Here is a 576,716-nt window from a genome sequence, read left to right on the forward strand (position 1 = left end):
TTGCACATGTAATTTAATTGACTAACAAGCTAATTAGTACCAATAATTGGCTTGTTAAGCAATTGGCACTAATTAGATTAAATTAAAATACATGCATGTAAATTTAGGCATAGGTTCTGTGCCTAAATTTTACTCGTGAGTTCAAAAAGGGCACATGGAAATGGGAGAGTCATGGGCAGAATGGGGATGTTCCTAAAATGTAAGGTGTGTAGTTGTAGAATAATGGGGATACGCGCCTAGTTTAGGCATGAAGATTTGTACCATGTTTCACTCGGTGAAAATAGCTGCACCTAAAGTTAGGTGCAATTCCCTGGCATAAGCACTATTCTATAAACCGTGCCTAACTATAAGCACGGATTATAGAATAGAGTTTTTTTTCTTTCAGCTTTGATTTTTTTTTTCTGCGTCATATATAGAATTCACCCCAAAATGAGAAACTTACTTTATAATATTTGCACAACTTGTCTTTCAAAGCCAGTTGGTAAAATTCAGTCCTGTAGGTATCTTCCACATGCTGAGAACTGCTAGCTTAGCAGCTCAAAGAAGTAACAAGACTAATGGTTGAAAGGATCCTAGGCTCTTCTCAAGTGTCACTGTGAGTAGAATTTGAGAGCTGCTGTTTTATATCTTTTTCTACCCAGTTGCTGGGAAAGTGCTTATAATCAACTTTGAAAAGAGAGAGCATGTAACAGTATAAGTGGTAGGACCAATTTTCATCTTGTCAGTAATCGGAGTTGTATTTTTTTTACATGAGTAAACAGAAGAGCATGACTTAATTGTAAACAAGTAAAATAGATGGATGATCATAAGGAAAATGTTTAGATTGTGGTTACAAAATGTATTTCCAAATAGCATAACAGATTTTAAATATGGGTATGTGGGAAATGAACATGCCATAAAGAGAATCTAGCATATTATTGCAGGTGGTGATTGGATCTGTTTGTAGGTACCAATGGCATAGGAAAGTGTGAGATAGAGGTTCTGGAAATCAAATTTAGTTTTTTGAAATACAGAACCTCCAGTGTTGCTTTCTCAGAAATGCTCACTGTTCACCATGTACAGGACTGGAGAGGCCCAAAAAAAAAAAAAAAAAAAACTCCCAGCATTTCAATGTGTGGATAAATGATGGTGCAAGAAGAAGGGACTTAGATTTATTAGGAACTGGGCAATACTCAGTGGAGGGGAAGTACCTATTCTGAAAGGATGACCAAGGTGTAACTAGGTTGCTGGCACTAAGCTCTTAGGAAAGAGATGGAGAGAGAACAGCTTTTAAACTAGAACATGGGGATAAAGCTTACAGTAACTCGGATGATTTGGGTGGGAGTAAGGTTTCTTTAAAAGATACTGGTAAAGTGCAGAAGTTACAGTATCCCAATAGTGAGGTTATGATAGAAGCTGATGTGGCCCAGGAGTATTTAAATGAAGAACAGATGATGATAAATGATTCCAAATTATCCTTTCAGGTGCTGTGTACGTTATAAGTACACATTTTAAAAAATATATATCTTCCAATTGTTGATGTGAATGGCAGAACTGTAATATATGTATAAAAAGATTGAAGATTTCTATGGCAATAAATTAGGAGCTAGGTGCAATCAGCATCTCATAGGCCTGGTGCAAGGAGAACAACCAAAGAGATACCATGAAACGTGGGAAAAATTGTTTGAAATGACAGGGTCCATCAGTTTGGTAGAGGGATGGTGTTTTATTAAAAATAGGTTAGCGTCAAGCAGATAAAAGTTCTTTTAAGAAAGAAATGCAATGTTGGAATCTAGTATTTTTAGAGGTAGGTGAGAAAAAAAGAATAATGTTCTGGATATTGAAGACACTCTGCCTTGTACATTATACATAACCAGTACAGGTGTTAAAACTAAAGCCTCATAAAAGTTTTAGTCAAGTTTCTGAAAATGTTATACTTGGCCTGTCTCATATTTGTTCGATCTTTAGTGAACATGGATTTTTAAGCTTTATTCTCTCTAAAATGTTGATGTTAGATATTTTGCAGGAAAAAGGGCACCTCTGCCAAATAAAAGATTTTGGGGTTTATGCAATAAAACTTGGAAGAACAGGTTAACATGGGCCATTTCTTCTGTGCCAAACCTTGGGGATCACAAGCTTGCCCCTCTCCTCCAGTTGTGCCTCTCATAAGCAGGTAGCTGAACTCTATGTAATAAATAAAATGCCAGGTAAATACCCTTACACTAAAATGTCAAAAGTGATAATTGTTGAAGACATAGGAGGGAAGAATACCTACCAGGGTCATCCAGAGTATTAACCTGTGCTAAAGAAACTTCAGGGCCATTAGGCAGCAGTATTTTGGCATCTTGGAGCACTGCTGCCAGGAGAACCTACCACCAGGCCTGTTGTGTGCAGCCACAAGTGTTTGCCATGGGGTTTAGTAGCACTCTTTTGGAGCACTGGAGAAGCCGGGAACTTTACTTTCTGGTTGATTTCCAGAAGCTTCAGTTTTCTTTAAAAAACTGGATCTGGGATTGCTAGCACAGCCAGAGTCACTGGACCTATAGATAACCATCTTGCCAGCCCCTTCTCATTTGCATATCTCTCAGCCTTAAGAGCTTTGTTTGGTGGAGGGGGGGGGGGGGGGACAACACACCCCATCTCTCAGGCAATCTTCAATCTCCACAGCTTGTGAGCAAGGGCCTTCCCCAGTTGCTTTGCCCAGTTTACAAAGGGTATCTTAAACCAGGTCCATGCTTCAAGTCTCAGCTCAAGAACTTTCCATGCTATTACTTCAGGTGGTTACATGTCCACATTTTGGAAGTGAGGATAATGGACCCACCCAAGTTGTACCCTTGCATGATCTTTGGAAAGTAATATCTAGAACCAAAGACTGGCTTTGGTCTTCAATTCCTCAGTTGTGCTTATTGTCTAAGCAGATATTGGACAAACTAATAAGTGGATGAGAGGTTGACTACCTTGGCACTAGGATGATTTAATAGCATGTTAAATTTCAAGCTATTCAGCTGGGACAGATGGAATATGTGGAAAATCATCTTAAGTCTAAGACTGTGGGTCTCATTTCCAACGAGAAAAACATCCAAAAATTGATATAAAACACCAGTTGGACAGATTTCTTAAAACATCCAAATCGGTGTTTTTTTTGAAACCTGTTTTGCAGACTTCTATCTATGCATTTCATCTGCAGTGAGTCCAGATCACAAGGGGGTGTTTTGAAGGTGGGATTAGGGTGTGCCTACCACTTGGACATTTTACAGCCATAATGGAACAAAACCAAAATGTCTAGGGTGAAAACTTCAATGTTTTGTTCTATACCTGTTTGTCTAATGAATAAGACACAAAAAGATGCCCTAAATGATCAGATGATCACTGGAGGGATTCAGAGATTACCCCCTTACTCCCCCAAAGGTCACTGACCCCTCCTCCCACTCGCAGTCCATGTTAATAAAAATAATACTCACCAGCCTCCATGACAGCCTCAGATGTTATAACCAAGTCCTTTAGAGCAGGTCCCCAGAGTAGTGTAGTGATGGATGCAGTGCACTGTACACAGGTGGACCCAGGCCCATACCTCCCCCTACCTGTTACACTTGTGGAAACTGAGCCCTCCAAAACTCACCAAAAACCCACTGTACCCACATCTAGGTGCCCCCTTCACCCATAAGGACTCTTGTAGTGGTGTGAAGTTGGGGGTAGTGGGTTTTGAAGGGCTCAGCAGACAAGATAAGGGAGCAATGGTGGGATGTGTACCTGGGAGCATTTATATGAAGTCCACAGCAGTGCCCCCTAGGGTGCTCCATTGCTGTCTTGGGATGCTTAAAACAGAGAGACAGTGAACAAGTTAATGTCAACCTTTGGTTATCTTGATGTGCTTACTTTAATAGTGAATAGCATAATGTACAATGTATTTGAATCAAAATTTGTAGCTTATGCTTTCTCAGGGCAAGTGGTAGAAAGGTAGAGCCCAAGGCAGACATTAAGGAGGGCTCCCTAACCTTCCCCCTAGTGCTACCACAAATAATAATGCAATATAAAATGATTTTTAGACAAGAAATGGCTAAATGAAAACCTTTACAAGAATTTTGGATTTGAACAGCATATGGTATGAGTAAAGTGAAGGTGGGCCTGTGTGAGTGTCTAAATTAAAGGAGCATGCCAAGTTGTTTCACACAGAAATTAATCACTAGCTGGCTTCTTAAGCTTCAGAGTTGGAGTTGTCATGGCACTTACTACTGAACTGCTAGTGGCAGAGAAGTAGGCGAAAGGATTTGCTCAGCTGGTGTCAGAGAATAACCTAAGTGCAGAACAAGTAAAGAAGATTGCTGTGAAGATGTTTGTCATGCAGTACTCTTGTCTGCGATGATGAGAAATCTATGTGTGATGAAGGAAGGCAACCAGAGGCTGACTGTCTTGATGTATTCTAGTGCAGCCAGGACACGCAAGTACAAATTGTTTGTCATTGCTAAATGCCTATTTATGCAGGTACAACTTTAAGTTGTGGGTTTCATGGTGCTGCTGCTACAAGCATACAGCCATGATTTAAGGAGATGCCACAAACCACAGCATTCTGGGGAGGTATAAAGAACCCCCCCCCCCCCCCCCCCGTTCTGGTCTTGGAGGGGACACTTACATTACTCCAAAGTAGTCAGCATCTTTTATTCAATGGCTGCATCAGGAGTCATCTGGAACAGGAAATGCCAACACCACAGAGAATTCATGAACCTCATGGCCATGAAAATGTCAGAAAATATTTCACCATCAAAGTTGCTGTTTGGTGCTTTCACTAGTGCCTAGGATACTGTCTTGACTCAAACCTCGATGGACGCTTAATGCTATTTGTGGCCTTCAAACCCAGATCCTGAGCATGACAGTGTGCATTATTGCCATTACATCATTAGGCCGGCCCACTTTTAATTTTATAATTATCAACTAATGCCATCAGTGTGCGAATTAAATCAGATTTCCTTCTCTGTCAATTCTGACCATGATAGTTTTGAGGGTGAAGAATGTGATTATTGCTAGAAATCTGAGAAAAAATTAGCCTGGAAATCACAAAGCATATGTACACTAGTGATGGAGTCCAAGCATCACCCTTTACAAGTGTAGAGAAATGCTAATGGATGCCCTGGCAACACTCCTACCCTGTCTGTCATCCTGGTGCTGTGCTTTCTTTGTCCCACCCACCTGGAATCCCAAGGAATGCTGTATACTACTCCCTTACCACAACTTTATTCATCACTGATCAGGAAAGCATAAGAGCAAAAATCTCATTACATTTCACAGTTCACGTTACCTCCGTGGGAGACAGAATGAGTCTTTTTGTAGAGGTACACAGTTAAGATACCTTCACCAAACAGTAACTGTTATCTAATTCTGTAGACACTTACGTATCCAGTCACTGAAGAATAGGGTATCTTGAAAAAATAATGATATACTAAGAGTGTTTCTTGTAACAGGGACCAATTAGTGTGGTATTCATGCAAATGTTTCTTTGGTTGCCATGGTGCTAGGTGAAGCTGTCAGGACACAGCAGATTGGTTCATTAGATGGGGGCTGTTGGATAATTAGGAGCTAGATATGTAATGCTACACTGGGTGGAACAGCTGGTATCTATGCAGCATCCTTCCACTTGACAAATGAGGAGCCTTTTAGATAAGGTTGCCAGCAGCAAGATATAACATACTAAAAATAGTTCTTTAAAACACTGTGGGTGCTAATTTGAAATACTGATTTGACCATTGCATCCAGACTTGTTGAGGATTCTGGGTAGTGGATAATGAAGGCACCTTGGGGCTTTCACTTTATAGAAAGTGATTTAACGACTTTAAATAACTTTCTGTCGTCAGCAAATTTAATTACCTCACTAGTTACTCCCATCTCTAGGTCATTTATAAATATGTTAAAAAGCAGCAGTCCCAGCACAGACCCCTGGGGAACCCCACTAACTACCCTTCTCCATTGAGAATTAACCCTACTCTCCGTTTTCTATCTTTTAACCAGTTCTTAATCCACAATAGGACAGTACCTCCTATCCCATGACTCTCCAATTTCCTCTGGAGTCTTTCATGAAGTACTTTGTCAAACGCCTTCTGAAAATCCAGATACAGAATATCAACCGGCTCACCTTTATCCACATGTTTGCTCACCCCTTCAAATAAATGTAGTAGATTGATGAGGCAAGATTTCCCTTCACTAAATCCATGTTGGCTTTGTCTCATTAATCCATGCTTTTGAATATGGTCTGTAATTTTTGTTCTTTATAATAGGTGCTACCATTTTGCCCGGCACCGATGTCAGACTCACCGGTCTATAATTTCCCGGATCTCCTCTGGAACTTTTTAAAAATTCGGCGTTATATTGGCCACCCTCCAATCTTCTGGTACCATGCTCGATTTTAAGGATAAATTACATATTACTAACAATAGCTCCGCAAGTTCATTTTTCAGTTCTATCAGTACTCTGGGATGAATACCATCCAGTCCAGGAGATTTGCTATTCTTCAATTTGTAGAACTGCCCCATTACATCCTCCAGGTTTATAGAGAATTCATTCAGTTTCTCCGACTTGTCAGCTTTGAATTTGGCACCAGTATCTCTCCCAAATCTTCCTTGGTGAAGACCGAAGCAAAGAATTCATTTAATCTCTCCGCTTCGGCTTTGTCTTCCTTGATGGCCCCTTTTACCCCTCAGTCATCTAGCTGTCCAACCGATTCTTTTGCTGGCTTTCTGCTTTTAATATACCTATAAAAAAAAATTTTACTATGTGTTTTTACCTCCAACGTAATCTTTTTTTCCGAAGTTCCTCTTAGCCTTTCTTATCAGCGCTTTGCATTTGACTTGACATTCCTTATGCTGTTTCTTATTATTTTCAGTCGGTTCTTTCTTCCATTTTTTTTTAGTTTAATTTCTTTTATTGGATTTCAATACAATACAATAGAAGCAAGAGCTCACCACAGAACAACAAACAACATGTTACAAAGCATGGCAAAACTGGAGCTCACATTTAAGAAGCAACTATCCACAACTACAATCACATTAAGAAAAAGGGAAGAAAGAGGAGAAGGAGAGGGGGGGGGGGGGGGCTGGAGGATACAAATCAAGGTATAAAGCATGCATAGTGCTTATCTCTGTACCAAGTCAAAATAAGATACCAGTGGTAGCCATTTTTCCCTATATGAAGCGAAGCGAGAAGATTTCTTCGCCAGATGTAATTCGAATTTGTACATTTGGAGCAATAAGTTCCACCATTCCAGATAAGTGGCCTGGTGTAAGGACTTCCAATGGGAGAAGATCACCTTCAATGCCAAAGAGACCATGGCACTAACTAGAGCCCCTTCACTAGGAGTTAGCCGACCCCCAAAGAACTGCTCCCGAAGAATCACAAATTGATAAGAGATGGAGCCAGGGAGATGAAAAATGGCTACCAGCTGTGACCAGACTTCTGAAGGATTTTCTTTTAGCTTTAATAGCTTCCATCACCTCACTTTTTAACCATGCCGGCTGCCTCTTCCATCCTCCTTTTTTAATACGTGGAATATATTTGGCCTGGGCTTCCAGGATGGTGTTTTTGGATAGCATCCACGCCTGATGTACATTTTTGACCCTCGCAGCTGCTCCTCTAAGTTTTTTTTTCACTGTTCTTCTAAGTTTGTCATAGTCTCCTTTTTTAAAGTTAAACACTAACGTATTTGATTTCCTATGTATTGACCCATTCGTCTATTGACCCAACTGCTATCCTGCAAATGTGCTTTTCACTGGGGCTTCACCACCATGCAGTTTGATGTTCTGTTGAGCACTTGTAGGTAATCTCATTGAAAATGTGATAGGCACACCATAAGGGTGGGGCTTAAGGCCTACATGGTGGTAAAGAGTGGGGGTTATTCCTGGAAGAGTAGTATGTAGTCTTTCTGGAGAGAATGGGGTGTCTGGGCGGCTGCTAGTAGGTTCTTTGACTGGCTGAGCCAGCATTCATGTGAGTCCAGTGGTCTTGGATAAGGGCTCAGGCTGCCCCTAGAGGGGCTTCTTTGGTGTTGTGGTGGAGGGATTCCCTATATTAACAATCCCTTTTACTTTGAGTTGTTTACTGTAGGGGATGTTGACATGCATAGCATGCACGCACAGTTCAGCTTTTTAGCATGTGAAAGCTGAGCATCTCATTGTTTGAATAGTCACAATCATTGACATCTATGATTTTTGTGCTCAAAATTTAGCATGTGTGAACTCAGCCACACTGTCTAAGCAAAGTAAGTAAGGAGCTACTTCAGTACGCAATGCAGCTTATTTTTACTCAGACAGATCTGCACATAAAGGAGGTAATTTTCTAAAAGAAAAAATATAAAAGGCAGGTACAGCACAAAAATATGTAGAAAAAAAGGAGTGTGCACAAAACACAACCACAGCTTTGTGTTTCAGTAATTAAAAACTTTATTGTATTATAGACAACCTGACATGTTTTGCCAATAGGCTACTTTAGGAATCAATAAGAGTATTTTATGAGCCATGTATTATTGACCGTTGCAGCAGCTTGTTGGTGAAATATATCGGGTTGTCTATTGTACATTTAATTATTGAAACACAGAGTTAGTCCAGCTTAGTAGACAAGACTCTTAGTAACCCCTTACAAAACACCAAAAGGAAAGTTATCAAAGTGTGGTATAAGATGGCCTTTTACCGCACCTTGATTTCCCACAGGATTCAGCAACCTGCGATAGCTTATTCCCACAGGTTGCAGAATTCCATGGTAAAAGAATAACACTGTTTGTGAGCCATCTTGCATGCAGCATTATTCCAGCAGCCTGGGAGCATTGAGCGACAAAGCTCCATTTTGGGGGGAGGGGAGGCTTGAGGCTTTTGGGAGTGTGGGGTGGGAGGGGCTTGGGCCTAGCCTGCTGACCTAGGAGCTTCAGGCCACAGCCTTGTGGCCTGATGAACTTGGGCAGTAAAATAACTCCAGCTTTTATTACCTTCATTTATGGGCCCTAACGAGACTTGTGGTGTGCATCCGGTGCACACCATGAGTCACGTTAGGATTTTTTACATGGATTTGCATGTTTTGCATCTCATTCCTATATAACCTGTGGTGATTTAACATATCACTGCAGTAAAATAGGTCAAACTGCTCTTGAGCCTTTTAAGTCACATTAAGGAGCAAATAACGTGACTTAAAGCACTAACGTAGCTTGATAACTCCCCCTCCCCAAACTGGTGTAAAAGTAGGCGCTATGATATGATGAGGGATGGCATTTGGGTGGAGGATGGGTTGAATTAGCATATGGTACATGCCTCTCAAGGAGGTATAAGTGATCATGCCTACACTTCAGGTCTACTCACTGACTTTTTATAAAAACATGTCTTTATAAAATAGAGCCTAAATAAGCATCTTTGTAGGTGTCTACCCAGGGCATCCTGTTATCACATTACCCTCAAAGGGCTAGATTCTATATATGGCACCTGAAAATTCAGCACAGAAAAAAAAATACGCCTAGGCAAATTCTATAAAGTATGCCTAAATTTTATAGAATAGGCTTAAATTTCCGTACAGTATATAGAAATACGCCAAGTACTTCTCCATGCGACCAAATTAAGTCGTGGCCATTTATGTCATGTTTTACTTGGCGTAAATTTCGATGCCTAAATTAGGCACAGAGCAGGTATATTCTATAACAACACGCGTAGATTTTAGCAACGTCTATGCCTCGCCCCTGGCCATGCCCCCTTTTCAACCATGCGACTTAGAATTTACACAATGGTACAGAATATACTTAGTGAATTGTGCACATAAATCTTAATGCCAATTAGTGCTAATTTGCTTGTTAACATCCAATTAACAGCACTGATTAACTAGTTAAACAATGAAGTTACGCACATTGTTATAGAATACGCATCGATTTCCGCACAGAAATTAAGGTGCAATATATAGAATCCTGGAGAAAATGTGTTAAATTTTGTGATTTCTTGTGAACTTTAATACTAAACAATGACCATGAGGACCATCTGTGCAACACTGAAAGGGTCTACTATCATGAGAAAAATCTCTCACATTAATAGGCTATTCCCAGGTTAGTTCAGTGCTCCCCTAGGGGGCAATTCTCTATAGATAACCTACAGTTAAGTGTTGGGATGATGTGCACTAACCCCTAATTCTGTAAAAGTCACCAAAAATTGTGCGTGCAAATTTGGGCATGTGCTCAATTTGTTCATGTGACAATCAATTAATGGCATTCATTAAATTTAATTGAACTCTACATTCCTATATTTAGGCATGGGATATGCGCCTAAAATTTACATGTGATTTGAAAAAGGAGGCACAGAAATGGGAGGGTCATGGGCAGAATGGGAGTGTTCCTAAACTTATCGCACATTGTTATAAAATAACGGGGATACACTCCTAGTGTAGGCATATACATTTGCACCATGTTTCAGTTGGTGCAAATGGCCATGACTGAAGTTAGGCACGATTCTCAGGCATAAGCGCTACTCAGTAAACAGCTCCTAACTTTAAGCATGGCTTACAGAATAGCCTTTTTTTGTTGCTGATTTTTATGGTGCCATATATAGAATCTAGCCTTAAACGTGAATTCTATATCGACACAATTGGTGTTTCAGAATACTAGTGTAAGTAAACAGTTACATGCCTAACTTAGGGTGTGAGTGTCTAATCTAGTTCAATGGCTATGTAAATGCTCACGCCTAACAGTAGGCAATTGAGTGCAGAACCCTTTAGTATTCTATAACGTGTGCATGAAAGTGCTAGGATCACCACTGACCCGCTCATGCCCCTCCCAGGTCCATAACCCTCTTGCAGTTGCGCACTATGGATTTTGAGTATGCAATTTGCAGAATCCTAAGGGGCCCTTTTACTAAACTGCGATAAAAGGGGCCCTGTGCTAGCGACAGCAGCCATTTTTGCTGCGCACCAGGTCCCCTTTTACTGCAGCAGGTAAAGATTGCCAAAAATGAAATGGCCGTGCAGTAAGTTTGCACTTGCCGTGTGGCCATTTCTGGGGAGCACTTACCATCACCCATTGAGGTGGTGGTAGGTGCTCTCGTGCTAACCCGGCAGTAATATTTTTGAAGTATTTCTGCTACCACCAGAAATGCCTCATGATGGGGTTGGAACTACCACCGGCACCTGTGTTGGGCCCGTGATAGTTCCGGATATACGTGCAGCAAGCCCGCAATGAGCTTACCGCTGCTTAGTAAATGGGCCCCTTGAGCAATTATGCACATAGGGCCGGGATTCTATATAAGGCACGGTGACTAGCATGCATTAAATTGTGTGCAGCCAATTTACACACGCTACTCAATTGAGTAATGAGTCAATTAGTGATAATTGGCCAATAACCAATTATCATCACTCATTGGCAATAATTGGAATTTATGCATGCTTCTTCTTAGGCATATTCTAAAAAGAGGGGCACATAAATTACAATGTGTGTAGTTGAGAAGGGGGTGCAGCCATGGGAAAATGTAGGCATGTTGGGGCATCAATCAAATTTATGTGCATTGTTATAGAATTTGGGGGAACATTTAGGTGTGGGTATTTACACCCGATTTTCAGTGGTGTAAATGGCTGCGCCCAAATGTACATGCATTCCCCCAGCCTGGGTGCTACTCTATAAACAGTGTCTTACTGTAGACGTAGTTTATAGAATAGTACTACATGCGTTATTCTGAGGCGCCTATATTTTAGACACCATTTACTGAATCTGGTCCATAACTGCTAATAAGGGCCAATTAGCACCGATGATAGCCAATAATTGGTAGTAAATGCCAATTAGCAGCTAATTATCATATTAAGTTATGCATGCAACTGACAGTATTCTATAGCGTATGTGTGCAACTTTACATGCCAACCATACAAGTTTATAGAATTAGAGCAATTTATATATAGCACTCAGTTGCTTCCCACATCCTTAGGTGAGTAAAACCAGATAAATACTTTATAGTAGTTCAAGTAATAATAATTACAAACCATTTAAGCCTCAACTTCCCTGTCAAATAAAATGTGAGAAGTTTCCAATTTCTATTTTTCCGGCACTGATATTCTCTGTTTTCAGTAGTCTAAGGGTTTTGGATCATGCGTGCTACTTTTGGTTTTTGGTGTTATGAAACCAGGGACACAAATTAGCTTTTGTTTCCAGCCTTGTTCACTGACAGGCAGATGATCAAAAGCCCCGCGCTGTACCTAACAGCGCTCTAAAAATAGCGCTGGAACACCGGGGGGCTTTACCGCACGGATGATCAGAGATAATGCATGCAAATGTAAGCAGCGCAATTATCTCTGACCATGGGGTAGAAGTGCGGGCAAATTGTGCGGATCATGCGCTCAGCACAATCCTCCTGCACTTGTTTAACAGGTCTGGGCTGTCAAAAGCCCAAACCTGTCAAACACAGGGGCTGGAGGTCCATGGGACCACCAGGCCCTGACTACCCCTGCCCCGAGTAAGGAAAAATGGGGGCTGGAGGTCCGGTGGACCTCCGTTCCCCCCGACGATCCCACCCCCCCCCCCCCAGGTTCAGGGAGGGCTGGAGATCCGGTGGGTCTCCAGCCCCCCAACCCCCCCCCCCCCCAAAAAAAATGGTCCCTGAAGGTCTAGTGGCCGCCGGCCAAACCCTCTCCCACCCAATGAGCGACAGGGGGGGCTGGAGGTCCGGTGGACCTCCAGCCCACCCCAATCCCCCCCCCCCAAGTGTTGTCTTCAGTGGTGGTCCAGCGTACAAAAAGAAACCCCCTCCCAGCCCCCATACCTTGGTTGGAGGAGGGAGATAGCCTGCCTCCCTCCTCTTCCTTGAGTCGACGATGACAAAATGGTGGCGCCCAGCCCCGCCCAATGCATCCTGGGATGCACTGGGCAGGGCTGGGCACCGCCATTTTGTCGTCATTGACTCACGCTGGACCACCACTGAAGACAACACTGGGTGGGTGGGTGGGGGAGTTGGGGTGGGCTGGAGGTCCGCTGGACCTACAGCCCCCCGTCACTCATTGGGAGGGTGGGAGGGGATTTGGCCAGCGGCCACTAGACCACCAGAAACCATTTTTTCAGGGGGTTTGGGGGGCTGGAGACCCACCGGATCTCCAGCCCTCTCTGAACCTGGGGGGGGTGGGATCGTCGGGGGAACCGGAAGTCCACCGGACCTCCAGCCCCCATTTTTCCTTACTCGGGGCACGGGTAGTCAGGGCCCCAATGATCGGCAAACCCTAACGCCAGCTCAGAGCTGGCGTAGGGTTTGCCGCAGCCAGCGACCCAAATTTTGGCGCGCTGGCCGCTGATCATTGGGGATGAATGCGCTAAGCCCTGTTTAGCATGCATTTGCATACTACTTGTGCAAAGAGCCCTCGAATGCGTTGTTTTATGCACTCGAGGGCTCTAATCATGGGGCGGTAGCAAACACCGGCGCTAGTACGGCGCTAACAGCCTCTAGCGCCGGCGTTTGCTTTTGATCATAAGGGTATGAGTTCCCCAGGAAATATGCAGCACCACCCTCTAAGGGGTGGGCAACCTCAGTCCTTGAGGGCTGCAACCCAGCTGGGTTTTCAGGATTTCACAATGAATATGCAGGAGATCTTTTTGCATGCACTGCTTCAATTGTATGCAAACAGAGCTCTGACTGGGTTGCAGCCCTCAAGGACTGAGGTTGCCCACCCCTATTCGAATAGAAGCTTAAAGAAACAACACTCACCAGAATTTGGTTTGTACATATAAAAATGTTTTAATTACTGTTAAATAAAGTAATGGCTTTTTCCCCCTATGTACAGTATATACACTGCTTTTGGTATGTTAACGTGAGCCGGTCATGCAGGATTTATTGCACACAGAAACATATTACAAAGATTCTTGTTTGTTTTCTCAGCCACAGCATATAAAAGCAAAATACAAAATCATTTTAAGCAGTTCTCTTTATACAGCCCACTTTAAAGTACATGGTGAAAGATGTTATCAAAACAATTCCTGCATAATTTTGAGTCTGAGAAGCTCCCTCCTCAAAGGATCTACCAACTAGATGGGCACAAAGTTTCATGTAAATATATACACATAAAAAAAAAAAAGAAACCCCTTGAAAAACATATATTGATTTCAAGATACAGCCATCAGTCTTTCTGTTCCTATACCCAGTCTGAATGTTTCTTGCTTTTTCATATTCTTCAAGCTTAAATCTTTACTGTTCTTAAGTCATTCATGATATAATTCTCAAAAATATTTATAACAGCATACTTCACGGCAAAGCAGTTAAATATATTTCAAACTAGTGTTAAAGTGCACAGTACATTTTATAGCAAACAATAGGCTAGCTGCCAATCAAACATTGAAGTGTCCAATGTATATACTTTCCATCTACAGAACAAAAGCTTTTGCTTTTCCTAGAAGATGCTGTGTTTTAATGCCACCCCTTTGTCCTCTTAGGTTATTGATGAATATAGTTCTCACAGAAATGCATGGACTGTTCTAAAAATGACTCAAAAATCTCTACTGGTATCTACAACATTGCTGCTCTTTCTTTTTCCTCACTCCCGTCTCTGTCGATTGCATTTCTAGTTTTCTTTTCTTTCATATAACCCTACTTGCCTCTGTACATTTTGTCTGCTTCTCTCCATCCCTTTTTGCCACATACATCTGCTCTCTCTTAGTGGCCTGGCCGTTAACCTATTTTCAGGCCTAGAAAGGGGTTATGCAACGGTAAAACAACAAATGTACTTAAAAGACAAGATGAACATGTAAGTAATTATTTTTAAAAACTGGGCTTTTGGCTTAGCAATTGGCATTACTGAGTGCTGTTGTAAAAGTGATTTAATTTTCCCTGGTCACGTTGCCACCAGAAACTCTATTCAAAAATTGCAGCTGTCTGACATTTTGGCAAAATACTAAGGGGCCCTTTAACTAATCTGGGCTTCGCAAGTGCAAATGCAGGACTTTCTCACATGGTAAGGCCAGATTTAGGGGCACTTTTACAAAGCTATTTTCTAGCGCTAGAAACAGCATGTGGCAGAACTGGAACTACCGCCAGGCTCCTGGCAGAGCCTGGGAGTAGGGCCAATTTGCCGCATGCTACCCCAGCAGTAGCCCTACCGTTGGTTGGTAAAATGGTCCCTTACTATGGTATAAAAGTTGGGCATTTCTTTTTTCTTTGCAGATCATGTACTAACATTCGAATTAGCACACAGTACTTGCAAAATAACATGGCAGCACTTACTGTCTATTTAGGAGGTGCTATGCTCTCCTTTTACAAAGCAGCGCTACCGAATGCGAAGAAGCCCATTCAATTCCCATGGGCTTCTTCGCATTCAGCGCACACTAATCATTAGTGCTGTTTTGTAAAAGGAGCCCTAAGTAATTGTGTTAACTACATGTTATCCAGTAAGCATGTGATAATGCAGAACACAATAGCTGGATAACGCTTCCACACCCATCATCCACCTGACATGCCCCCTGCAAAAAATATCACAAGGGGGGGGGGGCAGCTTGCGGTGGTCCAGTTCTGCCCTAGGCCCGGCTATGTCTGTTGGCAGCCCTGAATAACAACATAAGCGTTACCATACTGGGACAGACCGAAGGTCCACCAAGCTCAGTATCCTGTTTCCAATAGTGGCCAGTCCAGGCCACAAATACCTAACAAGATCCCAAACAAGTAAAATAGATTTTATACTGCTTAAGCAGTGGAGTTTCCACAAGTCCATCTTAATAATGGTTTATGGACTTTTCTTTTAGGAAGTTATCAAAATCTTTTTTAAAAACCTGCTAAGCTAACTGCTTTTACCATATTCTCTGGCAACGAATTCCAGCATTTAAGCACATGTTGAGTGAAGAAATATTTTCTCCTATTTGTTTTAAATTTACTACTTAATAACTTCATTGTGTGCCCCCTAGTCCTGGTATTTTTGGAAACAGTAAACAAGCGATTCAAGTCCACCATGTCAAATTGGCACTACCACCCAGCTACCATGTGCCCTGGGCGGTAATTCCATTTTTGGCATGCGCCTACAACACACGGTAGAAAATATTTTCTATTTTCTACACTGGGGCCCTTACTCGGCGGTAATCGGCAGTTGGCCTGCACTGCACGCTTACTGCCTGGGTAGCATGTGAGACCTTACCGCTAAGTCAATGGGTGGCGTTAAGGTCTCAGGCTGAAAATGGACGTGCGCTGGTTTTCATTTTGCCACATGTCCATTTTACGGCACATTAAAAAAATCCCCTTTTTCCCGGCAAGCTCAGGAAATGGACGCCAGCGCGCGTCCAAAACATGCGCCTACACCAGCGCAGGCCACTTTTGGACACGCCTTAGTAAAAGGGCCCCTATGTAACTTTGTAAGCCTATGTGCTTTGAAAATGAGCCTCTCACTATCAGAAATGTCAGTAATTTTGGAGCTGCTGCTAGGCATTAAAAGTGCCCCAGACAGGCAACACACTAGCAAAGAAATAGGCTCAGAAATTTTGAAGAATACAGGGGATGGCCACAATAAAAAAACTATAAAACCTTCAACCAAATGAAAAATTAACATAAAAAAAGAAAAATAAATAGAACACTTGGATAAAAGGATTTCCAGAAGGGAGACTGAAAGGGAAATTCTGAAGTATATAAAGAAGATATTAAAAATGAAAATGACCAGACATTTCATGAACAAAAGGGAAATGTTTTCAATTTTCCACATGCATTTTCTCTGTGAACAATATCATGGGTACAACGTACCCGCGGACTTCTGCACCTGCTTTTGTATGAGTAGAATTTCTATGGAAAATCATGCAAGTAGATTTAAAAATCCAATTGATGTGTGATTATTTGCCAGTCCCAGCAAACATGCCTCCATGAATACTTCCCATCCATCCAGCTTAGTGTTTGCATGGTATGGAACCATGCAGAGACTCATAGCTGGACTGGGTGAGAGCAGTGTTCTTAATTACTTTTTGAATAGTTGAAAGTGTAGCATATGTGGTGCAGGTGAATGAATCAAATTTCTACTTTAATGCATTTTGAACTGTATTTTTAGTCAACAGAATGTGAAAAATATAAAAGGGCGAGCACAATTTTAGAAGGAGCTGTACATGTGCATGGTTATTCATGTATAACCAACATGCACATAATGTTACATGTACTTGGGGAGGGGTTTCTAGGCTGGGGCTGAAGTCGATAGTACTATTGAAGAGGTGAGTTCAAAAATCTGCTAAGTACCTTAGTTTTTTAAAAATGAGTTCATTCTGAAAACAGACTTGCTTTACAGATAGCCACAGGGTGTGCGAAATTTGCACTAAAGGGCATTTATTTGCAGGGCTTTTTTTGAGGGGGTACTTGGGGGTACTGAGTACCGGCACCTTTTCTATTGTCTGCTAAAATTGACCCATAGACCCCAAGTTTTAATGAAAGAGCTCAGGCTCTACACACCAATTCTGCCTTGTCATAGGTTCTGTGACTGGTTGCAGGGTCCTGGCTATTGTGGGGTGGGTCCCTCAGTGATCACCCCACCCCTGAAATGTGGCCTAGTATTTGAGTACCGGCACCTTTTTTGCTAGGAAAAATGCACTGTTTATTTGTAAGGTATATGATATTCAGTTTTTTTAAAAAAAAGTCTTATGTTTGCTAGAATTCTTGAAAATAAAATCCTGTATTTATCCAGAGAACAGCTCTTTGTACCTGACAGGTTATGGAACTCACCTTTTCAGTTTCAAGCACAATCTTGCATTTTAGATGTATAAGCAGACATGGGAAAAGTAAAGTACCCACACACTGATGGTAGGTGGTAATCTGTATACATACTTCATAAAGGTAATTTCTTAAAGCAAAATTTTTCACTTGAAAACTGGCTCTACATATCACACACTATTTCAAAGTGTGCGCTTTAACAATCCACTCTCTGCCTTTTCTCCGCCTGGTGCAATGTGGAGACTGCTGAGGTGTTTGTAATATGTTTCAGTGGCGCTATCTGAATATTTGTGGATAAGACCTGGATGGGACACTTAGGGGTCCTTTTACAAAGGCGCGCTGAAAAATGGCCTGCGGTAGTGTAGATGCGTGTTTTGGGCGCACGCACAATCATTTTTCAGTGCACTTGTAAAAAATGCCTTTTTAAAATTTTTGCTGAAAATGGACGTGCGGCAAAATGAAAATTGCCGCACGTCCATTTTGGGTCTGAGACCTTACCACCAGCCATTGACCTAGCGGTAAAGTCTCACGGGGTAACCGGGTGGTAATGACCTACACGCGTCAAATGCCACTTGGCGCGCGTCCGATACGCACATCTGAAAATAAAAATTATTTTTCGGATGCGCCTATTGGACATGCACCAAAAATGAAATTACCGCAAGAGCCACGTGGTAGTTGGGCGGTAACTCCATTTTGGCACGTGTTGGGCGAACATAGACGCTTATGCGGCTTAGTAAAAGGGCCCCTTAGCCAGATAGCAACTGCCACTATCCAGAAAACCGCTTCTGTACATCAGGCCAAAAGATCACAATATTAATGTCCACTCTACTTCAGAACTAGCCAGTAAATCATATTATAAGTATCCCACAGAATACTCAACATACTTCCCTGTACCACTGCCAAAATGAAAGCAAGGGTATCTTTACTAGCAGAACATGCCAACGCTATTAATCACCACCAGACCCAGTGCACAAAATGAGCCCTGTGGGTTAAATGATTCCCTTTACTGAGTAAAAGGGCAGAGGAAAGCACTCAACTAAACATTTGACTGCTCCAAACAGATACTAGGAAGAACATGTCATTCATCAAACGCTCCAAACACCTGTTCTGCCCTCCTTTTATTTCTGGTAAAAATCCACCTCAACTTGTACACAGCATGTCTGGAAATAAATTTTATGCAGCACAGAAGCCATACTAAGGGGGGAAGTTACTAAACTGTGGCAAAATATAGGATTTTAGTGCAGTTTAATTCATCACCGGAGTCAAAAACCTGTGGTAATTCAGTACTGCATGTTAGTGACTCCCATGGTAAATGAATAATGCAACTCATAATCAACTGTACAAGCTTCTTTATTCTGCTTCAGGCTGCTAACATGCCATATATCAGCTTGATTCCCTAGTGGTAACATTGTGAAACTACCACTAGAGGTCCCGAGCCACCATTTTGAACCCAGAGCTATAGGGGCCGGAGAGAGTGAGGATTATTTATTTATTTTTGTTACATTTGTATCCCGCGCTTTCCCACTCATGGCAGGCTCAATGCGGCAGGCAATGGAGGGTTAAGTGATTTGCCCAGAGTCACAAGGAACTGCCTGTGCCGGGAATCAAACTCAGTTCCTCAGGACCAAAGTCCACCACCCTAACCACTAGGCCACTCCTCCACTCCTTCTGTCCCATATCTGCTAGGCACCAGGCATTACCAAGGTATGCTCTGGAGGGCTTATGAGAGATAGGGGGAGTCTTTTGAGGGCGCAGGTTATAAACTGGTGGTCCAAGGGTCTGCAAGTAGTAAAATGGGCTTGGAATGAGATTATAAAATGAGCTGCCGGGGTGGGGGGTAGAGGTATCTTCAGAAGCAAGAGAAGGTCCCCTGGACTGTGTTTCTATTTCTGCAGCACTGGCCCCTTTTAGATGATGAAAGAAAAAGGAGAAAACCTTCACAAGGTCCAAAGAACAGCGGTGGTGGTCCAAGAAAGGAGGGAAAAAACAAAGGTTCACACAAAACCTTTGGTTTTCTCCTCCTTTCCTGGACCACCACTGCTGTTCCTTGGGCCCTTTAAGAGGGAAAGGGAAATGGAACTTGATATACTGCCTTTCTGAGGTTTTTGCAACTACATTCAACGTGGTTTAGATATATTCAGGTACTTATTTTGTACCAGGGGCAATGCAGGGTTAACTGACTTGCCCAGAGTCACAAGGAGCTGCAGTGGGAACTGAACTCAGTTCCCCAGCATCAAAGTTCACTGCACTAACCACTAGGCTACTTCGCCACCCTGAAGATGCCTAAGAGCACTGGGCCTCATGTTAACAGCCTGATAGTACTGGGTATGAAAAATAACGCCACCTTTCAGCTAGTGCTATTTTTCCTGGAATAATGCAGTTCAACAGAAGCTGTGTTATTTAATTTACATAATTCTGAGGTATTTAGCATGCATTTGCATGCTTTGTTTCTCATTATTATGTAGTCCATAGTAACTTAAACTAATGTGTGTTATTGAAAAAAAAAAATAAAGTACACAATTTTGACATTTAAGGGAAAGGGGATGGGATTTGATTTACTGCCTTTCTGTGGTTACAATCAAAGTGGTTTACATATTATATACAGGTACTAATTTTGTAGCTGGGGCAAAGAGGTTTTAACACATGTTAAGGCAATGACGTACGATATTAGCTCCTTAACACAGGTTAGTAACTATCCCCCTTAAGTCAACCTGAATGGCCAGTTCAGGGAACAGATTACACTAGACTTTGGGAGCAGAAACGTCAACAAAATGGCATCATTCCACCTTTTTTGGCATGTAGGTTTGCATTACATAGGAAATAATGTATCACATTCCAAGCTATGAATTTATTCATAATGCATAAGACTCCTGATTGAAAGAACTACCAGTACCCTTTATTCCTATAGACATAAAACATTGTATTTTGGTTCTACACTGATCTATATATCACTTCTATTTTCTTGTGCTATTCTATCGCTATTTAGCTGATTGGCGCTTTAAAAATTTTTTTAATTAAAAAGATACAGTGCAAAATTACATTTCAAGGCATGATGCAAATATACATCTCATCTTAAATTTCTTTCTATGTTAAAAGGTTTTTTTCTGCATAGTAAAATATGTTTTATGGATCAAAAATACCTTTCCACATTATGTTTTCAAGTTTCAATCTTTGCTTTTCAATAATAAGTAGAAACAATGGTATGTAAATACAATTTGAGTGTTTACATGTAAATCCTAGACAGCAACAAAAGCAGTGTTGGAATGCAATATAGAGACGAATGGAATGCGATGTAGACATTATATTAATATATATTCTATAACCCACAGAAAAAAGCTAAAAGTTCCTTTTCTAAAAACACTTTTCTCATCACGTTATAAAACAAGATTAATGACCCTAGGATTTTTTAAAAAAAATCTAATATTCATATACTACGTTGAACCACAATAAAAGCAGTAATAATACAGGATCCTATGTTACATTTTACATCCAAAAGGATGAATAATAGTTCACTAATAAATAATCATAAATAGGTCTGCATACTTTTTTAAAGAGCTAAAATATAGCCTGAACCCCCCCCCCCCCCCACCCCAGCTTCAAAACACTTTGGTGTATAAATCAACTTTTGTTTTTTTATAAAAAGATCCTGCAGTTGAAAAAAATATATGACTTACTAGAAAAGAACTATTTTCCAGTACAAGACTGAGAAGCAGAGTGGGGATGCAGAATTAAAGCTTTGTCATGGCTAACCATGGAGTCCTTTGAGGCCTTTTATTTTTAAATTCCACAGATGGCTCTGGTCTTTCAAGGCCAGGATGCTTCTTCTTGAGGATTTCTTTGATCATAGGTAATGCCGAAAGTGCTGAGAAACAGGTAAGTCCAGAAACAACGCTTAGCGAGGCAGTTGCTTGATAGTCGAGAGTGAGAAGCGTTCATATCAACAGAGCCTGTTTGACTGAAGTTACATCTAGCAATGCTAGGACAGTTATGCTCACTTTCACCAGGCCTTTTTCTTCTAGGATGTGATGTGGTAAACAGAGTTTCTCCTGCCAGGGGAGAAAAAAAAAGTCAAGATCAGCCTGCTTAATGCTTCTTGAGAAATCTTAGATACCTCTCATTCTGCACAATTTCCAAAGTAAGTACATGGTCAAACTGCTAAAGGGATTCAGTCTGCTGCTCTTTCCTTCTCATGCCGCATAAAAGATATTTGGATGAATTTAGGAGATATACGGTTCTGTCCTGCCATGATTTACACACATGCAAAATGGTTTGCAGACTTCAACAAAGGAGGGAATGAATAACTAGCAAATATACAAGACCTGCTCTTTTCTGTAAATAAAAATATCTCAGGTTACTATTCAGTGGTGGTAGTCAATGTGATTATTTTTATAAATGCTGACACAATATTTAAAATACACGCATATTCAGTGCTGCTATCTGGTATACACAGGAAATCCAATACGTTAGCATTTAACTTTCAAAAAGAAGACTGATAAAATGAGGAAAATGGTTAAAAAAAATCCTTTGAAGAGCAGCTGCAAAGGTCAAAAATTCATATCAAGTGTGGATGGTATTCAAAAAACATCATTCTGGAAGCCCAGACCAGATATATTCAATGTATTAAGAAAGGAGGAAGGAAGGCCAAACAACAGCCGGCATGGTTAAAAGGTGAAGGAAGCTATTAGGGCTAAAAGAAAATCCTTAAATGGAAGAAAGATCTGACTGAAAATAATAGGAAACAGCATAAGGAATAGCAAGTCAAATGTAAAGTGCTGATAAGGAAGGCAAAGAGACTTTGAAAAGAAAATTGTGTTACAGGCAAAAACACAAAGTAAAATTTGTTTTAGGTATATTAGAAGCAAGAAGCTGGTAACAGAATCAGTTGGACTACTACATGACTGAGGGGTAAAAGGGGCACTCAGGGGAGACAAGGCCATAGTGGAAAGATGAAAGTGCTCATTTTCAAAGCATATAGCTTACAAAGCTACATCAGAATGGTTCACATAGCAAATATTACACTAAAATTAACATAAATTAAAATTAGGAACTCCACTTAAAAATAGGAAAGAAGACAGACAAATCTTTCTTACTAGAGAAAACAATACAATAAAAATAATCACCTTGAACAACAATCACACATCATAACAATAATATAAATCAAAAACGTAAATAAAACATCTCAAAAACTTTAGGAAACCTGTGTAGTCGATTAACTAACAAAATTCAGGAAGTGATGAAAATTGATTGGTAGCAGTGGGTTTTGAGTGCTACATGAAAACAAGAATAAGATTTCTCTAATCTAATTGGCTGAGGCAATGAATTCCATAATGCTGGGGATAGAAAGTAAAAAGCTGATGTGCAAGTGAATTCCCACTTAGCCTTGAAAGGCAGAGGAAGAAGCAGTCTATTGTCGGTTAATGAACAAAGAGTACGGGCAGGTGTGCATGGAATAGTCAAAGCAGCAAGAAAGGCTGGGGTGCCAGTATGAAGTGCTTTATGTGTCAATGTAAGAATTTTAAATGTTATTCTAAATTCAATAGGAATCCAGTGAAGACACTGCAAGAGAGGGGTGGCCCTATCGTATTTAGAGGTCTGACAGATGATGCAGGCCGCAGTATTCTGAATAGTCTGTAAACGTTTCAGACTGGATTTGGTGATACCAGCATGAATAATATTACAGTAGTCTTAGTGTGCCTATGATAAAATACATGGTGAGTTTTGATCTAAAGAATTTCTAACCAAATGTACTGAAAGAGAGGGCAGAATCAATAACCATCCCAAGGCCTATGAGCGTAGAAGTTTCAGATGCTGCTGGTGAGCACCATTTGGTGTTACTAACCGAATGAAGAGACTGACCAAGTACAGTCTCCTGAAAAAGTACCAATGAAACACGGCCTGTGTTGAGACCAAAAATGCTTTTATACAGCGTATGGTGTGGATGAAGAGTTTTTGTGGTGCTTGATGACCCTAAAGCAGCAGGAAGCTCTTCCAAGCCTATTATCTGACTCAGGGGCCCTTTTACTAAGCCACGTAAGCGTCTACGCGTGCTGAAATGGAGTTACTGCATGGCTACTGTGTGGCTCTTGCAGTAATTTCATTTTTGCCATGCATCTGAAAAATCATTTTGGCCACGCATATCGGAGCCGCGCCAAGTGGCATTTGTCACGCGTGGGTCATTACTGCCCGGTTACTGCGTGAGACTTTACCGCTAGGTCAATGGCTGGCAGTAAGGTCGCAGACCCAAAATGGACGCGCGGAAATTTTGGTTTTGACACGTCCATTTTCGGCAAAAATTTTAAAAAGGCCTTTTTTACAGGCACGCTGAAAAATGGATTGGCGAGCACCCAAAACCTGCGCCTACACTACTGCAAGCCATATTTCAGTGCTGCTTAGTAAAAGGACCCCTGAGATTTCAAGGCTGGGCACATTTTGAGTGCAATGGATGCTTACTAAAGACAGATTGGTGAAACTGGGAACTTGCAATGATTTCACAGAATTTTCTACCATGGAAGGGAACATTTTGAAGAAGAACTTCCTTGTAATATGGACAACGTGTATGAATATAACTGCTTTAGGAAGTCTCTGGAGTTTTTAAGAGGTTACATTATTTGGGATTATAGTGTGAAATAAAGTTGATGCTTTTAAGTAAGCGGCATTTAAGATGATTATTGTATTATATTTGTGAAATTAGTGTTAATAAAATTTGTAATGAAATGTATTGGGGGAATTGGTCTTGTGAATAATATAACTGAAGGTTTTGACTAATATAAGAAAATACAGCCCTGCTTTATATAGTAAGGATGCACATTCAATAGGGATATATATAATATGCACATAACTATAAGTTATGTGCATATCTCCAAACAGCAGGTGCACACATTTATACACACTCTGTGGCTCATGTCTAAACACTTACAAGGGGATATACCCAGCTATACCAGTATTATATAAAAGAAAGTAGGTGTCTAATTTCTTTTATAAAATATGCACCAATGAGGTGCCTTCTGGGGCCTATATATAGGTGCACAATTACAGAATGACCCTCATGGAGTACATCATCCTCGCATGCCATTATCATATTCTGAGGGAGCAGACACACTCGTATTTTTTGTTTGTAGGCTCTGGTTCTTGTGAACAGAGCATACTCTAATAGCTTTTCCTAGACTGCCTGTAGATCTGAAGTTAAGGGATTGATTTTGACACTGTAATTCCTTATTGAATTCAAGTCTGTAATAACACAACGAGCCTATCAAAATTAACTAGGTGCCGAGAGGTCCTATCAGCCCCCTTAGCTGGGATTTCAGCCTTACTGAAATGGTACAAGTCCTAATCTCTTCTTGGATAATTGGGTGGGATTGATTTTACGATAAGCAGACATGTGCGCTGTCAGAACAAGGTTGTTAGAAGTGTTTATTTCATTATTAGAAGGGCAAACATTTCCCCAAGACTGCAAGCATGCGTAAATCAGGCATTCTCCAAACACCAATAGTAAAGATCACAACTTTAGAGGAAGTTCTAGAGGGTTTGGAAAGGTATCCAAGATTTAAAAAAAAACGAAAACAGAAAACTTTTTAGTAAAAATAAGTTTACAATAACAAAAATTTTTATTATCGCTCTCTGATTTTCAAAAACCAAATCAAAACCAAAACAAACAAAAAATAAACCAATGCTTCCCCCCCCACCCAAAAAAAGGGCATGGTCACAGTCAATAAAGCCAAAGGAAACATTACAATGAATTTCCACACCCATACATCTGACACTGAATAAAGGGGCACTTTTACTGAAGTGCATGAAGCAGTGAATACACAAATTGGTGTGCCCCCACAGTCACATAAGCACATTCACTATTGTTAATTTGAGTGATACCTGCATACCATGTACGAGGTGGGAACTGGATGGGTTATGGGTGGAGAACAGGCATGCAGTCCTTGAAATTAGCATTCAGTACTTACCCTGCACTGTCACTTGTGCAGTTAGTGCAGGAGCACTTTAACGCCACAAGAGGGACAAAGGGAGACTTTGGTGAAAAGTTATCAAGGTTATTCCAGCGGCCTGGGAGCATCGAGCCACAAAGCTACAGCCTGCTGCTCCTAGGCCAGAGCCTGTAGGGCCTGTACCATTTCCCTCTCCCCGATCACTTCCCCCTCCCTCCAATCCACCAGAAAGGGCCCCCTTATATGGAAACATGACACATAGTGGTAGTAGCATGAAACTACCACTAGGGACGTCATTTTGGAAATGATGCTGGCCAATTTAGGAGCAATTGGGTATCGCTTGCACCCGAAGACCACTAGATCACCAGAGAAAATACTGGTAGGCCCTTACGGGGGTAGGTACAAGTAATAAGGGTTGGGGGCTGTGGGGAGACAGCACAAGCCCTGTAGGCTTTCAACCCAGTGCTCCTGCCATAGTACAATATCCCCAGCCTTTGCCTGAGGTTATTTTACCATAATTGTATGGCTATAATGCTACTTGTAGTGTGCATCCAGTGTAGACTGCAAGTCATGTTATGGTTTTTACATAAGAATGAGCTTCTTCACATACATTTACATGCATTTGCAAGTTTTACATCTCATTAGTATGTAACCTGCAGTGTCCTAAATATCACCCCGGTACAGCAAAATAAGCTGCAATAGAACCCTTCAAGATGTATTAAGGGTCAAATAACTTGACTAATGCAACTTGATAATTTCCCCCCTTCTGAGCAAAGTGAGGCCTAGATTTAGGTCTCACAGCACAGGGGGTTTCTTTAGTGGCACAAAACCTGCAGAGATTGTACCTAGGTTGAAGGCACACACATTATGTGTATTTTATAAAGTATATGGATAAATCACGATTTCACCCATGGTCTGCCCAAACTCTGTCTTTGAGCTTGCCTGCTTTACAAGTATGTATTCAAAAAATGGTTCATCATATTACTCTCCACATGATTATTGTACCAAAAGCGGCAACATTTCCAAAGAAGAAAATCTCCGCATTTGCATAACACAAAAGGGTGGCTCATGAAATTAAATTCATGTAGAAATCAACTTGCATACACTGAAACTTACATCAAGCAACGTCATCAAAAAGTCAGTCTGCAAAGGTCCTTGCTGAAGCATGCTTTCTTCATACATACTAGTCTGCTAGAAAGTTTTGTGTCAGAAGTTGTATAAATTATCTGCTAAGATCCACTGATATTACCTAACTTTTGTTAATTCACTTTCAATATAGCGGCTCCAAGTGTCAGGTTCCAATAGGCACAACTCATTTCCAAAGAAGATCATATGTTTGTTCATATCTGATTAATTTATTTGACTAGGTGACCAAAAAGTTGAATAATGGGAGAGCACTACGCCACCAAGGGGGGGGGGGGGGGGGGAATTCCCCGGGCCCAGCACCAGATAGCTTCTTCCTGCCTTCTTCCGGTTCCGTCCTCTCCTGCATGCTGCCCAGGACCCAGCTGATTGCATTAACACGATATCGCATTAATGCAATCATGGACAGGAGCAATGCAGAAGAGGATAGAACGAGGGTGCAGACAGAAAGGTGCAGGGGTGGCGGTCTGAGTGTGGGGAGGAGGGTGGTCATAGCGCAGGGGTGGCAGCCCAGGTGGGGTACAGGGGTATGGGGGTGTGTGCTTGCATGTGTGCATGCGCAGCAGTCCAGTCCTGCCCCAGGTCCAGCTGTGTCTCTTGGCAACCCTGGAGAGCACGAGATGTGATGTATTTAGATTTTAGCAAAGCCTTGGACACAGTTCTGCATAGATGACTTATTAAGAAACTGAGTGCCATCAGTATGGGTCCTAAAATGACACACAGGATTAGGAATTGGTTCAGTGGAAGGCGACAAAGGGTAGTGGTAAATGGAGCTCACTCTGAGGAAAGGAATGTTACCAGTGGTATGTCATATTGATCAGTTGTTGGTCCACTTCTTGTAACATTTTTGTAAACGATAATGCAGAAGGGCTGGCTGGTAAGGTTTGTCTCTTTGCCAATGATACTAAAATCTGAAATAGGGTGGACAACTCTAATGGTGTGGATAATATGAGGGACCTAGTGAGGCTTGAAGAAAGGCAGCTAACATGTTATGCTAAAAATGCAGGGCCATGCATTTGGGCTGCAAAATAGAGGAGCAGAACTTGGGTCTGATCATATGTGATGATCCTAAGGTGGCCAAACAGGTAGAAAAGGTGCATAGGGAGAGGAATGGCCAGCAGGAAAAAGGTGATAATGCCTCTGTATAGGATTTTGATGAAACCTCATTTAAAATACTGTGTACAGTTCAAAAAGACTGCACCTTCAAAAAGATATGAATCAGAGTTGGTCTAGAGGGCAGCTACTAAAATGGCCAGTGGTCTTCATCATAAAGCATATGGGAACAGAGAACGATCTCAATATGTATACTTTGGAAGAAAGGCAGGAGATGGAAGATATGAAAGAGAGACAGAGCCATTTATATACCTCTGTGGCATAAATGACAGATAAGTCTCATTCAATTGAAAGAAAGCTCTGTAATGAAGGGGCACAGGATGATGGTGAAAGAGATGCACTCAGGAGTAACCTGAGAAAAGACTTTTTCGAGGAAAGGGTGGTGAATTTGTGGAATGGAATCTGGTTGGAGGTATTGGATACAAAGACTGCTTCTGAATTCAAGAGAACTTGAGACAAGTACATAGGATCTGAAAACTTGGGACCCGTATACAGGATCTCTAAGGGAGAGGAAAAACAGATGGAATGGATGGGCAGATTGGACAGGCCATATGCACTTTATCTGCTTACATTTTTCTCTGTTTCTTAAAGCAATTATTAGATATAACCAATGTTTTGGTCCCATTTGGACCGCATTCAAAGCTATAGTGTAGTCTGCATCTCTTTCTTCTACATAAATTTATCTAGTTTACCTTAAAAAAAAAAACAGTTCAAAACTGTTATCCAGTTATGTCATTAAGGCCTTTTTTTACTGCAGTATGTTAAAGTTCTGCAGTTAATGCACATTAACTGTAAATATTAACCTGTGATAGCTGCACTACAGTGACTGCTGGAGGCAGTTCTGGAACTTGGAGAAAAGCTGCCATACCATTAATGCAGAGCAATGGACGTTAAGGCATAATTTAATGATGCGATTGCTAACAATGAATGCAGTTAACTAGGCCTCCAGAGGTGTATTTAACTATTCTGCATTTTATGTGATGTTAGCGGTTACCTTGAGTGTTGTTCATGCAATTTAACAGCAACGCATGCTTCTTAACCCTTCTCTATTCCATCCCTACCTGAAAATGAATTTACGCATGGGGGGAGGGGTTATTAAGCTATGGTAAAATATCACATTTTACCACAGCTTAATTCACTGTGGGACTGACTAACCTGCAGGAACTCAGTAGTTCAGGTTAGTAAGTCCCATGGTAATGCAACTTGCAGTCAAGTTTCTCTATGGTTGTTTAGAAACAAACTGAAACTAAGAGGCCTGTTTACTAAGGTTCAGTAAGCAGTTAGTGAGGGATTCAGTGAGTGAAAACGGCTACTGCATGCTAAAACTGCCAGTGTTGTAACAATCCGGCACTGTAACTGTTTAGTGTGGTTTGGGGCAGGAATGAGGTAGGCTATGGGTATAGATAGGGCAGAGCCAGTTCTTGTAGTTAGCACATGGTGAGTTACTGTGCACTCTCAAGGCTTCCAATAGTGCATGTGCAGAGATGACCCAGGAAATTATAGACTAGTGAGCCTGTTGTTGGTGCCAGGCAAAATGGTGGAGACTATTATAAAGAGCAAAATTACTGAACATATACATAGGCATGGATTTAATGCAACAAAACCAACATGGATTTAACCAAGGGTAATCTTGCCTCATCAATCTGATACATTTCTTTGACAGGTTAAATAAACATGTGGACAGAGGTGAGCCAGTTGATACTGTGTATTTGGATTTTCAGAAGATATTTGACAAAGTACCCCATGAACGACTCCTTAGGAAAGTAGAAAGTCATAGAATAGGAGGCAGTGACCTACTGTGGATAAAGAACTGATTAAAATACAGAAAACAGAAAGTAGTGTTAAATGGGGTTGAATGATGTTCCTCAGGGAACTATGCTGAGACTGCTGCTTTTTAACATATGTATGAATGATCTGGAAACAGGAATAACAAGCGAGGTGATTCCTGATGACACAAAGTTGTTCAAAGTTGTTAAATCACAAGAGGGTTGTGAAAAATTAAAAAAGGACCTTACGAGACTGGACATCAAATAGCAGCTGACATTTAAAGTGAACAAGAGGAAAGTGATGCTTGTGGGGAAGAGAAAGCCAAACTATAGCTATGTGATACAACGTTCTACATTAGAAGTCACCTCCCAGGAAAAGGATTTAGATATCGTTGTTGATGATATTTTCAAACCCTCGGCTCAGTGTGTAGCAGTGGCTAAGAAAACAAATAGAATATTAGGAATTATTAAGAAAGGGATGGAGAACAAAACTGAGAATACTACAATGTCTTTGTATCGCTCCACGGTGCAACCACACCTTGAATATTGTGTGCAATTTTGGTCACCGCATCTCAAAAAAGATATAGCGGAATTTGAAAAGGTACAGAGAACAATAAAAATGATAAAGCAGATGGGACAACTTCCCTATGAGGAAAGTCTAAAAAGGCTAGAGCTCTTCAGCCTGGAGAAGAGACAGCTGAGGGGAGATTTGATAGAAGTCTATAAAATACCGAGTGGAGTAGAATGAGTAGACATGAATTGCTTGTTTACTCTTTCCAAAAACACAAGGACTAGGGAGCAGGCAATGAAGCTACTAAGTAGTAAATTTAAAACAAATTGGAGAACATATTTCTTCACTCAATGTGTAATTAAACTCTGGAATTCGTTGCCAGAGAATGTGGTGAAAGCAGTGAATGTGGTGAAAGCAGTTAGTTTAACAGGGTTTAACAAAGGTTTGGAGAAGTTTCTACAAGAAAAATCCACAAGCCATTATTAAAATGGATTTGGGAAAACCAATGCTTATTCTTGGGATAAGCAGCATAAAGTTGTTTTCTACTCTTTTGAGATCTTGCCAGGTACTTGTGACCTGGATGCTTATGTTCTTATCTCTAGAGACTTTGCATTCTGTTATCTTGGCCTAGCCTTATGGAATTCTTTTTCCTCTTATATACACTCTGAGTCTTTTTTTCCAAAGTTCTAGCAAGGAGTAAAAACCTTGTTATTCCAGCTAGTGTTTGGCAATACTACTCACTCAGGGGCCCTTTTACAGAGTGGCAGTAAGCCCAACGCAGGCTTACCGCTCGCTCTTTCGGGACTACCGCCGGCCCAATGCGGCCGCCGGCAGTAGTCCCATCCTGAGCGCATGCCATTTCTGGGGCAAAAGGAAAACCCCCTGGAAATGGCTTGCGCTGTGGTAACCCGGCGGTAATCAGGTATCGCCGCTCGCTGCAGTTACCGCATGGTTAGTGCGGGAACCCTTATCACCACCTGAATGGGTGACGGTAAGGGCTCCCTGCTGCATGGCCATGAGGTAAGAGTTCTCTTACCACATGACCATGTGTGCTGGGGGGCTTTTTTACCTGCTGCAGTAAAAGGGGCCCTGGCACGTGGGAAAATGGCTCCTGCCACCAGCGCAGGGCCCTTTCTCCCACAGTTTAGTAAAAGAGCCCCTCAGATTTCTAGGTGTTTGGTAGCTATGTTACCCTTCTCCCCTACCTTCTCCTCCTTCTTTCCCTCTTTTCCCCCTTCTTTTGTTGCCCTCCAGCATCCATGCTCTCTTCTCCTGTTCTCCATCCCTTGGTCCCTTGCCTGTGTTTTTTCTGCTTCTCCAATTATTAACTACTCTGTTGCTCACTGATGATTATGATGGTATATCAGGTTCTTGAAATAAATAAATTTCTCCACCTGCAAGCTGTTAACATGTGAATTCTATGAACTGTACAGTAATAATTAAGAATACATGGCTCTAAATTAAGAAAGTTCACAATTATTGGGGGGGCAGTTTGACCCAGTGGTATACTGATAAATATTTAACAGCCGGCCATAGCCAGCCCTGCAATTTGGGGGGGTGCAGGGGGGCTGGGAGGGGACAGCGCATTCCTCTTCCCCCCATGCGGACACGCTAGGCATACCTTTTGTTGGCAGGGATGCTGAGCCTGCCAGCCAAATAAATGGACCACCACCTCTCCTTGCTGCTTGTTTCTGGCTCTGAGAACTTGGTGCAAATGGCTGCGCCATTGGGCTGTACCAGTGGGCGCAGCATGAGTCTGTCATGGGGTTCCGCCTAGCAATATATGCACCTTATAGAATAGTATTAGCTGTGCACATTGGAAGGTGCACTTCAACACACTAGCTTATGCCTGAAATTGACCTGGCATAAATTGTCACCGCTAAGTTTCGGCATTTGCGCTACTATTCTGTAACTGGTTAGGCGCCCCTTAACACGGTTATAGAATTAGCACTAAGCATACTTCTTTGTCACATCTACATTCAGATGTCACTTTATAGAACTGCCCCCAAAGTCTCAATTTTGGAGGGTAAGAAGGAGATTATTCCAGCTATTTTTCCTACTTTTGCGACCATATCTGTAGGGAAAAGGGAAGACATTTACAATTCTGCATAAAATATTTTTATTTTTGTTACATTTTGTACCCCGTGCTTTCCCACTCATGGCAGGCTCAATGCGGCTTACATATTATATACAGGTACTTATTTGTACCTGGGGCAATGGAGGGTTAAGTGACTTGCCCAGAGTCACAAGGAGCTGCCTGTGCCTGAAATGGGAATCAAACTCAGTTCCTCAGTTCCCAAGGACCAAAGTCCACCACCCTAACCACTAGGCCACTCCTCCATCCTACAATGACTGTTTTCTCCTTTAAAGCAATTGTTGTTTTTCTCTTTAGATAATCCCTCTTCAGAGACCAGAATGACTTTGGGTATTTTATGTGACCTTGTCCATGCATAAATGTATAACTGGAAATTATAGCCAACTTCCATAAAGTAATATCAGCACGCAACGGTAAAATGTTCTCCAAAGGGCAAATTTGTAGTTGAGTGCATTTTTTCACATCATTTTATTTCTTTCTTTCTCCCAGCGCTCAATTTTTAGCACATTTTTATAAACTGCTTTATCTACTTTATGGTTCTCCTTTATCATTTCTTTGGGCACGAAGGCGGCAAATAAAGGATGGTGCTTTCTGAAGAGTTTTGGCCACTTCTGATATATGCTGCTTTAAGGATAATTATACTGTTGTCTATTGATGCACAACATTTTGAAATTAAATAGCACAGTTGGAAATGCTGAGGTATAAACCAAGGGCCTGATATTCAGCCAGCAGCAACTGGCATTTTGCTGACTGCCACCGTTATCCCTGGAAATTCAATGCCAGGCTCTGGCACTGAATTTCTGGGTATACACAGATGACAGAAATATAGCCAGCACTTTTATGAGGTCCTATTTATGTGGCTACCTTGGCCAGTTAACTGCTGAATATCAGTACTTAACCAGCAAAATTTATTTTATTTGACATTTTTATTCCGCATTATCCCGAGATAAGCTCAGGTTCAATGTGGCTTACATGACAAACATCAAATTGAGATAAATACATTTTCAGGAATACTAACATTCATAAAGTGCATCTAACAATTAGGTTGAACAACCTAATATAAGACACATTAAAGAGAATTTATTTTTATAAGGAACATGAACTTTCAGTATTTAAAACAAAGTTATATAATGTAGGAAACATGAACAATTGATTAGGATATAATCAAATCGAGGACACAGTATTTGTGCAATAGGAGTTTGTAATAAAAGTTGGAATATGTTGAAATGCTGACTCCGCCCCAAGAATACTCCCAAAATAGCTGTTTTCAAGTTGGGCGCTAACCGGACATTTCAACAGCACTATCCGGTTAAGTACCACTGAATATGACCGGTTAGCTCCGAACAAGTGGCTTAACTAACCAAGAGTCATTTCTGACAAGCTAAATCACTTTGAATATCAACCACTGAATGAATAGTGGGTTCATTCTGTCCAATATCTCTGTGAGTAATAGTTATTTATTAGGATTTATTTACCACTTTTTTGAAGAAATTCACTCAAGGCGGTGTACAAGAATAGAACAAACTTGAGCAATAGCCAATTACAGCAGTAAAAGTATTCAAATAACAATACAAAATATGGCATGGTATACTACTTACAAAGTCAACACGATACATAAAAGAACATTTTAATTGATAGTGAAGGGTAAAGCAAAGATGTTGTGGAAGAATTATGAGGAAAGGTTTATCTTTTTATGATGAAACTAAGCTCTTCAACACATTGGATATATCTGAGAGTGCAGACAGAATGAGAATTGATCAAAGGTACCATGAAGAATTTGATTGATTGCTTGACAGCTAAGTTTCAACAGTAAAAGATACAGAATTACACTTCTGAGGTACAGAAATCCAAAGTGGAGGTGAGATGTAAATTTTCACAAAACAAGAAAAAGATTATTAAATAAACATGGTTTAATAGGACAATGTCAGCATTGTTTTAGTCAAGAGAAGTTTTGCTCACCAATTTGATTCATTTCTTTGAAGACATGAATAAACATGTGGATAAAGGTGAGCTGGTTGATTAGTGTACCTAGATTTTAAGAAAGCTTTAGATAAAGTTCCTGAGAAAATTAAAGGGTCATGGGATAGGAGGCAATGTTCTGTTGTGGATTAGGAATTGGTTATTGGATAGAAAGCAGAGGGTAGTGTTAAATGGCCATTTCTCTCAATGGAGGAGGGTGAATTGTGGAGTGCAGCAGAGATCTGTACTGGGACTAGTGCTATTTTACATATTTATAAATGATCTGGAAATCAGAACAATGAGTGAGGTGATAAAGGGGCCATGTTTACTATAGCACGTCTTAGTAAATAGGGTCCTAAATTTAAAGATGATACAAAACTATTAAAGGTTGTTAAAACACGAGCAGACTATGAAATCTTAGGAAATTGGAAGATGGCGATCCAAATGGCAGATGAAATTTAATGTGGACAAATGCAAGGTGAAGCACATTGGAAAGAATAATCCGAATCATAGTTACCTGATGCTAGAGTCCGCCTTGGGGGTCAGCACTCAATAAAAAGATCTGGGTGTCATTATAGATAACACATTGAAATCTTCTGCTCAGTGTGCAGCAGCGGCCAAAAAAGCAAACAGGATGCTAGGAATTATTAGGAAAGGGATAGTGAATAAGACCGAAAATACTATAATGCCTCTGTATTGCTCCACGGTGCAACCACACCTCGAATACTGCGTTCAGTTCTGGTTGCCATATCTCAGAAGGTTATAGCAGAATTAGAAAAGGTTCAAAGAACAGCGACCAAAATGATAAAAGAGATGGAACTCCTCCCGTATGAGGAAAGGCTAAACAGGTTAGGGCTCTTCAGCTTGGAAAAGTGAAAGATGAGGGGAGATATGATTGAGGTCTACAAAATCCTGAGTGGTGTAGAACGTGTAGAAGTAAATTGATTTTTTACTCATTCCAAAAGTACAAAGACTAGGGGACACTCAAGGAAGTTACATGGAAATACTTTTAAAACAAATAGGAGGAAATATTTTTTCACTCAATGAATAGTTAAGCTCTGGAACTCTTTGCTGGAGGATATGGTAACAGCGGTTAGCGCATCTGGGTTTAAAAAGGGGTTGGACAAGTTCCTGGAGGGACATGGGGAAGCAACTGCTTACCCTGGGATTTGAAGCATGGAATGTTTCCATGATTTGGGTTTCTACCAGGTACTTGTGACCTGGCTTGACCACTGTTGGAGCTAGATGGACCTACTCTTAGGTTCTTATGTACCTGAGGAAATAGCATTCAGAAATTGCTCTCATTATATACCTATACGCACAAACACACACAAAAGAACCAGTGGACTGTGCTAGCAGTGAAACCAATCTCCAATGCTGAATTAAACACCTCTGTTATTCAACAAACTTGCCTATATGACCAGCAGGCTCATTTTCTAAAGAGATGGACGTCCAAAAAGTGACATAAGTCGGCATTTGGACGTCCATTTCACAGAAACGTCCAAATCGGTATAATCGAAACATGATTTTGGACGTCTTTCTCCGAAGTCCGTCAGAAGGACGTCCAAATCTCAAGGGGGCGTATCGAGGGCGTGTTCAAGGCAGGTCTTGGGCATTCCTAAGACTTGGACGTCTTTGAGCCATAATGGAACAAAGCAAAATCATCCAGCACTAAAACTTAGACGTTTTGAGCTAGACGTGTTTTTATTACGAATAATGCACAAAAAGGTGCCCCAAATGACAAGATGACCACTGGAGGGAATCAGGGATGACCTCCCCTTACTCCCCTAGTGGTCACTAACCCCCTCCCACCCCCAAAAAGTGTGTCGAAGAACATTACTTGCCAGCCTCTATGCCAGCCTCAGATGTCATACTTAGGTCCATGACAGCAGCATGCAGGTCCCTGGAGAGGTTTAGTAGTAAATACAGTACACTTTAGACAGGTGGACCCTGGCCAATACCCCCACTACTTGTTACACTTGTGGAGGAAACTGTGAGCCCTCCAAAACCCACCAGAAATTCACTGTACCCACATATAGGTGCCCCCTTCACCTGTAAGGGCTATGCTAGTGGTGTACAGTTGGGGGTAGTGGGCTTTGGGGGGGGGGGGTTGGGGGGGATCAGCACACAAGGTAAGGGAGCAGTGGTGAAATGTGTACCTGGGAGCATTTTATGAAGTCCACTGCAGTGCCTCCTAGGATGCTCGATAGCTGTCCTGGGATGTCAGGGGGACCAGTCTACTAAAAATGCTGGCTCCTCCTACGTCCCAATGGCTTGACTTTGGACATTTTACACTTGGACGTTTTTTTTTTTTTAAATGGCCGAAAATCAAAGACGTCCAAATCGCAAAACATCCAAATCATAGGACGTCCATGGTATTTTCGAACATAAAAGATGGACATCCATCTTTTTCGAAAATGACCTTCTTCCCGGTTCGGAATTTGGATGACTTTGTAAAACGTCCAAATTCTGACTCAGACATTTCTTTTGAAAATGCCCTTCCAGGTGACTTTTAGCTATGAGTAGAGAAAGGGAGGGGGAGGGGCTACTGCAAAATACTTTAAATAAATAAATAAAAGTAAGTAGGAAAAGCACAGATAAACATCTAATTTCTAGTGGTAAACAATCAAATATTAGAGATTTCACAGTTTTTAAAATGCAGTGCATAGGTTCAGAGGAAGACAAATACAATAAACACAGAAAAGGTTTACAGAAACAGAACAGAGTTTCACAAACCACAACACAAAGGTAAGGATTAGCCAGGCAGATGTAAGGAGAGAATACAGAAATATGGCTTGGCTCCAGACAGTGAGGCTCCAACCACAAGGCAGACCTCAAAGACCATGTGTCAGGCCTTAGCTTTCCTATTTCAGAAGAGTAGCCACACCTCTGCTTTTCAAAGCATGATTACAAGACCATCTGACTTTTAGCTTTGGGTAGAGAAAGGGTGGGGAAGGGTCAGGAAGCTAGTGCAAAATACTTTAAGGAAATAAAAGTAAGTAGGAAAACCACAGACAAATATCTAATTTCAACCAAGACCAGTAGTGTGCAAGGCTGAATCCATTATGTATAGAGCACCTTTAACACTGGAATGGCATTTTTAACTAGCAAGAGGAGTGAGGTAGGAAGGCCATCACAGAAGTCACAATCCATGTAACCAGTGAGCCTATGGGCTGTGACTGTTAGCAACCATCAATAGGATTCTCCTTTTCCTTGCAACTGCAGCTAAGTTAAAGATGAAGAAAGTGGATTGTCATAGCCACCGCCATGCCCCATATCACGACTCACTTCCCTCCTCCAGTGGTCGGGCTCTCCGGCTTCTCTGGGGCTTTTGGCAGCTACTACTACTACTACTATTTAGCATTTCTATAGCGCTACAAGGCGTACGCAGCGCTGCACAAACATAGAAGAAAGACAGTCCCTGCTCAAAGAGCTTACAATCTAATAGACAAAAAAAATAAATAAAGTAAGCAAATCAAATCAATTAATGTGAACGGGAAGGAAGAGAGGAGGGTAGGTGGAGGTGAGTGGTTACAAGTGGTTACGAGTCAAAAGCAATGTTAAAGAGGTGGGCTTTCAGTCTAGATTTAAAGGTGGCCAAGGATGGGGCAAGACGTAGGGGCTCAGGAAGTTTATTCCAGGCGTAGGGTGCAGCGAGACAGAAGGTGCGAAGTCTGGAGTTGGCAATAGTGGAGAAGGGAACAGATAAGAAGAATTTATCCATGGAGCGGAGTGCACGGGAAGGGGTGTAGGGAAGGACGAGTGTGGAGAGATACTGGGGAGCAGCAGAGTGAGTACATTTATAGGTTAGTAGAAGAAGTTTGAACAGGATGCGAAAACAGATAGGGAGACAGTGAAGAGGAGAGGGGTAGTATGAGTAAAGCGACCCTGGTGGAAGATGAGACGGGCAGCAGAGTTTTGAACCGACTGGAGGGGGGAGAGGTGACTAAGTGGGAGGCCAGCAAGAAGCAGATTGCAGTAGTCTAAACGAGAGGTTGCAAGGGTGTGGATGAGGGTTTTGGTAGAGTGCTCGGAAAGAAAGGGGCGGATTTTACGGATGTTGTAAAGAAAGAAACGACAGGTCTTGGCAATCTGCTGGATATGAGCAGAGAAGAAGAGAGAAGAGTCAAAGATGACCCCAAGGTTTCGCGCTGAGGAGACAGGGAGAATGAGAGAGCCATCAACAGAAATAGAAAACGGGGGGAGCGGGGAGGTGGGTTTGGGGGGGAAAATGAGAAGCTCAGTTTTGGTCATATTTAATTTCAGGTGGCGTTGAGACATCCAGACAGCAATGTCAGACAAGCACGCTGAAACTTTGGTTTGGATGCAAGGTGACCTTCCTGGTGCCCCATGGTGCTCCTCCAGGCAGGCAGCCCACTCCTGTGCAGAATTTCCTATGCCAGTCAACGCCGGCCTCCTAAATCATAAATGTGTGCTGAAATGCCCAGTTTAAAGGGTAAAAGGTGGAATTCTTCCAGGGCGCCCAGAGATGACACCACGGATCTGGGGCTTTATAAGGGTTCTTGGGACTCTGCCAATTTACCTTTGCAGCAGGTCGTCTGGTCTTGCCTTGTGTTAGTTGCAGCCTTGTTGCAGCTTGTCTCCAGCCTTGTTCTGGTCTGTCTCCAGTCCTGTTCCATGCCTGCCTTGTCGCTTGCCTTGTTCCAATCTGTGTTTTCCATCCTGTTCCAGTTTGCATCTGTTGCCTTGCTCTGACCTTGTTCCTGCCCTATCCCAGTCTTTGTCTCCCATTTTGTTCCAGCTTGTGTCAGTTTGTGTCTTCTATTGTTCCTGGTTTCCAGGACTTTCCTGCTCTTCCCCTGGCCTTGACTCTGTCAGGCCAGCCCCCAATAATAGAGCTGGCATACAACCTGGATGTAGATGAAGGTAGTAGACAATGTCAGTGCAGGACACCAGATGAGCATCTGGATTCAGAATAACCCTGGAAGGTCTTAGCAGTGCAGCAATAGATTATATGGCTGGTAGAAACCTGAACTGATATTTCAGGTGCAATGGAAACACCTGCAGCCCCCAATTCGACTTCGGAGAGGCCTTTTATACAGCTCCGGTAGAGACTTTATGTCGGAAGATAGGATAAGCACCTCCCTTTTCTCTGAACATTCGGACATCAGAAACCACATTTGACATCACTGAAGGTGTAGTTCTTGGAATTAAGGAAAGTTTTCAAACCCAGGCACCAGAGTGGCAGGGTCAAGCAGGTCTCTGCACAAGAAGTTCAGGGCACAGTGACTGTGCAATCATGACATCGGCTAAGTAGTCCAGAAACAAGTTCCAGCTGATGAGCAAATTCAGGCTAAGTTCACCCTGCTCTGGGCTCAGTTCTTGCAGGAGGTTGCACAGCCAAGCTCTGTATTACACCTACATAGACAAGGGCCTAGATCTATTAACACTGCGTTATGTAGTTAACATGCACATACGTGCATGTGCTAGCTGGATAATGCTTCTACGCCCCCTCCTAATAACATGCGATTGGTGCATACTGCCAGGCATATTACTGCAAAATGCTTCAACGTGTTTTGCGATAAGCCTTTTTTCCTGCATTAAGTGCATGTTGGTGCTTAACATAGTTTAGTAAAAGGGCTCCTTACATAATACAAGAGCAAAAAGACCTTAGAGATTGCTACCTGATTATTCCTCATACACCCACATGTTTCTTGAGATTCTTGCATTTTCGTTTTGTTCTCCCGATGGAGGTACATTATGAATCCACCAGACACTTGGCTTTTTTCTTCTTAGCACCTAGACTTCCATCCTGAGCAATCATTTAAGAAATTTAGGGGTCCTTTTATTAAGGTGCGCTAACAGATTTAGCGCACGCTAATGATTAGTGTGTGCTCAATTTGTTAGCGCACCTTAGTAAAAGGACCCCTTAATGTTTTACTTAAAACATATGTTTTTACCCTAGCTTTTTGTAGCAGTTATCCATGCATGCTTTTGATTGAATTCTGTCCTATTTTTAATGGTGCTCTTGTCCTATCACCAATTTTTTAAGTTGTACACTCCATGACCTTCTCGTCAGAGTAGGTGGCATATGTTTATATTTATTAAAATTTGATATATTGCCAGGCTTTGTCAGATTATGGCAGTTTACAATTCAAAGTATATATCAAATTTGTAATAAACAATAAACTTTATTTCCACAACTATTCTAGTCATCCTACTCCAATGCACGTCACCTATTCGAGTAGCAGAGCACGCAAGCAGAAATGCCAAATTACCCAGTCCCAGTCCTATATTTCTGACCACACCATCCTGGTGCTTTATGGGACTTGCAACACTGATTTCAATGGGCAGAATCTGGCATGACAAATCCTACAACGCCTTGGGATGTAAGTTCAAAATTAGAACTGTCCCAAAATCTCCAGCCTGGAACTGGGTAACTTGGTAACTCTGTGCAAAAGATCCCCTGGTACAGGGGTAGGGAACTCCGGTCCTCGAGAGCCGCAGGCAGGTCAGGTTTTCAGGATATCCACAATGAATATACAGGAGATAGATTTGCATACCATGGAGGCAGTGCTTGCAAATCTATCTCCTGCATATTCATTGTGGATATCCTGAAAACCTGACCTGCCTGCGGCTCTCGAGGACCGGAGTTGCCTACCCCTGCCCTGGTAGATTACACCCAGCACCCCTCCCTTTCTAAGTCCAACCACAACATCTCACAATAGTCCAAGCGCCAGTTACCCAAGCACCTTGCCACCCCGCCCCAATCAACACAAGCAGCATGCAGACTGTGTTGGACTTTGCTACAAGAGTACCTGCAATTCCACTAGAATTCCTATTTACTGTACTAGACACCTGACAACCTTTCAGAGTATAATGATGGACCAAAACGATTCTGCTTTGAGTAATTATGCTACCTTGTTATTCAAAACTCAGCAAAGGGCTCATATCATTATAAATCTGCGACAATGGAAAATAGCAAGGAAACTTGCCCTCCCCAAACAAATTCAACATTCAGATTCCTCTGCCCTTTCCTCGCAAGTTCTTCCAAAAATGCCATAATACACAAAGTGCCAAGAATGTACCCGATTTGAATGTTCTAGGGGGTTCTGTCCATGTAATGTAGTGACAACAGCACAAAGATGAGAGCCTACCAACCCAACCCAGCACTGATCACCCTTTCTACCATTCACTGTGTCCTGAAATCCACAAAATTCCTTGGCTGTGAAAACAGTCATATAGCCATCCTTTTTCTCATGCTGCAATAAAAAAGATACTGGGGCCAATACTGAGACCGCGTGAGGCAGCTCTGCTACCTCCTGCAGTCGAAAGCGAACCCGGAAATTCAATGATGGGCCATATCCGGCAACCAGCATTGAATTTCGGGGGGGGGGGGGGGGGGATGTGAATGCTATGTACATAGCTGGTTAAGCCGATATTCATTTCATTGGCTGACCAACTAAGTTATAACAGCCAAAGATAGACCTGCTATTTATGCAGGTCTAACTGGCCGCTAAACTTAGCACCAATATTCACTGGCTGACAGACTAACTAGCTAAGCGCTTAACGACGGATATTCGGTGCCTAACCAGCTATATTGAGTGGTAAAAATAGGCTGCTTAAATAACAGGCCTATCTTTGACCACTAAAAGTTAATCAGTTAGCACTGAATATCAGCATACATAGTTGGTTAACTTTTTAACGGCCAAAATAAATCCGGATATTCAATGCCAGTCGCCAGATATGCCCCGGCACTTGATGTCCGAGTTTAACAGTAGCGATGAACAGCAAATGCGCTGCCCACCACCAGCTGAATATTGGACCCACTCCACCTGATACTTAAACAAAAATGGCCGCTAAAACGGCACTTAGGCAGCTATCCAGCGATATTCAGTGGATAGCCACCGATTTTTAAAGGCTTGACGCCATATTTGGCCCCCACATTAAAATCGGACCGGCCAAAGTTAAACCAGAAACGGCCCGGCACTGAGTATCCACGTTTAGCATGGACCGAGGGAGACAGCCCAGCCCTCTCCCACAGTCTGAATATCGGGCAGACTGTTTATAAACTAGAGACTAGCACTTATGCACGCAACTGCCAATTCTTAGCACCAATCATATGTGTAAGCAGTACTGTTTTATAAATTTGGCATACTATTGGCACCTAACTTTAAATGCCAGTTTATAGCATTGCCTTTTAAGCCCCTTGTGACCCAGACATTGTAACTCACTTACAGTACAACAGAAATAAAAACACAATACAATTTTACATTCTGCCCTGATATGTACTTCTATTTTTTGCAAAAAGCGAACCCGCATCAGTGCAGTATTTGTAACACGCTCTCTCTTTCTTTGCTTGAGTTGAATGTGGTTATTGTTCCTCCATACTCAGGGTGCCTTACTGTAAAGTTGGTAATGCTGGACTACCAGCAAAATCTGAATCAATGCAACACACATATAGGACATCTTTTCTTTACACTCCCTAAAAATATCTGCTGAGTTTCTTCTATTCATGCACAATGTACTTGCATTTGTTTTAGAGGGTACTGACTCACCAGTGATAGGGGGGTTAATTGGCAATATGTTCAGGGAATCACCAGATATTCGGACACTGGGAAACTGATGATAACTTGCTGATTTGTGGGAAAAAGAAATCAGACCCAAATTCACAACAGGGATAAGACAATTCTACATTCTGGGGAAAAAAAAACATTTTGCCCAAAACATTTTGTAAGCAAAACAAATGTATAATGGCTCATTCCAGTTTCATGTCAAACATCATGTCATGATGCAATCTCTGTTGTCCAAGGTGACGCAATAGCAAATATCAGAATTACAAGGCTCTTTGTCAACTGAAATTAACCCTATTGCCTACAAAATATTTCAGGTCTGTATGAATTTCAGAGGCACAGTAGTTAGCTGGGAAGGGAACAGAGCTAAAACAAGACTGCAAGCACCGCATGGAATGAATTCAATCTTTGCCTTCTCATTCAAACTGTTAATAATGGAAGAAAGCATGTGGAAAAAACACTGACGCATGCAAAGGTATGAACTAGAAATAAGGTGTACGTATCATCACTGTTTAGAAAGTCCGCACTTTCATTTCAAAGGCTTAATAGTGGTTGGTTATTAGCTTGGGAATGGAGGCTGAGCAGCAGATATACATGAATGTACCCGGGACAAGTAGAATAATTATGCGTGCAAATATGTTAGGCTGTTAGCACATTCCAGTGGTAGCTTATATACATCAAGACAAAAAAGAGGATGTGGATAAGGCACAGGCCTAGGAGGATCCAGGAGCAAAAAGGAGTCAATTGTGGGGTTGTATCCCCGCGTGCCAGCAGCGCATCAACAGTCTTTTGAATGTGCAGAATATTCAACTGCAGGATGTCGGACGGAGAGCAGAGGTCAGCCTATCCCCAGGGCAGCCATTAGAACAGAGAGAAAACAGTGCAGAAAATTAAGAAGACAGCAACACAAAGGAAATAAGAACAATATTCTTGGGATGAGGGAAGACAGGTTAGCTCATTTCCCTTAAACATTTCCATCATGCACGTGAAATGCCAATTAACCCACAATGAAAGCATTAGCTTGCTACCAACTTATCAATCCAAAATACGAAAATGTCACAAGAAAAACCAAAATTCTATTAGCAATGTATAGACAAATCATTACACGGTCAAGAACATCTTCTGAATTTCTTGCCTTGCCTTTTCGAGCCTAGACAAAAGAATTGTGTGATCAGGAAGTAAAGTATCTAGTGCGCTACAGACAGCAAGGACAATAATGAAAACTCTTACAGGTAAAATGTTGTTTTACCCACATGAATGACTTTTTTCGATTACTGATCAACCTCTGTGAGAAGAAAAGTATGAGCGTTTTACAATGTGCACGCTTTGACCCACAGGGTTTCAGAGGCATTTCCAGGGTGGGGTGGGGTTACAGGAGACCATAATGTGCATATTTTTAAGTAATAAACAGGAACAAATTTGTACAGATCCTTTTAGGTAGGGCAATAATCACAAACGAATCGGAGAAAATATTTCTTCACTCAATGTGTAATTAAACTCTGGAATTCGTTGCCAGAAAATGTAGTAAAAGAAGTTAGCTTAGTGGGGTTTAAAAAAGGTCGGATGGCTTCCTAAAGGAAAAGTCCACAGACCATTATCAAAATGGACTTGGGGAAAATCCACTGCAGCAGCATAAAATGTCTTGTACTGTTTTGGGATCTTGCCAGATACTTGAAACCTGGATTGGTCACTGTTGGAAACAGGATGCTGGGCTTGATGGACCTTCGGTCTGTCCCAGTAAGGCAATACTTATGTACTTATGGGGCAATTCTATAAGTTGTCACCTAGAGGTACACGTCACTTATATGCATCTGATTGATTGACTGATTGACTGCTACCTAAGTGCCATAGTGCATAAGTGCAAGGGGGGCGTACATGTGGGCGGAGAATGGGCAGGCTATGGGAATGTCTCCTAGTTAGGTGTGTACTTTATAGTAACTTGCGTCACTTAGTGTTTAGGCATGCCAACTTACCACTGTCCCCTCAAAGCTGAGCAGGAGTCCTCCAACTACACTGCTGCCAGTGGGGGGCAGTGTTTCAATATCATGTTTTCAATCACTAGGGACAGACAGGTTCCCTGGAGTCCTACAGATTTGCCTGTCCCTCATTATTGAAAATGTGAGAATGAAACAGCGCCCCAACTCCCCTCAGCAGGACTGTAGGTAGAGGACTCCTGCTCAGCATGGAGGGAACAATGAAGTTTACACCTGCCGTTGACATGGCATAAGAGGGTGATCTAAACACATGCACACCAATGCTGACATACTAGTATTCTATAATGGAATCTTGGCATCAAGATGCCATTAAAGAATTGGTATTAAGCATACAGCACTGGGGAGCCTAAACTGAGGCGTGAATTGATAGAATTGCCCCAATTGTTTTTCTTTGATTTTTCCATTTAACCTTGTGAATAAAACTAACTTTAGGGTGTTCCATTTAGGAACAACTGGTTTAAAGAAAGAAGTTGGATAGCTGGCTGAGAGGCAGAGTTGGACAACTGGGATGGACATGTTACCCTTGGATTAGAGCCTGAAGCCTTCCAGCCTAGAGGCAGTACCTGTACAAGCTCGGTTATCTTCTCTCAGTGGTAGCTGTTATCTCTTAATACTGTGATGCTTTCTGGCAGTGGAAAAAACTCAAAGATGGTGCTGGAGTGGGAAAGGGCTTTTTAAAAAACAAACTTGCAAATTCCATTTTAAAACTTAGTGGTGCCAATCAAGCTGAATTGTACCTGGGTTCTAAGTTGATTCAGGTTGCTGGGTCAAAAAAAACAAACAGACATAAACAAATAGCCTCTGCGTACAGCAAGAGGTAACTTCATTAATTTGAATACCAATGAGCATCCTCATCATATTGGAATATACATATATTTTTTACAATTTAGATTTAATTGTCTTACTATGGCTGCGGTCATATCATCACCATGTCCCTAGTGGGCCTGGGTGGTACAGTATTAATACATATCCCCTCCACCTAACTGTAAAGGTTCTCAGTGTCAGCAAAATATGAAGGAGAGACCATTGTCAGTTTACAACTTGCACTAGTTAGTCAAAGAATGAAAAGTGATCATATCTAGTGTCCCTGCTCTGTAGCCATGCTGAATTATTTTATATTGTGTTATCACTTTAAACCCATCACTATAAGTAAGGAAATAATAGAATGCTGGGCAGTGTTATTGAGGAATAACACTGTTGGTTAACATTTCCCAAAGGAAGCAATGCAAATGAAGTATACCTTCTCAATTACAAAACACTATAACTGGCTGCCTGTATTTCTGGTCTATGTCAGCATGTGCAGAGCCACAGGAGTTGGGCTGTTCCACTGAAGGCAACTTTTATACACAACAGTTTATTAAAATACACTCTTTAATAAAGTCAAGGAAACATTCTCATTATAGATCTTCCTCCTTAGAAATTTTTGCATGCACTGTCCAGGACAATATATCACATTACAAGATACTTTGGGTATTATTTTATTCTATTGCCCACCCAACCAGTGGAGTAAGGATCATGTCGATTTCATAGATTTTGTAACTTGACTAAGTGTAGATTGTAATAATATAATTCTATTGGGCAACATTAAGTTACATCTGGAAGACCAAACTGATACAAAGGTTAGAAGGTCCTTGACTTTTTGCAGTCATTAGATTTTAAATGACAAGAGTCTACTCCTACACATATTAAAGGCCTATTTACATGATGCTTAGTACTTGACAGTATTAATTTGCAATCTTTTGTCTGATTTTTATTTTTATTTAAGGACACCTGATCTACTACAGTCTCTTTTGAAACCTCATTATCAGGATACCCTATCTTCCCTGTTTTGGTGCTATCTTTGAAAGATACCTTATCCCGAACCATGCGCTTTTCAGCGACTGTCGGCCTTCCCCCCATTTCTAGTTTAAAAGCTGCTCTATCTCCTTTTTAAATGCCAAATGCCAGCAGCCTGGTCCCACCCTGGTTAAGGTGGCACCCATCCTTTCGGAATAGGCTCCCCCTTCCCCAGAATGTTGCCCAGTTCCTAACAAATCTAAAACCCTCCTCCCTGCACCATCATCTCATCCATTGAGACTCCGGAGCTCTGCCTGTCTCTTGGGCCCTGCGCGTGGAACAGGTAGCATTTCAGAAAATGCTACCCTAGAGGATCTGGATTTGAGCTTTCTACCTAAGAGCCTAAATTTGGCTTCCAGAACCTCTCTCCCACATTTTCCTATGTCATTGGTACCCACATGTACCAAGACAGCCGGCTCCTCCCCAGCACTATCTAAAATCCTATCTAGGTGACGCATGAGGTCCGCCAACTTCGCACCAGGCAGGCAAGTCACCAAGCGATCCTCACGTCCACCAGCCACCCAGCTATCTATATGCCTAATGATCGAATCACCAACTACAACAGCTGTCCTAACCTTTCCTTCCTGGTCAGCACTTGGAGACATATCCATGGTGCGAGAGGATAGTACATCCCCTGGTGGGCAGGTCCTGGCTACAGGAGTACTTCCTACTTCACCAGGGTGATGCTCTCCTTCTAGCAGAGCTCCCTCCTCCAAGGTAGCACAGGGGCTACCAGACTGGAGGTGAAGCTTTACAACATCCCTGTCGGTTTCCTTTATGTACCTCTCTGTCTCCCTCAGCTCCACCATCTGCTACTCTAGCCTCAAGAGAACGGACATGTTCTCTGAGAGCTAGGAGCTCTTTGCATCGGGAACACACATATGACATCTCACCAACTGGGAGATAATCTTACATGTGACACTCAATGCAAAAGACTGTACATGACAACCAATCATCTGGTCAGGCCATTTATATTGCGTTTTAATTTACACTGGCAGGAAGAACATAAGGTTGAACATAATGTAAAAACTATAACTATTTGACATGAGGCAAAATAGACGAGAAGGGATTTTGGGACAGAGCGGACATAATAATGAAAACCCAGTTAAAAACAGGAGAATGCACTATCAGATTGGAATCAGATTAGCAATAAGACTCTGGATGAAACTGCTCCTCTAAAAGAAAGACGAAGTCATCGATGTAGACCATTGTCGTGGTTCTTAGTCTTAAAAAGGAAGTGTAAAACACTAGAGAGAAAATGGCATAAAACAGTTAGGGGCCCTTTTACAAAAGCAAGTAAGGGCCTACGCACATCCCGCATGCACCAAATTGGCATTACTGCCTGGCAACCTCGGGCGGTAATTCCAAATTTGGCACATGCCGAAAACACGCGGTAGAAAATATTTACGCAGGACTTAATGGGGATATCCTAAAAAGAAACCTGCTAAAATACTGCCGCACGTCTAATATTCAGACTACCATGCTTTGCCAAATCAACCCCCCCTTCTGTATGAGTTGTACTGGTTGCCAATAAAAGCTATGTACCTTCATTCACAAAATATTGTATGGTTCAGCCCCAATATACATGAACAGCCTCATTGAATTACCCACACGTAATGCCTCTGAATCATCTAGAGAATATCTTATCCTACATTTCCAGAATTGTAAGAAAGCAACCTAGAAAACAATCCATACTGCTAACTTTTCACATCAAGGCACTGAGGGCCCTTTTTACCAAGCTGCAGCAAAAGGGGGCCTGCGCTGGCGTCGGTGTGTGTTTTTCACGAGCGCCAAGGCCCCCTTTTACTGCAGCGGGTAAAAGGGAAATGGCCGTGCGGCAAGTAAAGCACTTGCCATGCGGCCATTTCGGGAGGAGCCCTTACCGCCACCAATTGAGGAGGCAGTAAGAGCTCCCGCGCTAACCTGACGGTAACCAGGCGGTATGGGCGCATGCCAAATCCAAAATTACACCCAGGAGAGCGTGCTAGCCTGGCAGTAGTCTTGTTTTGGCGTGCACTGCACACACATAGAGCCTACTGCTCCTTGTAAAACGGCCCCTGTCTATTGATCCTGGACTCCTAGCACCAGGTCATCCTATTGACCATAACTCACCCAGTTCCTGCCCCATAACACAGCTAGGCAGTTAGTACATGAATTAGCATGCCCTAACTTGCCAGCATGGTATCAGTTACCACACTTGTGGATATAGTTCTTGTGTGGCCTGCAATGTTCATGAAATATTTGAAGTAACATTTAAGATATATATTTTTAATGTTTTCGCTTTTCCTGGTTGCATGCTTTAATGCTTTGTATGCTTTCTTGTGAACCTCTTTAAGCGGTATAAAAATTTGAAAAATAAATAAAATAAACTTGAACGCTAATGGCATGTGCTAATTTGCATGCTAATGGCTAAGCACCCTTCAGTACGTTTTCTACAGATGTGGTAGCAATCAGCAATACCACCTCAGCTTCAGTTGGTGCTAATTAAGCTAATTAAGACAAATGTAGACACATGCCTCACCCATATTCCACATAAATGATCAATTTTTTTCAGTTAGCTAGGCATTTTGGATTATGTTTTAAAAAGAAATTACCTCTGGCACGCCCATTTTTCTACATGCCTCTAGAAAGTTTTCCACGTTTCTCCGGCATTTGGCCATGCTAAGCTTGGGCTGCAAATACATAAAAGAAATGTATATCAATAGTAGTCCATAAACTATATTGTATTCTAAAGACATTATATCACACCAGGTAAACAACAGTAGAGGAACAAAAAGGAGAAACTGCTCAGAGATGGTGTCCTAGAAAACTTTCTTTATTGCAGTAAACTTTAAGACCAATAAAGGAGACCCGACACACTCGTGTTTCAGCCCTACTAGCCTGCATCAGGGGTCTAGGAATTTGTAATATCTTACACATTCCCAGAAAAGTTCATCAAAAAAAGTCTTCACTTGGTAATCACTGAAGAAATACAAAAACAATGCACTGGTTGAATGCAGCATACATTAGGTGATATGAAAAATTCCTAGATCCATGATGCAGGTCAATAGGGCTGAAACACGAGTCGTGTCGGGTCTCCTTTACTGGTCTTGAAGTTTACTGAAATAAAGAAAGGTTTTTTTGGACACCATCTGTGAGGAGTTTCTCCTTTTTCTTCCTCTACTGTTGTTTACCAAGTCCAAAAGGATGCCTGTTTTAAGCCTATTTATAAAGGCAACATAGGTGCCTATGTGCCTTTTATAAAATGGGCTCCTGGACCTAGGGATGTGCAGGCAAACAAATTTTGTTGTGGTTAAGTTTCCTGTGTCATTTCCGGGTTATTTCATTTTGTTTTTACAAATTTTCATTTCAGGGCATTTTCATTAATTAAGAGATGACTGCAGTCACTGACAAAACAGAAAAGCAATTCTCAACTCAAGCCAAACCACCCACACCCTTTCTGATCACACACCCAGCCACTAAATGACAACCCAGCCTCCTCCTGATCAGCAATCCAAGTCCTGAAGACAACATGGAGCACTCCTGATTACAACCTGAACTCCCCTAAGAACATCATCCAATCCACATTCTGATCCTCACTTGTCACTATTATGCCCTCTAGGTGTCATGTTCGGGTTATTTTTAAAATTCACATGCACATCATCCTTTCACCTCTGCTCCACCCAAATTACACCCCTGGGAACTAGTGTCGTTCAAAGTACTACAACAAAGTACTTAAGTAAAAGTAAAAATAAATGCATATTTTAATAAAGTAAAAGTAAAAAGTACAATGAAGAACGCATTAAAAAGTTTACCTAAGTATAAAAGTTACTGCCTAATATAATACTTTCTGAGTAAAAAGTACCCACAACTATAATGAATGCAACTATTATTAACATTTTACCCAACAACTTTATTGCTCTACAATTCCATCCATTTTGCTTTTAGTAAAACTAAATTTTTGAAAATGACTGTCGCTTATGCAAGTGTGCTTTTGTGAGTTATTAATCCTGAATAACTAAAAAGGTGTTCAACAACCATACTAGCAGAAAGTGGATTGTTTAGTTTGATAAAAAGTTCCTTCAAATCAGGCCAGACTACAATATTACCGATGTCTTCTGACTGGATCTGCAGGTTATGATCAAGAGAAAAGCTGAAAAAAAATTAACTTCCATATAGCAAAGAGTATTTTATCATCATTAGTCATTATCATCTGCATTAGAATTAGTGCTGTATAATTCATCACTTGCATGTTCATCTTTATCTTCATTATCATGTCCAATTACAAAGAAGGCTTTCACAAAGTTGGAATCATTGTTTGCTGTTGTTCTAACCTTCATCTGATGGCAAATTCTGTTTCAATATCTTCGAGAATTGGTGCAAGAACATCAAATGTGTGGGAACCCTTCAATCGTAAGGCCAGACAAGCAGACTTCCTCCCTAAAGACTCTTATCAATCTAGTGGACAGTTAGCCCAATGTAAAATTTCCCATGGGATGATGTGCAGTCTGTTCCGTTAGAGACATATGTCTGTACACAAAAGCTTGAAAGAAGCTTCATCTCCACTTTAAAGTGACCCAACTCATCACTGTTCTGTTTGGCTAACCAGTACAAAATACAAAAGCAACTCCATTGGTCTTATAGGTTATATTCATTGAACTGCAAATTTAAGACGTTTGCATGACAAAATTTGCAATATCAAAATCCTGTTCCCAGTTTTGCTGTTTCATTTGGTTTACTGAGGAATCGTCATTTACATCTCGTTTCCACTTTTACTTTTTACTTTTAACTGCAAGCATCAGATATAACTAGGTAAAAGTAGAAAAAATTGGCAAAATTATTATTTCAGTAAAAGTAAAGTAGCAAATGTTATCCTGTACTTCTTTACAAGTAAAGCAACAAAACTTTTACTTAAGTACAGTAACTAATTACATTTACTTAGGGACCCTTTTACCGCTCGCTCTTTCAGGACTAGTGCCGGTCCAACGTGGCTGCCAGCAGTATGGGAAAAATGGCCCCTACCGCCAGCGCAGGGCCCTTTTTTCCACAGCTTGGTAAAAGGACCCCTTAGTTACTATACAACACTGCTGGGAACGCATATACGCAGATTTCATTTGAAAATATGCATTTTTCCACACATACTTTTTACACAAGTGACCACACAATTAAATGGAAAAAGCTCTATAAAATTGCCCCCAATAACTATAAGCATACATCTCTCATTACTGCTATCTCTACACAGGGGATGTTCGAGCAAAGAGAGATTCAGAGGGGGATTCATCTCTGGAAGCACAGGATGGCAATATTGGATCGAGGTGAACTCACTGGTGTATAAGCCATAGAATCTGTAGAACAGCTGTGTTTAGAATTAAGGGTCAGGTTTCTTTTGTACCACAGACCTTACAGAGGCCATTTATGAAAGGTTTTTTTCCCCTATAGTCTTCCAGATTCAATATATTGCGCCTAGCATTCTGTGCCTAAACCTAAGCGTATTCCATAATAATGCGCATAACTTAATTGGCTTAACATGCCAATCAGCGTTGTTAACAGCACTTAACAAGCAATAACGAGCACTAATTGGCAATAATTAGAATTTATGTGCATAACTCACTAAGCAAACACTGTAACTCACTACGCCTAAATTCTAATTCACACATCCAAAAAGGGGCATATGGTTATGGGCGGGGAAATGGGTGTTTTGTGGGTGTTCCCAAATTTACGCATATTGTTATAGAATATGGCCCAGTCTATGGATGCGTATAGTTTTAGGCGCTGGGATATCAACTAAGAATTGATACTATATACCACGCCTAAATCTTATAGAATACACTTAGGCAAAATGATTTCCGTGTGGATTTTCCAGGCACCATATATAGAACCTCCCCCATTGTGTCTTTGATGAATATTCTCACTAAAGGGGCTGTTAGTAAGGCTAACCCGTACCTAAATATCTCCTTTAAGTGTTTTCTTTCAACAGATAAAATCCGTATGGAATATAACATTCTAAAGAATGCCTTTTAAAGGACCACTCCAATTGCTCTGTATCATGAACTACTACGTAAGAAACATGGTTCAGCATGGACCCGATGTTTGGTCTCCAGGGCTGAGGATGCTGGGAAGACAGCATTCAGTCACCAAGGCAAGGAAATCTCATTCATTGCTCAAGTCATAGAGGACTATCATTGTGGGGCTGAGCAGTTTTCAGGGTGGACGATATAAAAATAAGTGAAAAAAAAAACATGGGTAGTTGTGAATGAAAGCTCATGTCACCATAGCCCAGTATAGGACAGTTCGGATTCAGATGAAAGCTTGGAAAAGCAGAGTCAAAGAAAGAATCTATTTTATACGTGAAAAATTTATATGTGGTTATCACTAGGGATGAGCTGGCAAAAATGTTTTAGTGTTGATGTTTGCCAGGGCTTTTTTCACTCTGGAATGAAAGTCATCAAGAGTGCAATCTATCCCTGAAATTCTATAAGTGGCACTTAAAACTGCACACGCAAATTTAGACATGCACCCAATTTGCATGTGCAATTGAATTAAGCCAATTAGCACCGATAATTGGGTGCTAATCATCAATAATTGGCACTAATTGGCCTTACTTGAAATTTACATGTACATTTTTAGTTGTGTGGTTCCAAAAAGGGGGTGTGGACACAGAAGGGCCATGGGAGGATCAGGGGAATTTATGTGCCCCGTTATAGAATAAGGAAGATCCACACCTAATTTGACGTGAGGATTTACACCAGGTTTATGGTGTAAATTTTTGCACCTAAAGCTAGGCGCTAAGGACTAGATTCTATATATGGCGCTTGAAAAATCAGCATTGAAAATACTTCCACCTAGGCCTATTCTGTAAACCGCACCTAGATTTAGGTGCGGTTTATAGAATACGCCTAGAAGGTTTATAGAATATGCCTGCGCCTAACTGTAGATGTATCCATTTACGTCTAGTAAAGCTTGGTGTATATACTTGCACCTAAGTTAGGCATGGTGCAGGTGTACTCTATAATCGTATGTGAAGATGTGCCCATGGTCCACCCATTCCATGCCCATGACAGCGCCCCCTCTTTGGCAGAGCACATTAGAATTTATATGCACCACTTTACAGAATTCGCCTAGCAAGTTGTGTGCGTAAATTCTGCCAATTAGTATCAATAATTGCTTGTTCAGTGGCAATTATCGGCACTGATTAGCTTAAGTAATTAAATTACGCCCATAAATCCAGAATACATCCTGATTTCCGTTTGCAATTTCGGTCGCGCTATATAGAATCTGGGGGTAAGCGTATTCTGCAAAAGGTGCCAAACTTTCAGAACCATTTATAGAATAGCGCTTAGAATGTTATTTTTTCTGCACTATTTATAGAATTTGGTCCTGTGTACAAACAGTGTATGCGATGTGAAAGGGGGCACACTCTTCTTAAAGAGGGCACAGCAGGGGCTGGATTCAGTAAATGGTGCTCATAAATAGGCATCACCAAGCGCTATTCTATAAAAATCACTCTGGGCTCTGTGCCCTTTATAGAATAGCTTAGCATGGAATCCTGTACCCAACTTCTGGTACGAGGACTTATGACTGCTGAAACCTGGTGTAAATCTTGGAGTGCAAATTGGGTGCACAACCCTGGAATTCTGTAACACTGCACCTACATTTTTGGAACATCCCTGACCCGCCCATGGCCCTCCCATGGCCACACCCCTTTATGGGTTGTACATGAGACACTTTAGACTCACAGTGTTACAGACTAGTGCATAGGCAGATACATGCATAAATCAAAATGATTGTCAATTAATGCCAATGATTGATAATAGCTCGTTAACTAATGTATGTGCGTATCTGTCCTGCACACTCAAATTTGGACAATCTATATAGAATACAGGGGTATGTGCAAAGAAGGTGAATTCTTCTTAAAGAGTGCATACTCTTTTCCTAATAACAAGCACATGAGCGAATCAGAGTGAATGCAGACAGGTGTGTGCAGTATTCGGAAAGAATGCACCCTCTCTGCACATACTCCCAGATTCTATAAAGTTGTGCTCCCAAATTTCCAACTACTGGAAGAGTAGACTTGTAATTATTACTTTGGTAAAGTGGTAGCGTAGCTGTGCAAGTCCACTTTTAAAGGTAATGCAGGACGTCAGACTCAGAAACCTGAAAGGAAGAAAGAAAACTTCGGACTGGCGGGGGATGGGGTCCCCGTCAGCCCAGGTAGGCGATGGCGAGCGAGCAGGGGGGGTCGAGAGGGGCGGCAGGGGTCGATGATGATGATGGCGGAGGTGACGGGGGCTAAAATGTGCCCCCCCACCTCGGCTCTGGCCCCCCCTACCGCTGAAGGTCAGATACGCCCCTGGCTGCAAGATTAATTTTCTCCACTCATAGAACTTGACTGATAGAGTTACACTTCTGTTCATAAATTTGCACTGGTTACTGAAGCCAGAATTCAGTTTAAACTGTGTACGTTGATCTTGAATATACTTTATCGATCAGCCCCTCCTTATTTGATTACCTTGATAGGATCTATCTCTCGAGTAAGATCTACTATATTGAGAAATTTGCTTGCCTTGCAATTTTCCAGTCCTAGGGGCTTAATATCAAAAGTCATATTTTCATGTAGATTCGATTATCAAGCATCGCAGACATGGACTGCTTTGCCAAAACAAATTTAGGGCCCTGTTTACTAGGCTATACTGTAGGCACGCAAACGTTTTACTGCACGCTAAAAATTAGCATGCACTAATTTTATATTCCTATGGGTGTCTCTATCGTTAGCGCACACTAAAAAGTTTACATGCCTACAGCACGGCTTAGTAAACCATAAAATTACTACAGTTTATTCTATTTTACGTAAAATGTTGAAAGCTTATTTTTTTTAAATGCATCTACAAGATTAATTCATTTTTTTTTATAGCCCAGGAATGTTCTGACTTCTTGTTCTGTAATCCGTACTTGCTAATGAAAAAAGTAATGATTAGAGATAGTTCATTACATCTGCCCAACAGTAATTGTTATGGGGGCCTTTTTACGAAGGAAAGTACCGCCAGACTAGCACAACAGCCCAGCAGTAGTTCTCTCCCCCAGCACGCGTCATTTCCGGCGCTGCAAAATATTTCAACTTTTGTAGCGCTAGTATGTACCCAGCGGTAATTGGGCAGTGCCAGTTACTGCCAAATTAGCAGGGTAACTGGCACTGCCTGGTTAGCACGGAACCAATTACCGCCATCTCAATGGGAGGCGGTAAGAGCTCCCCCCTCCCTGAAATGGCTGCGTGGCAAGTGCTTCAGTTGCCGTACGGCTATTTCTTGAAAAAAACAAAGACCTGCCTTTCACCTGCTATGGTAAAAGAGTGCCTCGGTGCGTGTTAAAATACGTGCCGACACCCGTGCAGGCCCCCTTTTGCCGCAGCTTCGTAAAAGGACCTCATAGTTGCTTTTAAAAGTAATATATTGGGCAGGACATGGGTAGGCTATAGGCAGGGAATGGGTATGGGTTGTGCCTTGTAGATAATACACAGTAACTTACAATGCTGCTGTTTTTTCCCCCCTGTATGTTAATTGTATGAGAAGATTCAGGAAACACCCCTGACAGTTACTGCACAGGTGTTGCATTAATTTTTGGAAGTAACCTGCAATAACTGCAACACTTTACTGTGCTTTAGCCCAAGAGCCTGTAATGTTTGCTATTTGCTTTAAAAAAAAATTCATGAATAATATTTAGATTTGTTTATGGTCTCTGCAGTCACACTTCTCACAGTGCTTGAGTAAATTGCACATCTTATGTAAATTAAAAAAAAATTAAATAAAAAGGAACAACCATCCTCAGGTAATGAAACCTGCATGACAGCTTGGGAATCATCTTAGCACGAGTGGCAGCAGAAAGTGGGAAAGGTGAAAAGCAGTTACCACAGCGGTGTTGGCTGGGGCAATTGGACAGATAAAGCAGGACAAATGGTCCTCAGATGCTGACATCTGCTACACTGTAAAAATAATGTCATATCGCTTCTAAAGATCACGCGAAATGACTATTAATTCCTGCTACTGTATCACTGAGTGCTGTCTTCAAACACAGTCAATTATCTTTCCATCATAAAAGCAGATGTGAATAATAGCTGACCTTTACTACCAGCGTGAACAACATAAAATCTCGACAAGAGCAGGGGCTATTAAAGTAATTTTTGCAAGCACAGGATCTCTTCTCGGGGATATGTATAGCTCTCAGTACAACACCAGCATGACGTTGGGATCTCAGTGTCCTTCTGTGCACCGAGGAATGGCAATTTGCTCATCAACATCATGCCCTTTGCAGACTAATGTTTTCAGTATCAAAACAAAAACAAAAAAAAAGAAAAAGTACCACATACCTAGAGAACCAGGTTTTAACTTTAAAAAACATGTTAATTTCAGAGAGTATGGTTGCTGTAGCTGACAAAGCATATATGCAAATGGTATTTTGATTTAACATGGCATCTTCCTTCCAAACAGTTATTTTCACACATTTTACTCTGTCATATTGTGGAAACATAGTCAGCCAATTCTGGCATCTGAAAGCTTCCACGGGAGACAAGACAATATGATTGCAGCACACTGAGCAGAGTTAGATAATCTGAAATACAATGAGATAATGTCTCTGTCTTGAAACAGTACAAATAGTAAGCAGTGGAAATCATATGAATTCACACAGCAGAAGTTCTCATTGTTCATAGCTGAACATCGACAGTTCCACCGGACCATCTCTAAGCCTTATAATATACCAAAACAATTTTCACTAAGGGAGCAGCTAAGATGGTGCCCAAGATGACTGCATACCAGTGAGCTCTAGTCTGCATGGCTGGCTCTGGGCTCTCGTCTTCTGTTTATTTTTCAGATCTCTTGGCCGAGAACTCAAATCCTTAGGGCTTTATTACTTTGTTTATAAGGATGACGGACAAATCATTTTTTCTTTAACAAGAACATCAGATAATCTAAGTATACGGACCTTGGGACTTCCGGTTGGGTCATGGAGCTGTGAGGAGGGTGATTTGGTGGCTCCTGATTCTTCCAAGATAATCTGCTCCTAATGTGCAACATCGGACCCCCCCATCGATTTATCAGTTTCGGAAGAATATTCCGATACCAGTTCCATGTTCTTTTAGCTTCGATGCTGCCTTTTATGGTGTCAAAAATACCTAAGAAGGACCACGAGAGAGGCCGCGCTGGAGGTGCTAAAATGGAGGATAAGAGTGCACCTCCTTTGCCTACTCCCAGCTCAGAATCAGTGGCGGAAATCACCGTGGGTGGCAATGGAGCACATGGTGGGCAAACAGTTACAGCTTATTTTAGATAAATTGGATAATATGAAGCAACATTTTACCTCACTTACCACAAAACTTTATGCTGTGGAAGATGTTCTGCATGAGGTGGAAAGAGAAAGACCACAGGTTAGATTGAAGATTCATAGGCTTGAAGACAAATTGGATGAACTGGAAAATCATTCCATAAGGAATATTATTTGACTCATGGGCTTGCCCGAATTGTTGGCAGAATATGAACTATGCAATTTCTTGGAGACATTCAGCTTATAAAATCTGCAGGCCCATTATGAATAGAGAGGACACATCGTTTGGGCCATTGCTACAGTAATATGGTGCATCCAAGGGTGGTGATTTTTAAACTGCTCAACTACATCCATAAGTTGAAGATTGGAAATGATTAGAAGTGGAAAATCATTGGAGTATGATGGTAAAAAAAAACCAAAAAACTTTATTTTCAAAAACTACTTTAACACCATGTCCTTAGTGTGTGCTCAAAAACAGGGTTTTTGCAGATTCAGTTCACACTCTTGTATCCAGCTAGCCTGAGGCTAAGGTATAATGGCGCTACACAGCTGTTTGATATTACTTTAGAGGTAGCTAAATATGTGGATCAATTGGAATCTTTGAGCCATGGGTGATCTTGTGACTCTTGTCCGGTGCCAGCACCTTGAATGTTAGTTGTGCTGGTCCTGTTGATAAGACACTGTCTAGACCAAATGGTTTAATCTTGTCTTCAGTTCAGTGGATTTTCGGTGCACACTGACCTGCTGCATCACCGTTGTTGATAGTTAGAAGCGGACACATGTGATAGTGGGTGATTTTTCTTCAGACTTCACACCTTCTCCCTGGGTTGCTCACGTCTTTATTTTGGTTCTGCACTGTTTGTGAACCTACACCCCACTTTTGGACATTGGACCGACATATGTGTGGGAATTTGAGCTGTATTTGATTTGGAGATATTAACAGTTTCAGTTCTTACCTTTATTCTCAACTAAAGGATGAGGTCAACTATTTTTTTTTTTTTTAAAGAATTGACAGACATATGACTTACATCTATACTTAACTCAAGATGCAACCATTACAGTTACAGTGCTAGCTATACCATTTATACTGTTTTGCCTTGGGTGCCACTTTTTCATTGTTTGTGTAAAATTGTATATCAAAGTAACAATTACATATATTTTTACTATCCATTCCAACTACAGAATTTTCTTGAGAACAGAGCTACTCTAAATGTCTCCTACAGGACTAGACTGGCATTAGAAACAGGAATCAAAATCAAGTTATTTTGTGCCCTATCACAGGGTCATACAGCCCTGAGCTCCCAGAAGTACCTCTGCAGGCTTGAGTCTGGCCTTAAACCAATACCTATCTTAGGGTCTCTTTTACAAAGCTGCGCTACCGATTCCCAGCGCGGGAAATCAGAGGAAGCCCATTCAATTCCTATGGGCTTCTTTTCATTTGCTGCAAGAGAATCACTAGCACGGCTTTGTAAAAGAAGCCCTTAGTTCAATGTCCAGAGAGTATCAAGACACAATGGTAGGAGCATAAAAAGATGGTCTTCATGGTTAGAACAGTGAAAGATTAGTCAAAAGAGCTTTTGAGTCTCAAGAATTATTGTCATGTTCTTTTAGCTGTTCTGTCCCTTGAAATATGCTCTATTATCTTCTTCTGCCATAATTTATCTTTCTGCTTCTGAGAATAGCAAGGTCCTACCTCCCCTTCATGCTTCTGAAGTTGTTATACTGATGTCACTAACAAAATGGCACCTTGTTTATTTCCCCTAGACTCAACTTACCACTGCTGGCGACGGTACATGAATGCTCCCTACAGATCGAGGGCGAATGTGGTTTACTAAATGGCAGAGGACAACGCCATCCATTAGGGCAGATCCCAGGTCTTCTGGCAAGCAAATCTTTAACCATACTTCAATGTTCTGAAGAGAGAAAAAAAAAGGCATGTGCTATCACTCAGAACTCAGGCAATGCTTTATCGTCTAAAAGACCAATGTCCAACAATCCACAATTTAACATGTTCCATTGTGCAACCTCAAAAATGTGACTGCATTGTAGTGCACTGCATGACTTAAAAGTTCATGCTTTAAACTTTGAAAGTGCTGGATTAGATATTCAAAAGGATTTAACCGTGTAGGAAGGCTCTTACTTAGTTAAATCCTGCAGGCCAGCCCCAGAGCACACATTCAGCGAAATTTAACTGACGAATGCTCCGAAATTTATGCTATGACCACCATGGCACTATCCAGTTGGTCCAAAACACAGAGAGGAGTAGGGAGGTGACTCAGGGAGTCTTTTACTAAAGCTTAGCTCGAGTTATCTGCAGCAGGGCCCATTTTATTCCTATGGGCCTTGCTGCAGATAACTCCAGCTAATCTTTACTAAAAGACCCCCTCAATGACTTCCAGTGGGTAAATTGATGTCAATTGACTTATTTTGTAGCTGTTTATATTTTGAAAGTTTTTGAGCACGTTATATTTATGAAAATATAAAAATTTGAAGGTTTTTGGCCAATGATGAGCTTAAGCCATGGTGGATGCTTTCTTTCTTCAGCAAAAATATTAGCACCACGGGCTCTGTTAAGGCCTTTTTTCCTCCAATATCATATTATTATTATTTTCAAAACCTTTATTGCAACATAAGTATTTTCCACAGCTTGTTTTGGGAGTGTTCTTATACTTCTGTGGCTAGTTCAGTGAATTTCTGAAGAGCCTTGTTGATTGCCAATTGAAGCAAGGATTTTGTTCAGATTTTCGTGTAAATTGTTTAAGATTTTGAATGGTGAATGTCCAGAGTACTTATTGTTTCATTTGGAGTTTCAATCTATTAACAGAATGAAAAGATCAATGTTCAATTCCCCTTTTGTTCTTCCTACGATGAAGGGAGTCAAACGATTTAAGATTTATGAAAAACGTCTTGAGTTCCAAGCTGCTAAAGTCTGGAAAGAACTGAAACCATGTTTCAGTATTTTGTCTAATTTTTCCCTTTTTAAAAGAAAGTTAAACAATTCCCTTTTTAAGAAATGTGTTTGATAGGTCTCCCCAGGAGTTTGTCCTGGTAATTTCATAACACTGTAAACTGCTTTGAACCCTGTGGTGTTAGCAGTATAGAAGTATAATATAATGTAATGTAGTTATCCAAACAACGGTGTAAATATCGGCCAGATAACTGGCCTCCCATGACCCACATATTCATTACTGGTGCCAGAATTAGGCCCAGAATTGAATATCTTAGTCAGATTCAGTTCATGGTGGTTAGTGAATTTAAAGGCGCTGACCACTGCAGGTTCAATATTGGGGAGGAGAGTGATGTCCTGAGCATTTTATTTTATTCCTTAAAATAGATACGTAATAGTAGCTTTTGGCAAGATTGTCTTCTATCAGTGGGGTAAGACATATCTAAATTAGTCCTTACTTTACCTATTTAGAGATCTATTTTCAAGCTGCATTATGTCTAAAGCTAACATGTCTTCTATAGTATGAATGTAATAATAACAATAATACACATTTATTTGTATTCCACATTATCTTCCAAATTCTAAGCGGAGAACAAAATATATACACAACAGAAAATGGACAAAATCAAATTATCATAATTAACAGTAGCATGGTAATCAAAGCTTCACAGAGTGAACTAAAATAAAGTCTTCATTATTCCACTAATCCATATGCTTGAAGAAAAAACTACTAACTTCTAGGGCCCCTAACACAGTAGCATTAAAATAACAAGGTCACACTATTTTGTAATACAACCATTATTTTGAATATGCAAATGCCATGGTAATGAACTCATTACTGAAATAATAAGCTGCATTGAGTCTAGGTTGGCTCCATTGTCAAGCTAAATTTAAGAAAAGCATCAAAGGTACTGAGAACATTTTTTTAAAGTGATTTCCACAGAGGTCACGTGATGCCAAGCTAAGGAGCAAGTGCAAAGGTGGCAGACCTCACTCGTCAACTAGATGGGATTTTAGATAGTGCTGGGGAGGAGCCGGCTGTCTTGGTACATGTGGGTACCAATGACATAGGAAAATGTGGGAGAGAGGTTCTGGAAGCCAAATTTAGGCTCTTAGGTAGAAAGCTCAAATCCAGATCCTCTAGGGTAGCATTTTCTGATATGCTACCTGTTCCACGCGCAGGGCCCAAGAGACAGACAGAGCTCCGGAGTGTCAGTGCATGGATGAGATGATGGTGCAGGGAGGAGGGTTTTAGATTTGTTAGGAACTGGGCAACATTCTGGGGAAAGGGGAGCCTATTCCGAAAGGATGGGCTCCACCTTAACCAGGGTAGGACCAGGCTGCTGGCATTTGGCATTTAAAAAGGAGATAGAGCAGCTTTTAAAATAGAAACAGGGGGAAGGCCGACAATCGCTCAAAAGCGCATGGTTCGGGATAAGATATCTTTCAAAGATATCACCAAAACAGGGAAGATAGGGTATCCTGATGGTTTTTGAAAGTTTTTGAAAGTTTGGTCTTCCAGATGTAACTTAATGTTGCCCAATAGAATTATATTATTACAATCTACACTTAGTCGAGTTACAAAATCTATGAAATCGACATGATCCTTACTCCACTGGTTGGGTGGGCAATAGAATAAAATAATACCCAAAGTATCTTGTAATGTGATATATTGTCCTGGACTGTGCATGCAAAAATTTCTAAGGAAGAAGATCTATAAGGAGAATGTTTCCTTGACCTGGGTCTGCCTGCCTGAAGTGCACTGCACCCATTAAAAAGTGCTCCAGGGACTTGCATACTGCTGTCAGGGAGCTGGGTATGACATTTGAGGCTTGCATACAGGCTCGTAAAAAAAGGTTTTTATTTGTATTTTTTTTAGTGTGGGAGGGGGTTGGTGACTACGGGGAGGTCATCCCCCATTCCCTCCGATGGTCATCTGGTCAGTTGGGACACCTTTTTTTGGCTTGTCGTGAAAATAAAAGAACCAAGTAAACCCGGCGAAATACTGATGAACGCCACTTTTTTTTCCATTATTCGCGAAAGCCAGCCATCTGGTAGTCACGCCCATGCCTGCCCATGTCCCGCCTTCGCTACGCCACCAACACGCCCCCTTGAACTTTTGCCGGCACGGCGACGGGAAAGCGGCAATGGTGTCAAAAAAGCCGGTTTCGATTATACCAATTTTGCCGCTTTTGAGAGATCGCCGGCCATCTCCTGATTTATGTCGGAAGATCGTCGGCGATCACTTTCGAAAATAAGCCTGAAAGTTATTCATAGTCGTTAAATCGCGGACCTTACAAGACTGGGAGACTGGGCGTCTAAATGGCAGTTGATGTTTAATGTGAGCAAGTGCAAAGTGATGCATGTGGGAAAGAGGAACCTGAATTATAGCTACGTCATGCAAAGTTCCACATTGAGCCTGCAAAAAGGTGGGAAAATGTGGGATACAAATGCAACAAATTAAAAAAAAAAAAAGCTAAATTTCCATCTTGAGTGGAACAATGGGTTGCTTAATTGTTGCATCTTGTCTGGGCATAGAGTTCAGAAACATTGGTTCTCATCAAGCCTATGATTTCTCTCATCGATATGGACTCTGATGCTGCCCCTAGTGGGACCTTTGTTATTTTTCAATTCTGCTTGATGCTATGTTCTGCGGGCACAGGCATTTTCTACTTTAAAACATGTTTAGTTTCAACCTGTTGCTTATTTTGTTAAATTTGTGGGCTTCACTGATGTTTCAAATTTGGGGCAGTATGCCTATCTGCATCTTATGTTTCGCATTCTATCAGGAACGGGGAAGGGGATTGAGAGGAGGGGGTGAGGTGTATACTTCACGGTGACCACAGTCATAAGGAGAATATAAAATTGTGTTCTTTGGGGAGGGTTATTTGAATTGGGGAGGGTAAGGGGTTTGGGGGGGACTTTTTCATATATATTATTTTTTAGGTTGGAATTTATTTTGCCTTCATTGGCTCTTTCTTTGATGTCTTTCTCTCTTTATTTGGTATATTACATTATTCTCTTGCTTGTGAATGCAGGGGAAGGTGAGGTTTGGAATTCTTTGTTTTACCACATTAGAATCCTTGGACAGGCTATTATCTGCTGGGATCCAGGGGTACATTTCCAGGGAGAGATGGCAGGGACGGTCTCTCCTATTATCATCATGGTTCCTCTGGTAGAACGATTAAAGAGACCTCAAAATGACATCTCTTAAAATTATATCCTGGAATGTGGGAGGGGTAACTTCACCTATTAAAAGAAAAAAAATTCTGCAAATTCTGAATCCTGTTCCAGCCAAGCCTGTTTGAGAATCCTGAATCCTGCTTGAGAATCCTGAATCCTGTTCCAGCCAAGCCTGTTTGAGGATCCTGAATCCTGTTTCTGCCAAGCCTGTTTGAGGATCCTGAATCCTGTTCGAGAAACCTGAATCCTGTTCCAGCCAAGCCTGTTTGAGGATCCTGAATCCTGTTCGAGAAACCTGAATCCTGTTCCAGCCAAGCCTGTTCGAGAATCATGAACCCTGTCTGAGAATCCTGAATCCTGTTCCAGCCTAACCTGTTCGAGAATCCTGAATCCTGTTTGAGAATCCTGAATCCTGTTCCAGCCAAGCCTGTTCGAGAATCCTGTCCCTGCTTTTTTTATTGTCTTGCTTCTGTTATTCTAATTGCCTAGCTACTACCCTGTCTTGCCTGTCTAGTTGTGCTTTGTCTTGTCTCTTTCAGTCTAGTCCTGTCCGGATCCAGTCCTTGCCTTGTCTTGCCCTTTTCTGGACCCAGTTTTAATCTACTTTCGTGTTTTGCCTTATCTTGCATTTCTGGGCCCCAGTCCCAGTTTTAATCCAGTTCCGAGTCTTGCCTTGTCCTGTCTGGGTTCCAGTTCTGGCCCTTTGCCTTCTTTTCCTTGCCTCATCTGGATCCAGTTCTTGTATTGTCCATTGTGTTTAGTTATCTCTGTCCTGCCTTGTTGAGTCTGTTAGTTTATCCTAGTCCAGTCTGTTCTGATTCCTGCCTGTGCCAGCCCAGGTGATTTGTCTGCCAATCTCCAGCTTTGGTCCAAGGGCTCACTATTCCTGACAGTTGTGACACATATGAACCAACCAATATTATTCTGGGAGGCAGCAAAGGCCGTCTTAAGGGGGGAAACTATACCTTATAGTAAGTGTAAAAAGAAATTAAGGGACAGGAATATTTTGCACTTAGAAGCAAAAGAATCAGGATTAATTTAATGCCAACCCATCAGCTCAAAATAAGACAGCTTTACTTCCTTCTCAAGCTGAGCTCAATGAGCTAATTCGCTAATTAAATCAATGGCTTATTATAAATATCAACTGTATTTACATGGGAACAAGAGTGGAAAACTTCTCTCCCATCTGGTAAATATTAGGACGGCCTCTAAAAGATTTTTACAACTTATGGGAGATAAGAGGCAGAGAACACATTCTGATATAGCAATTAAAAAGATTTTTAAAAACTATTATGAGGCACTTTATGGTCCTGCTGAACATATGTCCAGGTCTCTTTATTTGGACAACTTAGATTTGCCCTTTTTGTCTGTATCACAAGGTGCGCTCTTAAACGCTCCTATAACAATGGAAGAAGTTGCGATTCAGCAAAGAGCTTTGGGCAAAGCACTGGAACCAGATGGGTTCCGGTCGAATTTTAGAAAATTCTCTCCTCAAAGGTTGGACCATGTTTGGTGTAAACCCCCTGGTGGCAGAGCAAGGTATTAAATGATGGTACCAAATATGTCACAGTGTTTCCCCGAAATGATTCAACACCAACCAGGGAGTTTAACAATAAAAAGAAAATATTTTTTTATTAGAGAATTATATTTAAATGCTAATGAAATTTTATCAACTTGCAAATTTAACATATGTATTCCAATTACAGGTTAGCAAAACAAATCAGTTTAGTCTCTAGAAACATTGAGGGCATCCTCAGATAAGTATAAATATTAGTTACATAAATCATTTGAGTACATTCAATTCCACAAAACACCAGACTCTTCAAAGTCTCTCCTCTCCTGTCTCTCAGACCCCTGGAGACCCCCAAGGATCCCATCATTTGAGTACATTCAATTCCACAAAACACCAGACTCTTCAAAGTTTCCCCTCTCCTGTCTCTCAGACCCCTGGAGACCCCCAAGGATCCCAACATGTAAGTTTTCCTCTACTCTTTTTTTCTTCTTTTAGTTATCTCTCACTTATTGTTCAGGTTTCCTTTACTATTTTCTCTTATGTGCACTTTTTAAAATAGTTTCAGTCACTTAGCTGCTCTCTTTGTTTTCTCTCTCTGGCTCTCTTGAACAGTGGGCGCCTTTTCTTTCAGGTGATGATCTCCAGCATCAACTTTCTTCCAGTCTTTCCCTAGTAACATGTTCTCACCAATAGAGCTCTCTCCCAACTGCCAGCCTGAGCTGTTTGTCACTCTCCTGAAAGTTCCATCAGCATGCGGAACACTCAGCGCATGCACACAGACTACTCAGTTTCACTGCACTGCTGCTCACTGTCTCTACACCAGACCTAGAAGGAGCCAGGTAATCTTTTAAAATTTAACCCATAGGGTTACAGTATCCATATACACTGATATCATCAACACAAAATAGATGCCGGCTTCCCTACAATTAGCCCAGATGATTGTTTTGTTGAAGCCTGGTAGGCACCGTTAAATCCCTCTTCCTATAGACCTATTTCACTCTTAAACTGTGAGACCTAACTGTTAGACAAGGCCTTGGCAAACCGTCTTGCACTAGTCCTGCCCCTCCTGGTTGATGAGTCCCAGGTTGGTTTCGTGAGGGTTGCACGGCAACTAAAAATATTAGAGTGGTCTTGGCCTCTTTAGAGCAGGTTCAACATCAACACCACCTTCTCTGCTCAGTTTAACGGAGTCTCATGGGATTTTTTGTTTACAGTTCTAAAAACTTATGTCATGTGGATTCCCCTTATTCTATAATGGCATACGTAATTCAAATCCACGCCCATGCTACACTTCAAAACACGCAAGACCCTCCCATTTCGGTGCCCCCTTTCGCGGGACACACATAAAATTTTGGCAAAACTCACACGCCTAAATTTACACACTTACATGTCTTAAATTGTTAAAAAGCCAATTATTGGCACTAATCGGCTCATTATTCAATTACACTGAGTGTGAAAATTGGGTGCACACCCCAATTTGCATGCACAATTTTTGGCAACTTTTATAGAATTAGTGGGTTTGTGTAAATAATATATTTTATTGCTTATTCCTCAATTGTTAAGCAGTAGAACTAGCAAACAAATGCTTAGATAATTCAGGCAGTAGATAAATTAGGCTATTTATAAGAACAGAGCCCTAACTGATATGGATTTAATATCTGAGGCCTGACTCCATAAATGCAATGGAAGGGCTTATTTCCAAAACCCGCTAAATCCATATTAGGTGCACTGGACTTAGAGGGTTTGGAAATAAGCCCTTCAATCCATGTGATTCAAGTACTGCATCCAAGACCAGATACTGGAACTAATACTGTGAGCTTTAGATGATTTATTTTATTTTTCTTATCTCTGCAGAATTCAGCAGCAGGACAAGTGGATTACCAGCGAGCTCTACATTTTCAGGACATGTTTAGTAAGTCTATGATTCTGAAAGCAAAACAACAGATCAGTAGCTGCAGTTAAATCTGTCCCAAATCAACAATGGGATTGCTTGCATGTGTTCATGAATAACTCATACCTCCAATTCACCAAGGGTCATAAAATCTGGCTGTACTTACATTGTTTCATTGATTTTGACCAAAGAGAAACAGATCTATTTAAACTCCTTCAGCTCACCAATCTACTATTGACTGATCAGTAAATAAAGATGACACTGGTTAACTAACCCTTCAAGCCTCTTCTTTCTTCCAATTCATTCATTTGTTGGCCTTTCCAGGTTGACTAACTTCCTTTCCAGCGTGCTGTTAGTGGTCATATAACGAATCCCCAAATTATAAATGCACTTTCAGATTCCCCTGGCCGTTATGACTCACAACAAGCTAGACAGGTGATAAATTGTCTCACCATAGCTGAGAAAAAATAGGGTCACAAATGGTTGTTTACAATTTCAATAACATAAACAGCATCAAGCCAAAAGTTGATAGGCACCTTTTCGGGCCAGGCCGTACTGCAGCAATAGCTACTGTCCTGTTACACTGACATATTATGACAGCTGCTGATATTGTGGTCTTTGATATACTGACACACTGGTGGACATTGGTGGGACTGTAGCCTCTTAGTAGACATACATACATTCTTGCAGTGCTTGTTCATCTTTTTGTGGCCGTGACCCCATCATAGCTGCCAAATAAAACTGGGTGACCCCCCCAGAGCTGCAGAAAAATGATGCACCTATGGAGAGCTACCCAAGTCGTAACACCATTTGGGAAGCTCTGGACTATGGAATAGATACAAGTGCATCTGTAATCACTCATCAAGAGGCACAATGATTTACAATATGTGACACCGTGTATTATAAATGTTAACAGGCACTGCAAAGCACACTTTCTCACTCCCCATTGCCACTGTTTCAGCCAGTGCCTCTGTTTATTCTCCTATCCCATACTACCACTTACATGGTTAACTACACACCTCTGTTTATTCTCCTATCCCATACTACCACTTACATGGTTAACTACACACCTCAAGAAAAATATGGTGCTAATTTAATGTCAAATTGTGTTAACGGATTAAGTGATATGGACGCAGGGTCTCTGGGAACTGGATGGAGACCACAACTCACTGCACACGTCCCTGCCAACCTGAGCTGAATTTGGACCAGTGACTTAAAAATAAATATCAGTCTGTGAAGATAAAACAGAAGAAGAAGTCTACACACAATTGCAAAGAAATCAAAACAAAACAGTGGAGATATCCTTTATTACAATTTTGTTGATTCCACACAGGCTGTGTTTCAGATAAAGTGCCTGAATCAGGAATCTAAGGTTACACATAGGCTGGATTTCAAGCAGTAATATATCTGATGGCATAAGGTCGTAGTCCTATTGTGATCCTATGGGTCAAATCTCGCACTCCCAAACTGCAAAACAATTGTATAAACAAGAGTACCGAACCGTTATCTTCTTTGAATCCAGCCTACATGTAATCTCAGACTCCTGATGCAGGCACTTTAGATAAAACATGGCCCATGTCGAGTCAACAAAATTGTAATAAAGGACATCAAGCACTCTTTCTTTTTTTGTCATCTCCACTGTTTCATTTTCTATCAGTCTGTGAACATTTGACCATTCAATAAAATAATTTTCTTAGTCAAGTCAGATTCTGCTAAAACTTAATGGAACCCAACATTATTTTCCCTTTTATTAATGTTGATAAGGACAAGACATTTTTAACTAATGAAGGAGCTTTTTTGGCCTTCTTCACCAGGTAGCCTTAGGCATTACAATTCAGTTTCAAGGGGTGCAGATAAACATACAAGGGGAGATTCTATGGTGCCTAAAACATTGGTGCTGAAAATAGTGCTGACTAGCTGACTATCAGGCTTATTTTTGAAAGAGAAGGGCGCCCATCTTTCGACACAAATCAGGAGATGGGCGTCCTTCGTCCAAATCGGCATAATTGAAAGCCGATTTTGAGTGTTCTCAACTGCTTTCCATCAAAATTCACTGGGGCATCGGAAGCATAGCGAAGGTGGGACTGGGGCGTGCTTAACACATGGGCGTCTTCGGCCGATAATGGAAAAAAGAAGGACATCCCTGACGAACACTTGGCCGACTTTACTTGGTCCTTTTTGTTTTTACAACCAAGCCACAAAAATGTGCCCTAAATGACCAGATGACCACCGGAAGGAATCGGGGATGACCTTCCCTTACTCCCCCAGTGGTCACTAACCCCCTCCCACCCTAAAAAATATATTTAAAAATATTTTTTTCCAGCCTCAAATATCATACCCAGCTCCATGACAGCAGTATGTAGGTCCCTGGAGCAGTTTTAGTGGGTACTGCAGGCAGGCGGACCTAGGCCCATCCCCCCACCTGTTATACTTGTGGTGGTAAATGTGAGCCCTCCAAAACCCACCACAAACCCACTGTACCCACATCTAGGTGCCCCCATTCATCCCTAAGGGCCATGGTAGTGGTGTACAGTTTTGGGGAGTGGGTTTTGGGGGGGCTCAGCACACAAGGTAAGGGAGCTATGCACCTGGGAGCTTTTTCTGAAGTCCACTGCAGTGCCCCCTAGGGTGCCCGGTTGGTGTCCTGGCATGTCAGCACTATGAATGCTGGCTCCTCCCACGACCAAAGGGCTTGCATTTGGTCATTTCTGAGATGGGCATCCTCAGTTTCCATTATCGCCAAAAATCGGGGACGACCATCTCTAAAGACGACCATCTCTAAGGTCGACCTAAATGTTGAGATTTGGGCGTCCCCGACTGTATTATCGAAAAGAAAGATGACCGCCTATCTTGTTTCGATAATACGGGTTTTCCCACCCCTTTGCAGGGATGTCCTGTGAGGATGTCCTCAGGAAAACGTGGGCACCCCATTCGATTATGCCCCTCCACGCGTATTCTATAAGCAGCGCCTAGATTTAGGCACAGTATGTAGAATATGTTTAGTTGATATATCAGTGCCTATAACGATGTGTATCCATTTACACCAACGAAAATGTGGCGTAAATCCCAGCTCACAGATTTAGGCGAACTGGGCTATATTGTATAACCACATGTATAAATTTCTAAATGCCCACAAAATGCCCATTTCCCTGCCCATAACTGTGCCCCTTTTCCTGTGCATGTTATAAGTTAGGCACACTGCATTACAGTGCGCTTAGCGAGTTGTGCACGTAAATTCTAATTATTGACAATTAGTACTCATTATTGAGCTGTTATCAACAAGTCAATTAAGTTACATGCATTGTTATAGAATTCACTTTGATTTCAGCGCAGATCTCTAGGCATGCTATATAGAATCTGGGAAACAATGACGAGTGCTAGGATTATTTCATTCATAGTCAACAGCCTGCTTGACATACAGTTGGCAATAATTATGATAATTTTCAGTGGCGGTGGAAGAAAAGAATGGTGAGTAGTGGAGTTCCTCATGGATTGGTACTAGGGCTGATTCTATTCAACATATTTGTGAACAACACTGTCAAATGGTTAGAAGGAAAAGTTTGCTTTTTTGCAGATGACACAAAGATTTGCAACACAGTGGACACCAAGTATAAGTTGACAACATGAGAAGTGAGCTACAAAAACTAGAAGAATGGTCTAATGTTTGGCAGTTAAAATTTAATGCAAAGAAATGCAGAGTGATGCACATGGGCAGTAGAAATCCAAAGAAGCTGTATGTACTAGGGGGCAAGAGGTCGATATGCACAGACCAGGAAAGGGACCTAGGGGTAATAGTGTCTGAAGATCTCAAGGTGGCAAAAAAAAGTTTGACAGGGAAGTGGCCGTAGTCAGAAGGATGTTAGGCGGCATAGAGAGAGGTATAACCAATATAAACAAGGAGGTGATAATGCCCCTGTATAGGTCATTGGAGAGACTGCAGATTATTGTGTTCAGTTTTGCAGGCTGTGTCTTGCTAAGGATGTAAAAAGACTTAAAGTGGTTCAGAGGAACATGACAAAAAAAGGTATGGGGTTTGAGCCAAAAGACATATGAGAAGAGAAGTGAAGATCTGAATATGTATATCCTAGAGGAAAGGAAGAAGATATGACACAGACATTTATATACTTAAAGGTGTTAATATAAAAATTATTTTCCAAAGGGCATGAAGTAAGGTTGCAGGGTTGAAGACTTAGGAACTACATCAGGAAATACTTCTTCATGGAAAGTGTGGTGGATGCCTGGGATATCCTCCTGGTAGAGACAAAAACAGTGATGGAATTCAAAAATGCTTGAGATAAGAACAGAAGATCCCTTTATAAGAAGAGGATGGATTCTGAACAAAACGTAAATGACCTCATGGTAGTTGATGTGTTATGATGCGCAGGAATGGTTCTCAGAAGGCAACTTCAGAGGTGGGGAAGTAAGAACACTGCTGGGCAGACTTCCACAGGCTGTGTCCCAAAAAGGGCAAAGCATATTTGTAAAGACAGATTAGGAAGGGCTGGAGTCAGCTTTGATGGCAACTCTAGTAGCTGGGAATTAAGGCCAGTGCTGGGCAGACATCTTGGGCTGGATTCTCGAACAGGAAGAAGGATACATGCAATATAGTCACAAAAATTCTTCATACAAGTGATAGTGTACCAAAATAAAATTTTCACTGAAATCTTCTTCATCATAAATAACTTGGTGTGAATAACAGTTTCTGTTGTAGGTTCCCAAAAAACAGTATCACACCCATAAGGGTTGTGGTATGTACACCCTCCTGGGATCCCCTCACTGCCCTCTTATATTTAGGTTCTGCTAGATGGTGCTGAGTTTGTGATTCCCAAAGGGTCTCTGTTGTACACTTTTCTCCAACTCCACAACAACATTCTGAGGTCAACATTTGAAAACACCTTATTCAGCTAAAAATGGAAATATTATCTGGTTATCTTTAACTAAACATTCAAAAGAGTTTTAACCTATCTTGACAGATCTTGAACTCCTCCATATTTTAGGTAGTTGATCTTTGACTGTTCAGTGGCCCAGAAGACTCAAGTTTGAAGTTTATCCCGTTAACTCCTGAATATTGATCCCCTCTGTAATTTAATAGGGTCTCAGTTCTACTCTGGAACTTGAACCTGGGTTTTCTTCCCATAAAGACAATCCCAAGAGTGAAAAAATCACTTCCACATCCTAGAGATGCTGTTGCACAAAGCAACAGAAACACCACCAGAAAGTCTGACTGTGCTGGGCTCTTCTTCCTGCTGCCCAGAAACCTCTGTCTGCCCACTACACTAAATGCTTGGATTGTACAGCTGCTGATACTCCTAGAGAGAAGCCCCTAGCAAGTATTTTGATCCACTCACTGCTACCTTCAATATGTCCTCCAGTGAGAAGACATATGCTCTGTTACAATCTATCATGACCAATGATAACGATTTGATGAATCCCATCCATGGGTGAAAAACTGAATGACAGGCAGGGTCTGTTTACAATTTTTCAACAAATAAATGTGGTCAGCCGAAATTACGGTTGCATCTGCAAAACCTGTAGTCTTACTTGTAAGTCAAGGATTGGTCTTATATCACATCAACTGACTCTATTTATCAACTTAGCTGTTCTGTATACTATTATCCATTTTCTCCAGTCCTTCCTCACCCTCCTCAATCTTTGTACTGTTTCCCTCTTTCTGCTCTACCTTATTTTTACTACTACTACTGCTACTATTAAACATTTCTATAGCGCTACTAGACTTACGCAGCGCTGTACAAATTAACATGAAAAGACAGTCCCTGCTCAACAGAGCTTACAATCTAAATTGGATAGACGAACAGACAGCTAGGGGTGGGGAAATTGCAGTGGTAGGGGTGATAAGTGAGGGTGTTGAGTAAGAGAGTCATGGTTAGGAGTCGAAAGCAGTAGCAAAGAGGTGGGCTTTAAGCCTAGACTTGGACAGCCAGAGACTGAGCCTGACATACTGGCTCAGGGAGTCTATTCCAGGCTTAGGGAGCAGCGAGATAGAAGGAACGGAGCAGGGAGTTAGCAGTGGGGGAGAAGGGGGACAACAGGAGACATTTACCCAGCGAACGGAGTTCACGGGGAGGAGTGTAGGGAGAGATGAGAGCGGAAAGGTACTGAGGAGCTGCGGAGTGGATGCACTTGTAGGTCAAAAGGAGAAGTTTGAACCGTGTGCGGAAGCGGATAGGGAGCCAGTGAAGCAACTTGAGGAGAGGGCTAACGTGAGTATAGCGACTCTGGCGGAATATAAGACGCGCAACAGAGTTTTGGACAGATTGAAGAGGAGATAGATGGCTGAGCGGGAGACCAGCGAGAAGCAAATTGCAGTAGTCTAGGCGAGAGGTGATAAGGGTGTGGGTAAGGGTTTTGGTAGCATCCTCAGAGAGGAAAGGGCGAATTTTGTTAATATTATAGAGAAAGAAATGACAGGTTTTGGCAATCTGCTGAATATGAGCAGAGAAGGAGAGAGCGGAGTCAAAGATGACTCCAAGGTTGCGCGCAGACGGGACAGGGAGGATGAGAGTGTTATCTACCGAAATAGAGAACGGGGGGAGAGGAGAGGCAGGTTTAGGGGGAAAGAGGAGAAGCTCGGTTTTGGACAAGTTTACCCTTTAGTATGGTGTGTGTGTATGTGTGTGAATTCCTTTCCTATCAATATATTGTAGTTATTTTCCTTTTCTATGCTTTTTTTGATTTTGTACACCGCTGTGATCTGCAAGTTAGTTTCAGCAGTACAGCAAATTCTAATAAACCATAAAAACTTAAAGATCACCATCATAATCATGTGTTTCAAAAAGATACCACATAAATGCAGCTGAACATTATAGAATATTCTAGAAAGCATAAATGTGTCATCTGCAGTGTCTCACTGATAGTACGCAGTAACTGATATAGAAAGAGATAGTGAATAGTTTTCAGAAAGCAAGTGCAGTGAAAAGCTCACCATTAGTCCGAACAAAATATCACTTCTTTAGAAGTAAACGACAGCTATGTTGGAAAAGATGCCTCCACAACCCTGCTTTTCTTAATCAACTGAATATTTAGTTAGCAGCTGAACTCTGCTTTGTACAGTACCTCACGAAGCTGGTCTATGAGCTCTTTCTCTTCTCTCATTTGCTCCATTTTTCTCCGAATTGTGAACCGAGGGTCTACTGAGTCCAAATTCCTCTGTGGTCTCACAAAGACTACAAAGAAGGAAAATCTGTTTAGAAAATGAGTGATAATTTACAAAAAGGTGCTCTGTGCAGGCAAATCATGCATCCAAATTATGCTCCTCATCTCCCTGGCAGTGGCACAAATTCTGCCTTTCGTGAAAAAAGGTCACTGAAGCATAAAAGCCCCCTTTTTATAAAAGAGATTTTTGTACAATACGACGCTGGACTATCCTCTGCAGGGGGGTAGTTCGGATAATCATAAATCCAGAAGATTGGACATACCTACTTTTTAAAAAGAACACACAATCAGAGCATTGTATATTGAACATTAATTTTATTTCCAACAACAAGTTGCTATAAAATATTACAAACTGAAGTATAGTACTGTATAGTACATACAATACTGTATTTCTATTTTAAAAGGGTGATACACTGTAATAAAGTATTTAAAAGTAAAGTACAGTGCAGTACTTCTTATATATACACTATTGTATTTCTATGTAAAAACGAAGTACACTAATACAGTATTTAAAAGTAAAGTATAGTTGTACATACACTACTGTATTTCTATTTAAAAAAGAAGTAATTCTTAACTGCTTCAAGGCTGATTTTTGTTTCACTGCTACAAGAACACGTAGCCATTTTAGACAAAGGAGCTGGATCACACTGCTTTCCTGCAGTTTTCTCAGCTCAGCCACTGCTGTATTTAAACATTTAAAGGCTTCTGCATGTGTCGGTCCCACATCAGCATCAGCATCAACCTCACTTCCCCACCAGGGAAATGAGACAGGGGTTAATGCGGGTGGACATGTTCCCACTCTGGCCAAACTGGTCTACATAATTGGGCATGTGGATAATCGGCAACGTACTCTATTGCCCATATGAGGCTCTTCTTTGATTTAAAGATTTTAGAGGGCATTTTTATAAGGGAGTACATAAAGAGCGTGCCCAGTTTGGAGTAGCCTAATGGTTAGTGTAGCAGGTTGCAGACCTGGGGAACTGGGTTCGATTCCCGCTGCTGCCTGACAGTCGGCAGTGGGTTGAGATCCTGGGCAAGTCACTCAACCCTCCACTGCCCCACGTACAACAGTAGTAGAATGTACTACTTAGACTGTGAGCCTACTAGGGACAGACTCAGTACCTGTAAAGTTAAAACTGTAAACCACTTAGGCCTAAGTAGTACAAAATACTTAAATAAATGAATGAATGTATTTCAGTCATTTACAGACAGATGTCCACATATATGTATAAATGACTTCTTATAAAATATCAACTGATGCAAAGTAACGTGGTTTGAAATGATGGCATGTGCTTTGCACAGGGCTGGAGACTGAGCAGAGCCTTCTCGTCTTAATAATATAAGGGTCAATATTCAACACGATTTAACAGGCCAGAAACGGCTCTTGGCTGGTTAAACTACTTGTTCAGGGCTAACCAGTTATTTTCAGCTGTGCTTAACCAGTTAGCACTGCTGAAAATAACCAGTTGGCACCGAACTGAAAATCGTCTATTTTGGGGGCGTTCTGGGGTGGAGTCAGCACTTGGGCAGTTAAGTGTCGATATTCAGCAGTTAACCAGCCAGGTTAAATGCATAAATAGGACCACATAAAAGTCAGTTTTATCTTTGGGGTCCTTTTACAAAGGCGAGCTAGCATTTTTAGTGTGCACTAAACGTTAGAGGTGTCTCTAGCGTTTAGCACGTGCTAAAAATGCTAGCGTGTCTTTGTAAAAAAAAAAAAAAACTTTATGCGGTAACCCATAACCAGTTAAGTGCTGAATATCACATTTAACCAGCTATGTGTTATCCGGTTCCAGAAACCCAGATATTCAATGCCGGAACCAGGATATGGCCCAGCATGGAATTTCCAGGTTTTAGCACTGGCTTTAAACAGGTACCTTAAGTGGCACTTTTAACTAGGCACCCTCTTATAAAATTACTCTCTTGGAGGCACAGAAAGACATAATGGAGCACCATCGTGAGTTACAACAAATTCACTACCCGTAGCACTCCAAATTGGTACATATTATTTCAAGTTATCCCATAAATAGGCATCATATTTTCCAAAACTCTTAAAACAGTCAATATTTTATAAATGGATGTCCACTTACATCAGAAACTTTTTTTTCTGCTCACTTATAAATGGAAGAACAACAATAAAATAGGATGACACTGTCATACCGGGGTACAAATTATATCGTAGTGATAGGGTGAATCGGATTGGTGGAGGGGTAGCATTGTATATTAACGAGAGCCTTGAATCAAATAGATTGAAAATTCTGCAGGAAGCAAAACACTCCTTGGAATCACTGTGGATTGAAATTCCATGTGCAAAGGGGAAAAGGATAGTGATAGGAGTGTACTACCGTCCGCCTGGCCAGGACGAACAGACGGATGCGGAAATGTTAAAGGAAATCAGGGACGCAAACAAACTGGGCAACACAATAATAATGGGGGATTTCAATTACCCGCATATAGACTGGGGTAATGTAACATCTGTACACGCAAGGGACATAAGATTTCTTGATGAAATCAAGGACAGCTTCATGGAACAGCTAGTTCAGGAGCCGACAAGAGAAGGAAAAATACTAGACTTAGTCCTTAGTGGTGCTCATGATCTAGTGCAGGGGGTAACGATACGAGGGCCGCTTGATAACAGTGATCATAATATGATCGGTTTTGATATTGGCATTGAAGGAAGTGAAACTAGGAAATCAAGTACGCTAGCGTTTAACTATAGAAAAGGTGATTACGACAAAATGAGAAAAATGGTGAAAAAAAGACTGAAAGGAGCAGCTCGCAGAGTAAAAAACTTGCATCAGGCGTGGATGCTGTTTAAAAACGCCATCCTGGAGGTTCAGGACAAATGTATTCCACGTATTAGAAAAAAGGGAAAAAAGACTAAACGTCAGCCGGCGTGGCTAAACAGTAAGATAAAGGAAATCATTAGAGCCAAAAAACAATCCTTCAGAAAGTGGAGAAGAGAACCAACTGAAAGTAACAGGATAGATCATAAGGAATGCCAAGCCAAATGCAAAGCGGAGATAAGGAGGGCAAAAAAGGACTTTGAGAAGAAATTAGCGTTGGAAGCAAAAATACATAGTAAAAACTTTTTTAGATACATTAAAAGCAGGAAACCGGCCAAAGAGTCGGTTGGGCCGCTGGACGAAAATGGTGTTAAAGGGGCGATCAAGGAGGACAAAGCCGTAGCGGAGAAATTAAACGAATTCTTTGCTTCGGTCTTCACCGAGGAGGATTTGGGGGGGACACCGGTGCCGGAAAGAATATTTGAAGCGGGGGAATCGGAGAAACTAAACAAATTCTCTGTAACCTTGGAGGATGTAATGGGTCAGTTCAGCAAGCTGAAGAGTAGTAAATCACCGGGACCTGATGGTATTCATCCCAGAGTATTAATAGAACTAAAAAATGAACTTGCGGAGCTACTGTTAGAAATATGCAATCTGTCCCTAAAATCGAGTGTAATACCGGAAGACTGGAGGGTAGCCAATGTTACTCCGATTTTTAAGAAGGGTTCCAGAGGAGATCCGGGAAATTATAGACCGGTGAGTCTGACGTCGGTGCCGGGCAAGATGGTGGAGGCTATTATTAAGAATAAAATTGCAGAGCATATACAAAAACATGGACTGATGAGACAAAGTCAGCACGGATTTAGTGAAGGGAAGTCTTGCCTCACCAATCTAATGCATTTTTTTGAGGGGGTAAGCAAACATGTGGACAATGGGGAGCCGGTTGATATTGTATATCTGGATTTTCAGAAGGCGTTTGACAAAGTGCCGCACGAAAGACTCCTGAAGAAATTGCAGAGTCATGGAATCGGAGGTAGGGTATTATTATGGATTAAGAACTGGTTGAAAGATAGGAAGCAGAGAGTAGGATTGCGTGGCCAGTATTCTCAGTGGAGGAGGGTAGTTAGTGGGGTCCCGCAGGGGTCTGTGCTGGGTCCGTTGCTTTTTAATGTATTTATAAATGACCTAGAGATGGGAATAACTAGTGAGGTAATTAAATTCGCCGATGACACAAAATTATTCAGGGTCGTCAAGTCGCAGGAGGAATGTGAACGATTACAGGAGGACCTTGCGAGACTGGGAGAATGGGCGTGCAAGTGGCAGATGAAGTTCAATGTTGACAAGTGCAAAGTGATGCATGTGGGTAAGAGGAACCCGAATTATAGCTACGTCTTGCAAGGTTCCGCGTTAGGAGTTACGGATCAAGAAAGGGATCTGGGTGTCGTCGTCGATGATACGCTGAAACCTTCTGCTCAGTGTGCTGCTGCGGCTAGGAAAGCGAATAGAATGTTGGGTGTTATTAAGAAGGGTATGGAGTCCAGGTGTGCGGATGTTATAATGCCGTTGTATCGCTCCATGGTGCGACCGCACCTGGAGTATTGTGTTCAGTACTGGTCTCCGTATCTCAAAAAAGATATAGTAGAATTGGAAAAGGTACAGCGAAGGGCGACGAAAATGATAGTGGGGATGGGACGACTTTCCTATGAAGAGAGGCTGAGAAGGCTAGGGCTTTTCAGCTTGGAGAAGAGACGGCTGAGGGGAGATATGATAGAAGTGTATAAAATAATGAGTGGAATGGATCGGGTGGATGTGAAGCGACTGTTCACGCTATCCAAAAATACTAGGACTAGAGGGCATGAGTTGAAGCTACAGTGTGGTAAATTTAAAACGAATCGGAGAAAATTTTTCTTCACCCAACGTGTAATTAGACTCTGGAATTCATTGCCGGAGAACGTGGTACGGGCGGTTAGCTTGACGGAGTTTAAAAAGGGGTTAGATAGATTCCTAAAGGACAAGTCCATAGACCGCTATTAAATGGACTGGAAAAATTCCTCATTTTTAGGTACAACTTGTCTGGAATGTTTTTACGTTTGGGGAGCGTGCCAGGTGCCCTTGACCTGGATTGGCCACTGTCGGTGACAGGATGCTGGGCTAGATGGACCTTTGGTCTTTCCCAGTATGGCACTACTTATGTACTTATGTACTTATGTACTAGAAACCCTTCCAAATCTAATGAATGCACAGAAGTATCGGGCCTATCCCAATGCCTGCAAACATGTACACTAGTATTAAAATACCTAAGCCTCTTGGAGTAATAAGTGTTACATATCTTATACATGCTTCTTTTCCTAATATGCCTGGAACAGACTTCCTGGACCTATACGTCTAGCTCCATCTCTACTTGTTTTCAAATCTATGCTGAAAACCCACCTTTTCACTGCTGCTTTTTAGCTCCTAGCCACTACTCAATTGCCATCCCCTTCTCCCTTCCTTCCATCTCACCCATTACTTCCCTCACCCGTAACTGTCTTGTCTGTCTGTATTATTTAGATTGTAAGCTCTTTTGAGCAGGGACAGTCTCTTTGTATCAGATGTTCAGCGCTGCGTGCGTCTGGTAGCACTATACAAATAATAATAATAAAGGGGACCCTAGTGTGTGGGTTTCTCGCGCACTGAGGCCACTTTTAGCACAGCAGTAAAATGGCCACAATATTCCTCGTAATGGCCATACGTTAATTGCTATTAGCATTAAGCCCTTATCGCCAACCATTTACTAAGCAGTAAGGTTCCCACGCTAAACCCATGCTAATCAGCGGCATGTGGTGATTTGTAGATTAGCGCAGGACATGCCTACTCTCTGCCCCCAAACATGCCCTCCATGCACTAAAAGATATTATAATATATTGACTGTTTTATATATTTTTTAGAGCTATAACTACCACAGGATGCCTCAGCATGTCAATGGTAGGGCCTTTTAGCATGCAGTAAGCACGAGTTAATGCTTACTGCCGCTTAGTAAAAGGGCCTCAAATTTAGGTAACAGAGATTTTCAAAATCAAAAATAAAAAAAAACTGCAAATATGAATTGCTAAATTAACAAAAAGAAACAAAAACCTAGGGAGCAGCAACATTTCGATGGTATTAATTCTCCCCAACAGTATTTAAAAGGGACTCATAATTTCCTATATAATAAAGCGCACCTCCAACATTCTGAAGCTGACTGCATGGCTGAGGCATTCCTGCTCTCTGTATCCATCTCCTGAATTGACATCACGTAACTTCCGGGTTCGTCACAAGCAGAAGTGACCAACCACACGAGGTTTCTCGGCTTCAGAATGTTGGAGGTGCATTCTATTAAATAGGATTGGTCAGTTCCTTGACACCAGAGAGAGGGAGGGGGGCCTGACACCAGAGAGGGGGGGGGAGGTATCTCTGTCACACACACACTCTCTCTCTTTCACACACTCTCTCTCTCTCTCTCTCTCACAGTCAATGTCCTTCTCTCTCTCACTCTCACACACTGTCTCTCACTGTATCACATTCACTCTCTATGTGTCACACAGTCACTCACACACTCTCTTGGTCTCATACACTCAGTCTCACAGAGAATCTGTGTCTCACACACACTCTCTCTCTCGCACACACTGTATCTGTGTGAAACACACACTCTCTCTCTCTCACACTGTCTCACATACGCACTTGCACACACTCTCATTCTCACACACACACTCTCTCTCTCACAGACACACTCGCACCCAGACTCTCTCTCTCTCACACACACACACTCACACACTCACACATTCACTCTCTCTCTCTCTCACGCACAGTCACTCTCACATACACTCTCTCAAACATACACACTCTGAGGAAAACCTTGCTAGCGCCCATTTCATTTGTGTCAGAAATGGGCGTTTTTTTTTACTAGTAATGTTTATAATGCCTGTAAATTAGTGGAAATCCATACTCCCAAATATTTAAACTTAACGTCTACTTTAAAACCAAACTTACTCAATTCTTTCAGACTCTCTCCAACTCTGGGTTTACATAGAATATGCAATGATCTTACAAAGTTAATCTGCATCCAGCCATTAGCAATAGTATCTATACATTTTTGTAAACTCAAAATTTTCTCCTGCTAACCCTTTCTCAAGAGAACATAAAGCTGGATGTCAAGCCACACTAACGGCTGCCGATGCGGTAATGCCGACAAAGCCCATTCACTTTGAATGGGATCCATCAGAACTGCCGCACAGCTTGAAGAAAGGGGACCTAACTGACTTGCCCAAGGTCGCAAGGAATTGCAGTGGCAATTGAACCCGGGTTGCCAGGATCAAAGTCTGTTGCGCTAACCATTAGGCTACTCCTCCATCTCTGAAAGAATTTACACCAACTGAACCCTGGTGTAAATCCTGGTGTCTAAATTACGCACGAATCTATTCTATAAAAACACACGTAAATTGAAGAAACACTCCTGATCCATCTATCACCTTCCCACGGCCACGCCCCCGTTTTTGGACCCACATGTAAAATTTATACACGGATCCCAGCACCCAACTTTGCATGCATAAATCCAAATTATCGGTGCTGATTGGCTACTTATTCAATTAAATTGGGCACACATCCAGATTTGTGTGTGCAATTCTCAGGAATGGGCAAAAAACAACAAACTCTGCCTGAACCTAAGCAAAACAGAGATTTGTTGGGTGCCTAACACAAGTAGACAAGTACCCGACTTCAAAATATCTTTTGAGAAGTATGAACTCCCCCTAAAATCACAGGTCAGGAATCTTGGGGTAGTGCTAGATTCATCACTCACTCTGATCCTGCAAATTCAAACAGTCTTTAAAAATCCGCTATCACCTGTGGCAAATAGAAATCTCTTTCCATACATTTAAAAGATGAGTCTGACCACTGTGGTCCTGCCATGATGTCATGAATAGACTACTGTAATGCCCCGTTCACTGGTCAAACCAAAAAGAGCATGCAACAGCTCCAACTAATTCTGAATGCTGCAGCACGACTGACAGAAAGCTGCAAGCGATGTGACCACATCACACCTTTCTTGCAAAAACTGCACTGGCTACCAGTACCTTACAGGGCTAAATTTAAAAACTCTGTTCAAGGTCCACAGACAAAATGGGCCAGAGTACTTAAGGAATTAGGGGTCCTTTTACTAAGGTGCGCTGAAAAATGGCTTGTGGTAGTGTAGGCGCGGGTTTTGGGCGAGCACAATCCATTTTTCAGCTCGCCGGTAAAAAAGCCCTTTTAAAAATATTTACTAAAAATGGATGTGCGGCAAAATCAAAATTGCCGTGCGTCCATTTTAGGTCTGAGATCTTACTGCCAGCCATTGACCTAGTGGTAAAGTATCACGTGGTAACCGGGCAGTAATGACCTACGCGCACCAAATGCCACTTGGCACGCATCTGATATGCGTGTCCGAAAATAAAAATTATTTTTCGGCCGCACATGTCGCCAAAAATAAAATTTCTGCAAGAGCCATGCAGCAGCCGCATGGTAACTCCATTTTGACGCACATAGGGCACACGTAGAGCCTTACGCGGCTTAGTAAAATGGCCCCTTAGTTAGTTCTCTATACACTTTGAGACCTGTAAGGTCCTCTCAAGGAGCACCACTATTTGTACCCTCATCAAAAGAAGTTGTGCAATGTGACATCCGCCAGCAAGTCTTCTCAGGAGTAACCCCCACACTCTGGAACTTATTCCCAGAGGGGCTATACGTCTAACTCATGACTACGTCTACTTCAGGAAGCAGGTGAAAGCCTAGCTCTTCTCACAAGCCTTTAATACATGTGGTGACCGACTATAAACTTAGTCCACACCTGGACTAGTTTTTGCTGCACACCCTGTAACTTAGAACAGTTCCTAATATTTTGTTTAACTGTACAAAGATTTTACCTTCAGTTTAGCCACCCATCTATTTGTCCCAATTGATTCTGTACTACTTGAAACCAGTGGCGTAGCTACGTGGGGCCTGAGGGGGCCGGGGCCCCCGCAGATTCACCCCAGGACCCCCCCTCCCGGCGAACCCGCCCCCGCCTACCTTTACTTTTGCTGGCAGGGGATCCCACTCCCCGCCAGCCGACGTCTTCTCAGTCCTTCCTGCTCTTCAATTTGTTTGCTGACGTCCTGCACGTACAACGTGCAGGACGTCAGCAAACACATTGAAGAGCAGGAAGGACTGAGAAGAAGACGTCGGCTGGTGGGGAGTGGGATCCCCGCCAGCAAAAGTAAAGGTAGGCTGCAGCGGCGGCGGGTTCGTGGCGGGAGGGGGGGGGCGGCAATGTCGGCGGTGGGGGGGGGCGGCGCCGGGGGGAGGGCTAAAATGTGCCCCCTCCCCCCGGGCTCTGGACCCCTCACCCACGGAAGGCTGGCTACGCCCCTGCTTGAAACACAGCTGCTGTGTCGAGTCACTTGCTGTTCTTTAATAAAGACTTTTTATTGTATATACGTCCTCCTTGGTTATTGAAAGGGCCAGATCATCCTATTCCTGTTTTTGCTACCCATCTTGTCCCCATCTATATATCTGCAGTTGGCCCCTCAGCCAGTCAGAAAAGCATTAACATCATATCTCTGTTATTTGAATGTTCTAATGCATGCTTATTATGTGTTTCATTGGTATTATGCTGACATCATATTATAGCTATGTTATTTGAATATTCTTCCATGCTGTCTATTTTAGTATTATTTGTATTGTACTGACTTCATATTTCCAAGTTTACCTCATTTATTGTATTTATGTTTATATTTGGTCATTTTACTATTATTACTATGTTAACAAAATTGTAAGTTTTATGTTAAACTGGACCTCCTGTACACCGCCTTGGGTGAATCTGTTCATAAAGATGGTTAATAAATCCCAGATAAAATAAAATAACTAACTTTCCCCCCCCCCCCCCTTGAATGGGCTGTGTTGGTATTAGCGCACGGCAGCCACTAGCGTGGCTTAGTAAACAGAGGGGTATATAATTTGGAGGCTGATGGATTCTACTCCGTGCTAGAAAACCTTCAGATTCCTTCTCCACAATGGAATGAACTACTTTCCCGTGCTGTACTGAAAATCTTACCGAGAAGGCACGGAGGGCCTTATGTCAGGTAGTGTGTTCCTTCCAAAATCATTTTATGAAATGAAACAACATATAAAGTCAACCTATCCAGCAAGATAATAAACATTTAGGGGTCCTTTTACTGAGGTTCACTGAAAAATGGCCTGCAGTAGTGTAGGCATGGATTTTGGGCGCGCGCAGAATCATTTTTCAGCGCACCTGTGAAAAAGGACTTTGTTTACAAATTTTTGCTGAAAATGGATGTGCGGCAAAATTAAAATTGCCACGCATCCATTTTGGGTGCAAGACCTTACCGCCAGCCATTGACCTAGCGGTAAAGTCTCACACGGTAACCAGACAGTAATGACCTACGTGCGCCAAATTCCACTTGCCGTGCATCCGATAAGCACGTCAGAAAATAAAAATGATTTTTCGGCCATGCGTATTGGACTCACAGCAAAAATGAAATTACCGCAAGAGCCATGCGGTAACTCCATTTTGGCACGCGTTGGGCGCGCGTAGACATGCAGCTTAGTAAAAGAGCCCCTTACATATTTGATGTTACGAACTCCTTTTATCCCCCACCTCTCTCAGCCCCACAATATTTCAATTAACTTTCTCTTTTCTACTGCACCTTCCCTTTCCTTACAGAACGCCGAAGCTCACACAGAGTTATACAGAACATGGTGTTCTTGCAATTTGTGTATCCATTACGACAACACACTCACTAACTCCTTGAGAACTGGGATTCTCATGGCAAATGGATACAGCTAAAGAGTTCCCTGCTGGTTTCTTCATCCACAGCTACCAACTAATGAGAGCTGCCACCAGGGGACAGCAAGCAACATTTGTGCTAAGTGCTGTTGCAACAGAGCAAGACAGTTCCTGAAAATTCTTAATAAAGGCCAAAGCATCAGCTTTCGTTGTAAGCAACCTGAAGTCTGTTAACAGTGATGAAATTTCTTCAATAAGCACGAGCACGATTTCTAACTAGGAAGTGCTTGCCACATTTGCTCTGAGCATAGTGTTACCTGTTAGATCCTAGTGAAAACAATGCTTACTATAAACCTTGACACTCGGGGTGCTTATATAACACCTGTCTCCTATGGCGAACTACCAAAAATAAGGGTGGTATGAAATGCTTCCAGAACTTCTTTGCAAGGATCTATCTTTCTGAGTGTCAAAAAGGCATCTGACAGTGCCTGGGGTTTTTTTTTTTTCTTTGAGTTCATGAGAAAGTTTACTAGTCAAACCTCTAGAGCACATGAAGTGCTGTTTTTAGATTTCCTAGAATGAAAACTTGACGTAGGAAATGTAATTAGTTTAAGCTGATTGGATGCAGCTTTTAGTAACTACAGCTGTTAGAATGATAATTTTGCAAGTCTTCTAGCAAGGGTGATAATGAAAAAGAAGGATGCTCATTAACAAGGGCTCTGTTAAACGTTCAAATTATCATGGCTCCCAAAGAAGCTTTCACAAGTGAACCAGCAGTGAATATTTTTTATTTTTGCTACATTTGTACCCCGCGCTTTCCCACTCATGGCAGGCTCAATGCGGCTTACATGGGGCAATGGAGGGTTAAGTGACTTGCCCAGAGTCACAAGGAGCTGCCTGTGCCTAGTCTCTTTTTAAAGGGACTCTATTGCCAGCATTTTGAAGGGATCAGAGTACAATTTGAAAGTCAGTTTATTTCAACCTATAATTTATGAATGATTTTGCATATCTTTTGATGTAAAAATACCTGTACCTTCAGATTCTAGAAGGCTTAGATGATATGTCTAATGAATTGATTATCTGCATCAAATTCTGCCTGCAGCAGTCTGTGCATTGAAAAATGCTGCCTGCCGCCAGCTGAATATTGACCATAAAGGCGCTCATTTTCAAACTTTGTAAGTCTATGTTCTTTGAAAATGAGCCTCTATTAATTTATTTATTTCATTTGTACCCTGCACTTTCCCACACATTGCAGGCTCAATGCAGCTCTATGTCTCTTAAAGATATATTTCACATGGCAGAGAATTGCAGCATAAGGCTGAAAATATAGTATTAAATAGTAGGGATGGGCACTCAGAAAATATTCGTGTCGTGATTACCTTGTCTTGTAACCCCCCATCCCACCCACCCATGTGTTGTACCTCCTTCCTGTGCCCCCACCTTCCCTGACACAGAAACCCCAACACCATGGGCCCCCAGGCCTACCTTAAGCATTGATGGTACAGTGGAGGAAGAGGCGATGATACACACTCCTTCCCATGGTGTGGCCACATCCAATATGGTGGCCATCACACTTTCACTTTAGTCTTGTGGTACCGGGGGGGAGGGGCTATTCTGACTGTAGATGATGGCAATGGGGGTTGCTTGACAGGGATCGAATGAGAGTGGTGTGGGAAGGGGGTTGCTTCCTTGTTGGGGGGGGGGGGGGGAGAACATGGACACACTTATGCGGGTCCTAACCAATATTCAGTCGAAACCTGCAAAAGGGCTGGGCACCAGACACAATCTGGTCAGCTGCTGATATTCAATGCCGGTGCCTGAACACGGCCTGACACTGAATGATGGAGCCTAATTCTGCCCACAATGGTTAGACTTAAAAAAACACTAACTACCATCAATTGAACATTGATTTGATTTGATTTAATGACTTGATATATACTGCATTACACATAAATGCATCAAAGCAGTTAATATAAAACATGTGGGAATATATATGTTTTTGCAGTGGTCTAGCTTCCGTCTTAATCCTTCTCTCCCTCTTTCTCTCCCTCTCCCTCTTTTCCCCACCCATTAGAATTCATTTTAAGGCTCATTTCAGAAGAGCGAATTACCTTGCTCTCAGTAATTTGTATGTAAAGACTAGGTTGTCACAGCAAGTTTGTTTTCTCAATTATACAAATCAGGGGCGTATCTGGACTCTGGCAGTAGGGGGGGCCAGGGCCAGAGGGAGGGGGCACATTTAGCCCCCCCCCCCCGGCACCACCGACCCCCCCCCCCGCCATTGCCAGAGCCCCCCCTGCCACCAACGACTCTCTCCACCTCCTCTCCCGCCGCCAACCCTCCCCCGCTGACGTTGTTTACCTTTGCTGGCGGGGACCCCAACCCCCGCCAGCCGCCGAGGTCTTCAAAGTTCTTGTTCGTCGTCCTCCGTGGCCATGCTGTACGCTGCTGATTCGGAGTCTGTCTGACGTCGCACCACGTTGTACGCGCGTACAACGTGGTGCGACGTCAGACAGACTCCGAATCAGCAGCGTACAGCATGGCCACGGAGGACGACGAACAAGAACTTTGAAGACCTCGGCGGCTGGCGGGGGTGGGGGTCCCCCGCCAGCAAAGGTAAACAACATTAGTGGGGGAGGGTTGGCGGCGGGAGGGGGGCCAGGGCGAAATCTGCGGGGGCCCAGGCCCCTGTGGCCCCACGCAGATACGCCCCTGATACAAATGCAACCAGAGGAAGGCGCATGTAAGTAGTTTGTTTAGTTTTCACTTCAAAGTTTTAAAAGTGCTTCACAATTGTTTCCAGTTCTAACTATGGGCTCCTTTTACAAAGCGGCGCTAGCAATTCCCACGCAGCAAATGAGAGGAAGCCCATAGGAATTGAATGGGCTTCCTCTCATTTGCGTAACTAAGAATCGCTAGCGCGGCTTTGTAAAAGAGGCCCTATGTGAGGTGAACTTTCTTTTTTACACTTCAGTGCTTTTAACCTTGTTATCTGTTGGACCAGATTTGGTGAAGTTTGTAATTTTCCACCAGCTGGGTAAGATTTTGCACTTTTTCATTTGAAGCTGTTTTTTAACTGTTACTTTTATTTAAGTATAGTTTTTAGTCCTATTTGTTCATGTGGTCATTTATTTATACAGTTAAGGAGTCATCTCCAAATGAGATATGGCTTTAATTTCATTTGTAAGTCTCTCAGTTTTGTATTTGATTTTACATATATTTATATGTGTGTTTTTGTTTGATTATTTTAGTAGCTTAGCCCATGACGCTGTCGTTTCAAGGTGAAACATGGCCATGTCGGGCACAGATGTGTAAATCTCTGGGAGCCTTTGGATTTTAAATAAAGACTGTTTCATCTTCTTATTACATCTGCTTTTTGCTTTTATGATAGAAATGTTTAAATATCTCAAGGGCATTTATGTACAGGAAGAGAGCCTTTTTCAAATGAAGGAGAGCTCTGGAATGAGGGGGCATATGACAAAGTTAAGAGGGACTAGGCTTAGGAGTAACCTAAAGAAGTACTATCTCACAGAAAGGGTGGTGGAAGTGTGGAATGGCTTCCCGGTGGAGGTGGTGGAGTCTAGGACTGTTCCAGAATTTAAAAAGGCATGGGATAAACATGTGGGAACGCTTAGGAACAGGAAGAATTAGGGGTTACAGAGGATGGGCAGACTGGATGGGTCATATGGCCTTTATCTGCCATCATGTTTCTATGTTTCTATCCTCCATAAAACAAAAACATCCAGGGCTAAAAGTTGGGCGTTTTGGTCTAGACCTGTTTTAATAATGACTAAGCCACAAAAAAGTGCCCTAAACGACCATATGACTACTGGAGGAATAAAGGAATGGCATCCCCTTACTCGCCCAGTGGTCACTGACCCTTCCTACCCCCAAAGATGTGAATGAAACAGTACATACCAGTTTCTATGACAGTTTCAGATGTTATGGCCAGTCCTATTACAGCTGCAAGCAGGTCCCTGGAGTAGCCTAGTGGTTGGTGCATGGTACTATAAAGAAGGGGACACAGACCCATAATCCACTCTGTTATACGTGGTGAAAAGTGTCAGCCCCCCCCCCCCAAAACCAACAAAAATCTACTGTACCCAAATATAGATGACACCTACAGCCATAAGGGCTATTGTAGTGGGTACAGTAAGTTTTTGGTGGGATTTGGAGGGCTCACCTTACAATATAAGGGGTATGGGTGAGATGTGTGCCTGGGACCTTTTATGTGAAGTCCACTACAGTGCCCCCAAGGGTGCCCCTCTGCTCTGTGGGAATGTCTGTGTGGCCAGTCTACTAAGATTGCTGACTCATCCTACATCCCAATGGCTTGATTTTGTGTGTTCTTCCCGAAAATGGTCCAGGAAGCTAGATGTACTAAGCACAAAACATTTAGAAAATGTCTAGGAAATGGCCATTTTGAAAAAAAAAAAAATTAGATGTTTTAGTTTTAGTTCACCACTTGATTTTTGGACATTTTCAGCAAAACGTCCAAAGTCAGATTTACATGTTATATCAAAAATGCCCCCATCAATTTGTAAATGTTTTCTTATCTCAAATATACTTGGGAGTGGGATGAACTCTGAAGTACACTATGGGAAAAACAGGATTACAACAAAGCCTTCTTGCAACCATACTGTTTAAGAAAATCTCAGCCGCTACTTTCTATACTCAAATTCACAGTTTTGTCAAAAGCAACACACGCACACACAAATCAAAAACTTTTGTCAGTTTGCTTGCACAATTTTGAAATAACGTTTTTGTCCAAAGATTTCACTTTGCACAGCCTCAGAAAGAGAAAAACTTCATCAATAGCATCGTAGAAACAAATCTTTGCAGAATAAATACTGCCAGAGCCATGCTCAAGCCAGAACCATGCTCAAACCAAATCAGGCAAAAGCTCCACACAAGGTTTTTGTAAAAAGTTTCTCCTGCAGTTTTTTTTCCCTATGGAATTTTTGTTCCTTTCAATAACTGCAGGAAATTATGCTTGAATGCAAAATTATATAGGTAAATTGATTTGCAAGCCTTTTCACACTTTTTTTTTTTGCCTATCTTTTCAATGTTCTTTACATTTGGCCATTTATGAATTTGATTTTGGCCAAGTATCAAGCATTATGTACTTCTTCCAACAGAGGGAGCTCCAACTGCATTTATTTTATATATGTGCCTATCAGGCTTATTTTCGAAAGAGAAGAGCGCCCATCTTTCGACACAAATCGGGAGATGGGTGTCCTTCTCCCAGGGTCGCCCAAATCGGCATAATCGAAAGCCGATTTTGGGCGTCCTCAACTGCTGTGCTAGCCTGGCGGTACTTCCTTTTTAGTGAGCGGTAAGCCTGCGTTGGGCTTACTGCTGCTTTGTAAGAGCAGGAATTAACATGCCATATTACATCTTAACACCGTGACCACGCTGCTATGGTGCACTATCTACTGCTTTAACAGCTACTGTTGCTTAATAAATAGGCCTCATAATACAAAAACACAAAACTGAAATACAATACAAAGATAAAACACCAAATAAAACAAACCAATACACAGAAACAATTAAAAATTAGATGAAAAATGAAAACACAAACAGAAACAATGGCATAATTAATAGCCATAAGAAGAGAAAGCCTGCAGGAAGAGACATGCTTTTATTTTTTCCCCCTCAAAAGGCAGGTGATTAGATTCTAGCAATCAAGCAGAAAGTTACAGATATAACAAAAAAAATAATAAAACAAAAACAAAGATACCAGCACTGTGCATCAGTTTTCATATGCTTCAGCGCAGTGATTTACTCAAAATTTTCTTGCACTAATCTTCACCTGATGCAGTAAAACGTCTAGTGAGGGAAAATCAATGCTAAGGGCAGTGCAGTGGGCATGCAAAGTGCATGTAATATGGTTGAATAAGGTATTGTTCCCAATGCAAAAAACCATGCTAGAATCCAGTGCAGATTTTTACTCTTCCTCTAACTCTCCACCTTTATACCACATACAGCATGGGAGCAAAGGAGTCATCTGAGGTGAGGAGTGACACTAATGGTACAGTGAGGACCCCAATGTCTCAACCCTGGCACTGTCCATTGCAACCCTTCAACACACTGATCCCCCCCCAATGTTCACAACACCTCCCTTCCCTCCTCCTCTACAGACTCCCCTGAACCCCCAAAATATCCCTGATATCCTAAGGCCCTGAACCCCATTCCCCACCCTGAAGATTTCCCTAATGGCCCCTTGCACTTCCCTCGTTTCTTCCCCTTCCCTAGAAAAAAATGGGCTGCCCCCCCCCCCAATATCCCCTCCACCATGCACTTCCAACACTGCGAGGGAAGAATGATGCCCACTTGCTTCTCTCTCCATGTTCCAAAATGACAGACTGACCCTGCGAAGTGCATCCCAACACATCATTCTGGTTTTTCAAAATGGTGGAACAAATGGTCATCACTTTTGCCTTTTAATGTTGGAGGTGCGGGGCTAGAGGGGCTTTGGGGGGCATCATAGCCCATACCCTATATTTTGTGGAGGTGAGAGCTAAGGGGAAGGTGCAAAGTACAAGGAGCCACAGGTCACCAACATAATTTTAGGGGTGGAGGATCAAGTGTCCAGGGGCCACCAGGAACAATTTTGGGGTTAAGGGGGTTCTGGAGAGTCAGGGGGAGGAAGATGTTGAGCGTACTGGAAGGTAGAATTGGTGAGTCAATAGGGACTGGGGTATCTAGGCCTCACTAAGCCACCATTTTTTTTTTGGGGGGGGGGGGTGATGATAGGGAACGGAAGTCAGAGAGTTCAGCTTTTGTCTTCCTTCCTTCCTGTCAGTGCATAAGCCAATCCCTGCTCATACATTGACAGGAAGCATTTTACTCACTATGCAGCAAACGACTGTATATTACTGTGGCTCTATGCACTGTCTTTTCAGGCGGTGCACATTTTTTAACACAGTGGTAATTTGCATACCATAAGTTTACTGCATCAGGGGTAAAAATATTTTTAGCACATGCATTAGAAAGCTGTGTCCTGGAGCCTACTGCAGCATGCAATTAAATAAAGAGAGACCTCCCCATCAAATCAACCAGAACTGCAGTTGTTGACTAAGTATGAAGAAATTACCTACCCCTGTCAATGTTGCCTTCTGAAGGGATACGGTAGCAAAGTCTGGTATGTACTACTGGTGCCTGTGTAAGTTTATTGAAGGAGACAGGATAAGGAGTAAGGGATAGGTCTGCATTGGAGGGGCAAGAGATGAGCGGCATATTGCAGAGGAACCAGAAATCCATACCAAAGGATTGGCAGCGGTGCACAGAGGTTATTAGGAGAGCACGAAAAATAGAGAGGACATTATGCAGATAAGATTCAGCAAAATCATTTTGGAAGGCAAGAATGAAAGGTGACAGGCAGAATTTTAAAAGGCAGAGTGGATAAAAAATAGAAATGTTAGTACTTACAAAGAATACATTCTTTAACAAAGACACAAGTATTTTACATCCGAGTTTTTCATGGTTCTCTTTGCTGTGCTCATATAAAGTGCCCATTGACGTCACAGCCCAAGCAGCAAGCTTGCCAAATGGAACTGTATGAAACATCTCAGGTGATCCACACTTTCAGAAAACAAAGACCATTTTGAATCACATAACTTATTGCTCATATCAAAATTTCACTTTATTCTATAGATCATGTTAAATAACTTACCCCATGTTTACTAAGCCGCATATCGACTGCTGTGCACTAATGCCGACACAGCCCATTTACTTTGAACGGGCTGTGTCACCGTTGCCACACAGCTTAGGAAACAGGGGGGTTAATTTTTCAAACATTACAACAAAAATACTGGAAAAAGTACATGTACATTCACAGTGCACACACTTTTACCAGTCTTAAATAATGGGTGGAATGAGAAGACGACAACTGCACATGCCATTGGCAATACGTAATTTTGCACCTCTTCCTATGCAACTGTGAAAATATGTGATGCTATGTACTGGGGAGCCATGCACTGGGAGCATTTAGTGAGACCTGTACTGTGTACAATTCTTGAGACAAAGAGGTTCTTTCTCAAAAAAAGACAAGCATCTCAAAAACAACATAAAGTGGAATTTGGTCGTTTTTCTCCAAATAAAACGTCCAAATTGTAATTTTTTAAACTTATATTTGAGATGTTTTTCTCTGCAGTGTGTCCAAATCACAAACGGGTGAGTTGGGGGTGAGATCTGGGTGTTCCCAAAACGGATGTTTTTCTGTCATAATGGAACAGAGCAAAAATGTCCAGAGCTAAAAATTAGATGTTGTAGTCTAGACCTGTTTCAATCATGCCTAAGTCACAAAAAGGTGCCCTCAATGACGAGATGACCACTGGAGGGATTAAGGTATGACCCCCTCCTTACTCCCCTAGTGGTCCCTCACCCCCTCTCACCCTGCAAAGATGTGAAAGAAACAGTACATAACAACAAGCAATGAGTGAGGAAAAATAAATCCAAGGAAAATGTTTCTTAAAAGTCCATTGCATTTATTAAAATTCAACACACATGCGTCAAAAACACATGCCAACATCACCACAGGCCCCCTTTTGCCGCAGCTTGGTAAAAGGAGCCCTAAATAACTTCATAGATGATGGCAGATAAAGACCTGTATGGTCCATCCAGCCTGCCCAACAAGAAACTCATAAAATAAGGTATGATGTGATACTACATATGTATGCTTGATCTTGATTTGTCCTTACCATTTTCAGGGCACAGACTGTAGAAGTCTGCACGGCACTGGCCTTGTTCTCCAGCTACTGAAGCTAAATCTGTCCAGCCATGATCAGGTCACAGACAATAGAAGTGCCCAGCACTGGCTTTGCTTCCCAATTACTGGTGTTGTCATCTACTCACCACTAAGCTTCTTTTGTTCCATGCCTTGTATACAGGATTCCTGATCCAGAAGTCTCAATAGAGCTCTCCCACTACGACTCAGGACAATGCTACCCATAGAATAGCCGGTAAGAGACTAGCATAATGACTGCAAAGTCATGAAAACTACCCTCTGTCTGATGTATAAGAACTAATCCACTAACACAAGACTCCCACATATTTCTTTATATCAAAATGCTTTTATTACATCGTCTGTGCCTTTAAACGGCACTCAACATCATTAAACTAATCAACCAATCACTCTTCCACATTCATTCACCAATCACCCTCTGTACCTTATAATTGAAATACAACTTAAATCATATAAAGCAGCAAAAAACACATTTGACAATATCATTTACACACAGAAAAAATCCGTGTGAATCATATGTGTCCAATTAATCAACATTAAGCCATATCATATGGACCACTATTGAATTCACAACCAAATGTTGTGCAAACCGATTGAACCAGCGTCTTGGTGCTTGTCCCATCTTGTTCAAACTGCTAATGGAGCCACTGAACCATTAGCTTGATGACATGTAATTAATATTCAACCGCAACGCTGCTCCATACATGAACCACCACGTTATCCTGTGGCGTTCATAATAACCAGCTTATAGGTACTGGGTGAGCAGTATTTCACATCAAGTCCATCTCAAAACCACTGTTCCCCAATGCTGAACTGCATTTCGTCTTCCTTCTTCAGGAGGAACCACCCATTAATTTTAAATCTTATACTCGGCTGCCTGAGTTAACTCAGTGGAGCGGTCCCGGACTCACGCCTGTATGAGTACCCTTCAGGCATACACACAGGCCTCTAGGACTTATTGCTGCTGTATAACATTGGCACACCAGTTCACACCTGAAGACTAATCTCTACGAAAACGTCCTTTATTGGAATAACCGCCTTTACTCACAGTTAACTGCAGAGGTTGTGCCCCACTGGCAACGAGTCTCCCTGGTACTGAGATTAGCAGTAGGTCAGAGCTGGCAGAATGCTGTACAATGCCCTCTTTCAGCCACATTCAAGGTAAGAACTACGTTCTCTAACGTGGCTAACACAGGAAAGGGAACTAAAACTGGCTTACAAAAATGGCCACTACCGCATGGACTACAACAGGAAACACAACAGGGCACACTCTGACCCAGTAGGCAGGGGGAAAAGCACCATGGGAGAAGAGCCTACAACTACCAACATCGTGAGACTGTAACACAAGCTAATGAAATCACGGAACCCAATACCCTACACCCACCACAATGCAATGCTGATGTGACCCTGTAGCGCACCCGAGAGCCACATCTGACCCAGGGAAAGGCTGTGACAGGATCGAACACATTCTGCTGTCATGGAGGTGGGTACGGCATTTGAGGCTGGCATACAGGCTGGGAAAAAAGTTTTTAAAGTGGGGGTTTTTTTGGTGTGTGTGGGGGGGGGGGGGTTAGTGACCACTCGGGGAGTCCGGGGACGTCATCCCCGATTCTCTCCAGTGGTCATCTGGGCAGTTGGGGCACTTTTTTGGGACTTGTTCGTGAAAAAAAGGGTCCAAAAAAAGTGACCTAAAAAGGCGGTAAAAACGCCTTTTTTTTTGATTATCAGCTACAGACGCCCATCTCTCCTCGGCTGATAACCACGCCCCAGTCATGCCTCCGACACGCCCCCGTCAACTTTATTCGTTTCCGCGATGGAGTGCAGTTGGAAACGCCCAAAATCGGCTTTCGATTATACCGATTTGGGCGCCTTTGCGAGAAAAACGCCCATCTCCCGATTTGGGTCTAAATATAGGCATTTTTCTCTTTCGATTATAAGCTGGCTAGTCTCCCAGTCTCATAAGGTCCTCTTGCAATTTTTCACAATCCTTTTGTTATTTAAGAACTTTGAATAACTTTGTATCATCAGCAAATTTAATTACCTCACTAGTTATTCCCTTCTGTAGATCATTTATAATTATATTAAAAAGCAGTGGTCTCAGCACAGACCCCTGTGGAACTCCACTATCTACTCTTCTCCATTTAACCCTACTTTCTGTTTTCTATCTTTTAACCAGTTTTTAATCCACAATAGAACACTACCTCCTATCCCATGACTCTCCAATTTCCTCTGGAGTCATTCATGAGGTACTTTGTCAAATGTCATTTGAAAATCCAGATACACAATATTGACTGGCTCACCTTTATCCACATGTTTGTTCATGCCTTCAAAAAAATTTACTAGATTGATGAGTTAAGATTTCCCTTGACTAAATCCATGTTGACTTTGTCTCATTAATTTATCCTTATATGTATGCTCTGTAATTTTGTTCTTTATAATAGTCTCTACCATTTTGCTCAGCATTGACGTCAGGCTCACTAGCCTTGGGTTGAGGCTAGTAGGGAGCATTAAAGGAAGACACTAGATCACCAGGGATCAGAGGCCTCCAGGGATACCTCTCACATGACTTCCAATAGCCCCTTTAAAACTTTGTGCACCATCATGTGAAAAGAATACTATAGTTTTATGTTCTTACATTTTATTGATTTTATGTATGTTCTTATTGTATTCCGTTTTGGATCAAAAGGGGGATATAAATACGATAAATATATAAAAATAAAACCTTTTATGTAGAAATAAGGGTCTACAAACACCTCTGTAACTAGCTTTCATGAACTTTTCTCTCTTCATCAGGTCAGAAGCCTTACATGCAAATTCTAGACACAGATGTATTGAGTTAGTTGATCCTTATTTCAATGTATTCAAGAACACTAACTCAGCAACCACAATCCTTTGCTCTTCAATTTTTAATTAAGTGTATAAAGTACCATTCATAACACTACCATTTAAAACATCTGTATTTTGTTATCCTTTGTGGTCACTAGACTCCATGGGTACAATTTCCTGCAATAATAAATGTCAGTAGTACAGTAGAGCACCATTTATCGAGAATAGATGAGACCAAGACATTCCAGATTATTATTATTATTATTATTAATTGGGTAAAATGTTCAGCCAGTGGCAGTGAACATATTTTTTTTAGCTGTTGCTGGTGTTATTTCCGGATATTCAATGCTGGGCCATATCCGAACACCAGCAGTGAATATTTGGGTTTATGTGTCAGCTATCTCTTAAGTGGTTAAGAGCAATATTTAGCACTTAGCCGCCTAAACAGCACCATAAAAAGATAGGACAGAATTTTATGCAGTCTGATATGACTACTTAACTGAGGGATCCTTTTACTAAGCTGTGGTAAAAGGGGGCCTGCACTAGTGTCAGCGCCTGTTTTTGACAGGCGCTAAGGCCCCCTTTTACCACAGCAGGTAAAAGGTTTTCTTTTTTTTCACAAGTGAACCACTTGCCGCACGGCCATTTCGGGGGGGGGGGGGGGGGGGGGGAGCACTTACTGCCACCCATCAAGGTGGTGGTAAGGGCTCCCGCACTAGCCCGATGGTAACCGTACAGTGCACAGCACTGTATGATTACCGCTGGGTAAGCACCGATGCTAAAAAAAAAATAGAAAATGGCGTGCGCTGAGGCTCCTGCAGTAGTTCCGGATTGGTGCGCAGTAGGCCCCCGGACCACCCACACCATATTTGGCTTTCACTTTAGCGATCTGTGATGATACTCAGTAGAACTAACCAATTAAGAGGCCCTTTTACTAAGCCGCATAAGCGTCTATGCATGCCCAACGTGCACCAAAATGGAGTTACCGCCTTGCTATTGTGTGGCTCTTGCGGTAATTTCATTTTTCTTTTCGGACGTGCGTACTGGAGGCGCGCCAAGTGGCATTTGATGCGCGTAGGTCATTACCGCCCGGTTACCATGTGAGACTTCCCCGCTGGGTGAATGGCTGGCGGTAAGGTCTCAGACCCAAAATGGATGTGGGGCAATTTTCATTTTGCCGCACGTCCATTTTTGGCAAAATTTTAAAGAGGGCATTTTTTACAGGTGCACTGAAAAATGATTCTGCACACGCCCAAAACACGTGTCTACACTACCGCAGACCATTTTTCAGCGTGCCTTTGTAAAAAGGGCCCCTAAGTGCCACTGGATATTAGTGGCTAGCCCTGCGTGGAGGGGCATAATCAAAAGGGATGCCCAAGTTTTGCTCAGGACGTCCTCGCAAAACGTCCCGGTGAAGAGGCGGAGAAACCCGTATTATCGAAACAAGATGGACGTCCATCTTTCATTTCGATAATACGGTCGGGGACACCCAAATCCTGAAATTTAGGTCATCCTTAGAGATGGTCGTCCCTAGACTTGGTCATTTCTGATTTTCGGCGATAATGGAAACCAAGGATGCCCATCTCAGAAATAACCAAATGTAAGCCTTTTGGTCATGGGAGAAGCCAGCATTCGTAGTGCACTGGTCCCCCTCACATGCCAGGACACCAACTGGGCACCCTAGGGGGCTCTGCAGTGGACTTCAGAAATTGCTCTCACGTACATAGCTCCCTTACCTTGTGTGCTGAGCCCCCCCAACCCCCCCCCCCTAAAACCCACTACCCATTACTATACACCATTACCATAGCCCTTAGGGGTGAAGGGGGGCACTCAGATGTGGGTACAGTGGGTTTGTGGTGGGTTTTGGAGGGCTCACATTTACTACCACAAGTGTAATAGGTAGTGGGGGGATTGGCCTGGGTCCGCCTGCCTGAAGTGCACTGCACCCACTAAAACTGCTTCAGGGACCTGCATACTGCTGCGATGGACCTGAGTATGACATTTGAGGCTGGCATAGAAGCTGGCACAAAAGATTTTTAAAGATATTTTTTGAGGGTGGGAGGGGGTTAGTGACCACTGGGTGAGTAAGGGGAGGTCATCCCCGATTCCCTCCGGTGGTCATCTGGTCAGTTCGGGCAACTTTTTGTGGCTTGGTCGTAAGAAAAACAGGACCAGGTAAAGTTGTCCAAATGCTCATCAGGGACGCCCTTTTTTTCCCACTATGGGTTGAGGACGCCCATGTGTTAGGCACGCCCAAGTCTCGCTTTGTATGCCTCTGACACGCCCCCATGAGCTTTGGTCATCCCTGTGACGGAAAGCAGTTGGGGATGCCGATTTGGGTGACCCTGTGAGAAGGACGCCCATCTTCCGATTTGTGTCAAAAGATGGGCGTCCTTCTATTTTGAAAATAAGCCTGATAGTGATTTAACCAGCCAGGTGCCATTAAATCACTTTGAATATCGAACCCATTATTATTATTACTATTATTGTTATCATCATCATGAACATGACCTGCATAAATGACGGGCCTGATATTCAAAGCAAGTTAAGCAATTGACTGCTGATAATGAATACATACCTTGCTTATGCATGGATAAAATCAGGCTGCTTAACTTGCTTAAGGGTCAAATTCTATCCATATAACAAGGGGGCGTCATTGAGGAGAGACAAAGGTGGAGCAGGCACTTATATTTTTCGGAGCAATATTCAGCCACCAAATAGATAAGTTATGCATTTGAAATTAGTCTTGTGAAACAGCAGTCCAAACTTTAAATGGACACCGGTCAGATGTTCATTCAGCAGCACTGGTTAAGTGGATAACACTGCTGAATACATGAACAGTTAAAAGCCAATGCTGCTGATTAACTTTATACAGTGACCTGTGCGGCCAAATATCAGGCCCGATATTTCTGGATAAAGGGAGCTGACAGCACCTCTCCCACAGGTTATGATGATCCCCCACAGCCTGGCCCAAGTTGGCTGCTCTGCAACTCAATCATCTGGCCAACTATGCCTCTCCCTCCCACACAATTCCCAGTTTCAGGTTGCCTGTTCAAACCATGCAAAAATTTCATAGATTTTATCTAAACAATACTGAGCAGTTCAAATGGCTAATTGGAAACCTAGAACCATGAAGAAGGAGAGGCATTAGCAGCTGCAGGAATGGATTACACAAGAACTGGGCTGACTGGAATTTCCTGGATATTGAGAGCGTCCTGATAGTTAGAATGTTGACAAAAGATACACTATCAGCACCTGATTAAACGCAACAGCAGTGAGCATGTGTGAAACATGAATGAACCGTCTCTGCAGTTGAAAACCTTTTATAGGATCTGTTTTAAAAGCTTTGATCATGTTTACTAAAGAATGTTAGACTTTTGCATTTAACTTGGGTTAATAGCCATAAGCAGTGTGCCTCAAATGAAAACACATTGGTTATGGCTATTAACCCAAGTTAAGTGCAACAACTTGTGATAACTACAGGAGGCCTGTCCAGCATTCTCCATGCAGTTTCCACACAGACATGTTGCCTAACACCCACAGACTCATCAGCATCACCTACTGAGGTGGCATTAGGCGAACCCATGTTAACTGTGCATTTGATAGCATGTGCTCCCTACCGGTACCTGGTCAAAATAGCCCAACAAAATGGCCCCCGACAAAAAAGCTCCAAACAAAAAAGCTCCTGACATACCAGCCACTGTCAGAACGGCCTGCCCATAATATAACCTTTAACAAATTACCCCCCCCCCCCAAGACAAAAGGGCCTGATCAGGTTGCCCAGAATATGGCACTGCATTTTTTCCCAATAATCTTACCTTGCCAAACAGGATAAGGTTGGTAAGACTATGAAAATGATGACAATATTGTTTTTTTTAGTTTTTTTTTTGTTACATTTGTACCCTGTGCTTTCCCACTCATGGCAGGCTCAATGTGGCTTACATATTGTATACAGGTACTTATTTGTACCTGGGGCAATGGAGGGTTAAGTGACTTGCCCAAAGTCACAAAGAGCTGCCTGTGCCTGAAGTGGGAATTGAACGCAGTTCCTCAGGACCAAAGTCCACCACCCTAACCACTAGGACACTCCTGCCATGTTGATGGAAGAATAGTTTCCTTAAACAGCAGAACAGATCATGAATACCACTTGGTAGCTATAGAATTGTGTTTATTTATATATGCTTTATATAAGGTTTCACTTGTAGTTTATCACTTTTTTTGTGATGTGTTATTTTTTTCTAGGGGGCTATTTTGTCAAGGGTTATTTTGTAGGAGGGGCCATTTTGTCAAGGGCTAATTTGTTACAAGGCTGTTTTGTCGGGGCTATTATGTCGGGGTGCCCGCCCTACCACATGCTGACTGCAATGTGCCCAACCTCCACTCAAACTCTGCCCAGTCCTCGTCCCATCCCGCACTATGCAGTTAGCTCTGGTTTTAGCATACAGGCTGTTTTAACACATGTAAAGGGTTAATGCAAGCTTCGGTTTATGGTTAGCATTACCTAACCTGTGATAATTGTTTACTGCATCTTAGTAAACATGTCCTTTGTTAGACATTATAGATATTAAATTCCAATATTAAATATTGCAAAGCAAACAGCAACATTAAAATACGCTCATCTATTGGCACATTTCCAGAACAAGCTTGTATATAGCACAGACAGCTACATTTACATACAAACAAAAAAGGGACATTTTGGAAACTTGCCAGCTGTTCAAACCAGTCCCTGCCAGAAGCCAGTTTGACTCCTTCCAAACAATAGCAGAGAAAGGTGAATGTAACGTTAAACAGGCATGTGCATACACAAAAAACAAAATTCATGTTTGTTTGTTTTCTGTATTTTCCCCAATTTTTAGGTGGATTTTTCCATGTTTTTTCACACATTTGTTTTAATAGATGTTCTTTTATGTGCACTGTAGTATTTCAATATGAACTTACTGACTTAACACACACTAATTTTGCACTCATTAAATTAAGATGCCCTAAGACACTGAATGCACTCTAGCAAATGAAAACCCTATAGTGTTAAGATCTTTCATTGCCAGAAAGAAAGGAGGAGAAATTATGTAAAAATGAGTATTTTATTTGGGCCAATATCATGTCCATTTGATCAAATGGAAAGTGGAAGAGAAATGTGGAGACCAATTAAGTTTTTCTGTGTGCGAAAGATCAAAGAAAAGATCCTCGTTTCTGTAAAGGATAGAAGTATATAAAAATGGTATCTTTCAAATATTTTGTGTTGAATCGTGGGAGATGATGGCAAAGTAATTGTTGTTAAGCAACTCCATATACATCATGGTGAATAAGTATTTCTGAGCTGTTGGACTTTGTCAAGATTTAGGGGCCCTTTTACTAATGTGCATAGGCGCCTATGCGTGTCTAACGTGCGCCAAATTGGAACTACCACCCAGCTACCACGTGCTGCGGGCGGTAATCCCATTTTTGATGCACGTCCAAAACACGCAGTAGAAAATATTTTGTATTACCCAACGGTAATTGGCAGTTTACGTGCGTTGGCTGTTTATCGCCCGATTAGCACGTGAGACCTTACTGCTAAGTCAATGGGTGGCGGTAAGGTTTCAGGCCGAAAAAGGACGCGAGCTGGTTTTAATTTTGCTGCATGTCCATTTTCGGCCACAAAAAAAATGCCTTTTTTCCAGGTGCGCTGAAAAAATGACCTGGCACTTCCAAAACACGCACCTACACCAGCACAGGCCACTTTTAGGTGCGCCTTAGTAAAAGGGCCCCTTAATGCACACCATGGCATGGAGAATTTAACTGGCTACTTCTGTGATTGAAATATATTTTTTAATAGCATTGATGTTACCAAGGGGTAGATGCACTAAACTCAGTGCTTTTTTTGTGCCGGTACGCAACGGTACGGCGTACCGGCACCTTTTTTTGCCCGCCCCGCCCCCCCCCCCCCGACACTCCGGGCGAGTCCTGCACTTAGTGTTTTTTTTTTTTAAGACTCAGAACGCGCGAACGATGCAGCCGGCAGCGATTGAAAGAGGCTGTCTGGGCTGGCAGGCGTCTGCGTCGGAGCTTCCCTCACCCTCTGCGAGTCCCGCGAAACAGGAAGTTGTAACAACGAAGGCGGGACTCGCAGAGGGTGAGGGAAGCTCCGACGCAGATGCCAGCCCAGACAGCCTCTTTCAATCGCTGCCGGCTGCATCGTTCGCACGTTCTGAGTCTTAAAAAAAAAAAACTAAGTGCAGGACTCGCCCGGAGTGTCGCGGGGGGGGGGGGGGGAAAGGATTGGGGAGAGAAAGAGGGAAACCAACAGAAGGAAGGATTGGGGAGAGAGAGAAAGAGGGAAACCAACAGAGGGAAGGATTGGGGAGAGAGGGAAACCAACAGAGGGAAGGATTGGGGAGAGAGAGAAAGAGGGAAACCAACAGAGGGAAGGATTGGGGAGAGAGGGAAAGAGGGAAACCAACAGAGGGAAGGATTGGGGAGAGAGGGAAAGAGGGAAACCAACAGAGGGAAGGATTGGGGAGAGAGGGAAACCACAGAGGGAAGGATTGGGGAGAGAGGGAAACCAACAGAGGGAAGGATTGGGGAGAGAGAGAAACCAACAGAGGGAAGGATTGGGGAGAGAGGGAAACCAACAGAGGGAAGGATTGGGGAGAGAGGGAAACCAACAGAGGGAAGGATTGGGGAGAGAGGGAAAAGAGGGAAACCAACAGAGGGAAGGATTGGGGAGCGAGGGAAACCAACAGAGGGAAGGATTGGGGAGAGAGGGAAAGAGGGAAACCAACAGAGGGAAGGATTGGGGGAGAGAGAGGGAAACCAACAGAGGGAAGGATGGGGAGAGAGAGGGAAAAACAGATGGAAGGATTGGGGAGAGAGGGGAAAAACGGAAGGATGGGGAGAGAGAGGGAAAACAGATGGAAGGATGGGGAGAGAGAGGGAAACCAACAGAGGGAAGGATTGGGGAGAGAGGGAAACCAACAGAGGGAAGGATTGGGGAGAGAGAGGGAAACCAACAGAGGGAAGGATTGGGGAGAGAGAGGGAAACCAACAGAGGGAAGGATTGGGGAGAGAGAGGGAAAACACAGATGGAAGGATTGGGGAGAGAGGGAAAAACAGATGGAAGGATGGGGAGAGAGAGGGAAAACAGATGGAAGGATGGGGAGAGAGAGGGGGAAAAACAGATGGAAGGATGGGGAGAGATTTGATTTGATTTGCTTACTTTATTTATTTTTTGTCTATTAGATTGTAAGCTCTTTGAGCAGGGACTGTCTTTCTTCTATGTTTGTGCAGCGCTGCGTATGCCTTGTAGCGCTATAGAAATGCTAAATAGTAGTAGTAGTAGTAGTAGTAGAGAGGGGGAAAAACAGATGGAAGGATGGGGAGAGAGGGAGGGAAAAACAGATGGAAGGATGGGGAGAGAGAGAGGGAAAACGGAAGGATGGGGAGAGAAAGAGGGAAGACGCTGGATGGAAGAATGCAGAAAGAAATAGGGGAGACACTGGAAGGATGGGGAGAGAAAGCAGAGCTGCTGGATGGAAAAGGGGAATAGAGAAAGACTGGAGAATAAGAGAAAGGGGCATGGGGAGAACAAGGGTGAGGAAAAGATGAAAAGCCACAGGTAGATGAAGGAAATTAAAGAATGGATAGTAAGAATGAATTAAATCTGGACAGAGAGAGAGCCTGAAAAATATTGAAGAAAGCAAAGAAAAAGGAGACAAAAATGACAAATGGCACAGAAGAGTTAAGCGAAAACAAAGGAAAGCAGAATCACAGACTGGGACCAATATGGAAAGAAAAACAGTCACCAGACAACAAAGGTAGAAAAAAATCATTTTATTTTCATTAGTGTTTGTAATATGTCCAATTTGAGAATTTACATTGGCTGTCTTATTTTGCACTGGGTATACTGGAGCTGTAAGAGCTTACAGAGATTATTTATCATGAAAAAAAATCACGTTATTTTTTTCTCCTATAGTACTATAATATTTTCAATGATGTCTGTTTATATGCGCCATGGCTGGTATAGGGGGTGTGGTTAATGTGGGTGTGGCTATCATAGGGGTGGAGCCATATGTGGTGACCCCGCCCATAATGAGTACTGGCACCTTTTTTTCTACAAAAAAAGCACTGACTAAACTTAACGAGCCAACAACATAGTTTTCAAACTGGTTCTAGCCAGTTCAATGAGCAAGTAGTAAACCGTGACATGCACAAAAGGGTTCTCCGAGCCATTTTCCTCTCATGGTAGCAACTAACGAAAACGGAATGCAAATGAGCTAACTACTATAGTAATGTGGACGCTCCTTGCAGAACCACTTACGAGAGAGACAAGTAAGTTCAATAGTCAATAGAGCAGGGAAAGAAAGCAGATTGCAAAAAAGGGAACTTAAAAATGGTTTTATTAAAATAGCAACCTATCAAAAGGAGTTTACTTATTAAATCATATATAGAGATGGTGTGAAGGTGTCCCTTTGGATTGATAAATAATATTAACAAAATGAACCTCAAACCTCCTAACAGGGAATCATACAAAATTATTGCTAAACCCCTGCTTCAATAGGAGTAGAGTACTATCATGGGTTCTATTTAAGAGAGTCAAGATTGATATAGAATTTTTGAGAGAGGAATTGAGTTTTTTATCCCATCGGTTTTCTCATGTTTTATGAGTTTTTACGTTGGGATTTTTTCTCTCTTGACTCTCTTAAATAGAACCCATGATAGTACTCTACTCCTATTGAAGCAGGGGTTTAGCAATAATTTTGTATGATTCCCTGTTAGGAGGTTTGAGGTTCATTTTGTTAATATTATTTATCAATCCAAAGGGACACCTTCACACCATCTCTATATGATTTAATAAGTAAACTCCTTTTGATAGGTTGATATTTTATTTTTGAGTTTATTTTCTCCTATATAATTTAGAGATTTATTAAAATAGCCCATTGTGGCCACGTTTCACCCACTTCTGATACAGTTCAGCCACATCGGGATATTTTAACTTTTTTTGAATATCGGGTCCAAAATATTAATAAAATAAACTGCAATCTATCGTCTGGCTAGCAGGTGTCACTTGTTTCATACATGACAAACTTGTAAGCAGAAAGTTATAAATTATTTAGCCTGTTTTTGCGCAAATTTTTATTTTCACCCTAAATTTCTAAAACAATTTTGGAACTTTGATTAAAAATGGGTTAAAGAGAGAACCAACAATACAAGTCAATTTTGCTCATTCCCTATACAAACATTTTAAGCATCAAACACAACTCCAGTTGGTGAAAAATGTTAACTTTCCTCTCAGGTATAGACTAAGCAGCACTATATATATTTCGTTCTCCAGTAACACTAATCCTAATATCATGAGGGTGCATTTTCCAAGTAATATGCATTTGCTCTAATAAAGTCCACTTAGTTAATGAATCTGGGTGCACTATCTTCTACTTACTCCATACAAATTGCACCCAGAAACATTTGCCCAAGAAATGGAATACAAAGCCGTGCTATGAAATCTGCTGTGTAGCAAATCCAACAAGTGAGATTGCACAGTGATTGCAGAACAATTGTGCATAAAGTTTCTTTAATTGCATTGGTACAAAACTGTTGAACTGCTCTTTCCTCTTTTTCTCAATCTCTGACACCAATGAACTGACGGCAAATGCAAATCCCCTATCAGCCCTGCGTCAATGGCTGAAGAGGTCCTTGAGTAACTACTGAAGTGCACATGTTGGATTTTTATTCAGAGTCAGTTTAGAAACATAGAAGGAGAATCGGCTTTGTTGGAACCCGATCTTTTTTTTCAACTTACCGGACCGGGGCTTGAGGCCAAAAGCAGTTGCACTGTTTTCACTGGGAGACGTGGGAGGACTTCTGTCTTCAACCTGTGGGTTTCAACACCCCCCAAAAAAGAAAAAAAAGAATAATTAGCTACACACTGCCCTCCCACCCCCTTGTCCACTCTTGAATATATACTGTATGCAACAGGGCGGCTCAAGGCAATCTGCTGCCTGAGGCAGGGATGAGATGTACCAATTCCTGGAGAGTGCCGCCTGAGGCCCCCCTAATAGTAGGGCCGCCACTGCTATGCAACCTCTCATGCTGTATCATAATGCTTCTCAGCCCAGTTATTGAGGCACACCTAGTCCCATCAGGTTTTCAGGATATCCACAATGAATATGCATTAGATAGATTTACATACCGAGGAGGCAGTGCATGCAAATCTATCTCATGCATATTCATTGTGGATGATGGGATTAGGTGTGCCTCAAGGACTGGGCTGAGAAGCACTGCTGTATCATATAGAACCTTTGACAACGAGGAATTCATGTCTGCAAAGCCATTGCAGACCGAAAGCAGAAGCTCTGCATTTTGAGGGTAATTTTATAAATGACTTGAACTTGTGGTCCAATATTTAAAAGCACTTATTTGCATAAAAGTTGCAGCGATACTCATATTTATGAATTTTCAACAGCACTATCCCCCAGATTCTATATATGGTGCCCAAATTTGAGTGCGCTGCAGAGATGTGCACACAAATGAATCGGCTAATGAGCTCTTAACCATCAATAACTGGGTGCTAACAACAATTATTGATGCTAATTGGCACATGCATCTGGTTGCACGCTATTCTATAAGGCATGACACCTAACTCTAATAGCGCATAAAAGGGGTGTGGCCATGGGCATTTCAGGGGCGTTCCGAAAAGTTGTGCACATAATTACAGAATATGGCCTCAGCGCAACTAACTTGGGCACCAGCATTTACACCAGGTTTCAGCAGATGTAAGTCTGGCGCCTAAATTTAAAGGTGGGAATTGGCGCTGCATGCTACTCTATAAAAGAGGCGCACCCTGTATAGAATAGAACTTAGCAGCTGTTTTTCCGGCACCTATTTTTTCATGCCATGTACTGAAACTGGTCCTATGTGGGTAATTTTATAGGTCAGTGCCTTCATTTAGGCGCTCCAATGCTGCAAGTGATAACCTATTCTGAGTGCTGGTTGACCATCATGTGGCATCGGTGTGCCTAACAGTTACATCAGCCATAGATCTGGCGTAACTGTGGCTGACTAAACATAGCAAGGGTGCAGGTAACTTCCAGAATTCTGTAATTTACGCATTGCCCTCCCATGCTGTACCCATATGTATGCTCCCCTTGCATTTATACGCTATCTGCCGGATTCTATATAGCGCGCCTAGCGTTCCATACCAAAATCTAAGTGTATTCTATAGCGCGTATAACTAATCAGTGTTGGTATCTGTACTTAACAAGCAATAATGAGCACTAATTGGCAATAATTAGAATTTACACAAACAACTCGCTAAGCATATTCTGTAATGAACTGCATTTGAATTGTAATGTGTGCACTTCAAAAAGGGCGTGGCTATGTGTGGGGAAATGGGCATTTCAAAATTTACATGCGTAGTTATAGAATATGGCCCAATGCACGTAAATCTAAGCACAGGGATTTACGCCATGTTTTCATTTGTGTAAATGGACGTGCGTAGTTTTAGGTACTGGGATATCAACTAAGTGTATATTACGCCTAAATCTGGATTTTTTCTTTGGTGGGGGGGCTCAGCAGACAAGGGGGCAACAGTGAGATGTATACCTGGCAGTATTTTATGAAATCCACTGCAGTGCCCCCTAGGTTGCCCTATTGCTTTCCTGGGTCTGTCTGGTGGACCAGTCTACTAAAATGCTGGCTCTTCCTACATCCCAATGACTTCATTTTGTGTGTATTGCACTTAGACTTTTTATTTTTGAAAATGGACCAAAAAATAAAAGGTCCAAATCACTAAACCTTATTCTAAACAGTATTTTTGGAAAAAAAAGACGTTTTTCTTTTTTGAAAATGACCTTCTTTCCTATTCAGATTTTGGACGCTGTTTTCAAAACGTCCAAAGTCAGACTTAGATGTCATCGAAAATGCCCCTCCAAGTCACTCCCAGATTGATGTGGGGTTGAGAACTCTTACTCTCTTCTATGCAGAACAGACTTAGTGGTGATAGGGATCTGAACTAGGCCTTCTGTGTTTTGTTAAATGCTCATACGCCACTGAGAAGAAGTATGGTTTAAAAATGATTCAGATGTGGAAACTGCTATTTTTATACTATAACTAAGATTTAAGAAGTATGAAAATATGCCCTCACGCTGTTAGAAGAACAACTTTAAAACACTGTAAATTAAGCCATCCTTATTTATCTGGGATGCTACTTCACCACACAAGATTCTTCCCTTTGAAAAAGTGTGAAAACCATCAATCAAGATCTAAGATTGAACCTATATCTTGACAACGAGTTGCCATGCTGGAGACAAACTACTACTACTACTTAACATTTCTAAAGCGCTACTAGAGTTACGCAGCGCTTTACAATTTAATATATAGGGACGGTCCCTGCTCAAAGAGCTTACAATCTAAGAGACAAATGAACGGTCAGTCCGATAGGGGCGGTCAAAATGGGGCAGTCTGGATTTACTGAACGGTAAGAGTTAGGTGCCGAATGCAGCATTGAAGAGGTGGGTTTTAAGCAAAGACTTGAAGATGGGCAGGGAGGGGGCTTGGCGTAAGGGCTCAGGAAGGTTGTTCCAAGCATAGGGTGAGGCGAGGCAGAATGAGCAGAGCCTGGAGTTGGCGGTGGTGGAGAAGGGTACAGAGAGGAGGGATTTGTCCTGTGAACTCAATACCTAAGCCCAGCTCCTTAAACCAGCTTGGGTAAGAGAAGCTGTGGAAACAGTTTTCATTGCTTTTTAAGAGAGAGTATCCAAGGCATTGCGCAATAGTGGCAGCTAGTGGTCAGACCCAGGTTGCGCATACACTGGCTTTTTAAGGGCATCGTGAAATGTGTTTCCTGAATAACAGCTGTCATTGATGTACATAGAAGGGAAAGGAGAGTTTTAAAAATGGAGAGTGGGGGGCTGTAGCTTTAGTAGGGGTCAGGTCTAATTGAGAAATAACCCCAAAATAGCAGGAGAACACTGCTGAGCCCCACCAAAAATGTGAAACAAGAGATCACTGAAATGAATGTAATTCTTAAACAAGAAAGCCTTCCACTCAAGAGAGTTCTCTCGCTCAAAAACTGGGTATAATTTATTATAAAGAAGTTGAGACATGCAAATAATGACTCACCTCGTCTGGAAAGCTTTGACTTTCAAAGTCCTGGATGATGAACTCATTCTGCACAATGAAACAAATCCAGACAGTGCATCAATTACAAAACACAGTACCATGAATCTACTGAGAACATTAATGGAGGCAGTTGGCTCTGCCTTGAAAGAAAGGTGTCGCTGCTAGAGAGCTGTTGATATATGCAAAAGTGCTGAACATAAGAATAGCCATACTAGGGCAGACTGATAGTCCATCTAGGCCAGTATCCTACTTCCAATAGTGGTCAATCCAGGTCACAAGTACCTGGTAGAATCTCAAATAGTAGCAAGATCCATGCTACCAATCCCAAGGACAGCAGTGGCTTTCCCCATGTCTATCCTAATAGCAGACTAAGGACTTTTCTTCCAGTAACCTTTCCAAACCTTTTTTTAAACCAAGATATGTTAACCACTGATCCTCTGGTAACGAGTTCCACAGCTTAACTATTCATTGAGTGAAAATTATTTCATACTATTCACTTTAAAAGTATTACCTTGTAACGTCATTGAGTGATCCCCCTAGTTTTGTACTTTTTGTACAAATAATCAATTCCCTTTTACCCGTTCTATTTCACTTAGGATTCTGTAGACCTCTATCATATCCCCCTCAGCTGTCTCTTCTCCAGGCTGAACAACCCCAACCTGAAGCCTTTCATCACAGGAGAGGAGTTCCATCCCCTTAAATCATTTTGGTCACCCCACATACTGGGGGTAATATTCAGACTATAGTGGTCAGTGTTTTTTTAAACGCTCACAGCTAAGGGAAGAATTAGCCCAGATATTCAGTGCTGAGCCATGTCCGGGCACAGACACTGAATATCTGGGGTTAATTGACACGGCAGTGCCCTCCAGACCTTATACAGGTCCCAGCCAATAATCAGTCTTATGTGGGCCCCATCTGAATATTGGCCAGGGCCTGCATTAAAAATATGATCAGGTTTCCCTCTGATCCATTCTCCCACCCCACCCCACCGAGGTCCATAGCCTCCTCCCAACCCATCCCCAATGAAACAACCCCCCCACCCCCTGCAAGTCTGAACCCCTTCCCATCCCCACTCCCCACCTTTGGTAGCACCCTGAGGCTGCCTTTACTGGTCTCTGCAGCCATTTTGGAAAGGTTGACACTAGGGACACAGTAGAGCCTATCCTGAGTTGGGGGGTGAGGATGGGAGGGTGTATGGACTTGTAGAGGGGTAGGGGACCTTGTTTTGTCAGGGGTGGGTTGGGAGGGGGACTATGGACCTCACTGGAAGTGCCAGTGTGTGCATAGCTATGCGGGTGAATTTAGGACAGTTTCAGCACTGGATTCTGCCGGTACCCGCATAACTGCCGGCTCGTTTCCAACACCACCACCTGGACTGCCCCTGACCTGCCCACTTTTAACATGGCTGTTTTGTGCCGATATTCAACAGCACTGCGATTAAGTGCAGCTGGATATCAGCAATTAGTCTGCCACTAGTAATTTAAGCGGGCAGGAGTCCCTCCTGCCTACTTAAATCACTTTGAACATTGGGCAGACTGTGTTATCTATTTTGACCTTTGTTTTGTTTTTTTGAAAGGAAAGGGAGGGCATAGAAACAGCTTGAGTGTCTGGGCGTGACCCTGGGCAGCCACTGAGAAGCAGATCCTTTGTGAGAAAACAAAAGCATGTGCAGACCCACTGACCTGGTGAAAGGCCCGTTTATTTAGCACAGGTCTTAGTGCTAAGGGCAAATTTAAAAACTTATCCTAGCAAGTATCCAAAAAGAGTGAATCTCAATGAAACAAGGCATGCAGGAACATGAAAAGACAAGGCAAGACAGGTGTCCAGACAAAACCTGGAGCAGAAATCTGGCACAGAAGCAGGAACTGGACAAGAAGCCGGAACAAGACATGGGACAGGACACATGGCAGGAAGAAGGCAGGAAACAGATGCACCGAAGTAAATGCAATGACCCAGCACTGATTCAACCTACAGGCAGGACAAATAAACCCCCATGTATCTGAGCTGGTGCTAGCAGGGCCACACAAGACACATCCAGATAGACAGACAAGGACAGAAGACACCAGAGTATACACTCAGCCGGGGAAAACATACAAGGGAAGGGGTCCACTCCTGCTAAAGGAGGGTAGGCTGATGCCCATCAGCACAGCACAGGTCTGCCCATGTGCTGTGCCTCATACAAGCCACTTCATTGCAGATACTGGGCTCTGTTTTGTCTAGGGGAGAGGTAGTAGAAGGTTTAATATTCCTGCTTCAAAAAGAATTTTAACAGCACTGTCTTCATTGAAATTGGGCGGCAGTATGTTAACCCTTCCTATCATATAAGGTCTCAATGTCAGCCAAGCAAGGACCATTCTCAGCTCAATGCTTAGATAGTACATATGATCTGAACTAAAAGGCTGAAAATTGTTCCTGATCTTTGATTGACACTACAATGCAGCAGTAACAGTTTGTGCTGGTAATTTTACTCATCTCAAGTAAAACAAGCAGGCCTTATCTCCACCCCTTGGTCCCCGAATTGTGGAGTACCACAGGAATCTCCTTGCTCCCCCATCCTATTTAATATAATGATGGTACCATTAGTAGTAATATACCTGAATCAAAGAAATCATAACTAAAATCAAATCTGCTCCAGATCTAATGGAAACCTGGGCAAACAATTTCAAATTCAAACTCAACAGAGTGAAAACTAAGTTCTTAATAACAAGCCCTTACCATCCAATATTTTCCAAAAACTTCACTATTGACAATATAACCTATCCATTGAAGTCCAATCTGAAAATTCTAGGAATAACTATTGAACAACAATTATCATTTGAACCACAACGTATCCAAAGTACCGTTTAATGTCTTCAAATCATTGTGGAAGTTTAAAAAATTGAGACCATACTTTCAAAATTCAGTTTTCAAGTCCCTAACTCAATCACTAGTTTTATCTAAATTCAATTATTGCAATGCCATTTATGCAGGTCTAAAAACCTCATTAATTAGAGAATGACAAGCTGCCCAGAACACGACAACTCACCTTGTATTCAGAGTTCCCCGTCATTCTAAAGTGACCCCACTTCTACTTAAATTACATTGGCTTCCAATAAATGCACGTCATGTTCAAATTATGTGTACTCGTTTATCAAATAATTTATGGCCTATCTCCATCTTATATGCAGAACCTTACTGAGTTACCAACACGTAACGCTAAGATATCCTTGAGAGAATTCCTTGTCTTACACTTCCCTCACTGAAATAAAATAAAATTAAATATAATACAAGTCACACTGCTGAATTCTCTTATCTATGTACTAAGAAATGGAATACATTGCCTAAACAACTACGTCACACTGCTAAATATTTCACATTTCACAAATTGCTAAAGACATACCTGATAAGATCATTTATTAATGACAGAAGCAACCAATCCAACACGTAAACTACAGACTACGACACTCATGACTCCATTACATTTTATTCTGATTATCACAATGTTTTTCACATAATCAGACTTTATAATTGATGTTATCTGGATTTGACACTACATGTTCTGTGAAACTAAGACTTGTTATCAACTGTTTCTGTTTCAATGTGAGCCACATTTAACGTAAACTCAAACCTGTTTGGGATAACATGGGATATACAAGTCATAAATATATAATACATGGTAAAATTCAGGTGCTGGTAAATCGGCAAGTCATCAAACAGCAGAGCATGAAATGAGTGAAATATAATCACTTAATATTGACATAGGACAGGGTGAGAACATAACGGACAGAAATATAAATTATTCAGAAGACAAGACTGGTGTATTTACCTGATCAATGGGTGACATTTCCAGTTCTGTTTGACCACTGTGGAACAAAATAATTTCAAAATTCAATGGCTGGAAATGTTGGGCAACATAAGCTAGCAAATTTGGGAAATTCAGGAAAGAAATGAAAACCTACCTCTTCAAAACATTCTACAGCTAACTACATAAGCTATCAACGTCCCACCTCTACAAATATACCTCATCAAAGCTCTACTGATATCCACACAAACTATCGTCCTAACTCCTTCAACGTCCTACCACTACAAACTTACCTCATCAAAACCCATCAGATAACTGATTCTTTAGATAACTACATAAACTATAAATGTCCTCTCCATGTCTTAACAGAAAAAGACTATTGTAATTCCCACCTAAAATGTAAATTGAAAGCCGCTTTGAACCAAAACTTGTTTTTGGTAACAGTGGGATAGAAGAATGCATGCATGCATAAATAAATAAATAAATAAAGAGGCCTATGTACTAAAGCGTGTTAACACTGAGCGTTGATATGCATCACGTTAGGAGAAAAGTTACTAATCTGCAGTAAAAGTTGGCCTTTTACTGTAGCTTAGTTTACCATGGGAGTCATTAACCTGCGGTAACACAGTATTGAAAGTTAGTCACTCCTGCAGTACAGGATTAATGTAACATGTGATAAACCTCACAAACTGCATTATTCTGCTCCATGGAAACATTTCTTAAAGGGGCTGAAATGAGAAAAAGATAAACAACTTCCCCTTGCTCCTTCCCCATTCCACCCCCCAAATATACCACCAACGACCCCCAACCCCTGTAGGCCCTATTAAACCTACTTTAATTCACCCTTGGTGGAATAGGGTAGGCCAGACAGGACCCCTAGCGTTAAGTGTCACAGTACTATTGCTAGAGATCATACTACCATATAAGGCTTCTTTGCCCTTATATGGCAGTCTGACCCCCCTAGCAGAGATGGTTGATGGGAAGGCAGCTGCTGGCCACAGACCAATGCTGAGCATGTTTCTGGGGGAGGATTCCCTAGTTCTCACACCACTGAGGTTTTCCCTCTCTCACACATGTGCTACACAGGGAGGAAGTTTAGAAGACAAACGATGAGAAAATGGGAGAAATACTAAACATTCCAGAAGGCAGATAAACGCACTTCAGCAAGGACTCTTCTGTCTCTGAAATCGTTGATGTCTCAAGTGGAAACAGATTCACACCATCGCAGTCTTCCGCACTTAAGCTTAATCTGTAAAGGTTTAAAGAAGAAAATAATGGATTTTTTTCATTTAGATATTATTATGAGCACTTTACTAGTTTTGGTTGATATTTACTCAGGGGCCGATATTCATCCAGCATGGTTACTAGCTTAAGTTAAAACCTGGAGCCAATGTTTAATTTAATCCATAAATTCGGCACTGCTGTCTGTAAAGGTAGTGGGCTGAATGTATGGATAATGCAGTCACTGTATCGGTACTATCCATTTAAATTAGGCCTACTGATCAGCAAACCTAAACTAAACACATAACTTATCTGGACAGCAGCTAAATATCACTGTTATCCGGATAAATTTTTAGCCAGCTTCACTTATTCCCTAATCTGACCCATAAATATCCATGTAAATATGGTGCAAAGTAGTGCAAACCTGTAAGCATCACTTGACTAGGCGTACCCAGGGGAGGAGTTTGGGCACTGCACAGGCAGAAATGCAATTTGACATTTATTTTAAAATTTATGCACACTCACTCGTATAGTAGAGTCCCAATTATCCAACCTTCGGTTATCTGAGATTTCAAATTATCCAATTGTCGGTAATCTGGGCTCTGCCCCCTCCCTTCCTTAACAGGATTAGACTCCCCCTTCCAGGACCCTCCTCCCCCCCTCCCCCACACTCGTAGACCCCTCTGGGCCTACCTTAAATTCTCTTGTGTTCTAGTGGTGAAGTTGAGGCAGGCGCGATCCCCAACCTCTCATCTGATGTTTCTGGATTATCTGACATTTTTGGTAATCCAACCATCTGTCAGACTCATTTATGTCAGATAATGGAGACTTTACTTTACTTTATATGCTATCACTTATATTTGCTCTCGAGCACATGTTCAATGTCCACACCATAAGTGTAAATGCAATTTCTGTACGATTTGTGTCTTTGTAGTCTAAAAGTCTGCCCAAATAACCTAGGTGCCCTGTTATAAAAATTACCCTCATATTGCCTGCCCATTTACATTGCTAGACAACTATTTATATTACTAGGGTGCTGCAATTTGGAGGGCACAAGGTGGGGGCGGGGGGAATGAAGCAGTTTGGCTGCCACAGAGTCCCATGCCCTACCAGCTGTAGAGAGAAGTGAATTAGTCGAGTGGGGCTAAGGAGCCCATGCTGCAGCTCCCCAGCAGTCTTCCTCCTCTTCCAAAAGGTTGGCACCGTGTGCATGTTCAAGACATGTACTTCCTGAGATTGACCATGCAATGCATGGTGTCAGCATCATGAAGCACTGACCCTGCAAACATGTATTTCGAGCTTCTCTCAGTACTGGTCTTAAGAAAGAGGAGAAAGAGAGCAAATAAGTCGATGGGGCAGTGGGGCAATTACAAGGCTCATTCACCTACATGCCCAGAATTCTTGCACTGGTCCTGAAGGGCCTAAATGTATTTATTGATATTTCTCAACCCAAATTTAAAATGACCATAAATACCCCAATTTTTCCCCAAAGCGCACAGTCACCGATGCATGGAATGCATTTCCCTAGCAAACCACTTGATGTTCAATAATAATTTTATATCTACGTAAATATGCAGGTCAAAATAAGCCAGGAGCATTATTTTATAACATTGACTGCCTCTGGCTATTCTAGACAGTTATGCGGGTGCGGCTGACATTCAGTGCTGTTCCCACATAGATAATGAAGCAAAGTTAGATTAGAACTGCTTTTTTGGGGGTCTAACTTGCCCGGTTAGTTATGTGAGTACCAGAACTGAATCTCACCAGTGCCTGCATAATTCCCGGCTGCACCTGACTGACTCCACCCCGGACTATTCCAACACTGACTGGAACGTGCTGAGGCAAAGCTGATATTCAGCATCACCATGGACAGTCCACTGAATGCGATTTAACCAGGCAGTAGCCTCCCCTCCCCAGTTAAATCATTTTGGATACTGGGCTCATGGTTTTTTGGTACCCTAGAAGTAAAATGTAATTCTCCTGAATCAGTCTCAGTACAGACAACCAAAAATGAACAAGAGCTGTGAAAGCCGAATGACTGCTATTGGCAAACCTGTTAGGATCTTGTAAAAGACTGACTGCTTTCCTCAGCTGATCAATCATTGGCGGACTTCCAACTTGATCATCCGATATGATCCTTCTGCAATGTGAGAACAGGCACATGGGAACCCAAGTCAATCCTAGGTGCAGAGTCAGCTACCTTTCAGCAAAGACTAAAAATGTATTCTCTATAATTTATTCTAAACTAATTTTTTACAGTCTTAAGATACAGTTTGTTGGTATCAGCAAAATCTTATATTATGAAAAATATATCAGAAACTTTGATATTTCATATATCAATCATTGCACAACCAAATTCATACCAGAGATTTAAAGTTAGTTATGGAATATTACATTTATTTACAGTAACTTAAAAGCCAGGATTCCTTGAAAAAATGAAATCACAGGTAAAAATTAAGTTTTCAGGAGGAAAAAAAGCCCAAGTACACACATTCCCCTGTTTCACCATTCTTACGCTTTCTAAAGCAACATTCTGTTAAGGAGAAAAAACTGCCAGTAGCCAATTAACATCTCCAAAATAACCCAACCCTCTCTACCTGGCTCCTACTCTCAAACATAAGAGAAGAACGAAAAACAAAACCGCAACGTTTATCACCCCATAAGCCCAAAACCTGGAGTTGCTCAGGAAACTATACAAAACCAAGAACCAGGTGGCCAGTTCAACAAAATAAGTGGAAGTTTCTAAGTAAGGAAAAGAGAAAGAGGGCGACTTGATATACTGCCTTTCTGTGGTTTTTGCAACTACATTCAAAGTGGTGTACCTGGGGCAATGAAGGGTTAAGTGACTTGCCCAGAGTCACAAGGAGCTACAGTGGGAATTTAACCCAGTTCCCCAGGATCAGAGTCTGCTGCATTAACCACTAGGCTACTCCTCTACCAAGTAAAGGAAGAAAATGTGTGACCGATCATATTCCCCCACTGACTACAAAGCTAACGATGTCCCACTGCTTCCAGGTAAACAAGCAACTTGATCACCTCCTAGCTAAAACTGGCTTAAAACGGTTCCCACCCAGCAAAAAAATCATCGCTCCGCAAAATATGACTACATTTCTGCAAATGAAACCAACAAGTTCACAGGCATGCCACCATGGATCTTATCCTTCCATCCACAGCCTCTAGCATTCCTCTTGAACAGGCTGTGCCTGCTCTTGAATCCACCAACCTGTGCTCCTGTTTGAATGAGGAAAAATAAATCTCTTCCTTACCTCCATGGTGGTCCAGTGGTCAGCTGGGGCAGGAGCAATCCTCCTATGCTCCTGCCCATGCAGTCTCCATTCACCGTATTGAAAATAACTGCCGTGAGTTCCCGCGGCAGCGACAGTCTCACGAGAGTGCCGCTGTAAGTGGAGACTGCATGGGCAGGAGCGTAGGAGGATCATTCCTGCTCCAGCTGGGGCAAAACCGGCTCATAAAATTAAAAAAAAAAAAAAAAACAAACGGCTCTTGCGAGCCAGTGCAAGCTGGCTCCAGCGCACCACTGCATGCGCCCTAACCACATTTAGACATACTCAGTTATGCCAGTGCTTTTTCTGGCGTATCTGTGAGAACCAAAATGTAAGGCGTGCTGATGGAAAAATTAAGACATACCTGATAATTGTCTTTCCTTTAGTCGCAATAGATGAATCCAGGAACTGGTGGGTTGTATCCGTCTACCAGCAGGTGGAGATAGAGAACACTAAAAACAGGCATAGACCCCCTGTGTATCGGTCCTTCTACCTTTAATATAGAAAGAATTCCAAAGCAGGAAAAGAAATAGGAACATCACTTAACTCACAATAAAAGAAACGCACTCAACCGGAGTGAATAACACTCAAAAGGAGAAACAAATAGAACTGTCAAATGCAAATTTGCTGAAATTGACCACAAACTGCAACAGGGAGGGATCCTGGATTCATCTGCTGCGACTAAAGGAAAGAAAATTATCAGGTATATCTTAATTTTTCCTTCCTTAGCCTCAGCAGCAGATGAATCCAGGAACTGGTGGGATGTACCCAAGCACACCCTACACTGGGCAGGAAGTTGCAGCTCCCTGAGATAGAACCGCCGCTCCAAAGCGTGCATCCTCTTGAGCAGCAACATCGAGCCGATGTTTCACAAAGGAAAGATGCGATGCCCACGTTGCCGCTCGACAGATGTCCAAAACAGAAAACAACTAAGTTTCCGCCCAAGAAGAAGCCTGAGCCCACATAGAATGTGCTTTCAAAGCCTGAGGCGGAGACTTTCCAGCCAAAAAGTAAGCCGAAACAATTGCTTCCTTCAGCTAGCGCACCACTGTGGCTTTAGACGCTGGGAAGCCTCGTCATGGACCTGCAAATAGGACGAATAAGTGATCAGAGCACTGAAACTCGTTTGATATTTCCAAGTATTGCAAAAGAATTCGCAGAACATCCAGAAGGCGCAGCTGTCGAAAAGAATCCAGGCAGTCCTCCTTCCGAAATGAAGGAAGAAAGAGGCTGATTCAGGTAAAAAACTGACACCACTTTAGGAAGAAACGATGGTACTCTACGAAACGTGACCCCAGATTCCGAAAACTACAAAAAAAGATCCCGGCATGACAGGGCCTGAATCTCTGACACCCTACACGCCGACGCCAGGGCCACAAAAAAAAAAACAGCCTTAAGTGTAAGATCTTTCTGCGAATCCAGATGAAGCGGTTCAAAGGGCGCTGACTGCAAAGCACACAAAACAAGTCGCAAACTCCAAGTAGGACATGGGACCCGCAACGGAGGATGAAATTTCAACACTCCTCTCAAGAATCGCACTACATCCGGGTGAGCCGCAATCGAAGATCCTGCCACCCGACCTCGAAAACAGGCTAGCGCTGCCACTTGCACCCGCAGAGAATTGTAGGCTAAACCTTTCTGCAGGCCCTCCTGCAAAAAAAGCAAAAATCTGGGCAACAGAAGCCCGCATCGGTGACCACGCAAGCACCGAACACCATGTCTCAAAGGTATGCCAGACCAGAGCGTAGGCCGTAGTTGTGGATCGCTTGTGAACCCTTAGCAAGGTAGCTATAACCTCATCAGGATAACCTTTCTTCCTCAACTTCGCCCTTTCAAGAGCCAGGCCTTAAGACCAAAGGGGCAAAGATCTTCCATAGGCACCGGTCCCTGATGAAGAAGGTCCAGTAGGAGAGGAATACTAAACAGCTCCCCCACCAGAAGCCGGTGCAAAACCGCATACCACGGACGACGCGGCCAGTCTGGAGCCACTAGGATCACTAGGCCCGTGAAGGCGGATCTGTTGAAGAACTCATCCTATCAAGGGCCACAGAGGGAACACATACAGAAGTGTGGATGTCGGCCATGGCTGTGAGAGGGCATCCAGCCCCTCAGACCCGTGCTCCTGTCTTCTGCTGAAGAATCGACAGACTTTGGCATTGGAGCTGGACGCCATGAGATCGAAGCCTGGTGTTCCCCACTCGCTGCAAATCCGATGGAACACATCCGTCGCCAACTCTCACTCTGCCGGATCAAGGGCATGGCGACTGAGGAAATCGGCTCGCACACTGTCCAGACCAGCGATGTGTGCCGCCGATAACAGGAGAAGGTGCTGCTCCGCCGAAGTCAAAATGACCTGTGCCTCGTAGGCCAACGCTCTGTTCTGCGTGCCGCCTTGGTGATTGATGTAGACCACTGCTGTCGTATTGCTCGACAGAACTCGCACTGCTCGTCCTTGAAGGATCCTTCAAAAGGCTAGAAAAGCCAGCTGAACAGCCTTCAGCTCCAGACGATTGATGGACCAACCGGACTCCGTAGTCGACCACAGTCCCTGAGCATAATGGTGCAGACAATGAGCCCCCCATCCAGAGAGACTGGCATCTGTCATCACTAGAATCCATTGAGGAGAGGCAAGTGGCATTCCCCGCCTGAGATGAACTTTGGAAAGCCACCAATCCATGCTTTTCCTGGCAGCTAGAATCCAGAGAAACCAACACTGATACTCCAGGGAAGTCGGAGACCACCAACTGAGTAAGATATATTGCGAGGGCCTCATGTGAGCCCTTGCCCAGGGCACCACGTCCAACCTGGCTGCCATGAGACCCAGCACCTGGACATAATCCCAAGCCCGAGGAAGCCCCAACAATCGTTGAATCTGCGACTGCAACTTGAGATGCCTGCCGTCAAGAAGAAAAACGCAACCCAGCTCCGTGTTGAAGGAAACTCCCAAATATTTGAAAGACTGCAAGGGGATCAAATGGCTCTTTGGAAAATTGACGACCCAGAACTTCTATCACTCGAGAAGTGGCTTGCCAAGAGAAAGGCAAGCCCTCGCCGCATAGGAAGTACAAATAGAAGCCTGCAGAGCCAAGGCCGCAACCTCAAAGGAGCGTTTCAAGGATGCCTCCAAAGGGCGATCCTGGATATCCTTGAGGGCTACCCCACCCTCAACAGGAAGAGTGGTCTTCTTGGTGACCGCCGCCACCAGAGAGTACACCTTAGGAAAGGCAAAAAGCCTCAGATGGGACTCACCCACCGGGTAGAGGCGAGCCATAGTACGGGCAACCTTCAAAGAGCCTTCCGGCTCTGACCACTGATCCGTAATAAGCTCCTGAATAGCCTCATGTACAGAGAAGACTTTTTGTGCTAGCCATCTTGATATTCATCACCACAGCGGCTACTTCCTCTACATCTTCAATATTTAACACCTGCAAAGGACTTGGAAATGAGAGAGGCCAGTTCGTCTCTGTGAAAAATCCGAACTGCCTTTGTATCGTCCTGCACTTCCTAACCAAGTTCCCCCTCCTCAAGATCCCCCAGGCCCGAATTCTGCGTGGCTCTAGAGGATCCTCCTGCTCCTTCTAAAAGAGAAGTCTGGGGAAAATGGGAGGCGACAGAACCTGTCTCAGACAACGAAGCCACCCGCCTGCGCTTCAACGCCGGCGATTCTGCAGGAAAAGATGAAGATGTACCTGCCACTACCTCGAGACCAATCTGACCCAGCTGCTCTGAAGGGAAAGGCTGTGGCAAGCAGAGTGATAGGGAACCCGGGGAGGATTGATCTTATCAACAGAAATGCCTGATGCAGCAATAAAATAAACTCAGGGGAAAATGGGTCACCCTGTCCCTGAGAGCCCAAAGTCTCTATAGCTCTGAATCCCCGAGGCTGCTGAGACCTCTGACTGCCCTCTGCCTGCGTTTTTGCCGTTCCAGGAACCATGTTAACAACGTCCCCCGGCAAATCTAAGATGGCGCCTGCGCCGAGTAGCAGAGCATGGGAAACCCCCTCTGAGGATGCCATCTGACTCGCAGGCCCCGATTCCTCTAGGCAGCCTGCACTACAGAGTCCCGCTACACCTCTTACCACAATGAGGGCAGCGTTTGGCTGTCTCAGCTGCCATACAGCGCTAGCGCTGACACAGGGAGAAAAGGCACGAATTGAGGAAGCTGCAACACTCACCCAGCCACAGGGGAAGTGAGGTCCGGCCCCGGAGGAGCTGCAGACGGCGTCCCAGCGCTCCAGCACCTGGTCAAAGGAGTTCAGGTCTGGAAACGTGCTGTCTGTGGGTCAGAAGGTTTTTTTTTTTTTTTACTGTGAGCTAAGAGCACAGAAAGCCACAGAAGAAACAGCATTGAAACCCACTGGAAGAAGGGAGAAACGGGTCCCACAAGTATGCCTCTAAAATGGGCACCGTCAGCCACACACCCCAGCTCAACTGGAAAACCCAGGAGCCCCCTCAGCAAGAATCCAGGAGCTGCCAAGCTCCGTCCACCACCTGCTGGAGATAGAGATATACTAAAGGTAGAAGGACCGATACACAGGGGGTCTATGCCTGTTTTTAGTGTTCTCTATCTCCACCTGCTGGTAGACGGATACAACCCACCGGTTCCTGGATTCATCTGCTGCTGAGGCTAAGGAAGCCATGTTACACTAGTATTCTATAATACAATCTGGGTGCCCAGCACTGTTCTCTCTAAGCTGTCAGTGGGGGATGCTGTTTCATGCCACATTTTCAATAATGAGGGACAGGCAGGCTCTGCAGGACTCTAAGAAGCACCATCCCCCACTGGCAGCTATGCAGTTGGAGGACTCCTGCTCAGCTTCCAGGGAACAGTGGTGCCCAGATGATGTTATAAAATAGGTTCTCACCATTAAGCATCGGGGAACCCTAACAGGTGGTGTCCAATTAAAGAATTAACCCCTAAGAGGAAGCCAGAGATCAACCAGGGCTACAGTATTATATAAGGAAGTAAACTGGACAAGCAAGATGCTCCTCATCTGCAATCATCTTCTGTGTTTCTAGAATACCTACCTTTCTCCTGCTGTCCAGTGAATGTCTTCTTCTATTTGTAAAGGTTCATCGAATTCTGCTGTTCGGACCTGCACACAGATGATAAATATTACAGCGAGTGTCAGAATAGGATAGCAGCTTCCATTTACGCACAACCCAGTAATACTACTTCCATCAACCAACTCCAACAATATTTGCATGTTTTCCCAGTCACATCTACGACATGTGCTGAAATGTGCACCTTCACAGATAACAGGGGTGCCAGAACCAGCAAAGCAAAAAGGCTGAATGCCCCACCAACAATTGATTATAAACTATAGGCCCAATATTCAAAGTGATTTAAGTGGCTAGGAGAGGCTCCTGGCTGCTTAAATCGCTTGAGTGGGGCTACCATAAATATTTGGCAGCACTTAACCAGTTAGTGCCGCTAAGTATCAGCCCTGACTGCTAAACTGAAAGCCGGTTAATTTGTGGGCAGTCCGGGAGCAGAGTCAGCACTCATGAAGTTAAGCGTCGATATTCAGTACTTAACTGCATAAGTTAAGCGGCCAAATCATACCGCATAAAACACAGTCCAATCTTTATGGCAGAGGTTCCCAAACCTGGTCCTGGAGGCACTCCAGCCAGTCAGGTTTTCAGGATATCAACAATGAACATGCATGAGGAGATCTGAATGCAGTCGAGGTAGTGCATGCAAATATCACTCATGAATATTCAATGTGGATATCCTGAAAACCTGACTGGCCGGGGTGCCTCCAGGACCAGGTTTTGGATCCAATGCTTTATGGTATCGCAGGCAGTTAAGTGCTGAATATCGCACTTAACGGCATAAGAGATAGCTGGCCATAGGAACCTGGATATTCAATGTTGCTGCCTGGACATGGCCTGGCATTGAATATCGGGGCATAAAGCTGGTGACAGTCAAAATAACACTCACCGCCACTGACTAAATATTTACCCCTAACAAACCATGTGAAAAGCCAACTGATATATGTATTTAGCCATATACATGTAAGTTTCAAGTGTAGAAGAGCTGGTGATTATGCATGTATGCTGGGGCACGTTCATGACATGCTTCGCGCAGGTCTGAAATGTATACAGGTATTTCCTATTTGGTAATTGAAAAATACATATACTTAAAAAAAAACTGCCCTGCTGGCATTTGCACCTGTTCCTAGGCATGCATAACTGTCCACTAAGGGGTCCTTTTACTAAGGTGCTCCAAAAAATTGCCTGCACTGGTGTAGACGCGTGTATTGGACACACGCAGGTCCATGTTGCAGCGAACCTGCAAAAAAGGCCTCTTTTTTTGGGGGGGCGAAAATGGACGTGCGGCAAAATGAAAATTGGAGCGCGTCCATTTTGGGCCTCAGACCTTACCAACACCCATTGACTTAGCAGTAATGTCTCACGCGTTAACCGGACAGTAATCGTCAGTGCACATACAATGCCGATTACTGCCCAGTTAGCGCCGCGCACTAGAAACTTTCTGGGGAGTGTAGTGGGCGCATATAGAAAATGAAATTACTGCCCGGGCCACGCGGTAGCTGGACGGTAGTTCAAAATTGACATGCTTACGTGCCTACGCGACTTAGTAAAAGTGGCCCTAACTGTTCATTTGGACCTGGAGTTTGGAGGAGTGATTGAGAGGGGAACTGTATTCAACACTGCAGTATTTAAACAGAAACCAGCCGATATTCAGCGCTACTTAACCAGCAATGAACAGCTCCTAACCGGTTAAATAGCGCGTTAGCCGGCTAACGCTAATATTCAGTGCGAGATAGCCAGTTATCTCACACTGAATATTAGCGCTTAGCTGCTAACTGGCTATGCCGCATGACTTAGCTGGCTAAGTGCCAATATTCACTGCTAAACCAGCTAAGTTGAGCAGTTAAGATAGGCCGCTTAAAATAAACGCTTGTAACCTAAGCGGCTAGCGCTGAATACGCACCTAGCGTTTAAGTTGCTATGGCCAAATCTGACACCAGATATTCAATACATAACTTGTCACAGGAACACAAATTCTGTATAGAGTGTATTACATATACATCCAACAATATTCCTGTATATTACATATACATCCAACAACATAACATGTAATGCTATTCAAAGGAGAAAGGATGTTGTTTTATACTACTTACTAGTAAAAAAGGCCCGTTTCTTAACGCAATGAAACGGGCGCTAGCAATGTAATGAGTTCCTGCCATTAATGTTTCCACGGTTGTATTCTGAATATAATTGTTGTTTACATGTGTAAGATTTCTTTATATACAATATTTTTTGTGTAAACTGTGTCACAATGTGGTAAAAGTTTTCCTTGTTCAGGCCCTTCAATCAGTTTAACAATCACATCAGAAGAGCTCCTTACTCGTGAGAATGCAACATACAGTTGCCCATGTGAGAGACTGAGAGTGACAGTGTGTTTTACAGACAGTGTAAGAGAGAGATACACAGAGTGATTGAGTGTGTGTGTGTGTGTGTGTGTGTGATGTGTGTGAGTGACAAAGTGATTAAATGTCTGTCTTCCCTTCCGTTCTGTGCACTTGCCTCCACTGTTGTTCGTACCTCCATGTATATGATTGTTTGTTAGAGATTCAATCCACTCCACTTCCCTCCTCCAAGTTCCGTTCTGTCTGATTGGTTCTTCATTGACAGTGAGAGCCAATGAAACGCTGAACTACAGACTTACGAATCCTACACTACCACAGAGTCAGCTTCAGAATGTTGGAGGTGCTTTTTATTATATAGGATATTGATATCATACACATATTTATTTAGGCACAAGGTAATACACCATCAAAGTGCTGGCATTTCTACATCATGCTATAAAATCTCCCACTAGTAAAATAGCTATAGCCTCCTGAGTGAGACCAATATATTGTCAATATAATCCAATATATCAAGTCCAGTCAGTGTCCATTATCAAAGCCTTTTCATCCCCTACGAGGGAACTACTCTTCATTAATTCAAATCAGCTCAAGTATCTGTTCGTCAAGAACTTATATATGGATGAAATAAACTTCCATATGGATGTCACTCCTCTGGAATGACTTAAATTGGTATGATGTTACTACCACAACGTTTACGCTCAGGGGCTGTACCTATGTAGTGCTCCTTTTCAATTAATCATCCACTTTCACAACTTGCATGACCTTAACTCTGGCTGAGTTTCACTTGGACGCTTTCTCAAAAGTCACACTGCACCTCTGCCTACAAATATGTAAACCGCATCACATACTAGTAATCCTTCTCCTATTTCACTAAATACAATCACAAATAATAATTGGAATAAAATAAGATTCTTACTTTACATGTTCTTGTTCAACCACATATCGTGGCAACAACTAGGCCCAGACAGGACTCCAGCCCAGAATGCCTCACGTCTCTTGACAGCACGTGATTGTATTTAGTGAAATAGGAGAAGGATTACTAGTAGTGGTATGTGATGTGGTTTATATATTTGTAGGCGGAGGTGCAGCGTGCCTTTGAGAAAGCGTCCAAGCAAAAAACTCAGCCAGAGTTATGGTCATACAAGTTATGAGAGTGCTTTATAAAACCCTACCAAAACAATTTCTGGAATCTTCTAAATCTTGTGAGAATAGGATTCTTGGTTTCTTAAAGAAAGAAATTATTTCCTCTAAAAGTGCTTTTGCTTATTTCTAGTCTCTGACTTACATTTCATTTTATTTTTAGAATATTTTTTAATACAAGTTTGACTCATTCCTGCCTAGGTTTAGAATTACTCAGTGTTCTTTAGGTCATAGAATCTGATGTTCTTTAATTCGGAGGGAGGAATGTGGATTCAGATTGGGAAAATCAGAACAATGCATCACTACTTTTTATTTGCAGTGATAGGTCAGAACATTTTTTTAAATCTATTTCTCTAGTAGTACCAAATGCCACCAGAGTGACAGGACAGTTAGCCAGACAGACAACAGATCAGAACAACCCTCACCAAACGGAAGCAAGTAGGTGGCATCGTGGCTTTAGTTGCACTGTGTCATCAATTTATTAGTTTGGCTTGCTCACTGCTTATGTAGGCCAGCAAGGAATGTTTTCTTTCAAAACAGATTTCAGACTTGCCTTGATATAGTTCATAAATTCAGCCGTGAGGGCATCTGCCCCATCAGGAAACTGGTGCCTTAGATCCCCCAACTCATCACTGCCAATTAAAACAGGAGGCTCTGCACTGGAATCACCTAATACAAAAAAGAACAATGGATTAAAAATGACAAACATTCCTCTTGTACTTGCCTCTAACTATTCACTGGAGTCAATATTCAGCACTAGTTAACTGAGCTGTTCTTCCCTGCTTTCCCACACCTTCATCTCAGCTTGGGTTTTCCTCTTTATCCTCTGTTAACATTCTTTTCTTTTTTTTAATTTTCAGAGGTCTTTCTTGAAATGCTTCAAGCCAACGTTACCGAACAATAAATAAAATCTCAGGCGCCAATGGAAATAATTCTCTTAATGCAAACAAACACTAATTATGACAAACACCATGGTACCCCCATCATCTTACTTAAAAGATATTTTTGTCAGCTCACCCCCCATTAAGAAACTTGATAGGTATAGGAAAATGGGGTGAGATCTTTACAACATTTTTTCAACTTCATATTCTTCCCCTATCATCTCATGTACATTACTGCACAGTATCCAATATACCCACATTGATCTATGTTGCCCCCACCTCAATCACAGTTAGCCAAGAATGGGCCCCAAACCTTCTCCCCATCTGGCCACATTCCTATTCTGTCATGTGGTCAAACGTGTCATTTCAGAGATATGAGTTGTGCCATCCCCTTGACCAATGAGGGACACCCCTCTTGTTTCCAAGAACTCACCAGTGTCAAGCCAGCAGCAGTAAGGGTATGTTTTATCAATGCCTTCTAAGCCCTGGACACTTTTAAGATGAATCTGTTAAAAAGAAAATCCAAGGGCCCCGGGGTATCACAACCCAGCGATCTCTGGTCTACTTTGTATTGCTTTCCAAAAGGTTCTTACTTTAACATAAGACCACAATACATGCCCCACAGTGCCTCTTTTTCCACACTGCCTTCAGCACTGAGGAAAGGCATGATTGAGGCACACAGGAATAAGGTTTCACTGTTCTCCTACCGCCCTTAAGACTCTAGTAAGGTTAGATTTAACCCATTTTCTCTCTTCATAATAAGCTCCCAGCTCACCCTCCTATCTAGTTCTATGACAAGTACTCACAAACCCCAACCCTCCTAAATGTCTATATAGTGCCAAGAATAACCTCCAAGTTCTCCTAAAGTCCTCACAGATATTCTCTGGAATGGAGGGTTCCCTACTAACCCTCTGCTTATTTTCCTTAAGGGTAAATGTACCACCTGCTGGTAAGGAAACAGATTTTGTGAGGGAAGCTGCTAATCTAGAGAAAGAGTATCAAAGGGTATTAAGGTAGAGTCATCACATAATTGACCCCAGCACTGCAATCCTAGAGACTCCCATCTCCTTAATGTTCCCGGTACGAAACCCAGGTGAAACAAAGGATTCAAAGCTATCAGTGTGAGTCCTGATCATTGAAAATTAGGGCTTTTACTCATCCCATCCCATAAAAAGTACACATAAGGAACTGAAAGGATACAATTCTCTCTCCAGGGTTCTAAACCTGGGTGACAACCAAATTAGATGTGCCAGCTTTTGAGTTCCCACCTGACACGGCTTTATTTGGACCCAGAGTTTTAAAGGATGATCCTGATACCATTCCACAACTGCCTTTGCATGGGCCACTTTATAATACCATGCAGATGTAACACACCCAACCCAACCTGTTTCCTATGACTATACAATACACTCACAGGTATTCTGGGGCATTTATTGTTCCAGATAAAAATAAGAAGCCTGCCCTTCAGTAAGAATAGATAACTTTTTGGCAGTGAGATGGGAAGCACCTGGAACAGATACATAAGCCTAGGCAAAATGTTCATTTTAATGACAGTGATGCACCCAAACCATGAAAAGGTTAGTAAATTCCACTGCTCTAAATCTGACTTAATTTCTTAAATAAGCTGTGGGTAATTAGCAGTAACGAGGCCAGTATGTGTTAAATTTAACTGAAAGCACTGAATACTCTGCTCTACCCATCTAAAAGGGAATAAAGATTTCCATACATCCACAACCTGCAGCTCAAAGCCTATGTTCATGGCTTCTGCCTTACACATATTCACCCTGAAATCAAATTCCCCAGAATATAACCCAATCTCCTCCGACAAATTTTGCAATGAAAAATTAGGATGAGAGAGAGAAATAAGGACATCATCTACAAAAATGGATATTTTATATTCATTAGGGCCCACTACAGTGCCCTGAATGTCAACTAGCGCCCTAATTGCTGCTGCAAAGGGCTCCATCAAAAGAGGAAATAATAATGTTGACAAAGGGCGCCCTTGCCTAGTGCCCTGTGCCAAAGCGAATATATGGGAGTTCCCACCACTGATTCTAACACATGCCTTCAGCTTGGTATACAAGGCCCTCATCCATCCTCAAAAATTCTGTCTCATCTCACATTTTTCTAATACTCAGTCCAGGAAGTTCCAATGAACTCTATCAAAGGGTTTTTCAGTACCAGTTGTCAGCAAAGCATATAGGAATCTCCCTGAACTGAGCAATGTTGAGTAAGTTAATTGTTCTACAGTTAATGTCAGCGCAGCTTGCCACTTAAGAATAAAACCCATTTGATCAAGATATATTAATGTGAGCATGTCTACTGAAAGTCTCATAGCCAATACTTTCGCCAAGAATTTTTTAAATACGGAAATAGGGTGGTAAGACCAGCATTCCATCTTGTCCTTTCCAGGGAATAACAGCTATCCAAAGCATCCATCATGGTGGACAGCAATGTTCCCCTTCCCTATCAATATTAAGAATCATTGTCAAAAGAAGATCAAGTTTTACGGCAAACGTTTTATAGAATTCACCTATGAACCCATCTATTCCATATGTTTTACCATCAAGTAACTCCTTGATTGCCTGAAGGTGAAATGGGACAGACTCAGGAGTAACCTGAGGAAATACTTTTTCACAGGAAAGGTGGTGAATTCGTGGACTGGCCTCCCAGTGCTTTCAAGTTTCCAAGTTTATTTATATACCGCAAATAGAAGAACATCTATGCGGTGCACAGTATAATTAAATGGAAGTGGTGGAGACGAAGACCATATATGAATTCAAGCAAACTTGGGACAAGTACATAGAATCTTTAAAGGATAGGAAGGGATAGTAGATGGGCAAACTGGATAGGCCATATGACCTTCATTTTTCTCTTCCCTAGGCTCTGTGGCTCTCTCCAATGTGGTTCACTGCTCCTCCATTAACTTGAGTACCTCACTCCTGTCTAAATAAGCAAGAACTGCAGCCTCATTTATACTTGGCATGCTTAAATCACGCCTGCTTTAAGGTGGAAACAGTCAAGCAGCTCCCTTCTTTATCTTTAATTTTATAAATGCTCCAATCTATTTGGGATATACGTAGTCAGTGGACAGAAGTTTGCCTATTTTATTATTTTTCTCATAGGATATCTGCTTAAAACGAGAACTATGACACTCCAAAACTCACTATTTAGTAAACTATCTAGCTGGAGCTGTGCAGCTAGCAAAGCAGGATAAACTTTCACTGAACCTGTACGCGTATGCTGAGCCTCCAAGCCCTGAATTTAGGTTTTAAAATTCAAAATTAATTGTCAAGTTTTCAGCTTGTTTTGTGTGGCCTTCTTTATAAAGTACCACTGGTAACAGCCTTAAGCGCATCCCAACAACATGCCGTCCTGTACCCGTTTTACAATAGGCTTTACGTTTTGCTGAGCCTCTTGTAAAACACTTTGAGAATTCTCCAGGTTCAGATACGAACATCTGAATTCCCCTTACCACATCCTTTCTAAAATACAGCTCACTACCTTTAATAGAGAAAGTTAAATTGCAAAATGCTCTTAACTAGGACTTTCCAAACCTAGCCTTGGAACCCACAGCCAGCTGGGCTTTCTGAATATCAAAATGAACATGCATAAGATATCTTTGCATACACTAAATCTCCAGTGTATGCAAATGTATCTCATGCATGACAGATTTTGGGAACCCCAGGGCACATTTGGGACATCTTGCTCTTGACAGTGTATCAGTGGTTAATTCTCCAATCAGTAAGGTTCACTGGGAGTCAACTATACATAGTACTTTCACGTTATATTATTCTTAAAATGATTTTTCCAAGACAAAGTGAAATCTTATTACCTGTCTTTTAAACTTGATTCTTCCTCTAGTCACTATATGCCACCGATTATTTAAGCTACCAGGTTCTCCCCACTCAACTACAATTAATCTAAAATTCCAACATAAACAGGAGAGGAAGTGGCACCACATGGAGCAAGAAGATTATGAATGGAAACCACAGAGAGTCAAGAGCACCCCTGAGGAAAACAGAGTGAGCAAAGAAACAACAACCAAAGGATGCAAAATAAATATATTATCAGACCTTTTTCAGCAAGGATCTGCTGCCTGGAGTCGTTTTTCATAATGCAATGTTCCTCTTCTCTAATGTTACACATTGGGACGCTCAAGCTAGCACTGTCTTCATCAGAGGGCTAGAAAGAACAGAAAAATGCATGCTAGAAGAAATTGAATTCATGTATATCCAACTAAGCAACAACATCTTCAATAGTAATGTCTGTGCTGACAGATGCAGGAGTAGTGACTGAAAGACAATGGCCGATTTGCTTGCTCTTGCAAATAATTCTGTCAGTGGTTTTCTGCAAAATTCTGCAACCTACCTGTTGTGTCTGTGCATGTAGAACATCAGCTAATGGAGAAGGGACTGAAGTGAAAATTCACAGCCAAGGAGAGAGCGAATTGGTTTTGTTTTAAATTTGGGGACCCTTTTACTAAGCTGCGCTAAAGACTGGCCAGTGTTATGCCCAGTTTTGAGCATCAGGGCCTGTCTGCTCAGTGGAGGGAGGAGGGGGAAGGAGTTGCATTAATGTGAGCTATCAGAAGGAAAGTTAACTATGTGCCCTGAGGTGCAGTTAGTAGAGAATGACACGGGGACGGGGCCTGCGGGGATGGGGACGGGGACAGAGACCATGGGGACAGGGCGGGGACAGATCCTGTGGAGACGGGGTGGGGACAAGGACAGATCCCACGGGGACGCGGCGGGGATGGGGACAGAGGCCATCAGGATGAGGACAAACTTTGTCCCCGTGTTACTTTCTACTTTGAAGCTTTGATTGATGCAGACAAAAATATTTTTTTTTTTTTTTTTTAAACAAGCAAACTTGTTGGCCACAGCTAGCAAAATTTGCATGGGGGATCCTGTATATCCTGCTACCAGGACATCTTCTAAGAACACATCTTCCATTGCAGGAGGGATTGTGGAAGACAGGAGAGCTAGACTGAATCCTGAGATGGTTGATGACTTATTCATCCACAGATTAAAAAAATCATACAGTAATTCATAGGGCATATTTCTCCCCTCTAGGACATACAGAACAGGCAGGGTGGGTTAGGATTCCTTGGGGTAGTAAAAGTCAGTTATTGTCGGGGTTGGAAGGGTAGAGGGTAGTGGTGGTGGGAGGGTTTACTCTAGTTGCTCATTGCTGTTATTGTTTTCTATTTGTAATTTATACACAACACTTGCACAGCATATTGTTCCTTTTTTTACTTTATTAAAAAGATTTAAATATAAAATCATAAGTGTTCGAGGCTTCTGCAGATGTGAACAGAACCCACGGGGATGGGGCGGGGATGGAGACAGAATCTGCGGGGACAGAGTGGGGATGGAGACAGGGCCTGCGGGGACAGAACCCATGGGGACATGTCATTCTGTAGCAGTTACCATTTCTACCTTAGGTAGCCTGCACTAACTCTCAAAGATATAACAGTGGGCAATAATTCTAGCATTAAGATCTAAGGATGCCATTTCTAAAATGTAGGTCATTTATCTGGGAGCCAACAGCAATGATAAAATTGTTCATAAAGAACGTGCTTTAACATACTCATAATACAACTTTCAGATGGAAGGCTACTGCATAACAGTACACCTATATTTAGGTGCCCAGAGAACAACTATATGACTACTGTCCTTTACAGAGCATTAGCATAACAGGTGACATCTGTGCCTATATTATAGCAGTCTAACAGCTGGTATAAGTGCTCATGTCTGAACTGTTGAAATATTCACATATAATGCAGCATTTTAGAAAGAACATCCAATTCAGAACATGGATGTCTAAGTCAGAATGTCACAAATGGACGTCCATCAGGACACAGCTTGTTTTAAAATTGATTTATTTTATTTATTTATTACATTTGTATCCCACATTTTCCCACCTATTGCAGGCTCAATGTGGCTTACATAGTACCGTAAAGGCATTCGCCAATTCCGGTAGAGGAACAAATACAAGGTGATGTTGTGGTCGAATAAGGTATGTGAGTTTCAGGCACAATGGGGGTCGAAGAGAGGGAAGGTTAAATGGTGTTCAGCACGATCTTTGGTTTTGCTGTGTTGCAACATGTAGGCATTTATGTTGGGTCGGTAGGGTATGCCTTTTTAAACAGGTTGTTTTTTAGTGATTTCCTGAAGTTTAGATGGTCGTAAATTGTTTTCACAGCTTTTGGCAGTGTGTTCCATAGTTGTGTGCTTATATAGAAGAAGCTGGATGCATAGGTTGCTATGTATTTGAGTCCTTTGCAGTTTGGGTAGTGGAGGTTTAGGTATGTTCATGATGATCCAGTTCTGTTTCTGGTTGGTAGATCTATGAGGTCTGTCATGTATCCTGGGACTTCCCCATAGATAATCTTGTGGACCAGGGTGCAGATTTTGATGGTAAAACGTTCTTTGATTGGGATTTTCTCGGAGGGGTTTGGCACTTTTGAATCGTGATTTACCGAATATCAGCCTGGCTGCTGTGTTTTGGGCGGTCTGGAGTTTCTTTGTGAGTTGTTCTTTACATCCCACATAGATTCCATTGCAGTAGTCTGCATGGCTTAGTACCATTGATTGTATTAGGTTACGAAATATTTCCCTCGGGAAGAAAGGTTTTACGCGTTTAAGTTTCCACATTGAGTGGAACATTTTCTTTGTAGTGGAGTTTACTTGGCTCTCCAGCCTCACCCTGCACCCACACTTTATCCACCTTACAGCCCCCCTCCCTTTACAGATACCATACATATTTTTGAGCCCCCCTCCCTGCATCTACACTTCATTCACCTTACAGCCCCCCTCTCCGTACACAGATACCATTCACTTTTCCCAGCCCCCCACACTCCATCCATCTTTTTGCATTCCGCCACACCCATACTCCATCCATCTTTTTCCAGTTTCCCCCATCCCCACACTCACCAGTCCAGCGTGGGAGGAGCTACAGTGGCACACATCAGGAGTACCTCTTGAGGCAGGAAAGAACCCCATTCTTTCCTGCCCACTGTTGCTGCTCTGACTGGTGACCACTTCTGCAAAATGGCCATCGAGATTGCTGCTTAGTCTCGGCAGCCATTTTGAAGAAGCGGAGGCAGTGGGCAGGAAAGAGTGGTGTTCTTTCTTTCCCCAAAAAGGCCACCAGGGAGGGCCCACTGAGGCTGGGGGAGGGGGGTTAGACGGTCAAATTATCCCCATTACCACGGGATAAACTGTGGTTATCGTTCCCATGGTACTACCACAGTAGTATCGTGGGAGTTTTAAAAAGATTCCCATTGTTGCCTCTTTGGCAGTGCCAGATAATGTCAAGGGCTGCTGGTGGGGAGCAGCAGATTAAAGCATAAAAATGGTAACTCCTGCGTGGCTGGGAAATTCTGCACTGCTCAGACGGACAGAATTTCGGCAGGAGTAATACTCACTATACCTGAATAGTCTTCAGGATTGCGGGTCTTACAGTGGGGGAAATAAGTATTTGATCCCTTGCTGATTTTGTAAGTTTGCCCACTGACAAAGACATGAGCAGCCCATAATTGAAGGGTAGGTTATTGGTAACAGTGAGAGATAGCACATCACAAATTAAATCCGTAAAATCACATTGTGGAAAGTATATGAATTTATTTGCATTCTGCAGAGGGAAATAAGTATTTGATCCCCCACCAACCAGTAAGAGATCTGGCCCCTACAGACCAGGTAGATGCTCCAAATCAACTCGTTACCTGCATGACAGACAGCTGTCGGCAATGGTCACCTGTATGAAAGACACCTGTCCACAGACTCAGTGAATCAGTCAGACTCTAACCTCTACAAAATGGCCAAGAGCAAGGAGCTGTCTAAGGATGTCAGGGACAAGATCATACACCTGCACAAGGCTGGAATGGGCTACAAAACCATCAGTAAGACGCTGGGCGAGAAGGAGACAACTGTTGGTGCCATAGTAAGAAAATGGAAGAAGTACAAAATGACTGTCAATCGACAAAGATCTGGGGCTCCACGCAAAATCTCACCTCGTGGGGTATCCTTGATCATGAGGAAGGTTAGAAATCAGCCTACAACTACAAGGGGGGAACTTGTCAATGATCTCAAGGCAGCTGGGACCACTGTCACCACGAAAACCATTGGTAACACATTACGACATAACGGATTGCAATCCTGCAGTGCCCGCAAGGTCCCCCTGCTCCGGAAGGCACATGTGACGGCCCGTCTGAAGTTTGCCAGTGAACACCTGGATGATGCCGAGAGTGATTGGGAGAAGGTGCTGTGGTCAGATGAGACAAAAATTGAGCTCTTTGGCATGAACTCAACTCGCCGTGTTTGGAGGAAGAGAAATGCTGCCTATGACCCAAAGAACACCGTCCCCACTGTCAAGCATGGAGGTGGAAATGTTATGTTTTGGGGGTGTTTCTCTGCTAAGGGCACAGGACTACTTCACCGCATCAATGGGAGAATGGATGGGGCCATGTACCGTACAATTCTGAGTGACAACCTCCTTCCCTCCGCCAGGGCCTTAAAAATGGGTCGTGGCTGGGTCTTCCAGCACGACAATGACCCAAAACATACAGCCAAGGCAACAAAGGAGTGGCTCAGGAAGAAGCACATTAGGGTCATGGAGTGGCCTAGCCAGTCACCAGACCTTAATCCCATTGAAAACTTATGGAGGGAGCTGAAGCTGCGAGTTGCCAAGCGACAGCCCAGAACTCTTAATGATTTAGAGATGATCTGCAAAGAGGAGTGGACCAAAATTCCTCCTGACATTTGTGCAAACCTCATCATCAACTACAGAAGACGTCTGACCGCTGTGCTTGCCAACAAGGGTTTTGCCACCAAGTATTAGGTCTTGTTTGCCAGAGGGATTAAATACTTATTTCCCTCTGCAGAATGCAAATAAATTCATATACTTTCCACAATGTGATTTTCCGGATTTAATTTGTGATGTGCTATCTCTCACTGTTACCAATAACCTACCCTTCAATTATGGGCTGCTCATGTCTTTGTCAGTGGGCAAACTTACAAAATCAGCAAGGGATCAAATACTTATTTCCCCCACTGTATATATTCAGGTATATTAGGTATTTTTCTGTCCTGGTGGGCTTACAATTAAAAAGAAAAAGAAAGAAAGCAGAATTTGAATCTGCATCCCTTGGCTCCCAGTCCACTGCACTAAATATTAGGTTACTCCTCAGATCCGCATGCTGCTCTGTTAAGAATGTCCATAATACCTGGAGGAGTGGCCTAGTGGTTAGGGTGGTGGACTTTGGTCCTGGGGAACTGAGGAACTGAGTTCAATTCCCACTTCAGGCACAGGCAGCTCCTTGTGACTCTGGGCAAGTCACTTAACCCTCCATTGCCCCATGTAAGCCACATTGAGCCTGCCATGAGTGGGAAAGCGCGGGGTACAAATGTAACAAAAAAAAAAAGATGTTGTATAGCCTGAGATCTCTTGCTGGTTTCACATTCAGGGGAGAGAGAGGGGGACAGCTACCATGACTGCCTTAATTCCTCCAGTGAACAGCTGCTCAATCAAAGCGCCTTCCTATAACCTGGACATGTCAAGTACCAGGTCTAAATACAGACATCCATCTTTTTAGACTTAGCTGTCCCTTCCCCTTCTGTAATCAGAGTTCGATGTCCATATTTTCGGCCCTCCTTAGCAGGGGCGTAGCCAGCCTTCCGTGGGTGAGGGGTCCAGAGCCCGGGGGGAGGGGGCACATTTTAGCCCTCCCCCCGGCGCCGCCCCCCCACCGCCGACATTGCCGCCCCCCCTCCCGCCACGAACCCGCCGCCGCTGCAGCCTGCCTTTACTTTTGCTGGCGGGGGATCCCACTCCCCGCCAGCCGACGTCTTCTTCTCAGTCGCTTCCTGCTCTTCAATTTGTTTGCTGACGTCCTGCACGTTGTACGTGCAGGACGTCAGACTCAGAGAACAGAACTGTTCTCTGAGTCTGACGTCCTGCACGTACAATTACGTGTGCAGGACGTCAGCAAACAAATTGAAGAGCAGGAAGGACTGAGAAGACGTCGGCTGGCGGGGAGTGGGATCCCCCGCCAGCAAAAGTAAAGGTAGGCGGCGGCGGGGGCGGGTTCGCCGGGAGGGGGGTCCTGGGGTGAATCTGCGGGGGCCCCGGCCCCCTCAGGCCCCACATAGCTACGCCACTGCTCCTTAGTCCCACCCAAAACACACCCGACCATACCTCTTTGCCATATGAAAGTACTACAGTATTAGACATCCATATTCTGCCTTTAAGATGTGCTCACCCTTTCTGTGGCCATTTATTTACATGTCTGGATTTTAACTAGTGCTTTGTGGCCTAGTCTGTAATTGCTTTTCCCAGGTGCTTCCTTCCAGTGTACAGTGTAATGGGATTTAACCAGCGTAGTCCTGTGATTACAGAGTTATCAGAGCTCCTTCACAGGTGAAAACCTCTCTCATTTCCTGCAGCTGTAGATCTATTTTTACAATGCTGGGAATGGAAAAATGTTGATGGACTTATAAGGGTAAGGATAATGATGAAATGTCCAGTGCCTGCCTCAAAATCTAAAGTGAGTGTAAATGTCGGATTCCAGTTGTACCCCAAACTTTATTCTTTTTTTTTTTATTTAGCTCACACCTTTTTCTTTGATAGTTTAAGGTAAGTTACACTCAGGTACAGTAATTATTTCCCTGGCCCCGTAGAGTTTTTTTTTTGTTACATTTGTACCCCATGCTTTCCCACTCATGGCAGGCTCGATGCAGCTTATTTGTACCTGGGCAATGGAGGGTTAAGTGACTTGCCCGGAGTCACAAGGATCTGCCTATGCCTGAAATGGGATCAAACTCAGTTCCCCAGGACCAGAGTCCACCACCCTAACCACTAGGCCACTCCTCCACTCCAGTTGTTAAAGAGTGTATGCAAAAGAACTATTCAGATATTTTTATATATGTAGAACTCAATAATCAAACAGACATATACATTACCTCCAAATTCTACATACTGCGACTTGAGTTGCACGCACAAATCTGAGCATATTCTGATTTGCGCATACAACTCAACTGGTTAACAAGCCAATCAGTGCCGATAATTGGATGTTAACAAGCAATTACTGATACTAATTAGAATTTATGCGCACTACTTGCTAAGTGTGTTCTATAAAGTAGTCCATACAAATTCTTCCGCGCAGATCTCAACAGGGGACATGGCCATGGGAGAAGCAGGGCAGGTCATGGGTGTTCCTAAAATTTACACGCAGTGTTAAAGAATAACCTGTTCCACGCCTAAATTTAGGCATGGGCATTTACACCAGGTTTTCATTGGAGTAAATGACTGTGCCTAAATTTCAGTCACGTGGACAGAACTATGCGTATTCTGTAAACTGCACTTCTTTAGGCACGGTTAATAGAATACATGTAGGCGTGTTTTTCATTGGTGCCAAATACAGAATTTGGCCCTAAGTGGCTGCTGCTAAACTTATATAAGCTGTGGCAAAAGGGGACCTGCGGTGTCATTGGCACCTGTTTTTGACGTGCCCCGAGGCCCCCTTTTACCGCAGCTGGTAAAAGAAAGATCTTTCTTTTTTTTAAGAAATGGCCGTGCGGCAAGTGAAGCACTTGCCACACGGCCAATTTGGGGGGGGGGGGGGAAACCCTTACTGCCACCCATTCAGGTGTGGTAAGGGCTCCAGCGGTAACCGGGCAGCACACAGCACTGCCCGATTACCACCGGGTACACAACGGTGCTATAAAAATTTTTGCAGCGTTGAAAATGCCGCACGCTGGGGGAGGAAACTACCGCCCAGTGGTACTTCCCTTTAGCGAGTGGTAAGCCTGCACTGGGCTTACCGCCACTTTGTAAAAGGGCCCCTCAGTGCTGAATATTATTTAGTTCCTTATATTTCACTTCTTCCTGATGCCCCACTGAATTTACCCCTATTACTTCCTGTATATTTTTTATGATGTATTCTTTAAATGCAACTCTAATTTATTTCTTTCCTTTTATATTTACATTGTAAGACACATTGAACCTGAGTTCCACTTGGGCTAATGTGGGATAGAAATGCTAGAAATAAAGAAATTGAGCCCTACTCAGGGGCTTGTTAATTATAATGTATGATATGCCCAACAATGCTGCTGTCTGCAGCTGGACTGTTGTAATTTGTTCCAATAACCATAACCATAATATTAATATTAATATTATTATTATTATTTCTAGGATTAATATCCAGCTGGCGGTGGTCAGTGTTTTTTTAAATGCTGACCACCAGCACTGTCATTACACCTGGATATTCAATACTGGGCCATATCCAGGTACCAGCATTAAATATCTAGTATGTTTCACAGCCGGCACTTAACCGAATACGTGCTGATATTCAGTCCTTAACCGGTTTACGTTGACTCCACCCCCAAACCACCCACACAATAGCCAGTTTTGGCTTCAGCGGTTAGAGGGGATATTCAGTGGCTCTATCTGGGTAAGATATAATGGTTTGTGTGAACCTTGAATTAATGTTTTCTTTTCCATTATTTGATGCAGTTCCTGTTTCTTAATTTTATCATGTGATTTTTTTAAGATAACTGCCTAGACTTGCATTGCAACTGAGGAGGTATAGAAAATTTTACATAAGAACACAAGACTAGCCATACTGGGTCAGACCAATGGTCCATCTAGCCCAGTATTCTGCTTCCAGCAGCTGAAGACATACTTGTTCTCAACAACTTATTTGCAATTGTTTTAAGGATCGAGTGTTGAGGTCTTTTGTCTTGCATTGGATATATTATATGATACGTGGATGGGGCATTTTCGATATGACGTCTAAGTCCAACTTTGGACTTTTTGCTCAAAACGTCCAAAATTCAAGTGGGGACTCTAATCTAATCTAATCTGAGACTTGTAGACCACACTAGTTCCAGCAAGAGGTTCCAGGAGGTTTACATGAAAGAAAACTTTGAACAGCACGAGGAGCTACAGAAGAAAATGAGAAAATTTGTCAAATAAAAAAGCTTTTAGTTTTTTACAAAGTTGCATATAACCAGCTTCAGAATGAATAAAGGAAGAGAACATAGCCTCAGAATGACGGTAAATGCCAAGTACTATGTTGCAAAACAAAACAGGAAACCAATGTTGTATAGTAGCTAAGTAAATGTAAGTACTTACTGTATTTAAGTAAAAATTTTGTCACTTTTACTTGTAAAGAAGTACTGGATTGATATAGATTTTAGAGAGAAGTCTGCTTATATCTGGCTTTAAGACTGAAAGCTTCCCACACATGTGAATTTTTGCATTAATTCTCGAAGATATTCAAACAGCGCTTGCCATCAGACAAAAAATTGCTAGAATGCCACAATGATTCCAACTTTGTGAAAGCCTTCTTTGTAATTGGACAGCATGACGATGATAGTGAAGATAAAAATGAAGATGCCTTATAAAACAACCTTGCGGTGCGGTCCCTTCCCTTCGTACTGTCTGTCATAACTTTTTCTGCTCTCATATTTTTAGTGTAGCAGGCCCAATTTTGTGGAATGTCCTCTCCTCAGATTTATGGCTTGAGCAGTTCTTTGCTCGATTTAAATCAGGCCTGAAAACTTTTTTGTTTCAAAATACATATCTCCCGTAGCTCTCTGCCTGATGATACATGCCCAGTCTCCTGCAGCTACTGTGTTATTCTCTGCTATCGATTTTTCCTTCTTTGCTAAATTTATTTTATTCCCTTATATTTCCTTTATTTTTATATTGTAAATCGCCTAAAGACACTGCTTGATGGGTGGCATATCAAATATTAATGAACCTGAAGAGGCTAGTGATGAGTTAATGACAATAATGATGATAAAGTACTCTTTGCTATAGAGAAGTCAAGTGTTTCAGAGATTCCCTTGATCAAAACCTAGAGGCACAGTCTGAAGACATCAATAATACTGCAGCCTGGCCTGATTTAAAGGAACTTTTTAGGAGACTGAACACTCCACTTTTTGCTAGTGCAGCTGTTGAGCACCCTTTTAGCTGTTCAGGATAAATGACTCACATAAGCAATAGTCATTTTTAAAATTTACTCTTACTAAAAGCAAAGTGGATCATCTTGTAGAGCAATAAAGATCTTGAGATAAAAGTGCTAACAATAGTTGCATCCATTGTAGTAGCAGTACTTTTACTTTTTATTCAAAAAGTATTATATTAAACAAAAAAGGGGCCCTTTTACAAGGCACGCTGAAAAATGGCCTGCAGTACTGTAGACGCGTGTTTTGGGCACGCACAGAATCATTTTTCAGCGCACCTGTAAAAAATGCCTTTTTAAAATTTTTGCCAATATTTTGGGTCTGAGACCTTACCTCCACCCATTGACTTAGCGGTAAGGTCTCACGTGGTAACTGTGCGGTAATCGTCTACATGCGCAGATAGATGATTACCGCCCGGTTACCGCCACACGCAGGAAAATAAAAATTATTTTCCGGGGTGCGTAGCAGACGCGCGTAAAAAACGAAATTACCACCCAGGCCACGTGGTAACTCCAAATTAACGCACGAAGGATGCACGTACCTGCCTATGCAGTTTAGTAAAAGGGCCCTCAAAGAACTAATATTCAGTGCTGGGATCTAGATAGCGGTCACCACAAAATATGCAGATGCAGCAGCAACTGGCAACATTATCCAGGCAGAAGACTGAATATCATCTCTATTCAGATAATTTTAGGGGTTTTCCAGTGTTGTGGCAGTCACTAATGATTTTCAGACGTACTATCAAGACAGTGTTGCTGAAAATCACCAGCTAGGAGCATTTCTCCAGATACCAGCTGTCGCTATCCAGAAAAGTGTTTTTAATTACTGATTCAAACAATAATAGCATTAATCATACATTGCAAGTCTGAATGTTTCATAGGCTTGTATTTGTGGAGAGTAATTTTATAACAGCATCAAACCAGGGAAGGCACAGAGTAGCCCATAAGATCCTTTTGCTCATTTTTTTCTCTCTGCCATATACACTGTCTATGTTGGCTGTACATAGTGAGGGAAATTTTCAAATAGAAAAATCCCCCCCCCCCCCCCCCACTGGTAATGAACAGTCGTCACACTCTGGGTACTTCACTGGCTTCCGATCAGGTACCGCATACAGTTTAAGCTTCTCCTATTAACCTACAAATGCACTCAATCTGCAGCCCCTCCTTACCTCTCTACCCTCATCTCCCCTTACATTCCTACCCGTAACCTCCGTTCTCAAGACAAATCCCTCCTTTCAGTACCCTCCTCCACCACTGCCAACTCCAGGCTCCACCCTTTTTGTCTCGCCTCACCCCATGCCTGGAATAAACTCCCTGAGCCCATACGCCAGGCCCCCTCTCTGCCCATCTTCAAAGCCTTGCTCAAAGCCCACCTCTTCAATATCGCCTTGGGCACCTAACCACCATACCTCTATTCAGGAAATCTAGACTGCCCTAACTTGACATTTCGCCCATTAGATTGTAAGCTCCTTTGAGCAGGGACTGTCCTTTTTTGTTAAACTGTACAGCGCTGCGTAACCCTAGTAGCGCTCTAGAAATGTTAAGTAGTAGTAGTAGTACTTTTACCTGCATACAAAAGGAGATGAGCTTAGACTGGGGAGGGGAATTAAGGGCTAGATTTTAATTTGAAATCTCCCAGGTACCTGTGCCCTGCTTCAAAGCAGGTGTACATGTACTCAAGTACTAGGTACTCACCACCCCCCCCTACCCCCTCGACCCTCCCCCACCCCCGGTTGGCTGGATTTTGAAAGGGAAACACCCCATGGAGTTTCCCTTGGAAAATATGCTTGCTGCTGGCTCCATATCAAGTTATAAAACTGCTCCTTATGTAATATTTCTAAGAGCTGTCCAGTGATTAATTGAAACTATAAAACACCACAGAAATGATGGGAAATCCAGCTTACCTCTATAGCAGACAGACGCTTATCACCATTATCACTTCCAACACCTGAATCTGAATCTTTCTTAGCTGGAAAAATATCTTCAGTACTGGATGTGAACAAAAGCCAAAAGGAAAATTAGTGTCAGTAATGTTCTAAGTGCAAATATCAATAAGCTGGTGCCATGCAAGTAAGGTGAATCAATTTGACTTTGGCTAATAAAATATCATCTGTATTTTTTTTAAGTTTGATTAGTAAGGCTTGAAACATGCAACAGGCCATGAATAAGGAAGTTAGCTGTGAATGGGTTGAGATTACTGCTTAGACTTTTGGGTTAGAGTTGACTGAGGTAAAAATTAAGGCTTGATATTAATTGGAAGGAAAGACTCCTGCCCACTTAAACAAAGCTGAGTGGGTTGTCCCTGGATTTTCAGAGGCACTGAACCACACAGTGTTACTGAAAATTCAGAGTGCTCGCCACAACACTGTCCAGTTAGTGCTGGAATAGTCTATGGACAGATCTGGGAGATATGGAGGGGCATAATCGAAGGGGACGCCCATGTTTTGCTGAGGACGTCCTCGCAAAACATCCCGGTGGAGGGGCGGGGAAACCCGTATTATCGAAACAAGATGGCCGTCCATCTTTCGTTTCGATAATATGATCAGGGACGCCCAAATCTTGACATTTAGGTCGTCCTTAGAGATGGTCGTCCCTAGACTTGGTAGTTTCTGATTTTCAGCAATAATGGAAACTACTCAGATATGACCAAATGCAAGCCCTTTGGTCGTGGGAGGAGCCAGCATTCATAGTGCACTGGTCCCCCTCACATGCCAGGATACCAACCAGGCACCCTAGGGGGCACTGCAGTGGACTTCAGAAATTGCTCCCAGGAACATAGCTCCCTTACCTTGTGTGCTTGTGTGCTGAGCCCCCAAAATCCACTGCCCACCACTGTACACCACTACCATAGCCCTTACGGGTGAAGGGGGGCACCTACGTGTGGGTACAGTGGGTTTGTGGTGGGTTTTGGAGGGCTCACATTTGCCACCACAAGTGTAACAGGTAGGGGGGATGGGTCTGGGTCCGCCTGCTTGAAGTCCACTGCACCCATTAAAACTGTTCCAGGGACCTGTATACTGCTGTGATGGACCTGAGTATGACATTTGAGGCTGGCATAGAGGCTGGCACAAAGGATTTTTAAAGAGTTTTTTGAGGGTGGGAGGGGGTTAGTGACCACTGGGGGAGAAGGGGAGGTGATCCCAGATTCTCTCCGGTGGTCATCTGGTCATTTCGGGCACCTTTTTGTGGCTTGGTCGTAAGAAAAACAGAACCAGGTAAAGTCATCCAAGTGCTCGTCAGGGACGCTCTTTTTTATTCCATTATGGGTCGAGGACGCCCATGTGTTAGGCACGCCTAAGTCCTGCCGTCGCTACACCTCCAACACACCCCCGTGAACTTTGGTCATCCCCGCGACGGAAAGCAGCTGGGGACGCCCAAAATCGGCTTTCGATTATGCCGATTTGGGCGACCCTGTGAGAAGGACGCCCATCTTCCGATTTGTGTCGAAAGATGGGCGTCCTTCTCTTTCGAAAATAAGCCTGATGGGGACACCAGCGATATTTGGTGCTGGTGATCATATACCTAACCAAGCAGATCACACCAAAGAGCAGTCCTATCTTTGCCCAGTTATAAATGTGGGTACCAGCACTGAATTATCAGCCAGTGTCAGCATAACTTCTGGGTCCACCAATGACTCAGGATATTCAATGCCAGTGTCTGGACATGGTCCAGCACTGAATATCCAGATCTAATTGATCAGTTTTAAAACTGCTGAGCACTGCAGGCTGAATATTGACTCCAAAGTCTTTTACATATACTATGGCCCTTGAATTATTGAATTCTTTTTTTTTTAATTTGCCAGAAGTCTTTATTGACAGTTCAAACAAGTGGGTAAAACATACAACATGTCATCTACATCAGTTTCTAATCTTTTCATATCCAATATTATGTTACATGAAGAAAAGGTACAAGAAAAAGAGTGCCTTCCCTTCGTTCTGAACCAGCACCATATTGCTCAACCAAACTTCAAAAGATTTTTTTGATTTTTATTCCCCAAAAACTTTTATAGTGAACGGATATCCCCTTCCCCCTCCCCTAACCCCGCTCTGTCAGCCAAGCAGAGAGATTAACAAGTATATAAACCCAAACCTTATGACAATCAAACTGAGCAATGAGAAATGAAAGGTTCCCACGTAGTTTCCCATTTGTGTTTCTGGCGCCAACGCTCTGCTAGCAATCGTTCCATTTCACAAATATACCACATTTTGTTAAGCCACTTCGTTAATGGCGGCACTGATTTCTGCTTCCAGTTCGCTGCCACTATCACTCGAGCCGCACTCATTGAATACCGAACCAAAACAGCTTTGGGAGGTGTTAGGCCCGGAATCTTCTTGGGGAATAAGAAATAAACCGGTGCCCAAGGAAGGGTTAACCCCAATCATATCTGCAATCTGCAATGAACTGCTTTCCAAAAAGCTCGTATCTTTACACAGGTCCACCATATATGGCCCATTGTGCCAATTTCACCACATCCCTCCAGCACACACCCGACTGTGCTGGATAAATGCGCCGAAGGCGAGCAGGTGTTAAGTACCATCAAAATATTACTTTAACAGCATTTTCTCTAAGGGGCACATAAAGAGACACCCTCGCCGAGGCTCTTTCCAAAGCCTCCCACTCATCCTCCCTTAACTCCACTCATCCTCCCTTAACTCCAAGTCTAGCTCACGTTTCCAATTCCTTCTATGAAGAGTATATATTGGAGATTGAATTATTGAATTCTATCTGAATCTTCAGAAATATACTTGAGAATCTGTGTAGAATAAAACACATGTAGACTAGAAAGAAGGCATAGGCTTGATACATTTAAGTACTGACATATTCTGAAGTATTACAGGAACACAGAATATGTCAGATAAAGCTGCCCATCTAGTCTGTCTGTTTTCTCTTTGCTTACAATAATTTGAACCTTTCTGGACTTCCAGAATTACTTCACCAAGAGGCTGATGCTCAACACTACTGCTGGCATTAAGATGTGGTTAGAACTGGGTTTGCGCACATGTTATACAGCACTAAATGCTCCGAAGGCTCAAGCGCCGGTGTTAACATGCACACAAAAGATAGCTGCAAATTGTATTTAAATAGATGCTAATAAGGTAAATAAGTATTCCTTCCCAATGCACAAACAAAAGAGCTGCAATGCACAGAATGAAATGATGGCCCATAATGCCGAAAATTTACTGCCAGGTCAGGGGCAGCTTAGGAGAAGATTTCTTGTCAATGTTCCACACTGAACTGCAGGTTTTGTCTTCTTTTGAAAGTGGAAGGAAGCCGTTGCAGCTGTAAGTGCAGATGGAGAGAAACAAACGTGTGTGAATCCGAGCAAAACTGAAAATAAAAGCACACATCAGCCCCCGTTTTTCTGTGCTTAAATAGGAGCCTTTCAAAAACTTTTAAAGGGCCGATGTGTGCTTGCACTTTTGGGTTTGTCTGGACGTGTGCACAAGAGCTGCGCTTGTCACAAAAGACTTGTGCACATGTGCAAGGTACATTCTTCCCCTTGCTTTCAGTGTGTTAGTGCAAATTAATTGTGCATATTATTTGCATGCTATTTCCTTTGAGCATCGCTTACCTATTTTTCTGCACTGTTGTTTTGCTATGGGGTTTTGCGTTGTGGGCTTTAGCGCTTGCCTTTGAGCATCAAACTCCAAGATTCCTCTGTGTTACCCTATGCTTTCTTGAACTCTGCTATTGGTATTTGCCTCTATCACCTCTATGCAGCCACGATTCATTTTGTGAAAAACACATTTCCTTATGTTACTCCCAAATCTATGGTCTTTCAGACTCACACCAGGACTGCTGGTTCTAAAGCTTCTGTTCCAGTAAAAAATATGTTTATGTCTTGTATATCATTTCTATCTTTAAGGAATTTTTAATGTTTATTGTATCCCACCTTTTTCTCTTCTATACAAGTTTTACCATATAAGGCTTATGCGGAGATTGTGCACCAATCTGACAGGCCCCCTCTGGACTGGATTTACCCTACCTATTGCCTATCTGGAAATGCAGTCTCTCAAATTAGAAACGGTACCCCAGACGAGGTCTCAGCAATGATTTGTGCAGATGCATTTTTCTGCTGTGTACCTCCAGATCCTTGCCTTTGCCTTGTTACACTGTTTTGAAAACTTGAGACCATTCAATATGATTACCCTGAGATTCTCCACATCAGTACATCACCCCTCTCCTCCCCCACCATGTATTTTTGCTTTGGATTTCTGCCAAACGGATGACTGCTTTAAAGTTCAGTTCTCGGCCTGGTGCTTTTATACATTTGAATTCCCTGGTCTGCATTTTAAATACATAAGGTTAATACAGGAAAGGAAGGAAATGACAAGAACATTCAAATAAAGTGGCAAAAGGCAGTAACTTCCATAGAAGGAGGAAGGACTAGGATTCATGCTCTGAAGATGAAAAGACACCAGGGTCAGAGAAAATGATGGAATAGTTCTTTCTGAGTGAGTAGTGGCTGCCTGGAATAGCAGAACTAGTGGTAACTAAAACCTTGCCAGAACTCAAGGATGCCTGGGGCCTTTGCAGAGAATATCAGAAAAAGACAAGGGATGGAGATAACTATGGGGCCCTTTTACAAAGCGGCGGTAAGCCCAACACCTGGAGACTTAAGGACAGTTGATAATCCATAAGGACACCTAAACAGCGAATAGAGTCTGAGGTTCAATGGTGGAACACTGTCTTTTATATCGTAGGTATGAAAATAAGTCAGAGGATAAGAACACTTTGAGTAAGAATCAGCATTGCAGTTGGGAATTGTTGGATAATTTCATATCCAAGATGTAATGTCTCAAACATATCATTATGCCACAATAAGTAGTAGTTGTTTTTCTTTGTACTATTTTGTTTGAAAAAGTTTCATAAAAACATTTGAACTAAAAAAAAAAATCTGCAGCCAATAAATGATAAAAAAATGCTCAGAAATGGACAACATGGAGGCATCAGTCTGCATCCTGTGTAAACGTTCTTCCAAGTAAATCAAATGCTGTTGAAAAATACAGTGCTGACAACAGCTGCTCCTGACCCTACAGTCTGACCTTATAGTGAGTACCATGTGTGTGTAATAGGGTTCAGAAGAGTCAAACACAGAATTGCTTTAGTCAGGCAAACTAAATGAAAATGTATTTGAATGGGAAATGACTAGATCAAGGACTTGCATAGCTCTCTGTCAAGAAATTACCAGTCAAATTACTAGTGAAGCATCTTCTCACCCTGACCTATTGATTCACTGTTCCAGGACCCACGCAGTAAGAACAATGCGACCTACAACGTCAAAGAGTCACAACTCCTGGGTCAGGTCTTGTTTGCAGAGTCGGTATGTTATTTTTTTAAGGTCTTTCCAACAGAAGAGATAAAGAAACACATTTTTCATTGCAAACGAAGCGGACAGGCGCGTGGCACCCCCCCCCCCCCCCAGCGGTGTGCACCTGGGGGGGTTCTTTCGCCTGGGGGGGGTCGCGCTGCACCCGGGGGGCGGGGCGCATCGGCGATCCACCCCGGGTCTCAGCCCCCCTAGGAGCGCCACTGGGGATGGGCCTGGGTTCGCCTGCCTGAAGTGCACTGCACCCACTAAAAACTGCTCCAGGGACCTGCATACTGCTGTGATGGAGCTGGGCATGACATTTGAGGCTGGCAAAAAATGTTGTTAATTTTTTTTTTTTGGGTGGGAGGGGGTTGGTGACCATTGGGGGAGTAAGGGGAGGTCACCCCCCGATTTTCTCCGGTGGTCATCTGATCAGTTCGGGCACCTTTTCAAGGCTTGGTCGTGAAAAAAAATGGACCAAGTAGTCAGCCTAATGCTCGTCAGGGATGCCCTTCTTTTTTCCATTATTGGCTGAGGACGCCCATCTCTAAATCATGCCCCAGTCCCGCCTTCAGTACGGTGCCGACATGCCCCCATGAATTTTGGTCGTCCCCGCGACAGAAAGCAGTTGAGGACGCCCAAAATCGGCTTTCCATTATGCCGATTTGGGTGACCCTCAGAGAAGGACACCCATCTCCCGATTTGTGTTGAAAGATGGGCGCCCTTCTCTTTTGAAAATAAGCCTGATAGGGTTCGATGAAGGTCTTTTGAGCAGTGGTAAAATTGCAATATACTGGGAGGCAGCAGAAACAGAGGGGAGATGATGGCGGGAAAGACAGAGGGAAGCAGAAACCAGAGACTGGGACCAATATGATTTGAAAAAATAAAATGACCAGACAACAAAAAGGAACAAAAAATTATTTTTATTTTCTATTTTGTGATTAGAATATGTCAGACATGGCTGGGGCCCAGGGAAAAAATCTGGGAGAGGACCCCAAAGCCCATTATCAGGCTGCGCCTTCTTCAGCTTCTGGCAGGCTTGGAGCTCTAAGGCCTGACGGTCAAGCACTATTGCCCTAGTTGCACCCCCCCCCCCCAAAACACCATCCCTGGCATGTGCTGTCTTTATATTTTGCACAGGAGGAAATGTCTTTCTTTCTTGTTTCTCTAATGTTGTACTACATGCAAGGTCTGGGGTTTCAGTTTAATTTTTATTTATAGAGTTTGAGTATTTGGCATTTGTGATCTTTGTGTGTGACCCCGAGATATTCTGTCATCATGAAGATTCTATGTAGCATTCTGTAGTAATTTGGCGTGTTCAGTTTTCTCGATAGATATATCTATATTTTAGGGTCCCACGTAATATTTAGGGCACTACCTTGTAGGATCCTTGTTTTGGAAGTTAGTGCTGGAATGGTAGATTTGCTCTAGATTCTGAGAGACTTTTTGTTTGTAGATTTTTTAAAATTACTTTGCAATATGTCTATTATTGAGATTACCAACATTTCTTTGTATGGTAAGTTTTATGGGGAAATGTCCTTGCTCTGCTCTACATCCATTATTGGTGGAAGGCCAGGAGGTTCTCTGGATGTGGAATGTATTTGGCTTCAATACCCTATGTGTGTTGGAGGACCGTGGCTCAATGAGGGCTGAAGAAAAGTGTAGTCTCTTCTACTTCTCTTAGCTCTCAACTGGCCACTGAAGCCTGTACTGCTATCCTCAATGAGTAAATGGGAGTGAGGCAGAGAGCATGGGGTGGGGTACGAACAAAGAATGGGTACATTAGGTGAATGTTTTTTTTCTCTTTCAAAAAGCTGGCAACTCTAGTGCCCACCCATCCAACCTGTTGACCCACCCAAAAATTGCCTTATGGCTACGCCACTGATGTAGATAAGCCAAGGTTAAGGATGAGGGGTGTGGGCTAATGTTAAACTGTACCTGCTGTACACCGCCTTGGGAGTATCCAAATCAGAAGAAAGTATAATGCTGTAACAAGAAAGTGGCTTGTCGACCGACTTGGTTGGGAAGGAGATGGAAATGACATGACAGTACAGAGGATTCAAACAGCAATGGCCTGGAGGTTCCTAAAGGTGTGGATGGCTGGAGAAGACTGAGCAAGGTTGGTTAGGTATGAAATTTATCAGATAGTAAGATAAGAGGGTTTAAGAATAGGTGGAGAAGCCTGAAAGAGACCAGCATATTAAAAAAAAAAAGTAGGCCAGGTCAGCAGCCATGCTGGTGAATGAAGACAACACAAAATAAGAGGTCAAATTAGAAGATTAAGGAAAGGAGATCTAAAAAAGCAAGAGTAAAGCTTCTCAGTGTGAAAGCTAAACTCCCCATGAATAAGGGGAAAAGTAAGATAGTTCAAGAAAGAAGAAAAGCCAGGAGTCAAAGCTGGTGTAGAAGAAGGAAGGGGACTTGTGAAGGAGTCACAAGACGACAGCTACATGGAAACAGAGTTAACAGGATGATCAGGTGGGAAGAGAGTCCTTACAGTATAAAATGAATGGGCGTGAAGAGCGAGAAGGGGTGGAAGCTTATAGAAATATGGGGAACATGAGCCTGATGTCAGTTATGGAGGCTCTTTTCTCCCACCACCCTACCAAGCAAGGTGTGTGGGAGAAAAGAGCCTCCATAACTGAAAGCAGCAACCCAAGCATCAAGCCTTAGTAAAGAAAGAAGACAGAGAGAACAAGAGATAATGAGGCCATAATGTAGGCAGTTTTGCTGAAAACAGACCGGGGACTCTACAGGGAATATGAGAAAGGCAGAAAAGAGGAAAGCAAGAGGAGGAACAGGGATAAGCTTAGGGGCTAACACATCAGTATGTGCAGATGGGCAGAGCTGCCTTGAAAAGCAAAGTTTGTGTCAGGTTCTCAAGGGTAGTCTGGAATCGTGAGCCTTTGGGCTGCTGACGAGAAGCGGCAGCAGCAGGCAAAACCCTCCAACCAGGACTGGACCAACAGGACTGGAGTAGAAGCTGTAGGAAGACTAGGCAGGAATAAGCAGAACCGGAATGGACTTGGCTTGGCAGGGACCAGAATCAGGAAACACAAGTAGGATTCAGGAACTAGCGTGACTGGAGCAGGACTTCACCTGCGCTTGACCGCCGTTCCCTAGGGTTTGAGCCCCTAGGTGCAGGCAGCCGGCAGGACTTACTGGACCAAGTGGGGAGAAACAAGCTAGACTAGACAGGATTCAAGATACAGGGTCTCAAACAGACAGAATACAGACACAAGCTTGGCTAGAACAGGATTCAAGATAGGGTCTCAAACAGACAGGAATACATACTCGCTTGGCTAGAGCAGGATTCAAGAAACAGGGTCTCAAACAGACAGGATACAAGGTACACAAACAAAAGGGAAAGGAAGCCAAAGCAGACAGGGAAGGAGCAATCAGGGCTGGATTCAAGACAGGATTCAGGAGACTCAAACAGGCAAGAAACATAGACTAGGAACACCAACTAAGAAACAAGGCAAGACAAGGCAGAAGTGCTAACTGCACAAACACTAACCTGGACCTTTGGCATTGCAAAGGCAAAGCAGAAAGTTTTCAGGTGGTTAATAAAGCCCATCAGCAGCTGAGGCTCACTGCAGCAATCTCAAGGCAGCTAAGGGTGAGGCTAGCTGCCAAACTTCAAACCAAGACTGCAGGGCTAGAATATCTGGGCCGAACTGGAATGAAAGTCTGGAATGTGTAGGGAGACAGCAAGACAGTCTATGGCAGCCACCGGTTCTGGCCACCAGAGGGCGAGGCGAGCACAGCCAATGAAAACAGTCACAATCGTGACAGTTTGAGATTGATATCTATAGATTCTTAGTCTTTCTTTTTAAAGAGAAACTTGAGCATAGAGGTGTGGTAGCCGTGTTAGTCCACTTTTAAAGGTAATCAATAGAAATAAAACAAAATAAATATGGAAAAGAAAATAAGATGATACATTTTTTATTAGACATAACTTAATACATTTCTTGATTAGCTTTCGAAGGCTGTCCTTCTTCGTCAAATCGGAAATAAGCAAATGTTGGTAGATGACAGTATATGTAAGTGAAACATCAAAGCATTTCAGTGACAGTCTAACAGGATGGGGGTGGATAGGTGAGAGACAGGAAAAGTCGGTTGGAGACAGGAGGGTGACAAAGCAGTACAATTTTATGGTTTATAATGGGCTAGAAAACCCAGATCTTTGTTAAGTCCTGTCTGTTGGGTGTCAAAATATTTAATGATTCTGACTTCAAAGGTCTTACGTTCCTGTATTGTTTTAAAGTTCCATTTTAGGATTCTTACCATGAAATCACTGGTACAGTGTTCTGGTTTTATAAAGTGCTGCCCCACAGGCGTGACATCTTTATTGGTACTAGCATTTTTCATATGGTGTCTATGTAAATTAAATCTCTTCTTTAGCATCTGACTTGTTTCTCCAATGCAGCAGCCTTCATTGCATTTTTTACACTGAATGATATATACTACATTGGAAGATGAGCACGTGAAAGATTCTTTAATGTTGAATATTTTTCCTTTGTGAATGACCGTGGGGTCCTGTGAAATATTTTGGCATAGTTTGCAGCTGGATATATTGCAAGGATGTGTGCCATTCTTTTCTTTTTGAGTCTTTGTACTTCTAATTAGCTTGTTTTAAGTTGGGTGGCTGTCGGAAAGCCAGCACTGGTGGGGATGAGAATATCTCTTTCAGTAATTCATCCTCCTGGAGTAGAGGCTGCAGATCTTTTATGATTTTTCTTAATTTTTCCAGCTCCGGGTTGTATGTCACTATAAGGGGGATTCTGTCTGTGGCTTTTTTTTTCTTTGTACTGTAGCAGATTTTCCCTGGGTGTTTTGAGGGAGGAGGCAATATTCTTGGAGATTATTTTGGGGTTGTAGCCTTTCTGTTCGAAGAATGCAGTCAGGATTTCAAGGTGTCTGTCTCTGTCCCCTGGGTCAGAGCAGATACGGTGGTATCTTGTGGCTTGGCTGTAAATAATGGATCTTTTTGTATGTGAAGGGTGGAAGCTGGAGTTGTGGAGGTAGCTGCATTTGTCTGTGGGTTTCTTGTATATGGATGTTTGTATATCCATCGCTGATTGAGACTGTGGTGTCCCAAAAATTGACTTTTTCTGGGGAGTAGTCAATTTTGAATCTGATTGTAGGATGGTATGTACTGAAGGAATTGTAAAATTGATTCAGAGTTTCTTCCCCCTCAGTCCAAATCATAAAAATGTCATCGATGTACCGGTAGTATTTTAGGGGCTTGGTCTGATATGTTTTCAGAAATGTCTCTTCCAGCTCAGCCATAAACTGAAATTACAACGCCCTAGGTTATCCTGTCCCTTATAGCATGGAGCCATCTGATAACCTTGCCATTTTGCCAAATGTCCCTCCCTTAACCTGGTTTTCAATTCCCAGCATTGCCTGTTTCAAATAAATCAATGCTTTATTCATGCACAGAACTAGTCTAAACCTGAATCAAATCCCCAACATAAAAATTAGAAGAGAGCCATTCATCTCACTTTGGTAGCAAAGAACAGAAAGTATCCATCTTTCTGACTCACCTTTCTTCTGTGTGCTGCTGCAAACTTGGTCTTGCTAAGGCATGCAGATAAAGTGAATCAGTCGTCTTGTCAAGCTGACAGGCCTGTATGCTCAGGTATTTGAATATGTGCACTTTACCCTTCATACAGATCTAAAAATACAAAGGAACAAGGTTAGTTCTCTTTATTAGACTAGCATGCAACACGATATCCATTTTCCTTGGTATTGCTCTGTAGATTGTAAAACGCAAACTATATGCTGTAAAATAAATACACTTGCTCTTTTCTCTGGATTGCTGTTTACATTAAACTTTCAATGCTAATAAAATTAAACACTGCTATACATAACATTGAATTAAGTGCCCAAACACTCGGTTTATGTTGCATTAATGTAGCTTCATGGAAATATTGGCAATACAATTTCTTAACATAGTCTTCTGCATACAAAAGTAATCCTTTATAGTCAGCACAAGAATTACAGTAATATAACACAATACAGTTCGAGGAGAATAAAACGAGGAGGGGAGAGAGAGCAAAATTTAATATGAGAGAGAAAAAAGCTACGGTATCATAGCCATTTCTCACCTTCCCTCAAATAACTAAGTGAATATTAAAAAAACAGCGATGCAAACAAAATACAGCAACACAAGCCAGAGAAAAGGAAAAATATATTTCCGCAAAATGTAAAAACAAATTTAAATGCAAAAAGGTATTTTGAAGACCTAAATTACTCTGTTCCATCATGAAAAAGCCCTCCTGCTTCTTATGCCAATGACCTGGTTTGTCTCTTTACTCCTTTTCCCTTCCTAAAACCCTGGTTCAGTAAAGAACTAGCAGTCTCTTGGCTTTCATCTATCTACTAGTACTACAGACTCTGCAAATGGCTTTCAGAAGGTATCACTCCAATACTATTACTCAGGGGCGTATCTGCGTGGGGCCACAGGGGCCTGGGCCCCCACAGATTTCGCCCTGGCCCCCCTCCCCGCCGTCAACCCTCCCCCGCTGCTTACTTTTGCTGGCGGGGGGCCCAACCCCCGCCAGCCGAGGTCCGACCCGCAATCTCCATATTTCGTCTTCCTCCGTGGCCATGTGCTTCAAGGAAGTAACGCTGCAGTGCTGATTCGTTGAGAGAGGCGGCGGCGGCGGCGGCGGGGGGAGGGAGGCAAAAATGTGCCCCCCCCTCTCTGGCTCTGGCCCCCCTACCGCCGGATTCCAGATACGCCCCTGCTATTACTTATCATTTCTATAGCACTACCAGATGTACGCCAACACTGTACACATTATATGCAGGTACTTTCTCTGTCCCTAGTGGGCTCACAATCTAAGATGTTTTTTTTGTATCTGGGGCAATGGAAGGTTAAGTGAGTTGCCCAGGATCTCAGCCCACCGCACTGTTAGGCTACTCTTCCACTCCACCAAAGCTGCTCCTCTTCACGTGAGGGGGAAGAGGGAAGAATGTGTTGAACCCCTCCCCCCAGTCCATCCCTGGGCCCCCCCCCCCCCAAAATTAGAGGGCTGGCTATGCCCCTGCCATCCATACAGCTGGCTTGTGTGCATGCTTAAATGCCAGAGTTAAGCACAACCAGGGGTCGGTCCTTTTACTGAGGAGCCCTAACGGATTTGGCATGCACTAATGAATTAGTATGCATTAACTGCCATGTAGCCCATAGGGATACAATGGGCTGAGCAGCATTTAGCACGCACTAAATCCATTAGCACATCTCAGTAAAAGAACCCTATGCTATTCTATAGGTTACATTCACAAGTGTGAGGCCTGCTCCCACTCTAAACAAATTCCACCTATGTGTATGACTCCCTGTAAAACACACACTATGGGGACCTTTTACTAAGGTGGGCTAACGGATTTAGTGTATGCTAACAACTAGCATATTAAGAAGGCGATTCTACATATAGCACCTAAAAAATATTGGCGCTGAAATTAGTGCCAACTAAGCATATTCTATAATCGGCACCTAGATTTAGGCGCCAATTATAGAATATACTTAGTTGATATTTCAGCGCTGATATCTATGCGCATCCATTTACACCGATGAAAACCTGGTGTAAATCTCAGCGCACAGATTTAGGTGCACTGGGCCATATTCTATAACTAAGCGCATAAAATTTGGAACGCCCATGAAACACCCATTTCCCAGCCCACAACCACACCCCGTATTGCCTATGCGCGTTAGAAATTCAGCGCACATTGTTACAGAATACACTTAGCGAGCTGTGTGCCTAAATTCTAATCAGTGCCAATTAGTGCTCATTATTGCGCTGTTATCAGTGCTCATTAGCTTGTTAAGCCAATTAAGTAATGCACGGTGTTATGGAATCCGTGCCGATTTTGGAGTCTAAATCTAAGCGCACTATATAAAATCTGGGAGTAAATGCTCATGGCACTTAACACACACTAATTCATTAGCACATGCTAAATCTGTTAGCACACCTTAGTAAAAGGACCCCATAGCATTCTATATGCACAAGTATAAGACCTGCCCCCATTCTACTCAAATTCCACCTATGCAAATGCCTCCCTTTAAAACACAGACTATGTAAGATACCTGCCCATTTACAGAATAGCACTTAAATATACTTTACTACTTACTACTACTACTTATCATTTCTAAAGCGCTACTAGACGTACGCAGCGCTGTACACTTGAACACGAAGAGACAGTCCCTGCTCGATAGAGCTTACAATCTAATTAGGACAGGCAAACAGGACAAACAAGAGATAAGGGAATATTAAAGTGAGGATGATAAAATAAGGGTTATGAACAAGTGAATAAGGGTTAAGAGTTAAAAGCTGCATCAAAAAGGTGGGCTTTTAGCTTAGATTTGAAGACTGCCAGAGATGGAGCTTGACGCACCGGCTCAGGAAGTCTATTCCAGGCATATGGTGCAGCAAGATAAAAGGAACGGAGTCTGGAGTTAGCAGTGGAGGAGAAGGGTGCAGATAAGAGAGATTTACCCAGTGAACGGAGTTCCCGGGGAGGAATGTAGGGAGAGATGAGAATGGAGAGATACTGAGGAGCTGCAGAGTGAATGCACTTATAGGTCAATAAGAGTTTTTGAACTGTATGTGGAAACGGATAGGAAGCCAGTGAAGTGACTTGAAGAGAGGGCTAATATGAGCATAACGACACTGGCGGAATATTAGTCGTGCAGCAGAATTTTGAACAGATTGAAGAGGAGAGAGATGTCATTTACACACATACGACTCAATTCTATAAATGGCACCCAAATTTGGGCACCAATAAAATTAGTACTAAGCACTACTCTATAAACAGCATTCAGAGATGGGCGTCATTCATAGAAGAGCATTAGGTGCTGGGATCAGTGCCAAAACCTGGCCTCGAGGATTTATACCAACTAAAACCTGGTGTAAATTCTCATGCCTAAATTAGGCACAGATCTCCCTTATTCTATAAAACTGCATGCAAATTCCAGGAATGCCACTGATCCGCCCATGCCCTTCCCATGGCGTCACCCCCTTTTCAGATCCAGATCATAGTGCCTAAAAATGTGCATGCAAACCCCCTCTATGCTTTTCTTATCCAACACAAGAGGGTACCCCATTTTAACAGCACTTTTAAAATGTGTAAACTAGCTTGTGTTAGTGTTACCGCAAAAAGTATACCACTGAGGTAATGAGGTGCAAAAGTAGGCAAACCATATCACTACCCATTAGCAGTGTGAAAAGGCAAGTTAAGCACATGCAATGTAACACAGACATTAATGTAAAAAACTATAAGATTGTGCACTACCTTCTTCATTTATGCATATCAATATTCACATACTTTACTAATGTCGCTATCAAATGATTAAACTGATAAGAACAGATACTACATCTTAGCCAAAATGCTGAGAAGCAATCGCTATTGAATGATTAATTGCATCTCGTCTACAGCTGCAATTTCTATGAACGTTAAACATTGCATTAAACAGTTGATGCAAATTAGTACACCATCCCCTAAATTAATAACACTGACTGTGAATAGCTCCTCAAGCATTGTTAAGGTAGGAACAAGGAAGTTTGGCACAGCAATGTACACTGGAGTGGCAATTTTTACTGATGAAAATTCTAGCATAGTTCTTCAGCCTATCTGTCCAGGTGCTGCACAGGCCTTTTGTGGACAGAATCCCTAGAAATCTATTCAAGAAGCTAGGTGAGGTTCTCACAAGGCCTTCTGTCTCCCATCCTTTTAAAACAGGGGCAGTTTTACGAACACAATCTACTGAAAGTAAGTTCTCCAAGAGCAAATGGTCTAACGAAGCCCTTCCCTGTTGTCCAGCACAAGCTCTGGACTCTCCCAGCTTACTATTTCATTGAGAATTTGCAGCTGAACTGAAAGCCACATACCTGTGCTGGAGGAGCCTGCAAAGGATTGTTCTCCAGCTGTAAAACTTGTAACTGCGTCATTTTTCTAAAACAAATTGGAATGGCAAGCACTTGATTGCAGGAAAAGTCAAATTTTACCAAGGGAAGATCTGCTAATTCTATAAAACAACAGAAAGAATCATGTGATTGCTGAAGTATAGATTGTTAACGTATACACTGGTTTCTTTGAAATGAAAGTGCATCCCATGTAATAGGGTATGCATTCATCTCTGCAAATTTGGTCCATTAGTATGCCCTAAAAAATGTGGTGTGCACTAAATTTAATGCACACTATTTGATTTAGTGCACCTTAATTTGGTTAGTCGCCATTAAATCAATTTAGTGTGCACTAAAAATTTTCCTATTACAATGAATGTGTAAAACCAACCAAAACACACCTGAAAATTTGTGAAAAAATACAAAAACTACCAATTGTTTCTTCCTTGTGCTCACCCCCATTACTGATTTAAACAGGTAACGGCAAATGCAAGCAAAAGCAATGTAGCATTCTTCCAAAAGCATTTTATTTGGAGGACTTGTTTTACTGCAAAAGAGGCATAAAATTTGTAAAGTGAATATGCACTGGTACAAAGACTGAAGAGCTGCTGGTTTAGAGAAATGTTTCCCAAGTCCAGTCCTGGAGAACCCCTTGCTAGTCAGATTTTCAGGATATCCACAATGAATATGCATGAACTTGATCTGCATATACTGCATCTATTGCATGCAAATCTCTTTCATGCATATTCATTGTGGATATCCTGAAAACCTGACTGGCCAGTTGTACACCAGGACTGGATGTGGGAAACCCTGGTTTAGAGAACAGGGAGCTAAGGAAAATATTTCCCTTTAGACTACAGGCTAGAAATGTACACAGGGCAAATATTTTGTACTAATCCTCATTTTTGGATGTTTTATTTGGTTTGTTTGATACATTTCTTTTAATGCAAAATTTTAATGCATGTTAATTTGTAGGTTAAATGCATGTTAAATTGATCTAGTGTGAACTACATTTTTTAAGGCGTACACCCTCATGAACCGCATGCTCCCTAACGATTGCACATCTCTAAAGGATACCAGCAACAAGAACATCAGTGAGTCTATGTGTAGGGTTGTCAACAGGCTCTGGTTAATCCCAGCCTGGTTTTCCCTCCCTGCCTGGATGAACTTCTGCTGCAGATGATTCCATTAATTTCCCTAACAATAAGATTAGAAGTGTGTACAGGCAGGGAAGTAAAGCCAGTCATAAACCAGCCTGCCCTGGGGCCAACTGGCAACCTTACCTAAGTGAAACCTGCAGTTATTAATTTCCAGAGAATGGAACAGAACATATGGATGCAATAAGGTCCTGTAATGAACTGAGATTTAGAAACAGTATAAACATAAAAGGTTATCCCCATTTCCAACAGCCCTGGAAGTAATATGTGGTTGAATCAAAGCTGCACTCTTTTTGTGTCCAATAGTAAATTTTACAGTCTCAACCGTAGCCTACTAGGAAGGATGTTCCCATGTACTGCATTTAAAGAAAGAAGCTTAATAAAAACCAGAAAGAACAAAGCACAGACAGGTGGAGAAAAAGATAGTTTGCAGATCAGTTTGCTTTACTTTTGTTTGCAATTTGAAACCACTAAAGTAGAAAGAGTTTGATGGATATATTAACCCCATAAAAAGGGGGGGGGGAAGGGATGTTGAATTTTGCTCATGCTTTTTCAGCTGAAGCTCATTAAGTATATCCCTGTCCATGAAGGGCTTACAATTTAAGGGGCCAATATTCAAACTGCAGAAGTTAGCTGGGCTGCCTCCAGAGGTCAGCGCTGAGACCAGAAATTCAATGTAGGGCCATTTCCAGTGACCGGCATTGAATATCCGGTTTATTTTTGACTGGTTTAAACTTAACCGGCAAACCCAATATTCAACGCTGGCTGGTTAAGTTTAAAATATTAGCAGTTAGACGGTTATATCTCGTGATATAACTGGTTATCTGCTAAGCGTTACCCAGCAATATTCAGTGGGAGATAACCAGTGATCTCCTGCTGAATACTGCAGGATAGCCAAAGTGCCATTTAATTAAATTACATGGAAATACTTTTAAAACAAATAAGAGAAAATATTTGTTCAGACAAAGAATAGTTAAGCTCTGGAACTTGCTGCTGGAGGATGTGGTAACAGCAGTTAGAGTATCTGGGTTTAAAAAAAGGTTTGGACAAGTTCCTGGAGGAAAAGTCCATAGTCTATTATTGAGATGGATATGAGGGAAAAGGGAAAGGGGCAAGGGTAGGGAAATGATATACTGCCTTTCTGTGGTATTTTGTAACTACATTCAAAGCAGTTTACATATAGGTACTTATTTTGTACCTGGGGCAATGGAGGGTTAAGTGACTTGTCCACAGTCACAAGGAGTTGCAGTGGGAATCGAACCCAGTTCCCCAGGGTCAAGTCTGCTGCACTAACCAGTAGTCTACTCCTCACTCACTGCTTACCCTGGGATTGGTAGCAGGGAATGGTGCTACTAACTGGGTTTCTGCCAGATACTTGTGGCCTGGATTGGCCACTGCTGGAAGCAGGATACTGGGCTAGATGGGCCATTGCTCTGATCCAGTATGGCTGTTCTTATGAAATAGCCAAGAGCCGTTCCTGGGGACACAGTTTGGGTGGAACACCAGGAAGTGGTGATATAAACACATATTTTATAAAATACATGAGTATAGGCATAGGGGTTAATTTTATGACAGGGTGCCTAGGTTATGTGAGCATGAAGGCTTCTATTTTGATGATATTTTATGATGACACATACTCCCAGATTCTATATATGGCACCTAAAGTTATGTGTGGAATTCCACCTTCGGTTTCCATTTCTGCATGTAACTTACCAGGTGAGGTGGCTCTTAATTGGCAATTAAGGATCAATCAGTTGGCCTTAACAAGCGTTAACTGTACCCAATTATATGTGGAAATGCCTGGACCCCTATTCTATAGCTCCCGCGCCTAATTCCTTTGCACTCAACTCCAAAGGCGTGGCCATGGGTGTGAGCACGGGCAGATCAGGGGTATGCCTGGAAATCAGGGGCGGGGTTATAGAATACTATCATTACTGCGCCCAATTGCCGTGACTTTGGCACCAGCATTTACACCAGCCTTTGGCTGGCATAACTGCTCATGCCTAAAGCTAGGCATGAGAATGCAAATATTAAGCCACTATTTGCCCTCCCCTTGTTCCTTCTCACCCAGTACTTCCCTTGTCCTTAATTGTCTTGTCTGTCTGTCTTATTTTTAGATTGTAAGCTCTTTTGAGCAGGGACTGTCTCTCTCTACGTTGGATGTTCAGTGCTGCGTGCGTCTGGTAGCGCTATACAAATGTTAATAATAAATAATAATAATAATAATAATATCCTATAAAGGCAATTTCGCACAGAACTGTCGTTACAGAATTTACACTTAATGCACATCATCCTGGCACCTAACTTTGGGCAGCCTTTACTGAATTCCCCCAATAAAGGCATGTGTACTTACATGTGCCTTGCGCGTATAAGTGCACAGAATAGCAGCACTTGTGTGTAAGTGTGTAAGTGCACTACCTGCTATTCTATAACAGGCACACTTACAAAGCAGCGGTAAGCCCACGGCCAATTCAGAACTACCGCAGGAGCCCAGTGGTAGTTCCCGCCCCTAGTGCGCGCCGTTTTGGAGTGATGGAATTTACCCAGAGGTAATCGGGCAGCACGCCATTACTGCCAGGTTAGCGCAGGAGCCCTTACCGCCTTCTCAATGGGTGGTGCTAAGGGCTCCCCACCAAAATGGTTCACTTACAGCATGGCCATTGCTTTTTCCCCAAAATAGGCAGCTTTTTACCCGCTGTGGTAAAAGGGGGCCTCAGCGTGAGTCAAAAACACGCGCTGACACTAGTGCAGGTCCCCTTTTATCACAGCTTGGTAAAAGGACCCCTAAGGTAGAACATAAGGGCTTTAGCACATAACTGCAAGAGGATGTACAAGTAGGTGGAGCAAGGGAGAAGCATGGGCATCTTCCATTTATCTAACTTAGCACAGAAAACATAGGCACACCCATTTATACCTGTCATTGACATCTAGCTTTCAGTACACCAATGCCGACTTACACTAGTATTCTCTAACAGCATCCTGACACACAGATGCCATTACAGAATTGGCACTCAGCACACGGCACTAGTGCACCAAGCTGGAGGCACACAGTTATAGAATTGCCCTGACAGGTACCAATGTGAGCTTAAAAAATATTAGCACAAATTCTGCAGCTATAGCGCCCATACTGAAGGTGTAGACATTCCCCCAAGTTGCCAAAAATTACGTGTGCAAATTTTGGGCTTGTGCCCAATTTGTGCATGCAATTTAATTGAATAACAAGCTAATTAGCACCGATAATTGGCCTTTAAACAAGTAATTATTGGCACTAAGATTTAACTGGCATTTACGTGCACTCTGGAAAAGGGGACGCAGAAATGGGAAGGTCATGGGCGTAATGGGGTGTTCCTAAAATTAATGCACGTTGTTAAAGAATAACGGGGATGCACGCCTAATGCAGACGCATATATTTGCACCACATTTCAGTTGGTGCAAATGGCCACACCTAAAGTTAGGCACAATTCTCGGGCATAAGTGCTATTCTATAAATTGCACCTAACTTTAAGCACGGTTTATAGAACAGTGTTTTTGGTGCCATATATAGAATCTAGCCCATTATACCTACTCGAGAGCAGGTATAAATGTTAGGAAGTACTTTATGCATGTATGCTTCTATCTTATGAAATACATGCATACATTACAACTCTACCCATACTCCACCAAAACTTTATCCCTGTGCACGCCTTCTTGTCTTATAAAAATATCCAGTTTACTGCTTCTTACTCTACAAGGCTTCTTACTCTACAAAGCACAGAAACAATGCATGCAGTTCTCAAAAGACTGAGTGAACAGGGAACTGTAATTGTTACCTTGTGGTAAAATTTTGAGGTAATTTCTTCTGATATTGAGATCTCTTAAAGATTTCAGCAGGCCAACTTGCTGCGGCAATGCTGTGATTTCATTGCAACTGATATCCTATAGGAAAGTTAATAAGAAAAGGGTGAGCTACCTGCTCTCTATAGTTCAGCAATTCTAGGGATCAAATTCAAAGTTCTCTATGTCTTCTGATGTGGATGCCTATTATAATATATGTATCTATATAGGCGTAGGGTCACTGGAAAGCTCCAAGGGACATAAAGACACTAGGAAGTTGTTACAAACATCCCAGTATTAATGTTTATTCATAAACACCAATATGAACATGCTCGTATGCAGGTGGATATTCACAAACTTAACAGTACTGCTGCAACTTCCCAGGAAAGAGGGAGCAAGATAGAGAACAATCCAAGGTTATTTCTAATGCAATTCTTTAGATGGCCAATAGGGGTCACCGTGATAGCAGTATCCATTCAGCTAAACTGACCAACAACAAGAGTCTAAAGCAAGTCTTCGGACCTGGACTTCTACAGAGCCAGGCAAAGTGCCTTTAGCCCTACCCAGCAAAAACTATTTCTAATTCTCAATTTAACTGTATTTTTTAAACATCCCTCTACCAGGCTTTGCTCTTAGAAATTCCCAGCTGAAGAAACCAACAGTGTCAATGTTATTTACCTTCACAATGAAGAAACATGGGTGTAAATATGCAGCCATGCAGTGAATATATAATTTGAAGCATCTAGTTTAGACATATTCAAATCATATGTTCAACACTGACACTATCTATATAGGTAGCATTACTGAATATCCACATATACCCCAAATGCTATAAATGGCGCTCAAAACTGTATGTTCAAATTTGGGCACGCAGCCAATTTGTGTGTGCAATTTAATTGACTGAGCCAATTAGCACCAATAATCAGCTGCTAATAATCAATTATTGTCACTAATTGGCAACAATTAAATTTATAAACACACCTTGCTATGTGGTATTCTATAAAGATGCATGCGAAAACATTTTTGCATGCAATTGAAAAAGGGGCGTGGTCACAGGAGGGGCATGCATGTAGCATTACAGAATCCAGGGGATCCATGCCTAATATAAGCATGAGGATTTACACCAGGTTTCAGATGGTGTAAATTCTTGTGCCAAAAACTGGGCTCGGATCCTGGAACTCAGCGCCATTTATAGAATAGCGATCAGCGCTCATTTTTTTGGCACCCAAATTCAGACGCCATTTACTGACTACTGACTTTAGTCCGTAACATGAAACACAGACATCTTGATGTAGGCCCCACTGTGGAACCTACTTCTTGGTGCCAATTTAAGGATCTGCACCCATAATGCAGAGGGGCTCTGTAAGATGTCCAACCTACTACTACTACTACTACTTAACATTTCTAGAGCGCTACTAGGGTTACGCAGCGCCCCCACCCCCCAAAAAACATACATGTCAATTGCCTAATCAGTAGCATACCAGCTCCATTAACTGCTGTAGTTGGCCGATCTCTTCGGGAAGGGATCCTAGCTTATTATTACTGCAGATTAAGACTCTTAAGGGAAGACCACACAGGCAGGCTGGCAAACAGGAGAGCTGATTCCGACTGTAAGAGAAAAAGAAGAGCAAACATTAACATTGAAACGGGCCGCCCGTGTTTCGCTTCTGAGAAGCTGTCACGGCCCATGGGCGATACTGGAAAAATTTCATGACAAGCACAGGGGCTGCGAGCAAATTAAGCAAAATGTGGTTTAATAAGAAGATAATAAAGAATAAAAAAAGCCAAGACTATGCAATAAATGCTCCTCACAGGGTTAGGTGGCTGTCTTTACGATGCTTACTTTTCCGCTATATTAAAATCTTAAGGTCTGTTTTCTTACTAATAGCTGGGGCAATAATATGTTAGGCAAGGCTGACCTCTTGGATGATCAAAGGGATGTGAAATGTCAACAGTACCCAATTGAACACAGATGCTTGTGGCCGAGCTCTGATATGTACTCTTCTACAGAAGGAGTAGTTTTTATTTTGTTTAAATATTTTTATTTCCGGTGACTCATAGCAAGAAAGTGAAGACAAAAATCTGCTATTGCGTGGTGCTGGGTGGGAGGGAGCGCACACCCCAGCAACCACCACTCAGATAGTATATCGGATTTCCTAAACACAGAAACTATGGTCTCAATCCACACAAATAAATTTGGCTTCTGGACGGTGAATACTGCCATTAAAGTAAACACAGGACACACACATGGAAGTACATATCCCCCAGGACTGTAAGAACTGTATTACAGCACTGTTAAATTAGAAACAGGGTTGCTCACAATCTCCTATTTTTAGAATCAGACAGCATACAAACAACTCTCTATCACAGTAGCTAAAACTACACAGATATACCTTACACATTCCCTTTACTCCATCAGCACAACCACCTTAACATACAGTTCATATCTTTTCTGCCATGCACAGTACAACACAAAACAGGTCATACAAGTATCAGGGGCAGACTGACCTTATGGGCAACTGGGTCGTGCCTGAGGGCCCTGAAGTTCTGGGGGGCCCAGTGCCTCTCTCCCCCACCTCCACACCAGTGGCGTAGCTACGTGGGGCCTGAGGGGGCCGGGGCCCCCGCAGATCACCCCAGGACCCCCCTCCCGGCGAACCCGCCCCCGCCGCCGCCTACCTTTACTTTTGCTGGCGGGGGATCCCACTCCCCGCCAGCCGATGTCTTCTCAGTCCTTCCTGCTCTTCAATTTGTTTGCTGACGTCCTGCACGTACAACGTGCAGGACGTCAGCAAACAAATTGAAGAGCAGGAAGCGACTAAGAAGAAGACGTCGGCTGGCGGGGAGTGGGATCCCCCGCCAGCAAAAGTAAAGGTAGGCTGCAGCGGCGGCGGGTTCGTGGCGGGAGGGGGGGGGCGGCAATGTCGGCGGTGGGGGGGGGGCGGCGCCGGGGGGAGGGCTAAAATGTGCCCCCTCCCCCCGGGCTCTGGACCCCTCTCCCACTGAAGGCTGTCAACGAACTGCATAGAGAAACATCTTAAAAATGGGTTTTGAAAACTTCTACATCACAACTCTGTTACCGTTTGCCCACTTTCTCTGTCCCTAGTGGGTTCGCAATCTAAGTTTTTGCACCTGGGACAATGGAGGATTAAGTAACTTGGACAGGATCACAAGGAGCCACAGAGGGAATTGAACCTGGTTCTCAGCCCACTGCTCTAACCATTAGGCTACTCCTCCACTGTTTTTGTGCCTTTTCTGCACTGACTCCCAAATGATACCAGAAAAAGTCCCCAGCAATAATACTCTTTGCATGATAAACACCTACAAACACTGCAGTTTTGTACCTAAAAGAATTCCTGTTAGCTTGAAAATAAACATCCAAATTTATAATTCATAATAACCTAAGAATAGAAGTCCTAATTATACATAATAAATACTGATGTAGTGAAACACTGCAGTTTTGTACCTAAAAGAATTCCTGTTTGCTTGAAAATAAACATCTAAATTTATAATTCATAATAACCTAAGAATAGAAGCCCTAATTATACATAATAAATACTGATGTAGTGAAGTGTAGGTGCCAACATTTCAAAATGATTAGGAGTGGGAAACACAACACAAATGACCCCTCTATGGACACCACGAAAGAGTCTGCTCCATGTTTTATGATCCAGAGAAGTATGCAATTTACTATGAAAGGCAGTGAGCTGTACTATGGGCTTTCCTAAAATCTGCTTGTCTATGATGAAGAGCAAAGGTTTTTTCAGAAAAGGAGTTAAGTTGAGCCAACACCACCTGGCATGGCATATCCATGTTTAAATAGCAGCATTTACATGTGTAGATGACATACACAAGCAAGTGATTTCAGAATGCAGATACTTACACGTGGATATAGCCCGAAACACAAGGGGACGTGCTTTGGGTGGGTTAGAAACGTATACCTGTATTTCTCTGTTGGCATGTACACTTCTTGTGAGGAAGGCAGAATGTTCACCAAGACCTTTTGTAAATACTGGAGAAACTGTGAATGTTCCAACCTGGGAAATTTGTCATTTTGAACATTTTATTTAACCAACATGCTTTTCCTATCTTTTTCTGTATGAAATCTGAAATCATATTAGGAAAACACTGAAATAGAGAAGTGCAAAATGATGAATGAAACATAGCTAAATAAAACAATAACAGGAAACATCCTGTTAAGAAAACAGTAGATTTTCTGGTACAGTATATTTATTATCTCACACCTATACATGTACTGCACCAACAACGAAAAGTGACAGGAAGGTTACAGCATACAGGAAAAATAAGGCAAAGGCTGTCAGAGAATTAACAATGGTACTGAGTTCAGCAACTCTTAGGAATATCAATTCTGTTCCAGATGAACCAAGGATGGATAACTTCCAAGCACAGCAAGGTAAACGGCTCTTTGTTTGGTATGCAGCGTGAATCTGTTCATTTCATTTGCTATTTATAGGACACACCAGCAGTACCTGTACTGCTCAATGTGGTTTGCAACAGGTACAAATATCAAACATACCCCTATAATAAAACAATTACCATTTAAAACATTACAATAAAAAGAAATAAAGAGAACAGCCCAAATTGTAACAGAATCTAAACGATATCCATGGCCACATATCCAATCTCTTCTTATTCCCAGTAACCTCTGCCAAATAACTATCTTTTCAGGCATTTACAAAATGGCATTTACCAATGGCTTAGTGTTCTACAATTCAGGGCCACTCACAGACCAAGCCCTTGCCAGTATGGTTATTTTCATCATTTCACTAACTGTATATAAAGCCAAGACCCGCTGGGCTCACCTTCCCGTCCTCTGAGGAATATATAATCAGATTCTCTCCCCCACTCTCCCTTGACACCCTATACAGTAAAATTAAAAATTTAAATTGTATCCAAGCATTTATTGGTAGTCGATGAAGAACTAACAATAATGACTGAGCGCTCTGTCTTCTTGAAAAAACATAAATCAATCTAGCTGAGATTGCCAGGGAAATTGATTTGTTGTTTCAAGTTGTTCATTTATTAAATGTTACAATAATCCAATAGCAGGATAATATGGGCCTGTACCACCACTCTCATGTTCTGAAAATGATTTTCTAATCTCTCACCTTCAAAAAAAATCCCTTTGCACCACCAATGATACCTGAAACTCTAAACCAAATGAACCACCTTTGATCTCCCCCAAATCCTTTACTTTACAAGTCTCCACCACTTCTCTTCCCTTATTGGTGACCTGAAATCTACAAAACTTCTGGCTTATCTTTGTTCAGAACTAATCCACTATATACAATTCAGTGTACCAGCACAGACATTTATATTTAAATTCCTCTTCTTTCTCTTTCACCTCTTTTCCTACAGAGAACAAAATTTGGACATCAACTGCATAAAAATAACCAATCAAATCCAAGGACAGAATAAAAGATCTCAAAGAATACAAAAATATGTTACGTACGTGGGTTAAATGAAAAACGATGTCTCAGCTCCATAATTCATCCAAAGATCGCAGCACTGATGCGCTTACACACTTTCACTTGTTCTTTGAAATCCCTTAAGTGTCTATATAAAGAGGCTGTTTTGCTATTGCTTTTGAAGTGGAAGCATTCAGTCAGAACTAGTCCAGTGCAATTTAAGCATGCATAAATAAATGAATGTGCTGTAATAGAATTTCTGATTGCTGAAGGAGTCCGAAATTCACCTTTGTATGAAGGTTGTTTATGGTGATGACTGTGCTGATGTAATTAGTGCGTTGCTGGGCCAAAAAAGGTAGTGTATATAGACTGTGAAGAGCTGATTTGTGTGATCAAAAACGAAATGAATAACTAGTGACAGCAATGAACAAGTATAAACCAAAGAGAGTGAAAGCCACCAAAACCACAAGTCCAAAGACAAAAAATTCCAAGGACATTCGGTTTTAATGTTCCAAATTTTTATTCGTCAATGGTACATACAGGCAAAACTCAACACGGGCTGTGTTTCGGCACGGTAGTCTTTGTCAGGAGTCCTCATGAAAAAAAATAATAATAAACACAAACATAAATGAAAACTATATAAACCAAAAATGTAGATATACACACAAATAAACAAGAGAAGTGGGGAGGGAGGGATGAGTGAGGGAATAGAAGATTAATGTGGGAGGGGGGAAGAGAGGATGGGGAGGGGGATGGGAGGAGGGGAGAAATTGTAAAAACTGTATGGTGACATTAGCTAACATGATGACCTATTGGTATGTGTTAAGAGTTGCACTTTTGTACAATTTGTGTTGCCGTCAATAAAAATGGTTTAAACATACACACAAATAAACATTAATGAGATTTATATAAACAACAAATGTAAATATACACATATATATGTGAAAATGGTGAATATGAATATAAGTGCTCATAAAATCCTATTCAGTGATAGTGGAGGGGCATTTTCGATATGAGGTGTAAGTCCGATTTTGGATGTTTCGCACGAAACATCCAAAGTCCAAATAGGAAAGAAGGTCCTTTTCAAAAAAGAAAAAAGTCTACCTTTTTTTCAAATATACTGTTTTGAACAAGGTTTTGTGATTTGGACGTTTTGTTTTTTTGGTCCATTAAAAAAAAAAGGAGCAAAATGTAGAGATTCATGCTATTGGGATGTAGCAGGAGTCAGCATTTTTAGTAGAATGGTCTCCCAGACATCCCAGGAGAGCAATGGGGCACCCTAGAGGGCACTTCTATGCATGTCATAAAAATGCTCCCCGGTACACATCTCACCTTTGCTCCCTTGAGCCCTCCAAAACCCACTCAAAATCCACTGTTCCCCCACTACAATAGCCCTTATGGGTGAAGGGAGCACCTACAGTGGTGGAAATAAGTATTTGATCCCTTGCTGATTTTGTAAGTTTGCCCACTGACAAAGACATGAGCAGCCCATAATTGAAGGGTAGGTTATTGGTAACAGTGAGAGATAGCACATCACAAATTAAATCCGGAAAATCACATTGTGGAAAGTATATGAATTTATTTGCATTCTGCAGAGGGAAATAAGTATTTGATCCCCCACCAACCAGTAAGAGATCTGGCCCCTACAGACCAGGTAGATGCTCCAAATCAACTCGTTACCTGCATGACAGACAGCTGTCGGCAATGGTCACCTGTATGAAAGACACCTGTCCACAGACTCAGTGAATCAGTCAGACTCTAACCTCTACAAAATGGCCAAGAGCAAGGAGCTGTCTAAGGATGTCAGGGACAAGATCATACACCTGCACAAGGCTGGAATGGGCTACAAAACCATCAGTAAGACGCTGGGCGAGAAGGAGACAACTGTTGGTGCCATAGTAAGAAAATGGAAGAAGTACAAAATGACTGTCAATCGACAAAGATCTGGGGCTCCACGCAAAATCTCACCTCGTGGGGTATCCTTGATCATGAGGAAGGTTAGAAATCAGCCTACAACTACAAGGGGGGAACTTGTCAATGATCTCAAGGCAGCTGGGACCACTGTCACCACGAAAACCATTGGTAACACATTACGACATAACGGATTGCAATCCTGCAGTGCCCGCAAGGTCCCCCTGCTCCGGAAGGCACATGTGACGGCCCGTCTGAAGTTTGCCAGTGAACACCTGGATGATGCCGAGAGTGATTGGGAGAAGGTGCTGTGGTCAGATGAGACAAAAATTGAGCTCTTTGGCATGAACTCAACTCGCCGTGTTTGGAGGAAGAGAAATGCTGCCTATGACCCAAAGAACACCGTCCCCACTGTCAAGCATGGAGGTGGAAATGTTATGTTTTGGGGGTGTTTCTCTGCTAAGGGCACAGGACTACTTCACCGCATCAATGGGAGAATGGATGGGGCCATGTACCGTACAATTCTGAGTGACAACCTCCTTCCCTCCGCCAGGGCCTTAAAAATGGGTCGTGGCTGGGTCTTCCAGCACGACAATGACCCAAAACATACAGCCAAGGCAACAAAGGAGTGGCTCAGGAAGAAGCACATTAGGGTCATGGAGTGGCCTAGCCAGTCACCAGACCTTAATCCCATTGAAAACTTATGGAGGGAGCTGAAGCTGCGAGTTGCCAAGCGACAGCCCAGAACTCTTAATGATTTAGAGATGATCTGCAAAGAGGAGTGGACCAAAATTCCTCCTGACATGTGTGCAAACCTCATCATCAACTACAGAAGACGTCTGACCGCTGTGCTTGCCAACAAGGGTTTTGCCACCAAGTATTAGGTCTTGTTTGCCAGAGGGATTAAATACTTATTTCCCTCTGCAGAATGCAAATAAATTCATATACTTTCCACAATGTGATTTTCCGGATTTAATTTGTGATGTGCTATCTCTCACTGTTACCAATAACCTACCCTTCAATTATGGGCTGCTCATGTCTTTGTCAGTGGGCAAACTTACAAAATCAGCAAGGGATCAAATACTTATTTCCACCACTGTACTGTATATGTTGGTATAGCAGGGTTTTGGTGACCTTGGAAGGGGGTCACAGTTTCCACCATAAGTGTGACAGATAGAGGGCGATAGGGACCTGGCTTCCCCACTGTGTACTGCACCAACCACTACACTACTCCAGGGACCTGCTTGCTGCTCTAAGAGATCTGACTAACATCTGCAGCTGTCATAGAGGCTGGTAGGTCATACTTTTATTCACATTTCTTTTGGGGGGGGGAGGGAGTATTGGGAGATCACCCCTGATTCCCTCCAGTGGTCATCTGGTCATTTAGGGCACCTTTTTGTTCCTTATTTGTTCTGAAAACAGGTCTAGACCAAAACTTCTTGGTTTTAGTCCTGGACATTTTTGTTTTGTTCCATTATGGCTGTAAAACACCCTAATCCCGCCTTCAAAGCGCCCCCGACTTGCCCCCTTGTGATTTGAATGCACTTCTGACAGACTTCATAGAAAAACATCTAAAAACAGGTTTCAAAAATACTGATTTGGATGTTTTTGTAAGAAAAATGCGCAAATGCTGCTTTATTCCACTTTTTAGATGTTTTTCACTTTCGAAAATGAGCCACAGTGCATACTTAAAATGTAAAGTTAGTGAACGTGAATATAAGAACCTAAAATACTATTATCAAATATACTGATGATGGACCAGTCTCACATGAGATAGGCTGACGAACTCGTAAAGGACAATCAGAAGATTGCTCAAAGGGAAATTGCTGACACAATTGGCTTTTCACAGGAACATGTGAGTTACATTACTGATATTCTTGGATATCAAAAGATTTGTGCAAGAATGGTTCCTCACTGCAGAAATGAATGCTTCGAGACTTGAAATCTGTCAGCAATTGTTGTCCAGCTATCAGAATGAAGGTGAGGAATTTCTTCACAAGATCATGAAAGCCAATGAAATATGGGGTCATCATTATGAGCCTGAAACAAAATCCCAATCCATGCACATGTGTTTTGTAAAGCAACTTTGACAGTCTATACCAAAAAAAACCTTACTTATATATGACAGATGAAGCTTCAGTGACCATTGCCACCAGCCTTGCTTGTGTGAGATAAGTTAAAAGAAGCTCTCAGATTGTAACACCATGACAGCAATGCAAAGGTTGAGGACTGCATAGTTGTGATAGAGTTTACATGGTGATGCCACAGAGCCGAGGCCCCAGCAGGTACACCAGAAAGATTCCCAGGGGTCAATGTGAAAGAGATTCCAAAGCGTTTAATTTAAACAGTGGTGTAGCCAGGAATTTTTAACAGGGATGTACGTTAAAAATCACCTCCACTCCGCTCCAGTCTTCGTCCAGACAGTGTCAGTAGTATTCATAGGATGCCTGCAGCCTGTACCAGGACTTTCTCTCTGAACTGTCCCACCCTTCACAAAACAGGACATTGCATCAGAAGGGGTGGAAGACAGAAGGTCCAGGTGCAGGCTGCAGGTAGCCTGTAAGACTGGGAGGAGATGATTTTAAGACAAGGGTAAGAGGGGGGGCAGTATAACGGGGGGGGGGGGGGGGCGTACACAACACACACATATCTGGAATAAATACTCCAATGAATTTAAACAAAGGTGCCTAGGAGTACAGTCCTAGAAAGAGGGCAGCCCAGACTACAAACCAAGACAAAATGGGTAGGGCAGAAAACAGGAGGCAGGTGAGAGACAAAGCCCCTGGTCTTCTACAGCACTTTAGCTGGGAGGGACAGCCTACAAAGGACTTTAGGAAGTTTGACAAACTACTCAGAGAGAGTTTTGTTTTATACAGTTCTTGTATATGTAGCTACGTTGCAAGGAATTTCTCTGATAAATAAACCTTCACTGGTGTAAGTGAAAGCGGTGTTGGTGGTCTTAAATTCAGTCTAGAGGCCCCAGATTAATAGAGAGGGCAATGTCAGTGTGTAAACTTCCCATTTTGGAACAGCAGTGGGATAGTTATGCCTCAAATTGTAGCAAGATACAGAGAAATGCATCAAAAAACTGTGATCAGGAGTGAAATTGCATTAAACCTGAATGAAAGCACACCAAAATACAGACATCTCTTCCCCATTTCCCATTTTACTGTTATTCTGACATCTGGCCCTACCTTGGCCATTTTCAAAAGAAGGAGCCTATTCTTGGTTGGTCTATACTAAGGTTATTGTCCTTTTGTCTGTAATAATATGGCAACATATAATAACATAGTAATGATAGCAGAAAGACTGAAATGGCCCTTCTAGCACTTTGAAAGGTGATTAGGGTTGTAATGGCCCCTCTGTGCAGATTGCTGTCCTAACCTCAGTTAGATCTCTGTTGCTACAAGCAGAATGTCCTCAAACCTTCATTTAGGATTGTAACTGCTGTTCCATGCAGGTTAACAGCTCTTCCTTTTGTAGAAACACAAAAAAAGTAATTTCACTGCTGTTCCGAACTGAAAAGAAAGGAAGGGCTTTTGGATTTAGTTCATGCCTTTCTCAGCTGTAGCTCACGGTGAGCTGCATTCATGTACAGTAGGTATTTCCCTGTCCCCAGAAGGCTTGCAATCTAATGGGGTAATTATATATCTTGATGCCACAATTGAGCGTCTATAACAGCACTTAGGCGCTCCTAAGTCCTTATAGAACACAGCGTGAAAGATCGCTGGCATGCTTAAACTTCAGTGCACCTACTTGCAGCAGGTCAATAGCTGGTGTAAGCTGGAGCACCTAACTGTGCCATGTAACAGACGGAAATGATAGCATTCTGTAAATTGCACACATCACTTGGCGACAAGCCCATGGCCCACACATTGCTCCACCCATTGCATGTCTCCCTCGCGGGTACGCATTAGGCAAATTTGGCACGTACTGTGCACATTATCTTGAGAGACTGTATATAGTAGAACTATGTCATGTTTTTATTACTCAGTCCCCTGGATTCTATACAAGTCGCCAAATTTGCGCACCCAAATTTCAGTGCACAGGGCAAATGTGTATGCAAATCAATGAATGAGCAAGGCACTAACAATCTATTATTGGAATTAATTGGCAACAATTTGCATTTGTGCGTGCATCTGCCCTAGTCATGCCTAAATTTTCTAGCACACAACTCAAAAGGGGCCTGGTCATTGGAGGGATAAGGGCGGATCGGGGGGATGCTCCTAGAAGTTAGGTGTGATGTTACAGAATACTATAATTTGCGCACCCAACCCAACTTTCAAAAATTTGGCACCAGTATATATGGAGGGGCATTTTCAAGAGGGACGTCCAGGTTTTGATGAGAACGTCCTCGCAAAACGTCCCCATCCAGGGGCGGGGAAACCCGTATTTTTGAAACAAGATGGACATCCATCTTTCGTTTCAATAATACAGTCAGAGATGCCCAAATCCTGAAATATGGTCGTCATTAGAGATGGTTGTCCCTAGACTTGGTCGTTTCTGATTTTCAGCAATAATGGAAACCAAGGACGCCCATCTCAGAAACGACCAAATGTAAGCCATTTGGTCATGGGAGGAACCAGCATTTCTAGTGCACTGGTGCCCCTGACATGCCAGGACACCAACTGGGCACCCTAGGGGGCACTGCAGTGGACTTCAGAAATTGCTCCCATTACATAGCTCCCTTACCTTGTGTGCTGAGCCCCCCAACCCCCCCACAAAACCCACTACCCACTACTGTACACCACTACCATAGCCCTTAGGGGTGAAGGGGGGCACCTACATGTGGGTACAGTGGGTTTCGGAGGGCTCACATTTACCACCACAAGTGTAACAGGTAGGGGGGGTGGGCCTGGGTCCGCCTGCCTGAAGTGCACTGCACCCACTAAAACTGCTCCAGGGACCTGCATACTGCTGTGATGGACCTGAGTATGACATCTGAGGCTGACATAGAGGCTGGCACAAAAGATCTTGAAAGATGTTTTTTGAGGGTGGGAGGGGGTTAGTGTCCACTAGGGGAGTAAGGGGATTCTCTCCGGTGGTCATCTGGTCATTTCGGGCACCTTTTTGTGCCTTGATCATAAGAAAAACACGACCAGGTAAAGTTGTCCAAGTGTTCATCAGGGACGTCCTTGTTTCTTTCAAATATGGGTCGAGGACATGCTAGTGTTAGGCATGCCCAAGACCCGCCTTCGCTATGCCTCTGATACGCCCCCTTGAACTTTGGCAGTCCCTGCAACAGAAAGCAGTTGGGGACGTCCAAAATCGGCTTTCGATTATACCAATTTGGACGACCCTGTGAGAAGGACGCCCAGCTTCCAATTTATGTCAAAAGATGGGCATCCTTCTCTTTCGAAAACGAGCCCAATAGTAACATAGTAAGTGACGGCAGATAAAGACCTGAATGATCAATCCAGTCTGCCCAATAGTCACATTCATTCTCAATTCAAGATTAAATAAACAATGAACGTGAGATTAAATACTCAATCATGGTCTTTCTTTGTTGTTTCTGGGATACAGACTGTAGAAGTCCGACCGGCTCTGTCCTTATGTTCCAACTACTGGAGTTGCTGTCAAAGCCCACTTCAGCCTATCCGAATGTGTCTTGCCATTTGCGGGACACAGACTGTAAAAGTCTGCCCAGCACTGTCCTCAAATTACTGGAGTTTCTGTCAAAGCTCTCTACAGTCCATCCTAAACTGGATTGTTATATGCGGGACTCAGAATGTACAAGCCAGCCCAGCACCAGCCTTAGTTGATACAGCCAGAGTTGCCATCTAAGCACTACTTGATATGCAAACATATATGCAACCCTTTAAGTTTTGTTTTTTATACCATTCATTTTCTAATTAGAAAGCTTCTGGAGTGGAGGAGTGGCCTAATGGTTAGTGCAGTGGGATGCAGACCCAGGGAACCAGGTTCAATTCCCACTGCTGCCCAACAGTCAGCAGTGGGTTAAGATCCTGGGGAACCAGGTTCAATTCTCTCTGCAGTTCCATGTGACCCTGGGCAAGTCACTTATAGCCCTCCGTTGCCCCAGGTACAATATACTTAGATTGTGAGCCCATCTGGGACAGTGCATGTACCTGAATAATTATATATGTAAACCACCTTGAGTTGTGCTTCAATAGAAGGCAGTATATCAAACATTGATAGACTTAGACTTCATCCTTTTTGAATTCCGCCCCATGTACACTAAAAATGTCCACATACTTTGTACCTGTCTTTTCTTTTTCTTTTTTTTTTTGGGGGGGGGGGATTAAGTAGATGGCATTGTATGAAAATGTCACATACGCATTGCTGTTCTTGTTCCCCTGATATAAACAACATCCCCAAAACCTTCTCACAGTGTGCTGTTATGGAAAGCCGTGCATACCTTTAGCCAGCCAGATGAGGGCAATGTTTAGGTACAGCAATCTAGATGCGTTAGTCTATTTTAATTTGGCTCAATTGCTTTAAAATTTAGCAGTGTTTAAAACAGGGAAAGGCTGGGTTGACCCAGTGGCACAGAGAGTGAAGTCCCTGGCTTGATCCCTGGGTAAGCACTGGGGTGCAAGGACACTATCCACTGCATCCATGGGGAGGGGGAGTTGTGGTCATTACATGGACATAATGGTCTGAGGTCAAGCTGTGGGTGTAAAGTTCCATGTGGAGCTTGGCATTATAGCCCCCAGCTGGCACAAACATTAGGCACGACTAGACAATCACCTAGAGCAGCTGCAGTCAAAGCAAATCAAATAACAGATCTCAATAGGAAGTCAAACTCAAAGAAACATTAATGAATAATTTTACCTTTAGGAAGGATAGGCAAGTTTCAAATAGCCCATTTCCTAGGAAAAACGACTTTTAGAAACTGTTTAAATCATCCTTTGGTGAACTGCATCTAGCAGATCGTGTTTTTGACTTCTGTTACATCAGTTGCTTTTTCACTTTTGACATTTCTTGTATCAGCTGATAGCACTAATTCCTTTGATGATGTTTATTGCATATTTTGCTGTATCCTGATATCGGCACAAATTGATCCACTGATTCATCCCTAAGACTCCTGAAGCAGGTGCTTTTTGCGCCAAAATGCAGAACTGCGTCAAGTCATATTTAGGGTGTTTATGGTATGGTTTTGATGGTCGCTCCTCCTTTTTACCATTGTTTGTTCCCTGATAGTTTTTCAAAAGGGGTCTATTTTGCCTTTTGTTGTTGGTTTTTGTTTTGTTTGTTTTTTTAGAAATTGTTCTCATTATTTGTGTATAGCGTAATATTTAAACATGGGTCCTGATATTCAAAATGCTTTAAACGGTGGACAGTGCCGCTGAAAAAGCCTGGTTAGTGTTTGGGGGTATTCCGGGGGGAGGGGTGAAGTTGGCTCTTGGCTGGTTAACCGCAAATATTCAGCTGTTAACCGGCTAAGATAACTAACTCCATAAGTAGGAACACATAAAAAGCTATGAGGTTCTTTAAAGTGCCAAATATCGCATGTAACCAGCTATGTCTTCACCAGATCTGTATTCCCAGAAATTCAATGCTGGAGCCCAGAAATGGACCGGCACTGAATTTCCAGGTACAGCACTGGTGGCAGACAGCAAAACGCTGATCGACACTGGCTGAATATCGGGCCCATGGTTTCCTTGGAGGGGGAGGAGATTAGAGGACTGAACGTTAATTGGGAAGGAGGGAGACATAACGCTGAAGGTTCACCTAGGGTGCCTAATACCATTGCATCAGCTCTGATACTGACCCAACTGAGTCTGCTTTGTGGTGAGGGATAGAACACTGGAGGGAAAAAGTCCCCAGATAGTACAAATCAGTATAAGCAGCTCAGGAGGGCATATTCAGCGGCACTTAACTGGGCAGTGAGGCTGAATATGCCCTCTGAGCACCATGGTACTGTCCGGGCAGTGCAGAGATGGTTCAGGGTGGACTCGGGGCGGAGTTAGGAGTTATGCAGGCATAGGGTTACCATATCTGCAGAGACAAAAAAGAGGACACACAAAAAAAAGGTGCCCGCCCCCCAGACCCACCCCCACCCTCTCCACACAGTCACCTTGAACCCCCAAGAAAGCCATATTCTATAAGCAGTGAAAATACTGGTAAAAGTTACAGAAATGCATTTTGTTCCATACTCTGCTAAATACAAAATTAGAAAAGATGTACATTTCCAAAAAAGCAAACATCCAGAAGCAGCATGTCCCCCTCTCCTTTCCCTTCTATCCATGTGCTGTATTCCCCCTCCCCCCCCCCCCATATGTAGGTCCCACTCACCACACTAGAGAGTTGCATGGGGACAGAAATCTAGCTCATCCCCACAAGAATTTAACCCATCCCTTCCTAGAAAAAATTCTAGTCTGCTCTCTCATTCTCTCTCTAGGTTTGAGCCACAGTACTGCAGGCAAGGAAGAAACGGAAGTGGGAAGTTGGAACACTCTGGTGCGGACATGTAAGACATGTCTCTGATTCGCTGGCACTGTGTGCTGAGAGGTCGCCACATACACATGCCAGTAGGTCAGGTGGCTTCAGATAATTGTGCCTGTGTCAGAGCTGATGCACATCTGCCTGGCAGCAGAGAGGGTTAATGGAAGATTTTCCACATCTGTGCTGTTAAAGCAAGGAGGAGGCAGCACTCAAAGAACTTGGTACTTCCTAGGTGAGAGGTTGGTACAGGTGCAGCTTACACTTCCACGGGAACCCCACAGGAACTGCTTCCGTCCCCATGGGAACCCCACAGCCCCAGAGGGGATTCCTGTGGGAGTCTCTTGGACTCTGCAGGATTCCCGTGAACCCTGTTCCCATGCAGGTCTCTAACTCTCACATTCCATCCATCTTTTTCACAGCCCCCTCCTTCCATCCGCTCACGTGCATCCATCCACCCCTCCTCTCCCCCCAGCCCTAATTCAGGGTGCCCTCCCCGAACGTACCTTAATGCACCCTGGTAGTCTCTTAGGGGCAGGAAAGAACCCCACTCTTTCCTGCTCGCTGCCACTGACCTGCTCGCTGCAGCCGCTTCTTCAAAATGGCTGCCAGAACTTCAAGCTGAGGCCTCACATTACTTTTTTTCTAGTTTGCTGTTTGTTGCCAGCCCAGGAAGGTCATGGGAGGGCCCTGGAAATTGAAGGACTACAGATGGTGACCTTTCTACCTCTTGTTTCCCTATTGTTGCCTTGGGGGAAGAAAAGGTGAGAAAGGGGCGGCAGCTACTGAGATAATACTTTTATCTCGCTGCACCTCAAGCCTGGAATGGACTTGAAGGGAGAAGCTGGAGACAAGCCCGCTGTGTTGTCCTCTTCACTGCCGTCGCTGCGCCTAAAAGTAAAAGGGTTAAACACGCGCAAGGGGGGGAGGAACGGAGAAGAGGGCTGTCGATCGGACAGCTGAGGGCGGGAAGGAGCGGAGGGACCATCCGATAGCTGCCTGGCTGAAGCGCTGCTGGGCCAGGCAGCCCTGGGTTTGGGTGTTTAGCAGCCAGGGGAATGTCACGGTTGGCCAAGCATCTTATACAGGGCGCCTATGACTGTCCTCCCATCCCATCCATGTCCATCAATTCTCCCCTGCCCTCCCATTCCCTTCCTCCCTCCCTCCCTTCCCTCGATGTCCTGCGATTCTCTCCTCCTGACATAATCTCGCCTCCAGCGTTCCCTTCCCCCTCATTGTTCCGCCCTCTGATGTCATTATGTTTTGACGCGAGGGCGGGGCAATGAGTGGGAATGGATGTTACGAACCCAGGCATCCAGACATAGAATGTTGGAGGTGCAAATTAATATATAGGATGTGAAAGTATGCATACTATTTCTGGGCACCTACTTTTTAAACAACTATACATTAATTTCATAAAAAGCCCTTTTCAACATGTAAAACAGATTTTACATGCAGAAAAGACTTCATTAAATTACCCTCATAAAGTTTAACTACGCTGAAATAGCTCTGTATATAATGCTACTGATAACCTCTGGGATCAAACAATTTCCTAACCATAACATGCTAGAAAAACAAGAGCTCTGATCTACTGTACAAACTTCTGTCACATGACAAGTATCAGCTGACCCCTGCCATCAAGCCAGTTTGGTCAGCTTACTTTGATCTTATACAAGAATAGTAACTTGCAATGAAACCCTTCCAACAGTCTGTCTAGAATTCACAGACCAAGACACACTATTTTCTTACAACCAGACAACTTGTGGTCAGGAAATGTTTCAGCCATGTAATTTGGAACAAATATCCTATCAAACAAAGTTAATCTTTGCATTAACTGGTTTACACAAACAGCGGTGACAATTCGGTCTTCTCTTATGCAAAAATCATCATCATGTCCATTGTAGATTCTGTGAAAATACACTTAGGACTAGATTCTATATATTACACCTAAAAATTGTGCGTAACTTTCTTTGTGGAATGGGGACTTATGAGGTAGTATTGGCGCCAGAAAAAAACGGGGTTGTGGTGGTTGGGCAGGCAGGGGAGGGATGGCAACTAGGGGCTCTGATAAATGGGTGGTTTGAACACCAGTGCAATTTGAGGAGTTTGCTGAGTGCAGGTATGTCAGTGGCCCTGGGAGCAGGTGGTGTTGGGGCTGGCTTGAGACAAAAGGGGTGGGTGCCTGGGCAGAAAAAGACTCCTCAGGAGGCAGGGAGGGGCTCCAGAGCATGGAGGGTTGCCGGGGCCAAGAAGTCAGAGTCATCTGCAGTGGTAGGAGTGGCTTTGGATCCTGAAGAGAGTGATCTGTGCCTGACTCCCCCTCTCTGCACACGCTGCCTGCTGTCTCCCCCCCAGGCCCTGTTTAGCACTCCTCAGCCCTGCACAGCCCACACACCAGAACTCTTCTCTTCCCAGCCCTGCCCCAGGACTCACTAGATCTGCAGGCTTGCTCTCAACCCCTTTCTCAGGCTTGTCCGCAGCTCTCTCTCTCCAAGAGCACCACGCTATAGAAAAAAAAAATTCCTGAGCGCTGGAAATGGCGCACAATCCAGCCGGAACTACCGTCGGTGGCTGCAATGGACCAGTGGTAGTTCTGGATTAGCAAGCGGTAAGCCCGCGTTGGACTTGCTGCCGCTTTGTAAAAGACCCCCCTCAACCCTTTGTTACCCCAGATACAAAATAAGTATTTGTATATAATATATAAACCGCTTTGATCGTAACCACAGAAAGGCAGTATATCAAATCTCCTACAGCTCTCTATTCTTCTGCCCCAGACTTGCTTGCAGCTCCTCTTGCTGCCCAGGCTTGTGCTCTCCTGCTGCTGCTGCCCCTTTCAGCCCTGGAGCCTACCGGGAGTCTTCTCCTGGGCTTGCCTGTTACCCTTACTGTGCCTATGCCTGCCTGGATCTCTGCCTCTTCCTGGGGCCCTCTCCTGCCTGGGCTTGCCTGGATCTGCAGCCTGGGCTGCTTGAATTGCCCAACATGGACCCAGGCTCTGACCACTACTGGGCTGTTGTTGATGATTACGCAGTGGCCAGATTTCAGCCTTTATCACTGTCCTTTCAAACAGGCACTTATTCATGCCTCGGGGAGCTGTAAATGCCACCATCTAGATTTTTATCAGAACGATATGGATTCCCAAGCTGGTTATATTAGCAATAGAATCTAAATGGTTCCTTCCGAGTCCGGACAAGTCTCAGAACTCTAGCTAGGTGCAATAATTACAGAGCCACCTAGGGTCCATCAGAATATTACAGGAATAAACCCAGCTGCTGTCTGGAATGTATAGCTAAAGTGGACAGGAGAATGAAAATGAGATTTCATCAGCTGAATATGAGGAATGAGCAATAGAGATACAAAAACAAGCATCCAGTGGGAAAAACTGAGACACTTGATTAACTCACCTCAAATTTAGGAATGTCAGCATCTGCAAATTCGCTACAGTATCCGGAATAATTTTAACACAGTTGTGATACAAGTTCAGTGCTTCCAGTGACACAAAATGGCACACTTCCATGGGGACTTCAGTCAGCCTGTTCTTAGAAAGATCTGAGGAAAAAAGATAGTTTTTCATAAATATGTAGATGAGGTTTTTTCAAATGCCAGAACGAGACACACTTTCAATAAACAGCTTATTAAAAATAAATCAAGAGCTTTGCCAAGAATGTGGCCTCCGATATTTACACTCTGTGGTTGGCATTGCTTTAAAATGTCAACAGTGGCATTTAAACTTATACCCAGATATTCAGTCCTGGGCTGTACTAGGATACCAGCATTAAATATCTGGGTATAAGGCATCTACCTGAAGTTTTTTTAGTACTACCAACTTCTGGCTCTGCCCCAGACTGCCCTGCAATATCTGGATAAACCACTGAAAATCAGCCAAACTGAAAAAAAGAAAAGTCTCTTACAAAATAAAGGTGAAATGCTGCACCACAGGGGTGTCATTAAAGCATTAGCCCTCCCTATCAGACATCTGTGTTAAATCTAATAGGAGCCAATATACTAAAATGCGGTAAGACTAATATAGAGTTAACACGTCATTATTTGCATTGTAGTAATGTTTGTGCAGGTATGCACTGAAAATAAGACTGCCATGATGACACACATTTTAATGAGCTACGTCACATGCAAAAGCATACAGAGCTGCTCATTAATATTCAAATAGAGTAAAATGAAATCATGCAGAGTAAAATAATTTGTGTTAACTGCAAACAGATACTTACACTTCTCTGTTCTACTCTATTCCTGTCTAATAAAGTACCTTCAAACATTTTATTTGTTGGGCAAAACAATCCAGTGTCTACTCAGAGCCTTTTATTACCACTGAATTGCAACAGGCTATTGCATTGTTATTGGTGGAAACAGAGGAGTAGCCTAATGGTTTGTGCAGTGGCCTGTGGAACTAAGGGAGCTGGGTTCAATTCCCACTGCAACTCCTTGTAACTCTGGGCAAGTCCTTTTACTATGCTGCGGGAAAAGGGGCCCTGCAGTAGTGGCAGGGGTCATTTTTCCCGTGCACCAGGCCCCTTTTTACTGCAGCGGGTAAAATGCCCACCCCCAAAAAATGGACACGCGGTAAGATAACCCTTACTGTCTCTGGGAAAAGGTGATTAAAATGGTGGATCCCAAAATATTAAGAATGACTGATTTTTCATGTCATGGGTCCATGAACAGTCTGCAAACATTACATGTTTGAACTTCTAACACTTTTTTAATTTTTCACATAAAAGGATGGGATTCGGACTATTATATTACAAATAGTTTGCTCTAACAGAATTCATTAAAACCTCATTTTTTGTTTCTGGTGATTTTAGTCACCTTTCCTAGAGATGGTCACAATATGTCAGGGTTTTTGCAGGGAACTGAAACTGTATTAAAACCACTTATTAAGACCCACATAAGCTGGGAAAATGTGGGATACAAGTGAACCAAAATAAATAAATAAATACATAGTTTTACCATGTCTAAGTGCACTGGTTCCAAAGGGTCTGATTCATGATGATCTTTGTCCATGACACAGAATGGGCAAAAATGCTTCACTGAATCAGGTCCAACTTGGAAAAATAGAACATTTGGTCCAAAATAGAAAATATATATGATTCTATTTTTATAAAAAGCCTCTATTCCCATTGGTACAGTCTGTTGCAATTCAATGGCAATAAAAAGCTCTGAGTAGACATTGGAATATTTAGCCCAACGAACAAAATGTTTGATGGCATATTTTTGGATGTTTCATAGTATTCTATTTACTGATCTCTGAGTGACCTCAGCTATTTCACGGGGGGGAGGGGGTGGAGAGGGGGTTGATGTTATTTGGTCTAGTTCATCAATTAATTAGTAAATCCAAACTCAATGAAAGGAAGCAAGACACATTATAGAGCAAAAACTAAAAAAGGAATATTAGATGGCAAATGTAGAACGGAAAAGACCAATATCAACACTTTGATAGATTTGACTTGATCAGAAAATATGAGCAGTCAAATTTAAAGCCATTAGTCTAGCTGCCAACATCTTTCAACACTTACAGAGAAGGTCTAGGAATAAGCTTGTCCAATGAATGGAATATAGATAGTCTATAAAAACAAGAAATTGCTAAGTCTGAAGAAGGCTAAAAACTAATACTGGTGAATTGTTAAGAAACCATTAGCAACGGCAATCTTGTTTGTTGGTCCCAAAGTAATTCAGCGTAAGAAATTACTATCTCACTGATATTCAAATGGAAGTATACATATACCAGCAACTGGTGAACATAAACTTCATTATCCATAGATTTTTGGAATTTATATGGATACTATTGAGCCAACATTATTACTATGTATAACATGGTGCCAAGTATGGGGTAGAGTGGAGGTGAACTAAAAGATTATCCAGACAGCTGTGATATTCAGTCATTATCCAGATAACTTATATATTCAGTTTAGGCCTGCCAAATCGCAGGCCTAAACTAAACAGATAGTCCCGGACTGGTGACTGCACTATCTGAATATTCAGCACCACTACCTCTAAGGATAGCATTGCTGAATATAGGATCTCTTTCGCCTTTCCCCTGCATGGGCAATTACAATTTTATTCCTGCTCTCACAATAAACAGCTTTCCTTTTCTTAAAACAAACAAAAAAGTGTGAAAGGAGAGGAGCTTGGAGGGCTCCTGTCCCAGGATGTGTTAGAAGGAACTTTTTTACAGTTCTGGTTTCTTAATTTCCATCCTAATGTGCTATTCTGTTTTCATCTTCTACTCACATAAGAACATAAGAATAGCCATACTGGGTCAGACCAATGGCCCATCTAGCCCAGTATCCGAACTGGATTCAACAGCTTTCAACAGCAGCACGGCCACGGAGGATGAAGAAGAGAAGAACTTTAAAGACCTCGGGTCGGCTGTAGGGGTTGGGGTCCCCCGCCAGCTGAAGAAATATTTTTAAAGGTAGCGGCAGGTGGAAGCGGACCTTGGCTGGTGGGGGTTGGGGTCCCCCGCCAGCAAAGGTAAGCAACGGCAGTGGGGGAGGGTTGGCGGCGGGAAGGGGGGTGGAGAGAGTCGTTGGTGGCGGGGGGGGGGGGTCTGGCAATGGCGGGGGGGTCGGAGGGGGGGGGGCTAAAATGTGCCCCCCCCCTGGCACTGCCCCCCCCCTACCGCTGGAGTCCAGATACGCCCCTGGTCTAGATTTTGAAGGATCATTCTGACCCCTGAGGCAGGCATTTGTGCGCCGAAACACGGCCCATGTCGGGTCATTTACACATTAAAGAACGGCATTTATCTCTATCCTGAAGGCCCAGTGTTGCTTTTTTGTTTCTGTTGTATGCTTGTATGCTGTTTCACCCTCTCTTTTGTGACTCTGTGCTGCAATCAAAGCATATTCTATAACAATGAGCATAACCAAATTGGTTAACATGCCAATCAATGCTGTTAATTGAATGTTAACAAGAAATAATCTATGCTAATTGGCATTAATTAGAATTTGCGTGTTCTCTAAACTTTTGTAGTTGATGTTGACTGTCAATTATTATTGTGACTCATGACTCATTAGTCTCTGTCTTCGCATCTCCAGAATATCTGCCACATGACAAATGTATGACTTCACATCTTTATCTTGATTATTTAATTTTTAGACCAATTGTCCATTAGAAGAATTAACTTTCAGATGAATTGTCTATTTGGACAAAATGGACTTCAGACGAATTGAAGGGGTGAATAAACATGTAGATAAAGGTGAGCCAGTTGATACCATATGTCTGGATTTTCAAAAGACATCTGACAAAGTAATTAATGAAAGACTCCATATGAAACTGGAAAGTCATGGGATAAGAGGTAGTGTTCTATTGTGGATTGAAAACTGGTTAGAAGACAGAAAACAGAGAGTAGGATTAAATGGTCAGTATTCTCAATAGAGAAGGGCTGATAGTGGGGTTCCACAGGGGTCTGTGCTGGGACCGTTGCTTTTTAAAATATTTATAAATTATCTAGATACAGGAATAATTAGTGAAGTAATTAAATTTCATGATGAAACAAAGTTATTCAAAGTTGATAAGTCAAAGAGGATTCATTGCAAGAGGACCTTATAAGACTGGGCATTCAAATGGAAGATGACGTTTAATGTGAGCAAGTGCAAAGTGACGCATGTGGGAAAAAGGAACCCAAACTATAGCTACATGATGCAAGGTTCCACATTAGGAGTCACCGAACAGAAAAAGGATCTAGTGTCATTGTTGACAATGCATTGAAACCCTCTGCTAATTGTATGGTGGTGGTGAAGAAAGCAAACAGAATGTTAGGTATTATTAGGAAAGAAATGAAAAACAAAAATGAGGATGTTATAATGCCTTTGTATCGCTCCATGGTGCGACCACACCTTGAATACTGTGTGCGATTCTGGTCACCACATCTCAAAAAAGATATAGTGGAATTAGAAAAGGTACAGAAAAGGGCGACGAAAATGATAAGGGGGATGGGACGACTTCCCTATGAGGAAAGGCTGAAACGGCTAGGGCTCTTCAACTTGGAGAAAAGATGGCTGAGGGGAGATATGATAGAGGTAAATAAAATAATAGTGAAGTGGAACAGGTAGATGTGAATCACTTGTTTACTCTTTCCAAAAATACTAGGACTAGGGGGGCATGCAATGAAGGTACAAAGTAGTAAATTTGAAACAAACTGGAGAAAATATTTCTTCACTCAACATGTAATTAAACTGTGGAATTAATTGCCAGAGAATCTGGTAAAACAGTTAGCTTAATGGGGTTTTTAAAAGGTTTGGATATCTTCCTAAAAGAAAAGTCCATAAGCCATTATTAAGATGGACTTGGGAAACTCCACTGCTTATTTCTAGGACAAGCAGCATAAAATCTATTTTACTGTTTAGGGATCCTAACAGGTACTTGTAACCTGTATTGGCCACTGTTGGAAACAGGATACTAGGCTTGATGGATCTTTGGTCTGTTCTTGTGTAACTCACTAAGCTTATTCTATAAGGTGGTCTGTGTAAATTCTAATATGTATTGTCAAAAAGGGAGTGTGGCCATGGGCGTGGAATGGGAGGGTCATGGACGTTACTAAAATCGATGTGCATTGTTGTAGAATATACCCAAACCACACCTAATTTAGGCATTGGGATTCACACCAAGTTTTACTTGGCGTAATTGCTTGTGACTAAATATAGTTGTGCCTAAGGGCGCTCAGCACATTCTATAAACCACAGGGAAATGTAGGCCTATTCTATAAGTACTCCTAAATCTAGGCATACTTCATAGAATACGCTTAGGTGGAAATTTTTCTGTGCAGATTTTTTCAGGCGCCATATTTTGTGTTTTAATTACCATCCAGATATAAATCCTTTAACTATCACAATTAATAACACAGTTTTTACTCTTTCCCCAGTCATCAAAATTGTGGGCGTTTATTTGGATTGTTCTATTTCACTAGAATTTCATATAAACTCAGTTATAAAAAAAAATTATGATGAAATAACTGCAGTTTATAAAGAAAGTTTTTGATTTGGCTCAGTTTGAACGGTTGGTTCATTCATTGATACTTTCATCACTTGATTATTGAAATGTAGTATACTTTAGCAGTACCAAACATTCATTTAAAAGACTTCAGACAGTGCAGAATATTGCAGTTGAATTGATATATGGTCTTTCCAGATATTACAGTGTTTCCCCACTTTACAATAGATTACACAGGTTGCCTATAGAGGCTCGGGTAAATTTTAAATTTGCATGTTTTCTTTATAAAACATTGCATGGTCAAACTCCTAGCTATTAACTCATTTCTGTTTTGTCACATTTCAAAGAGCCAGGAGAGATGATATTAATGTTATTGTTTTACTTTTCCATCAACTAGAGGGATAAAGAGATTTTCAGTTTTTGGTAAGACTGTTGGCCATTCAAGCAGCACGTCAATGGAAGGATCTTGTAGTACAACTTTATTTTTCTCATTCGTATCTCTCCTTTAGAAAAAGTCTAAAGACTATTCTGTTTAGAAAATTTACCTCTTGATTATTCTCTATTGCTAATAATATCCTAGGAGAATGTCCTAGCTCTCTTGTTATATGTAACCCGTTCAGAACTTAGTGGTAATAGTGGGATATAAAATAGAGTGTAATGTAATAGAATCTACCCCTCTTTCTATAATTTTTGAAAACATATTGATCAGGGAGTTATGTCCTCACAACCTGGTGGTGAATGCACAATTCCCACTCCGTATGAGCCCAAATCTGCATCGGTAACTTGGTTAAAAGATAGGAAACCAAGCGGTGTGTTTACTAAAGTGTGGTAAGTTTAATTTACTTACCGAGAATTCAGTGATTTTAACATGCACTAAGTGCAAAGCCTATGTGGTAAATGTTGGGGGTATGTCCAGCATCTGACCTGCATTTACCACCCAGGAAGGCAACTGCTGCAGAGTAAGGAGGTAATTCTGTAACTGAGTGTCCACATTTGAGCACCACATGCGCCTGTGAATGTACAGAATACCTGCATGCTTGCAGGTAAGTGGCAGCAAACCGAAGGACCAAAGGAGAGAGTTCTTAGTTCTGAAAACTATCTGGCTAGGTTCAGTCCCCAAAGGTCACAGTGACCAGACCACCCAGTTTGGGGTTATGGTAGTCAAGTATCCTGCAGAACTGAAGAGACTATTTATTTAGCGCATTTGATATACGGCTGAGGACTTGTTAACCGCTGTATACATACAGCGGTTAACAAGTACAATTTTACTGTCACTAATGGGCTCACAATCTAAGTAGTATATATTGGACCTGGGGCAATAGAGGGCTAAGTGACTTGCCCAGGTTCACACGGGGCTGCAGAAGAAATTGAACCTGGTTCCCCAAGATCTCAACCCACTGCCAACTGTTAGGCAGCAGTAAGAATTCAATCCGGTTCCTCAGGTCCACAACCCACTGAACTAACCATTAGGCCACTAGGGTAGTAATCAAGGAGCTATAGCCAAAAATGGAGTTGGGAAAGTACCTATTCAATATCCCTTTTCAGGTTCAAGCTCTCTATAGAACTCCATGAATGAGGAAGAAGCTTGGATTATGAAAATGTTCTGAGCTGTCTTGCAGGCCAGGCGGATGATAGGATAGAGAAAAGGAGCTAGTGGAGTGTTTTGTAGGTTAGAAGACTGAGTTCCTGAGTGTGGGCCTGGAAGTAAAGAAGAAGTGAATTCCTAGAATTTGGAGCAGGAAGAAGCCTTGCTTGAGAGCTGGAAGGATCTCCCCAAAAAAGAAGGAGAGAATTCCAAGTTTTCTAAATGTTTTTGTCTTTCCTTTTTGTTTGTGAAGCTAACAATTTCCATTATGGATGAGACATGACTGGATGACTGAGGAATAAATTGAGAACATGCAAGTGCCAGCTACCACGTGAATCATCCCACAATTGTACAGCCTTGAATAAAGTGAACCCCTGTCCCACAGGACACAGAAGGTAAGCAGAGTGGTCTCCCCCTTCAGATACTGGAGCCCTTAGATATCACTAGCAGAGACAGGAGCCCAAGGGGTTGGATCTAAGTGGCTAAAAATGACAATATCTACTCCATTCAATATATTTTTTCATCATAGTTAACCTCCAAACTTTTTCCCACCACTGCCAGAACAGCTAACCAATTGTATTTTTATTCAATAACACACCCAACTATTCAGACTATATGTAAAACAATACACAAAGAAATTATCTTCTAAATATATCTGGGAAAATGAGAAGGACCTTCACTTACTCAAAACCTTTCAACCTCTCTTTCAAATCCTCATCATTTCTGGCTGCGGCCTTTAACAAAATGTGTGATTTTCCCCAAACTAGACAATGATGTGACATCATCATATTCATTTTCAGGCAAAAACCATACTCTTTTTATTGGGGGGAGGGGAACTACAAGCTCAATAGAATGCAGGACCAGGATCTGGTTCTATGAGCCTTTATTTGCAGCCACCTTATAATTTCTCTAGCACAATCATCATAGGGATGATCCTTATGCAGGCCATGCATCATGGTTCCTTCTAGACCAAGCCCTAAAGGAAAGTTTGGGTAAAAATTCAGATCTTCAAACCCTTATGAAAACAAGATGAAGCTAAGATTGCTCCTTATCCAGGGCCTTACTGGACACAAGGAGGGTAGGGACGTGAAAATTACTTGGCTGTGACACAATGGATGGGGTGAGAGCACTAGGGAGTGTCACACAGGGCATGTTTCCGGCTGAGACAATCCTGTCCTTATATATAGAGAGAGAGGTCAACACTGAAAGCAATTTAGCCAGGCGGGAGAAGCTTCTGTTCAGTTAAATCGTCAGTACAGAGCTATCTGAATACATTCAGCATCACTTAACCCAGTGGTTCCCAAACCTGGATCTGGAGGCACCCCAGCTAGTCAGGGTTTCAGAATATTCACAATAAATATTCATGAGAGAGATTTGCATGCACTGCCTCCTCTATATGTCATTCTCTCTCATGAATATTCACTGTGGATATCCTGAAACCTGATTGGCTGGGGTGTCTCCAGGATTAGGTTTGAGAATCACTGAATTAAGCAGATATTGCCACTGAATATCCACTCTAACCACCTAAGCCAGTGGTTCCCAATCCTGGTCTTGGAGGCACCCCAGCCAGTCAGGTTTTCAGGAGGCAGTGCATGCAAATCTCTCTCATGAATATTCATGTGGATATCCTGAGACCTGACAGGCTGGGGTGCCTCCTGGACGAGAATTGGGCACTGGCTATGTAATGAGTGGTCGCGGGTGGAGTTGGGGTGGAATCAACACCTATCTGGCTAAGTGTCGAAATTCAGCACTTAACCAGATAAGTTAACTGGACGAATCGGACCACATAAAGCATAGTTCTAATTTTGTCTAGTGTAACTTATCTGGTTAAAGGCTGAATACTGGTCCTTAACGGAAAAAGTGTCGGCTGGCTGCACATACCCTGATATTCACTGCCAGTGCCAGGACATGAATCGTCCAATGGTGGTTAAAAAAGTCACTGACTGCTGAATATTTACCTCATGGTTTGTGTGCTAAATTTACATGAGCTGAATATGATTTATCATTACAGATGAGCAATACATTCAAGTTAGATGAAACATATGGATTTGCCTAATAACTAATGTTCAGTTTCTCTATAAGGCATTTCCATTTCTGAATGAATGCAGTTATTGTGAGCATGTGGGGCAGCTAGCAGTGGACACTGGGTACTGTAAAACATTCAAGTGAATGAACAGGAATAAAAGTCCAAGCAAACTCCCCCAGAGAGAACAGCCTTCTGGAAATATTCCCTTGCCGGCCGTTGTTTTCTCTATGTAACACAGTAGGAACAAAGTGATGGATTGTTTATAAATCTCATGCCTAAAATGGAGCATTTGGCCAAAATGGGGAGCAGTAGGAAAGGCATTCTTCTGGAGGGAATAAATATAGCAATTCAGGGAGAAAGTTGATTTATAAGGCTGAATATAAAGACTGCTTTTAAGAATTTCCTGATGATTTTAGATTCTATTAATAGGTGCTGCTAGAAGCATTTACTTTTAACAGGAAGGACATCAAAAATCTTAAGTCACTGGATATTTTCCTTAGGCCCACACACTAGCTATGGAAACTCATAACCTTTTATAGTTCAAATCAGAAGCTCCAATCAGTTCTATTGCATGTTTAATTTTACTTTGCTCTAGATTTCAACTTGAATTCACTGAGCAGAGAAAAGCAAAGAGTTGCAACTGTCTACATTAATATATTCTATCTCGAATCCGCCCAGCTTCCCCTACTGTTCTGATGAGTTTTTTGAAGGATACAGGAATCAATTTTTTAAATATATATTGATATATTCAAGGCTAGCTAAGTACCAAATTCAAAACAATATAGCAAAGGTGGGGGGGGGGGGGGGGGAGGTTATCAAAATGCAGTAGAGTCGGGCTTTTAATGCACCCTAATTTACAGAGGGAGAAAGCAACTGGAAGTGGTTCAGTACCTGAAATTACTGACTTGTGGTAAATAAACAACATTGCTTGTGAGCTACCTTGCAAGCATCGTTATTCCACTGTATGAGAATGGAGGTTACAAAGCCACAGTCCAAAGCTCCTAGCTAGCATTCTAAAGGGGCCATTTGTACATCCATATTCCTTTGATCAAACCCCCCCCCCCCCCCCCCCCCGCCGCTTCAATCAGGCCTCTATTGTCAGAAAACACCGCCAACTTGTCCTACCACAGGGCCTACCTTCGCTTGTCCCTAGTGGTGCAGTGGGTCCTGAGGCAGGTGTTATCCCCAGTGGCTCCTGCTCTTGCTAGCGCTGGGTTCAAAATGGCATTGGTGAACCCTAGTGGTAGTGTCACAGTAATACTGCTAGTGGGGTCATGTTGTCACGGTCACTGGTGCCACCTGAAACCCAGCACAAGCAAGAGTAGCTGGGGATCAATCCTGCCTCAAGATCCAATGTACCACCAGGGACAAATGAAGGTAGGCTCAGGAGGCCCAGAGTAGGAGCCAGGTAGGGAATGCTTAGGGGTCCTGATTAAAGGACTCTTCCAAGGTGCATGTTTTCATGAGGGGGACTATGGGGGGGAGCTTGCTCAGGCAAATAGAATAACCCAAGCTTTTTGCTGGCATTATTTTTCCAGTATTAACAAGCTGCAATATTATATATACATACTAATAAGCTATTTTATATGTATTTGCATGTTTTACATCTCATTAATATGTAACGCACAGCAACTTAAAGCACCATGTGTTATGGTACTATAACTTGCATTAGTGCCCTTTAACGCATGTTGAAGAGGTAAATAATATGCGTTAGAGCCATAATACAATTTGATGATTATCCTCCTAAAAGTCATAAATCCCAGAAGTCAGAAAAACAGGTAGTACATGGGCCTCTATTCAACCACTGTAGCCATCATTTTTTTTTTAAATGCTGGCCACAGCGGCCAAACCAATTCCAGAAATTTAGCGGTAGTATTCAGATTGTGGTCAGCAATATTCAAACCACTGTTCAGGTTACTGTCCTTTCTTCATATAAGCCCCAATGCTGAGAAGTAAACACAGGCATTAGAGGCCATTAGCGCAAGAATAGTGTCCACATTAATTAACACAGAATGCTCAGAGGCTCTAGTACAGGAAACAATGAGCGTGCCAAAGATTAGCACAAACAGCATGCTAATGTAGTCAAACGGATGTTAATAAGGCCATTTCCTATTCCCTCCTAATGCTCAGCGAATAGCGAACAAAACAAAGCCGCTCTTACCGCTGAAAACCTAACGCCAGCTCAGAGCAGGCATTACGGTGATCGTACCTAAAACAGAAGCACATTTTGGACATATTATGCCAGCAGTCTAGGCACCTACTTTTCTGTATGGAATAGGCTCCAAATAGAAGTTTTTATTTATTTTAGAATTTAGCTCATGCCTTTCCAGTAGTCCCTCATGGTGAGTAGTCTTCTGTCCCCCAGAGGGCTTACAATCTAGGGGTCCCTTGTACAAAGCAACGTTAAGCACGAATATGTGCTTAACACAGCAAATAAAAGTTAACACTGGACACATTAAGAACTAGATTCTATATATATGGCGCCTAAAAAATCTGCGCAGAATAAATTTCCACCTAAGTGTATTCTATAAGTGGTGTCTAGATTTATCTATTTACTTGGAGTTTTGCTCACTTTTCAGTAGTAGCTCAAGGTGAGTTGCATTCAGGTACACTGGGTATTCCCCTGTCCCTGGAGGGCTCACAATCTAAGTTTAGGCACGGAATACAGAATACACTTACTACTACTACTTATCATTTCTATAGCGCTACTAGACGTACGCAGCGCTGTACACTTGAACATAAAGAGACAGTCCCTGCTCGACAGAGCTTACAATCTAATACTACATGCATCCATTTACACCAATGAAAACGCTACACAAATACTGGCACATAGATTTAGGTGCAGACGGCTAAACAGTCTATAACAGTGCACATAAATTTTGCAATGCCCATGGAAAATAGGGGGGGGGGGGGGTCAGAAAAAAGATGCAATGTTAAATATTTCTATTTGGTATTCACTAAAGAAGTGTTTGGAGAAGGACCACTGATAGTTAGAAAGAGTAGATATTGTAGTGAGGTAGAGGTCATGCCACCTTTATTAATTTACTTGGATTTAGTTCACACCTTTTCCAGTAGTGGGTAAAGGTGAATTACGTTTAGGTATTTCTCTGTCTCCAGAGGCCTTACAATCTAAGGGGGCCTTATACCAAGCAGCACTAAAATGTGGCCTGTGGTAGCCCCAATGTGGGTCTTTTCTGCATGCTGGGGCCACTTTTACCACTGCTGGTTAAAGCCAGATTTTTCTATTTTCCCAATAATAGCCATGTGCTAATTTCTCCATTAACGCGTGAGCCCTTACTGCCACCTATTTTGTGGGTGGAAAGGGCTCATGCACTAATCCTGCATTAATCAGCTAGTGCGTTGCAATGCCCATGTGCTAACCGATTAGCATTGCTGCGCCCACTTTCCTCCCCCAAACATGCCCCCAGCACTAAAAAATAGATTTTATTTTTTAGCATGTGGGTAGCACACGTCAATCCTGAAATTACTGCAGGATGCCCGAGCACACCCCTTGGTAGTGCAATTTTATCTGCGGTAAGCACGTTAGTGCTTACCAGATCACATAAGTGTTGCCGTACTGGGACAGACTGAAGGTCCATCAAGCCCAGCATCCTGTTTCCAGCGGTGGCCAACCCAGGTTACAAGTACCAAGCAAGATCCCAAAACATTACAATACATTTTATGCTGCTTATCCTAGAAATAAGCAGTGGATTTCCCCAAGTCCATCTTAATTACATCTTATGGCCTTTTCTTTTAGGAAGCTAAACAAACCTTTTTTAAACCCTGCTAAGCTAACTGCTTTTACCACAATCTCTAGCAGTGAATTCCAGAGTTTAATTACACGTTGAGTGAAGAAATATTTTCTCCAGTTTGTTTTAAATTTACTACTTTGTAGCTTCATTGCGTGCCCCCTAGTCGTAGTATTTTTGGAAACAGTAAACAAACGATTCACATCTACCAGTTCCAGTTTTTCTAGACCTCTATCATATCTCCCCTTGGCTGTCTCTTCTCCAATAGCCCTAGCCACTTCAGCCTTTCCTAACAGGGAAGCCATCCCGTCCCCTTTATCATTTTTGTCATCCTTCTCTATAGCTTTTCTAATTCCGCTATATCTTTTTTGAGGTGCAGTGACCAGAATTACACACAGTAATCGAGATGCAGTCATACCATGGAGCGATACAAAGGCATTCTAATGTCTTCATTTTTGTTTTCCATTCCTTTCCTAATAATACCAACATTGTATTTGCTTTCTGAGCCGCTGCCACACACTGAGCAGAGGATTTCAACGTATCATCAGTGATCACACCTAGACCCATTTCCTGGTCAGTTCTATGATTTTCATTCAATTTTAAATTTTTACAAACTTATGTTTTGCGCAATCTTTAATCTTGCCGGACCAGGGGTTCACTGCCCGACGTGCATGTTTTGCCCTAAACCAGGCTGTCTCAAGGACATCCCCCCATAGTCGTTTTAGCGTCAGCTTAGCAAAAGTAATTTATCAGCCAACTGGCAACTTGGCTGATAAATTACTTTTGCTAAGCTAACGCTAAAAAGACTATGGGGGGGATGTCCTTGAGACAGCCTGGTTTAGGGCGAAACATGCATGTCGGGCAGTGAACCCCTGGTCCGGCAAGATTAAAGATTGCTCAAAAGATAAGTTTGTAAAAATTTAAAATTGAATGAAAATCATAGAAATTGATATTGATAGATGAACCAGTGAAGAGGTTGATGTTTACAGTTCGCTAAAACTTTGAAATGGTTGGCGATCAACATCACTGAGGTTCATGGGAAAAACGGAGATGTGAGCTGATAAGTGAAAAAGTGTAAAAAAAAACTTTTTGTCTTTTGTTAAGAATGCTCATTTAAGTATCAAGTTAATATCTACTGGATATCCAAAATTTATTTTGATGTTATTCTGAGGTTCCAGTTTGAACAACTATATACTGCCTGAATATTTAGTAATATACTAGCCAAGTATGATATAGCACGCATACTATGCATGACTATTTTTCGGTGGCCAAAGTAAGAGATTGGTAGGTACAACAATCAAACATAAAATCAGAACAAAGGGAAGAAGCTGTGAGAAATAATGGAAGTAATCCATGATACTTAGTGAAAACGACCACCTCAACACTCTTTGTGGATTTAAATGATTTACAATTTAATTTTTACATTCTTTCAGTTAGCGATTCATGCTGCAAAAACAGGTGGCAATTATCTACCATCACAAAATAAACTTGCTCCATAACAGACTTACTGAAATGAAAGTGATAATGTATTGCAGACCCCCATTTTATAAGGAGTGCCAAGTTTAAAAGGTGCTATGTGGTAAGATTTTGCCCTGTGCAGTAAGGGGTCTTTTACAAAGGTGCACTAGCGTATTTTGCACATGCTAAACACCAGAGACACTCATAGAAGTATATGGGCATCTCTAAGATTTGCACTTAAGGATTGTTAAGGACTAGATTCTCTATATCACACCTAAAAAAAATCAGTGCCGAAATGAAATTCGCCTAAGCTTAATTTAGGAATACTTTCTCTAATAAGCCTAAACTTCTACGTGGTAAATACAATACGCCGAGAACTGCTCCATGCGACTAAATTTAGTCATGGGCAATTACATCAAGTAAAATTTGGTTGTAAATCCCAAAGTCTAAATTATGTGCGGACTGGGTGTATTACCTTATACACATCCAGTGGCTAAAGTCAAACAGATTATAAGTGAACATTGGTCTATCCTGATGTTACATTTGGAATTTAAAGGAGTTACCTCCGTTTGCATACACCAGGGGCCAAAATCTAGGTGAAACATTATCAGTGAATAGGAAAATAGGTAGAAGAGATAGTGATGCTGGACATAAAAAACGTGGAGGTTGTAGTTATTGTTTATATGTATTGGAGGTAGATTCTGTTCCAATTCCTAATGCCCAGAAGGAGAAACTGTTTATGCTGCAATCCAGGACACTTTTGTTTGTGTTGCAATCCAGGACACTTTCCCATAAATCATATCACATATGATTTATGGGAAGGTGTCCAGTGGGCTTTGGTATATTGGTCAGACAGTAAGGAAGGTGAAGAACTGGATGGCTCAATATTTGAGTAATATGAGACTGAAATGAATGGATGCTTCTTTAGTGGAACATTGGGATAGCGTTGCCCATGTGGTGGAAGACTTGAGGTTTCTGGTGCTAATTCAATTTGATATTACTAAAGGAGGGGAAATTTCATAAAAATTACAGTGGAGGGAGCAGAGATTAATATTTGAATGGAAGATGGCAACGTCTACAGACTTGAATAAAGAGGTAGAATTTTCCGCAATTTAGGGGGCGTGGCAGTGTTCCACCAATTAGAGTGTGGTATGGGGCTTAAGAAGTGCAGAAATGCTAGCATTCGGGTTAGACCAGCACCATTCTTCATGTCTGTGTTGAGTCAGACCCTGGATTTGCATCCACGAGTTCAATATAAGAAGTTGAAGGTAGGTTAAGTAAATGACTAGTAGGTTGAAAATGGGAATATACACGTGGAGGGGCATTTCGAAAGGGACGTCCACGTTTTGATGTCCTTGCAAAACGTCCCGATCCAGGGGCGGGGAAACCCGTATTTTCGAAACAAGATGGATGTCCATCTTTCGTTTCGAAAATACTGTCAGGAATGTCCAAATCCTTAAATTTGGTCGTCCTTAGAGATGGACGTCGCTAGACATGGACATTTATGATTTTCAGCAATTTTCAAAATCAAAGACATCTATGTCAGAAATGACCAAATGCAAGCCATTTGGTTGTGGGAGGAGTCAGGATTTGTAGTGCACTGGTCCCGGGGCACTGCAGTGGACTTCATAAATTGCTCCCAGGTACATAGCTCCCTTACCGTGTGTGCTGAGCCCCCCAAAACCCACTACCCACCACTGTACACCACTACCATAGTCCTTACGGGTTAAGTGGGGGACCTAGATGGGTACAGTGGGTTTTGGAGGGCTCACTGTTTCCTCCACAAATGTAACAGGTGGGGGGGGGGGGGATGGTGCTGAGTCCGCCTGTCTGAAGTGCACTCACCCACTAAAACTGCTCCAGGGACCTGCATACTGCTGTCACAGACCTGAATATGACATCTGAGGCTGGCATAGAGGCTGGCAAGACATATTTTGAAAGATGTTTTTTGAGGGTGGGAGGGTTTTAGTGACCACTGGTGGAGTAATGGGAGGTCATCCCCGATTCTCTCCGGTGGTCATCTGGTCAGTTCGGGCACCTTTTTGTACCTTAGTCGTAATAAAATAGGTCCGGGTGAATTGACTAATTCTCTCGCCTCCAACCCTTGTTGCCTCTTCACCACCCTTAACTCCCTCCTTAAAGTGCCCTCCGCTCCCACCCCCCCCCCACCCCCCACTCTCTCCTCAATCACTGGCTGACTATTTCCGCGACAAGGTACAGAAGATCAACCTTGAATTTACTACCAAGCCACCTCCTCCTCTTCACTCCCTCAACCAAGCAACCCAGGCCTCCTTCTCCTCTTTTCCTGATATTACCGAGGAGGAAACCGCCCATCTTCTTTCCTCCTCGAAATGCACCACCTGTCCCTCTGATCCCATCCCCACCAATTTACTAAACACCATCTCTCCTAATGTCACCCCCCATCTGTCATATCCTCAATCTCTCTCTCTCCACTGCAACCGTCCCCAACACCTTCAAACATGCTGTAGTCACACCACTTCTCAAAAAACCATTACTAGACCCTATCTGTCCTTCCAACTACCGCCCCATCTCCCTCCTTCCCTTCCTCTCCAAGATACTTGAATGCGCTGTCCACAGCCGTTGCCTTGATTTTCTCTCCTCTCATGCCATCCTCGATCCGCTTCAATCCGGTTTTCGCCCTCTACACTCGACAGAAACGGCATTCACTAAAGTCTGTAATGACCTGTTCCTTGCCAAATCCAAAGGTCACTACTCCATCCTCATCCTCCTCGACCTGTCCGCCGCTTTTGACACTGTCAATCACAATTTACTCCTTACCACACTATCCTCATTTGGATTCCAGGGCTCTGTCCTCTCCTGGTTCTCCTCTTATCTCTCCCACCGTACCTTCAGAGTACACTCTCATGGATCTTCCTCTACCCCCATCCCGCTCTCTGTTGGAGTTCCTCAAGGGTCTGTCCTTGGACCCCTTCTCTTCTCAATCTACACCCCTGGGCTCCCTGATCTCATCTCATGGTTTCCAATATCATCTCTATGCTGATGACACCCAGCTTTATCTCTCCACACCAGACATCACTGCGGAAACCCAGACCAAAGTATCAGCCTGCTTATCTGACATTGCTGCCTGGATGTCCAACTGCCACCTGAAACTGAACATGGCCAAGACCGAGCTCATTGTCTTTCCACCCAAACCCACTTCTCCTCTCCCTCCACTCTCTATCTCAGTTGATAACACCCTAATCCTCCCCGTCTCATCTGCCCGCAACCTCAGAGTCATCTTCGACTCCTCCCTCTCCTTCTCTGCGCATATCCACCAGACAGCCAAGACCTGCCGCTTCTTTCTTTATAACACAACAAAATTCGCCCCTTCCTCTCTGAGCACACCACCCGAACTCTCATCCACTGCCTCATTACCTCTCGCCTTGACTACTGTAACCTACTCCTCACTGGCCTCCCACTTAGCCATCTATCCCCCCTTCAATCTGTTCAGAACTCTGCTGTGCGTCTTATCTTCCGTCTGGACTGTTATACTCATATCACCCCTCTCCTCAAATCACTTCACTGGCTTCCGATCAGGTACCGCATACAGTTCAAGCTTCTCGTACTGACCTACAAATGCACTCGATCTGCAGCCCCTCATTACCTCTCTACCCTCATCTCCCCTTATGTTCCTACCTGAAACCACCGCTCACAGGACAAATCCCTCCTCTCAGTACCTTTCTCCACCACCGCCAACTCCAGGCTCAGCCCTTTCTGCCTCGCCTCTCCATATGCTTGGAATAAACTCCCTGAGCCCAACTCCAGGCTCAGCCCTTTCTGCCTCGCCTCTCCATATGCTTGGAATAAACTCCCTGAGCCCATATGCCAAGCCCCCTCCCTACCCATCTTCAAATCCCTACTCAAAACCCACCTCTTCAATGTCGCATTCGGCACCTAACCATTATACCTCTATTCAAGAAATCTAGACTGCCCCAACTTGACATTTCGTCCTTTAGATTGTAAGCTCCTTTGAGCAGGGACTATCCTTATTTGTAAAACTGTACAGCGCTGCATAACCCGAGTAGCGCTTTAGAAATGTTAAGTAGTAGCAGTAGTAGTAATGGGAGGTCATCCCCGATTCGCTCCGGTGGTCATCTGGTCAGTTCGGGCACCTTTTTGTGCCTTAGTCATAATAAAAACAGGTCTGGGTGAAAACATCCAAGAGTTCATCAGGGACGTTCTTTTTTTTTCCATTATGGGTCAAGGACGTCCAAGTGTTAGGTATGCTCAAATCCTGCCTTTGCTACGCCTCTGACAAGCCCCCTTGAACCAGGGCCGCCGGGCCCAGGACAAGGCCGCCCCGGGCCCCCCACTCAACCACCCCACCCGAGGTCATCGTCGCCGCCAGGCCCCCGCACCCGAGGTCGCCGGGCCCTGAACTAACCTTAAACGCCTCCTTCCTTTCCTTTCACCACCTTCGCGGCAAGCAGCAGCAGGGCAGACCTCTCCTTCCTTCCGTGCTCCGCCCTCGCGGATTTTACGTCAGGCGAGGGCGGGACACGGAAGGAAGCAGTGGCCTACCCTGCTGCTGCTTGCCGCGAAGGTGGTGAAAGGAAAGGAAGGAGGCTTTTAAGGTTAGTTAGTTCGGGAGTGATGGCGGGCGGGCCTGACTTTGGTTGCGCTGGGCCCCCTCCAGAGGCCCGGGGACTTTTTCCCCCCCTGTCCCCCCCTCTCGGCGGCCCTGCCTTGAACTTTGGCCGTCCCTGTGACGGAGTGCAGTTGGGGATGTCCAAAATCGGCTTTCGATTATACTGATTTGGACGTCCCTGGGAGAAGGATGTCCATCTTTCGATTTATGTCGAAAGATGGATGTCATTCTCTTTCGAAAATGAGCCCAATTGTTTCATATATCCCTTTTTATGTTAATATGTTATTGCAGTATAACCCCTGAAGATGCCCTGAGCGAAACACGGACTGTGTTGGGTTATGTACAAGTGAAGAGTTTATGTGGCATTAAAGTTTACAGACAATAAGAAAAAGGAGCAGGTGGTATATGAATTACAAGAGGATTTTATGTAATACTGTGATTGATTCTTTGGAGGATTCGAAGTACAGAAGAGAGAGATGTGAATCGATATGTCTATAATAGCAGGTACTTTTACAAGGGATCAAAAACTGGTTCAGATCTAAGGAGATTTCAAGGAAAGATCTTTCTTGATGGATTTTGGACAGGTTCACCACTCTGAATATAAGATTATTTAAAGTGGTAAAACAACCTGTGCACTATAAGGACAGCAATCAGCTGATATTAATGTGCTAGAATTGGTATAGGAAAGTAGAAATGTTTTGGAAGTAATGGAGAATTGTTGTATGTATAAAAATTGTGGTAACAGAGATTCATTGAAATAAGTGCACAGCTTTATAGAGGCATTGTGGATGTATGAGATAAGTGGAGTGAATGGTTTAGGTAGCTGGGATGAATGATAATGATGTGTTAGGCAATAGATTTTATAAAATGATTTAAGAGACTGATAAAGAATAAAGGATATGGTATTAAAGGAATAATTACTTGTGGCTAATACATGAATGTAAGTGTAATTATACTGGAATTTAGGTACCCATTTTAGTAGATTGTGATTATATAAAGCCAAGATATGGTATGGACATCTAAAACTGAAGTATGTCCCTATACCAAGGGGGTGTTGCCTGGGTGGGACTACAGAAGGGCCAAAATATGGACCTCCAACACCGATTTCAGAAGGAGAAGGGAAGTCTATGTTCATAAAGATGGACATTGGTATTTAGACTTGGTACTCAGAATGTGCAGATTACAGAGAGGTGCTCTATATCACCAAAATTCACCTCTTCCTTTCTGAGCACACTACCAAATCTCTTATCCACACTCATCACCTCTAGCTTAGACTACTGCAACTTGATTCTCACAGGCGCTAAGCCATTTTCTCCCCTTCAATCTGTTCAAATTTCTGCTGCGTGACTTATATTCTGCCAGTGTCGCTATGCACATATTAGCCTTCTCCTCAAGTCAATTCATTGGCTCCTTATCCATTTCTCCATACAATTCAAACTCCTCTTATTGACTTACAACGTGCATTCACTCTGCAGCTCCTCAGTACCTCTCCACTCTTATCTCTCCCTACACTCCTCCCCAGTAACTCCGTTCATCAGGTAAACCTCTCTTATCTGTACCCTTCTCCTCCACTGCCAACTCCAGACTCCATTCCTTTTATCTTGCTACACCATATGCCTGGAATAGCCTTCCGGAATCAGTAAGTCAAGCTCCAGCTCTGGCCGTCTTCAAATCCAGGCTAAAAGCCCACCTTTTTGAGGCTGCTTTTAACTCCTAACTCCACTTGTTCAGTATCCATGTCTGTTTTATTATTCCCACCTTAAGTAATGCCCTTATTATTTATTATTATTATTTATTACATTTGTATCCCGCACTTTCCCACACATGGCAGGCTCAATGCGGCTTACATAGTAACAATGTAAATAATTACAGAGTCATAAGAAGAATATACAGTTTGTGGTAAACGCAAAAGCTAATGGGGTTTACGGAAAGTAAGTTAAACATAGGAGGAATTGGGTTCAGAAGGAAATGAGCTTAGGGAGGTAGGCACAGAAAGATCCATTATTTGTCCTATTTGTCTGTCTTGATTAGATTGTAAGCTCTGCCAAGCAGCTCTGTCTCTTACACGTTCAGTGTACAGACTGTGTACGTCGTCTACTACTACTACTACTACTACAAATCATTTCTGTCTAGTAGTGCTATAGAAATGATAAGTAGTAGTAGTAGTAGTAATAAGCTATTGAAGCAGTGTACATTCAGCTACAGTAGTTATCTTTCTCTCCCAGGAGGGTTCACAATTAAAAAAAAAATCACAAATGGTTGCAGTGGGATTTGAACCAGGGTCCCCAGGGTCTTAGTATGCTGCTCTAACCATAAGGCTACTCCTGCAATGGATGTAGCAATTTTATCCGGGGCCATGTTTAAGATGGATGGAGAAAAAAATTACATGTGTATTCCATTTGTACATACTTCTCCAACAAAATTCTATCTGCATAAAAAAATGTGTACTTTGTATATACAGCAATTTTTAAACTGAAAGCTGATGTGTACTTTCCCTTTGAACAGTGATCCAAATTCACGGGTAAAAAGCACCCACAAGTTTAGAACAGATACAGGCATCTTCAACATTGCTCCCATTGCGTTTATTATTGTTCATGAATTCATTTGATCAGAGAAGGCAGACCCCCTTAAGGGAATGCCGTACACAAACAGGCGGAAGGCCAGGAGGGCAGAAGAATGAAGGGGGGAGGGGCAGAAGAAAGAAGGGATAGAGGGAGAGAGAGTTAAGCAAGAGGGCAGGTAAAAGGAAGGAAAGGGTTAAGGAGGTGAGGGACAGGGACGAAGAGGAGGGGTGTGAAAAGGTATAAAAGTAACAGCGATGGAACAGGCAGCCCCCTTTCATCCAGCCAGCACACCCAACCCACCCACCCAACATGGGGGTAGCTGTCGCAGCTAGGCAGGCGTAAAGTTACAGCAGTGATACGGGTACAGCGACGGGTACATAGCCGACGGACAGACAAACGATAAGAAATGTGATAATGTTAAGTGAAACAGCTGCAGCGAGAGAACAGGCTGCTCTAACGGCACGACCTGTCGGACAAAGGAAGCTGTGTACCCATACATACCTGTATATGAAATGTTACTAGTTATAATGTTAAGTATTAGAAATGATATGTGTTATGTGTTAGATTAAGATTGTAAATGTTAATGTACCTGGCTGCGGCCAAATAAACTCCAAATGATATCTGAAATGGACTCCAGGATATGTGATTAGTGGATAAGAAGTATGTATGAGTATGTGTCGACTGCCCGCGTTGTAAATCAGCCATCCCTCTGTACCTTGCCCTCTTGATATAAAAAAGGAGACGGTGCTACTGCTCTGTTGCTGGTAAAAAATAACAAACAAAAAAATAAAATAAAATACACACACAAAAAAAACCAGAAAAAGAGGTGCTGGGCTGAAACATAAAAGGATTCACATTCTACACAGTGAGAGTGTTAATATGCACCCTGAAATCAGTGGCTCTTCTTTTCAGTTCAACAAGCCTATTTATATAGTCCTATAATTGCAAAGTTTCAAGAGCAGAACTGCATGAATCATACTCTCAGCATGCTTCAAGGAATATAAAATTGAGGGCTGCCAAAACACAAACAGACTATGCCTTTCTGTTGGAAGCAATGCTTTAGGAATACCAAATGACACTCGGAACAATGAGCTAGGAACATACAAGCTTTTATCTCAACAATAATTAACCTTTTTCATATTTCCTTATTCACACAGCGACAAATAAACTAGTACAAATGTTATGAAAAGGGTGTGATTAGATATTCAAGGTCTGGAAACAGAAATATACCTTCTGGATTATAAATCCATTGAGTCTCCCAACATAACTGTATCCTTTCAACACACACTTACACATGGCATTATCGGCCGTGTATGCTAGAAGTTGTGAGGCAGTGCTGCATGAAAAAAGGAAAAGCCCAAATGCAACAAAATGTCATTCCAAACACGCAGCATAACAAATCAAGTTTTTATTTTCTTATAACCATCAATTTTCTTTGCCACTGAACATTTTGGCACTGATTTTCCACTTATGCAGTTCAAGTATTGAATTACAAAACCAGGAATACTTGGGAACTCCAATATTTTGCATAGCGTAGTTTTCATTCAATCGGGTACAAGAATGATAATGGTGTTTATTTGCTCATGCTTGGGGCATAGAAGTATGTCTGACATTATTTTCATTTTCCCATGAGAGCAAATACATTTATCATATCCTTGATGTTTGAAAAATCTTGCTAAGAGTTCCATCCATCTTGGCAACTCAAAACAAATAACACCCTTTAAGCCTCTCCAGTACACACTATATTTTTGGCTTCATTATAATATATGCAAAGTTTAGCATTCCTTTTTCAAGAAGCAAAGTTGTTCTCCTGGTGTTAACAGTGCTTGGAATAGGGCAGATGAGGCATGTTTAAAATATGACAGAGCAAACTCAGTACAAGAAGCAAAAAATACTTGATTCCCTTCATTTGGCTGATTCCATATATCTTCTCAACCACTTATGCAGCCCTGATCCATACAAGAAATGACAGGAAAAAGCTGCGTCTAGATCAGGGGTGTGCAACCACAGTCCTCGAGAGCCACAACCCAGAATAAACATGAGATTGATTTGCATGTACTGCTTCGATTGTATGCAAATAGATCCATGCATATTCATTGTGGGAATCTTGAAAACCTGACTGGGTTGTGGGCCTCGAGGACCGTGACTGCCCACCCCTGGTCTAGAAAACACAGAAAATGCCTCTTATGAATTAATATTGAAGAAAATGTGGAAGAACTAGAAATTCTGTGCACATTTTTTTTTTAATTTTTATATCCTTTTGGAAAGAGTAGAAGAAATGCAAATAATTTTGAATAAAGAATAGGTAGGGATGTTATGATGTGTCTTTTTGAATAGCAGAAGAAGGAGTCTTTAAGAAGACAGAGCAATATCTTAGCGCAGGAGTGGGCACCACGGTCCTCGAGGGTCACAACCCAGTCAGGTTTTCAAGATTTCCATCTCACGTATTTTCAAACTGGAAATCCTGATGTATTTCCTGTTGGAAAGTGTATGTGAGATGGACGTCCATTTTGGACATTATGAAATGTCCCTCCAAGTGTTTTTATAAAACTGAAAATCTCAGACAGAATTCAGCTGAGTACCTTTACAACTTTTCAGAATTAGCAAAATTTTACTGTGGGAAATTTTAAAGGTTTTCCATAATATGCCTTCAGGAGTAGTACTGAGGTGAGACCTGTCAGTACACAGGCTTGTAAGTCACAAATATCACAGCTACAGGTAATGACTGGAGAATAGAAAGCATGAACCAGGAATGTTCTGTCTACATTACAGAAGAAGTGAACTAGTTCAAAACTATTTTAATTAATCAAAACGTTAACTTTTAATTTTCCACAATTTATATTAATTATTGTATGCAAATTCATCAAGAAAAAAATCCAGAATAAGTTCATCATGATGATTGGTCCTTACATTTGAAAGAAACAAATATCCCCTCTTTAATTTACTAAGGGGAAGAACAGCCACAAGAAGCAAAAATCCTGAAATGTAAGATCTAACATTTGCTCCAGATAAATTACAGGTCTCTATTACTACCAGCCCTGTGCCATTTCAACTGATATTCATTACAAATGAAAAATCAATGCAAACCTTTAATTCCTAACAGCAGCACCAGCGAAAGAGCAAACACTTTTTTTAAAACCTGTAAAATAACACGTTCTGTAGTTCTCTAAAATAAAGGGTACACATTTGGAAAAAAGCGCACCCTACTTTTAAGTGTTTAAGGGTACAAACCTTATGGAGATGGAAAGGGTAAAAAAGATACAGACACCTTCTATTGGGCTTTTAGTACAGCAATCAGGAGAGCTGGGTTTGATTCCCACTGCAGCTCCCTGTCTAAGCAAGTCACTTAACCCTCCATTGCCCCACGTACAAAACAAATACCTGTAATATGACACACAAACTGCTTTGACTGAAACCACAGAAAGGCAGTATTTCAAGTTTATTAATTATTTTCTATCCCACCCATCAAATACATGTCTGGGCGGCTTACATGCAAAGAGTACATAGAAGTTACAATAAAATATCAGATAAAGCGAAGATACTTACCTGTAGCAGGTATTCTCCGAGGACAGCAGGCTGATTGTTCTCACATGTGGATCGACGTCTGCGTCGGCCCAGGAATCGGCAAATTTTTGCAAGCAAAAAAGTAAAGTTTTGCCAGAGTCTTTTGGTGTGCGAACAGCGTGCACCTCGCATGCACAGACAACTACCCGCCCGTCGCGTGAGCATGCCTCCTCAGTTTAATCAAAAAGTATAAATTCAAATAAACAACAACTCCAAAGGGGAGGTGGGCGGGTTTGTGAGAACAATCAGCCTGCTGTCCTCGGAGAATACCTGCTATAGGTAAGTATCTTCACTTTCTCCGAGGACAAGCAGGCTGCTTGTTCTCACATGTGGGGTATCCCTAGCAAACAGGCTCACTCATAACAATGAACATTGGTCAATTGGGCCTCGCAACAGCGAGGACATAACATAGCTTGACCATAAACAACTAACTGAGAGTGCAGCCTGGAACAGAACAAAATTGGGTCTAGGGGGCTGGAGTTGGATTCTAAACCCCGAACAGATTCTGCAGCACCGACTGCCCAAACCGACTGTCGTGTTGGCTATCCTGCTGAAGGCAGTAGTGAGATGTGAATGTGTGGACTGATGACCATGTTGCAGCCTTGCAAATATCCTCAATGGAGGCTGACTTTGTGAGCCAATGGCGCAACCATGGCTCTAACATTATGAGCCGTGACATGGCCCTCTAAAGACAGCCCAGCTTGGGCATAAGTGAAGGAAATGCAATCTGCTAGCCAATTGGAGACTGTGCGTTTTCCAATGGCGACCCCCCTCGAAAGAAACAAACAACTGGGCAGACTGTCTAAAGGGCTTTGTCCGCTCCACGTAAAAGGCCAATGCTCTCTTGCAGTCCAAGGTATGCAAACTGCTTTCGCCAGGGCGGGTATGAGGACGGGGAAAGAATGTTGGCAAGACAACTGACTGGTTCAGATGGAACTCCGGCACCTCCTTCGGTAGGAACTTAGGGTGCGTGCAGAGGACTACTCTGTTATGATGAAATTTGATATAAGGTGCATGTACTACCAAGGCCTGAAGCTCACTGACCCTACGAGCTGAAGTAACAGCCACCAAGCAAACGACCTTCCAGGTCAAGTACTTCAGATGGCAGGAATTCAGTGGCTCAAAAGGAGCTTACATCAGCTGGGTGAGAACGGCGTTGAGATTCTATGACACTGGTGGAGGTTTGATCGGGGGCTTTGACAAAAGCAAACCTCTCATGAAGCGAACAACTAAAGGCTGTCCAGAGATAGGCTTACCCTCTACACGGCGATGAAAGGCATTAATCGCACTAAGATGAACCCTTACTGAGTTGGTTTTAAGGCCAGACTCTGATAAGTGTAGAAGGTATTCAAGCAGGGTATGTGTAGGACAAAAAAGAGGATCTAGGGCCTTGCTGTCACACCAGACGGCAAACCTCCTCCATTTGAAAGAGTAACACCTCTTTGAGGAATCTTTCCTGGAAGCAAGCAAGACTCGGGAGACACCCTCTGAAAGACCCAAGGAGGCGAATTCTAACTCTCAACATCCAGGCTGTGAGAGCCAGAGACTGGAGGTTGGGATGCAGAAGCAACCCCTCGTTCTGGGTGATGAGGGTTGGAATGCATTCCAATCTCCATGGTTCTTCGCCAGATAAGTGGCTTGGAGAAACATGCCGTGACTGCGTGCCCAAAGCCACATCTGGACGGCTTCCTGACACAGAGGGTGAGATCCGGTGCCCCCCCTGCTTGTTGGTGTAATACATGGCAACCTGATTGTCTGTCTGAATCAAAATTATTTGGTTGGACAGCCGATCTCTGAAGGCCTTTAGAGCGTTCCAGATCGCTCGCAATTCCAGGAGGTTGATCTGAAGACCTTTTTCCTGAAAGGACTAAGCTCCTTGAGTGTGAAGCCCATCTACATGAGCCCCCCCACCTCACCCCAGGAGGGATGAATCCATGGTCAGCACTTTTTGTGGCTGAGGAATTTGGAATGGACGACCCAAGGTCAAATTGGATCGAATCGTCCACCACTGCAGAGAATTCCGGAAGTCGGTGGACAGTTGGATTACATCCTCTAGACTCCAAGCAGCTTGATACCACAGGGAAGCTAGGGTCCATTGAGCTGATCTCATGTGTAGCCTTGCCATAGGAGTCACAAGAACTGTGGAGGCCATGTGCCCCAGAAGTCTCAACATCTGCCGTGCTGTGATCTGTTGAGACGCTCGTACTAAGGACACTAGGGACAGGAGGTTGTCCGCCCTTGCCTCAGGAAGAAAAGCATGAGTTGTCTTTGTGTTCAACAGAGTTCCAATGAATTCCAAATTTTGAACCGGGGTGAGATCGACTTGGAATAGTTGATCACGAACCCCAGTAGTTCTAGCACCTGAATAGTCATTCGTATGGACTGCTGAGCGCCTGCTTTCGAGGCATTCTTCAAAATATAAGGCACTTTGTGAACACCCTGGGCGCGGACGCTAGACCAAAGGGCAGTATACAAGTACTGAAAGTGCTGTGTTCCCAGCCGAAATCGAAGAAACTTCCTGTGAGCTAGAAGTATCGAGATATGTGTGAAAGCATCCAGTCCTTTAAGTCCAGACAGCATAGCCAATCGGAGAGGGTGGTGGATATGTGGAATGCCCTCCCGCGGGAGGTGGTGGAGATGAAAATGGTAATGGAATTCAAACATGCGTGGGATAAACACAAAGGAATCCTGTTTAGTAGGAATGGTTCCGTGGAATCTTAGCGGAGATTGGGTGGCGACACCGGTAACTGGAAACAAAACGGGAGCTGGGCAGACTTCTACGGTCTACGCCCTGATCGTCACTGACTAGATAGGGATGGGCTGGAGTGTAAATTTTCAGGGGCTTCGATGTTAGCTTCAGAACTTAGTACAAGAACAGTACTGGGCAGACTTCTACGGTCTGTGCCCTGAGAAAGGGAAGGATAAATCAAACTCGGGTATACATATAAAGTATCACATACCATGTAAAATGAGTTTATCTTGTTGGGCAGACTGGATGGACCGTACAGGTCTTTATTTGTCATCATTTACTATGTTACTATGAATTTCTCCTCCTCCTCCTCCTCCTCCTCCCTTCAATCAATCTCCATCCCCCTCCCCCTCCCCCTCAAGATCCAATGTTATTAGCTATTTTAGCTCTTGGAGTTGTTCCAGCTGAAACCACTATTGGCTACTGAGCACCACATTTAAATTGCATTCACATATATAGAGGTTTATTTAATATATATTTAGGTTTAGTTTTATTATTTTTGATTCATTTTTGATTTATACATATTCAATCTCTTCACTTCTTAATATTAGTATGCGTAACTCAAAGCCACGACCCCATTCCACCCTGAAATGCCCATGACCCTCCTATTTCCACACCTTTTGGACTGTATATAAATTTTGTGTGTGTTGGTTCCAATTAAATCTAATTAGTATCAATTGTTATAAACTCAATTATTGGCACTAATTGGTTTGTTATTTGTTATTCAATTAATCTGCATGCACAAATCGGGAGCACATCTAAATTTGCAAGCACAATTTTTGGTGACCTTTATAGAATCAAGGGGATAATGTGTTACTTAACTTTGCAGAATCCTGGCTACAAATTTCTGCCTATGAACAGCACTTGGAGTCTGAATGCAGTCACAGATTTTGTTCAATCATTTGTTATTTGTATTTTATGCTGCCTCAACCCTAGTCTCTTTGTTCTTGTCTCTTCCTCTTAATCAAACCCCAGGAAACCCAATCCTAGAGGGACACACAGCTGTATAGACTGCCTAGCCTCCCAACATAAAGGGCTTTGTTCACACTTGAAGAGAACCTACTGGAAACACTAACCCCTCCCTGAGCCCAAGGGGAACAACAAAGTGTCCTTGCATGAAGACAAAGTGTAACCTGTCTAGTAAGTAAAGCTCCACTACAGTATTTGACACTGCTGGCTCTAGTTTTTCTAAATCTGGAGATCCTTTATTGTAAAGGAAATGTCTAACAATTTGTCTAACCTTACTGCTTTGGCAATAGTCTTAATGTAATTGGATTCCTCAGGGCTGACTCAAGGGTATGTGATGGTCTAGGTCAGGGGTGGGCAACCTCACTCCTTTAGGGCCGCAACCCACTCAGGTTTCCAGGATTTCCTCAATGAATATTCATAAGATCTATTTGTATTTACTGCCTCCATTTTATGCAAATAGATCTCATGCATATTCACTAGGGAAATCCTGAAACCCTGACTAGATTGTGGCTCTGAACGACTGAGGTTGCCCACCCCTGCCCTAGGTGAACCTTCAGCCATTCACCCCCATCTTCCCCCGGGGAACAGCTCAAGATCCCCCCCCCCCCCCCCCCCCCCACATAGTCCACTATCTCCTTTATCCTTCCCTACCCTCCCTCACCACCTCCGTGACCAGCATCTCCATTTGACTTCTCTGTCCTTCCATGTCCAGCATTTCTTCTTCCCTTCCTCAGCCCCCAACCCTCACCAAAGTGTCCAGCATCTCCTCTTCCCTTCTCCCTACTTGGTCTGCTGCCGCCACCACTCCAACTCCTCTAGGCCCAAAGCTGCAATGAGACACTGCATAGCAGCGAGCCTTTCAGTGCAGGCCTGTGCTCACGCGCTATTGCATCCCACCCTCTCCGATGCAGACTTCCTGTCAGAGGAAGTGGGACGCAGCAGCACTTGAGTATAGGCCTGTACTGAAAGATTCGCTGCTGTGCTGAAGCAGTATTAAATTGTGCACCTTAGGCAGATGACAACTCTGCCCAGTGGCAGAGCCAGTCCTGGTGTCCTAGTGGTGTCAGTAGGGTCATATTTCACAGTTTTGCAATCTCTGCGAAATGGTCAAAACGACAAAGACATGACCATTGCCATAGCTCAGACTCTACTCATGTATCTTAGCCAAACAGCTATAGTTACCAAACTACACAACCCTAAATGACACTACGAAGCCAGTTTGCAGATTAATGGCCACGGAGGGGTAGCCTTGTGGATAAAGTAGCAGGCTGGGAACTGAGGATGCCAGATTTCAAATCCTTCTGATGGTCCATGTGATCTGGACAATTCAGTTCACTTTCCATTGCCTCAGGCACAAACTTAGCACCTGGTTTATTAGTGTGTTAAATTGTTAACCTGTGACAAAGTTAGGCACCTATGGGCTGATGCTCAGAACTCCTGTGGTAAAGCCAACAGCTCAGAACTCATAACACTGGGAACCCATACACCTACAGCCCTGCCAGTAGGGGGTGCTGTTTCACTATTACATTTTCAGTAGTGAGGGACAGGCAAGCTCTGCAGGACTCCAGAGGACTCCCACTCAGCTTAGAGGGAACAGTAGTAAGAAGCTCAAGTGATTCAGGGACAACTCTCAGAATTTCCACCTGTCCAGCCTCCTCACAGATCATGTAAACTGCCATGATGGTAACATAGTAGATGACGGCAGATAAAGATCTATATGGTCCATCCAGTCTGCCCAACATGATAAACTCATAGTATAAGGTATGATGAGATACTACATACCTATACTTGATCTGATTTGTCCTTGTCATTTTCAGGGCACAGGCAGTAGAAATCTGCCCCACACTGGTCTTGTTCTCCAGTTACTGAAGCTGAATCTGTCCAGCCACAATCAAGGCATAGACCGTAGAAGTCTGCCCAGCACTGGCTTTGCTTCCCAATTATTGGTGTTGCCATCTAATTACCACTAAGCTTGTTTGGTTCCATGTCTTCTATACAGGATTCCTTTATGTTTATCCCACTCATTTTTTAATTCTGTTACTGTTTTCATCTCCACCACCTCCTGTGGGAGGGCATTCCATGTTTCTACCACCCTCTCCATGAAAAAGTACTTACTGATATTATTTCTGAGTTGGCCCCCCCTGCAACCTCAATTCATGTCCTTTAATAAATAAGATTTCTCACATGTAGTGATGCACAGGACACCACCATGCCATGCATTTACTTAAGAGAAAATCACTCTGTGAATACAGGACACTTCTTTAGTCCTTTTTTCATGTTTACAATTTATTCTTTAATATTTAAGTGCATAACATTCAGCATTATGACTTTGGATACAGTGAATGTGCTCCAAATCATATTCCAAATGTTGTTTTTTTTTCTTCCCTTCTGAAACACATATTGAAATGCAGTTAATTAATTAGCTACATACCCATCTGTCACAATAAAGGAAATAATAAACACTACTTATTCTTTAACGCACTGAATAGCATTCTGGAGAAATGAAAGTTTATAGCCCTATTATTTTTTTATTTTTTTTTTTTAATCATTTATTTATAATTTTTTCATTTTACAAGGATCACTTGCAAAACAGTAAAACAGAGATGATTGTACATTAAAACAATATTAGAAGAAAACAATCTCAACAAGATAAATAGATTTTATACAATCTTTCTCTTTCTTAGACCACAAAATAAATAGGGAGAGTGAAACAAGACAAGGAGATCAATTTAAGCAACAGCAAACAAAGAAAACGTGGTATTAACCCGATTATCCCCAGTTATTATTTATCTAAATCATTATTCCACATTGATCATCTGGTTGGTTTCTTCAAGACCATAACGGTGCACAGTCCATCAATTTCATTGGAAATATACTTATTGTCCAATATTAGTGAAAGTAATACACCTGATTTCATTTTTTTTCCTTTTTAAAACCAGAAATTGTTTAACAATACAAACCCTTGAATCTCCAATCCAATTTCCGCTGATTAAAGTAATCCCAGTTTCACAGGCTTCACTCCTTTTGAATTAATATATTAAGAGGAATCATTTCAGAGGAAAAAAAAAACATTAGGAGTCATACCCGGAACTCTGGGAAAACAACAATCTCGATATTAATCATCTGCAACAATATTCATTTTGTTCAAATTTTTTCTGGTCTTTTATCATTTTCAAATCTTAACCATTTCCTACTTCAGTAGAACTTCATTTGCTGTATATTCTCAAAGGATTCGATTAGATTATCCATGTGGCTCATTAACAAGACTATATCTGAAGCAAAGTCATTCTCTACCACCGTCAGGTCCTGGCGCACCCTCCAGATGACATTCAATGCAACCTCCACGGGAGCCAAAAACTCCAAGCTAATAACTCTTAAGGGTTTAGGAGTAGCACCGCCGACACGGGTTCAGCTGTAAACGACTTCCGTTTCAGCATACACTCCTGACTCACTCTTCCACTCCTTTGGGCATGGTGGTTAAATGGTTTTTGAGCGATGAAGTTGTTTCCAGGTCCAAGAGCATCGACGCTTCTTTGTCGGCGCTAATCAAAGGACTCATCAACCCAGTCATCTATGGGCAGCTCGTCACACAGCGGTCCCACACTTGCTGCACAGGGGACAAAACGCTGGTCATCGGCGGCTGACCCCCCATTGTCCCCTTCCTCTGTTAAGGCAACTGCAATGCAGAGAGGAAATTTCAAGTGAACAAAAACTGAACTTCAGAGGACAGCTGGGCCGTTGAGTGTACGAGCTTCAGGTCACCATAATTCCCCTCTCCCTAATTTGGGACACTCTTTGTCTGGTTTCTCCTCAGAGGCCTGTCTGATATGGGTAACCCTTCAGCATAGCCCTCTGAGTCATTGAAACACGGAAGCCCCTCCACCACTTACAAGGTGGTGTCCCTTCGGAGGGGAGCCCTATTATTTTAATAGGAAAAGCAGAACAACAAACTACAAAATATTGTAGAATAATAATAATCATAGAGGTTATTTACTTAATTAAACATTTTAACTCGCTTATTATCTAGGTGGGGTACAATAAAATACATACACAGTATGAAATATAGAGTCATGTTATCTATCTGCAAAGGTTCACAACAGCAGTGACAGAAGGTGGCAGTATTCTATTATTCCAGTAGACACTACTGACACCTTGTATTCATTGCTGGTAATGCTGTCTCTTACATTTCCTGGACAGATAAGAACATAAGAATAGCCATACTGGGTCAGACCAATGGATCTATCTAGCTCAGCATCCTGCTTCCAGCAGTGGTCAAACCATGTCACAAGAACCTGGCAGAAACCCAAATAGTAGCAACATTCCATGCTACCAATCCCAGGGCAAGCAATGACTTCCCCCATGTCTACCTCAATAACAGACTATGGACTTTTTCTCCAGGAACTTGTCCAAACCTTTTTTAAACCCAGATACGCTAACCACCATTAGCACATCTTCCAGCAATGAGTTCTAGAGCTTAACTATTCTTTGAGTGAAAAAAATATTTCCTCCTATTTGTTTTAAAAGTATTCCCATGCAATTTCATTGAGTGTCTTTGTACTTTTTGAATGAGTGAAAAATCGATTCACCTCCCCCCGTTCCACACCACTCAGGATTTTGTAGACCTCAATCATATCCCCCCTCAGCCATCTCTTTTCCAAGGTGAAGCCGTAACCTCTTTAGCCTTTCCTCATATGGGAGAAGTTCCATTCCCTCTATCATTTTGCTCGCTCTTCTTTGAACCTTTTCTAATTCCGCTATACCTTTTTTGAGATACAGCAATCAGAATTGAACACAATACTCAAGGTGAGTTCACATCATGGAGCGAACCATAGGCATTATATTATTCTTGGTCTGATTTTGAATCCCTCTCCTAATAATTCCTAGCACACTGTTTGCTTTTTTGGCTGCCGCTGCACACTGAGCAGAAGATTTCGGTATATTGTCTACAATGACAACTACATCTTTCCTTGCATGCTGACACTTAAAGTGGACCGTAGCATCAGATAACTATGATTCGGACGGGGAGGGGTAAGAGGAGATACTGGATTATTGGGGTGGGAGGAGGATAGGGCCATGAACTACCCCTGGCGGTGGGAAGGGGACATCACTGAAGGTTTTCCTAAGGCATCAGAGACCCTTGGGATGGCCCCGACACTACTCACATCTTTCAGTAATATGCTGAGATTACAAATTTAAAATATATTCAGGCCAGTCTTTTATGAACATACCCTTGTATCTTCAGTGCCAAGCAAAACAGTGGAAACTATTATAAAGAATAAAATTTACAGAACACAAAGACGAACATGGTTTAATTGGACAGATTCAGCATGGATTCAGACAAGGGAGGTCTTCACCAATTTGCTTCATTTCTTTGAAGGTGTGAATAAATGTATCTATAAAGATGAGTTGGTTGATATAGAGGGGCATAATCGAAAGGGATGCCCAAGTTTTGCTAAGGATGTCCTTGCAAAACGTCCCAATGGAGGGGCAGGGAAACCCGTTTTATCGAAACAAGATGGACGTCCATCTTTCGTTTCGATAATACAGTCGGGGACGCCCAAATCCTGAAATTTAGGTCGTCCTTAGAGATGGTTGTCCCTAGACTTGGTTGTTCCTGATTTTCGGCAATAATGGAAACCAAGGACGCCCATCTCAGAAACGACCAAATGCAGATCTCAGCGGCTGGAAGGCTTGGGCATCCTTGCCAGCCATTCAACTAGTGCTCCAGTTCTGCAGTGAGGGGGGGTTAGCCCCCCTCCCCCAGTGACTATGCCACTGGAGCATGCACAGACATTGCAGCCCACAAAGATACACACAAAAACAGATAAACAGAAGACACAGATATGCCCCTCCCCACACACACACTTTCCTCGCTTGTGCTCTTTTGAGTTTTGTAATACTGCACAGTTTTTGGAGCACATCAAATGAGATGGAGCACTATCATGAAACAAAAATGTAGAAGAGTTCACTGATTTCAAGGTCAACAGGATGTCAAGGATGTCACTCATCTACACTCTCTTGAGTGCCAGTAAAAATGATCAATGAATAGCAAGCACTTGGATAGTTATATCATGAATTCACCATTCACTGCAACACATAGTTTAAGATTTCTGTCTTTATCAGTGCATGTTGCCTTTGCATTTATGTAAAGAATATCACAGGTCAAACTAGTCTCTACATTTAGGTAAATGTAAAACTGAATTTAAGTATGGTACTCTGCTAAGCATGACGCACTACTGCTACCAAAAGCATCAGTATTAGCATGTTTAATTTTCTTAATTAGAATATTCTATGTGTAGCTCCATTAGATAAGAATGAGTCAAAATACATTGATCAGTGTCTTAAGATCCAGCAAAAAAAAAAAAATGGTAAAATGCTGCCGTTCACAAAGCTACAATTCCGTTCAGAACGTCGCTTATGTTTCAAAAATTCATTTCAATTTCATTATCATGCCGGTCTGTCTAGCAGAACCTCTGAGGGAGCTGCAGCCTCAAGTTCTGTCTAGCACAGATTTGTTCAACCTATGGCCCGCAGACCAGAACCCGGCCCACCAAGTGATTCTTCCTTGCCTGCAGAAGCTCGGCAATTCCCTGAATCTTCACCACTGCGGCTGAGCTCTCTGAAAGTTTCAGTCGCGTGGTACCTGAAGTTCAGGTTGGTCTCGCAAGACTTGAAACCATGAGACTAACCTGAAGTTCTGGCACCGCATGGCTCAAGCTTTAAGGGAGCTGAGTCGCAGTGGGGAAGCAGTAATCCCACAGTTTCTTCTTTTGCAGAATCCAGGGGAGGGGAAAAACTGGATAAAGACTGTAGGGGTGGGGGGTACATGGAAAAGAAAGAGTTTGGGTGAAGGCTGGGGTGGGGGCACATAGGAGACAGAGAAAAAGAACCTGAATGTGTATATACAAAGACATGTGTCTTGACTCTTGACCCACTAAATGTTACAAAAACATGTGGCCCCCCAATATAAAAAAAAAGGTTGGGACAAGCCTGGTCTTGCAGAACCTCAGAGGGAAATAAGGCCTTATGGTGCAATGCTGCCTCTCAAGTTTCTTTATATTCTAAACTCATGTCTCCTGCTTAAACCACAGCATGTGAATTCGGGTTAATAACTTAATTGCACAGATGTGAAACCAATTAGGTAAAAGACACTGAAGGATTTGCTCAAAGCTGTAGTTACTCAGCCTCTACATATTGGCTCCTATCCTCTTATTAACTGCCACAGGCATCATTACATCATATTACACATTTAACAAGCATTATGATATATATACTCAGCATTTTCTCCCAGCTAGATGAGGTTTTAAGAGGCAATAAAAACAGACTGGCCAAGCAGAACACATGTTAAGTGTCTTTATTTAAAAGCCATGCTTTTGGTTGCCATATCACTGTGGGTTACTAGTTCATGTAAATGAATTGACGATGTAGTACAGTGTGCACTGAGAGGGAGAAGTATTTTTTGAATTACATCAGAGATCCCAAATGTGTGCTGGGGACCCCACAGCCAGTCGGGTTTTCAAGATCTCCATAATGAATATGCAAGGGATCAATGTACATGCACTGGAAAATCAGTGTGGAGATTCTGAAAACCCAACTGGCTGTGGGGCTCCCAGGACAGGTTTTGGAAGCCCTGATTATCTACTTCATAACCCACTATCCCCCAGATTCTACATAGTGCGCCTAGAGATCGGCGCGGATTCTATAAAAATATGCATAACTTAACAAGCTTAACAATCTAATGAGCACTGATAACAGCACTTAACAAGCAATAATAAGCACTAACTGGCACTGATTAGAATTTAAGCACACAACTCGCTAAGCGTATTCTGTAACAAAGTGCTCCAAACTTCTATGCGCGCAGGCAAAATGGGCATGGTTATAGGTGGAGAAATAGGCATTTCATGGGCGTTCCAAAATTTACACATGTAGTTATAGAATATGGCCCAGTGTGCTTAAATCTACGTGCCGGGATTTACGCCATGTTTTCACTGGTGTAAATGGATGCGCGTAGTTTTAGGCATTGAGATATCAATTAAGCTTATTCTATAATCGACACCTATATCTAGGTGCCGAAATCAGTGTCGATTTTTTAGGCGCCATATATAGAATCTTCCCCTATAGGTACATTTTATAATGCTCCAAATGTATGGAGCTGATATTCAGCTTGTGACGGTCAGCAGTTTTTAAGCCACTGACAGCCGGAGGCAGAATTACGCTTGGATATTCAATACCAGGCCATGTCCAATCACCAGCATTGAATATCCAGGGTCAGGCAGTGATCCAAAGTTATGCGGGTGCTGGCTGATATTAAATGCTGACACCCACATTCGCTTCCTATTTATTTTTTAATAAAATTTAAGATATTATGCTTGGCGCATGTCACGGTTGTGGCCGTGCCCTTATGTTCAGACCTACTGTTTCTCTGTATCTAGCTCTGTGAACTCTCCAGTCTGCCTTTTTCCCTGTTGTTGTTGTTCTTCTTGTTAGCCAAGCCTTGCTTTGGTGTCCCTGAAACCAAGCCTCGCTTTGGTCTCCCTGCTTCTGCTTCATTTCCTACTTGTGACACCCATCAGCCTACTCCTTTATAAGGACCCAGGGAGATTTCCTGCGTTGACTTTTGAACAGGTCTATTTTCCTTTTTCTTGTTGTACTGTTGTTTGATTCTGAGGGAACTGGCCTTCTTGTCAGTCTGTGTCTCTGGGCACAGCCCTGTGCCCTGTGTGTGTGGATTGTTCTGCTTAAAGCCCTCTTCTGTTTCTTTGTGTGTGTTGTTCTGCTTTAAACCTGTATGGATTACTAGCCTGTTAACTTTGCTTCCAAGCAAAGTCCTGTTTTGTTTCCTTGTGTGGTTTCCCTTGTTACCTTTCACTGTTCAGAGAGCCAGTTGTTGCCAGTCCAGCTGCTTTTCTTGATCACTTTGCTTCCACAGCTTAGCAGCTGTCCGTGATTACCTTGCTCCCTGCAGCTGGGTGTACTCTCTCTGCCTGCCTTTCCTTTCCTGGCTGAGTTCTGGTAAGAACATTATTTATTTATCCCTTTGTTTGCCTTCAACCTTTGACTGCAGCGTATGCCCTGCTTCTTTCTGATGTGTTTTAGAAGCAGCCCTTCCCTTTAGCCTGCTTTAACTCTTTGTCTGCTGTGTCTGTCTCCTGATTCTGGTGAGCATTGCTCCTTATCTGATCTGTATATGTAAAGGCAGATTTCCCTCTTTGCTTACTTTTCCCGTGTCTCTGGTGTCTGTTATTTGATTCTGTGGAACAGCCTTGTGTATTCTTATGAGTAGCTTCCCTTTACCCTTGAGTGCTGTGTGGCACAGCCTTGTGTATTCTTATGAGTGGTTTCCCTTTACTTTTGAGTCCTGTGTGGCCAGCCTTGTGCATTCTCATGAGTGGCTTCCCCTTACCCTTGAGTGCTGTGTGGCACAACCTTGTGTATTCTTATAAGTAGTTTCCCTTTACTTTTGAGTCCTGTCTGGTCAGCCTTGTGTATCCTTATGAGTGGATTCTCTTTACCCTGCGTGCTGTATGGTACAGCCTAGAGTGTTCCTATGAGTGGATTCCCTTTACCCTTGAGTGCTGTATGGTACAGCTGAGAGTGTATTCTTATAGTTGGCTTCCCTTTTCCCTTGAGTGCTGTGTGGCACAGCCTAGTGTATTCCTATGAGTGGCTTCTCTCAGGGCCGCCGAGAGACTGGGTCGGGCCCGGGGCAAGGCTGTGGTCCTATAACTATTTATCAGTTCTAGAGCACCAATAGATATACACTGCACTGTACAAAAAGGTATCAGATAATCCTTTCTGGACAGAGTTTACAATCTATTCAAAGTTTGCAATCCTTTGTAACTCTTACAGTACTGTAAATAATTTCTTTACTGCAATGGAAACTACTTTTGGTAGGAAGCGTTGATTAAATAAGCAAGAAACAAAATAATACAAACAAAAAAATAAACAGATCAAGGTAGAACCAGCATCTTGAGTACTGCACAGATCAAGGGGTGGTCAACAACAGTTGCAACCAGCTCTGGTTTTCAGGCCTCCGAGAATCAGTGTTGATTTCCTGCCAGGTCATGTTAAATCACTGCTACAGACCCTTTTTGACCAGCGCTGCTGTTTCTCAATCTGTCACTGGCCTCTACTGTGGCCACCTGCACAAAACTTGGCCCCATCTTGGTAGCATTTTATTTATTTTTTTAGAAAATAAATTACTGTGCACAATGAATAATTAGGTATGCTTTCAAATCAAGATTCTATTTTAAATACGAACATTGCTAATTCATGTTTTTTGACTATGCAAGAAGCAGGCCTGTTCCAAGCCCTCAAGGCCTACAGCTTCCATCCTTGCTCTTGCATGACTAAATGCCTCCTCTGTATCCAGCTGTGCTGCTCTGAACAGGAATGCTTGTACCCCTCACTAGCTTACTCAAAAGTTGCCTTACAGCAGCCAGCTGCCTACCCTTCAATTCTGGGACAGCAGGGCAGTAGCTGAAGAATGATCCTGACAGCCCGGCTTGTCTCTTATGAACTAAAAACGTACACACACAGGGTTCAGAATAAACATAAATCCTTCTTTGAAGTGGTATGCAGCACCACAGATGTTCTGCTATTATTTTGAATTTGCTTTTCTAGGCAGCCAGTCAGCAAGTTCATATATAAAATAACAATCCCCTAACGTGAAATATGAAACAAGTGCCTTGAAAAGCAAACTAATACTATGAATGTTTGTTTAAAAAAAAAGAAAAGCATAATAAGCTACATTTATAACATGCCTGTCATCCAAATATGACTGCAGTGCAGGGCTTCTCAAACTTATCCCAAGGACCCCGCACATGTGCATACATTCGTGACCCACCATATGCAAATTTTTCTCATACATATTTATCGTGTATATGGCAAAATTCCACCAGACTGTGGGATCTCCAAGGACAAGGTTATAATTTTGTTCACTTCAGGATGATGGAGACAACATCCTACAAGATGGAATTTTACCATCAGCTTTGATGCATGATCTATGTGGTGGCTTCCAAAGGAAAGAGGGTGAATAGAGAGAAGGAAATACAATAAAGTACCTTGTATGCAGTCACGAGGAGGCCACATGGATGAGAAGGATTTGGCCATACAGGTCCAGAAGCTGTTCTAGTTCCCAGTTCATTGGATAAGATATGAAGACCCCTTTTTGCACAGGAATTGGGACACCCAGGTTGGGATAGTCACAAAAGGCTCTGCTGAATGTGGAGCTTTTTGTAAAATACATGTAAGGATGCCAGAAAATATAGGTGAATTTGCTGGCACATACAATGCATTTCACAGACCTATACTCTAAAAGAAAGAGCAGCATCTCTCGGGACTCTACACATGAAAGCGCCAGTGCCAATTATGCAACCTCCACTTGTATTTGCTGCTACTTTATGCAAAAGTATATTACAACAGGGGCCAATTGAGGATATGAGTGATATAAGTCTTCTTCTTAGAGGCCAACCACAAATTTCAGTTTCAGTTTTGCTAACGGCGCTGAAAATGGCCCCAAATCTTTTTCTGCCTGGTTTCAGTTTCAGCAGAAAGGTTATTTTAATTTTCAGCCATATTTTCAGTTTCAGCCAAAAATTACCATGTGTTTTCGGTGGAAGCTGAAAATTTGTGCTTTGTCCCATTTGTCTCCCTCTCTCCCTCCCTCCACCCTTAGGCCCCTCTGAGCCTATCTTACAATCCCTGGTGGTCTAGGGATGTAGTTGGGGCAGGAGTGATCCCCAGTTACTCCTGCCTATTCTGGCTCTGCTTTCAAAATGGCTGCCATGACTGAGTCATCGCTCCTTCCCTGCCTACACTGCTAGACCATGAGGTAGTCCGGTGCGGGAGGGGAGCTACTCTTTATATTCTTTTTTTTTTTTTGTATTGTAACTCAGTGCCGCAGAGAGACAAAGCCGGCCCGGGGCAAGCACCCTCCAGGTCCCCCTCTCCAGGACTGCGCCCCCCCCTTCTGAGCCTGCTTATTTGTCTCCTCTCCTGCTCCGCTCTGCTGGACTGCATATGTTTTTTTTCCTGCTGTATCCAAACAGGAAGTACTTCACACGGGAGGCAGGATGCAGCACGAAGAAGGACCAGTGGCTGGCAGAGCAGCGTTAACGTGATAGCTCGATAATTCTGCTCTGCGGTGCACAGAAGTAGGAGAACCATGCTAGCGCCTGGGGAATTTTGTCCCCCCTGCCCCCGTCCTCTCGGCGGCCCTGTTGTGACTGCAAGTAATACAGTTATCATCTTGCACAATAGTTTACATGGTAAAAAGAGTGCTCCAAATATCAGCAGCCCAGGCCTAAATTTCTACCCAAGGACTAAGTAACAAGAAACTAAAACACCCCCCACATCCACTCAGACTGGAATTTTAGCTCTTTGGATTCTGGCAGAAGAGGCACTCTGCTTCTATAGGCAAAAAATATATATATACAAAGCATCTGGCTGGTTTCATGCTTCTACATGTCCGGCTCAGATTTATAAGCAAAGCACTTAGCTGAATCTCTGATGCACAAGTTAACCGCTCTGTTTCTAAGCTATTTTTGTCACACACTTCTGCAGTTTGTTAGTTCTGTTGTTTTCCCTCAGAAGCTGCTGTATAAAGAATTAAGCTAGAGCAAAGGAGAAAATAGAAAAACAAAGATAATGACCACAGATAAAGGCCCTATCCAGTCTGTCCATCCATAATGCAGACGACTAAGCTTGACAAACCTTCCTCTGCCTCAGAGATCCTCTGTACGTGTCCCAAAAATATCTGCATACCTCCTCTTTGAAAATTACCCCAAAGGATTTACACATCTCCATATATGTGTGACCATCTCTGGGAAAAGGTGACTAAATGGAAAGGGGAATGGGGTTTGATAAACTGCCTTTCTGTGGTTACAATCAAAGCAGTTTACATATGTACAGGAAATTATTTTGTACCTGTGGCAATGGAGGGTTAAGTGACTTGCCCAGAGTCACAAGGAGCTGCAGTGGGAATCAGACCTGGTTCTCCAGGTTCTCAAGCCGCTGTACTAACCATTACGCTACTCCTCCACATGTTGAGGATGGAGGAGTAGTCTAATGGTTAGTGCAGCAGATCCCCTTTAAGAAACATAGAAACATGATGGCAGATAACAGCCAATGGCCCAACCAGCCTGCCCACCTACTGCAACCACTATCTCCTCCTTTCCCTAAGAGATCCCAGATGTCTGTCCCACTCTTTCTTAAATTCAGACACAGTCCTTGTCTCCACCACCTCCACCGCGAGGCGATTCCACGCGTCCACCACCCTGTGCATTGAAAAAGTATTTCCTTAGATTACTCCTGAGCCTATAACCTCTTAACTTCATCCTATGCCCTCCCATTCCAGAGTTTTCCTTCATTTGAAAGAGGCTCACATTAATGCCACAGAGGTATTTAAACATCTCTATCATATCCCCTCTCTCCCGCCTTCCTTCCAAGGTATACATATTAAGAGCCTTAAGTCTGTCCCCATACGCTTTATGAAAGAGATCACTGACCAATTTTGTAGCCACCCTCTGGACCAACTCCATCCTGTTTGTATCTTTTCATAGGTGCAGTCTCTAGAATTGCATACAGTATTCTAAATGGAGCCTCACCAGAGACATACGAGGGCACTAACACTTCTTTTTTCCTACTGGTCATTCCTCTCCCTATGCACCCGAGCATCCTTCTGACTTTGACTGTCGCCTTTTCTACATTTTTTCTATAACAATGTGCATAAATTAAAAGGAACACCCTGATCCGCCCATGATGACCCTCCCATGGCTACACACCCTTTTTGGACTCACACATAAAATTTACTTTAATTACATCCAATTAGCACTGATAACTGCTTAATATCTCAATTATCGGTGCTAATTGGTTCGTTATTCAATTAAATTGTGCAGGCGCCCAAATTTCTGCACAGAATGTTTAGTGACTTTTACAAAATTCAATAATTGGGCATTATCAATCAATGGTTGATGTTAATTGGTACTACTTAGGATTTACGTGTGCATCTAGTTGCGCGCTATTCTATAACACTGAGCACCCAAAAGGAGGAAGGGCCAAGTGAGAGGCATGGGCAGGTCTGGGGCATTCTGAAAATTTGCACGCCCAAATTTGGATGTGGGAATCAGTACTACACACCATTCTATAAAGAGCATTCAGCCCAGAGCAACCTTTTATAGAATAGGGCCGAACGTCAATTTTTTCCAGCGTTGATTTTTGAGCACCATTTACTCAATCCGGCCCGAGATGTTATTCATGCGCACATGGGCCAGCAAAAATTAGAGGTAACAATGCCGGCCGCTAATAATTAACAGGGTAGTGCCACTGGATATCACTGCTAACCAATAATCCCCTAACCAGCTAGGTTAGGGGCGGAGGTACGGCAGAGCAGAAACTTAACCGGTTAGCAACACTATTCAGTCTGCTAACCGGCGAAGTAACCGCATAAAGTTGAGCCGTGTGCGCACACGCATGCAGATGGCTTAAAGGGAACACTGGTCCCAGATTTATGGGTGTAACTTAAAGAATGCTGTAAGTTACGCACTAAGGTGGCACATTTAGGCGCACACATTTATGCCTGCTGTTGACGCACAGTGTAAATGGGCACCTAAATGTTTGCATATAAACCCCCAGATTCTACAGTCGCACGGAAATCCAAGCATATTCCATAACAGTGCGCATAACTTAATTGGTTAACAGGCCAATTAGCACTGTTAATTGGATGTTAACAATCAATTAGGAGCATTAATTAGAACTTGCAAACAGAACTCCCTAAGCGCATTCTATAGTGTGGTGCGCATAAATTGTAATGCACGTTGTCAAAAAGGAGGCATGGTCACGGGCGGGTTGTGGGCGTTCCAACAGTTTACATGCAGTGTTATAGAATATACCTGCACTGCTCTTAATTTAACCATCAGGATTTATACCAGGTTCTATCTGACATAATTCCTCTAGACTAAATATAGTGCTGCGGATGGCCATCAGTGTATTCTATAAACTGCGCAGAAATTTTATAGAATACGCTTAGGTGAAAATGATTTCTGCGTGGATTTTCCAATCGCCATATATAGAATCTCCCCCAAAATGCTGACTTGTGCTACTATTCTATAATAGAATCTGGACACCCAGATGCCATTATAAAACTAACGCTTACCCCCAAACTCTATAAACTGAATCTTAAGCTGTGCATGCTAATTTGGCCACATGGCACATGCACAACTTAATTGATTAACAAGCCAATCAGCGCCAGTAATTAGTACTTAACCAATTATCAGTACTAATTGGCTTTAATTAGAATTTATGCACATAACTTTCTAGATGTATTCTACAATGTGGTGCGCGTAATGTGTGCAGCCGAAAAGAGGGGTGTGACCATGGGCGTGGAATGGGTGGGTTGTGAGTGTTTCAAAAAAATTATACGTGCTATTATGGAATACACTCAATCTGCGCTTATTTAGGCATGGTTTTAGGTGGCCTAAAAGGGTGCGCCTACATTTTATTTTCAAGAACGATGTGTGTGCATATTCTATAAATTGCTCCTTACCCTTACCCCCATATTCTATATAGCATGCCCAGAGTTACGCACGGTTAAGCATGTAAATCTAGGCGTATTCTATAACTATGCGTGTAGATTAATTGTTTTAACAAGCTGTTAAGCGTTAACAGCTGTTAACAAGCAATAATGAGCACTAATTGGCAAAAATTAGAATTTACACGTGTGCATTGCTAAGCTATGGAAAATCAAAATTTAAGAGTTCTAGACCACTTTGTGAGAAACTACACTGGCTTCCAGTAAAGGAACGAATTACTTTTAAAATTTGCACCCTGGTCTATAAAATTCTTTATGGTGAAGCCCCAGGTTACATGGATACCCTTATCAATCTGCCATCTAGGAATTCTTGCAGATCATCCTGTTCATATTTAAACCTCCATCATCGTACCTGTAATGGTCTCAAATATAAGTCCACTTACGCTTCCACCTTTTCCTTTATTAGCACTCGACTATGGAATGCATTACCTAAATCTGTGAAAACTATTCATGATCATCTGAATTTCAGAAAATCTCTTAAGACCAGCTTATTTGGAAAGGCTTACCCTAATGGACCCGTCTTAAATCCATAATTCCTGGAATACAACTAAGTTATGGACCTGATGGACTGTATTACCCTTCCCCTCTTTTCCCTCATCCCTTGTAATTACTATCCTTCCTATTCACCTTACTATAGTTCATTTGTTTGTTTACCGGATTGGCGATTGCCTTTACGGACTGATGTTAGCCACATTGAGCCTGCCAACGGGTGGGAAAATGTGGGTATAAATGTTATAAATAAATAATATACTGTGCCTAAATTCTAATGCACACAGGCAAAAAAGGGCATGGTTAGGGGGCATGTGAATGGGTGTTTCATGGGCATTCCAAAATCTACACAAATTGTTACAAAATATGGCCAGTGCACGTAAATCTACGCGCAGGGATGTACACCAGCTTTTTGTTGGCGTAAATGGATGTGCATAGATTTAGTCGCATGAAATATACCTAAGTGTATTCTAAATACCGCACGTGGATGTACACGCAGTATTTAGAATACACTTGGGCGTGATTGCCTACCACTTGTTAATTTTACACACCATATATAGAATCAGGCCCTTGGTGTGCTGCATCTTGGCATCTAACTTTTGCCCACCTTTACAGAATTGCCCCCATAGTGGCACTGAATACGTATATTTTTTTAAGTGCCATGACCAGCGTTTAAAACATGCGGCCATCACTGCAACTGAATATTGACATAAGTTCTATTTTACGTTTCTGGGTTTGTGGTTAACAAAATTGAACAGCTTTTGGGCTCTTTGAGGGCAGAGAGAAAAAGAGTGCCAACTCCTACTTGTCTGCTCAGCTTCAACACTTCATTTGAAACCTTTCAGGCCAGTTCGTATCTCCTACGTACTGGAATCATGCCAAAATCTGAAGCGTTTGCTCAATACAAAGGTACTTGTATGCAGGAGAAAAGCAACATCCGGCAAGATCTGAATGCAGCCAGTCATTTATAAAGGCATTCATTCTTTGTACTGGTTTCAGCTAAAAATATCTTGCCAAGGTCTGTCATTGTGTAACTCTGGTTTCAAGCACATCAGAAGGAGTTTGCCACTTGAGTCTATGTGCCAACCAAACTGTTATATATAATTAATCAATGACTTATATATATCCCAAAAGAAATTTGACTAACTATGTAAACAACATATAGCCACCCCTTACTTCGGAAATTGCTTACCATTCGACAGGTTAGTTTTAATAAGGTACACTACCACTACCATGTTTAGCACCCATTAGTAAATAAAGGGTCCTTTTACTAGGGGGCGCTGAAAAATGGGCTGTGCTAGTGTAGGTGCATGTTTTGGGCAGGTGCAGATCCATTTTTCAGCGCACCTGTAAAAAGGGCCTTTCTTTAGATTTTTGCCGAAAATGGACGTGCGGCAAAATAAAAATTGGTGCGCATCCATTTTGGGTCTGAGACCTTAGCCATTGACTTAGCGGTAAGGTCTCACGCGGTAACTGTGCGGTAATCATCTACGCACGTAGAATGACGATGACTGCCCGGTTTCTGCCATGCACCAGAAAATAAAAATTATTTTCCGAAGCACGTAGCAGACACGTGTCAAGAATGAAATTACCACAAGGGACACGCGATAGCCGGGCGGTAACTCCAAATTGGCGCAGGTACGCGCCTACGCAGCTTAGTAAAAGTTCCACTGCCGCTTGGTGTTGAAATTGGAGATGGACAATTGAAATCTTGCTTGCAACATGTGCAGCTCATTACAGACAATGCAGCTCTTTGGGAATTGCAGTATAAATTTATTATGCATCTCTATATTTCACCTGCTCGAGCATACGGAGCGAAACTACAACCGATGGACAATTGCTTGAAATATGACTCCCACTGGGCAACACTGAGCCATATGTTTTTGCAATGCTCACACGGATTTTGGCAGCAAATGACGTCTTTTATTTCTGATCAATGGGTAAGGAGGATTACAATTACAGCAGGCCTCATTTGATTGTTTTAACATTCCCTTCCCTGATCAATAGTGCTGCCCCCCCAAAAAAACCTATTTTACTTACAGAGATAAGAGGATGCAACAATTGTGAACAAAAGAGCAAAAGAGCCCCCAAACACACCAGCCAAACAAGAAAAATACAAAATAAAGGGGTAAGAATGATCAGATTCCAACACAAGGACAAACATTTATTTAAAACATAAAATAGGCTCGATGCAGTCCTGCGTCTCGGTGTGGAGGTGCCTGCTTCAGGAGCCAAACAATTCAATTCAGTGGACAAACCCAGGATGAAAATCAATAGTCCAAAGAATGATTCCAATATTGAAACCACATGCTACAATTATGGCAGCAAAGAAACAAAAGTCACTGTCAGCATCTTTTCTGACTTTGCTGCCAGCGACTTTTGTGTCTTTGCTGCCATAACCTTTGCGTGTATTTTCAATATTGGAATTCTTTGATTGTGTTATATCGGCACTCATTCTCTGGACTGTTGAGTTTTATCCTGGGTTTGTCCCCTGAATTGAACTGTTTGACTCCTGAAATGCAGGACTGCGTCAAATCCATTTTATATTTCAAATAAACGTTTGCTCGTGTTGGAATCTGATTGGTTTTCCTCCATTCTTTTGTATTTTTCTTATTAAGCAGAGAGGCACCCACATGTGGCATACTCAAATGAGAACCTTGTTATAAATGGAGCGGTGTGGAATCCAAGATTAGGCATCTGCAAAAGGACAGTCTTTTCTAAGGACCTGGGAGCAGTTTTCGTTGACGCTTGCTTGGGCAGCAAGCACCAGATTGTTGGACACTGCATAATGCATCTCACAACATGTTATATTTTTGCTTGAATTAATTTGACTAGTGGCCTTTACTTTGGGGGGAGAGGAAAGTTTAAAGTTTTGAAACTTTGTGATAACTGACAGGCAGATAGTGTAGTGCCGAAATTCGGCCCTTCCTTTTAGACCTTCATATGTGTGTCATTCCTTTTGTACCCAAGAGCAATTAATGCCGTTGTAATGTCTGCAACTTTTTTGTTAATAATGAGAATTATACGTAAATTCTAATGCAAAAAATGGGACCCATGGTAAATAGTGTAGAGGGTAATTCTATAAGCATACCAACTGTTTTTAAAGCACTTTTCTCCTGAGTTCATTTTTCAATAATTTGAGCTTGATGTTAAGAACATAAGAATAGCCATACTGGTCCAATCTAACCCAGTATCCTGCTTTTAACAGTGGCCAATCCAGGTCACAAGTACCTGACAGAAACCCAAATACAGGGGTGGCCCAAGGCAATTTGCTGCCTAAGGCGAAGGATGAGATGGTGCCCCCAGCCCCCCCCCCCCCTCCAGCACCCTGCCCGTCCCCCAAGTCCAATATCTCTCCCTTCACACACTCTCCCTCCCCCCCACCACAGTCTGTCATCTCCCTCCCTTCCTCAACCCCCTTCCCCAAATCTACCTTCCTTTTTTGTTTTACTAAAGTTGGCGGCGGCAGCAATTTCCATATGCTGTCCTGCCGTGAGCACTGGCTTCATCTCTCTACTGTGGCCCACCTCTCTTACATAACTTCCTGTTTCCTCAGAGGTGGGCTGCAGTACATAGAAAAAGCTGATGTGGCAGCAGGGCAGCGTATGGGAATCGCTGCCAACGACAACTTTTGGAAAACAAAAATAAGAAGGCAGACTCAGGGAAAGGGGTTGAGAAAGGAAGGGGGAGACACCAGAACACGGCCGGTGTGAGGGGTGGAAAAGAGTGAGATGCCACTCCATGAAGAGCGCTGCCTGAGGCCCCCACCTCAGCTGGCCTAATGGCAGGGCTACCACTGCCCACATAGTAGCAACATTCCATGCTACCAATCCTAGGGCAAGCAGTGGCTTCCCTTGACACATGTATGCCCAAGCAAAATTTTGTACAAGTTTTTTTTTTCTGGATGTAAAGAATGTTTTACATGCAGGAAAAGCATTATTATGATCACATCCACCCCCACCCCAAGGTGTGTATTCATTGCCGCCTTTGTGTCAGTGTGACATCTGCAGGGGTCCCGCTGAGAAATAAGAACAGCAATACCTTCTCAATTTACTTAGGGATTTTTGTAAATAAAGGGGGGGGGGCAACTTAAAAAAAAGTGGAAGCTTCAAATAATTTAAAAATGAACACTTTAGCTAGGAATTATGCAGTTTTTCTACCTAGGGGCCCCTTTTACAAAGCCACGCTAGCGTTTTTAGAATGCGCTAAAAATAAATATGCGCTAAATGGTAGAGACGCCCATAGAGTCCTATGGGCATCCCTAGCATTTAGCGTGCTTTAATCATTACCACATGCTAATAATGCTACTGTGCCTTTTTAAAAGACCCCCTAAATTAGGATTTAAATAAGATACCCAGCTGTGGCTGTTCTTTTTTTTATATATATATTTTGACAAGATAGTTTTCCTTTTTAGAATCTGTTCTCTGAGACATCTATTCTTGGATCCTCTCATTTGTGGTCTAAGATTTCCAATTATGATCCTTAGAATAAGTGCTATTATTGTTTCTTTTTTTTCTCTCTCTCTCTCTTTGTTCTTACCTGTAATTTGGAAAATTTCTGTTCAAGAACATACAGTAATTGTCTTGATAAATGTTTAAATTGAATAAAAATAGAATTTAAAAACTATTTAACATCTTCAGGAACTATTACATAAAGCAGGAAGAATTGCTGTGTGAATATTTCTTTAAAAAAATTGTTCAAAGTGCTATTCCTTTAAGCTCAGCATTATTCTGTTTAGTGGAGATACACAGTTATAAAACCACCACCAATTTTTCATACAGCATCAAAAGATAAAGACATAAGGCCCTGTGTTTTTTATTCTGCTCAGGTGTTTGGTGATATGACTCAATATCGGCCCAGACTGCCCTACAGCCAGATTTTTGCATTTAGTAGAAGAAAGCAACTATACCGAATTCTGAATGAGAGAACACTGGAGAAATGAAGGTCATTTCAGACAGAACACAGAAATCAGAACCGATATGGAACGTGTACAGCTCCAGTACAGTGTACGCCCTGTTCATGACTGAATGGATATGGAAGGGCTGAAGTGTAAATTTTAAGGGGCTTCGACATTAGCTTCAGAACGTTTAGTACAAGAACAGAGCTGGGCAGACTTCTACGGTCTATGCCCTGAGAACGGCAAGGGTAAATCAAAATCACATACCATGTAAAATGAGTTTATCTTGTTGGGCAGACTGGATGGACCATACAGGTCTTTATCTGCCGTCATTTACTATCCAGCTTATTTTCGAAAGAGAAAAACGCCTATAGTGCAACCTAAATCGGGAGATAGATGTTTGTCTCGCAAAGGCGCCCAAATCTATATAATCGAAAGCCGATTTTGGGCGTTTCCAACTGCACTCCATCGCGGAAACGAATAAAGTTGACGGGGGCGTGTCGGAGGCGGAACTGGGGCGTGGTAATCAGCCGAGGAGAGATGGGCGTCTTTAGCTGATAATCGAAAAAAAAAGGCGTTTTTACCGTGATTTTGGGTCACTTTTCTTGGACCCTTTTTTTTCACGAGCAAGTCCCAAAAAAGTGCCCCAACTGCCTAGATGACCACTGCAGGGAATCGGGGATGACCTCCCCGGACTCCCCCAGTGGTCACTAACCCCCTCCCACCAAAAAAAAACCACTTTTAAAACTTTTTTCCCAGCCTGTATGCCAGCCTCAAATGCCGTACCTACCTCCATGACAGCAGAATGTGTTCGATCCTGTCACAGCCTTTCCCTGGGTCAGATGTAGCTCTCGGGTGCAGTACAGGGTCACATCAGCATTGCATTGTGGTGGGTGTAGGGTATTGGGCTCCGTGATTTCATTAGCTTGTGTTACAGTCTCACAATGTTGGTAGTTGGTAGGCTCTTCTCCCATGGTGCTTTTCCCCCTGCCTACTAGGTCAGAGTGTGCCCTGTTGTGTTTCCTGTTGTAGTCCATGCGGTAGTGGCCATTTTTGTAAGCCAGTTTTAGTTCCCTTTCCTGTGTTAGCCATGTTAGACAACTTAGTTCTTCCCTTGAATGTGGTTGAATGAGGGCATTGTACAGCATTCTGCCAGTTCTGACCTACTGCTCATCTCAGTACCAGGGAGACTCATTGCCAGTGGGGCACAACCTCTGATCTGCAGTTAACTGTGAGTAAAGGCGGTTATTCCAATAAAGGACGTTTTCGTAGAGATTAGTCTTCAGGTGTCAACTGGTGTGCCAGGGTTATATAGCAGCAACCAGTCCTAGAGGCCTGCGTGTATGCAGGTCCCTGGAGCACTTTTAGTGGGTACCGCAGTGCACTTCAGCCAGGTGGCCTCAGGTCCATCCCCCCCCCCCACCTGCAACACTTGTGCTGGTAAATGGGAGGCCTCCAAAACCCACTGTACCCGCATGTAGGTGCCCCCTTCACCCCTAAGAGCTATGGTAGTGTTGTACATTTGTGGGTTTTGGGGGAGGGGGGTTGGGTGTTCAGCACCCTTGGTAAGGAAGCTATGCATGTGGGAGCTTTTTCTGATGTAGGGTGCCCAGTTGGTGTCCTGGCATATCAGTGGGGTGAGTGTACTACGAATCGTGGCCCCTCCCACGACCAAATGGCTCAGATTAGGACGTTTTTGAGCTGGGCATTTTTAGTTTCCATTATCGCTAAAAAAAACCAAACGCCCAGCTCAAAAACGTCCATTTTTTTTTGAAAATACGGTTCAGCCTGCCCCTTCATGGACCCGTTCTCGGAGATAAACGCCCATGGAGATAGGCGTTTCCGTTCGATTATGCCCCTCCACGTGTACAGTTATGGAGACTGCACCTCCAAACAGATATAAACAGGCCTCTAGCACCTGCATTTGCTTCTGATCATCATCCCATAAAAGAGAGATTGATCCTAGCCCCACCATTTCACAAGGGAATATGATCTCAGAAGATCTTTCTCAGTGGCAGGAACTATGGAACTCACTCCCTCTGATTATCAGTGTAGAGAATAATTACCTCTGCTTCCAGAAAAAGCTAAAAACCTTCTTCTTCCCAAAGACTGCATATAATACTCACCGATCACTGATCCCCTAATGAACTTTGGAACATTTAACACAGACTATAACCATACCATATATCGTTTTATAACACTATAATGTAAGGAATATGAGGAGGAGAGGGAGAATGAAAGCGCAAGGGGGAAGGAGGGGGCTGGAGAGAGAAAGAGAGAGGGTTCTTTTCCCCTGAAGAATGCAGGAAAGGGAAAAACTACAACTCCCAACACCCCCTGAGTAGTACAATACATTTTATGCTGCTTATCCCAGAAATAAGCAGTGGATTTTCACAAGTCCATTTTAATAATGACTTATGGATTTTTCTTTTAGGAAGCTATCCAAAACTTTTTTAAACCCCGCTAAGCTAACTGCTTTTACCATATTCTCTGGCAACGAGTTCCAGAGTTTAATTATACATTGAGTGAAGAAATATTTTCTCTGATTCGTTTTAAATTTACTACTTTGTAGCTTCATTGCGTTTCCCCTAGTTCTAGTATTTTTGGAAAGAGTAAACAAGTGATTCACATCTACCCATTCCATTCCACTCAGTATTTTATATACTTCTATCATATCTTCTCCAAGCTGAACAGCCCAAGCCGTTTAAGCCTTTCCTCATAGGGAAATCGTCCCATCCCCTTTATCATTTTCATCGCCCTTCTCTGTACCGTTTCCAGTTCCACTATATCTTTTTTGAAATGTGGTGACCAGAATTGCACATATTAGCAGTATGTAAGACCTAAATTGAATTGAATTAAATTAAATAGTGGCTTCCTGATATTAACACTTACATGTATATGCTATATATACATTTGTAGTTGCTATAATTTTTGTGGAAATCAGAAATAGAGCTTCTAAAATACAGGCCATAGCCTTTTTATTCTCTCCAAAAAGATTTTCTCAAATTTATAATGCATGTTAATATGTGTCCTACATATACGTGATCATCTCTGGTGACTTTTTGACATTTTTCCAAGAGACGGTCACATATATCTCAGGTCAATATTCCAAAAGCATTAGTCTCAGGCTTCTGCAAAGTGATGTTCTCAATGGGAGGTGTGTGTGCATGAATCCATAGTTGGAGGAGAAACTAATTCCAAAGATCTGCAAAGACATAGTTTAACTGAGGCTTAGCTTAGGATTTTTTAGTCTACGCAGACGGCCTCAGATATTTATACTGCCATAAAGAAGAATTTTTTTGGCAGACAGAGCAGCTCTCAAACAAACCACTATGTTACTCGGAAGCTAAGAGGTTTTCCATCCTTAGAGAAACTTCAAAAGAGACTCTGAACTTTATTTTTCCAAACCAAATTATTCTTTCTAAGCGGCTCACCACATACTGCCCATGCAGGGCACACCGATCAAAGCTTAAAATACTATGATAGTGCTGTACATGGACTGTCACTCTGAACAGGCTGCAAAGTACATCTAATCGAGTCCCCTCTCCATCTGACAATCTATATATAGCCGCATGTTACAAATTCCTAAGGATAACTGCCCTGGACCACAAATGCACACCAGAAACTGCTGAAAAACTAACTCATTTTGACATACAACTTCCTCAATTTCAATAATGACATCTATTTACAGATTATGGAGATTGATGTGAACACAGGAATGCATCACATTATGCCAGCCTTTTTATGTCAAAACTGGAAGAAAAATTCCTGATGAGTTCCACAACAAGTCTTTCAGACATTACCAATACATCAACAGTATCTTCATAATTTGGACTGAAGGAGAAAAGAACCTTAAAACATTTCAACGAGGAGGAAGTGACGTCATCCTACAGAATGGCAGCCTAGTTCTTGAGCTCCTCGCTCCCCGAACTTCAAAAAGCACTTACAGGCGGTCCCCGGGTCTGCACTTGACCGGAAAACGAGAGACGAGACCAACAAAGCGCCAGCAACAATGAGTAAATCAGCGGCGGTGCGAAATAAAGAAGTAGAGCGGCTAACGGGAGGTGGGCCTAGCCGGGCGTCTAAGCGCCATGAACCTGCGGCGCACGTGTCTCCGTCTGACTCGGACTCGGCGCTATCCCTGGCCGAATCGCGGCAGCCCCCTAGTAAAAAAAAAGGCGTTTCAGTTGAGCTTCGCCAACTCTTGTCAAAAATACAAGATGATATCAAGGGATCGAAGGACGAGATCCTTGACCGCATGGAAGCGCTAAGCACGGACTTGCGCGAGCTAGGGGGCAGGGTAGAGGACGTTGAAATAAGAATGGATGAGCATGCCGAAACCCTGAATGCCCATGAGACACATTTTCAAGACTTGGAAAGGAAAAACGCTGAGCTTGAATATAAAATTGATGACCTAGAAAACAGAAGCAGGAGAAACAATCTGAGGTTTCGAGGGGTGCCGGAGAGCGGTGAGATCGAGGATGTTCCGCAGATCGTGAGAACCCTGTGTGCGACACTACTGGGCCCAGAGGATGGAGCAGTGGAGATTGTTCTGGATAGGGCACATAGAGCACTTGGCAAAAGGCAGGACAATAAAGTGCGGGATATCATCACAAGATTTCATAAGTACGAGGTGAAAGAGAAGATCTTTAATCTAGCGCGGAAGGCGCAGGACTTTGAATATGCTGGAGCTAAAATATCAGTTTACCAGGATCTTTCACAATTCACGTTGCAACAAAGACGTCTGATGAAGCCGGCCCTGGAAATATTATCCAAAGAGCACATCCCCTATAGGTGGGGGTTTCCCTTCTCGCTCTTATACACACTGCAAGGAGCTAAGCATAGAGCTCAGTCGCTGAAAGAAGTATGGTGGACCCTTTATGAAGCGGGCCTGGTTCCATCGAGCGTGCCGCAGGGGACAGTGGCGCCAGCCACAAAGGCAAAGCTGCAAGGATGGAAGCGGGTCCCCGGTTCTGCTGACAGGCGCAACTCGAACAGACGTGGAAGAGCAGAGGAGACCTGATCTACCTCAAGGAAGGTTTGAAGGAACTGTTAATTCAGGGGTCAAGCTTGAGTTGAGATTTTGTGAGTTTCTTGGACAGTAACAAGGGACCTGGAATTCTACCGGGGAGTTTTGACTGTTTTGTTGTGATGGGTTAGGCCTTGCCTGAAGCCTGGGCCTTGGGGTACGAGTAATGGGGTTGTAAGAAGGCTCTGGGGAATGTCTGGAGGGGAGGGAACAGAGGGTGGGGGGAGGGAGGGAATGTAGATGAGAGCGACTTGGGGCCGAATGTACTGAGCAGTGAGGTGCTATGTTATGGTCTGGGGAGTTATAGGGGGTGGGGTTGGGGGAGCGGGGGCGGGATGAGGGCTGGGCTGTCAGGAATTGATGGGTTGCTTTCTCCATTCCCACTCAGGGGAAATGTGTCCTCTGGTTGGTGTTTCAGCGGGGGTCAAGGGAGATAAGGGGTGGGAGGGAGGGGTATTGGGGGGGGGGATGGGTGGGAAGGTTAGGTCCAGCCTATTGCTTTGAAACTGTGTTCTGCCATTATGATGTGGGCTGGATTCACTGGCAGGAAATGCGGTGGACCTTGATATTAACTACATATGGGTACTGATCTAAAGGTTATGTCCTACAATGTCAGGGGCCTGAATATGCCTCAGAAAAGGCAAAAAATTTTTAAGGAGCTGCTGCACCTAAAGCCGCAAATAGTTTTATTACAGGAAACGCACCTTCGCCGTAAGCACGAAAAGCTCCTCTCACACCCCAATTATCCACTCATTCTTTTTGCTTCCTCTGCTGAAGGGTCAAAGAGAGGGGTGGCGGTGATGCTACATGCATCGGTGGCGGCGCAGATAAAGCAGATTAAACGAGATCCCGGGGGAAGGTTCTTGTTTGTGCACATAGTGCTTGACCAAGTAGACCTAACCCTGGCCTCTGTGTACGCCCCAAACGAACAACAAGGGGCCTTTTTCAATAAGGTGAAAAATATACTTGCCACTTTTGTACAGGGGTCCCTAATTCTTGGTGGAGATTTTAATGCTGTAATGGACCCAGCACTGGATAGGTCAGGGGTCAGCCGCTCTGGGGATAGTAGGGAGTCAATAGCATTAGGAGCACTGGCATACTCTTTGGGTGTATTGGATGTGTGGAGGGTGAGTCACGGGGGGGGAGCGGGACTATACATGTTATTCATCTGTTCATGACTCCTACTCACGTATTGACTGTATCTTTCTGGACATTGGGTTGGTAGAAAGAGGCCCTACAGCAGGGATAGGTAATATGACTTTGTCTGACCATGCCCCAGTTTGGGTGACTTTGTCCGCTATCAGGACAGAGGTCAAGGAAAACAGGTGGACGCTCAACACGAGTATGCTCCAAGAGGTAGAGGTGGTGGAGGGCTGCAGGAGAGTTTTGAAGGACTATTTAGAGCTCAACATGGAATCGGGGCCTCCCCTTAGTACTGTATGGGACGCAATGAAAGCAGTCACGAGAGGTTATTTTCTACAATTAGCAAGTAAGAGAGCGAAAATCCGTAGAGCACAAGTGGCAAGTTGTCTGGGGAAGATACAGCACCTAGAAGCACAACATAAGGTTGGGAGATCATCAGCAGTATTAGAAGAACTGAGGGGCGAGAGACTTAAGTTGGACTCCATTTACTCAGAGCACTTAAGTCTGTTACAATCTAGAATTAAAAGTAGCACTTATGAGTTTACCAATAAAGCAGGGCGCAGACTTGCCATGAAATTACGCAGACAAAAAATAGATCGTACAGTAATCAGGGTGAGGGATAGTAAGGGTAATATACTCACAACATCTGAGAACATACGTAAGAGGTTTGGGGAATATTACCAAGCTTTGTACGCACAAGGGGGAGATCCTTCCCCTGAGGCTATTGATGAGTATTTGGCTGAGAGTGATCTCGCATCTCTGACACTTCAACAAAGAGCTGAGCTGGAAAAACCGGTCACGCCATTAGAGATACAAAAAGCTATCCAGCATTTGCCGTCCAGCAAATCTCCGGGGTTGGACGGCTTCCCTAACGAATTTTATAAGAAATTTGCTTTGGAATTGGCGCCCCTGTTGGCAGACCTGTTTAACCAGATTGGAGGGGGTGAGGTATTGCCACCTACCATGCTGGAAGCGTGGATTGCCATCCTACCCAAGCCGGATAAGGACCATACGGAATGTGGCTCTTATCGTCCAATATCAGTTCTGAATGCTGACGTAAAAATATTGGCTAAAGTGTTGTCTAACCGATTGGCTCCGTTGCTTCCGGCGATTATCCATCCTGATCAAGTAGGCTTTGTGCCATATAGGAAGGCTATGGATAATACCCGAAGGGTAGTTGACCTAATGCATCTGGCTGGGAGTGTGAAGAGACCAATGTGTTTCCTTAGTTTAGACGCTGAAAAGGCCTTTGATAGGGTTCAGTGGCCATATATGTATAAAGTGTTGGAGGCATTTGGGATGGGCCCCCAGTTTCGAAACTGGATCCAATCTTTTTATGACTCACCCAAAGCATGTGTGAGAGTTAACGGGGCAAATTCAGCTATGTTTACCTTGTACAGAGGAACCCGTCAGGGGTGCCCATTATCCCCCTTGCTATTCGCTATGGCTATGGAGCCTTTCGCTTCCACAATACGGGCGGATCCAAATATTACTGGAGTTACAGTAGCGGGAAGAGAGCACAAAATGGCACTTTTTGCAGACGATGTGCTTCTGTTCGTTACTCGACCCCAGGTTACATTCCCTAGTTTGTTGGAGGCGATTGACAAATATTCGGCAGTGTCCGGCTTTAAAGTGAATATGACAAAGTCGGAGGCCCTGAATATATCTCTCCCTGATGAGCTGATGCAGTCATTAAAATCCTCCTTTGCCTTCAGATGGGCACCTAAGCAGATTAGGTATCTGGGTGTAAACTTGACAGCAAAGTTAGGTGCCCTCTTTACAGCAAATTATAAGGGTCTGGCACAGGTTATCACGGCAGATCTAGAAGGGTGGGGTGACCTGGGACTATCATGGTTCGGCAGAATAGCTGTTGTTAAAATGAACGTTTTGCCCCGGCTGCTCTACTTATTCCAGGCCCTCCCAATCAAGATGCCTAAAAAATACCTCTCAGCTTTACAGGATCGTATCGTTCGATTTATTTGGGCGGGGAAAAGACCGCGCTTGTCGCGATCGTACTTGTATCAGTCTAGGAGAAGTGGAGGTCTGGGGGTTCCCAACTTGAGTTGGTACTACAGAGCAGCTCAAGCACGTGCAGCCATTGAATGGTTTCAGGACTATCCCGATAGACAGTGGGTACACCTGGAGCAACACTCTATAGGTCAGAGGCCTTTGGGAGCAGTGATGTGGCTCCCTAACCAGTTTCGGGCACTTGGGGAGGAGTTCTGTCCCTCTATCCAGGTTACCTTGCACTACTGGGACAGCCTGTTTCCCAAAAGGAAGTGTGCGTTGTCACGCCTATCTCCTATAGCTTTCAACCCATTATTTTACCCTGGGACAGAGAAGGGGGTATTCACGCGGTGGCACCAAGAAGGCTTAAAAATGTGGGGTCAATTGTTTGAAGGAGACCTGTTATTGCCGTTCAGTGCTGTGGTGGGGACTTTTCCAAATTTGAAGGGTGACGATTTTGCTTATCGCCAACTGTCACACTTCCTCAAAACACGAGCTGTTAGAGAGGTGGTAACCAGGGATAAAACCACCTTGGAGGAAATTTGTGAGGGGCCCGCCACGACCAGTGGCTTAATATCGCGTTTATATAGCATCATTAACTTGAGGGAGCCTAATTATACTCTTCATAGGAGGAGTTGGCAGAAGGAATTGGGTATAACTTTGGAGGAGGCGGAATGGGAGAGGTTGGAGAGAGCTACGGCGAGGGTGTCTTCACATGTTCCTTTCAGGGAGAATGCAGTGAAGGTAATGTTCCGGTGGTATTTAACGCCTGAGCGCCTTCAGCGCATCTACCCCGCATCAACGGGTTTGTGTTGGAGGGGCTGCGGGGTTAGGGGCACGATGGGACACATCTGGTGGACCTGTAGGAAAGTACAGGCCTATTGGAAATCAGTACACAGTAGGCTGCAGCACTGGCTGGGTTGCGCAATTCCGTGGAATCCAACTATTTTTCTTTTCTCTGCGAAGGTGGCGGGTCTCCCGCAGGCTCGCCAGACTTTGCTGAGGCATGCTATAAGTGCGGCTAGGGTGATTGTGGCAACTTTTTGGAAGAAGCCCTTGACTCCTCCATTAGCGAGATGGCTTAGTAAACTGAGGTATGTTTGCGAAATGGAACGGCTTCTGGCAGAAAGGCGCAATCAACAGCAAAGGTGGCACTCAATATGGGGCCCTTTCACTAGCCTGGCCATGAGTCAGTGAGGCATGAGGGAGAACAAACACTGATAGAGGAGGCGGGGACCTAACCGGGAGGGGGGGAAGGGGCATTGGGAAGGGGGGGGTCTGGTTAAGTACATAAAAAACGTTATATAAATTTTGGAGTGTGTTTTTTTTGCTTTCAGATGAAAGGTTGAACAATAATAACAGGACTGTTGCTGTTAGGTATTTAATAATTGCGTTGAATGTCGATTGAACTAAAGTGGCTTGGTGTCATTCTCTTCTTCCTTTTGTTGTATGTTTACCTTGTTAATAAAGACTTCATACAAATAAAAATAAAAAAAAAAAAACATTTCAACGATTCTTTCAATGCACCCCATTCAATAATCAGACTGAAAATGGACTACTCCATGGAAGGAGTTAACTTTTTAAACGCTACAGGGTCCGTGGTCATGTCCAAACATTTGTATGCAGAAGACCACCTGACAAATGCATCTACTTTCATAGCTCAATTTCTCTCCTTCTTCCACCAAACAGTCCATTACATGTAGCCAAAGACATACCTAGTACCACTGTATTTGATCCACAGAACAAGAATAAACACCTTAAAGCTAAACCTGAAGCTAAACATGACCAAGACTGAGCTTCTTATCTTTCCACCTAAACCGACCTCTCCTCTCCCCCCTTTCTCTATTTCTGTGGATAATACGCTCATCCTTCCCGTCTCATCAGCACGTAACCTTGGGGTCATCTTCGACTCCTCCCTCTCCTTCGCTTCACATATTCAACAGACTGCTAAAACCTGTCGTTTCTTCCTCTATAACATCACCAAAATTCGTCATTTCCTTTCTGAGTATGCAACCAGAACCCTCATGCACACTCTTATCACCTCCCGCTTAGACTACTGCAACTTGCTTCTCACAGGTCTCCCACTGAGCCATCTCTCTCCTCTTCAATCTGTTCAAAATCCAAGGGCCAAGAAGGGAAGACATACAGTAGATGTATCTCCAGTAGGCCTGCAGTAGGGCACTGATCCCCATTGAGCCCAGTTCTTTCCAACAGGTGAAGAACTTGAACATTTTGGCATTCCTTTTTCTTGCCATCAAGTCCAGAAGCGGAGAACCCCATCAGTCCACTATCAGCTGAAAACCCTGGCTGGATAGTTCCGTTCTCCTGGGTCTGAGTGCCTGCTGAGAAAGTTCACCTCCACATTCAAGGACCCAGCGAAGCAAGCTGCCATCAAGCAGAGAAAATGTTTCTCCTCCAAACTCATGAGGGAGGCCACAGCCAACGGACAGCTGCAGGTCCTACCTTGTCACCCCCATCGCATTGTCAGAGAAAAACTCAGACCAGGGCCCCAATAAGCATTATTTTCTGCAGGTTCTATCTTATGCCTTGTGGCCTATCCTATATAATAATTTGCACCTCCAACGTTCCATGTCTGGCTGCCTGGGTTTGTAACATCTCCTGATGTCAGCCAGCCTCCAGCGTTCCATTCCCCCCCTCACTGTCCCGCCCTCGCGTGAAGACGTAATTACAGACGGCGGAACAGTGAGAGGGAAGGGAACGCTGGATGCGAGCTGACATCAGGAGGGATGTTAAAAACGGAACGGAAGCCAGCACCAGCCAGCCAGAGAACGTTCAGGTACAAATCGAGGGGAGGAGAGAATCGTGGGACATCGAGGGGAGGGAGGGAAGAAGGGAAGGGGAGGGCAGGGCAGAGGAGAATTGATGGACATGGATGGAATGGGAGGACAGTAGAGGACAGAATCGCGGGACATGGATGGGAGGGCAGGGAACAGTAGAATCGCTGGACATGGGAGGGGAGGGAAGAATCGCTGGACATGGAGGGGGAGGGCAGGGGAGAGAGAAATAAAAAGCTTATATGACAGCCTTCCTAGGGCCCATTTCATTGTTGAGGAAATGGGCATGGTTCCACTAGTTTACTAATAATGAGTATAAATGTTAGTAGCACATTTTAGTCAATATTACCCTTTAAGCCAGAAAAGACACAGACTGGTCAATATTCAGCCAATGGCAATCAGCGTATTTTTAAAACAGTGACCACCATGGGCAGAATTAAGCCGCAATATTCAATAGCGGGCCATGTCCGACATTCAACTGGGACCCACGTATGACACTTATGTGGGCCATGAAGGCAGATAAACTGGGACCCACATGAGGGGAAACAGGTGCCCTCACCCCCTCCAAGTCTCCCATTCCTGATCTGTTCCTCTTCTCTTCCAGTCCACCATGACTCCACCCCCTGTAGGCCCTCCAATCTAAAAAGAAGGATGCTTTTATTTAGACCTGTTTCAATCATGTCCAGGGTAACAAAAGGTCCTTGAACAGGAAACTCCAATGTTTTTCTACTACTACTACTACTATTTAGCATTTCTATAGCGCTACAAGGTGTACGCAGCGCTGCAGAAACATAGAAGAAAGACAGTCCCTGCTCAAAGAGCTTACAATCTAATAGACAAAAAAATAAATAAAGTAAGCAAATCAAATCAATTAATGTGTACAGGAAGAAGGAGAGGAGGTTACAAGTGGTTACGAGTCAAAAGCAATGTTAAAGAGGTGGGCTTTCAGTCTAGATTTAAAGGTGGCCAAAAATGGCTGTGAGATGCACTTTTTTTTTTTTTTGGACGTTATGAGCAGGGCATCCCAATTCTGACTTTTGAAAATGCCCCTCCACAGCACTTAAGCACTATCTTATAGAATGATGCCTAGTGCATAAGGGGGGAATGGGACTTCATAAAACGCCTTTCTGTGGTTACAATCAAAGCAGTTTACATACTATATACGGGTACTTATTTTGTACCTGGGGCAACGGAGGGTTAAGGGGCCCTTTTACTAAGCCGCGGAAAAAAGTGGCCTGCGGTAGTGTAGGTGTGTGTATTGGGCCCACGCCGGGCCAGTTTTTACCGCATCTACAAAAAAGGGCTTTTTAAAAATGGGATAAGAAAAGGGCCTGCGGTAAAAGTGAAACCAGCACATGCCCTAAACCATCCTGAGCCCTTAACACCACCCACTGATCTAGCGGTAAAGGCTCATGCGCTACACACGTGGTGACTATTCAGCGCACGCCAAGTGCCGATTACCGCTGAAACCGGTGCATGTAGGAGGAAATAAATAATTCATCCACGCGTTATGGACACGCACCAAATCTGAAATTACCGCCAGGAGGGTGCGCTGGCTTGGTGGTATTCTCATTTGGACGCGTGCTGCATGTGCTCAAAGCCTACCACGGCTTAGTAAAAGGGCCTCTAAGTGACCTGCCCAGAGTCAGAAGGAGCTGCACTGTATTACTGTACCAATAATGCACACGAGTACTTCTAGATTTATTGTGACAAGCTATAAAACTGCCACAATAAATCTTCACTCTTGTCAAACAGCACATTTTCACGCTTTAAAACCTTTTGCTAGCTTTGGGAAATAATAAGGAACTTTGCTTAATAAAGCCTTCATCCTTTATTCTTCCTCAAAACGTTTCCTCTTCTTCATCCATATTCCTGAAATCTTTCATGCAAAAGACAATTTTAAAAACCTGTGCTGCTTCCCCATGCTAGAAAAGCACTCTTGCCCTTCCCAAAGATGTTTTTTGCTCCTTCATTAATGACTACAATCATTTCCGGAACAGGGATCCTAAACTTTTCAACAGAAGAGTGACCCAGCATATTTCAAATCAATAAGAAGGCCCCCTTGGAATTTGCCGAGCAGGAGAAGTGGGAATGTCACTGATATGAAATTATGAAGGACAAAGACAGGTGGGATCTCCAGGGGTCTGGCAGAAACGGTGTCAGTAATAATATTTCTAGCAGTAGCATTTCATAGCACATATTGTAATACAGTAAGGTAGCAGGTGACAGCAGAAAAAAGAGACTAAGCTTCAGTACAGCTTTAATTGCCATCAGCAACTACAGTGAGAACGCCAGGCTAGGCTACAGCTCCAGGCCTTGCTTGCAGCCCCAGAGTGTGGCAAAGAGCCATCCCAGCTTTGGTGGCAGGTTGCCAAATGAAAGGTTAAACCAAAGAGGGTGATCCCTTTGGGAGCCCTTTCAGGAACAACTGGAAGCAGGGAAGAATGTCAGGGAATTAAGATCACTGACTGTGCCAATCCTCGGTGAGAGAGGGGGGTTGGCCAGGGAAGGTAAAGTTAGGTTGGCAGAATGTTTACTGATTAAATCTTATTACATACCGAAGTTATACTTTGCACAATTCGCATTTGTATTGCATGTCTTGGACTTTGAGGTCAGCTGCTTTGACAAAGCAAGAAAAGTAGGTTATAATTAGGGCTTCTGATTTTAGATTTTAACCGATAAACACCAATAAAGTAACACGGATGCAAAACTTAAAATAAGTGTTTATTATATAAACTAGTAAAAAAGGCCCGTTTCTGACACAAATGAAACGGGCGCTAGCAAGGTTTTCCTCGGAGTGTGTGTGTTTGGGAGAGTGTATGTGAGAGTGAGTGTTTGAGAGTCAGAGTGAAAGTGTGAGTCCAATCCATGCTCCTCTGTCACCTGGCCCCTCCATTCATCCCTATCCAGCAATTCCGCTGTCTCCCTGAGGCCTGCCCTGCAATCCATATGCATCCATGGCCATCTGTCCCTTCCATTCATCCCTATCCAGCAATTCCCCTCTCCATGAGTCCTGCCCTTCCAATCCATGCTCCTTTGTCACCTGGCCCCTCCATTTTTCCCTATCCAGCATTTCCCCTCTCTGCCTGAGGCCTGCCCTGCAATCCATATCCATCCATGGCCATCTGTCCCCTCCATTCATCCCTATCCAGCAATTCCCCTCTCCCTGAGTCCTGCCCTTCCAATCCATGCTCCTCTTTCACCTGGCCCCTCCATTCATCCCTATCCAGCAATTCCCCTCTCTGCCTGAGGCCTGCCCTGCAATCCATATGCATCCATGCCCATCTGTGCCCTCCATTCATCCCTATCCAGCAATTCCCCTCTCCCTGAGTCCTGCCCTTCCAATCCATGCCCATCCATGCTCATCTGTCACCTGGCCCCTCCATTTTTCCCTATCCAGCATTTCCCCTCTCTGCCTGAGGCCTTCCCTGCAATCCATATCCATCCATGGCCATCTGTCCCCTCCATTCATCCCTATTCAGCAATTCCCGTCTCCCTGAGTCCTGCCCTTCCAATCCATGCCCATCCATGCTCATCTGTCACCTGGCCCCTCCATTTTTCCCTATCCAGCAATTGCCCTGTCTCCCTGAGGCCTGCCCTGCAATCTATATCCATCCATGCCCATCTGTCCCCTCTATTCATCCCTATCCAGCAATTTCCCTCTCTCCCTGAGTCCTGCCCTCCCAATCCATGCCCATCCATGCTCCTCTGTCCCCTGCCCCCTCCATTCATCCCTTTCCAGCAATTGCCCTCTCTCCCTGAGCCCTGCCCTCCCAATCCATGCCCATCCATGCTCCTCTGTCCCCTGCCCCCTCCATTCATCCCTTTCCAGCAATTGCCCTCTCTCCCTGAGCCCTGCCCTCCCAATCCATGGCCATCCATGCTCCTCTGTCCCCTGCCGCCTCCATTCATCCTTTTCCAGCAAGTTCCCTCTCTCCCTTCCATGATCCCCCCTTGCATCCATGCTCCTCTCTCTCCCATGTCCCAGCCTGGGCTGCCCTCTTCTTTCCCCCCCCCCCTTCGCATCCATGGTGTCGTTTCTCCCCTGCCTTCCCGCTCCCATTGTTTTTCTTTTGTGGCCACCCTCTTCGCTCCCCCCAACATGGTTTTTATTTTTTTTTCTTGTTTTTAAATGTACCTCCGTGGTTCCGGCAGCGAAGCGTCAGGGAAGGAGGCGGTGCTCCCGACGTCTAGGTTTCCCTTCGCTGTGTTCTGCCTTCTTTTGACGTCATCCTTGACGTCAGAAGAAGGCGGAACACAGCGAAGGGAAGGCTAGACGTTGAGAGCGCCGCCTCCTTCCCTGACGCTTCGCTGCCGAGCGTTGCGATTGGATGAGTGTCATTGCTCCGCCCTCAACGTCATCACGTTTGACGCGTGGGCGGGGCAGACACAATGCGATCTCACCCCCTTCACTTTTGGCTAACAGAGGCTTCATTCGAACGTTGGAGGTGCGTTTTATATAGAGAGATATAGGAAAAATACCACTTCCCCTAATATTCTCTCACTTCTCCTCTGGCTTATCTTATATCTTCCACTCAGTTTTTGTGCCTTTTCTGCACTGGCACAAAAACTTATGCATTGCTATACTGGGTCTGATCAAAAGGTCCATCTAACCCAGTATCCTATTTCCAACAGTGGCCCCTCCAGGATACAAGAACCTGGTGGAGTCCCAGAAAGTAGCAAAATTCCATGCTACTGACCCCAGGGAAAAGCAGTGGCTTTCTCCAGGTCTACCTTATAATGGTTTATGGACTCTTCCTCCAGGAATTTGTCCAAACCTTTTTTAAACCATGTGCTACAAATATGTATATTTAATTCTACCAGAAAATGTTCCCAGCAATGGTATCTGTGATACAAAAATACTAACAAATACCAATATTTTATATTCTCAAAAAACATCTAATTAGTTGGAAAATAAAAACCTAATAGGGTCTTTTACTAAAGCTTAGCTCGAGTTATCTGCAGCAGGGTCCATAGGAATAAAATGGCCCCTGCTGCAGATAACTTGAGTTAAGCTTTAGTAAAAGATCCCCTAAATTTACAATGTATAAACACCCAAGCATCGAAGCCTTATTTATAAATCAAATATATTATAATAAATAAAATCTCAGAACTACAGGTCTCAATTTTTGGGTTACTAAGAGGGGCATAATCGAACGGGGATGACCATCTCTAAGGGCGCCCATCTCTAAGGACATCCTGGCGAAGGGGCGAGGAAACCGCTATTATCGAAACAAGATGGGCGTCCATCTTTCGTTTCGATAATACGGTCGGGGACGCCCAAATCTCAACATTTAGGTTGACCTTAGAGATGGTCGACCTAAATGTTGAGATGGTCGATCTTAGAGATGGTTGTCCCCATCTCCAAAATGACCAAATCCAAGGCATTTGGTCGTGGGAGGAGCCAGCATTCGTAGTGCACTGGTCCCCCTCACATGCCAGGACACCAACCGGGCACCCTAGGGGGCACTGCAATGAACTTCACAAATTGCTCCCAGGTGCATAGCTCCCTTACCTTCCGTGCTGAGCCCCCCAACCCCCCCCCCCAACCCACTCCCCACAACTGTACACCACTACCATAGCTCTAAGGGGTGAAGGGGGGCATCCACATGTGGGTACAGTGGGTTTCGGTTGGGTTTTGAAGGGCTCACATTTACCAGCACAAGTGTAACAGGTGGGGGGGGGGGGGATGGGTGTTGAAAGATGGGTGCCCTTCTCTTTCCCAAATGCCCCTGTAACTGTACTAAGTATGAAAAAAAAGTCTAATTCCTGTAGATAGAAACTTCAAAACATTTATTCTAATTTCTTTGTTAGCATTTTGAAGTGGATAATGAAAGTCCCACTGGATACAGGGTTATGGATATCAAATATGAGTACGGAGGGGCATAATTGAAAGGGGCACCCAAGTTTTCCTGAGGAAGTCCTCGCAGGACGTCCCTGCGAAGGGGCGGGGAAACCCGTATTATCGAAACAAGATGGGCGGCCAACTTTCATTTCGATAATACGGTCGAGAACACCCAAATCTTGAAATTTAGGTCATCCCTAGAGATGGTCATCCTTAGACTTGGTCGTTTCTGATTTTCGGCGATAATGGAAACTAAGGACGCCCATCTCAGAAACGACCAAATCAAAGCCCTTTGGTCATGGGAGGAGCCAGCATTCATAGTGTACTGGTTTATCGTTTATTCATTTTACTATACTGTTTCAAATTGTGGTTACAAAACAAAAATGGTTTACATGTTAAAATAATATGATAAAACACACATAAAGAACTCCATCGAATAGATAGGAAAGCAAAACTAAAACAACCATTCTTAAAAGCTAAAAACCAATTCTTACTAAACAGCCATTCATAAACAAGTACATAAAATACAATTATTCTGCATATTTAATACAACCTACCAAATAATGCCTTTTATCGCAGATTATCTTCAAATGTATCCTGAAATAAGTAAGTTTTCAATAATTTTCGAAATTGAATGTAGGACTCCTCCAATCTAAGGTGTTTTGGAAGACAATTCCAAAGAGAAGGAACTAGAAAAAAGAAAGCTGAATTTCTAGTAGACTCCCATCTGGCCTTCTGTGGCGATGGGATAATCAATCTATTATCTGTGAGGGAACGAAGTGTTCGCCTAGGTGAATAAGGCAAAACAAGATTTGATACATATGATGGAATTAGTAAATATAGAGCTTTATGAGTCAGTGTAAGGATTTTAAATTTTATTCTGGCTTCCACTGGAAGCCAGTGAAGTTGGAACAAAAGTGGCATAAAGTGGAGGAGTGGCCTAGTGGTTAGGGTGATGGACTTTGGTCCTGAGGAACTGAGTTTGATTCCCACTTCAAGCACAGGCAGCTCCTTGTGACTCTGGGCAAGTCACTTAACCCTCCATTGCCCCATGTAAGCCGCATTGAGCCTGCCATGAGTGGGAAAGCGTGGGGTACAAATGTAACAAAAAAAACCAAAATTCTATCATATTTTGAAGCCCTGCAGATGACACGCGCTGCAGTATTCTGTATCATCTGTAAATGTTTTATGTTTGTCTTAGTTAACCCTGCATAGATGATATTACAATAATCCAGGCGTGTTGTGATATATGCATGTGTTAGCGTAAATAGTGAAGCTTTATCAACTGAATTTCTAATTGAACGTAGTCTTCGAAGATGATAAAACGCATTTCTGACTGCCATAGATATTTGTTCATTAAAAGATAGCGCAGAGTCAATAATGACTCCAAGATATTTAAAAGATTGAACTGTTGGTATCGCTTTATCAAATAGAATAGGTATGACAGCAGGAACGGTATCACGTCCTGTAATCCACGATGTAACGGTCTTGTCTGGATTCAAGACTAAAAGATGTCTTTTAAGCCAGCTAGCTACTTTTTTAATGCCATTCTGAATTAGTGTAAGGTCAGGATCTAGCGGTTTTACATAATGAATCAGGATAAAATCATCGGCATATGAATAAAAACTGATACCCAATGATTGAATAAGTAGAGCAAGAGGGCTGGCGTATATGTTAAGCAACAATGGTGATAGAACCGATCCTTGCGGAACCCCACAAGAAATAGGATACATTTTTGAGGAGGAATAGTATTGTACTACTTTAAATGACCGATTAGCAAGAAAAGAGGCAAACCAGTCATAAACAGTACCTGTAATACCGATTTCTTTTAGCCGATTTAATAATAGATCATGATCTATGAGATCAAAAGCAGCTGATAGGTCCAGTGAAATCATTAAAGCAACGTAACCCTGCTCTAGCCTAGCATGTATCTCACTTAAGAAAAAAGGTTATAACTGTTTCAGTACTGGTCCCCCTGACATGCCAGGACACCAACCTGGCACCCTAGGGGGTACTGCAGTGGGCTTCAGAAAAAGCTCCCAGCTACATAGCTCCCTTACCTTGTGTGCTGAGCCCACCAAAACCCACTACCCACAACTGTACACCACTACCATAGCCCTTACGGGTGAAGGGGGGCACCTAGATATGGGTACAGTGGGTTTCTGGTGGGTTTTGAAGGGCTCACATTTACCACCACAAGTGTAACAGGTGGGGGGGGGGGGGGGTGGGCCTGGGTCCGCCTGCCTGAAGTGCACTGCACCCACGAAAACTGCTCCAGAGACCTGCATACTGCTGTCATGGAGCTGGGTATGACATTTGAAGCTGGCAAAAAAATATTTTAAAAAAATGTTTTTGAGGGTGGTAGGGGGAAGGAAGGAAATTGCTCATTTTCAGTGTGCAGAGGGTTAAAACAAGACCAGAAGGTTCTGACAAGGCGGTGGCCATGGTGAGAAGGATGCTAGGCTGAACTGAGAGGGATATAACTAGCAGAAGAAAGGAGATGTTGATGTCCCTGTACATGTCATTGGTGAGTCCTCACTTGGAGTACTGTGTTCAGTTTTTTGGAGGCTGTATCTCACTAAGGACGTAAAAAGCCTTTATTTATTTAAACACTTCTATTCCATCTACAACTAAGCTTATTACAATATCACATACATAATCAGAATAAAAACAAATAAAATTTAAATCAAAACATACAAATAAAAAATATAAAATATTAGCCCCATGATGATTCATACAAAAATAGTCTCAGCAACTTCAAATAAAACATTTTGTTGTGTCAAGGCAAAGAGTTTAAACACATTAGCTCCATACGTGTGTTTTCAGTAGTTTATGAAAAGATGTCATATTACTATGCAATCTAAGGACTCCAGGTAATGCATTCCAGATCTGTGGACCAGCAAGTGAGAATATTGAATTCCAAGTACAAAGGTATCTGACACAATGTAAGTCTCCAGATACCAGTAACATCGCATGATCAGACCTCAAGGCCCTCAACAGCCTACATACAACAGAATTTTTCAAATACCAAGGAATAAAAACTGCATATAATGTCTGATGAATTAAGCATGTAATTTTAAATAGAACTCTAAATTGAATGGGTAACCAGTGTAAGGAACAAAGCACAGGTGTTACATGTTCCTATAATAACCCTAACAACTCTCTTCCCCCTTCCCTCACCCCTTCCTAAGCGCTACACATTACTAATTGTATCCGATATCCTGTTATGACAATGTTATCAAATCTATGTAAGCCACATTGAGCCTGCAAATAGGTGGGGTAATGTGGGGTAGAAATGCAATAAATAAATAAATAAATAAATGTTGAAACTGCCTCAGTCTTCCACTGACATGGCTTATAACCCTTCTTAAAACATACTTCCTTCAGCAGTGCAATTATGTCCATTGCTAAACCAAGTGAATTATGCCACTCCTCTACCAAATCATCCAATAAACTTCAAGCAGTTCAGAGAAAAGTGACAAAAATGGTATGAGGTTTGCATCACGAGACTATGAGAAGACACGTGCTCCAAAATTCTATATATGGCACTTAAAATTGCAAGTGCAACTCTGGGTGTACATCCAATTTCCATGCAAAATTTAAATTGAATAACGAGCCAATTAGGGGCAATAATTGGGTGCTAATAATCAATTATTGGAACTAATTGGCATTGAAATTTAAGCACGCATTTTTAGTCCTGCAGATCTGCATGTAAATTTTACACATGGCTCCAAAAAGGGGGCACAGCCATGGGAGGGTCATGGGCAGATCAGCAGAGTTCGTACAACTTATGCACTCTGTAACAGAATAAGGGGGATCTGCGCTTAATTTAGATGCGAGAATTTACACCCAGCACTAAGCATATTCTATAAACAGCGCCTAACTTTCAGCGCCATTTTTAGAATAGCACTTAGCATGTTATTTTTTCCAGCATTATTTCTAGAATTTTGTCTTTGATGACCTGAAGATGCATACCCTAGAGGAAAGGAGGGATTGGAATGATATGATACAGACACTCAAATATTTGAAAGGTATTAATTATACAAACCTTTTCCTGAGAAGTTAAGGTGGTAGAACTAGAGGACATTAACTGAGGTTATGGGGTGCCGACTCAGGAATGTCAGGAAGTACTTTTTCAGAGCGAGGGTGGTAGATACTTGAAATGCCCTCCCGCAGGAGGTGGTGAGGTGAAAACAGTAATGGAATTCAAAAACGCGTGGGATAAATACAAAGGAATCCTGCATGGAAAGAGAATGGAACCAAACAAACAGAGGTGCTTAGATGGCAACTCCAGTAACTGGGAAATAAAGCCAGGCCAGGCAGCAGGGCCGCCAAGAGACTGAGCCGGGCCTGGGGCAGGGCCGCCGCCCCACCCACCTACCTGCAGGAGCTGCAAATACCTTGGCTGACGGGATCCTGAGACCCCACAAACACAAGAGGTCCTCCTCCAGCACTGCTCTTTCTTCTGCCACATTGCCTGCCCCTACAGTTGCTTTTTCTCTCACGTCACACATGCGCTGGAGGAAGACCTCTTCTGCTGCGGGGCCTGAGGGGGGGACACCCCCCCCCCCCCAGCCAAACCAGAGGTCCTGCTGTGTTCCTTTCTTCCAGGTCCTCCCCAGCCTGCAAGGGGGGCCTGGCACCAGAGTTTTCTGTCTCCTGTTCCTTTCAGGACGTGATCACCCGGATCCCATCAGAAGCAGAAGAGAGAGACCCTGGTGCCGGGGAATTTTGCCCCCCCCCCCCCCCCCCCCCACTCGTCAGCCCTTCCAGGCAGACTTCTGCGGTCTGTGTCCTGATCATAGCTAGACAGATCTGAATGGGCAGGAGTGGGGCTTTGATGGCAACTCTAGTAGTTGGGGAACAAGGTCAGTGCCAGGCAGACTTCTAAGATCTGTACCCTGAAAATAGCAAGGCCAAATCAAGATCAAGTATGCATATGTAATGTTGCATCATATCATATGCTATGAGTTTATCTTGTTGGGCAGACTGGATGGACCATGCAGGTCTTTATCTGCCATCATCTACTATTACTATGTTACTTTACCAAAGTGGAAACACTGATACAATAGGTGTGCAAAGTGTCTGCATGGTGATTTCACACAAACACAACTTGTGTCTGGTAAGGATGTTGCCAAATATCAAATCTTGTACACTGCTAATATCGCCTTCCCAGGGTTCAGTGCAGTTTACATTCTAGGTGAGACAAAAGCCAATAATGTTAGTGTGAGGTATGAGAACAATTAGAGACCATTGGTGTAATGCATGAGACCAAAAACATTATAGGAAAGGATAATGGATGATACCAGGAGGAAGGAAGTCAATGGATTGGTAGAGAATTCCATATTTTAACTCCAATACAGGGAATAGAGAGCTGAAAATCTTCTGACTTTGAATTGTCTTTTGAAATGGTAACGCTAGCATCAGTTGTTCTTTCAGTCTGTTAGAATGGACCAAACGTAGCAAAGTGTTCTTAGCAGTTCAGAGGTAAAACCCTGTACATAAGTACATAAGTACATAAGTAGTGCCATACTGGGAAAGACCAAAGGTCCATCTAGCCCAGCATCCTGTCACCGACAGTGGCCAATCCAGGTCAAGGGCACCTGGCACGCTCCCCAAACGTAAAAACATTCCAGACAAGTTATACCTAAAAATGAGGAATTTTTCCAGTCCATTTAATAGCGGTCTATGGACTTGTCCTTTAGGAATCTATCTAACCCCTTTTTAAACTCCGTCAAGCTAACCGCCCGTACCACGTTCTCCGGCAATGAATTCCAGAGTCTAATTACACGTTGGGTGAAGAAAAATTTTCTCCGATTCGTTTTAAATTTACCACACTGTAGCTTCAACTCATGCCCTCTAGTCCTAGTATTTTTGGATAGCGTGAACAGTCGCTTCACATCCACCCGATCCATTCCACTCATTATTTTATACACTTCTATCATATCTCCCCTCAGCCGTCTCTTCTCCAAGCTGAAAAGCCCTAGCCTTCTCAGCCTCTCTTCATAGGAAAGTCGTCCATCCCCACTATCATTTTCGTCGCCCTTCGCTGTACCTTTTCCAATTCTACTATATCTTTTTTGAGATACGGAGACCAGTACTGAACACAATACTCCAGGTGCGGTCGCACCATGGAGCGATACAACGGCATTATAACATCCGCACACCTGGACTCCATACCCTTCCTAATAACACCCAACATTCTATTCGCTTTCCTAGCCGCAGCAGCACACTGAGCAGAAGGTTTCAGCGTATCATCGACGACGACACCCAGATCCCTTTCTTGATCCGTAACTCCTAACGCGGAACCTTGCAAGACATAGCTATAATTCGGGTTCCTCTTACCCACATGCATCACTAAAGCAGAATATGAAAGAAGGACGTTGACAAATTCTGTATTTTTGCTTGCATTGTTACCGTTGTGAGATCTGTGCAAAGCCATCAAGAAAAGCTTTTAAAATAAAAAAAACTAAAAGTGCCTTTTCTTCCCCTCTGATTACTGTGCTTCCTTTATTCTTAAGCCATTTGTTCACTGACTGCTTTTAATCTTTTGCCAAGAACAAGAAGAGTGGATCCCTCCCTATTGCAGCCTGGAACAAACTGAACCCATTTTTGTGAGAAAAGCTAGGTTGATGATCTGACACTGAAAGTGGAGTACAGGAGTGTCCTAGTGGTTAGGATGCTGATCTTGACACCCAGAGGTGGCTGGTTCAAATCCTACTGCTGCTCCTTGTGACAGGGACTGACTATTCAAGCAACTAGGCAGTGCCTGAGGGACCAGGGCAGTGGGGGGACCCGGTGGGTGCTAACCTCCCACATGATTTGCAATGCCTTTCTCTCCTGTGCTGACCCAATCGTGACAATGCTGACAATATGCTCATTCTCTCTCTCCCTTTGGCACTCTGCTCCTGTCACCCCCAGCCTGCCCCTTCCATGACACTGCCAATATTCATTCTCTCTCTCTCTACATCTGCTCCTCCACCTCCTGTCACCAACCCCAACCTCGACCCCCCCCCCCCCCCTCCAGTTTCCTCTGCACAAGAAAGGCAGCCTGCACCAGCAGCTAGCTACACTGGCTAATGCCAGAACTTCTCTGTACTGTGGGTCCCCCCCCCCCTTCAGAGGTAACTTCCTTCTTCAGCAAGGCCAGGTCACAGCAGAGGGAAGTTAAGTTCTGGTGTCAGTGGACCTCACCACACCAGGCAGGTTTCATTAAAAAGCCTGAACAAAACAAAATCATCAAGATTCCCCTTTAGTTTAGCAGAAATTGCTGTGTTAGGCTGCCCTGCCAATAAAAAAAAAAAGAAAAGAAAATTGTTTTAAAAAGTTTAGGAATTATGATATTCGTTCAGCTCAGCTCGCCTCACACCTATTCTAAAAGGCAGGGTGCCTTCCTCAGGGAATCCTTTATTATTCTGACTGAGGGGGGTGAGGGAAAATGTTTAAGAGAAAAGAGAGTTCACTGGGTTCATTAATTTAATAAAGACTAGGTTATCAATAGAAATCAAACAAAATAAAACATGGAAAAGAAAATAAGATGATACCTTTTTTATTGGACATAACTTAATACATTTCTTGATTAGCTTTCGAAGGTTGCCCTTCTTCGTCAGATCGGAAATAAGCAAATGTGCTAGCTGACAGTGTATATAAGTGAAAACATTCAAGCATTACTATGACAGTCTGACAGGGTGGGAGGATGGGGGTGGGTAGGAGGTATGCATGGGGACATCAAAGCATACCATTGATATTCTAACAGGATGGGTATGGATAGGTGAGGGGTGGGGTGATCAACAGAGACATACAGCTTTATGATTTATAATGGGCTAGGAACCCCAGATCCTTGTTAAGTCCTTTCTAGGGAAACTGGTTTGCTTTTACTTGTATAAAATGGTAGATTTGTGTCATACAGGTCCCAAGTGACTTTTGTAGGGTTTTGTATATATTCATAATATGCCTACTACTGGAGAGAGGTTATGTTGTTGTGTTCCTTAGATTAATGTTTGGATTTCTCTTTTTCTCCTCTTTGATGTAGATTTTGTGATGTTTGTTTGTCAATTTCTTTTCAAGTACTGTGTAGTAAATTTTTGAATAAAATCAATTATTTTCTATTAATTAGAATATATCAGTTTTAAGAATGTACAAATGCTAGAACTGGTTAAGACTTGGTAGGGACCCGTGAGAAAAATCTCACTCATTTGGCCTTCAATTTTCAGCATTGCGGTGGTAAATCTCCAGCATTGGGACAGGCCACCCTTGGTGTCTCTGCCCCCTAACAAGTCACTAGACCACACCTTCGAGGTAAGGGCTGGGGGGGGGGGGGGGGGGGCAGCGGCGGTGTGTGGGCAGGGGCAGCTGTGGGGGGGGGGGCAGAGTACTCTCAGAGCCTGGGTGCCCAGATTACTCTCAGTCCACCCCTGCCTTGTGATCTTAGGCAAGTCACTTAACCCTCTACAGATTGTGAGCCCTCAAAGGACAGGGAAACACCCACTGTACCTGAATGTGGTCACTTAACCCTCCACTGTACCTGAATATGGTCACTTAACCCTCCACAGGTACAAAATTAGATTGTGAGCCCTTGAGGGACAGGGAAATACCCAGTGTACCTGAATGTAACTCACCTTGAGCCACTACTGAAAAGGTGTGAGCAAAATCCAAAAAGAAACATAACAGCAAATAAAGGCCAAATGGCCCATCCTCTGTAACCACTAACTCTTCCTTTTCCTAAGGGATCCTAGGTGCTTGTCCCAAGCTTTCTTAAATTCTGACTGTCCACATCTCCATGACCTCCATGGGGAGGCCATTCCACATTTCCACCACCCTTTCCGTGAATGAATACTTTCTTAGATTCCTCCTAAGCCTATTTCCTCTTAACTTCATCATATGCCCCCTCATTCCAGAGTTTTCCTTCATTTGAAAAAGGCTCACTTCCTGTACATTAATGCCCCTGAGATATTTAAATGTCTCTAACATATCTCCTCTCTCCTTCCTCTCTTCCAGCGTATACATGTTGAGGTTCATAAGCCTGTCCCTATATATTTTATGTCCAAGACCACTTACCAGTTTTGTAGCTGCCCTCTGGACTGACTCCATCCTGTTTACAGCTTTCCATAGGTGTGGTCTCCAGAACTGCACACAGTACTTTAAATGGAGCCTCACCAGAGACTTATACAAGGGCACTATCACCTCTTTGTTCCTGCTGGTCATCCCTCTCCTTATGCACCCAAGCATCCTTCTGGCTATGACCATCACTTTTTCTATCTGTTTGGAAACTTTAAGGTCGTCAGACACAATCACCGCCATGCCCTGCTCTTCCTTTGTACACAGAAGCACTTCAACCCCTATATTGTACTGTTCCTTAGCATTAAATCTTAGTTGCCAAATATTGGACCATTGCTCAAGTTTTACTAGGTCCTTCCTCATGTCATCCACATGTTCCAGGGTGTCCACCCTGTTGCAGAGTTTGGTATCATCTGCAAGGAGACAAACCTTACCAGATAGCCCTTCCGCAATGTCACTCATAAAGAAGTTAAAAAGAGCCAGCCCCAGGACCAATCCCTGCGGCACTCCACTGATAACATTCCTATCACCACCACCCTCTGTCTCCTTCTGTTCAACCAATTTTTAACCCATTCAGTTACTCTAGGTCCCATACCAAGGGTGCTCAGCTTATTATTTATCAGTCGCCTGTGTGGAACCATATCAAAGGCTTTGCTCAAATCTAAGTACACAATATCTAGTGCCCCTCCACATCCAACTGTTTGATCACTCAGTCAAAGAAATCAATCAGATTTGTCTGACATCACCTGCCTCTAGTGAAGCCATGCTGCCTCAGGTTCTGCATTCCTTTCAGTTCGAGAAACCTCACAATCCTCTGCTTTAGAAGCATTTCCATTAATTTACTTACCACTGTAATAAAAGTGAATTTTAAAGATTGTTTTTCAACTCTGTCTTGACCGACCAGTGCACTCGGGGTCTGTATTGTTGATTAGAAGTAATTCTGTTTAAAAATGATTGTTTAACTTTGATTGTGTGAAAATAAGTTGGAATGCAGAAGATAAGACACAGCTCTAATTAATTTGGTATGTGAAGAGAAGGATGGTGCTTGTTTTCGGAGTTCAGCCTGGCCACCTGGACTTGGAAAACACGTGACCACGTTCCCACAGTATGGCTTGTTTACCTAAACAGAGAAGCATTCTGTAATTTTCCTTAGCTCTGAATATGAGTTCTAAGCCTTATAAAAAGGGGGGCTTGTTGCAGCAGAGTTTTGAGGCTCATCTGTGGGTAGACATATTGCGCAGAGGACTTGTTCCTGGTCATAAGGAGACTTTGGGCTTTCGCTGCAACGGGCCTCCCAGCTGATGAGATAAGGGCCTGAAATTCCTGACCAGTGATGTTGTATGTATAGTGTATTATTGCTTCTTTTCCTGGTCTAATGTATTATTGCTTCTTTTCCTGGTCTAAGAACTCTTAGTATTGCTTAGATGTAGAGACCAGTGATATAATGATTGTTTATATAGCTAATCATTGTGTGTATATAGCTAATCATTGTATGTATATATATCTTAATCATTGTAAATTTTAGCACCTCTAATAAAGGTCTCATTTACCTAATACAAATCCAAAAGAATCCACAGTAATTATTGAGTAGTTTGTGTCAGTGAGACAGGCTGTAAATCCATAGCAGTACAACCACCAAGGTCAGACTGACAGGTCTGTAATTCCCACCCTCCTCCTTTCTTCCACTCTTGTGCAAAGGGACACATCTGCCCTTCTCCAGTCCTCCGGCACCACTCTGGACTCTAAGGAAGCATTGAAGAGGTCAGTAAGTGGAACCGCCAGAACTTCTCCGAGTTCCTTGAGCATCCTCGCATGTATCCCATCAGGCCCTATCGCTTTGTCTAGTTTTAGTTTAGCTAACTCCTCACGAACACAGTACTCTGAGAATGAGTCTTGGTCTACCATCCATCCATCCATCCCCATTTGCATTTGTTTTCTGTGGTCCTACCCCCAGCCTTTCATCCATGAACACAGAACAGAAATAGTTGTTCAGCAGTTCAACTTTATCCTTATCAGCTTCCACATATTCCTCCCCCTCAGCTTTGAGCCTTACAATGCTATTATGGAACTTCCTCCTGTCACTTACATCTGAAAAATGTCTTATTCCCCAATTTTACCGTATTAGCTATCTTTTCTACCGTTTGCCTCTTCGCTTTCCCGACAGCTTTTCCAGCTTCTCTTAGCTTATCCAGGTATTCTTGCTTGTCTTCTTCTTTCTGAGTCATCTTATAATGTATGAAGGCTAACCTCCTTTCCCTTACCTTTTTGGCTACTACGCTCAAGAAACACAGCAGCCTTCTTTTCCTCTTTCCTTTATCTATCATAAAAGCTTGCTGTGCTTTCAAAGGGCATTCTTGCAACACTCTCAAGGAAGAGAGATGAAGGCAGACCCAAAGACCAACATTTGTATAACTCTGGAAGAAAAGCAAGAGCTACAATAGATTTGGGGTGGGCAACCATGACCCTCCAGGGCCACAACCCAGTTGATTTTTCAAGATTTCCACAATGAATATACATGAGATTGATTTGCATGTATTGCTTCCATTATATGAAAATAGGTCTCATACATATTCATTGCAGAAATCTTGAAAACCCAAATGGGTTGTGGCCACTGAGGAGCGTGGCTGTCCACCCCTGTGACAGATTTTTAAAAAGTATCCAAGATGTAATTTCAATTGAAAAGAAGCTCTGGAACAAGGGGCCACAGAGTGAAAAAAGGTAGACTTGGGAGTAATCTAAGAAAATATTTTTTTTATGGAAAGGAGAGTGGATGCATGGAACAGCCCCCAGTACTGCTAGTGAGGATGAGGACAGAATCTGAATTCAAGAAAACACGGGGCAAATATCTAAGGTAGATGATGGGGTTGAAGTGCTTAGCAATTGGTGGTAATTTTTCTGTGTTTCTAAGTTTGCTCAGTTCATTGTTTCAATGAACCCCTAGCAATCAATCAGCTAGCCCCTTCTATCCACTGCTCTAGACTTGAATCAGCTAGGCACTCTGCACTTTTCTTCACTGCCTTTCTCTCTGGAACTTAAAGCTGAGCTTCCCTAAAAGCCAATCTCTTTTCCTTAGCTTTTCCTGGCCATCCCTAGCTCAGGGGCGTAGCCAGACCTCGAGGTGGGAGGGGGCCACAGCCCAAGGTGGGGGGCACATTTTGGTCTGCCGCCTCACTGCCACCTCCCCCCCCCCCACCTCGCCGCCCTGCTCCTCCCCATCCACTGCCACCACTGTTAACATATCTTGGCTGGTGGGGTCCCCAATCCCTGCCAGCTGAAGCACCACCGCCACAAATACCTTGTCTGGCAGAGGTCCCCAACCCACGCCAGCTGAAGCCTTCGTCCAGCGCTGGTCTCCAGCACCGCCGCATTGCATTCTCAGTTTCACTAAAAGGAGCGTGCTGAATGTGAGGAGAAGAGACAGCAGAGCAGGCAATGCAGCGTCACCAGAGACCAGCGCTGGATGAAGGCTTCAGCTGGCAAGGGTTGGGGCCCAGAGCAAATTTGGAGGGGGCTAGGCCCCCGTGGCCTCATGTAGCTATGCTACTGCCCAAGCTAAGGTGATGGCGGTCAGGCAGAGGCACAGTTCATAGCCAACTTTTACCTGGCTATATTTCTAAGTTTCTCTTTTCTTCTTTCACTGTCTTGTCAAATGTTGTGGTTCCTTTTATTCATCTTGGATTTTGTCATTTGTAAACCACCTTGATTTGACCCTGAAGGGCAGTATACCAAGCGTGGAATAAACATAAAAATTCTTTCAACACTGAGACTAATAAAGCTGCAATCTATATTCCCACATAAACATGTTTTTGCTTACACCTCCCTACATGTTTAAGAGGAAGTGGACTGTAGTCCTGGAGAATGTAAAAAAAAATAAGTGGCTATGACAAAACCTGCCTTAATTGTTGTTGTCAACCCAGGAAGTTGCTATTTTGTAGAAGCTATGAAGGACAGTTACTAAATATGAAACCAGAACTGTTTCTGAGCTTACTGCTGTTACACTGTCCACGCAGCAGCTGCAAGATGGCTGAACACAGTGCACTTCTGCTAACCCTTCAGCCTAACCTCTGTTGTTAATGTTAGACCTGGCGTCTGTGAGCAAGATGAAATTGGATATATACACTTTGCTTGATGATTCCTCTTACTGGTAAAGATTATGTGCCTCCATAACATTCAGGGCTAGATGCACTAAACGAGCCAGCAACGTGGGTTTTAAACTGGTTCTAGCCAGTTTAACGTGTAAGTAGTAAACTGGGACATGCACAAAAGGGCATTGTCCTGTCACGGTAGCAGCTAACGAAAAAGGAATGCAGATGAGCAAATTAGTATTATAATGTGTACGCGATGCACTATCGTTTTCCGATCCCCTTACCATGGAAAACCTAACAGGAGGTCTGCACCTCTTGTTAGGGCTGCTGAGCGGGACTCATGCAGAGGACACCCATCACAAAAGCTGAAAATCATCCAAGTGCTCATCAGGGACGTCCTCCCCCCCCCCCCCCCCCGAGCAGCTCATTTGCATGCGTTTTCCTTCATGCATGCCCTTTCCTTACCGATTCGCTAAGGGATCGGTAAGGGAAGGGCTCTTCTGTGGAGTTTAGTGCATCTAGCCCTCAGTCTGGTTCTCTAAGATTCTCTAAGCTCTTGTGCTTTTTTTCAGGATGTTAATGTCATATTTACTGAGTCTATGCAATGGGGTAGCGGCTTTCCATTTTTAAATTATTATTATATCCCAATACTTTGGATCCCAATCATATACAGCTGTGATCCTGCACATTCTCGTGGTTTACACAGCCACAGAAAAAAAACAGTTGCTGTCAGAGCTCCACACAATGCTTATGTTTTACGTCTATGTTTATTTCAAAATTTAATGAAACGCCAATCTGTGGCACTGCCAAATCTAGGCTATGTACAATCTCAACAATAAAAGAAAAGGAATTTCATTCAAATATAGGAAAGGAAACAACATAAATCAGTCGCACAGACAATACAAAAGTAAAACAAAAACAAAGATTAATAAAAGCATGTTAGTGCCACCTATAACCCTGCCTCCCACATCACTGAACTCCAAAGGTCTCCAAAAATAAACAGGTCTTTAAGGAGGTCTTTAAATAAGCGGTGGTAAACCCAATGTGGGCTCACCGCTCGCTAAACAGGAAGTACTGCCGGGCTACCACCGCAGCCCCATGTTAGTTCCCACCCCCAGCGTGCATATTTCTGGTGCTACACAAATATATTTTCGTTTTTGTAGCACCAGTGTTTACCTAGCGGTAATCGTTACTGCTGGGTTAGCGCCGGAGCCCTTACCGCCACCTCAATGGGTAGCAGTAAGTGCTCCCCCCTGAAATGGCAACACGGCCATTTCTTTAAAATAAAATAAAAAACAGCCTTCTACCCACTGCAGTAAAAGGGGGCCTCAACGTGCATCAAAAACACCTTTTGCTGCAGCTTAGTAAAGGACCCCTAACTTAGTCTTAAACATTTGGAAGGATGATTCTTGCCAGATCTGTAAAGGCATATTACTCTACAAATGAGGGACCAAAAGCACTATTGTGTGTGGATTCCCAGTGAGTCTAGAGGGGCCAGGAAAGACCAATCTATGGTCATTAAGTGCCCCTTTTACAAAGTAGCGGTAAGGCCAACGCGGGCTTCCCCCTTGCTAAAAAGGAAGTACCACCAGGCTGCTGCGCTACTTCCCACCCCCAGCATGCCATCATATCCGGCACACTGGTGAATACCTAGTGGTAATCGGGCAGTGCCGCATGCTGTCCAGTTACCGCCGGGTTAGCGCGGGAGCCCTTGGGTGGTTGTAAGGGCTCCCCTAAAATGGCCATGCGCATGGCCATTTCTTTTAAAAAAAAAAACCTACCTTTTACCCACTGCGGTAAAAGGGGGCCTTGGCGCGCGTCAAAAACACACACCAATGCCAGCGCAGGCCCCCTTTTGCCACACTTTGGTAAAAGGGGCCCTAAAAGAACGCAAACTCCAAGGTGGAGCATAGAGGACAGTCAAAGTGGCTAAATAATCTGGTGTTCCATCATGCAATGCCTGAAAGGCTTGCATAAGAATCTTAAACTGGATCTGAAATTTAACAGGGAGCCAGTGCAGCTTCAAAAACAAAGAGGGGTCATATGATCTCTGCGCCTCGCTCACCAAAAGAAAGCAAGCAGCTGTTATCTGCAGAGATTGTGAATGCTTAATAGTGTTCTGTGAAACCTTCGCATAGACCACATTACAGTAGTCCAGACGGGAGATCAGGTGGGCATGGTAAAGTGTGTGTAAAAGTTCATTGTCTATAAACTTCTGAATGTTACACAACTGACGCAATATGAAAAAAAACCTTTTTTAGAATTGTGGAGACATGTTGAGTAAAGGATAAATAAGAGTGAAGTAAGTCTATAAAGGGAGCATACATTTAGATGCCAATTGTATGCACAGATTTATAGAACAGGCGCACTCATGCACACGAATGATGTCACAAATTGGTATTACACGCAGATTTGCTAGACACTTTTCCAAAAAGCCGGTGCACTAGTCTCATGTGGCTAGATTCTATATATGGTGCCAAAAAACTGGTGCCAAAAAAAGCGCTATTCTATAAGTCAGGCTTATAGTTAGGCGCGGTTTAAAGAACAGCAGTTACACCTGGCCATTTGAACCAACTGAAATGTGGTACAAATGTACATGCCTACATTAGGTGCTTATCCCTGTTATTCTATAACATCGAACGTTAATTTTAGGAACGCCCCTGTTATCCCCATGATCCTCCCCCTTCCATGCCCCCTTTTCCAAATCACATGTAAAATTTAGGCGTAGATCCTATGTCTAGATTTACACGCAGAGTTCAATTAAATTTAATTAGTGCCAATAACTGCATGTTAAAAAGCCAATTATTGGCACTAATTAGCTTGTTTAATTAAATTGCAATTTTTCACGACTTTTACAAAATTAGGGGGATGGTGTTGTACTCGTGGGCAGACATGGGCATACCTCCCAACAATATGTACACCTTATAGAACAATATGCAATGGAGAGGGTCAAAGTACACACAATTAATAATCCAGAAAGAAGCACAAAGGGCTCTCCGAATGGAATAAGTACGCTTTATTGATGACCCAACCCAGGCCATGTTTCGGCATATTCTAACGCCTACCTCAGGGTTCAGTTCAGTCAAGCACCACTTACTTTTTGTGTGGTTGCTCACAATACAGTAACTCATCACCATAAGAATCCGCTCTAAAGACAGAAAAAATTCCTGTTACAGTGCAGGATGCCTGGAAAATGCATATTGTGAGCAACCATACAAATATTAAGTGGTACTTGATTGAACTGAACTCTGAGGCAGGCGTTAGTATAAGTCGAAACACGGTCCATAGCAGCTCATCAATAAAGGGTACTTGTTCCATTCTTGAGAGTCCTTTGTGCTTCACACCTTATAGAACAGCATCAGACGCACTCATTACAAGGTGTACCAAATATCTGCTATTGACCTGGCGTAAGCTGTTGCATTTTGGTTTCAGCACATCAAAGCAGATTTGCGCTATTATATAATGCTGTTATGGAACTAGCGCTAAACGCGCTTCTTTGTCGCACCTATTTAAGTGCCACTTTATAAAATTATCCCCCTAGGCTTATTCTCCCTCTGATGCGCTAAAAACACTAGCGTACCTTAGTAAACAGGGCCCTTAGTATTGTATGAAAGGTCAAATAATCACTCTCTAATTGTTCCATCTCATTCATGGTTTTACAAACTTATTTCATATCATCTCTCGATAGTCTCTTTTCCAAGCTATAGAGCCCAAACCTGTTTAACTTTCATCCTTAAGGAATCTGCTCCATCTTCTCCATCATTTTTGTCACCCTTCTCTCAACCTTTTTCTAGTTTTCCTCTATCCTTTTTGAGATGGGGGCGAACATAACTACATAAAATAGTCAAGATATTTTGTTAAAACCAGGTGGGATGCTGAACATTTTGAAAGCCTAGACTCTACTGATTTAAGAAACTATAGGTCAATTGCCTATTTAATCAAATTTGATAAAGCGTGCTATATTGCATCAGACTAATTTTGAAGAACAGATTCATCTTCTTGACCCTTTCCAGTTTGTCTTCAGGAGGGTCCACAGTGCTGAAAAATAATTGTTAAAAATACTGCAGATGTTAGACAGAAGACTTGAGCAGTGTTTACACTTTTGTCTAGATATATCATCTGCATTTGATACTTTACATTTTTCTATTCTGTTGCATAGATTAGCATTATTTACTTTTCCAGAAACTACTTTGGACTGGTTTGGCTCTTATCTTACTTCCGCGTCCTGCAAATACATTTTGCTGACACCAGGATTCCTCAAGGGTCAGCTCTCTCAGAGGCAGATGCACTAAAGCTAAATGAGCCTTTAATGACTCTCCAACGAGGAAAATTTGATCCGTTGCATGCATCAAAGGGCTTTTACCGAGGAAGCCAGCAGCTAACGAAAACGGAATGGAGATGAGCAATTAGTGTGAAAACCCCATTGAAACGACATGCACTAACCTTTTCCGATTGCCTTTACGCAGGAAAAAGGCAGGAAAACTAACGAGAGGTCTGGACCACTCGTTAGGACAGCTCTGTGCCAGGAAAAATCATTAAGTGAAAAAATAAACAAACTTTGAGCCAATCCCAGCGCATTAGCAGAGCTAAAAGTGCTGTGATTGGTCCAAAGGACGTCAGAAAAACATAAATAAATAAAATAAAAAAGGATCGGGAGGGGGCAAGGGCGCTCATCAGGAGCGTCCTGTACGGACGGCCTTGCCCCCCCCCCCCCCCCGCTGCTCCCCACTTTCCGCCGCTCTCCCCACCCCGAAAAAGCAAAATTCGAGCAGCCCCTGCCCCCCTCCCTTCCTCACTACTCTCTCACCTCAGTTCCGCCTCCCGACATCCTCCGTCCTGTGCCCCGCCCCCTTTTGGGGTCGTCGCCGCCATTCCCCTCCTCCATCGGGCCCCCCTCCCTCTTACCGGGCCCGTGCAGCGCCTCTCTCCTCTGTCCGAAGGCGCTGCACGGGCAAGAAGAAAGCCTGATGGCTGCCTTCGCCCAGCTTCGATGGCGCGTCTTTCTCCTGCTGGGCCCGCCCCTGTCTACGTAGGTTACTGACGTCAGACAGGGGCGGGCCCAGCAGGAGAAAGACGCGCCATCGAAGCTGGGCGAAGGCAGGCATCAGGCTTTCTTCTTGCCCGTGCAGCGCCTTCGGACAGAGGAGAGAGGCGCTGCACGGGCCCGGTAAGAGGGAGGGGGGCCCGATGGAGGAGGGGAATGGCGGCGACGACCCCAAAAGGGGGCGGGGCACAGGACGGAGGATGTCGGGAGGCGGAACTGAGGTGAGAGAGTAGTGAGGAAGGGAGGGGGGCAGGGGCTGCTCGAATTTTGCTTTTTCGGGGTGGGGGGAGCGGCGGAAAGTGGGGAGCAGCGGGGGGGGCAAGGCCGTCCGTACAGGACGCTCCTGATGAGCGCCCTTGCCCCCTCCCGACCCTTTTTTTAATTTTTGTTTTGATTTGGGAGCCATGTGCTTGTGATTTGACTGTGTTTTGACTGTTTGTGGCATGCGCAGAGCAGCTAACATAACGCTTGGCTGCTCTGCGCATGATTTGGGGGCCGATTAACGATGTGTATTGTGATTCTTTGATACATTGTACGTTTCAATACCGATCTCAGCATGTGTGACTTTTTTTTTTGGTGCATTTTTCGTTATTTTAAAATCGTTAGGGACTTTAACAATTTAGATTTTTTTACGTTTGGTTGCTGCATCTGCCTCTCAGTTCTGTTGTTTAACCTGCAATTGGTCCTAATTTGTCGGCTCTTTCTAAATTTAGGTGTACAGAATCATTTATATTCAGATGACTGCTGATGCTATATGTTTTCTGGCTGCTTCACAATGAATGATTAATAACAATCGATTAATTTTGAATGTGACCAAGTCTGAGATTCTTTTCTAAGTCGTGTTTATAATATAAATTTGCTCATTTCCTTTCAGTCTTGAGGGGCAAATATCAAATTTCTATTCAAATTTCGGGTCTTTGACTCACTTTAGTCTCTAGCCTCTCAATGAAACCATATATTATCTCATTGATCCAGCTGACATTTTTAGGCTCCACTTCCTTGCGAACCTCAAGCCAATATTAGAAGCATTTGATTTTAGAACAATTTTGCAAAGCTTTATACTGACAAAATTAGACCTGTGTTTACAAAGGCACACTATAGATGCATCAGCATTTTTAACACACGTTAAAAACAAACACACGTCAAACGCTAACAAGTCTATAGGAATGTATTGGCGCATTAGCATTTAACACGCCTTAACTTTAAAGGCGCGTTAAAAATGCTAACGCGCCTTAGTAAACATACCCCTTAGATTATTCTTTGTTACTGGGATTAGCTGAATGTAGGATTAAAGCTCTCAACTAGTCCAAAATGCAGCTGCTAAACTATTAACAGGTGTGCCAAGTTGGCACCAAATTTCTCCAATCCTGCATGATCTACATTGGCTACCCATTGGTGGCTACCCATTTCATCATTTCAAATAAACTAAGTACTGTTATTAATTCGCAAAGCTTTGCAAAATGAGTTTCTTTTTTATTTGAGTTCAGTTTTAAAGATTTAGAACCCCTCTCGTTCACTGAAATCTGACGGGACACATTTATCATTCTCTGCAATTCGGAAAACACGTTTTGCAGAAACAAGGGGCATGGCTTTTTCATTAGCAGGGCTGACTGAACTTACCATTAATCCTGAGTTAGAAGGCAGAGGCACCGTCTTGGATCCTGGTGACATCTCAGGCAGCAGTAAAGGGGGTGTTGCCACTCAGCAATGCTGACATGGCCCTTCTACACCCTGTGTAGGTCATAATGGGTGTAGGGGTTGAGCAGTTGGAAAAGGTAGGGCTCTGGGGGACCAACACTGTTGTGTTCCAGTATGGGTTTGCCCCCAAATTTTATTGCTAAAAATAGTGCGTGCAAATTTGGGTGCATGCCCAATTTGCACGTGCAATTGAATAGTGACTTAATTAACCCTGATAACTGGCTTGTTAACAAGCAATTATTGTCACTGATTTAATTGCAATATACGTGCATAAATTTAGGTATGGTATCCGCTCCTAAATTTTACATGCAAGTTCAAAAAGAAGGGGCAGAAACGGGAGGGTCAGGAGTGGAATGGGGGCACAACAGGGGTGTTCCTAAAATTTACATGTGTAGTTATAAAATAATGGGGATATGTACCTAATCTAAGCACAATGATTTGCACCACATTTCAGTTGGTGCTCAGAACGTCACTCTTCCCTTCTGTCTCTCTCAGCTTTGGTCCCGCCTTCATTTCCTGTTTGAGGGCGGGACCAGAGAGCTGAGAGAGACAGAAGGGAAGAGTGACATCCTGAGCCTGCTTGCTTTTCACTGCAGCCCCGACTAGGTAAAATTACTTTTAGACCTTAGAGGGAGGGAGGGCAGGGGTTCTCGGAACTCGGCGGGGCGGGAGGGAAGGAGGGAGATCCCGAACTCGGAGGGAGGGATTCGGACAAGATGCACCGGAGCACCTAGGTTTTAGAAAAGGAAAAAGGTGCGTCTTATAGTCCGAAATTTTTTTTCCTATTTCCCTCCTCTAAAACCTAGGTGCGTCTTATGGTCCAGTGCGTCTTATAGTCCGAAAAATACGGTATATATCTAGCCTCTAGTGTGTGAGAGATGGGAGAGGGCCAGAGGGGGGATGAGATATAATCATGGGGTTGAAAGGGGGATTGGACATAATGGAGTGGGGGGTTCAGGTGACAGCAATATGAACATTTATGTTGCTACTGTACAACATAGAGATGTCCATATCACAAGAATGTCTGTTTTCTGCTTCCCTGTCCATATTTTGTATGGTTTCCAGGGAACACCTGAGAGCTCTTTTTAAAAATCAGCATTATATTAATCACCCCCTAGTTCTTAAAGTATTTTAGCAATTTAAAATTATAGCTTGCACATTACCAGTAACAGGTTTGCAGTTTCATGCTTGAGCTCTTTCAAACCCTGAAGTGAATGCCATCTGGTCCTGGTGACTAGTTACTCTCTAGTTTGTCGATTTGTTTCATTAGATCCTCTACATTTACAGTTGCTCTAAATCGTTCAAAAAGGATTCCACTGTGAGTATGACCCCAATATCCTTCCCAGTAAAGACAGCAGCAAATTAATTTAGTTTCCTGCTATTTTCTTGTCCTTTCTGAGCCTTCTTTTACCCCTTTGTCATCTAGCAGCCCAAATGACTGCCTTACAGTAGCATAAAACATTTATAGAAAATAATCACTTAAAATAGAAATATTGCCCGCAAGATTTTCTTCATCTTCTTGAAGTGGAAAGTGTGTTTAGACATGCAGGGATAGGGGTACTAGTTTATCATGTGTCTGTCCAGTGTGGCTGTATGTGGTTCTCTTACCCCTCTGTTTACTAAGCTGCGAGACAATAACAACATAGTCTATTCAAAGTGAATGGGCTGTATCAGCATCAGCTATGGCAGGCCACTAGCTTGGTTAAGTAAACGGGGGGGGGGGGGGGGGGGGGGGGGGAGTTAATGAAATGTTCAAGGCTGATAGCTGTGTTATGTGAGGGAGATAAGCACCCTGGCTCTCTCTCCCCACTTTTTTCTTCATATATTGCTCTGTTCACTCAGTTTTGAATTGGTATGGCATGTTATCATATCCTAGAAAGAATAAAATGGAGACTGAAGCTTTAGAATGGTAAAAAGCAAGCATGAAAGATTTGTATTTTGCTTTTTACTTTGTTTCTTTATCAATTCCTAACAAGTTCTTCAATACATATAAGACTCAGAGAATATTTTAAAGAATATGGTGAGTGAAGTGTAACAACATTTTTTCTGTCTTCGCACCCTACATTTGAGGTGACGTAGAGGTGCATAATCGAACGCGAACGCCCATCTCCATGGGCGTCTATGTCCGAAAACGGGTATGTGAAGAGGTGGGACAGACCATATTATCAAAAAAGATGGGCGTCCATCTTTTGTTTCGAAAATACGGTTTGGACAGACCAAATGCCATGGATTTGGTCCCTTCTGAGATGGGCAGGGTTTTTTTTAGCGATAATGGAAATTAAAAACGCCAATCCGGAGTGATCAAGATTACGCGACCAGGGTGTCTGGCTATCCAAGCTACCAGTCTCCCCACCATGGGCCAGGGAGGAAAGACATACAGCAGGCCCAACGGCCACTGCTGAAGAAGCGCATCGATCCCGCTGGAGCCTGCCTCCCTGCCCCTGCTGAAGAAACTGGGCACCTTGGCGCTGCGTCAAGTCGCCATCAAATCCAGCACCGGGTGCTCCCATCTTGACACAATCTGTTGGACAGCCAGGGGAGACAACTCCCACTCCCCCGGATCCAAGCTGTGCCAGCTGTGTAAGCTCCTTTGAGCAGGCACTGTCCTTCTCTGTTAAACTGTACAGTGCTGCGTAACCCTAGTAGTTAAGTAGTAGTAGTAGTAGGAAGTCTGCTTGAATATTATGCGAACCCACTATGTGAGCTGCTGAGAGAAGATACACATGATCCTCTGCCCACTGGCAGATCTGAGCTGCCTCCAGAGCCAATGGAGCACTCCTGGTGCCCCCTTGCCTGTTCACATAAGCCACCGCAGAAGCATTATCGGAAAGAATCCTCACCGGGCGACCGCGTATCAAGGAGACAAACTCCCTCAGTGCCAAGCGAATAGCCCTGAGTTCCAGCCTGTTGATGGACCATTCTGCCTCCTCCGGTGACCACTTCCCCTGAGCCGTGCACCCTAAACAGTGCGCCCCCCAGCCTGCCAAGGACGCATCTGTAGTAATTACCATCCACTCCAGAGCAGCCAACGGCGTGCCCCTTAGCAGCTTTTCCGGACTCAACCACCAACTCATTTCGGACTGAATTCGTGACGACCACGGAACGCAGACTGAATAGTCCTCCAAAAGGGGAGACCACCGACTGAGCAGATGCCACTGAAGAGGGCGCATGTGTCCTCTGGTCCAGAGGACCAAGTCCAGGGTAGCAGCCATAGACCCCAGGACCTGAACATAATCCCAGGCCCTGGGAGCAGGGCTCCTGAACAAATTTTGCAGCTGCGACTGAATCCGCAGACTGCGAGCCACTGGGAGGGACACCGTCCCCACTCGGGTATTGAACAAGACCCCCAGATACTCCAGTGACTGAGCAGGCTGCAGATGACACTTGGGAAAATTGATGACCCAACCCAAGGATTGCAAAAGATTGATCACCCTATCCATTGCTCAAACGCTTTCCTAGAAAGACGGAGCTCGAATAAGCCAATCGTCTAGGTAGGGATGTACTTGGATTCCCTCTTTCCACAGGAACACCGCCACGATCACCAACACCTTGGAAAAAGTTTGCAGAGCGGTCGTTAGCCCAAATGGCACAGCCTTGAGTTGAAAGTGCTGACCGAGTACTGCAAAGCAGAGGAAACGCTGATGAGGAGGCCAAATGGGAACATGAAGGTAAGCCTCCTTGAGATTGAGAGCGGTCAAAAACTCTCCCAGCTGAACCGCCGCTATAACCGACCGTAGGTTTTCCATGCAAAAATGATGCACCCGGAGTGCCTTGTTTACTCTTTTGAGATCCAAAACCGGTTGAAAGGCTCCTTCCTTTTTGGGAACCACGAAGTAAATAGAATAACACCCCTGTCCGAGCTCTGCCGGTGGCACCAAACAGACCACCCCCAGCTGAAGCAAATTTTCCAAAGTTTGCCGAACGGCTTTCACCTTGACGGGCGATTTGCACTGGGACTTGAGAAAGAAATCTGACAGAGAATGAGCAAATTCCAGCTTTTAACCATCTCGGATGACCTCCAAGACCCATTCGTCGGAAGTTACCCTGGCCCACTCCCCCAGGAAAATGGATAAACGGCCCCCTATAACCAGAAAGGGATGGACCAGGGCCCCATCACTGGGAAGCCCTTGCTGCTGGATGAGCCTGAGATCCTGAGGCAGGAGGACATTGGTCTCCACGAAAGGGCTGCGGCTTTGGAGAAAGAGAAGGCTTTTGGAATGTCCCTACTCAGCCTGGCCTATAACTCCTAGTGTCCCAAACACGAGACCTAGAACAGTAGCCCTCGAAGATCTAGGTCTATCCTCCAGAAGCTGCTGACCTTTGCAGTCTCCTAGCTCCTTCACAATCCTTGCTAACTCCTCACCGAACAGCAACTTGCCCCAAAAGGGCAATTTCACGAGGCGGGATTTAGGCGCCACGTCCGCCACCCAATGCCTCAGCCATATCCACCGGCGAGCTGTGACAGTAAGAGAAATCGCTTTAGCCGAAGCCCTGAGAAGGTCATAAAGCAAGTCCGCCAAATAAGCAAGGCCGGGCTCCATGGCTAGCAAACAACTAAGAAGTTCATCTGTCAAGGACACCTTCTGAACCCATGACAGACAGGCCTGCACCGCATATGAACCACACACCGATGCCTGCAAACAAAGCACCACCACCTCAAATGACAACTTTAGAGAAGCCTCTAATTTTTTATCTTGAGGATCTTTAAGGGCAGTGCCTCCTTCTACCAGCAGAGTCGTCTTCTTGGTAACCGCTGTGATTAATGAATCCACGGCCAGGAGCCTAAGGGCCTCTAAATCCGACAGCAGCAGAGGATAAAGTCGGCTCATGGCACGTGCTACCTTAACACCCCCATCAGAAGAACCAACTGAGCTGAAATAAGAACCTTCATGGCCTCGTGAATATGAAAGGACCTGGCAGGACAACTGGTACCCGACATTATGGAAGGAGGGGGGGAGGAGGTACCGCTGACGCCTCCGGAGCAGAGATATTCAAAACTTCCAATGCCTGGACAATCAAATTAGGCAACTCCTCCCTGTGGAACAAACGCGCCGCAGTAGGGTCATCCCCGTCCTCGTGCTGCTCCACATCCTCCAAATAATCTGCGGATCCTGAAGGAGAACCCCCCAGGGTAAACAAATTCCTCCTCATCCGACACATCCACCAGATCCAAATCAATCTTACGGCGCTTAGACAACCCAGACTGAGAAGCAGGCAAGGAGGGAGGGGGGATCAATCTGAGAAGGCAAAGCAGAGCCTAAAGCCCTTCCAACACGCTTTAACATAAAAGCCTTGTGCATAAGCACCACAAATTCTGGTGAAAAAAGCTCTGAAACTGAGCCACTGACCATCTCCGACACTCCTAACAGCTGCTCACAGCCTGAAGTGGGAGCTGCAGCATTTTCGAGCGCCACACTGTCCGAGCGTGGGAACTCAGAAAAAATGGTGCCCGCCTGCATGCGCAAAAAACCAGCCCTGGAGCCACCCATTAAACCAGCCCCCGACGCTGCCCTGCCGTCGGACTTCCCAGGAGAGGCTAAAACGAGCTCCACTTCGAGCACTGCCCGACACACACATGCCTTGCACTCCCCCGACGGTTCCCACACCGGGAGCAGCACTTCGCACCCTCCGAGGGCACAACAGAGCCTCTCACTCCCTCCCCTCTCAACTCCCCGCCGAACCACGGGTCTACGAGGAATCCTTCCAAAGCACAGAATTACTCTGCTTACCTCGAGGCTGTACAATTTTTTTTTTTTTTTTTAAAGAGGCAGGAGAGACAGCCAGCCGGACTTTCACCAGCAAATAAGGGGAGGTGTCACAGATACAAGTGGCATTTATTTCACACAAAAAGAAACTTCCTTTGTTTTAGGCATCCTGAAGTCCAATTCCATTAGCTCATACTTGCTAGCACTCCTAGGGACTGCTCCTGGCAGGCTCACTTCAATACTCTACTTTTATTCTGTATATCTTCCACATGGACTGTACTCCAAATACTGCTATCACAGGTTAAGTCAACACTGTAAAATGTGACTCTCCTACCTTGGGCACGCTATAATTCCCTTGAGGGACTCTTCCTCTTTACCCTCTTCTCTGGGCCTCTTTGTCAGGGCTGTCTTCTCGCTCCTGCACCTGAAGCTGAAGCTACTGAATCAGGGCCTCCCACTTGCTCTCTCTCTTTGGGGCCTCTGTATCAGGGCCTCCTGCTCTCTCTCTCTCTCTCTCTCTCTCTCTCTCTCCTTGGAGCCTCTGCATTGGGGCTGCTCTGATCTGTACTGCCCTGCCCGAGGGCTTTTAGCTCCCTCCTGGCCTGAGTCCCGCCCCTCTGGCTCAGGCTCAGTCTCTGCAGCCTAGCACCACCTGCTGCCATGTGGCTGAACTGAGACAACCTCAGTCTCTACCTTGGCAGACTAGCGCCATCTGCCAAAAGGAGACTGAACCCCATCAGTGAGGGAGTGTTTCTTGCCCCTATACTACTCACTCCCTCAGAGTGCTTTAATAAAATTGCCACCCCAAAAGCTCCTCTACAACGTTACACTTGCACTGAGGCACATGTGCCAATCCTGAGTGGGGAGCAGGCATGTCACATTAAAGTAGATGCTACGTTTTCTGAGTGCCTATTTTTATGCACATATGAATTCGGGCAATTTTTAAAAAGCCTGTTTGTGTGAGCAAAACAGTGTTCTAAATGTTTAAATCACTTGAAAAATCATCCCAGTGATCTACAGTTAATCAGTCTTCTTTCCAGTGGTATAGCTTGCTATTAGATGCCTGTGTTGACAATGCTGAAATAAAATAGCCTGAGACCCTGGAAGATTCTTGCTGCTGTTAAAAATCTGGTTGTTTTGGCTCCCCCAAGATTCTACATCTGTTATACAAGCCATGTCTATGTTTAATTATTCCAAATCTATTTATCTAGGCCTGCCTAATTAAAAGTTTGCAGATTGTTTAAACCGCAGCAGCTTGCACTGTTGTTGGTGTGGTTGCCATGACTGAATTTCCCCAGCCTTTATGGCATTACACTGTCTCTTTATTACAGTGATATGCCTGGTTTTCAAGGTCACATGGGCTGTTTGCTGGCTGTTTGAAATCTATTCTTTCAGTACCTCATAAAGGAGAGTCTTTTACTAAGTTGCACTAGTTTTTCTAGCTCACTAGAAATCAGCTGGCGGTAAACACCGAGACGACCATACGAATATAATGAGCATCTTGGTGTTTACTGCCAGCTGATTTCTACCAAGAGCTAAAAATGCTACATCGGCTTAGTAAAAGACCCTCAAAGGGAGTTGCATCTGAAAGGGACTCGTAACAAGTCTTTCTTGATAGAAGTGGTCTATGTTGTAGAATGCCCTCCCACCTGGAGCTTGGGCTAGAAACTGATATTTTACATTTATGAAAACAGTTGAAAGTATTATGGGGGTAATTCTATGGCAGGGCACCTAATTTCAGGCATCAAGAACACATGTAAATGACCAGAATACCAGCACGTATGCGCATAAATGCCAATATTCTGGCTACATGCTTTACTATGAGCTGGTGCCTAAATGCGATGGCACATAGTTTGAAAGTGGGAGTACACATGGGCGGAGTCTGGGTGGAATGTGGGCAGGTCCACAGTTATATGTGTAAATTACAGAATAATATAATTTACACATTTTTTTTTAGCAATCCAGACACAAGCATTTACACCAGCAATATTTCCCTGCTTTGAAGAAAACCAGGCACATATTTGTCTCTATAGAAATTGTTTGAAATAGGCTATTTCCTAATGGTTAGATACCCCCTTATAGGATTACTCTCTAAATTTCAATCACACATTTAAAATACGCTGTCATTCATTAACTTAGTGGCCCTATTACTAAGTTTCATTAAGCACTAATGCATGTCTATGACAGCTTAAAATGGTGCTCAGGCGTGTCCTAAGCGCACGCTAAAAAATATTTTTTTGAGGGGGCGGTGAGATAATGTACTACATTAGTGCATGTTATCTGGTTAGCACAGTAATACCATGTGAACCCTTACTACCTATAAAATGGGTGACGGTAAGTGCTTAGGTGGCAATTTTTTAATGACTACCTGCTAATGGCAAAATAAGCCATTAATACAAAAAAAATAGAAAATCAGTCATTTTACAGCTGTGGAAAAATGGCCTTAGTACACAGGAACACCATCAGGCTTATTTTCGAAAGAGAAGGGCGCCCATCTTTCGACACAAATTGGGAGATGGGCGTCCTTCTCTCAGGGCCACCCAAATCGGCATAATCGAAAGCCAATTTTGGGCGTCCCCAACTGCTTCCCGTCGCGGGGACGACCAAAGTTCCCAGGGATGTGTCGGAGGCGTAGTGAAGGCGGGACTGGGGTGTGCCTAACAGATGGGCGTCCTGTCATATTTTTCTATCCTTTGTACAAAATAATTTCAAGAATACTCTGAAAAGGAAAAAGCTCCAAGTTAGGTAGGAAAAATACAGAAGAGGAAGCATAAGGAAGGGATAATCTTCTCCCTCAATTTAGAGAATCCAAGACTAAAACAAATAAATAAATAAAAACAAAGAAGTAACCAATACAAAACAAACAAAAACACTGAGATGCAAACAGACCTCCCATAGTACTCACAGCGCTCAAGAAGACACCTCTACTGGCACAGCACTGACAGTCTAAAGTTGATTCACAAGTTATAACTCAAAAGCATCTTTAATGGGGATGGTTAAAACAAATGATATACCTTGATATTTTACCAGGCACTTGCAAGGGAATTTTTAAAAGAGTAAAGCAAACAATGGTACAATCCAAGGACACATTAAAAATTGCTTACAGCTATTCTGTGTGGTCCTAGCCACATCAGAAAACACACAAATGTTCAAACCAAAAAATAATTAGTCCCTGTGTCTGAAAAATAGTTTCATGCGCCAGACCCAGCCAGTATCCAAAACATGATCCAATCAGTGTTGAGCCCTCTAGCTTCTCAGAGGTCTCAAAAGAAGAGTTAAGATCCAAACTGCCAGTTAATCTAGGGGACACACCATCTTCACCTTCTGTCACTTCTTTCGTCTTATAACTGACTGGCAGAACTGAATCTGTTGGAACCCTGAGAGTTTCAGTAAGATACCTCTTGAACACACCACTGTATAATAGTAAGCAATGAATCCATCTCCCCACCCCACCCCCAGGAAATATGATCACAAAGTATCCTTTCCTGGAACTCTTCAACTTTTTCCACTCTTTTTCTGTTTGCCCCCCCCCCCCCCCCCCCCCCCCCCCGGCAGCCTTATACTAGTTTTTATGGTGTAGTTCTAAAATGTGTTCAATGCCTTTAATGTTATTCTCACGTCTTAGGAGTTTACTGCTACAGTCACTTGCTATCATGATATGTGAGCAATGCATTGTATGTAGTGTAGTCTGATATGTACTGCAGCCACCCTTGCTTGTTTGTATAAGTTTCACTACTAGTGGTCTATTCTCCTGCAAGGTTCCCCCCACTTCTTCTCAGCTGAGCTTGAATCCTTTGTCTACCTTCAGTAATTTCCTGTCTATCTCTACTGTCTTTGCTATGATGGGTCAGCAAGGGTATATAACCTCTTTCTGCAACCAAGGCATGCCTTCTGTGACCTCCTCTGCCACCTGTTTTCAGGCCCTATTTCAGGCCCTGTCCCTATTGGTCGGTCCCTTCACCTCACCATCAGGCCTTGTGGGTGTTCTTCTCGGTCACTCTGTCCCCACAAGCTCAGTCATTTTCCATCTTGTTTCGGAAGCACGTGTCTGCTCCCCTGGAATGAACTTGCCTTTTTACCTCACAATATTGCACATTCCACATCCCATTTTCTACCTATCAACCATCTCACCTTTGCCACAAAGCTACTTTTTCTTCAAATTCCCACCTCCTCTGACTGGTACAGCTTTCAGAACTACAAAGTCTCTTGTCTTGGGGTAATGACTTCTGAGAATCTACAAATTGTGAGTAAATTAGCTAAATTTATTCAATAAAAGTAAATTTCAGAAATAGTAAAGACACTTCTGGTGTGTACTGATGTGCTGCGGTTATACTTTTGGGTATCATAGCGCCTGTCTGCGTTGATGACATTACACTTTAAGAGATCAAAACAGTTTCCACTCTGGTCTTAATTTCACTTACCCCGTTGTCAAAGTTATTTTGTCTGAATTTACATGCTACCAATTCTCCCTCAACTCAAGTTCTTACGCAAGATGAGAGCTAGCTGAGATGATAAGGATTGCCCCAGGCTTACTACAATGTTCCGAACCTCTTCCACAGAAAATGTCTTAGGCTTCATGGGCTGAAATATCCACCATTGCTCCTGTCCCTTTGTTTGATGTAGAACTTCCATGGTGATAGTCTGTGAGCACCTAGACACCTATGAAGAGAGGCTGAGAAGGCTAGGGCTTTTCAGCTTGGAGAAGAGACGGCTGAGGGGAGATATGATAGAAGTGTATAAAATAATGAGTGGAATGGATCGGGTGGATGTGAAGCGACTGTTCACGCTATCCAAAAATACTAGGACTAGAGGGCATGAGTTGAAGCTACAGTGTGGTAAATTTAAAACGAATCGGAGAAAATTTTTCTTCACCCAACGTGTAATTAGACTCTGGAATTCGTTGCCGGAGAACGTGGTACGGGCGGTTAGCTTGACGGAGTTTAAAAAGGGGTTAGATAGATTCCTAAAGGACAAGTCCATAGACCGCTATTAAATGGACTTGGAAAAATTCCTCATTTTTAGGTATAACTTGTCTGGAATGTTTTTACGTTTGGGGAGCGTGCCAGGTGCCCTTGACCTGGATTGGCCACTGTCGGTGACAGGATGCTGGGCTAGATGGACCTTTGGTCTTTCCCAGTATGGCACTACTTATGTACTTATGTACTTATGACTGACTCCTACCAGCCCTGCTGAAACAAATGCTCTCCCTACCTGCCATCACCAGTTGCCCATCCATCACAGGGCTCCCTGCTGCTCACATAATTTCTCCAGCATCCATAATTAAGGCTGCTTCCTCCAGCTCACAAGGCAGCAGGATCCAGTGGGGGAAGGGAAACAAGCCTCAAGGGTGAGCTCCATTCTCCAACTAAAGAAAGAAAGACAAATAACCCCACTGCCATTCTCCAGTGACCCATCCCTAGAAACAGGTGGTATCTACAAGACAAAGGAATCCATTGGGCCAGAGGCTGGTAAAGATCCAGGCACAGAGCAGAGCCAGCTGAACCTATGGACCAGGTGAAGCACTGGCTCTGGGCACCTGTGATGAGGAGCATCAAAATCCTCTTAGTCCAGCATCTCTCCTTTTCCTTTCCCTTCCCCCTGAAGGTGTGTTTGAGTGGGGGGGGATAGAGAGAGATGCTGGACTAGGATTTGGGATTCTGGCACCCTTAATCACAGGGGGTGGGGTGGGGGGGAGAAAATAACTTTACAGAGGAGGAAGCTACCGAGTCTCTGATGGAGAGGGGGAGCACCAATGCAAAAGTTAGATCAGGTTGCCACAGTCCCTTGAATTGGCCCTGCACAGATGGATGAGTTACAATTCTTGCATTCCTTTTTTCAGACCATGGTGGAAAATCCGCTACCACTTAGGAGCTTTGTCATAAGAGTCCTCTCTCAGATTGGGGAATCAACCACAAGAGGTGGAGGAACACAAGCCCCTATGAACATAGCAGAAGCAGTCGAATGGAATAGGGTAAGGGAATGGCACTTCCAATAATATGACAGAGTCAAAAAAATCTTCAATCACAGTGTTTATGTCAATAAATACACCTTCAACACTTGACTACGAACTATGTTTTGGAGCTAGGTGCCTGTCTCAAGAGTCTGAAACAGGATATATCATGAACTGTATGACTAAACGCTGTGTGTTGAAATGGTCTTCAAATATGTTTAACGTGGGTCAAACAGCAAATAAGCCCTCAGAGTACCATCTTGGATCTCCCTCTAAAAAGGCCAGTTTTATCCACATAAGCAACAAAAATCAAAGGACAATCGAGTTATGCATTCATCACCCACCAGCAAATGCATAATTTGCTTTGAATATTGGGTCATACTTAAAAAGCTGAGATTTTAGCCATATCATACATTATCCAAAATTCTTTCAAAGACAATCTTTTCAATTACTTATTTTCAATCTGGTTTACAGCAGTAACACTCAGTAATGTGTTAAAAAACCTTCCCACTGAAGGAAGATGTTATTGCTTCAGCAATCTCAGCATATGGAAGAGCGTCAATCACTGTATATCAAGAATCTTTCTTTCTCCTTTAAATCATGTGGACTATAATAAATCTAGAGCAGACACATATTATCTTCTGGTGCTGCAGAGTATGCCAGATTTCAAGGAGCTGGAAAGGACTCTGGAATGTGATTATAGTATAGAGCAGGCTACAAAGAGCATGTAACATTTCCCACTGGATTTTCATCTTTACATAGTAAGCCACACATGTTTCTACTAAACTTAGCTGATAATCTTCCTTGTAAATCACATGAGGATTACTGAAGAGAATGAAGGAAACTACCTGCATGAACAGGAGGAAAACTTATTACATTATTCCCCAAACAATAATTTGTTCCATGTACAACCTCTGGAAACCCATGATTACAAAAATAAAAAGAACTTTTCCATAGTCTTATTCACCCTGCACTTGATTCACTCAAATTTAAATTTAGAATAATTGTAGGCAGAAAACTACATTTTGGTCAAATAAAACTAATCGTAACTTATAATTTACGAAGGGGCCCTTTTGCTAAGCTGTGGTGAGCACTAACATTAGCGCAGGGTAAAAAAAAAAACTAATATGGGGCAAACTCAGGCATCCCGCGGTAGTTTTGGGATAGGCTCTCTAGGGTATGTCTGGGGGTGGAATTTTGAATGCAGGGGGCCCGGTGGCGGATGGAGGGGAGCTGTCGGCGGGGCCGGGGGTGGGTGGGTGGAGACTGGGGACTACTGCGCCGGCGGCCTGAGTAGCAATTGGGGGGGGCCAGGCTCAGTCTCTCAGCAGCCCTGATACGCGGTACTTAGAATATGCTTAGGCATGATTGCCTAACATGCATTAATTTTAGGCACCATATATAGAATCAGGTCCATAGTGTGGCTCATTGGATCTGTATATCTTCAGAAAACCAAATAATCATGTTTTCACTGTTCTTTGACCAGCCTAAGCTTGGCTTTGTGTAAAATATAATCAACTGTTATTACAACAGAAATGTTCCTCATCTGGATGAGGGCAGAGGAAGCTCACTGCACATTCTCCCGCCATTAAACCAGCTCAGATTTTAAGGGCTAGGAGTTAAAATACGTTTACCCACAACTCAGTCACCAAACCTTCTTATTTAAATATGCTCAAAACCACTTATGCCACCCTGCTCCAAAGGATAATATGATGAAGAAGTTAAACTAGAAATATAAACTATGGGATCTTCACAGGACAAACACGCAGCCAACTCACATCAAAGGACACACACTAGACATTGTCACACACAAATTTGATCCAGACTCAAACCTTATACTAACAGACACAAAATGGACACCAGCACCATGGTCCGATCATTATAAAGCAAACATCTCCCTCCAATGGCGTACGAAAGACTCGCTGAATAAACAAGAACAGAAAACCTACACCACGAGAGGAAAAATAGACCCGGTAATATTCTGGCAACAGATCTACTACAACGAATGGACAATAAAAGCAGATACAATCCAATTCCTCTTAGAATGGGACGACAGATGCAGATCCATATTAGACAATATAGCTCCAATTCAAACCAGAATCTCACATAGAAATAATTCAATACCATGGTTCAATGAAGAGCTGAAAAAACTTAAAACACAAGTTAGAAGGTGCATGGAATAAAAAGAAAGATGAACCCACACTTAATGCCTGGAACCAACTCCAAAGAAAATACAAATATACCATAAGACAAACTAAAAGATTATATTACAAAACTGTAATTGGACCAAATTTCAAGGACACACATAAACTCTTCCAACTCGTGAATAAACTAATAGATATTACACCAATCACATCCAACAGTAAAAATGCACCAGGAGCAGACTATCTCACGAGATATTTCAACGAGAAAATCGTACAACTACGACTTAAGATACCTGTCAGTACTATCGACTATGTTGAACTCCTTGACTGTCTAGACCCTGGCATTTACCCAGCAGACAGAACCTGGACCAACTTCGAGACACTACCAGAGGATATCATCTCCCAAACACTCAAAAGATTTGCCAAATCTCACTGCAAACTAGACATATGTCCAAACAACCTTATGACATCAGCTCCTTAACAATTTATAACAGACATAACGAAACACTTGAACTACATGTTACAAAATGGACTCTTCCCGAAGGAGAAAGGAAACATTCTACTCACCCCCATACCCAAAGACGCAAAGAAAAGCACCAGTGAACTAACCAACTATAGGCCAGTAGCATCCATTCTACTAATAACCAAACTAACGGAAGGGTTGGTGACCAAACAACTCACAAACTATTTAAACAAATTTTCAATACTCCACGACTCCCAGTCAGGATTTCGGTCTAACCACAGTACTGAAACAGTACTAGTTACCCTCATGACTAAATTCAAACAAATGATTGCAACAGGAAAGAATATACTACTTCTACAATTTGACATGTCAAGCGCTTTCGACATGGTTGATCATGGAATACTACTACATATCCTTGAGTACTTCGGAATTGGAGGTAACGTTCTCAATTGGTTCAAGGGATTCCTAACCACACGAGCATACCAAGTGACATCTAACTCGACTACTTCACCCACATGGATACCTGAATACGGAGTCCCACAGGGATCCCTCCTCTCGCTGACCCTATTCAACTTAATGATGATACCCTTAGCCAAACTAATATCAAACCAAAACCTTAACCCATACATATACGCAGACGACGTAACGATCTACATCCCATTTAAACAAGATCTAAAGGAAATTTCCAACGACATCAACCAAAGTCTCCATATCATGCATTCATGGGCGGATGCTTTTCGATTGAAACTTAATGCAGAAAAAACCCAATGCCTAATACTCACCTCTCAACATAACAAGAACAAATTCACAGCCATTAACACACCAAATCTGAACCTTCCTATTTCGGACACCCTAAAAATTCTTGGAGTTACCATCGATCGACACCTAACACTCGAAAGCCATGTGAAAAACACAACCAAGAAGATGTTCCACTCAATGTGGAAATTAAAAAGAGTAAGACCTTTCTTCCCAAGGAATGTTTTCCGTAACCTGGTACAATCAATGGTGCTCAGTCATCTAGATTACTGCAACGCACTCTACGCCGGCTGTAAAGAGCAAATAATCAAGAAACTTCAGACAGCCCGGAACACTGCAGCTAGACTCATATTCGGCAAAACAAAATATGAAAGTGCTAAGCCTCTATGAGAAAAACTACACTGGCTCCCACTCAAAGAACGCATCACGTTCAAAATTTGCTCCCTAGTTCACAAAATCATTCATGGAGATGCACATGTCAGACCTGATAGACTTACCACCCAGGAATGCCAAAAGATCATCCCGCACATTCCTTGATCTGCACTTCCCTAACTGCAAAGGACTAAAATACAAATTAATGCACGCGTCAAACTTCACCTACTTAAGCACACAGTTATCGAACGCACTGCCGCGCAACTTAAAAATGATCTACGAACTAACGAACTTCCGCAAACTATTGAAGACCCATCTCTTTAACAAGGCTTACCACAAAGATCAATCAATGTGAATATACATAACTCCTCCACACATAGTTACAAATGTCTTATAATATCTGCTTGTTATACTACTATCATGTCTTATTATCATGTTGCCAAAAATCTTCTCTAACACTAAATGTCTATTTTCTATTATATTTCCACTACCCATGATGTATTGTAAGCCACATTGAGCCTGCAAATAGGTGGGAAAATATGGGATACAAATGCAATAAATAAATAAATAAACTTTTTTTTTTTGTGATACTGAAAACCCCTTTTGTAATTTAAAAAGAAGTAACAAAACTTGTTATACAGAATTTAGGGAAGATCATCATGTATGCTAAAGTTGGAATCAAAAACACAAAAGGACCTCCTATACACTGCACTCTTAATCTTCACCTCTCTCATTTAGCTCTTTGTATACACCATGGAGGAACATTCTTTCACAAACACATTTCTGCATTCCCCAAGTCCGCATTCCAGCATGCCGTTCATTCACATCTATCTACTGCATAAGGCAGCCCCCTTTTCAAGAGATTTAGCTGTGACAGCAAGAGGATTTAATAGATATGGATCAGGAAATATGCACAAGCCTTCGTGAGAGTTTGGACTATAAAAGATTTATGAATGAAATACAGTCAGAAAGTTATGGATGCCCAAATGTGTTTTCCTTTGCCATTTTCCAGTATATCCCATATGGTTCTAGTATACTTGAGACAGAAGAGATGCCGTTGTGCTTCCATAAAATAGACAATCTAGTGAATGAGATATGAGCCTGAGAATATCAGTGGTCTTCTGTCAAGAAGGAAGCTTGTGTCCATTAAAGAGGGTGATATGTCTTGTGCTGACAGGGGCAGCCTAAGACAAGATGCCTGAGATGCCGCCACTCCCCAATCCCGCGGTCTGGCATCCCCATTCCTTCCTCCACCCCCTTCCCCAAGTTTGCCTTCTTTTCCCATTTTCCAAAAGGTGCCAGTGCCACTGATTCCCATGCACTGCCCTGCCACCGGCACCGGCCTCTTCTCTTCTACTGCGGCCCCCCTCTCAGGAAACAGGAAGTTATTTCAGAGAGGCGAGCCACAGTAAAGAAAAGAGGCTGGTGCCGGCAGCAGGGAAGCAAATGGGAATCACTGCCGCCTTTTGGAAAATGGACAAATAAGGTAAACTCAGGGAAGAGGGAGAAGGGAGGGAGAGATGCCGCTCCAGAAAGAATGCCGCCTGAGACCCCCACCTCAGGTGGCCTAATGGTAGGGCTGCCACTGTGTGCTGAATTATTAATTTTATTTGATGCAGAACAGTTACATGTTCTGGAACTGAGACAATGGCTAAAGCTGTGGGGTAAAAGTAAACTGTCATTTGAAAAGAAACCATATAATTAACCATATAATTAACATCATCCTCAACTACAAAAGATACAGATAATAAAAACATAGAAGCCCAGAGATCCTGGCCATGATATTCTGGAAGATTCCTTATTCAGGTACTGTTCTCTTCTACTATCAATGAATGGGGAAGCGTGAAATAAAATCTAAGGCACAACTGGTTAGTACCCTGATGACCTCCAGTCTCCTGGATAGGCATTTGACTCATTTTCATTTAAGCTGCAGACCTCTTTTTGTGTAAACTGGATTCTGGAGCCTCATTAAATTCAGAGGATAGGCCCTACTCCCAACCCATCTCACACCTCTTCAACTCCTCTAAAAGGAGGTTCCCATGATGGTTCCTCTCCTATATGGCTATGGACCTCAGTTCATATCATCTCAAGGGACTGAAATGACATCTAGTTTAAGCTGGTTTCCATTTCTACATCTATTGATTTTGGAGCTGAGGAAGATCTTCTTTCTGAAGTTTCCCTCTTGGGTATCTGGAAGTTCATGAAGCAGACTGAGCCAATGTTCCAAGGGCCACTATACCAACTATGTTGTGTCTTACAGTAAGGTAGAAGAAGTGGAAACAACTAACCTAGCTTGGGATCCATCTGAGGGTAGCTCAGACTGGGACTCTGCAGGCTGCAGGAACATCTGCAATTAAGGATAGTCAGTTTCTTTATAGGCAGTTTGAATATTTGGAGAATCAAACTAGAGAAAATTTTGAAGTAATTTCCCTGCTTTGTCAGCTACTTTTCTCAGAGATCTTGATGAAGTATTTTCAGGAGGTGGTGTTAGCTAACGCTGACTCAATTGTTAATTCTAATTACTATTATTTAACTTCTAGAGTTTTGAAGGAAACTCAGGAACAGACAGCTGGTGATGTATTGTTGGGTAATCTTAATGAGTCTATTAATTGAACTCAATTTTTAGAAACTAGTCAAGATGATATATCATTAAGAGCTATCCTCCTGGCAATTTTCTCTTCTGAAAAAGGATAAATTATCTGTGTTGAGATCGTATTTTTAAGAAAAAAATTCTTATTTTGTGGGAGGAAAGTTCAGATAGTTCCTTATGTGGCCAGAGCTATACAAGCAGAGAGGAAAGAATTTCTTTTATTGAAAGCTAGGACAGCTTCTGTAGGTGGTGGTTTCTTTTTGAAATTCCCTGTGAATGTTTAGTTATATTTCCTGATATAAATTATGTACTGAGTCTGGACAACTTGAGAAGTTGTTGTTTAGATAAAGGGGCTCATTTTCAAAAGAGAAAAATGTCTCAAATCACAATCTTCAAAAATCAGATGAGACATTTTTCTCTGCAGTGCATCCAGATCACAAGGGAGTATATTGGGGAGGGGGGGCACACTAGGGTGTGATTTGGGTGTTCCCAAAACTTGGACGTTTTTCTACCATAATGGAACAAAGCGAAAATGTCCAGGGCTAAAAGTTAGAAGTTTTGGATGTAGACCTGTTTCGATCACGCCTAATTCACAACAAGGTGCCCTAGACGACGAGATGACCACTGGCGGAATTAAGGTATGATCTCCCTTACTCCCCCAATGCCCACATTTTATAAGGCATATTTATGTACTGAATGCGCACTAATGAATGCATGTCACATTTGTCTCTAAAGGTTTTTGAACCACAGGAAGTCACTATTGCCCTGTACTAATAGGGGAAACAATATGGCGAAAAGTACAAGGAAATCCAGCTGGCGATGTAGTAACAGAAGTAACACAGTATACTGGCCTTGAAACAGATGCACACTCCCCTGCAGTTATCATAATGAAAACAGCACTACTCAGAGAGCATCTGGAAAGTTAGAATACACATTATCATTAAATTCAAGCTGCCTCCATAATCACAGAAAATGCCTGCAGTGTTACAAGACTTAGCATTTCAGAAATGCAAAGGAGACAATGGAATAACTGCACAGCTAGAGCGAACTTTAATATTCTAGACAAAGAGGTCTGCCAGTTGTTCAGTTAAAATGCTGAGCACATGACGCTTCCGATAGCACCATTATCAGTCAAAGAATGGAATGAAAGGTGGAAAATCACAGGCAGCTTTATGAACTCCAGCTCCAATGATCTGTCTGGCCAAGCAGACACTAGGAAAAATGAACACTGAAGGATTCATTATCATGTCAATGGTATTCTGAGGAGACTTTCTCATTAATCTGCTCAAATTAAGGTTGGTAGGGAGTTTCTACGACTTTCATACGTAAGCTAAAAAGCTAATTACTCACAATTTCTGTGCAATAATAAATCATTCTTTTCCCTAGTCAATGATATTCGGGCCAGTATTCAGCCTGCAGTGGTCAACAGCTGTAAAGCTACTGACAGAAGAGGACTACATTTGGACTGGATATTCAATGTCAGGCCATAACAAGACACCGGCATTGAATATCTGGTTCATTAGTGGCCACCAGCTATTATCCAGGTGCCAGTCGATATTCACACCGTTGTTTGGACAACAGCTTGGATACAGTTAGAACAGCCTGTCCTAGCATGCAGGACGTCAGGACTCACAGCACAGATCAGCAAAGTGAGCGAACACACCGGAGACCGGCGCTGAAGAAGACCAAGGCTGGGGGGGGGGGGGGTTGGGGACCCCCACCAGCAAAGGTACCTTGCGGTGCCAGCGGGGGATCAAAAGTGGCAGGGGAGGGTCATAGGCGGGTGGGGGTCGAAAGTGGTGGGGGAGGGTCGGTGGCAGGGGGAGACAGGCTAAAATGTGCCCCTCACCTTGGGCTCTGGACCCCCCTCCCGCCGAGGTCTGGCTACGCCCCTGGTGCTCAGTGGGATTTAACCAGGTGGACCCACTGTTTTTAGGTCTGTGTACACTGATAATACTTACCAATAATTCCTCGCCTCCCCCTCCCAATATTCAGCTGATGGGAAGTCAGTTTTTCATAAATGCTGACAGCCTCAAGGTGATTTCTGCCTACATTCAGTGCCAGCACCTATTCAAAATGAATATTCAGGCATTCGCCAGCTCCCAGAAGTTATTCAATGCCAGTACCCGGATAGCTACCTGGGTAAGTTAGGATTAACATTTATGCAGTCCTACTTGCCTAGAAAGTTATCTAGGCACCAGCACTGAATATCAAAGGTGCCCAGATAACTTTGAGGACTGCCCCGACTCCACTCCTAGACTGCCACAAGAGTACTCAGATAGTGAATGGCGGTCCATACAGGTGTTCGGTGGCACTATCCATTAAGTAATGCTGAATAGTCAAGTTTGGGCCGACCAGCACAATTTAACCAGGCAGAAGCTTCTCCTGCCTGGTTAAATCATTTTCAATACTGGGCCCAAATTCCAGGATTCTCTATAGGTTGTCCACAGATGGGTGCACTATTTTGGGTGCAGATGCCAGATCCGCGCCTAAACTAATTAGTTTATGAGGAGATAGCAATCAATAATTGGCGTTGATTGGCATTAATTAGGATTTTGGGTGCAGATTTTCTCCACACCCTATTCTACAACAAGTGCACCTAAATTTCATAGTGAGCAACTCCAAAGGGGCATGGTCATGGGAGGGGCATGGGCGGATCAAGGGGTGTTCCCAGAAGTTAAGCACAATGATATAGAATACAATCAATTGAGCACCCAACTGCCATAAATTGGGTGTCAGCATTTACACCAGGTTTTGACAGGCATAAATGCTCACGCCCAAGTTTAGGTGTGGAATCCATACTAAGCTAGTATTCTATAAAGGGCACTCGGTACAGATCACCCTTTATAGAATACTAGCTTAGTGCGGATCATCCCGGTGCCTAGCTGTATTCTGCACAAAATGTTTTAGTTCTAGGACAAACCTGGTGTCTCAAATTGTTCACTCCTTATGCCTGCTGGGATGGGGAAGGGCACAGCCACTGAAGAAAGACAATCCCAGTTATCAACTCCTAATAACTTGTTTTAAGGCCCAGGATCGCAGGGTTCTAGAAGGATCCTAGTGCATAGCCCTCAGCCAAGGACGGATGCTGTAATGACTAAGCTAGCTGAGCTGGGAGGAGATATAAAATAAGGGAAAGCTTAAAGGACAGGATCTGGGCCCACCCACCCTGGATGGTTCCAACTGACCTGGAAGCCCAACGGAGCAGAAGGGAAATTGCAAGACACTGAAAACAAATCAAATCAGATCTTATATACCGCTAAATATCCTCTTTTTCAGGGTTCAGTACGGTTTACATTATGGGTATGACAATGCTAAAATCTGTTAGACTGTATGCATGAGACAAAAGAACTTAATCGGGAAGACTGGTGGAAATAAGAGGAGGCAGACGTAATAATGGTTTGTTATGAAGTGATTTTTGGGAAAAGAAAGATTTGTAGCCTCTTACAGAAGCTAAGGTATTCCTTTAAAAGATCAACAAAGATATGTATTCTTCAGTGTGAATTTGGTTCAATAGGTCCCAGAAGGAGAGTGTTTTAAGGCTCGAGATCAAGAACTACTGCCTTAAATGGGACAGGTTGAGTATCAAATGGGGAATATGTATGAGCACAGAAAATACCGTAGCCCAATAGAGGCCAGTTTTGACTAAGATGGGAAATAAAGAAGCCAGAGGAAGCTGCTGGGCTATAAACTAATTTAAAAAATAAGAAAAGAAAAAAGAATCCCAAGGATCATATATTTTTTGTTGATGCCCCAATATTCTTGTCCTTTACCATTTCCATTTGATATATCTTTTTTTTTTTTTTATTCAGTTTCATCAAAATTACAAGAAAACATCTTGGTTGGAAAAGCAACATAAAAATTAAACATATATCATTGAAGATTAACAATCTATTAGGTAACTATTGATATTCAAGTCCATAAATTGGAAATCCAAGATTTAGGAATACAAGGAGAATGGAAAAAAACAAATTTAGGAAATTAAATTAAATTAATGCAGATTCTATTGAGATGAGTTACTTATTCCTTTAACGCTTATCCTTTTTTTTGCCGAAGTTATAAGGGCTGATACATGTGCAGGCTCTGTAAACACATATTTCTTCCCATCAAGTCTTACTATACATTTGCAGGGGTATCTTAAAAAAAAGGTGCCCCCCCAATTGTATTATTTCAGACTTAAGGAGCAAGAATTGTTTCCTCCGTCTCCTTGTCTCCTTAGAGACGTCAGGAAATAATAATATCTTATAACCCAAAAAGGGTTTTTCTCTATTGCGAAAGAAAAGACGGAAGATCCAATTTTTATCTGGTAACAATGCAACGGTAGCAACCAAAGTTGCTGCCGTTGCTGATTCGGAATCAGAAGTCTCAAGCAAAAGAGATACATCTATTGGAGTTTCAGGAATTTGATTCAGTTCCTTTCCTGGGACATAATAAGCAGAAGTAAATGGTGGTAAGTTCTGATTTGATATATTCAAAATATCTCGCAAGTATCTCTTTAACATATCAAGAGGAGGAACAGTCTTTATCTTGGGAAAATTTACAAATCTTAAATTGTGACTTTTAGTATAGTTATCAAATATTTCCATTTTTTTCCTAAGATTAGTCAAGTCGTTTGTCATCAGAGGTTGTAGTGTTTCCAATTTCATAATCCTTTGGTCAACCTTTTCAGCTTTACTATCCATATCTTTAGTCTTTTCCTCCATCTTTCTTAAATCTTTCTCTAGTAAATTCACTTTTGGAACAGTTTCATTAGCCTGTTTCAAGAAAGAATGTCCCAAGGCAGAAACTAAGTCCCATAATTTGTCTAGAGTAACCTCCTTTGGTTTGACAACTAATTCCTTAGGTATTTCAAACCTCTCAGACGCCTTCACAGGGATCTCGCTCTGTCCTTCGGTACCTCTCCCCGCATTCCACGATGGTAGCATCTCTCCCGCTTGCGATGAAAGCGAGTCCTCCACTCGACGATCTTCCGGGTCCACACCACCTTCACTGGGAGACCCCGTCGAGTCAGCAAGAAAGGAGCTTGCTCCAACCGGTTGAGGAGGTGGAGTCCGCATAACGGGGCTGAGAGTGGTATCTAACTCAGGGAAGACCGATTCTCCTAACACGCCGGACATCCCGACTGGCAGCGTCCCGCTTTCTGAAGCAACTCTCTGCGGTCGAGCAAAGCGGTCCATAGGACCAGGTAAAGAGGGAGTTGGTAGCGAAGCTCTGGCTATCACTCTCCCCCTACATTTAGGCATTGTAGCAGCAGCAGTAGGAACGCGACTCACAGCGTCTCAATAGGGTGCGGCCATCTTGGATCCCGAGCCTTGGCTGTCCATTTGATATATCTTTGACTGTAAAATGTTAGAAGTCATCCACCAACCATTTCTTAGCAAAACCTAACCTATAAAACAACCTTAGATTCACTAAAAGAACTTATTTATAACAAGTAATTCTGTAAATATAAAAGTTTGAAAACTCAAATAATAAATTCTAAAACTTTGTGTGATTCTATATACTTGAGCACACAATTTTACATTTTACAATTTTTACATTTTCGACAGGACGTCCAAGTCAGAATGTCCCGAATGGACATCCCTCTCACAGGTAGTTTCAAACCAAAAATATGTCAAGATTTCCTGTTCAAAACTACACGAGACGGATGTCCTAGCACTGGAGACATCCAACATGAACAGTCATGTTGCAAACTGGAATGTCCAAATTATGAACAGCGGGAAAACAAGGAGCATGGATGTCTGTATGGTGCATTTTTTAGGAAATGGCCTTAAAGATGTCCATGAAGAACAGAGGGGTAGCCTAGCGGTTAGTGCAGTGGACTGTAAACCAAGGGACCCAGGTTCAAATCGAGCCTTCTAGGAACAGAAAACACCTACTGTAACCGAATGTACACCACTTCAATAGCCTACAAGCTTGCAGATGGCTTATAAATTTAGGTACAGTGGGTATTTTTCTGTTCCTGGAGAGCACACAATTTGAACCTGGGTCCCTTGTGTTACAGTCCACTGCACTAACCACTAGGCTATTCCTCAAATCTGCATGCAACTCTTTTCAGAATGCCCATAATAACTGAAGCTGTCACACAACCTGGTATTCCTTTCCAGTTTCACTTTCAAGGGGGGGGGGGGGGAAGCAACCACTTAAGGAAGTGTTATGCCTTAATCCTTCCAGTGGCCAGCAGCACCTTTTTGAACCCTAGACAAGACTGAATCAGGTCTAAGGATGTCCTTCTTTTTAGACTTAGACATTTCCTTCCTATTTGGTAATCGCTATTTGACATTCTGAGTTTGGACCCTCCCTAGCAGTGGCGTACCTAGGTTGGCTGCCACCCAGGGTGGGTTACCGCTATGCCCCCCCGGTACAGCACCCCCCCCCCCAGTGTATCATACTCACCACCTGGGGGTGCACGTAACAGTTGCGCAGCTGTCGGCTACGCCGGTCCCCTGCCCCAGAACAGGAAGTAACCTCAGAGGGGGCAGGGAACCGGCGGAGCCAACAGCTGCACGACTACTCCATCCACCCCTTGCTGCCTGCACTCGGGGTGAACCACCCCAGCGCCTTAGTATACAAAGTTTTGCACGCTAGTTACAGAGTAACATCAGTTGAATGTGTAGCTTAATACAATAATTAGCTGCTATAACTGGTGTGAATTGGTGCTAATTGGCAGCTACGAACATAACTGCTCTTAGTCGGGATTCTGCAAATTGAGCACACAAAATCAATCGCACTGCTAGGAAGTGTGCACCTGGCAGGGGCATGAGCAGGTCAGGGTTGTGCCTAGCACTTCCGCGGGTGGGTTACAGAATACTAGTAGCTACACCCCTAACTGTCTACAGCTTTTGAGCTGGCGTAGGTGCTCGAGCCTCGTGAGTGTGCAACTGTGGACTTAGGCTGGTATTTTATAATGATGACTGTGCACCCAATTGCCGTTACAGATTTTGCGTTTAGTGAGCATCATCCCACTGCCTAACTTTAGGCCAGTGTTTCCCAATTACGGTCCTGGAGTACCTCTTGCCAGTCAGATTTTCAGGATATCCACAATGAATATGCATAAAAGAGATCTGCATATGCCCCCAGATTCTATAAATCACGCCTAGGCTTCCTCACAGAAATTCTAACCATATTCCAGAACAATGTGCATAACTTAATTGGTTAACAAGACAATCAGTGCTGTTAATTGGATGTTAATGAGCAATGATAAGCATTAATTGGTATTAATTAGAACGTGCTAAGGGCATTCTGAAAATTTGCATGCATAGCAATAGAATATATCTGCTCTGTGCCTAACTTAGGTGCCGGTATTTAAACCACGTTTTACTTGGCGCAATTCCTCATGACTAAATATAATCGTGCGGACGGGCATAAGTGTATTCTATAAATGTATGGAAATGTTATCAAATATGTATAGGCAGAAATGTTTTCCGCGTGGTAGTTTCAGGCACCATATATAGAATCTAGCCCATAATGGAGGCAGGGTATGCAAATCAAGTTCATGCATATTCATTGTGAATATCCTGAAAACCTGATTGGAAAGGGGATACTCCAGGACTAGACAACACTGCTTTAGGCAACCTATAGAAACTTATCCCTAGTGTGTGGCTCTCCTTCCATCCAAATGCTGACACTTTAATGAGAAAACCTTCTGCTTTCTGGAACATCTACAGCATAAATCAACCAAGCATAAAACTTCTTCACACAAAGCTTTAGAATGTATTTATTATTTTATTTTTCAAACTTTTATACTGCTTATACCTAAGTGGTTTACAAAACACAAAGACAACTATAAACAAAATATTTAAAAACATATCAAATTAAAAGAATGAAAACTCTGACTGCAAATAGTATAATCTGCTATTATACTCAAGTTACAACTGTCATCTCATATGGCTGAATAACTTTTTAGTAGTATTCTACAGAGATGGAATGGATTATAATCTGCTCAGTTCCTCCCTCTGACCTTGTGGTAATAACAAGTCCATATGGAGATGGCAGCTATGAAAATAATGTGAGAGAACTGTGATTATGTATGCAGCATTGTGAAGTAGTTCTGATTCTTCTTTTTTATTTCTCTTTAGAATTGCCCCATTATTCTGGACCCTGAAGCAGCTAAGCAGAACGCTGGCCACCATTGGTCCGGGGGTTTGAGGAAAGCTTGAAGAAGTTGGCTCTACATTTGTTTTTCAAAGTTAAGTACATTTGATGTTTGAATCAATAACATTCAAATTCTGCTCAGTAGTAGTAGTAAAAGAAATGCCTTTTCTGATTGCTGTATACTTTGTTATTGTAGAGAAATGGACATTGAAGCTTGAAAAATGATAAAAGAAAAATATATGTCCAACAGGAAGGATTTTGCCAATGATGAAGAGTAGATCGTTTTGATCATACTAGTTCTATAAGGGGCCCTTTTACTAAGCTGCTTAGGCGCATACATGCGTCCTACGCATGCCAATTTTGAACTACCGCGTGGCCCAGGCGGTAATTTCAAAATTTCTGGCGCGCGGTGCTAACCGGGCAGTAATCGGCATTGTATGTGCATAGACCATTACCACCCTGTTAATGCGTGAGACTTTACTGATAGGTCAATGGGTGGCGGTAAGGTCTCAGGCCCAAAATAGACGTGCACCAATTTTTGTTTTGCCGCACGTCCATTTTCGGCCGAAAAAAGGGCCTTTTTTTGCAGGCGCACTGAAAAACAGACTTGCACGCATCCAATACACGTGTCTACACCAACACAGGCCATTTTTCAGCGTACTTTAATAAAAAGGACCCCTAAATCTTTGGATTTGGAGCTCTTTGAGGCTTTTCCTTTCTTTTTTGTATGATTTGTGATTTCGAGTGGCTCACTTTGGAGTTTATCGTTATTGATTTTAGTGATTCCATACCCAATTCTTTTTTGCTTTGATGGCATATTGGGTCATAATGGTATTATGAGATACATATATACACCCAATAAATAAACTTTATGGTCAGCATTACTTTAAAGCGCTAACTGTGGTGTTTAAAGTTATACAAGGATATTTGGCACTGAATATCTGGATATGAGCTGACTTCCAGAGCTTATCCAGGTATGGCTGATATCTAGTGCTGGTACTTGGAGAATTATCTGGGTAAGTTAGGACAGCTATTTGATGTATTAAAGAAGTTGGGACAAATTCATCACTGTTGGTGCAATCTTTGTTTTCTCAATCTCACAGATTGTAATGTTTTATATGTTTTTTAAAAATCAGAGTTACATTGGCCACCCTCCAATCATGCTTAATTTTAAAGATAAATTACATATTACTAACAATAGTTCCACAAGTTCATTTTTCAATTCTATCAGTATTCAGGGATGAACACCATCCAGTCCAGGAGATTTGCTACTCTTCAATTTGTCAAACTGCACCATTACATACTCCCGGTTTATAAAGATTTCATTTAGTTTCTCCGACTCGTCAGCTTTGAATACCATTTCTGGCACTGGCATCTCTCCCAAATCTAGACCGAAGCAAAGAATTCATTTAATCTCTCCACTATGGCTTTCAATGACTGCCCCTTTTACCCCTTGGTCATCTAGCGATCCAATCAATTCTTTTGCCAGCTTCTTGCTATGTGATTTTGCCTACAACACAATCTTTTTTTGAAAGTCCCTCTTTGCCTTCCTTATCAGCGCTTTGCATTTGACTTGCCATTCCTTATGCTGTTTCTTATTATTTTCAGTTGGAGCCTTCTTCCATTTTCTGAAGGATTTTCTTTTAGCTCTAATAGCTTCCTTCACCTCACTTTTTAACCATGCTGGCTGTCATTCATTCCTCCTTTTTGTCAAGGAATTTTACCTCCCTATCATGTCCTGACACATTTACCCAGTCAATATCGGGGCAATTAAAATCACCCATTATTATTGCATTCCCCAGTTTGTTAGCGTCCCTAATTTCCTTTAACATTTCTACATCCATCTGTTCATCCTGGCCAGGTGGATGATAGTACACTCCTATCACTATCTTTTTCTCCTTTACACATGGAATTTCAATCCATAGAGATTCCAAGATGTGTTTTGTTTCATGCAGAATTTTCAATCTATTTGATTTAAGGCCCTCCTTAACATACAATGCTATCCCTTCACCAATTCAATCCACCCTATCACTATGATATAATTTGTACCCTACTATGACAGTGTCCCACTGGTTATCCTCCTTCCACCAGAGATGCCTGTTATATCTATTTTTTCATTTAGTACAATATATTCTAACTCTCCCATCTTATTTCTTAGCTTCTGGCATTCGCATATAGACATTTCAAACTGACAGTATTAATTTGCAATCTTTTGTCTGATTTTTATTTAAGGACACGTGAAGGGGCATAATCAAATGCGAACGCCCATCTCCATGGGTGTCTATCTCCGAGGACGGGTCCGCGAAGGGGCGGGCCAGACTGTATTTTCGAAAAAGATGGGCGTCCATCTTTTGTTTCGATAATACAGTTGGTGCCAGGCCAATGCATCGGATTTGGGCGGATATGAGCTAGGCGGTATCGGTTTTCAGCGATAATGGAAACCGAAGCCGCCCAGCTCAAAAACGAACAAATCCAAAGCATTTGGTCGTGGGAGGGGCCAGGATTCATAGTGCACTGGTCCCCCTCACATGCCAGGACACCAACCAGGCACCCTAGGGGGCACTTGTAACAATTAAAAAAAATTAAAATACCTCCCAAGTCCATAGCTCCCTTACCTTGGGTGCTGAGGCCCCCCAAATCCCCCCAAAACCCACTCCCCAGAACTCTACACCATTACCATTGCACGTATGGCTGAAGGGGGGCACCTAGATGTGGGTACAGTGGGTTTTGGGGGCGGTTTGGAGGGCTCCCATTTACCAGCACAAGTGTAACAGGTAGGTGGGGGATGGGCCTGGGTCCACCTGCCTGAAGTCCACTGCACCCACTAACAACTGCTCCAGGGACTTGCATACTGCTGTGATGGAGCTGGATATGACATTTGAGGCTGGCATACAGGCTGGAAAAAAAAGTTTTTAAAGTTCTTTTTATTTGTGGGAGGGGGTTAGTGACCACTGGGGGAGTCAGGAAAGGTCATCCCCGATTCCCTCTGGTGGTCATCTGGGCAGTTGAGGCACTTTTTGGGGACTTGTTCGTGAAAAAAAGGGTCCAGAAAAAGTGACCCAAATTCTCACTTCTGGCGCCCTTGTTTTTTCCATTATCGGCCGAGCGTGCCCATCTCTCCTCAGCCGATAAACACGCCCCAGTCCCGCCTCCGACACGCCCCCAACACGTCCCCATCAACTTTGTCCGTTCCCGTGACAGACTGTAGTTGGAGGCGCCCAAAATCGGCTTTTGATTATACCGATTTGGGCGCCCTTTGGGTCGAAATATGGGTGTCTTTCTCTTTCGAAAATAAGCCTGCTGTCTTGCAACTTCGCTATCGGGATACCCTATCTCCCCTGTTTTGCAGATATCTTTGAAAGATACCTTGATCCGAACCATGCGTTTTTGAACGACTGTCGGCCTTCCCCCAGATTCTAGTTTAAAAGCTGCTATAAACATAAATAAAAGTTAAAAAACAAAGATACTTCCTCCCAAGTCCTCTGGCGCCATTACAAATGAAACAGTTGCAGATCTTGCAGAATCTAAAAATATTTTTTTTGACAAGTGTCCATATTTTTGGTCTGTCAGCAACAGAACAAACTACAGGAGCAAAGCCTGAAAGAGTTGTTAGAGGAAACATATTTATAATAAACATGTGTAATATTTACTTATTTTTTAAATAATAGCTTAGAATTACAGCCTCCAGTGAATAAAAAAAGCAGTCATCCTGAGCCTAGAAGGGCTTGTGGTACTTTTTTTTGCAGTTTGTACAAAGTATGAGGGCAGCCAAAATGCAAAAATGGGGGAGGAAAAACAATAGCAGCATTATTCAGTCAGTGACGAGCACAGACAGATGAAGGAAATGATTCAGAAAGGACTGCCCCATTCTGTGACTATGGGAAAAAAAAAACCTCTACTTACCAAGGCCCAAATATCTCCCCAAATCATGCAAAATCAATAAAAACTATGGGATTCCGGCCTCATTTTAAGCATAGATAACATTACGAGACTGGGAGACTGGGTGGCTAGATGGCAGATGACGTTTAATGTGAGTAAGTGCAAGGTGATGCATGTGGGAAAAAAGAACCCGAATTATAGCTACGTCATGCAAGGTTCCAGGTTAGGAGTTACGGACCAAGAAAGGGATCTGGGTGTTGTCGTCGATAATACACTGAAACCTTCTGCTCAGTGTGCTGCTGCGGCTCGGAAAGCGAATAGAATGTTGGGTATTATTAGGAAAGGTATGGAAAACAGGTGTGAGGATGTTATAATGCCGTTGTATCGCTCCATGGTGCGACCGCACCTTGAGTATTGTGTTCAATTCTGGTCGCCGCATCTCAAGAAAGATATAGTAGAATTGGAAAAAGTGCAGCGAAGGGCGACTAAAATGATAGCAGGGATGGGACGACTTCCCTATGAAGAAAGACTAAGGAGGCTAGGGCTTTTCAGCTTGGAGAAGAGACGGCTGAGGGGAGACATGATAGAGGTATATAAAATAATGAGGAGTGGAACAGGTGGATGTGAAGCGTCTGTTCACGCTTTCCAAAAATACTAGGACTAGGGGGCATGCGATGAAACTACAGTGTAGTAAATTTAAAACAAATCAGATAAGGCCAGTTTTTTTTTTACCACAGCTTTGTAAAAGGACCTCTTAGATCATAAATCCACTTGCACAGGGAAATAACTTGTGTACCTACTGATAATTCACATAAACTTCCAGAAGCTCCTAAAGACTTACCTATTCGAAAAGGAATACCCTAACGATCCAACCTAAATGCCTTAATCCCACAACACAACAAGATATAAGTTCGTACTGGACATAACCTAACCCTTCTCCTTATAACCCCCAATGTGCCTTTCACACTTGATCATACCCTGCCATTAACCTAACTGCCATTAACCTAACTTTGTATTTGTTTATACTGGTATTGGCGATCGCCTCTACTGTACAATGTAAGCCACACTGAGCCTGCAAATAGTTGGGAAAATGTGGGATACAAATGTAACAAACAAACAAACAACAAACTTGGATTGGGAAAAGGGAAGTAATTTAGTAAAAAAAAAAAATCCAATTCACATATTTCCTTAAATTTGACTTGTTTGCTAAATTCAATTGTCTGTATACATTGCTTGTTGGAAAATGTGTAAATCGATCCAGCAGTATAAAGCGACTGTGACAAGGGTCCTGGGAAAAGCCTGCTGAGTGCTTTCCAGCTTTACTGAGTAACCCATCAGGCTGACCGATACAGATTTTTCCAGCTCGGCTGCACCAAACAAGAGTTCCTGGTTTTATAGCATAACCAAATATTTGTTTCATTGTGTTTAATCACTGTTTTAAAAATTGCAAACTTGCTTTCAAGGGATAAAATATTAATAAAGTTCATGCAAGTTACAAAGCACACAAATTCAAATCTAACTTATGTACAATAGATCCAGCATCCATTGATTGATACTCCAAGGTGAAAACAGAACATTGAACAATATAAAGGCAGAACTGCCACTGCAACACAGATCAGTTGGTTGCTAAATGTAGTTTCCAAAAAGCAAAAGGAAAGACAGATACACTCAAAAGTGTAGATAGACTGTAGCGTTATCAGGGGCTGCGGAACATTATTTTGGTTGGAAGGGCCAAACAAACCAATCTCTTGTCCCAGCCCAAAGCTCTCTAGTTTCTGTAAGGTAAAATATGGATGAGGCCAACCCATTCTACCCACCCCATTCTATCTATGTGCTAAATAAGCTTCTACAAAGAAATCTGTCTAGATTGTTGCATAGCTTCAATCATAGACCTGTTGGTCTGCCTTTTTATAGAACTGAACAGCGGTAATTTTCAGAGGCCCATTTACCTGGCTAAATGCCCTTTATGAATCCCACAGGCAGCTACAAGAGTACAGACCCTTTCTAAATCTGTTATGAGCGATTGGCAGTTTGGGGAGGTGGGAATAAGGAGTAGGTTGGGGGGTGGGGAGGGGACAGTTCAGACTTTATATATAAAATAACAAACTATTGTTGTTATACTTGGTAAGACATTGAAAGTTTGTTATTCTGGACTTTATTTTTCATTATGGCTTGAGATACAAGATGCCATTTTAGTTTCATACAATAAAAGTTAAACACGAATCCCACAGAAGCCGTTACTGTACTTTGATAAACAATGAAAATCAGTAGGTTGACAAAGAATAAAAGATGAAGCATTTGAGTATAGCAAAGGCGAATCGGATATCTGCTTAACCTACAGTGGTGGAAATAAGTATTTGATCCCTTGCTGATTTTGTAAGTTTGCCCACTGACAAAGACATGAGCAGCCCATAATTGAAGGGTAGGTTATTGGTAACAGTGAGAGATAGCACATCACAAATTAAATCCGGAAAATCACATTGTGGAAAGTATATGAATTTATTTGCATTCTGCAGAGGGAAATAAGTATTTAATCCCTCTGGCAAACAAGACCTAATACTTGGTGGCAAAACCCTTGTTGGCAAGCACAGCGGTCAGACGTCTTCTGTAGTTGATGATGAGGTTTGCACACATGTCAGGAGGAATTTTGGTCCACTCCTCTTTGCAGATCATCTCTAAATCATTAAGAGTTCTGGGCTGTCGCTTGGCAACTCGCAGCTTCAGCTCCCTCCATAAGTTTTCAATGGGATTAAGGTCTGGTGACTGGCTAGGCCACTCCATGACCCTAATGTGCTTCTTCCTGAGCCACTCCTTTGTTGCCTTGGCTGTATGTTTTGGGTCATTGTCGTGCTGGAAGACCCAGCCACGACCCATTTTTAAGGCCCTGGCGGAGGGAAGGAGGTTGTCACTCAGAATTGTACGGTACATGGCCCCATCCATTCTCCCATTGATGCGGTGAAGTAGTCTTGTGCCCTTAGCAGAGAAACACCCCCAAAACATAACATTTCCACCTCCATGCTTGACAGTGGGGACGGTGTTCTTTGGGTCATAGGCAGCATTTCTCTTCCTCCAAACACGGCGAGTTGAGTTCATGCCAAAGAGCTCAATTTTTGTCTCATCTGACCACAGCACCTTCTCCCAATCACTCTCGGCATCATCCAGGTGTTCACTGGCAAACTTCAGACGGGCCGTCACATGTGCCTTCCGGAGCAGGGGGACCTTGCGGGCACTGCAGGATTGCAATCCGTTATGTCGTAATGTGTTACCAATGGTTTTCGTGGTGACAGTGGTCCCAGCTGCCTTGAGATCATTGACAAGTTCCCCCCTTGTAGTTGTAGGCTGATTTCTAACCTTCCTCATGATCAAGGATACCCCACGAGGTGAGATTTTGCGTGGAGCCCCAGATCTTTGTCGATTGACAGTCATTTTGTACTTCTTCCATTTTCTTACTATGGCACCAACAGTTGTCTCCTTCTCGCCCAGCGTCTTACTGATGGTTTTGTAGCCCATTCCAGCCTTGTGCAGGTGTATGATCTTGTCCCTGACATCCTTAGACAGCTCCTTGCTCTTGGCCATTTTGTAGAGGTTAGAGTCTGACTGATTCACTGAGTCTGTGGACAGGTGTCTTTCATACAGGTGACCATTGCCGACAGCTGTCTGTCATGCAGGTAACGAGTTGATTTGGAGCATCTACCTGGTCTGTAGGGGCCAGATCTCTTACTGGTTGGTGGGGGATCAAATACTTATTTCCCTCTGCAGAATGCAAATAAATTCATATACTTTCCACAATGTGATTTTCCGGATTTAATTTGTGATGTGCTATCTCTCACTGTTACCAATAACCTACCCTTCAATTATGGGCTGCTCATGTCTTTGTCATTGGGCAAACTTACAAAATCAGCAAGGGATCAAATACTTATTTCCACCACTGTATCTGGTCCCTGAAAGTAATTACTAAGCATACTGCAGCTTAGTAAAAGGATCTCTAATTTTTTATTTTTTTTTTTTGTTAAAATGAATGTATAAATGAGCCAAAAAGTGGCAGAAAATCTGAAATAAATGCCAAACCAAAAAATAAAAATGAAAAATTTTCCTCTGTACATATCCCTTCTAGACTTGTCCTCCAACAGCAGACTTTGCAACCATCTGCATCATACTGAAAATTACCTTTAAAGGTTTTTTTAATTTTTTTTTTTGTTTACCCAATGCGATACACTATTTTTGAATTTGTGTGATTTCCTGATAATATCAGATTCGACTGGATTGTTTGACTCCTGAAGCAGGCACTCTTGCCAAAACATGGCCATGTCAAGTCTCCATTCTGAGTCCAGGCTATCCAATTAAACTCACAATCTGACATTTGGATGTATTTTATTTGACATTGGAGTGGCCTAGTGGCTAGGGTGGTGGACTTTGGTCCTGGGGAACTGAGTTCAATTCCCACTTCAGGCACAGGCAGCTCCTTGTGACTCTGGGCAAGTCACTTAATCCTCCATTGCCCCATGTAAGCCACATCAAGCCTGCCATGAGTGGGAAAGCACGGGGTACAAATGTAACAAAAAATAAATAAAAATTTAGACTTGTGGTGGACTTATCATTAAAGTTATACTTTTTTCATCTAGCTCTTCTTGTCTTGGTTATTCCCACTATTTTTGTACTTTTGAGTTACATTAAACAGCCAGTTCTGGGGACTTGGCTGCATGTAGATCTACAGCTTGAGAATTGGAGGGGAAAGGGAATCACAGGGGAGCTTTGAACCATGGGAGCTGGTTGCCATACAACTAAGAAGCAATGTCTACCTCATCCTCAACTGATGTATTCACACCTGAGCAAAATTATGTTGAAGCACCCAATAAAGGACTCTTTGGAACTAGGTGCATAAGGAGGGGCATCCTTTTCCCATCAGAAAACCAACCCTCAGTTTAGGGTCAAAGAATGTACATAGAATTTGGAAGTGTTTTAGTGAGTCCCCCTTGGACAGATAGAATGGCCTCCAGCAATGAACGAGCCAGATATCTAGGTCTGCCAAGCGGGTAGAAAGGAAGTAGCAGAGAAGAGCAGGGGGTACTTATGTACGTTCCTTTCTCCCAATCTGCGAGTCCCAGTTCTTCCTTTCCACCGGCCAACAACGTCCTAAGGGGCCCTTTTACTAAGGCGCACCGAAAAATGGCATGTGCTGGTGTAGGCATGTATTTTGGAAGTGCGCAGGTCCATTTTTCAGTATGCCTGGAAAAAAAGGCCTTTGTGGCCGAAAATGGACGTGTGACAAAATTAAAACCAGCGCATGTCCATTTTCAACCTGAGACCTTACCGTCACCCACTGAGTTAATTTATTTATTTATTATATTTGTATCCTGCACTTTCCCACTAAAAGCAGGCTCAATGCGGCTTACATAGTAATAGGTATTACATAGTAATAAGTCTCACGCGCTAACCGGGCGGTAATCGTCAGCGTGCGTAAACTGCCAATTACCGCCGGGTAAGCGCCACGTGGTAGAAAATAGAAAATATTTTCTACCGCGTGTTTTGGACGCGCTTCAAAAATGGAATTACCACCCAGGGCACGAGGTAGCCGGGTGGTAGTTCCAATTTGGCATGCGTTAGATGCACGTAGGCGCCTATGCACCTTAGCAAAAAAGGTCCCTAAGTTTTCAATCTCCCTCCCTACCTGAGGCAAAAATCTATCCTAATGAGGTAATCCAATATAAAGCCATGTAAAAATGTCCATTGCTTACTAGTGCATACATAAATCAGCTTTAAAGAGCATAAAAATGAACACAGCTGTTAATGCAAAAACCTCAGGTGGCTGAGAGGGAAACCAGGGCTGCTCCTTGAGACCTTGGACAAGTCACTTAACCCTCCATTGCCTTAGATACAAATATAAATGGCAATTCTATAACTACACGTGTGTAGTTATGTAATTTGGACATGCACCTAATTTGCACGCGCAATTTAACTGGAGCCAATTAGCACTAATAATTGAGTGTTAATTACGATTTACGTGTGCAGCCTGCTAGGCACTATACTATAAAGATACGCCTGTAAATCTTTTAGTGTGCAAGTGAAAAGGGGGTGTGGTGTGGCCATGGGATGAGCATGGGCAGGTCAGGGGCATTGCCTTAAGATGTGCCTGGTATTATAGAACTTGGGGGAATCGACACTTAGGGGCTCTTTTACTAAAGGTTTGGTGCGTGGCAATCCGGAACCACTGCCGGGCTGCTGCACCCCCAGCGCGCCATTTCCAGTGCTACAAAAATATTTTCTAGTTTTGTACCGCTGGTGCTTACCCGGTGGCTACAAAGTTATGTGATGTGGCATGGCAGATCTTATAGCAGGGCTTCAAGTCCTGAGCCTACACTCTTTATTCCTGTACCCTTGGGAAATTTTATTTGTAAAAGAGTAGAAAACCACTTCCTAGTCATATTCTAGCAATTGTGCATTTTGTCAACATTTTTTTGACTTCTGATAGGGGCCAAGGAAAATAGCCATGAACCTCCCTTCAAATTTTTCTTTTGAGGTTATTCTTAGACGCCCCTAAGAGTGTTTACAATAGTGCGGCTCCCCTGAGAGAAGTCATTTATTAGGGTACGTGAAACGGCAGCTAGGTTTAGAAACAAGCTATTCTGCACTGTATCTTTCCAAAACACCATGGGAAAGCAGCTATTCATTTCTACTTTCTGTAGGCGTTTTCCCAGATGCAGTAAAGTTAGTTACTTAATATAAACTGGTAGATACGATGCCTTTTGATAGCAATTTTCTTACCTCATTAATTAACCTGGAAAGGAGGCTATCATTCAAAGTTTAAATACACTGTGAAACAGGAAGAAACCTAACACTTTATCTGCTTAATGTAACTACAAGGCTCAATGTAAATCTGATAAACCTGAGATCTACTGCTCTTGGTATTTACTTAGCCGTGAGAATGCTACAGTGTAGCTGATATCTGCAATAATAAGATTTTCTTTTTAGAAACCAGCAATTAAAGTAGATAAATCCTTAATCCACTCACTAGAGGCACTCAGGCCTGCATACAGGTTCCCTTCAAAAGCCGCTGACTCATTTCCTCAGCATTTCAGTCTGACTCTACATGTACTAATCTATAACACTGCAATTACAATTCATAAATATCTGAGAGACTGAACAAAGGCCTCCACAAAATATTCTGCCCTTGAGGGTCTTGGAGTCCTTCAGAAGTGCAGTATATCAACAGTGATTAGTGCACAATTTACACTAATGTGAATATCAATTATTTATTTATTTAAATAGCTCTAATGCCGGCCCTAAACACACTGAATTTGAACTGAATTGAAATTATACTTATATTCTGCTGGATTCCACCTAGGTGGTTCAATGCAGAGTACAAAGGGAATTAACCAAATTTAAAAAAAGAAAAAAAAAAACTACTGGCAGATTACAAATTAAAAAATAAAATTATTCCAGAATTTTATTCTAGTAAATATCAATGAAACAGATGTTTGTAATTTTTTTTTTCTAAATTTTCCTTAGTTGGTTTCTGATTTAACCTACATTGGTAAGAAATTCCAGACTAAAGCCATTTGATATGAGAATAAAAGACTAGGGGCCCTGTTTACTAAGCAAAGTTATAGACGCATTAACATTTTTAACACACGTTAACCGCTGTACGTGCCTACAATGTCCCTATAGGCACCTACATGGTTAGAGCGGTCGCTAAGTGTAGTAGGCATGCTAAAAACACTAATGCATCTTAGTAAACAGGGCCCTTAGAATTTGTTTATATCAGACTTGTTTTACTGGTGGAAAAGAGGCCATTAGAGAATTCTTTAAACACAGATATTTGTGATCTAAATTGAGAGTGAAAACAGAGATCTACAAAGTAATGGGGCCTCTCTATATACTATCCCAAAAGTCAATCACATGCTCCAGGCAATTTACACACATAAAATAAAATCACAATAAAAATCCATAAAATCAACCAACACATTACAAATAAATAAATTGGCAATAAAAATACAAATATGTCTTACAGGCCCTACAAAAGTGCTAAACAGCCCTGAATGTAGCTCTTTAGGAACATTATTCCATATTTCAGAAGCATGACTAGAAAAAGCACTTTTACATGTCTCAGCATATCCCAACTCTGAGATGCCCAATGACTGCAAAAGACAATCCTTGGATGACTGCAACATGTGCACCGGTTCCTAGCGCATCACCTTCATTCTCAAAGCAACTGATCCTTCCAAAAATAAGTACATAAGTGTTGCCATACTGGGACAGACTGAAGGTCCATCAAGCCCAGCATTCTGTTTTCAACAATGGCCAACCCAGGTTACATGTACCCAACTTGACCTGTCTTCCGCTTTCGAATTAGTAGACCATGATAGTCAGTTATTTAGATAGGGATTTCAAGGAAGGTTTTGAAGTTGTTTTGAGGTTTTTTTTAACCTATTGTATTTATAGAGTAAAAACAATGAATAATGTCTCTGTTTCTTGGAAGCTGCATTGTGGGTTACAACAAGGGTTCTCAAATTCACCCATTTTGTTTAATCTTATGATGTGCACTTTTGGACATGATATTTTAGACCTGGGGAAAAGTTTTTATAATTATGCTGACAATATGACGCTTCTTGTTCCTATGTCTTCTACTCAAGCTGATGTGTCAAATCTTTTGTATCATTGTTTTCAGCTTGATCAGAATTGAATGCGGACACCAACGTAAACTGGACTTACAAAAACCAAAACGATATGGTTGGGTCCACCTTCTTATGGTCTTATGTTTAGTACTTTTATTGTCCAAAATCACACTTTCACTGCCATATTGTCTTTACAGGTGTTTGGATGTGATTTTGGACTCCGGCAGATTGGTTGACTGGCCAAAATTGTGAAGTGTTAGAAAATGTTTTGTGGCAGATCACTTTCGGAGAATTGTACAGACTTTGGTTTTACCTTTGCTTGGCTATTGTAATCTTTTTTTTTTTTTACTTTATTTTTATTACTTTGCAACTTTACGTGCAAGCATCCATTTGTTCAAGAAAATATAATCACCAGCGTGCTAATAATACAAATATATTAAAAATGGAAACATAATTTAAAGGCAAAAACATCCTCATACACATTAGACCACAAATCTTGAAACAGGGGAGGATAAAGGAAAAAAGGTAGAAAATTGGCATAGCAACAAACTTCTAATAATGGAAAACGGAAATGGCATGATGTCTACAGGGGTACAATTAACTACACTAAAGGACAGCAAAACAAACAAAAAAAAGGAAGTCATCCTGGTAAGAGTTTCTTTAAATCCAAGAAGGAGTACAGCTGTTCGGGACACACATCTAATACTAAAATACTTAATTAAGAACATAAGAATATAAGTATTGCCATACTGGGACAGACCAAAGGTCCATCAAGCCCAGCATTCTGTTTCCAACAGTGGCCAATCCAGGTCACAAATACCTGCAAGATCCCAAAACAGTGCAATACATTCTATGCTGCTTATTCTAGAAATAAGCAGTGGATTTTCCCCAAGTCCATTTTAATAATGGCTTATGGACTTTTCTTTTAGGAAGCTAACCAAACCTTTTTTTAAACCCTGCTAAGCTAACTGCTTTTATTACATTCTCTGGCAAATAAATCCATAGTTTATTTACACATTGAGTGAAGAAATATTTTCTCCAATTTGTTTTAAATTTACTACTTTGTAGCTTCATTGTGTGCCCCCTAGTCCTAGTATTCTTGGAAAGAGTAAACAAGCAATTCACGTCTACCCATTCCACTCCACTCATTATTTTATAGACTTCTATCCTATCTCCCCATAGCCTTCTTTTCTCAGCCTTTCCTCATAGGGAAGTCGTCCCATCCCTTTATCATGTTGTCATCCTTCTCTGTACCTTTTCTAATTCCACTATATCTTTTTTGAGGTGAGGTGACCAGAACTGCACACAATATTCGAGATACGGTCGCACCATGGAGCAATACAAGGGCCTTATAACGTCCTCATTAAATATTTGCAAGGGTAACGTGGCATAAAGGTAGCACCAAGTGCCACAGTCTCTTGCCTCATGGCAAGGAAAGCTTTTCTTCTTTCCTGTGTGACCCTTGCAACATCAGGAAATATCCAGATTCTTTGTCCGTAAAATTAACCTTGTGAATTGCAGAAATATAAAAACAATACCTTATTTTAATCCTGCTCAAGCACAAACTATACAAGTAAAGTGACTCCGTCTTGTGAAGTGTCCAAAATAGCTGATATATCCAAAGCTGATTGACGATTTTCCCCCAATACTTTAGTTGGCAAATAAAACACCTTATTAACAGGAGGAAACTAATCTTGCAGCAAAGATAAGACCTCCTTCAGATATTCTTTAGCGTGTCCACAAGTTGTACACCCAATACCTTTGGAAAGTTAAGTAACTGCATCTAAATTGATTCTCATAAGACATAAGCATCGCCTCACTGGGACAGACCAAAGGTCCATCTAGCCCAGTATCCTGTCTCTGACAGTGGCCAATCCAGGTCACAATCACCCGACAAGATCCACGGAGCAAAGCATTTTGTACTGCTTGTCTCAGGAATAGTGGATTTTTCCCTACGTCCATTTAATAACATTCTAGGAAGCCGGCCAAACCTTTCTTAAACTCTGCTAAGCTAACCGCCTTAACCACATTCTCCGGCAATGAATTCCAGAGTCGAATTACGCGCTGAGTAAAGAAACATTTTCTCTTATTTGTTTTAAACTTACTGCACTCCAGCTTCATCGCATGCCCCCTTGTCCTAGTATTTTTGGAAAGCGTAAACAGACGTTCCATATCTATCTTTTCCACTCCAGTCATTATTTCATATACCTCTATCATATCACCCCTCAGCCGCCTTTTCTCCAAGCTGAAGAGCTCCAGCCACTTTAGCCTTTCCTCATAGGAAAGTCATCCCATGTTGTTCCAACTTGTGGTGACTCTAGATTTTGTCTTTCACTAAAGTTCGCACTACAACCACATTTGCTTTCACAAATTTCTCCAGATTTTCTAATCTCACACGATGATCTGTCTCAAACTTATTAGCCAGAGAACCACAGGATAATTTAAGAGATGCAATATCCGAAGAGCAATTGGCAAGAAGACCCCAAATGGCACCAAGAGTTACCTCTCCTGAAGATTGAGCTGTCCTATTCTTTGTTAGATCCTCGGTTGACACCGCCGATGACAAACTAGATGTCTCAACTGCAGTGGCTAATGGCAAACTAGGAGTCTTCCACTGCAGCGAAAACTCAGAAATTCAATGCTGAGGAAGGGGAGAAGGGGAGGTAGACAAGGGGGCAGCAATGAGGAAGGGGCAAGGTAGGGGGAAGGCTGACAAGGCAGGGAAGGTGAGTAGGGAGAAGAGGTGCAGAGCAGGGAGAGGGGAGAAGAGGGCAAGAAAAGGAATAAGATATTATGAGAAAACTGGGTAAAAGTCAGTAAAGAAGGATTCTGAGGAGGACCTTAAACTATTGAGAAGACACAGGCACTCTAAGAGCAGACGGGAGAGAATTTCATAGCTAAGGGTCCAAGTAACTTAAATGCGATGTGTCACAGGAGAGTGAAAAATGAAGGGCAGAAGGCGACAGAAAATACAGAAGGTTACTGGAGGAGGATGAGAGATTGTCAGGACAGTAGGGAACCAGCAGCTTATTCAAGTAGGCTGGAGCAGTGGGAAAGCAATATTTAAAGTCTAGCATAAGCAGCTTAAAATGATTGCGAGAGGAAACAGGGAGCCAATGTTTAAGGCGGGGGAGGGGGGTGACATGATCACATTGGTGTGCGTTATGAATGAGTTTAATAGCCATAGATTGGATCAATTGTAAACATATTTTGCTTATATTGGATTGTTTGTAATGATGCAAACCACACTGGACCCTTTTATGGGAGGGTGGCGGTATAAAAGAATGTGTTGGTATTGGTATTATCCCTGAGCAAAATAAAGACAACAGAGAGACAAGAATTTAGAGAAGTGAGGGGAGCAAGAGGGTCAGAAACATGGAAGAGAATCTGAATATCGTCAGCGTAGCAAAACGTTAGACACCCCTGTTCCTGGACAACTGTCAGTAAAGGCACCAGAAAGTTAAACAGAGTGGGGGAGTGACTAGAACCCTGGGGGACACCAGACTGGACAGAGAGAGGACCGTCACCAGCTGAATACTGACCCCTCGTGATTCAAATCTGCTTCAGTCTCAGATACCATGGTTTATCTTTGCATATTAAATCAGAAGCTATGGAAAATCAAATGAGGGTGAATGATCTTTGTTTTCTTAATTTTCCTTAAGTTTACAGTTTCCTGAAATTTTTGTTGCATAAATATTTTAAAGGGAAACTGGTTATCCGAAGTGTTAAACTGGATTAGGAACTGGTTGACGGGCAGACGCCAGAGGGTGGTGGTAAATGGAGTTCGCTCGGAGGAGGGAAAGGTGAGTAGTGGAGTGCCTCAGGGATCGGTGCTGGGGCCCATTCTGTTCAATATATTTGTGAGTGACATTGCCGAAGAGTTACAAGGTAAAGTTTGCCTTTTTGCGGATGACACCAAGATTTGCAACAGAGTGGACACCCCGGAGGGAGTGGAAAACATGAAAAAAGATTTGAAGAAGCTGGAAAAATGGTCTAACGTTTGGCAATTAAAATTCAATGCGAAGAAATGCAAAGTGATGCACTTAGGGAGTAGAAATCCAAGGGAGGCGTATGTGTTAGGTGGGGAGAGCCTGATAGACACGGACGGGGAGAGGGATCTTGGGGTGATAGTATCTGAGGACCTGAAGGCGATGAAACAGTGCGACAAGGCGGTGGCCGTAGCGAGAAGGTTGCTAGGCTGTATAGAGAGAGGTGTGACCAGCAGAAAAAAGGAGGTTTTAATGCCCCTGTATAAGACGTTGGTGAGGCCCCACCTGGAGTATTGTGTTCAGTTTTGGAGGCCGTACCTTGCGAAGGATGTTAAAAAAATGGAAGCGGTGCAAAGAAAAGCTACGAGGATGGTATGGGAGTTGCGTTCCAAGACGTATGAAGAGAGGCTTGCTGACCTGAACATGTATACTCTGGAGGAAAGGAGGAACAGGGGTGATATGATACAGACGTTCAAATATTTGAAAGGTATTAATCCGCAAACGAATCTTTTCCGGAGATGGGAAGGCAGTAGAACGAGAGGACATGAAATGAGATTGAAGGGGGGCAGACTCAGGAAAGATGTCAGGAAGTATTTCTTCACGGAGAGGGTGGTGAACGCTTGGAATGCCCTCCCGCGGGAGGTGGTGGAGATGAAAACGGTAACGGAATTCAAGCATGCGTGGGACAGGCATAAAGGAATCCTGTGCAGAAGGAATGGATCCACAGAAGCTTAACTGAAATTGGGTGGCAGGGGGAAGAGGGGTTGGTGGTTGAGAGGCTAGGATGGGGGAGGGCAGACTTTTTATACGGGGTCTGTGCCGGAGCCGGTGATGGGAGGAGGGACTGGTGGTTGGGAGATGGGAAATACTGCTACACAGATTTGTACGGCTGTGCCCTGGAAGGGACAGGTACAGATCAGGGTAAGGTATACACATATGAGTTTGTCGTGGGCAGACTAGATGGACCGTGCGGGTCTTTTTCTGCCGTCATCTACTATGTTACTATGTTACTATGTTACTATGTATCCCTAATGCTGATACTTTACCATGATCAAATTTTTATTTATTTTCTAAAAAGACGGTGCAGGTTGATGAAACTGAGGGTGGTCTTAACAAACTGAGAGGCCATTTTACTAAGCTTTGGTAAAAAGTGGCCTGCGACAGAGAGGCAAGATGGCGTCTGAATAGGACGTGTATGAAACAGCTCCTCACTCAACTCCCTCTTGCTGTTTTTTTTTCCTTAAAAAATACATTTCCATGCCCAAGAGACGGGGCAAACAGAGGGCTTACCCTGCTCCCTCTGCAAGACAGGAATTGGGACCGATGGACCGTTTCACTGTTCCCAGAGTAGAACTGACTGGGCAACAACCCTTGCTGCAGGAGGGATCGATGAGAGGAGAACCGACCTACCTGCCTGAGGGAGAGACCACTCTGAGCCCAGAGGAACGGAGTCCTCCTTCGATGCCGGCAATGCTGGCAGACCAGAGCCCTGGATTGACTAGACCCGATGAGGAGATGTCTGATCTGGGAGCAGGGGCAGACTCTGCTAGCAGAACGCCGAGTGCAGCAGTGCTGGTGGTTACTGCTGAGAATACTTGTTTCCACCTGTAGCAAGGATTTATTATTTGGCTCCCTATGTTAAGAAACCCCATTTGAGGAGCTAAATTTGAATTTATCACAAACAATTGAAGACGAACTATGTGGAGTACAACCTGCTACATTAATTATAGACTTTGTTCTACAGCCGGATCGGGACTGGATCTTGAAAACTTTCTTTAAACATAGACATGAAGTCTTTATGAATTGCAAAGTCAAAGTATTTCCTGATATTGCTAGACAAACTCAGAAAAGACGTCAGTCTTTTTTGAAACTTCGTGATCGTGTATTGTCACAGGGGGGAATTTTCTGGCTTAATTTTCCTTGCAAATGTGTTGTTAAATTTCAATCAATTAAATATGTTTTCTTTGAGAGTGATCAGTTAGCAAAATTCCTGGACTCCAGACAAGAACCAGCCGTAAACTCTCTTGTGCTTCCTCCATTAGTATCTACTCCGTGATAGGATAAGTGGGAACATGTTCTACTCATTTTTTCCTATGTTAACCAATTTTTGAATTGTGCCTTGCCTATAATTGTGGACTTTAGCAGTAATTATCATTTAATAGATTTTCTTTATAAAATATTTTCTTGTATGGTATGATAATACTCCTTTTCTGTACAAGTGTATCTTGTAAAATTCATTAAAATTACAAATAAAAAATAAAACAAAAAAAGTGGCCTGCGGTAGTCTGAACGCTTGAATTGCGGCGCGTGCTAGGTTATTTTTTCTAGTGGGGCAGTAAATGGCCGTGCGCTAAAATTAAAAGTAGCATGCAGTTATTTACTCCCTGAGCACTTACTGCCACCCATTGACCTAGTAGTAAGGACTCACACGTTACTTGTAGTATAATCAGTAAGTGCGTGCTAATGTAGCCACGTTGCTGATTACCACCGGGAATGCCCCCAAAGTAAAAAATATAAAAATATTTTTTTACCGTGGGAAACAGCACGTGCCAACTTCGAAATTACCGCTGGATGCCTGAACTACCTAAGCGGTAGTGTTGATTTGGCGAACACTACCTGCACGTTAGCCCTACCGCAGCTTAGTAAAAGGGCCCCTGATATCCTCGAGTTTTAATCTGACTGGGTTTGTCAAAGATTCCCAGGATACAACTACTACAAGAAACGCCTTGATAGTGTTCTTTGTGACACAACAGGATACGTTGCTAGAACTGAAGTCTTATTTTAAGAATAAAGATGCTTTGTTTTGTGGTCACAAGATTCCGCTTTTCTCAGATGTGGCTTGTTCTCCACAGTCTCATAGAAGCACTTTCCTGCATCCAAATTGTGTGTTTTGGCTTAAGGGAGGGCATCTTCTTTTTAAAATTTCCTTGTAAGTGTATTATGTATCTCTGTAGATCCCACACAATGGGAAAAGTTTCTACAGAAACATTCTGTATGAGGTCAGATTTTTAAGGGTATTTAGGGGGTTGTGGAATTTTGTATGCTTCTTTTAGGTACCATTTACAGGAAGATATGTCCTAGATTTCCTTTTTGATATTTTTTATATTTGAATTTTCTTTCCCCTGTTAAGTGGCTATATTCACTTTTTTTCTTTTCAGTGGCTCATATAGAGCAGGCCACACTCCAGCAACTGGCTGGCAAAGGATCGCTACTACTGGCAGTGAAACAAATTTTACATAATAACGATTCCAACTCAAACTGAAAAAGCGGATTAAGACAATCCAAAACAGACCCCCTTCTATTCTCAAAAATAACAAAAGAGGACTACTGTTGGAGAAAGTAAACCTAATAGTATCGATGTTATCAATAAAAATTCCAACAAAACCATCAGTAGTTAGAGTTTTCCCCAACATTCCCATGAGACAATCTTGCAGCTTACCAATCATCCTAAATAAAGTCCTAGTCCTCTCTCCAGAATCCACAGTCTGCCTCTCCCAAAACTCTCCTTTAGCCTCCTTACATTTTTGCTATAATAATTTAAATGACATCTATAATAATCGGACGTATCCTTTTTCTATAAGATTTCCTTCGATGATGCTCCAAACATCTTCCTGTTGCTTCAATGCCCTCAAATTAGCAATGAACCAGGTGGAAGATCTTCGAACCTTAAAATTCCTTATACCAATACTCCACTAGAGTATCTAATTTCACACTATTCCTTAGGTATTATCTAGCCTCCAGATCTAAAACAAGCAACTTTATCAACCGTAGTTGATCCAACCAAACCAGAGAGTTCACAGGCAACAAAATGGGGTGGCCCACAAGGGCCATGGTCACACAAATATTTTGCCCAAACCAGTATCACAACCAAAAGGCCTGGGTGGAGGCTGAGATTGATTTGTTTGACCCGTTCAACCAAAAAGATGTTTCACTGCCCCTGACAGGGCTGACCTTCAAATCCACAACCTTCCACCCCAGGAGGGTATGTTTATGTAACAGCACCATATCAACCTGTCATGTACTTAGGAGGTAACTAACTGAAGAAACCTGAAAACTAAAAGAGCTGACTGAAAATTAGTCACCACCAGCGGAGGGAGCCTTCTCATGCACATTAAAATCCCCCCCCCCCCCCCCCCAAAAAAAAAAAAAAAAAAAAATTAACAATGATGGATATTCTAGGTGCACATGAAGGATCAACTGAAATAACCTCTCAAAGAAGCAATCATCTCCTCTAAGTGCCTTATACACTATTAACGCAATTAAGATGGAATTCACTTCCAATGCCACCTAAGTAAACATTCAGCCCCAAAAGAATGTTATTAGGATAGACTTACTATGAAATGACTTTTAAATTAAGAGAGCTGCTACCAAGCCTCCCCCATTGATCTAGCACAATCAACAGAAAAGCAAGAAACAATCCCTAGATTACACTGATTTACATAATTAAGGGCGTGGGAGGTTTTTGGTTTGTTTGTTTTTTAATAAGGCGAGCGCCATATCTTCTGGAGTCTGGAACCTGCAACTTGGAATTTTGGAGAATTTCTGTCTTTGAGTGGTAACTTCCAGAAATAACTGTGAGCATTCAACCTAGCCATCAACTATACTGAAGTGAAATTATACTGAGATAAACATGGTGTGACCTGCCAGACACCACAAGCAAACTGTTGAGGTTCAACAAAACAAAATAGCATGAAAGAAATCAGTCAACTCTCTCATGCAACTGAGAGAAACAGTACTTCATATCACAACCAACCTGTATCTATTCTAGACACAAAGATGACTCCAACCAGGAATTTTAACATTTTATTCACCTCTTACAAAGTAAGGATCAAAGAAGGGCCCTTTTACAGAGCGGCGGTAAGCCAAATGCGGGCTTATCACTCGCTCTTCCGGGACTATCGCTGGCCCAATGCGACCGCCGGCAGTAGTCCTGCCCGAGCGTGCGCCATTTCCGGGGGGGGGGGGAGAGGACCCCAGAAATGGTAACCTGGTGGTAATTGGCCATCACCAAACACCAGGGGCGTATCTGCGTGGGGCCTCAGGGGCCTGGGCCCCCGCAGATTTCGCCCTGGACCCCCCTACCGCTGCCAACCCTCCCCCTCCATTGCTGTCGCCTACCTTCGCTGGCGGGGGACCCCAACCCCCGCCAGCCGAGGTCCGCGTCCTCCTGCCGCTGCCGGCTGCCTTTAAAAGAATTCCGTCAGCTGGCGGGGGACCCCCAACCCCCGCCAGCTAAGCCGAGGTCCTTTCATTTCTTCCACTATAGCTGGCGCCGAAAGTTTCTTCTGAGTCTGACGTCGCTGCACGTTGTACGTGCAGGACGTCAGACTCAGAAACAGAATGAGCTTCATTCTGTTTCTGAGTCTGACATCCTGCACGTACAACGTGCAGCGACGTCAGACTCAGAAGAAACTTTCGGCGCCAGCTTTAGTGGAAGAAATGAAAGGACCTCGGCTTGGCTGGCGGGGGTTGGGGGTCCCCCGCCAGCTGACGGAATTCTTTTACAGGCAGCCGGCAGCGGCAGGAGGACGCGGACCTCGGCTGGCGGGGGTTGGGGTCCCCCGCCAGCGAAGGTAGGCGACAGCAATGGCTGGGGGGAGGGGGATCTGCAATGGCGGCGGCGGCGGCGGGGGGGGCTATAATGTGCCCCCTCACTTTGGCCCTGGCCCCCCCCTACCGCCGCAGTTCAGATACGCCCCTGCCAAACACTGCCTGGGTACCATCAGATTAGTGCGGGAGTCCTTATCGCCACCTCAGTGGGTGGCAGTAAGGGCTCCCCGTCAAATGGCCAACCGGTAAGAATTTTCTAACCATATGGCTATATGTGCTTGAAGTCTTTTTTTTATTATTATTTGTAGAGACTGTTTATTGTAGAAACACCAGGACAATATAGTAAATAGAACAAACCATGGAAAAACAACATGAAATATTACACTGCACGAATCTCAATACAGATATCAAATACAGGTCCAGCCTCCGTATTTTACTAACAAAAGAATTTTGTGTGTTATTCCCCCCACCCAAACCCCACCTCTCTCCCTTCCCCCTTACCAAACACCCCCCTCCCTCCCTTCCTTCACCCTCCCTATAACAAAGAAACCCAAAACAACCTCTCCTTCAAACAGAGCAAAATTTCAAAAAGGGTCCCCATATCACTTCCCATCTAGACACAGTCTTTCTCTTCACAGCTGTCAGACGTTCCATCTCACAGATATACCACAATTTAGAGATCAAACGAACCAATGGAGGGACCACTCGCTTCTTCCAGTGCTGCGCCATATTTAAACGGGCAGCATGCATACTAACAACGACTGTTGAAGAGTAAGCCCCAATGGCTTCCTTCCCAGCAAAAACACAGCCGGATGCCACTGTACTTCTCTACCCAACCATAACTGGAGTCGGGATGCCTGAGGTGTTTTTACCTGCTGTGGTAAAAAGGCCCCCACTGCTAGCACAGGGCCCTTTTTCCCGCAGCTTGGTAAAAGGACCCCAGACATATTAACTTCTGTGCTTTGCCTATCTTAACTAAAATCTACTATGGATATAATGTTTGTTCCTTTTTCTATGCTCACTTCCTAAATAGTGCTTGCTTCTAGTAACATTACCCCCCCCCCCCCCTGTTTACTAAGCCACGCAAGCAGCTGCCAGTGTTAATGCCAACACAGCCCATTCACTTGGGCTGTGTCTACATTGCCACGCAGCTTAGTAAGGGGGGATAAATGACAGCTGATAAAGACCAAAATGGCCAAATCTGGTCTGCCTAGTAAGATGTTTGAGGTTGTAACCGACACTCTTTCTGGTTTGAATTGTACCTACCCCTCCATGCAGGCTAATTCATGCCTTCTGTTTTGCATTGTAACTGCTGCTGCTTGTACATTACCACATGGTTTTTGATAAGGGTTGTAACTACCTCATTGAGAAAGGTTATTCCCATGCGTTTTCGGAAGCACAATGCAGTCATGTCACATAATATTGATAAGGGTAATACATGCCATAGGAGCCAACTTTCTTTATTTGACTACCTAATCCTCTCTGTCACCTCCTTGTAACTATGTATTTCTCTTTTCCGGAATTGGTGATTACCATTACGGAACAATGTAAGCCACATTAAGCCTGCAAATAGGTGGGAAAATGTGGGATACAAATGCTACAAATAAATAAATAAATAAATTACTGGAGATGCTAAACCCAATGGAAAATATCCCCCATCTGGACACAGTCAAGGAGGTTACTCAATATTGGGGGTGCTCAAGCACCCAAAGCACCCACAGGGGTCCTTTTACAAAGCAGCAGTAACCGCTCGCTAAAAAGGGAAGTACCGCTGGGCTACTGCAGCGCACGTCATATTCGATGCTACAAACATATTTTTATTTTTATAGCGCCGGTGTGTGCCCGGTGGTAATCGGGCAGTACTGCAAGCTGCCCGGTTACTGCCAGGTCAGCACAGGAGCCCTTAACACCACCTCAATGGGTGACGGTAAGTGCTTCCCCCTCCCCAAAATAGCCATGCGAAAAGTGCTTCTCTTGCCGCACAGCCATTTCCTGAAAAAAAACAAAGACTTGCCTTTTACCCACTGTGGTAAATTTAAGACTTGGTGCGCGTCAAAAACACACGCCAACAGTAGCGCAGGCCCCCTTTTGCCGCAGCTTCATAAAAGGGGCCCACAGAGCAGACTCCTATGCCACACACTAACAAAGCCAGAGACAACAGAAATTTGACATGACAAAAGAAACAAAATAGGAAAAGACAAAATTTTAATTTTTTTCTCATGCGCCTACACTACTGCAAGCAATGAGGTAGTTATACATCTGAAGTATATGAGCAAAAGTACAGGGAACATTACTGCTAGGTCAATGGTTTGTGGTAAGGTCTTAGACCCAAAATGGACACGCAGCAATTTTCATTTTGCCACAAATCCATTTTTGTGAAAAATTTTAAAAAGGCATTTTTTGTAGGTGCGCTAAAAAATAATTCTGCGCACACACAAACCACATGTCTACACTACCTCAGGCCATTTTTCAGTGCACAAAGGACCCCTGAATTTGCACCACTCCATTATACATGATTTCAACCACTTCCCCTTTCACATTCAGGGCGATGAAAGCTAAAAACAAGCCTTCCTCTTTATGGCTAGTGGGATTTTCCTTCCTGTCTCACTGAAGGTCTGTTCCCCTTTGGCACAGTACTTATCCTTTTCTGGATTCCAATCTCACAGAATATTAAAAAGGCAAAGAAGAGACTTCACTTGTAAGAAACTAACATACTTCTATTTGAATGTTTGAATTCCTGAAATAATTTTCAGATCCCTTTGTGGAAGGCTGACTTAAAAGGTTGCTTGAAATTTGTGTCTGGTTTCAGAGTTTAACGTGGCTGTTTCTGCCTCACTGCTGGCTTAAACAAACAGTCTGCCCTAAGATATTCATTAAAGTAAACTAGTAGCGGAAAAACTGCAATTAACTTGTTAAAATAACTTAATATTGTTTGCAGAGGGGTTAAGTGCACAAAACAGAAAGCAGAAAACTAATTTTACAACATCATATGGAATTCCACCATCTATTACTATAGTTATACACATAGCAACAAGAACCTCCCTGTAACAGAAGTTATTTACTTTGTCCTTTAACCCCAACTCCCTACAATTAAGTAAATGGAATTACAAATTTGTCAGCTGCAAAAAAAAAAAAGTATGAAGGAGGCAAGGTGTATTTATTACACGATTTATAACCGGCTCTTCCAGCCTTTTCCAAACTCTGGGGTCCTTTTACAAAGCTGCAGCAAAAGGGGGTCTGTGCTGGCATCGGCGCTTGTTTTTGATGCGCGCCAAAGCCCCCTTTTACCGCAGCAGGTAAAAGGCAGGTCTTTGGTTTTTTCAGGAAATGGCCAAAACTCAATGCAACCATTTTCTAAGGTGGCCTGTGGCTTGGAAGCTAAGTGCTCTTGTTATATATTTAACTGAAATAATTAATGAAGAAAATGGTAGCAGCTGAGTTTATAAGAAGTTATGAAAAAAAAAATTTACAGTTGAGTTTATATATAAAAAAATATTTACAAAATCAATTAGACCTATGAGGAGTTGGGTGTTTGGTACCACAAAAAAAAAATGAATTTGGTGCTGCATTCACCATCTGATGGTCCAACTGCTATAAGGGAAAACAAAAAAAGGGGTGGGGAAAATAGGCTCTATTCAAACAATGGGGCAGACGTATAAATTAGTTAAAACAATGATTTTCGCTTTTTTGTCCTATGGGGATCAAGTGCACCTCCACACTCCGTGTGGTTTTTCTCTGACCCAACTGCTATAAGGGCCTCTTTTAATAAATCGCAAGGGAATAGCTGGTGCGGTTTGGTAAAAGATGTCCTGAGGGCCCCTTTTACCAAGCTGTGGCACTGGGTAAAAGGTAGGTCCTTTCTCTTTTTCATGAAATGGCTGTGCAGCCACTTCGGGGCAGCGCATGGTACTGCCCAATTTCTGCCAGGTACACACCAGCGCTACAAAAATAAAAATATTTTTGAAGCACTGGATATGACGGTTCACTGGGGATGGGAACTACCGTGGTACTTCCTTTTTAGCGAGCAGTAAGCCCACGTTGGGCTTACCGCCGCTTTGTATAAAGGGCCTTAAATAAGGTAAATTGGGGGAGTGTTTTGCAGCATTTGAATTGTTGTGCTGCTAGTACTTATGTTGGATCTGTCATAGTAACATAGTAGATGACGGCAGAAAAAGACCTACACGGTCCATCCAGTCTGCCCAAGATAAACTCATATGTGTATACCTTACCTTGATTTGTACCTGTCTTTTTCAGGGCACAGACCGTATAAGTCTGCCCAGCAGTATTCCCCGCCTCCCAACCACCAGTCCCGTCTCCCATCACCGGCTCTGGCACAGACCGTATAAGTCTGCCCTCCACTATCCACACCTCCCAACCACCAACCCCTCTTCCCCCCCACCTGCTCTGCCTACTGTGTGGGAGAAGTCTTGATTTTATAGATATGTTATGGCGTTTTTCATCATCTGTTTGAGTCTGTTAGCACTGCTTAAAGGAGTCTGCCTTCCTTTTTGTGTTTGCCTTTGACAGCATTTGAATATTTGGACCCCTGAGGCAGGCGCTGTTACGCCAAAACACAGCCCGTGTTGGGTCTTTATGAATAAAGGACTCTCGATTGTACCAGGCTTAGAGGCCTTGCTGTTTTTTTTTCTTTTGCAGTTTAGCATTTGAATTTATAAAATATGTACATAAGTGTGAAATAAAATGGGAAAGCCCTGCCTGCCTAAGAGGCCCTTTTTCTGAGCTGTGGTAAGCACTAACAAAAGGCTTATCGCAACAAAATAGAATGCTTACTTTAGGGCGTGCTCAGGCATCCTGCAGTAACTTTTGCAAGTGCACGTGCTACTCACATGTTAAAAAATATAATTTATTTTTTAGTGCTGGGGGCAGGTCAGGGGTGGGCAGTAGGCGTGTACTGCATTCATCTGTTAGCACAGCTACATCGCCATGCACTAACCCCATTTACAAAGCTGCGCTAATGCCAACACTTTGAATGGACTGTTTCAGCATTGCATTGTGGCTTTGTAAACGGGGGGGGGGGGGGGTGTAACCAATTAGCGCATGATTAGTGCGTGAACTCTCACAACATGCAAAGTAGGTGTAGGTAAGAGCTCACGCTCTAATGGGAAAATTACTGCAGCTTAGTGAAAGGGCCCCTAAGAGCAGGTGAAGCTTCATGCAGGAGTTTCGAGGGGTGGGATTTTACAATAGCCCTTGATAAAAGGGATGGGATGACTTCCCTATGAGGAAAGGCTAAAGTGGCTAGGGCTTTTCAGCTTGGTGAAAAGACAGCTGAGGGGAGATATCAGGTCTATAAAATAATCCTAGGCAGCCAACTCTGGAATGCTCTCCCCAGATCTATCCGATCAATCTGCGACTACCTACCCTTCCGGAAAGCACTAAAAACCCATTTATTCAAGCAAGCCTATACAAATAATCCTGATTAATCTAATGAACCATCTAATGAACCATCTACCTACACATACCCCATGATAACGACATTAACCCTAACTATATCTCCCACCTCACTCCCCTCTCCATTGCCTATTTCTACCTATTCATCTTGCCTTTTATTCTGAATTATTTTACTTTTGCCCTCTAATAATATTCTGTATTCCTTTTACTATGTAAGCCGCATTGAACCTGCTTTGAGTGGGAAAGTGCGGGGTACAAATGTAGTAATAATAATAATAACAGGTAGACATGAATCGCAGAATCGCTTGTTTACTCTTTCCAAAAATGCTAGGGCTAGGGGGCATGCAATAAAGCTACAAAGTAGTAAATTTAAAATTAATTGAAGAAACTTTTTTCTTCAATGAACATGTAATTAAATTCTGGAATTTGTTGCCAGAGAATGTAGTAAAACCAGTTAGCTCAGCGGGGTTTAAAAAAGGTTTGGATGGCTTCCTAAATGAAAATTCCATAGACCATTATTAAATCCACTGCTTATTTCTAGGAGAAGCAGCATAAAATGTATTGTACTTTTTTGAGATCTTGCCAGGTACATGTGACCTGGATTGGCCACTGTTGGAAATAGGATGCTGGGCTTCATGGGCCTTCGGTCTGTCCCAGTATGGCAATACTTATGTATTTATGGGCATATGCTCCCTTTATAAAATGTGCAATCAAAACTTTCCTCAAGACAATATTTATAGTACAGTCGGATCATCAGAAGGTGGGCACAGTAATTACTTTCATTACTCGCTATGCACCAAATTCTTCATAGATCTTTTTTGAACAAATTTTTCCATAAAAACTATCTCTTTAAATCATTTTGTCATATAGACACTTATCTTAATTACATCCTCAAGAGTGTAATGTCCAGGCAACTTTTCTTTATAAAACAGAAATAACTTATTGTACACCTGACACATGTGTTCTCTCGATCAGTGGTTCTCAACCCAGTCCTCAGGACACACCCAGCCGCTTGGATTTTCAGAATACCTATAATGAATATGGATGAGATAGACCTACATAAATTGGAGCTAATGTTATATTTTACATATTTATTATGGGCATCTTGGAACCTGACAGACTGGGATAAAATTCACTGCTCTAAATCTCCCCCAACTGCTCTTTATTCGGACTTATCAACATTTATTTAGTATCCACAGAAACCTCACTAAAATTCTTTTCAATCTGCATTATTTCTGAATTCAAGAAACAATAAATGAAATATCAATCGCAAACAACACCAACTTTACAGTGGAATGTTATATTCTGCAGGATTTGACGACAGTAGCATCCTTTATGTCTTTTCACAAACAGCGAGAGGCTTGGTATTTAGTATAACTTTGTCACCAGGGGATTGAAGTATTGTTTGGGTTGCTGTTGATGTTATGATGTATCTCTTGCTTTTGTTTAATTTGTTTTTGTGTGTCTGTTTATTGTTTTTATTTATGAACTGCAAGCTATCTTGATTCCAGGTTGGATAGGTGGATGTAAATTTGAGCTATAAGAAAATGTTAAATAAATTCCACGACATAAGATTTTTGCATTGAGTTCTCAGATAAGTACAAAAAGAAAAACCAAGGATTGGCTACTGAACATGGAAAATTCCTGTAAGCTAATAAAATATGTCAGCCTTTCTGCAATCACCTCGGCAAATATTTTGAGTAGTGAAACAAGCCGTGATGAAGCCGATCTTCCAGACCCTTGCCTTGGCCAACTTGTAATTCTTCTCTTTCTCTCCCCGCCCCACATGATCAATTATTCTGTAAAAGTCAAAACAAAAACATCTAGTTCTGTGTCAGAGTCAAAAGGATTTGCATTGAAAGTGACAACCCGTAAAACACAGAGGCCTGCAACTACAGTGAATCCATGGAAGATACAGAACCAAGGATTTGGGAATAATTACTTTTGAGGCACATGTACTAAGATGTGAACAAATGTTTGTGGGTTAACATCCGTTTCCATGACATTCAGATAACTGATTCAAATGAGAATTTATTTATTTATAATGACATTTGTATCCCGCATTATCTCAGAGTTCAGCTTCAATGTGGCTTACAATCCAGACAATTTAGTACATACATATTATAGTTAAAAATCTTCTGATAAAGGAAAAATGTTGAGTAAATCTTCTATATACAGCCATATTAAACTTTAGAAAAATTAGTTTATGAATTATTTTACAAGGCTGTATTGTGTAACAAACATCAAATTATAAGCAGTTATACAGAATAAAATTTGAAAAACCATTTTACATAAAATGGTTATTCCTGTCTTCCGTTATCTTGTTGCAGAAACTTTTTGAAAAGAAAAGTTTTTAATAATAATAATACAATGAGCTCTTGACTCATTTACTTCCTTAGCTGAACTTCATGTGAAATTTCTCATACATTGCCACAGCAAGAAACTTTTCCCCGGATTTTATAAAGGTCGCCCAAAATTGGGCGCGGATCCCAGATTGGCACTCAAAATAATTAGTTAATGGGCTCCAATGATTTAATTATTGGAACTAACACGCACTTAATTGGCACCGATTATGATTTGGGTGCCAATCTCGCTACGTGCTATTCTGTAACAATGGACACCTAAATTGGATCACGTGCTACTCAAAAGGGAGCATGGCCATGGGAGGGGCATGGCCAGGTCACTGGTGTTCACAAAAGATATGTGCAGTGTTACAGAATAGCGGAGATCTGCGCCCAATTTGCACACCAGGATTTAAACCAGGTTTCAGGTGACAAAAGTCCTCACGCCCAAAGTTGAGCACTGAATTTGGTGCTTAATGGTATCCGGTGCTCAACCTGAAGTGCCCTTTATGGAATAGCGTTGAGCACCAAATTCTATCGTCGATCAATTTTCTACACCATATATATAGAATCTGGCCCTTTGTATGTTTCTGGCTGTGGTAAAGCATGAGAAACAGCAAAATAAGTGTACCTTGTGAAGCAGTGCAAAAAAAAAAAAAAATTTAAATGGCCTTCCAGCCCACTACTACTACTACTACTTAGCATTTCTATAGCGCTGCCAAATGGGAGGTCCCCCAGATCTCCCCCCACCCCCGAAGGACCTCAACTTTTGATGGTATATTGGGCCCAATATCCCCTCCCCTGGACAAGAAAATTAAAATCCCACCCCTTCCTGAACCCCTGCCCCTTTGCTAAGCAATTCAGAGGGCTGGCCTGGCCCAGCCTTCCCATCCCTCCTCCCAGCAGTACCCAACTCACCCCAATGGGTCCAGGGGGTGATGGGTTAGGAGCGATCCCCATTCGCTCCTGTCTCATAGGCTACCAGCTTCAAAATGGCACTGGCTGACCCCTAGCGGTAGTCTTGTGGTTATACTCCTAGGGGTCAAACTGCCTGCTACGAATCACATGGTGCCATTTTGAAGCTAGTAGCCTATGGGACAGGAGCAAGTGGGGATGTCTCCTGACCCATCAACCCCAGAATCATTGGGGTGAGTAAAATCAATTGACAAAAGGTCGGGATGCAGGATTTTAACTTTTTACCTCATGTCAGAGTTGGGGGAGGAGTACTGGGCTCAGTGGGCCACTAGGAAGGTGAAATCCTCCAAAGGAAAGAGGTCTGGGAGCCTCCCATCTGATCTGGCAGACCCTTTAATTACAGTAAAGCACACTAGCTCGGGAAATTATCATCTCAGAAACTCAAAACACTAACTGACACCACAACTCACTTGCATAAACAACGCAAGATCTAGCTACCTTCCGAAGGCTACTGAAAACTGACCTGTTCAAGAAGGCATACCATAAACAACCATCCTAATTACTAAACAATAAGACTGATCACGAACAAGACAGAACTGATCTCTCATCACATGACTGATTAACCTCATTGCTATTAATGAACAAACACTACCACTTCTAACCTAATGTCAAAAATGATTTCTTTATAAATGACGACCCAACATATGTTACAATCCAATCTATTACATGGTAGAGAAAAATACATTATGGTATTGCATATAAGTTCCTGAGTATGTACGCACCTTAATGCAGTACCACTTTAACCCTATGTCGAATAAGATCTCTCTATAATTGATGACATAACATAAGTTACAGTCCAATCCATCACGCAGGAACCTATATGCAATACCATAATGTATTCTTTTACTATGTATATACGCATTTGAACGCAATATCATTTGTAATTCTGTTAACTGGAAATGGCAATCGCCACTACGGCAAATGTAAGCCACATTGAGCCTGCAAATTGGTGGGAAAATGTGGGATACAAATGCTACAAATAAATAAATAAATATCCTTTGGTGCTAACTGGCATTAATTAAAATTTGTACACACATCTTTAGGTGCCAGGATCTGTGCGTAAATTTTACAAATGGATCCGAAAAGGGGGCGCAGTCACTGGAGGGGCATGAGCGGACCGGGGGCGTTCCTATAATTTGCGTGCAGTGTTATAGAATTCGGAGGACCTATGCCTAATTCAGGCATGAAACTTTACACCAGGTTTCACAAAAATTGGGCGCCAAACCCTATTCTCTAAATGGTACCCAACTCTGAGTGTCGTTTATAGAATAGAAGGGCTAATTTTTATCAGCACCCAAATTGGGCACCATTTATAGAATTGAGTCCTATGGGCACTTTGACAAAAAATAATAGAAACCCCCAGATTCTACATATCACACCTAGCGTTCAGCACCAAAATCCAAAAACATTCTATAACAACGCACATAACTTAACAAGCCAATCAGCGTTGTTAACAGCACTTAACAAGCAATAATGAGCAGTAATTTACAATAATTAGAATTTTTGCACACGACTTCCTAAATGTATTCTGTAACGCATAGCGCCTAAATTTTAATGTGTACAGGCAAAAAGGGGCCTGGCAATGGAGGGAAATGGGTGTTCCAAAATTTACATGCGCTGTTACAGAATATGGCCTCTGCACTTAAATCTACATGCCAGGATTTACGCCACATTTTCGTTGGTGTAAATGGATGCACGTAGTTTTAGGCACTAGGATATCGACGAAGCGTATTCTATATACCACGCCTAAATCGGATGGCGTACAGATGGCGCTAGTGAGGTGAAGTGGTCCGGGCTATTATCTCCCCTTGACAAAGCGTTCTTGCGAAACAGGCACCTGTCGGGGAAACAGGGCATACCGGCCGACACAGATATGTAGAGCGCAGCCATCGATGTTGTTAAGACATAGATAAAACCGCTCCAGAGTGCGTTTACAGAATGTATTAGAGCAGTGGTCATTAGACAGCATTAGTAATAGGAGGGGGAAGGCGAGTCAATGATTATAAAAGTACACGGAAGCTAAGACTCACCGTGGGGTGATGTGAAATCAGCTGTGTAAGAATATGAGACTCCTCCTCCATTAGTAGTGACCACACGATCGCACATCTGAGTAGCGGTGTATTACTCTAAATAGTAACTCTACTTGTTATCTATTTGACAATTTCACTTATAGAAGAATACACTTAGGCAGAAATGTTTTCCACATGGTGTTTTTAAGCACCATATATAGAATCTGGCCCAAAATGGCTACACTTGGCATTTTTGTATGTTTCCAAGCATGTTGCACTAATGTTCTTGTGAAGTCATTTTAGGAAGGGCCAAAAAGGCACACTATGCTGGCTCAACAGACTGCAGGGAAACATCTTCTGTTGTCTGTCCTTGGTTCTGCTCCCATGTTCCTAAGTCACGTCTGGCTCTGCAGCCCCACTCTTGAATTTCTGATACATGCTTAAGTGCTTTCTATGCCCGTCCTAGTTCCTCCATCTATCCGGCTTGTCCAGATATGCCTGCCCTCTGTGCATCATTTGCCAGTGACCGAATGTACCCTGACTGACATCCTAAGACCTTAACATTCTTTCACACTTTGACAATCGTTTTAACCTCCTCTTCTATGAATTCACTACAATTAATTTGGGCAGATCCATGTTAGCAAAATCTTCTCTGACTCCCACATGAACTTTTTCTGCAGCAAATACACAAACATATAATTCCATGAATAACTTCTTCATGTGTTTATTCATATTAGATTTATTTCCTAATCTATATTTAATAATTGCTACATGCCCTGGTCCTTGGACTCTAAATACCTTGGCCAAATGTTTGCCTGCCTTGCAACCATATTTATAAGATTTATGCTTACAGAATGGATAACGGATTTGTCTTCTTTGATGTAATACATTCTTCAAAGAATTCTGCATTGCAAAACAAAATTTCTTTATGACAACTAGAGGGCATCTAGCCAGAGTATTCTTCTAACAATTTTTTAATTAGTGCCTTTCCTTCTCCCCAAAGTACTACTGCTGCAGCTTCCCAAAAGAATGTAGCATTGTCTCTATATTCTTCTTTGTGTCCAGAAATTCTACCTATCGTACAATAAGATTATCTTCAAAACCAGTGTCTTGAATTAACCAAGGACTAATTTCCCAGTACCTTAAGAATCTCCACTGTCTCTAGTTCTCAGTCACGGCCAAACCAGAGCACAGTCTAAAATAGTTGAAGACCCAACTTCAGACAACGTGGGGCGTGTACTTTACAAGGGTGTATAGTCTCTCTTATTTGGGTAAATGTGCTCCGTATATCAGATGTAAAGCCGTCAACAAATTCTCTTACTAGTGACTTCAGCGTTCTCATGGGCTCTGAAAATACTGATATCAGTGTGGGAGGAGAAGCAGCTCATGATACTCTCCAAGAAGAGGTGTCGAGAAAAGAATACATTTATCAAAAATAGAGTGTTGTCATACATTCTAAATCTTTCTTCTCCACCCATCCTGAGATGTGTTATGGTTCAGGAAAGAGCACTCAGGAAATAGGGAGTAGGTCCCTAGGGTCCAGGAGGGCCTAGGGCTTTGGAGAAGAGACCGAGATTGAAATTGTTTAACTAACCCATCATTGTTTACCGATAGATTAGATTTTTCTCTATATATAGGGTTTTTTTTCCATTGCTCCTGCCTTTGAAACACTCTACTATTATTCTTTCAGGCTGAGACAAGTTTTAAGAAATTTAAGACTGGGGTGAGAAACACTTTTTTTCATTAGCTTTTCCTGGGGATTAGCTTCAGGGAGGATTAGACAGATAGTGGTAGCTGTCACTGTGATCTTATGTTTTTATGTCTTACTTTTATTTTTAATTCTACTTTCATTCTCTATTTCTATTTGATACTGTTCATTTTTCTTTTCTGAAGATTGTAAATTCTCTTCATTTTTACATTGTTACTCCTACTCTCCATTTTTTTTTCAGTCTTTCTTAATCTAACTTTATTTGTTCTTTCAGGTTTTATTTAGCAGGTGACCGAAACCAGGGCTTTCAGTTCCGGACAAAACTGAATCTGCAGAGAAAATTCACCGCTCGTTTTCAGCTGGAACTGAAACCAAAATCATAGCCCTGACCCCACCGCCGCCCATTCCCTCCCCCTTCAACAAAGAACCCATCCCCCCAGGCCGCTCACCAATTCCACCCTCCCCCCCACACCTCACCCTGGTGGTCTAGTGGCCTTTTTGGAGCAAGAGCAATCCCAAGTTGCTCCTGCTCCTGCCTATGTAGTGAAAATGGCGGCTGCAATAGCCTCATGAGACTGCCGTGGGAGGAAGCAGCTGCCATTTTGGGACTGGAACCAGCATGGGCAGGAGCCAATGAGGTTAGTTTGAGAACAAGAGATGGTACGAGGCTATCTAGTCCACTAGGAGGCTCATTTTCAAAGCACTTAGCCTCCCAAAGTTCCATAGAAACCTATGGAACTTAGCCTCCCAAACTGCTTTGAAAATATGCCTCATGGGTTGAAGCCAGTAGGAGGAGCTTGCTGGCAGAAGATGGAGATTGCCACCACACTGGTTCACCCAAAACAATAACAAACACTATTGAAAACAAAAGGAAACGATTATTAGAAATAACAGACTGCCTATGTGTGGTCCATCTGTAAAAAGTCAAAAGCTGTTCCAGTTGGATAGGCAGTGCCTTAAAAGGTGGAGGACAAAAGATGTTTTGTTTTTTTATTATTTGACAACTTTTTAATTTATCTGAAAGCTTCCCATATCTCTATATATAAAATGCACCACCAACGTTCTAAATGAAGCCTCCAGCCGGAAATGTGAAGGGGGAGAGATATCCGGTTTCCCCATGAGTGTCTGCCCGGCCCTCGCTCTCTCTGTAACACAAACAGTGAAGGAAAACACAGCAAAGCACGAAATCAAATCGCTCTCTCTGTAACAGTGAAGGACTCAGAGGGGGGAGGGGAGAGAGATGCCCTCACTCTCTCTGTAACACAAACACAGCACAGCAGGAAACTTAACACTGAAGGACTCGACTCCGAGGGGGGAGGGGACAGAGAGGACAGACAGCACAGGGGAAGGGAGAGAGGGCAGAGGGCAGGGACACACACACTCCCACATGCACACAGAAGAAAACCTTGCTAGCCCCCGTTTCATTTGCATCAGAAATGGGGCTTTTTTACTAGTGTAGATATAAATATCATGCAATAAAAACTGAATATCACTAAAACAGCTTCAAAATTATTGCAGCTGGCAGAAACAGTACTAATAAAGGCTGTATTTTGTGCTCATTTTTCTACACTGTTCTATACAATACGGTAATACATGACAAAATTTCAGTGAGGGTATCCTGTTTACTGATGGGTTCATCTTAACTGTTGCTGTAATCTGCCTTGGGAAGGCTATAACACCAGCCTTCCCTAGGCAGATTACAAGTAAAACTGGAAATAAAATTAAACTCTCCTTTCAATTGGACACATGGAATCACATCTTCACGTCATCTCTTTTGTAGAAATGGATTATTCTGTTTGGAGCATGTTTCAGGGACAAATGGTTTTCATAAGTCAAAATAATAAAAATAAATATTTTTTTTCATGCAGATCTCTCATTTGTTTAACTAAATGGGCTATAAGCCCCTAATGCAGTCCATTGGTTTTCTTATATTTTGTCCTTGTGGTGACTTATATGCCAATACTGAAAATATAGGAGGTCTTTTACTAAGTGGCAGTAAGCTCAATGCAAACTTACCGCTTGCTAAACTGAAGTACTGCCAGGCTACCGCAGAAGCCCAGCAGTAGTTCCCATCCCTAGCAAGTGTCATTTACAACGCTACAAAAATATTTTTATTTTTGTATTGCCAGTGTTTATCTGTGGTAATCAGGCAGTGCCACCAGTTACCATAGGGTTAGCATGAGAGCCCTTACCACCACCTCAATGGGTGGCGGTAAGTGCTCCCCCCCTGAAATGGCCACAGGGCAAGTGCTTTACTTGTCGCATGGCCATTTCTTTTTTTTTTAAAAACAGCCTTTTACCCTCTGTGGGGGTCATCTCTGCAGTGCCCAAGCATGAAAAATTAAAATGTTTTATATTTAATGCTGATTGCTGATGTGCTTAAGGGTAGAGGGAGGGGGAGATTGGAAAGAGTAGGGGAGATGCCAGACTATGGGGGGACAGGTAGACGGTAGGACAGGGCTGATACTAGGCTACAGGGAGGGGTGGGGGGAGCTAGGGTAGATCTGACGCCTAGCTGCGGTATAGATGATGGGGAAGGGACGGATAGGGCTAATGCTGGGCTATGGGGATGGATGAGGGGAAAAAAGAAGGGAAGGGTAGGGCAGGGAAGAGCTGATGCCAGGCTACAGGACAATTTGTAATTTTTGGTCCTCTATTCTGTAATTCATGAGGGTTGGTATGTGTTCTGCATGTGACCAAGGTGAGAGATTCTGTTCGCATGTGGTTTGTGTGGAGTTATGAGTCTGACTTGTCTGAATTTTCCAATGGAATGCATATTCCTGCTATTTATATTCACCGCTGTCTTTATAAAAGTACTGTTGTTGGTATTCGTGTTCAGAATTGTTGTTAAGAAGCTTCTTTGCAGGTTTTTGTGTTACTTCACAAAGCACCTGGCAGTGAAGGAATTTTGTATTGCTATTATTGAGGTGCCACCAGAATTTGAATATATTTTTCCTATGTAATTATATTGCAGGATCCTGCCATGTGTGTTGAGAGGTTTGCCGTTGTAGTAGACATATGTATGGTCAATTTTAAGATATGGGATAATGTAATTATATTTAAAAATATTAATATTTCCATTAAGTATGTATGTGGTTATATTGATGCAGGGCAGCTGTTGGGCAGACTACTTAGAAATCCATCATCAAGTGCATTCTAAGGCATTATTTTGTAGGATCCCAAGAGACACTACTCATACCAATATACACAGTGCCCACCCTTAATAGCTCTGGGCCCACCCAAAATCTCAGGTCTGGCTACACCACTGGTCTAATCAGTGTCTAACTTATGGCATTCTACATAGAATCCAGGCATTGGGGGGGGGGGGGGGATTCTATAAATACTGCTAAAAAATGGGCAATGAAAAAAATCAGCACTACATGCTATTCTAGAAAGGGCTGATTCCCGCACCTAACCTTGGGGCCCTTTTACTAAGCCGTGGCAGGCCTACCGCACGGATAGCACGCACCAAATTAACACTACAGCCGGGGTAGCACGGATGCCCAGCAGTAATTCCAAAATTGGCGCACGCTGTTTCCCATGATAGAAAATAACTTTCTACTGCGGGGGGGGGCATTCCCAGCAGTAATCGGCAGCACAGCCACATTGGCGAATGCTGCCTGATTACCGCACAAATAGCATGTGAGCCCTTATTGCCAAGTAAACAGGTGGTGGTAAGGGCTCAGGTAGGAAATAACCATGCGCTAGTTTTAATATTAGTGCACGGCCATCTACTGCCCCATTTAAAAAAGGCCTTTCTACCCACCGTGGTAAAAAATGGCCCAGTGCACGCCAATTTCACACATCCAGGCCAGGTTTTACCACAGCTTAGTAAAAGGGCCCCTTTGGGAGCCAGACTTAGGCCTGCTGAAACCTGTTGTAAATGCTGGTGTCTAATTAGGTACACTTAACTAGTATTCTATAACTACGTGTATAACTTTTCTGAATGCCCCTCCCATGGCCATATGCGCTGTGGGAGTTAGGCACCCTGCCTTACAGAATAACATGCCAGATGCGCATACAAATTTTTATGAGTGCTAATTAACATCAACAATTGGTTGTCAGCACCCAATTATTGATGGTTAAGAATTTGTTAACCAATTAATTTCCGTGCACATCTCGGCAGTGCACCCAAATTTGGGCGCCTTATATATATAGAATCCGAGGGTTAGTGTATATATTCATATGATAGTCCTTCAAAATTTCACTGCTCTTTGAGGCTTCTTATGCCCTGTTGATGTCACAAGTCCCTCCTACTCATCTTGGGACTCAACCCTCACCAAAATACTCCCCTCTTTGAGTGTCCCACAGGATCAATAAACAAACCCAAAACACTAGAAGCCTGTGTTATGCCAGAAACATAAACTTCTCTAACTTTTTTGCTTGCTCTTTGCTGGGCATGCTGGGTTTCTTCCTGATTTTGTTAACACAAAGATTTTAAAAAAAGGGAGTCTGAAAACAGTTCAAGACTGACTGGAAGTCACGCACAGTTTGCATTTAGTAGCTCTGTAACACCATCTTCAAATGACGAAATAGAAAAAAGAGGCATTCTCAACAGCGAAAACTCCCACAGACTATCTGGTTACAGAAAAATAGTATTCATTCTTTCGTACCAGTTTAGAATTTTCTTTTAATATTTTCTCATGACGCTGTTCATAGAAAGTGAAGCATTATTTTATTTCTCTTTTTTTAGTTTATCCGTGACACTTTGTTGCCATGATAATTTCTGGTTTTATCACTCCTCAATGCTGCTTATTTTAGATGTCACTGAAAGCTTCAAAATTCCCCAGCTATTACTGGCCTATTCGTACTTCATGCATTCAAAAAGCACAGCTGAGCCCTAATGGCTAGATTAGGCCCTATACCCTGCAGACATAGATAATAAGACTCACGTTTTTAGGAGGACTCACATAGCTGATACTGTCCTGTCCCTCCAGAAGTTGTATGAAAGGCTGGGTGCCAGACCCTTTAACCTCTTCCTTCCTTCCTAAGTTTGCCATGGCTTGGAAGAGAATCTCTGGGCTCCCTCCAACATTGCACCTGTTTTCCTCCAGTGAAATCACAGCATTACATCTACAGCTCATGGCATTTCTTTTTTTTTTTTTTTTTTTTTTTTGTAGCAGGATGAACACTAAAAAAAAAAAATTTGCCTTTTAATTTTGTCCTGGCAGTTTCCTCCTGCTTCCACCTCAGTCTGTTAAGATACAATCCCATCAGCCTTCATTCGCAGCTACCCAGGGTTTTTACCTCAATTGTATACCTCTTACCCAATGATAGCTAGGGGTCCTTTTACTAAGCCGCATAAGTGTCTACGCACGTCCAACGATGACAAAATGGAGTTACTGCCTGATTACCACGTGGCTCTTGCGGTAATTTCATTTTTGGCTCGCATCCGATACACGCGTCTGAAAAATAGTTTTTTATTTTCAGGTACGGGTAATGGATGCGCACCAAGTGACATTTGGTGCGCATAGGTTATTACGGCACAGTTACCGCGTGAGTCTTTACAGCTAGGTGAATGGCTGGCGGTAAGGTCTCAGACCCAAAATGGAAGTGGAAATTTTCATTTTGCCGCACGTCCATTTTCGGCAAAAATTTTAAAAAGGCCTTTTTTTACAGGTGCGCTAAAAATGGATCGGCGCACGCCCAAAACCCATGCCTACACTACCACAAGCCATTTTTCAGCGCACCTTTGTAAAAGGACCCCTTAGTTTGGTTACTGCAATAAGTCCTGAATGCAGCCACTAGATGTCACCCTTAACCAATGACCATAGCGCTCTCTCTCTCTCTCTCTCTCTCTCTCGCCCTCTCTCTTTCTCTCTCTGGTGGGGGGGGGGGGGGGGGCTATGTGAGCTTTTATTTCTACAGCATTCCCAGCCCCTTAATCTCCAAGGAACAAAAGTCCTCATCTTATTCGGGGATTAAACCAGAGTCTTTCCACATGGAATGCTTCTAAGTACAACAGGGAAAAGAGTTGATCAAATCCTTTAAAAAAAAACCTTACAGAAGGAGTGAAAATTGTTTTTTAACTTGGCATGATTTGAATTGTGCTCTTTGTGTTCCGAGCAGAGTTAGACACTTGGATGCTTTGTCAAGAGACAACTAATCAGGGTGGTGTACAGCAAAAATATAAATAAATAAAATCAAAGTAATGACCATGCTCAGAGCCAGCATGAGTTAGTTAGTACCGGATGAATTTAACATGTGGCACTGAACTAACCAGGCCCTGGATTAGTCTATCAAATTTAAATTATCACTGGCACAAAGCCGGCTCAAATGTTTTGTAAATTCACATGAAGGGCAGTTCTATAACTAGGTGGACGTGGTTCCCCGAGGCCTCCGCACATAAGTGCCAAAGAAATAAGTGTAGTACACACTATTCTATAAGTCAAGCCTAAGTGCTACACAGCACAAAAGTAATGGGGTGTACAGTGGGCGGAGCATGGGAGGGGCATAGGTGAGGCTCTAAGGTACATGTGTAACTTACAGAACACTCTTACTACTGACTGTGTAATGTTAATGTCCTGCTCCCCGATACTTAAAACCATTTAACTGCCCAGGAACAGCTCCTGGCCAGTTAAATGGCACTTAACTGGCTATCTGGCAATATTCAGTGGGAGACAGCCAGCTATCTCCTACTGAATATTGCTGGTTAGCGCTTTGGGGGGGGGATTCTATATATGGCATCTAAAAAATCTGCGTGGAAAACATTTCCACCTAAGTGTATTCTATAAGCAGCGCCTAGATTTAGGAAAAAGTATACGTTTAGTTGATATTCCAGTGCCTAAAACTACACACGTGTCCATTTAAACCTGTGAAAACATGGAATAAATCCCGGCATGTAGATTTAGGCACAGAGGGCCATAATCTATAATTACACGTGTAAATTTTAGAATGCCCATGAAATGCCCATTTCCCTGCCCCTTTTTGCCTGCACTTTAGAAGTTAGGCACAATGTGTTACAGAATACGCTTAGCGAGTTGTGCACATACATTCTAATTATTGCCAATTAGTGTTCATTATTGATTGTTAAGTGCTGTTATCAACGCTGATTAGCTTGTTATGCCAATTAAGTTACATGCGCTGTTATAGAACCTGCTTGGATTTTGGCAAAGAACACTAGGGGGTCCTTTTACTAGTGGTGCGCTGAAAAATGGCCTGCGCTAGTGTAGGTGCACATTTTAGATGCACACAGATCCATTTTTCAGCACGCCGAAAACGGGCGTGCGGCAAGATAAAAATTGCACGCATCCATTTTGGGTCCGACACCTTACCGCCACCCCATTCACTTAGCGGTAAGGTCTCACACGTTAACTGGGCGCTAATTGTCTACGGGCATAGAATGGCAGTTACCGCCCGGTTAGCACCATGCGCTGGAAAATAAAATATATTTTCCGGCGCGTTTAGAATGTGCATGAAAAATGAAATTACCGCCCGGGCCACACAGTAGCTGGGCAGCAGTTTCAAATTGATGCGTGTTGTGTGCACGTAGGCACCAACACGGCTTAGTAAAAGGGCCCCGCGGTGCGCTATACAGAATCTGAGGGTAAGCGAATAACCAGTTATATCGCACAATATAACCAGCTATCTGCTAATATTCAGCGAATCGCCAGCTAAGTTTAGCAGCCGAAATAGCAGGCCTATCGCTGGCCACTTTCAACTTAACCAGCCAGCGCTGAATATTGCCTTGGCCAGTTTAGTTGCAACCAGCCAAAAATAAACCGGATATTCAATGCCAGTCACCGGTAACAGCCCAGCATTGAATATCGGGGCTCAGCACCAACCGTGGGAAGCAGCTCGGCTACCTCCTGAGGTTTAAGTATCGCCCCCTATTGTTTTTTTCACCTCCCAATTTGAAGTACAGATTTTGGTTCAGAACTGCAACTTTTGTTCTGGACCGACATATTGGATGAAAGGAGAATGCTGATTATATGGACAGTCTCCCAGCTCTTGCAGGTCCTGGCCCTGACGTCACAAATCAGGCTTAAATTTACTTAAAGTAACCTGCCCTAATGTTCACCAGGCAAGAAACGGACATATGCATGAGCTATACACATGTACATGTCACTGTTAACACATGGATATGTTTCTAAAATAATGGCCTTAATGTTTATTTTTATTTGTCATGTAGAAATCATTTTTGAATATTAATTGAGAAAAAAAAATGTGTTGCTTCTCTGTGTCCCTCTTTGCAGACCACAACAGCATCCTCCAAAGCTTGGTCTTAGAGATGCCAATAAATCATTTGGTACAGAAACAATGACAGTTCCTCTTCTGCTTTTTAAATTAGAACAGCGTGCCTTTTTTACAGATCAGTTTTTGCTCCAGTGAGAGGCAGCTCTAACAGGAATCAGCATATCACGCTTGCTATTGGAGTACACACCCATAAATAAGGAAGAATCATTTTTCAAAACAAAAAAAAAAACAGTAGAGGGGAGAAAAGAGTGGATGAAATTAAGTTTGTTAAATAAAATAACAAGCCAGGCAAGTGTGAAAGAGATGCACTAGCAAATCTGCCCCCAATTTCCAGAAACGTTTCATGACAACATGTCAAAATGATAGGAGTGACAAACCAAATACAAATTAGCCCTCCCTGGACACAGTGAAGGAGCTTGTTCAACAGTGGGTGTGCTCTGCTGTACCCGCTAGCACACCAAGTCCCACTGCAGCCTATTTATTTATTATTAGGATATATTTACCGCCATTTTGAAGGAATTCACTCAAGGCGGTGTACAGTAAGAATAGATCAAACATGAGCAGGAGGCAATTAGAGCAGTAAAAATATTCGAAAAACAATACAAAGTATGGCATGGTATACTACTTGCAACGACAACACAATATGTAGTAGAACATTATAATTGGTAGTGAAGGGTAAGGCAACGTTGTAACATATAGATGAGTAAGAAAGTAGGAAGAATTAGAAAGTAAGGTGACTGATTTGAAGAAAGTTGCACGTGAGGTCAGAGAGATGGTTAAATATTATCTCAGCTAGGGTAGGAGTGGATAAACATGTCCCGCTGCAGTATGTGCAGCCCGAGTCAATCCTTGTGTGTATGAGTGAGACTAACAAGTTAGTTACTTCTTCCATTAAAGGCTTGGTTGAAGAGCCAAGCTTTCACCTGCTTCTTGAAGTAGAGGTAATTAACTTGATAAATATCATTACCTTGACCTTTCCTCTGGGAGGGGGGAGGGGGAGTGTCATTACTGCCAAGATTATGCATATTTCTTTTTACCCACTGTATTTGCACCGATTTTTAAAGTGAAAGGATACACACATCCTTTCACTTTCAGTATTGCCACAGGGACAAAGCAGTTGCAAGCATTCTGCACCTCCTTTTTCTACAGATACAATGCATGCAGATTTGCAACTTTGTTCAGTTTCCATGTGTTATTTTCTACCCTAGGCTAAGCACAGCTGTGCAAAATGTTCCTCCTACTGTAGCTACACACCAGTGCACTGTGGAACCCCCATGTTTTCTTTCAGTCAAGTTAAAACTGAGCAATTTTCAGACACTCTTTCAACCTGGGTATTTACCTACGTAAATGGCTTTTGAAAACTGCCCTCTTGTCTCAAATGCTTTTTTTTGCTTTAGTATAACAATTCTAATTTCAGAATAGGACAAGGGTAATCTAATGCTAACTGAGGGCCAATCTATTGATTATGGACATGTGAAGGGTAATTCTATAAACTGGGCACTTATGTTTATGTGTGCATTGAGTACATAAATGTCCAGAATACAAAGCATGTATTTGCAAGGGAGGCTTCTTCAGAGGAGGAGAATGGCACTTAAACCGGCTATCCAGCAAAATTTAGTGGGAGATCGCCAGTTATCTCCCAGTGAACACTGCTGGTTAGCGTTTAATCCCGAATTCTATATAGTGCGACTAAAGATACATATGCAAATACAGTCGTATTCTGTATTTGTGTGTGCAAATTAGTTAACAAGCCAGTCAGCACCGATAATTGCCACTTAAGCAATTATTGACACTAATTGGCGTTAATTAGTATTTCCACACACAACCGTCTAAGTGTATTCTGTAACGTGATGTGCCTATTCTTTTTTTTTTTTTATAACCATTCAAATTTTTACAAGCGATAAAACAACTTGCCGGAAATACAGAGAAAGTAATATATACGAATTATTTCAGTCAGGTAATTCTATTCTCTTCCTTAGACCACTAAATAGGGAGAGTGAAACAAGACAAGGAGATCAATTAAACAGTAAACAGAAAAAAAAAGTGGTATTAACTTGATTATTCCCAGATATTACTCGTCTAATTCATTATTCCACATTGATCATCTGGTTGGCTTCTTCAAGGCCTAAACGGTGTGTAGTCAAATCATTTCATTGAAAACATACTTATTGTCCAATATTAGTTACAGATAATACATCTGATTACATTCTTTCTCTTTTAAAAACCAGAAGTTATTTAACAATACCTATACTTAAGTCTCTAATTCAAATCCCACTGATTAAAGTAATCCCAGTTTTCACAGGCTTCACTCCTTTTAAAGTAATAATTTGAGGAAATATTTCTGAGGAAAACTTTAGGAGTCATACCCAGAACTCTGGGAAAAACAATAATCTCAATATTGATGTGCCTATTCTAAGTCACATAGTTGAAAAGGGGGTGTGACCATGGGCATGTCGTGAGCATTTCTAAAATCTATGCGCATTGATATAGAATACACCCAATCTGCGCATAACTTAGGTGCCGGCATTTACTCCAAGTTTAACTTGGCTTAACTGGCCACGAGTAAATTTAGTTGTGTGGATAGATGCTGGTCATATTCTATAAACCGCACAGAACTTTACGTGCATTCCATAAAATTTACGCATACTTTACAGAATCCACCTAGGCATTTTTTTCCCGTGCGGAATTTTTAGGTGCCTTATATAGAATCTAGCCCCTTAGCGGATAACCGGTTATATCCCACAATATAACCAGCTATCCACTAATATTCAGCGCACCGCCAGCTAAGTTTGGTGGCCAAATTCAGCCGCCGAAATAGCACGCCTATATCTTTGGCCAGTTTCAACTTAACCAGCCAGCACTGAATATCGGCGATGCTGGTTAAGTTCAAATCAGCCAAAAAATACCCAGACATTCAATGCCGGAAACAGCCTGGCATTGAATATTTGAGCTCAGCGCCGACCGCGTGAGTCAGTCCGGCTAACTCCCATGGTCCGAATATCGGCCCTTACTACCTGGAATTCTCCCTGAAACACTTCCAGGCTCCAAATGTCATATCTGATTTTACTCAGTTACATGCAGAATTATTCCAGTGTCACTTGTATGGCGCGTGAATTGTGCTTCTGTAATGTAATAATACACAAGACACTTAGCAAAATGAAAACACACTGCAATAATATAAATAATATTTACACTTAAACAACAAAACTTAAGCAAGAAGTTGCGTTTTTCAAAGCAGATCAAATGCTGTAAGATCTGCAACACTCCCTAAGTGGATGGAAGAACACTAGAAATATACTCACAGGAACAAGGGTAAACTGAGCAAGCAGCTACACCCATTCATATTTTTTTTTTAAGTCTGTAATTCAGTGTTGATGAGACATTACAGGCAAGATGTGGCAGGTATATGAAGCGTTTTGCTTGAGTTGGATTATACTCAGTGATTATTAATGCAATAACTACCCAGTGCTGTCCCCTACTCTGCTGTCATTCTGGCTATTCATAGTAGTCGTGACTGAGCAACTACATTGGTCTTAACAATACTTTCCACCTGTGCACGTCATGGTCTTCCTGTTTCGAGGCCCTATCAAAGGCAAGTACCCTCAAGCTTTTATTCTTCTAGGTCAGGGGTGGGCAACCTCGGTCCTTGAGGACCACAACCCAGGCGGGATTTCAAGATTTGCACATGAACATGCACATTTACAGTGGAAATCTGAAAAATCCAACTGAGTTGTGGCCCTCGAGAACTGTGGTTGCCCACCCTGCTCCAGATGTTCCACACTATACCTGCTCAGAATTTCTTGCAAAGAAAACAATGTAACCCTTTCATGGGTATTTCAGATCAAAATTAGAAGTTGGTTCATCCATTTTGAGGCCAGAAAAGCGGCTGATGCAAGTAGGCCGACAAATAAAATATTTGCTATTTCAGTTACAGGCCAAAAAAGGATGAGTAAGTTAAAAATATGTAAAATAAAGCATTCTAGGTCCACCCTGCTCTGAGCACCAGAACACAACTGCAGATCCATTTCATTTTGCCATTTCATACATGAAGTTATTCTGATAACCTTTGTCCATCTGGAATATGTAGAGGAAACCATGCTGAGCTTTTTATGCTAGAGTGCCACATAGAGCATGACTTGGGGACAAAGTTTGTCCCCACCCCCACCCCATGGCCTCTGTCCCCATTCCTGCCTCATCCCCATGGGCTCTATCACCATTTCTGCCCCATCCCTGCAGTTTACAACACACAAAAATAGAAATCAGGAAAAGAATTACAGTTCATGATAAGACAGAAAGTCAGAACCATACTGGGCAAAAAGGAAGAGAATACAGAATAGAAGACAGATAAAAATCAAACGGCCTGCCCTGATTGTTAGCCTCCAAATATATAATGGCAAATTGAAAAAAACTTGTATTGCTGGATGTTGTTATAAAGTGGCATTTCAACCACACAACCAGAAGCTAGCTAGAATGAAACGAAACCCCCATGGGTCCAGAGTGCTCTATGCACTTCAAAGAGGAAAATAATTACAAAATATCTTTTACTCTGTGATCCTCAGGATTTCATCTCGGTCTCACACTCCCAGCTGCCCCTGACCCTCTTCCCCCTTGATGGCACATGAAGGAGCTCTGCTCAGAAAATGTAGTTTTCTGCCAGATCCAGCAAGGGTTAGAGAAACACTGTAGGGGACAGAGAGGCTTCATTTCTGAGGGAGCAGCCTGGAACGCAGTTCTGGCACTTTTCAGACCAGGGCATAAAAGGTATTTTTCTCCAGGTCCTCCTTTCCAGGCAGCCTGAAGGGAAGAAGAGGGGAGGGGGCTGAGCCTGGAGCACAGCAGGGAACAGTCACTCTGCTCCAAGGCCCCTCCTTAATCCTCCCTCTTCTTTCCTTCTGCCCCTGGCCTGTAGCCCCTTCCCCTTGCTTCGTAGTTCCATTTCCTTTCTACATATAAATTAAGGCCTGATTAAAGCAATATAATTTCCTAATATGAAATGTACATAGCCTTGTAGAGTATTATTATACAACCGCGGAGCACCATTTCAGCACATGTGACTTTAGAATCAGCTGTGCCGAAGGGCTGCTTAAGTGAAAGGATCAGAGCCATCGGAAGCAGAAGGCAAGATGGGCGTACAGCTGAAAGGGTGAAGTGCATATACACCAAACAGAAAGAAGCTCCCATAATCATACTATCAAAGGACTTGGTGAGCCTCTTCCTCTCCCCTCCCCCTGTTGCCATCCCTGCCCCATGAACAGGTACCTCCGCCCGCCAGCCCACCAACCACCCAGGCACCACTTAGAGGCTCACAGCACTCCTGAAAATGATCTTTTGCCTTCTCTGAGCATATTTTTAAAAAGCTGAGGTACTGCAAACAAAGGAACACAGCTATTGCAGGGCATTGAACCCTAGCTGCAGAACTGTTTGCCAAAACTCCCTGGCATAAATTGAGCTGCCCTCTTATATCTGTTGGCATGATGCTAAAACATGTGTCATATAAATTTTATTCCCCTGAGGAAAATCATTAATTCTTTGTAAGTGAGGGTACCAGGAGCAGCAAATTTTGAAGATCTATGTTCTTACTAATGCTGGACACAATGATGCTAATTTTTAAAGCAGAAAGATATCTCAAAGTGGCCAAAAACATATCCATCTGCCAAAAATATCTAAATTGTGATTTTTAAACAGGCAGAATTTGGACGTTTTCCATTGACTTCATCCAATTAGCAAGGAGGCGTGTTGTGGGTAGGACTAGGGCAGCCCCAAAATTAGGACGCCTTTCAACAATAATGGAACAGGAAGACACGTCCAAGTGGCCGTTTAAGTTTAAACAGGCCGAAGATATAACAGCTATTTTGGCAGCCTAATTTGGAAGCCAAATTTAGCTGGCGATGCGCTGAATATCAGCAGACGGTTATATGTGGGATATAACCGGCTATCCACTAAGCACTAACTGGCAATATTCAGTGGGAGACAGCCAGCTGTCTCCCGCTGAATACTGCCAGATAGCCAGTTGTGCCATTTAACTGTCCAGGAGCCGTTTCTGGTCGGTTAAATGGTTTTAAAAATTGGGCGGACTGAATGAGGGGGTTAGGTGTATGCACACAAGTTTAGATGTGTGTGTCCAGTCAATTTTAGAAAGGCCCATTCCTACATTGAAAATGCGGTTTAGTGCACAGAAATGCCTTTGCAAGTTACCCCCATACCATTAATGATGGATTATCAGATGAATATTTGCTGTAATTGCCTATTGCTCATGTTTGATCTATTCTTACTGTACACCGCCTTGAGTGAATTCATTGAAAAAGGCGGTAAATAAATCCTAATAAATAAATAAAATGCAGTGTCATTCAAGCCCTACTTTTAAAAATGAAAGTCTCTCCAAAGGATTAAAATCTGGGCCAAAAAAATAATGCTGAAAGATAAAGCCTTTCAAACACTCCAACCCAAAGCATTAGAGAAGCTCTGATAGACAGGTTAAAAATCATACTGGTTACAAACAAAGCCCATTGTTGTACTGAACATGTAAAACAGGAAGGGACACAGCAGAAAATGCAGATCACAGAAAGAACTAGACTACTGACAGACTCTCCATATGCTTCCACTTCCTCAAGTTGCAAGGAACTGTCTCTGGAGCATCTGTCTGCCGTCTGTTTGACTCTTCTCTCCTATAGGCATCCCTCCCAGTTTCATTACTCACAATTTTGTAACACTACATGCATAATGACAGCATCATAATGAGTCATCTTTGATTCACCCAAAAATTAACCTTTGCTAATGAAAGCACTGGAGGAAACAGGAAAAGGCTCTAAACTATCTTGTGCAACATTTGAGGAATGTGCTTCTTTATTTAATTGTGTTATTTCTATAAATGTTTCTTTTTATCATGCAGTAACCAACTGAGAACAAATGTCAATCATAATGTTTAAGAACACAACCCACTAAGAACTTCAAGGGATCCTGATTGGTTAGATCACTCATCTTTTATACGAATTCAGACCCTTTGTATGTCTCACACGAGCTTCACTCCATTCTGTTCCAGGATTTGATTAGCAGATGCACTGACAACACTCTAATCCAGGCATTCTCAACCCAGTCCTTGGGATACATCTAGCCAGTCTGGTGTTCAGGATACCTACAATGAATATGCATGAGATAAATTTGCATACCACAGAGGTAGGGAATGCAAACCTAACCCTGCTCTAATCAAAGAGCTTGCCTGGGTTCTGCTAATTGCTCCATAACTAGTTCTAATCACTGATTAAGTGCATGATTCCCTTTCCTACAAGCGCATTAAAAAATAATTAAAAAAAAATCCTTACAATTTTTAGATAGTATTACATAAGTACATAAGTACATAAGTAGTGCCATACTGGGAAAGACCAAAGGTCCATCTAGCCCAGCATCCTGTCACCGACAGTGGCCAATCCAGGTCAAGGGCACCTGGCACGCTCCCCAAACGTAAAAACATTCCAGACAAGTTATACCTAAAAATGAGGAATTTTTCCAGTCCATTTAATAGCGGTCTATGGACTTGTCCTTTAGGAATCTATCTAACCCCTTTTTAAACTCCGTCAAGCTAACCGCCCGTACCACGTTCTCCGGCAATGAATTCCAGAGTCTAATTACACGTTGGGTGAAGAAAAATTTTCTCCGATTCGTTTTAAATTTACCACACTGTAGCTTCAACTCATGCCCTCTAGTCCTAGTATTTTTGGATAGCGTGAACAGTCGCTTCACATCCACCCGATCCATTCCACTCATTATTTTATACACTTCTATCATATCTCCTCTCAGCCGTCTCTTCTCCAAGCTGAAAAGCCCTAGCCTTCTCAGCCTCTCTTCATAGGAAAGTCGTCCCATCCCCATTATCATTTTCGTCGCCCTTCGCTGTACCTTTTCCAATTCTACTATATCTTTTTTGAGATACGGAGACCAGTACTGAACACAATACTCCAGGTGCGGTCGCACCATGGAGCGATACAACGGCATTATAACATCCGCACACCTGGACTCCATACCCTTCTTAATAACACCCAACATTCTATTCGCTTTCCTAGCCGCAGCAGCACACTGAGCAGAAGGTTTCAGCGTATCATCGACGACGACACCCAGATCCCTTTCTTGATCCGTAACTCCTAACGCGGAACCTTGCAAGACGTAGCTATAATTCGGGTTCCTCTTACCCACATGCATCACTTTGCACTTGTCAACATTGAACTTCATCTGCCACTTGCACGCCCATTCTCCCAGTCTCGCAAGGTCCTCCTGTAATCGTTCACATTCCTCCTGCGACTTGACGACCCTGAATAATTTTGTGTCATCGGCGAATTTAATTACCTCACTAGTTATTCCCATCTCTAGGTCATTTATAAATACATTAAAAAGCAACGGACCCAGCACAGACCCCTGCGGGACCCCACTAACTACCCTCCTCCACTGAGAATACTGGCCACGCAATCCTACTCTCTGCTTCCTATCTTTCAACCAGTTCTTAATCCATAATAATACCCTACCTCCGATTCCATGACTCTGCAATTTCTTCAGGAGTCTTTCGTGCGGCACTTTGTCAAACGCCTTCTGAAAATCCAGATATACAATATCAACCGGCTCCCCATTGTCCACATGTTTGCTTACCCCCTCAAAAAAATGCATTAGATTGGTGAGGCAAGACTTCCCTTCACTAAGTCCGTGCTGACTTTGTCTCATCAGTCCATGTTTTTGTATATGCTCTGCAATTTTATTCTTAATAATAGCCTCCACCATCTTGCCCGGCACCGACGTCAGACTCACCGGTCTATAATTTCCCGGATCGCCTCTGGAACCTTTCTTAAAAATCGGAGTAACATTGGCTACCCTCCAGTCTTCCGGTATTACACTCGATTTTAGGGACAGATTGCATATTTCAAGTTGCTTCTGTGAGTATCTTATACTCTGTAGAAATAGACAAAATCTTTCTCGAGGTGGTGGAGATCCAGTATATAGGCTATGGGATCACCAGGGACTCTATATGCTTGGGTAGATCTGGGAAGAGGGGAAATTATTATCTTTTTCTGAACTGCAGGACGAGTACGGGTTGCCTCGACACCATCAGTTTCACTATCAAAGACTGAGGGATTACATATACAGTACCATAAAGCCCGAGGGAAGCTAAGTAGAACCCGACTGAGATTTGGTTTCCGTTTCGATTCTGGTGCTGAAATTGACTCAAAAAGCTGTTTTTGGCACGTTTCTGTTTCTGCAAAAAAGCTTTCTGCAGGGTATTGGTTACAGTCAAAACTGGTCTCTTGTTTAGTTGCCGAAACCCCGCCCCATCCCCCAGCCCTGGAAGAGAAGCTCACCTCCGGCAGCAAAAGATGCAGCTCACTGGCTCTGACAGTATAAGAAGCAGTAGCAGCTCAACTCCAGTAGCAAAAAAAACTCACCCCCAGCAGAAAAAAAAAAAAAAGTGTGATCTAACTGCTGCTGCTATGGATAAGACACTTATGTTCAGTGAATGGCCCCGAGAGTGCAATCAGTGCATCAGAATAATACCAAATATAACCCTGATCCAAAGAGATTCATATTCAATACACTTACTAGCAAAACAGTTTGAAAATGTGAACAACTTAAGGTTCTGAGACTACATTGAAATAATATGCATAGCATAACTTCCCTTCAAGCAGTCTATTTACTTTAGCACAGTCTCTCCTACACACTTCAACTTCAAGCCGTCAATTATGCTCTAACTGCTGCTGCTATGGGTAATACAGTAGTAGTAATAAATTTGTTCACATCCACAACCAGGCACAGATCTTTTTCTATTGTTTCAGTTTGGGTTCTGGCCGAAAATAAGCACCTAGTTTCGGCCACATTTTTCGGTTTTGGCCAAAAATGGACAAACATTTTCAGTGGCAGTTTCAGTTTCGGGCTGAAACTGAAAAAAAATGTTTTGGTTGGGCTCTAGAACTGAGTTTAGAGGAGACACTGTTGGAGCAGGCAATTCAATGGGGTAGTTCCAGAGGATGTGTCTCACATCTATATAATGCATTACTGCTGTACAATGTGTCAGTATTATGATATACTGAGAGATGAGCAAGACTTGGGGGTCACTTTTAGATTCCAAAAAATGGGTGGGAGCACTGAGCTATCTTCTAAAGGTGTCTGTAGCCAGCTCCTTGGTACAGAATGGTTACAAAATACTAAATCACTGGTATTATACCCCCTCCCGCCTGGTGAAAATGTATGGTCAAGGCCCTGGTCTCTGCTGAAGGGGCAGTGTGGACAGCAGAGATACGTACCATATTTGGTGGACTTGTCCCAGAATACAACCACACTGGGAAGAGATCCTTTGCTTTGTTCGGCAGGTGACTGGTGTAGACTACCGGGCAAGGGCCGAATATTGCTTGCTATATTTTAAACCATTGGGTATCAAACCAGATCTACGTATATATACTGGCAACTAGCTTTTTTTGTAGCCAGCAAAATTGCTCTAGCGATGGCTTGGAAGCAACCCAAGCCATCCCCTGCAGTGTCAATTCTTCACAAAATGGACTGCATATATCTGATGTCAAAATTTACATCTTTGAGAACTGGCCACATAGCTCATTTCACCACCGGTGGGACAGATATCATGCTTGGCCATCCCAATTGGGGATTTACCCTGATAATGCCTGTTTTAATACAAGTTAGAGCTTACACACTTGTTATGTCTGCATGTAGATTGCTGCTCTCTCCTAGGGATTCTGTATGGTTTTTTTTTGGGGGGGGGGGGTGGGAGAGCCAATTGTAGATGGTTTAATGTGTTGACGTTAGCATTTTGCATGCAAAATCTTTCTATGTTAATTGTACTGAAAAGATATACAAAAAAAATAGACATCAGGTCAAGATAGAGATCTGGCACTTATCCAGGAATTTGTAATCCAGGCTGACCATTGACATAGTAGGGTTCAAAAGAAGTCTGGACAAGCTTCTGGAGGAAAAGTCCATAAAGATTATTGGCCAGGCAGAGCTATGAGCCCTTTTAGGATCTGCCAGGTAGCTGTGACTCAGATTAGCCACTGTTAAAGACAGGATACTGGACTCAGTTACTACCTGGATATGACCTGCCAAGACACTGCCACTGAATATCTTTACAGACTGAGTCAGCACTATCCGGACAATGCCACTAAATATCTGCATAGACTGCCTCAGTACTATCCAGATATTGTTGCTAAATATCTTCACAGGCTGCCTCAGTACTATTCAGATACTGCCGTTATCTTTACTGAATTCCTCGGTACTATCCAGATAGTGCCACTGAACATCTTTACCAACTGCCTTGGTACTATCTGGACAGTGCCGCTGAGGATCTTTACCGACTGCCTCAGTACTATCTGGATAGTACTGCTGAATATGTTTACCGAGTGCCTTGGTACTATCCGGACAGTGCCGCTGAGTATCTTTACTGACTGTCTCGGTACTATCCAGATAGCGCCACTGAATATCTTTACCGACTGCCTCGGTACTATCCGGACAGTGCCGCTGAGGATCTTTACAGACTGTCTCGGTACTATCCAGATAGTGCCTCTGAATATCTTTATTTATTTATTGCATTTGTATCCCACATTTTCTCACCTATTTGCAGGCTCAATGTGGCTTACATTGCTCTGCCCTGGCTATTGCCATGGCAGAATAGAAATATAATTAATAATACCACATGAATATGAGTAACATAGTAGAATAAAACATTAGGTATAACAAGATTGATAATGAAATAACCGACTGCCTCGGTACTATCCGGATAGTATCACTGAATATCTTTACAGACTGCCTCGGTACTATCTGAATATTGCTGGGGGAGAGCCAGAGTGGAGACCATTGTTATCCGAGTAGAACAAAAAGAACGCTCTCCGGATAGTGTGGTGCTGGCACCTCACCACTCTATCTGGATATTCAGCTGCAGCCACTATCTTGGATGCTCCCACTGAATATTCCGATTTTTATTTCCTGTGGCAGCCAGAATGTTTATTTTTTTTTTGTTTGATATATACCATCCTTCGTCAGGCACATCAGAGTGGTTTACAAAAAAAAAAAGCATATAGCAGCCAGCTAACTGGGCAGCAGATGGGGAAGACAGACACAGACCACAAACAAGAACCATAAACTAGGAGGGGCAGGAGTGACACAGATAAAATTACAGTTCCAGCATGGGATGACCTATATCATCAGACAGCATAAACAATTTGAAAATAAACTAGAGTGTAACATTACAGGTACATGAAAAGATGTTTTTTAAGAAACACCGTGGACAAAACCAGACTAATCCCTTACAGAGTTTAAAACCTGGTGCAAATTTAGGCACATAAGGTCAGGAAGTTCAGACAGACAGCTTTCAAAAATGTTATCTATGGGGTCATGTTCAGTGGCATTTATCCAGACAGGAAAAGCTGAAAATCCAGACAGACTGCCTCAGCATTATTTGGTAGTGCCAGGGTGGGACAGGGGCAGAGCTAAGGCACAGCCAAGAGTTACCTAGTTCCCTCCTATTTCTATAAACTTGTGTGCACAATTTTACACTTAGTGTGCAAAGTTGCATGCACAAGTTATAGAATATTGTCAGTTAAACACACAACAATATAATAATTAACTGCTAATTGGTGTTCATGACCAATAATTGGCTATAATTGGCTTAGCTGGTTAAGTGCTAATATTCAGCACGAGATAGCCTGTTATCTCTGCTGAATATTAATGCTTAGTAGTCAACCGACTAATACTGCATGATATAGCCGGCTATCCGCGAATATTCAAGCGCTGTCCAGCTAAGTTTAGTGGGCAAATCGGACCGCATAATTAGCAGTCCTATCTTTGCCCGCTATTAACTTCACCGGCCAGCGCTAAATATTTATTTACTTACAGCATTTATATCCCACAATTTCCCACCCATGGGTAGGCCCAATGTGGCTTACAACAGTCTACATAAACACACAGCAAGTCAGGGGTCAAACAATTAATGTCCTAGAAATATTCACATAGCCGGTTAAGTTACAGACGAAAAAACCTGGATATTCAATGCTATATTAAAGAAGAGCTGGATTAAGAACTGAGAGTCTACTGGTAAAGTTTTTACTTGGGAATGATTTAGCTGTCTGATGAAGCTTGATCACCTCACCTAGCCTAGAACAGCACAGTGGCTGTCATTTAAAAAAAAAAAAAAACTGAGCACCATGGGCTGAATATTACATTAGAAAAACACAACTTCCATGCCCACTTAGCAAACATACAGGCCAATGTAATAAGACTATGCTAAAAAGCCACATTAGATTGTTCATGAAAGTTATCCTAAATTGTGTGCTTTTTTTAAAAATTTACTTCCGATGTAATATCTTTACAGATTGCCTTGGTACTATCTGGATAGTCTATTCTAAAACAAAAGAAAAATAAAAAGCACTAAATTGGAAGTCAGGTCAAGCAATACACTGAAACAAAAATGAACTTCAAAGTAAAACTTTACTTGCATTTTAACCTCAGCTTTAAAACGGGGATGCAATTAACTGCTGTTAAAGTTTATTTGTGTTTATTCATAAACAAAAATATCACAGCAATGTACGCTTTTAGCAATAATGACATCTTCATTTAGGACCTCAAAACTTCTGCTTATGAATTTAGGTCTTTCATTCATTTGCCATTTATTGAATTTACCCAACACTGTTTTCTCTTCATTCTCAAATCTAGAGATCTGAACAGCTTTGTACAAAAACCAGAAATCCCCAGATCGTTAGAAAAGGACTGAACATGAACGATTACTGATCAAAGGAGTTTGCACTACTAACATGCTCAATATTACTGTTTAGTACTTTAATTTCTGAAAGAAAAAAAGGACATCAACCAAGTTGTTATAAAACCATTCTATAAAAGGGAAAGGGGAATGGGATTTAATATACCACCTTTCTGTGTTTTTTCCAACTACATTCAAAGCGGTTTACATATTATATACAGGTACTTATTTGTACCTGGGACAATGGAGGGTTAAGTGACTTGCCCAGAGTCACAAGGAGCTGCAGTGGGAATTGACCCCAGTTCCCCAGGATCAAAGTCCGCTGCACTAACCCTTTTCATCACTTGCATTCATGGGAAGATTAAAGTTTGCCAAACTTTTAACAGTTCAGCAACCTCTGCACTTTACAGTCACTCATTCCCTTCCTCATTCACATAAATGGCTTTATTTATGATTCCAATCTGTACCAAAAATTCACTTCATATACACCGTGTTCAGCTCTGACTTTAGCTAAAGTCAGAGCTGAACACAATTTATATGAAGTGAATTTTTGATACAGATTGGTTACAACCAGAGCTTTTTTTGAGGGGTTACTTAGGGGTACTGAGTACCGGCACCTTTTCCAGTGTCTGCTAAAATTGACCCATGGACCCCAAGTTTTAATGAAAGAGCTCAGGCTCTACACACCAATTCTGCCTTGTCATAAATTCTGTGACTGGTTGCAGGGGGCCTGGCTATTGTGGGGTGAGTCCCTTCAGTGATCACCCCACCCCTGAAGGGTGGCCTGGTATTTGAGTACCGGCACCTTTTTTGCTAGAAAAAATGCACTGGTTACAACTTCATACCTTCTTGTGTGTTTTATTTATGATTCTTCAGCTAGTCTCTGAATGTGCTAACACAGGCAGGTCATTTTGTAGGCCGAGTCTTAAACATGCTGCACTGAAATACAAGCCCAAGGCTTAATTAAATGTTAGAGAATAGATTGATGCACTTCCACACCTCCTCCACTCTCTGCAAAAGTAAAGCACTTCTTTAATGGAGTCAGCATGTTTCTGTCAACTCTGTTAGCTGCTGTTGTCTTTTTGACTCTGTGGCCCAGTAGAGGAGTGTTGTAACCCTTCAATGAAGAAGAGTATTATATTCAGTATGCGAAAGTAAGAAGAGTAACTTGGCACCCCCGACAGTCCCGGGTCTCTCTCTTTCCCACAGTCTGGCCTCTTCTTACACACTGAGGCTCTGTAACTCCTCTTAGGTTGGTGCAGCTGACAGGAAGTAGAGAAAAGAAGCACAGAAAGGAAGAGAAGCATGAAAACTCCAGGCTGTCTACTTTCGACGGACCACCTCAACTCTGACTACTCATCAGCCCAGCAAAAGTGTTCCTTGGCACCGTGCAGCATTAACACTCCTTAAAAGGTGAAAATAACATTATTATTGCCTTCCAAGATGGGACACCACTCCAGCCTAGCATTATTTAATTTATTTAACACATTTGTACCCCACATTTTCCCACCGATTTGAAGGCTCAATGTGGCTAACATCAGACCGTAAAGGCAGTCACCAATCTGGTAACTATACGGATAACAGTGTAGAGGACAGGGAGATCAAAAAACGGGGTATAAGGGCAAAAGGTGAAAGGGTAAAAGTGGTCAATACTGTCCATTAATTTGCTGTGTTTCAGAATATAGGGACATATGTTGGATCCTTGGGGTAGGCCTTTCCGAATAAGCTGGTCTTGAGTGATTTCCTGAAATTAAGATGATTGTGGATTGTTTTCACAGCTTTTGGCAGTGCATTCTATAGTTGTGTACTTATAAAGGAGAAGGTGGATGCATAAATGGATTTATATTTGAGACCGTTGCAGTTAGGGTAGTGGAGGTTTAAGTTTGAACGGGATGATCTGGATATATTCCTGGAAGGTAGATTGATTAGGTTTGTCATGTATCCAGGGGCTTCTCCATAAAGAATTCTGTGGAGTAGGGTGCAGATTTTGAAGGTGATATGTTCCTTAATTGGAAGCCAATGCAGTTTCTCTCGAAGGGGTTTAGCACTATCGAATTTGGATTTTCCACCTAGTGGTTACCTCAGCAAGCTGTAAACAAAGGGAGGACAGGGTTCATATTTGTTTTTCCCACTAAAAAAACTCCTTGTGGCGTTGTGCAAATCATTTCACACCTTCCACTGCTTCAGCTCCAAACTAGATTGTAATGGGCTGATAGTCAAATAGGCTTTTCCAGTTAGGAGCAACTGCTGACTGGATAAATCTTGGTAAGCCCTATATTCAGCAGCAAATAACCTGAATATTTCCCCTGACTCTCCTGGCACTATGTGGATAATGCCAGGGAAGTCCATATGCGAAGCTGTGGAGGAGCAGACTCTCTCATCCGTAAAGCGACGATTTTTGGACAGGTGAATTTGCACATTAGTCTTCTACATGGAATAGCATCAAAGGCCTTACTGAAATCCTGGTAGGCCACATCTATCACACCCTTAATCTGGTCACCTTATCGAATAAGTCAGTCAAGTTTGGCAAGCTCTTCCCCTTGTAAAACCATTTTGTCTAGTATCTTATAAGAAACTAGTTTCTAGAAATCCCACTATATTGTCCATCAGCTGTGGATCTATTGTTAATTTTATAATAATTCTACTTTGAAGGGGGGAGGGAATTCTGTATTGCCCAGAGTTTGGCGCCCAATTTTACGCATGGATCAAAGTAATTGGTTAATTGGTGATAAAAATCAATAATTGGCATTAACAAGCAGTTAATCGTCAGTGAGTAGGAGTTACATTAGAATCTGCCCTATACCCTATTCTGTAACATGTGCACCTAATCTTCATAGCACGCAACTCCAAAGGGGATATGGCCATGGGAGGGGCATGTGCACATCAGGGGTGTTTTAGACACGGTGTTATAAAATACCTGTATTTGCACGCCTGCCATTAGTTAGGCACAAGCATTTACACCAGCCTTTGGTAGGCATAAATCCTCATACCCAATGTTAAGCACAAAATGCACATTAAGCTAGTATTCTGTAAAGGCCGTTCCATACGGAACAGCCATTTTAGAATACTAGCTAGAGTGGACCATCCTAGTTTGGTCAATCTGTACTGAATTCTTTCTTTAGCGTACATTTGTAAATTAAGTGAACCTTAAACCAAAATAAAGATGCATGTACACATATTCTTTGCCTGCTACTGAGGCTAGATTAGCACGTTTGTAATTTCCCACTTCCTCATTTTTGCCATTATTGTGGAAAAGCATCGCTTCTCTTTTCCAGTCTCTTGGAAACTCCCCTGGCTCCAATGATAAGCTGAACAAAGTTGTCAGAGGTACAGTCAGTATTCCTTTGACTGCCTATGGAATGTATTTCTATTGAGTTTTAAGTTCTTCTTCTTGATAATAGTAAGAATTTTCAATTTTATAATGCTACTGGATATATACAATGACGAACAGTTGTAATCAGTATTCTGGTCCCTGCCAAAAAGAGTGTACAATCTTAGTGGGAACCTGAGGCAATTGGAGATAAAGATGACTTGTCCAAGCTTGGAAGGTGTGGCAGAGGCAGGATTTGAACCCCAGCTTCCCTGGCTCTCAGCTCAGTGCTCCAGCTACTAGCCTTCTTCCTCTCCATTAGCAATGCCTCACTTTCATTGTTATCTTCCCAACAAGCATCTCTGCCTTACCCATCACAACTACATCTAGACCTCTCCCAGGATATTACATTTTCTTATAAATAGATCTCTGGAATTCGTTATCCCTTTTCATCAGGCAGAAACTGATCTACGTTTGGCTTTAAAAAGTCATTAAAAACCTGATGGTTCCTAACGGTTCCCTCTCCTTTCCGTCATATCCCTCAAGCTGATCTTACTGCCCTCCCCCCCCCCATCTTCCTCACTCCCCTTTATCTCTTCTCTCCTCCTACACAGCAATATTGTACCTTCTTTATTTTTAATTAGTAAACTAAGCAGTAGTACCATTCATATGATGTGTGATGGCTGCTGTAGATTGCATATGTACGTTGACTGAACGCTTTAGGTTCCTCCAAGACAATCCACAGTAACACACCACTTCTTGCTCACTTTGCATTTCAAAAATTTTTTTTTTGGGAGGGGGGGTTGTCCCTAACCTATAAAACTGCTTCCCACTATTCTTTGTCACTTATTTCATCTGTTCACAAAAGGATATGTCCTGATATACCTCCCAATACTAATTATCACTCAATCATAATTTGGTATCTACAACCACATCAAGTTGATGATTTTGCCTAACAAGCACTTGTACACCTGACTTCCCAAATTGTTTTCTACCTCCTTCTCTTGTTCTCTATCAGTTCTTTCCTTTCTACTCTGTAAAGTGACCCACCATGATTCTTGCTTTCCACTGCACAACCTCCTTTATTAATTCTCACTTGCATCTATACCATTTTTAAACTTGAGCTAATACTCTTCTTGTGTGGTCAGCAATTACGTATGTGGACTATAATTACCTGTCATTATTCTAAAGACATATAATTATAACACTATTTTTGCATGACAAAGCCTCTGCTACAAGTCACAACAATAAGATTTATATGATTCTAATCTAAAGCTTTCATCTCTAAAAACCATGATGATATTGTACCTCTCTGCAAATTTCCACGCCATTAGAGACATCAAAACAACATTTACTATGATCTTTCTACAGCCTACTCTGAACATAGAGTGCTGAGTCTGAATTTATATGTATTGATATGTCTTCAGGTGCAACAGAGGCCAGTAGAAAGTATCCCCCTCATATTCAGCACTATTTAACCGGTCAGAAATAGCTGCTGACTGGTTAAATAGCATTTTTGCGGCTAATCACGAATATTAGTTATCTCCTGCTGAATATTCACAGTTAGTGCCTACCGTTAAACTGGCTATGTTGAAAGGACTGTCCGATTAGGAGCAGATATTCAGCACCAGACTGGATAAGGTTAGTGGTTAAATCAGACCGCATAAATAGCAGTCAAATCTTTAACTGCTATAACTTAACCAGTTAGCCACTGAATACTGGTTTAACCGGTTAAAGGGATCTTTTATTTATTTATTACATTTGTACCCCACAATTTCCCACCTATTTGCAGGCTCAAAGTGGCTTACATAGTACCGTAAGGTGATAGCCACCTCCGGTGGCAAACAAATACAGAGTAATGATACTGTCAATGAGATAAATAAGTACATTTTGTCCATTTAAAAAAATCATAATTGATGAAGAATCTGCCAATAACTTCTGACTTTCTTGTTCTTGCTTGCCTTTCCTTATCTTTTAGAACATTGGTTCTGATATTTAGCGGGCAGGGGGCAATGCTTTGATTGCCTGCCACCGGCATTAAACCCAGATATTCAATGCCGGGCCATTTCTGTCGATCAGCATTGAATATCTGGGTCTTTTTTGGCTGCTAAACACTTAGGGGGTCTTTTGCTAAGGCGTGCTGGCATTTTTACTGTGTGTGCTAAAAATAGGTGCGCGTTAAACGCTAGAGATGCCAATGTATTCCTATGGATGTCTTTAGCATTTAGCGTGCACCTATTTTTATCGCACATTAAAAATGCCAGCGCACCTAAGTAAAAGACCCCCTAAGTGTTTAGCAGCCAAAAAAGACCCAGATATTCAATGCTGATCGACAGAAATGGCCCGGCATTGAATATCTGGGTTTAATGCCGGTGGCAGGCAATCAAAGCATTGCCCCCTGCCCGCTAAATATCAGAACCAATGTTCTAAAAGATAAGGAAAGGCAAGCAAGAACAAGAAAGTCAGAAGTTATTGGCAGATTCTTCATCAATTATGATTTTTTTTAATGGACAAAATGTATGTCTACAATAGGGCTGAGGTTCTCAACCTAGTCCTCGGGATACACTCAGGCGCCATTTTACTAAACTGTGTAAGTACAAGGGAGACGGATTCTATAAATAGTTCCCCAAATCAGGCACAGGTAAGATCCGTGCTAAGACAGTATTCTTCAAAGGGCGCACGCTCTTTATACATTACTATCTTACAGCGGATCTCACACCTAACTTTGGGTACCGCAACGTTGCCTGCTGGAACCTGGTGTAAATGCCGGCGTGTAACTAATCAAACTCCCAGCTGTATCTAATCTTTATTCTTTTTTTCAAACTCAGTTCCAAACAGCAGAAAATATTTAAATATTTATTTCAACAAAATTCACTGGTTTCAATGCATATTCTGAATTTTCTCACCCACATACCTCATTTCTGTATAAAATATTTTAAAATGCTTCAAGGTAAAAGTTCTTCTTCAAATTTATTTTCACACTAGCAAAAAAGGCCCGTTTCTTTGAGAGATGAAACGGGCGCTAGCAAGGTTTTTGTGTCCAGCGAGCGTCCTGTTCCCCGGCCCCCCCTGCAGGCACCCATGGCCAGGGACCCAGCTGTCCCCAACCCCCCTCCAGGCAGGCACCTGTCCGCTGCTGTCGCTGGCGCTCCATCCCTCGGCCCCCCCCTGCAGCCACCCATGGCCAGGGATCCAGCTGTCCCCCAACCTCCTGCAGGCAGGCACCTGTCCGCTGCTGTCGCTCCATCCCCCGGCCCCCCCTGCAGCCACCCATGGCCAGGGATGCAGCTGTGCCCCAACCCCCCCTCCAGGGACCTGTCCACTGCTGTCGTTGGCGCTCCGCGATGCGGTGTGCATGTGAAAAATGGCCAGCGAGAGGCAGGAGGAGATGGCGTTTCGTGGAGTGTGTTTGCTCCGCCCTCGTCGTCATCATGTTGTGACGCGAGGGCGGGGCACACACTCTTGGGCAAACCGGATATCTCGCCCGCTTCAAAGTTCCGGTTGGAGGCTTCATAGAATGTTGGAGTTGCCTTTTATATATAGAGATTTTGCAGAGCCCAGATGCCCCCATCAACATGCAGCAAGTTTCGCAGATGCTGACTCAGGGTGTGGTCCGCCAAAACTTATATTTGAAGAATCACAGTATAAGGGCCCTGTTTACTAAGCTGTGTTATAGGCACGCTAGCATTTTTAGTGCGTGCTAAAAATTAGCATGCGCTAACACTACAGACACTCATAGGAATATATGGTTGTCTCTAGCATTAGCGCACGCTAAAAACACCAGCGCACCTTAGTAAACAGAGCCCTAAATAAATACAGTGGTGAGGGAAAACAGCCCATTTTCATGCACCCTCATAGCTTGGTTGTCTTCAGGAATTTTCGTTTTGTCTAGCATGTGAATTTTTTGTTTTCATTTAAGCTCACAACTGTCAGTAGTAGCTCAAAGTGAAAGTTACATTAAGCTGCAGTAGGTATTTCCCACTTCCTGGAGGGCCTATAATCTAACAAGCGTAGTTACTAACGTGTGCTACCAGTTTTGCATATATTAGCACAGTTAGGAGACAATTCTATAACTGGGTACCTGGGAGGTGCCTATTTTCCTTTACAGAATACTAGCCTAACCATATATATACTACTACTACTACTATTTCGCATTTATATAGCGCTACAAAGCGTATGCAGCGCTGCACAAACATACTGTTTAAATGTTAGGCACAGAACTAGTGTAAGTGTTAACACCGAAATGCCGCACATACATGTGTAACCCGTGGAAGGGCATAGTCGAACGGGGTGCCCAAGTTTTCCTGAGGGCGTCCTCACAGGACATCCCCGCGAAGGGGCGGGGAAACCCATATTATCGAAACAACAAGCTGAGCGGCCATCTTTTGTTTCGATAATATGGTCGGGGACGCCCAAATCTCAACATTTAGGTCAACCTTACAGATGGTCAACATAAATGTTGAGATGGTCGACCATACAGATGGTCGTTCCCGGTTTTCGGCGATAATGGAAACCGAGGATGCCCATCTCAAAAACGACCAAATCCAACTCACTTGGTCGTGGGAGGAGCCGGCATTCGTAGTGCACTGGTCCCCCTGACATGCCAGGACACCAACCAGGCACCCTAGGGGGCACTGCAGTGGACTAACTGATGCACTAACTGAACGGAAAAAGCCCTTCCCTTACCGATCCCTTAGCGATTCGGAAAGGAATGGGCATGCATGAAGAAAATCACATGCAAATGAGCTGCTCACTGATAGCTCATTTGCACACGATTTCCTTCCTAAGGAGGGGAAGCCAGTGCAGAGCAGCCAAGCATTATGCGTGGCTGCTCTGCGCATGCCAAAGACGGCTTCATACATGCAGACAAGCTGCATGTATAATAGCTGTCTACAACCTAGATACTAATGGCAAGCCTTAGTGTGTGCTAAACTGGTAATGCACATTAGTAATTTGTACCTGAGGCAATTGAGGATTAACCCCCAAATTATAAAGAACAAAATTACAAAGCATACAGAAATGCCAAGTTACCCAGTTCCAGGCTGGAGATTTTAGGCCAGTCCTGGTTTTGAACTTATATTCCAAAGCAGTGTGGGATTTGTAGTGCCTGATCCTGACCATTTAAATTTGTTCTACAAGTTCCATAATACACCAGGATGGGGTGGTTAGAAATCCAGGACTGGTGAAAAAAAAAAAACAATCTCTAACCTGGAACTGGGTAATCTGGCATCTCTGAGCATATATTACATTACATTACAAGACATTTGTATCCCACACATATCTCCTGAATTCAGTGTGTCTTACAATCTCAGGGCCCTGTTTACTAAGGTGCGTTAGTGTTTTTAGTGTGCCTACACTTAGAGATCACTAGCCATGTAGGTGCCTATAGGGATATTGTAGGCATGTACATGGTTAACGCACGTATATGGTTAACACACATTAAAAAACGTTAACATGCCTATAACGCCGCTTAGTAACTGGGAATATTACACAGAAGGAAATCAAAATACAAAAGAATAAGTATTTCAAAAATACAAATAATAATCCCCTAAAATAATAAAATCCTCAAATTAGGTCAATCAATAAGCCAGATATTTTCTGAATAAAAAAGCCTTCAATAGTTTCCAAAATTTACCATAATCTACCTGACCTCTAATTACATGTGGAAGTCTGTTCTAGTGACTTGCAGCCTGATACACAAAGGTGTTTACAAATTATAATCTTCTTCAGGTTAGGATAATGAAGCATTAAAAACTCCCTCGATTCAGGGCTAGAATTTCTTCCTGAAAGATGAATAAGTGAAGTCATATAGTTGGGAGCAAGCCAATGCACAATTAAAAAACAAAAAAAACACAATGAGCACAATTTAAACACAATAGGCTAGATTCTATATATGGCACCTGAAAATTCTGTGTGAAAAAAAATACACCTAGGCATATTCTGTCAAGTATACCTAAATTTTACAGAATAGGCTTAAATTTCCACATAGCATATAGAATAACGCCAAGCGCCTCTCCACATAACCTAATGTAGTCACGGTCATTCACACCATGTTTTACTTGGTGTAAATCCCGACGCCTAAATTAGGGGCAGAGCAGGTATATTCTATAACAACGCTCATAGATTTCAGAAATAGCTGCGCACATTACAGAATACACTTAGCGAGTTGTGCTCATAAATCTTGATTAATGCCAATCATACAAAAAAAATCACTCCAAAAACATCACTATAAAAACAATCATGTCTTTTTTTTTCTCATAAAAGTTAACTAACTCTGGGGCCCTTTTACTAAAGCTTAGCATTCACTAACAGAATTAGCACACACTAAATGATAAGAAGCCCTAGATAAAATATGGACTTCTTAGCATTTAGCACGCGCTCTTTAGTTAAAGGGCCCCTTTGGTAATTGGCTTAACTGGTCCAGCAAATCCTCTGCTAAAGCCCAGTAACTCTTGGGGGCAGGAGTCAAGCAGGAGACCTGATTTCAGCGCTTGCCTAAACAATGAGTGTAATGAGCTCCTATTACGCTCTTTAGTTATCTATCACTGGTAGCACAGTCTATATTTCATGTGAATTATTACAATTACATTTAAACTTCTATTCCGCTATAAACCAAAACAGCTCTGTGTAGATTATGATATAAAATAGCAATTAACGTTCACTACTATTACTTTAAACATTTCTGAAAAAGTAAAGCTTTCAAAGATTTCCTAAATTTCACACAACGTGGCTCAGATTTAATACCAAACTGAAGTGTATTTCACAGAGCTGCCAAGTTGCCCAGTTCCAGGAGGAAGACTTTTTGACCAGTTCTGGTTTTAAACTTGCATCCCAAACTGGTGTGGTAGTTGTAGTCCCTTATTCTACCCACTGCAATCAGTATGCAGGTCCCATAATGCATCAGTATGAGCCCAGGACTGGCTTAAAATCTCCCTCCTGGAACTGGGTAACTTGGAAGCACTGAATTTCTAGCACTTTGAAGTTTCGTAAGCAAACATAGCAACATGGAGTTTCTTGAATTTCACTTGTTTCATCGTTGGATACTGGCGATTCAAACAAGCTTTTGAACGAAAACATTGCTGGGGAGATGGAAATATCATCAACGAGGTCACGTATGCTAGCTCTTGACCTTCAAAGACTCTAAAGCACCATTCCCAACCCAGTCCTCGAGACACAACTAGTCCCATCAGGTTTTCAGGATATCCACAATGAATATTCATGAGTTAGATTTGCATACAATTGAGGCAGTGCATACAAGTCTCTCCAATGTATATTCATTGTAGATATCCTGAAAACCCAACGGGACTAGGTGTGCCCTGAGGACTGGGTTGGGAATGGAAATAAATACACAAGTTAAAATAACAACAATGGGGTATTCTTATCAAACCTATATTTCCCCCAAATCAGCTTTGCTGCAGTGTCCTGCATCAACTGCAACTGTTTCATTTTGGTAAAATGCTAGTGCACCTTAGTAAACAGGGCCCAGAGTATAACATGTCATTATCATTACTAACGATAGATAGGTAGATAGATAGATAATTTAAATTAAAAGTATAAAAAATGTAATAAAAAAAAACATAAATTCTTAAATATAACAATATTAAAGTTATAAAAATGTCTCAAAGCAGAAAATGTTAGAAAGCAGGGCATCAAAATACACATGAATGTGCAAAATAAATAAATGTATGTAAACACATGTCTAAAGAAACTGATCTTTTTATATTGTCTGAAGAGTATATTCTATGACACCTGCTGACCATACTATAGCAGGACAAGTTTAACCACTCCTACCCTAGCTAAGAGCTTTAAACTAGTCCCTTATTTTCTTACTGCTATTACTCTCTCTTATCTATCAACTAGTAAAAGGGGCCCTTCCAACAGAAAGGAAACGGGCGCTAGCAAGGTTCCAGGGCCCCCTCCCTACCTAACTCCCTCCCTCCGTCCTCCGAGTTCCAGGCTCCCTCTCCTCCGAGTTCCAGGCACCCATCCCCTTCGAGTTCCAGGACCCGCCCCTCCCCCTCCTCCTCCCCCTGCCCCCTCCCCCCTCTCATCTCAGGACCCCCTCCCCCCTCTCTCATCCCGTGCCCTCCGAGTTCCACAACCCAGTGGCTCCCTCCCTCCCTCTCTCTCTCTCTGTGGCCTCCGAGTGCAAGCAGGACGTGTGCTGCTGCCCCTCCCCTTCGTAAGTGCCGGCTGTTGTTTAAAACATTTTACCTCCTGCTCCGCCGGCAACAGTGAAGTCCAGCATGCACGGACGCCGCTTCAGACTGCCTTTGCTTTCGCTTCTGTTTCAGCTGTTCCTCTGGTCCCACCCTTCCGCAAACAGGAAATGAGGGCGGGACCAGGGAAACAGCTGAAACAGAAGCGAAAGCAAAGGCAGTCTGAAGTGGCGTCTGTTCCTCTGGTCCCACCCTTCCGCAAACATGAAATGAGGGCGGGACCAGAGGAACAGCTGAAACAGAAGCGAAAGCAAAGGCAGTCTGAAGCGGCGTCTGTGTGTGCTGGACTTCACTGTTGCCGGCGGAGCAGGAGGTAAAACGTTTTAAACAACAGTTGGCACTTACGAAGGGCTGGGGCACCCACACACGTCCTGCTTGCACTCGGAAGTCACACAGAGAGAGGGAGGGAGGCGCTGGGCGGTGGAAATCGGAGGAGAGGGGGGGCGTGGAACTCGGACAGGAGTGGGGCCGTCGGACTGGAGTGGGCCCGTGGAACTCGGACGGACGGGAATGGAAGGAGGGAGGGAGGTAGGGGGTCATAGAACTCGGGGGGGGGGGGGCGATTGTTTACTCACCTCCGGTGGCTGCTGCTGGGTTCCCTTCCCTCTCATTTCCCATTAGTCCGCCCTGTGACGTCATCCCCAGGGCGGACCATGAGAACTGTGTTACGAACCCAGGCATCCAGACGGAGGTGCAAATTATTATATAGGATATGTTCTATATTTGCTTACACCCCATGCTATCTATTAAAATGTTTTACTGTGTATTGTGTTGACATTGTATTGTAAGATACAATATGCCATACTTTGTATTGTTGTTTGAATATTTTTTCTATTGTTTATGTTTGACTTATTCTTACTGTACACCGCCTTGAGTGAATTCCTTCAAAACGGTGGTGAATAAACCCTAATAAATAAATAAATAAATACTAGTGCAAACTAAATACTACAGATTGCAATAATCCAATTGCAAGAGTATGAATGCTGTCTATCTCCTAACCTACCAGACCCTTAATCTATAGAACAATTTATAAAATTTAACAAAGTAATCCAGAGCTTCCCAAATTTGGGGTCGGGACCTTAAATGGGATCACGAAACCAGCATTTAGGGTGACCAGTGGGCCTTTCATAGGACATTATTAGCTCATGTCACCAGTAGAGGAGTCACATGCTTTTTGTGAAGCCACAGCAAGATTGATAAACACTGAGGGGCCCGTTTACTAAGCTGCGTAAGCATCTACGCACACCCAATGAACACCAAAATGAACTTACCACCCGGCTACCACGTGGCTCTTGCAGTAATTTCATTTTGGCACATGTCCGATACGTGTCCGAAAAATAATTTTTATTTTTGGACGCGTGCCAAGTGGTATTTGACATGCGTAGGTCATTACCGCCCGGCTACCGTGTGAGACTTAGAAAAGCTAACAGCCAGCACGGGGGGGGGGGGGGGGGGGGGGGGGAGCAGTGGCATAGCCAAGGGTGGGCTCGGGTGGGCCCAGGCCCATCCACTGGGTTCAGGCCCACCCAGTAGCAGCACATCTATAATGTGGCTGGCAGGGGTTCTCAAGCCCCACCAGCCGAAAAACTCCCAACTGTCCCTCCTGTATACCTTTTAAATAGCAGATCTTTGCCTGCAGCAAGCAGCGACTGATACATACTGTTCGCACCGGCCCCACAGCCTTCCCTCTGATGTATTCCCGCCTTTGCGGAAACAGGAAGTTGCATCAGAGGGAAGGCTGTGGGGCCAGCATGAGCAGTGTGTATTAGTTGCTGCTCGCTGTTGGTGAAAATCTGCTATTTAAAAGGTATTCAGGGAAGGGCGGATGTTTGAGAGACCATATGGATGCAGGCAGGAGAGGGAGAGACCAAATCACTTGTGGGACAAGGCAGAGTTCTTCTGCCCACCCATCTTGGGCCCAGGCCCACCCAAATTTGGGTGTCTGGCTACGCCCCTGGGGGAGAGGAGGGCAGGTGATTACATTCATTAAGAAAGATGCCTACATTGTGTTACTCTCATCTCTAACAGCTAAATTTGGGCTGGAAGAGCAGGATCTTGCCTGAAAGAGTACTCGAATTGCTACCTCTCTGTACGGAAATCCCCCTCCACAGCTCCCCACAGACCCTCCTTCCTCTTCCCCATCCTCCTCCTCCACACACATCACACACCAAAAGTGGAAGCTGGTCGGTTCAGCTGTCAGAAGGAGCGTTTCTGGGAACAGTCACTAGCAAGGAACCATAACAGAGCAGATTACAAGGAGGAAGTTCGCAGGCGAAAAAAAAAAAAGGATTCGCAAATACTCAAATAAGGAAACGGAAAAGCAGGACAATGAACTAAAGGAGTGGGAAGGTTTACAGCGCTTAATGCATGAATCTTTCAGGAAGCCAAGAAATACAGATCTGTAAAATATAGATATATAGATTTTTCGGTAACTGTTCCACCTCCTTGTAGGAGCTTAGAGCAGCAAACCTAATTTTCTGCATGTATTATTTCTTTACACACTTAGGGAAGTGGGGGGGGGGGGGGGAAAGGATTTTCCAGAAATCTGTCAGTGGCAGTGCTGAACTGAAAAACTGAAACTAACATTCATAGCTAAGCTTACAACATGTGTGGCCTCAAGACGATGAATAAATTCGATGTATTTCACGCATACATGCACCGGGTTCAGGGCTAAAGTGTCAAGTTTATGTTTCAGTTTGTTCGTTTCCTTTTTTTTTTTTTTATGTGCGGGGGGTCTGACACTTTGCCACTGTCTGCGACGTGCTGAGCACGACTCCAGCATATAAACAGCAAAACCGAAAGCCAATGCGCGCCGGATTTCTGATCATCTTGAGAATTTTACAGATCCCCAACAAAGCTCGAACCACATATCCGCATATTCTTTCAAAATAACTAAATAAAGCCACGCGTAACTATTTCATCGCCCCTTGATATCTATCCTGCACACGGACATCAACGTGCCAGATCCAACAGAGTCCAAGTTGTCACTTTGGGGCCATTTCCCCCGGCCTCCCCGCTTACCTGCCTGCACCGTGTCCGACAGATCGTGGCTGCCACCGGTCCGGGGGAATTCCTTCAGTTTCCTACCGCTGATGCTCAGAAGCCCCGAGCTGGCAGCTTCCTCCAGGGCTCGCTCCAGTCCCCGGTTCAGGGGCTGGCTCAGGCTGAAGTGAGTCCCGCTGTTCTGTTGTTGTTGCTGCTGCTGGAGGAGAACAGCCGGCAAGGTCGGAGTCTCGCCCACCAGCATCGCCATCTTCCCTCGCGGGCAGCCTCCTCCCGGTGAACGGCGAGCGCTTTGCAGGGAGCAGCGCTGAGCGCTTCCCCGGCCCTTCCCAGTCTCCGGACTCTGCACAGGGCGCATGTGTGCTCCTCTTCAGCCTCCCCCCCCCCCCCTGCCCGCACTGCTCTCTGCGCGGCCTGATAATGTGCTAGGCGGGCTTTACCCGGCTCATGGCTCTGGGAAATAAGAGTGGGTTCAAGGTCGGTGCAAGTGGCGACCCTCCACTCCCCTCCCAGCTTCCTCCATCTAAGTCTTTTGGTAAATAAACTCAATTATGATGATCATCCCAACACACTACCCCTCACAAACAACAATCCTGGCTAAACTAATTTGCCCTCAACTAGCAGGACTACACAGAACTAGTGGCAACCTAACAGCTCCAGTATTCCCAGAGTTCAGAACCTAGTGTGAAGTTCTGAGCATGGGGCCCTGCCCACCGCAACAGTCTCGGATCCTCCGGTTTTGTTTTTTTCAAGTTTATTATTATATTATTTTATTTTATTTATTTATTTATTTATTTATTTAATTATTTATGACATTTATATCTCACATTATCCTTAACAAGTTTGAATTCAATGTGGCTTACAATAAACAGTATTGGATATATAACAAAGAATAATGCATAAGAAAGTAATTTGTTGTAAGAATCCAATTTTACAATACAGTATCATAAACGTACTGGGATAGCTATGGATGTTTAACATTTAGAAAATCAATTATGAATGAGAAATTGTACATGAAGCAAAGAGAAAGTTAATGGTAAATAGAGTAATAACCAATCCAGGTAATAATTAATTGAGATATGGTTGTTCTTTGTGAGGGTTTGTTTGAATAGGAACAATTTGAATCTAGTATATTCCTGTATATTTCTTATTTTGGGTGGTAAGGAGTTCCACCATTTGGTTCCTAGATAAGTGAAGTCTGCAGAGTGGACAATTTTGTAGATCACTTTTTTGCAATTTCGGAGATGTAGTCTGAGATAGTTTCTTGCCTCATATTTAGTGTTTCTTTGAGGTGAGTTTATTAATGGTACCATATAATCTGGAGCTGTGCCATTTAGTGTTTGAAAGATAAAGGTACATAATTTGAAGGTAATTCTCGCTTTGATGGGAAGCCAATGTAATTTGATTAATAAAGGGGAGATTTTATATATGAACCTGGCTGCAGTGTTTTGAATTGTTTGTTTAGTACCCCACCCTTGGAGTGCTTTCAGGGCAGCTTACAATCTAAAATATAAGTACTAAGAGACAAAGTAAACAAAGAAGAGGGGAGAACCACAATATTTGATAGGACAGAAAGGAGAGGAACAAAACAAGAGGGAGAGCTACAGCTATCTTCCTGGCTCAATTGCTGCAAAAAGGGACTCACTTATATGCATCTTTTTTTTTCCACTCAGTCGAATGGAGGCAAAACACAGCTTGTGTTGTGTACTTGTGTTGTTTTCAATCCTGTTTCATGGTATTCTCTTTCATTCTTTCTTCAAAGCTACCAGACTACCTTGCTAAAATCAGGATCCCAACCCTGCCCAAAATGTGATAAGAAAATCCAGAATTTGGATGCATATAAAATGCTTATTTCACCTTTCTCCTGACCAAGATTTCTATAGCCCTTCTAGACGAACGCGGCACTGTACACATTATGCAGGTACTTTCTCTGTCCCTAGAGGGCTCACAATCTAATTTTGTTGTACCTGGGGCAATGTCACCAAGATCCTGAAAAGGCCACCTTGATCTGTTAAGAAAGCATTCAGATGCTCCTAGAAAACTCTCATAAGAAGTCTTCTTCTGCACAGAGACCAGCTACTCCTGCACAGACCAGTCAAGAATCTTCCATGGAGAAGCCTTCAGTCTCTAGACAGAGTGGTCTTAAGAGTCCAGTCACCCAAAGGGAAGATTCACAGCACAGCCACTTCGAGTATTTGCAGAAGGTTCAGCAGAGACTGTTTACATCAGCTTTTCTTTCTTTCCTCCCTCCTTCCCTCCAGCTGAACATAAAAAGCCCCTTCCCTGAGCTCACCTGTAGGCTGCAGTCTCCCTGGGCCTACCTTACCACCTTGGTGGTCTAGTGACGAGTTGAAGGCAGGAGCAATGCACAGTCTCTCCTGTATCCACAGTCAAAATGACTGCGGCAGCTTTCAGCAACAGTCTTATGAGATTGCTGCCAGAGGGCACTCCTGCCCATGTTGGCTCCAGTCTCAAAATGGTTGCTGTGACCTCCAACAGCAACCTCGCAAGACTGCCATAGGAAGTCAAGGCAGCCATTTTGACTGCAGACACAGGCTGCGAAACAAAACCCAGAATGGATGTGTAGCCTCAGAAGCCCCTAAAATAAAAGGAGCTGTACTAATTTATGACATTCTTAAGGATCAACAGGTGTGTGGCAGAATCCACTTTCTATTCTGCCTGTTTTTAAATAGTTTGATATGAAATATAGAGACCCTTTTACTAAAGCTTGCTGTGCACTAACAGAATTAGCATGCACTAAATGCTAAGAAGCCCGTGGGTATACAATGGGCTTCTTAGCATTTAGTGTATGCTAATTCCGTTAGCGTACACTAAGCTTTAGTGAAAGGGTCCCATAAAGTTCAACCATCTTCATAATTTAATAAGGTCCATCTATCACACTGTTCATTACTGGTAGCAGCAGCTATGAGCAAAGCCAAAAAAATGCAGAGATTGTTCTTATGCTTCCCCCAGAAAGGATTTTTCATTGGTGGATCATTTGGGGGAAGAAAATCTTTCATGGAGCTGTGCTCTCTATGAGAATAACTTCTCACCAGCTTTATGTGCTACATGCAGACCATCTTTCACAAGGTGCAATTTTTTTCTCCCCGGTTCTTTCTATGCTAGTCAAAGAGCAGCTAGTTAGAGGCTGGCACATGTACCAGATGGTACCTTTGAAACCTTCACCAGAGTCTCTACTTCACTAACTGCAGCCCACCGCCTAGCATACTTGCAAGTTTCCAGATTGTGGGAGGGCTTCTATTCCAAGTTAATGATGGACTTTGCACTGGAGAATTGCTCCTTATTGAAAAAGTGAAAGAAACTGTGGACATGATTATAGACCATTACTCCACTCTTCAGCATCTCTCTACAGTTCAACTTTCCACATTGGCCACCTCTGCCACGCACACGTCTTTCAACCAGTACAGACCTGATCAATATTCAGCTAACAGTGGTCAGTGGTTCTGACCATCATGGGCAAACTTAGCCCCCAGTATTCAATGCCAGGTCATGTCTGGACACCGGCATTAAATATCCAGGCCCTGGCCAATATTCAGTCCCCCCCCCCCTCCCCGCCTCTAATTTTGATCTTCCTTCTCTCCCTCCCACCCCCAGATGATCATTTAACCCCCCTAATTCCAATTCCTCCTCCCTCCCTCCCAAGCCCTGGAAGAGGATCTGACCCCTTCCCCCAGTTCCTTCACCATCTTTGTAGTCCATGTGTACTAATTCAGATGGATAATCAAGTAGCGATGTTTTCCATGAACAAACAAGGGGGCTCAGTCTCTTTGGAAGCTGAGAAGAATCAGATCATATTTCTTGTCTGACATCTCTACTTCTAGTTCAATCCTTGGTTTTAACTCAGTTTGATTACTGCAATTCCATCTATGCTGGATGTAAGAAGGATGTCCTAAAATGGCTGCAAGCGTCCCAAAATACAGCAGCTAGGCTTGTCTCCAGTATTGCCTTTTGATAGAGCCACTCCATTATTATGCAAGCTACACTGGCTGCCCATTAAAGCCAGGATTATTTTTAAATTATGTGTTTTTGTTTTTGTTTTTTTCAAATATTATATGGCATGACACCAGATTACATGCAGCCCTTAATATCTATTCCCCTATGCAATATAACCTCTGGTTCTAGGGACTACCTTAGAATTAATCTTCCAGATTGCAAGACAGCGCTATAAGTTGGTTCATTCTACATACTTTAGTTACCAAGGTACTAAGTGGTGGAACTCATTGCCACTGGCAATCAAGGGTCAGCCTGATTATTTGGTATTTCGCAAAAGACTGAAAACTTTCCTCTTTGAGAGGTTTCTATCCATTGATGGAGTATGTTAGATTGTAACTAGCCATCAATGGTTTATTGTTTAATTTTTATTTGTATCTTATTTGTGCCACTCTGCTCTTACTTGATATTTTGTTCAGTGTTGTATAGTAACTAAGTAAACATAACTAGTTACTGTACTTAAGTTCTGTTTTCAAAGTTTGCACTCTGGTTCATAAGGTCATTCATGGAAACGCTCCGGCATACATGTCAGACCTTATTGATTTACCACCCAGGAACGCTAAAAGATCAGCACGCACATTCCTGGGACTTCACTTCCCTAGCTGTAAAGGCCTAAAATACAAACTAGTACATGCGTCCTGCTTTTCCTACATTGGCGCACAGCTGTGGAATGCATTGCCACGTCATCTGAAAACTATTCATTACCTCATCAACTTTCGAAAATCACTAAAAACTTTTCTTTTTAACAAGATTTACCATAATGATTTAATTTTTATTACATTTGTACCCCACACTTTCCCACTCATGGCAGGCTCAATGCGGCTTACATATTGTATACAGGTACTTATTTGTACCTGGGGCAATGGAAGGTAAAGTGACTTGCCCAGAGTCACAAGGAGCTGCCTGTGCCTGAAGTGGGAATCAAACTCAGTTCCTCAGGACCAAAGTCCACCACCCTAACCACTAGGCCACTCCTCCACTAGGAACTCTAACATATCACCAATTACTTGATAATCTAACTGTTTTCTGATATGTTTTTTTAATTGATTATATCCATTATGTTACACCTGTTCTTTATGTAACCAATTGTTTATCTACTCTTGATTGACGCTTGCTATGATGTATTATTGTAAGCCACATTGAAACTGCAAATAGGTGGGAAAATGTGGGATGCAAATGCAACAAATAAATAAAATAAATAAATAATTAAAAGTGTTGTTACTTTTACTTGTAAAGAAGTATAGGAAAAATTTGTTACCATTACCTTTAACAAAGTAATAATTTTACCAATTTTTAATACTTTTACCTAGCTACTATAATCTATTTAGGAAGGATAGAGAGGGTCGTAAAGGTGGCGGAGTAGCTCTGTATGTGAGGAATGATATCACTGCGACTGAAATGACAGGGACCTGGGGAAAGGAAGAAGCGATATGGATCACCTTAAAAAGAGATGATAGAACCTCTGTCCACGTGGGTGTTGTCTACAGACCTCCGACACAATTGGAGGAATTAGATAAATACCTGATCGCAGATATTAAAAAGTTGGGAAGCAAGAGAGAGGTGCTGTTGCTGGGAGATTTCAATCTGCCGGATGTAGATTGGAAGGTTCCCGCTGTGGAATCGGAAAGAAGTAGAGGGATCGTGGATGCTTTCCTAAGTGTTTTGCTCAGACAAATGGTGATGGAACCCACGAGGGAGGGAGCGACACTGGATCTGGTGCTCACAAATGGGGATAGCATGTCAAATATCCGAGTGGGTGCCCACCTGGGCAGCAGTGACCATCAAATGGTTTGGTTTGATATGACAGCTAAAGTGGAGAGCGGCCACTCAAAACTCAAAGTCCTGGATTTCAAGCGTGCTGACTTTAGTAAAATGGGGGAATACCTGAGGAAGGAGATGATGGGCTGGGAGGAAATACGAGAAGTGGAAGGACAGTGGTCCAGGCTGAAAGATGCTTTAAATAGGGCCACAAACCTTTATGTAAGGAAAGTAAATAAAAGCAAGAGAAAAAGGAAACCGATATGGTTCTCCAAGCAAGTGGTTGAGAAAATAAAGGCTAAAGAGTTGGCGTTCCAGAAATACAGAAAAACTCAAGAAAAGGAAAACATGGAGGATTACCGGATGAAAATGAAAGAAGCCAAGAGAGAGATACGACTGGCAAAAGCGCAAGCGGAAGAACAAATGGCTAGAAATGTAAGGAGGGGTGACAAAAATTTCTTCAGGTATATTAGTGAAAGGAGAATGACTAAAAAGGGAATTGTGAGACTAAAAGATACTGCGAACCACTATGTGGAAAATGATGAAGAAAAAGCAAATTTGCTAAATAGATACTTTTGTTCTGTTTTCACACAGGAAAATCCTGGAGAAGGACCGCGAGGGACTGGCAAAAGTACACCTGAGAATGGAATGGATATAGCACCGTTCACGGAAGAGAGTGTGTATCAACAACTTGAAAAGCTAAAGGTGGACAAAGCCATGGGACCGGACGGGATCCACCCCAGGATATTGAGGGAGCTCAGAGAGGTTTTGGCGGGTCCTCTTAAAGATTTGTTTAATATATCCTTGCAAACGGGAAAGGTTCCGAGGGATTGGAGAACGGCGGAGGTGGTCCCTCTTCACAAAAGTGGTGATAGGGAAGAAGCTGGAAAAGTAATGGAAGCGATGCTGAAGGAAAGGATAGTGAATTTTCTGGAAGCCAATAAGTTGCAAGATCCAAGACAACATGGTTTTACCAAAGGGAAATCGTGCCAAACGAATCTCATTGAGTTCTTTGATTGGGTGACAGGAGAATTGAATCAGGGACGAGCTATGGACGTAATCTACTTAGATTTCAGCAAAGCTTTTGACACGTTTCCCCACAGGAGGCTCTTAAATAAACTGGAGGGGCTGAAGATAGGACCTGAAGTGGTGAACTGGATTAGGAACTGGTTGACAGACAGACGCCAGAGGGTGGTGGTAAATGGAATTCGCTCGGAGGAAGGAAAGGTGAGTAGTGGTGCTGGGGCCGATTCTGTTCAATATATTTGTGAGTGACATTGTCGAAGGGTTAGAAGGTAAAGTTTGCCTATTTGCGGATGATACTAAGATCTGTAACAGAGTGGACACCATGGAGGGAGTGGAAAACATGAAAAAGGATCTGAGGAAGCTAGAAGAATGGTCTAAGGTTTGGCAATTAAAATTCAATGCGAAGAAATGCAAAGTGATGCACTTAGGGAATAGAAATCCACGGGAGACGTATGTGTTAGGCGGGGAGAGTCTGATAGGTACGGGCGGAGAGAGGGATCTTGGGGTGATAGTATCTAAGGATTTGAAGGTGACGAAACAGTGTGACAAGGCGGTGGCCGTAGCTAGAAGGTTGTTAGGCTGTATAGAGAGAGGTGTGACCAGCAGAAGAAAGGGGGTGTTGATGCCCCTGTATAAGTCGTTGGTGAGGCCCCACCTGGAGTATTGTGTTCAGTTTTGGAGGCCGTATCTTGTTAAGGATGTAAAAAGAATTGAAGCGGTGCAAAGAAAAGCTACGAGAATGGTATGGGATTTGCGTTACAAGACGTATGAGGAGAGACTTGCTGAACTAAACATGTATGCTCTGGAGGAAAGGAGAAACAGGGGTGATATGATACAGACGTTCAAATATTTGAAAGGTATTAATCCGCAAACAAACCTTTTCCGGAGATGGGAAGGTGGTAGAACGAGAGGACATGAAATGAGATTGAAGGGGGGCAGACTCAAGAAAAATGTCAGGAAGTATTTTTTCACGGAGAGAGTAGTGGATGCTTGGAATGCCCTCCTGTGGGAGGTGGTGGAAATGAAAACGGTAACGGAATTCAAACATGCGTGGGATAAGCATAAAGGAATCCTGTGCCGAAGGAATGGATCCTCAGGAGCTTAGCCAAGATCGGGGGGCGGGGCTGGTGGTTGGGAGGCGGGGATAGTGCTGGACAGACTTGTACGGTCTGTGCCAGAGCCGGTGGTGGGCAGCGGGACTGGTGGTTGGGAGGCGGGGATAGTGCTGGACAGACTTGTACGATCTGTGCCAGAGCCAGTGGTTGGGAGGCAGGGCTGGTGGTTGGGAGGCGGGGATAGTGCTGGGCAGACTTATACGGTCTGTGCCCTGAAGAGCACAGGTACAAAATCAAAGTAGGGTATACACAAAAGTTGCACACATGAGTTGTCTTGTTGGGCAGACTGGATGGACCGTGCAGGTCTTTTTCTGCCGTCATCTACTATGTTACTATGTTACTTCTGATGTAGTTAAAAGTGAAAAGTAAAAGTGGCAAAAAGACCTAAATGATGATTCCTCAGTAAACCAAATGAAACAGCAAAACCTGGAACAGGATTTTGCAGTTGCAAATGTTATTACACAAACAGTGGATCATCTCATCTTACATTTTGATGTTCAGGGAATATAGCCTATGAGAACAGTAGAGTTGCCGGTGCTTGTTGAACTGGTTACTAGTCTCCAGCCAAACAGAACAGTGATGAGTTTAATCACTTTGAAGCGGAGATGAAGCTGAAGCTGGTTGCAGTTCTTGATGAACAGACATATGTCTCAATCACAACAGATTGCTGGACATCCCATGGAAAATTTTACATTGGCATGACAGTCCACTGGATCGATAGTCTGCTTGTTTGACCTTAAGACTGAAGAGTTTCCATACATTTGACATTTTTGCATCAGTTCTTGAAGATATTTAGAGTTTGCCATCAGACGAAAAATAGTTAGGACAATAGACAATGATTTCAACTTTGTGAAAGTCGTCTCTGTAATTGGATAGCATGACAATGATAACCAAGATGAAGATGATGCAAGTGATGAATTAGCACTTCCACTAATGCAGATGAAAACAACAACGATGATGATAAACTATTCTTTGCTATAAGGAAGTCAAGTGTTTCAGACAAAGATTCCTTTGATCAATGCCTGCAGAACCAGTTAAAAGGCATCAGTAATATTGCGGCCTGGCCTGATTTGATGGAACTTCAGACTGAATAATCCACTTCCTGATAGTGTAGTTGTTTTTTTTTTTTTTGTTACATTTGTACCCTGCGCTTTCCCACTCATGGCAGGCTCAATGCGGCAATGGAGAGTTAAGTGACTTGCCCAGAGTCACAAGGAGCTGCCTGTGCCGGGAATTGAAGTCAGTTCCTCAGGACCAAAGTATACCACCCTAACCTCTAGGCCACTCCGCCACTCCAGCTGTTGAGCATCTTTGTAGCTATGGTGGATTAAAGACTCACAAGTGCACTCACATGAGTGACAGTCATTTTCAAAATGTAGTTTTACGAAAAGCGGCATAGATAAAATTGTAGAGCAATAAAATGTTAACAATAGTTGTATTCACAGTAGTTACAGCATTTTTACTTTTTACTCAAAAAGTATGACATTAGGCAGTAAGGGCCCCTTTTACCAAGCTGCGGAAAAAGGAGACCTTTGCTGGCAGCATGTTTTTGATGTGTGCCGAGGCTCCCTTTTACTGCAGTGGGTAAAAGGTAGGTCTTTCTTTTCTTCAGGAAATGGCCGTGTGGAGAGTGAAGCACTTGCCACATGGCCATTTCGGGGGGTGGGGGGGAGGCCTTACTGCCACCTATTGAGGTGGCGGTGAGGGCTCTTGTGCTAACCTGGCAGTAACTGAATTACCACCGGGTACACAAGAGTATTTTGTAGCACCGGATATGACAGCATACTGGGGGTGGGAACTACCGCCAAGCTGCAGAGGTAGCCCAGCTGTACTTCTTTTTTAGTGAGCAGTAAGCCCACATTGGGCTTACCATCACTTTGTAAAAGGGCCCCTAACTTTTTTACTTTTACTTAAGTCAATTTTTTAAATGTGTTCCTCATTGTGCTTTGACTTAAGTATTAAAATATACATTTATTTTTACTCTTACTTAAGTACTTTGACCAACACTGATTTTGTTTATGGAATTGTAAACCTTGCCTGTTGTTTTGTTTATTGTAAGCACATTGAACTCGACTATGTTTAGGATAATGTAGGGGTATGAATGTCAAAATAAATAAATTAATTACATAAATCAGTAGTTCTTGAATATTCCTCAATTCCACCTTTACTGACGAGGCAGCTCATGGTAAAAGCTTCTAAGTTCATGCAGTATGAGTTCTAATAAAGATGAAGCTTAAAAATATTCAAGAACTACTGCCACTCAGTATATAGGATTGGCATATCACAGTTCTGGACTCCTGATGCAGGCAGATTATGCCGAAACATGGCTGAGTTGGGTCATCATGAGTGCCTAGAATCAGTTTGTTTTTTTTTTGTTGTTGTTAGCATTTCTCCCCTTGATCACTACTCATTCACATTATTTAATACAGAAAATGTGAAGAAGGATGCTACAGTGGGGAGATGGACTAGATGCTGAACATAAGAATCAATTCACACAGGTACCACATCAGACATCCCAAACCATGGTGATAGCTATGCGGGTAAGCATTTTCGGGATCAGAGCACTACATCAATGACCCTATGGTTCTAATATTAAAAGCCAGGATATGGAATATAAAGTAGTGATTGCACACATTTCTTATATCTTTTCTTAAATATATTTTTTTCTAACAAAGGGAGGAAAAAGACCTGAGTTAGCTGTTACTGTCTTACCTTACTAAAAAGCAGGCAAACCTGCGGTAAAGTAGACATTTGTGATTTACACACAGCACACAGTTCTCTATCATTGGTCTTTAAAAAAAACTCCATGATTTTTAATTTGAAGTATGACATAAATTCTTCTCAAATCTTCTCAACAAAGATAAATATATACTGTGCGTGCTTGGAAACAAAAATCACTTAACAGCAGGAGCAGTCCCAATGGGGACCCGTTTCACCTTGTAGGCTTTCTCAAGGGAATGAGCTCTCTGCCAGCGAGTTATAACAATACCCGCCTGCCATCACGTTACAGTCTGCCCAAAGGTGATGGCAGGCGGGTACTGTTATGGATGTTTTTTGATGGAATTACTTTGTGGGACTTTTAAACCCAAGATATATAGGGCGTCAGAAAGTGTTACATTACCTTGCCTGAAAAATATAAGGTCACTTGATTTATCTGGATTCAGCTTGTGCTTTATATATATATATATATATATATATATATATATATATATATATATATACAAGTCAGCAATAGTTGAGAGTTTCTTTTTTACAGTAGCAGTTGCCTATAGGCATGAGTATCTAGGATGACTATTATCTGAAATGAATGGGAAGAATTCTAAAGTTTGCACCAAACTTTTCAGTGGGGCCATGAAGATCCTCAAAATTATAGGTGCTAGAACTGAACCCTGGGAAACACTACAGGGAAGCAAGTGAGGAGCTAAGAGAACATTCTGTCAATTCATAATACAGGACCTGTTATTCAGGTATGACAGAAACCACTCAAGAGACCATGAAGAAAAGGAACGACACCTCTACCATAAAACTTTCTTTGATACTGTGCACAGTGATGTGTTTTGGTGCCAAGGCATCTTTCTCTTGAGAATGTTATTGAATCTACATTTTCTGATTGTGTGTTATCTCATCGAGATAATTTCAGTACTAGCACCTTACACTACACTGTTCTACTAGCAGTGCAATCTTTGACCGCTGAGCAGGGCTGGTTTTAGACATGGTGGGACCAAGAGTAGAAATGAAGGACGGGGCTCCTGATCCCCCCTCCTCCTGATCTCTCCACCTGCATTGCTAGTATGCGGCCTGGGCATCTCTTAACCTTCTCCCCATCACAGTCCGTCTCCCTCCCTTCCCCTCACCTTGTGGTCTTCTTTAAAATTGTTATTTCCTTTCTCAGAGGGCCCTGGCACAGTAGCCATCCTCACAAACTGCCTCTGGCTGTCCTGAAGCTTTCCTTCTCTGCTGTGATCCACCCTGGCAGAAACAGGAAATTGCGTTGGGGGTGGGGGGAGAATCGTGGCAGACAGGGAAAACTTTGGGGCAGCTGCACAGGCAGCTAGTGAGAATGGCTGCCATGCCAGGGCCCCTCTGAGAAGGGAAATAAATTTTTAAAGGAGATCAGAAAGGGAGGAGGAGACGGACTGTGGTGGGGAGAACAGAAAGGATGCCTGGACCGTGGGGCCCCCTGGAGCTGTGGGGTCCAGGGCAGCAGCCCTGTTTGCCCCCCCTAATAGTGGCACTGCTCCTGAGCAGGCAGGTCCTTCCCACCTAAATACGGCCCCATGTCGGGTCTTCATTTGGCGCTACTAAAAGTGTTTTATTCAACATTCCAGGCTTGTGTTGCATTCTCTACTTTTTTTGTTTACTTTGAAATCACTCAAGGACTGTTTCAGTATGGCCAATATCCTGTAATCAGTTATGAAGCATAGCATGATCAACCAAATCAAATGTTGAAGAAAGGTCCAGAAAGATGAACAACACGTTAGTATCTTAATCTATATTTCTCTGAATTAAAGTAATCATACCTAGTAGCACTGTTTCTATGGTGCCTGCAAAATAAAGATAGATTTGGGTGTAAACCATTAGTTTCCAAATTGTCATGAAAATGGGGAGCTATTATATTCTTTGCTACTATGCAAGTAAATGGTAAGTTAGATTAGAAGAAGCAAATACAAGTGAATTTCCAAACTCTAAGTACTCTGCATATTCCAGATCAGATCAAGCTGTAGTACATAGATATGTGCAAGAAAGTTACTAAGGGGTCCTTTTACAAAGCCTCTGTAAAATGTAGCCTGCAGGCGTGCACTGGGCCATTTTTTACCACGGCTGGGAAAAAGGCTATTTTTTAATGAGGCCACCAGTAGCTTTTTGGTTCTGAAAAACTTTATCCATGCCAAATAGAAACAGATACCTCAGAAAGTACTGAAAATATATCCACAAGATACCCTTCAGAAGTAGTTCAAGGTCTTGAAATAGGTATGATGAGTTTCTCAGTCAGGATGGGAGGGTTCTAGGGAATTCTAAGAAAGTACCCTGTAGAACTGGTACTAAACAACCAATGATAGCCCACTGTGTTGGTTCCTGACCACGTCTAGTATAGAATTTTGCAAACAACCTTGCAACCCCTGTAGGACACTGGGAAATATGCTATCTAAACCTCATTCCAAGTTACAGTTTTGGAGGGGCAGAACACTTCTAGGCTGGTCAAAAGGAAAGTAGTTAGGCTGTCGTCTCTCCTGCCTGTCAGGACCCAAATTAGTATTGTCCAACATGAAGATTGCCCTTATCAGCAAAAGTAATTGAGCAGACTATTTTTCAGCAACTCTAAGATCACACTGATGAAAATACACTCTTGTATGTGTAAAGACCCCTAGGCTTCTGCCTGGCTTGAATAGCAGAGACCACTAATGGTTCTATGTTTATGGTTACTGTATGTTTATTTAAAAAATTTATATACTGCTTTTTCTAGCAAAGTCAAAAAGATGTACTGTCTAAAATATCAAAAAGGTAGAAAGGAACATGTCTGCCCTCTGTGCTTGTTTTTTTTTGCTTAATGGCTTTTCTCCTTCAGAGGAGATTGACCCATATGGTGGTTACTGGAAAAAACCTGATGTGCCCAGCAGGGACCAGTTATAGACAAAAATGGACTATCTTTATTTAATGTCAAAGTTTACCGCCATTAAGTATGGTAGCATGGGCTCCTTCTATGCAGTGTGGACTCCATATAGACGAATGTTAGTAATAGGGTGCGTGATGTTGGGGGAAAGCAGCTGCTCACTGGACTTTATCAAACGGAATGTGTAAAAAATTAATTTTTTGGGGGGGGGATGGTTGGGAATTGTGGGAATTTAGAACTGTGTGATTGGAGTAATAGTTGGCATTCAGCCTGTGTATACATTGTTATTAATAAAGTTTATTGAAATAAAAAAAAAAGGTAGAAAGGAACTCCATAAAACAAAATAGTCTGAAGCAAAATAAAAATAACAGGATAGTCCATCTAAAACTTTGGACCCAGGCAGCTGAGTGCCAAAAGCCATTTGGAAAAATATACTTTCCACCCAGATTTAAATCTTTTAAAGACAACATCAGAGTGTAAAGATACTGGCAACAAATTCCATAAGCTAGGGGCAACAAAAAAACCACCCTGAATTTCTGGTCAAATCCAAATGAGCCTGTGATGGAGAAGGAAGGACCAAGTGTTTATATTAAGATCTATGAGAGCACCCTGGAACATAGGGAATTGGCACGGTAGAAAGATATTGAGGCATACCTTTGTATAAAGCTCTATGAGTAATTGTTAAAACCTTAAAATGACACCTAAATTTAACCAGCAACCAATGTAACATAAGCAACAACAGGGAAGTATGATAGAATCTACAGGCTTTACATAACAAATGAGCAGTCATATTCTGCAACAGTTGTGAAAGGTGTGAGCAAATCTAAACCTACATTACCCAAATTGCAAATGACTTAAATACAAAACAACGTACGCATCCTGCTTCTCCTACATAAGCGCACAACTATGGAATGGACTCCCAAAAGCTGTGAAAACAATCCATGAACATTTAAACGTCAGGAAATCACTAAAAACCAACCTCTTCAAAAAGGCTTATCCCACCGATCCACCGTAAATCACCATACCCAGCAACACTGCATAACCAATGATCGTACGAGACAATAAACAATCTACATTCCCTTCTACCCTCATCGTGCCTGACACACACCTACATCATCAGACCACAATATAACCTTGTATCTGTTATCAACCGACTTGCAAATAAATAAATAAATAAGTGTTGAAGTTGGTACTGGGCTGCATCACCCTAAACTACATAACAATAATCTAGCTTGGAAATAAGTAATAGCAGAAGAAGCATGTGAAATGTAGAAAAATCAAAAGTATTGTGCTCCGAGTCTGACCTGTTTATACCCATGCAGATCCGGATTTGATGCAATTCAGCTAAAGACAGCTCATCCAATGACAATTGCTCTAAGGATACAATTTGTCTAAAGACCAATTCTTCCAAAGAGACAATTTGCCTAAAGGTTTTTCATCTAATGGACAGTTGGCATAAAAATTGAATAATTAAGATAAAGATGTGAAGTCATAGATTTGTCATGTAGCAGATCACTTTTATAAAGTCAATAAAGCCACATGCTTTAATCTAACAAAGGCATTAACCCTTCATAGCATTGCCCACAATCTGCATTTCAGAACAACATTGACAAATTTTTGTGCTTTTTCATTTTCTCACATTAACTTTTTTCACTCATATATACACATTTATAAAATTAGCTTCTTCCACAAAGTTTGCGTGCTAATCTTTAATTTCTGAAAATCAAAAGGACTGAGACCTGTCTCTTGCTGTATTTTTATTTCTGACATAATTACACTGATTTTTGCATCAGTATGTTGTCTCCTCTTTTGTTTAGACAAATTGTTTTGTACACCAGCTGACCCATTAGCCATCCTGTATTTTAGACTAATTGTCATTAGACCAATTGTCAGGGACCAGGGATCTCCTGACTAGGAGGAAAACTGGTCTGGTATGAAACCCCAACTCCACTATAATCTATCTTTTTGGCTCCCCCAGTCATTGTACCATACTGAAGGGGGAAGATATCTTATTTGTCTGGCCAAACTATTGAATCACAAAGATGCACATAGAGGAATTTGCCTGAATCCACACCCCTCGTGAAGGAGGAGTATGGCTGGATGAAATAATGTACCACTGATAACAGAGGAATGAAGGAAGAAGAAAGCAAGCAAGCAAGCATCTCTGGATCAAAGGAGAGCAGCAGAAGCCCCCGGACCTGGAAAAGAAGGAGAGGATACTGTTGATGACCCCCGGATTTGGGCATGGAGACCCAGACAACCAAAAGGAGCTGCATCTGTGACCACAACTTAGTTTAGATCAGCTCCACAAGGAGAGCTCAAGTTTAAACTATGATACCCCTACTTGTTTAATATTTTTATCCACTCTGGCATCATTTGAATTTTTGATTACCACTCTGTGGAGTGAGGGAATTTTGATGCCACTGGTCTCCCAGTTTTCCAAACCTAGAACAATACATTCTCAGAATTAAAACTGCAAAAGTCAATGTTTACTCCCTGAAGTCATGCCCCTAGCCACTGTGAGGGTCCCCAGACTGGCAGGGATTACACATGAGCATCAGTTTGGCTTCAGGACTGGATATAGTATGGAGGCATTTTTAATCTCGTTATTTAATTATTGGTGTATGATTTTAGAATCTTACGAGGTAGGAATGATTGCATTTTTTTAAGTAGCCTTTTTTTAGCAGTTTGAACTCATCCAAGTCCAAGCGTTTTTAAGGTACTTCTGCAAACAGTTTATAAGGACTTACCTTTTAATTAGACATTGAACATAACAATTTTCTAGTTGAATCAATATATTTGAGAGATTGCTGAGGAAGGCCCTTGTGGGCCGAAATACTGCTCTTGTTGAGTCCTGGATGTTCAATAAAGTGGAATTTTTTTTACATCATCTTCTGTCCCTCCCCCTTTTTTCTGTCGCCCTTGTGACTGTTTTGTTTGAACAGCATTCTTCTTCATAGACTCAAATAATTTGGAATTAACATAGTAACATAGTAAATGACGACAGATAAAGACCTGAATGGTCCATCCAGTCTGCCCAACAAGATAAACTCATTTTACATGGTATCTGATACTTTATTATGTATACCTGAGTTTGATTTGTCCTTGCCTTTCTCAGGGCACAGACCAGTGGCATTCCTAGGGGGGCTGACACCCGGGGCAGATCGCCAAAGCGCCCCGCCCCCGGGTGCAGCGCCCCCTCCCCGGTGCAGCGCGACCCCCCCCCTGGTGAAAGGACACCCACCCTGGGTGCACGCCGCTGGGGGGGGGGGTGCCGCGCGCCAGTCAGGTTCGTTCGTTTCCATGCTCCCTCTGCCCCGGAACAGGAAGTAACCTGTTCCAGGGCAGAAGGAGCATGGAAACGAAGCTAACCGGCCCCCCCTTGGTACGCCACTGGCACAGACCGTAAACGTCTGCCCAGCATTGTTCCTGTACTAAAAGTTCTGAAGCTAACGTCGAAGCCCCTTAAAATTTACACTCCAGCCTATACATATCTATTCAGCCATGACCTTGGAAGTCCGCCCAGCACTGATTTTACTCTCCAATTACCGGTGTTGCCACCCAATCTCCACTAAGATTCCATAGATCAATTCCTTATAAACAGGATTCCTTTCTGGCATGTTTGAATTCCATTACCGTTTTCATCTTCACCACCTCCCGCGGGAGGGCGTTCCACGTATCTACCACCCTTTCAGTGAAAAAATACTTCCTGACATTACTCCTGAGTCTGCCCCCCTTCAACCTCAATTCTTGTCCTCTAGTTCTACCACCTTCCCGTCTCCGGAAAGGGTTCGTTTGCGGTTAATACCTTTCAAATATCTGAACGTCTGTATCATGTCACCCCTGTTTCTCCTTTCCTCCAAGGTATACATGTTCAGGTTGTATTCAACTGGTTCAAATCATATTTGTAAAATAGAAAACAGCAGGCGCAAGTTGATGATGATAGGTCTGACTGTTTTGAAATGACTACAAGGGTTCCTTTCAGCTGCCCTGTTTAATCTATATCCACATCCACTTTGAATGTGATGCTGAATTTTGGGTTATCATTACAAATATATGCTGACCATAAAATGCTGTTTCTGGATTGACAACTGTTGGAAACAGGATACTGGGCCTGATGGACCTTCGATCTGTCCCAGTATGGCAATGCTTAGGTACTTATGTACCATGTATTGAACATATCAAAGTTAGCCATACTCTAATGGTAGAATCTATAAAAACTGTCTCTCACTGGCTTACAGCCAATGGGATGAGTTTGAAACTGGGGAAAAAACATAGACCTTTGTGACTGAGTGAAATATGTTCCTTGTGCCCTATAATAGTGTCATTGTCAGAGATGCCGAGGGGGGGGGGGGGGTTGAGGTAGGGGGGCAAGATTCCCCAGGCCTGGTTTCCAAGGAGGGCCCAGTGCTAGTGCTGTCCAATTCACAATTTGAATCAATTTGCCAATTTGTTTTTGGCGAATTGATTAAAATCGTTTCTCTTTTGTAAAAAATCAAGGCCCCCCACGTACCTTTTAAAACTGCAGTTCTTCATCAGCAGTGAGCACAAGCAGCCAGTGACTGACACACACTGCTCATGCCAGGTGCACAGCCTTCGCTGTGATGCAATTTCCTGTTTCTGCATAGGTATTTCCTGTTTCCGCATAGGTGGGAACAGGCCAGAGGTAAGGCTATGAGGTTGGTGGGAGCACTGTGTATCAGTCTCTGGATGTTCATGTTTGCTACTGGTGAATAACTGCTGTTTTAAAAGGTGTGTGGGGGCCTCAATTTTTATAAAAATGAGGGGGGGCATTGGCGGTATTGAAGGGACCTTTGTTTGCCCCAGACTTGGGCCCAGGCCCTTGTTTACCACAGACCTGGCTTTGTCTCTTGATGGCCCTGATCATTGTTGACCATTCTGTCATCTTAATATATCAAGAAGTTCATATCTGGGTATACTGATGGATTCTGATTTGTCATTCAAACCACATATCAGGCCAGTGAACAAAGGAGCTTTTTATAAGATTCGGCATTTGTAGAGGCTGAGACCATATCTATCATATGATAACTTTAGAAATCTGTTGTAACAAGTTGTTCTTGTCCTGTAGATCATTGTAATGCTCTGTAAATAGGGCTCCTAGCCTCTGCGACTAGAGTACCATAATTAATGAAAACTGTAGCTGCCCACCTTCCAATTAGTATCAGATTTGGCTTTATTGACTAATTGTTGTCCCAATAGAATACTTCTTTCACAAAATAAAAGATTGTTAGAGATACCAGAATGGCACAGAAAGTCAAAACTTCTTGCTGTGTATGTTCACTCACAGGTCCTTAGCTTTGGAACAAATTATCTCTTAAAATTAGTCTCAAAACAGTATTTTTTATTTTCATGAGAAAATTAAAGCATTTATTTTTAAGGAGTTTTATGCATTACGCATCTTTATAAAAACAAGACTCCATTTCTTGTTTAAAATAGTGGAGACTGGAAGTTCCAGAGACTGAGATTTGGGTATGCATGGGGTTCATACTTCATACGGTTTAGTTGTGTGTATATTTTAAGGCATAAACTCTCAGGGGCCAATATTCAGACCACGGGAATTACACTGCCTAACTCCTGTGGTCGGCGCTGAGCCTGAATATCCAATGCCCGGCCATCTCTGGTGACTAGCATTAAATATCTAGTTTATTTTTGGCCAGTTTTAAGATAACCAGCTAAGTCAGTATTCATACTTAGCCGGTTATCTTGAAACCAGCCAAAGAAATCCTATATTTTCACATAGCCAAATAGGCCGCTAAACCGACTTTAAAAATTGGCAGATAGCCGGTTATATTGGCCTATATAACTAGCTATTTCCTAGCCACTAACCAGGGATATTCAGCGGGGGATAGCCGGTTATCCCCCACTGAATATCAGCACATAGCTGATTAAGTGCTATTTAACCATTCAGCAGCCATTCTTGCCAGTTAAATAGCACTGAATATCTGATGGTGAATGTTTAACTAGGATCCGCTAATACCATTGTGACTGGTGAAATATATATTTGTAGCAAACAAATATCCACAACATATCTCTTCCTATCTGAAAAGCTTACTTCTTGCGACTCTGGGCAAGTCACTTAACCCTCCATTGCCCCTGGTACAAAATAAGTACCTGAATATATGTAAACCGCTTTGGATGTAGTTGCAAAAAAAAACCAAAACCTCAGAAAGGTGGTATATCAAGTCCATTTTCCCTTTCCCTATGACTTTAGCAGTGTTTCATATTGTTCCTTGGAGAGAAACAAGGGTTATGTTGTCTCCAAAGCCCATGTCCAGCATAATCTATGGATAATACTTATGTTGATCCAATAAACGGTATGACAACCTGAAAAGAATCAAATTTTCTTCAGGACCAATATGGCAACTAGAATTTGGACCATGAAGAGCAAGTTCAGCTTTCTAGAGGTTATTTCATAGGAGGCTCTTCTCCCTGCATTTCCTGTATTAATTGTATTAGTTGCATAGTGCTAACCTTTTCAACTGGGGCTCTTTAGACCCGGCATGAACAGCTCTCAATGAAAGGGAAGCAGGGCTGTGGATTTGAAGTACAACCTGATGAATGCACCCTCTCAGCAGTTCCAAGTGCCAGAAAAGAGTTCATTTTGTGTGCTTCAAGAAGCATCCTCTGGTTTTCAGATGATACATGTAACCAATAGAATAGCTCAGTTTCAAGGTAATCATATTTTTTCTTTCAGGAAAAAGGGTTGCTTTTTTCGCTTTTGTCTAATTACCTACGGATTTCCTTTAACATTGACAGGAAACTGCTGTGCTCAACAATTTTCTACTAGCAGTCTGAAAGCCATTTAAAATCCTAGTTCTCCAACAATGAATGCTGAGCTAAGACCAAAATGTCTTCATTTTATATACATCCTTCTAGAAATAAAGATGCAGTTGTAGGAAAGAAAGAAAGCTATAAATTCTCCTTTTTTTCCTTTAGGCAAAGTAAAATAGGGGTCGATATTCAAAGTGATTTAACCAGCCAGAAAAGGCTCCTGGTTGGTTAAATTCTTTGTTTGGGGCTAACCGGTCATATTCAGTGGCACTTAACTGGATAAGGCTGCTGAAAATGTCCGATTAGCCCCCAACTCAAAGCCAGCTACTTAGGGGATGTTCCGGGGGTGGAGTTGGCCCTTGACCAATTCAGTGCTGATATTCAGTTTGTATCTGGTCAAGGTCACCGCATAAATAGGACTTTTATAAAGTCAGTCCTATCTTTATGTGGTAACCAGTTAAGTGCTGAATATCACACTTAGGGGTCCTTTTACAAGGTGCGCTAAAAAGTGGCCAGCGCTGCTGTCAGCATGAGGGCTTACCACGCGCTGTGGCCATTTTAGCATGGCAGAAAAATGGCCGCATTTGCTATATCCCCCATTAATGGCCATGTGCTAATCTCCCAATTAGCACGTAGCCATTACTGTGGGATCCCTTACAGCCACCTATTTACATGGCAGTAACGGCTCCCGCTCTACTCCTGTGGTAATCAGGCAGCATGCAGCAATGTGCCCACGCTACCTGATTAGCGCAGGGCACGTCTACTCTCCGCCCATGGGCACACCTCCATGCTGAAAATTTTAAAAAGTATTTTTTTAGTGTGGGATTAGCATGCACTGAACGGTACACTTCCATGGGACGCCTCAGCACATCCTGCAGTAGTGCTTTTTTGCGCATGATATCCACATACTAGTGCTACTGTGGCTTAATAAAAGGGCCTCTTAACCAGCTAGAATACTAAAATTTACGCACTAAATTGCAATATTTATGTGCGGACATTTACTCCTGCCTTTTACATGGCGTAAATGTTGCTGCATAAATTCTGACTTGTGCTCAATTCTATAAGAAAATCTGGGCACCCAGTTGCTGTTCTAGAATTGCATTTTAGTGCCTGAATTTGGGCCACCTTTATAGAATTGCCCTTTATAAGGATGAACTCGGTGCATATGCACTCTCACTTTTCATTCATGCACAGACATCATTAAACTTAGGGAAAACCACAGAGGACCAGGGCCGCTGAGAGACTAAGCCGGGATCGGGGCAAGGCTGCCCCCCCGCCAACGCTCTTGCCGCCCCCACCATCACCTCCCCCCGTTGCAGTCCCCTATCTCACCTGCCTGCCCTTGTCTCCGTCCACCACCGGGCCCCCTGCATTAAAATCGGCAGCGCCTCAGTTCCGTTTGGAAAGGCAGATCACCTGCCTCCCTTCGGGCCCTCCCTGCGTCCCGCCCTCGCAGAAACTGGAGGTTACATCAGAAGAGGGCAGGACAAAGTGAGGGAAGGCCCAAAGGGAGGCAATTTGCCTTTCCAAACAGAGCTGAGATCCACAATGGTTTGGTAAGGTTATGAGTGTGTTTTTGCACAAGTTTGTGTATAGTGTTTTGCAGTGGACAGATTGTGTGTTGGCCTTACTGAGGTGGCACCAAAACATCAGAAAGGGTGTAGAGACTAAATCATGACACACTACCTCTTGAAGGATCTACATATGGTCGTTAATAAAAGGAGCTCATTGTGAACACTATCTACCCTATAGAATAGGGTACAAGTGAAAGAATAGAACTGCTGAAAGGGAAGTAAAATAATTACTTTTATTTTATTATTAGTTAAATGTACACAGTTACCCTTTACCCCATATTTAGGGAACCAACTTGCACACAAAAGTGAGAGAGGTACAGTATTTCTCCTTTTTAGTTTGCAGTAAAGACAGGTGACAAGCTAAAGGGGTGGCATATGTCCGAAGACTGCATCACGGCCCCCCACACAAGCAAGGCCAAAGTCCTTCTCAAGACAGATCCAGATAAGTGGCTACTGCACACTGCACCTGCACCTAAATGCCTAAGTAGAGCTGTATTCTGTGGTGGGATGGAAATTCTTACACTTACCTGGGAAAGGGAGGTTTGAAGTATACTGGGTGGAAAACCTGCAAAATAAAATAATATCACAAAGGTTCAGTCCTTTTTAAAAAAGGAAAGAAAAGTTAACAAAGGAGTAAAGAGGTTAAAATAAGGGAAAGGTCAATTTTAGAAAAACTTATAATGATTAGAACTCCTGGTTGTATCAGAATTGGGTCATTGCAGGGCCAGCCCAAGACAAGATGCCACCTGAGGCAGGGCTTACATGCCCCCCCTCCCCCCCACTGGGCGTTTTACCTCATCACAATTACTTTTCAAACCCAGCAGTAGCAGCGATTCCCATATGCTGCCCTGCTGCCAACGGCACCCACGTCTTCTCTTTACTGCGGCTGCCTGAGCAAAACAGAAAGTTACTTCAGGCAGCCGCAGTAAAGGGAAGAGGTGGGTGCCGGCAGCGGCAGGACAGCATATAGGAATCACTGCCGCTGTCAGGTTTGGAAAGTCACCGTGAGGTACAACGCCGCTAGGCCACTCCCCAAGATGCTGCTCATGAGGAGTGCACATAGCCAGAAGAGTGGTATATTAAACGGTCCAAATAAATAAATAAATAAAAGTTGAGCATCCCCCTTTTCTGTGTCTGTATTTTTACCCTGTCCAGCATCACCCTTCTGTGTCTCCATCACCCCTTACGTGTCTATCATCATTCCCCTGTGTCCTATCTCCCTATGTGTCCAGCATTGCCCATCTGTGTCCTTATACACCCTCACCTGTCAAGTATACCCCTCTATGTCCTTATCCTTCCCCATGTCCAGCATATCTTTCTCTCTCTCTGTTCCCTTTCTCCTGCTCCCCCCTCAAGAATTCAGCAAATGTTCTTTTCTCTCCAGTCCCACTCCCCTGTGGGTCCAATATCGCTCCCTCTTCCTCCTTCACCTGCAGATTCTGGTATAACTTCCTCCTCTGCCACCCTCCACAAGTCCAGTATCTCTCCCTGTTCCCCCACAGGTCCTACATCATCATTAAGCTCTCCCTTCCCATCCTCGCAGGTATGGTATCTCTCTCTCTTCCCTTGTCCCCTCCCCCCCACAGTTCACTATCTCTCACTCGCTTCCCTTCTCACTCACACCCCCCTTTCCCCAGGATCCTTTAAACTTGCCCCCGATCACCAGTAGCAGCAATAACAGCAGTAGCAGCTGTGCTGAAAGCAGGCTGCTGCAGGCAGCCCAAGGGGCCTTTCCTCTACTGGTCCTGCCCCTCCGGAAACAGGAAGTAGAATCAGAGGAGGCAGGACTGGCCGAGGGAAGACCACAAGGACTGTCCACAGACAGCCTGTTTCTAGCTGTGCTGCCAGCAATTGAGGGCAAGTTTAAAGGACTTGGTGGGGGGGGGGGGGGGGAGTGAGTGAGAGATGCTGAACTAAAGATGAGGATGGGGGGAAGACAGAGAAAGATACCACCTTACCTCAAGGACAAGGAACCAGTGCTGGAGGGAAGTGTGCTTTGGCATGTGATCCGGAGAAGGCAGCAGATGCAGTGTCACATACCTAATGCAGTGACTAGGCATGCCTCTTTTTAGGGTGGGGCAGTTTGCAGTGTGGTGAGGCAGCTGCAGGCCTAGAGCAGTTGGATAAGGTTAGTTTTAGGAGGTGGGCCCAGTTGGCAGGAGAGTAGTTTCTGGATTTGGTTGGGGCAGTGGTCAGGGTAGCTTTTGGGTATAGGGGCAGTTTGCAGGATAGTGGTAAAATTGTTAATATAGTCTGATTTATAGGGAAAAAATCCCTCTGTCTTGCAGATCAGCTTTTGAATTTTGGAAGCAGATATACATTAAGCTGTATTTTTATTCTTTTTTATTTATTTTATTTATAGAAATTACAATTTTACACTTCAGATATAAGCTTTGTCAAGAAAATTGACAGAAATAACAAAGAAATAAGGGAACAACCCATTAACAAAGTAAGACATTAGTCCACAAAGAAAAATGAGTAGGGGGAGGCATGAACACCACACAATTACCTGAGAGGAAGTAATAAAGGATAATAGAAAACAAGACAACACAGCACCTAAAATCTATAAAGTCAAATATCCATATTGGACCTCACTTAGGAGTTCTTGCATCCAAAAAGGAATGAAGGTGTGATGGTTAAAAAAATTGAAAAGTAATATACATTTACACAGGAACTTTAACAGAAATCTAGCCCCCAAAGTCTAGGCTTCCTGCCTTATAGAAACTTCTTCCTTCTCTCCTGTGTCCATCTGGAAACATCAGGAAATATTTGTATTTTCACTCCCAAAAATGTTTGACGCAAATACAATCTAAAGTAAAGCTTCTTCATCTTGAAAAAATACAAATGAGACCAGGAGGATGGTTGGACAAGCCACCTTCTCCTATGAACTCTCCAGAAGTGCTGTAACATTCAAACTGTCTGAGGATAATTCTGCTGCTACTGGGCCTTCAGCCTTTCCCTCCAAAGCAGAAGAAACCATTTAGCTGTATTTTAATTTCCTCTAGAACTGAAGTCTAGCTCCATCTTGTGGCATCCACTTAATTTACATAGGATAAAACAGTTCTTAATGTGCTGAAGCGGACCAATGTTATTTCTTCCCCTTCTGCTCCTTCCCCCTTCTCTCACCATACATATTTCCTGAATGAATATCAGTGTGATTTTATGGGTCCAGCATTATCAACTTCCAGATGTTTTCTCCTGACAGCCAGGATATATGCCCCTTTGAGTGATTTCACTGGCCTAGAGATTGGATGAAGTATGTCCCCACTGAAACAAGAAATCCCCCACACAGAACCAATGGGGTCTACGTTCTAGAATATGCATATACACACGTGTTTGGACATGAATCTGAATTAAAAGAAATATATAAACTTGTTTAGGATATCCTAGGACTGCAGAGTGAGGAGAAAAGAAGACCCTGTCTTCAGATCTCCTCTGTTTCCAATACAAAAGCATCTAAGGGTCCAATATTCAACAAAATCTGAGCTTCTAAATGTAGTCTCCTATTTGTGACTTATTTTCAGTAGAAGTTAGGAGACCATGGATGTGGGGACGTTATCAGTGGGCTACTATTAAGCAGTATATTAGTATGAGGAGTAGCCTAGTGGATAGTGTGGTGGACTTTGGAACTGAGGAACTGAGTTCAATTCCCACTTCAGGCACAGGCAGCTCCTTGTGACTCTGGGCAAGTCACTTAACCCTCCATTGCCCAATGTAAGCTGCATTGAGCCTGCCATGAGTAGGAAAGTGCAGGGTACAAATGTAAGAACAATATTAGTACCTAGAGGGCCTTTTTACTAAAGGGCATTAAGTCCTTAATGTGGCTTTAACACAGGAAAATGGGCTACCACAAAGTACAGTTTATGGTTTGTCATGTTGCAGATTAGAGGCATCTAGGTTAGGTCGGTGGGGAATGCTTTTCTGAATAGGTAGGTCTTTAATGATCTCCTGAAGTTTAGATGGTCATAGATTGATTTCACAGTCTTTGGCAGTGTATTCCACAATTGTGTGCCTATGTAGGAGAAGTTGGATGCATAGGTTGATTTGTATTTGAGACCTTTGCAGCTCGGATAGTGGAGATTTAGGTAGGTACATGATGCTCTAGTTCTATTTCTGGTTGGGAGGTCAATCAGGCCGACCATATATCCTGGGACTTCACCATAGATAATCTTGTGGGCCAAGGTGCAGATTTTGAATGTGATACGTTCCTTGATTGGGAGCCAGTGCAGTTTTTCTCGAAGGGGTTTGGCACTTTCGAAACGTGATTTACCGAATATCAACCTGGCTGCCGTGTTTTGGGCTGTCTGGAGTTTCTTTATGAGTTGTTCTTTACATCCCACATATATTCCATTGCAATAATCTGCGTGGTTCATTACCATTGATTGTATCAGGTTCTGAAAAGTTTCCCTTGGGAAGAAAGGCGTTTAAGCTTCCACGTTGAATGAAACATTTTCTTTATAGTGGAGTTTACTTGGCTCGCAAGAGTGACATTGCGATCGATTGTAACGCCTAGTATTTTGAGGCTGTCTGAGATAGGGAGGGTGTGATCTGGGGTGTTTAAGGTTGTGGGTTTATAATTATTATGTTGGGATGAGGCAGTGTGTTTTTTTCAGTTTTAATTTCATTTGGAATGAGTTCACCCATGAGTCCATGATGTTCAAACTGCACTTGATTTCATTGGTGATTTCTGTTTGATCGTGTTTGAAAGGGATGTAGATTGTGACATCATCTGTATTTATGAACGGGTGAAGGTTTTAGGATGGATAGGGATTTGGCCAAGGGGGGGGGGGGGTCATCATTATATTGAATAGTATTGGTGAAAGTGGAGATCCTTGAGGTACTCCGCAGTCTGCTTTCCACGGTGATGATATGTTTTTGATTATACTTATAAATACTTATAAATTTAGACCTGACATTCATTTGCCTAGATGTATCAGCCTAATTTATGAGCCTAGTGCTGTAATTCAGTGCTGTAAATCAGTGCTAAGCTCCTAAATTTGTGTCCCTGCCCTAAATTCACATCTGTTGAGTATAAATGCGAGCACTCGGCCATAGTACTTTTTCAAAGAGGCCAACTGAGGAGCAGAACTCTCCAACAGGCTGATTTTCAGAACTCCCGCAGTACAGCCAACAGTGCAGATCCCATAACTCTGGAACAGCAATGAAAAATAGCTCTCTGATGCTCAAAGGAAATTCAAATTATATATGTGCTATAAAAGTGAAAACAAGGTGGAAGAACGTGCGTGGCGCATGTTCAGAAAAGTTTAGCAGTAAGCACAGCTCTTGTGCACATGCACTAGGCAAACCCAACCATGAAGCACACATTGGTGTCGCTCTTCTGCGCCTTTAAAAAAATATATAATCTTTATTTAGGAACCACAAATAAACAAACCAAAGGCAACAAGGTCACCAAGTGCAGTCACAGGGTGGTAATTTTCAGTTTTCATCCCTCCCTCCCGCCCCAACATCACCCACAATAAAACACAAAATCAAAGCCCAGATCACCTATGTTGACTCTTCACAGCGACCTAGATCCATTATTAACAACTAGAAACACTGTCATCTCTTTTTTTGCACAGCAAGATTATTATTAGTTGTGTGTAAATCACTTAGAAGGCAGTTCTTGGAGTATGTCGTATATCAGGTGTTTGTAATTAATTAAAATCTATTTATAATATGAACTTGCAGGCCAGAAAAAAAGGCCTTATGAAGCAGAAGGTTTGGACCAGATTTGAGGCCCAAGGAGATAAAATAAGAAAACAGCAGAATGCCAGCCCTGACTGGCAATTGTGACCAAGATTGAGATCAAATAAGTCAGCACCCAAAATGGCTTAATCACTGCACATGTCTAAAAACATATGTAACAAGATAGCTGGTGCAACCCCACAGCATGGACAAGCTGAGGTATTTGCAATACAGGCCAAATACGCCCTGTGAGGTGAAATACACAGTCTGAGCAAAATTTATTCTGTTGTTACTGAAAAACCCTGAAACAAGTACGTCTTTTGAAGTGTTTCATGAACAAATGGAGGCCATCTCCTGTGACCCGCTCCTCAGCCTGTAGACCTTCAAGCCAGGCATTAGCCAATGCTTCATAGTCCCAAGGTGGCACCAAACTGCACAAGCTGAACTGGTAGAAAGATAATCTCACTTTGGTTTGCCAGGTTAAAAGTAAGGTTTCAGCAAGCAAGTCCACTGCATCCTCATTGAGAGTAGTCGCATCAAGGGACACGATGTAATGACGTACCTGGCGATAATCATACCAATTAGAGGATCGTAAACTACCCTCTGACTGGAAAGTGTCAATGGTCTTCATGGTTCCATCCTCAGTACCGCCAGAATGAGACTTGGAATGCCCAGAAGCAGCTGTGTGGTAGGCGCAAACAGTGTGTATCAGTCATTGGCTGATTGTGTTCGCTGTCGGCGAAGAACTGCAGTTTTAAAAGGGTGGGGCCTCGATTTTAGCATCAGCCCCTCCTTAGAGATCGCACCTGGAGAATCTCCCCCCCCCCTCCCCTCGGCAGCCCTAATTGAACCATATAGAAGCCTAACTTAGATTGTGAGCCCTCCTGGGACAGAGAAATATCCAGAGTACCTGAATGTAACTCACTTTGAGCTACTACTGAGAAAGGTGTGAGCAAAATCTAAATAAATAATGGTTAGAGCAGTGGGCTGAAAACCAGGGAAGCCTGTTTCAAATCTCATTGCAGCTCCTTGTGAATAATCTATGCTGAAAACCCACCTTTTCACCATTGCTTTTGGCTCCTAACCACTACTCAATTCCCCTATCCTTGTTCCTTCTCACCCAGTACTTTCCTCACCCTTAATTGTCTTGTCTGTCTGTATTTTTAGATTGTAAGCTCTATCGAGCAGGGACTGTCTCTCTGTGTCAGGTGTTCAGTGCTGCGTGCGTCTGGTAGCGCTATACAAATGTTAATAATAATAATTATTATTATTCCTCCACTCCTCCTTATCTGAATTGGTATGCAGATGTGTTTTAGATGTATAAATCACTGTTAAAGGTATACAGGAAGAAATTCTGTGTCTCCATCAAAGGGATACAATTGGGTAGTCCAGTATTAATGATAAGAGGTTATAACCTAGTTCTGCCAGCAGATGTCAGGGCTCAATAAAAAAAAAAGAGAAAGTTGGAGGCGCTATTCTGCAGAGCAATGGAAAAGGATGCAAGAGAGAGGGTGCTCTGTTTTCCTTCTCTCCTGCTCAGAGATAGAGGTGACCCAGAGCTGAGAATTTACATGGAGAAGAATGTGAAACTTTTTAAACAATTAACTTCCTCTTCACATTACCAAGCTCTGCCAAAATGGAATGCTTTGCCCTCTGATGTTAGGATGATTAGTGATTATATGCTATTTAGGAGAGAATTGAAAACTTATTTAAGAAGTTTGTTTTAAATAAAATTGAATTAATATATTATTTAAAAATTGGTAGGGATGGCCTAGAGTTTATTATGTAATCCTCAGCGAACCGAATAGGTAATTGAGGAATACAAGTAATATAATTCTATACAGGTGCAGGGGCAGACTGACAGGGATCTGGGCCCCCAGGCAACAATAGGGCCCTGCCCCCCCACCCTTGGGTCCCAAATCTCTCCCTCTCATTCTTTCTCCCTCCCCTCCATGCACCATCTCTGCCTCTCCCTCCTTTCCCTAGGGTCCAACATCTCCTCCTCTCTGTTCTTGAATCTGGTTCTCTCCCCTCACATTTACCTCAAAAGACCCTTCCTCCATATAAGGCCCTGGCTGTCTGCTGCTGACTGGAACCTCTCTGCTGTAGCCCATCTTTGCAGAAGCAGGAAGTTATGTCAGAAAGGGGTGGGCCACAGCAGAGAGAAAGTTCTGGTTAGTGGCAAACAGCAGGGCCCTGTACAGAGAAATGGACTTTTCAGGTAATCCAGGGGATGGGGGTGCCAGACCCAGGGATGGAGGGAAGAGAGATGTCAGACATGTGGGGAGGAGGTGGGCCCCCCAACTGCACTGGGTCCTCAGGCACTGCCCGGTTGCCTAAATGGTCAGTCCACCCCTGACAGGGTGCCATGTGGATGTGTACATGTACAGAATGCCAGCATTTTCAGAGTTAAGCGTACACTTACATGCCCAACAGGCAGCAAAGCACTTAATAGCATTTAGTACTATTCTGGAGTAGCCTAGTGGTTAGTGCAGTGGACTTTGATCCTGGGGAACTGAATTCAATTCCCACTGCAGCTCCTTGTGACTCTGGGCAAGTCACTTAACCCTCCATTGCCCCTGGTACAAAAATAAGTACCTGAATATATGTAAACTGCTTTGAATGTAGTTGCAAAAACCTCAGAAAGGTGGTATATTAAGTCCCATTTCCCTTTCTGTAAGGCGCATAGCACTAAATGCAAGGGGGCATTCATGTGGGTAGAGCATGGGCAGGGCTGCCACTTATGCACACAACTTATAGAATACAGTAACTTATGAACTCGCTTGCAGCATTTTGGCACCTCAGTTATACCAGATCTATGGCCAGGCGTCTTTAATGTTAGGTGGACCAATACTGGGTTATGTTAGTATTCTAATATGCAGAGTGGGCAACCACGGTCCTTAAGAGCCACAACCCAGTCAGGTTTTCAGGCTTTCCACAATGAATGTGCATGAGATCTCTTTTCATACAATGGAGGCAGCATACAAATCAATCTCATGCATTTTCATTGTGTAAATCTTGAAAGCCCGATTGGGTTGTTGTCCTCCAGGACCATGGTTACCCACCCACACTATAATGCAATACGCTTTCACTGCACAGCACCTAAAAGGAAGTGCCCACTTTTAAAACTGCCTCCACAATATCTATGGCTCTATTTCCTAAGGCTGGTCCACTGAAGGAATTTCTGCTTTTGCTGAACTGTTATTGGTTATTTCTGTTTAAGTTACCCTTAGTAAACTCATCTGAGATTTGGATGTGTCTCATGGTCTCATGGTGATTTGGTGGGGAGGCTTTACACAAGAATCTGTCCCCCTCTGGGATGGACCCCAGCATGAAGGCTGAATGTTGGGGTGACTGTGAGAGCTGAATGGTGTCATGTAGATAGGTCCTTTCCTCTTTCAGAGTCCTCTGACAGCATCCTTCTTCTTGTTCTCTGTAATGATTTCCACAGAATCTTGATAGACCCCCAGCCAAAATGTTGCAGTTTTGAATAGCTGTAAGTGGAAACTGTGGTGATCCAGTTCATATGTCCTTGAGCAAGTCACGTGGCATGTCCATTTGGACAAGGAAATAGCTTGTGCACCTGTTTGCAACTCACCTTGAGTTGGGATCTGGAAAAGCAGGTTGTTCTATAACCATTTTCCTCCTATGTTGAATATTTCAGCTCAGATGCCTTTTTAGACAGCATACTTTCTATAACACTGAGGTAGTTTTAAAGTGGAATTCCAGTGTACCCTGGGATTCGTGTTTTTCCCCTGCTTGAACGGAGACACTCATTTTTTTTTTTGTTATGAAAAATACTGATTAAAAAACATTCTTTACCTCAATGGAAAAAAAATCCCACAGTATTAAACGATTATAATCTGAGGTTCCAAAGTTTCCTTTAAAGCCTTTGCAGGTGATAACGCACAACAGCGCACAAACTAGCTTGGGATATTATTAATGAGGCATTTGTGCTAATAAGGTAAAACAGCTCACAAATTAATTAGTGCAGCAAAAAGGTGTCCATGCAAAAATGCTTCACGTGCATTAATTAAAAAAAAACCCAACGTAAAAGCATAACTTTCTATATATACGCACTTACTTTAGCGGTAGTTAATAGATAAGATAAACCTCATACACGTGTTAATGGCTGCTGTTAATGCACACCAGTAGTTTGGCTCCCGTGTTACAATGGATCAGCTGTGCTGGAACCAGTCCTTTACAAATACCTGTTGAGCTGTGGCATATGATATGAGAACACAGTGCTTTGTTTGTAGGATCTGACAGGTCTAAGTATTTGAATGCAAATATATAAATGATAGCATTGAAAAGTCTGGAGGTCAGTTGGCTGATTTCTATGTACTCTATAGTCCCTTAATAAGGGCATGCTTAGGCAAGCAAAGCAGCCTTCTCTTTTGAAATGTTCTGTTTAATTAAAGAAGCAGGTTTGGAAAGATAAAAATTGGAACTTCCAAAGGTTAGCAGAGTAAGGTAGGATAGGGAACTGCAGTTACAGAAGCGACTCCTGCTGGCAAACAAATGGCACTGCTGATTTCAGCTCTGGAGGAGAAGTCCCTTTGACTCCTCAGAGAGGAAGGAAACCTGAATGCCTCAGCTGTAGGCAGTCTGTTTTATAATTCCCACCTTAACTAATTCCCTTATATGTCCTGTTTGTCTATCTTGATTAGATTGTAAGCTCTGTGAGCAGGGACTGTCTCTTACATGTACAGTATACAGCACAGCACTGCATATGTCTAGTAGAGCTATAGAAATTAGTAGTAGCAGTAGTCATCTTAGGAAAGTAGGGGGTGTGCTTTCATTTGAACCAACATGGAAATTTCCCATTTCTTTTTGAAACCTTAAAAAAAATATTCCCGCTGGCCCCTGCAGAAAAAAAATGCACCTTGAAAATTAAAAGAAAACTACCATCTCTTTCAAAAATGACTGCTCCCGGGTCCCCCCTAGCCTGTGGCTGCCTAATTCCTCTTCTTACCTCATTTGCCATCTTGAGGAACCAGAACAATAGCCAATTGCAGTGCTGGCTCAAGGCGTTGTGGTACACTGAGTCAACTGTTGCTTTGGTGCCCCCCCCCCCCCCATTGACATTGGTTCTACCTTTTACAGTGATGAGAGCATGTCACATTTGCTCTCACTGCTGTGCTCTCCTCCACGCTCAACTGCCAGCAGTGCCCTAGGTTTAAACATAAGAACAGGAAGTACCTGTTTTAAGTTTAAACCTGCGGTGGTGCCAGTGGCTGTGCACAGAGACAGCATTGAGAGCAAAATGTGCTCTTGCAGCTGTGTAGTCTGAGCTGGTCAGGTAGGCTTTTGGCACTCTTGAATTTTGGTGTCCTGAGCCAGTGCCTCACCTGGTTCATGCCTTGAGCGGGCCCTGCCCAGTTGCTCCTGCCTCACTAATCCTGTTTTTCAAAATGGTACCAAGATGAATATTTGCTGCAAAAGAAAATGGTGCCAGCAGGTAACAGTTGGAAACACAGAAGTGGCAGGACAGGGGTGACTGTATATCAGTCCTACCACTAAAGACAGAAGATGAGGTAGGCTGGAGGAGCCTGCAAAGGGTGACTGACAATTTTGGAGTGGGCTATCTTTTGAAAACTTTGTTGTAGGGCCTACAACATTTCATTGTGGTCCTGATATTCAAAACTATTTAAGTAGGCCGGAGAGGCTCCTGCCCACTTAAATCATGCTCAGTGGGCTGGCTCAGTGCCAGGCAGTGCCACTGAATATCAGCTTTAATCTGGGCAGGAGTGGGGTGTTCTGGGGATGCAGTTGGGGAGGAGCCAGGAGTTATGCGGGTACCAGCAATATTCAGTGCCGGTGGCCACACAGCCAACCAGACATGGTGGACTGTACAAAAAGCAGTCCTATGTCCAGTTACCTATGTGGGTTGACCAGCATTTGCATTACTACCAGATAGCGGCCTGAAGCTGAACCCCCTTTGTCCCACCCCTCAGACAAAGTCCACTCCAGTCCTGCTCCCTACGACAAGGTCTGAACCCTTTCTTGCCCCACATGACAAAGTCTGATCACCCTTAGCAGTAGTGCATGAGATTACTGCTAGAGGCTGCAACAGCCATTAGGAACTATGAATGGCAGGACTGGGGTTCGCTCCTTCTCTGATGACCATTAGACCACCAGACCTGTTAAAGTAGACTGGGGGGGGGGGGGGGCTGCTGGGACTTGGATGGGCAGGAAGGGGGGACTGGACTTTGTTGGGCAGAGTGTGTGTGTGGGGGGGGGGGGGGGGGGAATGTGGAGTCCTTTTATGGATTGATGGGAGATATATGAGGATTTGCTACACACCATTTCGCCTGAGCGAAAGAATAAGACTATTCATATGGTTGTGATATGCAGCTAATCTGATTTTCCCAATAAAAAGAAAAAATTGTTGAGTTGTCCATATTTTACATCTGATATGAAATGTTTGGGACATAGATGAACATTGATAACTTTTTGGTCCCCACATTATATGAATAGGGTGAGTTATTCTTAAGGGTCCCAGCTGAATGGCATTTTAAGTTGGTCTCGGCTGAATATTGGCTGGGACCTGCTTAAATAAGGGTGGCACACCAGTGGCGTAGCCAAGGGTGGGCCCGGGTGGGCCCAGGCCCACCCACTTTGGGCTCAGGCCCATCCAGTAGCAGCACACCTATGATGTGGCTGGCAGAGATTCCCAAGCCCTACCAGCTGAAAACTCCCCAAAACTGTCCCTCCTGCATACCTTGTAAATAGCAGATCTTTGCCTGCAGCGAGCAGCAACTGATATATGCTGTGGGGCCAACATGAGCAGTGTGTATTAGATGCTGCTTGCTGCTGGTGAAAATATGCTATTTAAAAGATATGGGGGGGGGGGGGGGATGTTTGAGAGACCATTAGGCTCATTTTCAAAGCACTTAGCCTCCCAAAGTGCTTTGAAAATATGCCTCTTTATGGTATACAAGCGAGAGAGGGAGAGACCAAATCACTTGTGTGACAAGGTGCAGTTCTTCTGCCCACCCATCTTGGGCCCAGGCCCACCCAAAATTGGGTGTCTGGCTAAGCCCCTGTGGCACACTCTTCGCCAGTCATTCCCAATATTCAGTGCCAGTGCTTGGATATGGCCCAAGATTGGAGCCTGTGACAGTCATCGTTTAAAAAACACTGACCACCGCTGGTTGAATATTGAGTGGTTTTATCTTTTTGTTGTTGTTGTTTATCTCATTTTGATGACAAAATGAAATAGCAGCATCAACAATGGACAAAAATAAATGAAAGAATGTGCTTTTCTTATCTGTCACTGCCTCAGTCTGTAGACATAAGTATGAAATAATAGCAGAGATACTAAATCTCATTTATCAGGGGTGGTCACACTCATTTGAAGGCTCTCTTTGAGTTCCTCCTCTGAGGAGTATGACACAGTAGTGTAACCACAGGTGGGCCTAGGCCCACCCACTTTGGGCTCAGGCTCAACGAGTAAGTGAAGATCTATGATGTGGCTGCCGGGGATCCCCAAGCCCCACCAGCTGAAAACTCCCGGCATCCGTCCCCCTCGCAAACTTTTTAAACACCACTTCTTTGCAGGCAGCAAGCAGTGACTGATGTATGCTGGTCAGTGGGTGCCGGCTCACAGATTTCCCTTTGATGTAGGCCTGCCTAAGCAGAAACAGGAAGTTGCATTAGAGGGAAGGCTGTGAACCAGTGTTGAGCAGTGTGCATCAGTCACTGTTCGCTGCTGGTGAAGAAGTAGCATTTAAAAGGTATGCGGGGAGAGGGGCGAGTTGAGAGCCAGGATTTCCTGGGGAGGAGGAGAGTTCAGAGCCCAGATTGCTTGCATGGCGGGTGGGGAGGGGGGGAGTTGAGAGCCTGGATCACCTGCAAGTGCAGGGAGCAGAGATACCAGGCAGAGAGAGGGGGTGGGGTTCCTGTGCCCACCTACCTTGGGCCCAGGCCCATCCAAAATTGGATGTCTGCCTACGCCACTGTTATGTCACACACATCTGAAAGCTCTCTCACTCTCACAGTCTTTGATCCCCTTTTATCACTCATTAGGAGTATGTCACACTCAACTGTAGGCTCTCTCACTGTCACACTCTTTGAGCCACTTTGTTTTTACTTATTAGGACTATATCACACTCATGTGAAGGCTCTTTCACTCTTCTTTGAGCCCCTTCTCTTGCTCATTAGGAATGTGTCACACTTATCTGAAGGCAAAGACTGTATCTGAACTCAATAAAGCTTGGGACAAGTACATAGGATCCCTAAGGGAGAGGAAAGGATGGTATGGATGGGCAGACTGGATAGGTCATATGGTCTTTATCTGCCTTCATTTTCTATAGCTCTGATCACAGCCAGATAGCTGTAGGAATAGGACCCAGAGACAGAAAGAAATGTAAATATATAAGGTTTGAGCCAGGTCCTGCTGGTGAAGATGAAATTAATTTGGAGATGTTGTTGACACCCATGATGGTATTATTGGGAGGTGCCTTGGAGTACTCTTGGAATCTATTTATACCTAATGGTGTTGAGATTAATGACTGAGGTGATCTGTGAATGGGGTTTGAGTGTTCACATACTTCAGAGTGTATAAACAGGGTAAAACGTTTATTGAAAATAGACTATTATCACTTTAAGGGAGTTCCAAGCTTGACAATATTCCACTCCTTTAAGTGGAAACTCAAGCTAAACAGAGGCCTCTGATTGAAGTATCTCTGGCAACTCCATAGAAACCCAGGGGACTGAGTGGATTTAAATGGTAACCTAAACTGTTCAGTGGGAAAATTAAGATTGATTGCTGAAGAGTGTGTACCTGTGGAAGTGAGCTTTTATGTGACAGACATAAGGAAAAGGTTGCACAAAAGGGTCAAAAAATTTGAAAGAAAGTGTATGTGAGGAAAATAGAAGCATGTGTAGATTTATGTCAGAGGATTTTACAAAACGAACCAAGTGATGAAATACCAGAAACAGTAATAGATTCTCAAGCAAGGGGATTATCACTATTAAGAGAAACGGTAATTTTAAGTTACTATTTAAACAAAATCAAATTAAGCTGGTCTCAGAGTATTGTAGAAAAGAGCCTGATGAGAGATCTTTACCAAAGAATAACAACATTTAAAGTCCTGATAAAGACAAGTGGAGAAACTGCTTAGCTGATCACTGAATGTTGTGAAGCTTACATGTAAGAGTGCATTGAATGAAAATAGATGGGGGGGGGGGGGGGGGGGATAAGCCTTTGTTTTTGTTAGACAGGGACAGTGAGGCTTATTAATACCTCCTGAAGTCAGCTTAAAATAGACAAGACAGGGGTTTCCCTTGTTAATGTATTTCCTGTTAGGCTGGTAGGTGATCTTGCACTCCAGAGAGCCAAACCTGGGGATGAAAGAAAAACTTGAAGAACATTAGTGACTGGAGAGACAGATTACTTGAAAGACATTGTGTTTTTGCAGCAGAAAGGTGCATTTAATAATACAAATATATTTCCCTGAAGAAGTAACTCTGCAAAATAAAGATGACAGAAATAATTGTTTTTCTTAAACTTGACATAAAACTTATTGGTAAAGGTTTTACAATATTGAAAGTATGTCTGCAAATACTTATCTGAAAAATGCTTTTATCAATATTCAGTGGGTTGATCCTGTTAGAGAAACATCACTATAATCTTAAGAGGTAGAGGTTCTGTCATATGTGTCACTTTCAGTGCAAAAAATGTGAAGAAGGATGCTCTGCTGGAGACACAAGCCAGATGCTTTAGACAAGAATCTACCTACACAGACACCATATTAAACACCTCAAAGCTAACCAGGGTGACACCTCTGTGGGAGAACACATTGGAAGACCAGGGCACTGCATCAATGACTTTAGCATTTTAAAACCATCCAGGAACATAAAACCTTTGAAGATAAAATATTGAAATATTTCGACACCCACCAGACAGGACTTAACAAAGATCTGGGTTTCCAATCACATTATAAATCATAAAATTACACTGCTTTGTCACTCTCTGATCACCCATCCATCTCTCCCTGTTACTCACCCCCTCCACTCTTACCTTTCCTCACTGGAATACGTTTTGTTTTTCACATATATGTTCTGATAAAAGTCATCATTTGCTCATTTCTGATTTGAAGAAGTTATTGCCTTCGACAGCTAATAAAAAATGCATAAAGTTAATCCAATAAAAAAGGTAACATATTTTATTTTCTATGTTTTTTATTTATATTTGTAACCTTCTATGGGCCAGAAATTTGTATATGGTCATGATTAGTAACCATTGCTAGGGCATCTTTCAACATGCCCCATATGAACCAATATAAATACAAAACTTTATTAAAGTGTACACTTGCACACTAAGGGCTCCATTTACTAAGGTATGTAAATACCATGTAGCCCATTATATTCCTATGAGCTTCTTAGCATTTAGCGCGTGCTAAATCCATTAACACACCTTAGTAAAAGGTGCCCTAAATAATTATAAACTAAATTTCTGTACACGAGGCAAATAAACCTGAGGACAGTTGTCAAAGTGCCAAAGGACCATCAGTTTCAGTGCACCAATCCTTAACCATTTCTTTTGTACCAATAAACCATCATTAGGCCTTTATATAATTGTTTCTTTTATTTTTCAAAACGCGATTAATAGCACTTTTCTTGATCCAAAAATCCTTTGTAGAAAACATTTCTGAGATGCTGAGAGACTGAAGAAATCAAAACTGGAACAATCTCGGTCCGTGTTCTGAAAGGAATTTCCCTGTTTCAGAGATATCAATTATTTTCAAGACATCACAGTATACAAAACTAATCCAGATCTTGAATGAGTCTGTCACTGAAAGGATAAAACCAAAATGTTGCTGTTTTGAAGATGGCGGCTATTACTAGAGCCAATCAATGTTAACCATATATTAACATCCAAATGGTCCCCTTAATCATCTAATTAGACTTCTGTATTTAAGCCAGTAGAAGCTACCACATTGACTTTAAAAAGTCAATACTAATAATTCAATAAACTTTGAGTGAAAAAATATTTCCTATTTGTTTTAAAAGTATTTCCATGTAACTTACTCGTGTCCCATCCCCCACCCCATGTGCAGCAGACTCAGCTCATATTGACACCTGAAGTTGCATGTACACATATCTGCGAGTGCAGTGGAATGATGTTCTGTGCATATAATTTTTTTAATATTGATATTTAAGTGCAGAATAGCATTCCAGCACATACATAGATGTATGTACAGTAAAACCTCGGTTTTCGTTGACTTTGGTTATCGTCGTTTTCTTTCTTCGAAAAATTTGTCTCGGTTTTCGTCAGTTGCCTCGGATTTCGTTGGCGTGCTCACGCTGCTAATTTTGCGTTCTCCTGTGGCTTTGTTTCTCGTTGTGTGGCCAGGCCCCCTGCAACCAGTGCCAGAATCTATCTCAAGAGCCTGACCTCTTTCATTAAAATTTGGGGTTCACAAGTCAATTTTAGGAAACAATGGAAAAGGTGCCGGTACTCAGTACCCCCAAGTACCCCCTCAAAAAAAGCCCTGACTACAATTGAACTGAAGTGGCCTTTCTTCCTATATACCAATGATTCCCAAACCTGTCCTGGGGGAATCCCCAAAAAACAGATGGGCAAGCGGTCCCAGTAAAATGGAAGATAAAGAAGCAGACACGGTGGAAGATGAACTTACAAGTCTTTATTGTAGAGAGCAGATAAAAGGATGCCCGACATGGCTGTGTTTCGCCCAGCAGTGCTGCTTCAGGGACGATATAATACTAATAAACATATTAAAACATAAGCCAAATCAAATCTGAAACCCAATGTATCAATAATTATAAATAAATTTGCAAATTAACTATTTTGCAAATGTATTTATAATTATTGATATATTTGGTTTGCAGTTTGGTTCAATTTATTGGGTTCAATGTGGCTTACATTTGGAAATACAGCGAGACAGAATAGAATAATTCAGTAACACCATGGGACCAAGTAGATAGATACATCTGAAACATTTAACAAAACTGAGATTAGCATATATACCCAACTGGACATTTAAAAGTCTGTCCTTTAATGATACCGCAAATTCAGAAATCAAAGCCATATGTTAACGCCCGTGCTCAACCTCTCTCTCTGCATTGTTTGGTCATTAATATTTGCATGCAACCCTCAGTAACTTCGCAGCTAGGCTCGCTGCAGCTTTTTGTATCAGCACCCCTGTGCAAAGCCTTGCACATTTTAAAGTGTCGGCAGCCGCTAGATCCTCTGTCCTCATGTCCAACAGATTTCACTCTCCTTTTCGTCAGGTCTTTTATGAGGGTATATCTGCCTGCTGTTATCTCATGAACCATTAGAGATTATGTCTTTCCAGCATATTTTAAGAAACTTTTCCAATACATGACAGGAATGGGTGTGATTCTCTGCAGTATCTATGAAGAATGAGGTAGGAGATGTTACGAGGACTTTATGATGCCCAACAACCACTGGTTTGCAGCACTTTTTTTTTTCTTTTACAGTATTTCCTTTTTCATCAATGAAAAGGATAAAGGGTATGTTTTAAGAGGCCTCATTCCAAGTGGTTGAATTTGGGAATTCATTATCATTTGAATTAAAATGCTTAAAATCCTACTATCGATTTTGTTGTTCTCTTAAGGCTTTCTTATTTAAAAAAATATTTAGGTTAATGTTATGTCCCAGGGGTACTGCTCTGGCTTTGAATTTTAGTTGTGATCTGCTTTGAACCAGTGCTGCATTATATTAGATTAAAGATATACATTGGCCAACTGAGACGTTGTCTACTAGACAGGCTTCCAAAAATAGCCTAATTCCCTGGAGAAAGGCCAATTGCCCACACTGAGCTAAAATATATGTTAAAAAGTATGCACATTTTTAGACTGCAATGTTCAAAGCCATTTCTGCTAATAAAATAACCTCTCCGTTTACTAAGCCTTGCAGCAATGCTGACGAAGAAGGGCTACCTTCGAAAGCTAATCAAAAAATGTATTGTTAGTCCAATAAAAAAGGTATCATCTTATTTTATTTTCCTTGTTTTATTTTATTCTATTTCTATTGATTAGCATGCTATTGATGATATTGCTCACATAACAAAATCAAACCAAAATTTTCCTAAATGACATGGGAAGCAAAGCAAAACAAAATGTTTGGGCTGAACACCGCTAGTGTGCCCTAAGGGCATTTTTACTCCCTAATTCACAGTTTCTTATCCTGTTAGTGTAGGTGAGGAATGCTAGGAATTCCTCTGGCATCTGATGTAATCAAAGCTGCAGAAAAGTCTGGTTGCTTATCTCATCCTGACTTGTAAGAATGTCAGTTGCTAGAAGTCTTATTTACACAGTAGAGAAGTGGTCTTCGTTAATTATTAAGCTGGGGCCACTTTGGATTCTAATGAGTTGAAGGAGAGTGCCAAATATTTTCCCATGTGGGGCCACAATACTGCTGACCAGTATGTGTCAATGACATCCATCCCCACCAGCCCACCTTCAAATTTCACTGGGGTATCCTCAAGGTTGCAAGCATTGCAAATGCATTCTCTTTTGTCTATTGAGAAATGTCTTGACCTTCAAGCATGTGGCTCTTTCCCCACCCACTTTCCCCCTTCTGTTTTGAACCTGGGTAGAGAGGCAGAGTAGCAGGAAAATAAAAAAGACAACAGGGCCACCCCAGAGATCTCCAGGGACCACCATTGGCCCCTGGGCCTTGCATTGAAAACACTAGAGGTTCAAGATGAGGAAACAGTAGTATTTTGTCTCAAACATTCCTTCCTCTCTTCTCTATGGCTTTACCTTTTAATGGAAATGAGCTCCTTCAAAAAATCTGATATTGATATGGAGTGGAGGAATAAGGTAGCTTAGAGAACTGAATGGAGGCCGCCACTTCTGTGGCAGTTTCTTGACAGACTGGGCTGGTTTGCTAAGGGTGGGTATTAATTTGCCAAACAAAAGTGGATGGATGGCTGAGTTGGTCAGATTGAGCTGACTTCCTGAAACAAATCTCATTGTGGGATTTTAACTCAGGTCATTCTGCCTCGTCTCTCCCTATGCTTGGAATAAACTTCCTGAGCCCTTACGCCAAGCCCCCTCCCTACCCATCTTCAAATCCTTACTCAAAGCCCACCTCTTCAATGTTGCTTTCGGCACCTAACCTTTATACCTTTCACGAAATCTAGACTGCCCCAATTTGACTACCCCTACTTGACTTACTGTATATTTGTCCTTTAGATTGTAAGCTCTTTGAGCAGGGACTGTCCTTCTATGTTAAATTGTACAGCGCTGCGTAACCCTAGTAGCGCTTTATAAATGTCAAATAGTAGTCATGACTGACGGCTGTAGTAGGAAAGTGACCTACTGATTGTACCACTAAACAAGAGTTCAAACCTCACTGATGCCTCTTGTGATCTTGAACAAGTTACTTAACTTTCTGTTGCTTCAGACACAAATTAGGTTGGGAGGAGGGGGAGGGAGCTGGAGCAGAGGGGAAAGGAGCCCAGCTATGAGCTGCTGCATCCACGTTGTTATGCTTTATTGTTGGTAACATTTTTATTTAATCTCACATATTTTCAAACATGCCAGCTTGTGCAGCATACAGATACACACAGAGGAAGTATAATAACTGAATAACTTTTCATAGAGTAATTTGATATACATCAATTTTAAAAATCAATGTCATTTGGAGGGGCTGGTTAAAGGTACACCCTAGCAAGCGTTGTATTCATTAAGAGATATTTTTCTCCTGGTAAAGGGCCACTGAAACAGACATCATGTTATGAGAATCAGGTGCTCAGAGTTTCTATCTATCTATTTATTTATTTATAACATTTATATTCCACATTAAACATTATTTAGGCTGAAACCTGGGAGCATGTAAAATCTTTTTTATTTTTCCTGTGCCTTGACCAAAAGAGAGAGATGGTTTGCGGGAACTTGCTCCTTTTGTTTTGTGGGTGGGTGGATGGATTATGAATTTGTGCTAATTATGATGCTGATTATGCTAAGTATGCTACTGCTGATTATGATTCATAGGAGATGGCTCTGTGGGTGCTATGGGTGCTTGAGCACCCCCAATATTGAGAACATTATGTGTCCAGGGTGGGGTTATTTTCACTGGGCTTAGCGAGCCCCCGCCCCCAAATTTTTAAAAGTCAGCTCCTATGATAATCATTCTTATGCCAAGTACAATTTTAATATTCATATTGATCCTATTAATATAAATATTAATAAGGTCAATATGAAATGAATATTGGGCTACTTCTGGGTTGGAAAATTTTTCACCATCTGGCAACACTGTGCTGAATATGTCTTTTTGATTACAATCACGCGGTATTGATGTTTGAAGCGCTGGTACACTATGAGCCACATACTCAAACACTGCATAATAAGATACTCCTTCCACCTCACTCACCCACAATTTCTTCCTAAGGTGGTGTCTCCATTTTATATAAATCAATCCATAATACTTCCAGTATTCTGTCCAGCTGCTCATAATGGTGCTAACTTCCATCGCATACTCGCACAACATGCCCAAGCCGCCCATTTCTTTCTGTAGCGGGACTCAGAGCAGCATCTGGCTCAACCCATAGAAAACGTGCTTTACCGCAATAGCTGCAAGTTGTATCTTCCTACTATGGAAATGCAAATTTCGGACATGCTGTGCTGTCCTCTCTGACGCAACTTCCGGTTTCCGGCAAGGCGGGATGTAGGAGAGAAGTAGTGATGTATGCATGTGTGTGTGTAGTGTGAATGTATCATAACAGGCGGGATACTGGAGAAGGAAAGCTGTGGGATTGTTAGTGGGCGGCCTCAGGTATGAGTTTGATCGGGGGGGGGGGGTGGTGAGGGGGAGGTGCCGTATCTCGGGGGGGGGGGGGGGAGAGGAGAGGTGCCGTATCTCGGGAGGGGGGCAAGATTTGGGGTGCCGTATCTTGGGGGGGGGGGGGGGGAAAGAGGTGGTGGGTGCCGTATCTCGGATAATGAGAGTGAGGGAGATGTAAAATGTCCATATGTAAACGACTGGGCAAAGAAAAAAAATTAACTTTTAAAGGTTTTTAAATCGAATCCGGGAGGATCCCGCTGTATCCGTTTTTTACCTTTTGCCGATGGTAGATCATGCGGAGGGGAGACCGGTGTGAGGAGGGGGTGCTCGGCGTGTAAGTGTGAGTACAGTCGAATGCGTGTGACTTAGTATCTTTGCAATCGATAAATATCAAACTTAGTGATCTGGAACACCAACAAACTCGCACTTTAAATAAAGCATAAACCGCGATTCTCATATTGTTTTCACCCATTCGATGGCGATTTGTTGTTGTATCTTTCGGAACTGGATTAATATCAACTCAGATTGAAGCATTTAGACTTCTGAGGGAAGCACACAGCGCAGAAACACGGGATTGCATTGATGAGTCTTTTCATATCATTTGTCTTGAATCGATTTAGCTTTTAATAAATATCCCTGTGCTAGAATTTCTGTCTTCGTCCCCCGTTTTTCGTTTTCTGTTTCGTGTTTGAGTAGGGGCATCGAAAAATGTGGCAGAAGCTAAATCTGAGTTGATATTAATCCAGTTCCAAAAGATACAATAAATCACCAACGACTGGGTGAAAACAATATGAGAATCGCACTTTTTTGCTTTATTTAAAGTGTGAGTTTGTTGGTGTTCCAGATCAGTTTGATATTTATCTGTTGTGTCTCTTGGACTACGTTTGGCGTTTCTCATATTGTTTTCACCCAGTCGATTGTGATTTATTGTGTCTTTTGGACAAAACGCTGGATTAATATCAACTAAGATTGAAGTATTTAGGCTCCTGAGACGCATGGCATTGGGTTGCTTACACCTAGGTGCCAATTTATAGAATTGCCCTGATTGTCATTTTCTTATGATCTTTCTGATAACTGCATTCTGTAATTCTTTCAGCATCTCTGTTTTCTGACCTTGTTCTTTAAATCCACTTCATACATTTACAGTTTTACTATTTCATCCATGAACATTTGACTCGGCTCAACTACTGTGTTTGAATATAGGCGGACTCAGGGCAGGGACAGTGGAATTTTTGTTGTTGTTTGAGGGTGCCCAAGCTCTGCCCCCAATCGTTTCATGCCATCCTACTCTCCTCCTATGGCATCCAGCATGTTTCTCCTTCCTACCCCCCCCCCCCCCATTGGTGTCAGTTAAGTTATTTATCTCCGCTTGTACTCACTTCCCACCCCATAGTCTCCAGCGTCTCTCTTCTCTCTTTTCTTCGCCCTGCCCTGCCTGTGGTGTCCAGTGTCTCCATCTTCAGCATTTCTCTCCTTCCTTGCTGCTGCTTCCTCTGCCATAAAGTATTTCTCTTACATCACTCTCTTGGGTGCAGCTCCTAGGAACTGTATGGGAGGTATCACATGGCCAGCACTGTTCAGGGCTTTGAGCTTCAGTGCATGCTCAAGTCCTGCTGGCTCACACCCTCCAAACTTCCCTTTCAGAGGAGATGGAAGCTTGAGCATGCACATATGCTGTGCAATGCTCCAATGCAGCTCAGTCAGTGCTCCACATAGTAAGAGAATAGAGGCCTCATGGGAGAAAGGAAGGGTAGCAAAGGTTTGGGGGTATGGTACCTGTGACTCCCCCGTTCTGATGCCTATGGGAGGGCTGTCTTATGGACCTTTGTAAGGCAAGGGTTTACTACGATAAAATGGTGTGAAGATTTTTATTTTCTTGTTTTTAATTACTTTTTGAATATTTTATAAATTTTTTTGAAAGTGTAGAGCCAATTTCATGTAACAAACACATTCTGTAATTGCACTTTTTAGACTGCAGAATCTTGTACCCAGGATTGTAGAGAGTGGATTTGTAGCCTAGTTGTCAGAGCACTGGACTGACAATCAGCTGGGTTAAAATTCCACTGCTGACTAGTCACTTAATTCTCCATTGCCTTAGGTAGAAGATTGTAAGCCTACATTGGATGTACCTGAATGTAACTCACCTGGAGCAACTGCTGAAAAAGTGTGAGCTAAACCCAAATAAATAAACAGCAGCCAGCTAAGACAATGAATGATATTTCCTAAGCAATGAAGTTGACAAGCCTGCCCCGGGTGTATCCCAGCTGACTATCATTTAAGTAGTCTTTATCTGATGTCATGCCTTAGCTCTTAATGAGGTCCAGATTGAGCTTGTATTGTTATCTACAAATGCATTCACTCTGAAGTTTCTTTATATTTATCTTCTCACTCCCTACACCCTTCCTCATGTCTGGCAAGTCACCTGTTCCCTTCTCCTCCTTCCTCGAAGTCCGAACATCATGCTCCCTCTCTAGCTGTAATACAATCCAGACTTTACATAACTTGATTTCTCGCTTCACCAGGCAGCCTGAAGCAAGTTTTAATAAAATAATTAATAGACAATATACTATAACAATTAAAATAAACAAATCACCCCTTCCTAGTCATATCTTAAGATTAATTGATAGAAAATTGTTTTTGATAAAACCAGGACCCCGACGACCTGGGAAGCAAGGGAAAAAGACATGGATTGAATTCCATACATTTGGGCCAACAATCCTGAAAGCTCTAAAACATGAGGATTGCAGTTTAATCCTACTAGATATCTCCAGCAGTTCTTGCCTTCTTGAGGTTGCTTTTAAAGTTAAAAGATAAAGGGTTATGGATTTGATATACTGCCTGTCTGTGATCCAACCGATGTGGTTTGTTTAGTATATGCAGTTACTTTCTCTGTCCCTAGTAGGCTCACAAACTGTTTTTGTACCTGAAGCAATGAAGGCTTAAGTGACTTGCCCAGAGTCACAAGGGCCTGTAGTAGGAATTGAACCCAGTTCCCCAGGTTTTCAGCGTTAGGCTACTCCTCTGCTCCTCAATAACCTCTGTGTAGCAAGATCTGCCTCTTGGGAGTCTGTACAGTACAATATATATCTGGTAGTGTGTTGGAAATGATCGAGTAGTACTAATTACTTTTTTTAACTGCAGGTGGTGATTTCATGGCTGGCTCTGCCCTCGGGCCGATCAGGTCAAGGGCAGTGCTAAGACATGCAGGACCCAGGCTGACCTTGTGGAGGGGACCCCAAAGCCTATCTGTAGTTATGCCCCCTTCAGCTTGAGGCAGGTGTGGGGCCCCCTGTGATATGGGGGACATGGCAATTGCCATGGTTGCTACCCCTTAATATTGACCCTGCCTAGGGTGGCAGCATTCGAGGCCTGTACAAAATAGCTGCACTCAAAGCAAAACAATATGTCCTGACACCTCACAGACTTACAATATACAAAAAAAGAGAAGCAGTGGGTAGACCAAATGTGTATCCAAACAGCATTTATTCTTGAATTTATTGCTGTAACGATACTGAATGCTATATTATTAGATTTTCAAGCCCATTTATGTGGTGGTATCGTCAGTGGCTGAGATAATTGACATCGACTCCTGAGGCAGACGTGGTCAGCGCCAAAACGGAGGACTGCGTTGATCTTTTTTTTTTTTTTTTTTTTTTTTTTAAATCTGAGAATAAACCTTCTGTTTGGATACAAATCTGGTCTACCCCCCACTGCTTTTTTTTTTTTTTTGTATATTGTGTGATTTATGGTTCGGGGGGGGGGGGGGGGGGACACTACTTTTTGTTTTACCCCACAGGCTCAGCCATCAGCTTGCACTTTACCTGCACGGAAACTAGGCAGTTTTCAGGCTGCTCATTTTGCTCAGGTTAATGTTTTTTAGACTTTGCTTTCATTACTTGTTTGGAGGAGTAGCCTAGTGGTTAGTGCAGCGGACTTTGAGCCTGGGGAACTGGGTTCAATTCCCAGTGCATCTCCTTGCGACTCTGGCCAAGTCACTTAACTCTCCATTTCCCCAGGCACAAAATAAGTAAACCGCTTTGATTGTAACCACAGAAAGGTGGTATATCAAGTCCCATTCCCTTTCAAAACTATATTTTAGTTTTGTATGCTGTCTGTTTATGCATTCTTCCAGGTGTTGGGGTGATAGTTGAACTCAGCAATTTTAAATCCGTTTTTAGGGTGGGACCTGTAAGTTAATTGGTGGTGGGAAGGCACAAGACTAGAGTTATTTTGGGTGCTTTCAGAATCTAATATTACCTTATAAATAGTCTCAGCCATCAGCACTGTGAGGGCTGCAGAATTCACAAAGGCCACAAGGTGTCAGTATTATCTGTTATGATGGAATATTTAGTCAGATTTGGAATTGTAGCTGAAAGTGTTTGGGGATGGGGGTGAAACCATTTTTGGCTATGTCCATATGTTTTCTGGGAAATCTTTGTTCTCTTTTTGTAGGTTTTTATATAGCTTTACCTAACCTGAAAATGTAGCTGCCGTACACTGAGTGGTTCAGGCAATATATATACAGAGAAAACAAAATACGATTTTTAGAAAAAAAAAGTGCAAAAGAAGGGAAAATGTAGTTGATTTCTAGAATTGTATTACATTGGGAAATTTAATTTTTGAAAAAAACTGCATATATATATTTTTTTTTTAATTAAAATGAATCCAGGAATGGGCAGTACAAATAAACCAATACTTAGCTATTTTTTTTGTAATGGTTTTGCTAACATTGATGTTAGGAAGTAGTTGTGTAAGTATTGGCATCTTCTGTGTCCCTCTGAGTGCTGACATGTACACATCCACAATGGAAAGATGATAAATACTGCGCTGAAAGCACAAAAACAAGTAGTTGTAGCTTAACTTAAGGTAAATACGAGAGAACACATGAAGGACTGCAGATGTTATCCATTGTCAGCCTTAAGAGCTAGGGGCCTGGTGTTAAGTACATCTGGCTTAAGCCTTTTCGTAAATGGCTTAGGGAAAACTCTGGGTTAAACAGCTTAGACTACAAGGTCAGCAGAGAAACTGAATTAGCAATTATGTCATGTGATGATGGCTGTTGGCCAAAGCTTTAGAAAGCATTTTTTTTTAAAAAATACATAGGGCCCACTGATCTGAAAGGCCACTTCTAGGAAGGCAACATATATATCAATCATAACACGTGACTACTCGGAGTGGCTGGTGCTAAGAAAGTAAGATCTTGTCATCTTTTTAGGACTCTGGGCATCAATGCAGAAATCCATTTGGTAGAGCCACATGCTGATTGCTGAGCGCACAGCTTCTAGGGAAAGGGAATGGGACTTGATATACTGCCTTTCTGTGGTTACAATCAAAGCTGTTTACATATATACAGGTACTTATTTTGTAACTGGGGCAGTGGAGGGTTAAGAGACTTGCCCAGAGTCACAAGGTGCTGCAGTGGGAATCAAACTCGGTTCTGTAAAATTACAGATAAAATATACCACAAGGATGCAGTAAGCTAATGAGATGCAAATTTAAAGTGCACAGAAGCCTGATGGACACGTGTGCATAACGTTTCTATGGTAAGGGCAACTTCACTGAAGAAAATGAATGTGCATGAAACAAAATGTTCTGCACAAGAATATTAGCTTTACAAAACTATTGTGTGTGACATTTTTGCAAGGCTAAAATTTATACATAGAATGTTTGGGTTCATGCACAGATGCGCTTTGGAACTTTCGTTTTCTTCGGGGACACACAGAGCTGTTACCTCCTATTCTGTCTTTCAAGGTTGCAAATACGTGCTATGGTTGCAGAAAAAAAAGAGAAAACTGTTTAATGCCAGTTTTCTTAACTAACCTGTTTTCTTGGAACAGGTGGCTAATCCTGTGCACAGTTCAAGTTGCCTGTTTTAGTTCTGTGCATTGTGGAAGAATACCTAATGGGCTCATTACTATTCATTTTAATATAGTGTGTACGCACCATGCGCACTGTGCGAGTTAAATTCTGCGCTGAACTCCTTTGTGCATTCTGTGCCCAGATATGTGCAGTAACGTGCTTGTGGTAGCTTTCTGCTCGCAAATGAAAATCCTTTTTCAATGCAGTTGGGCAGCCAGTTTGAGACTTTATGAACTGAATTATATGGAGGCCGTTGATTTGCAATCAAAAAAGAAATTTGAGGTAGACCCATTCTCCTTTGCAGCTTTTCATCTTCAGCAGGTTGTTGGTCACAAGACCTGATTTGACATGCATGCATTATCCTTTTCCAGACCTTCAGTTTGTAGAGAATTGTTGACATGACCCTTGACATGCTGTTGGTTGACGAGAACCTTAAGAGTGATAAGGGCTGAGAGTGGGGCATGTTAAATCATAAATGTCTTAGGTTCTTTGAAATATTTAGGTGCTGATGATCAGAAGCCCGCTCTAAAAATAGCACCGGAGCAGGGTGAGGCTATAAAGCCTCTATGATCAAAGCTAATAGCATGCAAATGTATGTGCGCTATTAGCTCTGATCATAGGGGTACTTCTGCGGGAGGATTGTGCCTGGGCATGTTCTCAGGCACAATCCTTCCACAGAAGTTGTTTTACAGATTCAGGCTGTCAAAAGTCTGGTCTTGTCAAAGAGGTTTGAAAACCTGGACGTGTCAAACCTAAGCCCTTCACCCCCAAAAACACGATCTGGAGGTTTTTGTGTTTTGGGGGTGGGGTCCTGGAGGTCCATCAGACCTCCAGGTCTTGTTTGGGGGGTGGGCTTAGATTTCACAGGTCCAGGAGAAAATCCCAGACCTGACAAACCTTTTCAGTGGGTCTCCCCCATTCCTTCAGACCCCCACCCCCAAAACAGAAAAACCCTGGTGGTCCAGTGGGACCACTAGCTTCCCCCCCCCCCCCCCACATTAAACAAAAATGCCCTTGTGGTCCAGTGGGACTGCAGGCTTCCCCCCTCCCCCCCAACTCCGGCGGCCTACCTTCTTAGTAGTAGTAGTAGTAGTAGTAGTTGGAGGAGGGAGGGACTACTGTTCTCTCCCTCCTCTTCAGGCACCTCCTCAAAATGGTGATGCCCTGCCTGGTGCATGCGCTGGGTGGGGTTTAACCCTTATATGGAAGTTAAGCCCCTCCCAACACATCCTAGGGAAGGGCGCCACCATTTTGAGGAGGCGTCCGAAAAAGAGGGAGGAAGTGCTAGTTCCTCCCTCCTCCAACTACTACTCCGAAGAGGTAGGCTGCCAGGGGGGGAGGGGCAGATAGGGCTTTTTTTGTCCAATGTTGGGGGGTGGGAGGGGGAGAAGCTAGCAGTCTCACTGGACCACCAGGGTTTTTGGGGGTGGGAGGCCTGGAGGTCCACCAGACCTCCAGGTCTTGTGTTTGGGGGTGGGAGTGTAGGTTTGACAGGTCCAGGACAAAATCCCAGACCTATCAAACCTTTTCAGTGGGTCTCCCCCATTCCTCCGTTGCTGGCAAACCGTAACGCCAGCTCTGAGCTGGCTTAGGGTTTGCATTGGGAGCAGTGCCCTTGTTTGGCACGCTGCCTGCTGATCATAAGGGAGGAATGTGGGAGACCCTTGTTTGCATGCATTTGCATGCAATTAGCGTTCTTAGCTGGCAAGCACATTGTTACATGTGCTCGCAGGCTCTGATCAGGCGGGGGCAAACGTGGACGTTAGTACGATGCTATTGGCCTCTAGTGCCTGCGTTTGCTTCCGATATCGGCCTGTTAGTTTGCTATTGCAGGAAATGGTGTGACTGAAATTTTCCATGGATTTTGAGAGGTCTACAATAGTAGTGTATATGGGAAGTCACTTTTGTCATGATGTGCTAAGCAATTCTGAGGAGAGTTGAATGCTTTTAGAAGAGAGAATGTCAGTTTTCTTAGTATATGTAGACCCTCAAAAGAGGTGAAAAGTATTGTCTAAGTGACTGGCAATTGTCTTCTTGTGATTTCTTTGTTAGAAGAAATATTTGTAAGTCTTCTACTTATCACCCACTTCAGCTGTAGAACTAGAAAAGACCTAGAGAAGGGAGACAGAGATGATAAAGAATAGATCAACTTTCTTGTAAAGACTTGACAGGTTAGGGCTTTTTAGCTTGGAGACGAGGTGACTTAAGGAGAGACATTTTTTTAAATTAAATTGTAAGTGGTATGTAACAAGTCTATGGCCAGTTTTTATTTATAGAATATTTTTTAACAGATTACTTAAGTAAATCATAAAGCAAACCACAGCAACAATAAAGAAATTACTAAAGCAAGAAGAATGTACATCAAACTAAAATTGTGATCCTGGGTAAGTCGGTTGACCCTCTATTGCCCCAGGTACAAAAACTTGGATATATATATATATTTTTTTTTAACTTTGAATTTTTTTTATTGACAAACTTAAGTGTACTACAATTATACATTTACAAAATCTTTTATACCTCCTCCCCCCCTTCTCTCTCTCCCCCCCCCCCCCCCGGAATATATTTTTACACTTTGTAGCTCACAGTGAATGGCTTGTACTTTGATCTTATTGTAAACCTCACAGAACTCCTCTGGGATCTTGCAGGGTGTAATTGCCTCATGTAAAAGAGAGAGATTTGCATGCAGTGGAGGCAGTACATGCCACTCTCTCATATGAATCATCATTGCGGATATCCTGAAAACCTGAGAGAGTGGCATGTACTGCCTCCACTGCATGCAAATCTCTTTCATGAATAATCGTTGTGGGTATCCTGAAAACCTGAGTGGCTGAGGTGCTTCCAGGACCAAGTTTGGGAACTATTGGTTTATTTATATTATTATTTATATGTTTATATATTTTCATGCTAACACATTTTGACAGATTTTAACAGCAGGACCGATGTTGCTTGTTCTCCATGACCTAGAGTTTAGGTAATCGCTGTTTGGAGGTGGTTTAAGAAGCATTTGGTTAAAAAAACATACATACATTTGAAGTCTTTCATCCCAGCTCAGAATTTGAGGTGATGAAATGAAATCGCAAGTGGTGTGTGTGTTTTGGGAGGACTGGTGGTTGCGTGTTTTTTTTTCAGCTGCGGTGAGCTTGTTCGTTAAATCATAGAGATAAGATATTTGAAACCAGATTGTTGCTGCCCCCATCACAGGATGTCTATGTGCTTGTCAAAATATTTGACCCGTGGGGTTAGGTGATGTGGTAAGAATAGGGAGGATGGATGTTCCCTGAGATTGGGGGCCCTCGAATCAGCAGTCATCAGCTTCTTGTCTGTATTTAGTTTAACATTACTGAGTTGGACTTGTGGGCACAATGTGTGAGAGTACATAGTTGACTTGCTGAATGTGAGGGCCACAGAAGAAGGAGAAAAGCTACATAATGGAAGCTAAGATGGTGGATGGGCAACCCATGAATACTTAATTCCTGTCATAAGATATGCTGACAGAGGAAGTGACAGGCTGTGCTGAGGGCACTAGCTAGCAAGTTTGAATGGGTATATGAGAAGCTGGAGGTAATTACCAGTCCCCGGTAGGCTTCCAACAGCGAGTGACAGTGGTGGAGCAACAGATTTCCAAAATCAGGGATGTGGCAGCTCAAAACTTCAAACAGGTCTTGGTGCAACAACTAAAGCTTCATTAGAATAGCTGAACAATGTTGTAAGCAGAATTCCATGGCTTTCTGGAGATTGGCAGAGATTGTAGGCCTGCTGCAAATAGAGCGAACACACCAGGTAGGTCCCTGATCTGGAAATGGGTCCTGACCACAGGCTGTCATTGCCTACTTTTTGATTTTCATGTACAAAGACACTGTATTAAGAGTAGACCAAGAACTGAAGGAAATGTTCCATAAGTGTAAACATATTATGTTATTTGGACTACTTCAAGTGGCAGGAAAAAAAAAAAAGAATTCTCACCAATTTGCAAATGCCTTCTGTATCTAGTAAAGCTTTGGATCATGCATAATGGTATTGTCGATTTTTTTTTTTTGAGATTGGGAACATGGAGAATGGTGACTCTGGTGGGAAAGACTGCATATACCAAGATGCTTCTGTATTCATAACTGGATCTAAAGGAATGTCCAGGAGCTTACATTTAGCCTTCAAGTTTTGATGTGATTTAAATTAACCCTCCAGATGAGCTCTAAATTATTCTGATTGCTAACTATAAGGGAGGGGGAGTGGGGAGGCTTAGGGTGTAGTTGGCGACCTGATGCTGAAGGATTCAGAAGTGGAGCCGGGGTGGGGAAGGCTTTTTTGGTTGACATCCATGAGAGCAAGTGTGGAACAGCTATGTTGGTGCATGGCAACAGGTGTGCTGCACTTAGTCTTGCCACAGACTCCAGGGAAGATGCAAGGGTAAATACGTGAACATGGAAGGCTTATTTGTAACTGGGGAGTTTGTGAGTAGTACATATGGAGTGGGGTATTGTGTGAACCACAATTGAAGTCTTGCAAGGCAATTCTGGAAGTCTAGGTAGCCATTTAAAAAAAGCAGAGACAGTGAGAAGATCAGCGGGCAGCAAAGAGTGGGGTTCTTTCCTGTCCTGAAGAAGCCACTAGACCACCAGTGTCTTGAGGTATGTGCCAGGAGGGCACCCAGGGCCGGAGGGGAGATGAATGGATGGAGTCGGGATAATAAAAAAGTTGACGCTAATGAGTTCAGTTTCTGTTTCCCTTTCCTCACACAGACTTCATCGCCATACACTCCAAAGCAAACCAAGCAAACCTATGAGCTGCTGTGTCCATGTTGTCGTTCTTTATTGTTGGTGGCATTTTTATTTAATCTCACTTAAGTTTTCAAACATACTGGCTTGTGCAGCATATAGATGTACACAGAGGAAGTATAATAATTGAATAGCTTTTCGTAGGAAGAGTAGTAATTTGTTATAAATCGTAATCCGTGCGTAATTTGGAGGAGCTGGTTATAGGGACACCCTAGCACTGTTATATTCGTACAGAGATTTTTTTTTCCTCCTGGTAAAGGGCCACTGAAACAGATATCATGTTATGAGAATCTTTCTATCTATTTACTTATTTATGACATTTATATCCCACATTAAACATGAATTAGGTTGAAACCTGGGAGCATTTAAAATCTTTTTTTTTTTTTCCTGTGTCTAGATCAAAAGAGAAAGATGGTTTGTGGGAACTTGCTGCTTTTGTTTGTGGATTGCAGTGGTATATTATAAAAATGTCTTTTATATTACTTCTTTTTCACAGAGAGGTATTGAATAATTAGGGAAGGGCTTCCTTCATGCAGACATTTTGTCCAGCGTCAGTCTAAATGTGCCACCATTGTCCAGTTCAGCTCACTATTAGCTGCCAATTTCATTCAAAGTTTATGTTCGGTAGAAAATAAATCTGCCTCAGGCTGCTTGCTATGTGAATATTCAATCACTATTTTATTATTTTTACCAAGTATTACATATTAAGGGCATTTGCTTTAAACTTTGTTTTAATTCATTTATCCAGTCCCTACATGCACGTGGTTTTGCTTTTTAAGCCCAAAAGTGAATCTTAAGTGTGGTTGAACAAGTGAGTATAAACTGTGTTGTTTCTGACTTGACTTGTTTTGGAATTTGGACTTTGGACTGCTTTGGGTCCTGTGCTGATCTGTGCATCTGCTGTCTTAGAGTACAGAAGAAAATGATTTATGTTATTTTTACTGCTTATAGAATCTGCCTTCCTTTTTGGGGTGGGGGTAGGGGTCAAGATGACTGCGACATGGCAAAGGCTGGGCGGGCCAGTAGCTGGAATGGTTTAGATTCCCTACAGGGACAGACAGGTTAGATATCTGTCTCTGTGCAACTCTCTAGTTTGGAGACGAGGTGGGCAAGCTGATGTTTTCATTGATTCAGAGGGGAGGAGAGAGGTACCAAATATGGGCCCTTAAAGATAATGTACATAGGTAGAACACAAAAATTGGTAAGATTTTTCAGGAGTTTTATGAGACATTATGTACTGAAGAACATGGAGCACAAGCACTGCAGTAAAGACCCATCTGTGGACAATCACCTGTGAATGCTTGGATTTCCATCAGAATGTAGAGCAATGTTTCCCAAGTCCGGTCCTGGAGTACTGCCAGTCAGGTTTTCAGGATATCCATAATGAATATGCATGAGATATTTGCATATAATGGAGGCAGTGTATGCAAATCAAGTTCATGCATATGCATTGTGGATATCCTGAAAATCTGACTGGCAAGGGGTACTCAGGACTAGACTTGAGAAACACTGATGTAGAGCACCAAGTAACTGCTGGCTCATTCTTCATGTCCCCAGCATGCTTTACACTTAGATTTGCTGGTATATTGGTTTTTAAATGCAATAGGAAAACAGGTTGGTTAGTTCAGTTGCAATCTCAAGTAGTTCAGAGCATACGAACGTGATTGAGCTGCTCTGCCCTGCCCTTTAATGCCTTTAAGTATCTGATCTCATAGTCAGAAATATGCCAACATGGCACATGAGTCTTCTCTCTCTGTAAAGGTCTCAAGTACAAAACTTATTATGGATCCAATTTCTCCTTCCTGGGCAGCCGTCTATGGAACGCTCTCCCTAGACCTATCCGAGCAATCCATGACCACCTACCATTCAGAAAAGCACTAAAAACCATCTATTCAAACAAGCCTACCCAAAAGACCCAGATTAATCTCATGAACCCATCTACCTTACATATACTGAAGAGAAAACGACATTGACCCAGAATCTATCTCCCACCTTACCCTCCTCTCTCTATCACCTGTCTCTACCTACCTACCCATCCATTTACTACCCATCCATCCTTCTATTATGTTATACTTAATTTCCTACTTTACATAACAAAATTCTGTGTTACCTATTACTATGTAAGCCGCATTGAGCCTGCTTTTAGTGAGAAAGTGTGGGATACAAATATAATAAATAAATAAATAAAGATCCTGATATGGGAGTGGCAGTTTGAGAAGTTAGTAATAATATAAGGAAGTATGTTTGGTAGAAACAGACACTGGTTATTATAAAATGTTCACAACATTTACCCTCTTCTGTTCTGTTTTATGTGGTAGACAGACGTGCTGAGCTAACCAACGCAATTTTCCAAGTCCTTCAGATTTTATTTGGGTTTCCCTATCTGGGAACCCTTAAAATGTCAATACTTACAGGTATGTATGTTTTCTGGAAACTTTCTTTGAATGTTTTAAGCCGATATATTTTCCTCTGTATCCTCTGACTGCTATGTTTAAGTTACATGAAAAGTGAATTGGAATATTCTGTTGTAATTTAAAAATGTAAATTCTTGCTACTGAAATAAGCCAAAAGGTTTTTTTTTTCGCCGCCTTTGCCTGTGTGCCTGTCAAATATGTATATTTCCCTTAAACTGCTATGTATTGCCTAATGATTCTAGTACAGGAAACAGAATTTCCCAACTGTAACAGTAAACCTGAAGTGTGTGTCTGGTTTTGCGTCACTTTACATTGAGTCTCTGACTTAGTCGGTCTGCTGTGTGAAGTGTTTTTTACATGCCACATCCAGAAAGTCTCTAGAACAGGGGTCTCTGCTCCAGTTCTAGAGGGCTGCAAATAGTCCAATATCCACTCTAATCAAAGTGTGCGCATTTTTAGCTTTGTTCCGAGGGCGAGGGCTCATCTTAGAAAGGTATTTCTGCATTTAAAGCCTATTTTTACCCAGATAAAATTACTTTTGATAAAATTGTGTGTTGATGTGCTCACATATAAGCACATACTGCCGAATTCTATATATCACACCTAGTGTTCAGTGCCGAAATCTAAGCATATTCCTTAAGAAGCGTAAGTTAATTGGCTTAACGAGAAAAATCAACATTTTTAACATCTCTTGATGAGCAATAATTAGAATTTACGTGCATAACTTGCTAAGCGTATTCTGTAACGCACTACGCCTAAATTCTAATGTGCTCAGGCAAAAAGGGGCGTGGTTATGGGCAGGGAAAAGGGCGTTCCAAAAGTTACACATTCTGTTATAGAATCTATGCGCAGGGTTTACTCCACGTTTGCATTGGTGTAAATGGTGGCGTGTAGTTTTAGAATACGCTTAGGCGAAAATGAGCCGGCACCTCAGTCTTTCCTGGTGTCGACCTTCAATGAGCGCATCTAGACCTTGCTCCCTGAGCTTCTGAATGGTCTCATGCAACAGTTTGCATCGGCATCAGGGGTGCTTGCGCCTACCTTGCCTACCATTGCGGCCCTGCTTGGCCATCAGCCAGCAGTGCATCCTCTGACACCAATGCCGCAAACGGCTTGGTGTCGACTGCCACCCAAGCTGGCAGTCCCTCGACGTCGGTGGAGGAAGCTTTGTTGGAGTCAGGGTGGGAACCAACTTCTCAACGCCATTCTTGAGGACATGGTTCCTTCATGTTGAGGCAGGTTTAGTCTTGACACTCCCATCAGGAGGTATTGTCGGACTCCGAAGAGGAGCGCTTATGGGATTCAGAGGAGGAGCCAAGGTACTTTTTCTCTGAGTTCTATGGAATTACCTCTGAACCCTCCCCTCTACCTGGAAGGAGAAAGTTTCATCCAAGAGCCTTTCATTCCCAAATTTTGCTATTCCCTTTCCTTTGGAAGTGGAGGACGAGTTGCGGGCCAAGGTGCTCGAGGTCCTGGACTACATGTCAGCTTCTAAGGAGGCTGTGACTGACCCTCTCAATGAGTTACTCCAGGAAGTCCTCATTAGGAACTGGGAGGCCCCTCTATCGGTCCTGGTCATGCCCAAGAAAATCATAAACCTCAGCTGCCTCACAATTTTATTGTGGTGGAATCTGCTTTCAAAAGGGCCTCGGTAGAGAAGCTAGAACCCTGGATTCTTTTGGGAGGAAGACGTACCAGGCTTCAATGCACATCTCCTGTACACAATCGTACCAGCTCTTCAAGAGCATCCACTTGCAAAATGGTACGCAATTTGTTGGACCTGGCTGAGACGCTCCCTCTGGAGCAGGCTGAGTCACTTTGCCAGTTGGTCAAGCAGTAGAAGGCATGTCAAAAGTTATTGGCCAGGGGTACTTATGACACTTTTGATGTGGCATCCAGGATCTCTGAACCCTGCCAGTCAAATAAATGGATTGCCGCTGCTCCCTGCTGCTTGTTTCTGGCTCTGAGCAGCATGCTGGGACTTCTCACACAGTGCGAGAAGGCCTGGCATATTGCTCAGAGCCAAAAACAAGCAGCAGGGAGCAGCAGCAGTCTGTTTGGCAGATGGAGCTTGGCAGTCCCACCAGTAAAGTAAAAGGTAATTCAGGAGGGTGCCTGAGCCCAAATTTGGGGAGCCAGTTGTTAAAGTAGCAACGGGGGGCCTAATTTAACAACCGGTTCCCAAAGTTCTTAAAAACTTAGCACAGCTCTCATGAGCCGGATCCAGCACACCATTGGCTGAGGGTCAAAATGTATAGAATGTTTCTTTCTGTGGCATCAGCGGCCAGTTGAAGGGCATAACATCCCAGACACCAAAGTTCATGTAGGTGCTGTGGCTACCTGGCGCCTGGGATTTGTCAAGCCCAGCCCTGGTGGACTACATAAATCTGTGACACGAATTTCCAGTCTAGTTTTCAGGATAACCACGATGAATCTGAACCACGTTTGGTTTGAGAAATGAGTTGAGTAGATTGTATGAGGTTTTAGCTGCCACTTCATAGAAGTTGGAGGGTTGTGTGGTGGTTGTTTTGTTCTTTTTTTTAAACTTGTTTCAGCATGATTTGTGCTTCACTCTTTCGTTATTCTAACAACTGGAACACTTATTTGATCAAAGTTGTTCGTAATCATTCAGTTTTCAAACAGAGAATCTCATTGATCATACAGTTTGAGTTCCATAGAGAAGTCTGCTGATACACATTTATTTAGCAGTGCTGGACAGCAACATGTTAGGGTAAGACTTAATTTATTTCTAAGATTAAAAGAGATATATTTAAATTAGTGGCTGTTGACTGGGTTACTTTTGAAATGGAATCTTTCTAAATGTTCAGAGTCCACTGTAAAGGTTTAGGTTTCTTTAATTAAGGAGGGGGTTTAGATTTTCTTTAATTAAGGAGGGGAAGCTTTCCACCCAAATTCTATGTTGGCTAGACTTGCATTCAAACAACCATTGGACCATCTGCTCTGTATTTTAGCATGTGACACCAATTATGGCTCCACCTCATAAATTGAATTGAAGCCATGAACTAGAAGTGTTCTGCAGAAGGCTTGTTATAAAATGATTTGTCTTAAACTTAAGAGGAATTAATTTTGGGGGTATGGAAATCATATTTTTATGTGGAGGACTTATATTACCTTTAGATTGTAAGCTCTCTTGAGCAGGGACTGTCCTTCCCCTTGTCTAAACTTGTACAGCGCTGCGTAACCCTGGCAGCGCTATAGAAATGCTAAGTAGTAGTAGTAGTAGTAGTTATGAGAGGATTACTGTAGAGATTACTGTTGGAACACTAGGTTTGTGGCGGGAAGGGATTTTCTTTTTCCCCGTACTAATACTGTGTTTTCTTTTTGTTCCCTGAACAGAAGAATTTTGCAGGCCAGCAGTGATTGGACATGCTGGGAGACGTAGCTCATACCCAGACAGCACAGCCACTATTAAAGATCTTCTCATCTCTGTACTAAACACATCTAATGGCTTTAAATCGGGGATATTTGGGAGCCCAGCCACCAGTGATGTGGTCCCATCAGCAGAGAGTGACACAGAGCGCTGGGAGGACAGTAGCGATGGTGATGTTAATGACTGCTTTGACAGCGACACAGATGGCACCAAAAGTTTGGGTTATGTACAGGACATTAGATTAACAAGAAACAAAGCATCTTGGGACAATACACAGAATGTTCCTTCCGAATCTCCACCACTGGGCTCACTACCTCACCTTTCTTTAAATCAGAACTCTGTTACTTCCAGGGAGAAACAGTCACGCCTGGGGACGTCCCCACTTCTGAAATGCAGTGGTTCCATGGAGAAAGCATGGAGTGGTGCCACCTGCCCATCAAAAATCAGCACACCTTGCAAGGGTTTGGACACTGGAGTGTTAAAGGTTTCTTCACTCAAAGGATCAGCGCTACACTTTCAGCTTGAGCAAACTGTATGTGCTGCTGGATTCAAACAGCTGCCTGCTACCTCAGCAGCTTGTATTGGGAAGTCAAACACAGCGTCCCCTACAGCCGAGGAGAATAGCAGCTCTCTCCCACATTCCCAGTCCTGCCCCTCTGTTCAGCAAGGTAATGCTTGTCTTTGATGTGCTCAGTTTGGGTTGCAAATATCATAATTTATTAGCATTTAGTAACTTTTTAATAAAACTCATATTGAAAAAACAACCAGACATATAAAACAAAAATCAGCATGGTATACAGTGTTCCTGTGTACATATATTTTATACATTTTATATTTAGACTTGGGTTTATTTGCTGAGAAATTCTCTCCCAATCTTGGGTGCAATCTGACCAGCATACAGCCACTGTAGCTTTCATAGAGCAAGACACCCTTCAATTTGGGTGATCCTTTAAATTACTTTAATTCAGTTGTTCCAAACACTGTCCTCGGGACACACCCCAGTACTGATAAACCATTTCCTACCATGTGGCCTAAATCTGTGGTATTTAATGTATACAAATGAATGTCAGAAATATAAAGAATTATAAAGTAAAGCACTGGTTCTCAAGACACACCCAGCCAGTCTGGTGTTCTGGATACCCACATTGAATAAATAGACGTGAGAAATTTTGCATGCACTGCCTCAGTTGTATGCAAATTGATCTCGTGCATATTCATGATGGATATCCTGAGGACCTGACAGGCTGGGTGTGCCTTGAGATCCAGTGCTTTGCTTTATGATGCTGTATATTTGACATTCATTCTTACAGATTTAAATACCACAGATTTAGGCCACATGGCAGGAAATGCTTTATCATCCCTGGTGTGGGTTATGTGGCCAGACTTGGTTTGAAAGGAAACTTTATCAGAACTGTGACTCTTTTTAAAACCTTGCACTGTGTTGAGACTTGTTGTGTTGCATGGTGAGAGTAGCAAGGTAAGCTGTGCTTGCAGGGAGTTCCAAGGTAACCCACGTGATTTGGTTACAAAACCCCAGCTCTGCTCTAAGCGACACTTTGTTTGGGTCTGCTCTTTGTGTTTATTCTCTGGATTGTATCACTGAGCAGAGGACCTTACTTGAACTGCTGATGTTGGAAAGGCTCCAACACATCCACCCATACAGGTTCTGAAAGTTTTCCTTTCTGTTCTTTGTGTTAAATCTTATTAATCTTTGACCCAGTTTCTGATAGCAAGGATGACAAGCTGTAATCTTGTGATTTTGGTTCTTTTGGAATTCCTTTTCCTTTTGAATAGCGCTATTGAACATATGCAGTGCTGTACAGTGGTGATAAGTATTTAGGCCCGATATGTCCATTCCCTGAAGAGTAGCTTAATGATTAGTGCTGTGGTCTAAGAACCAGGAGAACTGGATTTGATTCCCACTACAGCTCCTTGTGACTCTGGGTAAGTCACTTAACCCTCCATTGCCCCAGGTATAAAATATATACAGGTACTTAATGAGTAAACTGCTTTGATTTTGTAACCACAGAAAGGCAGTATATCAAATCCCATCCCTTTTCCCGGTCCCTTAAATGGCTGCTTGAGGCAGTGGGAGATACTTGTACTCCTTGTCATCTTGGAAGAGGCAGAATTTGAGCCCAGATTTCCTTGGTTCTTAGCCCATTGCCCTAACCCTGTGGTTCCCAAACCTGGTCCTGAAGGCATCCCACCAGTCAGGTTTTCAGGATATCCACAATGAATATTCATGAGAGAGGTTTGCATGCACTGCCTCCTTGGTATGCAAATCACTCATGAGTATTCATTGTGGATATCATGAAAACCTGGCTGGGGTGCCTCTAGGACCAGGTTTTAGAAGCACTTAACCACTAGGCCACATCGTTCTTTAATTCAGTGGTTCCCAAACCTGTTCCTAGAGGCACCCCAGCCAGTCAGGGTTTCAGGATATCCACTATGAATTTTCATGAGAGAGATTTGCCTGCAGTGGAGGCAGTGCATGCAAATCTCTCTCATGAATATTCATTGTGGATATCCTGAAAACCTGACTGGCTGGAGTGCCGCCTCCAGGCCCAGGTTTGGGAACCACTGCTTTAATCTGGTCCCCAGATGACTGACCTGGTGGCTCAGGTTCCAGTCTGGGTGGAGAGCTAGTCTCCATTCCTCTGCTCTATTCTTGCACCGGCAGGCATTGTTCCGGTGATGACAGTTCTCTTTTTTTTTTCTTTCTTTCCAGGGCCTGACCGTGTTGTAATGCCTTTTTATAGACTTGTTTTTGTTCTTACTTATAGCGCAGTCATTTTAATAAACCACAAAGACATTGCTTTGGGCTTCACAGTACAGTTTGACTCCATAATATTTGTATAGCTCTGTGTACACAGATGCATGTAAGGTAGCTTTTTCATATAGTTACAATGTCTGTAAAAGCCATTATATGGTGGGTTTGCATGACTCACTCTGATCACACTTGACACTTTTGCCTGGAGAGTGTCATCTCCAGGTTTACAGCTTTGTATTCTAAATACTGTTTAAATTTAGTTTTCTTAGCCCAGTAATTCTCTGTGTGACTTTTAGCATTATTACAATTCAGGTGTAGTAATGTCCTTCTAGAAAAATGGAGGGAAATTGGGTAACCATCCTAGCAGACAAATATGACATTAATTACAAAATTCAGTTTTCATCATCTTAATATGTGGAAGATTTCGGATGTAAATTTTCCTACTTAGGTGCAAACATTTACACAAGGTTATGACCTCATTCATTATTTGATAAGTACATTGTCAAACATTTAGAAATGGTTTTCTGTGTAGGAAATTGGGCAAGAAATGACTTTAGCTGGTGACCAGACACCATCTGATACCAAAGCAGCTTTTGAAGTGCTCGGTGACCTCAGGATGTGCTTTTGACTTTCATCTGATTTCAAATGAACTGACCTCTTGTCATATAAAGAATTTCAGTAGCAAGGGCACATGAAAGGTGTAAGCTGAGAGTGGGGGGCTACTGGGTCTTCTGTCTTGGCACAGATCTGAAGTTGGATGGCCAGTTAAAAATTTGTTGGCGGGTGGGAGAGGGGAAACAGACAGACATAATTTTAGAAAGTCATGAAATTAGGCTTAAACTTTTTGTATCCTATTGGTACTACAGTTCACCCCTGGTCAGATTGCATGTGTTGATGAATCTCTAAGGGAACAGAAACTGATACATTTTCTGCACAGTACATTCTCTGTTGACATATTTTTATGATTTGCACTGAGGGAGAAGACTGGAACAATTTTACAGTTCTTTCAACACATATCATCTTACAATGAAATTCAAAATTGACTACTCTCCATAAAGTCAACTTTTTTCTAAACACCACAATTTTTATCAGCAATGACTATATACAAACATCTATGTCAGGGGTTTACTGACCATACAGGCAATCGGGCAGTTCCTGAGAGCCCAGGGCTGTGTGTGTGTGTGTGTGGGGGGGGGGGTTCCCAATGCTTCCCTTCCACGTGCCCAATCTGCGACATCCTTTTCTCTCCTCCGGGACTGGGATGCCCCTCTCTTCTCTCCTTCCTGTGCTCCCACCCCCAAACCCCCCTTCGCAGGTGAGGGCACCGGCAGCTAAATCGGCCATCTGCTACCACCCCTTTCTGACATCACTTCCTCCTTCCACAAGCGTGGGAAGCGGCAGAGCGAAGTTCCAGCAGCAGATGGTCGATTTTAGCTGTAGGACCAAAGGAAGAGCTCAGTGTGTCCTCAATTTCAGTTTCCCGGGGTCCCAGACCACTCTTAGTACACCCCTGATCTATACACAAGAAACATATGGACAGATGCAGCTACCTCCACAACTCCAGCTTTCACCCTCCACATATAAAAAAAATCCATTATGCACAGTCAAACCACACGATACCATTGTATCTCTCTGACACAAGAGCCAGAGATAAACACCTTAAAATCCTTCAAACAGGCTACAATTCCAAAATCTCCCAAGAATATTGCCTCTTCCCTTAAAATCTCCAGAGAAAACCTATTGCAGTCTAAAGAAAAGAAACCCACCGAGAATCCTTGTAGTGAGATGCAATCCAGAGCTCGACAAATTGAGAAGAATCATAAAAGATCTACAGCCACTACTCCAGGAAGATGAATTAATGAAAGAGAGATTCCAGCTCCACCAGTGCAGGCCTTCTGACAAGTCAAATAGAGAATGGTACACGTCCCTGCAATATACGAAACTGCAAACTGTGCCAATGCATTAATTTCACAAGATCCCACAGTCGCTCACATGGGAAAAACATTCAGCATAAGGGGACCCTTCACATGCTCATCTTCAAATGTGGTGTACGTCTTTCGATGCAAAAAGTGTGAAGAAGGGTGCTGTATTGGAGAAACAAGCAGATGCTAAAAATGAGAATTGATTTTTTTTCCTTGTCATCAGCAGCAGATGAATCCATTATGAATGGGTTGTGTCCACCTACCAGCAGGGGGAGATAGAGAACACTGAAAACCATAGTGCCTCTAGGACGGCTAGCTCCATCTGCCTTTCAGTATTTCTCTATCTCCCAGCAGGTTAGAATGCAGCTTGTTCAGCTCCTTGAAGATTCTGCCTGGGGTGGCTCCTGTGCTTTTGCCAGTTGTAGCAGGGGTGTTGTGGCTAAGTGGAGCCCACTTTAAAGGCACATAGGTTCGCCCTTTCCCTCCCTTACCCTTCCCCCTATGTGGATGTAGGCATATAGGTTTGCCCTTTCCCTGCCTTTCCCACCCTCTTCTGCCTCCGGAGTGCTTCTGTAGCTGTTTGCCTCCAACTTTCCTCACAGCGTTAAAAAAAAAACAAAAAAAAAAACCGCGTTTTTCAGCGCTGCTATTTCTGAGGCTTTTTCTGACTGTGCAGCGTGACCGGAGCTCGTGGACTCGGTCCTTTCAGGTAAGAGTGGTACTCAGCTCCTCCGGGGAGGGCCAGCGGATGGCGTTCCGATCGGGGTGATTTTGGCACAAAGCTGCCATTTTGAATTTTATTCCGCCGTTTTTTGGTGATGGCTGCTGAGGGAGTTAAGCGCTGTTCCCGTTGTGGCAAGCGCAGATAAGCAGCGGGGCTCTGTAAAACGTGCTGTTTAGACGGTAGAGCCAGTACGAGCATGGCGAGCGATGATTCTTCCCGCTTGATGGAGCTGGCAGCGGGCGCCATCTTGGAAGCGCCGCATGGCTCGACCCCCCCCCCCCCCCCACGATTGCGGAGGAGTGAGAGCAGAGGGGCGCCTCGGTCCGAGGCTACCAGAGGAGCTCCGTTCCCCGTGGCTCCTAATTCGGAGACGGGAGGTCAGGGTGAGTTTTTCTCCTCTGAGTTTCCGAGTTTGTGCTTATTTTACATAAAGCCTTCATGCTGAAAAGAGCTCTGCCGCAGGTGTCTGACACTGCGTTGCTACCTGGTTCCCCTCTGACTGATGATGGCCCGGGGCTGATGCCAGATGTGGATGCCCCTGAGCATTGGATGCACTCTAAGCATAGATGGGTAAATTCCCTGTCGGAGAGAGGCGTCTCTGGACCTAAAAGAAGCTTACTTGCACATTCCTATATGGCCCCCGCACCAACGGTTCCTCCGGTTTGCTGTGTTGGGAAATCATTTCCAGTTTTGGACCTTGCCTTTTGGCCTTGCCACAGCTCCCTGAACCTTTTCCAAGGTAATGGTGGTAGTAGCTGCTTTTCTCAGGCGAGAGGGTATCCGGGCGAGATCTGTGCCAAATGGGAACGCCCGTAGCGGATCTTATGGCCTCAAGCACAAATGCCAAAGTCCCGTCCTTTTTCAGCAGACGGAGAGATCCTTGGCGGGGTTGGATGCCTTGGCTCAACCCTGGCCCCCGGGCCTCCTGTATGTGTTCCGTCCTTGGCGCTTAATAGGGCGTTGACTCCTGCGAATTCGGCTGCATCAGGGAGTGGTGATCCTCATTGCCCTAGATTGGCCCAGGCGGCCGTGGTATGCGGACCTCTGGCGGATGCTGGTGGAGGCTCCTCTTCCTTTGCCTCTGGTACCAAACCTGTTGACGCAGGGTCCGGTGACCATCGAGGATCCATGCCGCTTTGGTCTTACGGCATGGCTATTGAGAGGGCGCAATTGAGAGACAAGGGCTAGTCTTACAAGGTCATCTCACCTCTCTTGCAGGCCCGCAAGTGTTCCACTTCTGTTGCCTATGCTGGGATCTGGTGCCAGTTTGAGGCTTGGTGTGTTTCTAAAGCGATCACACCCATGCGGGCTTCTGTCTCGCTGATACTTGACTTTTTGCAGGATGGTATTCAAAAAGACTTGGCCTATAATTCCCTGCGTGTTCAAGTGGCAGCCTTGGCATGTTTTCGGGGGAAGGTCGCTGGCCTCTCCCTGGCTGCGCATCTGGACATTGCACGGTTTCTTAGAGGGGTGCTCCCGTGCGGGCCCCTTGTCTGGCTTGGAACCTGGGGCTAGTATTAAAGGCTCTTCAGTGTTCGCCCTTCGAGCCACTGAGGCGAGCTTCGGAGAAGGATGTGACTCTAAAGACAGTCTTTTTGGTGGCCATTACATCGGCGAGACGGGTGTCTGAGCTCCAGGCGCTGTCCTGTTGAGACCCATTTCTGCAATTCTCAGAGTCTGGAGTAACGGTACGTACTGTGCCTTCCTTCCTGCCTAAGGTGGTTTCAGCGTTTCACCTAAACCAGCCTGTTTATCTGCCCTCCTTTACTAGGGAGGAGTGTCTGGAATCTTTTGGGCAGTTGCACCTTCTGGATGTGCGCAGGGCTCTGTTGCAGTATCGGCAGATGTCTAATGCTTTCAGGACTTCTGATCACCTTTTTGTGTTGTTGTCAGGTCCGTGCAGAGGGTCTCCAGCGTCTAAAGCCACTATAGCCCATTGGCTTAAGGAAGCCATTTTTTCTGCATATCTGCTATCTGGCCGGCCTCCACCTGACGCCTTTAAGGCACATTCCACAAGAGCGATTTCTTCCTCTTGGGCTGAGACGGGAGCACTCTCTCTCTTCAAGAGATATGTAGTGCAGCTACTTGGGCTTCTAAGCTCTCTTTTGCCCGTCATTACAGGCTGGATGTGGCTGCCAGGAGGGACGCGCTTTTTGGAGCACAAGTGCTTGCACGTGGTGTGGCTTGTTCCTGCCCTATCTAGGGATTGCTTTGATACATCCCATTTGTAATGGATTCATCTGCTGATGATGACAAGGAAGGGAAAATTAGGTTCTTAACTTGGTAATTTTCTTTCCTTTAGTCACAGCAGATGAATCCATGATCCCTCCCTGATTGACTCTGTTTTGTGTTCAGTTTTTCCTGCAGACATGTTCCCTCATTGGGAGAAGTTGGAAAACAGTCTTCAGGATTTCTGTTCTACTACAGGAGGTTGAGTTCGTCCCTCCTTTGTGTTATTGCTCCTGTTCTGGGGCGTTCGCTGTGAGGAAAGTTCATGTTATGCTACTTTGTGGTTTAACACTGCTTTGGAAGCTTCAAAATACTGAGAGGCAGATGGAGCTAGCCGTCCTAGAGGCACTATGGTTTTCAGTGTTCTCTATCTCCCCCTGCTGGTAGGTGGACACAACCCATTCGTAATGGATTCATCTGCTGTGTGACTAAAGGAAAGAAAATTACCAAGGTAAGAACCTAATTTCCCCCTTCTCTTTTTACATGAATCTGTGCAATGTTCAGTGTCCTTGAAGCTGTGTAGATTTTGGGTTCCCCTCCCCAACTCCCTAGGCTCCGATGATGTACACAATATATATATTTAATGTCTGAAAGCCAAAAGCTCTGAAATTTCCCTGTAGCCTTTAACTTTAAAAAATTGAATCACAAATTATTCTGGATGTAGTCTTAAGATTGAACTGTGTGTGTGTGTTTGGGGGGGGGGGGGGGATGTTCTTTACCTTGGGACGGTATGTGTTATGGTCACATATTGAAGTGACACAGCATGTCAGATGCGCTGTTCTATTGTATTCTGTGTTTTGTTCTTTTTGAATTTAAATAGTTATTTTAAAAAATTGAACTGTGTGTACTTCAAACATATGAAGAGGTTTTTTTTTCTTAACAGCTGCAGTTAATGACTTGCCTACAGAGACTATTTCTGCGAGTCACCCCTCCCATGACGTCTTCCAGCCAACTGTAGATTTGCAGAAGGTGAGAGAACTTTCTTGGAAAGGATGGTGTGAAGGTATTTTACAGCTGCTTGTTAATACATTACACATAAGAATGTGGAAATGTCTACAAGTGTAATGTAACATTGGTAATAAATCTTTCACTGGAGAAGGTGGCTTCCCACCAACTTTAAGTGGGGACCTGGCACAAAAATTTGAGGGAAGTTGCTTGTGGTTTTATTTTATTTAGTTTCTATGCTTGATGTTGGACCAGAAGGATTGGTCAGTTGCCTCTGACCAGTGTGAACTAGGTGACAGGGGTTCCAAAGATTGATTATTTCCAGCTTGTTTCACTTGTATGGCTGATAACTGACTGCAAGAAAATTCATGGGCTTTCTACATGCAGATATGGGGTTGTTGATAGTTTCATATGTGAGGAGTAGGCTCAGATATTTAAAAAATTATATAGATATAAATAAAAGTCCAGACAATCTGCATATTAGTGCGGCAGTCTTTCAGAGTGACTTCTCAAATGAAGAAGTCATTTGTTGGGGTGTCTTGAGGCAGAGGTGCTCAGCATAATCAGAAGGCTGTATTTCTTTGTTTTGTTCCCTAATAGATCAAATCTGCAAATCTGTCTATAAATTGGACAGAAATGTAAATACTCGGTAGGCCCAATGTAAAGCAGATTTTGTGTGTGTGTGTGTGGGGAGTCTGTATTTGTATTTTAAATTAATCCATCATGGATCTACAGTATAATATGTTGTTTAAAAAAAAAAAAAAGACCAATTCTTATGTGTTTTATAAGTTATCCCATGTTGTATCGGGATGCATTATACAGGGTTTATATTGTATTGCTGATTTTTGTGCCACCCATCTTCAAGAGCATTGCATGCACCAAAATTTGGCAAGAAATGTTCATGGTACATGTGGAGGGGCATAATTGAAAGGGGCGCCTATGTTTTCCTGAGGATGACCTCGCAGGACGTCCCCAGACAGAGGCGGGGAAACCCGTATTATCGAAACAAGATGGGCGTCCATCTTTTGTTTCAATAATACGGTCGGGGACACCCAAATCGCAAAATTTAGGTCGACCTTAGAGATATTTTCGGCGATAATGGAAACCAAGGACGCCCATCTCAGAAATGACCAAATGCAAGCCATTTGGTCGTGGGAGGAGCCAGCATTTGTAGTGCACTGGTCCCCCTGACATGCCAAGACACCAGTTGGGCACCCTAGGGGGCACTATAGTGGACTTCATAAATTGCTCCCAGGTGCATAGTTCCCTTACCTTGTGTGCCGAGTCCCCCAAAACCCACTACCCACAACTGTACAACACTACCATAGCCCTAAGGGGTGAAGGGGGGGCACCGACATGTGGGTACAGTGGGTTTCTGGTGGGTTTTGAAGGGCTCACATTTACCACCACAAGTGTAACAGGTGGGGGGGGGGATGGGCCTGGGTCTGCCTGCCTGAAGTGCACTGCACCCACTAAACCAGCTCCAGGAACCTGCATACTGCTTTTATGGAGCTGGATATGATATTTGAGGCAGGCAAAAAATATTTTTAAATATTTTTTTGTTTGTTTTTTTGTTTGAGGGTGGGAGGGGGTTAGTAATCACTGGGGGAGTAAGGGGAGGTCATCCCTGATTCCCTCCGGTGGTCATCTGGTCAGTTCGGGCACTTTTTTGATGCTTGGTCATAAGAAATAATGACCAAGTAAAGTCAGGGACACCCTTCTTTTTTCCATTATCGGTCGAGGACGCCCATGTGTTAGGCATGCCCCAGTCCTGCCTTCGCTATGCTTCCGACATGCCCCCGTGAACTTTGGTCATCCCCGCAACAGAAAGCAGTTGAAGGCGTCCAAAATCAGCTTTAGATTATGCCGATTTGAGTGACCCTGGGAGAAGGACACCCATCTCCCGATTTGTGTGGAAAGATGGGCGTCCTTCTCTTTCGAAAATAAGCCTGAAAGTATTCCAAACGAAAAAGGGGGGGAGGGAGGCCTTACAGTGTTCACAAAAAGTACAAGCAAGCACAAAATGGGTGAAAGTGGCCTTTGGCGGTAAATGGCTGCATGGCTTGACTCTCAGAGAGTTGACTGTGTGGCAAGCCACCCAGCACATATTGTTCCAGCGCTCCAATTTTTTTTTTCTTTTCACTGACTCTCCAATATTGGGTCAATTGAAGTATTACGACCCCTGAGGAAGGTAGGGTCTTTTTTGGGTTAGCTGATTTTGATTCTCATACTCCTTGTTTGCCTTGGTTCATTGGAACTTTCCTCACTTTCACCTGTTTTGTGCTTGCATCTTACACAAAGCACTGTGGTGTCTTAAGTTAGAGTAACAGGAGTTAGAATTAAGTGACATCTCCGCTTACACCTTGTGCTGTCTAAGGTATTTTAATGGGTATTCTGTTGACATTGTAAGTGGTATACTATGCCAAAATAGAGGCAGTTCTATATAGAGCACGCTTAAAAAAGTGAGCACTAAGCCAGTATTTTGTAATTGCACACCAGATCTGTTAGAATGCTAGCTTTGGTTGGCAAAGATTCACCTAAATGTAGATGTGTGACCACTTACTCCTGCTTTAGAGCAGGCGTAACTGCTCGCACCTAAATGTGGCAGTTGTGCATGTAACTGCCAGTATTCTGTAAAGTGTACGCTAAAGTAATCGGCATGGCCATGACCTACTTATACCCTGCAGTTGTATGCTGTAGTATTTAGGTGCCAACTTTATGCCCCTATTCTAGGCCTCACTAACGCACTTGGGGCTAGATTCTATATGTGGCCCCTGAAAACTTGGCACACAAAAAAAGCACTATTATATAAGCTGTGCTTAAAGTTAGGCGCAGTTTACAGAATAGCATTTACGCCTGGGACTTGCGCCTAACTTTAGGTTTGGCCATTTGCACCAACTAAAATAATGTGAAAATTAGGCACGTATCCGCCTTACTCTGTAGCAATGTGTGTAAATGCTAGGAACGCCCTCGTTCTGCCCATGACTCCCATTTCTGTGCCTTTTTTTTTTTCTTTTAACTCGCGTTTAAAACTTAGGCGCAGGTCCCGAGCTTAAATTTACGTATGTAAATTCCAATTAAATCTGTTCTAATAATTGCTTGTTAAGCTAGTTTGCATTAATTGGCTCGTTCAATTAAATTGCACATGAAAATTTTTGCAACTTTTTTATAGAATTAGGGTCTTAATGGCTAATTATTGCCAACTTAGGTCTAGTCAAACAGTTGAGCTTAAAGGGTCATGGATTTGATATACCACCTTTCTGTGGGTACAGCCAAAGTGGTTTACATATATTATGTGCAGGTATTTTCTCTGTCCCTAGAGGGCTCACAATCTAAGTATTGTACCTGGGACTGACATGGGGAAGGTAGCATGGAATGTTGCCACGAGTTGAGTTTCTACCAGGTACTTGTGACCTGGCTTGGCCACTGTTGGAAACAAGATACTGGGCTAGATGTTCCATTGGTCTGACCCAGTATGGCTACTCCTTATGTTCTTACATAAGTATTGTCCAACTGGGACAGACCAAAAGGTCCATCAAGCCTAGCATCCTGTTTCCAACAGTGGCCAATCCAGGTCACAAATACCTGGCAAGATCCCGAAAAAGTTCAATAGATTTTATGCTGCTTATCCCAGAAATAGCAGTGGATTTTCCCCAAGTCAATTTAATAATGGTCTATGGACTTTTCCTTTAGGAAGCCGTCCAAACCTTTTTAAAACCCCGCTAAGCTAACCGCCTTTACCATGTTCTCTGGCAATGAATTCCAGAGTTTAATTACACGTTGAGTGAAGAAACATTTTCTCCGATTCCTATTAAATTTACTGCTTTGTAGCTTCATCGCATGCCCCCTAGTCCTAGTATTTTTGGAAAGAGTAAATAAATGATTCACGTCTACCCGTTCCACTCCACTCATTTATTTTATAGAGCTTTATCATATCTCCCTTCAGCCATCTTTTCTCCAAGCTGAAGAGCCCTAGATGCTTCAGCCTTGAAGTTGTCCCATCCCTATTATCATTTTTGTCGCCCTTCTCTGTAACTTTTGTAATTCCACTATATCTTTTTTGAAATGCGGCGACCAGAATTGAACACAATATTCGAGGTGTAGTCGCACCATGGACCGATACAAAGGCATTATAACGTCCTCACTTTTGTTTTACATTCCTTTCTTAATAATACCTAATATTCTGTTTGCTCTCTTAGCTGCCACAGCACACTGAGCAGAGGGTTTCAACTTATCAACAACGATGCCAAGATCCCTTTCTTGATCTATGACTCCTAACCTTGCATTACATAGCTATAGGTTCCTCTTTCCCACATGCATCACTTTGCACTTGTTCACATTAAACGTCATCTGCCACTTAGACGCCCAGTCTCCCAGTCTCGTCAAGTCCTCTTGTAATTTTTCACAATCCTCTCACGATTTAACAACTTTGAATAACTTTGTGTCATCAGCAAATTTAATTACCTCACTTGTTACTCCCATCTGTAGATCATTTATGAATATGTTAAAAAGCAGTGGTCCCAGCACAGACCCCTGGGGAACTCCACTGTCTACCGTTCTCCATTAAGAAGTGACTTGCCCAGGGTCACAAGGAGTTAGTGGGAATCGAACCCAGTTCCCCAGGTTCTCAGCCCACTGCACATGTGTGAGGTATTCTCTAAAGTGCGTGCACATTTTCACGTGCAGTGGTGCACGCCACTTATAGAATTGGAGGGATTTAGTACTTCAGTACACCACCTTGGGCAAACTTCTTTAAAAAGGCAGAATAAATCTTAAAAAAAGAAATAAACAGATGTCAAACATAACAAAAATGTCATAGTAATGGAAAGAAAGCATTCCACTAGAAGTGAAACTAGAAACGTGGTCCTGATGTTGGCCACTATTTCAGTGATATCTGCTTTAGGAGACATGATAACATACATCTTTTCTTTCCTAGTGCAGGGAAAATGGGTGTTGGGTTTGTTTATAGAGCAGTGAGCATGATGCTGCTCATCCTGCTGTATCCAATGCATGGGGCAGCCCTGATTTGCAATTAGAAATCTGCTGGCATCTGTCAAAAAGGTGAAATCCTGTCATAAAGGCAGAGAACAGGTCATAGGCAAGTAGTCAATAGCAGAATCTCAGGCAGACATTTTCAGTATTTTAGACTGTGCTTCTTTCCCACTGGCAGCGACCAACTTTCTGTGCCTATGACGGGGCTTTTCCTTCTGACCACAAACACTATTGTGCTGTTGCTTTTTAAGACTTCTCCACTTTTCATATCTGAGCATCCTCCTTACATGTTTGTTAGTTCTTTTCTTTTGTAATTTTATTATGAGTGTTTGCTTCTATTGGTACCCACTTAGTTAATAAGCGGGCTATAAATTGGGAAAAATATTAAAATGAACTTAAGCAAGTGAACGTACACTTGCATCCGTGTTGAGTGCTCAGCATTATGCAATAATTTTGGAACATAATTTACTTACAGGGCATTTTACTAAGCTGCGGTAAAAGGGGCCTTGCGCTAGTGGCGGCGGCCATTTTGGCCGCTCGCCAGGGCCCCTTTTACTGCAACAGGTGAAAATAACCAAAAATGAAATGGCTGTGTGGTAAGTTCGCACTGGCCGTGCGAACGTTTCAGTGGAAGCACTTAAGCCACCCATTGAGGTGGCGGTAAGGGCTCCCATGGTAAAGGGGCAGCACGTGATGCTGCCCGATTACCGCTGGGTAACCCCTGCGGAAATGTTATTTCAATATCTCCATTGGTGCCAGAACTGGCATGTGCTGGGGGTCAAACTACTGCCAGCAACCCTTTTTTAGTAAAATGGCCCCTTAGAGTGTAAATACAAGGACGTGCACATGTGGGCGGAGCATGGGCAGAGCATGGGCCTGTCTCCCACTTAATATACAAAGTTTCGCACTTGGGTACGCCTGCCAGAGACCCGGGGTTAGTGGATGCTCCTTAAATGTATGCGTGTTTCTGCTGACTTACGGTAGTAATCTGTACACACAGATACCATTACATTACTATATGTGCTCCCCACACGGCATCTGTTGCACCCAAATGGAGGTGCCTGGTTACGGAATAAGGGGGATGAAGGTAATTCTATAACTTTAATGCCTAAATGTAGGTACCATTTGTGCATTAAAATTAGAGAACACTATCCCCCAGATTCTATATAAGGCACGGCAAGTAGCGCATGTTAAATTGTGCACACAGCCAATTTACGCACCCTACTCAATTGAGTAACAAGCCAATTAGTGATATTTGGCTGACAACAACCAATTATCACTTGGCAAGAGCTGGAATTTATACTTCTTTTTTAGGTGTATTCTAAAAAGAGGCACCTGTAAATTCCAACGTGCGTAGCTTTAAAAGGGGCGTGGCCGTGGGAGGAGTGGGGCATGTCCATCACATTTACGCGCATTGTTCTAGAATTGTGGGAAAGACGTGTACATTTAGGCATGGGGATCCACACCAGGTTTTCAGTGGCATAAATGGCCGCGCCTAGACGTACTGTAGATGAGGTTTATAGAATAGCAGTACGTGCACTATTCCAATGCACCTACATTTTGAACACCATATACAGAATCTAGCCCTATAAGAGCAAGTTGGGCATGAACTGTGCACATCATTTATAGAATACCTTTTTCAAGGCCAACTTGCTCTTTAGGGCTAGATTCTGTATATGGTGTTCAAAATGTAGGTGCATTGGAACAGTGCGCGTACTGCTATTCTATAAACCACATCTACAGTACGTCTAGGCGCGGCCATTTATGCCACTGAAAACCTGGTGTGGATCCCCATGCCTAAATGTACATGTCTTTCCCACAATTCTAGAACAATGCGCGTAAATGTGATGGACATGCCCCACTCCTCCCATGGCCACGCCCCTTTTTAAGCTACGCGCTTTGGAATTTACACACTTCGATGTCTAGGCGGGGCTCACGCTTTCTCTAAGCTGCACATGTACATTAGGCTCTAAAGTGCCACATTGATGCCTGCTTCTGACTGGCATAAATGGGTGTTCCTAGCTGTAGGTGTGTAGATGCTGATTTATTCTAAAATTAAATGTTGGTGCCCAGGTGCCGTGTTCGATGCAGCACACCGAGTACAAATTCTAAATGTCTGTTTACGCCTAATCTGGTCAGACCTTTTTGATTGATTCACAAGCATGTGTATTTCTGCTCTCCAGTAAGAAGTTAACTTCCTTTTTAAAATATTTGTAGGAAAATGCACACTTCTTTGTTGCCGATATGCTTATATCCGCCATTGAGAAAATGAAATCCAGTGTGCTGTGTCCTCCGGTGGAACATTGGCGCATGGATGAGACCAGCGGGTCGCTGTACTGTTTACAAACAGATCCACATACACCCTGCTGCCCAAGGCCAAAGACTCAGTCTGAATCCGCTGCTTCAACAGACAGTGGATATGAAGGTTGGTAGAAATTTCTTCTCATCTGGTACATGTTTTAGTTATTCTTGGCCTTGCTCTCTAGCCTTTCTGAATTATGAGGAAAGATGAGGACACGTTCATTAGGGTTTAGCTCGCATCTTTTTTCCAGTAGTGTCATCAGTTGAGCTGTACACAGGTATTTCCCTGTTGTCATAGGTCTTAAAATGCCTATTCAGTTGCTGCGGCCTCCACTATTACTCCTACATAAACTAAAATGAGAGGTTCAGAGTATGAAAGGGGGGTAGTACCCTCGTAGACTTGACACACTGTACTGTTTATAAATTGCTAGCTTTTTAAAAATGGAGCTTGATGCTTTGTAAGGCTGTAATCGGGGCTGGAAAAATGTGGGGCACTTAAAATTCGGCACTTTGCAGCTTAAGTTCAAGGGCTGTCTCTTTGTGTGAAAAATTAGTTTTTTTTTTGAGCCTATGTGCTTTTCAGAAAATAAGTTCCCACATTCAGCTCCAGTAGTGCCAACATACACATCTTTGTACCCATGTGTTTTTATAAATGTGTGTACATCACAACTCCATCTCCACTCTACTCAAACTGAGCATAGACTTTCGGATTTTATATATGATGCCCAGATTTGGGCGCACTCCCGAAATGCATGTGCAGTTTAATTGCATAAATAATAGATGATGGCAGATAAAACCTGTACGATCCATCCAGTCTGCCCAACAAGATATCATCCAATTATTGATGGGTTAACAGCTCATTTATTGATGTAGATTGTCACTTATTAGGATCTGTGCACATATTTGGCTGCACACGATTCTATAATACTGGGCACCTAAATCCCAAAAGGGGGTGTGGCCATGGAAGGGGCACAGATGGATCAGGTGCATTCCAAAAAGGTGGGCACAGTGTTACAGAATAATGAGTTTCTACGCCCAGTTTGGGCACCGGGGTTTACACCAGGTTTTAGAAGGTGTAAGTCTGGTACCCAGAGTTGGGCACGGGAATCTGCGTTAAACTCTATTCTGTTAAAGGCACATCCTCTTTATAGAATAGCACCTAGTACCAATATTTTTCTGGTGCTGATTTTTTTGTGTGCAATCATCAGCAAAACAGAGGGAAAAGCAACAGGAAAAAGTTGCCAGTACAGAAGATGTATTCGGCCCTACATGGAACAAACAAGGCGGATTCGGAAGTCAAGGGAAGCAATGTTTATTTGAAACCTGGTACAGCCCATGTTAGCGCCTGCATCAGGAGTCAGTCCAATGTCTATGACATCTTTATGAGGAGTCCTTCTCAACCACAAACACAATATAAGAAAATGCAAAAGCAATTCTCTGTGAGGCTCTGAAAAACAGTAGCTGTTTGCTTATGTTTGTGGTTGAGAAGGACTCTACTGGCTGATTTTGCATGCTTTCTGCATGTGTGCTTTTTTACATACATATTTGGTTGTGCAATTCTGTAGAAGCCTTTTTCTGTGTATAAAACAGGCTTTACATGTGGAAAAAGCTTGTATAAAATTATTATTATTTATTGCATTTGTACCCCACATTTTCCCACCTATTTGCAGGCTCAATGTGGCTTACATAGTACCGTCAAAGGCGTTTGCCTAGTCGGTTGATAACAGATACAAGGTAGTATAGTGATCAAATGAGTTAAAGTGGAGGGTCGGAAGGGTTGAAGATTGCGTGTTGTCCAGTATGATTATAGTCATGCTGTGTTGCTGGTAGAAGAGGTTTACGTGGGTTCGTTGGGGTAGGCCGTTTTGAAGAGGTTGGATTTTAGTGATTTCCTGAAGTTCAGGTGTTTTTGTTTTCACAGCTTTTGGGAGACCATTCCATAGTTTTGTGCTTATATAGGAGAAACCGGATGCGTAAGTTCTTTTGTATTTCAGTCCTTTGCTATTTGGGTAGTGTAGGTTTAGGTAGGATCTTGATGATTTGACTTTGTTTCTTATTGGCAGGTCTATAAGATCTGTCATGTATCCTGGGACAATGCCGTATATGATTTTGCGGACTAAGGTGCAGATTTTGAAGGTGATCAGTTCTTTGATTGGGAGCCAGTGCAACTTTTCACGAAGGGGTTTGGCACTTTTGAAGCGTGTTCTGTTGCATATCATCCTGGCTGCTGTATTTTGGGCGGTCTGGAGTTTTTTTAATGAGTTCTTTGCAACCCGCGTAGATTCCGTTGCAATAATCTGCATGGCTTAGGACTATTGATTGTATTAGATACCTAAAGGTTGCTCTAGGGAAGAAAGGTTTTAGTCGTTTGAGCTTCCACATTGAATAGAACATTTTCTTTGTTACTGAGTTTAGTTGGGTCTCGAGAGTAAGGTTGTGGTCAAGTGTGACGCCGAGTATTTTCAAACTATCTGAGGTAGGGAGGGTATGTCCCGGAGTAGTTATGATTGTGGGTTTGTACTTGTTATGTTGAGAGGATGAGGCAATGTGTTTTTTCAGTGTTTAGTTTCAGTTGGAATGAGTTTGCCCAGGAGTCCATGATGTTCAGGCCATCGTTGATTTTGTTGGCTATTTCTGTCAGATCATGTCTAAAGAGGATGTATATTGTAATATCATCTGCGTAGATGAATGGGTTAAGGCCGTGATTGGATAAGGACTGTGCTAATGGGATCATCATCATGTTGAAGAGTATTGGTGATAGTGATGATCCCTGGGGTACGCCGCAAACTGCTTTCCCGGTGGTGATATATTTGACTTTGATTTTACTTGATAAGTTCTGGTGGTTAGAAAACCTTTGATCCAGTTGATTACCCCTTTGTGCACTGTGATTCATGTTTTGTTCTAGGACTTCTGTTTACTCAGTGAGAATGCCCTACCCCTCACGCACTTAGGGATCCTTTTATAAAGCGTCGGTGAGCTCAATGTGGGTTTACTTCACGCTAAGCCGGAACTACCACCGGATCAATGCAACTACCAGCAGTAGTTCTGCCTTGAGTGTGCGCCATTTCTGGCGTGCCGGAAAAATTTTATTTTATAGCACGGTGCTAACCTGGCTGTAATCAGGCCTTGCCACGTGCTGTCTGATTACTACAGGAGCCCTTACCACCACCTCAGTGGGTGGCAGTAAGTGCTCCACCCGCATGGTCACGCTGTAAGAGTAATCTTACCGTATGCCCACTTATTTAAGGGGCTTTTTACCTGCTGTGGTAAAAAGGAGCTTGGAGCATGGGAAAAACAGCCCTTGCCGCTAGCGCAGCGCCCTTTTCCCCGCAGCTTAGTAAAATGACCCCTTAGTGTTCTGCAGTTCCTTGCAGCAGGGGTAAACCTGCTTCTTGATTTCAAAATGGAGGCATTTTTCTGCCTTCCCCAGGAAGTTGTAACATTAATTTTCTGTCTGAAGGTTATGTAATGTTGTTGATCAGGAAGCCAATAACCCCATTCAGGATTGGTTCTGCAGCACCAGGTCAGGAAAAATCTAGTCCAGAATTTAGCAAAAATTTCGGACCTGTGTCAGGATCCTGACTGACCTCTGAACAGTATCTTATGACAGGCTGTTACCAGAGCTTCCTAGGGCACACAAATTGAAAACACTAATCAAGATTTGCTTTGATTATGTAATCACTGTTTCTTTTTCCTGCTTGTTTGCTGCTAATAACTTTTATAGTTCACTACAAGTAAATTATTGAACCCTTTGTTTGAACAGTGGTGCAGCATATTTTGTATTAAGTGCCTTTCCAGGAACTGGAACTTCTAGGGATTTTGTTAGATCTGTATTCCTAGAATCAGGGAATACCTCCAGCGGAGGGGCAGATGTAAAATTGAGAGTTCAGTTGGTGAGATGTTGCCAGTGTGGAATAGTGCAGAAGCATTATGTAACGTTTCTCTTGAAACAGGATGGAAACGTCCGCACCAGGCCTGGGCGGAGAAGAAAGCAAATGTGAAAAAAAAACATTAAAGCATAGGTAAACACCAGAACAGGAGTTGAAACTTTAATATTCAGACATTTCCTTTCCCCAGGCTGTGAAACGTTTTAGCTGATGACCCTCAGGGGGAGGAGTGCTGGCTTTGGCCTAACCCCTGGTAAGCCTTTTTCTTGGCTGGAAGGTGCGTGCTGGAGGTGCCCAGTGCTCCCACCAGCTTCCTTCCAGGTGCTTTGAAGGACTTGCAGCCCATCTGCATATCCTCACAGCTTTTCCGGGGTGACTTCCAGGTCCACTCTGATCTGCTCAGGGCCTTCGCTCCAGGTGCCCAGCGCTCCCACCAGCTGCCTTCCAGGTGCTGTGGAGGACGTGCACCCTTCTGCATATCTTCACAGGCTTCTCTGGGGTGACTCCCAGGGCTTTTGCTCCAGGTGCCCAGGGCTTCCAGGTGCCTTTTGGCTAAGATCAGGTGACCCTCAGGGGTCAACTGTGCTCTGTGGAATGCTTGTTCTCTCTGCAACAAACTTTCCTACATCCACGACCTCTTTATATCTCGTACTCTCCGTACTGGCCGGGGGTGGTGTTGGGCTACTACTTTTACTCTCTTGTAGATTTCAACCTCTTCTTCCACCTCAGTCTCACTGCTTTTCTTCCTTTAAAGTCCACTCATCTGTCTATTCACTCCTCTGCCTCTGAGTAGCAGTCATTTATCTACCCCCTGATAAGTCCCTTTCCTCTTTCTCACTGACTTTGACGCCTGGCTTTCCTTCTTTCTTGAACGTTCATCTTCTTCAGGATTTTAACATTCATGCTAATGATCCCTCTGACTCTTATGCTTCTCAGTTTCTCACTTTAACATCCTCTTTTAATCTTCAGCTGTGCTCCACTACCCCCACTTGCCAGAATGGCCACTGTCTTGATCTTATCTACTCCAACTGCTCACTCTCCAGTTTCTGCACCTCAGCTCTTCCCCTCTCTAACCATCATCTGATAACTTTCACACTTCAACACCTCCCCCCTCCCATCCAATCTCAACCAATATATTTAGGAATCTTCAGGCTATTGACCCTTCTACTCTGTCCTCCAGTGTTATCCATGTTATCCAAGTCTGTCAATGAGGCTGTCTCCGCCTATAATACTATGCTCTCCTCTGCTCTGGATACTCGCGCTCCTCCCACTTCCCGTTCTGCAAGGCGTACCAAACCCCAGCCTTGGCTGACCTCTAGAATTTGCTACCCGTGTTCCTGTGCCCGCTTTGCTGAACGCTTTTGGCTGAAATCCCATGCCCATGCTGACTTCATACATTTCAAATTGTTGCTGATTTCCTTCCAGTCTGCTCTTTCACTTGCAAAACAGGACTACTACATCCAGTTGACAGTCTCTTGGCTCAAACGTCAACGTCTCTTTGCCACACTGAACTCTGTTCTCAAAGTGCCTTCACCTCCAACTCCCCCTTCACTTTCCCCAGACTCCGGCTGAGTACTCATGATAAGGTTCACAAGATTAAACTTGAATTCTCAACCAAGTCAACTCCACCTCTCCTTCACTTAGTCCATTCTCTCAACCTTCCTTCACCCCCTGCCTCCTTTTATGAAATCACTGAAGAGGGAACTGCACATTTTCTTTCCTCCTCAAAACTAACTACCTGTTCCTCTGATCATATTCCCACCCATCTACTTAGCACTATCTCTCCTACTGTCATCCCTTCTATCTGTCATATACTCAATCTTTGTTTCCACTGCAACTGTTCCTGATGCCTTCAAACATGCTGTAGTCATACCACTCCTCAAAAAAACCTTCATTGGACCCTACATGTCCTTCCAGCTATCGCCCCCATCTCCCTCTTCCCTTTCCTATCCAAGATACTTGAACGTGCTGTTCACTGCTGTTGTCTTGACTTTCATCTCAAGCTATTCTTGATCCACTTTGATCTGGCTTTTGCCCTCTTCATTCAGCTGAAACAGCGCTTGTTAAAGTCCTGTTCCTGGCCAGATCCAAAGGTCTCTATACTATCCTCATCCTTCTTTATGTATCCGCTGCTTTTGACACTGTTGATCACCGCCTACTCCTTGATACGCTGTCCTCACTTGGATTTCAGGGCTCTGTTCTTTCCTGGTTTTCTTCTTATTTCTCCCAACGTGCATTCAGGTGGATCCTCCTCCACTTCTATCCCACTATCAGTTGGTGTACCTCAGGGATCTGTCCTTGGGACCTCTTTTTTTCTCCATCTACACTTCTTCCCTTGGTACTCCGATTTCATCCCATGGTTTTCAGTATCACCTTTAAGCTGATGACTTCCAGATCCACCTCTCCACACCAGAAATTTCAGCAGGAATCCAGGCCAAAGTATCAGCCTGCCTGTCAGACATTGTTGCCTGGACGTCTCACCGCCATCTGAAACTAAACATGACCAAGACTGAGCTTCTTATCTTTCCCCCCTAAACCAACCTCTCCTCTCTGCTCTGTGGATAACACTCTCATCCTCCCTGTCTCAGCTCGTAACCTTGGGGTCCTCTTCAACGACTCTCTCTCCTTCTCTGCACATATTGAACAGACTGCTAAAACATGTTGTTTCTTTCTCTATAATATCTCCAAAGTTCGTCCTTTCCTTTCTGAGCACACTACCAGAACCCTTATCCACACTCTTATCACCTCTCGCTTAGACTATTCTAACTTGCTTCTCACAGGTCTCCCACTAAGCCATCTCTCTCCCCTTCAATCTGTTCAAAATTCTGCTGCATGGCTTATTCTGCCAGTGCCCCTATGCTCATATTAGCCCTCACCTCGTCACGTCATTGACTCCCTATCCTTTTCCACATAAAACTCAAACTCCTCATTGAGTTACAAGTGCATTCACTCTGCAGCTCCTCTCCACTCTTATCTCTCCCTGCACTCCTCCCCAGGAACTCCGTTCACTGGGTAAATCTCTATTATCTGCACCCTTCTCCTCCACTGCTAACTCCAGACTCCGTTCCTTTTATCTTGCTGCACTGTATGTCTGGAATAGACTTCTTGAGCCGGTACGTCAAGGTCCATCTCTGACCGTCTTCAAATCTAGGCTAAAAGCCCACCTTTTTGATGCTGCTTTTAACTCCTAACCCTTACTCACTTGTTCAGTACCCATGTTTTATCATCCCCACCTTAGTAATTCCCTTATCCCTTTTGTCCTGTTTGTCTGTCCTAATTAGATTGTAAGCTCTGTCAAGCAGGGACTGTCTCTTCATGTCCAGTATACAGCACTGTGTACATCTAATAGCACTATAGAAATGATAAGAAGTAGTAGTGGTGAGTTTTTCCTGATGGACAGCTTGCCACCTTATCTCATCTCATTTGGTGCTGCAATGCATCTCTAGATGTGCTCTGTGACTCTACTCTATTGCAGGGGTGTCAAACTCCTTTCAATGTTTGGCTATTCTGGAACAGAATATACCCAATGTGGGCCAACTGAGGGGGTACATCTAACTGTGTTGTGGTTGACTCAGTTTGGAGGGAGGGGGGAAATGGAGGTGCCCTTGTACCTGCAGTACCTCTTATTTGCTGCTGGTGAAGGGAGGAACAGAGAGGGAGAACGGCCTGGAGATGAGGTAAAAGATAGATAGATAGTGAGTGAGAGCTCCAAGGTTATGCTTGACTGAGGTGGCTGTGTTACAAGTTCAGTATCTGCCCCTCTAAGTGCTGAGTTCTTCTACCCTTGCTAGACACTGTGCTGCTGCACCTGCTGAGTGTAAGGATGTAATGCTAGGGTGGAGCTTGTATTGTTAAAGGAACACCACCCACACCTGGATATGGGATGGAAGGATCTGGAGACTGAAGAAGGCCTTGGAGAGTTAGACTAGAGTGAAGGGACAAAAATGCAGGCTGAATAACAGAGTTAGCCAGGCGGCATATGGCCTATGGGCCTTATGTTTTGACACCCCCCACACTACTGTTTCTTCTGTGGTTGTAGAGCAGCAGTGTTAATCAAATCAATAAAAAATGTTTGAATAAAAAAAAAGCATTTCACTTTGTCACCACTGATGTTTCTCTACTTATTATGATTTGTAAGATGGAAAGTATCTTGAGATGATGAATGAACAAGTGGCATATTAAGAATGATAATAATTTCTTATGATTTCGTGTTCACCACCATTGTTTCATGCTGCTGCTATTATTCCTTGAGTTCTTCACTTTTCCATTGCTTCTCAGTGGCTCTTCCCTCCCCCCCCCCCCCAACTCCAAGAACTGGTGGTCCTAGCACTTGTAGCCTGCCTTGGTTCAACAGTGGCTTCTCCTGAGCTCTGCTCTGCTGCCTGCCTCTTGCATCTCTGGGCCTCCTCTTCTTGTAGAAGGCACCCTCAGTGTATCTGAAAGAGGATTCCTATTTCTGAAGGTTGTCTTTCTTTCTTTGGATTTAAGTTGTTTGATTTAAAGAAAAAAAAAGAAAAAGGGGTGATTCACAGGAAATTTATTTATTTGTTACATTTGTATTCCACATTTTCCCACCTATTTGCAGGCTCAATGTGGCTTACATAGTACCGTAAAGGCATTCGCCAATTCCAGTATGAACAAAGTGATGTTGTGGTAGAATAAGGTTCATGTGTAACAGACACATTAGGGAATCGTAGAGAGGAAGAGTTATTTTATGTCAATTACGCGCTATGGTTTCGTTGTGTTGGGTCGGTAGGGTATGCCTTTTTGAACAGGTTAGTTTTTAGTGATTTCCGGAAGTTTAGGTGGTCATACGTTGTTTTCACAGCTTTTGGTAATGCGTTCCATAGTTGTGTGCTTATGTAGGAAAAGCTGGATGCATAAGTTGATTTGTATTTGAGTCCTTTGCAGCTTGGGTAGTGGAGATTTAGGTATGTTCGTGTTGATCCTGTTGTGTTTCTGGTTGGTAGGTCTGTGATGACACTCATGTATCCCGGGGCTTCACCGTAGATAATTTTATGAACCAGGGTGCAGATTTTGAAAGCAATATGTTCTTTGATTGGGAGCCAGTGCAGTTCTTCTCGGAGGGGTTTTGCGTTTCGAATAAGAATCACTTTTTTTTCACTGGATGGGTAGTAGCGGTCAAAAATAGTTAGCCCTGTGTATTTTGCAAACCAGCAGTAAGATGTTTGAAAGTTATTCTGGTTTCCATTCAAGATGCCATTTAAATATTTGCACCATCTTATTTATCAAGACAGTATACTCCAAATACTGGGAATCATTAAAATGATGGTATTGAAGTCATTGGGTATTGTTGTAATGGCTTATGTTTATGCACTTGCTAGACCACTATGTTCTTACCAAAATATTTTGTGGTGAAAAAGTTGTTCAAGTTGTTCAGAGTAGCTGCCACTCAATTCTGGAATTAGCTCCTAGTAGAACTTAGAAAAGTAGGTACACAGGTCAAATTTTCGAAAGGGCGTGAAAAATTTGAGTTCTGAATTGATCAAATACACTTATCTTGTATTGATTTCTTTTGATAACTGTATTTTTATGTGTACGCCATTTTGAATGGACATAATTCGTGATCCAGAAAAAAAGGGGTATATAAAATTTTATACGTGCATTTATTAAGTGGTGACTTGAACGGAACCAGAATAACTTAAAAAAATTTTCTGGGTAAAAAAGCACATGGGGTTTACAAAGCAAATGCCCTCTTTTAGCTGCACTAGAGAAACTTACTATAGGAAAAGGGGTCCTTGAGGTGGCAGATCCCTAGCTTAGGCTTGTCCAAGTTTAGCCCTTAAGGGCTGCAAGCAGACCGGGTTTTCAGGATATCACTAATGAATATGCATGAGAGAGATTTTGCATACAATGGGTGTAGTGAGCGTTCAAATCTTTCTTATGTATATTTATTAAGGATATCCTGAAAACCCGGTCTGGCCCTTGAGGACTGAACTTGGACAAGCCTGTGCTTGCTGGTGATTTACATGTCATGCAGTGCACATCAGTAAATACTGGCCTGCACAAGCCGGTCTTCCATTTTTGTTGTATTTTCATATATTTTAATGATTTAAAAAAATACTTTATGCTTGTTGTATAAAATTAAACCAATTGCCATGCTGTGTTAACGCTGCTGACCAGTTCTCTTTCCTTGGTTGAAGGTTGTGCTGTGCTGCAGCTGAACTGTGCTGTGGAGCCAGTGTCTGAGCAGGAGACCTTTACCCATTCCTGTGAAAGTGACTACGATGATGAATACGTGGTTATTGGTGAGTCTGTGCAAGTGGAATTTATAGCTGCCTACACTGGTCAGAAATACATGTGTACTTCACTCTCTGTGCTGTAGATATTGTAGGATTTGCAAAGTTAAAGTACATCTTTAAAGTATCTGCACATTTAACACCTGCAGATACCTTTTATAAAATTATATGCACTTTTTTGAAGATTTGAAAAGTGTTCATATAGTTCCAAATCCCACCCCCTTAAGGCGACTCTCTTCCACATTATTTAAAACAGGGGTGTCCAACCTTGGTCCTCGAGGGCCACAACCCAGTCAGGTTTTCCATAGTATACAAATAGATCATATTCATATTATCTAATTCTGTTCAGGATTTTAGATTGTTTATTTATATTAAAACAATTTTTATTGAGCAATCACAGTGTAACTGTTCAAGCTTTTTTCATTGCATTCACTCCCAATTTTCCCTAACTTCCTCAAACAAGCTAAACATTCTCTAACCAACTCCCTTCCCAACCCAACGTTTAGTTTAGCTTAGTTTATTTAAATTCTTTGCTTTAGAGGCTGACAATTTTGGTTTTGGATTCGGCACCAAAACTCACCTGAAATCCAGATTCGAGTTTCAGCTGAAAATCTCTGTGCATTTTTGGTGGAAACCAGAACTGTGGCCCTGCTCCCTCCCCCCCCCCCCCCCTCCCTCCATATGCCCTTTCCAGGCCTACCTTCTAAAAACCCTGGTAGTCTAGTGGCCTGTTTGGGGCAGGAGCATTCCAAGTTGCACTTGGCCCTGCTGGCTGCATAGTGAAAATGGTGATTGTGACTTCCCGTGGCAGCCACGCGGCATGGGCTGGAGCAATCTCCAATCAGTCCTGCTCATGCCATTTCTGTCGGGGTGGGGAGGCTGGCTCGGGGGGAAGCTGCAGAGCCACGGTTTTGAATTCTGTTCTGGCTGAAACTGAATGGCAAATTTTGGTCACAGATTTGGTTTCGGTTGGCCTCTACTTCTCGTCCTAAAACTGGGGTCTGTATTCTTTATACTGTAAAGGTGGTATTTGTAATATTATGCATCAGGTTTTATGTAGGTTTACCTATAGATATAAAATGGATACCTAAAGCTGGTTGAATTATGAACAGGACAGTACTGCCAATTGGCGGTGTTTCAATCTTTGCTACTGATCATTTCTGTGTTTTCCATAAAGGTCAGTGAAGGACAGATACTTGCTGATTAACACCACTGCTCACGAGTAACACACTTGTGCTAGTTCAACTTTAAACCAGGCATAATTCTGGAGAACCTTTTCTGTCATTTTAAATTTGAGTAAATATTGTGTATAGATACTTACTATAAATATACTGCATGGTATGCAGAGGTTTCTCTTGCTGTCCTTCCTTCTAGCCAAAGATCTTTCCTAATATTGGATGATTTAGCCCTCTCTCAGTGACAAAAGAAATAAAAACTGGGAAATGATGCAACAAAATAAGTTTGATAGTATGACATCTGGTCTTGCAGAAAAACCTGGAGAAGTTGGAGAGCTTCTGCAATTAACCTTTCTCTCTTCCTGTCCTGTACAGAAATGGAAGATTATGAGAAGACCATAGCAGCATCTGCAAATAATAATGACAGGTATGAACTCTGGAGTTGCACTACAGCAGTCAGAACCTTTTTGGACAAGGTTTTATTTTATTTTTTCCTGTCGCTGCAGTCCTACAGCTCTTGGCTCACTTCTTCTTTCAGATCCTCTTTTACGCCTGGCTCAAACTCAGCTGAAGTAACTGCTCAGAAACTGTACAGAACTTTCCGGAAGCAGTGGTTGCAGATTGAGTCCGAGAACCAGTGGGCTGACGGCATAAACTCAACTGAACAGAAAGTAAGTATGTGTAATTGAGGATATTTTAATAGCTTTACTTTAGAAGAAATCTCTCTCTCTCTCTCTCTCCTTATAAGTCTGTGACCAAGTATAACATAGGATTCTGCTGGAACAGGGTTGAGACCATCTTGTGCCACATAGAACTTAAGATTCTGTATTATTTATTTCATGAAAATTCATAGCCCACTGATCCAGAAACATGCATCTTTCTTTTGGTGTAGGGATAGCCTAATGGTTAGAGTAGTGGGCTGAGAACCAGGGGAACCTAGTTTAAATCTAACTGTAGCTCCTTGTGATTGTGGGCAAGTCGCTTAACCCTCTGTTGCCTCAGGTACAAACCTATGAGCTCTTCAGGGGCAGAAAAATACCTACTGTACTTCAATATAAACTACTTTAATAGCTCAAGCTTGGAGGTGGGGTATAAGCAATAAAATCAATCAAACCACATCCATCAAAACCTGATCATCATCATCAAAGGTTTACACCACTTTTATGGAAAAAATACATTCATGGTGGCTTACATCATTATTAAAATACAGTAAAAGGTGATTGTTAAGGGAGGGGGGGATGGAAGAGGGAGGGGGTACTTGATAGAATGGGTGGCTGGATATGTTGCTAGTGAGTTGCGACATGGTGAATGACAGTTATAAAAAGGCTATCATAGGAATGAATACATGAATATTTGTCAATAATAAGGTCAAAGGGGAGTCAAACCCACTAAGGTTTTGTAGACGCAACAGAACGTTTGGGCGGTAGGCAGATTTAGTGGGGGGACCATGCCATAGTTTTCAGTTTATATTTATGTATTAAGAGCGACCCATTAGCAAGGGAAATGGGGGGGGGGGGGGGGGGGGAAGAGGGAGGAAGGGTGGTGGAGGGAGGGAAGAAGGTGGAGGAACGGTTGATAATGATTATCAGCATTATGCTCAAATGTAAAGTGCTCTGATATTTGTTGTGCAATATTGAAACTGTTGGAATGTGTAATATGTTGATTTATCAATAAAAACAGTTGAAACATAAAATACAGTAAAAGGAAGTACAAAGTTAAATGCAAGTCAGATCTGAAGGTCAGTAGGAGATGTCTCTTCTGAAATTTTATTTTTTTATTTTAATTTTTAAGTATGTATGTATATACCCCTTAGACCTAAGCGGTTTACAGTTTCGTTTTACAGGTACTGAATCTGTTCTTAGTGGGCTCGCAGTCTAAATAGTAAATTGTACTACAGTTGTACCTGGTGCAACGGAGGGTTAAGTGACTTGCCCATGGTCACAAGGAGCTGCAGAGGGAATTGAACCTGGTTCCCCAGGATCTCAACCCACTGCCAACCATCTTATGCCCTTGGTCTTCACTCTTTGTCTTCAAGGGCCATGCCACTAGTAGCTCAGTTTTTCAGGATTCTGTAATGAATACATATGAAGGAGGCTTGCATACCTACTTCCTGTATTGCATGCAGATTTATTAGGATGGCCCTCAAGGCCTGGGAGTGAAGGTAAAGGCCTATGCAGATTCTGAAGTGTTTACAAAAGTGAGACGAAGCTGACACTGAAATGCAGTGCCCAGAAAAGGAAATAACCTGGCTTTCATGTTTAAGGCACCAGCCTAGTTTGTTGTGCATATTTAGGTATGTAAAACAATGGAAATGTTTAAAGATTTACCCTATACTTGCCACAGAATCAGCCCCTAGAATTTGCTAGCCCTGTCTGCAATATCTGTCCATGATCTGCTGCAGGTAATAGCAGTGGCCTTGAGAGAATCTGGGGAAGAGATGTGTCCTGAACTCGTAGCCCAGCAGTTCCCTGAATCATTGTATAACGCAGTGATCACTGCCTCAGTCTGTCCTCTGATTGAACAGAGGTATTGGTTCTATTAGACAAGAGAAATCCAAACCTATATCAAGTCTAGCTTTAAAAGTGCATGTGTTATGCATGTTTGACCACACTGAGGGAGAAGTATGGTGTTGGAAGGGGCAGGGCCAGTTGCAGCAGTGAGAGCAACACTGGGGGACCCCAGAAATGTGCTGCTCTGAGGGGAGATCAACTTGGGGTTTGCCTTAACAGACGTATTGCTGACTCTACCCTCAGAATGCCCCCAAAATAGCTGGTTTGGTTGAGGTACTAACTGGTCATTTTCAGTGGCACTTGGGCCAGTTAAGTGCCGATATTCAGCACTTAACCGTCCAAGATTACTGTATAAATAGAACCATATAAAAGTCAGTCCTATCTTTATGTGATGCCCCATAGCCGGCTAAGTGTCGAATATCTTAGTTAACCGGCTATGCTTTAACCAGCTCCAGAAATCCAGTGTTGGAGCCTGGACATGGTCTGGCATTGAATTTCCAGACATAAGGCTGGCAATGGTCAACAAAACGCTGAGCACTGCTGGTTGAATATAGACTCCCTTGGTTTATATTAGAGTTAATGTTCCCCCTCCCCCCCGATTTATATTTAAGTATATAAATGCCACACAGGCCTTCTAAAATGTCTTCCTTAACCCATTAGTGCCCAGTGTTCCCATAATAAGCCATATGGGAACATTGGGCACTAATGAGTTAATCTGTGACTAATTTTTATCTTCTTAGAGGCAAAATAAAGTTCAGCAAAGGCATGTCCATGTTTTCTAGATACCTAGAACCCCTCAGGCTTTATTGTGGGGGAAGGAGGATGATGGCAAGTCAAGTTTTTTAGTAGTGATATTGAAGTTGAATTTCCATATTGGCAAAGGCATTTTCAAGGGTATTGAACAAGGAGGTGGAACGGGAGACTGGAAAGAATGTGGGGAAGGGCAACAAAGAATGTTTTAAGAGTAGACAAGATGGTATCTGATGTTATCCTCAGATGAAGTATGTTCTTGGACAGCTTTTTTGAGTAGGGCTATAGGTGCAACATTGTATATTTGCCCTATTGCATATATGGTCTAGAGTTGGTGAGGACATGACATGAAGCTGAAGTCGTACCTTCAAAGATACTGTCTAGTATTTGTGGAAAAAAGTATTTGTGTGTCATTGCGTGCCTATGCCCACAAGGAGGATGGGCATCTTGTTGCCAGCGCTTCCATGAGAAACAAACACACTTCTATAAAGAAGTTCAGATTATTTATTTATTGGGATTTATTAACCACCTTTATGAAGAGAATCTACCAAGATTTAATTCCAGAAGCTACTGAACTCATTGTTTCTCTGTCTTTTCCTCAGTATTTGAGTAAGGAAGACATCCCAAAGGGGTTTGAATCCAGCCTGACTCTGGCAGAGGAGATAAAATTCAAATCTAGAATGAGGGAGGATTTTGAATGGGCCCCACCCAGATTTCAGATTTTATTTACCATTCATCCTTCAGAAAAGTAAGTGCCAAATGTTCAGTCTCTTCCTCTCTGTCTTCAGTCTTCTGCTTTTTTTGTTGTTGTTGTTGCAAAATCACTAAGAAAGTGACCTCCTTGCTTTATTAAAACATCATTTACTCAGAGTAGTCTCTGGAGCTGATCGGGACTGCTTGTTTAATTTTAAAATCTGATGATTAGGATGGAAGCCACAGACTGTGTCTTAAAATAACAGTCACCTTAATAGCATTTGTAGCATGTGTGTGTTTTTAATTCAAACATTGTTTTGAGCTCTCAAACATTGATAGAATCACAGTCCTGGGAAGCAATTACAGAAGAAAACAGTCACAAGGGAATTGCTCACTCACAGATTAGCCAATATATACTGATCTAATTAATGCCACATCTGTTGTGCAACTGCTTAGCTGCCTGCAACTCGAGACCTCTGTACCATACAAACTTTATTCTCCAGTAATGAATATTTAACATGAGGTGAATAGAACATACTGTATTCACAGTGTAGACAGATTTTGCGGTTTTATTTGTTGTGATTAATGTATGAATTTATTATGGATTTTTTTTTTTTTAATTGGAATCCACCTAGTGTTTAGGCAAAATTATAAATTTATGAAATAAATAAATATTGTCCATTTCCAATTCAAGAGAATCCTCTGAACTGTCAAGGACAATAACAAATACCCTCTTCTGAGCATCAGAGAGGTCCACACCTAGCACTATAGATTTGAATATAACAATACCCAGATTTCTCATTGGTCAGATGGAGTATTATTTTGAATACAGAACCAGATGTTATATAGCTATATACAAACATCCATATACAAGAAACCCACAGACAAATGCAGCTACCTCCACAACTCCAGCTTCCACCCTTCACATACAAAAAGATCCATTATTTACAGCCAAGCCACAAGATACCACCGTATCTGCTCTGACCCAGGGGACAGAGACACACCTTGAAATCCTGACTGCATCCTTCGAACAGAAAGACTACAACCCCACAATAATCTCCACGAATATTGCCTCCTCCCTCAAAACACCCAGGGAAAATCTGCTACAGTACAAAGAAAAAAAAGCCACGGACAGAATCCCCCTTATAGTGACATACAACCTAGAGCTGGAAAAATTAAGAAAAATCATAAAAGATCTGCAGTGTCTACTCCAGGAGGATGAATTACTGAAAAAGATATTCCCATCCCCACCAGTGCTGGCCTTCCGACAGCCACCCAACTTAAAACGCAAGCTAATTAGAAGTAAGCTCCCAACACAGACTCAAAAAGAAAAGAATGGCACACATCCTTGCAATATATCCAGCTGCAAACTATGCCAAAACATTTCACAGGACCCTACGGTCATTCACAAAGGAAAAATATTCAACATTAAGGAATCTTTCACGTGTTCATCTTCCAATGTGGTATATACAGCACCGAAACAGTAATAATCACTCTCCTAACCAAATTCAAACAAGAAATTGCAACAGGCAAAAGTGTACTCTTACTACAGTTCGACGTGTCTATTGCGTTTGATATGATAAACCATAAAATACTACTAAACATCCTAGAATAGTTCGGGATTGGGAGAAGAGTACTTAGCTGGATCAAGGGATTCCTTACCACAAGAACTTACCAAGTGATATCGAATATATCACCATGGAAACCAGATTGTGGAGTACCCCAAGGCTCACCACTGTCGCTGACCCTCTTTATCCTAATGATGACCTCACTCGCCAAATCCCTATCTAACCAAGGCATCAACACCTGCATCTACGCAGATGTCACAATATACATACCATTTAAACGTGATCTAACAGAAATCACAAACAAAATCGAACTTAACCTGCAAATCATGAACTCATGGGCAGACGCATTTCAATTAAAACTCAACGCAGAAAAAACACATTGTCTCATCATATCATCACAATACAATACGTACAAACCTACCAGTATAAACACCCCAGATTACACTCTTCCTGTCTCAGACAACCTGAAAATTCTCCGAGTCACCATTGACTGAAACCATACGTTAGAAAGCCAAGCGAAAATTACAACAAAGAAAATGTTCCACTCAATGTGGAAACTCAAACAAATAAAACCTTTCTTCCTGAGGGAAATATTCCGCAGCCTGGTACAATCAATGGTGCTAAGTCACCTTGACTACTGCAATGCAATCTATGCCGGATGTAAAGAACAAATTATGAAGAAACTTCAAACTGCCCAAAACACAGCAGCCAGACTCATATTTGGAAAAACGAGATACGAAAGTGCCAAACCCCTACGTGAAAAACTGCATTGACTCCCAATTAAAGAAGAATCACGTTCAAAATCTGCACCCTGGTTCACCAAATTATTCACGGTGAAGCCCCGATTACATAGCAGACCTCATAGACTTATCAACCAGAAACACAAAACAGGTCAGCACGCACATTCCTAAATCTCCACTACCCAACTACTACTACTACTATTTAGCATTTTTATAGCGCTACAAGGCATACGCAGCGCTGCACAAACATAGAAGAAAGTCCCTGCTCAAAGAGCTTACAATCTAATAGACAAAAAATAAATTAAGCAAATCAAATCAATTAATGTTTACAGGAAGGAGGAGAGGAGGAGAGGAGGGTAGGTGGAGGCGAGTGGTTATGAGTCAAAAGCAATGTTAAAGAGGTGGGCTTTCAGTCTAGATTTAAAGGTGGCCAAGGATGGGGCAAGACGTAGGGGATCAGGAAGTTTATTCCAGGCGTAGGGTGCAGCGAGACAGAAGGCGCGAAGTCTGGAGTTGGCAGTAGTGGAGAAGGGAACAGATGATAAGGATTTATCCATGGAGCAGAGTGCACGGGAAGGGGTGTAGGGATGAACGAGTGTGGAGAGATACTGGGGAGCAGCAGAGTGAGTACATTTATAGGTTAGTAGAAGAAGTTTGAACAGGATGCGAAAATGGATAGGGAGCCAGTGAAGCGACTTGAGGAGAGGGGTAGTATGAGTAAAGCGACTCTGGCGGAAGACGAGACGGGCAGCAGAGTTTTGAACCGATTGGAGAGGGGAGAGGTGACTAAGAGGCTTATTTTCAAAGCACTTAGCCTCCCAAAGTTCCATAGAAACCTATGGAACTTAGCCTCCCAAAGTGCTTTGAAAATATGCCTCTAAGTGGGAGGCCAGCAAGAAGCAGATTGCAGTAGTCTTAAGCTGCAAAGGACTAAAATACAAATCAACATATGCATCCAGCTTCTCCTATATAAGCACACAAATATGGAATGCACTACCAAACATCACGAAAACAATGCATGACCTAACAACCTTTCGGAAATCATTAAAGACCAATCTGTTCAAGAAGGCCTACCACAACGATCCAACCTAAACACCTGAACCCTGCAACAGAACGAAACTTGTACCAGAACAGGACACTTAATTCTCCTCAACTACCTAATGATACTCTGTTACTCATAAACTTAAATGCAATTACCACTCTGTATTTCTGATACCGGAATTGGCGTTCGCCATCACGGTACTATGTAAGCCACACTGAGCCTGCAAATAGGTGGGAAAATGTGAGATACAAATGCAATAAATAAATATATCATTCAATGTAAAAAATGCAACGAAGGCTGCTACTTTGGAGAAACAAGTCAGATACTAAAGAAGAGGTTTAATTTATAAGTACATAAGTAATGCCACACTGGGAAAAGACCAAGGATCCATTGAGCCCAGCATCCTGTCCACGACAGCGGCCAATCCAGCCCGAGGGCACCTGGCGAGCTTCCCAAACGTACAAACATTCTATGAATGTTATTCCTGGATAGAATGTTTGTACGTTTGGGAAGCTCGCCAGGTGCCCTTGGCCTGGATTGGCCGCTGTCGTGGACAGGATGCTGGGCTCGATGGACCTTTGGTCTTTTCCCAGTGTGGCATTACTTATGTACATAGACACCATATGAAAAATGCTAGTACCAATCAGGATGTCACCTCTGTGGGGCAGCACTTTACAAAACCAGAACATTGTACCAGTGATTTCATGGTAAGAATCCTGTAAGGGAGCTTCAAAGGTCTTACGTTCCTGTATTGTTTTAAAGTCAGAATGATTAAATATTTTGACACCCACCAGACAGGACTTAACAAAGATCTGGGTTTTCTAGCCCATTATCCTGTATAATAATTTGCACCTCCGTCTGGATGCCTGGGTTCATAACACACTTCCCATTGGTCCGCCCTGGGGATGACGTCACAGGGCGGACCAATGGGAAGTGAGAGGTAAGGGAAGCCAGCACCCGCCAACGGAGGTGACTGCAGAATCACCCCTCCCCCCAGAGTTCCATGAACCCCCTACCTACCTCCCTCCCTCCTTCCTTCCTTCCACTCCCGTCCGAGTTCCACCACCCCGTTCCATGCCCCCCTACCTCCCTCCTTCCTTCCACGCCCCCCTACCTCCCTCCTTCCTTCCACTCCTGTCCATGTTCCACGCCCTCCCTCTCCTCTGAGTTCCACCGCCCCGCGCCTCCCTCCCTCTCTCTCTCTGGCCTCCGAGTGGAAGCAGGACGTGTGTGGCTGCCCCTCCCCTTCGTAAGTGCCGGCTGTTCTTTAAAACATTTTACCTCCTGGTCCGCCGGCAACAGTGAAGTCGAGCAGGCACGGCACAGCGTTTGACTGCCTTGGCATCTGGTTCAGCTCTGCCTCTGGTCCCGCCCCATTTCCTGTTTGCGGAAGGGCGGGACCAGAGGCAGAGCTGAACCAGAAGCGAAGACAGTCTGAAGCGCCATGCCGTGCCTGCTCGACTTCACTGTTGCCAGCGGACCATGAGGTAAAAAGTTTTAAAGAACAGCCGGCACTTACGAACGGGAGGGGCAGCGCCCGCAGCCGCACACGTCCTGCTTCCACTCGGAGGCCACAGAGAGAGAGGGAGGGAGGCGCGGGGGGTGCATGGAACTCGGAGGGCAGTAGAGGAAGGGAGGGGGAGAGGGGGTCCTGGAATGGGAGGGGGGTCCTGGAACTCGACCGGGGGGGGGCCTGGAACTGGAAGGGGAGGGTCGGTCTTGGAACTCGAAGGGGAGGGGTCCCCTGGAACTCGGAGGACAGGGAAGGGAGGCAGGTAGGAGGGCATGGAGCTCGGAGGGGAGGGGGGCTGGGAACTCGGAGGAGAGAGGGAGGGAGGGAGGTAGGGAGGGGGCCCTGGAACCTTGCTAGTGCCCGTTTCATTTCTGTTGGAAACGGGTCTCTTTTACTACTAAACCATAATTGTACTGCTTTGTCACCCTCCTGTCTCCATGCATATCTCCCTGCCTCTCATCCACCCGACTCTTCCTGTCTCTCACCTATCCACCCCCATCCTGTTAGACTGTCACTGAAATGCTTTGATGATTCACTTATATATACTGTCATCTACCAACATTTGCTTATTTCTGATCTGACGGGCAACCTTCAAAAGCTAATCAAGAAATGTATTAAGTTTTGTCCAATAAAAAAAGGTATCATATTTTCTTTTCCATATTTTCTTTTGTTTTATTTCTATTGATTTACCTTTAAAAGTGGACTAACACAGCTACCACACCTCTCTTGCAAAATGGTAAAACCTTAGGACATGTTGTACTTGGAATCTAATTTCACAAAATCTTCCCCTCACCCTGGTACTTCCCCTTACTTCTTCCTCTCACTCCTTCCTCTCTAGAAAAACAAACAAACCAGATGCCTGGATTCCAGGTAATAACCTGAGATTTTTGTGTTTATCTAGGAGGGATGCAATTGTGGCGGCACAGAACTTTCTGTGTGCTGGCTGTGGCACCCAAGTAGAGCCCAGTAAGTATCAACATTGGTGATGGCTTTGTGTACATGCTGAGGCTTCAGAGATGGTTCTATTTCTGTAGTGCTATACCACAGAAAACTCAGTTCCCAGTCACTCCTGTGTAAATACTGCTTTTAAGCATGCTTTAATTCTGGTATTCGGTAATAAGAAGGCTCATATGTACACAGGGTGTCTGTAGTGTTCGGCAGAATACTTAAAGCAGAGATGGTTCCACCCCATGTGGCTTAGCCTAGGGAGGGGAAATTGTAGATTTTTTTTTTTTACTCTGTTGCATGTAAAAGTGTAACTCTGCCTACCCTATGCATTAGACAAATAGTCCAAACAAGCAGCCCAGCATCTTATAATGATTTAAATTTTTTATAAGCATAGCCTAACTCATCTGCTTTCAGAGTCATAAATAAAGGACTTCTGGATATTGCTTTAAACTCTAATACGTTATTCAACATCTCTATGTAACAATAAGTGATTACATTCTAATCTATCACCACCAAGAACGATTTATTGTAAGCCACATTGAGCATGCAAAGAGGTGGGATAATGTGGGATACAAATGCAATAAATAAATAAATATTGGTGTTCAATGCGTGGACAGGACCCTGAAGCAGCTCTAGTGAAACATTCCGCATGCCAGCCAGCGGTCCTTTATTTATGACTCTGAAAGCAGACGAGTTACGCTATACTTATCAACGTACAAATTTACAAATCCAATTGAGTCAAGTGGAGTTTATATTAAGTGGAATTTGGAGCGGAATTTATGCCAAGTTGAATTTATAAAAAGAAAAAATTGTTTATACCTTTTCAAGAAATAGAAGATAATAAAGAACTTGATTTAAATATAAGACGCTGGGCTGCTTGTTTGGATTGTTTGTGGTATATTTTGCCCCCATCATCCAGTTGAATCTGATCTTTGTGTCCGTTTTGAAGTTGATTTACCCTTTGTATTAGCGCATAGTGGGGGTTCTCAACTCAGTTCTCGGAACACACCAAGCCAGTCTGGTTTTCATGGTATTCACAATGAATACGCATGAGACAGCTGCATACACTGAAGACACCCCCCTCCCCTACCATATGCTAATTGTAATTTTCTCCGAGGACAAGCAGGCTGCTTGTTCTCACGACTGGGTGACGTCCGCGGCAGCCCCCACCAACCGGAAAAAAGCTTCGCGGGACAGTCGGCACGCAGGGCACGCCCACCGCGCATGCGCGGCCGTCTTCCCGCCCGTGCGCGACCGCTCCCGCCAGTTCCTTTTTTTCCGCGTCTGGAGAGAGTCGTGCCTCGCCGCTCTCTCTGTTTCAGCCGCCGGATTTCGATCGCGTTTACGCGGATCGTGCTTTTTCTTTGTTTAGTTTTGTTTAGTATACCGTCCAGTTTCTTTTTTAAAAAAAAAAAAAGAAACCCTGCGCGTGTGGAGCACGCGCTCCCTTTTTCCCTCGCTTCCAGCGGGGACGCCACGTTGCGGCCTAGTGGCCGCACGGTCGTTTTCCTTTTCGTGGTGTGATTTCAGCCACCATTGACGACTTTGACTTCGCCGACGCGATTTTTCCGTCGATGTCCTCAAGGGTCCCGAGTGGATTTAAAAAGTGTGGTCGCTGCAGCCGGCCGATCTCGCAGACCGACACCCACGCTTGGTGCCTCCAGTGCCTCGGGCCGGAGCACAATATCAAGTCGTGTTCCCTGTGTCTCGGTCTCCGGAAACGGACTCAGGTTGCGAGGCAAGTTCTGCGGGACCGTCTTTTTGGAACTTGCGCCGGCCCCTCGACGTCGACCTCGACGGCATCGGTATCAACGCCCGGTCCTTCGGTACCGGTATCGATGCCCGAGACATTGGCACCGATGGCATCGACCCCAGGAGAACAGGTCCCGTCGGCCCGCCGGTCCGCTGGCGAGGGTAGAGGTGAGCGGCCGCGTGGGCAGTCGGCCCCGGTCACTCCCTCAGCCTGTGGCCCTCGGGACCGAACCCTGTCTGACCCGGCTCCCCGGGACCGAGGGGGATCGTCCTCCTCCTCCTCCATACCTCCCGGCACCGGTGACGCGCATCGGAAGAAAGACAAGAAGCGTCGTCACCGGTCGCCCTCGGTGCATCCGGACATCGGAGAGGAGGCGGCGCCGAAGCGTCATCGTCGAGAGGAGAGGTCCCCGTCGGTCGTGGAGGTACCGACGCGTCAGGGTTCCGGCACCTCGGTGCCGTCTCCTGGCCCCCATCAGCTTCTGGCACCGACACCCCTACCGGCCCCACCGCCTTTCCCGGCAGCGGGCCTGGACGAGTGCCTCAGAGCCATCCTTCCGGGGATCCTGGAAGGGCTGATGCGCCAGGCTGTGCGCCGATGTCTGTGGCGCCGGTGAGCTCTAGCCCGGCGCCGGCGCCGGTCTCGACCGCCACGCAGGTGGAGTCCCCGTCGACGTCGATGGAGGGAGCTCCGTCCCCGCCGGCTCGGGAGTCCACCGCTCGACGACACCGAGACCTCGGTGCCTCGACGTCGAGCCGGGCCCGGTTCAGGACTCAGCTACATGAGCTTATGTCCGATACCGAGGATGAGGACTCGTGGGGGGAAGAGGAGGACCCTAGATATTTCTCCTCAGAGGAGTCTACGGGCCTTCCCTCGGACCCCACGCCTTCACCGGAGAGGAAGCTCTCACCCCCCGAGAGCCTCTCCTTTGCCTCCTTTGTGCGGGATATGTCTATCAGCATTCCCTTCCCCGTGGTCTCTGTGGAAGAGCCGAGGGCCGAGATGCTCGAGGTCCTCGACTATCCATCGCCACCTAGAGAGTCCTCCACGGTGCCGCTGCACAATGTCCTCAAGGAGACACTTCTTCGGAACTGGGTGCGACCGTTAACTAACCCCACCATTCCCAAGAAAGCAGAGTCCCAGTACAGGATCCACTCCGACCCAGAGTTAATGCGGCCCCAATTGCCCCATGACTCGGCGGTCGTGGATTCTGCTCTCAAGAGGGCACGGAGTTCGAGGGATACCGCCTCGGCGCCCCCGGGGCGGGAGTCTCGCACTCTGGACTCGTTTGGGAGGAAGGCCTACCAATCCTCCATGCTCGTGACCCGCATCCAGTCATACCTGCTCTATATGAGCATTCACATGCGGACCTATGTGCAACAACTGGCGGACCTGGTCGAGAAGCTCCCGCCGGAGCAGTCCAGGCCTTATCAGGAGGTGGTCAGGCAGCTGAAGGCGTGCAGAAAGTTCCTGTCCAGGGGTATCTATGACACCTGTGACGTGGCATCTCGTGCTGCGGCCCAAGGTATAGTGATGCGCAGGCTCTCATGGCTGCGTGCCTCTGACCTGGACAACCGCACCCAGCAGAGACTGGCCGACGTCCCTTGCCGGGGGGATAACATTTTTGGTGAGAAGGTCGAGCAGATGGTGGACCAACTGCATCAGCGGGAAACCGCTCTCGACAAGCTCTCCCACCGGGCGCCTTCAGCATCCACCTCAGCAGGTGGACGTTTTTCCCGGGCCCGGCAGGCTGCACCCTATTCTTTTGCAAAGCGTAGGTACAACCAGCCGGCCCGAAGGCCTCGTCAGGCACAGGGACAGCCCCAGCGCGCTCGTTCCCGTCAACAGCGTGCGCCTAAGCAGCCCCCTGCGCCTCCACAGCAAAAGCCAGGGACGGGCTTTTGACTGGATCTACGGGAACATAGCCGCCCTCAAAGTGTCCGTACCGGACGATCTGCCGGTCGGGGGGAGGTTAAAATTTTTTCACCAAAGGTGGCCTCTCTTAACCTCCGACCAGTGGGTTCTCCAAATAGTGCGGTGCGGATACGCCCTGAATTTGGCCTCCCTGCCTCCAAATTGTCCTCCGGGAGCTCAGTCCTTCAGCTCCCATCACAAGCAGGTACTTGCAGAGGAACTCTCCGCCCTTCTCAGCGCCAATGCGGTCGAGCCCGTACCACCCGGGCAGGAAGGGCAGGGATTCTATTCCAGGTACTTCCTTGTGGAAAAGAAAACAGGGGGGATGCGTCCCATCCTAGACCTGAGAGGCCTGAACAAATTCCTGGTCAAAGAAAAGTTCAGGATGCTTTCCTTGGGCACCCTTCTGCCAATGATTCAGAAAAACGATTGGCTATGTTCCCTGGATTTAAAGGATGCATATACTCACATCCCGATACTGCCAGCTCACAGACAGTATCTCAGATTCCGCCTGGGCGCACGGCACTTTCAGTATTGTGTGCTGCCCTTTGGGCTCGCCTCCGCCCCACGAGTGTTTACAAAGTGCCTCGTGGTGGTGGCGGCGTACCTCCGCAGGCTGGGAGTGCACGTGTTCCCATATCTCGACGATTGGCTGGTCAAGAACACCTCGGAGGCAGGAGCCCTCCGGTCCATGCAGTGCACTATTCAACTCCTGGAGCTGCTGGGGTTTGTGATAAATTACCCAAAGTCCCATCTCCAGCCAACCCAGTCTCTGGAATTCATAGGAGCTCTGCTGAATACCCAGACGGCTCAGGCCTTCCTTCCCGAAGCGAGGGCCAACAACCTCCTGTCCCTCGCTTCGCAGACCAGAGCGTCTCAGCAGGTCACAGCTCGGCAGATGTTGAGACTTCTGGGTCATATGGCCTCCACAGTTCATGTGACTCCCATGGCTCGTCTTCACATGAGATCTGCTCAATGGACCCTAGCTTCCCAGTGGTTCCAAGCCACCGGGAATCTAGAAGATGTCATCCGCCTCTCCACCAGTTGCCGCACTTCACTGCTCTGGTGGACCATCCGGACCAATTTGACCCTGGGACGTCCATTCCAAATTCCGCAGCCCACGAAGGTGCTGACGACGGATGCATCTCGCCTGGGTTGGGGAGCTCATGTCGATGGGCTTCACACCCAGGGTCTGTGGTCCCTCCAGGAAAAGGATCTGCAGATCAACCTCCTGGAGCTCCGAGCGATCTGGAACGCGCTGAAGGCTTTCAGAGATCGGCTGTCCTGCCAAATTATCCAAATTCGGACAGACAATCAGGTTGCAATGTATTACGTCAACAAGCAGGGGGGCACCGGATCTCGCCCCCTGTGTCAGGAAGCCGTCGGGCTGTGGCGCTGGGCGTGCCAGTTTGGCATGCTCCTCCAAGCCACATACCTGGCAGGCGTAAACAACAGTCTGGCCGACAGACTGAGCAGAGTCATGCAACCGCACGAGTGGTCGCTCCATTCCAGAGTGGTACGCAAGATCTTCCGAGAGTGGGGCACCCCCTCGGTGGACCTTTTCGCCTCTCAGACCAACCACAAGCTGCCTCTGTTCTGTTCCAGACTTCAGACACACGGCAGGCTAGCGTCAGACGCCTTTCTCCTCCATTGGGGGACCGGCCTCCTGTATGCTTATCCTCCCATACCTTTGGTGGGGAAGACCTTACTGAAGCTCAAGCACGACCGCGGCACCATGATTCTGATAGCGCCCTTTTGGCCCCGTCAAATCTGGTTCCCTCTTCTTCTGGAGTTGTCCTCAGAAGAACCGTGGAGATTGGAGTGTTTTCCGACTCTCATTTCGCAGAACGACGGAGCGTTACTGCACCCCAACCTTCAGTCTCTGGCTCTCACGGCCTGGATGTTGAGGGCGTAGACTTTGCTGCGTTGGGTCTGTCGGAGGGTGTCTCCCGGGTCCTGCTTGCCTCCAGGAAGGATTCCACTAAAAAGAGTTACTTTTTCAAGTGGAGGAGGTTTGTCGTTTGGTGTGAGAGCAAGGCCCTAGAACCTCGTTCTTGCCCTGCACAGAACCTGCTTGAATACCTTCTACACTTATCAGAGTCTGGCCTCAAGACCAACTCAGTAAGGAATCACCTTAGTGCGATTAGTGCTTACCATTATCGTGTGGAAGGTAAAGCCATCTCTGGAGAGCCTTTAGTCGTTCGATTCATGAGAGGCTTGCTTTTGTCAAAGCCTCCTATCAAGCCTCCTACAGTGTCATGGGATCTCAACGTCGTCCTCACCCAGCTGATGAAACCTCCTTTTGAGCCACTGAATTCCTGCCATCTGAAGTACTTGACCTGGAAGGTCATTTTCTTGGTGGCAGTTACTTCAGCTCGTAGGGTCAGTGAGCTTCAAGCCCTAGTAGCTCATGCTCCATATACCAAATTTCATCACAACAGAGTAGTGCTCCGCACCCACCCAAAGTTCCTGCCGAAGGTGGTGTTGGAGTTCCATCTTATTAACCAGTCAATTGTCTTGCCAACATTCTTCCCCAGGCCGCATACCCGCCCTGCTGAACGTCAGTTGCACACATTGGACTGCAAGAGAGCATTGGCCTTCTACTTGGAGCGGACACAGCCCCACAGACAGTCCGCCCAATTGTTTGTTTCTTTCGACCCTAACAGGCTAGGGGTCGCTGTCGGGAAACGCACCATCTCCAATTGGCTAGCAGATTGCATTTCCTTCACTTACGCCCAGGCTGGGCTGGCTCTTGAGGGTCATGTCACGGCTCATAGTGTTAGAGCCGTGGCAGCGTCAGTGGCCCACTTGAAGTCAGCCACTATTGAAGAGATTTGCAAGGCTGCGACGTGGTCATCTGTCCACACATTCACATCACATTACTGCCTCCAGCAGGATACCCGACGCGACAGTCGGTTCGGGCAGTCGGTGCTGCAGAATCTGTTTGGGGTGTAAATCCAACTCCACCCTCCAGGACCCGAATTTATTCTGGTCAGGCTGCACTCTCAGTTAGTTGTTCTTCGTAGGTCAATTTCTGTTGTACCCTTGCCGTTGCGAGGTTCAATTGACCTGGGTTCTTGTTTTGAGTGAGCCTGAGAGCTAGGGATACCCCAGTCGTGAGAACAAGCAGCCTGCTTGTCCTCGGAGAAAGTGAATGATACATACCTGTAGCAGGTGTTCTCCGAGGACAGCAGGCTGATTGTTCTCACCTACCCTCCCTCCTCCCCTTTGGAGTTGTGTGTTTCATCTTTTGCTAGTCATTCAACTGGCGGGAGCGGTCGCGCACGGGCGGGAAGACGGCCGCGCATGCGCGGTGGGCGTGCCCTGCGTGCCGACCGTCCCGCGAAGCTTTTTTCCGGTTGGTGGGGGCTGCCGCGGACGTCACCCAGTCGTGAGAACAATCAGCCTGCTGTCCTCGGAGAACACCTGCTACAGGTATGTATCATTCACTATTTCATGCATTTATATCATGGATATCCTGAAACCCCATACAGCTGAGTCATCAGGGCAGGTTTGTAAGCCTTGGCAAAGGAGAGACATTGATAAACAAAGGAAACTTTCTCATGCATGGAAAAAACCTTTTACAAAATTTTCCACACGTAAAGCAAGTTTTGTCTGCAGAAAGAGCATTTAAAAAATATTGTGCAGTCAACTATGCACATAAACATTTCACGAAAGTACACTGTGTCTGGGAAACGAGGCTTGTTTGTTTTTTTTCATCATAACTTGTATATATTTATATATTTAATATTTTTTTCCATGTGGGTTATGTAAGCCATTGCCGATTCAGTTAAATTTAACCACCTCATCTGATGCCACACTTGCCTTGTGATGACATTATGTTGCCAGCTGTTTTGTGCTACAAAAATTGAAATTGTAGCCTGAACTTTATTTCACAAGATAAAATGGCCACAAGTCAGTTGTTATGTTATAATGGAGTTATAACTCACCAGTTCCCTCAATTGAGGTTCTAAGCAGAATACAAAAAAGAGAAACTGATACATGCTATCATTGACTATAATCATAAACAATTTCATTAAAAAGACTTAAATAAGTCCTTCACCATTTTGCAAAAAGAAAAATAACTTCTTAACAGATCTCAATAGGGAGATCATTCCATAATTGCACAGTGGAATATATGAGTGAGAAAAAATTACTTTAAATCTCACATTTCTGACTGTTGGAAAAGCCAGAAGCGAGTGATTACAACTCCTGGTCATAGTGGATGAACTCATTTGCACCAGTTGGGATAATCCCACTGGCAAGTAGCCTTCTAAGATCTTAAACACCAGGCAGACCACCTTAAAGTGAACTCGAGCCTGCAACGCAACCAATGCAGCTCCCTCAATAGAGGCATAACATGTTCAACTCTAAATGTACAAAATATCAGTCTAGCTGCAGAGTGAGCTGAATCTTGTTGGTCAATTTGTAGTAATGCCCAAATATAAGGAATTTCCGTAATTTAGCAGCTCTAGAATTGATAGCTGAACAGTATTTCTAAAATGATCTTGTAAATACGCTTTTTGAAATAAATTATTCACTTGGGGCTCCGTAGTCAACAAGGAGTCTAAAAGCATTCCCAATACTTTAGAAACTGAGTTGTGGTGGATGACCGATATATGCTCAGTTTCTGAATAGTGTGAGAATCAGAGAAGCCACAGAGCCCAGAATGTGTAGGGGAAGAAGAGTGACTTCTAGAGGAGCCCAAAAGTATCAGAGAAGAATAATAGTCAGGAGAGATCCGGTGGGTGGTTGTCAAGAGGTAAAGTGTTGACAAGTGAGGGTGGTGGATCTTTAAAAGCCTGGCTAAGCTGTGCTGGGGAAAAAGCCTAGCTAAGCTGAACGGTTTTGAGGCCTTGATGAAGAGGGCGTTGTTGGAAAGCCGGGCTAGCCGAACTGTGTTTAAAGCCTGGCTAGCAGAACTGGGTTTAAAGCCTAGCTAAGTTGAACTGTTTTGAGGCCTTGCTGAAGAGGGCGGGGTGGGGAAGCCTGGCTAGCCAAACTGTGTTTGAAGCCTGGCTAGCAGAACTGTGTTTAAAGCCTGACTAGCTGAACTTTGTGGGAAGGCCGGGCTAGCCGAACTGTGTTTGAAGCCTGGCTAGCAGAACTGTGTTTAAAGTCTGACTAGCTGAACTTTGTTTAAAAGACTGGCAAGCTGAACTGTGTTGCACCGCCTTGCTAGCGGAACTGTGTGGCAGTGAGAGCGAACTGCACGGACGAGTGGTGGAGTCGGAAGCGGACAGCACGGATAAGCGAGAGAGACAATTACACAGCCGGGAGGAGCGGCTGACAATAGTTTAAGGAATGTGTCAGGTTTAGGATTTTTTACTATCTTTAAATTTGCCAAAGTTATGATGAAAAAACTACACTAATGGCCTCTTATTTTTTTGGACACTGTTTAGTTTGGGTAGAGCTGGGGTGGATTTGAGACATACACTTGCATGTTTTTATAAAAATAAAAATTTACACATTGCATACATGTACACCATTTTTGGAACAGGTATAAATTTGTACATGTTTGTTTATTTCACTATTTAGTCTGCCCTCCCAATAAAGCCCAGAACAGTTATGCTATTGAAGCTGGTTCTGAGAGCCTATTTTACAAAATCACTTAGACACCTTGTTAGACTTCTTGCAGACGTCTTCTGTTACAAAATTAGCCTCAAAGCAGGTGATTTTATAACAAGGTACTTAGGTTAATTGGGCAGAAAGGCACCCGTAGGCCCCTATCTAGCTTTATCAAATCCTAGCACAGATCCTGCAGAATTGCACTTAGATTGATGAACATTGCCCTGCCCTTACATGAACTTTGAATGTGCTGTGCTAAGGTTTGTATGTGTATAAAGGTTTGTGTGGCCCACAATTTCCAGGCTGCTTCTAAATATTACCCTTTTAATCCCTGCTAATAAGCACAAATTCTTTACTTTCTCTCGGTACTTTTCCTATAAATTAACATTCTTAGTGATGCCACCAAGCGTACGTAGAAGAGAACAGGAATGCTAAGGTTAAATCCTGGAGGTGCTTATGAATTTAATTTTGTGTATCTGCATTTAAAATTGTATAGAGTATACCAGAAGGCTGCGATACTGCGATTATCTGGGGAAGTATTTCTGTGACTGTTGCCACAGCTATGCCGAGTCTTCCATCCCTGCCCGAATACTGACAAAGTGGGACTTCAGCAAGTATTATGTCTGTAACTTCTCCAAGCAGCTGCTGGACAGCATTTGGCATGACCCTGTTTTTAACGTTTCCTCCATCAACAAAGCCATCTACACGAAAGTCAGAGACCTGGACCGCATCAGGGTAAGCCCAGGGATGGGAAATCTGAGAGCTGAGTAAACTGCTAGCTACAGTTTTTCTGCACCTCTTTCTGTTTAAGTAGTATCCCATCAAGAAATGTAAAACCTTTTAAATAAAAGCTACCTTTAGCGCTTAAGACACAGGGATTATACTGATGGTTTGTACTGTACTGTGCAGAGAGCAAATCGACGACTAAATTCAAGTGTGTTCCCTTGACAGCGTGCACTAATGTTTAATGCAGATTAGTAAATAGGTTCCGATGCAGTGTACTGCTAACACTTTAGCAATTTAGGGGTTAAACTTGAATGATTATTAAGAACATAAGTGCCATACTGAGTCAGACCAATAAACGAGCCCAGCATTCTGACTCGACAGTGGGCTGCCTGGGTCATTTGGATGTGTCCAGTAGATCCTAATAGGATGATCTATTCTGTTACTCCCTGAAACGGAGGTGATCCTCACATCCACTTGGATAAGGTGTTTATGGGCCTGTCCTTGAGAATTGTCCAAATCTTCTTAACCCAGCAATGCTACTGGCCTCAATCATATCCTCTGGCAACAAATTCAAGCACTAAAATATGCATGGACTGAATGCTGTACTTTCCTGAAGTTTGTTTTAAATCTGGTAAAAGTTATCTTCAAAATGTCATACAGTGTGATCACTGTGAATCTTTTTAAGATGTTTCCTTTTAGCACCTAAATTAAAACAAAAGAAGAACTAACCTTTTGCACACACACTAATAAAAACACAAATGGCAAAGGTGACAAAGTCCCAAAGCAAATGGTGCAATGTGTAACTATTTATTGTAGATTTCAATAAAGAGTCAAGATGATTTATTGAAATCTACAATAAATTGTTACATTGCACTGTTTTTGCACTTTAGTACCTCCTTTTTTTAAAGTTTATTTTCTTCTAATGAATGTGTCTTGTTCTTTCATCTGTTTTAGGAACTTCAGGAACAACTTATACTTATCAAGAAGTTTTTGAAAACCTGCAGATTTGCTGAAAGGTACTAAGTGGGGTGGGTGTGTGTAAGATAATACACATGTTACATCTTTATGTGAACTTAGTTCTGTATCAGGAGTAATGCAGGTAGAAGGTACAGTTGTGTGGCTTTGACACTGCATTATTGTCACAAGATGTACATATGTAAGCAGCAGACTGTGGTATGGGAGAAAAGCTTGCCTTACATTTTGAAATTTATAAATTCCCTGAACCTGTGTTTTTTTAGGCTGCCCCAGTTAACTGCTACGGCACAGGAGACTTAATGGGCTCATTTTCAAAAGAGAAAAACGTCTAAAAAGTGGATTAAAGCAGCATTTGAATTTTTTTCTCACAAAAATGGCCAACATTCTTAACTGGTTTAGAGGATTCCTGACCTCAAGATCATACCAAGTAACATCTAACGAGAATACATCCACCCCATGGACACCCAAATGTGGAGTTCCTCAAGGATCCCCCTTTCACCAACCCTCTTTAACGTAATGATGATACCCCTAGCCAAGTTACTAGCCAATCAAAACCTCAACCCATATATTTATGCAGATGATGTCACGATGTACATCCCGTTCAAACATGATCTAAAGGAAATCTCCAACGAGATCAACCTAAGCTTCCAAATAATGCACTCCTGGGCGGATGCATTTCAGTTAAAACTCAACGCAGAAAAAACACAATGTCTCATACTCACCTCACAACATAACACAAGTAAATTCACCACAATAACCACACCAAATGTTTCCCTTCCCGTCTCAAACACACTGAAAATTCTCGGAGTCACCATAGACTGAAACCTCACACTTGAAAACCACGTGAAGAATACAACTAAGATGTTCCACGCCATGTGGAAACTTAAAAGAGTAAAGCCTTACTTCCCAAGATCCATCTTTCGCAACCTGGTACAGTCAATGGTGCTAAGCCACCTGGACTATTGCAACGCACTATACGTTGGTTGCAAAGAACAGACTATCAAGAAACTTCAGACAGCCCAGAACACCGCAGCCAGACTCGTATTCGGAAAAACAAAATATGAAAGTGCAAAATATGAAACTGCACTGGCTCCTACTCAAAGAACGAAGCACGTTCAAGATATGCACGATTGTTCATAAAATCGTTTACGGAGACGCCCCGACCTACATGCTAGACCTCGTCGACCTACCTCCTAGAAATGCTAAAAGATCTGCCCGCACATTTCTGAATCTACAGTTCCCCAGCTGTGAAGGACTAAAATACAAACTAACACATGCGACCAGCTTCTCATACATGAGCACACAACTGTGGAACGCACTACCATCAAAACTGAAAACAATTAACGAAATAACTATCTTTCGCAAATCTCTGAAAACCTACCTCTTCAACAAGGCCTACCACGAGAACCCGTAGCTTAACCATAACATTTCACCAACCCATCCCAACTTAAACAACGTCTTTCTTTAAATGTTTACTTAGTTCTTCTCTGTCTTCCTTGATCTCTTTATAACACCAATTTGTATCTTTTAACCTGTATTGGCGATACCATAACAGATCTTTGTAAGCCACATTATGCCTGCAAATAGGTGGGAAAATGTGGGATACAAGTGCAATAAATAAATAAAATAAATAATAAATTGGTATTTTCAAAACCTGTGTTTTAGATGTTTTACTATGCTGTTCGTCTACAGTGCGTCCAATCTCAAGGGGGGCTTGTTAAGGGCGGGATTTGGGCGTTACTAAGACTTGGGCGTTTTTCAGCCATAATGGAACAAAACAAAACAGTCCAGGACTAAAACTAAGATAGTTTAAGCTAGACCTGTTTTTATAATGAATAAAGCACAAAAAGGTGCCCTAAATGACTATATAACCAATGGAGGGAATCAGGGATGACCTCCCCACCCCCAATAAATGTGATTAAAAACATTACTTACCAGCCTGTATGTTGGCGTTGGATGTAATACTCTGGTTCGTTAGAAAAGCATGCAGGTCCCTGGAGTAGTCTAGTGGTGGGTGCAGTGCACTGTAGATAGGTGGACCCAGGCCCATACCTCCCCCTTCCTGTTCACACTTCTGGTGAAAACTGTGAGCCCTCCAAAACTCACTAGAAACCCACTGTACCCACATATAGGTGCCCCATTCACCCATAAAGGCTGCTGTAGTGGTGTACAGTTGGGGTAGTGGGTTTTGGAGGGCCCAGTAGACAAAATAAGGGAACAACGATGAGATGTGTACCTGGGAGCATTTATTTGAAGTCCACTGCAGTGCTCCCTAGGGATGCCCTATTGCTCTCCTGGGATGTCCAGGGGACCAGTCTACTCAAAATGCTGGCCCCTCCTACATCCCGATGGCTTGATTTTCTACGTTTTACACTTGGATTTGTTGTTTTTTTTTTTTTTTCTGAAAATGGTCAAAAAAAAAAGTACAAAGTACAAAACCTTGTTCAAAATGGTATTTTCGGGGAAAAAAAAACCCCCCAAACTCTTTCCTATTTGGATTTTGGATGTTTTGTGTAAAACGTCCAAAGTTGGACTTAGACGTCATATTGAAAGCACCCCTCTTGGTGTTTCTGCCTGCCTTTGGCATCTACTGGTTGGACATACTGGGGCTGAGGGATGCTGTGGAGGCAGCACTGAGCTCCCGGGAGAGGGCGTCCCGTTTTTCTTACACACAGGGGCAACACTTCACAGATGCAGAGGTGCAGTGTGCCAGGTTTTAGGAGCTGTTCTCTCAAAAGGCTCAGATGGAGAGGGGCTAGGAGGAAAGGGAAATGGGACTTGATATACTACCTTTCTGAGGTTTTTTTTGCAACTACATTCAAAGCGGTTTACATATATTCAGGTACTTATTTTGTACCAGGGGCAATAGAGGGTTAAGTGACTTGCCCAGAGTCACAAGGAGCTGCAGTGGGACTCAAACTCAGTTCCCCAGGATCAAAGTCCACTGCACTAACCACTAGGCTACAAAAGAAGAAAAATGGAGAGAAAAAGCCCCAAGCAGCAGTAAATGAAGACTCATGGGTCGAGATTCTATAAATGGCATTCAAAATTAGGTGCTGGAAAAATTGGCGCTTTGACTGATATTTTCAGCTGTTTAATTAGGGATGGGGTTGGGATATATTTTGAAACTTTGACTGTTACTGTTTGCTTTGTATTTCTTGTTATTACTTGTCATCAGTAGAAATGATTTAAACATATCCATAGTAAAGTTAACCCCTCCTCTATATAACTATATCAAGTAGTGTGGATTTTTGCTAAGATTAGAGCGAGAAACATGGGCATTGATTTGTAATATGGAATGTGCTTTCTTTCTGACATTCACAGTGTACTGAAGGAGTTTGAGGCTGTGCCTACTCACCTGACAATGGAGCTTCATCTGTTCTCATTGGATGACCTTCTAAAGGTCAAACGAGGCATGCTGCTACCTAGTCTAAGGGATCTCCTGAAAAGTTCTACAGTGCATGTGGAAAGCTGTGAGGTAAGATGCTGATCCATACCTTGAGATGTTTTTAATTGTATGTTCCTCGATCCTAATTTATAATGGGGCGCCTAGGCTTTGAAGAAATAGGTACGTTTGTTGTGCCTGATTCATAAAGGAGACCTTTGTGGATCCCTGACTCAGGCACTGATTGTGCAGAAACATATTTTGTTGGGTTTCCTACTACTGAAGGAAGTCAGACCTTTGAGATGCCTTTTCACCAAAAGTAACCAGTTCTGAATTGTGGTCTTCACTTTTCATAAAGAGAAATGCATTTTCAAATTTGGATTAATATGGATTAATTTATTTGTAATTAAGTATTGCATGTATGCTCCCGAATTCTATAGAAATCGCTAACAATTATCAGTGCTAACTGGCATTGAAGTTTACGTGGCTGGATCCAAAAAGGGGGCACAGCCATGGGAGTTTCATGGGTGGATTGGAGGCATTCCCACAATTTTTGTGCATTGTTACAGTCCATGGTGTCCAGTAGAAAAGTGATAAACTTAAAGCCTGTATGGGTACATGATTAGACCCAATTTTTGGACTGTTGAATTCTCCCCGCTTTTTCTGCTTTTGAATTGATATAGGTATTGTTATAGGCACATCTCATTTATAGTTTTGATATTTTATAAAGGCAGCATGTGCCTCTATAAAATATCTCCCCAATCCCTATTAGAAAGTGGGTGCAAATAATTAAACCTGCTGTAATGCAGGTGCAAATGGCCTTCTTAAGCTTGCGGGAGACACACATGCTTATAATATGATTTATGGTTTATTCGACTGCTTAAACTCCCCTCCCACCCCCGACCTCATGAGGATACAACAGAGCAGTTTACATATTAGTATATTACTTATTAGAAACAAGAAAGGAATGCTATTCAAAGAAAAAAGGACAGGTGAGAGAATAGTAAGAAGGTCTGACTGGTGATTCCTGATGGGACTGGCCGTTATCTGCTGTTGAAGTTGGCTCTAGCTGACATTTTATACACTTTGCTTTGTGTCCATTCTCCCAATGAGGACCAGAGGGGCTTTTTTGATGCTCTAGGCCTTTTTATTGCAGCGGTGTGGGGAGGAATGCCTCCTGGTGGTGGTGGTGGGGATTTCAGTATCGCAGGGATTCCCTACTTGGATAATTCTGCATCTCGAGTTGGCTATGCCTTACATGACAGCTTGTTTTAAGAGCTTGTTGACTGAATGGGGCCTTTCTGACATGTGGAGGGTGATGCATCTGACGGAGAGGGACTATACTTACTTCTCCCCGGTGCATCATTCTCATTCTGGTATAGACTTCTGGCTGGGCGATGGGGATATTTTGCAAGCCACTAGAGAGATCGCAGTACTGGCGCATGTCAGATGCTCTCCTTTTGGACCTCAAAAATGTGGCATCTTTACAGCAGGCCCTCAAAGAATATATAGAACTTAATGATACTAAGGATATTGATCCTCTTATACTTTGGGAGGTCCTTAAAGCTATGCTATGGAGGTGCTTTATAGCCCTTCAGGCAAATTTTCATAAATGGCGTAAATGACTCGGCTGGAAGTACAGCATAAGCAAGATCCAACTGAAAAGCAGTATTTAGAAAGTTTGCATGCCCTCCGCCTGGCACTGAATGAAGTTCAGATGCCTGAGAATTCTGATAAGTTGCAAAAGGAACAACAAGAACATCTTGAGTTTGGCAATAAAGCCAGCCGCTTTCTGCTTTTAAGCTTAAAAAGAAGGCTCAGCGCAATTTTATTCATTCTATTAGGACAAAGACAGGGGAGGAGTACACTTCTGTGGCTCAGATCCAATGAGAGTTCTCTCGCTTTTATGACACTCTTTATAAAACAAAACATGTTCCAGAGCAGGCTGCTATTTTGGCTTATTTGGAGGGGCTTTTCCTGCCGAGTCTAATCCTGGGGGAGTCGCTCAGCTGAATGAACTGATAGGTCTGGAGGAAATTTTATTTTTATTTTATTTTCATTTGTACCCCGCGCTTTTCCACTCATGGCAGGCTCAATGTGGCTTACATGGGGCAATGGAGGGTTAAGTGACTTGCCCAGAGTCACAAGGAGAGCTGCCTGTGCCTGAACTGGGAATGGAACTCAGTTCCCCAGGACCAAAGTCCACCACCCTAACCACTAGGCCACTCCTCCACTCCACTCCACTATATAGCTATTAAAGATCTGCCTCAAAATAAAGCCCCTGGCTTGGACGACTTTACTAATAAGATCTGTAAAACCTTTAGCAAGCTCCTGGCGCCCTTGATGCTGCAGGTCTTTGCAACATTTGACACAGTGCCCAAGCTTCCTTACTCTTGGCGACTCATGGCGGTAACGGTGCTTTTGAAGCCAGGGAGGGACCTCATGAATTGTGGGTCATATAGGCCTATCTCGGTCCTTGATAGTAATTTATAAGACTTTTACAAACATTTTGGCTAGACGCCTCCAGAGGGTCCTCCCCCACTTATTCTTGAGGATCAGGCTGGTTTTATTCACGGGCAGCAGACTTGCTTCATCTAGTCCTTCAGGCTCAAACAGACCGGAGGCCAATGGTACTTCTGTCGATTGACGCTGAAAAAGCCTTTGATAGAGTGTCCTGGCTCTTCATATTTGCAGTGTTGGCTAAAATGGGTATAACAGGCCGCTATTTAACTTGGCTACAGTTGGTTTATGCGCATCCCTTGGCAAGTCTCCATATTAACAGTTCTTATACTACGCCTTTTGAGCTTTATCATGGCACTCATCAGATTCTCCGCTTCTTTTTGCGTATCAATAGAGCCCTTACCTCAAAAGGTGCAAACTGACTGTGTCATTAGGGGTCGCTCCACTGGTCTTTCAGAGCATAAAACAATGTTTGCTGACTATATTATTTTTACTCTGACAGACCCTGTTGGATCTCTCACTCGAGTCTCAGAAACTCTGCTATTATGAGGCAGTTTCTGGTTTTAAAGTGAATATGGATAAATCTGAAATACTTCATGTTAATTTGCTAGCAGCTGAGATGCAGAATTTACAACAACTTTTTCTTTTTGTATGGGCACGAAAATCCATTAAGTATCTGGGAGTGAACATTACTGCCACTTTAGGGGGTCTTTATCAGGCCAATTTTCCCTCTAAACTATGGAAGCTACTTGAGAAGCTAGATCGCTTGGGAGGGCCTGACTATTTCATGGCTTAGTAGTAGTCAGGCGATCAAAATGATGTTGCTGCCAATTCTTCTTTGTTTTTGGTCCTACCCTTGCCGATACCCCAGTGTTTTTTGTCACCAACTTCATAGAAAAGTATTCGCTTACATTTGGTGTAAATGATCCCTAAGGGTGGGTAAATGCATTTTGCACCAACCAAAGCTTTGGAGGGGGGAGGGGCATGGGTGTCCTGAAATTTCTTTTATATAATCAGGCAGCAAAATTGTGTGTTTTGGCTGAGTGGATATTGGGTACTTTGGAAAAAAAGTGTTACCCCATTGTGGGCAGTTCCCTGATTGCCACGGAATGATCTTACATTTAATTAAGTGGGTGCCACAGGGGATTGGCCACCCTTTAACCACCTGAAGTTTTTTTCCGATCCACCTCTTCTATCTTCAGACTTCAATATATATCCCAATTTTTGCTGAGAGCTGTGGATTCGACCTTTCAACGTTGGGCCAATAAGGGCTTGTAGACCTTGGCACAGATCTGGGATGAGAGAGAGTTCAGTCCTTCTCAGATCTTCAGGAGGAATTTGGCCTGGAGCCGCAGGACCTTTTCCACTATTGGCAGGTTAGAGGTTTTATCTACTGCCAGGCTCGGAGTGATCTCAGATTAGCATAAACTCCTCTTGAATGGGCTGTTAGAGGTGGGGGAGGGAAGGGTAGTATATCCCGTCTCTATATGACTCTTCTGCTGTTTCGCTTCCCCCTCCAGAAATATATTGTTTGATGGGAACTAGATCTTAATGCTGCTTATGCTTTAGAGTGCTGGGAGAGGGTTTTTTTGGTATCTGTTTAAATGTTCAGTTGCTAGTAATATAATTGAGAATGATTTTTACTACTACTGCTACAGCTGGTACTATACCCCAAGTGTCTGTTTAGGATGAACTCTCAACTCTGTGACCAAAGCTGGAGATCCTGTGGTAAACAGGTACTTTTTACCATGTATAGTGAACCTGCCCTAGGGTTCAATTCTACTGGACTGCTCTTTTGGACTTGCTTCAACAGGTGCTTGTAAGCCCTACCCCTGAAGGGCGGTTCATTGCTTACTCCACTTTAAGCCATCTGAGATCACGGTGGAACACTATAAACTGGCGATTCATTTCTTTGTGGCAGCAAAATTGGCTTTGGCCCAGGCATGGCAACATCAAGCTTCGCTAGCCATGACTCAAATTCTTTGCAAGTTGGACTTTCTTTCAGATGTCTACACTGATTGCATTGTGACAGGGACACTTTGGTGATGCTATGAGACCTGGTGATTTGGCCCAATCTGTAGCACCTCAGTTGGATAAACATCGGTCTACCTGTTGGGGTAGTGGGTAGCTTTCGGGGTAAGGGGTTTGTTGGGGGTGATCTTTGTTATCGCTCTGCTTTTGAGATTATTTACTTGTTCTACTAGTTCAATAAATACATTTAAAAAAAATATATATATAAGCACATTATTTGCCATATATATAATGTGCCTATAAGGATATCGTAGACATGTACATGGCTCTATGCCATGGAGGCTATCTCTTCTCCCATACTCCCCGCCTAGTTGGCCGTGGAGGAGGCGTCGGGTTACTACTCTCGCCCTCCTGTAGCTTCCAACCCCTCCTCCTACCACAGTCTCACTGCTTCTCATCCTTTGAAGTCCACTCCATCCGTCTATTCTACCCGTTGCCACTCAGAGTGGCAGTCATTTACCGCCCCCCTGATAAATCCCTCCCTTCCTTCCTCACCGACTTCGATGCCTGGCTTTCTGTTTTTCTTGAACCCTCATCTCCATCCCTCATTCTCGGAGACTTCAACATACACGTTGATGACCTGTCCAACTCTCACGCTTCTCAGTTCCTCACTCTAACATCCTCCTTCAACCTCCAGCTATGTTCCACCACCCCTACTCACCGTGATGGCCATTGCCTTGACCTCGTCCTCTCCTCTTCCGGCTCACCCTCCAATTTCCACACCTCAGCTCTTCCTATCTCTGATCATCACCTGATCACCTTCACACTTCTTCACCCTCCCCCTCAGCTCCGCCCAACATTAACCACTACTTCCAGGAATCTCCAGATTATTGACCCTCCCACCTTATCATCTAGTATTTCTAATCTCCTCCCCTCCATCATGTCCTCCGAGTCTGTTGACGAGGCTGTCTCCGCTTACAATGCCACTCTCTCCTCTGCTCTGGACACCCTTGCACTATCCACCTCCCGTCCCACAAGGCGTACTAATCCCCAGCCCTGGCTGACCCCTTGCATCCGTTACCTTCGCTCCTGCGCCCGATCTGCTGAACGCCTCTGGAGGAAATCTCGCACCCATTCAGATTTCCTTCACTACAAATTCATGCTATCCTCCTTCCAGTCCTCACTATTCCTTGCCAAACAGGACTATTACACCCAATTGACTAATTCTCTCAGCTCTAACCCTCGTCGTCTCTTCGCCACCCTTAACTCCCTCCTCAAAGTGCCCTCCGCTCCCACCCCCCCGTCACTCTCTCCTCAATCACTGGCTGACTACTTCCGCGACAAGGTGCAAAAGATCAACCTTGAGTTCACTACCAAGCCACCTCCTCCTCTTCACCCTTCAACCCTCTCCCTCAACCAACCAACCCAGACCTCCTTCTCCTCCTTTCCTGATATCTCCGAGGAGGAAACCGCCCGCCTTCTTTCCTCCTCAAAATGCACCACTTGTTCCTCTGATCCCATCCCCACCAACTTACTTAACACCATCTCTCCTACTATCACCCCCCTCCATCTGTCATATCCTCAACCTCTCTCTCTCCACTGCAACTGGCCCCCGACACCTTCAAGCATGCTGTAGTCACGCCACTCCTCAAAAAACCATCACTAGACCCTACCTGTCCCTCCAACTACCGCCCCATCTCCCTCCTACCCTTCCTCTCCAAGACACTTGAGCGCGCAGTCCACAGCCGCTGCCTTGATTTTCTCTCCTCTCATGCCATCCTTGATCCGCTTCAATCCGGTTTTCGCCCTCTTCACTCGACAGAAACAGCACTTTCTAAAGTCTGTAATGACCTGTTCCTTGCCAAATCCAGAGGCCACTACTCCATCCTCATCCTCCTGGATCTATCCGCCGCTTTTGACACTGTCAATCATGACTTACTTCTTGCCACACTGTCCTCATTTGGGTTCCAGGGCTCTGTCCTCTCCTGGTTCTCCTCCTATCTCTCCCACCGCACCTTCAAAGTTCACTCTCATGGATCTTCCTCCACCCCCATCCCCTTATCTGTTGGTGTTCCCCAGGGATCGGTCCTTGGACCCCTTCTCTTCTCAATCTACACCTCTTCCCTGGGCTCCCTGATCTCATCTCATGGTTTCCAGTATCATCTCTATGCTGATGACACCCAACTGTATCTCTCCACACCAGACATCACCGCGGAGACCCAGGCAAAGGTATCGGCCTGCTTATCCGACATTGCTGCCTGGATGTCCAACCGCCACCTGAAACTGAACATGTCCAAGACCGAGCTTATCGTCTTTCCACCAAAACCCACTTCTCCTCTTCCTCCACTTTCTATCTCAGTTGATAACACCCTCATCCTCCCCGTCTCATCTGCCCGCAACCTCGGAGTCATCTTTGACTCCTCTCTCTCCTTCTCTGCGCATATCCAGCAGATAGCCAAGACCTGTCGCTTCTTCCTCTTTAACATCAGCAAAATTCGCCCTTTCCTCTCTGAACACACCACCCGAACTCTCGTCCACGCTCTCATTACCTCTCGCCTGGACTACTGCAACTTACTCCTCACCGGCCTCCCACTTAGCCATCTATCCCCCCTTCAGTCTGTCAGAACTCTGCTGCACGTCTCATATTCCGCCAGAACCGATATACTCATATCACCCCTCTCCTCAGGTCACTTCACTGGCTTCCGATCAGATACCGCATTCAATTCAAGCTTCTCCTTCTTACCTACAAATGCACTCAGTCTGCTGCCCCTCACTACCTCTCTACCCTCATCTCCCCTTACGTTCCCGCCCGTAACCTCCGTTCACAGGATAAATCCCTCCTCTCAGTACCCTTCTCCACCACCGCCAACTCCAGGCTCCGCTCATTCTGCCTCGCCTCACCCTATGCTTGGAACAACCTTCCTGAACCCTTACGCCAAGCCCCCTCCCTGCCCGTCTTCAAGTCTTTGCTTAAAGCCCACCTCTTCAATGCTGCGTTCGGCACCTAACCCTTACCGTTCAGTGAATCCAAACTGCCCCAATTTGACTGTCCCTATCGGACCGACCGTTCACTTGTCTATTAGATTGTAAGCTCTTTGAGCAGGGACTGTCTCTCTTTGTTAAATTGTACAGCGCTGCGTAACCCTAGTAGCGCTCTAGAAATGTTAAGTAGTAGTAGTAGTAGTAGTTAACGCATGTTAAAAATATTGATGCGCCTATAATGCTGCTTAGTAAACAGGGCCCTAACTCTGAAATTTAGTCCATCTTTTGATCTGAATTGAATTTCCTAAATTGTCCCAACACTGCTTGTACATAATTTTATAAATCAGTGCTTCTCAGCCCAGTCTTTGGGAAACAACCAGCCAGTCAAGTTTTCAGGATATCTGCAATAAATATGCATGAGAGCGATATGCATACCAAGAAAGCAATGCATGGAAATCTCATGCATATATTTGTGAATATCCTGAAAATCTGACTGGCTGGTTGTGCCCTGAGGACTGGGTTCAGAAGTCACTGTTATAACTGAAAATGACAGTTCACTTTTAAGGTCAACAATCAGGCACTTTTTCCCTTTTTACTGTGCTAAGAAAACATTAGAACAGGGTACCTAAATAAAATGTACAAAAAAAAAAAAAGCTTATTTTTTGTGTACTTATGAAGACAAGGTGAGTATTTGTGTGCCATTAAGTAAGCATCCAGAATGTGCAAGGCAGGTGTAAACACACATATGCACTTTATGGGCGTGCATATTTTACACAATTGCCCCCTCATGCTATAAACTTACATGCCTGACTTGATGCTTTGGGTGCTGTTTATAGAATTCTTCGGCTTGGAAAAGATGGCTGAGGGGAGATATGATTGAGGTCTACAAAATCCTGAGTGGTGTAGAACGAGTAGAAGTGAATCAGTTTTTTACTCTTTCAAAAAGTGCAAAGACTAGGGGACACTCAATTAAGTTACATGGAAACACTTTTATAACAAATAGGAGGAAATATTTTTTTCACTCAAAGAATAATTAAGCTCTGGAATTCTGCCAGGTGCTTGTGACCTGGATTGGCCACTGTTGGAAGCAGGATTCTTGGCTAGATGGACTATTGGTCTGACCAAGTATGGCTAGTCTTATGTTCTAAGTTAAGTACTGGGAAGATCTATGCTAAACTAGTATTCTCCAAAAGGTGCTTTGCACGGAGCACCCTTTATAGAATACTAGTTTAATGTGGATCTCACACCTAACTTTGGGTGCTGCACTTATGCCTCCTGAAACCTGGTGTAAATGCTGGCACACAGCTAATGGCAGTTAGGTACGTAAATGACCCTATTGTATAATATCGCACCTAATTTATGGGAACTCCCATGGCCACACACCCCTTTTGAGTTGCATGCTATAAAATTTAGGCATGCATTTTATAGAATAGTGTGCAGGGCAGATCTATTCGTAAACTCAAATGGCTGCCAGTTAATATCAATTATTAACAGCTCATTAATTAGTTTACATATGGCTCTGGGATCTGTGCCCAAATTTTGGTGACCTATACAGAATCGAGGGGGGGGGGGGGGGTTAGCGTGCAAAGTTGCATGCCCAGTCTATACAGTTAGGTCAGTTACACTTCTAACTTGTGTAATTAGATGCCAATTGGCTTTAACAACCAATTATTGGCTATAATTGGCATTAACTGGAGCTAGGTAGCAGGGTAACTGCCCTTGGCATTCTACAAAATATGCACTCAAATTCTATAGTGCACAACTTCAGGGAGGGGGGCGTGGGCATGGGCAGGTGGGGGTGAGTCCAGCACTTATGTGCCTAAAGTTAGATGCGTGACTGTGGATTTTCACTAGTATTCTAAGAGCAGTTGTGGGTACAATTGCCATTATAAATTTTACACTTAGGCGCCGGGATGCTGTGCGCTAACTTTAGGCACCTATAGAGAATTATCCCCTAGGGAATAGATTCTATAAATGGCGCCTAAAAAATTGGTGCTGAAAAAATAGCGCTTAGCACTGTTCTTCAACCCACACTTACAGTTAAGTGTGGTTTATAGAATAGTGCTTAGTGTCGGGAACCGTGACTACATTTAGGCATGACTATTTAATGCCAGTGAAAACCTGGTGTAAATTGTACATAAATTAGGTGTGGTTCCCACTAATTCTATAACACGCATACATTTTTGGAATGCCCCCCGGCCTGCCCATGCTCCTCCCTGGCCACACCCCTTTTAGTTCCACGCACTAGAATTTGAATTTATGTGCATCTCTTTATAGAATATGCCTAAGGTGCACATAAATTCTAATTGTTGCCAATTAGTGCCAATAATTGCATGTTATTGCCGAATTATTGGCGCTGATTGGCTCTAATGAAGTTGCGCACACAAATTGGACGCACATCCAAATTTGCACATGCAACTCAGTGCCATATATAGAATCTATTGGTAGGTGTGTATATCATCCTTCCGTCATGGGAATATCTACAAGTGCATGCAAATAGATATTTATTAATGTGTTTGTTCTTATATCCCATGTTATCCGAAAATTAATTTCAGTTCAATGAGGCTTACATTTAATGGAACTCAATTACATTAACAGTATACTGAATAAAATTAGAATTAACAAGAAACAGTCATAAATATACATTTGTCCAATTGTTGGCACGTGTCTTCATTAGTTTTTAGAAAAGCATCTTTCTGTGTGTAAAAGTCTTTAGAATGGGAATAGCTTTCCTACAGTCTTCTCCTAAATGTATTGCTGTAATCAAATACATTACAAAGACTCATTAACATGGGTTTGTATCTTGCTTTTGTAGCTGTGCCAAGCCAAGGGATTTATTTGCGAGTTTTGTCACAGCTCGGATATAATCTTCCCATTTCAGACTGTAACATGCAGGCGATGTGCAGGTGGGTTTCATCTAGATTTTTTTTTCTTCTGTAAAGCTTTCCTCTTACTGCTGTGTTTGCTACCTTGCACTAGTTGTAGTATGCTGCTAAAACTGTCTGAACATTTTTTTGGTGGTGTTAACCCGCTAATTAAAAACAGTGTATGTAAACCGCTTTGACTGTATCAATAGAAAGGGGGTATATCAAGTTTGGAATAAATATAATTTCCCCTAAAAGGGTTCGATGTGGTGTGCAATAATGCAAAAAAATATAAATAACACTTCATAAATTTACAGCATACTTACAAAAATATTAAACTAAAGTAAAATATAAAATGAAAAAAAAAATTAAAAATTTCAACAGTTCACTAAAAAGATTAAATGTATCTAAATAAACATCTATGCCAATAATCATATTTTGACTGTCTGTTATAGTCGATTAAATAGAAATATTTTAACCTTTTTCTGAAATAATAATAAATTTTGTTCTAGTCTAATGCAGAAAGGAAGAGGGTTTCAAAAAGAGACCACATAACTGGAAAAAATAGTGTTAACAACTCTGAAGAAACGTACATTTCAGAAAGAAGGTGGGGGGTGGGGGGGGGGGGGGGGGCAAAGTATCAATTGGTTACATAAATTAAGTGAAAGTTTAGGCAAGGAGGCCAAAGCTATATTTATAAGTAATTTAGAAGTACTGTCAGAATCTGGAAAAACAAATGTTTTAAATAAAATTTGTTCGTGTATTGGAAGCCAATGAAGTTGGACTATAAAAGAAGATATATTACTAAACTTACTAAGTTTAAAAATCAGTCTCACTGAAGTATTCTGTGTAAATTGTAACTTCCTCAAATATTTAGAAAATAAGCCAAGATAAAAAGCATTACAATAATCTAGATGTGGTAAGATTAACATTTGAACCAATAAAGCAAATGCATGGTCAAAGATCTTAATAATCGTAATTGTCTCAGCCTAAAAAAAAGTTTTCCGCCATAAGAGATTTACTTCAGAGTCATAAGTCATGAAATAATCAAGTATCACGCCCAGTACTTGACTCAACAGGTAAAACTTGATTCTTTGACAAAAAATTGAAGAAGTGACAGTAGTGCCTGAAATTTTAAACCAAAGAACCTTTGTTTTATTAGACTTTAATTTCAACTTATTGTCTTAATACCCAGTTTTGAATCCTATTCATACCTGAAAAGTCTGTCACCTTGCTTTATATTTTTAGCCATTTTAATTCTGCACGTCCTTTATCCTGCCCTGATTTCTCTCTCTCTTCCAGCTTTAACTGGTCTTTTTGTGATCTATATCTTGAGAACACTTCCTGTTTTGCCTTTATTTTTGCAATGGCTTCTTTGGAAAACCACCTGTTTCCTTTTCCTCTTTTCTTTACTTTCCTTGCATAAAGCTCTGTTGCCCTTTTTTTTAAAGCTCTTTCTGTGTACCCCCCCCCCCCCCCCCAGTTTTTCCACTTCCCTTATTTCCGCCCACACTGCTAGCTCCTCCTTCAGGTACTTCTCCATTTTGCTGAAGTCCAGTAAGTTTGAAATCCAGGACTTTGAGTTAGATGTGACTAGCCTCAAACCATACTGTGTCACTGCCGTTTAATAGGGCACCCACCCAAGATATTAAACATACTCTCTCCAGTTGTAAAAACTAGTTCTAGCTACACAGCTTCTGCATTAACTATTAGGGGCATTGAGATCATCTTCCCTTACAGTAAAACATAAACAATACACTTAACCTATTGAAGTGTCATTAATCCTCTTCATTCTATTATTCTGTATGCATGATTTTATGCTTAATATGCTTGATAAATTAGGTGCTTACTACTACTATTTATTTGTTACATTTGTATCCCACATTTTCCCACCTATTTGCAGGCTCAATGTGGCTTACATAGTACCGTAAAGGCGTTCGCCAATTCCGATATGAACAAATACAGTAATGTTGTGGTAGAATAAGGTTTGTGTGTACAGACACATTAGGGAATCGTAGAGAGGAAGAGTTATTATATGTCCATTATATGACCGTCATAACTATTTATGGTTAGTGTAGAGGACTAGCCTAATGGTTAGTACAACAGGCTTTGATCCTGGCAAAGTGGGTTTGATTCCCACTGCAGCTCCTTGTGACCTTGGGCAAGTCACGTAGGTGACCTTTTACTAAGCCACGTAAGCGTCTACATGCTCCCAACGCCGTAGCAGCCTCACCTTGCAGGATCTGCAATTCGCATAGAATTGCCTTTTAAGGATGTGGCAAATGGCTATTTTGTGCACTTTTTTGGGCTTTTTCTGCTGCCCAGCCTACAGCCATTTTTAAGCTCATCTCACAATTTAAAGTAGCACTCTGTTAAAAGCAAAAACACCTATTAATATGTTTTTTTCCTTTTCTCTTTCCTAGCTTGCAAAGCCTGCTTTCATAAACTGTGCTTCAAGTCAGAAGATTGCCCAAGGTGTCAGAGGATACAGGCACGCAAAAAGATCCTACAACAGTTGTCTCCGGTTCTCTAGGATTCAGAAGAGCCCTTGGATTTTCTTTTGCAACATTTGGTTGCAGTGGTCCATTTTCTCCCCCTCCCCCTCATGTATTTATGGAGCAGTGTGTGAACCATTTGCTGTCCACAGATACTTAACTTTTCACCTACTGAATAATAGGGACAGATGTGATATGTGCTGGAAGTTAGCACCCTTTCAACTGCCAATGCACCTCTGGCTAGTGAGGAAAATCCAGAGCCTGAGCTGGGGGAAGAGGTGTTTCTCAAAAGCTGTGCCAGGTTTATGATTTAAGGAGAAAAATCTCCTGAAAATGTGAAATTAGGATTTGCACTGGATTGCTCTGAGACAATGGGAAGCAACATTCTGTATGTTTATATTAAACTGCCACGAGGAATCTTATCAGGAAAACATTTTAGGTGTATTTTATTTCTATGATTTTTTTTAATTAATAACTTTGATTTCAACATAGAAATGGATACAGTTATTTTAAGATTTTGCTGCTAGAAGGTGGGGTTTTTAATTTTTTTTATTTAAGTTTTCTTCAATTTAAAGATGTGTTTTTTTTTTAAATCTAGTTCTTAATTTTTGCAAATGCTGTTGACCTGCTTTATAAGTAAAGGAATTTTGTTATTAAATTTTAGTGGTTTGTATTTTTTTACCCTCAAATTGATCTTTGTTACTTTGCTAACAGATCTTATATATATATATATATAAACAAACATTAGACCATGAGTGATTGTTTACAAAGTTTCCCTTTTTTAATAGTTGACTGATCTAAAACCTTTTTCATTGTGCATATCCTGAAAACCAGGCAGGCTGGGTGTGCCCCGAGGACTGGGTTCAGAAACACTGTTGTAATAAGTTATCCAACTTGCAAAACACAGAAATAGTCCATGTGCTTGGAAAACAAGGTAGAGCCCTTGGCAGAGTAAGATGTTCAAGTAAAAGTTATGTTTTGATTTTTAATTACCATTTTAAGGCACATGTTAACTGGGAGGCCTGTATGGCTATTTATATAAACTCTATTTGTAATGGAACTATCTGATCCCACCCCATGGTTTGCATACAATGATGCAGGCAATTGTTTTATCATTAGATTTCTGGAGTGGTTCCCAAACCTGGTCCTGGAGGCACCCCATCCAGTCAGGTTTTCAGGCTACCGCCAATGAATATTCATGAGAGAGATTTGCATTCCCTATCTCCACTATATGCAAATCTCTCATTAATATTCATTGGGGGTATCCTGAAAACTTGACTGGCTGGGGTGCTTCCAGGACCACCAGGTTTGGGAACCACTGGATTACTGTAATGCTGTAATTTTTGGGGCCATCCAGCATGGTTTTTGAAAGTATTTCAGTTGTGGAATGTACAGTGAGAATGACAGGCTTGTAGCGCTGCGTATGCTATAGAAATGATAAGTAGTAGTAGTAGTCTGAGGGATTATATCTCTCCTTCATTAACAAGTCTCCATTGCTTGCCTATTTAGCAATGTGTTGTTTTTTTAAGAATCTTACAAATGATTTCTAGAGCTCGTAATGGTGAGAGGCTTTAATATTCGGACCTTTTTGAGGAATAGTCCATCTTGTTTTTCAGTTCCAGCCTTGTCGATGACCATATTGAAGTTTCCTGGAGATTGTGGTATGTCTCAAATTAAGACATAAGAAGAGTAGTTGAAACTTTGTAAACCGTTAGGGGGTAATTTTATTTTATTTTTCTGCAGGTAAACTTATTGTGGAAAGAGCTTTTGCATGTGTAAAAATGGGTGTGATGCTAAGAAGGCATATACTTTCACATTATCTGTGTTTAGATATAGTCAGGGACAGAGTTAGAACAGAACGTGGATGGAGTCATTTAAGTATGGGCATAGTTTCTAAAATAGGCACCTATGTCCTCGGTCTTCATTTAAATCCTTGAGGGCTATAACGGGTCAGGTTTTGAGAATATCCCTAATGAATATGTATAAATGAGAGATTTGCATACAGTGGGGATAGTGGACCTGCAAATCTTTAGCAATATCCTGAAAACTTGGCCCATGCCTGAGAGAGATTTTGTCATTTACGAACACATCTCTGCTGGAAAAACCTGTGCCTGTTTCGCAGTTAACCAAAGTAGTCTTTCTGTTTAAAGTGGTGGAATGGTTTTTCATTGCAGGTTTTTTTTTTTTTTCTTCACCGCTGTGTTTTCTGGAGTCTTCACAAATATCATGTGTCCTAGAAGTCACTTAAGTAGAAAAGCAATCTTATTCACAGAAATCATTTCTGACCTTGATTAAACCCTTGATTTAATTTATTGGCTGGTTACCTAAAATACTTCCTTAACATTACCTCTTCTGTTTCTCAGAAAAGCCTCAATTCATTGGCAGCATATAACAAAGGGAATAGATTCCTCTGTTCTTTACCACCCGTCAGTATTCTAAGGGACTAATTTTTTAAACTGAAAAAGTTTAAAAAGTGGCATTTCGACATTTTGCTTGCCAAAACATTCAATTGGCTATTTTTTAAACCCATGTTCTAAATGTTTGGCTATGCAGTTCGTCGACAGTGCTTTTGAAGACTGAGAGTGAAGACCAAGGATGTATCCTAGTGGTTAGTGCAGGGGTCTGAGAACCTGGGGAACTGGGTTTGATTCCCACTGCTGCTCCTTTTGACTCTGGGCGCTTAACCCTTCATTGCCCCATATAATATGTAAACTGCTTTGATTGTAACCACAGAAAGGTGACGTATCAAGTCCCATTTCCTACCCCCCCCCCTGCAAAAAAAATGCATACTTCACTACATACATTTACATCTGCAGGTATGTTTTAGCTGCAACTACCTGTTCCTCTGATCCTATTCCCACCCGTCTATTTAACACTATCTCTCCTACTGTCATCCCTTTTATCTGTCATAGCCTCAATCTTTCACTGCGACTGTTCCTGATGCCTTCAAACATGCCGTAGTCACACCACTCCTTAAAAAACCTTCATTGGACCCTACCTGTCCTTCCAACTATCGCCCCATCTCCCTCCTCCTTTCCTATCCAAGATACTTGGAACGTGCTGTTCACCGCCGTTGCCTTGACTTTCTTCCGTTTCAAGCTATTCTTGATCCACTTCAATCTGGCTTTCGCCCCCTTCATTCAACTGAAACAGCGCTTGCTAAAGTCTCCAATGATAAGTTCCTGGCCAGATCCAAAAGTCTCTATTCTATACTCATCCTTCTCGATCTATCTGCTGCTTTTGACACTGTTGATCACAGCCTACTCCTTGATACGCTGTCCTCACTTGGATTTCAGGGCTCTGTTCTTTCCTGGTTTTCTTCTTATCTCTCCCACCGTACCTTTAGTGTATACTCTAGTGGATCCTCCTCTACTTCTATCCCACTGTCAGTTGGTGTACCTCAGGGATCTGTCCTGGGACCTCTTCTTTTCTCCATCTATACTTCTTCCCTTGGTACTCTGATTTCATCCCATGGTTTTCAGTATCATCTTTATGCTGATGACTCCCAGATCTACCTCTCCACACCAGAAATCTCAGCAGGAATCCAGGCCAAAGTATCAGCCTGCCTGTCTGACATTACTGCCTGGATGTCTCAGCGCCATCTGAAACTAAACATGACCAAGACTGAGCTTCTCATCTTTCCCCCTAAACCAACCTCTCCTCCTCCCCCATTCTCTATTTCTGTGTTAACACTCTCATCCTTCCTGTCTCATCAGCTCGTAACCTTGGGGTCATCTTCGACTTCTCCTTCTCTGCACATATTCAGCAGACTGCTAAAACCTGTTGTTTCTTTCTCTATAATATCACCAAAATTTGCCCTTTCCTTTCTGAGCACACTACCAGAACCATCATCCACACTCTTATCACCTCTCACTTAGACTATTGCAACTTGCTTCTCACAGGTCTCCCACTTAGCCATCTCTCTCCTCTTCAATCTGTTCAAAATTCTGCTGCACGACTAATATTCCGCCAGTGTCGTTATGCTCATATTAGTCCTCTCCTCAAGTCACTTCACTGGCTTCCTATCCATTTCCGCATACAGTTAAAACTCCTCTTATTGACCTATAAGTGCATTCACTCTGCAGCTCCTCAGTACCTCTCCACTCTCATCTCTCCCTACATTCCTCCCCGGGAACTCTGCTCACTAGGTAAATCTCTCTTATCTGCACCTTTCTCCTCCACTGCTAACTCCAGACTCCGTTCCTTTTATCTTGCTGCACCATATGCCTGGAATAGACTTCCTGAGCCAGTACGTCAAGCTCCATCTCTGGCCGTCTTCAAATCTAAGCTAAAAGCCCACCTTTTTGATGCTGCTTTTAACTCCTAACTCTTATTCACTTTGTTCATAACCTTTATTTTATCATCTTCACTTTAATATTCCCTTATCTCTTGTTTGTTCTGTCTGTCCTAATTAGAGTGTAAGCTCTGTCAATCAGGGACTGTCTCTTCATGTTCAAGTGTACAGCGCTGCATACATCTAGTAGCGCTTTAGAAATTAGTAGTAGTAGTAGTAGGTATTGAGAAACTCTTTTATAAAGACACATAGATACCTATATATGTGTCCTTACAGAAAGGCCCAGAATAGTTCTGTGCTTCTCAACCCTCTCCTAGAGGCACACCTAGACAGGTTTTCAGGATGCACATGATGAACATGCTTGAGAGAGATTTGAATACAAGAGGCTTCCATTATATGTAAATTTATCTTGAGCATCTTCATTGTGGATATCCTGAAAACCTGACTGGCTACGTGTGACTCCTGGAGAGATTGAGAAGCACTGAAGGGATCTTTTACAAAGGTGCAATAGCGTTTTTAGCATGCCCGAAACACTAGAGATGCCCCTAGGAATATAAGGGTGTCTCTAGCATTTAGTGCATGCTTATTTTTAGTGCGTGCTAAAAACGCTAGTGCACTTTGTAAAAGAACCCCTGAGTTAGTTGACTGGCAACCTATTATAAAATTATCCTTGGGAAGAAAACAGAAGGAGCATGATCAATATTCAAAAATTGTTTAAGAAACCAAAAAGTCTTCATGCATAAGTAAACCTAAATTAGCTCTGGTTCCAAAAATTGCCTTAAGGTCCAATGTTAAATAAAGCTAACCTGTTTCAAATACTTCTGGATTATGAATCAAGCTATTGCTGTCATATGAAATTCATCTGAAGCAAAGGTCGAAACATGCTGAAATCTGAGCTGTCACAGCAACTCTGAGATCAGAAATGTAAAAGGGTATGTGAGACTTTTACTACGGTCCTATATTCTTTCTTTTCCCGTTCGTTTCCAAATCCCAACGTGCAATTTTTTTTTTATTTTTTACTGCTGTTGGTTGCTGGGCTGAGGATTTTAAGGTGTTATCCATTGGGATTCCAAGATACTTTTCCTGGCAATGGAGTTTCAGCCATTGGCTTTTTTACTCCACCTTATGTTGTTTAGGCATAATCAGCTGTTTTTAAGCATTTAACCAATGATTAGTATTGTTGTAGCCTCCCCCCCCCCCCCCCCCCCCACTTCCCGAGATGGAGTATGTTTGCTATGTAGGGGGTATGTTTAGCACTATGCCCAGATGCTCGAAAGCCCCGTGCTGTTCCAAACAGTGCTCTAAAAATAGCACTGGAACAGTGTGGTGCTTTACCGCCCCTATGATCAGAGATAATAGCATGTAAATTTATGTGCAGTGTTATCTCTGGTCATAGGGTATAGTGCAGGAGGATACAGTCCTCCCGCACTTGTTTGACAGGTCTGAGCTGTCAAAATTCCAGACCTGACAAACACAGGGACTGGAGGTCCATGGGACCACCAGAACCCAAACAGCATGGCCCTGGTGGCCTAGTACCCTGACCCTGAGCCAGCAATACGGGGGCTGGAGGTCCAGCAGACCTCCAGTCCCTCCGACCCCCTCCTGACACAAGTTCAGGGGGGCTGGAGATTTGGTGGGTCTAGCAGCCCCCTTTGTTGGAGGTAGACTCCCTCCTCTTCCAGCAGCTCCGCCTCGAAAATGGTGGCACCCAGCCCTGCCAAGTGCTCATGGGCTCTGATCATGGGGCGGTAGCAAACGCAGGCACTAGTATGGCGCTAACAACCTCTAGTGCCTGTGTTTTGCTTCTGATCATTGGCTCATGAGGTTGTCTGTAGTTGTCTACTGATTTAAGTCCATAGATTCCGCCTCCCCCCCGACCTGATACAAGCTTATTTATAATTTCCCAACGCAATATAACCTCTGGTTCTAGGGACCTCCTTAGACTTCATCTTCCAGATTGCAAGACAGTGCGTTATAAGTCAGTTCACTCTGCTGACTGTAGATACTAGGGTGCTAAGTGGTGGAATTCATTGCCAATGGCAATCAAGGGTCATAAGTACATAAGTACATAAGTAGTGCCATACTGGGAAAGACCAAAGGTCCATCTAGCCCAGCATCCTGTCACCGACAGTGGCCAATCCAGGTCAAGGGCACCTGGCACGCTCCCCAAACGTAAAAACATTCCAGACAAGTTATACCTAAAAATGCGGGTCAGCCTGATTACTTGGTATTTCGTAAAAGACTGAAACCTCTCCTCTTTGAGAGGTTTATATCCATAGATGGAGTATCTTAGATTGCAACTGGGCATCAATAGTCATATATTTGATTTATGGCTTTGTAAACCTTGTCTGTTTTACTGTTAGCCACATTGAACTCAAGTATGTTCAGGATAATGTGAGGTATAAATGTAAAGATAAATAGTTAGCCAGCAGGATTTTAGTCTGTGTTTGTTCACTTTTGTACAAGCCAGGAAATGGATCTTGGAATCCACCTTGAAATCCAATGTGCAGCATCACCTCTGAACCAAAGAGCCAACACCCACTTTTTCTTTGTTATGTCATTTAGAGGAAGATGCACTAAAGTCGTCGGCAATTCCCGTTCCCTACCGATTCCATAGCGAATCGGTAGGGAACGGGAATTCACTAAGGAAAGGGAATGCAAATGAGCTACTCGTTGTAGCTCCGTTGCATTCACCATTACCTCGGTAGCCAGTTGGAAATCGGGACGTCCCATTCGGTTATGTTCCTCTTCTTGGGTCTCTTCAGCCAATCAAAGCGCATCTAGCTTGCTGGTGTCAGCTACACGCACTCTGATTGGCTGAAGAGTCCTGGAAGAGGAGCATAATGGAAATGGACGTCCCGAACTCCGGATCGACTCGCAGCAGGTCCCCGATTCCCTAACCCCGTCTCCTCGCTGCTTCAGAAGGTGAGCAGTGCAGGGGAGACAAAACTAAAAAAACAAAACAAAAAATAAAACGGTGAAAAGACGTCCCTCACAAGCGCAGGCAGAGTACGTCCATAAAGGATGCCCCTCACATGCGCTCGCTGCTTTTTTTTTCTCCTTTTTTACCTTTTTTGGGGGCTCTTTTCCGATTCCCTCACAGGAGCCCTAACGAGAGGTGCAGTCCTCATGTTAGGGTTTCCATGGTAAGGGAATCGGAAAAACAGTAGTGCAGCTCATTATAATAGCCTTTAGACAATTTGCATTCCATTTTCGTTGCCTGCTACCGTGACAGGAAAAATGCCTGGAACCAGTTTAAAATGCAAGTTGTGGGTTCGTTAGGTTTTGTGCATCTGGCTCCTACTCCTACAGCTGTGGTAATGGAATGTCATTTATGTACACCTTTCTGCAGGAAAACCCTGTCCCTGTTTGGAAGTTAACCAAAATAGTCTTCCTGTTTAAAGTGGTGGAATGGCTTTACATTGCAGTTTTGTTTTGCTTTTTTGTTTTCTTCACTGCTCTGTTTTCTGGAGTCTTCGCAAATATCATGTGTCCTAGAAATCACTTAAGTAGAAAAGCAATCTTATTCACAGAAATCATTTCTGACCTTGATTAAACCCTTGAAGGTATTTAATTTATGCGCTATTTACCTAAAATACTTCTGTCAACATAGCCATTGCATGTCCTTAACATCACCTCTCCTTTCTTTACCACCTGTCAGGTATCCTAAGGGGTTCATTTTTGAAAGAGAAGAGAAAAAAATTCAAAAAGTGGCTACAGTTTAAATGTTTTGGTCTAGACCTGTTTTTATTATGACTAGGTCAGGAAAAGGTGCCCTAAATGACCACTGGAGGGAGGGCGTAAGGCATATTTCCACCTTACCACCTCCAGTAGTCACTGACCCCATACCAACACCCACCTCCCCTACCCATCCCCAAAGATGTGAAAGAAACAGTACATACCAGCCTCTGACAGGTTCAGATCTTATAGCCAATCCTATTAGAATAGCAAGCAGATCCCAGGAGTAGCCTGCACACTGCTATGGAGAACACCCAGAGTAGATTTCCCAGGCCATGCACATGCTTCCCATTCAACCAGAACTGGGGCTGCTACAAAGGCAAGGGTTGGAAGGAAGATCTCTGCCAGTACACAATGGTGTCATCTAGTGGCTAGGTTTAGGATGCTGGTGGAAGCTGTGCTTTATGGCCCATTGCTGAGGGCTGTCATTGAAATGGCTGGGTTGAGTTGGGATTGGAATGTAAAAATAGGGGGATAAACCCTGCTTAGTTGTGTCTGAAGCCTTGTGGTGCTACAGCCCAGTGGAGGCTGGAACCAGCTGTGCTTGGTTGCTGAAAGGGAGGAAGTTGCTTGGATGAAAGAAACATACTTGATTAGCAATGTAGCTCTAGCAAATCCAAAAGTTCTCATCGGATACTTATATTCTCACTAGTGAATGACACGGGGAGAAACTTTGTCCCTGTATCATTTTCTACTTTGAAGCCTGTTAATGAACTGGACTCTTATGTTTGAGTGATGCAGACAACTAGCAAAATTTGCATGGGAGATCCTGTAAATTCCTGCTACCGGCATATCTTCTAAGAAGACATCTTCTATTGTAGGAAGGACCGTGGAAGACAGGAGAGCTAGGCTGAATCCTGAGATTGTTGATGACTTCTTATTCATCCACAGATTTAAAAAAATGTTAGTGCTTCATAGGGCATATTTCTCCCCTCTAGGGCATACAGAACGAGTTGTATTTTATACTCCTGGACATTTTAACAGGGTGAATTAGGATTCCTTGGGGTAATAGAGATCAGCTATTGTTGGGGTTGAAAGAGTAGAGGGTGGTGGTGAGGAAGTTTATTATAGCTGCTTGCTTCTGTTATTGTTTTCTATTTGTAATTTATACCCAACAGTTGCATAGCATATTGTTCCTCTTTATACTGTGGTTACGGGGCAGGGATGGAGACAGAACCCACAGGGGCGGTGATGGGGCCAAACTTTGCATGGGCAAACAAAATGGGGTGTTTTTAGAAATTCTTTTTTGGGGGGTGGGATGTGAGTGTGTACGCCACTTTTTTAAAAGATTAATTATAACTTTTTAATGTGGGCAATCAATTGTAAGGGGGTTAAATAGGTTTTGCATGCACTAAGCTTTTTGAAGTGTGCAATAAACTAAACAGGGCCATCTTAATCATTGGACCAGGTTAGGCACTGGGCAGGGCTGCTGGAAGAGGAGGGAGTCTACCTCTCTCCTCCAACAAAGGTATGGGGGGCAGTGAAGAGGGACACTACACTGGGGGGGGGGGGGGGGGGGCTTGATTTGTGGCCTGGGTCACCAGGGCTTTTCTTGGGGGGGGGTGTTAGAGGGGGTTGGAGACCCACCAGATTTACAGCCCCCCCCTCCCCCAAGCATATCTAGGGTGGGGGTCAGAGGACTGGCTTTGGGTTGCTGGCTCTGGGTTCAGTGGGGGTACTAGGCCACCAGGGCCATGCTATTTTGGGGGTCTGGTGGTCCCATGGACCTCCAGCCCCTGTGTTTGACAGGTCTGGGCTTTTGACAGCCTAGACCCGTCAAACTAGTGCGGGAGGATTGTGCCTAAGCAAATCCTCCCACATTTTACCCTATGATCAGAGACAATAGGGTGCATAAATTTGCATGCTATTATCTCTGATCATAGGGGTGGTAAAGCCCCTTGCTGTTTCAGCTATTTTTAGAGCCGGGTTAGCGTAGGAGCCCTTATCGCCACTTCAATGGGTGTCAGTAAGGGTTCCCCGCCGCATGGCTATGCGATAAGTGTTTTCTACCGCATGGCCATATGTGTCTGTGGGCTTTTTTTTTTACCCGCTGCAGTAAGAAGGGCCCTGGTGTGTGGGAAAAATGGCTCCTGTTGCTAGTGCAGGGCCCTTTTTCATGCAGCTTGGTGAAAGGACCCCTATATGACCTCTCAAGGTTGCTTTCATGGCGTCCCACCAAATACAGGCCTTAGAATTCTTGAACGGATTTAATTTTAAAATTTCCATTATTTTAGAGGGCATATGCTTAATAAAGGCCTCGTCCTGTGGTAAAGAGGAATTTATTTATTGGGATTTATTAACCACCTTTATGAAGACTCACCCAAGGCAGCATACAGTAGGTACAGTTTAACATTAAACTTACGATCTTGTTAACAGTACAACAATACTAAAATGAACAAGTATAAACATAAATACAATGAGAGAGGAAAATTTTAAAACATCAAATTGAAACCTAATAATAGGACCATGAAACAGGATAAAAAAATATACACATTTAACAACACTGACATTCAAATAACTGAGATACAATACGATGTAAGCATAATAGTGATGGAATATATAATAATCACACAATTATAAAATTCAAATAACATTGCTATGATACTAATGCTTTTCCACAGAACAGCTTACCAGATAGCTGAGGGGCCAAATGCAGATATATAGACGGGGACAAGATGGTTGGTACAGAGTCAGTTGGGATAAATAGATGGATGCCTAAACTAAAGGCAAGTTCTTTGTACAGTTAATCAAGATATAAGAAACTGCTATAAGTGTGTGTAGCAAGCCAGACCAGGTGTAGAATGGGTGTATAATCAGTCACCCTATGTATTAAAGGCTTGTGAGAACAGCCAGGCTTTTACCTGCCCCCTGAAGTAGAGATAGTCTCAAGTTATATACAGCCCCTCTGGGAGTAAATTCCAGAGCATGGGGGCTACTCCTGAAAATGCTGGTGGTTATCACATTGTACAATTTATTTTGATGAGGGTACAGATAGTGATGCTCCTTGAGAGGATGTTAGAGATCTCAAAGGTGTGTAAATGGCGAATATATTAATTACTTTGGCCCATTTTGTCTGAGGGCCTTGAAAATCAAGCATATAATTTTAAATGTAGCATTGTAAGTTACTGGTAGCCAGTGTAGTTTGTGCAGGAAGGGTGTGATGTGGTCACTCTATTTGCAGCCTTATATCAGTTGTACTGCAACATTCTGAATTAGTTGGAGCTGATGCAAGCTCTTTTTGGTTTGACCAGTGCACAGGGCATTACAATAGTTTAGTCGTGATGTTATCATGGCATGGACCACTGTGGTCAGACTTGTCTTTTCAATATATGGAGAGAGATTTCATAGCTGCTGTAGCTGATAGAGACAATTTTTAATGGTTGTTTGAATTTGTGGGATCAGAGTGATGAGTCTAGCAGTATCCTAAAATTCCTGATCTGTGATTTTAGGGGAAGTTCAAAAAGTCAGGTATTTGTCCACTTATGTTAGGTACCCAAAGAATTTTTATTTGGGTTCAGGCAAAGTTTGTTGTTGTTTTCCATTCCTGAGTTGTGGTTAGGCAGGCGGAGAGCGCTGTGGGTAGATCTGGTTCAGTGGATATGAGTAGTTGCACATCATCAGCATAAATGTAGAATTTTGTGTCCATGGACTGAAGCAGCTCAGCCAGAGGCTTGAGGTACATATTAAATAAAATGGGAATTGAATCTCTAGAGGGTTTTATTAGTACTACTGATGATATTTCCCAGAGCTGGAGAAATGAGAGCAGTGGCGTAGCCACAGGTGGGCCTGGGTGGGCAGGGGCCCACCCACTTAGGGCTCAGGCCCACCCAACAGTAGCACACATTTAGCAGTAGCTGGTGGGGATCCCAAGCTCCTCCAGCTGAAGACTTCCCCCTGATGGTAACAAAAACGCTACTCCCCACGATACCGGCACCTGCACATGCTCAGTTTTCAGCACATGCCTGCTGCAGACTGCCAAGGTGGAAAGAAGCATTTTCCCGCCAGCTGAGATATTTTTTTGGCAATGGAAGGGGGGGGGGGGGGGGAGAGAACACTTGGTGCCCACCCACTTCTTGCCCTGGCCTACCCAAAATCTGTCGTCTGGCTACGCCCCTGAATGAGAGAGTGATCTGAAAAGGATCTAGCAAGAGTATCGGTATTTAAAACATCAAAGATGAGGAAATTGAGGTGCCATTTTACTAAGCCATGTAGGCTCCTACTCACGCCGAACACAAGCCAAATTGGAGTTACCGCCCGGTTACCATCCGGTTACCGTGTGGCCCTTGCAGTAATTTAAATTTTAGTGTGCATCTGCTATACATGTCTGAAAAATATTTCTTATTTTCTGGTGTGTGCCAAGTGGCATTTGACACATGGTCATTACCGACCAGATTCATTACCGCTAGGTCAATGGCTGGCAGTAAGGTCTCAGACCCAAAATGGATGTGCAACAATTTTGATTTTGCCGCACGTCCATTTTTGGCAAAAAAAGAGGCCTTTTTTACAGGTGTGCTAAAAATGGATCAGCGTGCGCCCCAAACCCTAGCCTACACTACTGCAAGACATTTTTCAGCGCGCCTTTGTAAAAGGACCCCTAAAAAAAACTAATCTATGTTGGAAAAGCTGCTGTGTTTGGGGGGGGGGGGGGGGAGTAGAAAGTGAAATCTTTCAGTGGAATGGAATAGACTCCAGCGATCAGATAAACCTAGGGTTAATTTTAAGTTATTTTAAATATGGAACTGGTCTTTCTAGGAGAAGAAGAGGATTTTCTATCTAAAATTAGGTCTTGGACTTAGTCACCACCTATGATAATCTTAGAATTACCCATAGCAATCATTTCTGAGGTTACCTCATCAAAAAATTGGGGGGGGGGGGGGGGGGGAATCTGAGTTAGGGGTGTATAAATTGGCCAGCAGTATTTAACAGTTGGGGAGAGTAATGTCCAGTAATAGCCACCTGCCAAAACTGTCATGCTTGTTTCAAGATAGTGAATGGGATTGATCTGCGAATCAGAGTAATCACTCCATTATGTTTCTTGGAGGAAGGAGAGAAACCAGTAACCTGATAGCTCCAAATTGCAAGATAATTTATACTATTATCATTTAAATGAGTTTCCTGCAATACAGTGGCGTAGCTAGGGTAGTTGACACCCGGGGCCGGTCATTTTTTTAACCCCCCCCCCCAAATCCAGTACTAGGCATACCGAGAATACAAAACACTCAGGACCTATAGAGCAATTCTACCATACCATAAACAGTAATTTGTACGAGTCACACAAGGAAAGGAAAGCATCTTAAACACTACAGTGAGCACTAGAACATCAATTCACCTACTGTAAAACGAAAACAGACAGATTAGTATAGATCATCAATCCTGCACAGTCAATGCCAACCGAAAGCCATGTTTTTTTCACAAACACAGATACATCCTAATCCACTATAGAATAAGTAATCATAAACTTTCTATTTAGACAAAAATTAAACTGAACCCCCAAGATGCCAGACTCTGCATACAATGCAACACCACAGAAACAGAAAATGTCCCCTAGTACTGTGCAAAATATAAAGACAGCAGATGTAAATTTGAAAAAAAAACTAACAAATACCAATCACCACTTTACAAATTAACAAATAGAAATAAAACAAATACAGAAAATAAAATAATACCATTTTATTGGACTAATACATTTGGCTTCCAGAAGCTAAAATCTCCTTCCTCAGGTCAATACAGTATAGTACTGTTACAGTATCCTATCCTGACCTGAGGAAGGGAGTTTTGTTCTCTGAAAGTTAAGTCAAAATGTATTAAAATTAGTCCAATAAAAAGATTACCTTATTTACATGTTCTATTTATAAACATTTAACACAGCTACAATACTATATCCTAAAGCAAAAAAAATAAAAATATATATTTTATTTACAGTTTGTTGTCTCTGGTTTCTGCTTTCCTCATCTTCTTTTCACTGTCTTCCTTCCATCCAGCATCTGTCTTCGCTCTCTGCCATCCAGTGTTTGCCCTCTCTAATGTCCCTTCCATCCACTGTCTGCCCTCTCTCTCTGCCCCTTCCATCCACCATCTGCCCCAGTCTGCCATCTCCCTCCCATCCACATCTGCCCTCTATCTCTGCCCCTTCCATCCACCATTTGCCCCAGTCTGCCCTCTTTCTCTCTCCCCCTTCCAGCCACCATCTACCTTTATCTCTGCCCCTTCAATCCATCTGCCCTCCCTCTCCCATCCATCCAGGGTCTGCCCTCCCTCACACTCCCCACTTCCATCCAGGGTCTGTCCCCTCTCTCTCTCTCTGCCCGCTCTTTTCAGCCCCCTTCATCCACCACATGCCTTGCATCCCCCTTTTTCAGCCCCAGACCCATTCTCCCACCTGCCCCAGGCATAGATCCATTTTCCCTCCTGCCCCCTTGTCAGACCCCAGTTACAGCTTCAGACCCCTTCTCCCCTCTGAGCACTCCCCTCCCCAGTCCCCTTCTCCCCTCTAAGCTCCGCCACCCTCCCCAATCCCCTTCTCCCCTGAGCACCCCTCTAGGCTCACTCACCCTCCCCAATCCCCTGCTCCCCTGAGCACCCCTCTAGGCTTTCGCACCCCCCTAGGCTCACTCACCCTCCCCAATCCCCTTCTCCCCTTAGCACCCCTCTAGGCTCACTCACCCTCCCCAATTCCATTCTCCCCTGAGCACCCCTCTAGGCTCTCCCACCCTCCCCAATCCCCTTCTCCCCTGAGCACCCCTCTAGGCTCTCCCACCCTCCCCAATCCCCTTCTCCCCTCTGAGCTTCCCCCTCCCCCGAGCCGGTCCCGTCCTGTGCCCCCTCCGTTGAGAGCCGACAGCTCTCGTCTCCTGCCGCTACCCTGCTTTTTTTTTTTTAATCCATTGCAGCGACCAGCGCTTCCCGTCTGCCCTGTGAAGGAGAAAATCGCGTCGCTGGCGTCGGGCCTTCCCTCGTTTTGTCCCACCCTCGAGGAAATAGGAAGTTACCTCAGAAGAGGGCGGGACAAAACGAGGGAAGGCCCGACGCCAGCGATGCGTTTTTCTCCTTCACAGGGCAGACGGGAAGCACTGGTCGCTGCAATGGATTAAAAAAAAAAAAAGCAGGGTAGCGGCAGGAGACGAGAGCTGTCGGCTCTCCACGGAGCACTCCCCCACCCGCCGACACCCGGGGCGGACCGCCCCCACCGCCCCGCCCTTGCTACGCCACTGCTGCAATATGATTATCTCGGCATTCAATCTTTTACAGTATTATAATAGGTTCTTTTAATGGGGTTATTTAAACCCTGCAACAAACACAAAAGTATAAAGAGCTGTCAAGGTTAGGGTGTCAACTCAGAAGTTTATTGGTCAGACCAGACACAGTCTGTGTTTCAGCGAAACCACCTGCGTCAGCGATCTAAACACAAAAAGATTAAAACTACAAAACCAAAATCAACATACATGCATCTACATAATTATGAAAGGGAATACATCTTTGAACTCAATACATAATTGAATGTGAGTGTATATATATGAACAGTAAAATAAAAACATGGAGGTAAATATACTAAATTCATGAATTACAAATCAACTTCGCCTTTCACAAAGCTGCGACGGACACTTGCACAGCTTTGTGAAAGGAGGCCCAAGTGATGTAAATATATAAATGAATATGAGTATAATAAAAAAAAATAAAATAATGATAAAATCACAACGAATATACATGTGCTGGTCTTCAAACAAATGGGATCTGCAGAAAACCCGCGCCTACACTACTGCAAGCCATTTTTCAGAGCACCTTAGTAAAAGGACCCCCTAGTTATCAGTCTGATGCTGTAACCATTAGGCTTCTCCTCCACCCTATAGATTTCTGAACACATTTCAGAGACAGTTATCAGAAGGCTCCTTACATTTTAAAACTATAGAGACTGATCTGTTCAGAAAAGGTAATTTCCAGGGGATTTCACTGTTAGTTTCTAATGTATCACTTCCACTTTCAACTATCTGAGAAGAAGAACCTTGAACACCACCTGCTTTCTGCAATGTTATCCATGCATATGGTATGTGGGTCAAACTTCCATACTCTGTCCATTCCAGATTGCTTTTAGATTACAGTCTTGTAAATGCCCTCTTATCAAAGAAGTTCAGATGTTTTGCAAGCTCCTTTCTGAGCCGGTTCTTAGAGAGGCAGATCCTTGCAGGGAAAGGAGCCAGGAACATCTTGTACTGTGTGTTTCAGGAGTTGCTATGATTTCTCTTTGAAGTGGTTGTTTTCGTGGCTTTCCTTGCTCACAGGCATGTCTCATACTGCTGGAAACTCTAGATCTCAGCTTTCCTGTCCAATAAATTACCATTGGTGGGATACAGGAGAAGTTTGAGGAATCAGAACCACAAATGATGAAATATACTCTCCAAAATAAAAGTTTAAATGAGAGGCTCCAGCGTTCCCAGGTAGGTTTTAAACCTAGTACAAATCTAAAAAAAACTAGGTAAACAAAAGAGACTTTGACTTTGTCATGTTTTGTCACACAGTTCAGGTTCTAAGGCGGTGGCCAAGTTCTGTGCTAGTCTTTTTGGTGATTTTAGTTGCCACCATGCAGCATAAGGAAGAAAAAAGATTTGGCAACCAGAAAGTGAAAAATTGCGGCGGAGAGGAGAGAGACCCGAAGGGTGAGAGGAGGAAGATTGCACAATCTGGAGGAGATTCCTGAACTCCTGCGGCACCTGGGGAGCAGTCATGGCATACTGTTTGAAAACCTCTGGAATAAGAGATGGGGAACTTGAAGGATCTAGATATTGTTATGGTAGAGGATTTTAACATCCTTTTTGAAGACACGAGCTGCTCCCTTGTGACTGGGTTTTGAATTGCTTTGGACGTTTTGGAATTCAGTGCTCTCAAAGTTTCCTTCGTGGTTGGTCTGCACCGTTATCCTTTATAATTTTGATACAGTGCCACGGAAATCCAGTAGCAATGGTGTCATGGAAACTTAGGTGTACCATGAGAAAGGCAAAGTAGCACCAATGGTGGTATAGAATCCGAGAAGCACTGGGAGAGGTGAAAAACGGCACCAATGGTGGCATGGAAACCCAGAAGTACTGAGAGAGCGGCAAAGCAGCAGCAAAAGTGACATGGAAAACCAGTAGCAATGGTGTCATGGAAACTTGGGTGTACCAAGAGAAGGGCAAAGCAGCACCAATGGTGGCATGGACACCCTGAAGCCCTGTGAGAGGGAAAAAGCTGTAACAAGAGTGACAAAGAAACCTGCAGACACCGGGGGAGGGGCAGAACAGCACCAAGAGTGGCAGAAAGAGCTGAAGTCACAGAGAGGGAGAAAGTATCTGGTAAGATAGATGATGACAGAATGAGTCACTGCTTGGGATCAGTAATATATGGCACACTGGCTGAAAAATGCTGGAATAAGAGATCTAGGATCTAGACATTGTTATGGTAGAGGATTTTAACATTCTGTTTGAAGATACAAGCTGCACCCTTGTGGCTGGTTTTTGAACTGCTTTGGAAGTTTTGGAATTCAGTGCTCTCAAAGTTTCTTCATCATTTTTATACATGGAGTGAAAGACATAGGGAACCGGGAGGGTGCCTAGATGACTCCATGATTCGCCCCCTACCTTTGTCATGGAGGTAGTGGGTCTTGCGGTGAAACAAATCATACACAGTCTCCTTCCTCCTGACTTTAGTAAATAATCCACATTTCGTATCGGGGATGGGGCGCTCAGTATTCCAATTTTGGGTAATACAAAGTTGTCAGAACCTAGATAATTTGCTCAGGTTAGGAGATGGGGTTTTCCCTCCTTTTCCACAGGTGCAGCAGAGATGGGAACTGCCCAATTCTCATTCAGGGACCCTTTTACTAAGCTGTGTAGGTGCCTACGCACGTCCAATATGCGCCAAATTGGAGTTACCACCTGGTTACCGTGTAGCCCTTGCAGTAATTTCAATTTTGGCACGTGTCCTCTACGTGCATCTGAAAAATATTTTTTTATTTTCTGGCACATGTAGGGGACGCCAAGTGGCATCTGACACACATAGGTCATTACTACCCAAATTCTTTACCGCAAGGTCTATGGCTGGTGGTAAGGTCTTAGACCCAAAATGGATGCGCGGCAATTTTGATTTTGCCGCATGTCCATTTTCGGCAAAAAAAGATGGCCTTTTTTTACAGGTGCGCTGAAAAATGATTCTGCGCACACCCTAAACTCCGCACCTACACTACCGCAGGACATTTTTCAGTGTGCCTTTGTAAAAGGACCCCTTACTGCCTTATTTACAGCACTATTATTACGCGATCAGGAACAGCGAACAGGAGGGACCCCTACGTAGACAGTGCAACCAGACTGAACTAGAAGTTGACCAACAGACACTCCAACGCAGGAAGTAGTGCTTATAAGACTTTGGGCCCCGTTTACTAAGCTGCGGTAGAGGCGCGTTAGTGCTTTTAGCGCACGTTAACTGTGTAGGCGCCCACAATATTCCTATGGGTGCCTACACAGCGCACGCTAATTTTGTACACACGCTAAAAACGCTAGCGCACCTTACAAAGGCGTGTTGAAAAATGGCCTGCGGTAGTGTAGGCATGGGTTTTGGGCGCGCAGAATCTTTTTTCAGTGTACCAGTAAAACAAAGGCCTTTTTTTTTGCTGAAAATGGATGTGCGGCAAAATCAAAATTCCTTTGCATCCATTTTGGGTCTGAGACTTTACCAGCAGCCACAGACCTAGCGGTAAAGAATTTCGGTGGTAATGACCTAGGCGCGTCAGATGCCACTTGGCATGTGTCTGCTAAGTGTGCCAGAAAATAAAAAATATTTTTCAGATGCGTGTAGCAGATGTGCGCCAAAATTGAAATTACTGCAGGGGCCACACGGTAACTGGATGGTAACTTCAATTTGGCGGGCGCTGGGCGTGCGTAGTCAGCTACTCAGCTTAGTAAAAGGGGCAGAAAACGGGTGTCAATGTGTGCTTTCACTTTTGCGTTTGCTCTGACTCGCTTACACTCATCTCTCATTACCAGCTCATAAAGGCTTGCACGGGCTTCCTTCTGCTAATTAACTAAAACCCAGCAGCTTTTAAAGAAACACTTTAAGAAATCCTCTCGTCAAACACCCCAACTTGTGCTCCGAGCTGGCATTAGGTTTTTGGCAGTAAGGGTGGCATTGTTTTGTGTGCTGTTCTCTGAGCATTGGGAGGGAATAGGAAATGACCTTATTAACTTCTGTTTGACTGTTTTTTTTTATATTTGTGCATACATTGTCTCCTGCAAAATCAAATACATGCTATCCTGTTAGTGCCTCAACACCATTTGAGACACTGACAGGATGTGTATTTGATTTTGTATTGGTATCAGATGTAAACATAGTTGTGCCATTTATTTGTGTGCCAGAAAGATATTTAGCTTTTGATCCCTGATGAAGGCTTGTATGCCGAAACTTGGCTGAGTCGGGACAATTTCCAATAAATCTGCTTGTGGTTACACTTCAGTTTTCTTCTTCTCTAGACTACTTCTGTTTTGTTTTGCTGCATTTGTTTTCGCTGGCTCTATATACCCAGAAATTCAATGCCAGAGACCAGACATGGCCTAGCGTTGATTTTCTGGGTAAAATGCTTATCACTACAGGGTGAATATTGTGCCCAATGTGATTTAATGTGGGATTTTCCTAATGCAGCACTTTTTAGGGCTTTTACAATGTTTTAAAATTGAGGTCATGGGTTAATCTCATTAACATGCAGCACCTGCTAGAAGTTAACCGAGAGCACAACTCTTTGTTAGCCAGTTAGTGCACATTAAATAAAACATGCTCACTGGTTAACACTTCAATGCCCACTCTTCACCCATGACATGCTCCCTCCCCCAAATATTTTTTTAAAATCAGTAATGCACAGCTTAGCATGCACAAACAGGTAAATTACCATATGCATTTCTGCGGTAGCTTGTTTACACACGGTAACCGCACATTAAGGTCCAGATTCTGTAACACACGACACAAATAATTTCCGAAAATTACTGAAAACCAACCTATTCAAAAAGGCATACCACAAAGATCCATCCTAAATACCAGCAATACAATTTACACCAGAACTACACAAAATGTAACCCTTAATTTTCTGATTGTTCAAACTAATCTATCACGATTGAAGTGTAATATTCCTGATTGTTCAAGCCAATTTATCGCGATTGAAGTTTAATCCCATACCTTTTATTTCTTATTACGAAAATGTACTTTCTTCACCTGAATTATCTAATCCATTCTGTCACCTCCATCTTAACTATGTATTTCTCTTTTCCGGAATTGGTGATCACCAATATGGAACAATGTAAGCCACATTGAGCCTGCAAATAGGTGGGAAAATGTGGGATACAAATGCTACAAATAAATAAATGGCATCTAAAATGTAGGTGCATCAGAATAACACGCATAGCGCTATTCTATAAACCACACTACAGTAAGACGCAGTTTATAGAATAGCACATAGGCCAGGGGAACACATGTTCATTTAGGGGCGGCCATTTATGCCACTGAAAACCTGGTATAAATACCTGAGCCTAAATGTACGTACGTTCCCCTGAATTCTATAAACAATGCACGTAAATTTGATTGACATGCTGACACGCCTACACTCCTCCCATGGCCATGTCCCCTTTTCAGCTACACACGTTGGAATTTACTCCCGCCTCTTTTTAGAATAATTGGTCGATAACAATCAATTATCATCACTAATTGGCAATAACTGGAATGTATGCACACTTCTTTTTAGAATACACCTAAAAAGAAGTGCACATACATTCCAGTTATTGCCAATTAGTGATGATAATTGATTGTTATCGGCCAATTATCATCAGTAATTGGCTTGTTACTCAGTTGAATAGCGCACATAAATTGGTCATGTGCACAATTTAACACACGCTACTCACTGCTCCTTATACAGAATCTGGCCCCAAGGCCTTTTAACTCCCTTTAGTAAAAGGGCTTCTCTGTGACAATTATGTAGCATGTTTAAATAAATTTGACTTTTCTACAGTTCAAAGTAGTCATGCCTAAGACAGCCAAGGGGAAGGATGCAGCTTAATACAATGCAGCACTGCTCCTGCTGATCGGCATGGGGGAGGGGGAAGGGGAGTGGGAAGAGGGTTTTAAATACATGGACAAACTCTGTGTGCCTGATCAGCCTAGTGCCCAGTCCCCAACGGTGATTCTGTGGGAAGTGGACAGTTTCACATGAAGGACTGGATTTTACAACCCTTCCCCAGCAGTGGGATGCTAGGGGTACTGGTTTAACATGTCTAATACCTTTCCACTTGGAAAAGTTAAGTGGACACACAGATGAGGTTAAAAAGGAGGAAGGAACATCACATTTTCAAAATTGCTCACATACTTTTTCCTTTGGATTCCTTTTCCATGAAAAATATAGTGAAAATATGCAGATACATTTTTTCTAGAAAAAGAAATGTGTGCATAGATTGTCCCTGTTAGATATGTTGCAAAGTCACTTACCCTATATGACAAAAGAGAAAATACATTATTGTTTCCACGACATAGTTTGGATGAACATTACTAAAACCATTGAATTTGTAGAAAGTTATCACTCAAAAGGCAAATTTACAACTTTCCACTAGAGGGTGCCAGTGATACATCTGGGACACATTCTTGCCTGTTCCATTCTCAGCAAACCTCAGCACTGAAAGATCTCTGAGAATTGAAAGGCAGTCTGTGAACAAACAAGAATTGCACAAACTTCTCAATCCCAAAGCTCTACAACCTTTGGGCAAATGCTCAGAATTCCCACGGTAAAGCCAACAGCACAGAAGCTATACCGCCAGGACCATAGGAGCCAACTTTTCAAAATGATTGGGGGTGCTGAATTTATTTTTTTTTACAGGTGGTGCATTCCCCCTCCCTCATCCCCCTCCCCCTCCCTCTGAGTTCCAGTCCCTTCCTCCCAGTTCCAGTCCCTCCCAGTTCCAGGCCCCCCTCCCTCCGAGTTCCAGGATCCCCCCTCCGAGTTCCAGGGTCATCCCCCCTGCCCCCTCCGAGTTCCAAGGTCGTCCCCCTCAGGGGCGTAGCCATGGGTGGGCCCAGGCCCACCCACTTAAGCCCAAGGCCCACCCAGGAATAGCGCACCCCGGCCACCCATGATCCCTTTCCTCCACTCCCACAGATCTGGCACTTCTCTTTTTTTCCTCCCTGTTTCTGCTGCGGTGCTTCCAACTTACAGGATTGGCGCTACCCAGCAGCGATTCAAACTCACAGCACAGGCCGGCTCCGGCGGTCGCTCTGACGTGTCATGCCCTCACTGACGCGTCACGCCCTCAATGATGCAACTTCCTATTAGGACGGGACATGGCGGGAACTCTGGAGCTACTGCGAGGTGTGATTCGTGCGAGCCTGTGTGTGCAAATCACTGCTGGGTAGTTCCAATGCTGTAAGTTGCAGACACTGTATTAGAAGCAGGGAGGAAAAAAAGTACAGAGGTGCCAGATCGGAGACTGGAGGCGGGGAAGGGAGAAAAGTGCTGGACCGGTTGGAGGAGGGGAAGGGGAGAAAAGTGTTGGACCGGGGTGGGCACTGGAAGTGAAGAAGGGAGAGATGCTGCATGGGGGGGGGGGGTGGAAGAGAGAAATGTTGGACCTGGGGCACAAAGGAGGGGGAGAGAGAGAAATGGTGGACAGTGAGATCGAGGCAAAAATATTGGACATGGCGGAGGAAGGGCATGAATGCTGCATGGGTGGGTGGGAGGGAGGGAGGGGGAAGAGAGAAGTTGGCTCTGGGGTACAAGGGAGGGGGATAGAGAGATGTATAACATGGGATTGGATGAGAGGCAGGAAGAGATGCACAGGTGGAGAGGGGAAGAGAAGAAGATGGATCCAGGAGCAGATGAAAATGATGGAGAGATGCCAGACAATGGGATTGAGGGAAGAGAGAAGGAGATATGCTGGACCATGGGGAACAGGACAGGAGGGAAGAGAGGACAGGATATATCAGGCTACAAAGGTGGGGATGGAAGAAAGATAGAGCAGATGCTGGGCTAGAAAGGTGGAGGGAGGAAGGTGCTGGGAATGGTGGAACCATGTGGGAGAGGAGAAGGGTGGCAAGAAAAAGGATGAGATGATAGTGATTACAGAGGGTAGAAATATGGTAATGGAGAATAGATAAAGATGTAAGGGAATGGAAGCCTGGGGAAGGAGTGAGATGGGAAAAGAGAGCTAGTGGGCGAAAGAAGAAGATAGAAATCTGATAGGTAGCTGAAAAGTAAAAAGGAGGAGAAGGATGAGAAAGAGGGTGAAATTTGAGTTGACAGAGACGGAAAAGAAAAAAATGAGAGGACAGAACTAAAAAGGAATGATCATTATATCAGAGGTAGGTGTAGTGAGGGAATAGACAGCAGAGAGAAGACAAATTTACAGCAGTCGCTTGAACGAGAATTAGTAGATGACAGACAGGAAATTGGAACCAACATAATGGAAAAATAAAACATCCAGACAACAAAGGTAGAAAAAAGCATTTTATTTTGCATTGTGTTCAATAGAAAGGAAATGCATTTCTGTTGTTGTTTCTCCAGTGTTGTAGTATATGTTAAGTTTAACTTCTTGGGATTCTCAATTCAATTTTTGTGTAAATATTTTAATTTCTAATTTGTGATCCCTTGGTCTGTATTTGGTGAAGGTCTGTCAGTGTGATTAGTATTGGCAGGTGGGGAAATTGGAGGGGAGGCAGGGAGGAGAGGGGATCTGACAAAGTGTCCTCCTTTATTTTCTGGCCTGGGCCATAGCATGTCTAACACTGGCCCTGACCCTTGCTTTATAACTGGTGGGGAACCCCAAGCATCCCCAGCTGAGAACCTCCTCCAAAGGCAGCCAGAATTCCCGTCTACCAAACTCTCCAGTCAGTGACAGCATCCTTGAGCCACTGACTACTAAGCACGCATGTGGTGCTGGCATTAGTGGCTTAGGGACATTGCTGCTGCCTGCCAAGCTTGGTAAAAGGGAGTTCTGGCTGCCTTCGGAGAAAGTCTTCAGCTAACAGAGCTTGAGGATCCTCATTAGCTAAAGTATTTATATTTTGAGGTGGAGGAATGGTGGGGCAGAGATAATTTTGTGCCCACCCACTTTAGGCTCAGGCCCACCCAAAATTGGCTGTCTGGCTATGCCACTGGTCCCCCTCCCTCTGAGTTCCAGGGTCCCCCTCTCTCCGAGTTCCAGAGTCCCTCCAAGTTCCAAGGCCTCCCTCCCTCCTTCCAAGGCCTCCCTCCTCCCTCTGTCCCTCCCTTCGAGTTCCAGGCCCCCTCCCTCAGAATTTTAAAAGTCATCTTACCTCATCGGGGTTACGGCGGCAGTAGCGGTGAAAAGCATGCAGGCTCGGCGCTTAGTTCAATCTTCCCTTCTCTCTCTCTCTCAGCTCTGGTCCCGCCTGGTGGGTGAAGTGTAAGCAGAGCAGCAGGTACATGTGTATAATTTATACACATTTGTGCTAACATCTAGGTGCAAACATTTACACCATTCATAGGGCTGGTATAAGCACTCACGCCTGGATGTATGTGCATTTTTAGCTATATGTGCAAATATTATACAAAGAAAAGTAGATGTCTGTCTTTTTTTTTTAAGGAATAGGCTTAAAATAGGCACCATAACCAGCACCTATTGGACTATTGTAATACACTTTACGCTGGCTGTAAAGAACAAACCATCAAAAAACTTCAAACAGTCCAGAACACTGCTGCCAGACTCATATTTGGCAAAACAAAATATGAAAGTGCGAAACCCCTAAGAAAGAAACTACACTGGCTCCCACTTAAAGAACGTATCGTGTTCAAGATCTGCACGACTGTCCATAAAATCATTTACGGAGATGCTCCAACCTACATGCTAGACCTTGTGGACCTACCACCCAGAAATGCTAAAAGATCTTCCCGCACCTTTCTCAACCTCCACTTCCCCAGCTGCAAAGGATTAAAATACAAATTAACATACACGACCAGCTTCTCCTATATGAGTACGCAGCTATGGAACGCATTACCAACTCACTTGAAAGCGATCAACAAATTAACTAAATTCCGCAAATCTCTGAAGACCTATCTCTTCAACAAAGCCTACCATGAAAATAAATAACCAACATAACCTATCCACCTTTATTCATATTGTACCTCTCTATAACAAACTAACTAAATCTGTCTGTTTTTCCTTGACATCTCTGTAACAACAATTGTACTCTCTACCCTGGCATGGCGACACCATAAAAGGTCTGTAAGCCACATTGAGCCTGCAAATAGGTGGGAAAATGTGGGATACAAGTGCAATAAATAAATAAATAAATAAATAAATAGCGGTTTGATACTGCTGTTTTATTCTGTTATTGAAATAACCTTGTGTTTGACACTGGGAATTTGCTGTATCTTTGCATCTCTGATGCAGCCTGGGGTGAAATGTGGCCATACTGGGTTTTTAATAAAGAATGACCTCTTCCAATAACCCTGCTTATTTGTGGTTATACTGTTCTTTGGCTTTAATTATTGTTGGTATCCTGAAATACTGTCTTTGGGGTTGGGAAGCACTGCCTTAGTAAAGGCATTAGCTCATTAACTTTCTGGCTCTTGAGCAAGGATGATTTGGCAACGTGCATCAGTGCTCAGAAGAGACATATTTCTTAATGTTTGGTTTTACAGCATATTTCAACAGTAAGATCAGGAAAGAGGAACTCCAGTTTTCGAAAAATAAATGCAGGTAATTCACAGACTTGATGTTGTAGCAGTTTTGCTGTGGAATGGTAAAGTTTCCTTTTCTATAACTTGTGCTTTATATCACCTGGAAGGCAGACAGACCTGACAGAAAGGTTAGCAAGAGACCACAGAGCCTGTCTTGTCTTCCCATTTCTGATGCAGTATTGCAGTACCTTCCCAAATGCAGTCTTTCCTCTCATATCTGAAGGATCCTCATGGCTTAGCCATTACTTTCTTGAATTCTCTGTGATCCTTTTACTAATGAGTGCTAACAGATTTAGTGCGCACTAATTATTAGCGTGTGTTAAATGATAAGACTCCCAGAGGAAAATAATGAGCGTCTTATCATTTAGTGCACGCTAAATCCATTAGTGCACCTTATAAAAGGACCCCTTACTGTTTTGGTTTCAGCTGGCTTTTACCACTACCACCCTGAAGGCGATTCTATTTTTTTAGGGTTATTACTTTAAAAAAATTGTTTCCTTTATGTAATGCCAGAATCTATTCCACTTTCACTCACTAATCATCATACCCTTTTTCTAATAACTTTCTTTCCATTTAAATATATTTCCTTCTAGTAAATTATTAATACCATTTATGTCTCTGTAGGATATCCTCCAGCCCTTCTCTTTTAGAGCAGAGGTCACCAAATCTGATCCTTAATGGCCACAATCAGAAAAAAAAGATGTGACCTTTTACAAAGGATAGAAGACACAAAGGAGAGTGAGGGGGCCAAGGGAGGCAGTTTGTTATTATTAAAAAGGAAACAAAGGGACAGAGTGAAAAGTAATAAATATGCAAATGTATGTGAAGGGATTTTTCCCATGTGTAAAGTTTGTTTTTTTTACACATAAGAGTTTTTATAGAATTGCTTGACTGCATATGCAACTAAAAATATAAAAACATAAGGAATAGCCATATTGGGTCAGTGCAACGGTCCATCTAGCCCAGTATCCTCATTCCAACAGTGACCCATCCAAGTCACAAGTACCTGGCAGAAACCCAAATAGTAACAACATGCATGCAGAAGATATATGCCATTTTTTTTTACATGATCTGTGTGCAAGCATTCCTAGGAACAGATGAAGTGGTGATGTACGTATGTATTTTATAAAACGTGTTTGCACATATAGACTACATGTACACATTTATGCCTTCTTCAAACATGCGTGGGCTAAACACAAAGGAATCCTGTTTAGAAGGAATGGATCCAAGGAACCTTAGTGGAGATTGGGTGGCAACACCGGTAATTGGGAAGCAAAACCAGTGCTGGGCAGACTTCTACGGTCTGTGCTCTGATCGTGAATGAATAGATATGGATGGGCTGGAGTGTAAATTTTAAGAGGCTTTGACATTAACTTCAGACATTTTAGTACAAAAACAGTACTGGGCAGACTTCTACAGCCTGTGCCCTGAAAATGGCAAGGACAAATCGAACTCGGGTATACATAGAAAGTATCACATACCAAGAGTTTATCTTGTTGGGCAGACTGGATGGACCCTACAGGTCTTTATCTGCCGTCATTTACTATGTTACTATGTTCAGAGTAGGTGCAAATTTGTTCATTGGCATTTATATGCTGATGGGGCTAGATTTGGTAGCCTATTGTATAAAGGCATATAGGTACTGTTCTGCCTTCACTACATGGGGCAGTTTGTGCTGTCTCTGTTTAACAGATTACATGTCTGTATATTTATTAAGCTGTGTATATGGACCAGGTCCCTGCATTTCTGTAGTCCTGGGTGATGGGCCCTCTCTCAGTTAGCACCTGTACTCTGTTGCTATCCTAGTATCTTACAAAACCTTTCTGGTTTGCTTGGCTGACTATGCTGGCTGGGAGGAGCAGATTTGCCCCTCTCCCACTGAATGCCAGTCTGCATGCTGTCTAGCTGCTCTCTTGAAGAAAAGGAAGGCAAGCTGTTAGGGGCCAGTTTTTTGAGAGACTAGAATCTCTAGGTTGAGGCAGTAATCCTACTGCTGTTCCTCAAGCCTTAGCATTTCATGGTGAGTTTACACCCCTTAATTATTTACTCATTCCCAGCAGCTTGGAACTGTCCCCCCCCCCCCCCCCCCCCCCCATGCCCAGCCACCTCTCGATCTGTATCAGAAGGGCTGGTCACAGAATGGTCTCAAACTGTAATGACAGAACCCTTATTCTATCACATCTCACTGTGTGGTTTTCCTTATTTTGGGATGCTATATCTCAGATTGCTTTGTGAGCTCACTTTTTTGCCAGAACTCTTACATGCTCTGAAACTCTCTCTGCTGTCAGGATAACATGAACATACTGTGGTAAACCTTCTAGTTTACCACACTCTCCAGTTCCTTATTTTGATATATGTAGAAACAATCTTTTACATAAGTCTAAGAGCATTATTTAAATGATAATTATAGTCACCATTCAAAACATGTTTTTTGACAGTGTTTTGATTTACTCTATAGAAGAAGTTATGTTTTATCTGCACCTGTGATATGTTACTTTTCAAACTAAAATTTAAGGTACCTCTGATTCAGGCAAATAGCTGAAAATAATTATTTGGTCTTACTTTTCTGTAGCATCAGCAGCAGATGAATCAAGAGACGTGTGGTTGTGCCCAACTACCAGCAGGTGGAGGTAGAGAGCACTGAACTGAACTGTCTTATAGGAGGAATGCTGTTTGGTCAGTCAGTATTCTCTATCTCCAGCAGGCAGATTGATGGTCTCTCACGAGCTCCTGGTCTCATCTGTTTGCAGCTCCTGTTCTGAGTCTCTCAGTTCAGTAGAGTTGTGGAGTGTGTGGATGAACGGAGTCACCTTTAGGGGGTACACCTGGTCACCTTAGGTCCCTACACACAAAAAAGCAACACTGGGCCTTCAAGAGAGAGATAACAGCCATCCTTTATTATTACAAAGACCCGACACGGGCCGTGTTTCGGCATACAAGCGCCTGCCTCAGGGGTCAGCTAAGGTCTTCGTATTGTATAAGAAGCAGTAATCAGACAAATATATGAAGTCGTCTGGTTCCAAATAGAGTAGTTAGCTCATGCCAGACGTGCATTCAATCAAACTGGACGCTGTCTTGAAAAAACGCCGTGTCGGGTCTTTGTAATAATAAAGGACGGCTGTTATCTCTCTCTTGAAGGCCCAGTGTAGCTTTTTTGTGTGTACTGTATGCTTGTATGCTGCAAAACCCTCTCTTCTGTGCCTATGTACACCTTAGGTCCCTCCCATATCCTGCTGCCCTCTCCATTCTCCTTCCTCAGATTTCTTACCACACACATACAAAAAAGACATTTTGCAGACTAGTGTTTAGGCATTCTGTGTCAGCTCACAATGATGAATGTATTCAGTAGGCATGGTATGCATGACTGTGGCAGTGTAGATGCTATAGTCTGTTTTATTTTGACATGACAAAAATAATTTCACTGTCATCACTTTGCTGTTATTTGGGTTTCATCCTACATTAATCTCCATAAAGCCTTCTGGCCAAGGAGGAAGTCTGGGACATGAAGTTCTCATAACAGGATGATGAGCAGGCAAAAAACATAAAAGGAAGCTTGCAGACTCCAAAGATCTTTTCGCAGGGTCGGATGATCCTAATGCCTTGACCGTATCTGGGTCCCGTGCAGCAGTCGCATTCGGTAAAGCTGGAGAGGAGAGAAAAGCAATCAGATGGCATCAACCATATTCTACATGTAAAAAACAGGATTGTAGCTGTTTAAATAATTCATAAGGTGGGGATTTGTGTTGATTCTATGCTTATGTATTTTGTGATCTGCTTTGTATGCTCAGTTTATTTTTTTGTTACATTTGTACCCTGAGCTTTCCCACTCATGGCAGGCTCAATGCGACAGGCAATGGAGGGTTAAGTGACTTGCCCAGAGTCACAAGGAGCTGCCTGTGCTGGGAATTGAACTCAGTTCCTCAGGACCAAAGTCCACCACCCTAACACTAGGCCACTCCTCCTGCCAGAATACAGGTTTTTGAAAATTAAATTACAGTTTGAAAATGAAAAGAAAACAAATGAAATGTGTTTGACAATTTTTTGTTTTGCTTTGTTTTAGGAGAAAAAATTGCTGGGTACAGCCAGCTGCTTTTCCCACTGAAATAACCTACTGCCTCCAAAATAAAAATCTAGTCCTGGTTCAGGATTATCCTCTGCAGGCTCCCTCCACCCTCCAGGTCTCCCCTTGATGCTCCTCACCTACTACCCCATCTGTGAATCTGTGAGCCCTAGCCATTCCTGCCTTGCTGCTACTGTTTTTCAAATTGGGACCAGATGATCTGAGGTCATCACCTTTCCTTGGTAGATAAATATATAAACCTAATTTTAAAGTGAATAGGATCGCTAGTGTTAGATTTGAATATAAATCACATTTCTGTCTTAATTTCTTTGCCTTCAGGTTCCTCTTGATGTGGACTATTGCATAGCGCATGCTATTGATAATGTTCTAATGTTCATTAGGCCCAAGACGCCATACTCCGTTGGCATGCACACCATGTCTAACGTTAGCCTTGTCCTCTTTCCCTTCCATATAAATTTTTGGAATGCAGAATTCAGCTTTTTTTCATCTGTTCTGCTGAGGTGGAGGGGTAACATCTGAAATCTATAGAGCCAACAGGGTGCTATCATCATGTTACACATTGCTATATGCCCCAGAAGTGATATTGGGAGCGCCTGCCATTGTTTCAATTTTGCTATGGTCTTCATTAACAAAGGATTTACGTTACGATCTTAAAGTTTCACTAAATCTTGTGGGATTTGCACTCCTAAGTATTTAACCTCTACCACTCCCTGTAAGTTAAGTTTCCTTTCCTCCCCTTCTACCTTCCCCGATGGATATAGTTGCATAATACTAGATTTTTCGATGTTTATCTTAAATCCTGATACCACTCCAAATTGAGATATTTTCTGAATTAATGATAAAGGGAATGTTTTAACTGATGTACAGGGCTGCGCTGTCACTATCAACAAATCATCTGCAAATGCCATTACTTTGACCTTCTCTCCTCCCATTTCCACTCCTGCTATCGCTTCTATGGCCAGGAGGAATAATGCTGGGGAGAGGGGGCATCCTTGTCTAGTCCCTCTCTTTATGGGAAATTGCCTGGTTCGTTCTCCGTTCACTAGCACCGCAGCCTTAGGGTTAGAGTAAAGTGCCATGATCGCCTGGAGTACCCAACTCCCCAGGCCTGTGTGATGGATTACTTCAAACAGGTATTCCCAATCAATGCTATCAAATGCTTTCTCCGCGTCTAGGCTGATCAGCGCTGATTTTATCTTCTCTTGTTGACAATATCCCATTGTTAATAATACTCGCCTCACATTTACTACCGACTGGCGATTCCGAACAAACCCTACCTGCTCCAGGTCTATTAAACTAGGGAGGTGTTGATGCAACCTATTTGAGATCAATTTGGCCAAGATTTTAATTCAACATTTATCAAAGATATTGGCCGATATGAGTCTGCTTGTGCTTCTTCTTTTCCAGGTTTTAATATCAAAGTGATCAGGGCTTCATTTGTGTGTGAAGGGAAGCTTTGTTTTTCCACTACTTCTTCGAAGTAATCCAGAAGAGCCGCTATTGCTGTGGGCCCTAGGAGTTTGTAGAAGTCACTCGAGAAGCCGTCAGGGCCAGGTGCTGAGTGATTAGGTAGTGATTTAATGATTTCTTGTAACTCTTTTCCTGAGATGGGGTTATTTATGGTCTCTACGAACTCACTAGTGAATTGGGTCATGCCAGCCTGTCTCAAATATTCTTGTATTCCTTCCTGGCTCGGTGTCTGTCTCGCTTCGTACAGACAGCCAAAGAATTCCTCTAATACCCGGGCTACTTTCTCTTTTTCATGTTGGAGCTTCCCTCCTTGGTCTTTTATTGCTGTTATCACCCGACTGCCACCCTGGTATTTGACTAATCTAGCCAGCAGCGTTCCCGATTTGTTGCCAAATCTTTGGAGCTTGTATTTCCTAAATATTAATGCTCTAGTCGCTCTCTCGTGTAGTAATGAATTTAATGCTATTTGTGCCGTTTGCATTTGCTCTTTAAGGTATTTATTGGGAGAGTGTAAGAATCTTCGTTTTGCTTTTTGAAATTTCTGCTCTAAATTGATAATGGCCCAGGTTAGTCTTTGTTCTCTCTTAGCCGTATAGGCAATTATATCCCCCCTTATCACTGCTTTCGCTGTTGGCCAGAATATAATTGGGCAATCTTTGTAGGCTGCATTATTTTCTGAGTAATCTATCCATCTATGTTGGATATAGCTCTGGAATTCTGTATTGTTTGCTAGGTAAGATAGGAATTGCCATCCCCTGGTTCCCCGTTCGGCCCCTGAAACCCTCATATCTACCCAGGCCATCGCATGGTCCGATATTTCTTCAGGGCCAATCTCTGCTGAACACACCCGGGAAAAGATCTTCCTGTCCACTAATATATAATCTATCCTTGAGAATGTGCCGTGCGCTCTGGACCAGTGGCGTACCAAGTGGGGGCGGTGGGGGTGGTCCGCCCCGGGTGCACGCCTCTGAGGGGTGCCGCAGCGCGTGCCTGCTGCGAGAGTTCGCTAACTTCTCTCGTTCGCTGCAGCTCCCTCTGCCCCGGAACAGGTTACTTCCTGTTCCGGGGCAGAGGGAGCTGCAGCGAACGAGCAAAGTTAGTAAACTCGCTGCAGGCACGCGCTGCGGCACCCCCCCCCAGCAGCATGCACCCGGGGGGGGGTGTCTTTCGCCAGGGGGGTCCGCGCTGCATCAGGGGGGGTGCTGCACCCGGGGGGGGGGGGGGGGCGGCGACCCGGGTGTCCGCCCCCCCTAGGAACGCCACTGCTCTGGACATATGAGTGAACTCCCTCCCTTCTGGGTTTAATGTCCTCCACACATCCACCACTAGCAGGGATTGCATGAATTGATTTAAGGCTCTTTTGCTTTGCCCTCCCCGGGTTGCTCGCCTAGGTACTGAGCAGTCTAACCTAGGGTCTGCCACCAAAATAAAGTCACCTAGAATAATTAACGGTAGAGATCTATAGAGTAGGCAAGACTGCACTATTTTGCCATAAAATGATCTCTCATATAAATTTGGGCCATATATCCCTACCACTAAATACTCTTTGTGATGTAGCCATAAATGTACCATTACATATCTTCCCTGGGAGTCACTTTCTATTAGTTGGGTTTTAGCCACTATTCCTTTCCGGGTTAGTATGGCAACCCCTCTTTTCCTCCCTTCTGCTGATGACGCATGAACCTCTCCCACCCAGCTTCTTTTTAATTTTTGATGTTCCTCTGGTGTTAGCCTAGTTTCCTGTAGACATATCACGTCCGCTTTATGTCTATTTAATGCACCTAATATTTTGGCTCTTTTAATTGGACTTGAAACCCCTCCCACGTTCCAGGTCAGGAACCTTATAGAATTAGCTTTTGTGGTCATTGGAGATCTTAATATTGTTTATGCAGTGACTTTTTCCCATTGGTGTCCGTGGTGCCCAGCTCACCCGGACTTCTTGATTTAGATCCTGACCTCTTTCCCCAGGGACCTGCCTGCCTCTGCTGGCTAACAGCATATATAGGGGTCCCCATCCTGGTCTGTCACCTCCACTGCTGCACCTCTGATGTAACCTAGCCCCTTGTGTACTTCCTTTCATTCTCTTATTGCTCTTCTGCCCCCCCCACCCTTCCTTCTACCCTCCCCCTCCCTTCCCTCTTCTTCTCCATCCCCTACTCTTAATCCCACACTCTCTATCCGTGCACCGGGTAGAAGAGTAAGGGTCTAATGATGGTGGTACTCCCCCCTCCCAACTTAGTTATTTTTACTACTGTAGAATCTACGCCTGTGGTCATCCAGCGTAATTTTGGAGCGTTGAGGGGAGGTTAACCCGGAGAGACCCAGGAACGTGTCTTACTACTACTACTACTTAGCATTTCTATAGTGCTGCCAGGGTTACGCAGCGCTGTACAAATTTAAACATGGGGAAGGACAGTCCCTGCTCAAGAGAGCTTACAATCTCGTCTCTCAATCCATCACGTGACCCCCCCCCCCCCAAAAGAGTAAGATAGATTTCATGCTGCTTATCCCAGGTATAAGCAATGCATTTTGCCAAGTCCATATTAATAATGGTTTATGGACTCTTTTTTTAGGAACTTGTCCAAACCTTTTTAAACCCTGCTAAGCTAACTGCATTTATTACATTCCCTTATGATGAATTCCAGGCTTAATTACACAAGTGAAGAAACTTTGATTTATTCTGGCTTCATTGCATGCCCCCTAGCTTTTGTACTTTTGGACAACGTAAATAAACAATTTTTGTCTACCTGTTCCACTCCACTGAGGATTTTATAGACATCTATCAAATCTCCCCTCAGCCATCTCTTCTCCAAGCTGAAGAGCCCTAGCCTCTATCCTTTCCTCATAGGGACGTCATCCCATCCCCTTTATCATTTTGGTTGCCCTTTTCTGTACCTTTTATGCAGTGACCAGAATTGCTCACAATATTGAAAGTGTAGTCACACCATGAAGCAATGCAAAGGCATTATAATATTCTCAGTTTTGTTCTCTATTCCTTTCCTAATAATTCTATTTGTTTTCTTATCCGCAGCTGTGTACTGAGCAGAGGGTTTTAACGTATCATAAACAATGACACCTAAATCCAGTAAAGGCAGAAGTCGATAGCCTGTGGTAGTCAGTATTTTTCTCAAATGCCGGCTGTCAACAGCTTTTTATACCTGGATATTCAGTCTGGCGCTGTACTGGGATTATCTGGGTACAGATGATATTCAGCCTGATACCCAGATAACTATCCGGATAAAGTTAGACCAGATGTTTTGCTGTCTTAACTTTATCCAGATAGTTACCTGATTAGTGGACTGCATATTTCTACTAACTGGCTAAGATCCACCCAGACTTTCTTGCTGGCTTTTAAGGACCCTTGATGAAGACCTGCGCTCTGAAACACAGCCCATGTTGGGTTCACTTGTCAGCACTTTTGCATGTTGACAGAGCTGCCGAGAGACTGGGCCAGGGCAGGGCCGCCCCGCCACCCCCCCCCCCTGCATAGCCAGACTATAATAATTTGGGGGGGGGGGGTTGGAGCCCAAAGTCTGTGTGTGTGTGGGGGGACACATTATGCCCCACCTCCCTGACCCCTGCCGCAACTCCACATACCTTGGCTGGCAGGGGTCCCCAAGCCACGCCAGCAGAATCCTTCCTTCAGCGCTGTTCTCCGCCGCATTGCCTACCCTACGGCTGCTTTTCCCCTCACATTGCTCATGGCAATGTGGCGGAGAACAGCGATGGAGGAAGCCTTCTTCTGGTGGGGCTCGGGGACCCCTGCCAGCCAAACCAGAGGCCCTGAAGCCCTGTGTCTGCTCCTCCCCAGCCTCTAAGGGAGGCCCAGCGCCGCAGTATTCTCTCTCCTGCTCCTGTCCAGACACATTCACCCGGGTCCCATCAGGAGCAGGAGAGAGACAGACCCCGGCACCGGACCTCCTTGGAGGCTGGGCCTGGGGGAATCTTGCCCTCCCCCCCTCGGCAGCCCTGCATGTTGAACTTGGAGAATAAATTTTTACAGCTGATCATCTTGGGACTTGTGTTTGGCATCTTCCACTCTGGTGGTGCCCGAACATGGCCCAGCTGAATATCAATCCCGTTGTCTTTAACAGTCAAGTAACATCAACTCTCTTTCGCCAAGATCTAGACCTTACAGTTTACTTCAGTTTCTTCTAGTCTGTGCTAGTCTCAATAAGTAGGGGATATCCAAGTTCCAACAAAACCACAAGTTTCTCTTGGTTAGTCCTCACATTGATCAGTGAATTGTAGTCTGGCTTTAAAAGGGTCAAACAATCAAGTTGCCTGTCTGCTACAACCCACATAGCACCTGATTTTTCACTCCTTCCCAGAGGTACAGTCACCCCCTTCTACCAGAGAAACAGTTAACAACAAAGAACCAGAAATATTTTTGTACTGCAGACACACCATAAAAATATACTAAAAGGATATTGACTAATTCCACAAGACTTGGTCATTTGCATAGCATTGAAGGAGTACATACTCAGGAACACTTCAGTAAGTGAATTTTCAGACCATAGCCCTCAGTGTTTTTCCATTTCTGCCTCCTTGCATTCTTACCAAACATTTGCATTTTTCTAGAATCTACCATTAAACTTCCTCCTATTCACAGTTTATGTAACTTGGAACACAGGTTGCTTTTCAGTCATTTTGGAAACATAATATCCTTTAAACATTTCAAATATGAATCAGAAAGAATCAAATCCTTTCTAGACTATCTTTTGGGCTTTTTACAGATTTAGAGGCAGATGCACTAAAGCTAAATGAGCCTTTAATGACTCTCCAACGAGGAAAATTTGATCCGTTGCATGCATCAAAGGGCTTTTACCGAGGAAGCCAGCAGCTAACGAAAACGGAATGGAGATGAGCAATTAGTGTGAAAACCCCATTGAAACGACATGCACTAACCTTTTCCGATTGCCTTTACGCAGGAAAAAGGCAGGAAATCTAACGAGAGGTCTGGACCACTCGTTAGGACAGCTCTGTGCCAGGAAAAATCATTAAGTAAAAAAATAAACAAACTTTGAGCCAATCCCAGCGCATTAGCAGAGCTAAAAGCGCTGTGATTGGTCCAAAGGACGTCAGAAAACACATAAATAAATAAAAATAAAAAAAGGATCGGGAGGGGGCAAGGGCGCTCATCAGGAGCGTCCTGTACGGACGGCCTTGCCCCCCCCCCCCCGCTGCTCCCCACTTTCCGCCGCTCCCCCCACCCCGAAAAAGCAAAATTCAAGCAGCCCCTGCCCCCCTCCCTTCCTCACTACTCTCTCACCTCAGCTCCGCCTCCCGACATCCTCCGTCCTGTGCCCCGCCCCCTTTTGGGGTCGTCGCCGCCATTCCCCTCCTCCATCGGGCCCCCCTCCCTCTTACCGGGCCCGTGCAGCGCCTCTCTCCTCTGTCCGAAGGCGCTGCACGGGCAAGAAGAAAGCTGATGCCTGCCTTCGCCCAGCTTCGATGGCGCGTCTTTCTCCTGCTGCGCCCGCCCCTGTCTGACGTCAGTAACCTACGTAGGTTACCGACGTCAGACAGGGGCGGGATTTTTTTACGTTTGGTTGCTGCATCTGCCTCTTAGAGGGATAGTTTTTAAGCTGTGGTAAAATATGGCATATAACCACAGCTTAATTTAGGGATCCTTTTACTAAGCTGCAGTACAAAGTGCCCCGCGGTATTGTGGGTGCGTGTTTTGGGCGTGTGCTGGTCCATTTTTTACTATGTCTGGGAAAAAGTTTTTTTTTTTTAAATGGACCAGGAAATGGGAGTGCACTGAAATTAAAACTAGTGTGCACCTATTTACGGCCTGAGCCCTTACCGCTACTCATTGGCCTAGCGGTAAGGACTCATGTGCATAACCATGTAGTGCATTCGAACTGCTGAACGCTCCTGTGCTAGAAAATTATTTTCTACTGTGGGATTTAGCCCATGCCAAACTCAGAATTACCACTGGGTGCATGCACTAGCCTGGCGGTCAGGGCCAGTCTTAGGGTGAGGCGACCGCATAGGGCCTTGCGCTTAAGGGGGCTCCGCGCAGTGCACCTGAACTCCGCCCCAACCGCCCAAGTTCCAGTCCCCCTCCCTCTGAATTTTAAAAGTCATCTAAGTTACTTTGTCGGGGTTACGGCGGCAGGCAGCAGCAGTGAAAAGCGTATGAGCTGTTCGGCGCTTCAGGAGCCTTTCCTTCCTTCTCTCAGCTCTGGACCCGCCCTCCCGCCCTTGTGGAAACAGGAAATGAGGGCGGGAGTCGGGACCAGAGCTGAGAGAGAGAAAGGAAGGCTCCTGAAGCGCCAAGCTTGCACGCTTTTCACTGCTGCTGCCTGCCGCTGTAACCTGACAAGGTAAGATGATTTTTTAAATTTGGAGGGAGGGCGGGAGGCCCCTGGAGCTCGGAGGGAGGCCTCAGAGGGAGGGGGGCCTTGGAGCTTGGAGGGAGGGAGGGAGGCCTTGGAGCTGGGACGAAGGGGGGCCCTTGGAGCTCAGAGGGAGGGAGGCCCTTGGAGCTCAGAGGGAGGGAGGGGGGATGGTTCTGGAACTCCGAGGGAGGGAAGGGGGAGGGCCCTGGAGTTCAGAGGGAGGGAGGGATGGTCCTGGAGCTCGGAGGAAGGGAGGGAGAGGGCATGGTCCTGGAGCTCAGAGGGAGGTCAGAGGGAGGGGTGGCGGCCCTGGAGCTCAGAGGGAGGGGCCCTGGAGCTCAGAGGGGTGGAGCTAGGGTGGGGGTGGAGCTAGGGTGGGGGTGGAGCTAGGGTGAGGCGGGGCAAGGATGGGGCCCCATCAAATTGGTCTGCACAGGGCCCTGCACTTGCTAAGACCGGCCCTGCTGGTGGTAATACCAAACTGGCGTGTGCTACACGCGCATTAGCCCTCCTGCACCTTAGTAAAAAGGCCCCATACAGTGGAAGTCACTAACCTGTGGTAACTCAGTACCACAAGTTAGAAACTCCCGCAGTAGATAAATAATGCAACCTGTATTCAACTCACACGCTGAGGTATTTCTAAATAAAATATGACAGCTTTGAGCTGGCATTAATTCTCCCCAGCAGCATCGGACCACAAATGTTTGGCAAATGTTCTGGGATAGCTCTTTAAAGGGGCTGATGCATATAACCATTCCCCTGATCCTCCATTCCTGATCCCTTCCACAGGGAGATCCCTCAATATAATATTCCCCCAGCACAAGAGCCTCTCCGGGACTTACCAGGGTTATCGCCAGTGTCTAGCAAGGGAGGTGGGTGTCATAAGAGTGAACTCTTCCTAGACTGCTGGTATCAACTGCTCTCTCTCCTTCTCTGCACATATTCAGCAGACTGCTAAAACCTGTCGTTTCTTTCTCTATAATATCACCAAAATTCATCCTTTCCTTTCTGAGCACACTACCAGAACCCTCATCCACACTCTTATCACCTCTCGCTTAAACTAATGCAACTTGCTTCTCACAGGTCTCTCTTTAAACTGTTCAAAATTCTGCTGCATGACTAATATTCCGCCAGTGTCATTATGCTCATATTAGCCCTCTCCTCAAGTCACTTCACTAGCTTCCTATCCGTTTCCGCACACAGTTCAAACTCCTCTTATTGACCTATAAGTGCATTCACTCTACAGCTCCTCAGTACCTCTCCACTCTCATCTCTCCCTACATTCCTCCCCGGGAACTCCGTTCACTGGATAAATCTCTCTTATCTGCACCCTTCCCTTCTCCTCCACCGCTAACTCCAGACTCCGTTCCTTTTATCTTGCTGCACCATATGCCTGGAATAGACTTCCTGAGCCGGTACGTCAAGCTCCATCTCTGGCCGTCTTCAAATCTAAGCTAAAAGCCCACCTTTTTGATGCTGCTTTTAACTCCTAACCCTTATTCACTTGTTCAGAACCCTTATTTTATAATCCTCACTTTGGATGGAGGAGTAACCTACTGGTTAGTGCAGCGGACTTTTATCGTGGGGGAGAACAATATAACAATATAATATAACAAATATAACATCTGGGTCATTTGGATAAGCTTGTTTAAATAGATGGGTCTTTAGTGCTTTCTGGAAGGGTAGATAGTCACAGATTGAGCGGATAGGTCTGGGGAGGGTATTCCAGAGTTGGCTGCCCAGGTAGGCGAAGTTGGATCCAAAATAAGTTTTGTACTTGAGTCCTTTGCAATTGGAGTAATGCAGGTTGAGGTAATTTCGTGAGGATTCAGACATGTTTCTGGTGGGAAGGTCAATCAGGTTAAACATATAGCCCGGAGATTCACCATAGATAATCTTATGTATTATATGGACCTTGAAGTTGATTCGCTCTTTGATGGGGAGCCAGTGAAGTTTTACACAAAGAGGTGTTGCACATTCAAAATGTGATTTGCCAAAAATAAGTCTTGCTGCTGTATTTTGGGCAGTCTGAAGTTTTTTCAGGATATGGGTCTTGCAGCCTAAGAAAATACTATTACAATAATCGACATGGGTAAGAACCGTGGACTGCACCAAGTTCCAGAATGTTTTCAGGGGGAGATAAGGTTTCAATATCCACATCAAATTGAACTTTTTCTTTGCAATGGATTTAACGTGATTTTCGAGTGAAAGGTGGTTGTCTAGGGTCACTCCAAGGATTTTCAGGTTGTCTGAAATGGGGATTGTAATGTCAGAGGTGATAAGATTAGTTGGAAGGAGTGTGGAGTGTTGGGATGAGAGGATTAGGCATTGTATTTTCTCTTTGTTCAATTTCATCATAAAGGCATTGGCCCAAGAGGTTAAGATGTCCATGCCATGGATATTTTGTCGGAAATTTCTGTTAGGTTAGATTTGAAGGGGATGAATATAGAATCTGCACTGATTTTGGCGCCTAAATCTAAATGCACTATATAGAATCTGGGGGTATGTGTGTAACTTAAAAGAATGCCTCCAATTCACCCATGACCCTCCCATTTCCACATCCACTTTTTTGACTCGCATGTAAATTCAATTAAATCTAATTAGTGCCAATAACTGATTGTTAAAAAGTCAATTATTGGAGGTAATTAGCTCATTAAATTGAACGTGCAAATTGGACACACTTTTATAGAATTAAGGGGTAACCAGACATTTTAAGTAGCACACTCAGAAGTGCAGTTAAATATGACTGGTTAAGACCTGAACAAGTGATTGAACTGCCCAGGAGCCATTTCTGACTGGTTAAATTGCTTTGACTATCAACCCCCTGTTTTTTTTCCTGATGGAGCTAGAGAAAAAAAAAACACATTTTAAAAAATTCAAACCAAACAAGAACTATTTTGATACATGATAGCAATAAAGTAAGGTTTAAATCACTAACTTGTTCAGTGTTTTCTCAACTTCTCTGGGGAGCTCACGGTAACACCGCCACAGATTGTTCGTGACGAAGAAAAGGGCTGTCAAGTCAAGGAGTTTCTGTGGCTGGGTCCTGCTGTTCTCTTTCCATAAGAGGGGGTGCATGAAATTATTGCTCACTCGTATTTGTTTCAGCTTAAGTTTCAAAGCACCACAAGGCAAAGCAGGCAGTTCGTTGCCTTCCACGTTCAGAAAATCAAGTGCTCTGTAAATTTCAAGAAAGTTATTTAGCCTGTGCGCAGATTAGGTGCAAAAACAGCACTATGTAAAATATATCATTTAGGCATGTACATAAGTATTGCCATGCTGGGACAGATCAAAGGTCCATCAAACCCAGCATCCTGTTTCCAAAAGTGGCCAATCCAGGTCACAAATACCTGGCAAGATCCCAAAAAAGTACAAAATATTTTATGCTGCTTATCCCAGAAATAGTGGATTTTCCACAAGTCCAATTTAATAATGGTCTATGGACGTTTCCTTTAGGAAACCATCTAAGCCTTTTTAAACTCTGCTAAGCCTAACCGCCTTTACCACATTTCCTGGCAACAAATTCCAGAGTTGAATTACATGTTGAGTGAAGAAAAATTTTCTCCAATTCGTTTTAAATTTACTACTTTGTAGCTTCATCGCATGCCCCCTAGTCCTAGTATTTTTGGAAAGCGTAAACAGATGCTTCACGTCTACCTGTTCCACTCCACTCATTATTTTATAGACTTCAACCATATCTCCCCTTAGCCGTCTTTTCTCCAAGCTGAAGAGCCCCAGCCGCTTTAGCCTTTCCTCATAGGGAAGTCATCCCAGCCCCTTTATCATTTTCGTCGCCCTTCTCTGCACCTTTTCTAATTCCGCTATATCTTTTTTGAGATGCGGCGAACAGAAGTGAACACAATATTCGAGGTGCAGTCGCACCATGGAGCAATACAAATGCTTTATAATGTCTTCATTTTTGTTTTCCATTCCTTTCCTAATAATACCCAACATTCTATTTGCTTTCTTAGCCGCCGCAGCACACTGAGCAGAAGGTTTCAACGTATCATCAACGATGACACCTAGATCCCTTTCTTGGTCGGTGACTCCTAACGTGGAACCTTGCATGACGTAGCTATAATTCGGGTTCCTCTTTCCCACATGCATCACTTTGCACTTGTTCACATTAAATGTCATCTGCCATTTAGATGCCCAGTCTCCCAGTCTCGTAAGGTCCTCTTGTAATTTTTCATAATCCTCCCACAATTTAACTATTTTGAATAACTTTTGTGTCATCAGCAAATTTAATTACCTCACTAGTTACTCCCATCTCTAGGTCATTTTTTAAATATGTTAAAAAGCAGCGGTCCCAGCACAGACCCCTGGGGAACCCCACTAACTACCCTTCTCCATTGAGAATACTGACCATTTAACCCTACTCTCTGTTTTCTATCTTTTAATCAGTTTTTAATCCACAATAGGACACTACCCAATTTCCTCTGGAATCTTTCATGAGGTACTTTGTCAAACGCGTTCTGAAAATCCAGATACACAATATCAACTGGCTCACCTTTATCCACATGTTTGTTCACCTCTTCAAAGAAATGTAAGATTGGTGAGGCAAGATTTCCCTTCACTAAATCCATGTTGGCTTTGCATCATTAATCCATGCTTTTGAATATGCTCTGTAATTTTGTTCTTTATAACAGTCTCTACCATTTTGCCCAGTACCAACGTTTATAATTTCCCAGATCTCCCCTGGAACCTTTTTAAAAAATCGGCGTTACATTGGCCACCCTCCAATCTTCCGGTACCACGCTCAATTTTAAGGATAAATTACATATTACTAACAATAATTCTGCAAGTTCATTTTTCAGTTCTATCAGTACTCTGGGATGAATACTATCCGGTCCAGGAGATTTGCTACTCTTCAGTTTGTCAAATTGCCCCATTACATCTTCTAGGTCTATAGAGATTTCATTCAGTTTCTCTGACTTGTCAGCTTCAAATACCATTTCTGGCACCGGTATCTCTCCCAAATCTTCATAATTATCAACATGGGCTATTGTTTTTATTTTTAATTTGCAAATATCTCTATTCTGTATACCAAGTAGCATACAACAGAATCAACACAGAAAAAAAGTGTAGCAGAACAGGAACCCAGTGAGGCTTATAGAGAGCTAACTATGGGCTACTGTTAAGATGTGTTATTTTACCATCAACTCGTGCTATTTTAGCACAAGTTCTATTTTATGCAGTGAGATCTAGTTACTAATAACTACTACTATTACTACTACTATTTAGCATTTCTATAGCGCTACAAGGCGTACGCAGCACTGCACAAACATAGAAGAAAGACAGTCCCTGCTCAAAGAGCTTACAATCTAATAGACAAAAAATAAAGTAAGCAAATCAAATCAATTAATGTGTAGAGGAAGGAGGAGAGGAGGGTAGGGGGAGGCGAGTGGTTACAAGTGGTTACGAGTCAAAAGCAATGTTAAAGAGGTGGGCTTTCAGTCTAGATTAATAACTAGGATTAACAGTAAAATAACGTCTTAATGGTGTTAAAATATATTCCAACTCAGTAAATTTAAATAAAAATTTAAATTAGAGTAACACTCCTCGAAATATTTATAGTTGATTTTTGATTACGGAATGCAAGCCAAATCTATCTTTTGCTCTTATTAATGCTTGTCATTCTCCAATCATGCACTTTGAGGTCTATGTGATACTCATTTTTCCCCTAGACACAAAGGGCTAGATTCTACATACAGAGTCAAAAAAAATCAGCGCCGTAAAAAGCACTATGGCTACTGTGTGGCCCGGGCAGTAATTTCATTTTTGATGCATGTCCTCTGTGCCAGAAAATACTTTTAATTTTCTGGCGCGCAGTGCTACTGGGCGGTATAGACCATTATCACCCAGTTAACACATGAGACCTTACTGCCACCCATTGACTTAGCAGTAAGTTCTCAGTAAGTTCTCATGCGTTAACCGGGCCATAATGGTCTATGCACATAGAATGCATTTTACCGCCCAGTAGCGCCATGTGAAAAATGAAATTACCACACGGGTCACACTTAGCCGGGTGGTAATCCCAAATTGACACAAGTTGGGCGCGCGTGGGTGCCTATGCGGCTTAGTTAAAGGGCCCCTAAGTGCTGAATCTCGCACTTAACCGGTTGCGCATTAGCTGGCTCCAGAAACCCAGAAATTCAGTGCCGGTGACTAGATGTGGCCTGACATTGAATTTCTGGGTTTAGTGCTGATTGCTGCTGGCTGAATATCGGATCCTACAAATTTTATATGTGGTATCTCTAATATAAATCTGATTGTAGCTTGTGCATTTGAATACCTGAGATTGCGGATCTCATTTGGGATAAAAGGAATGCTGTTGTAAGAGACATCCAGAAATTGAAGGCGTTGTAAGAAAAATAACCTAACAATAAAGAAAAAACATAGCAAATTAAAAAATAAACAATAGCCATTGAGACTGTCATTGAGTCATATATTCTTCATGGGAGGCTGTGATATTATGAACATTTTAATTTTCAACTAAGACCCTGATGTACAAATCCATGGGCCTTCCCTCACCTTAGTGGCCTCATTTGCTCAAAATTGAGCTACGCATGCCAAATTTGTGAGGTGGAAATTTTGCTGCTGGTATTAGCCTAACAATCCTAGGTACTTCTCTTGAAGTGTAGTTATTTTTGGAAAATCAAGCATGGGAAGATATTCTCATGCCGCTTGTCTCAAAATTCATTATTAATGCATTGCAAGAACTCATTAAGGGGTCCTTTTACTAAAGTGTGTTAGGCATTTAGGACCAAATTCTATAAATAGCACTGAAAAATAACGCACTAAGTACTATTTTATAAATGGCGCTGAAAGTTAGGCACCATTTATAGAATACACATAGTGCCGGAATTGGCACCTAACTTTAGATGTGAGGATTTATACTAGAGAATGACACTGGGACAGGGACCCACGGTAACAACGGGGACAGGGACAGAGCCCACGGGCATGGGGCTGGAACAGTGCCCAAGACGACGGGGTGGGGATGGGGACAGAGCCCGTGGGGAGGGGACAAACATTGCTTCCGTGTCATTTTCTACCTTGAAGCCTGTTGATGAACTGGACTGTCATTTATGTTTGAGTGAGATTAAATCCTGAGATTGTTGATGATTTATTCATCCACATATTAAAAAATCATAACAGTGCTTCTTAGGGCATATTTCTCCCCCGCTAGGGCATATAGAATGGGTTGTATTTTGTACTCCTGGACATTTTTAACAGAGTGGATTAGGATTCCTTGGGGTAGTAGAATTCAGCTATTGTTGAGGTTGGAAGGATAGAGGGTGGTGGTGGTGGTTATTACAGTTGCTTGTTGTTATTATTGTTTTATATTTGTGATTTATAAATAACAGTTGCACAGCATATTGTTCCTTTTTATATTTTAATAACAAGATTTAAATATAAAATCATGTGTTTGAAGCTTCTATAGATGAGGATAGAACCTGCAGGATGGGGCGGGGACAGGGACAGAACCTGTGGGGGTGGGGCAGGGACGGAGACAATGGGGACAAACTTTGTCCCCGTGTCATTCTCTAATTTATACCAAGTAAACCCTGGTGTAAATCCTTGTGTCTAAGATCTCCTTTCGGAATGCCACAGTAGTAATTATTGCACGCTGAATGTGATAAAGCCCATAGGAATTGAATGAGCTTTGTAGTATTTGACGCACTGCTAATCACTACCGTGGCTCTGTAAAAGGAGCCCTATATTAGGTGTGGATCCTCCTTCTATAAAAGCATTCATAAATTGTAGGAATGTTCCTGATCCACCCATGACCCTCCCATGGCCACGTATAAACATTATGTGCAGATCCCCGAGATTAAAAATGCACACGTAAAATTTCAATTAATGCCAATTAGTGCAGATGATTATTAGCACCCAATTATTGGTCCTTATTGGTTCATTATTCAATTAGATTATGTCCTCAAATTGGGCACAAATCCAAATTTGCATGTGATATTTAAGTGCCATTTATAGGATTTGGAGGTTAACACATGAATTAGTGCATGTTAATTAGTGCATGTTAATTAGTGCGCTAATTCACAGGTTAGGGACATTTTGTATTAGAGGGTGGTAACCAGCAGGTTTCTGATCCTTCTTAACTTCCATAGTGTGCCGACTATGGAAGTTAAGAAGAATCAGAAACCAACTCTCGATAAAGTCTTTTTGCCTGGTGGTTCAACCACTAACATTCCAGATCAACTACTGCAACAGACTGTATGCAGGCTGTAAGGAGCAAAGCCTGAAAAAACTCCAAACACCCAAAACATTGCAGCAAGACTAATCCACAAAGCCAAAAAATACCATAGAGCCACCCCTCTACTATGCACTCTACACTGGCTACCAAAAAAAGCCAGAATATACTTCACACTCCCTTTCTCTTGCCTTCTCCACATCTCTGGTCAATTATCTCTTCTTCCCTTCCCTACACCCCTAATAAAGCATCTTTCCCTGTCCCTTCTTTCTAGGTCTGCCTCTCCTCGTTGCTTCTGGTCTCAATACCACCACTTCTTCCCAATGCAGTCAGTGTGGTGTGGGGCCTTTCAGCACCTGTGCATGCTCAAGGTCTGCTATATTCCACCCCCTCCGAGCATCTTGTTTTGGAGGGGGCAAACCCTGGCAGGCCTTGAGCACTTGTAGTGATCAGGACCTCATGTCATGCTGATGTGCCCTGCTAGTGCCATGATTGGGCTGCCCTGGGAAGATGCCAAGTACAATCCCAAGAAAGCACTGGCGATAACTAATACAGAACTGCAGTTACACACCTAAAACATTTGCATCTATGAAAAAACATTGGGGGTAAGTGGAAATGGTAGTACTTTGAAAGGTTAGATGAGAAAGGTGGTCTGGGTATTGGGTTCCATATGAGAATTTGTATGCATATCTACTCTGCTGGACAAACTGCTGCTGGGAAGACTGAATAAACCACTTTGTCATTATTTATTGAGTTACGTGGGATTTCTACCATTTTGTATTAAAACTGTTCTCATTTAAGCACAATCTAGATCAGGGGTGGGCAGTGAGATAAATTACATACAATGGAAGTAGTACATGCAAGTCAATCTCATGCCATTCATTGTGGAAATCTTGATAACCCGACTGGGTTAAGAGCATAAGAATATAAGAATAGCCATACTGGGGCAGACTAATGGTTCACCTAGCCAGTATCCTGCTTCCAACAGTGGCCAATCTAGGGCACAATTACCTGGCAGAAACCCAAATAGTAGCAACATTCCATGCTACCAATCCCAGGGCAAGCAGTGGTTTTCCAATGTCCCCCTACGTAGTGGCCCTTGAGGACTGTGGTTGCCCACCCCTGATCTAGATACTGGGATTCAGGCAGGGACAGAGGCAATGCCTATGATGGAGTGTTGTCTACTTCAACTCATTCACCCTCCCTCACCTTTTTTCTTTCTGTGAATGAAGTAGTTGAATTTGAGACAAGGAATAGTAAAGTTTTTGAAACACAAAATAGGAAATGACTCAATGCACAAGCAGGAGTTCAACTGTATTATGAAAACTACCTGTACACTCATTGTAAGATAAAATCACAAAGTCAGGACAGATTTAACTGTAAAAATATATTTGATCATTTGAATCCTTATTTAATTCTGGCACTTTTATTTTGGTTGACTATAAGAACAGCTTACCCAGATGGAAGGGCAGATAGCAAGCAGAAAGAAATAACAAATGTCCTGAGATTCCTGAGTCTGTGAATATCTGGAGGGATCTCTTTGATAGGGTTGTTTCTTAGTTTCAGGACTTGCAAATTTTCAATATTATATACCTTAAAAACAATAGAGGCATACAGTTTTTCACGAAAATAGGATCTCATTGCACTCTTTACAATATGCTTCTATACTGTCAGCATTAATGAAAGGCATGACAGCACCAGAGAAACGCAAGGTAATATTGCTTACAGTTAGGAACAGGGCTGATTTTACCTGATCGGCCGGTCTAAGGCCCTAGCCTAGTGATTTAAACCTGGTCCTGAAGGCAACCCATCAATGCATGCATCTACCTTTTCCTATACGAGCACGCAACTCTGGAACGCGCTGCCACGTAACCTGAAAACGGTCTATGAATTGACCAATTTCCGCAAACTATTGAAAACCTATCTCTTCGACAAGATATATCACAAAGATCAACATGTGTAACTGTATAATTTAACATGTATAACTGTATAGTCGTAAAACTTCCAGACTGTCTTATAATGTTTTATAATGTCTTTCTGCTTTAACGCCTTCATGTATTTCACCACCATGTAAACCAAAACCCTCTGTAAACCAAATGTATATTCACTGCTATTTCCAGTATCCATGACGAAATATAAGCCACATTGAGCCTGCAAAGAGGTGGGATACAAATGCCATAAAATAAATAAATAATCCAGCCAGCCAGGTTTTCAGGATATCCACAATGAATATTCATGGTCTTCAGATCTGAAGATTAAGGGTTCAAGTCCCTTCATGGTCAGTAGGTTGTAGTTACAGTGGAGGTGGAGCAGTGGCATGTAGTGGGCTTTGATCCTGACAACCTGGGTTTGACTCCCACTGCAGCTCCTTGTAACCTTGGGCAAATCACTTAACCCTCCACTGCCCCAGATACAACAACTTACATTGTGAGTTCTTTAGGGATAGAGAAAGTACATGAGTATAATGTATACAGCACTGCATACATCTAGTAGTTCTTTAGAAATGATTAGTAGATGTAGCTTGAGAAAGGTTTGCATGCAGTGAAGGTAGTGAATGTAAATTTCTGTCATGAGTTGTGGGTATCCTGAAAACTTGACTGGCTGGGGTGCCACCAGGACCAGGTTTGGGAACCACTGCCCTAGGCAAACCTTCAGCCTTCCCCCTTCCCCCCTCAATTAACCTTGAGTCTGCAACTCTCCAAAGATTTTGATAATTAATCTGATGGTTCCTCATGTTTGTGTGACTGTCAAGACCTATTATTTTGTTTTGTCTCCAGATGCTGTTTGATGCCCTCACCCTCGCTGACCACTTATCCTTGCCTAATGGTCAGGCCTGCCCTGGAAGAGGGATTCTCAGTACTCCAAAGCCTGTGGCCTGCTCCTGCACTTTTATAGAGACGGGTTCAAAGGGACACTGTTGGTAAGGCTGTATGGTGCTTATGGCCCCGATGCACAAAGGCAGCTGTAAAACATGGCTGCCTTGCTAAAATTTAGCAAATCGCTGACAGCCAGCATGCAAATGAGCTGATGGATCCCCCTTTGTACATCCTCACTGTTTGCGAGTTTGAGCTGTCAAATGGGTTTGACACTGCTGTCAAATCCATTTGACCGCTCTGATGCACTTGACCTCCACTGTTTTTTTTAAATTTATCTTGGTGGTCCAGTGGACCCTGACCCCCCCAATCTTTTTTTAAACTTTCCCTGGTGGTCCAGTGGACCATGACCTCCCTTCTCCTTCCCCTGCGCAGGCACACACCCCTCCCTCTCGCATCTGACCCACACCCCTGTCCCTCCCTGTACCTTTACAACAAGGTGAAGGCAGGAGAGCAGGAGCAATGGCTCCTTCCTCCTGTCTTGGGTCCGTCCAGAACAAAATTCTGGGATGCACTGGGCAGGGCTAAACACCATATAAGGAGTTTCTCCCTTATATGGTATGAAGCCCCGCCTAGCGCATCCCAGGATACACTGGGCAGGGCTGGGCATCGCCATTTTCGAGGTGGCACTGATGGAAGGGGAGGGAGACCAACTCCCTCCTCCAAAGAAGGTAGGGGTGGGGCAGGGCCATTAGACCACCAGGTCGGGGAGGGATTGACTCACGGCCCACTGGGTCACCAGGAACATTTGAGAGGATGCTAGGGGGGTTAGAGGGGGCTGGAGTGGGGGGGAATGGGGGGCCTGCTAGCATGCAAATGCATGCTGGACAAGGCTCACCATTCCTCCCCAATGGTCTGCAAATTATAATGCCATTTCCGAGGGTTTGCCGTGCTGCAAGCTGATCATTGGGAAGAGCTCTGTTTTGCATGCGTTTGCATCCTATTTGCGTCCAGAGCCTGTGAGCGCATTGGAAGCTAATTGATAATTAGCACCCAATTATTGGTGCTATTTGGCTCATTATTCAATTAATTAGCACACACAATTTTAAGTGCCATTTATTATATTTTGGGATATATGTGGATACTGTGTGGCAACTGCAAAAATTTCCTGTCCTTTAGTAAACAGTGTTCTTTAAATTTACCGTGGTAAAGTACAGTTAATAAAAACTACACCTGATCTGGCAATAAAAACAGCAAATTATATCTGGTTGTAGCATAAATGATTAAAACTCCTGGAGATGTGCGTTACATTTTTGTAGTGCTTGTTTACCTCTTTTGGAAAATGTAGTAAGTCATTGAATGACAGGTTAAGGTATAATAAATGACTGTACAGAGGTGTCAGGTCTGGAAGTTTATCTAGAAAATAAGCCTGCAGAAAAAAAAGATTCTTCTGTTAATAATAGTTATATCAAAAGTTTATATCAAACACATGTAAATCTCCAGCTGTTGAAATATGGTATGCATAGGTGAGGAAAAATAGAAATATCCAGGGAGTTAAAACGTAAGGGTAATTTATACGTAGTTGAGACTATGGGTAAAAAATCCATACATAGGCCTCAAATTTACAAGCATCTCCCTGTGTTACTGGCAGCACTTACACACCCAGATCACTTACATGTGTAAATAGAGATTTTTAGAAAGTCACTAGTTACACAAGGAAATCCACACCCTACAGAGGGGCGCTTTGGGTGGGGCTCAGATCAACACATGTACTCCCCATTTCACAAAGGGAAGACACATTTATGAGGAAAATATCCCCTTCGGGTTTTATATCAGCTCAGAGTCATGCACAGATTTTTTAAAAGTATTCATTTCAGCTAGGGCTTTATCAAAGGGATCAAGTGAATCGTTCTCTTTAATCCCTGCTGTTTATAAAATAAAATTAAAACTGCAGCTTCACTATTTAATTGACTGCACAAAATGGGAAATGTTATGAACTGAACACTAACTTTTATGCACATTTATTTATTTATTGATGTTTACATCCAACATTATCCCAAGCAAGCTTGGGTTCAATGTGGCTTACATACACCTAGTGGCGCAGCCAGAGGGCCGATTTATGGTGGGCCTGAGCCCGAGAAGGGTGTGCCTGAAGATTAATCTCTTTCTCACCCCCATGCCCACCAGCCCCCACCCCCCGCCGCTGCAAAAACCCAAAAGAAAAGAACTACGTGAGCTGGCGGGGATCTGTAAGCCCCACCAGACGAAGACCTCCTTGAACGAGCACTTACACCCTCTGCCGCTGCCAGCAGTGTCCCAGAGTCATTGACACGGCCAACCTCTGCACATGCGTGCAAACTGAGCATGTGCAAAGGGTGGGGCAGTAGTGGCTCTTTCTGCCGAGAGTAGGTCTTTGGCTGACATGGTGAGGCTTGCGGATCCCTGCCAGCCACACCAATGGAGCACTGACTTTGGGTGGGCCTCAATCCAAAATGGGTAGGCCACGGCCCACCCGTGCCTACGCCGCAGCATACAACTTGCAAATGCCCCCACCTAAATTTACATGTGGGACCCCCTTATTCTATCATTGTGCGCATAACTTGAATCCACGCCCACCCTGAAATGCCCACGACTCTCCCATTACCAAGCTGCGGCAAAAGGGGGCCTGCGCTGGTGTCGGCACGTGTTTTTCATGCAGCGGGTAAAAGGGAAGTCTCTCTTTCTTGCAGGAATTGGTCGTACGTCAAGTAAAGCACTTTCCTTGTGGCTATTTCAGAGGCAGCCCTTACTGCCACCCATTGAGGTGGCAGTAAGGGCTCCCGCGCTAACCCGGCAGTAACCGGGCAGCGCACAGCACTGCCCGATTACTGCTGAGTACACTCTGGCACTACAATAATAAATATATTTTTGAAGTGCCGGATATGACGGGGCGCTAGGGATGGGAAGTACCACCAGGCTGCTGCGGTAGCCCAGTGGTACTTCCTGTTTAGCAAGTGGTAAGCTTGCGTTGGGCTTTCTGCCAATTAGTAAAAGGGGCCCATAATTTTTAAGGGATGCACTATAGTGTTTAAAATATTATATGGTCAAGCCCCACAATATATGAGTATGTTTTTTTCTCTTCCACCTGTTAATAGTGTGACAGCATTGAGTAATATAAGATTTTTACAAAAGGAAATAAATATAAATGGATTTTTATGTTCACTTTTCCCTATTTTGCCACAGAGATATGTAATGAGATATTAGAAAATTCACTGGTTATTTAGGAACTCTTTTAGTAAGCTGCATAGGTGACTACGCGCACTCAACGCGTGTCAATTTGGAGTTACCACCCGACTACCATGTGGCCTTTGTGGTAGTTTCATTTTTCATGCGCGTCCGCTACGCATGCTGGGAAATGATTTTTATTTTCTGGTCCGTGGCAGACACTGGGCGGTAATTGTCATTCTACGCACGTAGACGATTACAGCGTGGTTACCACATGAGACCTTACCGCTAAGTCAATGGTTGGTGGTAAGGTCTCAGACCCAAAATGAACGCGTGACAATTTTTATTTTGCCACATGTCCATTTTCGGCAAAAATTAAAAAAAGGTCTTTTTACAGGCACACTTAAAAATGGATTTGCGCATGCCCAAAACATATGCCTACAATAGCGCATCCCATTTTTTGACACACTTTAGTAAAAGGGCCCCTTAGAGTTCAGAAAGTATCTTAAAACCTGACTATTTCAAGAATTTGTATTAGAAAAAAAAGGTGGAACCCTATGAGTCAGATTCTATAAATGGAGCTCAAAATTATGTGCCGGAAAACATTGGTGCATGCCCTTTGTAGAATAGTGTTTAAGCACAGATGTTGTGCCTAACTTTAGGCCCTAGACTTACGCCTACTGAAACCTGGTGTAAATGCTGGCGCCCAAATTAGGCACACTTACCCATATTGTTATATTGTTCTTCCCATTACTATGCAAGCCGCATTGAGCCTGCTTTGAGTGGGAAAGCACGGGATACAAATGTAATAAATAATAATAATAATGCACGCACATTTTTAGAATGCTCCCGACCCAATTATTGATGTCATTAAACTTGTTAAGCAATTTTGTGACAGTTTGCATTTTTCAAATCACTAGTTTGCGGTTTTAATATATTATTGCTCAGCCAGCGTTTAGAATGATTTCCTAAATTTCTACTGTTACACACAGCATTTTCACTCACGCCTTTCACGTTGCGTTAAGAGCAGCATTTCATTCATTTACATTGGGGCCCTTTTACAAAGGTGCAGAAGGGCTAACACTAGGGTAGTGCAACCAAATCAGCACTACCGCCAGGGGTAGTGGCGGTAATTCCGAGTTTGGCAGTAGAAAATAATTTTCTATTTTCTACCGTTGGGGGGGGGGGGGGGACGACAGACGTTCCTGGTGGTAACCGACAGCGCACCCACGTTGGTGCATGCAGCGTTTGAGCCCTTACCGCTAGGTCAATGGGTGGCAGTAAGTGATCAGGCCATAAACATAAAACGGTAAATAATGATTTATTGACGTATAAACCGCCCTTTAAAAACCTCTGTCAAACCATTGTACAAAAATACAACATTGAACATTCCAAAAATTAAGAACAAATATATGAGAAACACTACATAAAATCAACCCCATCCCCCAAATCCTCAGCATTTACTGAAGAACATTAAGTCACCTCCTATTTTCTATTGAACAACCATGTTTTTAATCCACTGTAGAACTGAACACAGTTCAGCTTTCCCCACAGCTCTAAGGAGAGTTCATTCCACAAAAGTGGCACAATGGAACAAAATGCCTTCCCTCCTAATGTTAGTATGACTAAGTACTATATAGGATGGTACCATCACTAACTAAATCTCAGCTCCTGAACAGGAGTATTATTGGAAAATCTTATGCCACAGTTATGATGGACCTAACCTCTGGAGGGCCTTAAGCTTTATGGTTAATACCTTAAACCTTTCCTAGCAGCAATCAGTAGCCAATGCAGCTATCTTAAAATCGGGGAAGTCCTATCCACTGTGTGATTTCTGCAAAATCAAGCAGGCTGAAGTATTTTCTTATATAATAATTTGCACCTTCAGCGTTCTACGTCTGGATGCCTGGGTTCGTAACATCCATAACCACTCATTGCCCCACCGTCGCGTCAAAAAGTAATGATGTCAGAGGGCAGAACAGTGAGAGGGAAGGGAAGCCAGTGCCAGCCAGCCAGAGAACGTTCAGGTACAAATCGAGGGGAGGAGAGAATCGTGAGGGGAGGGAGGGAGGAAGGGGAGGGCAGGGCACAGGAGAATGGATAGGATGGGAGGACAGTAGAGAGAATCGCGGGACATTGAGGGGAAGGAGGAAGGGAAGGGCAGGGCAGAGGAGAATTGATGGACATGGATGGGATGGGAGGACAGTAGAGGAGAGAATCGCGGGACACGGATGGGAGGGCAGGGAAGAGGAGAATCACTGGACACGGAGGGGAGGGAAGAATCACTGGACATGGAGGGGAGGGCAGGGGAGAGAGAAAAAAAAAGCTTACATGACAGCCAGTGGCGTAGGAAGGGCGGAGCGGTGGGGGCGGTCCACCCCGAGTGCACGCTGTTGGAGGGCGCAGAGAGCAGCTGCGCGCCTGTCTGTTCCGCTGGTTCCCTGCTCCCTCTGCCCCAGAACAGGTTACCCACTTGATGTTAGTTTAATTAGATTTTCCGAAGGCATTTCATAAGGTCCCTCCTGAGAGGCTCCTCAGGAAATTGAAAAATCAAGGGATAGGATGTAATGCCTTGTGGATTGGAAAAGACTTTAAAAAGACAGGAAATGGAGAGTAGGATGAAAATAGTCAGTTATCCAAATGGAAAATGTTCAATAATGGAATGCCCCAAGGGACCTGGGGTATTGAACATATTTATAAGTGATCTGGAGAAAGAAGCAATGAGTGAGGTGATCAGATTTCCAGATGATAAAAATTTATTCAAAGTCATTAAATTGGATGAGGATCATTAGGAATTGCAAAAGGATCTTATGAGACTAGGAGATTGGCCACCTAAATGGCAGATGAAATTTTAGCATGAACCTGTACCAAATGATACATATATGGGAAACTAATCCTAACTATAGCTACAAATCTTCATATATTTGAAAGGTATAAATCCGCAAACGAACCTTTTCCGGAGATGGGAAGGCGGTAGAACTAGAGGGCATGAAATGAGATTGAAGGGGGGCAGACTCAAGAAAAATGTTAGGAAGTATTTTTTCACGGAGAGAGTGGTGGATACTTGGAGTGCCCTCCTGCGGGACGTGGTGGAGATGAAAATGGTAATGGAATTCAAACATGCGTGGGATAAACATAAAGGAGTCCTGTTCGGAAGAAATGGATCCTCAGAAGCTTAGCCGAGATTGGGTGGCAGAGCCGGTGGTGGGAGGTGGGGCTGGTGGTTGGGAGGCGGGGCTAGTGCTGGGCAAGACTTCTACAGTTTGTGCCCTGAAAATGGCAGATACAAATCAAGGTAAGGTATACACAAAAAGTAGCACATATAAGTTTATCTTGTTGGGCAGACTGGATGGACCGTGCAGGTCTTTATTTGCCGTCATCTACTATGTTACTATAAACAGGCGCATGACAGTTTTAAGATTAGCGCAGGTCAATTTCTCGGTCTATTAAAAAATAGCCTTTTCCCCAGCTGTGGTAAAAAATGGCCCAGCGGACGCCTAAAAGACATGCCCACACTACCGCAGGCCACTTTTTACTGTGGCTTTGTAAAAGGACCCCATAGTTACATTTGTACCCCACACTTTTCCCACTCATGGCAGGCTCAATGCGGCGGGCAATGGAGGGTTAAGTGACTTGCCCAGAGTCACAAGGAGCTGCCTGTGCCAGGAATCAAACTCAGTTCTTCAGTTCCCCAGGACCAAAGTCCACCACGCTAACCACTAGGCCACTCCTCCACTTCTTTTAATTTGTGGCAACTGGACTCATCACCGGTTTGTAGAGAAGTTTGTTTCCTGAGGGTAGTTTCTACTATCCCACTTTTTCATCAGCACTCGGAAAACCATGTCTGTATTGCTCACTGAATGGAAGTTCCACTTTTTAATCTTTTTATTAGCACAAAGGTTTACTATTTATTAATTTATCATTTACATTTGTTAGTAACCAAGTTTATCACAAGAAGTTGTCTTATTGATATATCATGGAATCTTAATACTGTTTCAGTTAATCTTGTCTGCCATTCTAGTTAGGAGCTGACCAGTCTTTTTCAAGGCAAGGTTGTTCTTTGCCATTGGAATTTTAATTTCTTTGGAATCAAATACCATCCATAGGCGTGTGATATGTGCAGTTCACATTTATTGCTTACTTTTTGTATATGTTTTTACTTTTATATGATATTACTTATTGAATATATTTGTATTGTTTATTGTTTTATGTGTTCCCATCTTATTATATTGGCGTCATTTTATATCGGTTTTATTATTTACTAGTAAAAAAGGCCCGTTTCTGACACAAATGAAACGGGTACTAACAAGGTTTTCCTCGGGGTGTGTATGTTTGAGAGAGTGTGTGTGAGAGAGAGAGAGAGTGAGACTGGGTGCGAGTGTGTCTGTGAGAGAGAGAGAGTGTGTGTGTGTGAGCATGAGAGTGTGTGCCAGGGCCCCCCCCTCCCAGTTCCAGGGTCCCCCCTCCTGCTCTCCCTCCAAGTTCCAGGGTCGTCCCCCATCCCTCCCTCTCTCCCAGTTCCAGGGTCGTCCCCCCCTCCCTCCCTCCGAGTTCCAGGGTCATCCCCCCCTCCCTCCCTTCGAGTTCCAGGGTTGTTGTCCCCCTCCCTCCCTGCCTCCGAGTTCTAGGGTCATCCCCTCCCTGCCTCCCTACGAGTTTCAGGGTCCCCTCCCTCCCCTGCATTATGCTTTCTCCCCTGCATTCATCCATATGCAGGCAGCGTCCTCTGTGCCCTGCCCCCTCCATCCATCCATGTGCAGCATCTCTCCCCTGCCCCCTCCACCTCCCTCCGAGTTCCAGGCCCCCCTCCCTCCCTCCCTCCCCCTCTCCGAGTTCCAGTGTCCCCCTCCCTCCCTCCCATTTCCAGGGTCCCCCCTCCCTCTGTCCCTCCGTTCCTCCCTCCCAGTTCCAGGGTCCCATGGAACTGGGAGGGAGGGGGGACGGAGAACGTCTGATGAGTGATGTCAGCAGGTGGTTACAATCCCAGTGACACACATTGGAACATTTGAGGAGAACGTTGGAGGAGTGATGTCAGCAGGTGGTTACGATCCCAGTGAGACACATTGGAATGTTGGAGGAGCAAATTATTATATTAGATATACAGTCTTCTGGGATATATATATATATATATTTATAATATTTTTAAAGTTTACCTACATTCATTCATTTGTTAATGTTTATTTATTCAGACCCCTGATGCTGGCATTTGTTGCTGAAATGCAGACCGTGTTGGGTCCAATCAATAAAGTGTAGCTGAGATGCTCTCAATTTTGAAGGCTTCTTATACTCTTTGGATATAAGCAATTTTAATTTGCAATTAATTTGCATGCACGTCTTGAAATCTGGGCACCATAAGGTATGCCTAGGTTTCTTCTTGGTTGTTAGCCACATTGAACTGATTAAGGAATATGCGAGCTATAAATATTGTATTGATATTGATAAAATGTTCAGTCAAAATAATCCAAGGCACAGCAACATTTATTCCACCTTCTTCACTGCTTATAGGCATGGTTTGTTTGAACTGCCAGACAGAGCTATATTTGTTGAATATGAAATCATGCTTGGCCTTGCTCACATAGACAAACAGATCTTTCACTTCACACTGGTTTAGCAACATAATTGATCTTAGGCAAAAAAGCAGACATACCTTAAGGCTGAGTGCCAGTCCTCCATGCAATAACGACTTGAGAAGAGCCATTTCAGCTGTTGTGATGAGCTCTATGCTTTTTTTTGGCTGTATTTGTAAATTAGTAGAGCTTGATGTCTGAAGGCATTGTTCTTCTAGTGACTGAAGGATGTTATTTTCTTCTATAAGAATATGAAAAGTGGAACATAAATCTGTATTTTCATCTTTATAACATGGTGCAGAACAGTAAGGGCTGAATGCAAACTTCAATTTGCAACAGGAATATTTTGAGCATGTCATTGGCAATGCATTTAAGCTTTTTCATTCATGCCCTACCAGTTTAGCAGATAACCCTTTTGTATTATTAGTATAACTAAAAGCGAAACAGCTTCTTCTGCTTATTTATAGGGGCCTTCCTGTGCTTTGAGACCCTTGCATTGTTTTTCTTTTTTTTTTTGTTTTTGTAGCTTTTGACAGTAACATGCTACTCAAAGCGCAGGGAGACTCCTTCAGGAGCTGAGATCACTAGACAACTCCATTATATTTACACCAGCTCCCAAGATAATTTTCCTGAACTTCCCATCCCATTATGGTGACTTTTATCACCCTTGAGTTTGCTTTCATATAATAACTTGTTTAAATGGGACAATCCGGTGGCTCAGTGGCTCTGGACTGCCTGAAGGACTTGGGTTTGAGTCCTGGTTCAGATATTGTCCTTTCTAGGGCAGAGCTAGGAATGCTTAGGAAGAAGCATTCAAAGCCTCTGGGGTAGAGGGAGTCATAGTTATTGTGTAATGGTAGTATTTAGCGCAACTTGTCAAACTGGGGGTCGTGACACAATGCAGAGAAAGTGACAAAAATGGTATGGGATTTGTGTCACAAGATGTATGAGGACAGACTTGAGGACCTGAACATGTATATGTTTAACTTGGAAGAAAGGAGTGACAGGAATGATATGATACAGACATTCAAAAATTTGAAAGGTATTCATCTACAAACAAACCTTTTTCAGAGATGGGAAGGTGGTAGAACTAGAGGACATGAACTGAAGTTGCAGAGGGGCCAACTCAGGAATAATGTCAGGAAGTACCTAGAACGCCCTCCTGCAGGAGGTGGTGGAGATGAAAACGGTAACAGAATTCAAAAAAGCATGGGATAAACGCAAAGGAACCCTATATAGAAGGGTGATTAGATTAGTGGTGATTAGATGGCAACACCAGTAATTGGGAAGCAAAGCCAGTGCTGGGCAGACTTCTACGGTCTGTGTCCTGATCGTGGCTGCACAAATAGGCCAGTGCCAGGCAGACTTCTATGGTCTGTGCCCTGATCGTGGCTGCACAAATAGGCCAGTGCCAGGCAGACTTCTATGGTCTGTTCCCTAATCATGGCTGGACAGATTAAGCTTCAGAATTCTACAGTCTGTGCCCTGATTGTGGCTGGACAGATTCAGGCACACAAAGTGGAGGAACACTCAGTCCCTATATCAGTCCACAAGAGAGAGTTCAGGAGTAGGGTAGGAAGGCTCTTCCAAAGGACCAAGGGAGACGTTAGTTCATAAAGATTATCTTTATTGGAGCTACTCCAAAGACTCGACACAGCTGCTGTGTTTCAGCATGAGAATGCCTGCTTCAGGAGTATACAAAAACATGTACAATACTTATATGAACATGTAAATCATAAAATACAAAAAACATATAAAATATAAATATAAATTAAAGTATAAAAATGTTGTGAATAAAACAATAACAACAATAAGTACAACAATAAAAGAGGCATATTTTGCTAAGATACTACAAAAGAATATTTGTCATAAAAATAAATAAATAAATAAATAAATGTGTAATTGGTGTTTGCATACTCTAAAAAGTACTGAGTGGGAATAAAGAAATACAACCGGGGACAACAAACAATAGTAAAATATATAATATATGATAAAACAAAACTGAGATATAGCTAACCTTGTGATATTTGTTGTTGAAGGGTAGTTGACATTTCCAAGACAACATACACATTTATTTATACAAGAAAGCAAAAGGTAACTAATGAGGTAGATACAGTTCTACAAAATACAAGGAGTAGGACAAAAAGCACAGACACATCATGATAATGGCAGTTGTGGGAATATCAGAGTGGGTTCTATGTGGATATTAAGTAACTTACAAGAGGCAAATATAGGCTCTGCAAAGTTGTTGGGAAGGAGAGAAGAAATGAAAAGATACATCACCTGGTATATTTGCAAATGCAATGCACTGAGTTTGCTTATGTATGGAAAACTAGTGACTTTTGAAGGACAGGACTGGGGGAAAAAAGAGGCAATAGCTATAGCAAAAACTAAATAGTGAGATGATAGAGAGAAATAGGACAGAATGGAGACTGTGTAGAGGAAAAACATGAAACATAAAAACAAAATCATCAACTGAAAACAAAAGAAAAGAAACAAAGATACCAAATAACCCAAATTTATCAATGTAAACATCCCTTTCAAAAAATGTAATGAAATGAAAAAATGACTAGTGAAAAAGGGGGTGAAAAAAAAACAGTGAAAAAAAGGACCAGATTTAGCTTCAGTAGCTGGAGAACAAGGCCAGTGCCAGGCAGACTTACTACTACTGCTATTTAGCATTTCTATAGCGCTACAAGGCATACGCAGCGCTGCACAAACATAGAAGAAAGACAGTCCCTGCTCAAAGAGCTTATAATCTAATAGACAAAAAAATAAAATAATCAAATCAATTAATGTGTACAGGAAGGAGGAGAGGAGGGTAGGTGGAGGCGAGTGGTTACAAGTGGTTACAAGTCAAAAGCAATGTTAAAGAGGTGGGCTTTCAGTCTAGATTTAAAGGTGGCCAAGGATGGGGCAAGATGTAGGGGCTCAGGAAGTTTATTTCAGGCGTAGGGTGCAGCGAGACAGAAGGTGCGAAGTCTGGAGTTGGCAGTAGTGGAGAAGGGAACAGATAAGAAGGATTTATCCATGGACCGGAGTGCACGGGAAGGGGTGTAGGGAAGGACGAGTGTGGAGAGATACTGGGGAGCAGCAGAGTAAGTACATTTATAGGTTAGTAGAAGAAGTTTGAACAGGATGCGAAAACGGATAGGGAGCCAGTGAAGCGACTTGAGGAGAGGGGTAGTATGAGTAAATCGACCCTGGCGGAAGACTTCTATGGTCTGTGCCCTGATCGTGGCTGGGCAGATTTGGATGGGCTGGAGTGGGGCTTTGATGACAATTTCAGAAGTTGTAGAACAAGACCAGTGCCGGGCAGACTTCTATGGTCTGTGCCCTGAAAATAGCAAGCACAAATCAAGATCAAATACACATATGTAGTATCACATCATACTTTATGCTATGAGTTTATCTTGTTTTGCAGACTGGATGGACCGTACAGGTCTTTATCTGCCCTCATCTATTATGCTACTATCCAGCTTATTTTCGAAGGAGATCGCCAGCCATCTTGTTTTGTTTTTGTTACATTTATACCCGCGCTTTGCCACTCATGGCAGGCTCAATGCGGCTTACATGGGGCAATGGAGGGTTACGTGACTTGCCCAGAGTCACAAGGAGCTGCCTGTGCCTGAAGTGGGAATCGAACTCAGTTCCTCAGTTCTCCAGGACCAAAGTCCACCACCCTAACCACTAGGCCACTCCTCCACTCTAACTCTTCTGACACAAATCAGGAGATGGCCGGCGATCTCCTGAACCCGGCCAAATTGTTATAATTGAAAGCCGATTTTGGCCGGCGCCAACTGCTTTCCGTCATGGAGCCGGCCAAACTTCAAGGCAGGGTACAGAAGATTGGACAGGGGCGGGACGGGGCGGGGGCGTGGTTATGAGATGGCCGGCTTTGCCCGATAATGGAAAAAAGATGGCCGGCTCTGACGAGCATTTCACCGGCTGCTATTGGTCCATTTATTTTTAGGACCAAGTCTCAAAAAAGTGCCCCAATTGAATAGATGACCACCGGAGGGAAACAGGGATGAGCTCCCCTTATTCCCCCAGTGATCACCAATCCCCTCCCATCCAAAACAAAAATTTAAAAAACATTTTTTTGCCAGCCTCAAATGTCATACCCAGCTCCCTGACAGCAGTATGCAGGTCCCTGGAGCAGTATTTAGTGGGTGCAGTACACTTCAGGCAGGTGGACCCAGGCCCATCCCCCCCTACCTGTTACACTTGTGGTGGTAAATGGGAGCCCTCCAAAACCCCCCAAAACCCACTGTACCCACATCTAGGTGCCCCCCTTCATCCCTAAGGGCTATGGTAGTGGTGTAGAGTTGTGTGGAGTGGGTTTGGGGGGATTTGGGGGGTTCAGTACACAAGGTAAGGGAGGTATGCACCTGAGAGCAATTTTTGAAGTCCACTGCAGTGCCCCCTAGGGTGCCCGGTTGGTGTCCTGGCATGTGAGGGGGACCAGTGCACTACAAATTCTGGCTCCTCCCATGACCAAAGGGCTTCCATTTTGCCCGGTTTGAGATGGCCGGGCCCAGTTTCCATTATGGCCGAAAACCGAAGCCGGCCATCTCTAAACCCGGTAATCTCAACATTTGACCTAATGTTGAGATTTAGCTGGCCCCAACCGTATTATTGAAAGAAAGAATGGCTGGCCATCTTTTTTGATAATACGGTTGGCTCCGCCCCTTTGCTGGGCCAGCCCCGAAGATGGCTGGCCATATAGATGGCCGGCACCGTTCGATTATGCCCCTCCACGTTACTAAATGGAGTTGAAAAATCTGCATTTGGGGATGCGAGTAAGTAAAGGGAAAAATCACTGGCTCATGCCTCCCTTCATGCCTTTGCTAAAACTAGGCTTGTGCAAGCTCCATGGGAGGAGGAGAGGTGCAACAGTGTCATAGCTGATGCTACAAGGCAGCTGGGAGCAGTAGCATATAGGCAGTTAGGTAGGACTGGAGGCTGTGTGTACATCTGTGGCCATTAAAATGGGGTTGCGGCCAAAGAAAGTTTGGCGAGTACTGACTTAGTAGCTATATTTAGTTCTGATAATGGCAAGGTTCTGGAAGGAGACCTGGTGCCTACTTCTGTAGCTGAAGAACATCACTGCTAACTGGCAGAAGATATAGAACAGAGGAAAGTTGTAAAAGAAGGCCAGTAGCATCAGGTCCCAGCCCTGGTTCTGATTGAGCTGGAAGCCCATTTTCCTGTAGGGTAATTTTATAAAGCTATATAGATGCATATGTTGCCTTTATAAAATAGGTGTAACATATGTACTCAGGTGCCTTCACAGACTAGGAGCCCTGTAATAAAATGACCCTTTAATTTGTGAGACTTGGGACATTTTTAAGTGCAAATGAAAATAAAATGAATAATTACATTCTGTACAAAATTTGTCAGGTGTGGACCCCTTCAGAAACAATGGCGGCCATTTTGTAAATTGGCATCTCCTTTCTGGCGTCCCAATGCAGCACAAGGAGCACTAAGGGCCTTTTTCTATAAAGTTATGCTCCTAAATGTTATGTTTCTGCTAGCAGGCTGGGGAGGAGTGGGAATGTCTCTGCTAGAATAGCTGGGAGGGACTTACCTGCCATTGGTCAGCTCAAGGTGTAGCTGACGTTTGCAGTGCTGATGTCAGTATCCAGGGTCTATTTGTTACCTGCTAGCCCAGGGTACCGTGCTTTGGCGTTGAGCTGTGTGCTTGCCTATAGCCTGTTAGATATCTGTGTTTGTGAGCTTGTGCTGTGGAGGAGGGGTATTCTGTGTTGCCCTTTCTCTCTCTGTTCTGTGTTCCCTTGCTGTGTGTCTGTGCTGGGTTTAGTTCCCCTTCATTTCCCTTCTCTGGTTGTTTTCCCTGGGAGGGAGCAGCTGAGTGTAGTTTTGGGTTTCAGAGCAGCTTTTTTTGTCTTCCTGGGTTTTTTCTCCTTGCTTCCTTGCTGTGGCCCCTCCCCTTTCCTGTAGCTGGTGTGTTAACCCTTTGGTCTCTGGTTCTGAGTGTGTTTGTGTGCTGTAGCCAGTAGCTTGCCTCTGGCTTTGTTTTTTTTGTTTTAGTTCTGGGTTCTGCCTGCCCAGATCTGATTCTCAGTGGGGTTCAGCTTCTCCTAGTGCTGCTGCGGGTTTGGGAGTCCCTAAGCCCTGCCGGCTGACTGCAGGTAAAGGCTCAACCCTTACTGAACGTTAGCTAAGTGCAGGTGAAGACGGTTAGTTGCCCCAGTTTCTGTGCCTGCTGTTCGTAGGGAGTTCCGGTTGCCGCCGGCTGGTTCCTGTGTCCTCTACCTGTGAGGAAGCCTGTTCCTCTCCTCGAAGCTGGTGTCCTTGGTGAGTACACTGAAGGCGGGCTCTTGCTACTGTGGTTCAGTCTACCCTGGGCTCCCCTTGTCTTCCTTACTGTTGGGGGAGAGGAGGGGGGGTCTGGGCTCAAGGGCTCACGAGCGGGGTTGGAGTACAGCGGACAGATAACAGAACGCCAAAGCCATGAGCTCGACTGAACCCTCTGCCATGCAGCTACTCCAACAGCTGCATGCCCAGGTACAGCAAGTTGCAGGGGCTGTTGCTGCTTTAAATCAACGGGTGGACTACCTTACTGGCCCTGGGACTGGTGGGGAGTCTGTAGCCCCTAGTTCCCAGGGAGCGCCAGGAGGGGGTCTAGGTGTTCGTGTAGCCCAGCCTCCATGCTATGACGGTAACAGCCGGACTTGTCGGGGTTTTATAAATCAGTGCCAGATTGTGTTTGAATTACAAGCCCGGGATTTCCCCACAGATCGAGCAAAGGTAGCATACATCATCTCCCTGCTCTCGGGGCCAGCTCTTGCCTGGGCCTCCCCGCTTTGGGAGGAGAAAGATCCTGTATTGGATAATTTAACTGAGTTCCTGAAGCAGTTTCGTCTCATCTTTGAGGAACCCGGGAAGGCCTCTTTTGCTGCAACTCAGCCTCTGAATTTACGCCAGGGTCGGCTCACCCTAGGCAAATACGCCATTCAATTCCGGACACTTTCAGCAGAATTAGGATGGGAGAATCAGAGCCTCACAGCTGTGTTTTGGCACGGAGTATCCCCTGTTATAAAAGATGAGCTCACGGGTCGAGAGCTTCCCTCTAACCTGGATGATCTGATTCGCCTTTGTACCCAGGTGGACATCTGCTTCAGGGAACGTGCCAGTGAGCGTCGTGCTAGTCACCAGTATGGGAAGAATGACTCGCAGACGTCTTCTAAGAGCCCTGCTGGCCAATCGCAGGATTCCCAGGACGGATCAGAGCCTATGCAAGTGGAGCGAGTGGTTACATCCGCGCAAGAAAAGCAGCGAAGGCGCGTAGAAGGTCTATGTTTATACTGTGGAGCCAAGGGACACTTTGTCCGTGAATGCCCTATTCGCAGGAAGTCAGGAAACCGGCAACTCTGATACCGGCCCGGGAGACGGTATCGGGGGAGAGATCTGGGTCTTCCTGGGCACAAATGGTGGTTCCAGTCCTGTTTTCTATTCCTGGAACCCCTTGTCTGGAGGCATTAGTTGATTTGGGAGCCGGTGGCAATTTTATCAGCCAGAACCTAGTCCAGACCCATCGGATCCCTACTGAAGAGTTATCGCACCCTAACTCCATATCTGCGGCAGTGGGGCTAGTCCAAGAAGCGCTGCGGTTTCGGACCGTGCCTATGATGGTGCGGGTTGGAGTCATTCATAAGGAAATGATTTCTTTTTTTGTCCTTCCCTCTGCCACTGAAGCTATTATTCTTGGGATGCCATGGCTCAGTCTGCATAATCCCCGCATCAACTGGGAGCGGGGTCAGTTGGAGGCTTGGGGCTCAGCCTGCCATAAATGCTGCCTAGACAAAGTCCTTCCCGTGTCTACACTGCTTCCCTTGGCCCAAGCCAAAATAATGCTTCCCACCATGTACCAGCCATTTAAGGACGTCTTCTCCAAACGGCGAGCGGAGACATTACCACCTCATCGCCCCTATGACTGTGCCATAGAGTTAGTGCCTGGAGTTGTGGTTCCCCGGGGGCGTGTGTATCCTTTGTCTCATCCTGAGACTGACCATGACTCACTATATTCAGGATAATCTGGCCCGAGGATTCATCCGGCCGTTGAAGTCTCCAGCAGGGGCTGGATTTTTTTTTGTAGAAAAGAAGGATGGGGGCTTGCGCCCTTGCATCGATTATAGGAGTCTCAACTCGATGACTCGGAAGGACAAATACCCGTTACCCCTGATCTCTGAGATGTTCGATCGCCTGCAAGCAGCACAGATATTCACCAAATTGGACCTCAGAGGGGCGGACAATCTGGTGCGGATTCGAGAGGGCGACGAGTGGAAGACCGCATTCAATACTCGTGATGGACACTACGAATATCTGGTGCTGCCCTTCGGCCTTGCTAATGCTCCAGCAGTGTTCCAATCATTCATGAATGACATCTTCAGAGATCTCCTATATAGGTTCGTGATGGTATATCTGGATGACATCCTCATATTTTCCAGATCCCAGGAAGACCATCCCGAACATGTAAAGATCGTGTTACAACGCCTGAGAGAGAATCAGCTATATGTAAAGCTGGAGAAGTGTGTATTTCATCAGCCTGAATTACCCTTTCTGGGGTATATCATTTCCAGACAAGGACTGCGGATGGATTCTAGCAAAGTAACTGCCATTTTGCAATGGCAACAACCTTCGGGGCGCAAGGCGCTGCAACGTTTTTTGGGATTTGCAAATTATTACAGGCAGTTCATTCTAAAATACTCATCTCTGACTGCTCCTCTCACGGCCTTGACCAAGAAAGATGCCGATGCTCATAATTGGCCACCGGAAGCAAGCAGAGCATTTGAGAACCTGAAGCAGGCCTTTATCAGGGCACCGGTGTTACGACATCCTGATCCTACTAAAAAGTTCTTTGTGGAGGTCGATGCCTCATCGGTGGGCACGGGGGCTGTGCTGTCATAAGTCCACTCTGGAGGGAAACTCCTTCCCTGTGCCTTCTTCTCGAAGAGATATACCCCAGCTGAGAAGAACTATGCTATTGGGGACCAGGAATTGCACTGGAGGAGTGGCGGTATCTTCTGGAAGGGGCGCAAGAACCCTTCATGGTTTTTACCGACCACAAGAACCTGGTTTACCTGCGGGAGGCGAGGAGATTGAATCCCCGACAGGCTCGCTGGGCCTTATTCTTCTCCCGCTTTAATTTTACCTTGACCTATCGTCCAGCCACGAAAAATACGAAGGCAGATGCGCTTTCCAGGTAAATGGAGTCTGATCTGGAGGAGGAACCCCTGCAACATGTAATCGAGCCCCTCTGGTCAAATCATATGTTCAGGACTCTTCACATGCAATTAACTTACTGAATGAGTTTGATGGTGATCTAACTGACATTATCCTAGTCACTTTTGATTTAGAATCATTATATACTAACATCCCTCAACAACAGGCATTGAAAATTATCACTGATGTACTTAATGGCAGGGACACAAATACTCGCATACCTACATCCTTTATTGTTCAACTAGCATCCATAGCACTTCAAGAAAATTACTTCTGTTTCCAAGATAATTTCTTCAAACAAATCAAAGGCACAGCTATGGGTGCTAGTATGGCCCCGGACATTGCAATTCTGTATGTAGCTTCATTTGAACATCTGTACCTCGAGACACATCCATATCAGGAAGAACTTCGGTTTTGGAAACGATACATTGATGACGTCCTTGTGCTCTGGAAGGGCTCCACTGATAAACTGAAGGAATTCCATACGTGGATTAATACCTTGGATACTAATCTCAAGTTCACAATGCATTATGATCACAAAGAAATACCTTTCTTGGACATCCTTATTCAAAAAGGATATTTACAATTTCAACACCACAGTATACAAGAAACCTACGGATAAGAACAACTACCTTTATTTCCAGAGTTATCATAACAGAAATCTCAAAGAAAATCTACCATTATCCCAATTTCTAAGATTAAGAAGATTATGCAGTAATTACCAAGATTTTGAAAATCAGATGAAACCCGTGGCTAAGAGATTTCGAGATAGAGGCTACCCTGAACAGTGTATCTCTCAGGGTATCCTGAAAGCTAAAGCCACAGACAGAGAAGGCCTGTTAACACAACATGAAAACCGAACAGACCCAGACATTGTATGCAGTCTAAGGTTTTCGAACCTCTCCAAGGATATCAAAAAAATACTTCGTAAACACTGGCACATCCTTGAGGGCCATCAATGTTTTAGGGATAAATGGCTCACTGTGGCAAACACACGCAGTAAGAACATTAAAGAAATCATTGCACCGTCTACTCTTCCTGTCATACCACCAATAGCACCATTATCCACGGGTCATCAACCCTGTGGCTCTTGTTCCGTATGTCCCTCATCAATGACCATTACAATATTCATCCATCCTCAAACCGGAAAGGCATATCCCCTCAAGCACTCTTCCAATTGCAACACGGAAGGTGTCGTTTATCTCATTTTATGCCCTTGTGAAATTATCTATGTAGGGAAGGCCATCAGAAAGATCAAAACCAGGATGATTGAACACAGGAGTAATATACGGTGGAACAACATAACAGCACCTTTGGTCCAGCATTGTATTGACCATTCACATAATTTCACTGACCTCCGCTTTCTTGTGTTCAAAATTATCAAACCATCATGGAGAGGAACTAACTTAGATAGGATCCTTCTACAACAAGAGCAGAGGTTTATCTTCGAACTCAACACAGTCTCCCCTATGGGTCTCAATATGGAAGTTGATTTCTTGGTTTTCTTATGAAGTAATTTTTTAAATATTTTTTTATGTTCTCCCTCTTGAGTATGTAGGATGCTCTACTTATTTTTTTATTTTTTGATTCTCTGCTTTTGCCATCAATTGTTCTGATTTTAATTTCTATTTTAATTATTCATAAGAAACGTCAGTGTCCATTTTTATATGTATACTTATTTATATGACTTTTTCATGTGCATGTCTATTTGCTCACTATAAATGAAATGCCCACTGGTTATTTGGAATATCAGGCACAATTGTTCTTATACATCCAAATTCTCACCACTTATGATTTCATATTCATTTATTATGTATGAAATGTTTTTTATTTTGCATATTTACTCATCATATAAGGAATGTTCATTATACTTTATAATGATGTTTTCATATTTCATGCAAGGAATGTCTATCTAGAATATTTCAAAATTTCTTCACATGGCCATCTGAGTTGGCATAACTATTCATATGAGTGCCATTCATTTAAACCTGATTTATTAATTGTTGCTGTGCTTTATTATTTTGAATAAGTTTACATTATTCAGTAACTTTTATTAATTTTTATTCTTTTTATGTATATAATGACATTTGTCTGATTACTGCTGCTTATATAATACGAAGACCTTAGCTGGTAAGCTATTCCTACCCCTTCACCATGTAGATACATGAACTATTTTCATTATTTCAATCACTTTTAATATTCCAATACACATGATACCATGTTTTTGTCAGTGCATTAAACTTGTCATCTCCCTACCATGCAGATATTTGTAACACTGCTTTCATCTTCATTATTGTCAATGTTCTTTGACTTATATATACATGCACATGTTTGTACATCTTATTTATTTATTTCTGGATTATCTCTGACACATTTGTTTGTTCTGATTCCATTATATTCCATAGTAACTCCATGTTCATATTTTTATTCTTTATTGACTTTTTATAGTATGGTTTTATGATTTAATATTCAATATTTTACTGTATATATGTATATTTATAAAGTTTTTTGAACATTTTTTAATTTTATCTTTGTAATTTTATCTTTGTGTTTTTATGTCAGACCCCTGAGGCAGGCGCTTGTGCGCCGAAACACGGCCCGTGTCAGGTCTTTGTAATAATAAAGGACGGCTGTTATCTCTTTCTTGAAGGCCCAGTGTTGCTTTTTTGTGTGTATTGTATGCTTGTATGCTGCAAAACCCTCTCTTCTGTGCCTGTGTATACATTAGTGAGGGATGGCCTTCAAGAATTGGGATAATGTACTAAGCTACCAAGATGATCATCTACAAGATTTCCTCCAAGAACCTGGCATATTTGAAAATGAGAATGAGGACTCTCTAGCTGATCAATGGAATCACTTTATCGACCTTTCACAGAACTCTATTAGATGTCAATTGCACTATGCCACCCTGATACAATATTGCAGAGTGCAGCGCATACCTAGAGGACTCAGGATCCACAAGGAACCTCAACTTTTTAAAGATAACAAGGGTTTCCTTGACAAATGGTGTGCAATATTAAACAAATGTTCCTTGGACCTTATGATCTTGTTGATTGAAACCTCTAAAGAGAAATTGGACACAATTAAAATTGAAATTAACACCAAGCATGACATACTCAAGAGGGATGATTTAAATTTTGATTTTAACCTAATTTTTTTAATTGGAAAATTGGAAAGTTTTTTTTAAATTTTTTAATTTTATCTTTGTGTTTTTATGTCAGACCCCTGAGGCAGGCGCTTGTGCGCCGAAACACGGCCCGTGTCGGGTCTTTGTAATAATAAAGGACGGCTGTTATCTCTCTCTTGAAGGCCCAGTGTTGCTTTTTTGTGTGAACACAAATGAGTGACATCATCTGCACATGCTCAGAATGTTACACTGAAGTTCTGAGCTCTGGGAGCGCCGTCCTCCCAGTGCCACCGGATGATGTCACCCACTTGGGTGCCCTATTCAATCCAGCTTGTCGATGGAAAACATCTCCCCCCCCCTTGTTTTTCAGCTTAATAGTCAAAGAGGAAATCCTTGCCATAAACTTACCAGGTGATTCTTCTTTTTTATTTTCTGTATCAAGATCATAACTTGAATCATCAGATGTAATAAATGTAACAGTATTTTGAGAAAGGTCTGATACTTTCGACTTCGGTCCTGCAAAAAATAGGTTTGTTTTAGTTAGACTGCACAAATTAGTGTGTACTGTTTTAATCATTTTACAGAGCGACTGTAAGCCCAATGCGGTTGCCAGCAGTAGTTCAAGCCCCAGTGCGTGCCATTTGCAACTAGGGAAAATAGCTAGCTATTTTCTAGCATGGCACTAACCTGGTGATAATCAGGCAGTGCCACACGTTACCAGGTTACCACCGGGTTAGTGCGGGAGCCCTTAATGCCACCTCAATGGGTGTCATTAAGTGCGCCCACCCACATGGCCACCTGGTAGGTATAATCTTACTGCTGTGGTAAAAAACGGCCCCTACCGCTAGCGCAGGGCCCTTTTTACCACAGTTTGGTAAAAGGACCCCATAGCAAGTAATATTCAGCCATGGCAGTCAGCATTTGATTTAAGCACAGGCCACCACAGTTATTTTTTAACCTGGATACTCCAATATCTGGATACCAGCTGGCACTGAATTATCTTGTCGGCAGTCTGGCGGCAGAGTTGGCACTTATGCGGTGCCGATATTCAGCACTTAACTGCATAAGGTAACCAGACAAATTGGACCGCATAAAACAGTCCTATCTTTGTCTGATTTCACCAATATGGTTAAAGGCTGAATAATGGCCTTAACCAGATAAGTGCTGGTCAACCAGTGCCAGCACATAGCTCAGCACTGCAGGGGTGGACAGACCATTCGGGCAACTGGGCAGTGCCCGAGGGCCTAGAGGATTCTTGGGAGCCCAGAGGCTTTGCCCGGATGCCTGGCACGCTGCTGGTGATCTAGTGGCCTCTGCAGGGGGGAACATGTTCTTTCCTGCCTGGCCAGCTGGGCTGCCGCTATTCCTCCCCCCTGCTCAGCACCACCATATTTAAAAATGGCAGATGAGAATCCCTGCGGAAGTCTCACGAGACTGTTGAGACCTGTGAAACTACCGCGGGGTCTCGGTCGCCATTTTGAAAACATGGCAGCGTCCGCAGGTGGGGAAATAATGGCAGCGCAGCAGGCAGGAAAGAATATTCCCCCCCCCCCCCCATCCGCAGAGGCCGCCAGGAAAGCAGGAAAGCACAATTCTAAGACAATTTGTACAAGTTATGTTCAAATCTTTTTTTTTAATTGAATTATATAAAAAGAACAACCAAACAAGCAAAGATACATCGATGCAGAACAGAGGCTATACTTTCGAACTATAACCCACCAATAACAGTACAAAAGAAAGTAGAGGGCTTTGAGGCTTTGATAGCCCCCTACTAGAGAACAGGAAACAACCCCTACCCTTACCAAACCCTACCCCCCTTCCTACTTCCCCCAGGTATGAATGAGGTGAGTGAACTGGATGAATGGTGTCAAAAGAAACAGCAAACCTACGAGAGGCAATGTGGTACATAATATCTGGACAAAAGGTAAGCTGCTCATCATTGTTTTAAAAGGGCATCACAGTCAGAGAAAACACACTGCCCCCCAGCACACCCAATCTCCCACCTTGCCTATAACTGCTAATAAATGTTACCTCCCCCTTCCTCCCCTCTCCCCGAACCCACCTTATTTGAAAAGAATACTCCTAGAGGAATGCCTAATGTATGTCCCTGAACCCATTTATTTATTGCATTTGTATCCCACAATATCCCACCTATTTGCAGGCTCAATGTGGCTTACATAGTTTTGGTAACATAGTCATTGCAGGTTAAATGTGGCTTAGGTAAGTAAGGTTAAGTAAGGGTAGAAGGAAGAAGGAGAGGGGTGATTAAGGTAGTTATAGTAGTTGAGCTATCTTGACTGAGTGGGTTGTCGGGTGGATTAGTGTGGCCGTTAGTTCTCATTGTATGCCTTGTTGAAGAGATATGTTTTCAAGGATCTGCGAAAAGTAGTTGTTTCGTTGATTTAAGACTAAACTAAGGGGCTCTGGGTGCCTAGATAGAACAGTAACCGCTCCATGTCAGAAGAAATGCTCTTTGTTTCTTTAAGGTCCATTTCACACTATATGATTCCCAAAGCATTAAAGAATGAAATTTATTGCGCCAATACCAGAAGGAAGAGGCCTCCATCATGCTGCCAATGATTAAGAATACACTTCTTCCCAACTATATGTCTTACCCAATAAAAGCTTAGCCCCTCTCCCCTTAATACCATAGGCCTCAGATTTGTTTAGTATAACTCCTTTCCAAGTGTTATACTGCAAACGTTCTCCCCAAAATCATAAATGCGCCCCCCCCAAAAAAAAATCTTCATGGGAGAACAACCCCTCACGGCATGGAAAAAAGTATTATCTGCACTCTGACATTTAGGACCCTGTTTACTAAGCAGCGTTATAGGCGTGTTAACGTTTTTAACGCATGTTAATCACATATGTGCGTTAACCATGTACGTGCCTACAATATCCCTATAGGAGCGCTAAAAACACTAATGCACCTTAGTAAACAAGGCCCTTAGTGCAGTTAGCAGTGGAAGCCCAGCCTGCCCTATAAGGTTGCCTCTGAGGACTATATGCCCTGTGGACAATGCAGTACTGACATTCCTGTAATTCAGCTCCAAATACCATCTGAGGGATCTCAATAATCAATTTATGAACATCTACACCTTGCACCCCATAACCCAATTCTTTAGTTCAGGCCTCCACCAGGGAACAATACGCTCGGGGAGGTTCAAGGACACCCAAGGATCTGTGCAGACCAGTCACAGAAATCTTACCGAAAGTATCCCTGTGCAAAAAATCTCAAAGTCGAGCTCCCAATTGAGAAGACACTCCTTTCTGGTCCACCCCCTGTAAATAGTGCTTCAGCTGAACATATGCATAACCCCCCCCCCCTCCTCATCACCAACCTGTGTCCAAGGTCCTCAGAAGATAACACACCACTGTCCTCTCCAAGCAGATGTTCCACAAACAAAATCCCAGAATCCTGCCATCCACGAAAAACTGAATTATGTATACCTGGACTAAAATACACATTCCCCACCAAAGGCAATAGGTCACTGTTGCTCAGATTTTGTTTCCAATATGCTAGAAGTTCTTTCCACAAGAAGTGCATTGGTTTCTAAAAGGACACCACAAAGCACCCGGAGGGGGGGGGGGGGGGGGGGTTGGTGGTAGACGGCTGGTACTGGCATGAAGCAAGGAATTGAAATGCCATGGAGCAAAAAAAGGTAGCCTCCCACCCCATCCATGTAAAGTCTTCAGCTCCCATAGCCAATCTTTTAAATGATGTAACAGGCATGCCTGACTGCAGCATTTGAGATGAGGAACTCCAGTTCCCCCCTGATTCCACAGGCTATGTAAATAGGCCATTGGCATCTTAGTGTCCCCCCCCCCCCCCCAACATCTACAGATTCTCTGTACCACTAAAACATTTTTATGGAGGAAATGGAGAGGTAAAACTTGGAAAACATACAACCACCGGGGGAAAGTTATCATCCAAAAAGGTTAATCTTCCCCATGATCAATAATGGTAAATTATTCCATGTTTCAAATTGTTGCCTTATATCTCACAACAATTTATCTATATTTAGATAGTGTAGTTCTTGTACTTAAATGTCATCTGAGCACCAAGATAACGAAAGGCGCTTCCAGCCCATTTCAAAGGGAAACTATTCCCCTACTCCTCTCTCTGGGCCCATGAATTCACCAGGACCTCTGATTTATCTAAATTCAGTTTGAAACCAGAAAAATCACTATATTCTTGTAAACTATCCAGCAGAACCAGAACAGAACTACGTGGATGTTTCACATGAACTAACAAGTCATTGGCGAAGGCGGCCAGGTTAAACGTGTCCTCTCCCAAAGAGAAGCCCTGGATCTCGGGATTAGCTTCTATCTCACGAATAACCAGATCCAATGTTAAGATGAACAACAGAGGGAAAAAGGACACCCCTGTCTCATGCTTGTACAAGTTATGGTATTGGAACAACATATTTGAGTCATGGACAAAATTATTCTCTATTGTCATGCATTCTAGAGTTTGACCTGTAATTACATCTACGTTTATTTTACTACATGTTAGATTTCTATATCCCACATTAATAAAAAGGGCATGATTAAAAAATATTTGGTGAATAAAAAAAATTCCTTTGCCATCTTCCAGGCTCAGTGTTAAGCATTGTACATAGCCATACAAAAGAGCCGGTTTTAATTTTTAGGAGAGCGTCTGTTCCCTTGCATGATCAACTCTGTGGATGATGTAGAGGCTTTGTTCAAAGAAAATCTACAATGGTTGCTCTGCCTACATGGTAGTTTCATATATTTCAGCCAAATATCTATCATTGTAGCAGCCAAAATTCAGCAGTGCTCAAATAGACATGCCACAAATTGAACTGCATAGAATAAGGCAAGGATATGAGGCATATGGGGTAATTTTATAACAGGGCACCTGGTTTAACAGGACAAGTAGGTACCAACATAAGCACTATTTTATAAAGATACAAACCCCCTAATTTTATATATGGTGCTCAAAATTGCACGTGTAATCTAATTGAACAATGAGCCAATTAGAACCAATAATTGGGTGCTAATGTGCTAATTCGCAAACAATATGAATTTATCCATGCATCTTTCTAGTTGCTATTCTATAAAGATGAGTGCGTTAATTATATGCGCTGATCCAAATAGGGGGTGTGGCCATAGGAGGGGCATAGGTGGGTCAGGCACATTCCTAGAATTTGTGAGCAGTGTTATGGAATATGGCTGACCCATGCCTAATTTAGGCGCAAGGATTTATACCAGGTATCAGTTGGTGTAAATCTTTGCTCTCAAAATTGGGCGCGGATCCTGATGCTGAGAGCTATTCTATAAATGGCAACCAACTTTGAGCACTGTTTATAGAATAGCGCTTACCCACAGATTCTATATATGGCGCCTACAGTGGTGCGCACAAATTTGACAGTGCAGCCAAATTTCACACGCAACTTTAATTGGTTAGCAAACTAATCTGCTGATAATTGTCCACTAACAAGCAATTATCGGCACTAATTGGCACTAATTAAAATTTACATGCGGAGCTTTTCTAAGCATATTCTGTAAAGTGGTCCGTGTAAATTCTAATTCACGTATCTCAAAAGAGGGCATGGCCATGGGAGGGGCATAGGTGGGTCACGGGCATTCCTAAAAATCACGCACAGTGTTATAGAATATGCCCGGCTAAGTTAGTCATGGGCATTTATACCAGGTTTTAGTTGGCATAAGTGGTCGCGCCTAAATATTAGTCATGGGAATGGGTACTACGCATATTCTATAAACTGCGCCTAACTTTAGGCAAGGTTTATAGAATACCAGTAAGCATTGTTTTTGTTCAGCACCAAATTTGTTTGGTGCCATATATAGAATTCACCCCTTAATGCTTTTTTTTTTCCCGGTGCTCAAATTTGGGCGCCATTTATAGAATTTAGTCCAAAGGGGGCGGGGAGTTAGCAATGTGGGCTTAAGATGGATTATTTTACCACAAGTTGTGAAATTAGACTCTGAGCTAAAATAAAACAGCTTGTGGTAAAATAACCTAGCTTAATGGTAGCCCACGCTGATAACTTCCCCTCATAGGCATTTATGTGCTTTTATAAGATACTAGTGTAGGCAGCAGAAATTGTGCCTACCTTGTAGGGGTGGACACTTATACCTGCTGTCAAGTGTAGTCAAGTACTGCTGTTATTTGTCCAGTTTTTACTAACCAGATAAAGTTACCCAGACAGCAACTGAATAATGCTGCTATCCAGATAACTTATGACTCCATCCCAGAATACCCTGGTCTCTCCTAATCTTATATGCATAAACTTCAGCCACACTTTGATTTATGCATCCAAGGTTTATCTGTTAGCTGGTACAGAATTTTGAAAGTGAAAGGGCTGTGAACTCTGCCTCCACAGCATCCCCAGCTCTGCCCTTGGAAGTGGAAGATCTGAGCCGGTTCTTAATCCTAAATCCTTTGGCAGGGCAGGGCAGCAGCACGAATCCACTGGATTGGACCATTGGAAGAAGTTGTTATAAAATCACTCAATGGTAATGATATAAATTCTTTTGAATATCAATCCCACCCAGTTTTACAGGATATAGTATGCTGTATTTATGTTCTTTTTTTTTTCATATTTTTATTGAAGGTTTTTCAAAACATAATATACAAAAGCAAACACAAAATCAAACAATATCAACAATTCATGACAAATAAACATAGATAAAGATCAAAACAACATCATCTCTCCATGACAATACCGTTAGACAAATATCACAAAACATAAGGTTAATTAGTGCTATGTGGGCCCTGACAAGATAGGTCTAAGTGAGCCCAAGTCTTTAGGACAGATTTTACCCTGTGATGTTTATGGGCCAGAATTGCTGTATTTATGTTCTAATTGTTATCCCAACTAAAATGGGGCCTGTTAAGTGGCTGGTAGACATCTTGAAATGTGATGTTTGACTAGAATAGTTTTTACAGAGAAATTATAAACAAACTTACCAAGATGTCGTAGCTTTCTTTTCTCTTTTCTCAAATCGGTCTTGGAGTCTAATTTGCCGTATCTTTCAGAAAAGACCATTCTTTTATTTCCTGCAAAAATAATTTTAGGGTTTTTAAAATTTAGATCCCATGAGTCAGTGAAACTTTTTGCTCATCATACAGTGAAACAAATTAAAAGTGTCTACTTCAATCTTCTGGATCTGATGGACTAATAACAGGTGATCATTTTTCCAGCTCTGGTTTGTCTCACGCTAAGAAGCTTGAGTTATTTGTGACTCAGCTCATCAAAATGATACTTGATTTCAGTGCAGCAAGTTCCACTTTAAAGCAGATGAAAATGTATGTGGGTTCTAAAAACCTGTTGTGTGCCACCAGTCCAAATTTCAGTGGGAAACCGAATTGAGGGGGAGAGGAGTTGCTTTGAAAATTAGCTTGCAGGCTTGTGAATGAAATATACCCACAGACCTGCAGCTCTTGTGGGCAGTAAAAAAATATCCCCCAAAATAGACATATACGGGGCCAATATTGAAAGGGAGATAATTGGCAAGAGAGGTTCCATCATCATTAACTTAAACCTGGATATTCGGCAGCATGTACCTGGAAAGTTCGTCTTGGCACTATCTGGGCAGTGTTGAGACAGTCTGGGGTGGCAGAGCTGGAGTTACTGAACTCAGTCCGCTAACCAGGTACTATCTGGAGAAAGTTTGGACAGCAAAAAAGGATGCCCTAACTTTATCCAGATAGCTGGGAACCAGACTCAGTATTGCTGGCACCATAAGGTTTTGACTTCAACTCGCAAAACCCTCTCCATGGGTATCCCATCACATCTGTCCTCAATAATTGTCCAGTATGCACCTCCTAGACTTCTCAGGTGATTGCACGATTGACTCCTGCAAATTCCCTCGCCTTCTTCTGCAAGGCTGGATTCTGTGAGGCAATCAGCTTTTTACTATGAGGCTTCAACTTTATGGAACTCACTGCCGTCTTCACTTCGCCTTGAGCTTTCATTTCCTAAGTTGAAGGCAGCTCTTAAAACCAATTTATGTAAGGCTGTTTTTGGAGATACTCACTTTGGGGCTCTTTTACTAAGCTGTGTAGGCGCCTACGCTTGCCCAACGCACGCCAAATTGGAGTTACCGCTCGGTTACCCCATGGCCCTTGTGGTAATTTCAATTTTGGCGCAAGTCCGCTACGCGCATCTGAAGAATATTTTTTATTTTCTGGCGCACAGCAGGTACACGTGTCAAGTGGCATTTGATGCGCATAGACCATTACCGCCCGATTACCGCATGAGACCTTACCGCTACGTCAATTGCTTGTGGTAAGGTCTCAGACCCAAAATGGACGTGTGGCAATTTTCATTCTGCCGCACATTCATTTTCGGCAAAAAAAGGCATTTTTTTGTAGGTGCACTAAAAAATAATTCTGCGCGCGTCGAAAACACACGCCTATACTACCGCAGGCCATTTTTCAGTACACCTTAGTAAAAGGACCCCTGAGTTTGCCTGTTGTGGGCATCTGCAGCCTCATTTGTTCTGCCTGAATGTGACAATGTTTGTCATTGTTTTTCTTGTCTTGAATGACTGGTCTTTTTCCTTTCCCCTCTCTCTTTCCTATTTAAAATTTTTCATTCCTTTCTGTTTCAAATATTTTTTTTATATTGTGAACCACTATGCTGTATTGTATGAATAGTGGTATATCAAATAAATTGCAACCATAACCAAAACCATAGCAAGATAAATGCCGGCAGCACATTATTTCTGGACATTCAGTGCAGTTATCTGGGTGTGGCCTGGTGCTAAATATCCAGGAATAAAAAAATATGTGGTTGCCGGAAAGAAAAAGATCAGTGTCAGAGATGGATGTAGTGGATGAAGTGAAGAACCCAGGAGAGGGAAGAATAACCAAATGAACAGGTGATCCTGGAACGAGAAACACAATTAGAAAAATGAACTGGCCAGACAACAAAGGTAGAGAAAAGAATTTTATTTTTAATTTAGGGTGTGTATTCCTTCCTTTACTAGGCCTGTAAGATGGCCCTGCTAGCCCTCAGATTTGCTAGATTTGCTGTCATCAGCATAATTTTAGTTTCTTCCTGCAGCTGCATGTAAGCAGAGTGCTTGATCAGTAAAGGAAAAGTACAAGTTACATGTCAAGGAAACTCAGGAGGAACTGAGGCTATGCAGCCCATATATGGCAGATACACATGGATATAACCTTGATGGTGAAGAGAGACTGAGGACCCTGCAAAGAAGGAGTTGTTCCTGTCAGAGAGGAGGACACCAGGTGTTTCATACTACTTGTTTGCTACATGATTTTTGCACGCTGGGATCACGCTTTACTGATAAGGGATTAGCCTATGGCCACTAAGTGTGCATGTGAACCCAAGCAGGAGAGGATGTTAGAATAGAGGAAATTGCCATTTTTGTACACATATAAAAAAATAACAGAATATTAATATATTGTGTAATGGAAGGAAACAGGACAATCCATATATGAACACAAATTAGTTTAGGATAAATCACATGATTTAGGAGAAATGAAACTTATAACAGTATATAAACGAAAACTGAGAAAGTTGTGCTGAGCAGATTTTGTTATTCAGTCTTTTCTGGGTGACAACCTGCTCCAGAGAGAACAATTATTTTATATTGGCTTAGTGAAATACCAATAAAGATTTTTACTGGTTGTGCCTACACCTAACTCTGATTGTCTCTCTTATTCCAGCCACTAGGGCTGAAGTGTTTTCCCCTCCCCAGAGGCAAGGGATAGGACTACACAAGGGTCAAGTATTATTGTAGTGCTATTAGTCCAGTTTAAAGGTTAATGAATTAAAATAAAACAATAAACAAGGTGATATGCTTTCATTGAATTAATTCAATATGTAATCCCCTGTTAGGTTGGGATTACTTGGAAACTAAGTCCTTGTAGAGAGTCACTGGAGTGAGTGACTGGGAGGTCCCTGGGTGGGAGGAAGCCCAGCACAAGGGACGTAGTTTTGAAATTAGAAATGGAGAGCAATAGTGCCCTGAGACTAAAGAGTGATGGGGGGGGGGGGGGGGGGGGGGAAGAGATTAGAAGGAGATAAAGAGGAGTGTTTGCCCTTTAGTGGGGGCATCTTTGGTTGTGTAAATCCCCTAGTGGTGGAGTGGGTAATTACAACAAATAAATAAATATATAGATAAATGAAAATAGATAAGAATGTCACGGTTTCAATTAGGATTCCCAAATAAGCTCGACACAATCAAGGGATTTGACAAGAAAAATATTTCATTAAATAGTAAAGTAAAAGGAAACACTTGGATATATTTCTTTAAGTTGGTACCAATTATTAAAGATGAAGGTATTAAATAGAGATAGTACAAGGTGTTAAATACTTTGCAATAAATTACAAAGGCAATAAGGTATTCAAAGTTACAATAAAAATGACCAAGACCCCAATCCAACTTCTGTGGTAACACAAGACATCCCAAACACTATCACAAACTTGATTGTCGCTTCGCTCCTCCACTATCTCTGCTACTAAAACTCCCTCTACAATACATAATTCAAGGCTAAGCATCACACAAATATACCCAGTATTCTGTAGACTTACATGCTCAGATGGGCCACAAATGAGGACATCCTGTTATAGAAGTGCTGACACTTACATGCCAGATATTACACAACTGGATGTCCAAGTGGAGCCAATTAAGAAGCCTACTTAGGACTGTAGAGGTGATTCTAAATATCAGAAAAGTAAGCACAATGTTCCCTTTAATCCCTCTACAAACCCCGCTCTAATGGGCAGATGATCAAAAGCAAACGCGGGCGCTAGAAGTCAATAGCGCCCTGTTAGTGCCCACATTTGCTTCCACCCGATGATCAGAGCTGGCCAGCTCTGATTGCTAATTGCATGCAAATGCGTGCAAACCAGGGTCTCCTGCATTCCTCCCTAATGATCAGTGGGCAGCACGCCAAACAAGGGCGCTGGCGTTAGGGTTTACCAGCAAGGGAGGAATGGGGAGACCAACTAAAGACGTTTGACATGTTCGGAATTTTCTCCTGGACCTGTCAAACCTTTAGCCTGCCCCCCCAGCATAAGGCCTGGAGGTCCACCGCCACCCCTAAAACACAAAAACCACTAGCTCCCCCCACCCCCACCGTTGAACAAAAATACCCTGGTAGTCCAGTGGACCGCTAGCTTCTACCCCCCTCCCTCCTTCTCTCCCACCCACATGCCAACATCAACTAAAATGCCCTGGTGGTCCACTGGTCCGCTATTGCTCCCTCCCTATGCTGGGTGGGGCTAACCCTTATATGGGAATTGACCCTGCCCATCACATCCCAGGATGCACTGGGCAGGGCACCACCATTTTGAGGAGGCGCCTGAAGAGGAGGGAGGGAGTGCTAGTCCCTCCCTCCTCCAACTACTACAACAAGGTAGGCCACAGGCGGGGGGGGGGGGGGGGGGCTTGGGGAGGTGTCGGGAAAGAGGGGTAGCAGTCCACTGGACCACCAGGGTATTTTAGTTGATGCTGGCAGATGGGAGGGGAGGTGTAGATAGCAATCCACTGGACCACCAGGCCATTTTTGTTCAATGTAGGGGGGGGGAGCTAGCAGTCCCACTGGACCACCAAGGTTTTTGTGTTTTGGGGGTGGGGGCCCTGGAGGTCTACCGGACCTCCAGGTCTTGTGTTGGGGGGGGGCTTAGGTTTGACAGGTCCGGGAGAAAATCCTGAACCTGTCAAACCTCTTCTGCTGTTTGACAGGTCCGGGCTTTTGACAGCCCGGACCTGTCAAACAAGTGCGGGAGGACAATCATCCCGCACTTCACCCGTATGAGCAGAACTAATAGCGTGCCTAAATTTGCATGCTGTTTGTTCTGATCATAGTGGCGTTATAGAGTGCTGTTTGGAACAGCATTGGGCTTCTGATCATCGACCTTTAAAGAGCTGTTACACCGGAGATGGTGACAATACCAATGTCTTGATTTTATGAGGTAAATGTGCATTTCCATTGCAAAATATCAAAGAAAGGACCATCTTCAAAATTTGCACCTTGGTACACAAAATCATCTATGGCGTAGTACCAGGTTACATGATAGACCTAATAGATCTACCAACCAGAAACAGAATCAAATCATCAAGATCATACCTAAACCTACATTACCCAATCTGCAAAAGACTAAAATACAAAACAACCCTTGCATCCAACTTCTCCTGCATAAGTGCCCAACTATGGAACGGACTCCCAAGTACAGTGAGAACAATCCAGGACCACCTACATTTCAGAAAATCACTTAAGACTCACCTATTCAAAAAAGCCTATTCCAACGATCCAACATAAAACCCCAGCACCCAGCGACACAACATAACTAATGATCGTACTGGACAATTTAATCTTCACCTCTTTTGACTCCATGATAATTGATCCAAACCCACCTCATCTGTTCACAACATTATTTTGTATCTGTTACCAACCGAACCGGCAACAGCCTATACGGTACCATGTAAGCCACATTGAGCCTGCAAATAGGTGGGAAAATGTGGGGTACAAATGTACCAAATAGGAAACATAGGCATACTTTTCAGGTCCACCCTAGTCATACCTAAGACATATCCCTTTGAAAATTGTGCATGCTGCAGATATACACGTGTAAATAGCAGCTTTTCGAAAATCTCTGCTTAAATACATTGGGCCATTTACATATGTAACCCCACTATTTACACATGCAAATGTCATGCAAGCCTTTTAAAGGGGGTGCCACAATCAGGTAAATTTCAGTAGTAAACTTACTGCTCAATATTCAATGTGATTTAATTGGTCAGGAAGGGTTCCAGGACTTTTAAATCGCTTGTCGGGGCTAACGGCAAATATTGAGCATCATTTAACCAGATTATGCTACTGAATATCCACAGTTAGGGGGAGATTCTATATATGGCACCTAAAAAATCCATGCAGAAAACATTTCCGACTAAACATATTCTATAAGGGGCGCCTAGATTTAGGTGCGGTATATAGAATACGCTTAGCGGATATCCCAGCACCTAAAACTACGCTCATCCATTTACACCAACAAAAATGTGGCATAAATCCCGGCACATAGTTTTAAGTGCAGAGGGCCATATTCTATAACTAGATGCGTAAATTTCAGAAAGCCCACAAAATGCCCATTTCCCCATCTATAACCACGCCCCTTTTTCCTCTGCATGTGTTATAAGTTAGGCGCACTGCATTACAGAATATGCTTAGTTAGTTGTGTGTGTGAATTCTAATTAATGCCAATTAGTATCATTATTGCTTGTTAAGTGCTGTTATCAACGCTAATTATCTTGTTAAGCCAATTAGGTTACGTGTGTTATAGAATATGCTTGGATTTTGGCACCGATCTTTTGGCACATTATATAGAATCTGGGGGTTAGTGTCTAAGCCAAAACCAGCTAATTTATGGGTGGTCCTGGGGTGGAGTGGGAACTTATGTAGTTAAGTGCCGTTACTCAGCACTAAACCACATAAGATAACTGCATAAATAAGGCTGCATAAAATGATGTCTTACCTTTATGCGGTTAATCTTTTGTAGTTAAGGGCTAGATCCTATAAATGGTGCCTAAAAAAATTGGCACCATAAAAAAACCACGCACGAGGTATTCTTTAAGCCACGCCTAAAATTCTGTGCAGTTTAAGCAGAGAGGTTGTGCATAAATTTAGGTGCCGGCATTTGCACCAATGAAAACGTGAAGCAAATGCCCACACCTAAAATTACACGTGGAGCACTGTTATTCTACAATTATACACGTAACTAAAAACCACGCCCCTGATCCGCCCCAAAATGCCCATAACGCTCCTATTTCCGCACACACTTTTTTTGGGCCAAGTGTAAATTTTAGGTGTCGATCCCATGCCTAACTTTATGTGGGTACGTCCCAATTGAATCTAATTAGTGCCAATAATTGTTAAAAAGCCAATTATTAGCACTAATTAGCTAGTTATTCTATTAAATTGCATGTGCAAATCAGAAATACTCCTGAATTTGCACACACAAGTTATGGCGACTTTTAGAGAATTGGGTGTAAGTGCTGAATATTGTACTTAACTGCATAAATGTTATCTGGCCACATGTGCCTGGGTATTCGATGGCAGTGCTTGAACATGGCCCATCATTGAATATCCGTGAATAAAGCTGGTGGCGGTCCATAAAAGACTAACCGCGGTCGGCTGAATATCAGCCTGGTAACTTCTAAAGCATTCAGAAGCAGCCTGATTTTAGAACCCATACTCACATAAAATGTGTGTACTTTTTGAAAATTAAAATTATGTACATAGATTAATATGTGCCAGAGCCGGTGGTGGGAGGCGGGGCAGGTGGTTGGGAGGTGGGGATAGTGCTGGGCAGACTTATACAGTCGGTGCCCTGAAAAAGACAGGTACAAATCAAGGTAAGGTATACACAAAAAATGACACGTGAGTTTATCTTGTTGGGCAGACTGGGTGGACCGTGCAGGTCTTTTTCTGCCGTCATCTACTATGTTCCTATCGTATACCTTTGAAATGCCCTTTTGTATACAGTCAAACGTATGTATGTTATGTGCACCAAAATCTAAGCATGTGCAATTGCCAATCTACATGATCAGTACCTTATTTTACATGCATAGGTCCCAATTAAGATTTTGAAAAAGGTTACCTCTCTATACTTACCTATATATGTATGTTTGCTTTTTTCGTGTTCAGAAACTGAGTTTCCCAAATAAAACCTGCCATATTCTTCTGATAAGTATATTGTACTTACTTTCGGTTCTGTGAAAATGTGAGATATTTTTTAAAACATTTATGAATCAGTGAGCATTTCAAATGACCATGAAACAATATAAAAAGAATATATTAGATCAGATGCAGCCATAACAATGCAGTATATTATTATTTCTCTTTTTCCCCGATTCTGTATTAATTGAACCACATTTTACTTACTTAGGGGATCATATTTCAAAAAGGACCATGGCACTAACAGAGGATGATGCATTAAGCTGTGATATTTTATCACAAAACAAACTACAAGCCCAATTTTGTAAAACCCTAGGCAAGAAAAGTGACGCTTAAGTTGGGACGTTCATAACCAACAATGGGGTCCTTTTACTAAGGTGCGCTGAAAAATTGTGTTTTGGGCGCACGCAGATCCATTTTTCAGCATGCCTGTAAAAAAGGCCTTTTAAAACTTTTTGCCAAAAATGGACGTGCGGCAAAATAAAAATTGGCATAGGTTCATTTTGGGTCTGAGACCTTACCGCCAGCCATTGACTTAGCGGTAAGGTCTCTCACGTTAACCATGCGGTAATTGCCTAAGCATGTCAAGTTGGAGTTACCACCTGCTTTTCACCACGGGCCACAAAATACAATATGTTTTTTGGCGTGCGTAGCAGATGCGCGTCAAAAATGAAATCACCACACAGGCCACATGCGGTAATTCCAAATTGACGTCCATTGGGTGCACGTAGGTGCCTACACGGCATAGTAAAAGGGCCCCAATGTACTTTACAAAAGGCTTGCTGAATATATTGCCTTTTGTAAAATACAGATAGGGCTACAGGGAAAGCATGTGGCCATTTACACCAGCTCTATGAGTGGTCTAAGTGCTTGTGTCTAAACACATACGTCCATATTTACCCAGTTATGCTAGTATTCTATAAAGAAAATGAATCACCTACTTTCTTTTATAGACTAGGCTCCAATTAGGCACCCTCTATCTAGAAGTCCTTTTCTAGAATTGCCCTATATGTATGTGAATGGCTAAAGAACAGTGATATTCTTTCCCAGTCCTTGAGGGCCACAAACATGGCTGCCCATAATGCATGAGATAGATTTGCTTACAATGGAGGCACTATGCAAGCAAATCTCTCACATGTATATTCATTAGGGATATTCTGAAAACCTGACCTGTTTGCACTTCTCAAGGACTGGGAGTGAATACCACTGCTATACACATACCGACCGATATTCAAAGTGATTTATCTGGGCAGGAGAAGCTCCTCCCCAGTTAAATCTCCTATGTCTACCTAAGCTCCGATATTCAGCGGCACTTAACTGGAGAGTGCAGCTGACTATCACCACAGACCTCCCCTGCGCTGTCTGGTTAGTGTCAGAGTGGTACATGGACAGAGCTTGGGTGAAACCTGATAGGAGCTGCCACTTAACCAGTTAGCAACCATATCTAGACTGCTAACTGGTTGAGAAAGCGGCAAAAGTTAGGACTGCAAAAAAACTGGCCTAACTTTAACCACGAAGATAACCAGGCACCGGGCTGAATATTGGCCAGTGCCTGGTTAATCTCTGAGTAGCAGCAGAGGAGCTCCAGCTAACCCTTTACTATTCTCCTTCCCACCCTTTGGAACCTCAGAACCCCCCTTCCCGACCCTTTTCGCACCCTCCTGAAGAAAGTTCAAGGCAGGCCTGAGCCCCCACACCTCCCTCACCCTCATAGGCCCCCTTACCTACCTTGATGGTTCCTAGTAGTCTAGTGGGGCTTAAGGGCAGGAGCAATGCCCACTTGCTACTGCTTGGCATGACTGCCTATTCAAAATGGCTACCCTGACCTCTAGCAGCAGCCTTGTGGTACTTGGGTACCTTGAAACAATTTTACAGCTATCAGTTTTGAAAATGCAGTGTACTTCATGTCTTATTTCTGTATGTATGAACAGCATTAGCATCTATGTTATTTGAATGTTTTAATTCATGCCCATTAGCTGTTTCATTGGTATTAAGCTGACGTGGTATCATATCTACGTTATTTGAATGTTCCTCCATGCTGTCTATTATGGTATTATTTGTATTGTACTTACATTTATCTTATTTCTGTTATATGATTATTCTATAGTGCTGTTAAATGTGTA

At 43.1% G+C, this 576,716-nt stretch overlaps 3 protein-coding genes and 1 pseudogene across 3 annotated transcripts; 1 reads left to right on the plus strand and 3 right to left on the minus strand.

The window, feature by feature from the left end:
- Positions 1-20,187: 20,187 nt before the first annotated feature.
- LRCH1 (leucine rich repeats and calponin homology domain containing 1) lies at positions 20,188-366,585 on the minus strand. Its single transcript, XM_030200501.1, has 19 exons — positions 366,269-366,585; positions 182,751-182,895; positions 165,082-165,208; positions 163,597-163,702; positions 158,616-158,752; positions 154,272-154,402; positions 143,315-143,399; positions 131,515-131,623; positions 127,111-127,226; positions 123,049-123,116; positions 116,788-116,874; positions 114,673-114,762; positions 113,538-113,574; positions 109,733-109,780; positions 106,413-106,485; positions 74,401-74,510; positions 59,568-59,705; positions 49,095-49,172; positions 20,188-21,661 (listed from the first exon to the last, which is right to left on the minus strand). The coding sequence occupies exons 1-19, from the start codon at positions 366,498-366,500 to the stop codon at positions 21,548-21,550; spliced, it is 2,031 nt and encodes a 676-aa protein (XP_030056361.1). The 5' UTR covers positions 366,501-366,585; the 3' UTR covers positions 20,188-21,547.
- Positions 158,004-158,128, minus strand: LOC115469797 (annotated as a pseudogene).
- A 42,926-nt stretch (positions 366,586-409,511) lies between the features above and the next one.
- RUBCNL (rubicon like autophagy enhancer) lies at positions 409,512-490,728 on the plus strand. Its single transcript, XM_030200502.1, has 15 exons — positions 409,512-409,597; positions 422,556-422,651; positions 426,009-426,710; positions 434,574-434,659; positions 441,845-442,052; positions 451,980-452,084; positions 453,626-453,677; positions 453,789-453,921; positions 457,113-457,258; positions 462,968-463,032; positions 472,746-472,984; positions 473,930-473,991; positions 477,275-477,428; positions 487,564-487,654; positions 490,036-490,728. Exons 2-15 carry the CDS (start codon positions 422,636-422,638, stop codon positions 490,143-490,145), a joined length of 2,169 nt encoding a protein of 722 aa, XP_030056362.1. The 5' UTR covers positions 409,512-409,597; positions 422,556-422,635; the 3' UTR covers positions 490,146-490,728.
- Positions 490,729-530,654: 39,926 nt separating this feature from the next.
- LRRC63 (leucine rich repeat containing 63) lies at positions 530,655-553,119 on the minus strand. Its single transcript, XM_030202408.1, has 6 exons — positions 553,113-553,119; positions 547,603-547,763; positions 540,082-540,180; positions 537,395-537,531; positions 534,025-534,108; positions 530,655-530,907 (listed from the first exon to the last, which is right to left on the minus strand). Exons 1-6 carry the CDS (start codon positions 553,117-553,119, stop codon positions 530,655-530,657), a joined length of 741 nt encoding a protein of 246 aa, XP_030058268.1.
- Positions 553,120-576,716: the final 23,597 nt, after the last annotated feature.

Source organism: Microcaecilia unicolor, chromosome 4, assembly GCF_901765095.1.
Source record: "Microcaecilia unicolor chromosome 4, aMicUni1.1, whole genome shotgun sequence".
Lineage (NCBI taxonomy): Eukaryota > Metazoa > Chordata > Amphibia > Gymnophiona > Siphonopidae > Microcaecilia > Microcaecilia unicolor.

Bases quoted from the DNA above. Each gene is read 5' to 3' on its own strand.
- LRCH1 (XM_030200501.1), bottom strand. From the start codon at position 366,500: ATGGCGATGCTGGTGGGCGAGACTCCGACCTTGCCGGCTGTTCTCCTC. The intron at 127,227-131,514 runs GTCTGATAATAT...TTTTTGTATTAG, and splicing joins GCAGATCCTTGCTGAAAAAG to GTGATTCCAGTGCAGAGCCT. The intron at 123,117-127,110 runs GCAAGTCTGAAA...ATCTGTGTGCAG, and splicing joins AATTTATGAACTATATCAAG to GTCCGAACAGCAGAATTCGA.
- RUBCNL (XM_030200502.1), top strand. The intron at 434,660-441,844 runs GTGAGAGAACTT...AAATATTTGTAG, and splicing joins CAACTGTAGATTTGCAGAAG to GAAAATGCACACTTCTTTGT. The intron at 473,992-477,274 runs GTACTAAGTGGG...TGACATTCACAG, and splicing joins ACCTGCAGATTTGCTGAAAG to TGTACTGAAGGAGTTTGAGG.
- LRRC63 (XM_030202408.1), bottom strand. The intron at 540,181-547,602 runs GTATGTCTGCTT...TTTTTTCTGCAG, and splicing joins GACTGGCACTCAGCCTTAAG to GCTTATTTTCTAGATAAACT. The intron at 537,532-540,081 runs GTAAACAAGCAC...ATTGTTTTTAAG, and splicing joins TACTACATTTTCCAAAAGAG to GTATATAATATTGAAAATTT.